This window comes from Microtus oregoni, unplaced genomic scaffold (assembly GCF_018167655.1).
Source record: "Microtus oregoni isolate MIOR12 unplaced genomic scaffold, Mior012 000003F_ref0000135, whole genome shotgun sequence".
Classification (NCBI taxonomy): domain Eukaryota; kingdom Metazoa; phylum Chordata; class Mammalia; order Rodentia; family Cricetidae; genus Microtus; species Microtus oregoni.
In genome coordinates this window covers 61,239,378-61,816,093 of record NW_024543062.1, presented here as the reverse complement: position 1 = coordinate 61,816,093, position 576,716 = coordinate 61,239,378, and the positions used below count along the sequence as shown (strand labels likewise).

Sequence of the window (576,716 nt, the reverse complement as noted above, 5' to 3'; positions counted from 1 at the left end):
ATCTTAACACCACCTTTTAATTTTTTGTCATATCTGCGAAGATCTGAGGGCGATGGCCCCAGTAGACTAGGGTAGGAACGGGTAGGTGTCATGTCTAATTTCCTCTTGCTCATGCAGCCTGCTTCATGCTGCTAGAGACTGAAACATACACTGAAACAAGTTTGCCATATTGAATTTTCCCCCTTTGATTTTAGAATTATATTTGGTAATTTTCTGGGTTGGTTGCACTTGACCATCAAAGATGTGGTCCCTGCTCTGCTCAGTTCTTACGGTCTAGTTTTGAGCATTTTTGGTTCCCTGTTCTTTACTCCTGCCATAGTCCTTTAACCTAGCTTCCAAATGTTATTTGCCCCTTTGTATGTTTAAATTATACTTGGCATTATTTGGATAGAATTTTGGGTTTTGGCTAATAGAATTTTGTCTTCGTTAGGGTTTACTGTTGCTGTGAAGAGACACCATGACCACTGAAACTCTTAAAAGAGAAAATTTGAAAGTGGCTGGCTTACTGTTTCAGAGGTTCAGTCCATTATGATAACAAAGGGGAGCGTGGCAGGGGTGCTGGAGCTGAGAGTGCCACATCTTGCAGGCAACAGGAAGTCAACTGACTCATTGGGTGGTATCCTGAGTATATGAAGCCCGCCCCCACAGTGACACACTTCCTCCAACAAGGCCATACCTATCACTCCAACAAAGCCACATCTTTCAATATTGCCACCACCTGTGAGATTATAGAGTTATGGGGGGGGGGCAATTACATTCAAACTACCACAAGTTTCTTCTTCTTCTTTTTTTTTTATTTCTGTGAGCAATTGCCTGACACAAACGAGTTCGGGGAAGATGGATTTATCTCATCCCATAGTTCCGGAAGTGTCAGTCCATCATGGCAGGATGGGCATGGGGGAGCAGAGTCTCTCTCATCACTGCAGTTAGGAAGCAGAGAGAGAATGTCTGCAGGCCTAGCTTTCCTCCAGGCAGGTTCTCAGCTTACAAGGGGAGGCTCTCCACTCCCACGGGGAGGAATCCCTTCTCACTTAGTCTTCTCTGAAAGTGCTCTCACAGACATACTCTGAGGCACACTTCACCAATCTCATAGGTGCTTCTCAATCTAGTCAAGTTGACAATCAAGATTAATCATTACAGGGATAAAACACTCCTATTGGTGTTCCGGGCACCAGCAGCTAGCCAGGAAGAATTCTGGACCCCGGCCCTCAATCTCAGGTAGTAGTGAACAGCCCAGGCCAGCAAAGGACTTGGGCTTCTTCTCTAGGCTCCTCCCCATCAGGGCCTTATTTTCCCACACGGTACCCCGCCCTTCCTCCCTGTGGCAGACCGTGTCTATGCTGCGGCTACACTGCCAGGCAAGCAGCCCGGATTTCCTCAAATGGCCTCACACTTGGCAAATGTGAAGAAATGCCGTGAATCATTAAGTCAGTGGTTCTCAAGCTCTTTGGTCTCTGGACCCCTGTACACTCTTAAAAATCATTAGGAAACCCAAGAGCTATTGTTTTGCAGGCTATTTCTACTTACATTGAGTGTGTTTAAAATAAAAACAAAAACCTAAGTATTTAGCCTATTTTAAAAATAGCATTAAAACATTACATCTTAATATGTTTTATGAAAAATATTTTTCCAAAAGATAAAATTTTTAGTAAGAAAACTTATATTCTTAGCCGGGTGGTGGTGGCGCACGCCTTTAATTCCAGCACTTGAGAGGCAGAGGCAGGCAGATCTCTGTGAGTTCGAGACCAGCCTGGTCTACAAGAGCTAGTTCCAGGACAGGCTCCAAAACCACAGAGAAACCCTGTCTCGAAAAACAAAAACAAAAACAAAAAAAAAAACCTTATATTCTTATATGCTGTTCTTGAAAATTGTACTATTGATAGAATAATACTAGAATAATCTTAATAGAGTAATATGATTGACAGAAGAGCACTGGGTTCTCAGATCCGCGCCTGCACAGTCTCCTGAGAACTACTCAATGGAACCTTTGAAAACACCACTATGTTGTTGGTGAAAGTGTGAGGTAGGCATCTTGGTACCCAGATGGTAATGCTTTGACTTAGTCCACCCTCTGGAAGAACCCCCCGGCCTCCCAGGGACCAGACACAGCTTGAGAACTTTGAAATCATCTGGCTTTGGAACCCAAAGAAGCTATAGTCTCTGGAATTTGCAGTCACAGACTGGATTTCCTTAGCAATTTGATATTTCCTGCAGTTGTCTTGCCTTCAAGTGTCAGAGTAGCCTTCTCACTGGGGATGTTAGTCCAGTTCTGGTCACTGTGACAGATATCTGAGGAAAACAGTTTGGGGTGCGTGGGTTATTTTGTCAACGGCTGGTTGGTTCCATCACTTTTAGGTCATGACAAGGCAGAAACATCATGGCTGAAGGAAACTGCTAGCCTCATAGTGTTTGGGAAGCAGAGAGAAAGCCAGCACGGGTATCTGGAACAAGGTATGCCCCTCAAAGACACGCGTCCAAGAACTTACTCCCATTAACTAAGCCCCACCTCCTAGCTGTTCATTCAGCTATGAACACTTGGTGGATTAAGCCATTGATAAGGTCTGGGCTGTCATGATCCCGTGATCTTGTAATATTACTACCACATGAGGGCCACCCTTCAAAGTATGAGCCTTGGAGGGTATATGTCACTCTATCCCAGGACAGATGGGTGCTGTCTGCGTGCAGAGTGGGGTCACACAGGAAGGATGGGTGCTGTCTGTGTGCAGAGTGGGGTCACACCTCTATTTTATGGGGAAGAAGCATGAAAGGTTTAAGCACAGGGTAAGCAAGTGTTAGGTTAGAAATTGAAACCACATGGACTCAAATCCTGGCTTGAGAATCTTTATTGGGCCATGCCCACCTCTGAGTTCCCCCTCGGTGCAGACTCAGGTTGTATGATTCCTTCTGAGAACCTAGAGTCAGACAGTGGCTGAAAGGGGATGGTTAGACGCCTTCATCCAGTGAGAAAGAAATCTCTTTCATGGTATGAATGATTTTCTCTTTCTTCTCTTGATGGGCATCCTCACCTGCCACTCATTCCTAGCTGTACCTGAACCTTCAGGGGCCCTGACCTCTGTCAGGCTCCTTGGCAGTACCTCTGAACAACTGTACTGTCATGGTGGTCTTGTTTCTGGATAATCTGTCACGTCTGGCCACCACTGGCAAGGATGGTAGTGCTTTGGAGTGAATGGTCAGAGCATAGCATGGAGTTGGAGAGACACAGACACACTCTATCTATGACAGTGAGTACATTGGATTCCTCAAATCTGACTTATTTACTGTAAGTGGGGTGGGTTCCTTTTTCCTATCTTGCTGAAATAACAAGGGTTGAAGAATACCAGGCTAACTCCAAGATAAGCCAATTATATTTTTCTTTATTATAAGGGGCAAACTCACAAAACAAGAATGAGAAGTCCAAGTTCAGCTGTGTAGCACAGTAACCACACAGAGAGAGAAAACCCTGGGCAGCCTGGCGTTTTTCTCCGGGTACCCAAAAGGTCACACCCTAACCTGGTCCCACCTCTTAAGGATCATTGGCTGACAGAGATTCCCCATTCCTATCTCATGTCTATTTTTGAAGATTAAATGAGGCAATGATTATGTCTGGCATAAATTAATCCTCCAATAAAAAGGGCCCTCTCACTCTTGCTCTCCCGAGGCAAGAGTTGAGGGTGTGCGCATGAAGGTTGGGGGCTTATATGACTCAGAGCCCAACTAATTCATCCTGTCAAGAACTGACAGCACCTGGGAGTTCATTCATGAGCTACCCAGGTCTGTGAATGGCTGACTACCTTGTACATCTGCTCAACAGACTTCCTGGACAAGATGCTGGATGTCTGGAAGTCGGGGGGGGGGGTGCAGGAACAAGGGAACCACCTTTTATTGAGGGACTTGCAGAACCCCTGAGAAAGGAGCAGGAGAAGGCATTCATAGCAAGAGGTGGGCCAATGTCATCAGTCATGACCAGGGTCAGCTCCCATCAGCAGTTGTTTGTTGCCTGGAACCTTGCAATGTGCTCACTTCTGCATTCCTTCATTCAAAACTTGTATTAAGTGTTTTCATTTTCTTGGTTATAGGAGTATAGCAGTGAGCCTGAAAGCCATCCTTGTCATAGAGTTTTTAGAATGAACAAACAAAAGACTACCGTAGACGTCCAATGGGGGCATGCCTCAGACAGAGAAGGCTCAGGGGGAGTGCTTGGGTATTTGGTATCTGGTGGCTATGGAAGACTTCACTGACTCTTGACCCAAAGAGACTGAATGTGGGACCAGAGGATGATGGGGATGTGATTTGGGCAGTAGGAGCTGAAAGTGCAAAGGCTCTGAGATAGAGGTGGACTTGACCTGGTCAAAGAAAAGCAAGGCTGTATAGAGGTTATAGAGCACAGAGCAATCTGTGGAAGGCATCGTGCAAGGGTTTTGACTATTGGAGAGGACTCTGGAGAGTTTAGAGCAGGCCCTGCCTTAAATTTTGAAGTAACTGTTCTGGGTGCTGTGTTGAACATAGATCAGAGGGTTAAGAACAGAGGGAGAACCGTGCTGATGTCCACACGCTGGGATGGACAGAAGTTAAACCCGCAGGAGTAGAAGGGTTTGCGTGTCTCACTTGAGGCAGCTGAGGAGACTGGACAGGAGATGGAGGTGGAGGTGTGTGCTGGAATCAGTCACTGAGCTGCAGGAATCCCTGGAAGGAGAGAGCCTTGCCCGCAACCCTCAGCCCTCAGAACTAAGAAGAGGGATTTGGGGAAGACACTCAAGGGTTTAAAAAGCCAGAGTGGCCTGTGACTTCTCCAAGAGCATCCCTCATTGGAGGGCAAGCTTATGTGCTCCCAAGGACCAACACATAGGAATACTCCTCCCCAGCCCTGTTCTGCCTGGTGCTGGGCACCCACCATGCCAGCTCCCTTGATTTGGCCTGGTCACGGGGCCAGGTAGGGATAATGAGAGGCTACAACAAGGATGTAGAAAGCAGAAACCCAGATGTCAGTGTTAGGACTTCTTGGTGGTCTGTTCGATTTCAGCCAAGGACCCAGCCTCTAGGCCAGGGAAAAGGGGTCACTTAGAATTACATTCCTCTATGCAGGAAGCCAAGAAGATTATCGTCTGGATGTATTCAGCACCATTGGTCCTTCCAGAGATTTCTGAAGATTCTCACTGATTCAGCACCTGAGTCTGTAAGTCAGTAGTCTAAGCAGTGTTTCCCAAAGAACATGTTATAGATATGTATAGGCCATGGATGTCACAGGTCATGGGCAGCATAGGCATCAAACATATGAGTCAGTAGCCTAAGCAGTGTTTCCCAAAGTACAGGCTATGGACAGGTACAGGTCATGGGTGTCACAGGCCATGGGTGTCATAGGCTGTGGGTGGCACAAGCCATGAATGGCACAGGCCATGGGTGGCACAGACCATGGGCAGCACAGGCCAGGGCACAATATCTCAGTTGTATCAATCTACATGCTCCTGTGGCTCTCACCTCTCTGAATAAGACAATCCCCTCATTTGTACGGACTTTCTTTGGCAGTAACCCCTGGTCCCCTCCACCTTGTAGGGATAAGTCCCACCCCTTGGGGGGCGTGTTCGCCTCGGGCTAATGTCTGCCTATAAATTTGGCGAGCTTGCTCCCAGCCATCGCTTCTGCTTCCCTGGTCTCCGCGGAACGGTGGTTCTGTAAGTCTATTTCTACATTAAAGCTATATATATATTATATATTTACAATCTGTCTGCATTCGTTTACGCCGTTACATTTTGGCGTCCAATGTGGGCTATTTCGCCCCCGACTCAAGTGGGTAGCCCACTAGCTAACACAGCACCCTCCAGGGTGCTGTTTTTTAGTTCGTGACTTGGGCCCCAGTGCCGAGTCTGAGACACACTCAGCCACACAGGCCCATTCTGCCCTGCCTGCTCGCCAGAAAAATTAACCCCTCCCTGCCTGCCTTGGCTAAGTTTGGAGCAGAACCCCACTGCCTGAATTAGCAGAAACTCAAGTACCTGCAGTTTTGCAACAAAAGCCGCCACAGTGGCAGATTTGGTCTGATACAAAGTGACATGCCCGGGCAGTAGTGGCGCACACCTTTGATACCAGCACTTGGGAGGCAAAGTCAGGTGGATCTCTGTGAGTTTGAGGCCGGCCAAGTAGTGGTAGTGCACGCCTTTAATCCCAGCGCTTGGGAAGCAGAGGCAGGCGGATCTCTGTGAGTTTGAGGCCTGCCAGGCGGTTGGTAGCACATGCCTTTAATCCCAGCACTTGGGAAGCAGAGGCAGGCGGATCTCAGTGAGTTTGAGGCCAGCCTGGTCTACAGAGCTAGTTCTAGGACAGGCTCCAAAAACACAGAGACCACCACTGGCAGGAACCGATCATTGCAGTTAAAAAAATTTTCTTTTATAAATAAAATGTCTGAACACGTTAGTATTCAAGAATTTAACAGTTTTTTTTAATTGTACCATGTGGGAGATTTTACAAGAGGTGTCTATCACCCCACATCTATGGATCCTTCTGGGATTCGTAGTTTTCATTGGCACTAAATGGTTTGATAATAGAAATATGATAAAGTCTTTACGAGACGAATCCAGGATTCTTAAGGCAGAGATTGAACGCTTAAAAACAATTGAGAATCAGTTTGAAGTTCTCCAGGCTGATGTTAAGGAGAAATTCATTACTATGGAAGAGGGAACAGCTGATCTGGATCGTAAGCTTCAGTCCCTTTCTGTAGGAACTGAAACATTAGTGGCTGATATTAAGGAGAAATTCATTACTATGGAAGAGGGAACAGCTGATTTGAATCATAAGCTTCAGTCCCTTTCTGTAGGAACTGAAACATTAGTGGCTGATATTAAGGAGAAATTCATTACTATGGAAGAGGGAACAGCTGATTTGGACCATAAGATTCAGTCCCTTTCTGTAGGAAATGAAACATTAACTGAGAGAATCAAAACTGCTGAATGTGACAATCGGATTTTGTCTAAAGCTTATGACAAATTGGTGGAAAGATTGTCAATACAAGAAGGCACGGTTTATGCCATAAAAATTATGTCCAAAGATGAGATGTTATCTCTAACGGACAAACTTCATACTTTAGAATCCTCAATGAAGGCTTTGGAACATAATTCTGGACAGGAGATTCAGACATTGCAGAAGGCAATGGTGAATAGAATTTAAAAGATTGAGGAATTTCTAAATTCTGATGAAGAAGAGCAAAGGGTAGAAAGGCAAATTTTAACTACATCTATGGATAAATCTCTCCGGGACAATTTCCACAAAGCTCTACCTACAGCTCTACCTGCCTTTCCAGTAATAATAACAGAGAAGGTGATTGGTTCCAGAAACCCTAGGGTCATCAAGGAGGATACATGGGAGCCTGTCCGTATGAATGATCTCAAGGAAATAAAACAGGCTGTCATGACTTTTGGGATGCAAGCCTCTTTTGTTGAAGAGATGCTAAGATCTTGGGCCACGACAAGCAGAGCAACCCCCTCGGACTGGCTCCAGCTGAGCTCTGCGGTACTTGAGAGTGGACCGCAATTGAAATGGAAATGCTTATTCAGGCAAGAGGCTAGACTCTTAGAACAGCAGGAAAAAGCGAAGGGAATTGACATTTCCCTAGATCAAATTCTAGGTGAAGGGCTCTTTTCTGACCCTCAGGAACAAGCTAATTTGGATGAAAACACACTATCCATGTGTACTACAGCAGCCTTAAGGGCTTGGGACAGGGTACAAGACCCAGGACAGAGAATGGAATCATTTGTCAGAGTTAAACAAGGTCAGAGAGAACCTTTAGTGACTTTTTACAAAGATTAACTAAGGCTGTACAAATAGGGATATCTGACCCAGAAGCAAGACGTATAATGATTGAGTCTTTGGCTTATGAAAATGCAAATGTGGAATGCAAAAGGATTTTGGGCCCTTTAAAGCTCAGATCAGTGCCCTTGGAAGAATGGGTCTTGCATACACTCAATGTTGATACATTTGATTATGGCACTGAAGCATGGGTAGAAGAAGCAATTTCCAATGGTAAAAGGAGACACCAGAATACCAAATGTTTTAATTGTGGCAAAATGGGTCATATGAAAAGGAATTGTAGACAATGGATTTTCAGAAATAATAATAATAATAATAATAATAATAATAATGCATCTTCTAGAAATAACAGGAATAGGAGGACTCAGCCTTCAGGTTTATGTAGAAGATGTGGAAAAGGCAGACATTGGACGAATGAATGCAGGTCTACAAGAGATAGACAAGGCAACCTGATACAGACGGGAAACGTGAGAGGGGGGGCCTCACAGGCCCCCATGGCAAACATGGTTCAGTCATTTCCAGTTTCTGCAGAGAACGTGCCTCATCAGGACAATTAGGGAGCCCCATGCCTACTGTTACAAGCAATAATGATCAGAAGATAAGTTACGTGTGTTTTGGCAAACTTCTATAAATGATCAAAGACCTAAACTGAGAGTGTGTGTAAATGGCATTTTTATTACTGGCCTGCTGGACACAGGTGCTAATGTAAGTATCATTACCCCAGAATCTTGGCATCCGTGTTGGCCTCTTCAGAATGTAAATGTTCAGCTCCTGGGAATTGGAACCCTATCTCGAGTTAGGCAGAGCACGAGATGGGTTGAATGTATAGGGCCAGAGGGACAAATAGGAAAATTAAGGCCATATGTAGCCAATATCGCAATGAATTTATGGGGTTGTGACCTATTACAACAATGGAATACCGAAATTAACATTCCTGCTACTTCTAGAGCCTATATTTCTGAGAATAATATTAAAAGATATTACAAACGGAGAAAACCGGCCATCTGGGCTGTACAAGAACAAGCAATTGATGTCCCTTCAGAGATACCAACAGCCTTGCCTCTAAAATGGTTGACTGAGAAACCAATATGGACAAAGCAATGGCCTTTAGCTGAGGAAAAGTTACAGGCTTTAGAACAGCTGGTACAAGAACAATTAGATGCTGGACATATAGAAGAATCTACCAGCCCTTGGAATTTTCCTGTATTTGTGGTTAAGAAAAAATCAGGTAAATGGAGAATGGTGACAGATCTCAGGGCCATCAACAAGGTTATTCAACCTATGGGCCCTCTGCAATCTGGAATTCCTTTGCCCTCTTTATTATCAAAAGGATGGCCTCTCATAGTTATTGATTTAAAGGATTGTTTTTTCACTATACCTTTGCAAAAAGAAGATAGAGAAAAATTTGCCTTCATAGTGCCTACTTATAACAATTCTCAACCTTCGAGGAGATACCACTGGACCGTCCTCCCCCAGGGTATGTTAAATAGCCCCTCCCTGTGCCAATATTTTGTGAACCAACCATTGCAAATAATACGCAAGAAATTTCCAAATCTATAGTATACCATTACATGGACGACATTTTGTTATCTGATTCAAACATGGATACCTTGAACAGACTGTTTGAAGAAATAAAGATACTTTTACCTATATGGGGATTGCAAATCGCTCCTGAAAAGATTCAGAAGGGAGATTCTGTTAATTACTTAGGTTATAAAATAGGTTTGCAAAAAATTAAGACACAAAAAGGACAAATTAGGAGAGATCGCCTACGGACTCTTAATGACTTTCAAAGACTGTTAGGAGACATTTCCAGTCTACGACCAGCTATTGGAATAACACCTGAACTAATAATTCATTTGAACAAAACCTTGGATGGTGATAAAGATTTAAACAGTCCCAGAGAATTAACAGCTGAAGCAGAAAAGGAACTGACAATGATTGAGGAAAAATTACAACAGGCACATGTGGACAGGGTGAATCCAGTGCTCGATTGTATTCTCGTCATACTACCATCAAAAATTTCTCCTACAGGAATTTTAATGCAGAGAGATGATATTATTTTGGAATGGATCTTTTTACCACATAAACCAAGTAAGAAACTGAAAACTTATGTGGAGAAAGTCTCTGAGTTAATTATAAAAGGCAAGCTGAGACTTCGTCAACTAGCAGGCATAGACCCAGCAGAAATTATAGTGCCTTTCACTGCTGATGAACTAAAGAAATTATGGGAAGATAATGAACCATGGCAAAGAGCTTGTGCTAATTTTTTGGGAGACATTAATAACAACTATCCAAAAAGCAAGAGGCTTAACTTCATAAAGAGAACTTCTTGGATTCTTCCTCGAATCGTCCGTGATGCTCCAATAACTGGAGCCCGTACATTCTATAGTGATGCCAATAAATCAGGGAAGGCAGGTTACAAATCAGAAGACTTGGGTAAGGTGGAACAAAGTTCTTATAATTCTGTCCAGAAGGCAGAATTATATGCCATTCTTATGGTGCTAAGGGATTTTAATGAACCTATTAATATAGTCACTGATTCACAATATGCAGAAAGAGTTATTTTGCATATTGAAACTGCTGAATTTATACCTGATGATACAGAACTAACCTCATTGTTTCTCCAGGTTCAAGATTTGATCAGGAACAGGCTTTGCCCTATGTATATAACACACATCCGATCCCATACGGGTCTGCCAGGTCCTCTAACACAAGGTAATGCAGAAATTGATCAATTATTGATTGACAGTGTGCTACAAGCCTCTGAATTTCATTAAAAAAACATCATGTTAATAGCAAAGGTTTGAAGAAAGAATTTTCAATTACATGGCAACAAGCTAAGGAGATGGTAAAGAAATGCCCTACTTGCTCTTTCTATAACCAAATGCCACTGCCTGCAGGGGCTAATCCAAAGGGCACCCAAAGGAATGAAATCTGGCAGATGGATGTGTTCTACTTTGCAGAATTTGGCAAATTAAAATATGTTCATCACACCATTGACACTTATTCAGGCTTTCAGTGGGCAACTGCTTTAAGTTCAAAAAAAGCTGATTCAGTAATCACTCATTTATTAGAAGTCATGGCTATCATGGGTATACCTACACAAATAAAGATGGATAATGGTCCTGCTTATGTTTCTAGGAAAATGAAACGGTTTTTTGATTATTACAATATCAAGCATGTTACAGGTATACCATACAATCCTACAGGTCAAGCAGTCATAGAAAGATCAAATCGAACTATAAAGGATATGTTGAACAAACAGAAAGGTGTGGAAAACACCCCCAGAAATAGGTTACATAATGCTTTGTTAACCTTGAATTTTCTCAACTCTAATGAGAAGGGAACAACAGCTGCAGAAAGACATTGGATAATGGAAAAGTCTACTGAACTAAATCAACCAGTTTATTTCAAGGATGTGCTGACCTCACAATGGAAGCCAGGAGATGTGCTACGTTGGGGAAGGGGTTTTGCTCTTATCTCCACAGGTGAGGAGAAATTGTGGATACCGTCAAAATTAATAAAGGTTCAGTTTGAAAAAGAGAAGCCACTTGGAAAAGCTAAATAACAATTCTTTCATAAGGATGGCGAGCATACTGATGGTAAGAAATACAGATAGGTTGGAGGCAGGGTTCTTTTCTTATCTCCACAGGAAAATACTCATCTTCAAAGAAATTAAGGGACCCTGAATATTTAATTACTGATGGATGGACACATTTTGTAAGTATTAATTTCTCTCTCTCTCTCTCTATATATATATATGTCTTATTAAACATTTCTTTATAAATATGTAGAGCTGGTTTTGAAGTTGGACTCTGGCTCAGTCCCTCTCCAATTCCAAGCCTGTTAGTAAGAGAAAAACCCAGAGTTTCTGGAGTTTCTGTCTCATGTCAAGAGCCATGATATGGGACAGAAAGAAATATGAGTTTAGAAAACATCTTTGCTTTTCTTCATATCTATCATACTTTTCATTGAATATATCTATCATGCCTTTCATTGAATATATATATGTATGTCTATATATGTCTATATGACTAATGTTTAAGTTTTTCACAATGAACAATGAGTTTTTCCTGAAGTGACATTTGAAGTTTCCAGGAAGAAGATGGGGCCCCACAACAACAACTCTACCTGGTTGATATGACGTCATGATACTAATAGCGCTACTACAAGACCTGTTTTGGATACCAGCTGCACAGGACGATCCCAACTTGGTTAGCTGAAATGGTGCACATCTTGTACAACATTCTGGCCAGACCTCCACAAAATACTCAGAGACTATTTGCAATTTTAAAAGACATTGATCTTGAAATTTAACCATCATTTTACTTTCACAGGATCCCCCAGAAAGAACGACGCCCTTATGACAGCTGGAAGTAATTCTAGAGGACGACGTCCCCTCTCCCAGTAAAGTTTACCCCTGGGTTTAGGGACATCATTTAGGGGTTGGGAGGTTGGGGGAGGAATTTTATAAGCTCAGGGATCATTTTGGAAAAAAAAAGAGGGGATGATGGGATAATAAATTTATAATTGTGAGTTACTGCTTTTAGACAAATATATTGGTATCGATTCTTGTATACTGATACAAAGTTAAATTATATTTACTATTGTATGCATGTATGTTTCTACCTCTGTTTAAAACATTTTTTATGTATTGATTATATTGTATTGATATATATTGTATATATTTACCATATTGCAGTGTACATTTCTACCTCTGATTAAGATACTTATATAATGTTTGTGTATTGATATATATTTACCATATTGCAATATATATTTGTACAGTGTTTATATTTGGAGGTCATTATCCTCATTTGTTACACAGTTGTTTATTGTCTTAGTCTTTAAGTTAGATAGGTATTGAGAATTATATAGATAAATAGTCATCTAAGTTTGTCATTTATAATTAGACTAATCAGGTTCTCTAGATATATAGAGATTATACTCAGTATAGATAGATAATCTTCGACCTCTTCAAAGAGCTGTAGAAAATGGCCTTTAATCTAACTCAGAGTTTCGTGATAGTGAGACACAATTGCTCCTGGCAACACCGCTCTATTCCCGAGAGAATGTTGAGCACCAAAGACACTCCATCTGGAGCCTTTCTATTTGGCAGAACTGGCCTTTGGGCAAAGAAATGCCCATACCTCAGCCACTGACAGAGATACAGAGCGTGCATCAATGGATAAAACAGGACTGTCATATCCTGCCAAGACAGGGTAAGATGGTTTTGAAAAGTTCCTTGCCTTTAATAATGGTATGTCAGTTATGTTAGGCCTTAGCCAAAATTGGTTGGCTCAACATTGCAAACGAGACTTTGGGTGATTGCCCAGGTAGTCAGTTGTCTCTGTCAATTGTTGCACATTTTGGATATATCTCGTTTGTTGAGTAGTGTTTATTCCCTTCTCAGATCTTTGACGGAGTTGAAGATTATATAATTGTAGTTACTCTCTACATTATTTGAACTCCTTGAGATAGAATGTTTAGCAAAAATTTTGTTCTCAATATTGTTTGTTATATTTATTATTTGTTGTTATTGTATATAGTTGTATTTGGTTTGGTTCTGTCTTATTTAGACAAAAAGGGGAGATGTAGGGATAAGTCCCACCCCTTGGGGGGCGTGTTCGCCTCGGGCTAATGTCTGCCTATAAATTTGACGAGCGTGCTCCCAGCCGTTGCTTCTGCTTTCCTGGTCTCCGCAGGAATGGTGGTTCTGTAAGTCTATTTCTACATTAAAGCTATAGATATATATATTTTTACAATCTGTCTGCATTCGTTTAAGCCGTTACACCACCTGACACCATCCCAGCCTGTTGCAGAAGTAAAGCAGCCAGCTTCTCTTCCTATAGAGTTCTCTGCAGCATGTCCTATTCATGAGAGCTCTTAATGGGCAGAGAGAGATTAAATTAGACCTATCACCAAATAATGCTGGGAAGTAACAAATGGAAGAAGAATTGTTGACAGAGGTTTCTGTCCCATCCAGTCCCGCAGCCGTTCTGCCCCAAAGAAACACACAGAGGCTTACATTGATTATAAACTGGTTGGCCTATTAGCTCAGACTTCTTATTAACTAACTTTTACATCTTGCATTAACCCATAATTTTTGTCTGTGTTAGCCACGTGGCTTGGTACCTTTTATCAACGAGGCATTCTCCTCTTACTTCCTCTGCATCTGGGTAACAACTGTACACTGAGCCTTTCCTCTTCCCAGAATTCTCCTGCTCTTGTTGCCCCACCTATACTTCCTGTCTAGCTACTGGCCAATCAGCATTTTATTAAACCAGCACAAGTAACAAATCTTTACAGAGTACAAGACCATTGTCCCACATCAAAGAATAAAGCAGAACAACTTTAATTTAAAACCAATGCCCATGTGGGCATGGTGCTGCAGTTTGTAACCCCTGCACGCCAAGGCTGGACAATCTTGAATTTAACCATTTCAACAACAAAACCAGCGATGAAGGAGACTGCCCTGTCTTCTAAGGAGGGTATCGGGCGCACAGTGCTTACTGATTCTGTTCCACCTACAGATCAGATTACAGAGGGGAGAATGCAGGAAGCAGGGGCATCTAAGCCTCCATGCCCTCCCTGTGTTGAACTGGCAAGCATGGAACAGACGGCTCTAGGCTGCAGCAAGGTGGAAGGCAAGTCATGTGATCTAGCTGCCTTCCCGTCAGCCCTGTGGAGTTATTAGACCACTGCCACTCTTAATGTCTTAGTTTGGATGATCTAGTGTGTGATGGCTTGTTAGCCAGGCTTTGAAAGGTAAAAGTAGGTCTGAGGTCAAGAAAAGAGGGTCATGAAGTGGTTTGGCATAATAAGATCAACGAATTGGGGATGAGGTCAAGGGAGCTGGGGAGAGAGGAGAGTTTTGACAGGAAGCAGAGTTAAACATTTTTCTTTTTTAGACAATGTTTTTTTTTCTTTTGTGTGTGTGTGTGATGTGCGTGAGTGTGGTTGTCTGCATGTGCTCTGAGATTGCTGTTGTGTACCGGGCTAGCTGACCTGAGGTTTCTGAGGATTCTCCTGTCTCTGCTTCCCACCTTCCACGGTGTGTGCTGCGGGCTGACTTTATGAACCCCACCTTCCACGGGAACCCTAGGAGGTCAGGTGTGGGCAGTTCAAACTAGGGCCCTTCATGATTGAATGGCTAGCAGTTGATAACTGAGTCGTCTGCTCAGCCAGGGACAGGGTCTTTCTGCATAGCCCAGATCGACCTTGACCTCACAGCAATCCCTCTTCAGCCTCCTGAGTTCTAAGATGACAGGTGTGTGTCACCACACCTGGCTCAAAACTTTGGAGCTATAGAAGATGTCCCCCACCACAGCCTGCAGGAAAGCCAGCCCACACAAACACCTTGTGGGGTATATGGGAGAAAGGGGACCCGTGTCCATAGCTTGCTCAGCACAGTGCAGAAATGAGTGGGGAGTGGTCAGTGCACCGTGAACAAGGGAGAGATCCAGTGGGTAGCTGAACCCAGAGTCAAAAGTCCCCGTGAGAACATGCCGCCTCTGGGAGTCATCAGAAGTTAAAATCAAAAATCATCATGAGAACACATCACCTCTGGAGTCATCAGAGGTCTGAATCAAAAGTCCCCATGAGAACACACTGCCTCTGGGAGTCACCAGAAGTCCGAGAGTGCACTGGAGCGTCCAAAGAACCTGCACTGTAGAGAATCAAGCCAATTGCTTTCCAATCTTGAGCAGCTTGACCTCAGCAAAAATCTGTGTTATGAAATGAAAACAGGTTTTTCTTATTGCAAGATGCCTCTTTATGCAATGTGCCTTGTTTATACCTGTGTTGTATTCCACAGATTTCTTTGTTTCCCCACCTCATGTCTATGGCATCTCTTAGGGTCAGAAGTGATTTTTGTACCCACAGGTAGAGGTAGGGCTGGGGAGTAACTACTCAGAAGGACTTCAAAGGCCAAGCTAAACCTAAGAAGGGTACAAAGTGACCGTTGGCTTGCCTGTGCCTGAGCAAGGTGGCTGTACCTGATGTAAAGCCAACATGTCTTTTGTTTTTGTTTTGTTTTGTTTGAGACAGGATCTCTCTATGTAGCTCTAGTTGTCCTGGAACTTGGAACTTGCTATGTTGGCCAGGCTACCTCAAATTCCCAGAGATCCATATCTCTCTGCCTCCTGAATGCTGGGATTAAAGCTGTGGGCTACCACACCTGGCTTCCAGATGTCTTTTAACCTGCCTTGATTTGTGTGTTGTAGTCCTAGAGGGCCAGAGACAGTAGACTTCAACCAGGGCTGCTTTCCCACTATCGTCCCTCACCCCAGCTGACACTTGCATTGCCTGGACACTCTTGGCTGTCATACCTGGGCGTGGCCATGCTACTGGCATTGAATGAGTGGTGAGCGGGGTTACTGCAAAACACTGTTTATTAGAGTCAGTGGTGGGGATGATGAAGGGGTATGTCCACAGTCCTGCTGCTGAGACCTGTCACGAGGTCTTCCCAGGCTCTTGGGGAAGCCTTCCTCTGTGTTGGCTCTGTAGACAATTAGAGGTCCTCAAGCCCCAAGCCAGGATTCTAGGTCAGTGGTTCTCAACCTTTCTAATGCTGAGATCCTTTAGTACAGCTCCTCATGCTGTGGGGACCCCCAAACAGAATTATTTCATCGCTGCTGCGTAACTGTAACTTTGCTACTGTTATGAATCATAGTGTAAATATCTGATAGGCAGGTGTCTTATGTGTGACCCAGAGGGGCTCTTGACCTACATGTTGAGATGTTAGGCAATGTTAACAATGGGGGGTATTTGATAATGACTGGGAAGTCTGAGCAACTAGATGGGTGACCAGTTCTCCTGGTGCGCATGGGATTGTCCCAGTTTTCACCCTGAAGTTCCAGGTCTCGGGCAGCATGGAGGCCTGACTTGCTCTTCCATTTGTGGCTGGGGACTCTGCAACACGGAACTAATCTCTATGATTTTAAAACAAGAAACTGCCCTTTTCAGGATGGGAGAAAGCTGGATATTTCTAACTAGAGCCTATAGGACAAGGGTGTGACAATTTTCTCGATATTACAGTAATTTCTGTCAGCTGGTCCCCGGGGTCCACAACCCCCACCTATCAAGGGAGGGATCTGAGTCTCTGGCTCTACCGGCAACAATGACTCACCTCTGAGAGGAGAAATTGAGTACGTTTTGCTGAATGAGCCACTGGGGGCAGTTTTTTGAGAAGATTCTTGGAAAATTCTGTTCAGTTGGCTGAGAGCATGTGGCAGGAGCTGTTTCTCTTGGGAAAGCTTAATTCTGCAAGATTCTGGGATGAATTATTGATGTCATAGCCAGGACAGGGACTTAGAGTGTAAGATGATTTGCAAAATCCTAAGAGAAATCTCTGTGTGTCCAGAAATGAGACCACCTTGTCCTTTTAGAACTTCACGTGTGTGTTCGTGTGTAGGTGCTCAAGTTGTGTTCCCTCTATTGCTCTCCACCTTGGGGAGTCAAGTTCTGCCACTGAGCCCAGAACTTACCAATTGTCTAGACACGGTGGACAATGAATGCCAAGCTTCTGTTTCCTTAGCCTGCTCCCAGGCGACACTGGCATACAGATGCACATGGCCATGTCTGACCTTTATGTGGATTGGGGGTGGAGCTTAGTAGTAGAGTATTGCCTACCATTTCTGAGGGGTGTGTCTGTGTGTCTTTCTCTGTGTGTGTGTGTCTGTGTTTCTCTATGTGTGTTCTATATTAGAGAATAGAAAAAGCCAGCTTTTTGTGTTTACAGGAGAGAAATACTTTATCCGTGATACCATCTATAGTAACATGCTCATGGTGATCAAAAAGAGCAGACTGCTGCTGGCCACAGTCACCTGTGATCCCGGCCATGGGGAGGCTAACCCAAGAGGAGGATCAGTAGTTCAAAGCCAATATGGGCCACACAGAGAGGTCCTGTTTTGGTTCTTTTTTTTTTTTTTTTTTTTTTTTTTTTTTTTTTGCAAAGAGCTACAGAAAGCAAATTGCCTTTATTTGGTTTATTGTTTTTCTCTATGATGAACTCCTTTAATGCTTGGGTGGAAAGTTGGGTCCTTGAGTCCTTGGCTCACCCCAGTCCTTCAGCCATCAGTGTTGGGTTCCCACTTTCTGCACACAATCCTTGACATTCTCTCCTCCGTGAAAGGGCAACGTGAAGTACCCTTTCTATCTGACGGGTAGGTGCCCTCTGATGATGTTATTTGAAAATACTCTGGGAACTGAGAAGCTGTGAAAATGTAAGGATTATGAAAACTGGTTACAGCCAGTTAGGCTACAAGCAGCTACTCCCCATTGGTCGGCTGGTGGGCTAAATGTGGAGGGACTATTTTACCAACAGCAGGTAGAGGAGGCCATTGTTAGTTATACACAGTTTCTGCTTATTAAAAACCATTCAGGAACAACTTAAAAATTTTTAGATTTACTGATTTTATGTGTGTGATTGTTTTCCCTGTGTGTCTGTGTGTGTGTGTGTGTGCGTGCGTGCGTGTGCGCTCACGCGCGCGCACGCGCACCATGTGCCTGCCTGCTGTCCAAAGATGTCCAAAGAGGCCTTGACTCCTCTGAAACTGGAGTTACAGACAGTGGTGAGCCACCACGTGGGTGTTAGGAATTGAACCCGGGTACTCTGCAAGAACAAGTGCTGTTTAACCACAGAGGGGTCTCTAGCCCAACTCCGTGGCTTTGGGCCCACCCACAGGATGGCACGGCAGTTGGTTCTGGAGCACATCCACAAGACTGCGTCTCTGCAGCTACTTTGTATTCCTCACTGTGCTGACTCATGTATTGTGTGGCTCTGGGAACCAGGCCCAGGGCCTGGCACGTGCTGGGTGAGGGGTCTACTACTGAGCTTCATCCCCAGGTGCTCTGGTTTTTAAATGAACCCTATCTTTATCTATTTTATTCATTAACAAATACTTTCCCATGCTTGATCTCATTGTGTGGAGAAAAATCTTTTTTTTTTTTACCACATCTTCCATTTATTAATATCTAAAAACAGTGCAGAGAAATCCCCACCGGGCAGGGAGCAACTTCCAGCTCCATTTTCCTTCAAGAATCCACCTGCATGATTCTGAGTGCCTGTCTGGAGCATCTTCTCTTTTCGCTTTAAATTTCCTTTCAGTTTTTCAAGACAGGGTTTCTCTGTGTAGCCCTAGCTGTCCTAGAACTCACTCTGTGGACCAGGCTGACCTCAAACTCACAGAGATCCACCTGCTCCAGCTCCCAAGTGCTGGGATTAAAGTGTGGGCCACCACTTTATTAAAACTTAAGAATTTTATTCTTTGACAGTACATGTATGTAATGAATTTTACCAATGTCATGTCCCCCATTCCCTGCTCTCATCCTTGTCCCTCTTCCACTGAACCCCTTCTTCCCTAAGCCCCCACCCCACTTTCATGTCTTCTTTTTATGTGTGATCCACTGGGTTTGGTTGCAATCACTTGCACGAGCATGGGTAGTAGATTGTTTGCTGGAGCACGGGCAACGGACTTATCGGTGGCTATACCACTAACAAAATGACACTTCTTCCCCCAGGGATGCTTTATGGCCGGCCAATAGACCCTCAGGGATGAGTGGGACCTCATGGCCCCTCCCCTACCCATGATGGCCCTAATCTTCTATGGGTCTCCTGCAGATAACCACAGTTGTGGGGAGCTCATGAGTGCAAGCAACACATCCAGAGGATATCCTTGTGCTGCTGTGCTGTGCACCCCTCGGCCTTGCACTGTGCACCTCTTGGTCTTGTGCACCCCCACTCCCCATCCTTGCATTGCACATCCCCTCCCCATTCCTTGCGCTGCGCACCCCCTCCCGGCCTTGCGCTGTGCACCTCCCGTTCTCAGGCTTTGAGTTCTTTTCACCTCCTTCTCTCAGATGTCCCTTCAGCCGCTGAGGATGTGGCCTAGAAGCAGAACACCCCATTATCTCTTATTCTTGGTAATTTGGTCAGCTACTGGTTTCTGCATTAGCCTCTTCCTACTTAGAGAAATGTCTCTGATGAAGGTGAAAGTCTAGCACTAACCTCAAATGGCACCAGGAGTTAGGACTGACGCATGTGTGGGCTCCCTGGTAATTTTTGAACTGAAAGTGCCATGATCTGAATTGTGTCATTAAAATGCCCATTTGTTACAATGTAGATGTTTGCTTATTTATTTATTGGAAATGTGAAGTGTAGGCAAGAGCTGGTTATGGACACTAAATAGTGAATGGATTTCCACATTTCAAAAATCCCTTAATTCTATAAAACACACTAATACCCATTTAGGAAAAGGAGGGGAAAATGGACCTCCCTACAGTGAGTGGCTTTGTTATCTACAGATTTTGGGGATGCTGTGCCTGGGGGCCAGAGGCTGAGAAGAGGGGCTGCTGTCTTTTGAACCCAGTAAGGAGATGAGTAGAAGGGGGCCGGAAACTCCTCCATGGGATGTGAACCACCAAAGATCGCTTCCTGTTGGTGTCACGGGACTCAGTTCTTCCTTTACCACCATCTGGTCTCGTTTCTGCCTCCTGGAGCTGGGGCTGAAATCTGTCGGTTTAAAGCACGACTCACACAGGGCTAGATGTGTTTGGGGGGGACGAATGAAGGACCCCAGTGACCCCCCAGGCTGAAGCCGGCAAAGCCCCTTGGAGAACCAACTGGCCTCTCATCTTGAACCTGTGTTTGCACGTAGGTAGGGAGTTGAGAAATGTGTACACATTCTGGGAGTGTGTAAGGAGGCACTTTAAGTGTGCATGTGTATGCGCGCGCGTGTGCATGCGTGCGCGTGAACACACGCAACAATGTACTTGTGGAGGTCAAAGGACAACTTGTAGGATCCATTCTTCTGTTCATCATGTAAGTCCTACGGGCCGAGCTCAGGTCCTCAGTCTTGGCAGATGCTACCTCGCCAACCTGGGTTCCTTGAATTTACTCACTTACTGATCCAGGACACACAGATGTGTTATGAACTTACTGGGCACAGGCTGAACGACAAAGAAGGATGACACCCAGTGCCTCAGTGACTCTTGTTTTGTATAAAATATTGATGGTATAAAATACATCAGGTCAAAATAAATAAACGAAAAAATAAAAACTCTATGTCAGCCTAGAAGTTTCTACGAAATGTAACCCGTGTCTTAGGTCAAAGGTCCAGCTGGGGAGGTGGATTCCAACCTGTGGGATTCAGTCTCCTGATCTCAAAGAAAACAAGCAAAAGCAATGCAAGTAATGAATGGCAAGAATAACTTTTAATCCAAATGATCATTTTGGGCAACTGGAAAACAAACATTTCGACTCCTTTCCAGCCCTGACAGAGTGAGTGTTTCAGGTTACCTAGAAGAACTGGATCAGGGGTGAGAAGCCTGTGACTAAGCAGACTGGTCAAAGGGTGGCCTGTTGATTGTCATCACAGACCTGGCTTTGGAAAGTGGCCTGCAAGAATCCTTACTGCTTCAGGGAACAAACTGGCTCCCACAAGGTGATTGTTCCTCCTGTCTGGGGTGATCTGTCTCCCAGGCTTTGCTTTTTTTCCCCCCGTCCCTGGAATCCAAGGTAATTGCATTTGAGGGATCTAAGGCTGCCAGGCATGAGGTAGCTAGTCACAACCATTTTCTAGACACAGATGTGATTCACAGGCCTAGTGTGTAACAGCACCCGGCCCAAAGGTTTAAACAAAGGGACAGATTCGAAGGAAAGGCAGGAGGTCAGACTTTCTTCAGGGCTTCAGCAAAGAGTCAGCGCTTTTTCAAACATGATGATGGAAATGATGGGATAAAGATTTCTCATCAGGGCTGGGGTATAGCTCAGTGGTAGGGTGCATACTTATGATTGAGCAAACACTTTTATGTGGGCTGGGGGTATAGCATGTGTAAGGCTGAAATTTGATTTCCTGCACCAAACCAAAAGAAAAAAATTCCAGTAATGTTATGTGAAGAAGACATGGTCCAGAAAGCACTCTCCACTCTCCCGTCACTGAGGTTCAAGTCAGGACAGTTTCCTCTAATCTCTGGGGCCCCTGGGCAGATGGTTGTTTACAGCCTCAACACTGAGTAAAAGGGTCCTGGAGGAGTGTCCATCAAATAAAGACGTCACTGTTTCCGGCCTGTAATTATGCCCATCACCTCTAAAATCCCATGCAGAGGACATGGAACAGTCAACACGCAATACTGTGAGTCTGGAGCAGCAGCATGGAAAGTTCCGGTCCAGAGTGGCCATAGAAGCCCAGGGTAGTAGAGTGTTACCCTGTGCAGGGACACAGGGGATGGAGACAGCAAATCAAGAATGGCGGCTTAGGGACTGGAGAGATGGCTCAGAGGTTAAGAGCACTGGATGCTCTTCCAGAGGACCAGTTTTGACTCCTGGCACACACACACGGTGGCTCACAACTCTGTTCCAATTCCAAAGTCCTTTTCTGGCCTCTGCAGCCACCATGCATTCACGCTGGTGCACTGACACACACGCAGGCAAAACACCCGCACACACACAAATTAAAATGAGAAGTAATGATATCTTTAAGAGAAAATGGTGGTTTATTTGCACCAGTTAATAGTAGCTAGAGTGGATTCCTCACAATCCACTTTTTAAAGCTAGGGATTTATTGCTAACTTTTACAAACAAAAACTCAAGATCAGAGAGGGCAAGTAATTGCTCTTAGGTTACCTAGCTGCTAAGTAATATAGTCAGGGTTCAAATTCTGATATATCTGACTCGAAAGCCATTATTCTACCCTGGTCAACTTGTCCTGAGTGAGGAATGAGGTCACAGAGTCCATACTATTTGCTTTTCTGTCTTACAGCTTGGTCATTTCATCTTGCTTTTATCCTTCTTCACTCCCAAGTGTAGACCTCGGGGATTTAGCCCATGGTAAACCTTCCTCCCTCCCTCCCTCCCTCCCTCCCTCCCTCCCTCCCTTCGTTCCTTCCTTCTTTCCTTCCCTCCCTCCCTCCCTCCTTCCTTCCCTGCCATACAAAACTAACAGTCACCATGGGTTAGCCTTATTTGGTCCTTAATGGCCCTTCTTCCTATCCCACACACCCAGCAGAGTCACACAGAAGTCGGAGAAGAGTTACGCGGACAAGGGGGCTTTCCTGGAGGTTGGTGTTTCTCCATTCTAAAGGAAGAAGCAGTCCCTGGAGGAAGTGAGCTGTGGGGTCCTGCTCAGCCAGTGACTGATGGTGTGTCTAGACCGCTGTCCCTCCAGGCCTACGCTACTGCTGTGCCTTGCACTGGGTGGCGAGTTATTGGAGGGCTCTGGAAGCTGCCTCCTCCATGCTACATGGGACCTTTCTTCATGTCTGAGGTCTGCACGGGTGTGTGGGCTTCTGAAAGGACATGAACCTTGGTGATGGCTCCATTTCCATTCTCTGCTGCTGCAGATGAGCCAACAGGAGCAACTTCCTCTAGTTTTCTATACTAGAGGCTTTGTTTATTTTCTTTCTTTTGCCTGCCGTCCTTTCTTTTCTCTCTTTCCCCCAGGGCCGGGGACAGAAGCCAGGCCTTGTGTATTACAGTTAAGTGCTTTCTACAACTGAGTTACACCCTTAGCCTGATCTTCTTGGTTTTTAATCTCAAGGGTTGGAGAGTCAATGTCACTCTCCACAGTGGAAACTGCTGCCACAGGGGGAGATGGCCTCCAGGAACCATTCACCCTCACTTTCACCCCTCACTGCTTCCCCATGGCTTATCTCTGGATTGCTTCCAAAGACAGCAACTTGCTCTGGCTTTCTGACTTACCTTCATCTGGGCCTCAGGGCCTGTGGGAACCGAGGGTGCTGCTCACAGGTTCTGAGAGAGAGAGAGAGAGAGAGAGAGAGAGAGAGAGAGAGAGAGAATAGCAGGGAAGGTCTAACCTTTTTATCTCAGACCTAGAGCTTGCTGGAGCATGACCAGAATCTGACACTGGGTAGCAAACACCTTAGAAACCACTGGTCAAGCCTCCTGACTTACAGAATAGAAAACCAGGATTCAAAAAAAATGTAGCCTACCCAACGCTATTTGATAGCCTTAGCCTGGAACCCGTTTTATAAAAATCAATAAATTCTAACAACAAAAATCCAGGCCTGGTGCACACACCTTTAATCCCAGAGCTCGGGAGGCAGAGGCAGGTAGATCTCTAAGTTTGAGACCAGCCTGGTCTACAGAGCCAGTTCAAGGACAGCCAGGACTACATGGAGAAACCTTGTCTTGAGAACCAAAACCTGTTCAAAGGTTGGCTGACGGAAGGCTTTCTAAAAGAACTGTTTGACAATCTGGGAGCAAGGCAGGCTTACTCAGTGAAATACATCTACTGAGAGAGACACAACACACCCCTGGGGGCCTAAGGGACAAGCAGGTCTCAGCAAAGCACTAAAAATGAGAGGGAAACTAGCTTCTTCCCAACTCCAGGCACCTAGCCAGGATCTCCTCTGGGTCCTGACCTCACTTGGGTTGAATCTGATGTATCTGGGTCCTGACCTCACTTGGGTTGAATCTGATGTATCTATCCATCACCTCTCACCTGCTCGCCCTTAAGCCAAGCCCTTGCTGATAAATAGAATAAAGTTCTTGGCCATTGTCCTCATTGCCTTGACCCTGTTCTCAGGCGTAACTGCCCGCCCCTTTCCACCAGACCTTTAGTGGGCCTCTTGAAGCTCAAATTCCACCGAGTTCTTGCCTAACCGCAAATAGGACAGAAGTCTCCACACATCTCATTGTCTCTTAGGCTGCCAGGGGTGGGAAATATTCACAAGTGGTCTTTCCTGTCACCAGATGACAGGCCTGGATTTTTGTTGTTATTGTTAGAATTTATTGATTTTTATAAACAGAAAATGACCAGTTGAATCCTAGTTGCTACCACCAATATCATAATTGGTTTGTTCAGGGGAAAATTTTACAAAATTTAACTCAATAAAATTTAATATCCATTTCTTTTGTTTTATTTGGACCCATAAAATACAAAATATATTTTTCTTGACTTGAGTAAAAATGGCTTATTTTAGATTGATGGTTATGTAATATTTAACTATAAGGTCCTAGATTTGGTCCCACCCCAGACTGTCCACAGCCAGCTGATTCATTTGTTTTCTACAATGTCTTTGGATCAGCAGTTTTAAACCTGTGGGACTTGACTCCTTTGGTAAACTCTTGTCTACAAAAATATTTACATTATGATTCATAACACTAGCAAAATTATGATTATAAAGTATTAATGAGATAATTTTATGGTTGGGGTTCCCCACAACATGAGGAAGTGTGGTAAAGGGTCACAGCGCTAGGAAGGTTGAGAACCCCTGCCTTAGCGGCTCTGACCAATGCCAGCCATGTCCATTGATGGGGCTAAGGTGAGATATAGTGGAGACCATTGTGGGCAAATAGTGAGACCCTGTCTTATTATCAAAAAATAAAAGCTTAAATAACATACATAAATGCTCTAACCAGTGAAAAGGCCAACAGCCACTAGAATATCTAAGCACTTAGTTTAAAGTTTGCTTAAGTGAGCTGGGGCTATAGCCCAGCAGTCAGGAGCTTATCTAAGTGTGAAGCTCTGAGTTCAATCCTCAAGTCCATTAGAAGAAAAAAATGGAAATTTGGGGCTAGGGAGGTGCCTCAGTTGGTAAGAATATACAAGCAAAAGGACCCTGGGGCTTGCTGGCATCAATCTAGCCAATCAGTGAGCTCCGGTTCATGGAGAAGTCCTATGTCAATAATAATAATAAAAGATGGAAGGGCTAGGGAGATGGCTCAGTTAGTAAAGGGCTTGCCACACGCATACAAGGACCTGAGCTCATACCCAGTGTATGTGGCCTGTAAAAGCTGGCCAGGCAGTGTGTCTGCAGCGCTAGTGGTAGGCGGGACGGAGAGTACAGGCTCACGGACCAACCATCCTAGCCAACTGGGGAACTCCAGGTTCAGTGAGAGACCCTGTCTCCAAAAGTAAGGAGGACAGTGATTGAAAAGGACACCCAACTTCAATCTCGGGCCTCTATATACACAATACATGTTAATGTGTGCCTGCATATGGGTGGACACGTACCACACAAATTCATATAGACATTGGAGAGCAATCAAGAAAAAACACCCAATGTTGCCCTCAAGCCCCCACATGCACGTATGCACACATACGACACACCCACAAACACAGACACACATGAACATGTATCCATGTATATTCACATACAAAAATATTAAAAAATAAAATGGGGCCGGTGAGATGACTCAGCAGGTTAAAGGTGCCGATGATGGATGATACCAATGATAAAATGAAACAAGAATAATAAAGTTGGTATCTCTTCTTTGGTGCATGAGAACCTGTGATAGTCAATGCTACAACCAGAGTAGCTCCTGAGTGATTGATGGATGGCTAACACATGGGATTGGCCGGGGATTTGCTGACAAAGATGATTCATGTCAGAGGCAGGAGGGAGCAGAACAGTACAAGACCACATCACACCGTTGAAAATGGTGAGCAGTTTTAAACGTATGGTTTCTTTCCAGGATATTTTGGTTCAAGTTTTCAGCTCCAGCCTACTGGAGCTGAAACGGAGGGAAGTGAGGTTGTAGATGACAGAGAACGGCCATAGCCCTCAGTCACAGGCTGCTCCACCGCAATCAAGGAGCTTTTGTTAGCAACAGTTCCGTGAACTGAGAAGATTGGCTGCCCACAGCTGCAGCAGTAACCGCCCTTTGAGGAGGGGCGTGTAGTCTCCTACTCAAGGAATATTGCCTCCGGGAACCCTCACGCTGTTCCTCTTGGATCCTCCGTTGGGGGAGACACTGGATAAGAGTTTCCCCAACGTGTGTCGTAATAAGGTGTAGAGACATTGATTTGCTTTCGCAGCCAGTCGATGACTGTGTGGCTACAAGCTGGAAATATGGACCACAACCAAGAGGACCCTGCCTCGTGAATTCTTGCTCTCAAGGAGCAGGCATCCAAATGGATTTCTGGGCTCAGCAAGATCAGAGCTCAGCAGGAAAAAGACACTGCTTTTTCAATTTCTTTTCTTTTTTGTTGCTTTTTTTTTCCTTGTATGTTTTTGGTTTTGTTCTTGTTTTGAGATATCTTACTCCTTCAAACAGTCCTAAGGATGGCTCTGTCAGATGTATCCTCCAGGACCTTAGATAGAAGGAAGTCCAGAGTCTGGTGTCTCAAGAGAACCTGGGCAAATGAGGGGCCAACACTCTCAAAGCTGGCTCTTCCAGCCTGTTCTTGGGGCTCATTGTTGCCTCAGACTGTCCGGACACAGATAGGGTGAGAGGTGTGCGCGTGTGCGCGCGTGTATGCGTGTGTGCGCGTGTGTGTATTCACTGGATCTCAGTAATGTTTGCCTAGAGAAGGGGCTTCAACCTGATTGTTAAGGCAAGGGCGCCCAGTCCATCCCAGGGCCACAGAATCTGCTCCTTCAGCTCCACACTGCTACCTTGTGGTTTTAGACGCAGTTTCCTCTCCACCTCCGCCCCCCACCCCAACTCCCATGCTGCTTGCTCAATAAATCAGGTTTTAGTTTTATCTTGTGAAGTCCATTATTACTATTTAAAAGAATAAACATACACGGGATTTTCCTGGATATTAAAAGGTTGTATTGGTTAATTTCAACCTGGACTTCGGAGTCTGGACCCAGAGGGAACCGCAGCGGCAGCATGGCCACTTTAGACCAAACCTGTTTACATACAAAACACAAGCATAGCCACTTGGGAAATCAGTTGCTGGTACTAAATAACTTAAAAATCCATCCTGAGGAATTCCTACAATTAACTGGTCAGCTTCCTACACACCAGTATCATCTCTGCCCTGCCCTGGTGTCCTGTTCCTACATGGTTGTTTCCGGTTAGGTTGGTTGGTTGGTTGGTTGGTTGGTTGGTTGGTTTTCCAAGACAGGGTTTCTCTGTGTAGCCCTGGCTGTCCTGGAACTCACTCAGTAAACCAGGCTAACCTTGAACTCCTGACTCTACCTCCTGAGTGCTGGGATTGAAAGTGTGTGCCACCACTGCCTGGCTCTGGTTTTGTTTTATAAGACAGGGTCTCACTATGTAGGCCAGACTGGAATGAATTCTCAATCCTGCCTCTGCCTCCTGAGTGCTGGGCTAACAGATGCGTGCCACAATGCCCAGTGCTATGTAAGTTTGGGGTTTTGTTAATTTTGCAGTACTAGGGCCAGAGGGTTAAACCCAGGACCTGTTGCTTGCTAAAGGATTGCTCTGCCACTGAGCTATGCCCCAGCTGTTTTTACTTTGGTTTCAGAATGGGGTCTTGCTAAAACACCCAGCCTGGCCCTGCATTTGCTCTGTAGCCCAGGCAGTTCTTGAATTTACAATCCTCCAGCCTTCTGTAGAGCTGGGGTTACAGCCTGTGGATACAGGCCCAGATTTCCTCTGTAGATTTTAAGGGATTGAAGTTTCAGGATCCACAGTGCACAGGGTGACGTGAACTGTTATCCTCATTCCCAACGTAGAAGCAGTGTTACTCAGTTTATCCCGGTGTTAGGGGTCAGAAGGATTCTGGCTCGCTCCCCGCAGGGTCCACCTGCTTGTGTTCCACCCTAGGCTTTCTCACTGATGCGCAATGTCTATGAGAACTCTCTGCAGGGGCTACACAGGCTGTCACTCATGGGCTTAGGCCAGATTCACCTTCGTTCCAGGAGCATCAAACAGTGGACTCCCAAGGTCCCAGGTCCAGTGTGTGGTCACTTCACATTGGTCTTGTTGTAGAACCTGCTTTCTGGAAAAGATGCAGGCAGTCTTTCATGAGAGAAACTGCTGGGGCCCCCAAAGACACCCACAAGTAAATTTTCCTTGTGCAACTCACAGAGAAAGTACAGGAGTAGGCCATGGGGACTACTGGAGACAAAGAGTAGGTAGAATGGGGTGTTAGCCAACCTGGGTCCTGCATGCTTTTCCTTCTTCCCAAATTATAGACTCTCCAGGCCCAAGGCCTTGGGAGCCACCCTCTAGCTGCAGCCTAAGACAGACTGTCATTTCCCACTGTGACACTAGTAGAGACTTCTTTAAAAATCTCTCCCAACAGAGTGGCATTGTCATTTCTAGTTCATAAATAAAGGCAATACTGTAGGGAGAAGTCGGTGACTTGCTGAGTTCATACAGGGAGAAAGAGAGCAAGACACAAGCCCAGATTTTTGGGATGCACACTGGGGTTCCTTCTGAGTCCCAGTCACACAGCGAAGGAATTCGTTAGTACCTGCTCTGCTATAGGGAGCGGAGCCAGGGACTGCAGTCAGAAGATGGGGTGTTGGGTAGTGAGGTGCAGAAGATTAAATAAGCAGGAAAGGAATGTCTTCAACTGCTCTGACTGGCTGGATGCGGAGTGCGTCCCAAGCCCAGATCTACATGATAGATGGGCAGAGAAGAAGCAGTTAGAAGTCTGGGGCTCCCTCAGGCAACAGAAGCCTCAGGACAGAGAGAGCGTGGGTGACTCCCTGCCTTGCACACCTTTAACACCCCCTTCCCCTTTGTGTATGTTTGCTGCTCTCCAGTGTTCTGTACCAGACGTTTGGATGCTCTGCTCAGTCATAGTGTCCTTAGGAAGCTTCTTAGGGTGGAGTGGCTCTGATACACATCATGACCGAAAGCGACTCAGGGAGGAAAGTGTGTTTATTTCAGCTTACAGCTCCCAGGTCACTGATTCACTAGCGGGAGGTGGGGAGAGTCAGGGCAGGAACTCAAGCAGAGGTCGTGGAGGGGGGCTGCTTACTGGCTTGCTTTCTCTCTTATTTTTAATTTTTAAAGTAATTTCTTTTTTTTAAAGATTATAATATAACCATGTCATTTCCCCCTTCCCTTTCCTCCATCCTAACTCTCCCATATACCCTTCCCTTCTCTCTTTCAATTTCATGTCCTCTTTTTTCATTAATTATTGTTACATACATATATATTCCCTAAATAAATAAATATAAACTGTTCAGTCTGTATGATGTTACTTGTATATATGTCTTCAGCTCAGTCTTCTTTCTTCTACAGCCCATGACCACTTTCCCAAGGGTGGCACCACCCACAATTGAGCTAGGTCCTCCCAGGTCAATCATCAGCCAAGAAAATACCCATAGACCAGGCTGCTGAAGGCAAGTCCTCAGCTGAGGTTCCCTCCTTCAAGATGAGCATAGTTTGTGTCAAATTGACACAGGAGTAGTGTCTTTACAGAGCCACAATCACGCTTCAAAGATTTCCGAGGCATGGGGGAGCGAGCCTGTCCCTTAGAGTTTTCCTCAACAGCGTGTAGATCCGTCGTGATTGCAAACCACATGTATACCCACTTCGTCTGACTCTCCTAGCTGAGCTGGCCAGGCTCAGCATGCTACTGACTACAGTCACAGTCACTGCTAGGCCAGGACCAGGACCCAGGCCTCTGGCCTACTGTGAGCTGATGCTTTTTGTATAATCTTGGCTGACCCTGAGACCCAGAATGAAGGCAGGGAAGTTCCTCTAAGATTTTAGCTCCCCTGGAAATAATCAGGAAAAGTGGGGCAAGGCCCAAGGTTTCACCTTTCTTCACTGTCTCTTCTTCCTATCTCAGGAGGATTCAGCACTGAGGTCAAAGGGACAGGCTCTGGTACTTCGTGATCTACCAGAACTGAAGTAAAGACGAATACGCAATTGTTATGAAAATGGGGCAATGCTAGAGCCTGCTGGCTAGAATGCCCTTTGTGGGTTTGTGCTATTACCCAATTCCATTCTTGCAAAGTCATAGACAACTAGAGCTGAGAAAGACCTTAGAGGCCATCTCACTATAGGTGAGGAAGCTGAGACCTGGAGGTGGAGGTGGCGTCCCAGGGCAGAGCAGAGCCTTAAACCTTGATTCCAACTTCTCCTAGAACCTCGGTGCTCTCTAGAGCCAGGACCATGTCAGCTGTTTCAGAAAGGAAGTCTATCCCACACAGTCTGGAGGAGGAGACGAGGAGGAAGATCCTAGGCCTGTGGCCTCTCAGCCTTATTCCTTCTGATTTCATCGTGACCATTTTTATTCCTCCCTCCCTCTCCTCTTTCTCCCTGTCTCAGCACCAGTGAGCCATATCACTGAGAACTCATGTGTCCCCAGGTGACCCATCTAGTGGCAGGAGAAGAGCTACCATTTACTTCATCCCTGCTTGGTATCAGTTCCAAATCATCACCATCAGGTACGAGGTCCCACGTCACCATCAGACTGCCTCATTTCTGTAGACAGATGGGTATAGATGAAAGTCCCACACACCTGTTCTTCTTTTTATAATCTCTTCTCTCCTCTCCTGGTGGCACTGAGATGTACCAGTCAGGTTAGAATGGGGACAGTTAGCCAAGTCATGAGGCAAGCCTCTGAGCTGATAGCGCCATCTAGAGCTCTATATCCACCAGTCAGGTATGTTTGTGGGTGCCCTTATGAATGTGGAAGAAACAGGGAATTTGACCCGCCTGGTTTCCAGCAATCTAAAACTGAGAGAGAATGGGCAGTGCTCACTAGAGGCTGCCATGACACCTAGGGTAGTGGCAGCCATTCCAGTCTCTTTAGGTTGCTTCAAACTAGGCTCTGCCTGGTACCACCACCAACCCCTTTCTTCCTCATTCCCAACGCCTGAGATGTGCAGAGCCCAGTCCTAGGGAGTCCTCTCTAAAAGATGCTGGTCTCCACGATGGCTTCTCCATCTCTCTGCTCTAAACCCTTCGGTGACTCGGCAGGCCTGGGCTTTGCATGGAGGCTGAGGTTAAGGCTGAGACGGAGGGTGGAGGGACCACCGGAGTGGGTCAATAGTGTCGTGCGGCGGCTAGCAAGGCTGCTGTTGGAGAGTTGCCTGTGCACCCGGGGCTGGGGACCCCTGCAGCAGACACGGTGACTCAGGGAACGTGGCAGCAGGTGGCTGTTGAAGCCCATGTAGATCCAGGGGTTGCAGCAGCTGCTGAGGTTGCCCAGAAGCATGGAGATGGTGAAAGCCACATTGGTGGAATCTGCAGAGAGAGAGAAGCACAAAATGTCTTAGAATGACAGCTCAAGGGTCAGGGGGCACAGGACAGAGGCTGGGTCTCCAGAAGAAGGCATGGAATCCCAGACGGGGTTCTATGACCAGAGAGTGCAGTTCAGGCTTGACCTTTAACTCCCGAGTCCCAGTCTCACTGGCCCAGTTTCGGTTGATTTGTAACCGTAGTGTTAAGGTTTGGTTCAAGTTCAATTTAGAAGAGTAAACACTGCCTGGGTAGGATGGGTCCAAACAGAAGAACAAGGTTTTGCTTTAAAATCTGGACCACGAATCTCTAATTTGAGCCTTCTCTCCTTCCTTTTCTTTTGATCCTGGCTCACTCTGTAGATAGGTTCAGTCTTAACACAGACCTTCTGAAATGTCCTCTGTGGTCCCTTCTCTCCCAAGAAAAATGTATGCTTCCTTGGGTATACAGGTAAACAAAAGGAACATTTACTGATCAAATCACAAAGTCATTGTATTTTTCTCTTTGATATGAAGGATTCCTTCAGCGTCTACTGTAGCCTGGAGGGCATGGGTTCCTTTAGCCTGTTTTCATTGTGGAAAGTTTTCTTTCCGCTTTGAGGATGGTGGACTGAAGGCTGAGATGACCATTGTCTTTCGGAGCTTGAAACCTATTGCCCTAAGCCCTCCCGTTGCTCTGACGGGCTTGTCTTTCTGTGTGACTTGATGTTTTTCTCTTGCTGCTTCCAAGGTACTCTATAATACAATGTGGGGAAGATCTTTTCTGGTCTTACTTGGTGTCTTAAATTCTTCCTTTACCTGGGTGAGCAGCTCCCTCAGATAGGTGAGTTTTGAAGCTTTGGCTTTATTGGAAATGTTTTCTATGCCTTTTAGCATGACTTCTTCTCTCTTCCTTTTATGCCCATGGTTTGTAGATTAGGTCAGGGGATCCCTTAGGTCTCAAATGTTCTGCTCACACTTCCTTACTGATTTACCTTTGCCATTGGTTGTTCCAGCTCCTCCATCTTGTCTCCAAACTCTGATACTTCATTCTTCTCATGATCTGCCCTTCAGCTGAGGCCTTCCACAGACTTTCCTGTTGACTTACTAGTATTTAATTTTTTTTTCAATATTTTGGTCTCTTTCACATCTTGTATTGATTTCCTTCAGCTCTTTGTGTTCTCCCGAAACTTACTTGGGAGTTTGTGCTCTCTAGGATTAAAATTATTCCTTCAAATTCTTTGCATGGGATTGTTGTCTAATTCGGTCTCATTGGAGACATTCTTAGCTTTTCATGTTTCTTATGCATTGGGGTTGGGACTTGCGCATCTGGGGTTAGGTCATTGGTTGGATTTTAAAAACTCACTCTTATTCTTTCAGTAGAAGTATTTACAGTGTTCAGAGAAGATGCTGATAGTGGGGTTGAGGCATCGTTTTCCTCTATTAGACTTCAGGGCACCAGGAGCCATCTCCCCTGAGAGTGGAATGGGAGCTGTAAAAACAATGTTGTCAAGGAATAGGCCCACTATGAAAGTATAGTCGTAGTTAAACAACAATCACTTCCTAGGTACCAATAATTTTAGATAATAAAGAAGAATTGATAGTACTGTAAGCATGAATTTATTAGTGTAGGTATGGGTAGGAAAGAAAAACGGTAAGACGAGTGCTGGGTGGATGAAGAAAGTAGAGGAGGGAAATGTAAATAGGAGGGGGCAGGAGGGACAAAGGTGTGGGGTCAGGGTGGGGTGGGTCGTTTGGGTTAAAGTTGGAACGGGAAGAGAAAGGTAAGGAAATGCAGCTAACCTGGAACCACCCCAGCTCACAGAGGACGGAGACACAGAAGCTCTCCCACCCTGGCCAGCCTGTGTGCTTACAGAAAGAGGAGCGGGTAGGGAGAGAACAAGAGCAGAGAGGGGTGCAGCTGGCCTGGTAAGCTGGTACTGGGTATTAAATACGGGATGTGAAAGGGAGCAAGCTGCGTGGGGGCGCAGAGTATGAATATGGGCTGACCTGTTCGCTCGCTCGCGTTCGTGTCTCAAGCCTCCTGGCAATCCTTCCCAGACTCCCAGAAGCCTGGAACCCCCTTACAAATTGTGTAAGGTCACAGATGCTGGGGGATACTTCAGGGTCGAGCTCTGTGCTGCAGATGCTGTTCTCAGCTTTGGGAGCTCTTCGGATGATCAGGTTACTGACTCTCGTTCAGCCAGTATGTGGCTCTTCACTGGCTGCATCTCAGATGCCGGTCATCCTTGAGGGAGTCGCTTCAGGAGTGCAATTGCCAACACTGGTCCCATACCAAGCTTGAATGGGTCCCATTCCCAATGCTTGAAGCGCTGCTTGGAGGCAAGGTTTATGTCCCCTGCAGACTCTAGCTCTGGCTAGGTTTCCACATCACTGACCGTGAACACCGCGTGCTTTTGATTTAGTTTCTTTCTTATACTCTGGAGGTATTCTGCTGACTGGGTTCAGCATATAAACTCCCGGCCCCTGCTCTGAATTTCCCGAGCATGTAGTTCACAGAGGATCTTAGGCCACCAAGTCACCAAAACAGCAGGAGTCTCTAAAATGTTATCTTATGGCTGCCAAGAAGAGAGGGTCTTCCCAGCATCTCTCCTCTCTGTGTAACTGCTATGGATTTTCTTGGGGGGGGGGGGGGGTCTGGTTTCCCCACATTCTTTGCTCTTCAAAATGTCTGTCACTGAAATTACAGTGCAGATTTTCTGGGCTTCTCTTCCCTAAGCCAGAGCTCCTGCTCTCTGTGGTTCAAGAAATTTATTTTGAACAGTTTTTGCTCTTTATCTATTAAAGACGAAACTGAGTTTTCATGCACGGTGTGCTTCTTAATTTTCATATAAACAGATCTTAGCCAAGTATTTGATATTGAAGAACACAAAGCACTTTCAATGTTTTCCAGAGTTGATTATATTTCAAATTTATAATAGTCAATGCTGAGACTGTCACTTTGTAAGAATATGTGGCATAAAATGACAGAAGAATATATAGGGCAATTCCAGATTTTGCTGGAAATTCTATTCTAATAATCCCAGGTCAAAATTTATTCAACAACATAATTATTTTAATGTATTTTTATGCATGTATGTGTGGTATATATTGTTTGCATATGTGTATACAGGTGTACATGTTTGTATATGCATGTGGGAAAGTCAGAGGTTCATGTGAAGTGTCTGCCTCTATCACTATCTCCCTTACTATTTTTTTATTTTTTTTTTAAGACAAGACATCTGATTGAGTTCAGAGCCCACTTATTGGCTAGACTTGGAAGCAAGACTTCAGGCACTTTCTGTTCCAGCACTGGATCCCACTAGCACACTAGACTTTTTACAAGGATGCTGGAGACTCGAATTCAGCTCCTCAGGTTTGCATGCAAACACTTTACCCACTGAGCCACCTCCCCAACTGATGTGGGATCCCCCTCTGTATGCTGTGAATATGTTTTATTACAATTGGTTAATAAAGAAGCTATTTTGGCCCATGGAAGGGCAGAATAAAGCCAAGAGGGAAATCCAGAGATACACAGAGAGAGGAGGTAGAGTCAAAGAGATGCCATGTAGCTACTGAAGGAGAAAGATGCCAGAATGCCTGAACCTTACCAGTAGACCATGGCCTTGTAGAAATACACAGATTAACAGAAATATGTTAATTTAAGATGGAAGAGTTAGTTAATAAGAAGCCTGAGCTAATAGGCCAAGCAGTGTTGCAATTAATATAGTTTCTGCGTAAGTATTTGGGTCTGGGCTGCCGGGAATGAACAAGCAGTCTCCACCTACACCCAACCCTGATTATTTTCAGTATGAAACTCAAGTCAGTAACTCAAACAAAAATTTTAAAAACCAAACATTCCAATCCAATGAAACCCAAAGATAAACTAATTTGATGCATGCTGAGCAGCGATAGTAGGAAAGTATTAGGTGGCGCACACCTTTGACCCCAAGCACTTGGGAGGCAGGAGCAGGTGGATCTCTGAGTGTGAGGCCAGCCTGGTCTACAGAGTGAGTTCCAGGACCTCCAGGGCTACTACACAAAGAAACCCTGTCTCGAAAAACCAAAACAACAATAACAACAACCAGTTGTTTTGGTCTTTCGATTTCCTAGAGAGCATTCTTGTCATATGCTCTGGTCACCATATTCTCCTTCTCCTCTGGTCCAAAGCAATAGACGAGCAGACCTTGGGATAAAGCTTCTAAAACTTCACTACATGGAGAAGCCAACTGCCATGCTACAAGCAGGCCTGTGGAGAGGCCTTCACGGCAAGGAACCAATGCCATGTGGCCAGCTTATGCACTGAGGCCTGCCAGCCAGCCTACACACCAGCACACTTGAAAGGGGATTTTCTCCTTGGTGAGCCCTCAGATGATGATAGACCTGGCTGACACCATTACTGCTTCCCTGTGAGAAACTCTGAGTCACAGGACCCAACAAAATGTCGTGTAAATTTCTGACCCACAGAAATGATTAAGGTAAGATATATCTTTCCAAAGATAGCTCTCCCCTGGGTAACTTCAGCCATCTTTATCTGCTTGTCAGGCAAACAATCTTCATCTAGTTCATCGGTTCTCAACCTTCCTGGTGCTCCAACCCTTTAATATAGTCCTCATGTCGTGGTGACCCCTGACCATAAACTTACTTTTATTGTTGCTTCATTCCTGTTATGTTGCTATTTGTAATAAAAATACCTGTGTTTTCTGATGGTTTTAGGCGACCACCATCTCCAAGTCCAGCAGGGACAGCTGCTAGGCACAGAGCATCTGCTTGCATCTGGGTCTTATTCTCAGATGGCCTCTCGGATTCTACTCTCTCATGAGGGAAAACGTTTCTTAGTCAGGCAAAATGGATAGGTGAAAAATTCCACTAAGATCCCTTCCACATACAAATGTCTTCCCAGAGATTTAATGAAACACTTCTCACGAGCAGGAATGCAGATCTGAAGGCCCTGGCCTCCTGCCAGACACATCCGTGCAGCGGCACAGCTGGCCCACTATCAGCTTCTTTACAGAGGTTGAGAATCTCTGAAAGCAAGGCCGGGCCTGGGAGGAAGCTCACAAGCAGACTTTCCAGTTCTTCCAGTACAGTCCATCCTTCTCTCTCTAAAGTGGAGATCCCAGACCCCATCAGAGCTTCCACCGCTAACCAACCTCCATGGTCTAGCTCACGTGTTTACCCTGCAGGCTGTAACAAAAGCTTCTGACAATCAGGAATAACCCCGTCAGGTGTGATCAAGGTAGGGCCCCTCTTGGGACAAAAATAGAGAGGGTGTAGGGTGGGAACATTTAATAAAAGACACAAATCCTGGGGACAGAAGCCAAAGCCTTTGGCTTAGGTACACATATTCCACACCTTAGGAAGCAGGTTTTGATCTGGTCCAGCTGAGCTGGGCACAGTGTAGGGGCTGGGAATGCTCCAGGGAGAAGCATCAGACTCCATGGAGGCTCTGCTTCTCAGTCCTTGTGAGAAGATCTCCCACATCCAGTCCAGGCAGAATATAGCCCACAGGGGCAAGAAGACATGGGGGAACATGGGGGAATGGGGTGTACTGAACACATAGCTCTCAGGCAGTGATCAGAGCCCATGGAGCTTCCATGTCTCTGAGAGTGGATTGTAAGACCCTGCTCTCTCCCTGCACTCGGCCATGGCAATCATTCTCTGTGCACACAGTATATTAGGGACAGGCTCACAGTAATGATGGATCCTGCAGGCAAACAGGAAAAAAACACACTACCTAATGGAGAAAACAGAATTCATCCTCCCACACATCCTTCAAACAAGGGCAAATAACTACTCCAGCCTTGTTGTCACTGGCCAGGCTGTAATTGTTGGGAGAAAAGTCCTATAACAGATGAAGCTGGCCCATAAAACCCCTGAATTAAGTCCTGGCTCCATCACTGACTAGCAGTGGCATTTTAGACCAGTATCTTTAAGGCTTCTCTGAGTTCTGGGTTGTTCAGATGTACTGTAAAGAAGCCACTCCAAAACACCACGCAGGTTCACATACTTGGTACCAAGAAGCCCTTTCTACTAGTCTATCCTTGGCTAGAACAGGAGGAGCCTTCATAGTAAGTTGGGTCTAATATGCTCATTGCTTACAGAAAGACTTGCAAACACCTTTGTGTCTAGACTAATGTCCAGGGGACAGTCAAGAAGGGAGACAGAACCCAACCATGGTGTTACAATCTGCAATCCCAACACTCAGGAGATAGGGGCAGAAGGATCAAAAGTTCAACCTGGGTTACACAGTGAGTCCCAAGGTCAGCCTGAGCCACCTGCAGTATTTGAAGCTTGGAAGGTTGCTGTGTGCATCATTCCCTGTCACCATGCAGAGCTGTCTTCTTGGAGAGTCTCATTTTGTTTTTCAGGTAAGAAAAAAACCTCTCTTCTGTTGTAGTAAATAGGAGTGGTGGGGCTGCGTCCCCAACACCCCAGCCGCCTGCTAGCTTATGCCCGAAATAACAACACACAAACTGTATTCATTTAAACACTGCTTGGCCCATTATATCTAGCCTCTTCTCGGCTAACTCTCGCACCTGGACTAGCCCATTTCCAATCATGTGTTGTAGCACCTCAAGGTGCACTTTCCTGGAAGATTCTAGCCTACGTCCATCCTGGGTCAGAGCTGAATAGCGTCTGTCTGCCCAGGAGCCGGGAGCATGGCGTCTCTCTGAGGCGTCTGCTCCCGAGAGGAGAGCTGTCGAGTCTGAGCTCACTTCCTCTTCCTCCCAGCATTCTGTTCTGCTTACTCCACCCACCTATGTTCTAACCTATGAGAGCCAGCCAAGCAGTTTCTTTATTTTTTTAACCAATGACCTTCCTCCATCATTCTGTAGAGAAAGCTACTTCATAACACCAAGCAAGTTCATATGTAGAGCCAAGTGAAGAACCAGGGTTGTAGGCAATCAATGGGTTAAAGGAAAAAGACAAAGAGCTGAGAGGCTGGGCTTCTCCCCTTTACTTTGCCAAGTCACAGACTCTTCCTTTCTGAGCCTCCCTTTCCTTGGTGACATAATGAAGGAATTGAAGTTGAGATCCTCTGGCTGGCATATGCCAGCCTGAACTCTTTGAAAAGGACTACTGAGAAAGGCCACAGGGCTATGTCCAGACACAGAAGGGAAGTGCACTAAGAGAGAAGACAGTCCTGTTCTTTGCCATCCTGGACCAGATTGTTTGAAACTCCCTTTCAGCTCTGGTAAGTCTCTGATACTAAAGGCTGTGTAGCGACCAGAAGTTGGCTGAGCAAATCTACCAAAACATCTCCTCCCCACAAAGGCTTTCCCTAGCATCACATTGTTAAATAAGTAGCCAAAATTTAAAAATCAAGAAATTCCACATAATTGATACCCACTCACACAGCCTTGGTGGGCTGGATGGGACCACATGAGGCAGGACTGGTTTGAAGGTCTGGCCCCCAGAATTCATGTCTTAGAAACAGAGCCCTCAAAATCACATGCCAATACTATTTTGAGGTATGGATTAGACTATAGGGGCTTGCGGATTAATAGACTAGTGGGTTTTCAAGAAAAAAAAATGTTACCATAAGAGTATGTCCATGAGAAAAGCCAGGCTGGTCACTTTCAGGAGGTGCCCTTCCCCTCCCCGGAAATTGTCAGAGTCCCCACTTATAAGAAGAACCCTCCCAATCTTCCCAGCTTCTAGGACAGTGAGAAATAAGCCTCTTTGCTGTAAATGTTAGGTAGGCATTTGTTATAGCTGCAGATCATACTCTAAGATAAACAAGCATCAACTTTCTTAGTTACTCCATTCATTTGTGCCCTGCCTGGCCCCGGGAGGGACTGTGGTCCTTATCCTAACCCCACTGACCTCCCTCACCACCTCACACAAGCCGCATACTTGCCTTCATTAGGGGCATCCTCATCCCACACAGACCACATCTGGACACTGAAGAAGGGTGCCCAGCAAGCGATGTAGGCCAGCACGATGACAAAGGTCATCTTCACAGTTCGGATCTTTGCCCTGGAGATGGTGCTGATGCTGCTGACCCGGGACGGCAGCCTTCTAGTGGCTGCAGCAGGGGAAGAAGATGAGGACTTGTCCCAAGTCCTCCAGCCCTTTCTTTCCTCCCTGCCAGCCTGTGTCTTTACTTTAAGGTTCTTGTAGATCTCACAGCAAATGAGGCTGTAACAGGCTGTGAGCATGGCCACAGGTAGCACAAAGATGGCCAAGGTGGTCCAGGTAATGTAGGCCCGTGGCCCCCAAGAAAAGTAGAAATCTGCCCAGCAGTCCAACACCCCTGAGCCCTGGATCACCTCTCGCAGAGAAAAAATGAAAATTTGAGGGAGGCTGAGGATGGCAGCCAGCAGCCAGGGGGCAGCAATGAGAGGGTAGGTGGAATGGCTGGGTTGCTGGAGGCTGCGAAGGGGGTGACAGACAGCCAGGTACCGATCCAGCGTCATGGCCAGCAGCATGTAAGTGGAAGCAAACATGCTGAGCACCTGCAGATACTTGACGGCCCGGCAGAGGAGGTCAGAGCCCTGGAAGCGGTAGGTGATATCCCAGAGCAACTGAGGCAGTACCTGGAAAAGCGCCACGCCCAGGTCAGTCAGGGCCAAGTGCAGCACAAACAGGTGCATGCGGGAACGCTTGCGGCCCTGGCAGCCCAGCACCAGCAGTACAGCCAGGTTGCCCCCTGTGGCCAGAACCAAGACAGTAGCTAGGATACCAATCTCCACTTTGGCTAGCTCTTCATCCCTGCCCAGCCAGGGTATGGTAGCATTGGGGACAGACAGAGTGCCCCCAGGGGAGGGAGTGGCGGTCCAAGAAGATTCGGAATCCATGGTCAAGATTTGAGGGAGAGAAGATTAGGAAGGTGGAGGGAGGGACCTTGTGGGTGCAGGAGGAAGCTGGATAGATAAAATAGAGGGGGAGAGAAAGCTGTAGAGGTGGAGCGAAAAGGAGAGGAGAATGGCGGGGTGAGGGCTTAGAAATGGGTGAAGTTCCGTAGATAGGAACGGGGAGGAGAATGAAACCAGCAGGGAACAAAACTGACATCCCCAATCCCCACCGAGGTCAGGGAACCACGGAAAGAAAAGGAGGGCCTGGGAGCTGGGTGTCAGTGCGGCAAGGATGGGGGCTTCTGAAAGGTGGCACAGAGGAAGAAAGCAGAGGGCGCCGCTGCCATCTCCCAAACTCAACCCAAATTCACTTTATCCAAACTTTTCTGAAAGTGGAGACAGTGAATGTCCTCGAAGGCGCAGTCCAGGACCATGGGCGTTGCCTGCAGGAACTGGAAACCCCAGGTAAGCCGCGCACAGTCGGTGCTCTGACCCTCACCGGAGGAGCGCAAGCACCAGCCCTGCAGACACGGCAGTCCAGAGCGGTTTTTTATGTGTTTGGATTCCTAGTCCAGAACTGCCGCTTGCCGGTTGGCTCCTGCAGAGGAGGGTGGAGTGAGGCTCAGTGGCACCCTTCAGACTGGGGTATTGAGGGGAGGGGCTGAGGAGCTGGGTGGGATTGGCGGAGGAGGATCAGGGAACAGAGTTTAGAAGGGAGAAGCAAGCTCTCACCTGCTGCTGGGATTTGTTGAGCAGCAAAGAAACCTATCTACCTTGGCATCTTGGCCCCTCGACTCTATCCAGACAGCTGCATGCTCGAGATGGGTGTGTATGCTTGTACATTTGTGTGTGTGTGTGTGTGTGTGTGTGAGAGAGAGAGAGAGAGAGAGAGAGAGAGAGAGAGAGAGAGAGAGGAGAGGAGGAGAGAAACATAGGTGGCCTCTCTTCCCAAACAAATCTTCAGGGATTGCTAAGAAACATGTCCTAAAGAAACTGACGTTGGGGAACCAGATGTGACAGCCATTTGTCTTAGGATGGACACTTGGTGCTTTAAAGAAAAAAAAGTGAAGACATTTGTGATTGAGAAGGGTGTGGGGTGGGGATGGGGGTGGGGATGAGGGTGGGAGTGGGGGAAGGAGCTAGACCTGGGAGCACTGGCGCCATCAGAGCAGATGACAGGAGAAATTTCAAGTAGAGTTTGCATCTCCAGGGTAAGTCTGAACCTGTGGCCTTTCTGGGGATACATTTCACTAGCTAAGCGTGCCGTTAACCACCCTGTGAGGCAGAAGCACAGCAACTTAGAAATTCTGTCACTTACTTAGAAGGTTATAGTCATCAGCAGCGCAGAACCAGAACAGACCAGCGTGCCTACGTTCTGCGCCACAGCAGAAGCGAATACATTATCTTCAACAATACTGATGTGATGTGAGCTGTCTGAGAGGCGGCAACTGATCGCAAACAAACACCATCTGGCCGCGAAAAAGTCTACATACAGCTCGGTGGAGCAGGCACCAAACGGTGTAGGTTGGGAAATTGACTTTATCTTCTGGAGTTTTACACTGTTTGGACTCACTAGGTAGGTTAGAATTCATGAGGAGCTGTGATGTATGATCCAAGCTTCAGGAAGAGCAAGCTCTGTGACTGCAGGTCCGTTTAACTTGCTTTTTAGTCAAAGCTGATTCAAGCCCCTTTGGCTAAACCACCCACCCACACATCCACTTTGTATCTTTCCTAGGTCGTTAAACCTGTACGTCTCACAAATTCTTCATCTTGGGCTTTGCCGCCCAACCTTCCACATTTTCCAGAATTTTGCCCTTTGTGAACCCCTTACTTTCATTCCTACCTCTGTGCAAACCACACTCGAGTATTCTTCATTAAAAAAAAAAATCTAATCCTCTCCAGAGAGTATACCCAGATTTCCAAATGTGTGCTCTTCCTGCACACGGCATTGCTTCTTGCTCCCAAAGATTCACTTTTCTTTTCAAAACAGGACTTCACTGTGTAGAAGAGACTGCCCTGCCGCTCAGAATTGGCCTGCCCCAGCTTCCCAAGGCTGGGACCACAGGCATGAGTCCCACAAAGTGCCTCCAATCATTCATTTCTACGCTGTTTTGAGCAGAGTCTTCCAAATTGATATCTGCCTTTAAAATACAATAAAGACGACAGCAAACCATGTGTACCATCTTTGAACTTGCTTTCTTGGTTTTGTTTCTCTTGGGGGTGGAATATTTTTGCTTTGAGACAAGTTTTTTTAGACTTGAAATTCCCTATATAGTTAAATATAACTTTGAACTGTTTAGGGGTGTGTGTGTGTGTGTGTGTGTGTGTGTGTGTGTGTGTGTGTACATGTGGAATTCAGAGAATAACTTCAGAGAGCCAGTTTTCTTCTTCTACCTTGTGAGCCCCTTAGGTCATCAATCCTGGCAATAGGTTTCTTTGCCCACCAAGCTTTCTCAGGGGCCCCTCCTCAGACTCTTGCTGTTTCTGCCTCCACTGCCCAGGTGCTGGGATTAGAGGTGTGTTCTACCGCCACTGGCTCTGGACCGTCAGTTTTAAATTCTGTTGTTTTTGAGGTTGCTTATGCTGATAGGTGCTATAAATCTAGTTAACCGACTTTACTACATGATATTTAAAATGAAAGCAAACTGATTTTATTTATTTATTTTTTTAGAACTGGGTTTTCATAATTGAAGTCATCCCAAGATTTTTTTCTTATTTGCTGAGTCAGTTCATCAGGGTTTCTCTTAGGTGAATAGCTAGTGGTCATTCAGTGAATGATCTTGTTGTTGTTTCTTCTGCTTTTTTTGAGACAGGGTCTCACTATGGAGCTCTGTCTTTTCTGGAACTCGCTCTGTAGACCAGGCTGGCCTCAAACTCACAGAAATCCTCCTGCCTCTGTCTCCTGAGTGCTGGGACTAAAACCCTGCACCATCACTCCCAGCTACAAATGAATTTTTAAAGAGACAAGCCACACCCTGCACGTTTGTCTCTGAACTAGCTGCTCCACCAATTTAGTTTTCCTGTCTTCTTGTGGGTAGACTTTTCCATTTTTGTCAGCTTGATCTGCATGGCATGGCCCTTCCTTCTGTTTTTGTCGTTCTCTGATTATGATTGGTTTTGAGGCTCTTCCCACACTTCGATTTGTCTTGGTTTCCTCTTTTATTAATTGTTCACACCCTCCATGCCACTTCTGAGGTGATTTGTCACTTTGCAAGTCTTTCTGCATGTTCTGAGATGGGTCTTTTATGCATTATGACATGTTGCAAATATAAATAAGCTAGGTTCTCTGACTCATCTCTTAACCTTAAGTGGGGTCATTTACTACATAGAAACATAATTAGGATTTAGTTGGTGTCTTTTCTTATTTCAACCTTTTGTGTTCTATGGTCTCTCCTTCCTGCGGTGGTCACCCTATTCCCACCCTCTGCCCTAGCATTGTTTCTCACTTTTAGGTTTGAAACTCTATGGAATTTTCCCCCCTGTGTGAAGTAAGTCTCTAGCTTCATTTTCCTCCCAGGGAACATTGATTTCTCCATTTATTGAGCAGTCCATTTTTAGCAATCTATTACCTGAATAATTACCAAATTTTAAAGTTTTTGTTGGGACTATTTCTAGGATTCCTATCTGGTATGGTCCACTATTTTTAAAATCCCTGTTCTAATATTTTACTATTTGAAAATGAACTTCAATGTAATATAAAACAAAAGCAAGACTACCTCCTGTTCCTTTCAAAAGTTTTAAATATGTGTTATTTTTTAATTGTATGTATATGTGTGAGTCTGTTGGGGGATATGCACATGTGAGCACCATGCCCTCCAAGGCCAGAGGCCTTGGATATCCCAAGAATTGGAGTCGCAGGTCGTTGTGGGCCAAGGATTGAGTGATGGGAATCAGACTCAGATCCTCTGCGAGAGCAGCAAATCCTCTTAACCACTGAGCCACCTCTCCGGCCCCTCTCTCTCTTGTTCTTCTCAAGCTGTTTCTCAAAACTTTGAGAACTATAATCTTTGTCAGCCTGTCCAACTCCACAGAAATCTCTGCTGAACTTAGGTCAGAAACATTGGATTTGGGGAAAGAAGTAGCATTATGTATGGTTTTAACTAGGTTTAACATCCTTCAATAATTCAATAATGCTCCATATCTTTCTCCATGAACGTCTTTTTCCATCCTGTGGGATTTGATTCAATCTGCCTTACAGTTTCTGCTGCCACTATGCACATTGCTGTAGTCTACTGCGTCTCCTATTGACTGACTGGCTGGTTGGTGCTGGTAAATGGAAACAGTACTGGGTTTTGTATCACATTCCTATATATAGCAGGTTTTCTTTTATTAACATTTTTTTATTATACAGTGTTCTGCCTGCATATGTGCCTGAACACCAGTAGAGAGCACCATATCTAATTACAGATGGTTGTGAGCCACCATGTGGTTGCTGGGAATTTGGTGTTGGAGAATTGTCTGTATTCTGTCAATCATGTTTTAAATAAATGCTGATTGGCCAGGCAGGAAGTATAGGGGAAAACCAAACAGGAAGTAGAAATGATGCAAGGAGAACATGATAATTCTGGGAAGGAGGAAGCTGATTCCTCCCACTCCTGCCCAGATCACCGAAGCAGCAGGATGTGATCTGCTCCACTGAAAAAGGTACTGAGCCACATGGCTAACATAGATCAGAAAAATGGGTTAATCAAGATGTCAGAGACAGTGAGGGGCTAGAGCTAATGGGCGAATCAGCTTACAATTTATGGAGACCTATGTGTGATTTTCTTTGGGGCTAAACAGTTGTGGGGTACCGGACAGGACAAAAACCCCAACAAGCAGTTCCCCTCCATGTTACAAGAATTGAACTCAGGACCTCTGGAAGAGCAGCCAGTGCTCTTAACCTCTGAGCCATCTCTCCAGCCTCTATAGCAGGTTTTCTATAGTGTGTAAACTGTCTAGGCATGTAATATTGCCTGCAACAACATTTGATGTGGGAGTGTCATATATCAATCTGTTGATTTCATTGGTTAAAAAATAAAGAAACTGCTTGGCTGGCCCTAATAGGTTAAAACATAGGTAGGCAGAGTAAACAGAACAGAATGCTGGGAGAAAGAAGCTGAGTCAGGGAGTCGCCATGATTATTCCACCCCAGGCAGATGCAGGTTAAGATCATTCCTGGTAAGCCAGCTCGTGGGCTACACAGATTATAAGAAATGGGCTAGTCCAGGTGTGAGAGTTAGCCGAGAAAAGGCTAGATATAATGGGCCAAGCAGTGTTTAAATGAATACAGTTTGTGTGTTGTTATTTCAGGCATAAGCTAGCAGGTGGCCAGGGTGACGGGGACGCAGCCCTGCTGCTCTTATTACTATAGATGGCGCCCAACGTAACACAACAGAGTGGTGCCTGACGTGATGGACTAAATCCACTTAAAAACCTGAGAAGGCTTAAAAATAAGGGAGAGAGAGTTTAACACAGATTTTTCTGTTTGTTGGTGGCGTGCTGTATAGAGATTTCCTGATTCAGCAACAGCAGCAGAAAAAAATGCTGTGTCATTTTAAAGCGCGGCTTCCTGGGGCTGTGCTGTCAGCATGAACTCTGGCTTTAAAGCATTTCAATAGATTTTATGGGACTGGATGTTTGTGTTCCCGCTTGGGATAGGAGGAGAGTGCTCTGAGACCATGCCAATGGCTCAGCACTCCCCGCCTGCACCTGGGCAGACTGCAGAATCAGGCTCAGGCAGGCGGCTCTGCATGTCAGATTTGGCTGTAACTTGGATGAAAAGAATTTCTGTGCTGCACGCTCAGTCTCAGAATTAAAGTGCTGAGTGCCACTCCGACCTGGTGGCCCCAGAGCTAGCACAAAATGGTACGTCCTCCATTTTGAAATTTTCCTGACTCAGCAGCAGGAAAAAACTGGCTGCTTTAAAATGCCGGCTTTCTGGGCTATGCCGCCATTGCGATCTCTGTCTGGCTCCTGCGGGAGACAGAGCTTTTGAATGGAGCATTTGGAGTAAAGTGCTACGATTTGTTTGATGGCAACTAGACTGCTGTGTGCCTAAAAGGGGGACATTGCGTGCCACAGCTCAGAGGCACAAGCAGCTCCGCCATGCTAGTGGTGCAATGTGCAAGGATCAGAGGCACGAGTGGCTCCACCATGTTGGACTGGGCGGGGCCAGCAGGCAGTACCTGTTTTTGACCTAGGAATGTCACAGCTTAGATTCTTAAGCGCCTAGTGATTTAAAGGTGCAAATCAAAAGTGCTCCTGGATAGTAAAAAATTGCAGATTTACAATAGGGCAGATTCAGACCACTAAATGAGTCACACTGTTGGATGAATGTACGTAGGCTTGGGAGAGAGAAGAAAAAGAATATAGAGAATAAAGTTAATGGTTTAAAAAAAGGGTAAAGTCTTTAAAGAGACAGAGTACAGATAGTTAAGAGATTAAAAGAAATAAAGAAAAATAAGCCACGTAAAAATGGAAAATTCACAGAGAGTTGGGATTCTTTGTATTATTGTGTTTTCTTTAAAATTTTTGACTGTAAAGGAGCTAAGTACAGAGACATTTCATTATATGGGCTGCCAAGTGGAACCAAAATGGATATCATGAGGGTATGACTACAGAATTTGGGTCTAAGGATATGATGCTTTGGAAAGGGTCTTCTTTTGTTTTCACAGAGGACCAGACCCTGTGGATTTCTTCTATCCCAATTTGGTATGATAGACCATGACCTCCCGAAAAGTTGCTGTGAACATCTTCAGAAAATTGCTTCGCTCAACTGCCAACTGAGATGAAACTAGCACACAGGTTATACCATGAAAGACCTAATTAATGATGCCCCCATTCAGCAGGAAGCAGTTTGGAGAGAAAAAACTGCACCCATGTTCCCAAAATATTGTTTATAAATGTTCTTTTACATTTAAAGGGGGAAATGATATAGGTATGAATAATTTGCATTGGTGTGGATTTTAAGGTCAATTTTGTATATGTATATGTATTTCTGATCTTGAATAAGGTGTTGTGATTGTGTAGTTCATTTTAAAATGTAATGTATAATTAGGAAATATAGGTTGTTGATGGATAATCATAAATAATAGTCAAGTTTGTAGTCATGTTACTTAGATTTTCTAGATATATAGAGATATATTTCAGATAGGCATTCTTCATATCTCTCAAAGGCTATAGAATATGGCATTTAAAATATTTTGATAACTTAGGACTTTTCATGACAATGAGACATGTCTGTTCCTGGCGGCGCCAATCTACTTCAAGAGGAAGATGGGCATCAAAGAGGCTCGTTATGGAGTTTGATAGCCATTTGGGCAAGAAACTGCTCTTGCCTGGACTGATGCATAAACTGGACACAAAAAACCAGCAGAGAGAGGACTGCTGAACTTGCCTAAAGGTGAGACGGTCTTTTGGGGTTCCTGACTCATGAAAGAGTCTGCGAGACATTCTGCAGGACACAGCGGAAAGTGACTGAACTGTCTTTGGAATTTCCTGCTTGATGAAAATGTCTGCTGGATACTATGGGCCTAAAGGCTGAAGATGGATGCCCCAATGGTACAAAAGAACTTTGGGTGACTGTCCAGGCAGCGAGATGTCTCTGTCATTTCTAGAGTTTTCTTATTTCTTGTTTACTTAGGTAGTATTATATCCTTCTGGAGTCTTTGATGGAGTTGAAGAATGAATAGATAGTTATAGTTTTCCTTAGTTATGATAAAAGATAAAATAGATATAAATATTGTAACTGTAATTCTTGCTTGATAACTGTTTTGCTATATGTAATTTTACTATGTTAAAGTTAAAGCCTTCCTTTTTTTTGTTTAAACAGAAAAAGGGGAAGTGATGTGGGAGTGTCATATATCAATCTGTTGATTTCATTGGTTAAAAAATAAAGAAACTGCTTGGCTGGCCCTAATAGGTTAAAACATAGGTAGGCAGAGTAAACAGAACAGAATGCTGGGAGAAAGAAGCTGAGTCAGGGAGTCGCCATGATTCTTCCACTCCAGGCAGACGCAGGTTAAAGATCATTCCTGGTAAGCCAGCTCATGGGCTACACAGATTATAAGAAATGGGCTAGTCCAGGTGCGAGAGTTAGCCGAGAAAAGGCTAGATATAATGGGCCAAGCAGTGTTTAAATGAATACAGTTTGTGTGTTGTTATTTCAGGCATAAGCTAGCAGGCGGCCAGGGTGCCGGGGACGCAGCCCCACAGCTCTTATTACTACAAACATTAATTTGGCTATCTAGTCTCAGTTTAGCTCATGTTTCTTTTTCTTATCTTATTGCTAAAGCTGAGATCCCAGTTCAATGCTGAAGAGCAGAATCACTGATGTTTTGAATGAATCTAAATTCTGTCCTGAAGCATCGGGTTCTGTAGCTTTTCTTCAGTTACAAATTTTAAGATGAATTAATTTTTACCTACATATACTAGTCAAGTTGTTACTAATAAAAGTAGCCTCCTCAATTGCCTCCATTTTATTTAACCACAGGAGGCAATTCTTTCCTTCCACCTTAAATTTTTTATTAAAGAAATGTTGAATCATATTCAGAACTAGAGAGCACAGCATGGAAACCTTGCTTCCATTTCTCAGCTGTTGTAGTAATCAGTAGATAGAGAATTTGCTTTCATCTAAATTTTTGTTTTTGTTTTTTGTTTGTTTGTTTGTTTGTTTTTCAAGACAGGGTTCCTCTGTAGCTTTGAGCCTGTCCTGGAACCAGTTCTTGTAGACCAGGCTGGCCTTGAACCTTGAATTCACAGAGATCTGCTAGCCTCTGCCTCCCAAATGCTGGGATTAAAGGTGTGTGCCACCACTGCCCAGCTGGTTTCATCTGAATCTTTTTCCAGTCTTCACCCCAGTATTATCTTGAAACAAACATCAGGTATCATTTTATTTGTTAATACCTCAAATATATATTGATGACATATTATCATCCATATGTTAGTCAGGGATCTTCAGAGAAACACTAAGAGTGGTATGGGTGTGGTTAGAGAGACAGGAAGGGAAAAGACAGGAGAGGCAGACAAGTGGAAAGGGTACTGGGGGTTTATAAGACTCAGCTGTATGCCTAAGGAGGCCAACAAGTCCCAGGAACTACAGATCTGCAGTTAGTGTGTCTAGGAGTGTGGCTCTATGGGAGAACACTTACTTAACATATATGAGACCTTAGGTCAGATCCCGGAGCTAGAAACAAAAACAAAACACAGCACTGTAAACAAATGCACCCCAATCTGGAGATCCAGAACTGCTGTGTACTTCTAGTCTGGGCCTGAAGGCTGCCCAATACACTCCAGTCTGAAAAGCCCACCAGCCTGAAACACAGAGCTATTTTTCAGTCGGGGTCTAACAGTAGGGAAAGAGGAGGTCCACAATTCAAGCAGTAAGGCCCAACCAGTTCCCTTTTCTTTCAGGAAAGATCATGCCTATGTTCTGCAGGCCTAAGTGTGCCATCCACAGTCAGCAAGGGAAATCTGCGTTATTCAGCCTTCTGTAGACTGTAGCTGTTAATCTCATGCCCAAATACCCTCACAGACAAATTCGGAATGTTGGACACTCGATGTCCATTCTTGTTGATATAAACAATTAATCACCACGGGCTAGTAATTGGTTCAGTTAGTAAAGGTGCTTATCACAGAGACCTGATGACCTGAATTCAGTCCCCAGATGCCACAGTTAAAGGACAGAACCCAATGCTAAGACTTGTCCTCTGACATCTACATGTACACCACAGCATGTGCATGCCTGGAGCCACACATAAGCACATATCATACAATAATATAACAATAATAATAAAGACTAGTTATCCGGGCCTCTGAAACTATTAATAACTCGTTCTCTTATCAAATATCTATCTAGTCAAAATATTCTTTTGTCTTACAATTTCTAACAGTCTCTGTTTGAGTTCAAATTCCAGTAAGCGCAATGCTTGTCTGTTTTTGTGCTCATGCCCATCTTTTTGCGGTTTCTGTGCCCTTCAGTTTTGTTGCTGAAGAAACCACATTGTGTAATGCTGTGGAGATTCCCATCATCTATGTATCACCTTTATTCTTGTCTTCTAAAACTATGTTTAATTTTTTCTTTGAAAGTTTCATATATGTACACAGTCAATTTTAGATTGTTTTCATCCGACCCCCCTCCACCTCTCTCCTTTTCTCCCCTTCCTCACCACTGAAATCCTTTCCCCTTCAACTTTGATCTCTGGGTGTGTTGTTCTCACTGTGTGTGTGTGCCTTCCTCATTGTGAGTATGTGTGTTTGTGTGTGTGTGTATGTGAGGGCCACTGAATTTAATTATTGCTGCTTACATGAGCATGGGAAGGGTCATTTCCTGGAGTATCAACAACTCTCCAGTGGCTACAGCATCGAAGAAAAGGTAACCCCTCCTTCAACATCCATCAAAATCGTCCCTCAAGGGGTGGGGTCTCATGACCCTCTCTCCCACCCATGATGAAATGTTGATTGTTGATGGCCCAGTCTTGTGCAGTGACCACTGCTGTCCTGAGGTCATGAATGTGTCAGGTCATGTGCAGAAGAAATGTTTCACTCACACACTTCTCCATCCTCTGGCTCTTGCATTCTTCCTGCCCCTTCTTCCACAATGCTCCCTGGGCCATCCAGGAGGTGTCACATTTAAAGCCAAGAGCTCCATTGTCACTTATTCTTGGTACTTTGATCAGTTATGAGTCTCTGCATTACCTGCCATCTGCTACAATAAAAATCTTTCCTGATGCCTCTGCCTCCTTCAGCAAATCCTACTGGTGTGTGCCAGAAATAAATAAATAAATACATACATACATACATACATACATACATCTTGAAATGTGTGGGCAAATGGATAGATCTAGAAAACATCATATTGAGTGAGATAACCCAGACCCAGAAAGAAAAATATAATATGTGTTCACTTATAAGTGGCTTTTAGACATAAAGCAAAAAAAAAAAAAAAGCCTACAATTCACAATCCCAGAGAATCTAGACAACAATGGGAACCATAAGAGAGACATACATGGAATTAATCCACATGGAAAGTAGAAAAAGACAAGATCTTCTGAGTAAATTGGGAGTGTGGGGATCGTGAGAGAGGGTAGAAGGGGAGGAGAGAGGAAGAGGGGGAAATGGAGAAAAATATAGCTCAAGAAAAACAATTAAAAATAGATAAACATTTTAATAAAAAACTTTCCTGATGAATACTGAGAGCAGTACTATTCTCAATACATATATACATGCATACTTACATACATACGTGTGTGTATGTGTGTGTGTTGAGAAGGTAATTTGCCAACATGTCTAATTGACAAAACAATAGCAATAAGTTTCCACAGAGCCTATGAGCTCCCTAGTCACAGGCTCTTGACCAGTATTTAGTAACAGGTATGAATCACTTCCTAGGAACCAGGCCTTAAATCCAATCCACTTGATTACCCCGCTAATACTCATGCCACCGTTGCACCAATGATTATATCTTGCCTGGCGGGCCATTATTGTAGCTCACAGGGTTCACAACTGGAAAAACAGTTGTCTCCCTCCCATTTCCATACTCTGCCCCCAAGAGCCTGTATAGCAAAGCTTCCAGCTCTGGCTTGATTGTCAATGGCTGGTGACTAAAGTATGCAAGGTGTTCAGCAATAGAGTCCTGCCATCTAATTCTGGTAGGCAATCAAGACCAATGGCTGTGGCATATTTTGCTCTGGGGTCTCCTGGGACCTCCCTGACCAATGATTAGTAGGGAGGTATCCTACACTTGGCACTGGAATTTTTACTTAATAATCTATGGCTTCTGGGAACATTGTCAATTCAAAACTTAAAAAAATATTTCTAATTAAAAACTTTTAGATATTTATTAGTGTTTAGTACAAAGTCTGGCATCTGGCCACACAGCTCTGAGGTGTGTAGCTGTGAGACATGTAGGTGCAGGAAGCTGGCATCCAACAGCAGGCAGTTAGCAATGTGGTCAGAGATGAACGCCAGTCTTGCTGGGTCCTGCTCTGCCTGGGTCACAGCTCTGAGGAAGGAAGCATGCTGAACAGTTTCCACGGGTGGGGTTAGCCCTGGCTCACACAAACAAACAAGCAAGCAAATGGAGATCTCTAGTAAGTTTCTTTGGTGTTTAGAGAAGTGGGGGTAGGTTAGGGAAAATGGGAGAAATCCAACTGAAGCCTTACTAGGGAAAAAAAAATCAAGAATTCCAGGATAACCGACAACTGCTTCAGCCAGGCGTCCTCCCTTCCCCGCCTTAAAGCTGCAATTTTCTAGGAATCTCATGGGAAATTCCTCGGACAGGGAAAGCATGTTACCTACTAAACTGCTTTCGCAAATTTAGTGACTTCTCTGTTTGCTTTATAAGATTATAGTCCCAGTCAAGGTATCTCTGGCGCTTTAACCTCACTTTTCAAAATAGAGAAAAATGAAGGGTTTCATTGCAACCTTTTTAGATGTAACATGAGAGCCACCAGAGTGGCTTATATGGCTAATGCCAAGGCAGTAATTCATTACAGCTCTCTCTTAAGGAAACCACACCCACATTTGGGTCTGTCTTATTCTTTTGGATTCTCTCTTAGAAAAGCCCACATCCGTGCTCTGAGGCTCTAATTTCTTGTCTCCACTCTCCCACTCCCTTTCCTCCCTCTCTCCTTTCCACTCTCCTTCTCCTCAAGCTTAAGTCTATGTTACATGGCTTCTAATAAAATCCCAAACCTGATCCATCATACCAGCTAGTCCCCAAACTTTTCAGTACTGAAGCCACAAATCCCAGTTTTAAGAGAGTTTCCATCCCGAAAAGACTGGGGGAATTCTTCAGGCTGCGGAGGGTGACAGCCTGGAGCTTTGCCTCTGTCCCCTCACTGCAAAGGGCCATGATTCACAGGGGACAGATACACAGCATAGCTTTCCACTTTACAGAGAATGTGTCTCCTACCTAGCATAGTAGACTTAACTGAGATGCTGTGCCCTGGAGCGAAGCCTCAGGTGGGGAGAGGGCTGGGTGAGATGCAGAACAGCTGAGCCTAGCAGAGGCTGAGGACGAGGGCCCAGGAGGCTGGAGAGGCCTCCACTCTGTATTCCACCTCAGTACTCCCTCCTTCATGCAACATGCACTCTCAAGGTGGCTCAGCAGTTAAGAGCATTGGCTGGTCTTTCGGAGGACCCGGGTTCAATTCCCAGCATCCACATGGCAGCTCATCTGTAATTCCCGTTCCAGAGGATCTGAAGCCCTATTCCTGGCCTTCTCAGGCATGATGCACCGGTATACATACAGGCAAAACAATCACACACACAAACAGTAAAAATAAAATTATAAAAACAAAACAAATGAGAATGTAGTCTCAAAACCCATCCTAAAAAAGTTAGCTTGTTCCCAAGCATGCTTGCTTGGACATGAAGCTATTGTTCTTTCTTCTGCCTGCCTCTCACCCAAGCCATGTTCTCAACACACTCATGCTCGGGCCACATGGCAAGTGTTACGGCCCGTTTGGGAGGGGGGATAGAGGACAGCTCCAGTAGTAACCAACCATTGCACTGATCTCTGCATCAGTGCCTGTCTGTGTTAATAGATTCAGGCAGCTCATTCATGTGTGTGCTGTGTGTGGAACAGCCCAATAGTCTATGTGTCCCTGGCTTATTACAAACTCTGGCTCATAGTGACTCAGCAAGTGTCGGAAGAATGGATGAGGAAAGAGTAAAAAAAAAAAAAATGAAGTCAGGAAACCTGAGTTCTCTTCTTGTACTACTGATGATAACTCTTAGCAAAGTCACCTTGTCACCCTGGCCTTAGTTTCCTCATAGGGAAATGAGGCGGTTGGATGGTTGAGCTCTAAGACCTCTGTAGAATTTCTGTTATGATTCTGTGACGGCACAATCCAAAATATCCTGACCCATGTGAAGATGTTAAGGCTAAATATTATCCCCAGAAGATGACACCTATTTTTAAAACAGCTTTCTTACAAAAAAAGAAAGAAAAAACAAAAATCAATAAAAACAAACAACAACAACAAAAGCCCATAGCCCAAGGAGTGGCTCTAATTCTAGATTCAGCACCTACAGGGGAAGTCATGGAATGGAGTCCAGTCTCCAAGCCAGTCAGCAGCTGGGATTGACGACCATCATGACAGAAAATGTTCAAATGCTAGGAGCCAACCTGTCTCTTTATGTTATGAAAAGTCTTTTTTTTAAATAATTGAATATTTAAATGCCATATTCCCCAGATCTCTGAACAGTTGAGGGCTGTTTATCAGGTATAACTACAGTATAGAATCTGCCTGGAGAGCTGGGTCCGAGCTTGACTGTACTGACTTTCAACTTAACAGGTAAGATTTACACTCATAAAAAGACAGAAAGAAGAAAAACTGCTAGCAATAGAAGGTTAACAGCAGAACTGACAATAGTAGAGAAAAGCTTAATATATTTTAAATCAGGGTTGGATTAAATATATAGTATTTTATGTAAGAGACTTAAAAGTACATACCAATTTAAAACATGAGACTTAAAGCTTTGTAGTCTGGAATGAGACACAATGAACAGACAATTATAACATTTAACAGTAAACATAGGTGTATTTAAGTTACATTAGCACACACACACACATACACACACACACACACACACACACACACACACACACGGTGAACAGGAACTGGGTGAAATGGATGCTCTTGGTGGGCCCTACCAAAGGCATGCCACTGTGCAAAACACACCTGTGACAGAGTCAGCACCAGGGAACCAGGCAGGGAATACCTCAGTAAAGATGGCAGAACTTGATCCCCTGACCTGGCTTTCAGTTAAGATGGTGGTGAAGTCACCTGACCTCATCAGTTAAGATGGTAGTAAGGTCACCTGACCTCAGTCAAAATGGCAGCAGTCACATGTTGTATGGAAAAGCCACGATTTTTGACCCACGGAGTTTTAAACATAATAAAAAGAGAAACTTAGAGGTGTGGTTGCTGCACCACGAGCCTGCCCTTAGCTTGAGTTGTTTCTAACCAGTTTTTCTTACATCATTCTACCTTTTGCCTCTGGCCTTTTTATTTTTTTACTTCTATGAATCTTACTTTCACCCTTACTCCATGGCTGGCCGTGTGGCTGGGTGGCTGACCCCTTCTTTTCTTGCTCCTTCCTCTCTCCTTTCAGACTTTGCCTTCTATTTATTCTTTCAGCCTGCCAGCCCCACATATCCTAGCTCCTGCCTTGCTATTGGCTGTTCAGCGCTTTACTAGACCATCAGGTGTTTTAGACAGGCAAAGTAACACAGCTTCACTGGGTTAAACAAATGCAACAGAAAAGAATGCAACACATTTTCTGTATCATTAAACAAATGTCCCACAGCATAAACAAATGTAATACATCTTAAAATAGTATTCTACAACAGTTGAAGGTGTTTATTCCTATATGGCAAGTCTCCCACAAGCACTTGGGCACAGAAGGATAATTCCTACTTATTTAGGAAGATCCTTCTGTTTAAGCTTCCCCTTATCTCTTAAGTGCATTCTCTTGGAGTTGTCCAGACACAGGTGCCGAGATGTTGGCTTTGGTTATCTTTTCGTTGTTCTACCCTCTTGCTTGAGTCATTGTGAGGTAATGGAAAGCAGGCAGACGGTTTCTTTATCTATAAAATGGGGACATTTAACACCTACTCTCAGGTCACTGAAGAGATTATGTATATTTGGTGCCTAGTGGGACACAGGACGTAGCAAGTGCTCAGTGAGATGCATAACACCACTGCCTCAGCTGATCTCTGCACTGTCTCTGGCTCCTCTTTCTGTTTAAAAAGTGAGTATCACATAGGAAATTAGTACCTAGAACTTTTTCCATTGTTTGTACTATCTTTGGGTATTCTGTACTACTGGATGGTAAGTGAGGCAGAAGTCTAAATATTTTCATTAAATTCCACTGGCTATATAATTCACCGTCAAATTTGCTCCTTGACAATCTCCAGGTGTCCAGTGCTGTCGGTTTAGAAGCACCCTTTTCTTTTCTCTTCTGAATGCTGTGTTGGCTTCACACAAGCTAGAGTCATCTGAGAAGTGTGGCTCTCAATTGAGAAAATGCCCGCACCACACTGGCTTGTAGATAAGCTGGTTTTCTTGATTGATATTTGCCATGGAAGGGCCCAGCTGCCTGCTATAAGAAAGCAAACTGAGCAAGCCATGGGGAGCAAGCCAGAAGCAGCATACCTCTGTGGTCTCTACTCCAGCTCCTGCCTCCAGGTTTCTGCTTTGAGTTCCTCCCCTGCCTTCCCTTCATGGCATAATATGGTCAATTGGGATATGTAAGCCAAATAAACCATACCCCTTGTAAGTTGCTTTCAGTCATGGTCTTTATCATTGCAATAGAAATATAACCAAGACCAATGCATTAACTTCAGAACAAAATTACCTACAAGTTACTTATGAGAAGAAACGGGGAGTAAAATCTCAAAGAAGACAAAATACAGATGAGTTAATGTAAGAACAACTCAACTCTTTCACTTTTTAGGTCCTGACCACATTAAAATATTCTACTTCTGTGCCAAGAATCACACTTGTGATCCTAGCAACTAAGAAATGGAGACAGGAAGATCAGGGGTTCCACATCAGCCTTGTCCGTGCTAGATCCTGTCTCAAAAACAAAACAAAACAACACAACAGCAATGCAAAAACAATAACAGCAAACAAACACATGTGAAAACCAAAAGCATGCTGAAACCAAATCCAGTAGGCAACCTCTTTCAAATGCATTAAAGAATCTCATGATTAAATGTTTTATTGGTTCATTTATTTTTTAAAGAAAAAAAAACCAATGGTTTCAAAACAGCAAGGTAGAGATAAATACTTTCCTGGTATTCAAAAGGCCCTGAGTTTGAACTGGAGAGAGAGAGAGTCACTAGGAGGGTTGTGTGCTTGACTCTCCATCATAGCTCACCTACGTCGTGTACATCAAGTATCTCTTAGGAACGCTATCTGAAGACGCTTGTGCATCTCTGCGTATTTATTTCCTGTTGGCTCTTTTCTTTCTCTTTAGCTCTAGATTTTTCTTCCCTTTCACCCAAATCAAGAAACCTCCTTCTGAAGTCTCAGGTGGAACACTCTGGCAGAGAGAGCCTGTCTTTGCTCTGGAAGAATAGCTGCTTTTCTTGCCCAGGTTGCTTACCTGATTCCAACAGTCTGGACTGAGTTGAGTGGCCCGAAGCTACCTGCCTCTGGCTGCTCTTAGTCTCCCCTGCAGCACCTGCCCTCATGAGTTTTACTTGTGTTCATTGTTGTGTTTGTAATCTGGCTCAAAATTCATCACCCGCAACCCCTCTCACAGCCCCCTGACTTCTACCCTGAGCTCTCCCTCCCTGCCTGGTACAGACTGCCCCATGAGAAAATGACATCCATGTACAGGATTCAGCAAAGCAGAGGAACTAAAGACAAGAGAAAGCAACACCAGCAAAGGTAGTTGCAATTAGAAAATCTAGAAAACCCTTGAAATGTCAGCATTCATTTAGTTCTTAGTATGATCATATTTTGAATTATATTCAGGGAAAACAGACCATCACTTCTCTAGAGCTTGGGGCCTCTGCCAGGATCAGTGAGATAGTTTGTTTGGATTACAGTCTTTTGACTCATATATTACCATTAGGCTACGTCTTGGTTTTAAAAATCTTGACATAAAACAAGTTAGGGGTAAACGATTTATTTCAGCTCACAGTTCCAGGCTGTTGTCCACCACTGCAGGCAAGTCACAGCAGCAGGGGCTGAAGACGCTGGTCACATCACATCGAGAGGAGAGAAAAACAAGTGTATGCATGCTCACTCGCTTGCCTATATGCTCAGCTTGACTTCTCCACTTACAGTCCAGGACCCTCTGTTTAGGGAATGGCACCACCTGCGGTAGGCTGGTCTTCCCACAGCAATTCATTTGATTGACACAATTATCTACAGTCAACCTAATGTGGCATCCCTCACAGAAACTCTTTCCTTGGGCGATTCTAGTTGTGTCAACTTGCCAATTAAAGCTTGCCATCACATAGTCCATGTTCTAGAGATGCTGACTGTCATAAGAACCACGTCTATGATGTGGGTGGACACGTGGCGTTTGCCCTCCTTCTAGTACCTTCAGCCTTTATCTCACTCCAGGCCCACAGCTTGGATAGATCTGCTTCCCACGCCTTTCTCAAGTCTGTCCTCCCGCAATTGCCTCCAGAGTAACTTCTCAGAACCTCACAGCCATCTTGTCAGTTTCCTGTCTTTGAGACAAGGCGTCACTATGTAGACCAGGCTGGCTTTCCTCCTGCCTCTGGATCCTGAGTGCTGGGATTAAAGGTGTCCTCCTCCATGCTCTTAAGTTTCCTGTCTTTTTCTTTTTTTTTAAATTGTCTCTACCTACATTTTAAGCTCTCTAGAGACATGAACTAGATATATTTTTATATTTCCTGGGTCTCAATGATACTCAAACTTTGGGACAAAGATTCAAAATATAATTCCTTGACTTTCACCTCAAAGACACCCTAGAGACATGGGGCAGGGCTGAGGCCCAGGCACCTGCCTTTTGCATCCCCAAAACACAAACCACAGAAAAGGGTGGTGCTATTGGTCTATAGATCACAGATTGAAAAATCTCTCTCTCTCTCTCTCTCTCTCTCTCTCTCTCTCTCTCTCTCACACACACACACACACACACACCTTTTAGTTTATGTGTGCAAGTAAACAGGTTTCAGTCCTGTCTATAACTCACTGTGTAGCCTAGTGTGGTCTCAAACTCCTGCTTCAGCCTCTCAAAAGCTGGGATTACAGTTAAGGCAGGATTTCTGGCTTCCCAAATGTTTGTTTTCGTCTCATTTAGAAGAATGTTTTTAAATTTTTTTGTGTTGGTTACCAACATTCAAATAGCAGGTTATTTAGCTTGGTTACCAACTTTCCCTGAATAACAACAACAGAAACCAGGTCTACTAATTTCAGATTAGTAAATCCCTTTCCCAAGGACACAGTCTGCTGAAGCTGCTCAGTCTTGACTCTGTGAGGGATGTCATCTCCCAAGCCCCAAAGTCCCCAGGACGCATTCTCATCTTCTTGCCCTGCTGAGCAGCCATTGCTGTTTGCCCTCCAGTTGCTATGGAGACGACTCGTTTAGGCATTCTGCTTCACTCATTAGCGCTATGTACACGGGCCCTGAGCTGCACTGGAGTTTGTAAGCCCTGTGACAACACACTTACCACCACACAGAGCCAGGCAAGTAGCTGCCAAACTGTGTTCCCCACTACCACCACCCGTAGCCTTGGCATAGCAATGCCAGAATACCCTGGGGCACCATTAAGTCACCCAGCCTCCCCAAGAATATCGTGGTCGCCTCTGGAAAGTGGAAAGATGACTAACACAAAGAAAATGACATTCTTTTGGAATGATGTTATATGGCTGTCAGAAGGAGGCATGTCAAGAAGAGTTCACTCAGACACCAGGGGACAGTGTTCTGGTGTAAGAGCATCTGAGGGTGGCCTTTCCTCCGCCTGTTCCCCAGCCACCAGTCCCTCCCTTTGGCTGATCACATGCTCACCAAACAACCTCCTGGTTATGCATTCCATTCCAGGAGACGGGTGTTTCGGGAAGCAATGATGATAATTCTGGTCACTGGGCAGCTATGACCACTCATTGCCCACTTGTACAGTGGCTTCTTGGCATGCGTATTTCTTATTCAGTGATGCTAATGCAGGCCCCACGGAGCCTGAACTAATGGTAAAATGGAGCTCCTGACCTTGCAGCATTGAGCAAGACTTGAAGAGTGGCGTTCTCACCAAGAGACAACCAGCCCACAAATCACAATCCCAGAGAACCTAGACAACAATGAGGACCCTAAGAGAGACATACATGGATCTAATCTACATGGGAAGTTAAAAAAAGACAAGATCTCCTGAGTAAATTGGGAGCATGGGGACCTTGGGGGAGGGTTGAAGGGGGGAGCAGAGAGGCAGGGAGGGGAGCAGAGAAAAACATAGAGCTCAATAAATATCAATAAAAAAGAATTAATAAAAAATATAAATAAATAAATAAAATATTTCTTTCGTATTTTCAAAGAGAATATCTGTACATGCCCCTAAGTCCAAGGGATAAACCTGACCTGAGGGAAGTGGTCTTCCAAGACCCTCCTCATTACTGTTTAGCACTGACAAATTAGGTATTAGGCAGGAGCAGCAATCATAGGGCCTATCTGCAACAAAGCAAGGCTTCTATCCCTGGTGTAACATGTCAGCTGTTGACCCAGCAAAAGCTCACAGCAATTGTTATCCAGTCTGAAAAAAAGAAAAGTGTGAATAGAAAGAGATTCTAGGAAATTCCAACCTTGTATGTGTGTTAGGGGAGGGGAACTTATAATCACAACTTTTTTTATTATTTTATTGAGCTATACATTTTTCTCTGCTCCCCTTTCTTCCTCTCCCCTCCCCTTCAACCTTCTCCCATGGTCCCCATGCTCGCAATTTATTCAGGAGATCTTGTCTTTTTCTACTTCCCACGTAGATTAGTTTGTTGTCTAGGTTCTCTGGGATTGTGATTTGTAGGCTGGTTTTCTTTGCTTTATGTTTAAAAGCCACTCATTAGTGAATAGATATGATATATGTCTTTCTGGGTCTGGGTTACTTCACTCAAAATGGTGTTTTCTAGCTCCATCCATTTGCCTGCAAATTTCAAGGTATCATTATTTTTCTCTGCTATGTAGTGTTCCATTGTGTAAATGTACCACATTTTCCTTATCCATTGTTAGGGCCAGGAACATTTAGGTTGTTTCCAGGTTCTGGTTATGACAAACAAAGCTGCTATGAATGTAGTTGAGTACATGTCCTTGTGGTACAATATACCCAAAAGTGGGATTGCTGGATCTTGAGGAAGGTTGTTCCCCAATTTTTTGAGAAATCGCTACACTGATATCCAAAGGGGCTGTACCAGCTTGTACTCCCACCATCAATGGAGGAGTGTTCTCTTTACCCCACAACCTCTCCAGCATAAGCTGTCATCAGTGTTTTTGATCTTGGCCGTTCTTACATGTGTAAGATGGAATCTCAGAGTTGTTTTGATTTGCATTTCTCTAATGGCTAAGGATGTTGAACATTTCCTTAAGTGTCTTTCAGCCATTTTAGATTCCTCTGTTAAGAGTTCTCTGTTTAGGTCTGTACTACATTTTTTATTGGATTATTTGTTCTTTTGATAACCAATCTCTTGAGTTCTTTGTATTTTGGAGATCAGTCCTCTGTCTGATGTGGGTTTGGTGAAGATACTTTCCATTTTGTCTTGTTGACCTTGTCCTTTGCTTTACAAAAGCTTTTCAGTTTCAGGAGGTCCCATTTATTAATTGTTTCTCTCAGTGTCTGTGCTGCTGGGGTTATATTTAGGAAGTGGTCTCCTATGCCGATGCGTTCAAGTATACTTCCCACTCTTTCTTCTATGAGGTTCGGTGTCTCTGGCTTTATTTTCCTTCTTTTTTTTATTTATATTTATTGAGCTCTACATTTTTTCTGCTCCCCTCTCTGCCTCTCCCCTCCCCACTTCAATCGTGTCTGGCTTTATGTTGAGGTCTTTGATCCATTTGGACTTGAGTTTTGTGCATGGTGATAGATATAGATCTATTCTCATTCTTCTACATGTTGATATCCAGTTATGCCAGCACCATTTGTTAAATATACTTTCTTTTTTCCATTTGACATTTTTTGCTTCTTTGTCAAAAATCAGATATTTATTGGTGTGTGGATTAATATCTAGGTCTTTGATTCGGTTCCATTGGTCCTTCTGTCTGTTTTTATGCCAATACCAGGCTGTTATCAGTACTGTCTCTCTGTAGTAGAGTTTGAAGTCAGGGATTGTAATGCCTCCAGAAGCTCCTTTATTGTACAGGATTGTTTTGGCTATCCTGTTTTTTTGTTTTGTTTTGTTTTGCTTTGCTTTTCCATATGAAGTTGAGTACTGTTCTTTCAAGGTCTGTGAAGAATTTTGATGGGATTTTGATGGGCAATGCATTGAATCTGTAGATTGCTTTTGGTAAGACTGCCATTTCTATTATGTTAATTCTACCTACCCAAGAGCATGGGAGATCTTTCCATTTTCTGGTGTCTTCTTCCATTTCTTTCTTCAAAGATTTAAAGTTCTTTTCATACAGGTCTTCCACTTGTTTGGTTGGAATTACTCTGAGATATTTTATGCTATTTGTGGCTATTATGAAGGGTGCTGTTTCTCTGGTTTTTTAAAGCCCATTTATCATCTGTGTAAAAGAGGGATACTGATTTTTTTTTTTTTTTTTTTTTGCTAATCTCGTATCCTGACTGAAGGCATTTATGAGTTGTAGAAGTTCCTTAGTAGAATTTTTGGGGTGGCTTATGTAAACTATCATACCATCAGCAAATACTGATAGTTTGACTTCTTTTACAATTTGTATCACCTTGATCACCTTTTATTGCCTTATTGCTCTAGCTAGGACCTCAAGAACTATATTGAATAGATATGGAGAGAGTAGACAACTTGTCCCTGATTTCAGTGGAATCGCTGTAAGTTTCTCTCCGTTTAGTTTGATGTTGGCGGTTGGCTTGCTGTATGTTGCCTTTATTATGTTTAGATATGTTCCTTGTATCCCCGCTCTCTCCAAGACCTTTATCATGAAGGAATGTTGTATTTTGTCAAAGGCTTTTTCTGCATCTAATGAGATGATCATGTGGTTTTTATTTTTCAGTTTGTTTATATGGTGGATTACATTGACAGATTTTTTGTATGTTGAACCATCCCTGCATCTCTGGGATGAAGCCGACTTGATCGTGGTGGATGATGATTCTGATGTGTTCGTGGATTCAATTTGCCAGTATTTTATTGAGTATTTTTGCATCAATGTTTATGAGTGAGATTGGTCTATAATTCTCCGTCTTAGTAATGTTTTTTTTTGTGGTTTGGGTATCAGGGTAATTGTGGCCTTTAAAAAAGATTTTGGCAATGTTCCTTCCATTTCTATTGTGTGGAACAATTTGAGGAGTATTGGTATTAGTTCTTTGAAAGTCTTGTAGAATTCTGAGCTGAAACCATCTGGTCCTGGGCTTTTCTTGGTTAGGAGACTTTTGATGACTATTTCTATTTCTTCAGCAGTTTTATGTCTATTTGATTTGCTTATCTGGTCTTGATTTAATTTTGGTAAGTGATATTTATCCAGAAGGTTGTCCATTTCCTTTAAGTTTTCCAATTTTGTGGAGTACAGGTTTTCGAAATATGACCTGATGATTCTCTGTATTTCCTCCATGTCTTGTTACGTCCCAATTTTCATTTCTGATATTGTTAATTTGGATATTCTTTCTCTGTCTTTTGGTTAGTTTGGATAAAGGTTTGTCTATTTTGTTGATTTTCTTGAAGAATCAAATCATTGATCCTTTGTATTGTTTTCTTTGTTGATTTCAGCTCTCAATTTGATTATTTAGTGATATCTAGTTCTCCTGAGTAGGTTTGCTTCCTTTTGTTCTAGAGTTTTCAAATGTTCTGTTAATTCACTAGTGTGGGATTTTTCCAGATTCTTTAGTAGGCTTTTAGTGCTATGAACTTTCCTCTTAACACTGCTTTCATTGTGTCCCATAAATTTGGGTATGTTGTGTGGTCATTTACATTGAATTTTAGGAAGTCTTTAATTTCTTCCTTTATTTCTTCCTTGACCCATTGATGCTTCAGGTGAGCATTGTTTAATTTCCATGTGTTTGTGGGCTTTCTGGAGTTAGTTTTGCTGTTGAATTCTAATTTTAAGCCATTGTGATCCGATAAGATACATGGGGTTATTCCATTTTTTTTTTTTGTATCTGTTGAGGTTTGTTTTGTTACCGAGTATGTGGTCAATTTTTGAGAAGGCTCCATGAGGTGCTGAGAAGAAGGTATATTCTTTTATCTTTGTATGGAATCTTCTTTAGATGTCTGTTAACATCTGTTAGTTCTCTTATTTCTCTGTTCGTTTTTTGTTTGACAAACCTGCCCAGTGGAGAGAGTGAAGTATTGAAGTCTCCCACTATTAATGTGTGGGGCTTAATGTGTGATTTAAGCGTTAGAAGTGTTTCCTTTACAAATGAGGGTGCCCTTGTATTTGGAGCATTCATGTTCAGTATTGAGATCTCATCTTGATGGATTATCCTGCAACTAATACGAATGTCCTTCTTTGTCTCTTTTAATTGATTTTAGTTTGAAGTCTATTTTGTTAGGTATTAGTATAACTACAATAGCTTGTTTCTTAGGTCCACTTGATTGGAAATTTTTTTTCCCAACCCTTTACTCTGAGGCGATGTCTGTCTTTGAGGTTGAGCTGTGTTTCTTATATGCAGAAGAAGGATGGATTCTGTTTTCATATCTTATCTGTTAGCCTGTGTCTCTTTATAGGTGAGTTGAGTCCATTTATAATAAGGGATATTAATAACCAGTGATTGCTATCTCCTGTTATTTTAGTTTTTGTTGTTGATGATGTTATTTTGTGTGTTTTTCCCTTCTTTAGGATTTGCTCCTGTGAGATCATCTATTGTCTGTGTCTTTGTGGATGTACCCAATTTCCTTGGGTTGGAGTTTTTCTTCTAGCACCTTGTGTAAGGCTGGGGTTGTGGCTAGGTATTGGTTAAATCTGGTTCTGTCATGGACTATCTTGTTTTGTCCTTCTAGGGTGATTGAAAGTTTTGCTGGGTATAGTAATCTGGGCTGGCATCCGTGGTCTCTTGATATCTGCATAATGCTTGACCAGGACCTTCTGGCTTTCGTTGTTTCCATTGAGAAGCCAGGTACAATTTTGATAGATGTTCCTTTATATCTTACTTGGCCTTTTTCCTTTGCATTTCTTAATATTCTTTCTTTATTCTGTATGTTTAGTGTTTTAGTGTTTTGATTATTATGTGGCGAGGGGATTTTTTTTATCCAGTCTATTTGGTGTTCTGTAAGCTTTTTGTAAATTCATGGACACATCTTTCTTTAGGTTGGGAAGGTTTTCTTCTTCCCAACTTTGTTAAATATGTTTCTCTGATTCTGAGTTGGACTTTTCCTTCTATACCTACTATTCTTAGGTTTGGTCTTTTCATGGTGTCCCATATTTCCTGGATATTTTGTGTTCAGCTTTTGTAAATTTAATATTTTCTATTTCCTCTATTGTATCTTCAGTGCTCTTCTATCTCTTGTATTCTGTTCTTTATGCTTGCATTGTGGTTCCCTATCATTTTCTCATAATTTCTGTTTCTATAATTCCCTCAGCTTATGCTTTCTTTATTGTCTATATTTCAGTTTTCAAGTCTTAAATAGTTTCTTTCATATGTTTCATTGCTTTTTCTTGATTTTCTTTAAGGGATTTGTTGATGTCTTCCAATTTTTGTTTGTGTTTTCCTCCATTTCTTTGAGGGAATTTTTTCATTTCCTATTTAAGGGCCTCAAACATTCTCCTAAAGTTATTTTTTAGGTCATTTTCTTCTGCTTCATCTATATTTGATTGTTCAAGTCTTGCTGTTGTAGGGCCACTGGTTTCTAATAGTGTCATGTTATTCTTCGTGGTTTTGAATGTGTTCTTACCTTGTCTCCCCATATTTTCCTCTGATTGGTGTAGTTGGGGCTGTCTGTGACTCTGGTGATCAGTCTTCCAGGTGCCAATGGATCCAAGGCTTGGATGGTTGTTTCTCATGGTGCAGTCAGGGGCATGGTTCCTGTCACCCTGTTGGTCACCCAGTGTTCCCCCTGGAGGTCTCTCGGCCCTCCCAGGGTTTGCTCTGCAATACCAGGGGTCATTCAGGCTTGCTCTCAAGGAGATTGCTTTTGGGGGGCTCTTTCTGCTGAGGTTGCTGCCTTGGGCCTGCTCTGGCAGAGGTCCTGGCTCAGGCCTACTTCCTCGGAGGTTCCAGATTTGCACCTGGACCTGCAGAGGTCTCTGGTTCCTGCCTACTCCCTCAGCCGTTGCTCCCTTGTCCCTGCTCCTGTGAAGTTCACTGTCTCAGGCCTGCTCTGGCTTAGATCACTGGCTCAGAATTGTTTCCATAGATGTTCCCCACTTGGGCCCTGTCCTGCAAAAGTCTCTGGCTCCAGTCTACTCCCTCAGAGATCCCAGACTCATGCCTGGACCCACAGAGGTCCTGGCTCAGGCCTCTAATCACAACTTTCAATAATAGCTCTGGACCATTCTCTTCCTTCAGGAAACACGCCCGGATTAAACCACCAAAATCCTCACTGAGCTCTTAAGACATTAGAAGTTATTTGCAGCTATCTAGTTTTCTTGTTAAAATGCAGTCTCGAAAGCTCTGTAAAGATGGTGACAGTGACCACTTACACACATACCACATGTGCCTGTAAACCATCAGTTAACACAGTTGTCCACTGACATGCAGTGCCCACAGTGAGCAGTGAAACACTTGGGGGTACTTCAAATGAGAACTCCATCCTTGTCTAACAACCTAGCTAATATGTGTAAGTACGTAGTGGGTACCTGTTCATTTGGGCTATACTCAATGCATAAGATTGGGCCCTTTACCTAGGATGTTTGCAGTACAGTTGGTGACGCCAGTACCCACACAAGAATTTACTATACATGAAAGTATACGCTTTCCTTAGTCTAGCCCAGTCACACATTCCAACACTAAGTATCCATCACGTATCCATTCACATACATAACCAGCCTTTCCAGAGCACAGACTAAATACCCAGCACAATTCTAAAAACCACAGACAGAGTAGGGAGACAGGATGGTTCCTATGCCAGCACTTAACAAGCCAACCGCCTTGAAGAGTTTACTAACATGCCCTCATCACAAAACTGTGAACTCCAGGAGGAGCTCCCAACAATGACCAACTTCTACACTACTGTCACCCTTCACTTGCTGACATTTGACCTCAGAACACAGTGAATGGAACCTGAAGAGCTGGGTTGTATGAAATTTTCAGTGAATGTGAAATGCTATAAATCAATAAAAAATTTTTCAAGGCTGGGTTTCATGTAGCCCAGGCTAGCCTTGGACTTGATCCCACTGTTTCCACCTAACAAACCTGGGGTTGCAGGTGTGTACCCACCATAATCAGTTTTGTGGGGTGCTTGGGATTGAATCTAGAGGCTTCATGCATGCTAGGCAAGCACTCTTCCAACTGAGCTATATCCCTAGGCTCATCATAATGGAAATTAAACACAGAAATCTTAAGACATTAATAACTTTTGCTCACTCTTCAAATTACAGCCCACATGCCATGATGTCTTCATCATTACTCAAATGGGTTTAGTCTCTTTCTTATCTCCAAGTCTATCTACATCACTTGATGAAGACCAGTTGATTAAAAACACAGTTACGTTAATTATTGGTTTTACCTTAGACAACTAGTTGAATGTTTGGGGAAGAGGAGAGAGAGTCTCATGGCCTATCCAGAAAGAGAGTTCCTCTCTTTTTCTTGGATGTAGAGAAGATTGAAACTACATACGTCCAGTAGGATTTCTTCTGATAGAACCACAGATATGCAAGTGGCTGTAGGAGCCAGCCATGATAAGCTAAATATGAACAGACTACCCAAAGGAAGTTCTTTACTTCCAACCATTATTACCTGCCAGAGTAGGACTCAGCCAAGTTTAATGGAGGCCTGAGTCTCAGAGGTTTACCCTGAAGCGATACCTGGTTACAGGAAGTACCATAAACTAAGATTACCTGAGCACCCCCCAAGAGCAGACTATCCAAAAGAAATGCCTAACATTCCAACTGCTGTAGATAGGGTCACCTGCCAGCACACACTCACCAGGGCACCCCTAGACAAATGTCAGCCAATCAAGGGCCCTTAACCACAGAAACCCCTCACCCACACCTACTACTATAAACCCAACTCTCTAACTGAGCTCAGGGCTCTCCGTATATTCCAATACATTGGACATGTGGAGAGACCGAGTTTGCAAACTTGCATAAAATAAAGGCTCTTTGCTTTTACATACAGGACTCAGTCTCCTTGGTGGCTTTTGGGGGACTTCATGGATTTGGGCATAACAGTGACATTTACAAATTATACCTCCATGTAAATCTGTGATTGTCCTCCTACCCTCTTGTTTTGTAGAATGTAAGAATAAAGTGTTCTGGGCCTTTGAGAGAGGGACATGGTCTAACTGAGGACCACTGAAGATTTGAAGGTCAAGGATACCCATCATAGTGAAGTCAGAGGACTTACAGGCTGTCCTCGCTCAGCACTACCCGAGATGAGGGGACTGGCAGTGGTTGACAGGATCAGCTCTCAGGTATCAGGACAGCTACACCTCAAAGGCATCCAGTAGTGGGGTTAGAGGGGTAAAGAACGAGGAGTTAAATATCTGGGAGAAAGGATGATGATGGGGGTGGGTGGGCATTAAGACTGTGAGTTGAGAGTTACAGGTTGTAATCCTCCAAGTCAGGGACAGAACAGTGTTTAGAAGGAGAAACAGCAGGTCCCCACTCTCGGGATTGGCTTTACCAGATAACCCAGGCAGGAATCCAGACTTGAGAGATAAGGAGGAGGCTCAGGCATTGCGATTGCAGAGGAGGACTTGGCATGACAGTGGTTTTAGAGTCTGGACTCCATAGGAAAAGGGAATAAGGTTCAAACCTCAGCCAGACAGGCACACAACCAATCCAAGCCTTACCCACACCCTACAGACGAAGCTGTTGGATGAGGCTGCTTAAAGAAACACATGAGATTATACATGGAAGAGTTTAGGACAGAGCCTGATGCACAGCAGCCTCTGAGATGGTTGTTTCCATAGTGATGGCAACTGTAGGGTGAGCAGAGCCGGGAATGCAAGCGGAAATTGGAAACTGACAATGAGGAAGTATGAAAGGCCTGATATCTGGAATTAAAATATTTGTGAGCTGGCACAAAAATTGATGCCAACTACCTGATCTCAATCCTACTTTTGCTGAATGTTAGGTATGCAGTCTTCTTCAAACCAATCAGATTCTTGCCTCAGTTTCCTCATCTGTCACATGGAGGTGTTCACACTCACTGTGCACTCCTCCCAAAGGGCCTATGATAGTCATCAAACCCAGGGTCTGTCACCATTAACCACATGGGCCTTGTACTAGATGAATGTTGACACTGGCCTGAGCTGAATGGGTCTTTCTCAAATTTCCTGACTTGAAAGAGGGTAAAGTCTAGACTTTGGGCAGGTTGAAGTTGTCAGTGCCATTTAAGTGATCTCACTTAAGTGAGTGACCACTGTTTTGGTCATAAATCCCCTCCAAATGATCTGACTGTGAGCACCAGAAAACTGAAACTTGCTCTTGAAACCAATCTGTAGGTTAGAGGAAGTCAGGGCTCTCTGACTTCATTGGGCATCTAGATTTCAGATCTGTTTGTGAACTGGAGCAGATAATGACAGAGGTTTGGGATTTTAACCTGAGGTCAAATCTCTGGGCCTTCTTCTAGCACCCATATTCAATTAACTGGAAAATTGGAAAGGAAATACATTTTGAAGAGGCAGGTGTGGGGCTCCTGTTGCTCTCTCATGACCGTCTGCTACCAAAGAATGATGTCACCATTTTGTTGCCTTTAGAAGTGAACGGAAAATCTCACCTTCGTTTTCTTCCTAGCTATATGTGTGGCAAGGATGGTGGTAGGGGAAAGCTCCAAAATTACTCGTTTGTTTGTTTGTTTGTTCATTTATTTTTGGTGTTTTGAGACAGGGTCTCACTACATAGCCCTGGCTGTCCTAGAATGCAAGGCCAGCCTGGAACTCACAGAGATCTGTCTGCCTCTATTTCCTGAGTGCTAGGATTAAAAGCATGCAACATCATTCCCGGGATTTAAATTATTTATTTATTTAATTTATGTGTATGGATGTTTTGCCTGCATGTATGCCTGTGTGCACTGCATTTATGCCTGGTGCCTGTAGAGGTTGGGAGAAGAGCATCAGATCCCCTGATTTAAAGTCACAGGATGTGGGGACTGGGATTGAACTGGGGACTTCTAAGAAACTAGAGCTCTTAACTGATGAGCCATCTCTTCAGTCCCATCTAAAATTATTTTTAAACTGCTGAGTTTGAAATGCTCCCTTGAAAAACACATTCTGGCCACCTGCCTACAGCATTAACTGTGGGCCTTAGCAGGGAACCACAGTGTTTGCTTTATGCAGATATCTGAGCCGGGAGCCACGGCAGGTGCATCTACCGGCTGCACATCTGTGCTCCAGGATCTAGGCTAGCCATCACGGAGATACTGAACCAAATTAACATTCTGTAACCCACCAAAGCATATTCCTCACTTTAATTCAACTTTTCTGGTGTAGCTGGTGTTTGAGCTGAAAAGCTTTAAAGAGCGGGCACCAACTGTCCTGGTTGCTGGGGATTTCCAGAGATGTGGGCGTTTCAATTAAAGCAGAACCATCTGCACAAACTGTGACCGTATTCATCCTACCACACAGCATCCTAGTTCCCTATTGTTGGTGTCAGCAAAATGTGACCAAGTGAAGGGACAGGACAGCACACGCCTTCAATCAAACCTCAGTCTGCCCTAGGATCTCTGGAGGGCTTGCTAAAGTGCTTTGGGCCCACCTCAGTCTGCCCTGAGATCTCTGGAGGGCTTGCTAAAGTGCTTTGGGCCCACCTCTAAGCTTATGATTCAGCAATCTTGGGTAGGTGTTGAGATGTAGCACATCCCGACATCAGATGGGGCTGGACCAAAGATTATGTTTAAGAACTATTGCCTTAGATTAGGAGTTCAAAGTAATTCACAAATTTGAGGCCAATCTGGGCTATACAAGGTGTGTATTTTTACCAAGTAAAAGAAAAAAACAAACAAACAAAAACTCTGCTCTCAGTCAACTAAATTGGATTAAAAATACCCAAACATACATATATGTGGGTGTTTAGAGGGGATGAAGCAATCGCTCATTTGTAAAGAGTAGTGGCTGCTCTTCCAGGGGGCCCAGGAACAATTCCAGGCATCCACATGGCAGCTTACTAGGACAGACTGAATGCACAGCTGTGACATGTGTGCTTTCCCGTCTCTGAAAGTAAGGCATACTTCAAAGTTCTGTTTCAATTGCCTGGTGAGCTTTTAAGCCTCCCCAGGTGATTCTAAGGCACAGCAAAATCTGAGACCACTGCTCTGTATTTCTGCTCCCATTGTCTTCGGAAAGTGAGCTGAATTTATTTCTTAGCATTCATCCACTTGGCAGTCAATGTGAGTTTGTTAAATTCCTATATGCCATGCACTATGGCAAAGGCTGTGCTTGCTAAGAGACACATGAAATTAAGAGATCTCTCTCTCACTCCCTCTCTCTTTCTCTCACCCCCTCTCACTCTCCCCTCTCTCTCTTTCTCTCTCTCTCACTCCCTCTCTCTTTTACTCCCTCTCTCTCTCTTACTCCCTTTCTCTCTCTTTCTCTCTCCCTCCCTCTCTCTCTCTCTCCCTCTCTCTCTCTCCCCCCCTTTCTCTTTCTCTTTCTCTTTCTCTCACTCCCTCTTTCTCCCCCCTCTTTCGGAGCTTATTGAGTAAATGAAAACAACATAAATAATAAAAACTAAAGCAGTTAGTTTAAAAATCATTAAAAACTGTTAGTCTTGTGTAGTGGTTTATAGCTATAATCCCAGTACCGAGGAGACAGGGACAGAAGGATTGGCAGTCCAGTCGGAGGGCAGCCTGAGTTCTACAGTGTGCCTGCCTGTGTGTCAAAAGATAAATAAATCACAACAGCGCTGGAGGAAAAGATCAAGCAGCCAGGGATCAAAGAGAACATCTAGCAGGGAAGAGGTGGGGAGGAGAGGGGGTGAAAGGGCTAGGGACTGAGGGGCAGCACTTAGAAAGCTATTTTTGGCAGAGAAGTCACTGAGGGTGTCTTAATAGTGACATTTAATGACATTTGAAAAATTCATTGTCAGCCACAGTGAATGGAGAAAAACACATCGAGGAATAGAGGTTCTAAGAACCATGGACAAAGAGAGAGCAGGTGGCCGGAGGGAGGGTCAGCGGGGGAGGGCTTCCTGGGCCAGGGAATTAGCTGGGGTGTTCGTTGTTTTCTAAAAGCAAAGGAAGCCAGTGGGCCAAGCCCAGCATTTCTGTTTATGTTCCTGTTTCTTTTAAATTGACATTCAAACCTGTGGTTATGGGGTGCAGTGTGATATTCTCATGTATGCAAACACACCATGATCTTCTTAGGACAACAAGAGGTCCCATCATCTCCAACACTTTTCATTTTTTTGTGTTAGGAGCACTCAAAACCGTCTTTTGTAACCACTTTGAAGCATATCGTAACTTGGTTTTTGTTTTGTTTGGTTTGGTTTTGGTTTTGGTTTTGGTTTTTCGAGACAGGGTTTCTCTGTAGCTTTGGAACCTGTCCTGGAACTAGCTCCTGTAGACCAGGCTGGCCTCGAACTCACGCCTTTAATCCCAGCACTCGTGAGGCAGAGGCTGGCGGATCTCTGTGAATTCTAGGCCAGCCTATAGAGCAGGTTCCAGGGCAGACACCTACACAGAGAAACCCTGTCTCAAAAAACAAACAAACAAAAATCTTAGCTTTCTTTTTAAATACTGAAAATAGAAACATTTACCCTGCTGCAAAAGGGAAAGGAGACGGCAAGACGGTTCTCCCAAGACTGCCAGAGTGAGACCATCCTCCCAGTGGGCTTCTGAGAATGGCTGTGTAGGGGGATATTGTGCGCAGCCAGAGCTGTGAGTACCACTCACTGGGGCTGTATGCGGTGGCCAGGGTTGCAACTCTTTGGTGCAAACTCACCAGATATCAGGTTCCATACAAGAGTTTTAGCACCTGCACCTCTTTAGGGAGTGGACATGGGCTGGGGGCTGTTCTGATGAGGAGCAGGCTTTGCAGTTCTCTGCCAGATGAGCTGCAAGTGCCAAGCAGGGAAGTCGGCAGCCAGGCTCTGGGGCCCAGGGACTTGGGAGTCCCAGGTGCACAGCCATCTGCAGTGAATCTATTGCCCAGATGGAGGGTCAGATTAAACGAGTGAGTGACCAGAACTTGAGGTGGGAGGGTGGCGGTGAGGACAATCTGTGGGAAAGCCTGTCCTTAGTAGGCAGGTACGAACTCTGTTAGGGCAGGAGAACTTCTTGTTACTGAAAAACATTGCCAAATACATTTGGACAGAAATTAAACCTCTGTGGAGAGCACAGCCTAGGGTTCTCACCTTGTCCTGAACTACCCTTGGGAGAGGAAGTGTGTGTGGGGGGTGGTCTTTGACACACAGTTTCATAGTAATACAGAAGCCCAGATGAGGGACAGGACTGCCTCCAGTGTAGAATGAAGCTATCCAATCAGAAACCCGGGGCTCCTGTTTACCCAAGACACTGCCCCCTTAAAGACAGCACCCCAAGAAAACTGCTAGGCCAGAGAGAGTATCTCAGAAGACCTTGTCTGGAACCTGAGGGGACAAAATGGAAAAGGAAATGAATGAGGCTAGTGTGGATAAAATGGGTCCCCTAATCATGTTCTCGGTACTAAATGCTTCTTGATTACCACCTCTGTCTGCCAAGTACTCCGATAGGTGTTGAGAACAAAAAGTATCCTAGCCCAGGGAAGAGAAGGGCATTGGATCTCCTGGAATAAGAGTTGCAGGCAGCTGTGGTGTGGGTTGTGGACATAAACTCAGGTCCTCTGGAAGACGGTAATGCATTCTTCCCTGATCCTCCCCAGCCCCAAGAAATGACTTACTTCTTGGATTCACTGAAGGAGGCCTAGCTGTTTACTGCGCGCTCCTTGATCTGTTTCTCCCGAGATGACTGTGAAGCAGAGCCTAGTGAGACGACAGAAGCTGTGGAAGAGGAAGTAAGGTGAGGATCACAGCAAATCATACAAAGAGAGAGAAACAGCCCATTTACACCCCCAGATGCCATAGTTTGTGCCAGCGCAGGCAGGATTTACACTCGGAGAGATAGTTCATGTCTGGAAAGTCAGGATGACGTTCCATGTTCAGAGGACGAAGCTCCAAGCCCAGACGTCTACATGAGGGTACCATGTAGAATACCAGATTATATGTGTAAAGAGTGAAAACAGTACTAAGAAAGTTCAAAGTGAACCCAGGAGTATCAGGTTTCATACTTGGAGACTGAGATTCCTTTCATGGGTTTCCAGCCAGTTTCTAGCCTTGGAGAATAGGTTCTATATCTTGAGTTCTATATAAGATATTTCCAGGTGCTGGAGAGATGGCTCAGTGGCTAGGAACACTTCCTGCTCTCACTGAGGACCCAGGTTTGGTTCCGGGCACTCATATGGCGCTTCCCAATACTCTAATTTCAGTTCTGGGGATCTGGCATCCTCTTCTGTCTCCACGGGCACCAGGCATGCATACGGTGCATATACATTCATGCAGTCAAACATGCATACCCATGGAATAAAATAAATACTTAAAAAGAACCCATTTCTAGTTTCCTAAGCCCCTAAAGCACACCTTCTTAAAAATAAATTTGTCCTATTGCCTGTTTGTCGTCAGGTCCTCCTTCACAACGACAGTCCTCCGTGTCACTAACCACAGTAAACAGATGGACGGGTGACACAGGTGTAGCGTCCTGGGTGGAGGGAATGGTGTGGCATTTCGTTAGAATGTGAGGACCTTCCAAGTAATAACGGACCGTTCAATATGCTGTAGTTACAGAACCTCCCTTATCTAAGAGGCTGAATCCTCACCAGGGCTGACTGCTCTTGTCTGTCTTCTCTATATTCCTTATAAGGCTGACACATAGAAATGACATTGTTCGGGGACGTCCCGAGATCGTCTCTCCTGAAGCGCAAAGTGATAGGTGGGATGCAAGTTTGGCTTAATGAACATCCACTGTCTAACTTTCATCAGAGTGAATGGCGACTCTGGGGGAGGAGGGGTTCTGAGAGAGACGAGGACCAGGGTGAAACAGCGAATTCAGCAGGTAACAAAATGGCCTCTGTCTCTCTCTGCCCTTCCCTTTATCCTTTGTCTTCTTTACCCATCCATATTTCTTAGAATCAAGACATTGACATTCTGTCAATTAAAAGAGAAAATATGTTTTAAACAAAACAAAACAAACAACTGGCTGTATGCCATGAACCTTCGTCTGAGCTTACTCCTGTCCTGGTTGAATATTTCACACTGTCTCAGAAGATGGGAAGTCCATCATTTACCTCCAGTATATCAGCACTATATCTTCATGTTAGGAAAATCTTCTGAAGAGAGATAGCAGTTCCTGATAGCCCCGGAAAGGCTCATTCAGACTCGTAGAAGGAGCATTTTCATTCAATTCAGCCAAAAGGATTTATTTTTATGGTACCTGGGTGGATCCCACGACCTTATTCCTGCTGGAAAAGTGCTCTCCCGTTACACCATCTCCCCATCCTCTTAATCATCACTGAGACTGTAAGATCATTTTGGTGTTTTATGTGGACATACCTTCCTGTTCTTCCTAACAACCTTTTCTCATTCCACGTCCTCTTTAAAGGAGACTAGCCTTATAGAAGCATATGGTGGCTCATCTGCAAATTGAGCGCTTAATAATGACTGTATCTTTTGTGAGCACCACCCTCGCCGCTGGCTCACTACTTCCGTCCTTCACTGTCTCCATAGGTAGATAAATCTCCCTATTAACAGTGGGGTATTTGCTTATGGAGAACAAAGTGTTCCTACATAAAATCTAGCATGCAATGACTTGGACATGTTAGAAAACGAACCTTGTTAATTTTGTTTGGGGAGTGCATATATAAAAATGTAATAGATATGGCAAACTCACACCCATAATGGCAGCACCTAGAAGGCTGCGGGAGGAAGAAGACTGGAGAATAGAGCTCCAGGTCAGCCTGGGCTACACAGTGAGACTCCACTTTTTAAGAAAGAGAAAAACAAATAACCACTGTATAAAAGCATATGAGGTCATTTGAATAATTGCTAAGAGAGAGAACCAGAGCTCCAAGCTTGGAGAGCGCACAGCTCCTCGGCTGGATGCACACACAACGACACCATGTTAAACCCCGTCTCAGGTGTCTCTGGAGGCCAGAGGTCCTCCTTTGTCTCTGCTCTCTCACTTAAACAGGTTCTATCCGGGACTCAGCTTCATGACCATGGCTTCCACACTGACATCAAACCAGAAGCACAGTGTGGAGGAGTCAAGGGCCTCTGGGAGAAACTTGTTTCTCTTTTCAAAAGGAGACTCATTGGATGGGCGAGTCCCAGTTATAGAGAAATATCCAAAGCAGAGAATGAGACACACGGCGCAAAGTACATGAAGCATGGTTTTAAATATGGATTTTTTTAACTCAACACATGATAAAAAATTATACTAAAATGTTAATTTTGCTATGCTTTACTGTAACATTAAATGAGTTTTATGTTTTCTCCATTTAACAAATAATTCATGGTCCTTTATTTTTAACCAGTTGCATAAAAAATGATCAGTTAATAAATAAATAAATCTTAAATAAATGTACTCTATAGTGTTGTGGGTTGGCATATTAATAAGCTTATGGAAATTTATGGTGCAATATGAAAAAAGTATTTTTTTAATTTTTTATTGATTTTTTTTTTATTGAGCTCAACATTTTTCTCTGTTCCCCTCCCTGTCTCTCCCCTCCCCTTCAATCCTCCCCCAAGGTCTCCATGCTCCCAATTTACTTAGGAGATCCTGTCTTTTTCTACTTTCTACTTCCCCTGTAGACCAGATCCATGTAAGTCTCTCTTAGGGTCCTCATTGTTGTCTAAGTTCTCTGGGAATGTGGTTTGTAGGCTGGTTTTCTTTATGTTTAAAAACCACTTATGAGTGAGTACATGTGATAATTGTCTTTCTGGCTCTGGTTTACCTCACTCAAAATTATGTTTTCTAGTTCCATCCATTTTCCTGCAAAATTCAAGCTTTCGTTATTTTTTTCTGCTGCGTAGTACTCCATTGTGCAAATGTACCACATTTTCCTTATCCATTCTTCAGTCAAAAGGCATTTAGGTTGTTTCCAGATTCTGGCTATGACAAACAACACTGCTATGAACATAGTTGAGCACATGTCCTTGTAGCATGATTGAGCATCCTTTGGATATATACCCAAAAGTGGTATTACTGGGTCTTGAGGAAGGTTGTTTTCTAATTTTCTGAGAAATTGCCACACTGACATCCAAAGAGGCTTTACCAGCTTACATTCCCACCAGCAATGCAGAATGAAAAAAGATCTTCACTAACCCCATATCAGACAGAGGTCTGATCTCCAAAATATGCAAAGAACTCAAGAAATTGGTCATCAAAAGAACAAATAATCCTATTTAAAAAATGGAGTACAGACCTAAACAGAGAACTCTCAACAGAGAAATCTAAAATGGCTGAAAGACACTTAAGGAAATGTTCAACATCCTTAGTCATCAGAGAAATGCAAATCAAAACAACTCTGAGATTCCATCTTACACCTGTAAGAATGGCCAAGATCAAAGACACTGATGACAACTTATGCTGGAGAGGTTGTGGGGTAAAGGAAAGAAAGTATTTCTAAGGCTTGGGATTTAATTAGTGCAGTCTCTGGCAGAGATGGTTGGGAAGGCATTTGACCCAGATTCACCCAGGTGCCTGAACTCCTGCTATCTGTCATTCTTCCCTTCATCTTTGCCTGCTCACTGTTGGAATGAAATGAGGACATGGCTGAGGAGAAGGTTTTATTGTCGATATGAGGGAGAATACAGCCAGAGGCATCTGGAGGAGTCCAGAGTAGGGAGAGAAAGTAGTACACTGAACATGGCCAGTAGACTGAACCGGGGCCATGATAGAAAAGAAGGAGAGGGAAAGAGAAAGACAGAGGAAGAAAAGAGAGAGGAGAGAGAGAGAGAGAGAGAGAGAGAGAGAGAAAGAGAGAGAGCAGAGGACCAAGAGAGCACATACTTGGCCGAAATGGCAGGGTTATATAGAAATCAGAAGCTGGGGGAGGGGAAGCCAAGCTCATGGGCTTGAGAGGTTTAGGGTAAGAACTGAGAGGAGTCACAGGTGCTGAGTGAGCCTAGAGGCCAGCATGTACTTTGGTATGCTAATAAGCACCTCAGTTAGACATTGGTACTGAGTTTAAGGACTGACACCGTTGAAATTGTATCACATGCTTGAACTGATCAACGAATGGGTGACCAGAGCCTTATGAGGCGGAATGGGTGATCAGAGCCCTTTGCAGCCTTGCAAGAAAAAAAAAAAAAATCAACCCCAAGCTTAGGGTATAGCCGTGCTTGCTTAGTATGCATGTATAAGAGCCTGAGTTTAAATCTAGGACCACAGGAGGGAAAAAGGATAAAGCTGATCGAGCCAGGCAGTGCTGGCGCATGCCTTTAGTTACAGCACTCAGGTCTTAGTTACAGCACTCACTCAGGAGGCAGAGACAGGTGATCTCTGAGATCTGCCTGGTCTACAGAGGAAGTTCCAGGGCAGCCAGAGCCTCACAAGGAATCCTGCCTTCGAAAACAACAACAAAAACCTCAAAAACCAACCCCCCCCCCAAAAAAAAAAAACAACAAAAACTGATCTAACCTAGGAAACCAGAGGCCTCCTCTGAGCAAGGCACCCCCATTGATTCTAGGGTTCCTGTAAGGCTGAACCTGGAGCCTTGGACCTGGGCTTTCCAAATGCAGGAAGGCTTGAGTGGACCCAATAATATCCTCTCCATAGATGGGCCTCTCATTTACTGGGAGTAACCCTCAAGGTGTTATTTGCCGAAAGGGTCTTATAAATAGCGAGTTGAAACCTTTTATCTTATTTGTTCATTTAGAAATAAAACAGTTGAGGCCTTATCTTAATGCATGTGATTCCGGTTGTAACCAGCAGAGCTTTTAGTTAAAAGAAGTGACAGCAGGCTGGGAGGTTCGCTCTGCTTTCAACCAGCTCATAAAATGGAGATGCGGGACTAGATTAAATACTAAAACCAGGAGCTAATCCCTTAGCAGCCCTGTGCGAATTAGACTGGGAGGCTCCACTATTGAATAAACACCCCTTTGAGGACAAAGGGCCCTGACTTAGCTACTCTTCCACAGAGTCCCTAACTGGGAGCAGCTAGTGCAGCGGTGTTGCAGATGGCGCCTAGAGCGGCTTAGAGGGCTGGAGCCCCAGCATTCTTAAGCTGTGCTCCCAAGTGTTGACCAGGGCTCTATGACACCCTCCTGGCTATCCCAGCCCATGGTATTCTCGCCAGCTCCTTCAGTTCCAGTTCCTACTTCTCAGTTGAACCAATTGTTTTTTTTAATTTTATTTTATTAATTAATATTTTTTTTCATTTATTTTACATGCTGACTACAGTTTCACCTCCTTCCTCCCCCTCCCCGCGCCTCCCCTATCCCACTCTCCCCCATTCCCCACCCACCCCACCCCCACTGCAATTCCCATCTACCCAGCTCCCCCATCCACTCCTCCTCCATCTCTATTCAGAAAGGGGTAGGCCTCCCATGGGCTTGAACAAACCATGGCAGTCAAGTTGACTGAGCTCCTTCAAGGCTGGGTGAGGTAATCCAGCAGGGAGGGGGGGGAGTGAGAGGGGGAACAGCTTAAAAGCTATCTAAGCCCTAGGGACAGGTCCTGATCTCACTGCTAGAAGTCTTACAAACAGACCAAGCTACCCAACTGTCACACACATGCAGAGGGCCTAGGTCGGTTCCTTGCAGACTCCCTGTTTGTCCAGAGTCCATGTGGTCCTACGAGCTCAGGTCAGAGGTCTCTGTGGGTTTCCCATCATGACCTTGACCCCCCCAATTCCTACAATCCCTTCTCCCTTTCTTCAGGAGGACTCCTGGAGATCAGTCCAGGACTTGGCTGTGATCTCTGCATCTGCTTTCACCAGTTACTGGATAAAGGCTCTCTGATGACAATTCGGGTAGTCACCAATCTGATTACAGTAGATGGCCATGAACCCACCATTTTAACGCTTTCTTATATGCTGCCCTGCCCTGTTGATCAGTTCACGTATGTGCGTATGTTGCTTTCCTTTAAGGCAATTAGTATATTGCTGCTGAATCATGCTATGATTGTCTTAAGTTTTGTTATATTCTACAGTGGTAATGGGTAACTATCATTTCCACAGGAATCTCATAGAATATTCCAGAATGGAATAATTAGCATCTCAGACTCATTAGACATGAGTAGCAGGAATCCTGCTTATTGCTTGAGGCAGAGTATAGGGTCTAACCTTAGAAGCTATTGTGATGGAGTGGGAAGGACTTCAAAGAAAAAAGGCCATGTCTTTGTAAATATGAGGTTGGGAGGGGTTCCTTATCCAGGAAAACGACAAGCTAGTGAATGTCAAGAAGGCAAGATGGCAGCTAGCTGTCTTCTGGCTGAGAAACTACTGGGAAATATCCCAACAGTTCCTATGCAGTCAAAGGAATTCTTCAGTGTTACCTTAGGAAGCTTGCTCTTTGGAAACTCGACAGTACTTATAGTTTGCATTTTTCTTTTTGCTCTGTCACTGGAAAATACATGTTATATTAAAAGGACCCAAGGAGAAGTCCCCTACAAACTCGACTTTCCTCTTTCATGGAAGACTAGCATTGACTCATCAGCACTGAAGTCTCTGCCAGCGTGACTTTTCTTTGCCTGGAGGACCTGGATGAGTAATCTTGGACTCCCTTTGGTGAGTATCCTCCTTTGTTATTTCCTCCTTTTCCTTTGTTAGGGGCTGCTGGTCTGATTGGCTCTTGGTCAGAGCTGTATTTGGCCTGATACTCAAGCAGATGTCCCAATAAAAGCCTTGCCTGTATTGACTGGGTCCAGTCTTGTTTCTATTATTTATGAACCCAAGTGTTATGCCCAGATCACGGAGTCCCCCACAAAATCAACTAAGAGACTGAGTCCTGGATGTAAAAGCAAAGAGCCCTTATTCTTACACAAGTTTGCAAACTCGGACTCTCTGTGCGTCCAATGTATCGGTGCAATCTGATAAGCCTGTATAAGCTGGAAGCTTGAGAAATTATCATCCCCTTTGATTAAGTGGCTCATACCAGCTCTCCTTGGAGTCCTTAGAATGCTTGTCCCTCCTTCCTGTTTCACCTTCTCAATTTCTCACCACAGTTCCCTGAATGCCAGACCTTGTCTCAGGTTTTGCACTAGGGGGAGACAAAAGGTTGTTGCATAACTATTTTATCTGATTTGAGACAATCCCAAGAAGGTTCTTAAGACTCAGGGAACAGCCAGATGTGGTGGCACATTGCCTTTAACCCCAACACTCAGAAGACAGAGACAGGCAAACTTCTGTGAGTTCAAGACCAGCCTGGTCTACAAAGTTCTAGGACAGTCAAGGATGCTACACATAGAAACCCTGTCTCCAAAAACCAAAACCAAAAGACAAACAAAAGAAAACAAAAAAGACTGAGGAAGTAAACAAAACTTAGAAAGCTTAAAAAAATAAAAGAGACTTTCAAGGCTTCGGAGACTTGAGAAACAGAAGAGTCACATGACCCCTTCCCACATTATACAGTCAGAATTTCTGAGAAGAGACTCTTCAACCACCTGAGCTGTCTACAAGTTGTGCCGGAAGCTCCAGGGATGCAGCTGCCTTTGAGTTATCCACACCCCTGTAGGCAACTTTTAGCCACACCCTTGTGAGCAAATTCCGTGAACTCACTAATTCACCAAGGTAGATTTGGCTAGGATCTTTTCTTTGGTCTGTTATTGGTGTCCTATCTGGAATAGATAGACTTTTATTCATGTCTCCCCAACAAGTCACAATACAGTTGGTTCCTGAACAGAGACTGACGGAACCGAAGATGAGCTGGGGAGGAGTGTTTGTGTGGCCCCTGGACAGGTCCTGGGATGTATAACTGAGGGTGACTGTGTAAGAGTGGAAACTCTGTGGGAGCAATCTCGATATGGCTGTCTCCGAGTGGTATTGGAAGGTGTATCTCCTGTAGTGGAGGTTGCTTACCTCTCCCTGCCCCTACCCAATGGGCACCAGAACAAGCAACCAAGGCCAAGTCATCTGAAAGGCAGAGGCTACATAACATGAGACAATATTTGAGAAATAAATCCCCATGGACTGGCTCATACGAGCCATTGAAGACACTTGATTATTTTGGGGCTGAGGTTTCTATGCGTGTCAGGGACTGAAACATCGGAGGAAGAACAAGCATTACCGAGACATGCTTGTGAGAGATGATGTGTTTGATGCCCAGTTGACTAGTTTGTACCAGACTATGTCAGCAGTACTGCTGATAGGTTGATGCAGCAGGGACCTCAGGATTGGTATAAAGATTTAATGTCTTTGATGAGACTCCTGGTGGGACATTCTCTTTCCAAGGTAGGAGAAGTTCCAGAAGATCTAAATTATTTAGACCGGTGGAGTATGAAACAGGTTCATGAAGCGTAAAAGCAACCAAGAGCGGATAAGAGAAGGATAAACCAAACAAAGGGGTATCATGTTCATTCAAAGGCAAACATGGCAAGATGTGTTGAGCTGGAGTTCCCAGGGAAAAATTTAAAAAAGCCTGCTTTGGTCAGTGTTCTATTGCTGTGCAGACACACCACAACCAAGGCAACTTTTACAAAGCAAAGCATTTAACTGGGTCTGGCTTACAGTTTCAGAGCTTTAGTCCATTATCATCATGGTAGGAAGCGTGTGCAGGCAAACATGGTGCTGGAAAGAGCTGTGGGTTCTACATCTGGATCCACGGGTAGCAGGAAGGAGAGTGAGGTTTCTTCCCCCAGGTTTTTGCTGGTAAGTCTAACCTACAGCCCGTGGGCTGCATGTATCTCAGGATAGCTATGAGTGTGGCACAACACATTTGTGAACTTAGTGCCATATCACAACGTCAAAAGGTTGGGTATTCCTTGTCACTGCAGAGGCAGAAAGCGGGACCTGAAGACCTGACTGAGACAGCTGTTTTCCTCCTTCCCACCACCCTCACTTTCACCTCCTGTGCATATTCACATTTACACAGTTAGGGCCTAACTGCACCTCTGTAGATTCAGGCACCAGGGCTGGCCTTCAGGGAGCAGAGTCCCTGTGGAGCTCAACAGAGAGGGGAGAGAAAGAAGGCTGCCTTCATGCCTTCATGTGTCACCTGGGGTGGGCTGAGTGACTCCCTGTGCCTGAGGCTTCTCCCTGGGCAGGATGTTCACCTGAGCCAGTCTCCAGCTGAACATCCTGCCCAGAGACTGCAAGTGGGGATACCTACCTGTTCCTTCCTCAGCCTCCAAGACTCCGCATTTCAGGTGCAGTAGGCAGTTTGTCCCTGCAGCTGCTTCCAACCTCCACCACCCACTGCTCCAGAAACCTGTGGCTCCAGGCTTCCATACAGACCCTCCAGCCTCAGAGACTGCAACTCCCGACCTCAGGGCTTGCTACTCCCCAGGGTGACCTGCGGACTTGCACTGCAAGGGATTTCTCTCAGTTGGCAGCCCAGAGCCTACACAGGGCTACGTTACCTGCAGCCTCTTTTTACTGACACCCTACTGAGGATCTCAGAACGGTCATTTTCCCTTTAAATTGTTGCTTCCAAGTGGCAATAAGGTCTTCCTGGTGTTCCCTTAGATGACTGCTCACTGCGTCCTTGGAAGGAGGGCAGGAAGAGCATTAGATTGGAGACAGGAGATGGTTTCTACTGGTTGCTTCACTTTCAGCAGTCAGGTTTGGCTAATGGAAAGGCAAGGCCGGTGGCGCAGGCCTGGAGCCTGTCAGAATCAAGAAGCAAACCCCAGTGAGCTGCGGGCTCAGCAGGAAAGAGTTTGGCTCTGTTACCCTTTGGGTCTGAGCCTAGTCTAGCAGAGCAAGCTGGCCTCACAGAGACTATCGGAGGTGGAAAGAAACACAAGTGATACTATATAGTAGCAGCAACAATTTAGAGTAAGGAAGCAATATGGGTCATTGAAAATGAGTATGGATTCAAGAGGGCTAGAGGGGCCACACTTCCCATCCATGCCAGTGTACCCAGTGCTGCTCTTTGGATGAATGATCTGTACAAATGATGAGAGAGCATTTTATGCTATGTTGGATTTTTTTTTTTTTTTTTTTTTTTTTTTGCAAAATCAATCAGCTCTTGCTGGGATCAGACAGCAGCAGACCTCAGAGATCTGCCAACCCTCTGTCAAAACGTTTCTTTATGTGATGATAATCCCCGATAATAATCCTTGTCTTACAGATTTTAAAAGCATCTGGAAAAGGGTAAAGACAGCAGTTAGAGTTTGAATAAAGGCATTGTGCATGAAGAGAGAGGGCATTGATAAAAGTCACCAGGTCATTGGGTAAAAATCCCAGTATCCGGTGTAGGCTACCTCCCTATGAGTTGTTGGCTAGGAAAGCACCCAAAGCCCCACAAACTCGAAAGACCATTGGCACAGAACTAGATGGGGAGACCTGATCCTTCAGACACTACATGTTTTAGTTGCGCTGCCCGCACTTTAAGAAGAATGCCAAAAAGAATTCCCTTCCCCTGTGTGTGTTACCCAGTCTTCCTTTGAGGGTCCCATAGTCCTTTGCAGCCCTCTTTGTAACAGTTATGCTGTGGTTTTAATATTTCCCACCTATGTAATTTCTGTGCTTGGTGGGAGGAGGCAAGGAGGATCAAGAAGTTGGAGGCAGATGGATGGATAAACAATCCTTGTCTGTATAGTGAGTTTGAAATCAAGCCTGGGCTATATAAGATCCTGTAACAAAAATTTTAAAAAAGAAAGAAAGAAAGAAAGGAAGAAAGAAAGAAAAAGAGGAAACAATCTCAAATTTGTGTTGAAAAAGATTTCAGCGGTAATTAGCATTGGGTAAAGGTGCCCCTCCCCATGGTATCCCCCTTATCCTTAGTTATCCCCCTTCTTTTGAAATTAACCTTTAAAGTTAGTAATGAGTTTCGGTGTGTGCTTTCACAGATGAGACATTCGTTCTACTTTGTTCTCATTTGAACTAGCACACCAGCTGCGTCCCATCATGCGACGCTGTCCACCATGCCCCAAGGCAGCAAGACTGCCCTCCTCAAATGCCAAGCTCTCGGGCATCCCAGCCTTCAGAAAGATCAGCCACATAAACCTCTCTTTTTTATAAATTACCCTTCTCAGGTATTTTGTTATAGCCAGTGGACAAGGATAATAAAGCCTTTATAGTCATCAGAACAAGAAATTATACACAGAGTGCCTATTGTGCAATAAACACAACTCTAACTTGAGATCCATACAGATAAACAGCCTTAGAAGTCCATGGGATGGGGCTGGAGAGATGGCTCAGTGGTTAAGAGCATTGCCTGCTCTTCCAAAGGTCCTGAGTTCAATTCCCAGCAACCACATGGTGGCTCACAACCATCTGTAAAGAGGTCTGGCGCCCTCTTCTGGCCTTCAGGCATACAGACAGAATATTGTATACATAATAAATAATTAAAAAAAAACATTAAAAAAAAAAAAGAAGTCCATGGGATGGTCTGCCATGGATAAACAATTTGGTGGGACTTATAAGATGGCTCAACGATAAAAGTGATTGTTGCCAAAACAGATTTCTTTAATTTGAGCCCCCAAACCCACATGGTGGAGAGAGAACCAACTCCCACAAGTTATCCTCTAACCTCTAAAAGTATGCTGTGGTATACTTATAAACACGCATACACACTCATAAACAAATGTAAAAAATTAACTATAAGTAACCAATAAACATATAAAGTATATTCTTAGCTTAAGCACAGAAACACAAATGAAGGCACAAACGGCAGAGATGGAAACTAGATCCCTGTCTCCCTTATCTTGCATCCTCTACAAAACCAGCTCAAAATGGATCAAAAGCTGCAACATAAAACTTAGACCATTGAAAACACGAGGGGGAAACACATCAAGATGTTGGCACAGGCAACCATTTCCTGAGCAGGATAGGTAGGAGGACTGCAACAATGCAGGGAAAAAGCAGAGAAAAGGTCAGTGGGGTCACATCAAATTTCATAGCATCTGCACCACAGAGGAAACAACAGAGGAGCAGACCTACAGAAGAGGGTGGGGTGGGGGTCTTTACCAGCTGTTCATGCAATGGAGGATCAGTATCCAGTGTACATAAAGAACTCAAAGATATTAACAGCAGCATAACAAGAAACAGGTAAATGATCAAAAAAAAGAAAGAAAACTTCATAAGAAATGCCGCACAAACATATGGAAAAAGCTCCCAATGTGTCTAGCTATGAAATACAAAAATGCAAAACAAAACTTCACAGACATTGCCCCCCCCCCCAACTTAGAACCATTATTATCAAGAAAACCAAAGCCAGCCAGGAATGTGTGGTTGACAGTCAAGTTTTGCTGTGAGTTTGGGGTTAGCTTTGACTGCACAGTGAGATCTTGTCTCAAAAAAATAAAGTAAGTTCTGGAAAGATGGCTCAGAGGCTAAGAGCACTTGATGCTCCTGTGGAGGACCTGAATTTGGTTCCTAGCATCCATGTGGTGGCTCACAACTGCCTGTAACACCAGCCCCAGGTTATCCAATCCAGGTTTCCCTTTCGGGCTTCTAGGGGGACCTGCATGCATGTAGTGCGCCTACATGCACTCAGGCACATATACATACCCATAAAATATATTCTTTAAAAAAGTGAAAATAATGAAACCCACTAATTTGTGTACTGACTTGAAAAATTGATTAAAATAAGCAGAAAAAGGGGAGGAGAAAAGAAAAAATACTGGAAAGGATTAGATTTAAAAAAAACCCTTATATACTGTTAGTGGGAATGAAAATTGTTGAAGTCCCTATGGAAATCAGTATGGAGGTTCTTTGAAAAGCTGTACTGGGCATATACACAACAAAAGTGAAATCAGCATAGGATAGAGATCCTTGAGCACCCGTGTTTACTGCATCAGTATTCACAATAGCTAGATATGGAGTCAGACTATGTGCCTAAGCACAGAGGAATAGATGAATGAACACACACACACACACACACACACACACACACACATGCTCACACTAGTGATGGAAAGTTTTAATTAACCATGATTCATAAGCACAGTGAGATGCTATCCCAAGTAAAGAAATGTGGCATGGAAGGGTCTCCAAGATATATTTTAAGTTGAAAAATAAATAGAACAATATTACAAAACGATACCCAATTTTTCATAGAAAGATATTAATATATTGAAACATTTATATATTGAAAGGTATGGAAACATTTATGATAGCCCTATGATAGCCCATTGGCATACATAATTCTACATGTGGGTAAAAATAAATTTAAATAAATATTGTAAGACGATGCCTAAGAATTTAGTGTTCAAGAGAGCACCTAACTACTTGGGCATTACTGCCTCCACATGCAATTTTTTTCAAAGTCAATGACCTAAGTGTTGGTCCAGACTACAACTCCCAGCCTGCCAAGAGCTGACCCCTCCCACAGGGTATTTAGGCCCCGTCCAGAGTAGGAACATTTGGTTTTGAGTTTGCGTGTGCACTCCCTCTTTCTGCCCCCTGCCGTGCTCCCTGCCACCGTCTGTTAAACTCAGGCATTTAATTTGGCTTAACCTGGTCTGATTGGAATTCTTTGTGCTGGCGGAGAGGCCCTGTTAGAAAATATTCTTAACACTAAGTGTTTTTACATTAAATATCTTCACAGTCCCTCACAAAGTCTAGTATATGGAAATACTAAAATTTAAATTCTCTAGGCTGGATGTAGTGAGGCAAACCTTTAATCCTAGCACTCGAGAGGCAGAGGCTGGTGGATCTTTGTGCAAATTCAAAGCCAGCCTGATCTACATAAAGAGACCCTGTTTCAAAAAGGCCTGTAGAAGGGGAGAGGGAAGAGATGAAGGAAGGGAATCTGTGGGTTCCCTCTCTACCTGGTGTCACATTAAAGCAGAGGAGAGGGGTTGGGGCTGGGGGTCCAAAGTCCGGGAGCCCAACCTTGTTGCATTCTACCCCTGCTAACGCCTTAGTGGGAACACTTAGGCCATAACTTCACGGAATCAGACTTTGGAGGTAGAGAACACTGAAGTGTGGGTATAAAGAGGAGAGCTAACTGAGTTTGAGACAAGCCTTGTTTATAGAGCAAGTTCCAGGACAGCCAGGGCTACACAGAAACTGTTAGGTTGGAAGCCTAGGCCCCAGTCCCTGGCATCTATCTCAGCCCCTAGGCCTGGTCTGGACTTCAAATCCCAGCAGGCCTGGGGGTGGGGTCAGGACCACTCCCCAGGGTACTTAAGTGATCCCCCCCAAAAGAAGAACACGTGGTCCCCCTTTCTTCCTCCCAGGGGTCGCGCGTTCCTGCAGCTTCCGGGTTTCCCCCCTCGGGGCCACCGGAGAGCGCAGATCTTCCATTAAACCTGGATATTTCTTAATTCGGCTTGTTTTGATTTGGTTTGATTGGGAATTTTGCGTCGTCAGAGAGCTTGTTTAGGAAATATTCCTAACAGAAACCACGTCTTGAAAACCAAACCAAAAATCCTAAAAATAAAAGCTACCTGAAGTTAGCATATTATTCAAAAGATTATTTAAAACTCTTTCTCACAACATAGGGTAATAACAAGATAATCAAAACCACTGAGAGAGCCCAGCATCACAGAAACCAGAGGCCTAAAGCCAGACCAATCTCTTTGCAATGAACACTTGCAAGTAAAGATATATGGACAAAGGGGTTTACTGCGTGACTCACTATGTCAAACTACAGCTTCCGTGATGAGATTGATTTTTTCCTTTTTTTTTTTAAGTCTTTTTTTCTTAAATTTTATTTTATTTTGTTTTGTGGGGAGGTTGCAAGGGCAGAGGGCAGATGCAAGGGGACAGAAAAATGAATGGAATCGAGATGTTTGACATGAAAGATGCAAAGAACAAATAAAAAGAAAGTTTCAAAAAAGAAAAGAAAAAACGAAAAGAGTAGAGCTAAGCATGCAGCTGGTATTACCAGGACCAAAATTGTCCTCAACCGGCATAATCCGGCTGAAGAACAGCAGGTGGCAGTATAATCAAGCCTGGGTTTGTAGGCCTGCCGGAGAAGCTGCTTTTGAGTAACGCCTTCCATCTGGGGGAAAAAAATACTTAACACAAGAATAAAAATAGAACAATGAGGAGCTGGTGCCGTGAGCTCCAGCCACCGCAGATCCTGATGTCATTCAGTGTCTGCCGTCTGCAAAGCCTTGTCCGTGAGGAAGAAAGGATGGTCCCAGGCTCTGTGTGTCCCTGTTCTAGCTTTGCTCAAGTCACAGAGGGAAGCGGGTTCACCAGGAAAGAGGCTCCTGGCAAGGTGGGACCCGATTAAGGAGAGGTTTTTAGAAGGCAGTGAAAAGAAAAGAAATACTGATACACAAACCTCAAAATGCCATGCGAGAGTCAGAGAAAGTAGGCACAGGAGACCACAAAATGCATGGCACCATTAAAAGAAACAACAGGCAAAACCAGAGACAGAACGGGATTAGCGGTCGTCTAGGGTGGAGGAGGTGGTGACTGTGCCCGATACTGAAGGAATACAGTTTCTTGAGAGGATGAAAACATCCTAAAATTTTACTATTGGTGATTGTAAAATTCTGTGAATATACTAAAAACCCGTGAGTTTCAATGTGAAACGGGTGCAGTTTATAGTATATAAATTATTATACATTGTATAACGTGTAAATAATGTATTGTTATACAATTTATGGTATGTAAATTATTTAAATGAAGATAGACAGATCACAGACCTGGCTTTAAATCTCACTTCTGCTAATATGGACCCTCAGTTTCCTTTCTGTACCCACATCTCAAAATTAAGTCGGAACGATTTAATAAGGGCTGTGGAAATGCCAGCCTACAGTGAACATGGCATTTGTGTCATTTTGTTTTCCTAGTCTACGTGTCCTTACAAGCAATGTGACATTTTTTATCTTTGAGCCTAGCTGTGTCATGTTTTGCTTTTGGTACAACTGTCATTGTCTCCACTGCTCTCCGTTCCCACCCCGAATCTATTTTCAATCAACAACCTTGCTTCTTACACAGCACTGGGCAGTCCCTAAGGACAGGAAGTTAATAGCAGTGTTGTGTTAGGAAGAATCTGAGTAGGAGGGAATTCCCTCCCTTCGGGTACCAGCACGGGGCAGAGTCACCGACACATGCCTGCAGTCCAAGCATGTACAACCATTGTGCAATGGGAGCACGGGCCCCACCAGAACCAAAGTTCTCATATTGGAGGACTAGGGGTGTGATCATCAAAAACATTCTCAGAAACTGGAATATTAGAAGAAAAAGCCAACACGCACTGTACAACATTGCCTCTTTAAGTTCATGGGAATTTCTGTGCCACACCTGTGACACACTGAAAGACATCGAAGTTGGGCTGGAGGATGGCTCTGCAGTTAAGAGCACCGGCGGCTCATCTAGAGGACCTGGGTGTGACATTCAGCACCCACAGATGGCTCACAACCATCTGTAATTCCAATTCTAGGAATCTTCCTCTGGCTTCAAAGGGTACCAGGCATGCAAGTGGTCTACAGGCATACAGGCAAAATACCATACACATATAATAAAATAAAACATTTTTTAAAGACATTGGTTTTTTTTCAAGGAAAAGAAAAAGATATCCTACTGCCTTAATCCATCATCAGCTGTTTCTCTACTTAGTCTAAATTTCATCTTATTTTTTTAAAATATTTATTTATTATATATACAATATTCTGTCTGTGTATATGATTGCAGGCCAGAAGGGGGCACCAGACCTCATTACAGATGGTTGTGAGCCACCATATGGTTGCTGGGAATTGAACTCAGGACCTTTGGAAGAACAGGCAATGCTCTTAACCTCTGAGCCATCTCTCCAGCCCCCCCCCCCTTCTTTTTAGTCAGTTTAATCATATTACTCAATAACACCAACTCTGAACTGTGTCTCTTCAACCTATCCCATCACTGGGTTCCTTCTTGGGAGTGTTCTGTTGAGCCACATTGGAAGTGTACGGCCATCGATATCATTTGTTTTGACAGCTAGCCTACAAAACTGGATGACCTTGATAGTCTGCCTTTCCCCACAGAGCCCTCCCTCTGGTCTAGTGGTGGGGATAGTAAAGTCAACAACACAGATTCTCTACTCCCATGGCATTTACTAACAAATATATACACATTGTGTGGACTGAGTTTTGATGCCTGTCGTATGTTGGAACTCTAACGGCCAGTGTGATAGTAATTGGAGATGGGACCTTTGGAAGGTAATTAAATTCAGTGACATCAGGATGATGATGTCCTCATGATGAGATGTGCCCTTTTAAGATGGAGAGATGGCTAAAGCTCTATGCACACCACAAAGACAAGCAAGGAAATATCTGTCTGCAAAGTAGCTAGCATCCTCCTGTGACCAAAGATGTCCTCACCTTGTCCTGGGACTTACTGATCTCTGGAACAGTGGGAAGAAGCTGTATCATGTAAGCCATCCAGTCTGTGGGATTTTGTTATAGCAGTCTGAATAGACTGATACCGGTCAGTATGTAAATGTGCATTTAAACAGGGAATCCTCCAAAAGCTACATATGACGGTTTGGGTTTGGAAATGGTTTGTTCTCGCCAAGACTCAAATTAAAACTTGGTGTCCATGTGGGAGGAGGATTCTGTAAAAGATTAATGTGTTCTTGTGAAACTAGATTTGTTCTCAGAAGAGCAGGTGTGGCAACAGCCATTCTCCTCCTCTGCTCTTGCATATATGCCTGTTGGCCATTCCCAGGGGCACTCCTGCTGTGTGATGCCATCTGCCTTACTGTAATGTGACAGCAAGCCCCTCTCAGGTGCGAATGTTGGATCTTGAACCTCTCGGTGCCAGAATAAACCTCCACCTTTTATAAGACTTGGTCTTCGGTATTTTGTGGTAGCCAAGAGTGGACTAAGGGGGCTCGAGATGGCTCAGTGGTTAAAAGCACTGACTGCTTCTTCCAGAGGACCTGGGTTCAATTTCCAGCACCCACATGGCAGCTCACAACTGTCTGTAACTCCAGTTCCAGGGGATCTGACACCTTCATACCAACACGCATAAAATAAAGTTAAATAAATTATTAAAAAAAGAAGAGTGGACTAAGATCTTGCTGATGGAAAGACTCTTGTCCTGCACTGTGGTGAGAAGCCTGCCTTGGGGAAGCCTCAGACTCTCTGCTTAGACTCTGGCATCTGTACGATACTCACCTGGAAAAGGGTCTCTGAAACACTTGGTTCCGCCCATCATATGGTTGGGATAACTATTTGCCAGGAGAATGACACATGTTAAGTGTGCTCGAACTTAAGGTGTTAGGTAGAGCATCCTAAACATCCTGATTTAATTTTTGAATCAAAGAGTACGCCTTAAATCAGGATCTGGCTTCCTAGTTAACAGTGTTTCCTTCCCAGAAAAGAAGCAGTGTGGGCAGACAGAACAACTCCTTCTCATCAGTTCTGCTTCCCTCCTCCTTGGCGTATTGCTGGCCCCCCTGTGCAGGTCTTTGGAGCCATCGCTCTTCCAGGTAGCAGCCTAGAGAATAGAGTCTATGGCTTCCCAAGGGTTCTTTAGATATGGCTGACATCTGACTGATCTATTACGATTTCACTATTCTTTTTTTTTCTCAGAAGAACTGTAGCAAATATCAGAGCACAAAATCAGCATTTAAAAACTATTCAGGGCTGGAGAGATGGCTCATTGGTTAAGATCATTGCCTGCTCTTCCAAAGGTCCTGAGTTCAATTCCCAGCAACCACATGGTGGCTCACAACCATTTGTAATGAGGTCTGGTGCCCTCTTCTGGCCTGCAGGCATACAAGCAAACAGAATAATGTATACCTAATAAATAAATAAATATTAAAAAAAATAAAATAAAAACTATTCAGGCAGTCTGCAAAATTAGATTGCTGCTTCTCTCACCTCTGAAAGCTTTTGCTGAGTGTCTCAGATACAAAAAGGATTATCCAAGCTCTTCTTATCTCGGACTCTCCAAAGCAATGGCAGCATCCAGTGATGTAGTCACAGAAGCATCTTATTTTCAGCCTGTGCTCCCTGGGGACTGTGCTAAAGGAAACAATGCTCTTCTCCCGATGACTTCCTGGTACAGACTTAGGGACAACCTCAAGGAATTCAGAGTACAGCATGCCATGGAGCTGCCAGCAACTTGTGATGGCAGACATTTTTCCTAGTGACGAGACTAAAAGGATCCTTATATAACTGGCAGGTAGATTCCCTTCACTTTGGAGGAGCCTATTTTAAGGAAGACTGTTATCAAAAAGGAAACATAAATGAAATTTTAAAATATAAAATCATGTTCAATTTCATCTTAGGATAAATGCAAATTTAACAAATTATAAGAAGATACTCAGCACACTTGACAATTTTAAAAGTTAGTAACCCCTCTGTTCATATTTTTACATAAAAGTGGTGGGAGTTTACTTTGATGGTAAACCTCCCAGCAACTTGATAATATTTATAGTACAAAAGGTTTTTGAGCTGGGTGGTGGTGGCACACACCTTAAATCCCAGTACTCAGTAGAAAGGATCTGTAGGTGGATCTCTGAGTTCAAGGCCAACCTGGTCTACGTGGTGAGTTCTGGGATACACAGAGAAACCCTGTCTCGACAAACAAAGCAAAAAACAAACAAACAAACAAACAAAACAAGAAAGTTTCAGTAATTCCCCATGTTTAAAGACATACTAGAAAAGTTTCCATTCCTATATTATTTATAAGGGACAAAAGAAAGACACAGAGTGGCCTGCATCTGTGTTTGGGAGATGGAAGCAGAAGCAGGAGGATCAGGTGTTCAAAGGCAGCCTCAGCTACATAGTGAGTTTGAACTTTGGTGTCTGGTCCTAGGGTTTCCACAACACCAAAGCCAAGAAGGGGTCATTATTTCACAGTAGATGAAAAACAGCCTCTTCCTCTTCCTCTTCCTCTTTCTCTTCTTCTTGAGACACAGTCTCACTATGTAGCCCCGACGGACCTAGAACTCATTATGTAGGCCAGGCTGGCCTCAAACTCACAGGGATCTGCTTGCCTCTGAGTGTCGGGATGAAAGATGTGTGCCATCACACTCGGTGATGACAAACTTCTTTATATTCATGGGAAATGTTTCCTTTCTCATCTCTTCTGATTTCAAAGCCATGGATACCATCCCATTCGGTGAGTTCAGATTTTATCTAAAGATGGCATGATCTTCCTGCAAGAAGTACTTTAAAAAGAGAAATTACTACACACTTACCTAATGTGCTTAGATCAAAGAGGATGGGACGAGATGGGATGAAGGCAAAGTAATTAATATTTCAATAAATTTCTCCACTATAGAGATGGAGAGACGAAGATGCGTTATTTCCACAGTAGAGCTCCCCACCCGCTGTCACCAAATTTCTCTCTGTGAGTATTAGGACTTGTGAGCTGTGGAATGTTGGTAGCAGATTTGGACTGAGACAGTTAACATGTGCAATCTGAATGCAGGGGCCAAAAGAGGCCGCTGACGGGGTTAGAGGGGGAGGAGAGGAGGGCACTCTCTGCACAGTAACAGGCTTCACGTAGAATCAGCCAAGTTTCTGGCCCGTTCAGCTAACCAGCCCTCAAGCACAGAAAGGAACGCAAGATTGCAACCAAGGAAGGAAGTGTTCCAAGGGCCTGGAATCAAAGAAAACATATTTAAATGGAAACCAGGTTGCTACCAGCACTCTGGCATGAGTAGAGAAGGCAGAGAACGGATGATGGCTGATCCAAGCATAGGATCTTTTAGCTGTAGGAGCTTGGTAAGAGTTCTGCCCCTAAATTCCATCTGTCACCAATGGAAAACAGAGAGAAAATCTGTAATGGGGGTGTGGGGGGGGGGAGTGCTAGATGGGTGTGCCTCTTGTATACCTGATACTTGTGGCCCGCTCAGCAAATTTGTGTTTCTCTCTTCCTTGAGCTACTATTTATTTTAGCAACTATGAAACATTTGATCTCAACTAGTTCAGAAACTGGGTTTAGAGGCAAGGAATCCCTGCGCTGGGTGGTTTGCTAGTAGATGCTCTTGGTCAGCAATTTCTGGTTCTTTGCTCCACCTAGTGGATTTCCAGGATAGGAGAAGCTCTAAAGAGACCCGTGATGAGAGAAGTGTTTTTTTTGTTGGAAACGCTAGATTCCTGTCAGTTTCTTTATTGGCAACACTCAATTCCATCTCCAGTCTGTTCTAGTTCACATTAATTAAATTTTCACGGAAGCTAAACGTGCACCTGTGAGTCAGCAGAATCTTTTTTTTTTTTTAATTTCAAGACAAGGTTTCTTTGTGTAGACCTGGCTGACCTGGAATTAGCTTTGTAGACCAGGCTGACCTTGAACCCACAGAGAACCACCTGCCTCTGCTTCCTAAGTGCTGGGACCAAAAGTGTGAGCCACCACTACCCAGCTATCAGCAGAATCTAATGTACTCTTTTTTTTCTTAATATAGAAATAGCATCATATAATTAGAAGCCCCATGTTAGCACAAAAAAGCATGTTTGACTCATAATTATATTCTCTGATGGCCAAACCCAATTGAAGTTCCATGGGGTCATTTAATTGAATAATGGCCTTCATAATTAGTACTTCAGTGGCTCCCTTTGAACAAAAATTGGCCAAATAGTCATAGGTCAAGAAGTTTCACACTTGGCTATAAAGACAGATGAAAAAACATAGAGACGTAAGGCAAAGCTAAGAGTTTCAGGTTCAGAAGGATTCTGAACAGCTGACTCACAGACCCAAATATGGAGGTCAAAATTACTATCAGTGTGGGCTTAGGACACTGGTGCCTACACTATAAATCCTGTGGTCTGTACTTAGTCGCTGAACTACCATGCATCTGTCAGCAGCGTCATCATAGCTCTTGAGTCATCATTCTTTAGGTTCTGTTTATATTACATACTTGAATATTATTATGGGTTGAACTTTATTGTTGTTGTTTTGAGACAAGGCCTCATATAGCCCAGGTTGGCCTCATTATGTAGCTAAGGATAACTAAAATCCTAATTCTTTTGCCTTCACCTCTTGAGCACTGAAATTGCAGGTGGGCATCTCCTTGTCTAGCTTCTGGGTTTAATTTTGTCCCCATTTCCATACATACGTTAAAGTCTTAACTCTCAGTGTTTCTGAATGTGGCCTTGTTTGGAGAGCAATGCTAGTGTCCTTATAAAAGAAAGGGGGGGGGGGGGGGGATAGGAGACAGACAGGCACAAAGGAAGAACAGTACGTGAAAATGGCCCTCTACAGGCCAAGGAGAGAAGCCAGGAACAGGCTCCTCCGGCAAGGCTATCAGAAAGCCCCAGCTTGCCAACATCCTGAGCTTGTCCTTGCAGCCCCTAGAACTCTGAGCCCACACATTTCTGCCGTTGAAGTCCCCTGGTTGTACTACATTGTCACAGCAGCCCTTGCCAACGGATCTCATTAACTTCGGCAGATGAATAGGAAGTTCTCTGCAAAACATTAAACGAATCTGTGGAATGCTAGAGCTGGGAAGCATGTCAGAAAACACATTGCTTAAAGCCTTTGATTTGAAATAGTGTCCAAGGCTGCACAGTGATTAGGGCTTAGTCCCCTTTCAGCTCAGCCTTCCGTCTATCAATGTTCCATTACACTTTACCAACCAACTCGAAGAGTGGCAAAAATCTGTCAATAATGGTGATTATATCCGGGTTTTGTTGGCATCTTCTGGGGGGAACAGTATTTGAGTCTTTGACCCTCCTAAATATTTCCAAATAGAAACATCTGCTATGTAGGAGGATTAATTGCTAGCTGGTTGCCAGACAGAAGATTAATGTGCAGGAGAACAGCAAAAACAGGTGACTTTACCTCCGGCTGGGCCCACACCATCATCAGGTGAAGATTTGGCTCTAGCAGGAAGACTGCCCCTCTCCCACTGAGGATGATTCAGCAGAGCAACTTATCACCTAGGAGTCAGAAGCTCAGGTTGAGATGAACAGAATAGGGGCAAAAGGATGCGGAGTCTGAGTAATGTTTTATAATGGGTGTGGACGCTCGTTAGACTAGTAAGCATACTCTTGATTAAGGCACATGACACAAGTAATTGCTAGAGATTCCAAACCAGTTATCATCTGGGATCACAGAGTTTTAATATCAGACAAAGAACCCAGCTTCAGCTCTGTAGCAGAGGCCTTTAAAAAGTCTCAGGGATAATTGGCACTAAGCTGAGGAACTGCCAAGAGGGAAAATGCATTGGTATAGTTCGACCATCAATTACACTTGATTCACAGGCCCAGAATGGGTAGGAATGGAAATATCTACACACATGCTTGAGATAGCTTTTCTGTCACTAAGAATTCAGTTTTGAATGAATGCTGGTATAGGCAGCGATGTTTTTCCCCCCTTTATTGAGGACTAAGCAATACTAATTTGGGCAGAGAAGAAACTCTACAGCAGGTTGTTAAGCAATTGTTTACATTTAACCTTCTAGCCCCTCACTGAAACACTGACTGCTCTCTTTCTGGGATATGGAAGGTGCACCCACAGTTTATAATGAAGACAAAGAAGTGTTGATCATTGTTTTACCTCATAAAGTGTCACCATTGTCATCTCTCTGGGTGTTTAAGAAGAATATACCTGTCTCTGAGAGTCTGAATTGCTTGTAAGTATTTTTTTTTTTTTTTTTTGGTTTTTCGAAACAGGGTTTCTCTGTGGTTTTGGAGCCTGTGCTGGAACTAGCTCTTGTAGACCAGGCTGGTCTCGAACTTACAGAGATCCGCCTGCCTCTGCCTCCCGAGTCCTGGGATTAAAGGCGTGTGCCACCATCGCCCGGCTTGCTTGTGAGTGTTTATGTCCTTGCTTTTCCAGCAGGAAGGGTCTCTTGTTCCATAAGGGCAAAGGACTAAATATAGTTGTGGTAGACAGATGCTGCAATAATCCCTCTAGTACCATGTGACTTTTGGCAATAAGACTTAGCCACAACTCCCATAAAGAGAGGGAGTCTATTTTTTCTTCCCCTTGAATCAAGGCTATCCTTATGATTGACTTCGACCAACAGAATGAGGCAAAAGTGATGCTCTGTGACTTGCAGATGTAGCTCACATTTTTAACCCCTTAGAAGGCAGCCACTGCATAAAAACCAAACCAAACCAAACCCTCAAGTTAGATTACTAAAGTGATGGGAATGTGAACATAGGAGAAAGGTCTCTGCAATTTAGGGCATCTCTTTGTGAATGAAATCGTCTAGGGCCTGCTAGCCCAGCACAACTGAGCGCTGAATACAACCACATCCATGAGGCCAGGCGAGATCAATAGGACTACTCAACTTAATGAAGATACACAGCAATTGATAACAGGAAGATCAGTGCATTTAGGCTTGCAAACTATGAAGGGGCAAGTACTAGGCATGGCCTCTAGAAATAAAAAGCCTTCTACTACTTAAAAAATATTTCTCTATCATTTATTTTATTTATGTGTATTTGCTTACATGAGTTAAGGTGTACCCCATGCAGGAGGGAGCCCTTACAGGCTAGATTCCCTGAAACTAGGGATATGAGCCATTATGAGCCTCTGTGTGACTCAGACTTGGATCCTCTGAAAGAGCAGTAAGTTTCTTTTATTTTTATTACTTTTTATTGTTTTTATTGAACTATTTATTTTTCTCCACTCCCCTCTCTTTCTCTTCCCTCCCCTCCTTTCCTCTCCCCCCTTTCAACCCTCTTCCATAGTCTCCATGCTCCTAATTTACTCAGGAGATCTTGTCTTTTTCTACTTTCCATGTAGATTAGATCCATGTATGTTTATTTTATGGGCCTCATTGTTGTCTTGGTTCTCTGGGATTGTGAATTGTAGGCTGTTTTTTCTTTGCTTTATGTCTAAAAGCCACTTATGAGTGAGTACATATGATATTTGTCTTTCTGGGGCTGGGTTACCTCACTCAATATGATGTTTTCTAGATCCATCCATTTGCCCGCAAATTTCAAGATGTCATTTTTTACCCACTGTGTAGTACTCCATTGTGTAAATCTTCCTTATCCCTTCTTTGGTTGAGGGGCATTTAGGTTGTTTCCAGGTTCTGGCTATGACAGACAATGCGAGCAGTAAGTTCTCTTAACCATTGAACTGCCTCTCCAGCCCCATTACCACCATTACTTTATTATTACTGCTTTCTTTCTTTTTCTTTTCTTTTCTTTTTTTGAGGGTCTCCTATAGCTGAAGATGACCTTGAACTCCTGATCATCCTTCCTCTACCTCCTAGGTTCTGGAAGCACAGATGTGAACCACCATGCATTTTTTTTTTTTAAATTCTAACAGAGTCTTCCGGAGGCCAGACTTCCAACTTTCTATGAATCTGAACCTGTTCTTGAATTCCTCGTTCCATTGTTTCCACCCAAGTGCTGAAACTGTAGGTGTGTACCACCTTGCCTGGCAAATCTACCATATCACCTTAGTCATGATCTGGGAATCTGGAAGGAACTATGTTTCATAGCCATATAATGGAGTCATTTCAGATTAGTAAAATGAGTGATCACTGTAGTCACCATCCTTTCCCCCACTGACGTTGGTTCTGGAATCAAGATTGTACAAATGCATGTGTGCCTATAGTTAGCAAAAAGTAAATTATATCAAACTGCTAGCTGCAAGGGAGTCTAGGAAATAAAATAGCTTTTGTTTTGTTTTTTCAAGACAGAGTTTATTTGTGTAGACCTGGCTATCCTGGAACTAGCTCTGAAGACCAGGCTGTCCTCAAATTCACAGAGATCCACCTTCCTCTGCCTACTTTGCTCTGAGACTTAAGGCACATGCTACCACCATTCAACTGAAAATAGCTTTTTAAATTGTATTACAGAAAGGTACTGAAGGCTTCCCCCCCTTTTATGAGTTTTAAAAAACTGTAATATTAGCCGGGCGGTGGTGGCGCACGCCTTTAATCCCAGCACTCGGGAGGCAGAAGCAGGCAGATCTCTGAGTTCGAGACCAGCCTGGTCTACAAGAGCTAGTTCCAGGACAGGCTCCAAAGCCACAGAGAAACCCTGTCTTGAAAAACCAAAAAAAAAAAAAAAAAAAAAAAAAACCAACAACAACAACAACAAAAAAATCCCTAATATTTAAAAATAATTTTCATATAAAAACAACCTCATTAAATATAGGCTAAATGACTTTACTAATGCTTGATAAATAAGAGTCATAATTTAGAGATTGATGGCCTCATGTTAGACTCTAGTGCGACATTCTGTATGACTGGAATCCTGTGTTTCTGCCCTTCCACTTTGTGAATATACCCTGGAGTGCTCAGAATGCTTTCAGATTCAAGATGATTTCGGCTTAACGGTTTCCACCATTTCTATTACTATAGAATTGTCTCAGAACAAGCATGCTCGATCTGTTTGTTTGCAGTAAATTTTCATTAGAAATGAATTTGGGAGGGTGGGCAGAAGCTCCTAACGGCCAAACGCTTAATCATTCCTGCCTCCTGTGGCTTTTGCTGTCTTCTCTCTTTGCAGGCTCGTTCTTGAGGACACTGACAGCTTGGTTTCTCTGGGTACTGTTGTACAAAGGAAATTAGCTCAGTATGTCTTCTACTGAATTCCATCTGTAGCTCAGCGTTCTAAGGTATTTGTGAATGTGGTTACTGAGCAATTCTGATAAGACAAGGCAATGTTCCAATGTCTGAGAATATTTCTCCTAAAAAATTCTTTTAAAAATGTCACTGAACACTCTGGAAATCCACCCACGCATGAGCAATCTCCTGCAATATTCAGAGTGCTTTTCAGGTGTCACAGACATAATAACAGGTGCTTCCTCTGGGGGAAAAATATGGCAAGGAGGGAGGCAGAAAGCAAACTGTTGGGATATTCTGGGTACAACTTCCCTCAAGTGAATCATTCCCATATGCCTGCTTTTGCTGCAGGCCCCTTGGCAGAGGAAGTGATTTGTGTGAACAGAGGCGGAGAGATGCATTCTGGTGGCAAACTTCAGTGGAGCCCATTCTTGGCAAATCCAAATGATTGTCAGCTATTCGTCAAGTCACTCTGCCATAAATACCAAAATGCAAAATTTGAACATAGATTTTGATACCTGCTTTTGCTCTTCTTATATGTATGATGTTGCATGAAAATCAAGTAATGCTTGTTTAAGGCAAGATATCTTCCGAAACTATGCATAAATACACTTTAAATATAAGCTAAAAGGAAAATGGAGACTAGGAACATTTGCAGAAGGCCGTCATTTGATTCCCTTTTTGAAAAATGCATACAGCTTTAAGCACAGGCATTTACTCTATTGTGAACATTTCTTACTTGGAAGATGAAAGTCTGAACTAGTGAAAATGACTTCATTTACAGATCGATGTACAGCAAAGCTGGGAATTAGGAATTCTTTCCCCCCTATAATGTGTAAGACTAGCTTTCTTATCAGTTGTGGGGAAAACACACTTCTCTTGCTAAAAAGCTAGATACTGTTGTTCTCATCTGTAAGACAGAATCACTGAGGGGTAATAGGAAAACATGTACAGGAAGATTGCTAATGGAAAACTTGACTTATTGGAAGTCAATGACACTGGGGACAGAAGGAAACATAATTGTAAGTTAATTAATTAGGTGTACTCTAAATTGTACAGTGGTGTCATTTACTTAACCTGCCAGCTTAGGAAAGTTTTGTTTTTAATTTTTTTTTTTTTTTGGTTTTTTTCGAGACAGGGTTTCTCTGTGGTTTTGGAGCCTGTCCTGGAACTAGCTCTTGTAGACCAGGCTGGCCTCGAACTCACAGAGATCCGCCTGCCTCTGCCTCCCAAGTGCAGGGATTAAAGGCGTGCGCCACCACCACCCGGCTTGTTTTTAATTTTTAAAAAATTAAAAAAATCTCTGCCTCAATTTGTTTATTTCATATTTTTTTCATGGCAAGGATGATAGAATCTACCTGTTAGGGATGAGCACTTTAAGTGATGGCTGACACACAGTAAACATTCAATAAACTATCTTCTTTCCCCTCAAATAACATGAGGATGGGCTTTATTTACTTATTACTATATTTATAGCATCTTTTTTTGTGTACAAGGAAAGCCATAAATATTTCTTGAATGGATTAATTAAAATAACTGAATTTTGGAAGTCAGAGAAAATTTGTGTTTGGATTGGGGATGTAGCTCAGTGTTGGAGTGCTTGTCACATGTTATTTGAGTGTACATGAGCCCCCAAGAATTTGATTCCCATTGCAGGGGATAGGGAGTGAGAAAAAAAAAAACACTAACCTGGAATATTCCTGCTAGGTTTCATAGCTGGGAGAAAAGCAAACAGATTTAAGCATGGGGTCACTTAGGAAAATGAGAGAGGTCCCTAAACAAAAATGAACACTCAAACTTATTTTAGAGTCTTTTAATTCTTTAAGCTTTTGAACTAAGAATTTCTTTTAGCTGGGCATAGTGGTACACTTTTGTAATCTCAGCATTTGATAAAATGAGGCAGGAGAATTGCTGCAAGTTCAAGGCCAAGCTGCGTTAAATCCTTAGGAGGAAGGGAGGAGATATTGTTAATCTGTAAAATGGAAATGAAATGATGACTCCAAAAAGATTCTGAGAACGAAGGAATATATGACAATTCTCAACAAAATGTAAAAATATGATCCCGTTAACTTTTACATCAGTGAGTTTGTACGTTGAGTAACAATAAAATCATTCTTTAGCGTTGGAAGAAAGAACCTTTAGCTAAAGATTTAAGCACTAAAAATATTCAACCCCAGAGGTACCACAGACATAGACTAATTTTTTCCATCTGTGCAGTTTAGGGTAGATTTGGCATATACTCAATACCAGGGAAGAAAGAAACTATGGTTTAATCTGCTTTTAGAGGAATGAAAGGGGGGCAGGAAAGGAGAATATTTCCTTTTATGAGCACAAACGTTAAAATATACAGCCTTCATCAAATAACTCACTGCTGAAGCAAGAACATGCAATCCATTTCCTCCTAGCCTCTGCAACCTAGAGTTTTCTATACCATGGTTTATATATTATGGTCACTGCTTTCTCATCGAAGGAAAGTAAATATAGATTATTCTTAATCAGTCCCATGTGACTCAGAGGTCAAAGGATCAGTTATTAATAGGTTAATCTCCATAAAGCACTATTATTTAAGGACCTGTTTTTTTTAATTTTTTATTTTTATTTATTTTTTTTAGAGCCTGGGGTTATTTTGAAAACATTACAGCTTTAAGATTGGGTCCCACCCAAGATGCCTCAACAGAGCCTGGGGTTGAGAAACTGGTTTGAGGAAAAGATAAAGTGGCAGAAAAATCCCCAGCAAATGAGCTGATGACTCATTGCTCCTTCCTTGGACTTCAGGAATGGTGAGGTGGGAAGGCAGTGCTCTACAGACCAGGGGCTCTCTGAAGACAATAGATTCAGGGAGCTTCGAGATATATGTAGGTTTAGAAGATAAGTAAATATCACTTTCACAGTCAAGTCCCTCAAGGAAAGAACATTAGAAAACTAAACCTGATAATCTTTAAAGGAACCATCGTCCTGAATCTGGTCATTTTATTCCCTTGTTCAAAAACTTGAATAACTTCATTGCTTCTGGGTGAAGTCTAAACTAGACAATGACTCCGTGCTTTATCTGGAAGTAATCCTTAATACTTCCTTACAAGGTATGGAGACCACTTATAATTTCCCAAGTAAGCAAGATAATTTAATCCCCTCATCCATTTCTTCGCCCTAAACTCTCAGCCCAGCTGGCAAACTCCTGTGCACAAAGCCTGCCTCAAGTATTATTTCTTCTTTGAGAATTTCTCAACTCCCACTCGTCCCTATCACTCGGGATGACGGTGCTTGGTCTCTGGAGCCACAGCCCTTTAAGCATGCCTCTGTTAACTCACTTGCTGCCAGGAATTAGAGCCTCTCTCTCCCCAGTACCTGAGTTCTCCCCAGTCGACTGTGAGCACATTATTGTGTAGTTCTTCCCACACGACAGGAGAATAATACAAATTGTTGAGTAGAATATTAAAAGACAGCAAATACACAGATGATTTGAAACCTATGAAGTATGCCAGGATCAGAAAGCAAATGCTAATTTACACACGTACATGATGCTGCTTTGGTTTTCCCAGACTATGTAATTTGCTTTGATTTTAAAGGTGGTAGTTCTGTGACAGAACCCTTGCCTAGCAAGCCTGAGGTCCCAGGTTCAATCCCCAGTACTGAAGGGGAAAACATTTTAAAAAGAAAGCATTATGATTATATTTCTCAATATAAAAATGTATGAATTCATTTGCTACCTAAAATGGGCTCTCCTAGAAAAGAGTCATTGAAAAGTCGCTGAGTAATGTGAAATGCTATCCAGCTGCAGTGGAATATTTGTGTTCATTTCAGTCAGCATGCCTCTCTCTGGTACTGCCTCTTCATAGAGAACCCAAGTCAAACAGCATGTTAAGACCTTAGCTGCATTAATGGGGACAGATGAATTCTATTGAAGGTTAACCTTGAATTTTTTAACATTCTCAACTCCAGTATTCAACACCTTTTTTCCCCCCGGAGCTGAGGACCAAAAACCCAGGGCTTTGTGCATTCTAGGCAAGCATTCCACCACTGAGCTAAATTCTCAACCCCTAAACTCTTTTTCTTTAACTGAATACGTTAACTGAAGAATATATAATGTGCTATGAACTTTGTTTTATTGTTTTAAAGCCTAGTGAAGTATCTTCTTTTTTCCAGCACAAGATTAAAGAGCATGCCAGACCTGAGTATTGGTCTGTAGTGCTAGCTACTGAGGAGGCCGAGGCAAAGATTATAAATCTGAGGCTTGCCTGGTCTATATAGTGAGTTCCAGGCCAGCCAGAGCCACACAATGAGACCATGTCTCAAAAACAAAAACAATGCAAAAAGAGGGAGAACTCTTATACTGTATGGTGGCTAACTAATCACTGCTTCAGGATTTCCTATCCTAAGTTTTGGACCTAGACTACTCAGCTACAATTTGTTATTCACAGAAAAATCCCTAGAGAATGGATAACTTAAAGATGAAAGTTGATTTTTATCTGGCTTTCATGGCATAATATCTGTAATGGCTTTAGAAGAATGTAAATAATTAACACTGTAAGCAGCATACATTGATAATTTTCTGACAAACTTGTGTGATGGAGGAAGGTCATTGGTTAATTAATAAAGAAACTGCTTGGCCCTGATGGGTTAGAACATAGGTGGGTGGAGTAAACAGAACAGAATGCTGGGAGGAAGAGGAAGTGAGCTCAGATGCCAGGCCGCTCTCTGAGGCAGACGTGAGGAAGCTCCGATGGACGTAGGCTAGAATCTTCCCAGTAAGCGCACCTTGTGGTGCTACACACATTAATAGAAATGCGTAATCAAGATATAAGAATTAGCCAGTAAGAAGCTAGAGCTAATGGGCCAGGTAGAGTTTAAATGAATACAATTTGTGTGTTGTTATTTCGGGGCATAAGCTAGCCAAGCAGTCGGGAGCCGGGCTGTGGAAAGAGGCCCGCAGCTCCTACTATACTTGTGTCTAACACCATTTCACATATTAAAGCAGTCATTACCAATATAGCATATGATAACCAGTACCCATGAAAACCTGACAGCCTGCTTTTTGTTTAAAAAAAATCTTTATTATATTCAGTTGCATATTTTGTGTGGCTGATATAGGAGTGTGTATGAATTCTTATTCAGGAACATAGAATCACATTATCTGGCATCAAATTGTAGAAAACTCTATTTGGAAGGTAGCTGAGTGACTTGTGAAACTTCCTTTTGAAGTCAAGAATATACCAATCCTGGGCAGAGGGGCAGGGGAGAAGCAGCAGCGTTTTTAGAAGAAAAGAACTGGCTTAAAGTTAAATTGAGGTAATTAATTTGAAATCACAAATAAAATAGAAGCTCCATTTTTAAAAAAACATTTGCAAATCTTTATTAGCAATGTTAAAATTGACCAATTAAATATTTTAAATAGAAAAACTATAAAACATTACACATAATCATAATTCATTCATCGGATATACTCTTCTGCTGAAATTTCTAACACATCTTCATCTGTACATTCTTCTGTCTCTGGCAAGTTGCCCCAGAGTAGAAAGTTTACACCTGGAAACAAGAGGCCACAGAGTTAGTTCTTTAGGGCTGACTACTGCAGTTCAGACATGACATATAAAACTTTACATGCCGAGCTTCTTGTATAGAGTATGGTGTCGCTAGTGAAGATAACAGCAGGGAAGGATGTCTTACAAATAAAACCATCTAATATCCATCTATGACATGAACATTCTTTAGACTCTTAAGCAAGACCTTGAATGTTAGACTCTTAGAGCTCAGAAGGAACTCTGGAGTTCCATCTACTCCAATCCTGCCTCCAGCTACACAATGCCATTCATACCCTACATTGATAACTTAAAAAATATATTTTAGCCAGATGGTGGCGGCAAATGCCTTTAATCCCAGCACTCAGGAGACAGAGGCAGGAGACTCTCTGAGCTCGGGGCCAGCCTGGTCTACAGAGTGAGTTCCAGGACAGCCAGGGCTACACAGTGAAAGCTGTCTCAAAAACCAAAAACAAATATATATAAGTCAATGATTTTAAGAATAGAGATTGCATAAGGTTCTTTTAGATCGAGTGCCTCTTTGTGGGGTGTGAGGGGCAAATTTCTCAATCAGTCATTTACCATATGGAACAATTGTTAATGTAATCTTCTAATCAAGACAGGAAGGGCCTGGTGGCACAGGCTATAACCCCAGCTACTGCGGTGACTAAGGCAGAATGACTGCAAGTTCAAGGCCATCTTGGACAACTTACTAAGATACTGTCTTGAAAAGTAAGAGGCTTCAGGGGAGAGCAAGTTGTGGAGTCCTTGCCTAAGAAGTGTGAAACCCTAGGTTCAATCCCCGGTACACTGGGGTTAAAGCAGTCAATTATAAAAGTATGTGGGCTCTAGCATACAAGCCATCAAGGTAGAGTTGTACTTTAGGACTAGGTTACAGAGTCACTGTAACAACCAATAATCTGAAACAGTACTGACAGAGAATAATCAGGTCCCATTTCAAAGACCCAGCACAGGTGCAGAGAACTAGACCAAACACACTGAGGATAATAAGATGACTAAAAATACTAAATTAGGAGAGAATAAAAAACTGTCATGAGACAACCTCAAGCTGCTTAGCTGGTAACATGAGCAAAGGAGGAGCCAGCAGCTCTGGGTATCCACTCCACACTGAGACAGAGGCCATAGTTTCTGCCACTATCGGCATTTTTACTACAAGTGTACAGAATTGTAGACAACAGATATGTGTTATCTAAAATTTTGTTGTTATTGTGTTTTGCTTTTTAAAGATAGCCTCATGTAGCCTAGGCTAGCCTCTAACTAATGTAGCTGAGGATGGCCTTGGACTCTTGATTTTCTACTTCTACCTTCCAAGTGTTGCGATTACAAGCATGTACCCTATATCTGGCTAAATTATTTATAGAATGGCATTATACCAAACATATACTTGGAATTTGTCTCATTCATCTTATTTCTGAGTGGCTAGAATTTTTATGGAATGGTATCAAATTCTATGTATTTTTCTAAGTTATATCATTCACCTTATTTCTGAGTGCTATGGCACACAAGTGGAGCAGAGGATGGAGGACACCAGGTTGAGACAAGGTATTCCATGTTTCTGCACATTGTGCCGTACATTTCAGCCATGTTGGCATGTGAACTCCCAGGCAATTCTCCTGTCTCCATCCCTCACTGGGATTGAACTCAGCTCATCAGACTTTGCAGCAAATGCTTTTACCTGCTGAGCCATCTCTTCTGCCTAAATCTTGTAAAATGTGTTGAAAATACAGCCTTTCATTTACCTCAGCACCAAAGAGACATGAAGATGGTTGAAGCAGTGGGAATAAACAAGTTTATCTTGTTTAAAAGATATACTGCAATCAAATCAGGAAAGAAGTTCTTATCTGAAGTTATAGAATACATAGATATCTACCATGCTCTTCTCCATAATGGTTTCGTGCTTGAATTGCTTAGGAAAAAAATCATTTCCTAATCCCCACCCCAAGAATAAATGGTGATCTGCTTCTGGAAACATGTGCAGAGGAGCTGACCAGGCAGCAAGGAATTGTTAAGACAAAGTCTAAGTGAAAATTAGAGTCCATAAAAGTAAATGGAGAGCTTTGAGATATTCTAGGGAATCTGAGCTGAGATTTCCCAAGTGTATTTGGAAAAGCTCTGAGAAATTAGGTTTTATGTGTAATCTAACACAGACTTTTTAGAGAACTTGCATACAGAACATTCTAGAATGTAGGATTTGTACATCCATTCCTTTGGTGTAACTTATTCAGGAGACTCAAGGACTGTTCCAAAGCCGTTGGAAATCTCCCTTTGACAAGCATCTAGCAAATCTTACTTTAAATCATAGTAATAGAGTTACAAAGGAGAAGTTTGATATATTTGGAGTCTGTACTCAGGAACTCTGAAGCAACTTAGCACAATTGGTTCAAAGGAGAAACAAATAAATGAGGAGATTGGATCTGACAGAAGAGCCACCTTCCTCTCTCTGCCTAGGAGGAAGGAAATCCGGTCTACATCTGTTTCTCATGGATTAGAGTCAGTGCAAATCAAAGAATGCTGGTCTTTTATGTTTGAAAAATTGACCAATATTCTAAAGTAAATCAAAACTGAAAAATCTCCACCCTGTGTTTTGAATCCTATGAAGCAGGAAAAGCAGAATCAAAGCAGAAACTTTCTTTAATGTGTCCCATGGGCGACACAAATATAAAGTGTAAAGCTTAAATTAGGAGCCTATATTTTACTTGGGGAGTTTGAGGAGTCCTTGCTTGAAAATGACCATTTTAACAGGTATAGTTTTAAATTAAAAGGTCGAAGTGATGGACTAAGAGCTACTGTTGAATCCCAGGCCAAAAAACAAAAACAAAAACAAACAAACAAAAAACAGAAAAAACCCACAAGCATAATTGGAAAGTTTAAAACCCTTGACAACCTAGCTTGCAATTCATGATCTCTTGGTCTACCATAGCAAATCTCTCTCTTTCTTTCACACACATACACACCCTACACTGTAAATAAAAAATAAAGATGTTAAAAATCTATAATATACTTTCTTTTTCCTTCTTCCTTCTATATGTGTGTGCACACATGTATGTGTGCAAAGGTCAGAGGAGGGTACTGGTGTTCTGCTGTGTTACTCTCTACTTATACCTTTGAGACAGTCTCTCACTGAACTTGAAGCTTGCTATTTTGGCTAGATTGATTGTCAGGGATATCCTGTTTCTGTCCCCTAGTAAAGGGGGTTATAGGTACAGTCAGTCATGCCTGGCTTTTTCATGGGTACTGGGGGTCCAAACGCAAGCCTTTAGCCGTGTGCAGCTCTTACCCACTAAACTGTCTCTCTAGGCTCCAGTACATTTTCTTTACTAACTTAATTAATGTAACATATTGGTCTTAATATTTTCTTTGACTAGAATTCTACTGTAACTTATTAATATATGTTTATATATAGTTTAAAATTTATTAACTTTTTTATGTGTATGCATGCTTGTCTACTCGTCTGTATGCACACCACAGTATGCAGGAGCCTGTGGACATGAGAAGAGGGCATTAGATTATCTGGAACTGCAATTACAGACTGTTATGAGATGCTAATATGGATGCTGAGAACCAAACCTTGGTCCTCTGCAAGAGCAGCAAGGCTCTCAACCACTGAGCTATCCCTCCAGCCCCTAAAATATATTTATCTTGAAGAACTGTCAAATAGAGGCTACTCAGTTTCCTTCCCATTCATCACTGCTCTGGAGGGCCCCTTCCTCCTTTCTTTACACACATGTGTGCATGTATACACACCTTTCACTATCCATATATTGTCATCAAAAGCTCTCTGTAATCAGGATATGTATTATGGTACTACTTCACAGCAATAAAATGCTAGTTTAAAAAGACCAATATGCCAAGCAAGGTAGGACTACCTATAATCATTTTGGAGGCTAAGGCAGGAGGACTGAGCCAGACTGGGCTACTTGTGACTGTCTCAAAAAGACGACAACAACAAAGCCTAAGCCATCGAGATAAGTCTGAAGCCTTCTCTCAATTCAGCGATCAGTGGTGATGAGTTTTGGCTGATAGTTTCATAACTGAACGTGGGGGGAAAGTGGACCAATGTTTTGCTTTTGATGATCCCAGATTTCACTCTAACTGTGAAGGTTTCAGGGGTTCCCCTCAAGTACTGACAGATATGTTACAAGGAATGTATACATCGATTGTTTCTTACCAGTGGAGTCTAGTCTGTTAACGCCATAAACCGCCTGGCTGTGAAACATCCAGAAGTGTCCATTGTTGCAGGAAAGAAGGCAGGAACTACATGGAACAATCACGTGATAGCCTACAATGTTCCCACTTAAAAAAAAAAAGCAATTGTTAGATAACATCGGTAGCAGGTAAATACCTGGCTCACAGAGGCATCTGTCTGCTAATGTAAACAGTCTATGTAAGGGTCAGTCCTCTCCTCTAAGTGGCCTGTTGCTGGCAATGAGAAGGAAGCTTACTCAGACAGTACTCACAGGCCTACAGTCTGTAAGCGAGACAGTACTTACTCAGACAGTACTCACAGACCTACACAGTCTGTAAGCGAGACAGTACTAATTTATTTGTGCATTTCTTTGCTCAGATTATTTTATTCATACTCTCTTGGGATGTGATTTGTTATGGAAAGTACTAAAGACTGATACAGAGAAAATGTATTAAACTGAAATCTATGGGTGAAGGATTTTGCTAGCTTCAGGACTATAACAAGGTAAGTTTTTATAGGTCCAAGCTCTTAAAATTGTTCAACAAAGCAGGAGGTGGGTGAGGGAGGGGTCCTCTAAACTAAACATAAGACATAAGACGGCAACTCCCATTTTGGAGGAATTCAGAAACGAAACAAATCTCCAGCCCCCAGAGAGTTGAAAATGGTTTGTCTTCAGCAGATCACCAAGTTCTTCATTCTCCCATTTTCTTTCCATGAGTTTCATACTAACTTCAGTGAACAAACAGGGATTGTTTTGTTCCTTCTTCTTCTTCTTCTTCTTCTTCTTCTTCTTCTTCTTTTTTTTTGGTTTTTCGAGACAGGGTTTCTCTGTGTAGCTTTGGCTATCCTGGAACTCGCTCTGTAGACCAGGCTGGCCTTGAACTCACAGAGATCTGACTGCCTCGGCCTCTCAAGTGCTGGAATTAAAGGTGTGTGCCACCAGTGCCTGGCTTTTTGTTTCTTTTTTTAAAAAATGGCACCAAGAGTTGTTTTATACCTTGATGGTGAAATCTCTAATGATAGCTCTGTACACCAAGTACAGAAATCTGAGGCTTGTTAGTTAGAATAGGCTGGCTGGTGAGGGAACTCCACAGATCCTCCTGACTCCAGCTGGGAGCTGCAGTGCATACTACCCGTCCAGAGCTGTTACTGCAAGTGCATGCTTCCCCATCCAGCTCAAGTTCAGAGCCTCCTATGTCTGCTGCAAGTCCTTGACTGGTGGAGCCACCTCCTCTGCTCTCTGATTTTTATGAATGTAAATCCCATTGTTACCTCTTAGATTACACAGGTTTATTGGGAGCAGATATTTGCGAATGCACTTTGAAAAACTACAACTCTTATTTGAAAAGTATCACAAAGATTCTTTTAAAACAATAATTCCGGGACTGGCAAGACGGCTTGGTGGGTAAAAGCACTTGCTTCTAAGCCTCAGATCTTGAGGTCGAGTTCAATCCCTGGGTCTCCAATGGTAGAAGGAGAGAACCAATTCTCACAGATTGTCTTCTGACCTCCACACGTGCCAGGGCACACGTATGCTATACACACATACCCATGCACATAAATAAATAGGAAAATGAATAAATGTAATTAAAAATAGCTCTAAGGAACAAATGTTCTTTCAGTGGCTCACTGTCTGGGTTATATCAATGGTCAGTGTAGCCCACAGAATCTTTCTGTGGGTTTTGGTGTCAGTATCTACCTTCGAAACTCAGACTGTCTACAACAACGCCACAAATTACCATTTTAAACACGCGATGTCCTTCAGTTTGCAGCTGCAGATTCCAGTGAAATAGCATCTTCCAATGAAATCCACGGTGCTGGAGGAGAACAAAGTTTACAGTCAAATATATAGGTTTGAACTCTGTAAAAATATAAAAATTTGCCATACGTTCCCTCTAAACAATTGTGTGTGTGTCACTTGGGATGGAACTCAGGACCTTACAAATGCTAGGCACATTGCCCGACCTTTGAGCTATATTCCCAGGACTCCATCTCACTTTTTAAAATGTACAGTTTAAAACTGAATATGGCCACATTGTCTTGGGACACTTCAGACCATCTTCATTTTGCAAAATGGAAACTATACTTATTATATATCAACTCTCCGTTTCCCCTCCATCCACCCCCAGCTATCAATGTTCTCCTTCAGATATGTCATATAAGCAGTCACAGTGTTTATCGGTTGGTACTGGTGTATTTCACTTAGCATAACGTACTCAAGGCTCATCTCCATTGCGACACGTGACAGGATTTCTTTCCTTTAAGGTGACCTTCTAGGTATCCACTTACGAGATGAGTCAATGGAGATTTAGACTGTGTCTATCTCTTAGCTATCTCATAGTTATCAGTTGTGAATATAAGATGCTGCTCTGAATTCTTTGGATATATACCTATAAGTGTAATTACTATATTATATGGTAATTCTGTGATTCTGTGTTAATAGCTCAAGAACCACCAAATTATTTTTTATAGTGGCTTTATCATTTCACATTCCTGCAGTATGTAAGGGCCCTGATTTCCCACAGCCTCACCACCAAAGGCTCTTTTAATTGTAGTTGTCATAAATTTCATAGATCCAGAGCTGAACTAGCCTCTAAAATATAAGTATAGTACAGTTTTAGAAGTTTGGGTAATATTTGTGCTCACTATAAACAGTTGACAGATTGTTTATTGAAAATCACTCTGCAAGAGCTGGAGAAATGGTTCAGTGTTTAAGAGGATGTACTGCTCCTGCAGAGAACTGGGGTTCAGTTCCCAGGACCCACATCATGCAACTTATAACTGCCCTCTCCAGGGGATCTTACACCTCCAGTCTCCGAGGGCACCTGTGCATGAATCCACCCCTCCTCAAACACACACACTCTTAAGATAATGGAAAAAAAGTAAGATAAATCTTAAAGAACAATGCGTTCACTGATCCACACACATTAGATGAATCCATTATAACTCCAGCTAAGAAAATAGCAATGAAAAAGACCAGAGCTTATGCTAGACCCTAACACGTAACATCTCACCCGAGGTGTCCTTATGACCACAGCTATTATAAAGATGGAAGAATATTTCAAATTTGTGTGTGAGCATATTTAACTAAAACAACACATGGATTATAGAACCTTTGGGACATTAGGTTCCACGATTTTATAATCTAGTGCTTTTTTTTGGCACCACACCAAGTGCACACACACAAACTTAAAATATTATTCCATTTATCTTTGTGATGAATGACTACACATAAGCCAATTCATAAAAGACTTCAAGGGGTGAACAGGCTATATATAACTTTACTTGCCTGTATTTTAAAACGTTCAAATTTACTATCATTATTAATCACGCATCTCACTTTGAATGATTACCCACTTCTTTCCAAATGACTGTAAAAGACTTGCTTCCGTGAGAACGGTGTTTGGATAAGGCACTGAGCCTCAGAGCCATCTTAAGGGATGTACTGTCACGTGACTGTAAGTGCCTGGAAACATGACCTCAGTACTGACCACTGTGGGTAAACCACAGACATCGTCCAGACAGTCTGCCCACTTAGATAAACTCCAAGGGAATCATCACACTGTTGAGTGGCTGGAACACCAAATGATAACCTTGACTCCCAGAGATCCCTGCCATCTACTGCCCAGTTAGCTAAAGGGCTGCCCGCCGGACTTACTCGGTAGGAGGGATGTCTGTAGAGTAAAGGTCTATGTCAGTGTTGGCCAGCAACACAGCCTTCATCCCCCTAGAGCTGAGCACCTGTTTACAGAATTTGCAACACAGGATGGACACGCAACGGTCCTTGAAAGTGCAGCTGTTGGTAGACATAGCGTCCCACGTAGAACGAGGTACAGAAATTTGAAAAAGGGGGAAATCGAACTTTGATTCCCCGAGGCTAACAACCAAGTCGGGGGGCTTTGAGTTCTCTAAAGCTCTAAAATCAGGAAGACAGTTCTGTTTTCCTGATGGAAAAGTAAAATTAGTATTTATTGGGTGGGAAGAGCAAACTTTAGTTCCTTTTGACTTAGCGGGGAGGGAAGAAGGGAATTGAATTGGAGGTGGGGAGAGACAAGTAGGGTGGAAGGGAAACTTTAAACCGGCTTTCACTTTCTGTGGTCTCCAAAGGTCCTCTGCTCTTCGGCTCCAGCCCCCAATCCAGCGATTCCCGGTTCCCGGCCGGCGGGCGCTTCCCTTTAAAGCCTCGCCGCGCGGACCACTCCCAGCGCGAGCCCCGCCCGCAGAGCGCTCCAAGGCCTCCTCGCAGGGTTCCAGGCCCCTCAGCCCTTTCCTTCCACGCCGCTCCGGTCCTGCCACGCGTCCCTTCTCCTGGCTCGGCCGCGGGCCCCCTCCCTTGCTCCCACGGCTCTCGGCGTCCTCGCTCCCTCAGCTCGACCACTTGCCACCCTGAAGGTCTCTCCCACAGCGGCCGCTCCGGAGCGAGCAGGGGTGTCGAATGCGGTTGGGGAGAGGCCGCCGCTGAGGCTCAGTCCGCGCTGGAGTCAGTCACCGAACACGCCGGGCACTGCACTTTCTTCCGCTTTCTCTGCTTTTTCTAACACGCTGTCAGTTTGAATTGCCTGCGCCGAGCACGGATTGGGAGGACTAGACTTCGCCCCAGTCCCACATTGGAAGGCCGGGGGCCTCCTCCTGACGTGAGCGCAGAGGCCTCTCCCCAGTAACGGTGCCGAGGTCAGACCGGCTCTCTGATTGGTCCAGCTTGGCTCGGCCTCTAAGCTCATTGGCCAGCATCTGCTTGGGTTCACCCTCCCACCCCTGCGAACTTGGAAGACACGCCCCGGGATTCTTATTGGTAGATTCTCTACGGTCCTCTACTGTTTATTGGCTAAACGTCCCTCCTCCTTTCCCCGGTCCGATTGGTCTTGTCTTCTCTGGAGAGTTTGTGTTTGGTTGTCGGTTCCATTTAATCCCGCCCATCAGTTCTACTTTAGGGTTCCACAGGCCGGGGAGGAGCTCACTCTGGGACTGCGCCTAGGCAGCTAGTGCTTGCCACGCCTCTAAGTTCCATCAGCCCCGCCCCTACTCCAGGCTCCTAGGGATCCCTTATTCCTATTGGCTAGAGGCCCCATCGGTCGATAGAAAGCGGGTGGTGATTGGCGAGGGGGTGGGCTCTGCTTCCCGGCGGGGTCTTGCGGAGTTGGCGGAGTCTCCTTAGGGAACTAGGGGGCCGAACTGCGTAGAAGAGGGTGGCGGGGAGGAGAGCGCTAAGTGGGAAGCGGAACCCGGGGCCTGTGACCCATCGCGGCAGAGCCAGGTAAAGGCTCCTTCCTCCTTCCCTCTCCGTAGCCTGGCCGCTCGCTGCCCTGACTGAACAAACCCGGACTGGGCGGGTGGACGCGGCGGGGATGCTGCTGCTGCTGCTGCTGCTGCTCTTGCTCTCGGCGCCGCCTTAGCGGTGCCGCCGCCCACGGTCCTCACAGCGCCCTCCTCGGCCCGCGACCCTCCAAATCCCCCAGTACAGTCCATAATACTTCTCGGGACTGCTCTTCTCCCCGCCCATCGCTGCATTTCCGAGGACTGTCCTCACGCGGCGACACCGCCCTCCCGCAGCCCCTTTGCACACGGCTGGCAGGGTCCACCTCGGGGCCTCGCCGTAACGGTCCGCTGGCCTCGTCCCTGCTCTCCCGGCCTTGGCTGGCAGCCCAGGACCCGGAAAGATGGGGGTGTCCCTCACAGCTTGCGGGGCTCTTTCTCGGTCTAGCTCTGCGGTCTGTCTCCCAGGGCTCTCCACCCACTCCGATATCCCAACCTCAAGCGGGTCCCCAAAGTTGCCAACATCCTGTACTTCATGTCGGGGTTTCTCCCACTGCTTTGCCCCCCAAAGCCGTCTTCTCGGCCCCCTCTCTGGTCATCCAAGCTTGGGCCGCTCGGCTGGCCCGGGCTCTCTCCCTCCTCAGGACCCCACCTCACGCCCGCCTCCCGCTTCCTGCCCGCCCGCCCGCCCGCACCGCGCGGCCTCTGCTCGCTCTTCCTGCGCGCGGCCCTTCCTCCAGCTGCCGGGAGTAGGCGACACTGCCTGGAGCCGCCCGTGCGCCCGCGGGGACAGGGCGGCCTAAGGAGGCAGGGGCCCTCCGCAGCACTGGAGCCCTAACCTCAGCCCCGCTGCCGCTTCCTCCCGCGCCTTCTAGAGCGACTCTCACTGATGCCTCCCACCCGACTGGGATTGGGTGCGGTATTTGTGATCCCTGGGCTTGGGGAACAAAAAATATTGGGGATGCCATTTAGAGGCACCCTCGTCCCTGGCTTGAGGGAGGGGACCGCTGCTCTTCGTCTCCCATCCCCGGGGTTTCCCGGTTTAGACCCTCGCCTCTAGCCCGTTTCCTGCTTCTGCAGACCACATTGTTTTCCTGGATGTCCCGTGCGGAGCGGGCCCTTCCTGCAGTCCTTCCCCCGTCGGCCCCCCTCGTCCCGTGTCGTGCCTCTCCCCCCCCCCCCCCCCGCTTTGCTGCCAGGAGAAGCTAGTTACCAAAAACAAAACAACTGGGAGGATGGGCAGGAGGGGAAGAAAAGTTGTGCCCGTCTGGTTTGTCCCCTCAGGTACTGATCCTGTGGACGTCTGGGAGGTGCCCCAGCAGGGGGTCACGGGCCGCGTCGCGGGCTCGGCGGGAGGGCTCCTCTTAGGTTAGCTGGGCTGGGGGGAAGCACCGAGGTGCCGCAGTCCCCACCCGCATCTTTGCTTTCCCGCCGCAGTCCCCGCCCGGAGCACGCGCTGCCTGCCGCTCCCAAAGTGTTCTCTTTCTGCCTTAAAACAATCTGGAGGGAGCTTTTTTTCCCCCTCCCTTCCTTCCTCGCCATGCCAGGTCTTCGGGCCGAGCGGGCGGTGTTCGGCTGGGATGAATGAGCCAAAGCTGGACTCCGAGTGTCATCCCCGACCCCACCCCTGTTGCGATTAGGATCTGCCCTCGGACTGATAGCCCCCTCCCCCCTTTTTTATGCATTTACAGGCTAGTGAACCGGAGCAAACGACTTCCGATCCACTCCGCGCTGCAACGGCACCCTTTTGGGATTTGATTTGCAGCATCTCTGAGCTGGTACCACAAAAAAACCCGCGAAGCACGCCTAGCCCTCCCCTGGCACCCCGAGACAAACCCACTCCCTCCCGGGGACACAGCTGGGCGCGTCCACACCCCCGCATCCCATACACCATGTTGTGCGGAAGGACTTCCACTCCCCGCCTGTGTCGTTGATGTCAGACCCCAGGCCAGCCTCAGGGCGCAGCAGTTCTCCTGGCTGAGGCTGCGGCTGTGGCTAGGGCTTTAGTACACAAGCCAGCCGCCGCCGCCCCCCTCCCCGCCGGCCTCAGCGCCCACAGCCTGCATGTGTGTGCGGTAGCCGGCTGCCCATCCTGCCGCCCGTGTTACCCCGGAGCTCTGGAGACCACCGCGAGGGCTTTCTCTGCCCGTGGGAGAAGTGGCCTTGGAGGAATTGATTTCAGTGGTAGTATTTTTCTCGTGGATCTATCAAGTCACAATTCGAATTTGGAAGAAAGAAGGAAAACATGACGTCTCCAGCCAAATTCAAAAAGGATAAGGAGATCATCGCAGAGTACGATACTCAGGTCAAAGGTAAGGATTTTGAAAATTAGCATAGTGCATATGCTCTGCAGATCGGTGAGGCATGCGTTTCCACCCCAATTTTCAGGGCGTTCGTTTCTTGGGTGGAGCAGGTGGCAAGTTGACCCCCAGAGGTGGTTTCATAGGTGGACCAGAGTCTTGGAATGTTCAACAGTGTCAGGGGCCACAGACACTGGAAATGGGCTTTAGGAGTATCTCTGTGGGGCTGGCCATTATTTTGTCAGTTCTTTCCCAAAGGCTGAGTGGGGGAGGGGCAGGAGAGTCTCCCAGAGAGAAAAAAGCTGCAATTCGCCTTTGGGTGGCTTGAGTCAGGCTTCCTTGAAGGACAGCTGAAATCTGACAGGTGTTTATTTCAAAGGTTGAAGAGAAGTCCAGACAGAAAGGCAACCTTGAGAAGGGTATACCATTTGGAGGAACCTGGGAGAGGCGGGGTTTTCTGGTGTACATGAGGTTTGCCATGACACCGGATTCAGGAAGTCCTTAGCCATATTGGGTGCACCTTGTACTTGTCTGACCCATGGTCACCCTGCATACAATCAAAGATCACAGACTAAAAAGAAGACCATTCCAGCTGGCTTGCATCGGCAGCTAACCCTGAAGGAGTTGGATGGTTAGGGTTTGTCAGAGTAGTGCTGCAACTGTGCTGTCACCCTCTGCTCCATGCTTTTAAAGGACCGGTTCCCTTTCAGCAAAAACGTGAAGGGGTAAGACAGAAGGTAGATCTGGAGAAACCAAGTGTATCTCCCCACCTAGTCCACTGCTTAAATTGGCTTCTCGAATCGGAGCCCATACCCAAATAGCTTTTCCTTAAACAGCGTTCCTCTTAAGAGGTGTCCATGCCTGTGAAGGAGCCCTAGCTTGTGTTTGTGCAAGGCACTACCCCTTCCTGACCCATCACTGCAAAGAGCCATGTGGCTTCAACCCATTGAGACCTTAGCTGGGAAGTAGGGGAGGTGGATGGCCTTGAATGTTCCACCACACGGTTGGAGCTCTGAGTTTTTCCTTTGTTTCAGAGTACAGAGGGAGGGGCCCCTCCTTCTTTCCCTGCACCAATGTTAGAAGACCTTTTCCTATCTTAGAGGACTTGGGAAAGGCCATGACTTCCCTTTAATGCTTGCCTTGGTCGTGGGTTAGAGGTAGAGTGTGAAATGGGTAGTCCTTTTATCTCTTGGAAGGTTGAAAGGTAGTTTGAAATCATCATTGTATCTGCAGGATTTTTTTAAAAATATACATTATCAGTTTGGCCAATGCAGGAGGTGCCCTAAAGAGCCTTCAATCCACTTGACTGTAAATATTGGTCAGTTTTATTACAAGGATGGGGTAGTTGAGTAATGATAGCTCCAGCTGGATTGGAATTGAGAGACATGTGGTTTTGAGTTATAACTGAGGTCTTGGCTACTTGTCACTCACCATTCATAATCTCAGCCTGTTTTTGTAAACAATGCCCACTGGCCTCTATGTCCTGCCCAGATGCACTGTATTCTGCTCTTGCAATGCCCCCCTACAGTTTTAGACAGATATGTCATTGAAAAAAAATGTGTCCTATTCGTAACTCTTGCCATAGGGAGTGTTAATAACTTTGACTTTCCCAGGTGGTTCTACAGAAGCACACAATTTGACTGAGGCACCGTGATTTTTACGTTTTTTTCCCCTTGTTCTTTTTTAAGGTTTAGTGCTGACAGGTATCAGAATTCGCTGTTATTTTCTTAATTGATAACAATTTCTTATGAGTGTCTCAAAATTAAATACTTTGTGCATTTACAGATACTGTTCATTGAGATGATGTAATGCAGTTAGCTATTTGGAGTTTCTGTTCAACCCTGTCGCAGACTAGAGACTGTTTTATTTTGTGTCAATATTTTTCCATTGCCTCTACTCAGCAGTATAGAGCTTGGTAGGTGGTTGACCCTGATTTCTGTCTCAAAGAGGTGCCCCATGAGTGCTTTTGGAACTGATTTGGTTTAGTCCCTCAGTTGCAGCTGAGGAGAATGCAGAGAACTGAGGTTTGTTCAAGGTCACACAGCTAGGTGGTAGCAGATCTGAAGGTAGAAGTAGTTTTCTGACTTCGGTATCTTCATAGTGGAAATAGTATCTGATTGTGATGAAAAAAAATTAGGCAAAATTAGATGACGTATAATAGTAGTGATATGGTAACAGTTTACTTTGGTGTTCATTATGCTCCATCACATCCCAAGGAGTGGTCGGGTGTAATTGTCACATCCCTCCAGGAAGTATTTTTACCATTTGAGAACATGAGGAAACTGAGGTATGAGACGGTAAAAACCCTTCCAAGGTCACACAATCAAAAGCGGCAGCTTTAATTCCTTGTTTATTTGTTAACTGTTTATTGAGTGCTTAGTATGTGTTCTAGGCCTTTATACATGAGTGAAGAAGACAGAATTCTAGACCTTTACAGAGCTTACATTCTAGAACTGTACTTCTGGTGGGAGGCCATAGAATTTGAATTCAAAGAGATGACATTGGGGTTGGTGATGTGGCTTGCTACCCACAGTTCTATCAGAATTAAGAATTTCAGCTTTTTAATAAATTGTATTTTATTTGTTTTGCTTTTTAGAAACAAGATCTCAGTGTGTAGGCCAGGCTAGCCTGGAATTGACTAATAACTCAGGTTGGGCTTGAATTCATGGCAGTCTTCCTTAGGCAGCCTTGTGAGTCTGGGAATACAGGCGTGAGCACGCACACTGCACCAGAGCTTCAGTGTTTGGGCATTCTGTGGAACTCACGGTGATGCCAGATTTACTTCTCTTATAGATGCCAAGATAAAAAATAATGTTATACAGAAATCAGTTTGGTATGGTGGTTAAAAGTGAAGGTATTGGAGGCATAGAATCCAGGTTTCAATCTTTGATCTACTATGATACATGCCTTGTCTGAGTCTCAGTTTCTTAATTGGAAAATTGGCAAAATAATGTGCATTTCCTATTCCTGTGAGAAATAAAGAAGGTAGTCTGTAGATTTCCTGTAGCAAGGGTCTGGCACCTGTACGGACGCAATGTCTGGATAGTGTGCCTTCTTCAGAGAGCCTTCTTGCCAACCCGTCAGGCTGCACTCAGTGTCCACCTTCAAAGCACCAGCTGTTAAATGACAGGAAACCAGAGTAGGACTGAAACAAGTTCCAGTTTAAGTTCCTTGGGGAGTAACAAAATGTGTCATGTGCCTGTCACTGAAATCCTTTGGCTGTGCATGGTGATTCTGCTTGTATTCCTAGCACTTGCGAGACTCAGGCAGGAGGATTGTTGAGAGTTTGAGGCCAGTCTGGAGTAAAGTGAGATCCTGTTTCAGAAACAAAATCAAACCAAACCAACAAAACAAAGCAAAACAGCCCCCCCCCCCCGCCCGCCGCCGCCAACAAACCAAAACAGGCCACCACCAATAAAAAAATCAAACTCCCATACTCTTTGAACATTAATTTCCTTTTATGTATGAGTAGGTAAACTGTCTGAAAATATTGTTGCATGTGTCTCTGATTTTTAGTCAAAATTATTTGAATCAAGTAGATTCTAAATAGACATTGAACTCTGCTATTATTTTTGCCTCCTTGAAAATGCCTGCTTGCATGTGTTCTGGAGAGTTTCTAGGTCTCAGCACCAGCCCTACCCCAGTGTGGAGCAATGGTCCCTTAGTCAGTCTGCTTTGTGGCAGCCTTCTTAAAAACCACCATTGTTTCTGCCTTGTGGGTGTTTAGATTCCTTTGAAAAGTTCATGTGTTTCAGTGTCCAGCTCACAAGCACTAATGTTCTTAGTCTTTTTACATGGCTTTTCTTTCTCTCCAGATTTATAAAGTCCTTTTATATACGTGAATTTCTGGAAATTCTTGACAGCCTTGATGAGATTCATGATTAGAAACTGGTGCCTGTTAGCATCATTGCTGGCACTTGAGCACTGGGTGGTGGTGAAGAATGGTACATAGAATAGAGATGATTGTCTGGGTGAGACTTGGGTGACTTCATATTACTGCCCACAATGCCACTAGGTCTTTTCTTAATTAAGTGTTAAGGGTTCTCTTTCCTCCCTGTTATTTCAACTTTGTTCACCACTGAGCTAATAAGTAAAATAGTAAAATTATCATCATTTTTATGTTTTGAGACAGGGCCAGCTGACCTCTCTGCCTGCCTGCCTTCCTTCCTTCCTTCCTTCCTTCCCTCCCTCTTTCCCTCCTTCCCTTCTCCTCTCCCTCCCTCCCTCCTACACTCACTCCATCCTTTTTCTTCCTTTACTTTTCTTTCTTTCTCCCTTCCTTCCTTCCTTCCTTCCTTCCTTTCTTTCTTTCTTCCTTTCTTTCATTCTGACAGTGTCTCTGTGTAGTCTGGCTGTCCTTGAACTCTCTATATTGACCAGTATGGCCTCAAACTCACAGAGATCCTCCAAGACAGATTCTTACTATATATATGTTGTACTTGAACTCACAGTGATCTTCCTGCCTTAGCCTCCCAAATCGGGGATTACAGCGTACACTACTATGGTCAGAGAGAAACGAAATTTTTATAATTTGCATCTGGAACATTTTGATTGGAAAAGCACAAGCAATTTCCTGGGATAGTTTAACTCTTTTGGTACTCTTTGGTAGCTGGAGATGAAATTTTAACTCTAGACTATTGTGTGTGCACGTGTGCTTGGGAATGTCAATTGGTGGTATTAAACACGCTTGTTCTCAGGAGAGGGCTGAGAAGTTCCTAGCTCATGCCAACAAAGGTCTTTTCCCTGCAGTGTCTTTCCTCCCAGCCTCCACCCCTTACTCCCTAAGGAGACTTTTTAAAATATAATCAGTTTGTGGAAAGCTGCAGTAAAGCAGCTCTTTGGAATCCTCAAGCAGATGCTGTCATCTTTCTGGTAAGTGACTGAGTGCTCTTCTTCCCTCATTTAGGGAACGTGGAGACTCAGCAATAAGGTAGACACCTAGAAGAAAATGAAACTTGGAAAAATGAAGCATGCAGGTTTGCAGGACCCTGAAGGAAGGTGATAATGCTAGGGGTTAGGCCATGCTGTGTGACTGCAAAACACCAGTGGCTGGAAACTGTGTTTATGAATACTCCTTAGCTTTATGTTAGGCATTCTCTAGGAAGAAAAGGGACAGAAATTTCCTTGGGAGAAACCCTTTGGGATCTCATTGATTTTGTACCACTCAGGCTGAAAGCCAAAGATAAGCCCTTGTGAAGTTTATAGAATATGACTTGGCTTGGTATATTTTCAGCGTCAGCTAGCTCTCAGGTACTGATTTTTAAATCCCACTGTCTGCTCCAGAAAACTGAGCTGCCTGGTGTGGTCCCTCCTATAGAGCTCCCCTTCTTCAATAAAGCCTTTCTTTAGGAGAGTCATGTCTACCTCACATCCTAGACATCTGCCGGCTACAGTAGGAAAATACTGAAAGTAAAAACAGTTGATGTATGATTTCTAGTAATAAAATTCAAGAGAACAATTTTATTTATTTGTTTGTTTATTTTTATTGATTGATTTTTCGAGACAGGTTTCTCTGTAGCTTTGGAGCCTATCTTGGAACTAGCTCTTGTAGACCAAGCTAGCTTCAAACTCACAGAGAGATCCGAGTGCTGGGATTAAAGGCATGCGCTACTGCCACCCGGCTAAGAGAACAATTTTAAACAGTGGAGAATCTTGGAAAGCTACTTTGGAAGAAATTTGGTTTGAAAATAAATAATGAGAGTTTTAAAAAATTAAAGAATAATAACTTTCATGACATTGTGTAGCAACTCTCATTCCTTTTTAAACTGATAAAATGCACATAAGATTTGTTATACTAATTCTTAAGTATGGTTAACTATGCATTCTTAAATATACAGTTCAGTGTCATTAACTATACTGACAGTGTTTTACAGCCATTATCAATCATCTATCCATTGAACTATCTTCATTTTGCAGAATAGAAGCTCTGTACCCACCGAACAGTAATCCTTCACTTCTGCACTGGCAGAACCCCCTTACTTTCCTGTCTCCAACTCTAGGCACCTCATTTAGTGGGCTCATTCAGTAGTCACCCATTTGTGACTGACTTATTTTGCTTAATGTATTGTCCTTAAGGTCCATCCATGTTGTCACATTTTTAAGGTAGAATAAATTCCTTTGTGTGACTAAATCTGTCACATTTTGTTTTTACAGTCATTTGTTGATGGATACTTGGTTGCTTCTGCTCTTTACCTGTTGGGATAATGCTACTATCAACATAGGTGGTTTTCTACTTTTTTTTTTAATTTAATATTTTTATTTTTGTGTGTATGGGTATTTTATATGCATGTGTTTCTGTGTACCACATATATGCCTAGTACCTGCAGAGGCAAGAAAGAGGGTGTTAGAACTCCTGGAACTGTAGTTTATAGAAGGTTGTGAGCCATCATGTGGCTATAAAACCTGGGCTCTCTGGAAAAGCAGCTGAGCTATCTCTTTTTTTCTTTTTCTTTCTTTCTCCTTTGTTTTTGTTTTTCCTGAGACAAGGTTTCTTTGTGTAGCCCTGACTGTCCTGGAACTAGCTCTGTACATCATGCTGGCTTTGAACTCACAGAGATCACCTGCCTCTGTGTCCCAAGTGCTGGATTGAAGGCGTGCACCCCCAAGATTTAAAAAATAATAATTATTTATTTATATTTTATATATGTGTGCTATACACAAATAACTGCATGTCTGAAGAGGGCATCATGTCTTCGTATAGATGGTTGTGAACCACCATGTGGGTGCTAGGAATTGAACTTAAGACCTCTGGAAGAGCAGCTAGTGCTCTTAACCGCTAAGCTATCTCCCCAACCCACGATTTCCAGTCTTAAAACATGTTTTATACCAATATTTTATAAACCTACACATCTACAAAATTACTGTCTCAATAACTTTTTAAAGTTTTAAGATGAATACATATTTTTATATTTTGAATATATAAGTATGTTCTTAATATGAGCATTATATGTTATTAATAACATTTTATATTTTTTTAGTAATTATATTAATATTTTTTTCTTTGTTTTAAGCAATTTATTGAATTGTTTTATTTTATTTAGAGACTGGGTCTTTTTAGATAGCCCTAGGTGATCTTGAAATTTCAGTGCAGTTCTGGTTAGGCTTAAACTTACAATGATCTTCTTGCTTCTGTCTCTTGAGTGCTGGAATTATAAGTATATGTCACCATAGCTAGCTTTTGTTTTTAAGTATTAAAAGACATTTAATATGATGTACATATTTAAAGCATAAAATTTGAGCTGTGGATGTAGTTTAGTTACAAAATAGAGAGAATGCTTGTCTTACATGCATAAAGCTGTGGATTTGATCCTCAGTACTCCTGAGTTTGATCCCCAACACTGCATTAAGGTGGTATAGTAGTGTGAAAGTGTGTAATCTTACCACTTTCAGAGGTGGAGGCAGGAGGCTTAGGAGGCTCAAGGTCGTCTTTGGCTGCATAGCCAGTTTGAGATCACCTAGGCTACACGAAACTCTTGTCACTAAAAAATAAAAGTACCCAATTTATATGTCTATGTAACCATCAATGCCAAGATAGTGATTATAACCAAATGTTAGCATAGCATCCACAAATGGTTTTTCATTATAACATAATATAAGAACTGAGAACTATAATAAACATGTATGAGAAAGCATATTAATTTGAAGACAAAAAGGTAAAAGCCAGAAATTACCAAGTTTTAAAAAGTTATAACTAATGCTGCAAGTTACTGAAACTGGTTTCTAGAAAATTGCTTTAACCTTAATAATAAAAGAGCAAAAAGGAAACTCTCTAGGGTATTGGGTTAATAATTTTATCTCAGCCATTATTGTATTTTTAGGAGAATGTGTACAACGGAGAGAGAAGAGAGTCTTGGTCTTGTTAGGAACTGACAAGTGACAATATCTATTTTCCTATAAACCTTGCTAGAACCAATCCCCAGGCATCACAATTTCATAGAAGGCCGTAAGTGAGCCAGATGCCTAGAGGAGGACCTGAGGACTCCCATGGGAGAATCTCTCTGAAGGCTATAGATATGAATCCATTGCCTGCTGACTAGAGACAACTCTCTTAGATAGACCCAAGCTCTGTCCTCCATCTGGTTACAGCGTACTGTTTCAACCATGTTTTTTCATTTTGGTTTTCAGAGAACTGGAGACCTGTCTGGACTGCCGTCATTCTTTACACATTCACTACTAGCTACAATGCCATTTGGGATTATTGTGCACTACACATTATCCCAAATACTTTATATTTCTTAATCCTTAAACAAGGACTGTATTACTGCCATTACATTTAGTTAGTGAAGAAAGTGAGGTGTAGGTCATTTGGTGACTTACTCAGGGTTTGCCCCAGTGAATGTTCTGTCCCCCTGCAAACAGGCATTATAACTTTGATTATTATCAGAGTCTGCATTCTGAATGCTGTCATGGAATGTTCCTCTCTTCCTGCCCTGCCCTACATGCTCATCTGTTGAAATCCCACCCTTCTAGTCAAATCTATTCTGGGATTCCTCCTGTGGTCATTATGACCAGAAATATTCTATTTCACCCACATAGGATTGTTCATTAGCTCCCTAGGGAACTAATCTTGTACTGCCTTATGTTTTGAATATTTGTATTTCAGTCTTCTTCTAGGAGTTAATTTCTCTCTGTTTTTTCTTATTGTGTATGTGGTGAGCTTATATATGTGTTTGTGTGTGCATGGGTACATGCATGTCTGTGTTGGTGTCGGGAATCTTTTTTGATTGCTCTTCTACTTTATTTTCGTTAGGTAGGGTAGGGTCTCTTAAACTTATAGCTTGCTGATATAACTAGTCTCACTAGCCAGCTAGTTCCTGGGATCTCCTGTCTTCCAAAGCTACAATTATGCCCAGCCAGCATTTATGTATGTTCTGAGAATGTGAACTCTGGGTCTTTTGCTTGCAAGACAAGCTGTGACTGCTGAGCCATTTTTGCTTTTTGAGTTAGGGTCTTCAGGTTGTCCTCAAACTTGTGATTCTCTTGCCTTAGCTTCCTTAGTGTGGTCTTTATCGGTGTCCACCACCGTAATGGCTTGTAGGAATGGCTCAGTGTTGTCTTATATAATGCAAAGAATATAGGTGTTGGAACTAGCTTTGAGTTGGAGTTTTATATCGTCTTTTTGGTCAAGTTCTCTTCCAAGCATCTTCATCTGTGATATAAGATAATAAGACTTACTTTCTTGCTATTGCAAGTATATTGAAAATATTTACTCAATGTGTGACAACTATAAATACCTCTTCTTATGAGGTTCTTTCACATAGGAAAGATGTCTGGAATACTATTATAGCCTAAATGATGGATTTTAGTAAATATTTATTGACTATGATAATGAATGAGTAAAAGGATGACCTAGAAATATACTTTGTTTTACAAATATTTTTAAAAATTGACCTTGATAAATAACCAAAGTGCCTAGAAACAAACAAGCACTCATTATTCTGCTTAGGTCGTGGCATACAGGATTGTTTACACTCATTATTTCCCATTTGTTCCGCTCACATTTCATACTGCTGTAGAACTGATCTGTCTCTAGTTTCTGTACTACATCTTGCTATGTCATGCTTTGTGCGTGTTCTGTTCTCTCCTAGAACTGAGTTCTCTTCCTTGGGTCTGGTAAGTTCTTTCATCCTTTAAAGCGCTGCTTACATGTAATCACCTCCGGGAAGCCTTTCCTGCTTCTCTGCATCTCTGCCTGCTTTATTTGCATGTGTTCACCTTCCAGCACATACTAAGCACTTTAAAAATATTCACAAATTAGGGCTGGAGACACGGCTCTGTCATTAAAGGCTAGGCTCACAATAAAAAACACCCAGCAGTTAAACTGCAGTGTTTTGAGTCGAGGTTGGATGTGACGTATTGCCATGCCACCACACTACTGTTTTCCCCTCTGTTGCAGAAAAAGCCCACTCCCTTCCCTAATGTTACTTGAAATTCAAAATAGATTAAACATTATGAATATTATCATTCCATAAGACTAAGTACTGATTATCTAGCATGATGGAGCTCCTCTGCAAATGAGACATGATTCTTATTATTATTATACACCCTTATCCTCTTTTGTGTTTAATGTTCTAGAACTATATTTGAGCTGTTCAGATTTCTTCAGTCACACATCTTTTTTTTTTTTTTTTTTTTTTGGTTTTTCGAGACAGGGTTTCTCTGTGGCTTTGGAGCCTGTCCTGGAACTAGCTCTGTAGACCAGGCTGGTCTCAAACTCACAGAGATCCACCTGCCTCTGCCTCCCTAGTGCTGGGATTAAAGGCGTGCGCCACCATCACCCGGCTTCAGTCACACATCTTAACATTGAGTAAAAAAGAAACAAAAAGGTACACATTATTATTATTGGAAACAACCTTGCTTTGTAGTCCTGGAACACACAGTGTAGCCCAGGCTGGCCTGGAACTTGAAGTAAGCCTTATTCCTCAATCTCCTGAGTGCTAGGATTACAAATGTGAACCACTTTGCATGAAAAATATTTAGTGTGAAATTCTCAGAAGTTTAAAACAAAAGTCAAGCCTTTTTTGTACTTGAAGCAAAATACATTCTATACTCGTCTAGGACTTATTTACCATTTTTAACAGATATTCATAATCCTAATTTGAGAAAAATTTGTTCTGTCTTGACCAGGAATTAAGAGCATTGACTCACACACATAATCGTTAGGATACTGTTTCAAAGCATGGGTTTTGCAAGAGCCACAGCTTGCTAGAAACAGCCGCATGGCCTGCAGCACATGGGGAGGAAAGGTTCAAGGGGACAAACAGGAAAACTCTCTTCCTTGGTTTTTATTTGGTGTTTAGTAGCCTTGGCCTTATATGTACATTGTGAGTGGATTCTTAAAGTTGAAATATATATTCCTGAGGAAGGAAAACAGCTAGGATGTATGCCTTTCCATTCTTTTTTTTTTTAAAGGATACTATCTGTTGGTAGGAGACAGAATCTTTCCCTACCAGTCTGTTTTTGCAGTGCGTTAATCATTAGGTAGGTAACTCAAAAGGCTTTTGTGGAAGTTGACAATATCTGTGCTATTAAGACTAGCTTCTGTAGTTAGAAACATGACATAGAAGGCAGGTCTGAATGCTCTTCCTGGAGAAGACTTCATCAGCCATGGATGGCTGGAATGGCCAGGACTCTACAGGATGACAGAGCACAGACAACAAAAGGGAAGAGGATGAAACTTGTCAAGACATGACCTACCAGGAGTTCTCTCTCTCCTTACCTTCTTTCCTTTCCCTTCTGTGTGTGCGTGTGTGCGTATTGGTACCAGAACTTGTGGATGAGTGAACTGCTCTTTGGGAGGCATCTTGTCTAGAGGTGGGTATTTTGAAGCTGTGTTTCTTATCTGCAAATTGGGGACAACAGTTCCTGGCTTTCACTAGTAGTGGAGCTGGTGGTTAACACTTATTAAGGGCTTTAAAGTTGTAAACTGTGATTTGGAAGCTTTACATATATTAGCCCAAGAATTTCCCAATGACTCTATGAGGTAACTCTTATGATTATCATCCCAGTTTCACAGATGAAGCGAAATGAGGTTAAATGACTTGCTCCAAAGCACACCAGTAAGTAGTGATGAGAACGGCACAAGCACAGGCTGACTTAATAAGTATTGTGAGACTTAAATGGAAGTATTCATTTGGATGCCGGATATGGTGGCAAACACCTTTAATCCTAGCACTTGAGAGGTAGCAGCAGGAGGATTATGAGTTAGACAGCCTTGGTTACTTAGAAAGTTCAAAGCTACTCTGGACTACATGACACCCTGTCTTAAAATTCCATCACTACAACAACAAAAGAATTCACTTGAAAACTCTTTGATAGTCTGAGATATTCTACATGTTTATTTGACTTTTCTCATTTCCCAGTGTCTAAATAAAAAATAAAGAGTTAATACATTGTTCTAAATGCCTTCCTGGTACATATTTCACTTGTCTTGACTATGTCTTGGTTTTCTGATTTGTGACATTAGGAGTTAAATTAGAACATCTCTAATTATTTTTTAAAAAATGGTTTTAGAGTTCATTATTCTTGCTAATTTAAAATATTGAAGATATTGCTTGAAGGGCCCATTTCTCCTTATAGGCACAAAAATACTTTCAGTACAACACTCTCCCTAGCTCCAGTGCTTGTTCCTGGATAGCTTTTGTACACATAGAGATAGACTCCAGCTAGTGGTAGAGTGGCCCTGACCCAGAGAGCACTTGCTGTGCTGTTTTCTTAGGTATTACAGTCTGATCGGAAGATTGCTTCATAGGTGGACAAATTGAAGGAGGAATAGTTGAAATGTTTTTATGGCTATGTTTTCTTTATACCCAATGAATAGGCTAAGCAACAGCCTACTGTTCTAAAATGAGCATTATTAATAATAACTATGGCTCATGTTTTCATAACTGTAGCTTTTGAGGGATATGTTCATGGGAAGAGAGGTTTTAGGGTATTTTAGGATGAGTTACCTCCCGAACAAGCCATTCCACCCTCAGAATCTTCAGTTCTTAAGTAGAGAATGGAAAGATGCAAACATTTCTTCTTTAGGATGTACGATCAGAAGTATGGTTTGCATTGAGTGAGTTGCCACTGAGTCTGGATACTGATTATTATCTCAGGAGAAAGAAAACAGACTGGACATGTCCTGAGTTTTTCTTAGAGCTCTTACTCCTGACTTAAGTTTCATCCTTAAGTGACATAAATAGGCCATATACTTTAGGCATCCTTAGAGTCGGTTGTGCTGTATCTCTTCATCTGTATTTATTCAGTGATTTGTGGTGATGTAAGTTGTCTCAGCCCTTTGCTGTCAGCAGTTTTAAACCAAACATTGTAGCATTTGGGGTAGATGGCATCTGTTACTTGGATTAATGAAATTTTTGGTATGGGTGTGTTAAGGGTAGTAATAACACAATTTTGAAATACCTGCATCTCTCTCAAACTACAGTGGTACTCTGACCACTAAAGGTTGAATCTGGTTTATTGAATTGTGCCGATGTGCCAATTGCTTCTTCTTTCTAAGTGTGTGTATCTGTGTGTCTGTGTCTATGGAGAGATGGAGGGAGGAGAGAGGTGTTTTTTTTTTTTTTTTTCTATTTTGTAGAACTGTCAGTTCAGAAATGCCGGCTTTTCTGGAATCAGCAACAAAAGAGTTAAATCATTTTAATCATTATCCTGGCAGCAATAGAAACTGTCAGGTTTTTTACCTTTGCCCCACATTTCTCTCTTCTTTTGGTCTTATTTTAAAAAGAACATGTATACACATTTAAACACATACACGCACACTTACTCTTTCACACGAGACTTGATGTAAAATGATCTCATGCTTATGAGAGCAGGAATTACTTGGGAGGGATACTTGTGTTCTCTGGGCTTAGTAGGCATGATGTGAAAGCAGGCCTATTTGGCCTGTGAAGAGTGCAGATAAGAGTGATATGTAATTGAGTAAGAATTTGAAAAATTATCCGATAACATTAGGAGCAGAAAAGCAACCGCTTGTGCCTTTTTATGCTCAAACTATTTGGAGTAGGAGTGAGGAGTTCTCATTGTTTTCAGGGCGTGGGAACCCTCTCCCCACTCCACTAGCCGACTATGTTTGCCCAATCACAGAGTGTGAGGTTTCTGAGTGATCTTAGTTTTTAGTGTAGTCTTCTGTCTCTGGACAATTCTTGAGTCTAATCATTTCTGGAAAAAAGCTGTCAGCTAACCTTTAAAATCCTTTCTAGAGGAGCCCAGTCCAGCCCACCTTATTGCGTTCTAGTGACCCAAACTGTAAATGGTTAATTCTGTCATTTGCAGAGCTTGAAATAGGAGGTAAAAAGAGACTCAGCAACTGAACTAGTATTTACACTGCTGCCACCACATGCTCTGTGCAGACTTTTGCTTCATTTGGGTTCTTGGCCCTTGGGAAGGAGGAGGGTATTCATGAGGGGCCCTGTATCTTGGCTGCTGGGGTGTTGTTCTTCTCAGCCCTTTCCCATCCTTCCTCTAGTGTTGCGACACTTTGTATGAACAGGAAGGAAGAACTAACTTCAACTGAACATCCACTTATACAGCACCTACTATATGTTTGTGCTGTTAGGTTGTAGATGTACACATAAAGAAAAATGCGTTTCTGTCTTTAAAGTACTTCAGGCTGTTAGCAGGAATGACAGATAATAAAGACACAGTGGATAGCCCTGTGGATAAGGAGATGGTGAATCATGTTGACAAGGCTTGGTGATAGGGAAGGTGATGATTGCCACCTAAGTGATAGAAACACAGGTGGTATTTACATGGCCTTCTGGTAATTTATCTTGTTTGATGTCAAGTAGTACTACAATAGGACACTCTGGGTTTTGTCTTTTTTGAAATGCTTTATTGTAAGATTAGTATACATTTACTTGTAGTTGTAAGAATATTAGAGATGTACAATCTCTAATATCTTTTTTCAGTAGTTAATACCTTACAAAATGATACAAATACAAAGTAACACAAAATACAGTATCACAACTAGGACCTTGACATTGATCAGGCAGAATACTGAGCAGTTCTGTCAGCACAAAGAACCTTCATGTTGTCCTTATAATCTTGCCCTCCCTTGCTCTCTCATACTATGCCTTCCATGCTCCATCCCTAGTCTTGTAGTTTATTTGCAACACAATGTCTTCTCCACGTGTGTGCATGTGTACATATGCGCGCGCGAGCACACACACACACACACACACACACACACACAAGATAATAACAAAATAGGGCAATGAGATGATTCAGTAGTTAAATTTCAGTTAAAGTTTAATGACAATTTCAATCTCTGGGGCCCACGGATGAAGAACTAATCCCTGGGGGCTGGAGAGATGGCTCAGAGGTTAAGAGCACTTCCAAAGGTCCTGAGTTCAATTCCCAGCATCCACATGGTGGTTTACAACCAACTGTAATGGGGTCTGGTGCCCTTTTCTGGCCTGCAGGCAGACACACAGACAGAATATTGCATAATAAACAAATAAATAAATAAATAAATAAATAAATATTTTTTTTTTTTTAAGAAAGAACTAATCCCTGAAAGTTGTCTTCTGAACTTTACAATTGGGCATTGTGCCTTCCTCTCAAATAAATACATGTAATTTTAAAAGCAGGTCTCTTCTTTTTTTGCTAAATAATTGTCCCATGGTGTGACTGTTTGACTGTTTAACTCATTGAAGGATCCCTGGGTTTCCCATTTTGGGCTGTTAATGAATAAAGCTACTATGTTTATATACTATGAATAAAGAACACTCAGGTACAAATTTTTGTATAGTGAGGTTTTTAGAAAAATATTATTGTGGATTATTAATAGGAAATTTGAAGTTTTTGCTCATCTATGGAAGAGCATAATATAGAATATTTTTATTTCTACATCCCAGAGTTCTATATATAAACTGAGATAATAGGTAATGAAATATTAACATAGAAAAATGGGACAAGATGCTGCTTCACTATGTTCTGTCCTTTATCTTAGCTAGATATCAGAATATTACTTCTAAAATATTACTCACATTTAATTTTTTGTGGTGTGTTTATGTTCATGCAGTTGCTTGCATGTGCACTGACCACGGTGTGCATACGGAAGTCAGAGGACAACTTATGGGAGGTATTTTAAGGTTTTCAATCTGTGGGTCCTATGGATTGAATTGTAGCAGATGCCTGTTCTGGCTCATTCTCTTAAATTATGGTTTAGAGAGCTTTTAGGCTTCTTTTCTTATTACGGATGTGTAAGTAGTCCTTATATATTCTGATTGTTGAAGGCTATTGGCTGAAATACCTTTTTGTTAGAGTTTATTATCTTTTTTTTTTTTTTTTTTTTTTTGGTTTTTCGAGACAGAGTTTCTCTGTAGCTTTGGAGCCTGTCCTGGAACTAGCTCTTGTAGACTAGGCTGGCCTCGAACTCTCAAAGATCCGCCTGCCTCTGCCTCCCGAGTGCTGGGATTAAAGGCATGCGCCACCACCGCCCGGCTGTTTATTATCTTTTTTATTGAATTCCTTGATATCTGAGAGTTTTCAATTTATTTGTGTAGTTAAATAGTCTAACCTCTGTTTATGGCCTTGATTTGTTCAAAACATGTACACATATGCTTTTCCTATCCTGAAATTATTATGTAATTGTATTTTCTTCTAAGAGTTTTAAAGAATATTACTTGTTATATGTTTTTGAATAAATTAGGAATTAATTTTTATAAAGTGCTGTGAACTAGGAAACTAACCTTATATTTAAAATGGATATTTTAATTCTTTCTCTTTATTGACTTTTTTGTTTTTGTTTTTGAGACTGGGTTTCTCTGTAACTTTGGAGCCTGTCCTGGTACTAGCTCTTGTAGACTACCAGGCTGGCCCCAAACTCACAGAGATCCACCTGCCTCTGCCTCCTGAGTGATGGGATTAAAGGCATGCGCCACCACTGCCTAGCCTCCACTGATTTGTAGTAGTTACCTTTTTGCTTACATCAAATTTATACAGATTTATGTGCAAGATCAATTTTCCATTTTGCTGAAGTAGTACTGCCCCTGGATGGATATAAGAGGTCACTATTAAGGGACTTGAATATTTCCTCTCTTACAGTAGACAATATAGGCTGAAACCATTGTCCCAAACAGAATGGCTCTGCAATTATGCTTACTGTATTTGACATCTACTTAATGATTTAAAATTTTTTTTTCTATTTTATATATATGGGTGTTTTGTTTTCATGTATAGCTGTGTCCCGTGTATGTGCCTGGTGCCCATGGATCCCCAGGAGCTGGAGTTGCAGTTGATTGTTTGCTGCCGTGTGGGTGCCACGTGGGTGCTGGGAATTAGATGCAGGTCCTCTGGAACAGCACCCAGTGAGTGCTCTAACCGCTGATTCATCCCTCTAACCCTTATTTAGTTTTTTTTGACATAGAGTCTTCATTATTTAGCCCTTTTTAGCCTGAAACTCATTATGTAGACCAGGCTGCGGTGATTAAAGGCGTGTACCACCACACGTAGCCCATGATATATTTTTGTTTGTTTGAATGTGCATGTGTTTATATTTGTGTGGTTACATGTCTGTGGAGGCCAGAGGTTGATGCTAAATATTTTATTAATCACTCTCCATCTTGCATATTGAGATGGGGACTCTCACTTGAAACCCAGAGCTCACTGACTTCTCTAGCTAATTAGTTTGCTCTGTATGCAGATCCCATCTCTGCCTCTCAAACGCTGGGATTACAGATGGGCCACCAGGCTTGACTGATACTTACCTCCATGCTGGAGATCCGAACTCCAGTTTCCGTGTATGTGTGGCAAGTGCTTTATTTGTTGAGTCTTACCTCTAGTTCACTACTTGAGATTTTCTTTGAAGAATTTATACCATGGCCAGGCAGTGGTGACACATGCCTTTACTTCCAGCACTTGGGAGGCAGAGGCACACAGACCTCAAAGTTCAAGGCCAGCCTGGTCTATAGAGCAAGTACTAGGACAGCCAAGGCTACTCAGAGAAACCCTGTCTCAAAAAAATCAAAGGGGGAGAAAAAAGAACTTACTTTTTAAAATTTGAAAACTGCCATTGTTCATTCATTGTGTGTATTTGTGTATGCACACCATGTGGGTATGCATGTACAGATGTGCATATACATGTGGAGGCCAGAAGTCCTGTCAAGTATTGTTCCAGGGTGCCGTCCACCTTGTCTTTTTGGGATAGGATTCCTCACTATTATGGGGTTTGATGGTTAGGCTAGGTTGTGAATCGAGGTAGACTATGGTCAGTGAACCTCGTATCTACCTGTCTCCCTGTCTTGCTAGTGTAGTGCTGAGATTACACCAGGCTAGTGTAAAAAAGGCTAGGCTCTTTTACATGGTTTTGGGGGTCATGCTTGCATAGTAAGTACTTTATTGACTGAACAATTTCTTAGGCTCTCCCTGCCTGTCTTTTCTTTTTCTTTTCTTTTTTCTTCCCCCTCCCCTCCCCTCCCCTCCCCTCCCCTCCCCTCCCCTCCCCTCCCTTCCCTTCCCTTCCCTAATAAGAGCAAGGTTTCATGTAGTCTAGGCTGACTGAGGCTGACTGATTATCCTGCCCTCAGCTTTTGAGTACTGGGAGTACAGATGTATACCACCACACTTTAAAGTTTTGTTTTGTTTTATTTTTGGGTTGTTTTGAGACAAGTTATCATTAAACAATAACCTAAGTTGGCTTCTAATTCATTGTGTAGCTCAGTTTGACTTCAAACTTGTAATCTTCTTGCATCTGTTGCCTAAGGACTGAAATTACAGGTATGTGCCACCATATCCAGCCAAGACTCTTATTTAAGCAAATTTTATTTTGGAAAAAAAATTATTTTTATTGCCAAGGGTCTTCTTTCTCATTTTGGATTAGATTCAAAGGGTAAGAAGTCAGGACCTAGCAGTGAGGGGCCAGTGTGTGTATATATATATATTTAAGTGAAATAAAAGTACTGTTTTGTTTGTATATATGACTTGGTGACTATCAGTGATTCCAAACATATATCCTATGCCATAAATAATTATATAGTTTCCACAATATTGGGTTGTCTAGAATCTTCTTCTTTTCTTGTTATCATATAAATCAGGGGGAAAAAACAGCTTGCACATAAGAGAAGTAATTTAAAAAATTAATCCACAGAAACACAAGAGATGACATCAGCCTGGGGATGACTAAAATGAGTGATGTTGATAAGCACTTGAGGAATTCTGAGATGGGAGAGGTGTTGGCTAGAGAGAATAAGACCTTGATTTATGGAGTGGGACTTGGTTAGGTTGAGAGTAGGAGGACAGAACAGAGGCCATGTGTCTTCTCTTAGTGCCATTCCCACAGCCCTTTCCGTGCTCACCACTCCTGCCTCACTTCCTACACCCTAATACAATGATGGTTTTATGTACTCACCCCCTCTCATTTCTCTCTCCTAGATGCACATTCTGTATTAGAAAGCTTATGAGTTATTGGATGGTGGGCAGTGGGTGCCTTTCATTTCAGCATTCCCAGCATCCAGCACATGTTTGCATATGATAGGCACCCTGCAAATATGTCTGGCAGGAGTTAACTCATAGAGGAGTAAGATCAGGACTCTGCACTCAGCTGTGGAGAACAATGGAGGCAGTCAGAGATGAGGAGTAGTGTGATGATGATATTGGCGTTTTAGGTCTTCTTGGTTGCCCTGGGCAGCCTGACTGGCCAGAGAGAAGGGAGGGGAAAGCCTGCTCCTGTCCATACAGTGCATACTTGTCTGTGCTGGGTTCTGCCCTTGGTGCTACAAGTTTGTTGCTAGTAATAGAGCCACTGATGAGGATAGTGTCATGCCTGATTGACAGTTGATTGCAGTCGAGTGGGGCTTGCACCTCAGCTCAGCTATGAAACCTTTTGTTGTTTTGTTTGTTTTTTTTTTTTAAACCCTTGGTACTTTGTTTGACTACGCTATGTGGAAAGATGGAAAAGTGAGCTGTGTGGATGGGGTGGGGAGTAAGGGAAAACAGTTAAGAATGCCTAAATGTTTCTAGCTTGAGAGAAGCAGAGACCATGGCAGAAAGAGACAGAGGAAAGTCAGAAGTGATGCTGCGGTTGCTAAGAAAACGAACATTATTTTAGACATCCTGTCTTTGAGGCAACACTGATGGTACCACCCTCAGCCCCTTCATTAAATCTGTCGTTTTCCTTTGTTCTACATTAGGAATGTAGCAGTGAAACCTCAAAAGAGATGACACCTCCTGAATGTGTCAAACACCTGACCTAATTTGCAACTTTTTTACATTTCAGTCTGAGAAATGTGCTCTCTTGAAGGGGGCCTCATGTTGTGTTTGTATTTGGGATTAAGTAGCATTTTCTTTCCCTCTGCTCTGTAGGGGATGAGCACAACTAAACAAGGGAAGGAAAACCGTGTTCTGAGCTGCCATGCCTTGAGAGTTATTTAGAAGCTTCTTCAGCTGGTCAGCTGGGAACTTTGCAGAAGTCAAGTCAAGCCCTGTTACTACCTCAGTGCCTGTGGTCCGACTAAGATCTGGATAAGGAGCAAGTTATTTTAAAAGCGCTCCAGGGAGTGTGGGAGAGGCTGAGTTCAGCAAAACATGTCTGGGTGGTGCCCATCTTGTTTCTGGGTGTGGAGCAGGAGTGGCTAATCACCTTAACTTTAATAAATCTGGAATGCTGAGATGATTCTCTGATAGAGGATTTGATTAGAGATTGTAATGTAGGATATGTTGAAAGGGGATCATGCTACAGATATTAGTAGAAAAATACTTTTCAGGTATTAACAGTTGAACTTAATGTATTCTATCATCATCTCCAAAGCTTTTGAATTCTTAGTGTTATTTTTGTTTTGAGCAATGTGGCTTGTAGTTACTTCTTGTCTAGTTGTCGGATCTCAGGTGACTATAAGGAGTTTATCCCTCTCACTCCCTTTTTTTTTGAGTAGCAAAGCTGGTTGGGTTGGGAATGTCAAACCCAAGTTTGTAAACACAATAAACAAGCAGCTAGCTGTTGAAAGACTTGGTACCAGTGCTAGTGCCATCAGATGCACACCCTGGGTAAGTCCCTAGCATCACCTTGCCTCATCCTTTTCAGCTGTAAGAAGAAACATAGTGTCTACAATTAGGGTTGTGTTGATTCAGTGAGATTGTACTTATATAGGTGTGTAAATTTTATAATTCAGGCTTTGTAAATTACACAGCTCCAACAAACATGAATTAAGATTTTATTTGCTTTTGCAGAATAATGTGGATAGTCTCTAGGTGTTTGTTTTAATGGAACCTGACCTATATAACACTGACTTAAGGATATTTGTTAAAGTGAATCACCTGTTGCTCTCTGGGCCATGCCTGAAATGACATGCTATGTTTTGGTGAACTCCTGTTGCTCTGCCCTAGTTTGAGGTTATGCTCTTCTGTAATTTGGGTGAAATTTCTGAACATACATACTCTTCTCTCTTGGAAACAAAACAGTGATTTGGGCAGGGTAGATATTGGGAATATGACTTAGCCGGTTAAATATGTGACTAATAGTGTGCCTTTGGCTTAAGTGTTGGCTTGGGCCTCAATATATGATGGGCAAATGATAACTAGCCAGTCAACCTAGTTGAGCATGTTGGGAAACCTATGGGGCTCTGTTCATGCCTGAAGCATGACTGTGCTCGTGCTATACTAGTTAATTAACAAAGTGAGCACATACCAGTAACACCATTTGCATTCATTTGATTATACCTTTGTCACGCACTAAGCTGTGAACTCCTAAAGAACAGAGCCCATTCTTGCTTAGCTTTGTTTTTCTAATATTCAGTGCAGCATTTAGTACATAGTATATGCTTACTGGGTGAGTGAATGAAGGGATAAATAAATGAATGAATGAAGCTTGGTATTTATATTCAGTTGGAGGGATTTTTGTGAAAGGCAAAGGTGTGGGATTGTGTGTATGGTCTCCTGGTAATTTCATAGATGCCTCTCAGCTGTGAGGGAGAGACCCGTACTCAGGACTGCTGTCCTGGCCTGATGCCATAATGGTGAACACTGACTCAGCAGCTATCCCTTTGTTAGAATAGTTGACCCCTCTACCTTTCTTCCCTCTTGACTGTCCTTTCAAGACTTGAAATTCACTTAATTTTGACTAAACTCTCCCAATCCCACTTCTTTTGTGTGTGTGCACATGTGTGTGGATACACATGCGTGCTTGTATGTATGCATGTGTAGGCCTAAGGTCAGCCTTGGGTGTTATTCCTCCAGTGCCGTCTACCTTACTTTTTGATACACCTGTCTCTTGCTAGCCTGGGCCTCATGTATTAGGCTAGGCTATCTGGCTAGTAAACTTCTGGGATCAACCTGTGTCTGTCTCCTTAGCAGTGGGATTACAAACCCAGGCCACTATGCCAGACTTTTATTTGGGCTTTGGGGATCAGACTCAGTATCAAGGTTGCCCATTCTCCCACTTCTCTTTTCCTTACCTCAGGGAAATCTTTTCAAACTCTGGTTGATTAAGTACATTCCTGTTGATGAGTTAAAGCCACATCAAATACCTGCCCCAGAGTATCTTTACTGTGGCAGATGAACTTGGAAAGAGGAAATGCCCAGCCATGAATCCTACAATGAAGTGAAACCAAAACACCACAGTGCCGTCAACCTTGAAAACGTCTCAAAGTGCCACTTTTAGTAGTGCAGCCTTTAGAATCATGAAGTCTCAGTTTACTTCCTTCTCAAGTAAAATTTCCTTTCTCAGACTTCAGTCTTAAAAAACAAAGCAGGGGCTGGAGAGATGGTTCATTAGGTAAAACTACTTGCTGCCCTTCCACAGTTCAGTTCAGTTTCTAGCACCCATGTCAGACAGCTCAGAAGATCCAATAGCTCTGTTTCTAACAGCTCCTGTACTAATGTACCCACCCATAGACACATATACACATGATTAAAAATGGAATTACTCTTTAAGAAAAGCAGGTAAAACCCTCTGTACTAGTTTCTTTTCCGGTCTTTAGTAATGCAGAGAGAGTGGGATTTAGAGGTAAGAGGGCCAGTATCGTAGTCCCTGGGCCATGTAGTAGCTTTGCTACTTTGAATCTTTTCCAGGTTTTTTGTGCCTCTGTTCCTTTCTTTGAAAATATGACCATGTGCCGGGCGATGGTGGTTCATGCCTTTAATCCCAGCACTCGGGAGACAGAGGCAGGCAGATCTCTGTGAGTTCGAGACCAGCCTGGTCTACAGAGCTAGTTCCAGGACAGGCTCCAAAGCCACAGAGAAACCCTGTCTCGAAAAAACCAAAAAAAAAAAAAAGAAAAAAAAAGAAAAAAGAAAATATGACCATGTGTGATAAAATAGCCACCTATCCATAGTGTCCTTGTTAAGTTTATATATGAAAACTTTGTAGTTAGCTAAGTACCATATGCATGTCAGATATTTCTCATATTCCATCAGGCTTGTGTTTGATTTGCTACTGATACATTTTAGTTTCGTATGGTCTTAAGAATTATCCATCTTAAGAACTAAAATGATGCACATGCCTTTCATGGTAAAGTGTGTTTGACCTTCATCAAATTTATAAACAATGCTATGTTGTGCAATGTACCCTATTGTGAATTAATTGAGGGTGTTTTCAAATGAAGTGTAGACGGAAGGCTTTATTTCATACATTTGTTCCTTTCGTGATATTCAGCAGCACTGGGCATTTATGGTGTACTGCTGATAGTTTTAAGAATCATCTTAATCATGTAAATCAAAATATTTTGAGAATATTAAACTCATCTATTTTGGAAATGTGAATGTGAACTTGGATGTTTTTCTTAACAGGTTCATCTTGCTGTTGTACTATTCTTTTTTCTCTAGGATAAATTTGGGTTTGAAAAAATCAGATTTGACTGCAAAGTATTATATAAAAGAAAGGCACAAGTCTTCTAGTTGGCTTCCCAGTGGGGTGCATTTTTCAGGAATCTCCTCCCCCCTTTTAAGATGACATATAGTCTCAACTAAGAAAACCATTTTCCAAACTCTTATTTTTTTGAACAATTGAGGGAGATCCAGTAAGCTTTTGAGCTGATCCCAGGCATACCTAGATACTCACTGGATAATTTAGGATCAACGGTGGGCTCCTGTCTGTGCCCCCTACTGTTATGATTCAGATAGGTGATAGTTAATGTTGACTGTTAAACATTTTCTACAGGGAGCATTCACATTCCCAGAGTCAAGTGTTTATACAGCAACAGGAGGCAGTTACAGAGGCAGCTGCCAGATACCCTCCCCACAGAGTTTAAAGAAAAGAGTGAATGAACTAGTTTGTTAGCTGGTGTACAGGTGGACTTGAGTTCTTAAAGATGATAGATTTTCCATCCTTATTCTTCTCTGGGCAACGTCTTTCATTTGTGCAGGGATTATGTAATGTTGTAGTCACCCCATATTGAATGTATTCTTGGCTTGATTTGGTTTCACTGTTCTTAAGTTCCCTTTGTCTTATCTTCTAGGCATGTCACTCTGAATGCTTAAATCATTAACAATTCATTTAAAGTCTTAGCTCTTTTCATTTTCTACCACCCTACAACCTGGGTGTGGTGGGAACCTGTACAGGCCTGCCTGTCTGGGCCACACCTGAGCACCTTAGTATTTTGGTTGTCAGGAGGCTGTGGAATAAGCAGATTGATTGGAGTGGAGTGATTGATTGGAATAAGTTTTGACTGCTCACTGAATGTCCCTGTAGTGAGAAGACTACAGGGCAGAGAGTGATAGCCTAGAGTCAGACTAAAGATTTGACTGTTAACACCTTGACTGTCTTTTTATGCAGCAGCCTTTATTCTCTGTTTTCCAGCAGCTATTTTTGTGCTTGTGTTTTTCTTCTTTCAGAAAATCAAAAGTTCTTTTATTTCTGTCATTTCATTTATTTGTTGTAGAGACAAGAATGTAAGTCCTTTCTTCCCATGGTACTAGGACTGAACCCCAGGGAGGTATATACTAGATAAATATCCACACTGAGTTGCAGACCTGAAAGAAGTCTTGATGGAAGTGACTTGCTGGGCTGTGGAGTCTTGCTCTATGGCAGTTATAGTGGATGTTCCAGTGGGCTCTCTCTGTGAAACAGCAGGCACATGTTATTGAGAAATGTATTCATTAGTTGATTTTGTCATAGTGTGAACATGTTGGAATGTATTTAGACAAACTTAGTTGTAGGTGTAGGTTAATTATTCACCTCTTGATGCAAAATAGGAGATGTGGTAAACACAGATGTATGAGTCTGTTGCCACTAGATACAGCATACTGTTTTATAGGAAGTTTCTTTTTACATAAATAATATAGTCTAACATAAAAAGTATATCTTAGTAAATACATAGACAAGCAACATACTGTTTGTTGTCATTATCAGGTATTATATATGTACATAATTATACGTGCTATAATTATGTATGCTTTTATATGGATATGATTGACGATGTAGTAGGTTTGTTGACACAATATTACTACAAACATGTGAGTAAAGTATTGAGTTATGTGATGTTACAAAGGCTGTGGTATCATTAGGAGGTAAGAATTATTGAGCTCCATCACAATCTAAGGAGGCATATATAGTTCATTGTTGACCAAAATGTGATTTTAAGACATGATTATCAGATGTATGAGTATATACTTCTGTATATTTAATGTATATTTATATGCACACATCCATCTGTCTTCTTTTATTCCAAAGATAGCTTAATCTGCATCTAATCTTCCTCTTCCTCTTTCTGTTCCTCTTCTTCCTCTTCTTCATTCCCCTCCTTCCCCTCCTCCTCCTCCTTCTCCTTCCTCTTCTTCTTTTCCTTTTTTGGTTTTTTGAGACAGGGTTTCTCTATGTAACCCTGGCTATTCTGGTAGACCAGGCAGACCTAAAACTCACAGAGATCCACCTGCCTCTGCTTCCCAAGTATTGGGATCAAAGATGTGTGCCACTCCTGCTCGGCTCCTTTCTCTTCTTTTTTGAGACAAGGTCTTTCTATAGTTCACTTCAAGGAACTGCTTTCTAAGTGCGTGGATTAAAGCATGTGCCATAACATCTTTCAGTATTCTTATATATTTTAAATATCTTATTTTTTATATGTCAAGAGGAAAGTCTGTGCTATCGACTCCTTTGTGAGCTGATCATTTGCACCTTGTATTTAGAGAAGGCAGTTCAATCAATCAAAATGTTTCTGCTGCATAAGCATATTTTATAATGGAAATGAAGGGACAGCTTTTTTGTTAGTTTAAATGGAAACGTTTCCTTTCAATCATTGAAAAAGTCAATATTTAACCTGTAAGTACTGATGATTAATTATGGCAATGCCTGGTAATAATATTTTTAAAGGATTTTATTTATTTTTATTTTATGTACATTGGTGTCTCACCTGCATGTGTGTCTGTGTGAGTGTGTCAGATCCCCTGAAACTGGAGCTACAAACAGTTGTGAACTACCATATGGGTGCTGGGGATTGAACCCAGGTCCTCTGTCTGGAAGAGCAATCAGTGCTCTTAAGTACAGCTCCCTGCGCCCCAACCTGATGATATTTGATCTCACTTCTGCATCGCTTAGAGTTTTTCCCCGTTGAAGCTTGTACCAGAATTGACATTTCTTGACAGTTTTGGTATTTCTGCAAGTGTTGATGTGATCCAAGACATTGTCTCTGTTTATCTACCTGAGGGTCTTGCCCTGTCTTCAAAGATATATTCATTCATTTATTTATTTGCTCATCCATTCACTCATATACTCAACACATAGTTTTGCTTGTTCATTATATATTAGTTAGTATCTTGTTTGGTATGAGAGAGTTATTGATCGTAATAGGCAAATATATGGATAAGTTATTAGGATATTTTAAGTTGGTGTAAAAGTAATTGTGGTTTTTGTATTGTTGAAATTCGAGATCAGAATGTTTTTTAATAAACGTGGATGTGTGTTACTACATATTTTTGCTTTATATATTTCCAAATGACTTATCATTTGCTATTTATTTTATACTGTGGATATTGTTGTCCTCTCTTATTCTATACAATAAAAATTATTTTTTGATTGGATTGTGGCATGCAATGAAAAATAGATTGCATATAACTGGCCATGACCAACTCAGTGGTTGGACTGAAAAGAAGCTTCAAAGCACTTCTCAAAGCCAAACTTTTACCAAAATAGGGGCATCGTCACTGCTGCTTGTCTGATCTACAGCCACTTGAATCCTGGCTAGACACTTACATCTGAGAAGTATGCTCAGCAAACTGATGGCTTGTACTGACAACTGCAATACCCGAAGCTAGCATTGGTCAGTAGAAAGGTCCCAGTTTTCCTACACAATACCTGAACTCACACTGCACAGTCAAGGTTTCAAAAATTGAATGAAATTGTGTGTGGCAATGAATATCTTTAATCCCAGCACTAAGGAGGGAGAGGCAGACAGACCTCTCTGAGTTACAGGCCAGCCAAGGCTACATTACATAGTAAGAGCCTATCTCAAAACAAAAACAAAACAAAACAAAAACTTAAAAAAAAGAATGAACTAGGCTGTAAGTTTTGCCTTGTCTGCCATTATTTACCTTTATCAACTTGACAATTTTTTTTTGAGATGGTATCTCACTATATAGATAGATCAAGCTGGTCTGAAACTCACGGAGATCTACCTCTGTGCATTATCACTTTCAGGCATCTTTTTTTCAGGAAAAATGCTTCCACAACCAGCAAGATGCAGGAAGTGCTTTCCAGGAGTTCATCTAATCCTGAAGCACAGATTTTTACATTGCAGGAATTACACTATTTCTCATTAGCAAAAATGTATTGATTGTAATGGTGTCCATATATATTTGAGTCTAGTGTAATAATTTAAAGTTTTTATGATATGAAAACTTCAGTTTGCTTTTACACCAACTTAATACTCAAATGTTCGGAGGGAAATAGAACAAGAAGTGTGGAGAGTATCAGGAAGGGAAGAGGGAACTTCCTTAATTACTTGTGGGCAGGGAAGGCTGGGTGGAGATGATGCCTGCGCTGACATTGTGATGGAGAAAAGGAGCCATACAAGGGAAGACATGGGGAGCAGGTCCAAGGGATTGAAGTAAATAGACCTTTTTTATATTTGAGGAACAGAGAAAATGTGTCGAGAAAAGAGGGTGGAGAACAAGTAGAAGAGGGATGGATAGATGTGAAGTGCAACAGGCAGGGATAGCCGGACTGTACAAAGACTAGAAAACACCGTAGGGATTCTGTTTGTCTGTGCAGTGGGAAACCCAGGAAGGCAATGAGTAGAGGAGTGACACTCCTTACTGATTTACATGTTTAAGGTCATTCTGCTTGTTGTGTGGAAAGTGGGTGCTAGTGGGTGAACAGGTGGAAGAAAAAGTATCATTTATAAGATTCTTGCAGTAATTGAATGAGAGAAACTAGGTGGACAATGTGTGCCTTGTTTTATCTTTCTGCCAGGTAAAACCAGAATGAGTGGTATTCTCAACATTTGCAAGGAAGAGTGCTAGTGCTGGGGTATATGTGGAACAATTCTGTTTAGACAAGATGTGTAACTTCATTCTCTGGGACAGTATTGGTACTTACAGAACAGGCTCTGTAAGATGACAGACAGGTTTACAGGTAACACCCACAGCTGTGCGGGACCACTTGAAACGTGAAGATGACACCTGAGCAGATACTGTAAGTCTGCTAGAATGTATCTGGAAGAACACTGTTCTTGTTTGCTTTCTGTCGCTGTGATAAACACCATGACCAGCTGGGGGTATGGTGGCACATGTCTTTAATCACAGCATGTGGGAGGCAGATGCATACATGTAGAGCTCTTTGAGTTAGAGGCTGACTGGGTCTACATAGTGAGTTCCAGGCCAGCCAGAGCTACTAATTGAGACTGTATCTCAACAAAAATCAAAAAACATGACAGGACCAGAAGCAACTTAGGGGAGAAAAGGATTTTATATAGCTTTACACTTTCAAGTCACAATCCATCATTGAACTGGCGCAGTGGAACACTGATTACTGGCTCTCCCTGAGAGTTACATTCTTTTGCCTGCCCAAGGAAGGTACCACTCATAGTGAACTGGACCCTCGTACATCAATTAATAATCAGACAGTCCTTCACAGACAGGCCCACAGACCAACTTGATAAAGGAAATTCTTCAGCAGAGGTTTCTCCTCTCATTTAACTCCAGGCTGTGTCAAATTGACAATAAAAATTAACTAGCAGTAGTACTGTTTCCCAAGCCTGTATATAAACTATCTATTGTGCCAGGTTTTATGATTGTTGTCAAGGTTCTGTGTAGGTGGGTGAGCTGCAGAAATGTCTTATTTTGTTAGCATTGTCTTTAAAATGTTCTTTTCCAAGACCTCATTCAAAAGGCTGTTCACTAATTTATATTATTGTGTGAGATTGCATGTGTTTTCTTGCAGTTTTGATGAGTCTCTAACATAGTGACTTTCAACCTTCCTAGTGCTGTGACTGTTTAATACAGTTCCTCATGTTGCGGTGACCCCCAACTATAAAATTATTTTTACTGCTACTTCATAACTTCAATTTTACTATTGAGCAGTGGCTCAGTTCTCGTGACTCACAGGTTGAGAACTGCTGATCTAATACTATTAGATACCACTTTTAGGGGAAAGCAAGCAGATATGTGTGGTTAGAATGAGAAGGTTTGGGCCCTGAATTATATTATAATTATACCTACCTGAATTATTTTATTATTTTAATTTATATGTATGCATGAGAGTATGTGCATGTGAGTGCTGGTGCCCTCAGAGGCCAGAGGTGTCAGATTCCCCTGGAACTGGAGTTATAGGCAGCTGTGAGCCACCTGACATAGGTGCTCAGAATAAAACTCTGGTCTTCTACCAGAGCAGTATTCACTCTTTTAAGTGGAATTTATTTTATTTTGGGCTGGAAAGATGGCTCAGGGGATAAAGCACTTGCTGTACAAATGTGAGGAACCAAATTTAGAGCCATAGAACCCAAGTAAAAGCCAGGCAGGTATGGTGGCCTCTTGTAATTCCAGCACTGAGAGGCAGAGATAGCTGAGACAGGATCTCTGGGGCAAGCTGGTTAGCTAGATTAGCCAGAATATTAGAGCACCAGGTCCAGTGAGAGACCCTGCCTCAGTTAGTAAAATACAGAGCAGTAGAGATAGAAGACAGCAGATGGCAACTTTGGTTCTTTGGACCACACATATGTTAACAGTGCCTACACATATACACCAAAAATATTTTATTTTTGTGTATAGTGTGTTTATATGTATATGTGTAACATTCCTACTCAATTCCCTTGGTAGAGAAGATTCTACACTTTGAGGAATGGCATTGGTCTGGTTTCTACTCTCTGACCTGATGGTAAATCCTCAGTTACTAAACTCCTGTGTTTAAGTGCTTATCTGTTGCAGCCAGAAGGTCTATAAAACTGCAGTTAAATTTTGGTAGTGAAGAGTTGGGTAAGCAAGAAGAGAGAATACTTAGGCCAAAGTCTTCCAGAGGAAATACTTATAAAAACAAACAGAAATTGTGCATTAGTTAAACAGCACAGAATTGTCATTCTTTAAGATCACCAGGAAATACAAAGCAGTCCTTTTGTATATGTGTTGCTTTTATTGGCTAACGGATAAAGCTGTTTGGCCAATGGCTTAGCAGAGTAAAGCCAGGCCAAATCCAGAGATAAAGAGAGTAGGCGGAGTCAGAGATGGATGCCATATAGCTGCTGAAGGGGTAACACGCCACACCAGTAAGCCACAGCTTTGTGGAAATACACAGGTAATAGAAATGGATTAATTTAATAGTTAGAGCCAGCCAATAAGAAGCCTAAGACACTGGCCAAACAATTGTAACTGATAATCAGCCTCAGAGTGGTTATTTCATAAACTGCTTTAGGAACAGGCAGGCAGAAAAAAACTGGTCCAGGGCTACCAGCGGGCATGTACTTCTAGCTACAGTTTAGTTCTATAGTTACCTTTTATTTGCTTAGTATTTGTGCTTTTAAAAATGGGGTCATATGTTCTGTAAGATAGCTCAGTTGGTAAAATATTTTCTGCAAAAGTCTGAGGACCTGAGTTTGACCCCCAGAATGCACATACAAATGCCTTGTGTGGGCAAACAAGAAATGCTGAGAGTGAGCGCCCCCTCAATTGGTTATCCAATCCTGAGTGGTCAGCCCTCAAATCATAAACATATAAGTAACATTATAGGGTCTGAGCAGGTTATATTTACATATTTAGGGATGTGTGCATGTATATTTGTGCATTTTATATATATGTGTAATGACAAAGAAATAGAGGCCATGAATTTGAGAGAGAGCAAGGGGAAGGATATATGGAAAAGATTGGAAAGAGGAAAGGGAAGGGGGAAATTATGTGATTATATTTTAATTTTAAAAAATGCTTGCATTTATAATCTTAGTGCTGGGGAGGCAGAGACAAGAGGATTGCTGAGCTTCATGGCTTCTTCATGATAAGCTCGAGGCTAACGGGAGACTCTGTCTCAAAGAAAGTGGGCAGTATTCCTGAAAATATACTCAAGGTTGTCCTCTGTCCTCTACATGTTCACACACACATAACTTGTGTATACACATGCATATTCACATTCATCCACACACATTTTTATAATAAAAGTGGGAGTAAAAATTGTTTCATTACAGTGATTACTAATCCCATTTTAAAAGATGGGAAAACTGAAACATTAGACAGGCTAAGTGACATGCCTGAGTTACATAGTAAGGGTAGAACCAGAATGTAGAAAACATAGTTCTGTTTAAAAGAATTTAATTGCCTGGGATTGTGGCATATACTTGTAATCCCAGTACTCAGGAAGCTAAAGAGGAAGGATTAGTCAAGGCTAGCCTTGACTGCATAGGAAGCCAAACCAACCAACAAACTTTATTGAAATATATGTCATTTTTATTTATTTGTTTGTCTGTTTGTTTATTTATTTTTGTGTACAGTGTTCTGCGTACATGTATTCCTGCACACCAAAAGAGAGCAGCAGATCTCACCATGTGGTTGCTGGGAATTGAGCCCATGACCTCTGGAAGAGCAGTCAGTATTCTTAACCGCTGAGCCATCTCTCTTGTCCCTTTTTAAAGATTTATTTATTTATTATATATACAGTGTTCTGTCTGCATGTATGTCTTCATGCCAGAAGAGGGCACCAGATGTTACTACAGATGGTTGTGAGCCACTATGTGGTTGCTGGGAATTGAACTCAGGACCTCTAAGAGAGCAGGCAGTGTTTTTAACCACTGGGTCATCTCTCCAGCCCCGAAATGTACGTAATTTACACACAAGAAAATGCAGCCTTTTCAACTAAAAGTTCAACAAGTTTTGACTAATATATACACTAGCTACATATTGAATGATTCTGCTGTACACTCTCACACATCACATGTCCCCTCATGCTCCTTTGCTACTTCCCTGTTATTTTGATGCCCAATCCAATATTCTTTCTCCACATCTGGTATTCTGATTTAACATCTTTTCATCTGTATCCTTTTGGAGTAGTATTGGCTGGCAGTCAGCCAGCTTCCCCATGTTGAGTTATAAGACTGCATAGGAAGCTAGTGGGTTGGTTACTCCATTGTGAGTTCTTTCTTTAATTTTTTTTTTTTTTGGAGCTTCAGGGTATAGAAAGATAATGTGGCTTCTTTCTAGGTGAGCTTGAAAAACTGGACACCCACTCATTGTCTCTACTTGTTTTGCTGTAGCCTGCAGAGAGGCGGAGGAGGGTGGTGGGGTGGTGTAGGAGATGACCTCTAGAGGATGTTCTACTTCTATATGTCTACTCAACCTCTTCCTTGGAAACCTGCCTTCTGCTGCTTAGTTGCCGCTCCCAGGGCCTTAATTAGTCTGAATCCTCTATCAGGTGACTGAGTCCCAAAGGCCTTGAAGATCCCAGCTCTGACAAATGAGCAAACCTTGGATTTCATAGCTATTTAAAGCAGATTATAGAAGAGCCATTTCCTCCATGTTGTAAGTGAAAACAGACCATTTCAGAATGTTTAATGTGCCGTTCTCATATCCTGGATTTTGCTCATAGTATCTTGAACGTTGCAGAGGATCAGAGGTTCTTCCCAGAGTGTTGGCCCTGGACCATAGGTACTCTTAGAGCTGTTATGTAGCAGTACACTGGCTTTGTTCCTAGCAAGGCAAAGATATGCATACTTCAGCTGAAACACTGTGGTGCTCACAGGAAGTAACCCAGAGTACAGTTTTTACTTTTCTACATGAGATTTGCTTCCTTTTAGTCACCTAATTTGGAGTTGGGGATCCCTGTGTTATGATAGTAATCTGTTTTATTTGTTTTTGGGCTGTTTTGAGTTTTCAGAGCCATTTTTTTGGTCATCATATCCTATTTGGTACCTTTTGTTAAGGTGAAAGCCTATCATCTGATTTGGGTGGGATAGCTGTGAGGGCATCATAATATTCAGATTTCTCTTGCACGGACCCAGTCATCTTATCCTTGGTCCCCACAGTATTAATTTTCTCCTAGTTATCTTACAAATTTCTATGGCTTTGGGAAGAGTAAAACAGCAACAGCAATCCAGATTCCATGCTTCAGCTTCAGGGTTCTCTATTACTGGCAACCCCGATCAGAAAAAATATTTTCTAGAGAGTGTAGCCTGAGGCAGTGGTTTTATTGTACTCCCTTGAGTCTGGCTGTCAACAGTTAGTGGTCATTCCTTGCTTTCCTCTTTAGTTTGTTGACTGCATCTGCTTGGTGAATCTCTGGTATTGTCTCTTTGATCTTAATGTCCTCTTTCCCACTGTAAGGACTTTTTGCATTATGGAGATAGGAAAAAGAGTGGACTTCCTGTGTTTTGTCTACAAAAAAGCTTGGTACTACTCAGAAACCCGTGTATCAACTCCTGTGTGCTTCAGGAAGATGTGGTGGCAGGAACAAAGACTTAGTTGAGAGCACCACATGTGTACATTGGGGATGACTGTACAGAGATTTTGTGTGTGTGTGTGTATGTGTGTGTGTGTGTGTGTGTGCGTGCGTGCAAATGATTACTCATTTCTGCAGGCATAAAGGACAATTCTAGTTTTGTAGAGGTAACAGGCTATTGCAATGCTTTCTTTTCCATTGGAATTATGTTTCCAAAGGTCCAGGAACATTATATTCCTTTCCATACTCCAGGTGAGCTTTCCATAACAATGAAAGAAATATTAAAGATGACAGGGAATGCTAGGAGTGCAAATAGCCAAGGCAGGTAGCAGGGAGAAGAGACACTGGATTTCAAAGGGAAACTTTTTGAAGACACTCTGTAGGTGCTGCTGGTCACCCAGGGAGATTGTGGATTTATTTCACAGTTCCTGGTTCTCATCTAGGCTTCATGTGTACACTTCTTAGGGAACTAGGGAAGGCAGTAGTAACCTTGACAAGGAGTGTGGCTGAGCTTCTGGTCCACTGGAGCAAACCGAGTTGCTGTAGGTAGGAGGCAGGTTGGCTCAAACATCCACAAAATGCTCAGAGCTGGTTGGTTATTTCATTTTGTTTTGTTTTGTTGTTTTCTTCCTCCCTCATGCCAGCCTCCTTGCAGTCTATATTTTCTATTTCCACAGGAAGTTTCTTCTGCTTCCCTTTTCTACAGCTGTACCTGGGTCCAGATGGCTTCTGCCCTCTTCTCTTTTACTTTGTAGCCCTGATCACTTCTTCACAGACACCCTGGATGGAAAGAGGGGTTTGTTCTGATGCCCTCTTTTCTGGAACGGCTGCACCCTACCAAGACAGATGGCTGTCTAGACTATTTTTAACTGTCTCTGGGGAAGAAGATTCTACAACCTATTTTGAAATCTGTTCCACTGACTGACAGTTCTCAAGTTAGGATTTCTTGCTGATTCTTTGCTTAAAATTTGACAGGTGTGATTGAAAATCCTTTCATTTCCTTCCTTTACACTCATGTAGTTCGCGGTGGAGAGGGAGTTTAGAAGTCATTTAGGCCCACACCTAATGAAGAAAATGAAACCCACCAATTTCTTAACTCTAAATTGAAATGGAAAATGCCTCTACATCCTCCCATTGAGAATCCCATCTGTTTTGGGATCTGCCTCTAAAAGCACACATTTGGGTGTCATTTTGCGAGAATCAATTTAATTTTCTGGAGAAGAAACAAGTGATTGTGGAGTTGGAAGTGTGGAATGCAAGCATTAATTGACTTACTCTGTTTTGTTTCTAGTGAGAAAGTTAAATGATGCTTGTAGAATTACCTTGCCATAAAGGTAAAAATAAAACCAGTCTTTTAACATATACAGCCTTTTCTACTTTATTTATCCCCATTCTCTCAACCCTTTCTTTAAAGGGGAAGGAGTGTGGTGGTGGTTATTTTTCTCCCTTCTCTCAGTGTCGGCCTCTGTATGATAAATATTTGTTGCAATGATTGTGTTGGGTGGTGAAACTCCTTTGAAGCCCCCTTCACATAGAGGGCTTTCTGCTGTTGCACACTTCCCTTGGTATAAGTCCCTGTCCTGCCTCCCTTGACTGACAGCATCTTGATAGCAGAAAGCTCTGTTGAGAAGTAATGGTGTTACCTCAGTTTCAGTGCAGGATTCTTGTTATATGGTGTGGAAATCCAGAATTCATTGTAAACCAGTAAAACCGTTTAAAACGACACTTTCAGTATTCCGCCTGCACTCTAAGTATTTGAGGTATTTAATAAATCTCAGACCAATTTTCTCTGCTACATGATTAGCTTTGTGTAAGGAACGATAACCTCATTTTGCTATCAACCTAAGAGAAACATGCAGATATACTAAAGTCAACTTACCTGGGACAGTTAGACCAGTAGTGTGTGTCTGTCACTCTGGGTTGAACCTGGATTCTTAATTATGCTGAACAAGTACTACACCACTGAGTAGATCCCTGTCTCACTAAATAACTCCAGAGTGCCCGTGAGCCTGTGATTCTTCTGCTTCAGCCTCCTAAATGTGAGTTGTTGTTTTTAAAGTTCTTGAATATATTTGAACAGTGAAATGCAGAATGCTTCCAGACTTCTAGGCCCCATAGCTATACTCTTTTTATTGCTGTCTTTCTTTACCTAGTGTTTTAAAACAACTTACCTTCATTGAATTCTTCCAAAGCATTCAAGTTTAAAAAAAATGTTTATGGTAAATTTTCTTCATGATTGTCTGTGTCCCTTGTGTGACTGGTACCTGCAGAGGCCAAGAAAGAGGTTGGATTCACTGGAACTGAAGTTATAGACAGATGTGAGCTGCCATCTGGGTGCTAGGAGTTGAACCCAGGTCCTCTGGAATAGCAGCTAGTGCTCTTAACTGCTGCACCGTCTCTCTAGTCCCTCAACTTCTTTTATATATATATATATATATATATTATTTATTATTATATTTTATTAAAGATTTCTGTCTCTTCCCCGCCACCGCCTCCCATTTCCCCCCTCCCCCAATCAAGTCCCCCTGGCAATGGGTTTTTGATCCTACTGCACGTACTGGCTTTGTGGGAGCCTAGGCAGTTTGGATGCTCACCTTACTAGACCTGGATGGAGGTGGGTGGTCCTTGGACCTTCCCACAGGGCAGGGTACCCTGATTGCTCTTTGACCTCAACTTCTTTTTTAAGGAAGCATCTTTTTTTATTCATGGTTAATTGGTTAATTTGAGATAATACATAATTAATGGGTGTACCTGTGAACTACTGGTGGTGACAAAGCATGCAGCCTGGTTGATTAGAATATCTGTGAACACATATACAATAGAGAGGCTTATTAGCAAACAGTTCAGTGTATGTATGTCTGTGTATACACACACATTTGTATATGAATATATCTTAATTATATGTATATGATTGTATGTATGAATTGAATGCACTAACAGTTACAAATATGCACAATTACTAAGTGCATTAGTACACATAGTTGTCGCAGCAACTTTTTACTTTGTATGTAGCACTACTTATAAGATATTGAAAATCCACATGAGAATCTTTAGAGATCAAGATTTTTGTTGTACCAGTTTGTTCTGTTTGTAGGAGAAACTAAGAATTAACTGTAGACCCTTTTTTATATGTGTGTTAGAACCAGACATTTTAGGAAGATCATCTCTTAGTAATAACTTCATTCTTAGAATAAATATAAAAATAATATCAATAGTGACTAAATATTTGTTGGGCAGTTACTATGTGCTAGGCATTGTGCTATGTGATATATTATCTTTGTTAATCTCTGTGACTCTGAAAGAAAATACAGCAAGGCATGTTGTGTTATTCCCATATTTAGATGAGGGATCTTTAGGAGCCAGTGAGGATGTCATAATAGGTTTAAGCCTTGAGCATTTGAATAGTTGGTACTGTTGGTTTTCATAGTGCTTGCTTTTGCTTCATTTTAGGGTATAAGATTCTTTCGGGCATGGTGAAAGGGCCTGTATGTCCTCAGAGACTGCCTACAGGGTGAAACTAGCTCCCACTTTGGGCTTGCTAGGAACCAGGGTAGGTACCCAGTTGATTTCAGAAAACGAAAAGAATTCTTGTGGCCAGGTATTATGTAGAATATTTGAATTCAGCTTCTGGTACATGGAAAGTAAAGTCAAAGAAGCAGTGAAAATAAACTGTTATGGGACATTAGACTTTGTCACTTTCCTTTCATGGTTGTCCCTGTGGGAGGCCCATGTAAAATTCCTGGCAGCCTGAATGTGTGTGATCCAGCTGTTTGGTGGTGCCAAAACAAACATTTGTGTGGGTCTTAGGGCTCTTGTTTAGGAGTTTGGCAGAGGGTGGAAGGGCTGCATTGGGAGCAATGTTGATGGAAATGATTTTCCTAATTGCTGGTATGAGGTTGGTTCAGAGCTGAATTTAAAAGAGTTAAGGTCTTTTGTCTGTCCACATTTTTTGAACCCTTCAGGTAAGGCAAATCCAGGTTTACAAACTCACTCATAGCCTGAAGGCTGGCTGAAAGTGCTAGCCTTCAGGCTTCTTAGGCAGGAAGGTCACTGCAACAATAGCAAAAAACAAAACTAAACTAAAATAAAAAACAAACAAACAAAGCCCGTGTCCCAAACCCAGCTTAATTTCTTTGCAAGGCAATTCTGAATGTCAGACTCTTCCTGTTTTATGTGTTGGAAGAAGACAGCAGTAAGGTAGACATTAGTTGGAGGCCACCTTCTGTAGTCTCCCTTCCTGCAAGAAGAACTTCTTGTGGCTTAAATAGATAGAAATATAGTATGGTACAGAAGTTAAATGAAAGGATTCCTAATGTACATTTCAACCTGAGGGAGTTCATGCAGTTTTTCTACTTATCTACAACAATTTTTGACAGATGTCTTCTGAGTGTAGATTTTAATTGGAGATACAATTATTAGAAAGTTTGCTTTGTCTTAGAATAGATTCTCTGAGTCTTTCTTGGGTTACTTTATATCCTTTGAAGAAAAAGACATTGTCTGTTATGAACAAAGTTTGGGTTTCATCCTAGAGTGGCTATAATTGGCTAACTCAGAATTCTGGAATAGGGAAAGAACTGTGGAGTGGTGTTGAGTAAGCCTATAGAAATGCTTTGTACTCATTGCTTTGGATACCTGCTTCAATTTGACCTTAAACTATGGTGCTAGCTCCTTGAAACACGGCATCACGACTATACAGACTAGCAGAATTGATTGTCATTTGTATCATGCTGGGCACCTCCAGAGGGCTTCTAGATTCTTGTGTCCATTGTGGAGAGTACAAGTGAAATGAGAGAATTCATTAAGACACTTTGAAGGAGGAAAAGAGGTGAGGACAGGAGAAAGTGAAGAAGCTCAGAAGGCAATGGCTACACAAAAAATGGGTGTTCTTATGTCACACCTGGTGGGTGTTCTGGCTCATTGGTGTAGAGCAGGCTTTTTGGATCATCTGTATTGTATGTGTTTTTGTTGCTCAACCTATTACATGTGTACCTCATGCACTGCAAGTCTTATTAGCATCTTAATGGGTCACTAGTCACTTTCAGACACAGTGGAGTGCATCTGTCACTGTATCAGTGGCTCTATTTAGTTCTTGTAGGCCTGACCCTCGGATTTTAAAGCTGTTATTTTTTCCTTCTAAATTTATAGACCTTGTGTAAGACCCTCTGTCTTTGGTCTGTATCCTGTTCTACTACCTCAGAATTTGTTCATGCCTAGACCATATCTGAAAATTCTTCTTCAGTTTCACATTCAGGTTTCTACTTCTCTGTGTTAGAACCAGGTCATGTGGTCCTCCCCACATCTGTGCCTTTAAGGTAATTCACAAAGCTTTGTGAGGTGATTATTTTTATTTACAGTTTGGGTAGGAACACCTGGGAAATGAGATTCCAGGAACTGCTTCTGCAGTCTATGCTTTTCTCATAGGGCTTCTGAATTTGCCCTTGACTTTTGACCATTTATTTCACTCCATGGAATCCTTGGAATTAAATTGACTAAAAAAGGTTTAAGAGAAAGAACAGAGAAACTCTACTATGGGTGTTTACTTGCTATTGGAGGGTCATTGACTACCACGAGAAGTGTGACCAGTTCTGTCTGTTTTCTTTTATGCGCACAGACTTCATTATCAACATCTGCTGACTTCACTGGGTAGAAACAGAGATGCTGTAATAGAGGAGAGGAGGGAGCTGAATGTAGTTTACTGTGATTTACATAATAACATCAGAATCTCCCAAAGGGTCTTTCCTGCCTCCTGATGGCTGTGATGAAGTGGGCTACCCTAGGGACTATTTACTTTAGGGCCTCCCCAGGGTTATTAGGCCCACAATGGGTCTCGGGATCAAATGTGCAGTTAAATTGAGATTCATTAGGATAAAGACTTCCTTTACTTCCAAAGTAGTATGATATTCCATCCCATCTGTCTTTAGAAGTTAACTTGTAACTGGCATATGAATAGTGGCAATTTGAAAATAACTCAAATTTATTTCTCTATAGTTTAGATTAATAAGCATCTATGTTTGATATATGTTTAAATACACACACATATATGGGAGCTTATAAAATGGGTTTTTATAGGACTTCAAATGCATTGGGTTAGTTATCCCTACCTCAATCCCTCCTCTATCTGACCTTCCCTCTTAAACACCCCTTCCATTATTCCCTTTTGCTCCTTCATACCACCTGTATCTCCTTTCCTTTTCTAAGTTAATTAATACGTCTTGAGACAGGATTTCATATAGCCCAGGTTGGTCTTGAATTTGTTTTGTGACTGAGGATGACTTTGGACTTCTGATTGTCTTATCTTTGCCTCCAAATGCTGGGATTACAGACATGTGCTGCAGGATGCCAGGGTTTATACAGTGCTGGCTCTCTAACGTGAGGCTTTGCACATGCTAGGCAAGGCACTTTCAAAACAAACTGCATCTCTAGTCCTCAATTGCTTTTTCTGGTAAATTTCCTAACACTACATAGAAGTACTGGGAGCATGCTCATCTACAAATGACCTTTACCAAAACACAAGGGTAAACTTCACCCAGGCTTTTAAAAATTTATCTGATCGAGTAGGCAAGATGGCCTAGTAGGTAAAGCCTACTAGACCTCACAGGTGTGAGGATGTGAATTTGAACCCTAGAATCACACAATGCCAGATGAGTGGGAAGCAAGATGAGAGGTGGGTATAGAAAAATTTCCTGAATAACCTGTTTTACACAGTAGTGAACAAAAAAGAGACTTTGAAACCCTAGATTGTCCTTTGTCCTCCATATGTGCACTATGGCACCCACGCACCCACACTCTCACATAGACATACACATATCATATGTGCACATAAATAAAGAGAAATACATAAAGATAAGTAATCTGACTATAAGCTGCGATGTTCTTTTGGTGAAAATTTTAGTTAACATTGCATCTTATTGTCAATAAACAGAATGGAATAACAATTTATTCTATGGGTATGAGCACCTAAGTTTATAGTGTACTTGGGAAAATATTCTTCACTATAATAGACAATGTAGCTTGATATCTTGGACCAGGATCCTTTTCTTTAAGACTCATTTTCCCTAATTTCCTTAATAAAGCCTCCCTAATTTCCAGATAAATACTTACAAAGAAGCATTTTGATTAAAGTCAGAATTTACATATTATTCCTTCTGGAATATATGTACTATTTAACGAAAAGAGTTTTTTTATAGATGGAATTACTAATTTTTTTGTGGTGTGTAGTATGTATGTGTTCAAGCAGGTGGTGTGGGGGGTGCTGTTGGTCAGAAGTTGATGCTAATATCTTCCTTAGTTGCTCTCTATTTTATTTATTTGTTTATTTTGATTTTCAAGTGCAGGGATTAAAGACATGCATCACCCCCTGGCTCTACCTTAGTTTTTGAGACAAGATCTCTCACAAACAAACAAAAACACCAATTGTAACAACAAATCTCAATGTGTTTGCAGAATATTTGATCACTAAAGATTAGTAGAAAATTTCTTGGAGTGGAGCCATTTGTGGATTTTGCATTCTTGCTTATCAGTACAAATCTCATTTATTTTTTAAGATTGTTTTGGTTAACATGAGATCAACAATTTGTAGGTGATTTCACATTGCTTGACCTATTAAAAGAGACCAATTTCACAACCTTCTGGTCTTTTTTAGGTATAGACCAGGCACAGAGATGAAGTCCTGGGTAGATGTGAGCATGCTATGAGATGTTTTACTGCCCTGTTGCTGGCTGGATGTTTGGACTTGTAGAGATGTGCTTATATTCCTTCAGTTCCTATGACTCTCAGCTCTGGAGTGGAATTCCCCAGGCAGTGCCTTTTGATAGATTGGGGAGGAAATAAATCTGTTTTTCTGTGCCTATTTAAACAATATTTCCATTTACCTTGGAGAATGTACAAGAACAGGGTTTCACACATATTTAAGAGAAAACTGCAAATAAAAAGGATGTGCACACAGTAGCATGAATGGAGTGCTATTCTTAGTCTGGGCTGTAACCCAGAGGAGAACAGGAAACAAGATGCTTCAGAATGGCAAGAGCCAAGAGTCTTCAACTCATAGGGAAACTCATGACAGCTGGTAGCATCCTCCAGACCTTCCTGTTTGGGTAGAAATTTACCCTCCTGTATTGAGATGGAGGAAGAGATGCTTCTTTTCTAAGAGATCTTGAGAGAAAGAGTAGATCAAGTCTGAAGAAATGGATCTCCCACTTGTTCTCTTTCTTATATAGAAATACTCATGGTAGATACAACTGCCTTTCTCATGTTTGGAAGGTTCAGCTTCTGATGAGAGAGACCAAGTGGGCTAAGCCCTTCAGCAATTTGAATAGTCCCCCCTTTTTTTGTTTAGATTTTGACATTATACTTTAATTCCCTTGGACTTTGAAAGTTTAATGCTGGACTTTAAATACACACAGTGGTGGGCAACTAGAAAGTGACCACTTCTAAATGGTCACTCAATGGCTACTTGAATATATTAGTGTCTGGAAATTGATCATCTGTCCTCTCTGTCTTTGCATGATAGAAAGCGATTTGCCCACGTAGCATCTTCCCACCCCTCATATACCTGTCATCCTTAGATGATCATTGATCTAGATAAAGTAAGGCAAATATGTATCGGCCCCCTCCTCTACTTATTATTTAATATTAGCAGTTAGACTCCAGCAGGATATTAATAAGATGATACATCTTTAATTTGAATCTGATATGAGATATGTTCTTCAGTGGGCCTGCTAAGGCATTTCCTTAAAGCACATTCTTTGAAAAGGATCAAGACTGCATATAAATCATTGTGTTTCCTCATTTATCTACATATAAGAAGATATCTTATTTCCCTTTTTTCTTACTTTAAATACTACATTTATCTAGCTACTCCAAAAGATATCAACAGGATGCCAGTCTTGGGAGAACAGAACATTTATCTTAAGAGTGGTACATAGAAACTTCACTTCTCTTTGGCCATTGATTACAATTTTTGAGAAACAAGTGTAGGGAAAATCCTGCCTATAGACTTGAAAGCCATTTACTTTGTTAATAGAATAGTCTTATTCATGCTAACTATATGCTTTAACTATTGAAGATCTCCATGCTCTTAATATTTTAGACAATGCTCTGTTGATGCTGTGAGTTAGCCAGGAGGTGTCTTCATCAGATAGGGAAGAGAGGAGGGTAAAATGAAGGCAATCAGTTGCCGTCAGCTTCTCCATTGATGACGGTGACTGTGTTAGAACCATACCCTTGAGACTTGGTTTGGAAGGCATGGAGGTACCAGGTAAATTTGATGTCACATACCTGTAATCCCAGTTACTTGGTAGGATAAGGTAGGTCGATCACAAGTTGGAAGTTTACCTGGACAATTAAGTAAGATCTTGTCTCGAATAAAATATAGAAATAATAACATAACAAGTAGATTGTAGAGGTTGCTCAGTGGTAGAGATTTACTTAGCTTATCTAAGACCCTGAGTTAATCACCCATACCACAAAACAACAACAAACTGTAAGCTAGAAATATCCATGAAAGTCACTATGAGTAGCTCCTATAGAGTACCAGAACTGAATTACATGAAGTATATAGCCCGCAGGCAAAATAATTTCCAAGTGGTTATAAGAACATACTTTGGTTTAGAGTTGTTACACTTATGTTTTCTTGTTGTAGGAAGTCGCTTGTTTCTTGCCAGCTGCTCAGCCCCGAAATCATTACACAGAAACCATATTATTTGCAATACTGTTTGGCTAATAGCTTAAGCGTATTTCTGGCTAACTCATATCTTAAATTAACCCATCTCTGTTAATCTGTGTATCACCATGAGGCTGTGGTTTACCAGGTAAAGTTCCGTGTCTATCTCCGGCCAGGATACATGGTTTCATCTAACTCTACCTTCTTTCTCCCAGCATTCAGTTTAGTCCCCCCTTTCCTGCCTAGCTCTGTTCTGCCCTGCTATAGGTTCAAAGCAGTTTCTTTATTCATTAATGAATAAAAGCAACACATAGACAGAAGGACCTCACATATCATATTCTGATTTACTATTGTTACTAAATTTTTCTTGTCCTCCCCCCACCTCCAAACTATTAGTGTTGATTCAAGAGACTGTGAGAATTCCAGGGTAGATAACTTTCTGTAAGAAATTTGGAAGGAAGAAGACTAGAGAATTGATCTTGCCCTTACTTGACAAGTTATGATTAGTTCTAGTGAGTATGGTAAAGCTCAGAAGTATTTTGGGATTGGAATTCAGTGAAAGGTATGCAGCAGAGAATCTGGGAAAAGAGGTATCTTTCCAAAAGAAACCCTTCTTATTCATCTAGTCTTAACAATTTGCCTTTGGGTTAGTGATTGCAAGGTGCTGGGCCAGTCACTGGTGTTGATTCAGAAGGTCTGCTTTTCATAACCTATATGCATAACCCATCAATCACAGATCAAAGATAGGTGAGATAGTCCAGCACTGAGAAGGCTGAGACAGAAGGACCACAAATGGGAAAGCTTAGACTACGTAGCACGACTATCTTTCTCCTACAAAAGGCAAAAATTTCCAGAAAGCTTCAAAGAACAAAACTTTAATTTGTTGTGCACTAGTGTGACTAAAGTTATGTTTCTGTGTATCCTACTCCTGTTATTTCATATAACCTCTATGCAGCATTCATTTTTATCTAAATAGGCTTATGAAAATTGAATCTGTCTTAAATATGTACAAACATTTTTCTTGTCACTATTCCCTAAACAATATAGTGCAACAATGATTTATTTATCACTTATATTGTATTAGGTATTGTAAGTAATTTAGAGATGATTGAAAGTATATGGGAAGACCAGTGAGATGGCTTAGTGGGTAAAGGTGCTTGTCCTGTAAGCCTGACAGCCTGAACTTGCTCCCCAGAACCCATGTAAAGATGGAAGGAGAGAACCAACTCTGCAAAGTTGTCCTATGGCTTCCATATGCGCATTGTGGCACGTGTGATCCCCCCAACAATAGTAATAAATAAGATTTTAGATTTAAGATTTTGTATTTCATAAGTGTTTGGTAGAATATGGCAGATTATGTGTAAATATGCCGTTTATGTGAGGCTTGAATGTTCTTTGATTTTGGGATCCATGTCTGTTCTGGATCAACCCACAACCAATACCAAGGAATGGTTGTATGTGAAACTATGAAGTGTAGGGTTTTAGGACAGGAGAAATGATGAGATAAAGGCAGGTCTTTCATCTCTTCTGGAAAGACTCCTTTGATGTGAAATCTATTTTGTCTAGTTAATTAGAATTATGTCTTGTTTCTGTCCATAAAGACTCTACTGATGATCTTGGACTACTTAATTCTCTTTGCTTGACAGATTGATGACATCATCAGCAATAAGACCATTTCTAATGTATGATTTTTTAAAGATTATTATTACTGTTCCTTGTGTTCTTAGATTAGCAGAAAGAAACCAAGAAAGAAAGCATTATCTCTAACTACAGCCCAACCTCACCTAAACAAGCTCTAGCAGTTGAGATCTAAGTTCACATTTTGGCTATGCCATAGAAATTGTAATGCAAGAGTAAACAGCTTAATCTTCTAGAACCTTCATGTTCTTACTATAAAGTGTGGACCAAATAACTAGAAGGTAAAAAGAGCCTACCACGCAAAAGCTCACAGTGAGTTTTAGCTATTTTTGTTACTAGGTGGAAAATATACAAACACCTTCTGTCCCTCTACACTTTCTACTTTTTCTTTTCTTTTTTTTCTTGTTTTTTTCAAGACAGGGTTTCTCTGTAGCTTTGGAGCCTGTCCTGGGACTATCTCTTGTAGACTATGTTGGCTTTGAATTCACAGAGATGTGCCTGCTTCTGTTTCCCAAATGCTGGGATTAAAGGCATGTATCACCACTGCCCGGCTTCTACTTTCCATTTGTAAAGTGAGTTTGACATTCGTTGTACAATGGCTATTTGTAGGTTTAGTGAGAGATTTTAGCTATGAGGATTGATGTGTATCTCAAGATTTACATTTGGTCTGCATAATTTGTAGTATATTTGTAAATTGTATAAAGAACTATATTTAAAATGTATCCTTACTGTTTCTCCTTATCAGTCCTCTACTTCAGAGGGATGCTTTCTGACCATGTGCTTTAAATAACCTAGGATGGTAATATGGCTAATAGATGAACACAGTCCTTGTGAGTCCATTTGCCCTGTGCTTGGATTTCTATTCTTAGATTACAATGGCCGGAATAGAAAGCCTTTGACCCCACATCCCACTGGAGTCATGTGTGCCTGGCTAATGGAATTCTTTAGCAGCCTAGGACAAAGTCTGCTTCTATCATTGACTAGACTGGCATGTAGTAGACGATTAAAAACTAGTCTCTTAATTGTTTGGAGTTTCTGAGGCTGGCTTACCTGGGACATGCCATGTTACATGTCTATTTACTTTGCTCTAGTCAGGGAGTGGTAAGAGAAATAAAGGATAAATCTTTCCTGCTTTATGTTTCCTTGAATCTGTGATTAAAATATTAATATCATTTACTATTTGTCAAGGAAAGTCCTGCGGAGGTCTCTTTAGCATGTATTTTGCTTCTTTACTGAGCCTGGGGCCAGGCCACCTGTATTTCACATTATCTTGTTTAATCCTTGTGTAATTGTGTTTTGTAAAACCAAAAATAGAGAGATAGAAATTGAGTCATAATTTACCCAGGAGGTCATGATTATGGGTTTTCTACTACTGCACACTGCACATGCCTTGTCTCTTGACAGGTGATGGGATGGTCATTCCAATAAAGGTCATTCCAGTGATTTAACAGTATCACTAAATGTTTATAAAATACCAGAATATAGTTACTCCACTTATACCTAGAGTTCCTGACAGTCTCTAAAGATGTGAGCATATTTGGTTGTCCAATTCTGAAGCCAAATGATTCTAGGGAAAGAGAACCTCCATATCACAGGGAATGGAGTGGGCGTTTTGAGGAGCATCTTGAGTTTTACTTATCCTACTAAACTCCAGATCCTGTTTTTGGAGTGCCTTTCTCCAGGGAACCTTTGAAAGTTTCAGAGACATGATCTCAACTTCATAGCATCCCTGGTAAGATAGGGGAAGGCTGAAATAACTTTGTAGTGAGTGGGAGAGTCAGACACAGATGGGAGACAGAGACACCCAAGTTAGATAATTAGTCCAAGGTCACATTAAATAATTTGCAGCTCAGGTGATGATAAATGTGTCTAGGGCCTTGTCTCCTAGGTGTTTCAGCTTACCTTACAGTATAATTTGTGCTCAGTTACTTATCTGTCATATCTTTCTTCTTCCTTTTTCTATTTTGGTAAGTAAGGTGTTTCCACACTTAATGACTGATTAATCTTGAGCTTTAATTTAGCTCTCAAGATGATTTTATTGGTTGGTTTTGTGTCAACTTGATACAAGCTAGAGTCATCAGAGAGGGAGGAGCCTTAGTTGAGGAAACACCTCCTTAAGATCTAGCTGTAAGGCATTTTCTCAATTAGTGATAAATGGGAGAGGGCCCAGCCCATTGTGGATGGTGCCATTCCTGGGTTTGTCCTGGGTTCTCTAAGAAAGCAGGCTGAGCAAGCCAGGGGAAGCAAGCCAGTAAGTAGCACCTCTCCATGGCCTCTGCATCAGTTCCTGCCTCCAGAATCCTGCCCTGTTTGAGTTTCTGTACTGACTTCCTTCAGTAATGAATAGTAATATGGAAGTGTAAGCCACATAATGTTTCATCACAGCAATAAAAACCCTAAAACAATGATCAATGACCTAGCTGAGAAAACTGCTACCAGAATACAGTTTTTAACATACCTTAGCTGTTATTTGGTATTATGGTAACTTTTCTGATCCTATATTGTATATTATCAGTCTCCATGAGTTGAGAACCTTGGAACTCCAAAGGTTTATCTTGACGGAAGAGCTATTAGAGCTGAGAAGTGTTGCTTCTCTAGGCAGTGCTTTAGGACAAAATTGGTAGAGAGTCCTGCTTTTAACTTAATAGAGAAGCACATTCTAGAATAACCATTGGCCTTCCCTATAGAAATACTATAAATTTGGATTATTAGTTGTTTGTTGTAATAATATTATTAAAAAAAACATATCTTTTTAGTTGCCCTCATGACTCAGTATTTATTGAAACATGACTTTTCTCATGAAATATTTCTTCTTGTGTTTTTGCCAGGAGGTACTGAGACATTGTAAAATTCGGTGACTACCTATGGTCACCGGGAAATAGCTGAGTTCTTTATATTTTCAGCTATATACTATGAAGTTTCCCTTAAGTTTTAGTACTTAATACTATGAAATAAGTCACAGAGGAGAATGTTTTACAAAAGAGATCCATTCCCCTACAGGTGGGGATCGTCAGTTAGTGAAATATGATCTAGTGCTGTATAGTTTTTGGTCTGCTGATGATTGTAGATCTTTTGGATTTATGATATATTCAGTTTCATATTCACTTATTCAACACCGTCTGGATATCTTTCTTTTGTGCCAGCCATCATGTTGGACAGTGGGTGACAGGCAGGAACATTCCCTCTTCCTAGGATCTCATAGCGGATGTTTGAATCTGGTGTCCTGTAGATGCTTTAGATTCTGCAGTGGAGTTTTCTTGGATCCTGTGCACTATCTTGTACTTCAGCAGATAGCCCAGAGTCTGATACACTGCTCCTTACTGCTGTTAAGCAGGGCCCAGAAGTACCACATCACTTCTCCCTAGATTGTCTCAATAGCTTCCCAATTAGTCTTCTCACTTCATTCCTATCCTTTCCATCTACTTTCAATATGACAGCTCAAGAAGTCCTTTAAAAATAGAATTTAGGGACTGCTGGAGAGATGGCTTAGTGGTTAAGAACACTTGAGGTTCTTGTGGAGAACTTGGGTTCACATGGTGGCTCACACCCTCTGTATGTAATTCCTGGTCCAAGGGATTTGACGCCTTCTTCCGATCTGAGGACACCAGGCATACACATGGTGTTCATACATGCATGAAAGCAAGATACTCATATAAATAAAAATAAATATATCTGAAGATGGAATTCAGATCCTCATTTTCTCTTCAAGTCTCCCTGTGGTTTTGTATCACAAGATTCTTCCCTTACTCCCAATGCTGCCTTACTTTTTATTACTCTGCCTTGCACTCCTTTTCATAACATTGGACTCACGTTGTTTTCCTTAACATGCCGAGAATGCTTGGCAGAGTTCTGTCTTAAGGCCCTAATGCTTCTTCATAGTTTACTTTTCTGCTGTCTTGAAAATTACCGTATTAACAGAGCCTTCATGATAGATCTCTAGAAAATGTACCCTGACCTGGTAGTTTCTATTTGATTAATTTCAAATCACTTCCTTTTCACTGTACTCTAATGTCTCTATGGGAAAAGGATTTTTGTCTGCTTTATCCTTAATGCTTACAAAATTCTTCACATTTGTTTGATTGAATAATCAACCTATTACTGATTCTATATCCTTTGTAGAAGGAGTCTCTTGGACCAGTGGTTGCAGCACATGATTTGGAGAGATTGGTCAGAATAGCTCTATTTGTTTAAAATAGGGTTTTTCTTAATGTAAGAGGTGTTTATCAGTTTAAGTCCCCACTTTAGCTTTAATGGTATCACTCATTAATCAAAACCTCAAAGGATGAATTAGAAGGGAATTAGGAGACCATTTTATTTTTTTGTTCTCACTGTATGTAAGAATAATAGAGTTCTGAGAAGATTGGTGAGTTTGGCCAAAGTCATTAAGCTGGCTGAGAGTCAGTCTGAACTTAAGGCTTCTGACATTTGATTCCATAGTCTTTCTTACATGTGTTTCCCTGGTAGAATGAGTCCATGGACTTTGAGACTGGACACTTTTTTCTCTAGACTTTAAATAAGAGTCTTTCTCTGTACATTATAGGTCAGTATATATGGGTGATGACTCAGTAATATGTAGGAAATGCCAAAGACTGACTGGTGAGAACAGGAACTACTCAAGATGTGCCGATGAACACCAAAGCATGCTTCCTCTTTTTATTGGCAGGAGACACATAGGGTATAATGGAAAACAAAATCCCAGAGCCTTTGACACCCCAGTTGTTTTGTTACAGACTACAGTGAATGTGTCTTCCATTTAAATTCAGATTTTTTGGTGAGTGGCCAGAGCAGCTGCAAGCCTAGCCCTTGGGTCTCGAAACCTTGATTTTGCAAACTGTTCATTTTCTTGATAAATTTTATTATTTCAGGCATTTGTGTATACTAGCTTATTGTGGGGTTGTTGGAGAGGTATAGAGCTATCTGTTTGGAATAGTCATTCCTCCCATGTAGAGTGTGTCTTGAAGCTGGCCTGTCTCCATTCTTTTTGTAAGCATATAAGGCTCAAAAAGATGATATGAGCAAGGACTATTTAAAAGGGGAAATGCAGATATTGGCAGGAACATGTTTGTAAATTGACCAAAATGTAATTGGGTTGGCGTTAACAAAAAGACTAGTTTAATTTCTTGCTATCTGGTTTGTGATATACCCTAGTTTGAGTTTAGAAGACAGACACCTTAATCATTCATGAAGGAGATGCCATCTTTAATTCTTCCTATAGCCTCTTATTGCAGTACTAATTGTGCAAAACTCCCATGCTTTTACTATATCAGTTTTATTCAAGCAAAATTCTGAATTCAACTAGTTTATCCAAACACATTTCCAGTTGAGATTTGCAGTGTCTGGGGATGCTGACTTTCAGATAGATAGTTTTGGACTGGAAGTAAAGTTCCAGTGTCCTGAGTCCTATAGCTGTGCCATCTAGAAAGCTTCATTTTGCTTTGGTCATAATTTTAGCTTAGTTTTTGTGTATTAGGTAACCAAAATAAAAAAAAAAACAGGAAGACTTAGAGCTATGTCTTAAGATACCCAGTGAAACAAAACTCATAAAATTAGGAACCAAGAGTTAATTTGTCTGTAGACAATTTTTTGTTTAGGTTGGGCACCAGCTGATTCTCCATTTTATATCTCCTGCCTGTATAAGGTTGCCTTTTGGATGATTTTCACTGATGTGTCTCAGTCACTCATGGAAGTATTTGATAAAGGAAGATCAACCTTGAGTAGCTGAGTTTAAACAACTGGTATTGTGAGAGCCACTCTCCCTTTGGTTTCTATACATTTTCTTATGGAGATGCTAGAGGAGCTATGTCAGGATTAGAAGTCACCCTGATGGTTTTGGTGGTTGGGACTGTGCTAGAGTATGACTTAGATTCTGTTATCCCATGGTAAATTCCCTGATCCTTTAAGACATTATAACAAATAATAAGATGGTTGAATCCTCACCAGTTATTACTTTTCTGTACTAAAAGATCTTTGATTTTAGACTGGGTTCCCTCCCCCCTCTTTTCAGGAGTGTTTTTAATTGGCAATTTCATTTAAACATAAGCTAAAAGATGTCAACCCAGCTTTGGAAATAAAACTAAGCCCAGGTATTACTTCTCTAATTATTCTTCCCGTTCTACTTTCTGCTATTTTGGTAGTAGATTTACTGACTTCTCTCCTCTCCCATCCTCTCCTCCTCCCCTTCTCCTCCTCTCCCTTCCTTCCCCCCTCTCTCCCTCCTCTCTTCCTCTCTTCTCCCCATCTCCCCTTCTCTTCCTGTCTCCCTCCCTCCTTCTCCTTTCTCTCCCCCTTTCCTTCCCTCCCCCTCTGCCTCTCCTCTTCCCCCCCCCCTTTCTCCCTCTCTTCCCCTCTCCTCCAACTCTCCCTTTTCCTGTCCCTCTTTCCCTCTCTCTCTGACTTTTTCTTTGACAGACATTTTTGTTTTGGAAGCACAGGTGACAAGTTCTGTTTAAGACTCTGTGAGAGGGTACAGTATGGGGAGTGACAGTCTATGCTAATGGTGACCTGAATTAGGATGAATTAAATGAACCAAACATTGTTTCCTGGTGATAGGAACACAAGTGTTAAACACATCTGGAAAGAGAGTCTGGCATCATCTCCAGGGCCTGCAGGGAATACACACAGCCTAGAGACAACATTCATCTTTGACCCTATAAAGTTTTTTTTTTTTTTAAAAGAGTAATGTCCTAACTTCTTATAACTGGTTATCTGGCCAGCTTGCCTGCTTATTTCTCTTTGAGAGAATGGGTTGGAGGCAACCTGCTTTTGGAGTCTCACAACCTCCAGAGGTGTGTGGATTCTGCATTTGAAAGTACTAAGCCCTTGGAGAATGCCTCATTGTCCCTATAAAACTTCCTGGTAACCAACCCTTTTCCCTCTTTCAGCAGATTACTCTTTACTTCTGAAGCTGTCTGGCAGTGGTGTGTCAGGATGCAATCTTCCCTAGTGGTGCACATTTTTAATCCCAGCTCTCAGGAGGCAAAGGCGGGTGGATCTGTGTGAGTTCAAGGCCAGCCTGGTCTACTAAGTGAGTTCCAGGACAGCCAGGTCTGTTACACAGAGAAACCCTGTCTTCAAAACCAAAACCAAAACCAAAACCAAACAAATAAACAACGAAGAAGAAGAAGAAGAAGAAGAAGAAGAAGAAGAAGAAGAAGAAGAAGGCGACAGAAGACAATCAAACTACATTACTGTCACATGTATGCAGAGGGGCATAGGTCAGTCCCATGCAGGCTCCCTGGGTGTTGGTTCAGTCTCTTTGAGCCTCATGAGCCCAGGTTAGTTGCTTCTGTGGGTTTTCCTTTGGTCTCACTCACTATTTTATTTTTATGGGTTTGTTTGTTTTTTGCTTGCACATATGTCCAGGTACCTGGTACCCAGGGAAGCTGGAAGAAGGAATTTTATTCCCTGGAGCTAAAGTTACAGTTGGTGTGAACCACCATGTGGGTCCTTTGAAAGAAATCCAGGTCCTCTGGAAGAGCAAGTACTCTTAACTGATGAGCCATCTCTCCAGTCCCATTCATTCTTAACCTGTGCATATTTTTCTGAATTCTTGCAACATTTCTCATGCCTTTGAATTTTCTACTTTCTCTTGATTGAATTTAAGTAATGTCTCTATTTTAAAGAAAGGTTCTTTTGCATTTCTGGAACCAGTTGTTACTGAACGGTAGTCTATAAGCACTCACTAGAGAGCCACCCCACAGAGAGCTAGAATTCCAGATCAAGTGCTAGGCAACCTGATGACTCTGTAATTTGACACCTACTAGTTGACAACCCAAAAGAGTTGAAATTGCCCTTCATACCATAGTCTCTCCTGTTCATAGAAGCCTTACCTAAATCCTAAATCACTTGACTTAGGCTTTGTCTTAGCATTATACTAAGCTTTAATTGTTATCTTGATACAACCTAGAATCACCTGGGAAAACGAGGGATCATCTACATTGGGTTGGACTATGGGCATGTCTATGGGGGATTGTTTTAATTAAGTTAATTGATGTGGGAAGACCCAGCCCATGTGTGTGGCACACACCTGACTTTGTGTCTTAGAGTATATAAGAATGGAGAGGATATGTAGTAGGCACGTGTGTATTCATTTCCCTCTGCTTTTGCCTGTGGATGTGATTGATGTAGATGGGACTTGCCTGCAATGGTGGACTGTAAACTGACGTTGTGAGCTAAATAAATCCCCCTAAGTTGCTTCTTGCCAGGATATTTTATCACAGCAATAGAAATAAATGAAACTAGAACACTTGGGTGTTTTGCCTGAGTCTGAGGGGGGAAAAGCTCAAATACACATACACAAATGAAATATAGTGCTGCTGCTCCACATATCCAATAGTCAGATTAAGCAGTTATTGCTTGGGGGCTTTTCTGGACTTATTCAAATAACAACAACAACAAAGAAAACATAAATTGTAAAGTATCAAGTTTTATTTAAAGAGACTACAGGGCATACTGCAAAGGAGCATGGGGCTACTTCAGCTAGAGTGTTCAAGAGCATCAGTTACTGTTTTTGAGCTTACTTTTATGGGGGTTCACCTGGAGGAATTAGTTGCTAAGAGGGAGAATGTGTTTTGATTGACAGGTTTAGATTATGGATGCCTTTACTGCACATATTTTTCCCTATGATGCCTCAGATTTTAATCATATGTACACTCAATTATGCCTAGGCATAAAATGGTAAGTAGAAGATTTTACTTTAAATTTCTCCCAGAGGACATAGTTTTCTTTACTGTGCACAATCATCCTAACCCGGTTCAGGCTGTATCAGCCTCAGCCTCCTACCTCTGGGACATGCTTCAGGGGAGTTACCAAGGAATGCTTGGGTTAAGAATGACCTATTGCATTGTTTGAAGGAGGGTGCATATGCAGCTAGATGCAGTTTAAGTGCATTCTTAGAAAAGGGATGTGAGAACAGCTCAAGCCAAGTGGAATTTCAGATTACTTAAGCTATCTTTATGCTTACCTGCCTCAATCTACTCCAAACCACTTTCCTCAGCAACTAAATAAATACCTAAATTTCTCCCATCCTGTCCCTTCTTCCTTTTTAAATTAATTTTGGAATAATGAGTTAGTGACCAAGTGATTTCCACTAATACACAGTATGGGTTTTTTTTCCTGAATACAATAAACTTAGACATTTTTTTTTTGTTTCTTGGGGTGCTAGGGGTTAAACCCAGGAACTCATATATTAATTATTTCATGGGCATTAGCCCATTGCAAGCATTACTTGCTAATTGTTTTAGATACTCACACTGCCTGAGATTAGTAGGTATCCTTTCCAGTCGACTCCATATCTTTAAAAATATTTCCTTTCATTTTATCTGCATGCATGTATGTGTACTACATGAACACCTGGTGTCCACGAAGGCCAGAAGAAAGCAAATGCTCTTAACAGCTGAGCTATCTTTCCAGTCCCTGATTCCATATGTTTTGTTTTGGAAACAGAATTGCTGTGTAGTTCTGGCTACCCACAAACTCCTAATTCTTCTACCTCAGTCTCCTGAGTACTAGAATTGTAGCTGTTTGCCAAGACACCTGGCTTTGACTTTATATGTTTTTGACATGGTCCCATTGGACTTTAGTTTCTTTCTCCCTCTTGTTAAGATTCTGTGCTTTAACTCTAGCTGTGGTCTTCTTGATTCTTGTACTTTTGCCATAGTCACGCCACCGTCCCCCCCCCCCCCCCAATTTTTAAAAGTATTTTTTTGTAGCTCAAACTGGACTTGACCTTCCTGTGTAGTTGGAAATGATTCTGAATTCTGATTTTTATGTCTCCATCTGTCAAGTGTGGAGATTACATATGTGTGCTTCCATACCTGGGTCTAATCTCACCAAATTTTGCTAGCCTTATGCATGCTGTGCCCTTAAGGACTGCCAAGTTGTCCTTGCTGTTGCCAGTTTCTCTGACTAGAATAGTTACTCTAGCCCATATGTATCTGATAGATCTAGTAAGCAGTTTTTGCCTTGGCTGAGTTGAGTTCTGCCATTTTAGACTCTGGGTTCTATCAAGGTTCCATTTATATTAATTCTTCCCTCCATTATGAACCTTTCTGGTCAGTAAGGACTTACTGTTGCTTCCTGGGTTCTTAGTTTCTGTGTCAGTTTGAAAACCTTATGTCTGTCTCATCATCTTGGTCTCAGCCCAAGTAGGATTAGGCAGGAGCTGTGGAGGGTTGTAGTGTGCTTTTGATATGACATGTATCTGACTGATAAGTTCTCCATGTTTCTTTTTGCATATATATATATATATATATATATATATATATATATATATATATATCACATGTTTTAGCATCTTCATGATGGCATTTACTAGGCCATTCTGATGATTTTCTGTCAGGGAGTTAAGATGCACTGCCTCTGAACCATTGGCAAAGAAGCATCAGAATGGATAATGGGATGTGATTTTGTTAAATGTTGTATGAGGAGATAGTCTTGTAAAAGACCTGGCAGCAGCCATTTGAATAATTGCTTCTTGGCTCTTGTGTTGATATAGACAAATCCTTGACAAGAATTTTACATGGTCGTAAGTCTGGAAGATACTGGTGCATCAATTAGTTTTCTTGAAGTAGACGTGGGAATGTCTTGAATGCAGATTGTAGTGCTAAGAAGTTTGCAAATGGGGCTAGTTATTTTGTTAATTTAGCCTGTTTAATTACTTTACATGGAGAAACCAAATGTAAAGGAGCCTTGTTTTCTCCTTTCTTATTTTCTGTAACTGGACCATTAGATGAATGGGAAGAAGTACTGCTGGGTGAATAAATCCCAGATGTAGCTTTGGTTTGTGTTCCCTCCAGTCCTTTATTCAAATTTGCAACAGACAGCTCAGAGTAGAATACAGCGTGGTAATTCAGGACCGAGTTACCTTACACTTTATTGTAATGAACAGGAGACACAGTAATTTATAGCCTGTCATTTCTGGAGTCTGGAGATGACTTCGCTTTGGCAAATGCCTTGTTGAAATGTTCTGTGTGGCATTAGGAGAGAACTCAGCTAGCTGCACCCAATCCACAGCTTTAGATGCTATGCAATGAGATCATGTCAAGATGACAGGATGACTCTAGGACTCAATCTTCCACCTGAAAGAGAGAATAATGATTTTCTAAGTTGGCCTTTTTTCATTTCCCTTTGATTTTGAGAAATAAATTCCTTCTTCCCTAACTAGCTGGACAATTTAATAGTCTGTATTCCCAAGAGAGATCATTCTTATAACCATCAGACCCAATTAGGTGAAAATCCCTTGGTTTTACAAAGGGCTAATAGAAATTCTTCTAAAAGCAATAATTTCCACTCTGTTAGTCAGGCAATTCTGAAGAATTTACCTGAATCTCTTGGGTTATTTTAACAACAAAAATCCAAGTTAGGTTTTCTTTGCTCATAGATGACAGGAAGAATATGAACACTTGGCACCTTTGAAAAATCTTTAAATTGCATTTAGGATCAAATGTGAGCTTTCCTTTCTTAGCCCTTTCACCAATGCTGCTTATATGACACAAAATAGATAAACCTGCATTACTTCTTTCCCTGTCTCCTTTCATTAAAAGAAAGTCTTGTGCAAGTCTTACTTCGTTGTTGTAAATTTAGTACTTCTTATTATATCCAAACCTACCATTGTACTGTTAACAAAAATTACAGTTTAGATAGTCATTTATAATAGTCAAACTTATAATCATGTTAGTTATGTTTTCTAGCTATACAGAGATATGTTTTAGTTAGATAGATAATCTTCAACACTTCAAAGACGTACAGAATATGGCATTTAAAGGTTTTAAGAACCTAGACTTTTCTTGACAGTGAGACATGTTTGCTTCTGGCAGCACCAATTACTTCAGAGAGATTGATGGACATTGAAGAAACTCGTTATGGAATTTGCCTTCAATGTGACAAGGCTAGCCATTTGGGCAAGAAATTGCTCTTGCATGGACTGCTTGATCATATACTATGTGAACTGGGCATGCAGGGCCCACAAAAAGTGACTGCTGAACTTTCCAGAAGGTGAGACAGTCCTTCAGGGTTCCTGCTTCATGAAAGAGTCTGCCAAACATTCTGCAGGACGCAGAAGAAAGTGATTGACAAACTGTCAATATAGGCGAAACAATCTTTAAATTTTCCTTCTTTATGGAAAAGTCTGCCAGATACTATGGGTCTGTAGGCTGAATTTGGATGCCCCAATGGTAAAGAACTTTGGGTGACTGTCCAGGCAGTGAGATGTCTCTGTAAATTCTAGAGTTTGGAAGTTGCATACAATGCACATCTTGTTTTTTACTTAGGTAATATTATATCCTTCTGGAGTCTTTGATGGAGTTGAAGACTAGATAGTTATAATTTTCCTTAGTTATGATAAAAGATAAGTTAGATATGAAACTGCAGACTCACAAGATAGGATAGATAATAGAGTATTTCCTTAATTTGCCAAATGTAAGTGGACTAAATATTATAACTATAATTCTCGCTTGATAACTGTTTTGTATATGTAATTTTACTATGTTGAAGTTAAAACCTTCCTTTTTAATTAGATAGAAAGGGGGAAATGGTGTGGGATACCCATCTGTATATGTATTGTTTTTATTGGTTGATGAATAAAGCTGTTTCAGGCCGTGACTTAGCAGAGTAAAGCCAGGCAGGAAATCAGAACAGAGATATATAGGAGAGTAGGCAGAGTCCAGCAGATGCCTGATGAAACAAGACATGTAGAAAATGAGGCAATGCTGTGGCCACGTGGCAATACATAGACTACTAGTAACAGGTTAATTTAAGATGTAAGAACTAGCTAGAAATATTCCTGAACCATCAGCCAAACAGTTATAATTAATATAGTTTCTGTGTGATTATTCGGGAAACAAATGGGTAGTCGGGAACAAAAGTGAAACTCTGTTTAAGAAGTCTCTGTATCCCTGTCAGTGGATTTCATTCTACATTCATGGAGCACGAGCAGTATTCCTAGTACTGTGTTGGGTACTTGAGATAACAAATTAAACAAGCATGTCCTTGCTCAGTCTACTAAGAGAACATCAGAAGATATAATACGAGCAGTAGCAGCTTTGCCACATAATTTATATTTTTGTTCTGGAGCCATTGGGGAGCCTTGAGTATTTTAAGCAGAAGAGTGACATGATCCTTTTGTGGTTTAGAAAGATTACTGGTATAAGAGATGATACCCAGGGGTAGGTGGGTGAGACTGAAAGCAGTGGCAGTTCTGACAACAGACTAATTGAGCTCCTTGCAAGGTGTCAGACAGGGATCTAGATACTGGGAAGTGACTCTGCCCTTGTGAAGGAGTTTGGGTTACTTCCAATGGAACAACAAGCACTGTAGTTAATAAGTTGGGATCAGCAGACTATAGTCCATTTGACTCATCTAGTCTGCTGTCTGCATTTCGGTAAATAAGCTGTATTGGGACAGTCACACTCACTGGCTTATATGTTAAGTGTGTTTAGTTGTACATTACTAGAGCAGAATTGAATGGTTGTGACAGAGAAAGTAGGACCCAGAAGCCTACACTATTTACCATTTGACCTTTGTAGGAAATGTTTGTTCACCCCATACTGTAACAACTTAACTTAAAATTAATCTTTGTTAAAGGATTTACAGCTTGAGGCATCCAAAAGGTAGTTGAGAAATCAGGCCTGGAGTATAGCAGCTTTAGTTCTAGAAGACAGGAATTCCACTCATCAGCTAGTGTGGGTTCTTAAGAAAATGTATGGGACAGAGAAGACAAGAGACAGGTATCAGGCCATCTGTGACTACTGAATATCTTTCTATATGGTGGGCCCCTGGGGTTTGCTTATGCTGACATGTGTGTGTATGCTCTTTCTCTCTCTTTATATTGTGTGTATGTGCGCACACGTGCGTGTGTCCACACACACACGCACGCACGCACGCACGCAACATGAAGTTCAGGAGAGGGCATTAGATTTCCTGGAACTGGAGTTATATCCACTAGACATTGGTGTGGGAACCGAATTAGGGTCTTCTCAAAGCTCTCTTAAGCAGCACGCTTTCTTAACCGCTGAGCCATACTTCAACCTCTGATACTTGTACTTAACCAGCATAGCTAGGCAACTCTTGGATTCTTTCATTTGAACTCCTGCGGACAGTGGAGTATTTGTGACTTATAATTGTGCAGTTGGTTCATATCTACCTTTATGTCTAAGTAGAAGGACTCAGTATCTTTGGCGCTAAAATGAGAATTCTCTGACAGTAGTCTTAGATAATTTTATTCATTTTTATGGCATTTCTTTTAACCTATAAGGCTAGATGTAACTATAAACAACAGCTCTTTTTTTTTCCCCTTTTTTCTTCTGGTCTGAGGAAGAGGAACCATGGAAATGACTCAAAATCATACTTGTATTGAAAGTAGACTTAAGATAGATAATGTCGTAGACTTGAATATAAATCTCTCTTTAAAAGCCCATTATGAAAACCCAAGAATAAAATGAGAACTGCAAAGGGTATAGAGGAGGACCTCTCTGTACCCTGTTCTTCCAGCCCCCTTAATATCCTTTGTACTAAAGATTGAGTATAGGGCTTCATACATGCTAGGAGTGTTTTACTACCAAGCTATACTTGCAGCCCTCCCTCCTCTTCACAAGAGTGGTAGAGAACATATATGTTTTATGGTAAACAATCAAGTCGTAGTCTAGTTATTCCTCTGATTAAAAATTACCCGTGTCCTGGAATTAGTGGCTTCTGACAGGCACAGATGTTCTTCATCATCTGGTCTCAGGGCTGTAGAGACTGTCTTCTCCCTGCTCCATCCCTATCTCCTCAAGTAAATTAAGTAGTAAAGGTAAGATGGCATTTAAAAGGTTTGCACAGTGCTGTATGTGTACCTTTGAATAAATTTATTGCATCTTCAGTCTTAGAGTGCTGGTTGATTTTATTTATTGCTAAATTCCCAATTACTGATACTCACCAGTGAAACATTGAGAATGAGACAAACATTCCTTCAGAACTCAAGAATCATTAGAATGACTATTCCATGGAGGCATACTGGGCTATCTTGGCTTATTTTAATAATAAAACTTTGGAAATTTTAATAATAAAACCTGCTTAAGGCCTTTGCTCAATAAGTCTGAATTGCTGATCACTGTGATTACTGCCATGGCAGCTGGAGAGCAATTTCACAGGGTAATAGTGAATAAGACAAATTACACTTCAGATTCTTAATGGATTGATATGCAGAAGTATGCAAAACAAGATTGGGTTGGGGAAGGAGTGCCCTTGAATTTACTACATAGCTAAAAAATAGGGACTGGGGTCACTATAGCCATTACTACTCAGAATTAGTCATCCTGCACCAAACTTTAGAGCTCTGATGAAGTGGCCTGTTTATTATAGACAACAAGTTGGTCTAATTCTCTCGTGTGCCTCTTAGAGTGGGTGGCAGTGCTAGGTAACTTATTGGTTTTTTTTTTTTTTTTTTTTTTTTTCGTTTTTCGAGACAGGGTTTCTCTGTGGTTTTGGAGCCTGTCCTGGAACCAGCTCTTGTAGACCAGGCTGGTCTCGAACTCACAGAGATCCACCTGCCTCTGCCTCCCCAGTGCTGGGATTAAAGGCGTGCGTCACCACCGCCCGGCTTTTTTTTTTTTTTTTTTTTTTTTTAGAATACATTCCTTTCTCCTCACAATGAGTAAGTTTTTGATGGGAAAAGAGGGAGACTACTAATAGCTCCTGGCCAGGGGAGTATCAGTTTATGCCATGTAAATGATTAAGAAGAACAGACTGGGAAAATAATTGTGGGATGTTGAGTGTTTCACTCTTGTTTCAAAGTAATAATATAAAGTGTTCATGTGTTGGGAGTTGGGGGAGAGGTGGATCAGTGAAGTAACTATGGCACTGCATATCAATCCATTAATTAATTAAACACATTCCAGAAAATATGTTTCTGGATCTGAGTTTAGAGAGAATAGTGAGGATATGGATCGTATGGGGGTTGAGGGCAGGCTTTGAATGGGCCCAAGAAAGATAATCCAGGTCACTTGACTGCAGTTCAACCATTATGGACTTTTCTTAGAACCTGGTCATATTGTGGATGCCTCATCGATCTGTGACACACATTATCTTACTCTTGTTCTCCGTAGAAGCCCTTGGAGGTGAAGAGCAGAAGAATGGTGCTTTTCTTGTTTAGTGTGCAGCCTTCTGTCATTAGCAACATGTCTTAAAATGCCGTTGGATTAAGAGCAGTATGTGCTGAATTAGATGCAAGCTAATGTCTTGAAGTGTCTAACACCTTTTTGGATAAAGAAACCAACACAGTCTAATGAACAAGATCCGTAGCTCACTCCTTATATCTGGGCAAAGTTTTGTGTTGACAGAAGGTGCTTTAGAGACAGTGTGGTCTGAGAATCTTGTGTTCAAATCTATATTTCTAGTTCCTTATCTGGCCTCTAATTTATAGCTATTTTATCTTTAACATAAGGCAAATCACAGATACCAGGCAGTGTTTTTAAATTATTACATGAGATAATGGATACAAAGTTGGGTTTTTGTCGGATAGCTGCTTCGCTTATTAGCGGAGTCTTCTAAAAAGTCTCATTCATAGGTTTGAGGAGCAAGCAGGTGTTAGGAGATTGGTGTTTCTGGCAGTATATCAAGAAGTGTGCCTGTAGGGGAGGGAAACATATTGACAGTATTGAAGGAAGGTGTTAGTTACCATAGCAACTTGGGAATTCATTTGAAGAAATAGTTGTGTGACTGGAGGTTATCTCACTGTAAGAGACTGAATGATGGAGGAGAAAGAAGGATGAAAGAAACAAAGAATCCTTGTTGAACAAGAATTAAATCTCACTTGTTCTGTGTCTGCAGGAAATAGATGTTTTATGGAGAGAGAGCTTCAAGTGTGAGTCATAATGCTGTAGGCCTTCCGTCCTAATAGTGGGTGGTTGTATTGTAGTGGGTAAACATGACACAACCTGTTTACTGTTTTTGTTCATATGTATTACTTAGGTTAAAAAAGTAAATGTACAGTCTTATTTCAGTGAACTGAATTTCTGTGGTTATCTGAAAACCTGGCATCATTCAGTTGTTCTGGGGGAAGCTCTACACTGGCCTCTGGCATCCATATCCCCAGAGTCTGGAATGTTGTGATGGAAGTTCCGCCCTAAGTCCCCTCCTTTATCTCTCTCCAAACCCTGCCACAGTTCAGAAAGCCCTCCAAATGACGACTCCTCCCCCAGAGATGCTCAAGACCACTCCCACAGGGTGTTTAAAATGCCCCCAGAAAACAGACTCAGTCTCTCTTCCCATCTCCTCTCTGGGGAGCTGGAAAATCATCCGGGAGCGTTTTACCCGTTAAACCTGGACTCTTTCTAGTTTGATTTGATTTGGTCTGATTTGATTGCTGTGTCAGTAGAGAGGCTTATAGGGTGCTGCAACTTCTCAGTGGTCATACATTTTCCCTACAGTTGTTTCTTTTCTAGGGTTTTAGTTTCCAGGAGCACTAGTGTGGAGTACGCTTTAATCATTCACTTTGTTCCTAAATTAAGTGGTGTGATGAATACAGATGCCATCTCTTGATTGAACAATTCAGATATATTTTCTTTCTGAAAAAACTCACTCTGTTATTTATTTATTTTGTAATTGCAGCTTCAACTTTGCCTAGATACAGGAATAGACCAAATGAAATATTTTCAACCGCATGGTTCTATTAATATATTCTCTGTTTAAGTTTCCTCAGGCTTCCAGTAGTCACTCGCATCTACTTCTCAATTTTCCTTTGAAGTTAGTAGTGGCAGTGCGGCTTATTCTGAACAGCAAAATGTGGTTAAATGTAACACTGCTAAACAGAAACAATGTCCAGGATGAAACAGTTCAGTGTTTTCTTGCCTTGATATTGTTAATATTTGTGTCCAGATTGAGCCTCTGTTAGTCTGGACTTTTAAACTACAATGATGTACAGTCTGTACTCCTCGTCTTTGTTGGACATAGAAGCATAAGCAAGAAATGAACTTTTGTTTTGTTAAGCCACTGAAATTTAGGGTCTTGTTTGTCCTCGCAGTAGAACCCTACATATCTTATTTTAGCAGACACTTTACATTTACTAAGTTAGTATCTTAATTAGGTTTCTTTGTTGCTGTGATAAATATCAGGGCCAAAGGCAACTTGGGTAAGAAAGGTTTATTTGGTGTATGCATCCAGATCACAGCTGATCACTGCAGGAAGTGTGGGAGAAACTCAAGCAAGAGCAGAGGTGGAACCATAGAGGAATGCTGCTTATTGGCTTACTTCCCATGGCTACCCATCTTCCCAATTACACTGTTAAGATGTCTGCTGTCTTAGCAGAGATGGTCCAGGTTAGTTATAGTAACAAGACTCTTATAGTGGGGATAACTGGAATGGAAATGGTTTACCTGTTTAAGCACATTACATTTCTAGTTGTTGATTAATTGTACATGACTGTGAGAGATATCTTGTTACAAGAGCAGGCAACACCTATTCTGTCTCAATGGGACCAAGTGAGAAAAGTGGTGACTGGGAGTTGTAATGAAGAAGAACTTCAGTGCTACAAGAATGAAACAACTTCTTCACAAACTTCAGGCAATAGGAAAGTATGGACTGCGTGTACCTTTGTTCATGCTCTGAAGATTTTGATCCAGGCAAGTAGGAAAAAAATGTGTAAAAGTAAGAACTCCCCAGAAAATACACACATCTTTGCAAATATATGGGTGTACTGATAAATTACAAATGCCCATTCTAGGACACATGCCACAGTTTAATGATATGATAGCAAGTCCCTTGTTAGATCTATTCAGAAGTACTAAAACAAGTTGTGAGAATGGAAGTTTTGAAGATGCCTGATCATGTTACATAGAAGCTCATGCATAATTTAGCTGAGTTTCATATTTTTTCCACGGTGGAAGTAAAAACTGAACTGTTTGCCATAATTATACCCCCATTTGGGGATGAAGGTTGGTCACGGAGAATATGAGGAAGGGTAGTAAAACAAGACACTTTTTATTTCTTTTAACCAAATGTGTGGAATCCTTCAGTGTTCTTCCTCTACAAAAAGTAAATATGTAAAAGTTCAAACTGGAGTCTTAAAGGTACTTGTTTTGCATACACATTATTAATAGCTTTAGGCTTGAGAAGCACTTAGACAACTGCTCCTATATTCATAGAATACTCAGAGATAATGTTGGACTAAATATATAACCCAGTTGGTTATATATTTGGACTAAATATATAACCCTATTGCCTAGCATGCATAGAGCAATGAGTTCAATATCCTGTACCATATAAGCTGGGCATAGTGGCATGAGCCTATAATCTTAGTACTCAACAGGATATGTAGTAAGTTTGAGGCCAGCATGGTCTTCATGAACCCTGCCTCAAAAAATGTAAATAGGACTGAGGAGATGGTTCAGTGGGAAAAACACTTGTGCAGATGTGAGGATCTGAGGTTTAATCCCTGAATGACACATCATTCTGGGAGCAGTAACATGTGCCTGTGATGCCAGTGTACCTACACAGATAGAAGGTGGGCCCCAGTGTTGTGGGAATTCATTCAGCCAAGAGCCTTCTAGACACCAGCCTCTTAGGGCGTGGTCTGAGGTACTATAAGCACAGACAGGAAGTGTGCTTGGCCCTCTTTTTCCTTTGCTTGGTTGGTGGTGGGAGTTTGGTTCACTACCCCAGTGCCCACAGAGCAGAGGAACGTAGTGACTTTCTATTGTGAGTGATCCCCAATAAATATTTGTTATTCTTTATTACGGGCTCTTGTGGCCCTCCTTTATTACATAACATCCAAGAAATTCCAAAAGCGCGTGAGCCAACCAGGCTAAGAGCCAGGCTGGTGTACAAACCAAAGAAGGAAGCTACAAAAAAGACCCTGTCTCAAGCAAGGTGGATGATAAGGATGATAGCCAGAGTTGTCTTCTGACCTCTACATACCCATCTGCATTCCTATATACCAACACACACGCATACACACATATGTAATGAACATTTTCCCCCCAACATGTGCACATATAAATAAATAAATAGAATTTAAAATATATACACCTGTTTATGGACCCCTTCCAAGACTTTATTCTGTAAATGTACTTACATTTATATTCATCACAGCATTGAGAATGGAGAAGAACTTTTGCAATACCATCAAATGGGAATAGTTGCACATACAGAAGCACAGCCATGTAAATGCTATGCAGCATAGCCAGTAGAAAGAAGAGTCAGATTCATAATGTACAACTTGAAAAACCTCCAAGATACACTGTTCAGTTTTTTAAAAATATAAGGAGTGAATAGATACAGATGTTTATATATTCCTATTCTAGATACATATGATATTTTTTAAAACATATGAAAAATAGTAACAGTCGCCTTCAGGATACAGAACTTGGGGATAGAGTGGGGATAGGAGGGAATATCCCTTTTATTGTATACTACTTTTGCATTATTTTCCAAGTATTTTCCCAGGTGAATGAATGCCGTGCCTATTTAAGAAAATATAAGAAAGAGACAAGAAAAATCTAATCTCTACTACTGCCTATAGTCATTCTTTTGTTTTTGCTGCAGTATTTTTGAGACAGGTTCTCTCTCTTTGCCCAAGAGGACAGGGAACTCAGTGTATAGCTCAGGTTGGCCTTGAACTTGTAACATTCTTCCTGTCTTTACCTACTAAGTGCTAGGATTATAGCCTGGCTTCCATAGTGATTCTTAGTGTAGATGCTGTTCGCATGATGGCAGTGTCAGAGTATCTACATACCTAAGACCTTATACTTCTACCCTTCATACTCAATGCTGGTAGCTCTTTTTCAGTCATTGTGGCAAGCAAATCTACCCTGGTAGTTTTCTAAATGTACTAGGTCTTTAGGCTATGGTGGTACTATTTGAGTTTAAAGTAATCTAACTTCTCTTCGGGGTAACCCTTCTCTTGTCCTACTGGGTTCTTAACATGGGAAGCTGTGGGCTTTTCTTTACATAGGAAAAACAAAAGTCAATGAACTTCTTTCTATACTTAGTTTTCAGTCAGTAATGTAGTACATCCATCTGGACCAGTGACCAACTAAGGATGTGGATTGCATCTTGATGGGGAGAAGTATGGTGCTTGGACCTTGGTAACAGAGAGTAAAAATTTAGGAAGTAGGATTATTCCCCCTTCCTTAAAGGCTTGGAAGATTGATTGGTCAATTTCTCTATGGTGTGTGGGCCCTCCCCCCACAACACACTAACAAAAACCATTCTACCGCATTATTCTTGCCAACAGATTTTTTTCCAAACTGGAAGGAACAGAGGCTTCTGCTAAAAATTGACATCTGTCTCTTGCCTCTCTGTGGTGTAGTTTCCTCTGTGTCCAGGCTGTGTAACACTGAATTCATATTAGAAAACTGTCTCCAGAGACTCACAGAAAGAATCATTAAGACTCTAGTCTTCCAGGAGGCCATAGAGATGAGCCGAGATCTTATGTGAGAGTAAAGTGGTCTGTCCTGCCTGATTGGTGGTGGCCAACAGCCCTTTGTAAAACAGGAGGCCAGCTACTGAAACACAGTAAGCCTTGGACTTCATCATTGACTTCCCAGGCTTTATAGATCTGACACAGCCAAGGATGAAAATTACCCAAGTAAAAATCTTTTTCCTGAGCAGTCATTCAAAATAAGGAATCTTTATCTGGAGTACTTTCTTGTACAGTGGATACACCTAACCACCAGGCCCCTTCTGACATAGAGTAATTTATTTCTCTAACCTAAGTGTACATACTGACACATAGGAAAATGCATCCCTGGACCTAGTCTCCCAAATTTTCTTCACTTTCTCTTTTATTTCCTTTTTGGTTTTTCCTTTTTTTTTTTTAATAGGCCTTTAATCCCAGCCTTTGGGAGGCAGAGGCAGGCAGATCTCTATGAGTTCCAGGCCAGCCTGGTCTACAGACTGAGTTCCAGGACAGACTTCAAAGCTACACAGAGAAACTCTGTTTCACCCTGCCCCCTCCAAAAAAAATTAAGTGTGACTTTTCTTTATTTTCTTTCATCTTCCCATTTCCTTCCTTAAAACATTGCCCGGAAGAATTTTGGGTAGTACTCCTGCTGATCTTATTTTACATTTATTGTGTGTGTGTGCTCATTCCTGCTGGTTTAAACATTAAAACAGTATTTTTATTAACTACTTGAGTTCCATCCAATGTTTTTGGTCATGTTCAATCCCAGTTCCTCCCCTTATCGCCTCCTAAATCCACCTCTACCTCCTTACTGCTCCCAACATTACATCATCCTTTTTAAAAATTAAATTAATCATCTCCAGTTTGTGCTGTCCATATACTTTAGGTTTTGAGGCCGTCCACTGGAGCTTAGTCAACCTTCGAGCCATACCCATAAAGAAAACTGACTCTCCCTCCCCCAAAAGCCAGCAACTGTCCATCCATAGTTCTTCATAGCTCATGAACTCCATCCTACTCCAAGCTTTTAATGTTTACTGACTTGATCTTGTGTGTAGGCAACCACAGCAGCTGTGAGTTCATGTGTTAAAATAACGTTTTATTGCCTTTCTAGTCAGATAAACAGCATGATTGTCGTAGACATTTTGGAAAATACAAAAAAGCAAAATGAAGAAAATATTCATTAAGAAAGACAACACCCCCCTTTTCTTAGCCATTATTTTGTTCTTCGTCTTTGTTCACTTTTCACATCTTGCTGTAGGTCAGGCTTAGCAAATGATAGAGGGCCCTGAGTCTCACCATTCCAAAGACACTGAAATAAAGCAGGATTTCCTTGACTTTGCTCTGAAGCTTTGCAGACGGTCCTGATATCTCTCTGAACTTTGGGAGAGTGAACAGAGGTAAGGGATGTCTACTAGTGAGGTCTGTAGAACTCTTCCTCCTTCTGCCAGGCTTACTGGATATCTGGGCGTTTTAATTTCTACCAGAATTCAGGCTCTATCACCTTGGCTCTCTTATTTGCCCTGGCTTCCTGTCCCCTCCCCTGACCCCACCAAGTAGAACATCTTTGTTGTGAAATGGCCACTGTATTGCTGGTCAAATTAGTGTTGGGATCCAAAGAGAATATTTCTTCTTGAGGGGTTTAGATTTCTGCCTTTGGCCAATTCCTGGCAGATACTGACAGTAGGACAAGTAGCAGAAAGGCTGATGTCACTTCAGTTCCAGACTGTCTCCTTTGCAGGACAGCAAGAAAGGGTAACAAGGCCCAATATTATTATTATTATCATCATTATTAAACCTTTTTAAAATAATAAACATAGTATCTGGGGGAGTGTTTCATTTTTATAAAAACCTTTTTGTCGGTTTCACTACATTGAGAATTGAGAATTTGTGAGCCTTTTGATTGGTATCTTTCTCCCTCCTCTCTTCCTCCCTCTTGACAAGACACTCTGGTCCTCCTTGGCTGAAACTCTCTGCTGTGTGGACCAAGCTGGCTCCAAACTTGTAGCAGTTTTCCCTCTTGAGTACTTTGATTACAGGTGTGTGTCACCTTGCCTAGCCAGAATATCTTTTGTTTTTCTTTTCCTTCTTTCCTTCCATCCTTCCTTCCTTCCTTCCTTCCTTCTTTCCTTCCTTTCTTTCTTTGGTGTCTGAAATGTGTTTCTGTGAAACAGCTGTAATTGTAGCTCTCCTGTGGTCAGAGAATTTCTGAGGATTCATTTTGTCCAAATTCTTTGATTTCTTTTTCCTTCTCTATTCTTTATACAGTTCTGATATCCTACTATCTTTTCCCAGGTCCTAGATCCAAGATCAAGACATACATTTTCCTCCCTCCTCTTCCTCCTTCTCTTTATCTTCCTCTTCCTTTTCCTCTTCTTCCTTTTTTGAGCAGAGTTTTGCTAAGTAGCCATGGCTTGCCCGAAACTCAGAGATCTGCCTGTGCTGTTTCTAGACTGCTAGATTAAAGGCACTCACCAGCACACCCTCTCTAAGAAGTGCTTTTATTCCTAGCTCTTCCCTCACAATGTCTATGCTTTCCACAAGATGATAAGAAATAAATGGAGAAATTTATTATTAACTACAGTGGCTTTTAAAATTTGTAGTGAATAACTTCAATTGTGGACTATAATCTTTCAAAGAATTTGATGTAAGGATTTTTTTTTCACTCTTCCTGCCAGATGTCTCATTAAGAAGCATATATTTCTTAGTTTTGTAGGCACCATCTGGTTTCCCTCTTTGCCTCTGTCTTGGCTTCTAGATCATTTTGTCCATTCTGTGACTGAGGGATGGCAAATGGGCCTGAAAAGTTGTTTGGAGTGACTTTGGGGACAGGTGTAGGTTCCATTGCACCCCTGTAATCTAGAGCCATTACTGGGTTTTCTAAGAAGTCTCTTTTGGGTGCATGAACAGGAGCCCATTGTGATTTTAGACTGGATGGGTTTTTGACCCATTGTGTTTGGCCTTTTCTCATGGGCACAATAGTAAGAACTTAATAAAGATTTGTTGGATTGATGTTACTTGAATAAATGATTTGTATGTAATTTTATATTCATATAAAGTCTGTTCCCATCTCAGTTACTTTTCAAATGATATATATTCTGAAAATTGTTATTTCCTAAATTTTCTTTTTACCCAGTTGCTTCTTTTGTTCCAAATCTAGGCATATTTAAAGCATGATCAGGTGGGTGTAGAAGTAACTGTTGAGTTAAATTGTTCAGTTAGAAGAAGGTGGCAGAAATGGCTAAAACCATCAGATTTTTGTGTGTGTGGTGGTGGTGGGGGTTGGGGCAGAAAAGTGGAAATTTTGGTAATACATCAAATATAAAAGTTGCAGGCTGTCTATTTTTTTCTTTTTTTGGCTGGGGATTAAACCTAGGGTTTCACATACTAAGCAGCACTGTACAGTGATCTCCACCCAACCCCCACCTCTGCATTGGCTTAAATTTCTGTTTGCTTTAAAAAAAAAAAAGAGCCATTTGTAGTAGCATAGTGAGTGCATGCTGCAGTGTCTTCACTCTGCCTTGGGTATGGAGTACTCTGTTCTTTGGGGGTGTCCCAGTGCCCTGTAGGCATATAATCATTTTCCCCTTCCCCCACCATCTGCCCTTCAACACTTGGCACTTGATTTCCCATGTCCATGCCTGACACCCCTGCCCCCATAAAAGTGCAGCAAAAAAGCCATTAGCTCCCTGTCTGCCCTGCTTCTAATCATCTTCCAAGGGCAGCAGCGAGTGCAATACCAGCCCCTTCTATGTGGGTGTCAGACTGAGCATTTAACTTCTCCTTCTTTATGAAAGTGCACATTAGCCATTCAGAGACTTAATCTCCTAATGATTTGTGTATGCTGGTAAAAAGGAAAAGCCATCGTCCCTGACTGGTATACTCAGATGTTCCCTTTGGTACATTGATGTCAAGATTTCAAAAGAGAAGGACCATTTAATTTAATTTTGCAGATGGCAGGAGGTGCTGCAGGAAATCTTGGTCACAATATACCCCCTCCTAGGAGAGTAGCTTCAGGAAATTCAAGTTGCTGGAGGGATTTAGATGTGAGAAATTTAACCCTCTGGCTTCTTCCTACCTTCCTTTCATTATAAAATAAGGTTTGGGATAGGGTACAGCAGGAAGGTGAAGTGAAGAAATTCCTAGATTGAATGACTGGTAGGAGATTGCTATTTGTAATGATGCTGTTTTTGGACATATGGATTAGAACCAGCTACAGATTAACTCATTTCCTCATTAATTATTTTATGGCTTCATCTTTCTTAAATTGCTCCCTAGAGGCCTGAATTTTTTTTCCCCGTAGGCTGGAGACTGCACTTGCTGGTTAAGGGATTAGCCTACCTTTCACCAGGGCACTGGATCCTTTTAGGGACTCTATTTATTTAGGGGGCTGTCTTCCCACAGAGAAGAGAGCTGATGATTCTGATTTAGAGCACAGCACAGCTAGGTTTTTGCTATTCAGTCCTGTGAAAGTTTCTGATTCTTAAATAAATTTCATGTTTTAAATCTAGCCAGAGTGAGGAGAGATTGGTTTTCTTTATGTTTTAGAGTCACGCTGTTCTATAAGGAAGTCTGTTTTAAAAAGAGCATATTTCTTCATAATCTTTCTAGATGGTATTGGGCAAAATACCTTCATAAAATTTGTTTCTCATGGAGAAATCATGCTGGTATTCACTGGGAAACTTAATCTCACTGGCTAGCTTTCATAGTGCTAGAAGATGCAGTATCTGCTACTGGACGAGGAAAGGAATGACCAATCTTACCCAGCTGTGAGCCTGGGAAACTACAACAAAGACTGGCCTGGCAAGACATGCCCACTGGTGCAATAGTGGCATGAATATTGTGCAAGTTCCCCATACCTGATTGAATTTAAGGTTTACCTGCCAATGAAATACATATATGGCACTTTATTGGGGCCATAGGTGGTGGGTGACTTTAGGAAACTGTTTTCTCTAGTGTCTTGATTACTTTGCTTTTCTGGTTTTCAGGTTGAACCCCAATATTTGTCTCTGGGCTTTTATTATTTTTGCACACACAGTTGAGAACACGTATATGACCTGTACAGGCTCAAGCCAGACAAAATTCCAGGTTGGAGAGAAGAAGTGAGCATGAAGTTCCATCCCTAGCTAAGGGGTACTTTGCAATTGATAGCTGCTTGAAGAGGGAGAATCATTTTCTTTAAGGGTGCAGCCCCTAGTGGGTAGACCACCCTCCAAAAAAAAGGCATATTTCTAAGTGTTTGGGCAGAATAAACTGTTTTTGATGAGTTACAAAAACAAACAGGGAGAGACACAAAGTTTAGTGGATGTGGAAGGGGAAATAGGTCTGAGGGGAGGGGGTTGAATATGATCACAATGCACTGAACAAAATTGTCAGCAAACAGGACACGGCAGGTAAATAAATATCCCAGAGATACATTGTGAGCATTTAAATCTTTGGACTCTTGTGCAGATCTCTGTTGTCTTTGCTCTTTGCATCTCCTTTAGGGTGTCTACTGACTTCACCCTGTAACCACTCCGTTTCCCTAGAAGCAGAAGAATCTGATACCATTCATTTATCTAGATAAGACTTTAGTGTGGATGAACATATGCCTCTGTGTTTTGTTTTAGATTTTGTTTTTGGCCATCGCTAAGCAGGAAAAGAGATTTAGTTTCTATACTATGCACTTGTTCATTCATCTGTTAGGTAAACATCATCTATTATGTATCACATACAACTCCAAGTCTTTAGTTTGGTTACTAAAATAAATATTTCTGAGTTAACATTCCAGCAGAGTTTGAGGAAGGAGACAAAGCCTATCTGATTAGTGCACAATTACATAGCATTAAGAAGATACTAAGTATTGTAAGTTGGGTATCAGTGTTGGAGAGTGAAGTCAGATTTTATTTAAATGGAAATGGAGAATATTAGTTAAGTATTGTAGCATAGGTCACATTTGTGCAGACATTTGAAGGAGGTGAGGATTTACACTTATGGGAAGAACATTCCAGGCAGAGGACAAACATCTTCTAGCCAATTCTTAAGGCTCAAGTGTACTTGATATGTTTGAATACTTAACAAGAAGTCAACTACAGCTCAAACAAAGGGATCTAGAGGAGAAGAGGGACAGTACCATAAGTCGATGCCATGAAGGGGTGAGGTGGGGACAGAGGTTTGTAGAGGACAGAAGGAAGTGACTGAACATGTCGTGTGTGTTAGGACAGGCTTTATTTTGTAAGCCCCTCTGGTTTTATCCCTGTGCTACCAGGTTTCACAGCTTTCCATCTCTACCGTCTTGGAAACTCAGTAAGGACTCTCCTAAGAAACTGGATGGGGCAGAGTGGGTGACTGCACGAGAGAATACAGAGAAAAGCAGTCTTCCACCTTCCTCCCTGGCACATACAACAAGAAACTACATAGCTTGCTTTAAACTTAACTTCTCCCTTTGTTCTACTTCAAGGCTCCAAAATATTTATGATTTTGGCATATTTGGCATTACTTTAGTCAATTTCTGAGAGTGTTTACCACAGTTGACCCTCTTATCTCAGAGAACATCCTGAAATGCTTTTCTGTACCACCTGCCTGATACTTCTAATTCTGGAAATGAACTTCCTAGCTGCAGCTCATTAAATCATGGTAGGCGAAAAACATGTAGAAACTCACACACAAGAAGAAATTGACAGGTGTGTCCATCATTTCTTTTATCACCATCACAACTTCAAAAGCATGAAGGGGGATTCATCTCTTGGACAATGTTTGATTTTAAATTGGGAGCAGCAGTTCTTGCAGGCATTTTTGGACATTGTCTATATCTGGTCCAGTTTAATCCTCACCTTCTTACCAAGTCTAGTAGTGTGGTTTTCTGAATGAGATTTAGAATATTTTATTTTTTCCAGGTGGAGATTGGCTTCTGTCAGCTGCATTGGCCTCTGACTGTGTGAACACGTTGAATCCAGACTTAAACTTTAATGCTTTGTATTTGGTTTTAATTTTATTTTGTTCAGTGTTTTTTATTCTTAGCTGACTTGCTCTGAATTATGTTTCTGCCTCAATCATATTGTAAATATGCTCATCTATGGATTTGAACAGGAGGGTGTTCCCTCTCCACCCCTGAGGTGTGAAACAGGCAAAGCATTTTCTTGTCTTTTTCTGATGGCTAAGTTAAAGTCCTTTCCACTTGTGTTGTTGAGGCGTGTGGTTGAGATATAGCCTTTTGTGTAAAGGGGATAGGCAGGGGAGAAATGCCACAGATTCTCTGATGAGGGAAGAAACCTAGGCTTAACTGGCCTGAGTCATGCAGTTTTCTTGCTGCTGCTGTACTCACCTCATGGAACTGATGTGTTTGCAGGATTATAGCATGTGGTCGCTCCTAGCTAACATTTGGTTCACCAGGCTCTTTGTTCTTTGGAGAGATTTTAGTTTATTTGGAAGATGCAGGTTGAAGGAGTCATTAGAAGATTGAAACCTTGATCTCTCCAAAACTAAAATCATGCTTCTCTTGTGTTTGGGCTCTCCAGAGGGAGTATTTACCATCTTTGAAAGCAGTTTGCTTGTATAACTTCTATATCTGATCTATAATGGCTTGCCATTATTCTTAGGAACAATTCTGTGTTCGTTAAGGCTTTGGTATTGTCCAGCACTATGACCCCCCGCCTTTCCTCAGTCTTCCTCTGTTCATCCTCTTACTTAAAGTTCGATATTCCAGATAGTCTGAACTTTTACTTTTTCAGTTCCTTTTATGTATGTTCCTGTCCTCCCGCTCTGGATCATTGAAATACATTCTTCCTTCTAACCTTAGGACCCTTCCCTGTACTCTTTTTCTGGGTAACCCCAATCCTTGATCTGGCTTCTGGAAACCCTTCCTGAGTCTTGGACCAAGTAGGCTTGATAATACAGCAGATCCTTCTTTTCCTGATAATGAGCTATCATGTTGCAGCTCCTTTTTAGAGTCTGTCTCTGTAGAAGACCACATTCCTTTGGACGTCAGGCCCAGGAAGCTGCTTAAAATGAGAAACTTCTACTGTATTGGCACTTCCTGGTGTTTACAAATTTATAGACTCTTCTCAAGACAATATAATCGCATGATGTCTCTCAGGAATTTAAATAAGTGTTTTCACTTCTATAAGCTACAATAAAGATGTGAATTTAGGCCAAAATTCTTTTAACACATTATTAAAATATTATATATTTTCATTATACTTTAAAATTTAATAACTTTTGTTAAACACAAGCTGAATTTTTTTATTTAGCAATGATATACACTATTACTTTAGACATAAAGTGAGAAAAATCTGGACACCTTTAATCCCAGCACTTGGTAGGCAGAGCAGTTAGATCGCTGTTTTTACAGCCTAGTTTTACATAGCAAGTCTCAGGACAGGCTCCAAAGCTACACAGAGAAACCCTGTTTTAAAAAACAAAAACAAATAAACAAAAAATGTTAAAAAGGGGAAGAAAAATATTTAATTTTAATATAAATTTAAAGGAATGTGGAAAGTGAGTTCTGGGACAGTCAAGACTACACAAAGAGACATTCTGTCTTGAGAAACCAAGAAAGAAAACAAATAAAATGAGAAAAAAATGATTTGTAAAAATTAAATATATATATGTGTGTGTGTGTGTGTGTGTGTGTGTGTGTGTGTGTGTGTTTGGTTTGGATCAAATACACATTAATATACTTGGAAATTAAATTATTTGTTCACACGTATAAAAAATTGTGACTGACTTCCTTGCTCGTCTTCTCCCTCCTTCTGTTCCTCATTGGGACTTTGGGAGCTCAGTCCAGTACTCCAGTGTGGGTCTCTGTCTCTATCTCCATCCATCGCCAGATGAAGGTTCTATGGCGATATGCAAAATATTCATCAGTATGGCTATAGGATAGGATCATTTCAGGTTCCCTATCTTCAGCTGCCCCAGGAACTAACTAGGGACCTCGCCTTGGGCACCTGGAAGCCCCTCTAGGTCCAAGTCTCTTCCCAACCCTAAGATGGCTCCCTTAATTAAGATATGTGCTTCCCTGCTCCCCTATCCAACCTTCCTTTATCCCAATCATCCCGTTGCCCCAAGTTCTCCCCATCCTACCCTTCTCACTTTTCTCTCCCCATCTCCCCTTACCCCCCTCACCCCCCACCCTTAAGATCCCGATTTTTGCCTGGCAATCTTGTCTACTTCCCCTACCCAAGAGGATAGCTATATGTTTTTCTTTGGGTTCACCTTCTTATTTAGCTTCTTTAGGATATCCAATTATAGACTCACTGACCTTTATTTAAGTCTAGAAACCAATTATGAGTGAGTACATCCCATGTTCATCTTTTTGGGTCTGGTGTTTTCTATTTCCATCCATTTGCATGCAAAATTTGAGAAGTCATTGTTTTTTACCGCTGAGTAGTACACCCACCCACGGAGACAGTGGGGCTGATCTATTGGGAGCTCACCAAGGCCAGCTGGACTGTGACTGAAAAAGCAGGGGATAAAACCGGACTCTCTGAATATGGCGGACAATGAGGGCTGCTGAGAAGCCAAGGACAATGGCACTGGGTTTTGATCCTACTTCATGTTCTGGCTGTTTGGGAGCCTAGCCAGTTTGGATGTTCACCTTCCTAGACCAGGATGGGGCGGGGGAGGACTTTGGACTTTCCACAGGGCAAGGAACCCTGACTGCTCTTCAGACTTGAGAGGGAGGGGGAGAGGAGTGGGGGGAGAGGTAGAGGAGTGGGGGGAGAGGGAGAGGAGTGTGTGGGGGAGGAGTGGGAGGCTGGGAGGAGGCGGAAATTGTTTTTTTCTCAATAAAACAAAAAGAAAGTTAAAAAAAAAATTGTGACTGACATTATATTGTTGTGGGCTAGTTGAGTCAAGGATAGGATGTTTTCTTGATGGTCCCTGTATGTCTCTGACTGACTAGGGCACTTTTCAGATTCTCATTGGCCTCTGTGGTCCTCTGGTTCTGATGATTATGTGTTTAGAAGATATAAGCATATTGAAAGTGATAATTTTATTTTCTACTTAACAGACCACCACAGACCATCACACTCAGACATTTGCAGGATGGTCACATGCTGGATTCTGGTTACAGCAATGAAAGACATTGTTATAGAGGGCTATGAAATTTAGTAAAAACCTTTGCTATTTACTCTGCCTGGGATTATGATCATGGTGTTTGGCCAGCCCGGGGCAACTGAAACTTCTGTTCTGGTAAAGTTTCCTCCTCAAAAGATTTCATTAATTATGAAAAATGCCCCGTGGACATATATACTGAGTTCTTTTGTATTTGTCATAAATAATGGAGAGGAAACATTTGTCAGAATAGAACAGAGCTGACTAGATAATGCATTACTCCTTTGAATTTTTGTGGAGTTTCTTTTTAAAAATTTTAAAAGATTGATTTTTATTTATGTACGTAAATCTATTTGAGTATATGCTTCATATATGTGTTTTTCTACCAAGGTCAGGAGAGGATGTCAGACCTCCTGAAAATGGAGTTACAGACCACTGTAAGCCACCTACTGTGGTTGCAGGGAACTGAATTCTGTTCCCCTGACCTTCTGGGCCATCTCCCCAGCTCTTCTTTTCTCTTTTTAAAAAGGAATAGCTAACCTTTTGGAGGTTAGGGAACAGTCAAGATAAAATGTCTTTGAGGGGGGCAGCATAAGGTGTCCCAAATCTCATAAAGTCAAAGGAGCTCTTCATTCATTAAATTCAGACTTTTTATATGTTGGTCACTAAGGCATCAAAGGTCAACAGTGAGCAAAGTAAATTCTGTATGTCATCATGGGCCTTGTGTCTAGTGAGAGGAGAAGACAATACCTAGAATTATGGAAGTTACAGTGCAGTAAAGTAAAATGAAGGTAAAGGTTAGTGTTTGGGGTCTTTCAGCTGGAATGGCTGTGAATGCTGCATTGAGGTGACCTCTTAGCAGAGAACTGAGTAAAGTGAAGAGGCTAGCCATGCAAATGTTGGGAAGTGTGCTTCAAGCTAAGGGAAACAAATATAAAGGCTTCCTTTAGCAGAGGTAAAGGTGAGCTTGGCATATCCTGTGACCTCCAGAGGGGCCCATGTGTCTATGGATCTGTGAGGATGAGTTCCAGAGACTGGAACAGCCAAACTATATAAGTATTTAGAAAGCCTTTGCCCTTTTTTTTCAATGAAAAGCCATTGGATGGTGATGAGTACAGCTACCGTATGTAGAGTGGACATCAGAGTAACAAGGGTGGGAATGAGGAACCAGGTAGGAACAGTTATTCAGAACAAAGTGATGTCAAGTTATATTGAACATGTGAGTAGAGAATGGAATGGATGGAGAAACTAAGAAGATGTTAGATTCAGGATGTAATTTGAAGGCGGTTTGAGTTGACAGAATATGAAAGAGAGAAGACTCAGCAGTAACTCTGAAGGTTTTGGTCTGGTGGGAAGAAGAAGTGCCATAGTAAGATAGGAACCAGGAGAGGCAGTGGCCAGGGGCTGTGGATACCTCTTAGAGAACTAAGAAGAGATGGTAAGTTAGTTCTAGGAGGCTGGAGAGGCCTAGAGTATAGATAGAAATGTGGAGGACACAGGGATGAAAACAGTAATTGCAGAAGCAGTTGTTTAGAGTAATTCTTGTCAGTGAAGATTTCTGTGCCTTCTTCCAGAGAGTGAAGTGGTGAGAAAGAGGCTATTAGTCACATTCTTTGAGGGAGAGTACTTGCTGTTTTCTAGGTTCCTGAAAGTAGCTCACTGCTGATTTTTAAAACATCAACCGCTCGTAAATAAGTGCCAGTATTAATCCTTGAAGGATAAGGTATCATGTGTAGACTGGACATAGTACTGTGTCTGTAAGTCCCTCAAGCCAGGCTCCTCCCCTGAGGACCTCCAGCTTCCAGGTTCCACCCACACTGCACTCTAATTGCCCTAACTGCTGGACCCAGTTCCCCACCCTACAGAGTTAAAAGTCCAGTCTCTAGACAAGAAATCCTACCAGTCTTCACTCTGGAAAATTCCACCCTGAAAGGTTTCACCTTTCTTCCAAGTTCTCTGCTGTTTCTCACCCAAGCTGAGGAAGCCACCCTCTTGGTTTTTTCCCTCCCAATAAATCTCTTGTGTGAGGTTTGTTGTGTGGTGTGACTTTGTGGTATCCTTGGCTCCCGACTGCCAGGATACCTTTCCATCCCAGCTGCAATGCTTACAGTATCACCCTTCTCTTTTCCTGTGCACAGTCTCACTTATTTGTATTGTTTCACTTTACTGTAGCTTTTTGTTTGTTCCCATTCCCTGGCTAACTTTTGTCTTTGTAATCTCAGAGTACTGGGAAGGCTCTCAAACAACTGTGTGTGATAACAGTAAAAAAGAGCATTGGCTTCAGAGTTTGGCTTCTAGGGTTCCAGTTCTGAATCTACACCTAGCCAGCTGAGTGACACTCATCAGTCCCTTTACTTCTCTGGGCTTTGGTTTTCACTTCTGTCCAGCTAAGACTTTTAAGAGCCCTGGAATTATGAAATTTGTAGAAAGGCAAATGATCAAGGTAAAGAGCATGACTTTGATGTGGAATTCCCCTCTGTATGCTGTGATTACCATTGGTGAATAAAGAAACTGCCTTGGCCTGTTGATAGGGCAGAACTTAGGTAGGTGGGGAAAACTAAGCTAAATGCTGGGAGGAAGAAGGAGGAAGTCATGTAGCCCCCAGTGGAGACAGAACTTTACCCGGTAAGCCACAGCCACCTGGCGATACACAGATTAATGAGTTAAATTTAGATGTAAGAGTTAGCCAATAAGAAGCTAGAGCTAATGGGCCAATCAGTGATTTAAATAATATAGTTTCTGTGTGGTTATTTTGGGGCTGAGCTGCTGGGCAGCCAGGAAACAAACAAGCAGCCTCATCCAACATGACTTGGCAGAGCATCCAGCTTTGTTTCCTGGGGATCAGTTTAGAGAGGAACTGATTACTGTTGGGATTAGTAAGATATAATGGAGAGGAGAACCTGATGAAAGCCTTGATTGTATTTTTATATAGCACTTTCTGGAAGGTACTATGAATCAGTATTTTTGAGGTGGCTCGGGTGACATCATATGTTTGTGAAAGGACTAAAAGCAGGTGAGGTAGATTTTGTGGAGAAGACTGGCAATCAGGTCAGGTTCCCACTGGGAAACATGGTCTAAATATTACATTTCATGTTGGCAATAGAGCCTGTGGGAGTCACAGCACCTGTCTCCAAGATGCCAGCACACCAAAAAGGGAAGAATATACCTGTATGACTTTCCTAAATGAATGTTTCTCTTTTTTCTAACCTGCCTTCCTACTCCCATTTTCTCGTTAAATATGTGGAATTTATAACTAAATTAGAGAAAGTTCTAGAATGTGGAGATAGATTTTTGGAAGTCAAAAGAAATGAGCTCTTATCCTAGGATTGAAGCAATAGGGAACACAAACCCCATCTGAACTTCCATGAATTTACCAGGTGTTCTGAAGCGAGACAGTTTCCAGAGGGCTGTTTCATCTGCCCTGGAAGGTATTGTCACTTAAAGACTACATGATATCCAGTGTGGCGTGGCCTTGACTAGTTTTGCTAAATGATCAGTATCTTCCAATGATTCCCTATTGAAACCAGTCAGCAGCTTCTTTTTATTTTATTTTATTTGTATTTATTTATTTATTTTGGTTTTTTCGAGACAGGGTTTCTCTGTATCTTTGGTGCCCGTCCTGGAACCAGCTCTTGTAGACCAGGCTGACCTCAAATTCACAGAGATCTGCCTGTCTCTGCCTCCTGAGTGCTGGGATTGAAAGTGTGCGCCACCACCACCCAGCTGAATAAATGTTTTTTTTCTTCCCCGTTTATTTATTAAAGATTTCTGTCTCTTCCCCGCCACCGCCTCCCATCCCCCCCCATCATGTCCCCCTCCCTCTTGGGAAGTACTCTACAACACATGGGCACAGGAGCAGCTTCTTTTCTAAGTAAGATACAAATCTCCTTCTTGGGAGATACACCCAAGCCAGGTGTAGTTAGTAGTGTCTTAGCTGTAACCAAGCATGAACTAGGAGGCAGAACTGCCCAGGGAAAATTCTGTTGGCTATGTCTTCTGACCCTGAGTTTGAACGAGCATTCCTTGCCATGTTTTGATCTGACATCTTCTGAGAAGAGTAGAACAGTGAAGTTTAGTGTCATGGCTAGGTCTGCTGCCCGGACACACTGCTTGCCCAATCTGTTTTAATAGTATTCAGTGCAGAACTGATTTACCCTAAAAGTAGAGAAATAGAAACCAAGAATTTTTTATGGGGTCTGGGGTCATTTCCTTGCCTGTTTTTTTTTTTTTTTTTGGCAGAATCATAATCAGCCTCAACAGAATACATCTGATGGAGTTAAAAATTGTGTGTGTGTGTGAGAGAGAGAGCTCATACTATAAAATTCACATTTTTAAATTTATTCAATGTGTTTTCATATACTAACAAAATTGTACAAAAGCAAAACAGCAAAGTTAAATTTTGACTTGAATCTATGAATGAAATAGCAAAGGTCACTCTTTAGGGTTTTTTTTTTTTCTTTTTTGGTTTCTCTGTGTATCTTTGGCTATCCTTGAACTCACTCTGTAGTCCAGGCTGACCTTGAACTTACAGATCCACTTACATCTGCTTCCCGAGTACTGGAATTAAAAACGTGTACCACTACCACCCAGCTCAAAGGTCACTCTTGAATATCAGGAAACTTGTCTAAAAACTTTGGTCCTTGCCATTTTTTTTTCTTGTATCATTTTAAAATGTGGTTAAAAAAAAAAGAAAGAAAAGAGTCAAAGGACATTGAATTTTTCTTAAGATTTACAGTTAGATTTCTTTCTATTTGTGATTACTTTTAACTCTTTTTTTTTGTTGTTGTTGTTTGTTTGTTTGTTTTTCAAGACTGGGTTTCTCTATAGCTTTGGAGCCTGTCCTGGCACTAGCTCTTGTAGACCAGGCTGACCTCGAACTCACAAAGATCCACCTGCCTCTGCCTCCCGAGTGCTGGGATTAAAGGTGTGCACCACCACTGCCCAGGTGTGATTACTTTTAACTCTTAAGTCTTCACATTGGAATTTACTTCTGTGGGTTTGCTATATAGGAAAGAATATTCAAAGCAAAACCAAACAGACATTAGGTGCCCAGAGGAAATCACTTCTGGCATTCATCCCTTCATAGCTACTCATGGTGACTTTAGTACTTTGGTACTTTATGGATAACCAAGGAAGCATTCATAGCTCAGAGACAACTACTTTTAAAGAAGAGAGCTTGGCTTCTTCCCATAATTGTGCTGAAAGATACTACAAGAGCCCAGGACTATCATCTCCCAGGACTTCTCTGCTAACTGTAAAGGAGACTAGTGAAGTCTTCTTGATTTGGTGTGTTAGAACATGTGAACAGTGTGTCTTTGAGTGTGCTCACAAGTCCACATGCATACTCATTTGAATGTTAAGAAATCCCCTGTGTTTTTATAAATTGCCCCATTTTCTTTATGCCCTTTTGGTCAACCAGAGTATGGCGGGGTCTCCAGCCTGGGCACATGGCCCAAGTGTGCTGACAATCAGTACCCTATTGTTTCTTTCCCCTTATGTACTTGGACAGAGGCTGGCACAGCTGCCGGATTGAGGACCACTGTTGTAACAACAGCCACAGTACATTCTGCTCTCCACAGAGCAGCCATTCTGTCTTGGAGCGGTGGACTAGAGTCTTTCTTACTGCCTTCCCCAATGCTCTGAGAATGATAGTAAGGGAGAGATTTCCTTCTAGGCATGTTTCAGGGCAGGGGTACCTTATCACAGACCAGTGACAGGAGGTGTCTATTAGCATTCTCTTCTGGTTTGGGGTGGGTGTCTCTTTTCCTTCCCTGCCCAATCCTTTATACTTATTGATTAACTCAGGATAGGGCTCACAAGTGAAGGGAAGGACTTCCTTTTGAAGTTTCTATGGAGAACAGATCTAGGATGTATGGAAGGCATCTATTCTGGTTTTGGATTAATCAAAATGTGGGATAACTTGTAAATCAATGGCCTAAACTTGATCCTGGGACCCTGAATCATTCTTCAGCAGGAAGATGAAGTCGAAGTTCCAAAGATTAAAAAACCATGGTAACTGATTTACCCAGAAATGTTGTCTACGGTGTATCTACTTTTGACTTCTCAGATAAATGTTATTAGCTTTAGCCTGTCTCCGTTACCTTTACTGTTGCTGTGATAAAATGTCTGGCAAAAGCGATTTAAAGGAGGAGGGTTTATTCTGGCTCCCAGTTGGAGGAGCAGTCTTTTGTGGAAGGGAAGTTGAGGTAGCAGGAGCTTGAAGGAGCTGTTCACAGTTACATCTGCAGTCACAACGAGAGCAGTGAGTGCTTGGCTTACTTCCTCATTTTATTCAGTTCAAGACCTCAGCTAGTGGAATGGTGGCTCCCTTAGTCAGGGAATCTTCAAACCTAAATTAATCTGATGTAGATTACACTCAGAGACTTGTCTCGTAGGTAATAATAGATAGATTTCCATCAAGTATTAACCACCAGAAGTCCTGTTAGCACTGTTGGTGTGGCCCTTGGCTTAGTACTTAACAAACATCCCATTTTTCTCACCTGAAGTATCTTAGAAGCTAGTAATGGGAATTAAGTGAATTAACGTGTTCAGTAAATACACGCTCTTTCTATAAGGATCCAGAAGAGGGTGCAAGCATGGGACACAGCTCATACTACACTGCTTACTCATTGAGAAGTCAGCGTGGACTCCCATGCTGGTTCAAAGTTCATGGGAACTTCTAAGACACATTACTGTATCCAACAAGTAGCCCCTATCGTGCACTTATTTCATGGATAGAACAGTTTCAGAACAGCCTACTTATTAAATTACGTTAGTATCATGGGGCTTTGTCTATAGTTCCTAGAACAGTCTAGAATTTCTTTCTGCATTCCTGCTAGAAGATTGTTGAGGTGTAGTCTTAAAAGTGAGTTATAGCTGACTCAGAGGGACTTGATAGCCTCAGTGTACCTTTATCTTCCTTTGTACCTTTGTTCCTGATTCGGATGCTGGACAGCCAGTTTACTCTAAGAGATGATTCTTATTTAATGGGTAGGTTTTTAAGTAATATTGATGACCCATGAATGATCTGTACCCACAGTCTTCCTATATACTAGCAGTTATTGCTAGATTTTCATTAATTTGTACAAAGGGGCAGTTGCCTCTAGGAATGATCATAACAACGACTTTTACCCTTAAGAGACCCAGAAATCTTTGACAAGAACCGGATTCCTGGCATAACCTTTGTAAATCTCTTTTACACACACACAGCCCTACACTCCTTGTAATCAGACTCCAGACTGTGCAGAATAAGAGAGCTTTGATGAGTGATGAGGTAGGCAACGGCTTTTCTGTGAAGTATTCTACTTGCTGGAAACAATCCTGCAGTGCTCAGTTTCAGTTCAGGTTGGGTTACTGCAGGACTGAATAGAGATGAGGAAGAAGATTGCTCTTAGAGATTACCTAGGATCACCTGCAAAGGACCAGCTATGTCTGTCATGTACTGATATACCTGCAGAAACAGAAGCAATAAAGATGGACTTCAGGTACTCTAAGGCAAAACCCAGTGCAGCTTTGTCAATCCTCGTTACTTTAAGAAAGGAGTGATTGCAAAGTTTTCAGCATTATGGTCTTTATCCCAAAATTTTGTCTGGAACTCATGTGAAATCATCACTTCTCTCCTTCTCCATCTGCCAGTGCTGTGGGAAATGAATTTGAAGCATGCATCAGGAAAGGCATAGTGTAGTACTTCTTTTCAACCTCAAGTTGGAGTCTTGCTGGAGGTGAGTGTGCTGGTAGAGAAAAGGGATGAGAATGATTGCTCTATTTTCAAGCTAATGGGGAACTGGATGTAAAATAAGCTGGACATGCACTGTAGACCCACTCTGGACAAGAAATCAGCCCAATGTTGGCAGGCTATTTGTTGTGAATGCCAAATCTCTTATCAGTAAAACATGTAGTGTATTCAAGACAGATCCAGTTGCCTCTGAAGCTGCCATTTCTGTGGTTCCACAGTGGTTGTGTTGCTAGTCCTATGCAAGAACTGGGTAAGAAATCTGCCAGGCAGGAGTGTAACTGAACATAGTTCTAGCTGGAACAGAGCAGAGGATCTCAGGCCTCTGTGAGGATGGAACAAGTGGGATCTCAGTAAAAAAAAAAAAAAAAAAAAAAAAAAAAAAAAATCTCGTCCTAAGTCATTTACCACCATTGTTATGCTACTCCTCCTGTTCTAGAGATAGCTTCTTGAATATTTACTTTCTATAATATTTGAAATTATATAACCAATTGACCTGGAACGTGATTTTTTAGAAGTCATAGTACATGTTTGTTCTTGGTTGCTGCCATTTGGATCTAGAAAAGACATCTTTCCACCTCCATGAAAGTTCAATGATTCTTCCTTACCATACTTCAAAAAGATATTGAAAAACGTTTTGAAATGACGAGGAAAAGTGTAAAAAACAGTCATTTGTCTGCCTTTGAATCCCAGCTTACTGTGATTTAATAGTTTGTCTTCTTTAAGACTTAGTACTCAGTCTTTAAAATGGGGGTAACATAATTCATCTGATTATTCATTTGGCCTCCTTGCCAGAAAAGAACCCAAATTCTGGATGATGTTAGAAACAGTTAACTGCTTTATGAATATTTAGCTTTGGGTGTTATTTTGTCTATTATAGAACTTAATCTAACAAATTGAATAGATTCTTGATCACAGATAGTCTTCAGTGGTCCAAAAAGAGTTGGAGGTTTTTGAAGGTACCTCACATTCTATGGTCAGTTTCAATTGTAGGCTATGTTATTAAGGACTTTGATATCCCAGGGTACAGGGAACAGTGAATGAAAGGCAGGGGCATGCGTGCGTGTGTGCGTGTGTGTGTGTGTGTGTGTGTGTGTGTGTGTGTCTGAGTGTCTGTGTGTGTGTGTCTCTGTGTGTGTCTGTGTGTGTGTAGTGTATATTTAGAGCTGTTGGTCTGACCACATTCTTTTGTTGTCTTGCAGAGATCCGGGCTCAGCTCACAGAGCAGATGAAATGCTTAGACCAGCAGTGTGAACTCCGGGTGCAGCTGTTGCAGGACCTGCAAGACTTCTTCCGCAAGAAGGCTGAGATTGAAATGGACTACTCTCGAAACCTGGAGAAGCTAGCCGAGCGCTTTTTAGCCAAGACACGAAGTACCAAGGACCAACAATTTAAGTAGGGACTTCATAGCAATTGCTTTTAGAAACTTTGAGAGTGTGGTCTGAGTTGCAGGGAAGCAAAGGGTACCTCTTAGATCCAGGTTGCTTCTTGATCCTACAAGCTTCAAATTTGTTGAAATCCCTCAAGAACTCTTCCTTTTCCACATCAGTCTTAATGGGCAGTTCTCTATCTAAAAGAGATCAGAATAAATAGCAAGGCAAGCTAATGTATGTCAGCCAGTGGTCTAAAGTGTGTGTGTGTAGCTAGTAATAGGTTTAATTATGACATTTTACACATGTATGCAATGTATTTCAATTATATTTACTTATACTGCCACCATACCACCACACTACCCTCTCCTGCTCCCTTCCATTCCAGCTAATTCCCTTTGTCTTCCTAGATAGCCCCAAAGGAAAGATTGTTGAGCATTCATCCAACTAATATCCACTGCACATCCCTTGAACTCCTTCATAGTGCCTTGAGATATGACAGAGAGCAAGCATGTCCTTTCCACATGGCCTTTTAATTATAATGAGGAGATGGGAAGTAAACAAATTACAGTCAGGTAATTTAAAGTTGAGTGAGTACTATGGAATTATAATTCATGTGGTTCAAGGACCTAGAAAAGGGGGCCATTTCTATTCTCCTTTGAACATTACTTCGTGCTTGATTTATTCCAGCCAATTTCCATATTATCCTAAGTAATAATCCAATTGTTAGCTCCTTTTAAAACCTGCTAGGTATTGTGATTGTGCTCATTCTTATGGTAATAAGATAAGCTCTGGAATTTTTGGTTAACAAGTAAAAGAGCCATGCAAACTATATAGGAAAAGGGACTTTAATAAAGATAGAAGAAAATGAATATTTTCAAAAACAGTGAAAAACAAGGTTAAGTAAGTAGAATGGGTCCCAAAGGATAGATAATGCTTTGATAGCAAGCATAGAAGCTCACATTTGACATGCCCTGTGGTAATGAGCCTTTGAGGATGTTGTATTGAGACAGACCCAAGGAAAAGTATGGGTAAAATTATATAATTTTTTTTTAAATCCAAGAGAAGTATGTTAAGTTTTGAGGGTAGTACATATAGAATTGGATAGTGTCTAGAAAGGAGCAGTAGGGATGTATTTGTGTTAGTCAGCTTTCTGTTATTAAGACCAGATAACTGAGATAAATAAACTGTAAAGAGGAAAAGTATTGTGTTTTGTTTTGCCTCATGGTTCCAGAGATCCTAAGTCCTTAGTTGTTTGATCTACTTTTGGGGAGCCCTGTGGTGGTATGTAGCATGTGGAGGAGAAGGAGACCTCCTTCATGATGGTCAGGAAACAGAGAGAGGATGAGGTTAGGATTCCATCAAAGACAATCCCCAGTGTCCTAGTCTCCTATTAATAAATAGATCCTACCTCCTAAAGGCTCTGCTGTTGTCCAGCAGACAACACAAGCCTTTACCACACAAACCTTTGGTCAGCCTTTCAGCCTTATATGATAGCACTATTCAAGAGGTATTTGAGAAATTAGACAGGATTGGATAACTGATTGGATAAAAATAATCTAAATGGTTAGGTGACCTGGTATCTCTAACCTGGCAATCAGAAGAATTGTGGTGTCCTCTATAACATAAGGGCATGGAGGAATCAGGTGCTTCAAATAGTGACTCTGCTTTGAGTAGTTGAGTTTGAGGCACTGTAAGGATTTCAGGTACCCAAGTTGAGATGTGGTACTACTGAGCTAAATGGTTTTGAGTGGGGATACATATTAAATCTGTAGTGTAAACAATATGTAAATGTAGAAGAGAGAATAAAAACCAAGAGCCAAAAACCTAAGGCTTAAGAGGTCTCCCAGTATTGGCAGGTAGTAAATATTTTTGCTAGGAAGATAGAAAATTCTAAAAAGAACTAAAAGGGAGTCAGTGCCTTCTCCTCGACAGGTCAAAGATGGGAGGGTTTTATATGTCAGGGAACTAGTAGTGTTTCAAGGGGAGCTTGATCTGAGTCAGTTTTAGCAGTTTTTTACTAACAGTTTGGGCTGAAGGCATTCTGAGAGAAAGAAGCAAAGCAGAGCAAGATGAGCTTGAAGGCTAGAGGGACAGCTCAGTGGTTAAGAGTGCTTCCTGCTCTTTAGAGGATCCAGATTGCTTTCCTAGAACCATGTCAGGCAGCTCACACCCATCTGTAGCTCCAGAAGTCTATTGCCCTCTTCTGGCCTCTCTGGGAACGGTATTCATTCACAACACACACACACACACACACACACACACACACACACACAAAAAACAAAAAAAAAAACAAAAAAAACCCCACATACTCTCTCCCTCTCTCTTCTGGCCTCTCTGGGTACTGTATTCATTCACACACACACACACACACGAATTAAATCTTTTTTAAAAAGTCTGAAAACAAAAAGCTTTCTTCTTTTAGAATGGAACATCTGAATTGCTGGTCACATAATAGCAATTTCACATAGTACAGCCTACTACAAGAAGAGATGAGTCATAGGAACAAATGCACATAATAAGGATAAGATGGAGAAAAACTAAACAAGAACTCCAGACAGCATTCTGTATTCAGACTAATTTATTCCTGAAAATATCAACAAAAATCAGATAGTTGAGAGTCTCTCAGTTTTATATGGAATAAATTGGTTTTTCCCTTATAAATGTATATGTGAAATTCTAAATTATATTTCATTTGTTATTTTTAAGCCTTTTGTACCTTTTTCCTCTCATTTTCTTCTTTTTCCCCACAATTAAACCTATGATCTACTTTCTTAAGTCCAGTGATCATCTGAACAGTCCACTTGGCAAAATTCTGCCTTGTCTCTACTTGTTAGCATCACACTGTAATGGAACCTTCATTTTTCCTTTTCCTCCTCATTTCTGTGTAGCAGAAGACAGCCTAGTGCTCAGATGTTTATGTGCTATAAGCAGCTGTGCTCCTGCAACATTTTGTATGTAGCACCAAAATTTTTGTCCTTTTATTCTTTTTGGGGGGTGTATACATAAAGGGCATTTTAGACATGACTAGTTTGGTTAAGAAAGGTGTGGATGCTATAGTAAACCTTAAATAATAATTGCATATAAAAGATAGGTATATATTTTTCTGTAGATAATAGTTTGCTAGCCAGTCAGGACAGTGTCAGGTTCCTTGTCCCACCCCTAAATGTGTCCATTCTACTTTGTATGCCCATATAGCTCATTCTTACCATATCCCATTTCATCAATTCAGAAAAACAGCAGGGCAAGAGGACACTATATCTTTATTCTTTAAAGGTATAGTCTGACAGTGGCACATACATGCCTTTAACTCATATGCAGCTGAACAGAACTTAGTCACATGGTTATGCTGTGCTGTAAGGGAAACTAGAAAATATATTTATTAACTTAGGTGACCTAGAAAGTAGTCTCTATAAAGGTAGAGATGTTGAGGGACAGTGTTTGCAATATTGTCTATGTGTCATGGTATATGGAAGGACGGTATGTGATCATACATAGTGCACATAAGAGAGTGATTTGTTCTGGTTGGAGGTGAAGTTCAGTGGATAGGAATGGGAAAATAAAACTGCCAATGCTCTGTATTATTCCTGAATATTCTATATAATAAGACAGTGAAAGATCTTAGAGAGGAATGAAGAGATGAAGACAGAAACATTTTAGATAGACAGTAGTGTCACCAACAGCCCAGAGGTGAGGAAAACATGGCTGGGGGTAACTTATCTGCTTCTCTGAACAATATGAATTATAACTATAATACTAAATGACCTTGGAAAAGTTGGTAAACCAGAGTTTACAGAGGTTTATGAATATTGGCCAATAGGTTAAGACTTTGTTTATAAGGATAAAGTAGCTACTAACAATTTTTGAGCAAGAAACTGAATTATCTATGCTTTAGAAAGACTAGATGAAAGGGCATTGTAGGGAGGCATGGTCCAGTGGGGAGGGTGATATGAGCCAACATAGAAGTCATGCCCTTGGGAACAGAAAAGATGGAGCAACATGTGAAGACAGGAACCACCTGAGTCAAACAAGCTGGGATAGAGAAAGCACTTTTTGGTCCTCTGAACTTTGGAGTAGGAAGTGTACTGTATCTTCATTGAACCAGCAAACTGTAGCCTCGGTTTTGCTGACTCTGTGACTGGTCCCAGAATAGTTCATTCTCAGCAGGCACTTGTCACTTCCCCCAGAGCTGTAGCAGCTGTTGGCCCAGTAATGCCATGAATTTGTCTGCCTGTGCTGCCAGGAGAACAGCTGCCAGCAGCAGCTCTGGATAGATCCCGCTCTGGGATGTGGAATTTATTCAACTTGGGATGGAGCAGGTTGGCTAGGCTGAAGACAGTGCACATGGATTCATCCCACCCTTTTCCAGGCCTGTCTATTACTCCGGCTCCATTTCAGTCATCCATCCTAGGTTAGGATGGTTGTTTTGTTATAGTTTTAAGTGGCACTTTAGGAACAAATATTGCCTAACTACTTATTTTCATCTTCTCTTGGAAATTTCTTCCCTGGAAGCCATTACCGTGTCACCCTGGTGGCTGTGCTTTCTGTTCTTTGTGCCTATTCACCTTTTGTCCTTCCCCACGTGGCTCAGTACAAATGTGCTCATTAAAGCCTATGTAGCTTGACTCATGCAAAATCTGACTTGATGGTTCCATTCCTCTTCTCCAGACAGTGAGAGATGCTACAGATAACTAGAGAGATTACTCATTCTACCTTTTGCTTTAAGACAGGTGATATGGCCTCCCTGTCCCCTGATTTTGTCAGACTTGTTTGATTAAAAGCAGAGAAAAAATATTATGTGACAGTAGGAAGCCTTCATATGGAAGATATTTCTGCATATTTTTTACTCTTTGAAGAGCATAAATGTATTCCTATTTGTTGTTCAGCCTTTGATTGCCTCTTTAAGTGGATTTTGTGTTAATGTTGCCCCACAGGATTCTGAAGGGTTCTAATTAATAATGTGCTAGCTTTTCTTCTTTTCTTTCACATGGGCTTGCTGTAAATTACTTTTCAGTTCATTTGGTTTTGATCTCCTACTTTTAATAACTAATATCTTTGTTTTATTTTGAGGTAGTTTCTCTCCCCAACTCCCACCCCATGTGGAGTTTTAGAGAAGTAGTATGCTTGGTTATCCTGCTGTGTTCGTTACACAGACCTTATGCTGCTTAATAATCTGTTGTTAACATCTTTTTTCTCCATCTTTTTCTTTTCCTTAATAAATATTTGTTGGACATTTTTAAATTAAATCCCTCTTAGAAGAGGGATCCCAAAGAAATCAAAGAGACCATAACTGAGGCAACCCCGCCCCCCCCAAACCCCAGTATTTTACTTTTGCTAATATTAAATTAGCATTATCTGAAGGTGGACACACAGAAAGTAATTTTACCTATTTGGTCTCTATGAGTTATGTTACTTTTTTTTTAGGAAGGATGCAAGAGAGCCTGGCCTCCGTATCTCATGAATCTGGTAGAGGGCTGGGTGGGGAGTTGGCTCTGCAGTTAAGAGCACTGGTTGTTCTTCTAGAGGACCTGGGTTTAGTTCCTAGCACCTACATGGTCGCTCATAACCTTCTGTAATCCCTATTCCATAGGAACTGATGCCCTATTCTGACCTCTGGGAGTATCAGGCTTCAACATGATATACAGATATACATGCAGACAAAATAGTCAAACACAAAGAAATATAAAATAATAGAATTTGATAGATATTCAACTTTAGCACTCCCTTTAGTGAAAGACTAAGTGCAAATTAATTAAGAAAAATTTTTATAGAGCTCATGTGCTTGGTCTTAGGCCTAGCCTATGTATGTACAAAGGTGCTGTAGGTGGTTTCCTTCTGTTAAATGGAGTCTTTCTTCAAAGTCAAGTTGAAAGTTCTTTACTACTCTCACTAGATGACATTGGTTGAAAAGCAGAATCAACTGGCCATGGAGAATATTATAGCTCTGACTGCAAGTGAGAAAAAAGGTGGAAAATCAGAGAAAACAGAGATTCTCTTTGAGTTTGGGTTGACCTAAGGAGGACAGCAGCAATAGGAAACATAAAGTTGTTGAAAGGAAGAACTCCATGACTTCCTAGGACTAGCACATCCCCCAGGAAAGTTTTGCCCAGATGTAGCAGCATCTGGTGTTAAGCACAAGTTGGCCTCCCTTCCCTGTGGCTCAAGTTACTATTACTGTGACATTACCAAGAAATTCCTTCGTATGTTTTCCACTGGCCCATTCCATATAGAACTTTGGATGATAGCTTGTACTTTTTAAAGGAGTTGTTGGCAGTTGGCAAAAGGAGACTGCAGAGTGCTCAGTCCTAAATGGAACATATCTACTTCCTTCTCTCCTTCCAAGGCTCAGGGATCATTGCAGAAGAGGAGTGGAAAGTGTCAAAGCCAGAGGTAGTGGATGACTGCAAAGAGACAATGTCTTATGGACACAGGACCATTGCACATATGAACTCAAAGCAGTTGTGACAGCATATACAAGACCTGTGCAAGCCTAAGCTTGACCAAGCCCCAATATGGAGATGGGAGTTGGACACAAAATTCCTCCCTTAGCCATGACACTATTGGCAATTGCTGGGAGAGAGAGGGGGGAACAGTTTTCTCTGAAAGTAGCTTCTGTTAAGTCAATCAAACTCTAGTGGAAGACCACACATCCAAGAAAATTTGAACAGCACAGCAGAGATTGGTCTTGTTTTTTTTCTTTTTTCTTTTGAAGGAATCCAAAGTTGGATGTAGAAGGACAAGAATAGAATAGATCTAGGAAGAGTTGGGGGGTGAATAAAGCAATATAAAACTCTGAAAGAACTAATAAAAAAATAAAAGGTGTTGGGAGGATAAAGGTAGATAGAAGTTCATAAGAAGGCAACTTGAGTATCAACAAGGGTGATTGGCCAGTCTTTGGAACTGAAAAATAATTCTCTTGAAAGCTTTTTGCAATGCTTTGCAACGTAGTAGAAAAACAACACTCCTAAGCTTTGAACCAGGTAAACTTAAGTCTAAACCTGATCTCTTCTCCGTATAGCTTGAGCTAGTCATTTAACCCTTTAAGCATCAGTTTCCACATCCATGACGTGTAGAGAGTAATACCTTGAGGAGCTGGTCTCAGGATTAAATATAGTATGTGAAGTACTAAGTTAGCACCTATACTTAGTAGGTACTCAGTAGAAATTAGCTGATAGAATTGCCACCACCACGGGAAGAGTGTAGCAAGAAACTATTGGGGTTTCTGTAAAGAGTAGTGTCACCTGAGTAGGTAGAAAACCAGTTCTGTTTAACGTCCTGAAGTGCTCTCCATGGAGGCCAGCAGGCCAGTGCAGCAACAAATGTGGTTACTGGATTCCTGGTCTCAGGAAGCCAATTAAAAGCTGCCACACTTCTACTTAAATGGGTTTATTTCATTGTTTTGGGATAGAGAATGATAGATGGGTCAACAGCAAAACATGCTTTTATGAGCATCTGGGGGTATGCCGGACTTCCAAGAGCTTCCTATGCTTCCTAGGATCTGACACTATAGGGTAAGCAGGTCACACTTCAAGCTTTTCATTCCACAGTAGGCATGTCCTTTGACATGGGGGATAGGACAGTTATAGTACAGGAATCTCTGCTGTAAGCATAGCAGTAAACCCAGGGAGCAGTGTGTAGCTCCATCTCTGGATCTTTAATTCTTAAGAATTCACAGCCAATTAAATGCATTGTCTTTGACCTAGTTTTCTTTTAAAGACAAAAGCCATGCCTTCTTGTTGGGAACTGTGTTAAGTGGGAGGGTTTCCGAGATAAGAAGAAAAGACAGTTTTTGCTGCACAGTTTTATTTTTTATTGTTGGCTGGGGAAAGTCAGGCAGATTGTAAGAGAATAATAGTGCATATCCACACGGGCACATGAATCTAAAAATAGAATACCATTTAAAGCAGGTACTAGTAGTTCCTGAGAAGAGAGAGATGGCAGAATATTCAGGATGGGACCCATACTTGGTTCAGCCAAAGAAAAGTAAAAGATAGCACAATTATGCTCTCAATTAAATTTGGTCCCATGGTAATTGAAGTAAAGACTTAATATCTTAGTCCTCTGCTGCGCTGAAGTATCACACTGTGAGGAGATGTGGAATCATGTGGGAAGGGCTCAGTGTTAATGAAGGATTTAAGGAGGCTGAGAAAAAGTAGGGTTTGAATTTTTCATTGCAGCAGGATAGCTTTATTCTGCTACCTCCTGTTTCTTCTACTTACAAACTTACTGCTCCTTGTGTTTTACATTCTGAAAGGATCAATGAAATAGGTCTGCCTCTTAACATTTTTGGTGCACAGGATCAGAACAAACCGAACAAATTAGGATTATATTTAGTGGCAAAATACTGAGTTGTTTTAGTCTATTTCTGCTTAAGTGATGGGAACAGGGCATCCTTGCATGAAATTCAGACATCCCTTCCTGGCAACCTCTAGTGTTAAAGTAGAGGCTGTAGAACAAGTCTGGCAGCTCTCAGTCTGAACCTTTGTAAACAACAGATGTTTCTAACTGAGTTCTAGGGGGTGGAGGTTGAGGTTTCTGTTGATGCTTGAAATTCTTTGAATTTATAGGCAGTGTCTTGGGGATTCAGCAAGAGGAGGAAGTTGTAAGGGACTGATTTTGCAATGTTCAGGTGGAAATGCCTCTGACAGATTTCTTTAGAACACAAAGCACTATTGAATGGACTCTGAATAGAGACTGAGAGGTACCCAGGGAGGCAAGCCCAGTAAGAAAAGCTCAGCTTCAATGGTATATTGATTTTCTGCCTTCCTTTCCCTTATACCCCTCATTTGTACACCTCTGACTTTGTTAGCCCCTTCCTTGTGTGCTCTTCCTTGCCACAACATATTCAGACAGCTGCACAGCATAGACTCTCTTCATTAGTACCTTCAAAGTGGTATGGATTCTTACAGTGTACAGATTTCTGTGTAATGCACTTTTCTAGGATATACATATATATATTTGTATTGTAAATATATAAATATAAATATATATATATACATATATTTATTTGTATTTTTAGGTCGGAATCTCACTGTTGAACCCATGATCCACCCTCCTGCTTGAGTGCTAAGATACATGGCCCTTTTCTTAGATTCTAAGCTTATTTTTGTACTTTCTTAGTGCTGATTTTGCAAGATTCCCATTACATCATTAATCACCACCAGTTAGAGATAGATCAAGATGGAATGACTTAAAGCAGTTTCAGTTCTGCCTCTCTCTCTCTCTCTCCTTCTCTTTTTATGGTACCAGAGCTCTAATCCAAGATCCCATATATGCTAAGCAGGTCTTCTGCCTCAGAGCTACATTCCCAACCCTGAGTGCTGCCTTTCCCTTATCCCTGTCACCCAGATTCCAGGTATATGTACTAAGCATGAGTGCCTAGAACCCTTATACTTCACAGCCTAGTTAGAAAATCCAGAATGGAAAAATGCATATGCAGTATATGATACAACAACAAATAAACAAATGTTTGGAAAGCTTCTCACCTTTAATCAAATGAAGAAAGACAATATATCAGATTTGGGCACATTTTTGTGCCACTTTATTTAGATAGAAACAACTGTTTTGAAAATCTTTGATTAAGATCACTTGTTATTTGGGGACTAAGGATGTGTTGTAAGGACGTGTATGATTCTGAAAGCAGGTCACTTCTGGCTGTTCTGTGCAGAAGTTTAGAAAATAGATGAATACCAATTCTAGTAGGCTTGTTCTTTTTTGTTAATTTTTAAATAACTTTTTATTTTATGTGCATTGGTGTCTCACCTGCATGTGTGTCTGTGTGAGGGTGTCAGATCCCCCGGAACTGAGTTACAGATAGTTGTGAACTGCTGTGTGGGTGCTGGGGATCGAACCCAGGTCCTCTAGCAGAGCAGCCAGTGCTCTCAACTGTTGAGCCATTTTTCCAGTTCTTTAGCCAAACATTTCTGAGTGCTCACGTATGCCGGGGCTCTGCCAGAAATGAAATACAGGTAGTAGAATAAGCTGCCATGTCAATAGAGACTGTACTTTTGTTTCCCCGCCACCCAGACCTGAATAATCATACAAAAAAATATCTTAATTACAACACTGTTTGGCTATTGAATGGCTCAGGCATATTCCTAGCTGGCTCTTACATCTTAAATTAACCCATTTCTATTATTTTATATTTTACCACAAGGCTTGTGGTTACCTCACATCTTGCTTTCTTGGGTGGCTACACGGCGTCTGCCTGATTCCACTTTCTTTCTTCCTGTATTCAGTTTAGTTTTCCCGCCAATTATATTCTGCCCTGCAATAGGCCAAAGCAGCTTCTTTATGGTAATAACACATATTCATAGCTATAGAAGGGAATACTATTTTAATTAATGGAGGTTACTGATTAATGTGAAATAGTATAAGTATGTATGTGTATTTTTTGTGTTCCCATAAAGGCGCGGAGCTCAAGCCAAAGAACCAAGATTGTTGAGGAATATTTTTAGACACTCGAATAAACACTTGGCTTCATTTTCATCATCACTTCTGCACAGGTTCTTGAGTCATGTGGAGATCAGTTTATACAAAAAAGCCAGAGTAACATATAATTAATGACAAAGGAGAGAGAGGGAAATGGCTTCACTTTCTTCCAGAGTGGAATCCTTGACAATTTTTAATTTTATATTTAATTATATTTTATAATTATAGAAAAAAATTAAGAATAATACAAAGAGGGGCTGGAGAGATGGCTCAGTGGTAAAGAGCATTGCCTGCTCTTCCAAAGGTCCTGAGTTCAATCCCCAGCAACCACATGGTGGCTCCCAACCATCTGTAATGAGGTCTGGTGCCCTCTTCTGGCCTTCAGGCACACAAACAGAAAGAATATTGTATACATAATAAAAAAAAATTAAAAAAAAAGAATAATACAAAGAGTAGCATATACCATTTTACCTAGATTGAAAGTATGGTTATCATAGCATACACTTACTTCATATATTTCTTTTTCTTTTCATGTGCAATTTACCGTGTTTGTGTTCCTGAAACACTTCAGAATAACTTGTAGACATGGTATTCTTTTATCCCTAAATATTTCAGTGGGTGTCTGCCAAAATTATCCTTGTTTTTTTAATATAGTTGCAGTGTGATTGTCAAAATCAGACCATGATAATACTTAATCCATAGTCATTCAGATTTTACCAGTTGTTTAAAAAGTCCTTTTGAGAAAGGAAAATTCACAATTGTGTAGTTATCTCAAAGTGTCCTTTAATGGAGAATAAATTCTAAGTCTTTGTACTTTATAACATTTTTTTAAAGCATTTGACCCAAAAATTGCTACTGAATTTGCTACTCTAATCTTCTGATAATACTGTCTGTGATTTGATTCGGGTTACAAGCTTTGGTAGAAGTGCTGTCGGGGTTACTGTCATGGTTTGCTCAGTATGCCACTTGTTGGTGATTTGCTCTGTTACTGATAATAATAACTTTGATCAAGTGCTATATAACAGGTTTCTTAATTTTTTATGTAACTCTTAAAGCTATTCTGTCCTGTGCTTTGAAATTAAAGGACATATCATGGAGACATTTTAATTCTGTGTATAATTACCAGTAGTTTTATCATCTATTGATAATTCTTGTTTGAATCATTTTATTAGGAGGAGGAGGATAGTCCCAAAGAGTCATTTTTCTAATTCTCTGAGTCCTTATACATTTTTTTTGCATGGGATTTTGTAGAAGGTTGTTTATATCACTGTGGACTGGATTTTTATTTCCTTCAGTAGTTTACCTTAACATTTTTATTTATCTCTGTGTTCATGGTGTCTTTTATTTGATTATTGACATTATGTCAAACTGGATCCTGTGTCATTATGACATGTTTTATTTTCATTTCTTTATAGTGTAAAATGGTCCAGGCTCAGACTGAGCTTGCCTTGTTTCTGCTCTAGAAAGTCATTTCTTTAGAGAGTCCTGATTGCATTTAGTATGGAATTTGATCTAGAAACAATGGTTGCTTATGCATGCTATTTGTTACTGGAGTTTAACTATTTATCTCTGTCAGCAAAGGTAGTAGACAGAGGTAGGTCTAGGAACCAACACCCATGTACTTATACTTTCTTTCTCCATTTATATTTAGATGCTTCTCTATTTATGATAGGATAACATTCTGATAAATTCATAGTAAGCTGGAAATATCATAAGTTGAAAGTGCATTTAATACACTTAATTTAATAAGCTCCATAACTTAGCAATATAGCACATTTTGGAGTATTAATTATTTATACTTGTGATCACAAGTTGGTGATTGCCCAGAATCACCAGAGTCATACTGCCTGTGGCTATCCAGGAATAAATTAAAACTCAAAATTTAGAATATAGTTTCTGCTGAATGCTTATTGCTTTGACACCATTGTGAAGTAAAAAGGAAAAAAAACGTTTAAATTCAACCATTATTAATCCAGAAACTATCTCTACTTATTTATATTAAAGCCTGTGAGTTCACATTAATCTTCAGTTCTGTTCTGATGTCAAATGTTTTATTTAAATGTTCCCACTTTCCACTTTTGTAATTCTCTTCTCTGAACAGTGAGGAGTCTAGTCCTATTAGCCATAATGTATTTAATTAGTTTTTCTGTCCTAGACTGTAGACAGAATGTAGTTTCATAATTGCTAACTCACACTTTTGACAATACTGACTCAGTTGTTATACTGGCTTAGAGTATTCAAGTTTTTGTTTTCCAGACAAAATTGTGTTCAAAGAGTTGTTCCTTAGTGCTTTCTCCCTCAAACTTTCACTGTAGTCATATTATTTATTGGAAATACAATTCTATTTATATTTAATTTTTCTTCTCCAGGTTGAGAACTTAATTAAAATTCTTGCTTCCAAATCTTTTTCTTGACCAGAGATCAAAAAACCTTAATAAAGTGCCATGTGTGGTGGCGCACACCTTTATCTCAACGCTGAGAGATAGTACTCTGAATCAGAGCTCTGGTTTTGGGGCCAGCCTGGTCTACAGAGTGAGTTCCAGGACAACCAAGGCTACACAGAGAAACTGTCTCAAAAACCGAAAAGAAAAGGGGGGGGGGGGAGAGAAAAAAAGCTTAAGAAAAAACAAGGGACATGTTCATCCATAGGTTATGTCAGGATATTAATGAAAGTCAGCAATGGGGTCACATAAGTCAGATGATGAATGTACTCAAGGGCTGTCTGTGGATTTGTCTCCCTGTTTCTGTTTATTGGATGTGGGCCCCTGCCAGTTTCTCTTCGTATGACTATGCTTACCTTCTCCCTTCCCATCTAGGCAGTCTAACAGTCTTTTACAGTTAGGGGACCAGAACCAGAATCCAGTTTTTATCTCAGGTTTGTGCTGTGATCGTGTAGACCATTTACCCTCAGCTCATGTCACATGGTGTAGGACCTTTTGCAATCTTGATCTGTTCTAGGGCATTCTTCTGTAGATAACTAACCCTGCAGAATTTTAACCCTGGTTGCTAGACTGTCCCTAATTCTCTGTTCTAATGCCCCTTATTTTTCCTTGCTGGCTTTCTTACCCAGACAGACTGGCTTCTCCAACAACTATTACAGTAATTCTGACCTGGTTATTGTCCGTCTCTCTGAAGATGACTTCAGGATTCTCCTTCCAAAGCCTTACCTAACCCTCATCCCTCCACCTCCCACACACTCATTCTATTTCTTTTTCCTCCAGATACCTGTAACCTGGTTAGTGCTGTTGTTTCCAGCTGTTCTGAATCTTCCTGCAGCCTAAATTCAAATGCAGATGGGCTTAAATCTTTGATACTGTACTCATTTCTACAGCCTAAAAACAAATTGCTAAAAAAGGATCAGGGTTTGGTTTTTCTATCTTCTCAGTTCCTTCATTTCCCCTTGCCTCTTCCCTCATAATCCCTCATCACTTTCCCTTTTTCTTTGTATGCCTTCCTTAGAAAAGACTAGTTCCTAAATCTTTTGCTCCATTTTCATTCCCTCCATGTTCATGGGTTTTAGCTATTTATATGGCTCTATTGACAACCAAGCTGGAGATGCTGATGTTTTTCTAATTGCACTGCTTCTGAATCTTTTATTTAGGGCTAAGAGATTTGTGTCCTTTTGATCATGTAAAGGAAATGAGGTTCAACTTCTGTCAGTGGTCAAGAAGTTATCCACTTAAGAATGATGGTGCTCTTCTATTGATTTTATCCATCAGAGTGCAAAAAGGAGCCAGTTCTGCTGCCTGCCTGCCTGCCTTGCCTAGTGTGTGTAGGTACTTCCTGTAGATATCAAGCATGTCACTTAGGAAACAAGTAACATTGTGTCTATATCATCATTTTCAAAATCTTTCTTCTTGGAACTTGCTAATCTCTTTCTTTCCATGTTCCTTAGAAATTTGTTTAGGTCAGCATTTCTAGTCACTGTAAATATGAGAAGAAATCCATATAGTGGGACTATTTATTATTCAGATGCACAACAAAGATAGTGGCTGTCAACTGTAGAGTGTCAGGAAGAAGATAGTGCAAAATGTAGTAATTATGGGATGCCCAGTGTGACCAGAATGCTAAACACTTCTAAGGATTGTCCTGAAAAGAGGTTCTCAGGGAATGGCTTCCAGAAGTTGAGGGAATTCTTTATTTACATGGAAATTAGGAAGTTTGTGTTCAAATACTGTCCTAGCTTTATCTCTCCTTCCAATTCCTGTGTGTGTGTGTGTGTGTGTGTGTGTGTGTGTGTGTGTTTGTGTGTGTGGTGGTGGTGGTGGTGGTGGGAGTGGTGTGCACCTCCATTCATAAGCGTATGAAGGCCAGAGATCATTAGTGTTTTCCTTTATCCCTTGGTACCTATTATTTTGTTTTTTTTTTTTTTTAAAAGATAAGTTTTCTCACCTACAACTTGACCTTTTGGCTAGACTAGCTAGCTAAACAAACTCCCAGAATCCTTCCTCTACCTGTCTTTCCCCCAATATTGGGGTTACAGATGTGCATCACCATCCTCGTGTGCGTGTGCGTGTGTGTGTGCTGGGGTTCTGAACTCAGGACCTTGCACTTGCACATCAAGTGCTTCTTACCCAATTAGTCCTCTTCCCAGCGCCTCTCCCCTCAATTCATTTTCTTTCTTCCTCCTTTCTCCCTCACTTCCGTCTTTGGAAAAAAATACTTTGAAGAGATTTTCAGATTCTTAAAAGGGGCTTGGGTATCTGACCATCTCCTTGAATTTAGGACATTGCCTTAGACTTCTAACCTGTATTATAAGCTCAAACACAGGTGTACTCATACAAATAAACAAATATGCCGGCCATGGTTGTTCACAACTATAATCCACATACTTGAGAAACTGAGGCAGGGGAACATGAATTCTAAACTAGCCTGGGCTACATAGTGGGACCCTGATTAAAGCAAACAGCTAGGAGAACAAAGTAAATCAACAAAAGAGCAGAAAAATACAAGACAATGTGCATTTATATTATTAACCAAGAACATCTCTTTCAAAAATAAATTTTTCTATATATAGTATATACTGATATCTTGTTGTTTGAAAAAAATATTACTGAGTTATATGTCTGTGTGTGGACATTGGATCCCTTGGAGCTGGAGTTACAGGTGGTTGTGAGCTGCCTGGCATGGGTACTGGGATCTAAATGTGGGTCCTTTACAAAGCAATACTCACTCTTAGTCACTGAGCCATCTTGCCAGCCCCAGGATGCTTTCTACTGACCACACTTGTGTGCTATTTTGTTATTCTGCTCTACTGTTTTCTAGGGATTGGGGATTGGGGAGAAGAAAGCTAGTTTTAAGTTAATCATTATTTTAGCTATATTAGACTCCTCTTCCATTGACTGAAAAACATTCCTATAAGAACATTAGTTCTAAAGTGTTTTTTGCAGTGTGCAGAATTACCTGAAATGCTTATTTTAAAAGGAGGGTTCCTGGGCATTACTCCAGCTCACAGATTAAGCAAGCATCCAGGTGATTGATTCTGTTGCAAGGTCACTTAGAGAAACTGCTCTCTTAGGAACTTAGGAGCCTGGCTCTTGAAAGTTTTAGTTTACATGCTTGCTTAGAAATGGTTGATAGAGGCCCGGCGGTGGTGGCGCACGCCTTTAATCCCAGCACTTGGGAGGCAGAGGCAGGCAGATCTCAGTGAGTTCGAGACCAGCCTGGTCTACAGAGCTAGTTCCAGGACAGGCTCCAAAGCCACAGAGAAACCCTGTCTCGAAAAACAAAAAAACAAAAAAAAAAAAAACAAAAAAAAAAGAAAAAGAAAGAAAGAAATGGTCTATAGTAGGATTTAAATCCGGATTGAGAATCTTCCATTTTAGAGTGACCCAAATCATCTATACAGTGACTCCTGGATCTTACTGTGCTGTAACAGTTTTCTTTTTAAAATGTCTGTTATGGTTCTTATACAGCAGAAAACATTTTAACTAAAGCCACAGAATAGAGAATGAAGGAACTGAACTGAAAGATCCTTTTACAGAGTGACTGGGTATGGCACAACCCTCTGGTAGGTGCCTAGAGCCAGTCCCAAATTAGAATGGGTGGGATTCAAAACTGTTTTCTCTTCACTTGCCTTTCATGTATAACCACATGCAGTGTGTCAACATGTTTTCTGGCGCCGCTAGTCACCAGCAGCTTTGCTCCCTCTGGGTTCATGGACCCTTGGTATTCCTGTTATGTGTTGTCTTAGAATAGCTCTGTGCTCTGGGGAGCCAAGCATTGTCCATTAACTCTTTCAGCACTAGTTCTTTATAGACACTAACTCAGGCTTTTTGACTGAAATATAGCCACCACCACAATAAGAAAATGGCTGCCAGTCAAGAGACCTGGGCCCTTGTCTTGTTCCACCGCTATTTGGGTGACCTCAAGATCCCTGAGTATCATTTTTCTCCCATAGAAAATGATAGGTTTGGTTTGGACTCTACACCATCTTGAAAGTCTCTTCTACTCCTGAAATTGCATGATTCTATTTTTTGTACCCTCTGGCTTTTCTCTTTACACTTTAAACTTTTTCCCTTTCAAGTCTGGGCAAGATTGGGTGCAACAGATTTACTGAACTTGGAATCTCCCTAGAACCAGGTGATATGTTAGTAGTAGCTAAACATATTCCTATTTAGTGCACTGACGTAGTCTAAATGTAGCAAACATAATTGATAGTAATATTTAGGAGAAGACCTGAGAAGTTTGAGGTGTGTTTGTCTGTAGGAAAATTACAACTTTATTGGTGCTGTTTTGTGAGTGCAAATTTATTGAGTGGGCTGTCAAGTAGTAATAACAGTTGTTAAAGCAATAAGTGATGGTGATACTGAATCATGGCTGGAGAATACTTCCTGTGAGTAAAGCTTTTACATGAACATCACTTTGATTTAATGTTAACAGGAGCCAGATGATTAGGCATTGGATCTGTTGTTTCCATTTATATTTTTAAACAGGAAAAGAAAATGTCAAGCCTGCAGTACATTTGTTACTTAAGATTACCTGGCTATCAAGTGACAGCTGAATCTGGGTCTTAGGGTGCTTTATACAAAATACTTCCTTGCTGGAATAGAGTCATTATTCATCCAAATTCCATAAGGAACTAAACTCAAAATCTGACCTACTAACCTGGAAACTGACTAGAACATTCTTATACTACCCAGCCCTTTAAAGTTTCACTAATGAAGTATTAACCTGGCTATTAATATGTCTGGGCTTGGAGCACACAAGCCCATGGGGATACATATTCAGTCACTCCGCAGCCACTCAGAGAATAAACATGAGATACAACATATAAGAAGTAGTAAATGGTATATGAAGCTGCTCTGAGGACTGTATGGCTTTGTTCCATTTTTCTTTGGTTTCAAACTATTTTCCTCATTGTTATCATGAGTTGTATAAAGGGACTCTTTCTCCCAAGAACATGTGTTTAGAAAAGGGGGGTACCCTTATGGATGCCCTTTTTTACCAATGGGTTGTTAGTACTTGACATATGTAACTCCTTCTGGCTGGAAATTAGTAACTTACTGGCTATATATCAAATTTCTGTACTTGTGTCTGGTGCCTGGAAGATGTCTGCTCCTAAAGGGAGCGTTTGATGATTTGAAACAGTATGTGAATTTCAGAATGATGCCATTCTATTTTGGTACTTGTAGGTATTTTTTCTGTAGCGTGAATGACCAGAACTGAGCCAGGCAGTGTGTCTCAACCATTTTCCAAGGTTTTATTTATTTTAAAAATCTGCTAACACATCTGTGATTTTCTCTATATAGTTGTCATTACGTACACGGCTTCTGGTGACATCTTAATTAACTAGAGAGGGAAAAACTAAAGATATAATTGTGTAATTGTTCACAGATTTTCCTATATAGAACATGTGGATCCAACTGAAAATTCAATAGCAATGATTATAAATTTTTTCAGTTGAGAAGCCAAATGACTTTGTGTCTTTGGTCATTGTTCATATCTTTACTGTATCTTTTTCTTGCTATATTTTAATTCTGTTGACTATTTATTCTTCAGACCTTTTGATGGGTCACTATATTTTTTGAGTCAGGGTATCATTGTATAGTTCTAGCTAGCCTGGAACTTGGCAGCAATTTTTCCTGCCTCTACCCTCCAAATTCTAGGATTGTAGTAATAAACTATATATAGTATTGATCATTGATTATTATGGTGTGCCTTGAGAGAGGTATGTTTAACGTTCAAATGACAGAAGTTGAGTTCATAGTTTATGTTCACCAGTATTTAGATCATATCTATAGTATACAAGGAGAGTAGGGTAAAGAAGGGAAAGACTCCAGGTCTGCAGAAGTCATAAAGAAGGCTGTCAAAAGACAGACCTTCTAATTTAGTCAAATGAGGGTTTCTCAATGGGCTCTTTTATATATACACAAACAGCAAGATCAATATAAACAAGATGAGGGTTTCACCCACAAGGACAGTTTAGGAGGAAGAAGCCATGTTTTAGTTCTAAGAAGTCCACAAATATGGATTGATATAAGAAACAAGAATGGTGAACCTTTTTTAGCCCTAGTCCACATAACAGGGTTTGGCACATTGTTAACTACTCATTTTTTGTTGAGTGAATGAATGAAATAAAAAGAGATTGGAAACTCAGAAGGAACCAGAAATAAGATGTCAGAAATCTAGGCAAGAGCTTGGGATGGCAGAGATGGGTTTGGAGTAAACCTCCTGTTTGTTCTCAGGGTACCCACTGAACTGTCTTGGATGATGGGAAGAGCCTCCAGCTGTCTCCTCTCCCCTGAGGTCAATGTGCTGTGGAGTGGTTGAAGGGAAGGCAGAGTCTCTGTTGGATCATATTTAGGACCTTGCTTAGTTCTCTGTTTTAACCCAAAAGAACTGTGGTCTCATATGCACTAAGTAAGTGGTTGCTAAACATTTAGCAGGTGTGTAAGACACTATTGGTCCGGTTGTATACTTCAAGGCAGATTCCTAGTTTGGAAGGAGGGAAAGGAAAGCATGCCTCTCTCCCAAGGTTATAGCTAAGCTTCATGGGAGTACTCCAGAGCTACAAGAATCCCATTTGCTCTTGCTCTTTCCCCAAGCCAGATTAGAGGGGGCAGTTAGATTGTTTTAAGACACGTAGACAGCTTATTGAATCCTTTCTAATCATCTGTCTAGGCAAGTATGTGGCTCTAACTTGAAATTTTGAAAGCTTCTTTCTTCACATAGTGTATATTGGTTTTGCTTTTGGTACTTCTCTGTTCCTGTCTCTGAGCTTTCCTACTCTGATCTCATTGTTGGCAGAGCTGAAGCCACAGCTGTGATAAATCCAGAGAAATGTGCCCACCCCCTGTCTGCCCGCTTGTCTTTGAAAGGTACCTTCAGGCTGCCACTGTACTACTGTGACACACAACCAGCAGCTCCCATTATAGTGAGAATCTTTTTAAGTCAGTTTCTGCCTTGGTGATTTGATTTTTAAATTCTCTCCTTTTTTAACACCTTCCCTAGCAAATCCAATCCATCCTCTGGCTTATCTGGGTCAGCAAGGGTCTGATTTTATGCACAGCGCTGTCAGACCACAAATCCGCTGCAGCTTTTCCTCTATCGAGGTTGCCTGTTTCTGTCAGCATCAGCAAAATGCATAATAAAGAAAATAAGCCAGAAAGGCTAATAACACTCATCTGAATAAAATAATCTCTTTGACTGCTTCAGTTCATTTCATTTTAATCAAAGTGCCAGGAGGGAATTTAGGTTTGCATTTTTTTATTTATTTTATTTCTTGCATTCAGCTTCTTTCTTATCACTAGTTTGCTGTCAAACCATCACTAAATGAGTTCTTTTATCATGCATATACCTGTTTTTTTAATCTTTCTCATTGGATACTTAATAACATAAACTGAATGATGAATTTAACTCATTCAGAGTTTAGTCTGTCATTGCAGAACTGTTATCTAAAAGTGAGAAATTATATCCTTAGATGCATTGATAATTGCCAGCTTTTTAGAAATTGGCAGGTCTGAGAGGGATTCTGCTATGGGACTTTGGAAGTTTCTGGTGCTTCTGGGATTCTGGGCTCCCTTTGAATTCTTTGTCAACCTCAGCACCCAGTGCCCACTGAGGAACACAGGACTATTGTTGTACCTTGTCTCTTTGGGAAACTATAGTGGAGTACTGAAGTCTGCTTTCCTTTTGGTATATCTTTCATGTCTTCCCAGACACATACAGCTGCTTGGTTAATTGCCTGTCACTGTCTTATCCCAACTCTGATTTGCAAAGGGTTATGCACTTTTAGCAGGCTGCTTTCTTGGCTGTGGCCCAGTGCCTGTTGAGGAACATGTTGGAAATGGATGAAAGCTAAGTCTTCATTTGTTTGGAAATGAAAATAATAATATTTCTCACATTTGCATAGTATTTTGTGTTGCTAAAGTTCTCTTACATCCGTCATCTCAGCTGATCTACAACAGCCTTGAGAAAGGGCAAATAATAGGTTGTGGACAAGGAGGGAACCTCAGTACAGTCATGCGGAAGCTCAAGCCATCCACTAACACCAAACTACGCTCTGCAGAGCCGCAAATGTAGACGTTGTTAATTAACTGCCATTGCCAACTGGAGGAGCTTCTGGGAACTTAGGCAGTGATCTATTGAAGATCTTTCAGGAGCTCGATGGGGCACTGGCCATTTTGTAGATGAGCTGGTAGAAAATTGATGGGACTTGTGGTGATTTTGTATGTCAGTTTATTGAAACAACCATAGGAAATATGAAAGGTGTGGTAATATATAATGTAGAGATTTTATGATCATGGAGCTGCTTTTTCCTTGGCCATCTTAGAAATCCTTCTAGCCATCTGTTTGTTTTTTTTTTTTTCATCTGTTGTTAAGTATTTGAGCATCCATAGATGTAATCTGTATTGAGGAAGAAAAACTGGGCTTGTGTCTTCAAATTAATGTTCATGATTCAGTTCCATGGGTTTATCTTGTCCAGTATGTTTGTAAGATAATCCCTTCTGTAGGTGCACACGGGCTTATGACTTTCTGGGTTTCCTTTCTTTTGATTAGTCATCTCTTCTGCAACACAATGCAGTATTTTCTTGATCTTCCTGAATTTTTTTAAATAAGAAAAATAACTTTTGGATAGTTTGTCTACCTTTTAGGGATTAATATTAAAGAGGTTCACAGCTGTGTTCAGTACATTCCTAAGGGATGCATACCCCTTTCTTTAGATGTCCTGGCATTATACAGCCTGAGACTGGAGGTGGGGTGGGGGTGAAGAACAGGGAAAGCAGAGACATTGTACTAACAAATGCTAGATGGAAAAGATATAAAGACAAATTTTAATCTCCTAACCAAATGAAGTTCCCTCAGTTTTATCGACTCCAAATCAAAGAAGCCTGCAAAACTACTAGAGCAGGAAGCCATCCAGCAGAGCCTTCCTGTGCTCCCTTCCAGTAGAGCTTCCTGCTCTGTAGGGCCTTGCTATACCACTGTGAAAAAATGCCTCGTTGACTTGCTTATTTTCCAAACTGAAGTGTGTTGCAGCTCACTTTTTGACTAGTTGTAGGATTTAAACAGTAATGTAAAGGACACCGTAAATGAATCCTACTTCTCTTTTCTCTCCTAAAAGAAACCCAACTTCAAGGTGTATAGCTATCTATCTGTTCAGATTAGTAATGCAGACAGAGCAGGTAATTGATATGCTTTGGGAATCACATTTTCATTTGAATAAAGACTTAGAACTTTATGGCTCTACCAAAGCATGAATGTTAGGAATACATATATTCAAATACAGTTTTTTTTCTTAATTATATAGGACTTGAGATAATGGCTTAGTCAGTGCTGTCCAAAACAACCCTCTTTATATGTGTTACATGGAACTAGGGAGTCTTCTGTGAATTTTTTCATGGCAGATATCTTCAACGTTGTTTCTGTGGAATCCTATTGTGGGCAAACTTGTAGAGGTTTTAGTCTGTAGTATTTCATAGATTTTGTCTCTGATAAGATGATTTTTAAAATTACTTTTAATTATGTGTATGTGTACATGTGTGGGTTTATATACATGAGTGCAGGTGCCCATGGATGTGAGAAGAGGGATCCAATCCCCTGGAGTCCAAGCTAGGAGTGCTTGTGAGCTACCTGTTGTGGGCCGTAGGCACTGAACCCAGGTCTTCCACATGAGCAGCCAGTCCCTTAACCACTGAGCCATCCCTCCAGCCCCTCTGATAGATAAACTCTTTAACTTTGATGACCAGATGACCTAACTCTAAGATGTGTACTGTGGAGAGACAGTCTGATGCATTCTAGTCAGACAATACCGAACTGTGGACTCTGACTTCCCCTTGCTCTTTATTGATGTGAGAGAATGACAATTCCTGTGAGCTTCAGTTTTCTAATTATTAAAATGAATTGGCTTATACCCCTTAAGGCTCATTCCTGCAGCTACTCTCTTCCTCCAGCTAAGCTCAACCTCTCCAAATAGTAGCTGGGGTACAGAAAGTACAAAAATATATGTGCCTGGGGCAGGGAGCATTTCCCATTCAAATCATAGCAGTAGGCTTTAGGGAAGATAGCCTTGTTTCTGCTTCTGCTTTGATTACTGTGATTTTTGTGATATGTACTATCATCATAGCTGCTGGCCCTGCCTCCTTACTAACACTTAATTTTTTTTCTTCCATTTCTCTGCAGGAAAGACCAGAATGTCCTCTCTCCAGTAAACTGCTGGAACCTCCTCTTAAACCAGGTGAAGCGGGAGAGCAGGGATCATACCACCCTGAGTGACATCTACTTGAATAATATAATTCCTCGATTTGTTCAAGTCAGCGAAGACTCAGGAAGACTCTTTAAAAAGGTATATGGATATATGTCCCTAGTCACAAAGGTTCTTGGCTGGAGCAGTGGCACAGCTTTGTAAATAAGAGAAAAAATATTTTCTTTCACGTAGCAGGTTTTCCACTGACCATTCTATACCACATAGTCTTAAAGAAAAAGAATATTTGAAGTGGCAAACGTTTTAACCTTCTAGATAATCCTGGGAAGACACAGTCGTGGATCAGCACCATTAGCCATAAGCTTTTTGTACTGATACTGTTCTGGGAGCTTCCTTTGTGCTTTGCGAAACTCTTGGGACCTAGGGATCTTTAGTGTTGTGTCATGTTTTCCTCATCTAGTTCCCTTACCAATTCCTATATGTTTATATTTTGAATTTAGTTTTTCTTTCTAACTTCTGTCTTAGCCAATTGGACTCCAGGATTTGGTTATTCTCAGCATGGACACCTTACTGCTTTCTGAAACTTGATTGTTACTTAATTTATTGCCTATAGATTGAGAAATTTGACCAAAGAAAAGCTGAAAATAATTGTCATAAACTTAAGACCTTTTTATCAAATACCCCTTTTCCTATTAGTACTGGAACTAGCCTCTTGGAACTCAGGAACCCCCCTTTCTTAAGCTCTCAGTGGAGTCATTCTTTCATGAGACTTGGTTATAAATGCTAGCAGAGACTCTGAATACTGTACAAAGTAGTAGTCTTAATCAGTGTTGTATTGCTGTGAAAAGATGCCATGACCAGAGCAGCTTTTATAAAAGAAAATATTTAATTGGAGCTTGCTTACAGTTCCAGAGATTTAGTCCATTTTCATCTGGTAGGGAACATGCTGCCACACAGGCAGACATGGTGCTGGAGAAGTAGCTGAGAGGCCTACATCCAAATCCAGACAGCAAGAAAATAAAGAGTCTAGGACTGACTTGGTCTTTTAAAACCATAAAGCCCACCCCCAGTGACATACTTTCTACAAAAAGGCCAAATCTACTCCAACAATCCGCTCAAGAAGTGCCACTCCCTAATGACTAAGCATGCAAATCTATGAGCTTCTGGGAGCCATTCTTATTCAGTCCTTCACATCTACCATGTCTGACATTCCCCAGAGAATTTCCAGAAAGTGAATGTCACAGGGAGAGATTATATACAGCTATTTATTTGCTGACTTCTAGATGACAACATCCAGTATTAAGATTAGAGGCTAAGTGAGAAAGTAGTTTAATAATCAGAATGGTCATTGATGTGGTTGTAGCTCTTAATCAATTTCCTAGTTTTTAACATTGGACAGTGTTTCAGGTTTGATTAGACTTGGAAGTAGTACCGGATTTCTTCCATTTTTACTGTCCTGAACAAAAGACTGAGTACTATTCTGTATTTAACTGTATCTATGAAGAGGCAGTCTCTGTGTTTAGAGGTGGGGTATTGAGGGTATAACATCTGAAAAAGAGGGAAAGGTAACTCCTGTCAACACTCACTGACAGTCTATTGTGACCCTGCTGTTCGGGGCACTTAGTGCCATCTCTGTGGTTTCCAGCATCTGCTCTGTAACACACAGTAATGTATGTTTCTGTGACTGAAATAACTTTTTTAGATGGACTCTCAGCTGTAATCTCTTTTGCTCTTTGTGACCTTGACACCTGCTTAGATTATCTTTTTTGAGACAGGATTTCTTCTGCGTAATAGTTCTATCTGTCCTGGAACTAGCTCTTGTAGACCAGGCTGGCCTCGAACTCACAGAGATCCACCTGCTTCTGCCTCCTGAGTGCTGGGATTAAAGGTGTGTGCCACCACCACCCCCCCAGCTTGCTTAGACTGTTTTAAACAGCCCTGCAAAACTGGTGGTTTCTGCCTTCATTTTCTCTGTTCATCTGAGAACAGTAATTCCATGAGAGGTGTTTGCCTAACTTAATTTGGGGCAGTCTGTTGGCTTCCTTTTCTTCTAGTCTTGGAGTATATTAGTTCCTTTTCTGTTGTTATGATAAAACAATATGGCGAAAGGCACCTTATAGAAAGAAGGGCTTATTGGACATATGGTTGTAGAGCACTAAAGAGTCCATGATGGTGGAGAAGCATGGCAGTAGACATCAGGCGTGGTGGTAGGAGCAGGGAGCTGAGAACTCACATCTCATGCAAGTGTGAAGCAGAGATTAAATTGAAAGTGGAGTGAGGCTTTGCTCTCAAAGCACACCCCAATGACTAGTTCCTCCAGCAAGACTGCAGCACCTAAACATCCCAAATAGCACCAACAGCTGGGGATCAAGTGCTGAAATGTCCAAGACTATGGGGGACATTCTTCATTACAGAGAGAAATTAGCTGAGAGAGATTTGTAGCCTGTCCACATCTCAGAGAAGTCTGTGGTAGCAATAGCCAGATATCAAAGCTACTAGTATTCCTGGCTCCTCAGGTACCCATCTACATTTCACCAGAGATCTGAGGCATGTTAGCCTCTAGAAAGAAAAATCTTTCCATTAATAACATTACTAACCAGGACCTCAAGGTTGACCTCTGTAAGCTGTGTTCTTACATTGATGATGTAAAGAAAAATTCTCAAGATTGTTTATGATACTTCATAGAACAGTGGTTCTCAACATTCCTAATGTTGCACCCTTTTAATATAGTTCCTCATGTTGTGGTGATCCTAACCATAAAATTATTTTCATTGCTACTCTATAACTGTAATTTTGCTACTGTTAGGAATTGTATTGTAAATATCTATATCTTCTGATGGTCTTAAATGACCCCTGTAAAGGTCATTCAACCCTGGGTTGAGAACCACTGTCATAGAAGAAAAACAAACATATGATAAGTTTGTAGCTTAGTACATTTTCACAAACAGAATACACCTATGCAACCAGCTCCCTGATCAGGAATCAAAACATTTCAGTATTCCAAAAGACTTATCTTCCTTTCCCAATTCCGGATGCCCTAGGAGCAGCCACAGCACTTATTTCTAATAGCAAACTTCGGTTGTGCATAGATTCATATTTTGTATGAATAGAATCATGCAGTATTATAGACTTGGCCTGGTTTCTCTCGTTATTGTCTTTAAGCATATTATAATTATAATTGTATAAATGCAGATCATAAGACTGTTTCTTGGTTTTTGTAACTTGGTTTCAATATATTATTACTAATTAGAGATATAAATAGGATTATGGAATGGCCAGTGTTTATTATTCTAAAATCTCTTTTCTCTTCCCCTTGGGGTCCCAGTGAATGGAAAGAACTCTCCACAAAGTTGTCTAATAGATAAGAAAAGACTCATTCTGTTTGAATTGGGTGAGAGCCTTTCTGCTTTCTAGTTCTAGGCAAAAACACATTCTTCAACCAGCTTTCTGCTATCTTGTGTAGAGTCTATTGCACCTGAAGAATTAGACCTCCAGTGGTAAAGATAGAAATCAGATAAGAGACCATCTTTTCTGTTTTATGATGCTTTGTGCTTCATAAAAGATGAATAAGAGCCGGGCGGTGGTGGCGCACGCCTTTAATCCCAGCACTCGGGAGGCAGAGGCAGGCGGATCTCTGTGAGTTCGAGGCCAGCCTGGTCTACAAGAGCTAGTTCCAGGACAGGAACCAAAAGCTACGGAGAAACCCTGTCTCAAAAAAATCAAAAAAAAAAAAAGATGAATAAGATCAGAGATCTTTTCCAAGGGACCTTTCTCATGCTGGATCTGCTGCTAACTTTGAGAAACTGAATTCAAGACCTGAACTTCATTATATGCTTCAGTTCTCTAAAGATAGAAACAACACCCCCCCCCTCAGAAAAAAACCAATTTGGGTTATAGATCTTCATGGTACCTCCATCCTACACTATAGATTTCTTCTGAAAGGTTGTAGACCCTGAGATAAAGACAAACACAAGTGGAGTGTGAGTATAGAGCGAGCTGACTTATGCAGTAGAAAGGCCACATTTGTTGAGGAAAGACGCATCATTTCAGAGGCTCTTATAGTGACCAGCAACCAAGACAGTGCCACAGTGGAATCGTGGCATAGATAGTGTCTTTTGTTTTACCAGTAAATTTGCATTAGCAAAAAATAAAATCAATTAAATTTGTATCTAGTAGCAAAAATAAAATCAATTTCTTCAAAGACACTGGCTTCAGTAAAGGTACTTTTATTTCTGATTTTACTGAGGATGGCTATGTTTTAATGCTAGTCTATAAAGTGTAGTGATGAAGAAAAAATCATCTATATGTGCCGAGTATTATGCTAAACATTTTCACATATATTATCACCTTTAATACTTACAATGTATTTGTAGTTATTATTATTATCTCTTTATAAAAGAGGAAACTAAGGCTTGAAGATATTAAGCAAAGATGCATTGAGGCTGGTAGTTTATTGGATCTAGAGCTTGTGCTTTCATTGACATGTCCTCTCAGGAAGCTGTAGCGGTGGTGTGCAAGGAAGAGGCCTTTCTCTTTGCCATTGGATCTAGAAAGTAGGACTAACATTTTCTTTTGTACACAAGCCTCCCCAAAACATTAACTCTGTTGTTACTTTTACATGATGTGGGCTAGAAGTTCAGAGTTGTCATGAAATAGGCAGCATGTTTTCTTCCCCATGTATAGATTTGCTAGGAAGAAGGGAAACAAAGGCTCATTAAATTTGAGGTACAGAGAAGAATCAGGCTCATAGCTAATTCAACTGGTTTGGGTTGTCAATTTGGCTACACAATTGGCCCCTCTATGCTGCTGAACCCTCTTAAGGATACTCCCTGCTGACCCTCTGGTTTGTGGTTATACCTACTGGGGCATACTATATATTTTGCATGAAGCTGCGTTGGAGATTTCTTTATGCTAAATATAACATCTGGAAAGTAGCCTTCTGTCCACAGCTAAGAAACAGACCCACTTTATCTAGGATTCTAGGGAAACTTGAATATATTTGGTGCTCCTGACATCTCCTCAATTGAATGAAAGCTAAGTCTGTCTGACTCCTGTTGGAAGCAAAGTTTGAACAAATATTATTACTACCACCTTAGTTTATTTAAAATGGTAGCTTCAAAAATGGTGACTATCACCCCCACATGGAAGAGTAATAATTTTTCCCATTTTTATCAGTATGTAGGTTCGCTGTTTCCCTCAGAGGGAAGGGACAATTTTGTTGGCTTCCTCCTTCCACCTTGTGGGTGACTTGTAAAACACCTCTGGCTCTGCTTTTTTTTCCAGCTCATTTATTCTGGCTCTTGACAGACAATTAAGCTTGGAATCTGGTCACTTCAGAAAGGTGTCCTGTGGATCTTGATTGTACCCTGTTTTTCCAGTTAACTATATTCTTAATTTGCTTTTAGTGCTCTAATTTTCTCTGGCAGAAACTCAGGTTAAATTTAAAAAGCTAGGTCACATTCCCCACAGACTAGTAGTTCTCAACTTTGCCTGTGCATAAAAGCTACTTTGGAAATTTAAGAAAATCTTTGTGACCTTGAATAAAAAATGGTATCTTAGAATATTCAAAAGCATGAGGTGTAAGAGGAAAAAAATGATGTCAGATTTCATCAAGTCCTGAACTTTTTGAAAAGATATTTTAAAGAAAACAAAAAGCCACCAACTTCAAGAAAATGCTGAAACTGAATAATTTATTCAGAATTGAAGTTTATTTTTTGATAGTTATGGAGACAAAATTCACAGGGGATTGCCTCTGGCAAGGGCCTTCTTCTTAGAGTGTCATAGCATGGTGAAAGCATAACACTGATGATGGAGCAGAAAGAGAGGGGTTGGTTATTTTCACCCTTTTATCAGAAACTTAATCCTGAAATAACAAACCCACTCCCATGATAAAAATACTGATCCGTTAATCTAATCACCTCTCACCATTACAACATTGAGGATTAAGCACATTCAAATCATAGCAGCATACATAGGACAAAGGCTTGTATCAGACTGGAGAATAAAAAACTTAAAATTCAGTAATAAAAAGACATACTACCTAAAGTTTTTTAGATAGGCAAAACATCTTAGTAAACAATTTTCTAATAAAGATATATAAATGACCATCAGCATATGAAAAAATGTCGTTCATCATCAGGTGTATACATATTAGAGTATTTAGGACATATGCACATATGCTATCAATTCCCTAAAGTGCTTAAAATGAAAAGTTGACAATATGAAGTATTGTTGAAAATGTCTTGGTTCAGTTTTCAGTTGCTGTGATAAAACACCATGACCAAACATAACTTGGAGGCGTGGGAAGGGAAGTGAGAGCAGGAACTGATGCAGAAACCATGGAGGAATGTTGCTTATTTACCGACTTTTGCTCCTTGTAGCTTGCTCAGACTTCTTTGCTGTACAGTCCAAAGGTGGTACCACCTACAGTGAGCTGGACCATTCCATATTTTAAAAAGTCAGTCATGGTGGTGCATGCTTTTAATCCCAGAACTCAAAAGGCAAAAGCAGGCAGATCTCTGAGTTCCAGGACAGTCATGGCTGTTTCACAGAGAAACCCTGTTGAGGAGTGGGGGTGAGAGGGGAGAGATCAGAGAGAAAAGAGAAGAAAACACCCCTACAGGTTTCTCTACAGGCTAGTCTGGTGAGGGTATTTTCTCTTGAGGTTCCCCCCTCTCAGATGACTCTAGTTTATGTTAAGTTCACATAAAATTAGCTAACACATCAAAGAAATAGGGTTGGTAGTAAAAGAGATTTAAAATTGAAAGCAGTATATGTTGCCCTTTGGATGGGTAATTAATTTTCTATGTATGCTGAGCAAAGATGATTATACTATAAGAAGCGTATTCTATAGTGTTATTATCATAAGTAATAACATGAGAACTGACCCATATTTGTATATGCATTGGTCATTGTCTCTAGCAGGTATAGCTGGCCTTCTGTTTCTACATTTTTAACTGCAGGCTCAAAATATTTGGGAAAAGTGAGCATGTGTATTGTAACATGTGTAAGTTTTTTCTCTTGTCATTATTTTCCTAAATCGTGTAAGTACTTAAATAGCATTTACATTATGTCAAGTTAATGTAAGTTCCCTGGGAATGATTTACAGTATAAAGGAGATATAAATGCAAGTAGATTGTATACAAATACTTTGTTACTGTGTCAGAGACTTGAGCATCATTGGATTTTGTTATCCTCGGGTTCAATAAACCAGTGCCCTGAAGACACTAAGGTATGACTATGCTATTGATTGATTGAATGAATGGGAAAAGAATAGTTTCTAAAGGTTATGGTCCTGTATTCTGCCTCTTTGAGAAAGGGTTTAACTTGGAGATGTCTTTGGAAGAATATATGAGTGATTTAGTCCTCCTGCTGTCCCCCTCCATCACCTGTCACCCACTGAACTCAGTATCTGTTAGTGATGGAATTTCTTCCTCATTACAATATGGTCACTAAGAGCATTTTATGATGCTTTGTAGACAGCTATTCCAGTTATAGTTTATCCTCTTGGTAGCAAACACACACACACACACACACACACACACACACACACCAAGCAAAAAAAAAAAAACAGAGTTTGTTTCGATTACTTGAAACTTTATTCTCTCATTTCTGATGAAGAGATTGTCTTTGGAGAAGCAAATAGAATGTGAAGCTGAATTATTTGAGTAGAATAGGGAGTGGAAGGTTGCTGGGTGCTTCAGAGGTGAGACTGCTGATAAAGGGGTCAGGTTTGCCACCAAAGCCAACTCACAGGAATCCTGAAGCCACAGCTGTTCGTGGCTTTGTTTTCTGTGACACCAAGCAGCAACTGTCTATGTGCTGCCCTAGAGGTATCTCTCTGGGTGTCCAGGATTATTTTTGATTTAGGCAGCTGAAGTTTTTTGCTGAGGTGAGCTTATATGTTTGCCTTTTTGATGTTTTAATTCTTTTGTATCTAGCTGTTCTTTATTAAGGAGCTCACAGTGCTAGATATAAAATTTTCCAAGATATAGTGGTAAATCACTTTTTAGAAACTGAAAGAATAAGAGAATTTGAAGAAGCACAATAAGGAAAGGGGTACAGGGTGTGGATAGTAGAAAACAAGTGTCTAAGTACAGCTTTGTAAGTCGCCCTAAATCAGAAAACCATGCAGTCACTAAATATATCAGTGACTACTGTAAACAGACTACTGGAAACTAGCTTGAACCAGTTCAGTAGGGTGATTTGCCCTGGGGTTGTTAAGGCGTTTCATCTCCCTTAGGACTCCACAAGCTTTACATAAAGTGGTGATGCTCAGTACTGCTAACTCCATTTCATCCAGTGGTGGTATGTTTGCCACTCCGTAGAGTAAATGGATATTTGCTGTAATTCTTTTGTCTTCTCATGGAAGTATTCAATACTCCAAGAATACATATTATAAAGCATATAGCTCAGTAATCCCTGAGATGAACACCCATCCCAGTTTGCTTGGAGCTGAACAGCTTCTGAGACTGGACCTTCTAGGCTTAACTGTTCTTTCTGCTCCTGATGGCATTTGGGTAGGTTTTACTTTAAAACTGGTATTATTAATATTGGTATGAACATTATACTATATTTTTTTCTTCCTCATATATAGCTAAGAAGTTAAAATTCTCATTGTTAAAATACTCTTGTAAGACCAGGATGAAATAACATTGAAATCTGAACTCCTATGCTGTTTCTTCTACAACATAGCGCCACCCTAAGTTTTAGAATATATAGTCAATAACTTTGAAATCAGGTTTTCAGGGATGAATTCACACCAGAGCCTGCTGTTCAGTCTCTCCTCTCATTCCTTTAGTTTCTGTTTTTCTTCCCCTTTTCCTGTTCCTTTTTTTGTATCCTTTTCCCTCTAGTCTTATGAGTAATCTTTAAGTCTTACAGTATATGTACATTCTAGAAATTTAGGGAAATTAGGAAATTAGACCAGCATTAACTTAATGCCAGTCTCTTTCAGTGACATTAATTTGTTGAAGCAGTTATCCTGTAAATTTTACTGTTGCTTGGCTTCTGCCTATGCATTGGAAGTTGGTTCTAAATACCTAAATGAAGTTTTATATTACTATAATAATAATAATAATCATTATAGTGAGAGGGGGCACTGAGAATGAGAGGGAGGGAGGAGGCAGGGAGGTTCAGAATCTGTCAAGCTCACACTGGCCTGGATGATTATCAGTTACTTTGTGTTGAAACACACTAGGAAATGTCTAGCTAATCCCTTGGTTAACTAGACACTCCATAAGCATTCACAATCTAAACCCTCAATTCTGTCCTATAATTTTTTTGCCACATGAAATAAAAATTTAAAAGATGTTATATATGATGCTGTCATAGGGATGTTCAGCCATCTATCAAGTAGTTTAAATATCAGCTGATAATTATTCATGTTGTCAATTACCATCTCTGTGTCTCTTATATTCTGTGAAAAGGAGAGGTTATTAATATAGCTCACCAGGCACCAAGCAAACAGACACTGGTTTGTAACAATGTACTAATAGTATGCAAGCCAACTCGGTACCAATATTTTTTTATTACAAGGTTCACAGAAGTAATAAAAATGATTATTATAACTATAACAAAGTGAGTGCTAGCTACGTCCAGGGACTTTGCTAAGTATTTATGTACAGCTCATTTAATCAACACAACAGGCCTTTGAGGTGAGACTGCTTTTGTCATTTTGTTTATAGATGAGCATAGGCAGAGGGCTTGGGCAATTTCTTCAAGGTTATGCATCTGGCTGACAGAAGAATTGCGGCTCAAGTTTAAGCCGTCAGTATCCTCTGAGTCATTTCTTCACACCATCATGCTCTGCTGCCCGTGTGCATGAAGGAAGTAGTCATGTGGTCAAGCTGTGGAACCAGTTCTTGTGCAAGGACTAATGGCTTATGGATCCCGCAGTCATTCATTTTGATGCTGTTATCAGGCTAGGCTTTCTATTGTGTTACTACTCTTCTTGCTCAGCTTGTCCAGAGAGAAGATACCCTCTTGATTTCAGTTCCTTTCTTGCAGAACTAGCTTCTTTTGGTTCTCTAATTTATCTTTGTCAGGAATAACCCTTTGATTCTACCAGCATGTCTGGACATGATTTTTATTTAAAATGAAAACAGAACTTAAATTTTTTTCTTCTTCTGAAACAGAATCTTCATTTTTTTTCTTTTTTTCTTTTTCTTTCTTTTTTTTTTTTTTGGTTTTCCGAGATAGGGTTTCTTGGTAGCTTTGGAGCCTGCCCTGGAACTAGCTCTTGTAGCCCTGGCTGGCTTTGAACTCACAGAGATCCACCTGCCTTTGTCTCCTGAGTGCTGGGATTAAAGGCTTGCGCCACCACTGCTTAGCCAGTTTCTCATTTTTATATCATCTTTGGTAATGACATCTTTCTGGCCCCTGAGTTTTTCCAGTCAGACCCTTCTTTGATCGCCTCTGTCTCCCTTCTTTCCCAAGACAGGGTCTCAGTGTTCAAGGCCAAGGTAGGCCTCCAACTTGCTGTGCAGTTCAAGCTGACCTCAAGATTCCCGTGCCTTTGCCACCTAGATGCTAGGATTTCAAGTGTGTGCCACTGCTTTATTTTTCTTTCTTTGTTTTCCCTGTGTGCTCTACAAATTATTTGTACAACCAGCTTTCTTCAGTATTTATCCAAAGTTAAAATCCAGACATTGATTAATTTTAATTATCTAAACTGAAATTCTAGCCTTGAAAGATCATACTGTAGGAACCTAAAAGCATTCTTCTTCATGGCTTCTGACCATGAAGTTATCCAAGCAGTTACTCTTAAATCCCAGGAACAAGAATAGTGATATTTTTCTGGTTTTTGTTTTTAATTTCATTTTGAAATAGACAAACCAGTCCTGGAGCTTAGCTGTATTTTGTTTGTCACTTTATTTTCTATTGTATAAGTAGTACGTGTAGCTGGATTCATCTTGTGGGAATTCATTCAGCCAATAGCCTTTTGGATCCTACCCGTTAGTGTGTGGTTTGAGGTACTAAAGCACAGACAGGAAGCTTGCTCGCTCTTTTTTTCCCTTTTGCTTGGTGTGAACCTCCTTAATTACACCTGCAGATTCACACCTGTGATCTCAGTGCTCAGGAGGATGAGTGTAGGAGGGCTGCCATGAGTTCAGGGGTAATGCAGGCTATATGGTGAATTGAAGCCAGGCTGAGCTACTTAATAAGACACTAAGAGAAAACAGCAATAAATAGAAAGTAATAATTATTTGGAATCATTATGAACAATTTGATATTTTTCTTTCAGATTTTTCTATGTATTTTGTGGAAAATGAGGATTATATGATGTCCATTTTGTTGTGCACAAGAAATATATGAGAAAATTTTGCATATTTTCTTATTTAACATCTTTAGTAAACATCTTTTTTCCATATCATTGCAGCTTTTTAAAAACACGAACAAACAAAAAATATCCATCACTTTCTATAACTGTGTAGCATTCTGTTTCCCTTGGTGTCCTCATACATTCTTTTGGTTCTTATATCTCTATTGCCTTGACTCTATTGGACCATGCTCTTATATATGCAGAAGTAATCCCAATTTTATTTGATATCTTCAGGGAGTGACTTGTTTTTAAGGTGATTAAATAGCCTACAGTTTCATTCATTATTACCCTACTTCTATTTATTCTATTTAATGTAAAGCAAAACATAATTTTTCACTTTTTTTCTTTATTTGTTGTTGTCTTTGATCTTAGCTAAGAATGGTCTCAAAGCTTTGCCTAAGACTGGGCCCTGGATTGCTCAGTATAGTTGTTAGTATGCCAAATATTAGTTTCTTGTATTTACAATGAAGAAATCACTCATATCTTTATTTGTTCTTCCTAGAACGTCACAGAAATTAGTAAAAAATTAATTAATTAATTAATTAAATTAAAAAATAAAAACTGGGAGAAAATAGAGCTGTTGTGGCCAAACCGTATCTGGGTGCGTTCCTGGAGACTAATGCACATTGTATACCTTCCCCCAGCTGGAGTGGTCTTTGCATCTCTAAGTTAATCTCTCTTAACAGCATTGTTATCACATATGTTAGAAAGGAAATAAAGTAGACAAACTAAGAAATCTATTATCTAGCTTTAATCATCTCTTCTCAGAAGTCAGAATAAGCCAGTCCTTGCACCCATAGAAATATCCCATCCATTCCTGTCTTGCCTCTTCCCATGACCCTGTTTCCCTTTTGATGTTCATTTTAAGGGTAGAGAGTAGAAGCAGTAGGAGCATTCTCTATTTTGCTACTCTCTGAGTTAGTGGTGTTTGTTCTCTGAGCCTCGGTGTTTGTTCTCAAGGCAAGAAAAATTGCATGGCTTACCTGACCCTTCTTTCATGGACTTTTTAAAATAAAAAGTTTTTTTTTTTTAAAAAAAATGCTGTATTTAAATCTAGAAGCATAATTAATCACTACTAGTTCAATCTGTTCAATTTAGTGGTATTATGTGATTGTCTCCAGTTGCTCAGTGTTTAGATTGACACTATAAAAATGCTGTAGAGGTCAGAGTCTTTACTTCTCAGCCACATAGCTAGGTTGAGCTTCTGATAGTTACTAAAGAAGGCAGTTTCTTGATTGGTAATTTATAATTTCTTGTCTATAGGAACTAGGAAATTGAGCAGATTCATGAAAGTGAGTCAAGTAAGATCCATTAGAGGGAAAAGAATTGAGCTTTTCATTCTTTTAATTATTCACTTCCAGGATTCTCAATTATCAACTTACTTCTTATCTGATGAAAATATCTTTTGAATGTTACCATATTATTTGATTTTTAACTTCCTGTCCTGATTTTTGGGGGGTCTATTTTAGAAACGCCATCAGTGACACTGATCTTATAGCACCAAGGCTGTATTTTGGCAAGCAGTGGGAAAGTATATCGGGATCGTTTGGAGCATGAGTGTCAAGAGCTTTGGGTGGGGTTCAGAGAGTTTGAAGTATATATAGTAAAAAAAAACAAAAAAACAAAAAAACACTGGACATGTTAGGGAGAACAGTGATATCTTGAAGACAATATTTTCTGGTCATATTGGTGGCAATATCTCACTTAGTTTAGAATGGAAGAAACTGCTGGGAATCCTGCTAGTGTAACTCAGGGAGATGATGGAAACTGAAACTATGAGATCTACTAAGAGGCAGAGCAAGATATTGTAGATGTGCTTGAAGGAGCATACAGGAAAGTAGTTAAATTTGACTTTATTTAATAGATACTTGTATCTTCTACGTTCTAGGAACCAGCTGGCACAAGAAAATAACAAAAAAGTGCTTGCCTTCATGGAGCTTGTATTCTAGTAAAAGAAACACCATCAGAAAGTTCCTCCCCCCACCCCATGTGTTGTGTGTGTGTGTGTGTGTGCGTGCGTGCGTGTGTGTGTGTGTGTGTGTGCTGGTGATATGATAAAATGAGGCAGTTATCCCAAAGGTCCCAGGAATATTGCTATTTTATATAGAGTGACCAGGAAAGAGCTCACTGCTAAGGTGGTATTTGAACTGATTCCTGGAGAAAATTATGGATATTGCTGTTAAAATCTTTGAGAAAGCTATTTCTAGTAGATAAAATGGCACATATGAACACTGTGAGTTATGAATGTGTTTATCTGTTAGAGATGCAGTAGGGAGGAGGTGTGCTGAGTATGAGATAGGACCAGAGGCTTGCCTCAGGAAGCTGCTTAAGCCCAGCAGCTTGCTTATGGGTTTAAAGGACAGAAGGAGAAACACACTAGAATCAGGGAGAAAAGATGAGTAAAGGATGCTTCTGCAAATAGTTCAGGTCAGAGAAGATAGATTAAAGCAGAATGGTGACTATGGCAACACTGAGAAGTAGTTAACTTTAAGGATGTATTTTTAAAGATGGAACCAATAGGATTTGCTGCTAAATTGAATGTGGCACAGGAGAAAAACAAGAAGTTAAAGACGGCTCCTAGCAGTTTGGCTTGAGCAGTGGGAAGTTGGACTTCCTATTTGTTCAAAGCCCACATAGGAAAGTATGTGGGACAGCCACTCATTCTAATCCAGCCTTATAATTAGTAAAGACTCTGAGAACCAAGAAGTGACCTGCCTTGAGTTATTCAGGTAGTGGTAAAGATAGAACTTAATCTCCCAGGTCTTCTAAATCTATTTAAAGCTCACTCCAGGACTTATTATCACACTTCCTGAGTTCCATTTCAGATATTGGAAAGGGAAGCATTTGTGAGGGCAAAAGCTGGAAGGAAGACCTGAAAACAAATTATGTAAAATGGACATTGAGACCAGAAAGTAAGTATTCAAATTAAAGGCCATTTGAGAGAAGACTGAGGATTAGAAAAGAAGAGAGAACACATTAAATAGACAAGAGGAACTTCACAACTTACGTAAATGCTTGGTACGTGAAGGAGTCAAGAAGAATGGGACTTGAACAATAACGTTTGACTGAGTTTGAAATCTTCAGGAACTTGTACTTATCACAACCTCCTCTAAAACCTTAAGCACTTTTTTCTCCTTTCCTTTTTTATACAAGAAGGTAAAAAATTATGTAAGCCTGAGGTACTGTTTCTTTTAATCCCTTGGAATTATCATACCTGAATCCAGTGTAACTTAACACTTGTAATGTTATTTTAACATTTTATCTTGAAATAACTTCAGGTATAAATAAATTTGATTTTAAAGAAGGAGAAAAATCCCTGTGTAGCTTTTTCATACAAATCTTCAAGTGCTAAGATCTCATAAAGCGTGCACAATGTTTAAAATCAGTATGTCAACATGATTAATCTGTGGCTCTTATTCAGATGTCACGTGTTATCCCATTGACACCCAATTTCTGGCCTTTGGTCTCATTTGGGTACCATTCAGAATCACAGGTGTGTTGAGGTAAACTGTCTCCTTAGTCTCTGATCTCTTGACAGTCCCTTTGTCTATCTTTATGTTTCATGGTTTTGATATTTTTGAAGAGTGGTTGCCAGTTATTTTATAGGTATCTCTCACTTTTTTTTTCCTATATGATGTTTTTTCATGATTAGATTCAGGATAAACAGTCTGGCATCCCATCATAGATGTGGTACTGCGTTCTTCTCAGTACATTACAGTAGGAGGCATTGCCTAGGTTTGTCCCATCTCTGGTAATAGTAATGTCGATCGCTTATTTAGAGTGGTGACTTTCTTTTGTGCTTTAATAAATGTCTTATGAGGAAATGTGAGAGTATGTAAATATCATCTCTCTTCATCCATTCTTTGAGGCAGGACTTGCTATGTGCCCAAGCTGACCTCTAACTTTAATCCCCCTGCCTTACTCCCTGAGTGCTGGGCTTATACAGGTGTGTACTGTAGCTATAACCTCAAAAGATACTTCTCAGCTGAAATTATTGATTTTTCTGCCACTGTATGGATTCTAGGGTTCCAACAAAGAGAGAGAGAGGAATGAATCAAAGACTTAGTTTTTGCCTTAAGAAGGAACCTGGAAAAGGTGACTGTTTACTTAAGAGAGTAAACTTTTGCAAAATAACTTTGTTAGAGAACTGAAAACAACTTTTTTGGGTTTTCACAATTGGAGTTTGATATGGAAGTACTTGAAATGTTTTGAATTAGTCTGAGCACTTAGGGTTGTTTCTGATTTGAGATCAATAGTGAGTCTGAGCTAGGCAGAAAAGAGAAGGAATTGAGAGATACCTGAGCTTTTACTCTGAAAGTCCTCCTGCATTCTGGAGTCCTGCTGAGTTTCTGAAAATACCTAATGCTCTATCTGAAACAGTAGTCCTTTGGATATATTTCCTCCACTGCTTATTTGAATGTATTAAACCGCTAAATAGATGCTGAAGGCAATGGACTACATGTCCCAGGAGAAAGGAATTTCAGCGCACTTTCAGGTCATCTCTTCACATGGTTTGCGTTCTCCAAGCCTGCCTTCTAACCCATAAGACCTGTGCCTCAGAAGTTTGAATTTGGCATTCACAAGTTAGCTGTGGAAAGTAATAAAGAATGATGAAACATTTTGAAAGATGCTGCAGCATAGAAAAAGAGCATTGGACCAGTAATTAGCCTGAATCATGACTGGGACTCCATATTGTTGCTTTGTTTATCTTCTTAGTGGTTTCATTATTTTCTACCACAGTTTTGACATTGTCTTCTAGATATTACCTGTAGACTAGAGAAATGTTTGAAGAACTGGAATTAAAAGTTGGTTCTTGGGCAAAGCAACTGAAATATTCATTCGTATTTTTACAACATTTAAATGAGTATTTGGGGCCCAAGGTTTAAAAAAAGACCAGTCTTAGTTGTGACAAGCTTGCTTTTTTTCTTTTGATTCTAGAAATATGGGTATGATTTTAAAAAAATGTAAGATTCTATATTTATTCATTTTCTTAACTTTCTTTTAGATTTCTGTATAATAAAATAGTTCTCAACCTCTTTAAAATATTTGGGAATAATTTAAAATTATGATACAACTGCAGGCTTAGTTTACTCCCTTCTCTCTAGGTTTATACAGAAGATTGGTGTGCTCTGGCTTGGAGAGCCTGTCCCTGGCTTTTCAGATTGTTTATTTCAACCCTGCATATTTGACTGTGAAGCCCTTATTCCATAAGGAATATGGAACTGACAATCCTTTCTGCAAAATAAAAGAACATCTTGATTAAATTATGGGGTAGCATTTGAAAAAAAAAGGCACAGAGATACAATGGACATTTTTTTTAACTTCATAGTGCCTATGGAGAATGAATGTTCTTGTTAAATATTACCATGACCTACAGTTCCATACATGCTTGAGGCATAGCTCAAGTATTATCCACAGGAGTTGGTGGATAGAGATGACCAGATGAGAGGCCAGCTGAGGTCATGCTCCTCATTTCCAAATTGAGAAACAATCCTGGCCCATAAAGAAGAAATACAGAAAGGCCTATGGCTGCTTTCTTTCTGCCGCCATCACTATAACTAACATTTGATAACACAAATAATATTCTTTAGTACTATCTTTTTAAATACTGCTTTTTCATTAATTGTTTGAGAATTTCTTACATTGTATTTGGATCATATTCATACTTCCACACACATCCAGTATCTACCCTCTCCTTCCAACTCACCTAACTTTGAGTTTTCTTTTTTTTAATCCTTATTTAGTCCAATTTGTGTTGCCTAACTACTTTTGGGAGTAGGGCATGCTCTGGAGTTGACCTACCAGGGGTCCCATCATTAAGAAAAACTGACTCCCTCTCCTAGCAGCTATTGAATGCCACTAGCTCCTCAGCTAGTGATGGAATTTCATGCCTACCTAACCTTTTACCATACTGGTAAAGCAATTTGTCTTGTTTGATCTTGCAAGGGTCTTGTGCATACTGTCCAAATACTATGAGTTCATATTTGCATCTTCCCTCTTCTGTCTGGAAAACACCATTTCTTTGGTGCTATCTATGAACTTTGGCTCTTACTATTTTTCTATTCCCTCTTCTTCAAAGATCTTTGAGGGGAAAACGTGCTATTCATCTTTTTCTTGCTGTCAGAATTCATGGACATTCTTCCCCTTGTTTTCATCTAGTAAGACTTATTTAAGATATGAATATATAGTATGAGTGGTGTGGAACAGTTTATGAGTTCAAATTCCAATTCTGCCATTTAGTAGCTGTTACCAGGACAAATCACTTGGCCTTTCTAAGATTTAGCATCTTTAAAATGGAGATAGTGATAAAGTTGTTGCAAGAGTTAAATTAAATTATGACATAAATTAGCACATATTAAACACTAAGTAGAAGGTATAATTATTGTTTTAATTACTAATTGCATAATTAAATCCAGATACTTCAGAAACCTATGTTGTTGAAAGGGAGGAAGATGTTTGCATGAATAACTCTTGTCATGGCAATATAGGTATGAAAAGGGCTCTGCAGATGGCATAGGTAATAGTTGCTGAAGAATACAGTTCATCTAATAAGGGAAATTTTCATATATAGCTTGCTTGTTTAATGAAGACAGTGAGCTAATATACACTACCAAACACCCCCAAAACATCATCATTTCTGTAGCCTTCAAAGATACTATTAATCATAGAACTCCTCACCCCTAGTTTTTGAAATTTATGAGATGTAAAGTGTGTTAAGTAGCATATAATGAATGAGCAATTATAAACCATATTCTTAAGTGACTGCTCACACAGGTCAATGCATTGAACTTTTTAGCAGGACTTAAAAGGCTCTGGTGCGCGCTTCTTGAACTACAACCCTTTGTATCACTCCTGCTCTCTTAATTTTGTGATAATTATTTTCTTGTCTTTCTTTACTTATATCCCCTAGTATTGCCTCTAAACAACATAGTGTAAGTTTATTTATTGGGTAGGCAAAATGGTTTTTTCTTCTCAATACTCTATTACTCTAAGTACTTCACTTCATATACCATGTGTGGAGACTTGCTCACACTAAGCAATTCTGTTTCTTTGAAGATGCAACTGGGTACCCTATAATTTACTTCACTTCTAGTATTTTCTGCCTCTAGTTAGCACACATTTTCAGTTCTGTAGACTACCCACCTCCCTTCAAATCCTCATTAAAAATTCAGATTGTCACCTGTGGTTCTAATAATGTATTGTTTATAAAGTAAAATTTCTGTAACACTCCTCTGTATATTTGATCATTTGTTACAGCAACCCACAGAACTCAGGAAAACAGCGTACATATCCCAATTATTTTATTATAAAAGGCTACAATATAGTAAAACGGAGATAAATTTGGAAAAAATTTGGAATTGAGAGCTTTCACGCCCTTGTCAGGCACACTACTGCACCCCCAGATGTTCACCCACCTAGAAGCATCATTATGGAAGTGTAGTTCATTAAATCTCAGTCACCAGTGATCAACCCCAGCCATCAGCCTTCCTTCATCTCACCTTTCTATAGGCTGAGTCTGAGTCTTAACCTTTTCTGTTTGGTGTGGTTTATGAGATTTATTCCTATTTCATAAAGGGCTGCCTGAACTTACTTTTATTACTATTGAGTTCTGTTTATGAATATATTACATTGATTTATCTATTTTATTTTGATGAGCATTTGAGCTGGTTTTCTGGGTTTTTTTCTTTTTGGTCTTTTTTGTTTTTGATGGTGGGGATATTTTTCCACATACAACATGAACATTGTTATCTATATATTGGCACACGTGTGCCCAGTAGCAAGGTGAAATTTGAGCTGGATTTTTAGTGAGTGAAAAGAGATGCTGGAATAGGACGTTACATGTGGAAGGAACAGGCTTCAAGATTTTCAGGCAGGATAATGGTGATAAATAAGATGGTCAGCTAAATCACTGTGTTGATAAGTTGCTTGAAATAATGCCAGAATGACCCCTGGATTCCAGACTAAGGAGCTGGAACTTTATTGTGAGAGTAGGTTTCAGAGACTATGGGACTGTGGTTTACAAATGGGGTAATGAGAGAATGCAATGTGGTAGCAATGACAGTGGGAATGAAAAGACAGTTTGTAGGAGATGGATCTCTGTCTACCATGTGGTTTCTGGTAATAGAACTCAGGTTGGCAGGCTTGGCAGCAGGCGCGTTTGCCACTGAACCATCTTGCCTGCCCCTTGACCTTGTTTTTTTGAAATAGGGTTTCTCGCTTCTGAAGCTTCCCAGTTCAGCAACACTACTGGTCAACAAGCCCCAAGGATCCTGTGTCTTCACTTCCTCAGTGCTAGGATTATAGGTATTTGCCATGCCTGCCCTGTTTAAAGCTTGTTTATATGTTTATTTGCAGAGCTTTGTGTCGAATTTCTCTATCAGGTGGGATTTGAGCCACCAAATGATCCCTAAGTTTTGATTCTCAATCACTTAGCTGATTTCAAAAGATACCCTTTATTTGGGTTAGATTCGACCTCCTCTTTATAGAGTATGCATTTTGAAAAGCCCCTGGGGAAATAAGAGGAACCATATTTAAAACCTGAGGTTTGTTCTCTCTTGTTTTCCCAGAATGTATTGAGAAGGGAACAACTTAAAGGCCTAAGTGTAACAAGCCCTTTATTTTTACCACTAGCCATTCATTCTTCCATGTAAAGCACATAACACAGTGTTTATTGGGAATCTAGAATTGTACCAAACCTGGTGAAGGCTACAAAGTAATCTCTGTGTTCAGTGTTTAAACTTATGGTTCAGTGTTTAAAGATAGGCCATTTTAGGTACTTTGGCCCAACTTTATGCTTCATTGGAGTTATTCTCCCAGAAGAAGCATCTGCCATTCTAGAAGACAACTGAGGAGCAAGAAGCTGAGCAGAGCTTTCAGTAAACTTGAAGGGCTAAACAAACAAAATCTGAAACAGAGACAAAGGAAAAGCCAGGCTTAATGGTGAAGGCCTATAATCTACTCTGGAGGCTAAGGCAGAAGGATTGAGAGTTCTAGGCTTCTTTGTGCTACATAGTGAGTTCAAGGCCAGCCTGGACATCTTCGTGAGAACTTGTTTCAAAATAAATGTTTAAAAGGTCTGGGAGTGTAGCCCAGAGATAGAGTACTTTTGCTAGCATGTATGAGACCCTGGATTCACTTCCTAGTACAAGGTGTAGCTAGGGGTGCAGGGAGACAAAGGATACTGATTATAATTTCACAAAATCTGGAACACCACAGGGATAAACTTAGAAGTTAAAGACAGGGCATAGTGACTTCAGTGATCTCACAGGGACTGAAGTCTAACTTCAAACTGTCTTAATCTCTAACTGAACTAAGGTGATCCAGGATAGGTGGTGGCTAGAATCATATTTGAATCCTCCCTCAAGGAAAATACAAATTTATTTTTCATCATTTTTCATATATACTGTCTCCCAATTATAAATAGGCATATGTAGATATAAGATATCTGTGACCAAAAACTGAGAAGTAATAACCTCTCATAGGAGAACTAAATAATTATGTTATCAAACATACTCTTTAAGCTTTGTTTTGTAGTCTAAGAAATTAAATGATAAGGACAAAATTGTAAATGATAAATTTAAATGAATGAAAGATACCTATGTAAAAGCTAAAGCTATAAAGCCCTTAGAAGAACACATAAAGATAAGTCATCCTGATTTTGGATTAAGCAATAGTTTCCTAGATACCACACCAAGCAACTAAAGAAAAACAAAACACACTGAGCTTTATTATTTCATATCATTATTATTTTCATACTGAAAATATGTTCAAGTCATGTATTTTGTAAAAGGTTTGTATCTGTTATATTTAAAAGAACTTTTATCTCAAAACAAAAGGCAATCCAATTTTAAAATGAACTAAAACTAGAATAAACTTTTCTCCAAAGGATATCAGCAAATGGCCCATAAGAAATGTAAAGATCTCTGCATTGTTAGTTATTAATGAACTTTAGCTCAAAACCACAGTGAAGTAATTTGTCATACCCATAAAGATGGCTATAACTTAAGAAAAAAGAGAAAAAATAAAGTATCAGTGAGAGAAAATAAAATGATAGTGAAGAACTGGACATGATGATACATTTTAATTTAGTGTTTAGAAGATGCCTAGAAAGACCCTGTATTTAAAAAAATTTGGTAATTCTGTGAAAACTGAAACCTAGAATTATCCTACAACTCAGCAGTTTCACTCCTAGATATAAACTGAAGAGAAATGAAAATATGTGCTTCCAGAAAAACTTGTACACAATAGCATTATTTATAATATCAAGAAATGGGAATGACCTTCGTTCATAGAGAAGTTAAGCAATATTAACAAAATTGATTCTTTATTTGTAATATTCAGCCATTGAAAGAAAAGATATGGTGTGGAGCAGGGAAGTATTCGATTACCTGCTCACTAACATGTGCATGGCCCTGGGTTCAGTCCTCTGCCTTTGTCCTGCCCACAAAGAAAGGAAGTACTGATAGGTGCTACAGGATCCGAAAACACTATGTTGAATCAAAGAAGCCAGAAAAAAAAGATCACACGCCATAAGATTTCATTTATAGGAAAAGTTTAGACTATTCTAGTTCATAGAGACAAAGTAGATTAGTGGTTGCTAGGAACTGAGGGGAGGATAGAAAGTGATTACTAACAGTTATGAGGTCTCCTTTAGTGTGATGACAGTATTCTGAAGTTAGTGGTCATGGTTATGAAACCTTTGTGTATTGAATTTTGAATATTTAAACTAGAAGATTGTGTGTTACATGAATTATGTTATCAGTAATAAAAAGAACAAAACAAAATTTTAAGAGGAAAATGCAGCAACTAAAATAAAAACCTAATATATGGATTAAACAAAGCTGAATGAAGAATTATCCTGAAGATGAGTCATAAAACAATATACTAAATAGTGAAGTAATAAAAGGATGGAAAATACAGAAAACAGCTTTGAATTTATGGAGGTGATGAATAGGCATGTGTATGTTTGAAGTTCCAAAAGAAAGCAAAGAGAACGGAGGAAAGCATTATTTGAAGGAAAAGATGGCTATAAATTGCCTCCAACAACCATGTTATTCCAGAGCAAGAAAGCTTTGATGAACTCCAAGTTGTGTGAATACAGAGAAAGTTGCATGTAGGTGAATTATGGTCAAATTGATGAAAGCTGTGACAGAAAAATCTCACAGCAGAGGAAGGGGATTTAGCTGCCCTCAAAGAAGCAAACAGCAAAGTTAACTGCTGAGTTTTCAAAGAGCAATTAAAAAATAGAAGACAATAGAAAGAAGTATCTTTAAGAAATGAAAGTCAACTAAAGATATTTACACATAAGAAAATGCAAAAAAAAAATCACCAGAAGCCCTACAATGAAAGAAATAATCAAAACCTTTTTGAGATGTGCTATGTAGCCCAGGCTAGCTTTGGACTTGAAATCCTCCTGCTATCCAAAAGGATATGGATTTTTCTCTTGCTGTTTTTGTTTTTGGAAACAGTTTCTTCCTTAGAAACTGGCTGCCCTGGAACTTGCTCTGTGGACCAGGCTGGTTTTGAGCTCACAGAGATTACCTGCCTCTGCCTCTCGAGTGCTGGGATTAAAGGTTTGCGCCACTACACCTGGCAAGTATCTCGATTTTTAAAAAGTGTTCATGGGCCATGATGGATGGGAATAGCTGCTCCTGTAATTAATATGCACAGAGAGAAGAGGCTATGAACCACCATTGTAGCTGGGGAGATTTTCTCAATACTCTAAAGTTGGCAGTGTGTTCCTCTTAGATCTAACTCTGGCACCTGAAGTGTCAAGAAAACGTTATATTCATGTTTAAACCCCCTGGAGCTTTTTCCCTTCTCAATACTGGGATTCTAAGGCAGGTCAAGACTTCTAACACTACACTGATTCCTGATGAATTGGCTTTACTGCTAAGTTCCTCTTTCTCATTTAATCAGCAGTTTTCTTGTTTCGGCATTTCCTGTAGGGTGCTGCTGACTGTTTCATTTCCTACTAGGCTGCTTTCCTCTTCTCAGTGTTTGCATGCCAACTTTCAGACGAGCTCTGTTACCTCTCGTCCCAGCCCAGCCATCTGGGAAACACACAGGCATTCTTCCTACTCTCCAACTCCTGGGATTTGCTGTTGTTTAAGGGCATATGCTTGCAAGCACCTTACTATGCTGACTCTTTCTTTCTAAGCCATTGCTTGCTTTTCCTCCTGAGTTCATTTTATGTCTACTGAGTGTCCTTTTTGCCTTTTTGTCTTTTGTTCCTTGTGTGTCCCAGTCAACTTGAAGATGCCCAGATTCACCTAGATACAGTTTCAGTGCCTCAAATGTTCAGCCTTGGAAATGCAGTAGGCATTCACCTTCTGAATAACTTCAGTAAATGTTTTTGAAATGAGACGAGAACCTGAAGACACATTTTCATTCAAGGCATTATCCTGAAGAGTGACAACAGATGGAGATTTGCCAAGACAGCAGTTACGATGATAACTTAAAAGGGAAAACTTAGATGTGATTTTTGTTTCATGGATGTTGTTTTGAGCTTTCTCTCTTAGTGTAAGATGCATCTTTCTAAGATACTGAAACACACATGAAGTTCAGACTAACAGATGGCCTTCAGTGTCTCCCTGCCTCCTCTTACTATTGACCTGTCCCACTCCAATGGGATTCAGTTTTGTCTGGATTATCTGTTTCACTTACAAAATGTAGTAGGTTCTAGGTTTAAGAGGGGGAAAGACTGTTTTTCCCTATGCAGTATAATCTTGCCTGTGAGTTAGTAATGCAGCTTTTTATTATACTGAAGTTTTTTGTTTTGTTTTTCTTGTTTCTTCTGAGCTTTTATCATGAAGGGATGTTGAATTTTGTTAGGGGTATTTGTTTGATGCTCATGTGACTCTGTCCTTAAATCTACTATGTCATAGTTAATGTTTTGAATATGTTGACCTAAACCCCTGAAATAAAAACAAAAGTTAGTCATGTGTATGATCTTAATGCATTTTTAAATTCAGTTTGCAACAATTTTTGTGTCTGTGTTGTGTCTTGCCTGGTTTGGTTATTTAGGTAATGGTAGCTTATAGGAAGTTTAACACAGTGTTCCCTCCCTTCCTGGTAATGGAACAAATTTGAGAGCATTGGTGTTCACTTTTCTTGAAACTCTTCATAAAATTTGGTGACAAATCCTTTTGATCCTGACATTTTCCTTGTTGGGAGAAGTTGTTACTCCAATCTCAGTTACTGTTACAGATCTGTTTGACCTGTTTGTGTCTTCTTTATTTAACATTAGTAGCCCAGGACAGAAATTTGCCCATTTCTTCTAAATTTTCAGGGATATAATTTTTCATACTAAATACTAATGATTCTGTGGATATCGTTGGAATCTATAGTAGCCTCCCTCTTTTCATCTCTTAATTTTATAAATTTGAGTCTTCTGTTTATAAATAGAAGACTAATAGTTTGTCATCAGCTAATACTTTGTCAGTCTTATTTATTTTTACACAAAAAACCCCAACTCTTTGATTCTTTGTATTGCTCTTTTAGTGTCCATTTTATTAACTTCTGCTTTTATTTCCATTGTATCTTATTGTCCACTGCTTTGGGGTTTGGTATGTTCTTGTTTTTTTTTTCTAAGGTCCTAAAGCAATTATTATTAGGTCTGGGTTTTTGTTGTTGTTGTTTTGTACATTTTTTAATGTAAGTACTCATAGCTGTAAATTTTCTTCTTAAAACTACCTAAGCTGTATCCCAGATGTCCTGGTAAGTTTTGATTTTATTTTCATTTGATTCCAAGAATTTTAAAATTTCTAATTTCTCATCTTAGAGTATATTTTTACATATACATATTTTAAAATAATTTCTACGATTCTTGTTACTATTGTTTTCTTGTTTAATTCTACTCTGATAGGATAAGACATTAATTTTAATCCAGTTTTTTTGTATAAGACTTCCTTTGTGGCTAGAATGTGGCATACTTTAGGGGAGGGTACATGAAATGCTGAGGACTTATGTTCTATAATTTTTGGATAGACTATTCTGTATTTATCTGCTAAATCCAGTTGAGCTATTGTGTAGTTTAGTCCCGAGGCTTCTTTGCTGGATTTTGGTATGGATTTTATTTATTTATAAATATATTGATTTATTTTACATCCCGACTACAAATTTCCACTCCCTCCTCGCCTCCCAGTTCTTACTCCCCACCCCTCCCTGTCCCTCATTCCACTCCTCCTCTTCCATTTCTATTCAGAAAAGGGCAGGCCCCTCATGGATATTCATGAAGTATGGTATATTAAGTTGCAGTAAGACTAAGCAGGTTCCCTTCTCCTCCTGTTAAGGCGGGGCAAGACAACCCAGTGTGAGGGTACCAAAAACTGGCAGAAGAGTTAGAGACAGCCCCTGCTCCCACTGTTAGGAGCTGTCACATATATGCAGAAGGACTAGGTCAGTCCCCTGCAGGCTCCCTGGTTGTCAGTTCAGTCTCTGAACCCCTATGAGCCCAGGTTAGTTGATTCTATGGGCTTTCGTATAAATGTCCTTGACCTCTCTGGCTCCTACATGGATGGCCTATTTAAATATGAGAATAGGTTATCAAAATCACTCTATATTATTATTGATTTGGGATCTGTTTTTTTCCATTTAGTTTTTTGGGTTTTGGTTGTTTTGCTGTTTTGAGTTTTTTTTTTAAGAATTTGATGTAGATTTAGGCAAAATTGAGACAGAGAGAGAGAGATGCTTTAGAAAAGGACAGTAATTAGGGTATGGTAGTGTAGGCTTGTAACCCCAGCACATGGGAGGTGAAGACAGGAGGGTTCAAAAGCTTAAAAGATCGTTTTTGGCTACAGAGGACGACTGAGACCAGCCTGAGTCTCAAACAAGCAAATAAATGGATTGGAGTATATAACCAAGATACAGGTATAAACTTCTCAAGAGAAATATATCTGCTCCATTGATTTTCAGTGGTTTTATATTTTAGTGGCTTTGGGTTTTCTAACACTGTGGTTTTTTTAGATAATTGGACAGAATCTGAAACAAGTAATTTCAGATCTATAGTATGTCAGGTTTCTTCTGTAAGACGACTTTTCCCGGGAAAATGCAGCTGTGCCCACTAACTTCTGAGTGAAGTGGCTATTGGTGAAGTTGTTTTATGTGGTGCTTACAAACTCAGCAGATTCCAAACATTATTTTTTAGCCAGTATGGAAGCTTTTGAGATTGACTTATACTGAAGCAGTGCCTTCATAACTGAAACAGCCATTTGTAATTAGAGAGGCAAGTGCAAAGGAGGAGGATTTACTGTATAACAACTGGATTGATTTTTAAGAACTCAGATTTCTGTTTCTGGCAAGCTGGACTGAGATAAGGAAAACAATCCTTAAACTAAGATCATTCCATTTCTGCTAATGCCTTTGAGATGGAAAGAATTGCATTCTGATAGGCTCAGACATCAGGTCAGTGTCTATCTTTCTCAGCAGACTGTGAACTTTTAAACTCTCTGTTTTATATTTAAGCCACAAGTATATGACATAAAATAGATGTTCTATAAATATTTGCTGGGTTTTTTTTTTTACGTTCTCTAAATCCAGCTGTCTTTCCCCTTGTCAGAATCCAGTAATTAAACCTAAACCTACTTTGAACTGTAATCAACTATCTCAAGAGGAGAAGTTATTTAGCTCCTGTCTTGGTTGGTGGGCTCTAATCCTATCACTACTGCTTTAAATTTATGAGTTATGACTAGTATTTAAAAAAATAGAAAAGAATATGAAATGCAGTAAGGCACTATGCACTACATGTAGGTTTTCATTGTAGACATACTGGATTATAATTTCAGAACTGAGTATCCTTGCCTCCTACGCATTTTCAGAATGTCAAAGCACTCCCAGTGTCTCTCACATGGCAACTCCAAGCCAACCTTTCTTTAAAATATTTGTGCTGCAATGTAATTACTATTATTGTTAGCATTTTTCACACTAGAGATTCACCACTGAGGCCTTGAGCTGGTAAGCAAGGCTTCTACCACCAAAACATACCCCTAGCACTGTATTCGTATATTGTATGATCTTGATCTCCCCAGAATATAAGGTCCTGATAGAGCTTGACCTAGAGTTATTGTTGATTCATCAGTGATTGAATGGGGATTAGCAAGACCATTTTAATACACATTTTGAAGGGAAATTCAGAAGTTGTTTCTCAGCTCTGACCTGCTAGGTCACTTCTCTGCGCCCCTGCAGCAATAGCCTCCACTGCACCATGTTTTTGTTGAAAGAACTGGATGGGAGAGGTCAGCCAGGTTCAGATACCACCATCACTAACATTGGTCCTGATATCTAATAGACCACTCCTAACCTTTCAAAGAATTCTGGGCAAAATACTGCCCGCTCAGGAACTCGGCCTCTTTGAAATAGACTGCCTCTGAAACCTCCACCCTGGATTTGGTGGCATGCCTCCTGTTGCAGAGCTTAATAGAACATTATAACCCTTTCCTCTGTGGTCTGGAAATGTCAATTTAGTTTTAAACTAGATTTTTTTTTTTGAACAGTTGGCCTCTGATGTATCTTTGGGGTGAAGAGAGGATGCTAGCACTGATGGAGATTTGTGCACTTGAAAATTGGATTCTTTTTTGGAAAACTGCTGATGCAGTCTCATGTCACCGAATTAAATGACCCTGTTGTTTATACCTGCTGACAGCTTCAGCATTGGGACCAACTGAAATTAGCTCCTACCACATGGCAGAAAAATGTTTTCGTAAATACACACAAATAAGGAGAGATTTTTGTGCCTAGTAAAAGTTTTGTAGTGTAGATAGGCAAATTATGCTACGCTAGTCTGAATAAGTAGAAAATCAAGTAGTGATTCTTCTGGTGATTCTTCTAGACTAGTTTTAGAACCCACTTATAGTTGGTGGGATTTTTGTTTATTTGTTTTTTGTTTTGTTTAAGGTAACAGACAAAACCCATTAACATTCAGAAAACATATTGGCTTAAGAAAGTACAAAGATGCGGGGAAGGATTTACAGAGATGGCTTAATGTTTAAAAGCACTGTTGCTCTTCCAGAGGGCCCAAGTTTAGTTAGGTTCTGAACCCACACCATCTGTCAGCTCATAACTTTCTGTAAGTACAGACCCAGGCGATCTGATGCCTTGGGCCTCAGGAACAAGTGACACTCCTACATTCAGGCAGAGCAGAGCCTATATCTCTGCTGCCTTATTCTTGGGCACAGTGGTGGGGAACTTTGGGACAACGTGGAGATGAGGCTGCTTTTGTAGTAGGCAGAGTGGGGCTTCCAGTCAGGCCAAGAAAGATTATGATAAGTTTCAAAATAAAAGATCCAGATCTGAGCACAGCATCACACTTCCTATTCTATTGTTAATTGTGCCACATTTCTATTCTAAATTTAGCTACCTTTCATGTTTCTTTTTCTTTCTTTCTTTCTTTTTTTGACAAAGATAACTATGCAAACTTTCAAAAGAAAAACTTTACCCAAAATTAACCACCCCAACTTCTGTTTGGTTTCCTGCAATGTTTAGATGACTCATTTTCTTCCAAGAAATTTTAAAGAAAAGAGATCCAGGCCATGTGTTGGTGCACAAAGACTGCACTGTAAATCCCTTTTCTCCACTGCCTAGAAACTCCTTTGCTTCTTTATAGAGAAGGGAAAGCTCTGCAGCCCTCATTGTCTTGTTCTTGGCTGGATCAGCTTTGTTGTTCCTAGGAACAAATGTGCTCCTTGTCTTTGGGTGGGGCTGCATGTTAGCCTCCCAGCTCCTTTAACCCCTCTGAAGAGGTCTGCACGGAAGCACTTCCTGATGCCTTGCTTTTCCTGAAGGCATACCGCTGAGGCTTCTGAGATAGAGAACAGGTGGCCTTTTTTATCATCTGTGAAAGGAGAGACACTGGCCAATTCCTGCCTGTCTTCTGGGTCAGTGTTACTCCTGTTAGGAGCTTTAATTGTATATTTTAACTGAGCTAGCTACCTAACCCAGCCAGAGGAGAGCGGTAAATCTGATTGCTTCAGCAGCTTGTTCAAATAAACAAGGATAATAGTTCATTGGTTCTCCCGACTAATCAGAATACAAAAGGAAACATCTGCCTGTCTTAATTGTTATTTTATTGGTTAGACTTTCCCTCCTCTCCCCCTCCCTTCCTCTTCCACTGCTGGACTCCTACTAGTTTAAGTCACAGCTAAGCAACATAGCATAGGATTCAGGTCCAATCTCATTTAACCTTTGCCATTTAGACAAGGATGGGGTGAGAAAGACTGGAAGGCTCTGGCAAGGGGAGCTGCTGCAGCTGGGAGGGTCGGCAGTTGATAGTGATACTCATGGTCAACTCTGACCTTGACTCTGAGGCAGATGATGAGTCATTTTCTCCTCTCTTCACCTACTTGCTCCTCTATTCCTCACTGTGGAAGGGGCTGCAGGGTGAAGTTGTAGATGAGAGGCATTCTTTCTTGTCCATTCTTTCTTGTGTCTTTTCCCAGCATTTGAAGACTGCTTTCTTTCCCAGGTTACTGAATGAAAGAATGGAAAATCTAAAACAGGCAAGATATCCCTGAAGCTTTCATTTTTGCTAGCATCTGGGGCCTTGCAGAGAACTTGTGCATTGCCTTTTAGTCTGATCTGAAGCCAGCCTGTTTGTCTCTAATATGAACATACTGTTAGAAATACATTCGAGCCCCCAAGAAAGAGACCACCATTCCAAATGAAGTCTCTATAAGGCAGAAATTTAATGTTGATCAAGAGTAAACAATAGAAAGTTTATTTCTGATCAAGCACACAAGGCCAAGAAATATTCTTGATTTTTATTCTAAAGCAAGTGGTGGCTGTCTTTTTCATTGGATAGGGTCCCTCCCACTTCAGTCTTTCACCACTGGCTAGCTTTATAAGAATCAGCACAAAGGAAATAAGAAAGGGGCCTGCCACATAAGATCCAAGAATACAGGGGAGCCTTTGTATGAATCCGTTTTACTAGGTGGGTGATTAAAGCCTTTATATAAAAGTCTTACAAGGTGGAGGAGATTTGAACTCGTTGTTGTAAGCAAAAGTTTTATGTATTTGACAAAAAAAAAGACTAATACTTAATGTTTCTTACAATAAAACATCGTGTAGAACCATAGAATGGTAGAGGTTGGTGTCATAGTAAGCTTCACCTGTCAGTTTGACACAATCCTAGAGTCAGCTGGGAAGAGGAAGCCTCAGATGAAGAATTACCCCTGTCAGATTGTCTTGTGGCATATCTGTGAGACATTTTTAAATTGCTCATTGACGTAGGAGGGCTTAGCTCACTGTGGGCAGTACCATTTCTAGGTAGGTGGGCCTGGAAGCTAACCAGTAAGCAGCTTTCCTCCATGGTCCTCTTCAGTTCCTGCTTTAGCTCCTGCCGTGGCTTCCCTCAATAGTGGACATTGGGCTATAGAAGCCAAATTAACCCTTCCTCCCCCTAAGCTAATTTTGATCAATGTTTTATCATAGAATCAGAGAAACCAAACTAGGACATTTGGTAAAGGTCTTAATTTTTAATTAATATTTTAGGTTAGCATATAAAGCAATGAGTTTCATTCTGCCCCCCCCCTTTGTTTTTTCTGTGTGGCATTGGCTGTCTTAGAACTCACTCTGTAGATCAGACTGGCCTCAAACTCACAGAGAGCCACCTGCCTCTGCCTTCTGAGTGCTGAGATTAAAGGCGTGCACCACCACTGCCTGGCTTTTGCTGGCACCTTAACGCATATATGTCATTATATTTTGCTCTCTCTTGTTTCCCTCCCTCCGAGTTCTTCCTATGTTCCTCTCTCCAGCTGTTTCCCTTTCTTCCTCCAGTTGACACCAACTTCTGCTTTCTTATTACATGTATTCCATTACTCTATTTCCCAGCTCTCTTAAAATCTTTTCCTCCCCTTTCATAATATTCTTTCTAGTAGTTGGCCTGCACAGGCAATTTTAAACCAGGATTCTTTGTGAGAGAACAACTGTGTATTTACTTTTCTGAGTCTGACTTATTTCACTTCATGTAGTTTCCAGTTACATTCATTTTCTTTCAAAAGTCATGACTTCACTTTTCTTTATGACTACATAAATTTTCTTGTGTATATGCATATTTTATTTCCCTATTCATGTGTTGATGGATATCTAGGATAGTTCCATTTTCTGTCTATTATAAATAGTACAACAATAAGCATGTATATACATGTGTCTCTGGTATGTTTACTTATAGTCCTTCAAGTATATTCCCAAGATTGGTATAGCTGGGCCATTGAGCTCTGTTTTAGTTTTTGAGAACCCAGCATTTGCTGTTACTGTTGTCTTATGACACCATTCTTATTGGAGTGTGATGAAATCTAAAAGCAATTTAATTTGCATTTCTCTGATGGCTAAGAATCTTGAATATTTTTTTTAAATACTTACTGGCCACTTGAATTCCTTCCTTTAGGAAATATCTGTTCAGTTCACTAGTCCATTTATTGGTTAGATGATTTGGGCTTTGGGGTATGTTAAATAGGCACCTGAGGCATTTGTCTTGGGTTTGAAATGGAACATCACTTATATGGGTGTTTAATTTTTTAAGGTATTTGTGGATTCTAGATAACCAGATACATACTTGGAAAAGACTTTTCTCCCCTTCTGTAGGCTCTCTTTACTCTGGTGGTTGATTCCTTTGCTATACAAAATGCTTTTTTAATTTGATGTAATCCACTTTCTCAGTTTTTTTTTTTTTTTAAATTTTCGAGACTGGGTTTCTCTGTAGCTTTTGGTTCCTATCCTGGAACTAGCTCTTGTAGACCAGGCTGGCTTTGAACTCACAGAGATCCGCCTGCCTCTGCCTCCGGAGTGCTGGGATTAAAGGCGTGTGCCACCACCGCCTTAAAAACTTTCTCAGTTTTTAAGATTATTTCCTGTACTAGTGGAGTTCTTTTCAGAAAGTCCTTGCAAATGCTATATCTTAAAATATCTTCCCTGTGTTTTTCTCCAGTTGTTTTTAAGTTCCAGATCTTATAGTAAGAAAGACTTTCATTTTACAGAAGAGAAATTAAGCCCGGAGCAGATAAATTATAGCAAGTGCTGTGGTTTGAATATGAAATGTTCTTCATAGGCTCATGAGTTTGTCCCCCAGATGATGGGAAGATTTGGGAAGGTTATGGAGCCTTTAGGAGTTGGAAGCTTCCTGGAAGAAGTGTGTCATGGGTATCAGACCTTGAAGTTTTATAACCCATCTTCACAAACTGATCATTCTCTGCTTCCTGACTTGCCAGCTTCTCCATTCCTGCTACCATGCCTTCCCCACCAAGATGGAATGTATCCTCTTGAACTATATATAAGCCACAATAAATCATGCCTTCCTTAAATTGCTTCTTGAGAGGTATTTTGTCAAAACAGTAATATAACAAATATATCAGATGATAGGAAAGCTAAGACTAGCAGCAACTTTTATATTTGCTAATTTTAGGGTCCTTCCAGCTTGTTTTTAAAATTATCAAGTACAAAACATATAGTTATTCATGATAGAAGTCACACCTGTGTTATATTCCATAATGAATACCCTAATAGGAAAAAGAAGAGCAAAGACTGCCTCAATAGTAAAGTGGTAAAGCTTGGGATGGCAAGATAATTCAGTGGATAAAGACACTTGCTAACAAACCCGGCAACCCATGATGCCCAGAAACTCCATGTTGGAGATAGCTGACTCGTGCAAGACTTCTCTGTCCCCTGTGTGCCCTGCGGTGGGGTGTGGGGACCTGTGTATGCACACAGTACACACACCTTGAAAGAAGCAGTATGAATGAAAGGACTCATCCCCTGCCCAGAAAATGAGCTATGGAGAGTGTCATGTAGGGGTTGGAGATCCAGCCCAGCGGTAGAGTCCTGGCCTGGCATTCATGAGACCGCAGGTTCAATTCTCAGTATGAATAAGTAAAAATTTAGAAGTGTGCTTGAGTGTTGTAGTTATCTGAAGGACAGTACCTTGGCGGTACCAATTGTTTTTATTCTCTGCCTTCTTAGGCTTGACTTCTAACATTCAGAATAGAAGACACATTTCTTTCCTGCTTCCTCATTCTTTTGTTCCTACTATTCTGTGTGGTTAGATGCCATCCTACGGTGGGCAGCAGCAAGTATCAGAGAGCTACTGCTGCTCAGAATTAGCCAGTAAGACACTCCTCAACATATATTATAGAGTCAGGTAGTATTAACTAAATGTTGCAAGAAGTCATTGTTGAAGAACTACTGCCTTGGGAATTTGGGAAAGAAATGAAGCAAGTAAGAATTGGATGACCCTTAACATGTGTGCCAGGAAAAACAAATGCACTCAATTTTAGGTGGTTTTTCCTTCTATGGAGAAGGAATGTGCAAGCCAATCCTGTGGATCCTAGCTTGCTGCGGTTTGTGTGCTGTCAGGTTAGAAGTACAGTATCTTCCTGCTTGGAGTTTTCTATTGACTTTAAGGTCTTTTGGAGTCCCTGAATATTTATATCCTTTTCTTTGTCTCATCATAGTGAACATCTTAATTTCCTTAGTAATCCAATGGAGTGTTTGCCTGCAAATATCTGAGAAAGCATTGTCTACCTAACCACAATTGCTAGGTAGGATGTGGCTCTCAGGCCTCCTTTTGGGACCAATTGAAAAGTCAAAGGCTATAACCCATTTTCCCTCTACATGATTACCTTTACTGGGCTATAGAAAGGGCTCGTTTCATTTCATTAAAACTCTGTGAGTAATCTGACCATAATTGGTTATCTGATTTGCTAGGTTAAATAATGGGCTGTAACTGAGTCTGTGTCATTTGCAGAGGCTGTGCTGCTCTTGCCTTTGCTGCACCTCCCATCTCCTTCTGTTTTTCAATTAACCTTCCTTCCTCTTTTCTTTACAGAGTAAAGAAGTTGGCCAGCAACTCCAAGATGATTTGATGAAGGTCCTGAACGAGCTTTATTCGGTAAATCAGATCGGCCGCATGGCTTTGTGATCATAGAGAGAAGCAACATTTGAGAGTTTGCAGCCATAATCATGTCAACAACAGAACTCAGTTGAGGCTGAGGACAGTGCACATTCCCTATTGGGGGTGACCCCACCCATATATTTTTCCACACTCAATTTTTTTATAAACCAAATGAGCCAAAAATATTTTTTCCAGTTGTGCAATCTTATTGTGACTTCATCTGGGGCACCACTGAAAGAGAGCAGTGAAGGGCTAGGTTACCAGCACAGCTGTCACCATTACCAACAAGCTAGGAACCCCAAACTTCATGGCAAAGAATGTAGCCTACATTGCACTACTTCTTGTTGGAAAACATGTACAGTCTTAAGTTATGCATCAAATCTTATATTCATTGTGGTTTGAGTTAGAGCAGATTCTGTAAAGGGAAGCACAGATTCCTAACGTCTGCAATGTGAAGTACCATTTTAGGCCAAGAGAGTGTTGCAAAAACACAGCAGAGAGGTAAGCTATGAACTTGGAAGAAACAGCGAGTCTACTTCAAACTCTCTCAGACTGCAGTCTCATAGGCAGATATATGCCATGTTCCCCAGAAAGGCTGGTGGTTATTTTGTCTCAGTTATGTTTTATTAGTTATATTGAAAACATGCACCCACCAAGGAAGTTCCTGTTGTCATAGAAGGAATGCTTCAGTTGTACAACTTGAAGCTTTTATAGACCCTTTCCAAAGTTTGATTGTCTCAACATTGCGTCTTAATTTTCCAGAGTTGCCCTACTCTTTTGGAAAGTGAAAATGATTTTCTGTATTTGCTTCTGCCTCACTCCCTCTTACCCCTTCCTTGCTTCACCCCCTTCCTTCACAGGATGGGCAGGCAGTGGTAACGTGCGTCACAAGCATTTGAGATCAGAGAATTCCACATTCTTGTTCCAGAAGCCTAGGTGTGGCCATTATGTCATGGCAACTGTTGGTAAATAGAGCAGAGTGGTCATCTAATTTGCCTCCAGTGATGCTCCAATTGTTTGGAATTTCTGCTCTGTGACTCTTATACTCTGAAGCCAAATAATAGCTGCTACCTTTTGTACCCCAAGTTTTCATTTCTCTCAAATGAAGTTAATACTTTTTAAAAATAGAAGCATGACATTGTAAGCCATTTTCAAACTGAATGAGTTTCCTGAACCTTATCTTTTCATTGCTTTACTTCTCTTTATTTTTAGAGCATCTCAAAGGTACCAAGAAGAGCTGAGACTTGCTTCCCTAAGACAAGTGACACGTTATTATAGGACTCCTTTTCCTTTCCCAATACAAAGCTTCTTGGGCCTTTGCTATTTGCTGCTGTTGCTCAGGAGTCAAGCAGCAAACCTCAGACCAGCTCAGACTCAGCATACTACGTTTGCAGTGAGGCAGCGGAGGAAGAACTAACTTAGTTTACCCGGTGTTGTAGATCACTTCATAAGCTTTGATTTAAAAAGCAAGTCATAGTGTATAAATTGTGCTGGAATGAGGAAGAAAACTGTGGAGTTTGCTGGTTTGTCTGATAAAGGACAAGCTGGGAGATCTTACCCCACTCCCTACTTACTTATTTTTAAAAGATGTTTGTCTGTGCATAAGGGACCATTCTCGGAAGTTGATTCTCTCCTGCCACCTTGTGGGATGTGGGCATCAAACTCAGGTCATTAGGCCTCTACCTAGTCAGTTAAGACTTCTACGATTAGTCTGCAGATCAATATTGGCTAGTTGCTTTTGTGACCACCATGTGCCTTCAGTTAATACAGAGCATAAGGCCTTCTCATTGGCATTCACATGCAGGTTTGGTGAGTGTGCTCGCCCCTGCTTTGCCATGAATTGGTATACTTGTCATTTGTCTAAGTCCCAAATAGGACTTAGATGTTTACCTCTAAATAAAAAGAGAAAAATAGAAGAGGACACCAAGAAGTTCCAGAGAGGGCCAAACAGTCTGGTACAATGAGTCTTAAGCAGAGTGATCGCCTCTCCCCCACCCCCACAAAATGGAATGTGTGGTGATGTCTGCTGATATTTTCAGTTGTCACATCTGAAGGGTTGATAGCCTAGTAACATCTAAAAAGTAGGGGTCAAGTATATTGCTAACATCCTACAATGCACAGAACAGTTTACCACAATAATTATCCAGCTCCAAATGTCAATAGTATCAAGACTGAGAAACCTGGGCGTGCTGGCTATAGACCACTATCTTAGACCCCCAAGGTTCTCTCCTGTCCAGACTATGAGCTGCATACATGTAGAGGGATACCGCCCACTGCAAAAGTCAGCATGATGATGAGAGTTGATGTGAAGTTTGTGGGTTTTCCATCCTACTCTTGCCCAAAAGCAGCAGCAAACACCATATTCTGATACCTGCATGCCATGTGGCTGTCAGTGATCAAGGAATTCATACTTCCAAAATATCAAACTATAGTTAAGAGTCAAGTGAGTTTGAAGATTCTGTACAGGTCACTAGAAAAGTTGCAGGATGGAATTAAGAATTGTTGCTTATCTAGGGTAAGATTAGTTTAGGGCTGATCTGAAAAAAGGCCTGAGATTAGGGTGACTGTCCATCCCTTTTTGCTTGTTTGCCTTTTGCTCATAAGAGAGAGCCAGATGTAGTCAGACAACTATCATTCGGCACTTGAGAAGCAGAGGCAGGTGGATCTGTTGAGTTTGAGGTTAACCTGATCTACACAGTGAGTTCCAGGCCAGCCAGAGCTACACAGTTTCCTGGGACATATTTTTAGTGCTGAATTGGTAGTCTTGAGGAAAGCAGGATGTTAGTCACCCTGCATGAGATAGTGGTTTCCTCAAGTAGGAAGTTGATACTACTGCATGCTGGCTTTGGAAAGCTATTTGCTTTACATAAACTTTTTAGGTGTTAGGAAAAGAACAGGGAGAGTTTCTTCCAAGAGCATTTCCCTTATTTGCTCTATATAAGAAAGCTCTCTGCTTTCACTGATCCTGTCAACAACAGAAATTTATTTGTGACTCATGTGTCACTGGAAAAGAGATCCAGGTATTAAGAAACTCTCTCTTTTTCTCAGTGCTCTTCTTGCAGCTGCCCTAACACCCCTGAATACTCATCTGAGGGGACCAGTTGCTCAAAGGTTGATAATCTAAGTGCTTTCAAACCTTGTTGACCCAAGGGGCAGAGCCCAGGTAGTTCTAAATAAAGATGCCTCTGAACAAGAGATTAAGAACCCCACCAAGTAGCCAGCTGCTTCCCTGCACCTTCCTCTTCTGTTTGAAGGGGCTTTGATTTCCCTGATTTAGCATTTGGTGCCAGGGGGAGTTTTCCCACAGCTGTTCTTCAGAGAGCAGTCCCAGTGATTCTTGTGCATATGTATGCCTGTCCATTATCCTCCTCTCCATCACAATGAGCTGGCTGGCTTGTAAGCCCTGGTAAAATGGTTTTCATTTTCTTTCTGATGTTGTAGGAATGCCTTTGAAGTCAGAGCTCAGTGTTTCCCAAAGAACTCTGGGATTGTCTGCCTCAACTGTACAGAGAGGCTGTGTCTGGAAAATCCCATGAAGGCCCCACAGGAAAGAGTGTATATGGAGGCAGGGAAGCCATATGGATTGGCTATGAAGAGCCAAGGAAATGCTAACGAGGGGAGGGGGAGGAGAAGAGAAGAGATAGCGGGACTGTCTTTACTCCAGAGGTGTTAGGCTTCTGTACTATCCCTGAATCCCTGAGTATGTCTCCTTGACTTGGTGCAGCAGCTGGTTGAAGAGCTGCTTTAAATTGAAAGTCAGCACCTGTTCCCTTGAAACATTGTCAGCTAGTAGTCCCCAGATACTGTTTGTCTGTTTGACCCTATCATTAGGCTCTGGGGACACAAAGACAAGAGAGAGTGCTAAATTCAAGACGTTTCATTTTCATGTTGGGGGAGAGAGGAAGCAGCAAGCAAAATGAGGTAATTCCTTTACATATCTGAAGGGGAGGTCAAGCTCCTTGGAGAAGTACAAGAATTAAATCTTAATTGCCAGTTGCCAAGAACTCTTCAGTTTTTCACCCTATATTCTCCCTAACTCCCTTCACTGACTGAGGACTTAGTTTATGGTGCTGAATCTTTTCCATTCTCATTCATCTCTCTGGGGCTCTTATTGATAAACTTTTCAGCCCTTTTTTTTCTCTCTAATACTGTGTTTCCTGCAAATTGCCTATCTTGATCTTGCTTATCCTAGAAAACATTAGGAACTTGTGTGTGGGGGGGGGGGGGTGGGGGGGTGCTTTAGAGACAGTTTCTCTATGTAGCCCTGGCTGTTCAGGAACTCTCTCTGTAGACCAGGCTTGAGGCCAGGGATCCACTGCCTCTGCCTACCTAATGCTGAGACTAAAGGCATATGCCATCACACTTGGCTGCCTGCTCGTATTTTAAAGTAAGGCATTTTATATGACATTTCCCAACTATGGAAGAGAAAGCAAAGAAAAAAGTCATGCTATCTTTGAGAATTCAGTTTCTTAGCTTGGATAATGTTTTATTTTCTTTCAATGAGAGGTTTCTTTACATTCTTTGAGGGCAAAGAACAATATAAGCTGTTGTTTTATTCATTGTTATCTAGTACGAGAATTCTTTGAGTGTTCTGATCTCTCATGTCCATTTGCCATATTCCTCCTTATCCTGTACTTCATAAAATAAAAATTCACTATTTTAAAATTACTTTTAACACTGGGCATTGGTGGTGCATGCATTTAATCCCGGCACTTGGAAGGCAGAAGAAGGTGGATTTCTGTGAGTTTGAGGCCAGCCTGGTCTGCAAAATGAATTCCAGGACAGCCAGGGCTACACAGAGTTTCTTTCTCAAAACCACCCACCACCAACACACACAAAAACTACTGTTATAATGCTTTACTCTAGTGATTAAATTCCTTAATTACATTCAAGTGAAAAAAGGAAAAAGAGCTCCTCATCTGTCCTTCCTCAGCCAGGAAAGCAGATGCCTTTCTTACCTCCTAACAGGAAAAGTCGTGATCTAGTCAGATCCTTCATAGAAAAGCCTCTTTAATTCCATTGGTTGTTGGTATTCAGAGTATAGGCAGAGTAGAGCTTCCAGGAAATGTCAGTTCGGAGTAAGGTGAATATTTAAATTACTCTGTATCTAAAATGAGACATAATTGAGACTGCATTGCACCTCTTTGTTATTCCTTATTGCATCTCCATGTGATCCTAAGTACGTCCACAAGATCCTATCTTTCCCCAGCCTCAGCACCACTGACATTCTAAAACAGACACTTTATGGACTCTCAATGTATCCTGTCTCTAGCTACTAGCAACCTCTAAGTTTCTAAAGTCAAAAATATTTCCAGACATTGCCAGTTGTTCTCTGGGGTCTATGCAGCCCCTGACTGAGGCACTGCTCTTGGTTGAGCAGTTCTCTCTTTGAAATTTCCTCAGCTGTCCTTTGTCTTGCCTCCCAGCTTCATTTCTATGCAGAAGGCTGTCACTTAGTAGGTAAGGTGTGGACTTTGGAGTTAGACAGACCTAGGTTTGAATTCTGATTCTGCCATTTACTAGTTGTAAGAAGACTTTGGGTGCCGTAGGTAATGTCATTGAGACCTACTTCCTTAATCATTAAAAGTAGAAATACCAACATGTCTTTCATAGCATTATCATGAGGATTAAGTCAAGTGGCACACATAAAACTGCTGGCTTACAGCGTGCACTGAATGCTAGAGATTATTGCAAATATTGAGTAGTGTGTTTCTGTTGTCAGCCACACAAGAGTACACCCTACTCCTAGACTTTCTATTTCTCCTCTTCAAATAAACTTCATGGCATCAAAGTTTCAGCACTCAAGAATTTCCAATTGCTCGATTTGTTATCAAGTGTTTTAATTTGGAAGCTGCCTGTGTGGAAACGGAAATTTCATGCAAAGTAGGGTCAGCCCCTGTGTGACTAGAAGTAATATATTTGGGAGCACTGAAAATTACCTGAGATTCAATCTTCCTGACCTTCTTGCTAAAAAATCATATTTAACTCCTGGACAATAGCTCCTTTGGAAAATTTGAAAATTATATCCTCTTTCACCCCCCATTTTTTAAAGGCAAGGTCTCTATGTATAGTCTTGGCTGTCCTGGAGCTTGCTATGTGGACTAGGCTGGCCTTGAACTGACTGAAATCTTTCTGTACTACTTCTGGAGTGCAGGAATTAAAGAGATGTGCCACCACACCTGGCCCTATGGCCTTCCTTTTATATTACTTTGTGCTTGTGACCAATTCCAGTTACACGTATATGAAATTTCTTCTTTCCTGCCTCTTACCTGAATTGTGCAGTCTACAGCCTTCACTGGACATTGTCTGGGGTGTAGGATTGTTACATGAAGGAAACTAACAGGGTGGGATGTGGGGGGTCACTTGGTACAAAGCCAAAAATATATTAAGTGCTCAGCAAGTAGCAGTTGCTATTGATGTATTTCTGTGAGAGCAAGTGTGTAATGGAGATAAAGCAGACCAGAACTTTTGGAACATTTTCTTCTTCCTTGCTTTATATTTGAAAGTTATAAAAATATAGACTACACCTTTGGTCATGTTGCCTTTTGAGGTGTTCTTATTTTTTGTTTTACTTAGCATTATAAGGTGACTTAGCAATAGAAATTACTGAGCCAATATAAAGGTCATGCTTACAGATAATGATGAATAAAAGTAAAAAATGATAAAATTAATATGAAATCATTGCAATAACATAGTCTATACTTACATGTAGTCCTTAATATACATGTGCTGACCAGACATTTCTGGATTTTCCCCATAGAAGAATGTGAATATTGCTTCATATAGGATAGGTCTGGCTGAGTCTATTAGTCTGTAAAATAGAGTTGACGCCATTGGCTTGACCTCTGGGTGGAAAATGTCTTGCAGGTCATGAAAACATATCACATGTACAATGCCGACAGTATCAGTGCTCAGAGCAAACTAAAGGAAGCAGAGAAACAAGAAGAGAAGCAAATTGGTAAATCAGTGAAGCAAGAGGACCGGCAAACTCCACGCTCCCCTGATTCCACTGCCAATGTCCGCATTGAGGAGAAACATGTCCGAAGGAGCTCGGTGAAGAAGATTGAGAAGATGAAGGAGAAGGTATATGTGCTCTGGCAACTGTAGAGACAGAAAGGGGTGCTCAGAAGGCAAGATTGGTAGTAATTTTCCAGTAGGTATCATGAAGAGCTAAACAAAGTAGCTCTGGGTTCCTTTAGTGCCTACTGACCAGAGTCCTTCTGTGTCTTGCCATGAGTCCTGGCTATTGGAAAAACCTAAGCATATGAACTCACAGACTTTACCTTCAAGTATATTGACAGGAATCAGTAGTCACTTTTCTCAGCTCATTTTCCAAATCAGGTGAAATGTCTTATTGCTTTGAGAAACAGGGGAGACTGTGGTGCTTGTGTTTCAGTTTAGATACCAGTGTTCAGGGGGAGAAGTGGAAGTACCCTCTCCAGGGTGACAGCAAGGATGGAGAATAGTATGTGAAGATAGCCTTAAACCACATTCATCTCATTAGTCAGACTTAGAGTTCAGCTTAAAGCAGATGTACACAGGGAGTAGCAGCAAGTGGAGGCTCTTGATGTGCTGTCCTTCATCTCTCACAGAACGTTTTCAACCTCTTTTAAAAAATGGGTCAGCAAGATGGCTCATCAGGTAACTGCATTTTTCACTAAGCCTGACAACCCAAGTTCAATCCCAGGAACCCACAGGATAGGAAAGAGATGACTCCTACAAGTTGCCCTCCAATTTCCATAAAAACACAAAGGCCTGTATGCATTTAAACACACACACACACACACACACACACACACACACACACACACCACTTCACATGAAATAAGTAAACATTTTTAATTTTTTTAATAAAAAAAAAACTAAAAGTGAACGTATGTTTTCTTTTCAGCGACAAGCCAAGTACACAGAGAATAAGCTGAAGGCCATTAAAGCCCGGAATGAGTACTTACTGGCTTTGGAGGCAACCAATGCTTCTGTCTTCAAGTACTACATCCATGACCTGTCTGATATTATTGATGTAAGTACTAAAGCTGGGGTGGGAGCATCTGGATGTCTGATGTAAGCGCATCACCTTTAAACAGCGGATCATGCCACCATCTTCAAATTTTCTCAAAAAGGCTGAGATGGCTAAACACAGAAAGAGGGAACTAGTGACTGCATTTCTGAAACTAGGCAGGATGCGCTTCACACTGCTGTCTTCATGCCGCACAGCATTCGTGAGAGAAAAGCAACCATCTGTAGCTATTGACTGACACCCAGAGAGTTTAGTGATTTATCCAGAGTTAGTAAAAGGATGGAACAAAATTGACACCAAATTCTGATTCCCAAACCCATGTTCATGACTGCTGTGCTCTTCTGTTTATCAAAAACGAGTCTCTTACATCAGACTGTCAGAAGCTTATGGAAAGCAGCAACAAGAGGAGTTAAAATACCATGCTTATAGTTACATATCCACTCCTGTTTCCTGGTGTTTTCCCATCTCATTGTCACATCACCCTTACTGTCTTAATCTGTCATCCAGAGAGTTAAGAGACATGCTTGCCCAAGGTTATGGGTTTGCGCTGTGCTGCAGATTAGGGTCCTGTCTAGAAGACATCCAGATGCTACTGATACTCTGCCCTGTTCTCTTTTGAGATGTGCCGCAAAAATGAAAGAGAGAGACAAGAGGATTAGTTTGAATGTATGTTTTGTAGGCAACCATTTGTCTTTGACCTCCTGGGTTAGTCTTTGCTTTGGTTTCTTACTGCTTCTGCTCAATCTTTGTGTCCTAAAATGTCTCTCACATGCAGACTGCAGTCTAGCCCAATTCCTGGGCAAGCTTTATATGAAACTATATAAGCATACCCTTTCTCATGTCTCCTTCCAACCACCAAGTGGGTCTAGAGCCAGCTGATTGAGCATCAGCAGTCTAGTCTTAGGACACCAGCAGTATCAGTTCTGAGACCTGCTGTTTGCCTTAGATTCTTGGCAACAGCAGCTGAGCTTGCAAGATTCTGGTCCAAATTGCACATGACCTTGGTTTCTTCACAAGTACACCTGCTGTGCTTTACATCATCTGGGGAATCTGGGCTCAGATTCACTATTGTATAATTAGTTAGCACATCTTAGGCTCACTGCTCAACTATTCTGGAACTCTGCTCTATTTCCTACTCCTCTACCCCTAGTAAAATAAAGACCTGGACAGTTGAAATCTGCCCTATATCAGGGTTGCTGGGAACGTCTCTAAAATACAGCCTGCTTTCCTTTCAGCAGGGAGTTTTGATCAGCAGGTTTTGGCCTCCTAATGCCTTAGATATCATCGTCTCAGCTGGAAAGTGGAGCCTTGGTCTCTGTTCAGGCTCCTTTGTTCTCTCTGCTTGTTGATGCCAATCTGAACACTGTCCTTCAGTGGAGGTCAAAACCCTAAACCAGTCCTTTTATTCTTCTGCTTCACTGTTGGTGGAGACCCATTCTCAGCATGAGGAAGACAGTCACTTTTTATGCTCACTTTCTGCTATTTACCCCACATTTGGTAAAATAAATAAGATTTAAAAATTAGACCAGACAGGGTATTGTACCCCTTTTACTGGGTTGTCCTCTTTCTTTTGTCTCTAGAGGATATGTGTACCAGTTTCAATAAATTGCTTACTTCAGGAGAAAAGAGGCTTTTGCTGTATGAATTACAACCTTTGTAACAAGTAGGCACTTCATCAAGCATGGGCAGATGTCTTAAAAACCATATAAGAAGCAAACTGTTCTGTACTTTTTTCCCTCAAAATAAATAAGTAGCCTGCTGAGAGCCTAACTTTGATAGGTTGTGATTTGAAGAGCATTGGAAAAGAAGACAGCCTTTGTAGTGTTTATTTGACAGGCATGGATGTAGGGGTAGTGAACAAGTCCAGGGTGGCAGCATTCCAGGCCATGAGCAAATTTGTTCTTGTTTGGGTTGTATTTTGACTGTATCTTATTTTATTTTTTGTTTGGTATTTTATTTTTGTAGAACGAAGGTTACTATTTTTGTTCTTTGGGATTTTTTGGTTTTGTTTTGTTTTATAGAGACAGAGTTTCTCTGTGTAGCATTGACTGTCCTGGAACTTGCTTTCTAGACCAGGCTGGCCTTCAACTCACAGAGATCCACCTGCCTCTGCCTCCCAAAAAGCCGATACCACTACTATTCTCCATAATCACTTAGTTCATTTATTGGCAAGGTGTGTTCAGCATCAGCGTTATAAATAGAATGTTTCACCTAAGACATAGTCACACCCTCTAGTTTTCTCAAACCATGATCCTTTAAGGGAGCAATAAAATCATTTTTGTACATTTAACTTATTTTAAATGATTAAACTAGACCAGAGTAGAAAATATCAGATCATATCACAATATTATATATCTTAAGATCTTTTTTTGAAATTTTTATGTTAGATGTGTGTGTGTGTGTGTGTGTGTGTGTATGCTTATGCATGCATGTGTGTATGTGTGTGTGGTGCATTTCTTACTGTGACTGTGAGGTTAAGGTTAAAATGATGGTCATTGTATGTCTCTTTTTAGATAGAAAAGGACAGGAATCAAGACTTACTTTACCTTAAGTAGTAATATGTAGCTTAGCACATAGTTCATTAAAGTGGGAAAAATGGTCTCCTAAGTCAAGATTTGCTTTTTAATTTTATCTTTTTAATGTTCTTTACATGTGTAATTTACATTTAATGATGAACTAAGTTGATTGTTTGGTTTGATTGTTACAGTTTGAAGAGTTTTTGACAAATTTACATATTTTTGTAACCTGTATTTTTTTTTTTTTATCAAGAATAAGTACCATTAGCCACCCATGGCAGTACACACCTGGAATCTCAGCACTTGGGTGGTGGAAGCATTAAGGTCATTAAGGGCAGTCTAGGCTCTGAGACTATTTCACAACAAGGAGACAGACAATATGAAAGATACATTCTCATTACTTCAAAAGTTCTTCTTTCTTAACTTCAAGGCAACCACTATTCTAACTCTTTCATCCCTAAGTTGATGTTAACTGTTGGAGAATGACATAAAGCTAGGATTATACAGAATATAATATATAAAAATATGTTATTTTATTTGCTTATTATTTGAGTGTGAAGATGTACATACCACAGTGTGTGTGTGGAGGCCAAGGAGACAACTTTGTGGATTCATTTTTCTCTTTCCACTTCCACCTTTATGTGGCGTTTTTTATTTCTGTTGCTTTGATAAAATACCTTAAAAAAAGCAACTTCAGGAAGAAAACATTTATTTAGTTACAGTCCCAAGTTATAGTTCATAATTTTTGGGGAAGTCAAGGCAGGGACTCAAATAGCTAGTCATATAACATCCTTAGTCAAGATAATAAATGTTCTTGTCCGCACCTACCTGCCACCTGCCTGCTGTTTGCTTACTTGCTTGCTTCCAGTTAGTTTTCTTCTCTCGTTTACAGTTTGGACCTCTATAGAGGGAATTGGTGCTGCCTGCCATAGTCTGGGTCTTTTTCCATAAGTTAACACTCAAAGCAGCCTTCCACAGACATCTCCGTAGACCAAGTTGATCTGGATAATTTCTTGTTAAGACTCTTCCCAGATGACTTAGGTTACATCAGGTAGACAATTAAAACAAACCAGGACACATGGGCTCTAGGGATTGATCTCAAGTCATCAAGCTTGTATAGCAAGTGTCTCTACCCTCTGAGCCATCTTGCTGGCTCCAGAATGTAGTTTTTTTCACCCAGGATTTTTTTTTTAGCACCATCCACATTGTTTGCATCTATCAATAGTTTCTTTTCTTTTCATGCTGTTCTGTGCAATTAAAAGTGCCCAAACTTTGTAGCAAAGAAACCAAGAGTGAGTAGGGAACCTGGGTGTGTTGGCATCATGATCTCAATGGTATCCAGAAGTTGCTTCAAGACATGGGATTTGTGCCATTCCAGTCCATTGCCGCACATGTCATATGCCACCATTCTACCTTTTTTCTACGAGTTTAACTCAACCTGTACTTAAGGCACTGAGAATAAATAAAAAGTTATTTTTAATTGATGTCACTAAATTGACATAAGGACTAGCCTTCAATTTCTTTGTATAACATAACAAAAGATTTAATGTAAACTCAGACTGTAAGAATTCATATGATACATCATACACATACTAAAAAAAACTTGACTCTAAGCAAAAAACATATTTAATCTCAGTTGGTAATTTCTAAGAACAGCTCCTTGCTGTGTAATATCCCTGCCTATATACCTACCTCTTTGCCTAGTATCAGATAAGTAAATGAAGTACACAGCTTTGTCATCATGGGTAGCTGAATGTTGTGAGGGCCAGGTATCTGGATAGAAAGTCTGTGGTGCCATCCATATACACCCAAATTGGACATGAAAGAACTTGGTTTTCCCACTATGATGTTTTATTGAAGGCGGTTGTTTTTCTCTTCCATATGAACTTGAAGGGGGATATAGAACACTCATTTGTCTTTTCTAGGTCTTCTCTAGATTCTCTGAGGGAGAATAGCAGCTGATGAAGGGATAATGACCTGTGGACTAAAGTTCACAGATTGGGACGGTCTGTTACTCAATTTTATAAAAAAAAATTATTTCTCTTGAGAATTTTTATAGCACTTGTGTAACACAGAAAGGCCAAGGGAACCTAGCATGGCCATGGGACTCATCAAAATCAAAATGGAAAGCATGCTCTGTTTCCAGTATAAACAAAATTGTGTATTCCCTCTACTCATTGGGATTATCCTGGGAAATATTTATATCTCATTTACTCAACCTTGTCAGATACGGCTTCTTTGCTGAGGGCTTAGTTTTACCCCTATAAATATGTAGATGGTCAGCATTCTGTCCACACATCCTAGGCTAACTGAGGGCATGACAGAACGAGAGGGCACATTCTGAGTTTGATCCTAACTAACTGGTACAGAAAAGCAAAAGCTACAGGATTGTCATCCAGAGGCAGAGCCCCAGCATAGGAAAACTCCCTGAAAGTCTTAGATTATAGACAGCAAAACATGTGGGTCAGTACTCAGCCCATCTAGATAATCTCTTGAGAGGCTAGAGTCTTTGCCTGTGCTGTCTGTCAGTCAGCTTTATTGAATGTCTTCTGTGAATAAGACCTTACAGGAAAAATTGTAAATAAAAGAAAGATACTGGAAAAGCCTGCATTCTGATTGGGGTAATATGAAATGACTGGCCTCAGAATGTGTCATATGAGGGTCATATGAGGATGAATGCATTTGGGTGTTAGTGGGACCAGGAAAGCAGGGCTGGCTGGCTGGCTTCCCAGGGGCCAAATTTAATTTGGATCTTAAAGATTGAGTCTATTTCCAGAAGGCGAAAGTAAAGGGTAACGTTTCAGGTAAAGAACTGCTAGGAACTGAAGTCCATAGATGGGGGATGCTGGTGATTGGTGTTAGTTTTGAGTTCACACAGTACCAACATATGTGTGAAATGTATTATCCATTTGCCGCACAACCATCAACAAAGCAGGTATTACCCCCATTTTCGGCCAAGAGGGATAAACTAGCTTTCTAGGCTAGAGGCCTATGTTTTTTAACACTCTGTCCTATGCAGGGAGTTTGTCACTGGAATTTGGCAGAAGAGGCTGAGGTGGGCATAAAGAGAGGTGACATTGAGTAGATAGACTACACACATTGTAGTTTTGTGATGTGGGATTCCCCTCTGTATGCTATGGATATGTTTTATTACCATTGGTTAATAAAGAAGCCGCTTAGTTTTTGTTGCTAATGCTGAGTCAGGAAGCTTGCTCTTAAAGGAACTGTTCCTCTGCTCGCTGCCAGCAAACAGAGCCCATTCGAGAAAATGCTGCTACTAAGAAGCCGGGCTTAAATGTGTTCTTTTGTGTCTAGACTTCCTTCCCAAGTTCTCTCAGTTTTTGTGTGGATGTAGGTGCCCCACGCTGGCACCATTTTGTAAGCGGAGACTATGCTTGCTTTTCCGACTACCCAGACCCAAATAATCACACAAAAACTATATTTATTACAAAACTGTCTGGCCAATTGCTTAGGCGTCTTTCTAGCTAGCTCTTGCATCTTAAATTAACTCATTTCTATTAATCTATGTATTACCACTAGGCTGTGGCTTACCAGTACTGGCATGTTACTCCTTTGGCAGCTACATGGCATCTCCTTGACTCTTTCATCTCTCTGTTCGGATTTCCCACCTGGCTTTATTCTGCCCTGTCATATGCCAGATAGCTTTTTTATTAACCAATGGTAATAAAACATACTCATTACAGAGGGGAATGCCACATCAGTTTTGATTTTTTTTTCCCCATTTTAATTTTGGTCAAGTTATATTGCTTCACTGAGTTTTCATCTTCCCTTGTATGGAAAGCTAAGATAATACAGACTTCAGTGGGAGTAGTTATAAAGATTAAGATGAAGACTGTATAAAACACTTAGTTGACTGTCTGAGACTTGAACATCTTTAGTGGGTAGAAGCATTCTTTACATGTACAAACTGAAGGTGAATTTACCTTAGGCAGGCAAGGATAAGTGTTTGAAGTTCTTCAATGGGGGCATGATAAAGTCACATTTTATGACACTGAGCAAACAATACTGTTGTAAAATAAGGTGTGGATTAGGATACAGATAGTAAAAATGGAGAAAGTGAAGTTTCCAGAAATATCCCTTTCTCCTCCTAATTTTCCCTTAGTCCCCTATCACACACTGTTGGCAGTGTTACACCAGTAAGTATAGAGTTCATCCTAGGGACTACAGAGAGCTAGGCAAGCAGATTTACAGGTTCAAAGGCCTGATTAGTTCAACAGCATCTCCTAGAGGAGGAAGGGACCCTGCACGTGCAGTCTCCCAATCAGCCGCCTTTGTCTAGATTCCTTTTGCTCTTCCTCCAACTGAATTTAATGTTTTCCCATCCTCTGGCTGTAGTTATGCTGTCGCTGCTGTTACTCTGCTAAAGCCAAGCACCTGCCAGAGTCTGTTGGCACTGCACCAGAGCTCAGCTCAATGTGTGTGCTCCATTGCTGATATTCTTGTCAGATGCCTGGAAGGAGGCGGTCTGTCACATGTTTTTTCTTCCCCAATAGTGGCTGTCCCTGCAGTGATCATGATGAGAAGGAAATGCTAGGGAAATTAATTTGATGCTTATTGATGCAGTGAAATTACAATCAAGCAGATGGCCTTACCCTATCCAGTGATTTTTCTCTGACATTTCCTCTCAGGATCTGGACATCAAAGCTGTGTAAATAATAGAGGTGATAATTGATAGCCAAGGAATTTAGATCTCTGGGTCTGAAGGGGTAAGGAATGTTGTCATGTGTTACAGAATGCCATTGAAAAGAGCCTTGATGATTATGTTTAATCCAACATTTTTCAGGTTTTTTTTTCTTAAGAACTTATTCTTCAAACCAGACCACACATAGAATCCTAGTTTATGAAACTGAAATGTGATCAGAGCTGTCTCAGTTGAAATAAAGATAAAAAGGCCTCCGGGCCAACTAAGTAGCCCTCCTCTCCCCTTCTCAAGGGTAACCTGAGTGCTGACCCTGAACTTCAGAGCCGTGATCTATAGCTTGAAAACCACTGACTGTCAAGGAAACAGGTCTAGGGGTAGGAATAGCTTTTCCAAGGTTGTTTGATGCTGCCTCTACTATTTTGGTTTTTTTCTTTGTATGTATGTATGCTAACATATGTAAGGATTCATACACATATGTGAGGGGCCAGAGGATAACATCAAGTATTATTCCTTCTCAACACAGTGTACCATGTTCTGGTTTTGATTTGTTGTTGGTGGTGGTGGTGGTGGTGGTGGTGGTGGTGGTGTGTGTGATGAATATGTGCACATGAGTACAGGTAGCCATGTGAGTCCAAAAGAGGGTGTTAGATCTCCTGAATCTGGAATTACAAGCATTTATGAGCTTTAGACATGAGTACTAGGAGCCAAACTCAGGTCTTTTGTAAGAGAAGTAAGCACTCTTAACTACACAACCATCTCTCAAGCCCTGACCTTGTTTTTTGAGACAGATTCTCAAAGGTTCATCTTAGCCAACTAACCATCAAGCTGCTATCTTCAGCTAGCTTGTCAGTGCTAAGATTACAGATACCTCTCCAGCTCTTTCACGTAGGTTTGTGATCAAACATAAATCCTCTTATTTGTACCACAAGGACTTTGGTAAAATGAGCTATCCCTCTAGCTCTGGTTTTTGTTGTTTGTTTAAAGACAGAAACTAGCTTTGAATTGACTGTGTAACTGAAAATTGAGGATGACCTTGAACTTCTGTTCATCTCTGCCGCTTTCCCCTCCTGAATGTTTGAGGTTACAGGCCTATACTGCCACTCTCAGTTTATGCAGTGCTGGGGATCAAACCTAAGTCTTCATGCATGCTAGACAAAGCATTTTCCAGTTGACTACATTTCCCAACCCCTGCAGTTGCCTCTTTCATAGCATTTTCTTCTTTTCATTTTTGTTGTTGAAAATCAGAAACATCATTAGAATACTTACTTTAGAACTTTTTAGTGTAGCTTTCTTCAGCTCAGTCCTGTCCCAGAGCACTGAAAGTTGATGTCATGACTGCATCAACCTTCCATTCCCTCCTCCCCATGCCTACCTAGAGTTGAGTGTATATGAATTTGCTACTAAGGCAGCACTCTAAACTTTTGACTTCTTAGTGTTGCATTGGCCTGTCAAGCTTGTTGTGTAGTGGCTACTCACCATAACAGCCCTCAAGGAGCCATGACAGGCTGCATTACTATTGTTGAAATTTGTCATCATGACATCCCCAGACAAACCAGAAAATAGAACAGAATTGTTTAACTCTTGGCAATTCTTATGTTTATACAATAGCATTTGTCCTTGGGTTCTTACAGATCTTCTTTCTAACCACCTTAGTGCCCTACATGATATGCCTAACCTCTGACCTAAAAGGCCAAAACTAAGAAATCTTACCCAGGTCTTGGAAGTCATATCAGTTTCCTTCCTCTTACAGCCAGTCAGTCACTTTGATATGGTCAAATCTGCCCCAGAGACTTCTTCCCTTTCTGTCAGGCCTTGGAATAGCTGAGGTATACTTATTTGCCTTCTCCTTCCCACAGCAGTGTTGTGACCTAGGCTACCATGCTAGCCTGAACCGGGCCTTGCGCACTTTCTTGTCTGCTGAATTAAATCTGGAACAATCGAAACATGAGGGTCTGGATGCTATCGAAAATGCAGTAGAAAACTTAGATGCCACCAGTGACAAACAGCGACTCATGGAGATGTACAACAATGTTTTCTGTCCCCCTATGAAATTTGAATTCCAGCCCCACATGGGAGATATGGTAAGACCTTTCCCTGTCCTGCACCTTTCCCCAACGGGACTTGAATGTACTTAGATGTATGTATAGTTTTTATTACATATAGACCACATCCAAAGGAGAGGGGCTTCCTGTCAGGTAAGTTGCACTCTATTCTTTCAGACCCTGCAGTATATCCTTTTGATTTTGACTGATGTGCTTATCCCTGAGCCTAGGCTTATGTTCCATCTAAGTGAACTGGCCGAAACTGTATAGTGGATAGTCTCCCAGAGGGTAGTCCACAGTCCCAAGTAACTGTGTACCAGAAACCTGATGGGGAGTGCCCAGGGAATGAAGAAAAGCACAGATACATGGTCTGAAAAGCAAGAGTCACATAAGTTGTGATAACTCTGATGGAGGATACCAACTATAAAATAAACCAGGACCTCAGCATGTGTATTATATAGAGCACAAGGAGAGGAGTTAGCTGATACTGGTAGGTATCTATAGGCTAACAATCTCAGGCTGTGACCATCCTAGATATGGAAGCTTCAGTTGTTAGCTTTTGCACACATTGATCAGTTGATCATTGATCATAAACACTTTTTCTTGCACACACTGTCAACATTCACACTCAGACCAGAGGAAGGCTTTGCTAGTTCAAAGTCTAACCAGCATGGGGAAGACTTTGCTGTTCCCACAGGTCTGAGGCATTGATCCTTGACATGGCTAAGCCCATGACAACAATACACATTCATTCAGGACTTCATCCACTTTTTACACATTCACTCAAAGCTTCCTCAGTTCCCCACAGTAGTGAGACCTAGAGGACTAGATAAGAAGAGGCCACTCAAATCAGCAGTGTGCTCTTGCCATGCGCAGTGCTTCCCTTGGGATTAGCAGCTAGACTCTTTAGAAAACCCTGCTCTAGCCTGACAGCAATGGTGATATGTATATCACCCCAGACGATTAACTCTCATAGACAAGCCATGATGAAGTGACATCTCTGTCTTAGATATAAAATGTGAGGTAGTTTCTCTCCTTTTCTTCTTGGGGAAAACCAAGCTTCTTACAGTTTGTTTTGCATTGCTGTCATGTCAGCATCTAAACAGATGGGGGAGGTATATTACCAACCTCCAGGAAGTTCTATTTTTCACCTGCCTTGACTTCTGTTCAAATTTGTCTTCTCTAGCTGCCACTGAGATTCCTTCCCAAAATGAGTGGAACCTAGGACTAACTGAATGGACTGGTGTATTTTCTGGTGTTCTCTGAGTTCTTTTCTGAGCCAAACAGCTTGTCTCCATAAAGGGAAATCCAGATGATGGGTACTCAGGCCTCCTCCTTCCCCTGTCAGAACCACATTTCCATACTCTAAAGCACAGCTGGAATGCATTACCTTGCATCCTGGCTGAAGATCACTGGCAAAGCATGCATCAGCAACTTTGCTGCTCTTCAGCAAAACAGGCTTGGAGATTATTTTTTTCTCTTAATTCTCCCATGGTAGGCCTGGGTGACTTTAAAAACTGATAATTAATTCTTTTGCCCTGTATATTGTACAACTGATCAGTGGCTTGACCAGAAAAAGGGCTAAAACTTCCCAAGATTTCACATTTTGGCTTAGAAATGAAAAGTCATCCTTGGGCCCCACTGCCAGTCTTTCTGAATTATTGTGTGTTGTATGAGGCAGAAAGAAGGAGCTGCCTGGAAGTCCTTAAAATAGGGCCAAAGTTCAGGTGGCATTTTAACTGGAAGCTCTGAAATAGGCAATGTCAGTGCTCTTGGGCCATAGCACATGAGCTGATGTCAGCTGCTCTCAGATGCACTAGGAGTTGGTGCACCCAGAGGTCTGAGGGGCACTGGATGCCTGACTGGTGACATCAGACAGTCAGAGACAGAAATTTCATTCTTGGCACTAACCCATCTGGCCACCAAGCTTTTCTCCATTATGTCTACTTATCCAAAGCCGTAGTGAAATCAGCTCTAAATTTTGGGCCAGCCTCTCAGCTGAAGAAGAGGTCAAATCAGTTGGAATCTTAAATACCAGTGAAGAAAAAGGTCTATTTCTGGTCCCCTACACTTGAAGAGAAGTTTTATTTTTTGAGTAAGAGAATGGTTTACAAGTATATGAATATACTCACTCTTTGCTGAGGGTGAAGGAGCCCAATTCTATTCAGATGTTTCTCTTCTGATAAGAGCTAAAGGACACTGCCTCTATATGGCATTGTACCCTCCATCTCCCAGCCTCTCATCACTCATCCAGGGGATTAGATTACACATGCCATAGTCTTACCTTTATCAAGGGTCAACTGTTCCTTCACAGAAGATAAAGTTGGTTGGTAATTCACTGGGGATTGGAGTACAGGGGATCTCATACCTAGTAAGATATAATGATAGCTATTTAGAGGACATTAAGTTCCATCTGATCTCATGCCCTCTGGAACCCTCTAGCATAGCCCATGAACGTGTTCTCATATTCACATGAACTCTTTCCCATTGAGTCAAAGCTCTCGTGCATGGCCCAGATTTATAAACATACTGACTGCCAACAGCAGCAAGTTAACTTCCTGGCCCACTTCTCTCCTGCTTTTTAACTCTAGTGTGTGAAGTGGGAGGAGGGAAGCACCAGAGAGATGACTACTTGGACCTTTGGCCAAGAACTCTTCATTATGCCAAAGCATTGGGTTTCTGGACCAGAGGTTGCCTGCAGCACTCTTTTTCTAGCCGCCTCAGAATTCCATAGAGCTGGAAACCCTGCTAGACTGTAGACCCCTGACAACCACTTGCCTGCCTATCGATTCCAAAGAGAGAAATGGGGTCTTTCCAAACAGATCTCCCTCCCTGTTTCTTTCTGTATTGTTTGCTCTAGAAGTTCAAACACATTGTCTTTAGATTTTGTTTGCATGTAGAAACTGCAAGTTGTCTAGTAGTTGGGATACAAAACAGTGTGAATCTTTTCATGAGCAATAGTGAGAACTCTGGATTCCTCAAAAAAATTGTGTCGTCTTTCTGACCTGTATTGCTTTTTCTGACAGGCCTCTCAGCTCTGTGCCCAGCAGCCTGTCCAGAGTGAGCTGGTGCAGAGATGCCAGCAACTGCAGTCTCGCTTATCCACTTTGAAGATTGAGAACGAAGAGGTGTGTTTCCTTCCTAGCAGCTCAGAGCCACTGTTTGCTTGTTGAACTACTTGTGGCTGTCCATCAGGGGCAGGTGGAGGGAGCATGCAGAGAATGTCCGGGCTATTGCAAAGATTTCCTGGCCACATGGAAGGTTGGGCTTTCCCCGCTGCTGCATCCTGCCCTTGAAATCCAGGAAGTTGTTCGTACATTGCCAAAGGTTGTGCTCTATTTTGAGCTTTTACAAAATGCCCCTCTCCACTACACATTTAATCAAAGTAGCACTTGGCCACTGTACGAACAAAATTAAATTTCTGAAATGACCCCCCTCATGACTGGCTTTCCCCAGCTTTTCAAAAAGAAACCATTGACTTTGACACTTCAGACATCTCTAATATCTTAAAAGAGGGTGACTTTTTTCTTTCTAAATACAGCATATTTTCTTTTAATAAGTAGTTTAAGGCAATTTGATCCGTAATCTAACTTTTTGTTGAGATCAGATGGCTTCTTACCTTGTATCAGTAAGTCTTAATTTTACTAGGAAGGAATAGTTTTAGATCAGTTAGTTTGCCAATAGGAAAACAAATTCATTGATTGGTTGAAGGACTCTAGGAACACTGAAGGACTAGACTTATCGCATATTTTAGCTAGTTCTGGTATGATGGCCATATTGGTTTGTAATTATTTTGGTTTTCTTTTTCTTTGTATCTCTATTATAATAAAATAGTATTAAATCTTAAAAGTGAACTTTGGGGTTGGAGAGATGGTTGAGTGGTTAAAAGCACTGGATGTTTTTGCAGAGGACCCAGGCTTGGCTTCTAGGCACCTGCAAGGTGGGTCATAACCATCCATAACTTCAATTTCTGCAGCTCCAACATCCTCTTCTAGCCTCCACAGGCACCAAGCCGCAAGACATATACACGCATACTGGCAAAACATCCTTACACTTACAATATGTCTTTTTGATAAAAGTAAACATTATATAAAAGAACTGAGTTAGGTACATAGAAAAGGAGTTGGGTGTTCAGGTATTTGCCGGAGAGAGCAGCATGCTGGAGCAGCGTTCCTGTGGTGTTCATCACTCAGCACTGTCAAGTGAGAAGTGGAACTGCCTTTCCCTACCCATCTTGAGAAGCATACTTCCTCTCAAGCATTTCCTAGTTGTTGCATCACCTGCTATTTTATAGGCTGTCTCTCATGATATTTTTGGTGATTATGATTATAGGTGAAAAAAACAATGGAGGCTACCCTGCAGACCATTCAAGACATCGTGACTGTTGAGGATTTTGATGTGTCTGACTGCTTCCAGTACAGCAATTCTATGGAGTCTGTCAAATCAACGGTCTCAGAAACTTTCATGAGCAAGCCTAGCATTGCTAAGAGGAGAGCTAACCAGCAAGAGACGGAGCAGTTTTATTTCACGGTAAGGATACTCATTCACTTTAAAGGGGCGTGAGTAGAGACTGTGACACCTAAGGGAGCTTTGGAAATCAAGAGTTTTTGTCAACTTTCTGAAAAGCAAGCTTTGAATACACCAGATTTAAATCTGGCATACTTGCTCACCATCTCTACACTTAAAGCAAATGCATTTACAAGTTGTATATATCTACCAGGGACCTCAAAGAAAGGGGTGCTCCTAAATTAACTACTAAGAAAAAGAGAGTAAACTTTAACCAGATAGTACACTTTTATTTGAAAGTAGTCCTCGCAGTCACAGAAGAGCATAACAAGGGGCTTAGCTTCTTGGTTTTTGAGAACTATATTTAAATATCTTTGCCAATATGTATCTTAATTTAAAAGTCATATAACTTTCATTATTAGGACTTTTTTTGTAATATTGGCAATTATCAAGAATTCTAAAGCAGTATATTTTACCCATTGTTCTCAAGTCTCCTTTTAGATAGGTGTGTGTGTGTGTGTGTGTGTGTGTGTGTGTTAATAGTTCTTTGAAAGGTTGCTAGCTGGTCTTCTATGCTGCTTCTTAATAATTAAGTTATCTTGAAATTGCCAAGTAGGACCTATTGCTTGCACTAAAATTTATTTCCTTATCTTTTGAAGTCCAAGAAAGGAAAAAATGACTTTACAGTTGTAGATAGCATGGCCATTGAAAATGCAGCCTGGCCAAATGAGAGGGCCTCGCTTGCCTTCCGTCGTGAAGCACACTCGGCATGGAGCAAATTATGTTTTTCTTCCAGCTAGGACAATTTGCTTAATTTTTCTTTGAACATTGTCCTTTTTTCTTTAAGAGCACTAATATGATTGATTGGTGTTTTTGTAAGTCTGATTCAGTTAGTTAAGCAGCAAATCTCTGGTGGTTTTGTTGTTTTAAATCCCAGTGAAGACTTTCGAAAGGGTATTATTCAAGAGTATTGTTCTAAAACAGCTGAATTTTTTTGTTACATAAAAAGCTTAAGTGATTTTATTTTTAAAACTGAAAACATATAACACATTTTACTACAAAAACATTTTAAAACATGGTCATTATATAAAACTTAAATGAAAAGGAAGAAAATAAATACATATGAGCATGTATTTAAAATTATATTTACAAAAGGAGGCACTTTTGTATTTATTGTATTGTAAGTTTAAGTCATTCAGTTATATATTCTAGTTGTTTTGGGGGTTTTGTTTGTTTCTTGGTGGAACTTTCATATCTGCTAGGCAAGAGCTGCACCACTAAGCTCTGTGTCTGACCCATATTATATTTTCTAAGCATATGCAAATCTATACAGAGAGCTAGAATGACGCATTGCCTAGTTCACGGTGCTCAGTAACTGCTATTCATTTTACCATCATCATTATTAATCCATTCATCAATCATTCTTAAATTACTCACTGGTTATTTGCCATGTATTTACTATATCCTAGATTTTATGCTACTAGTTGGAATGTTTAGAGTATAAGAGAAAGAAGATAATGAAGGATTAGGCATATACAGAGAGAACTTTGATTTTGACTTCATATATTTCTAACCAGTTTCTTAAGGCATGAATATGTGTGAGCAGCAACAGAGAATGGTGCTAGGGGAAGCATCACACAAACTGACTTTTGTGCTTGGTTTTTAATATGAGTAGGTCAAACAGGATTGTGAAGGAGACCAGAAATTATTACTAAATTTATTATTAAAAATATTTTCAATTCAGTTTTTATTAATTATTTGGGAATACCATACATGTATTTGCATTTGTATTTCCATACATACAATGTATTTGACCATTTCCCCATTCAACTCCTCCAGTCAAGAAATTTGGAGGATGCCAGTTGGTAGTGGTGCATAGCTTTAATCCCAGCACTCAGGAGGCAGATGCAGGCAGATCTCTGTGAGTTTGAGGCCAGCCTGGTCTGCAGAGCAAGTTCTAGGACAGCCAGGGCTACACAAAGAAACCCTGTCTTGAAAAACTAAAATGGGGGGGGGATTTTAGGAGCTTAGGAGCTAGGGAGACAGCTTAGTCTGTAAAGTGCGTGCCACACAAGCATGAAGACCTAAGTTTGAACTCATGTAAAAGAAACCAGCTAATTTCTTAGCTGGGGAACAGAAACAGGAAGATGGATCCCTGGGTCTTACTAGCCAGTCAGTCTAGTGAATTGTTGAACTCCAGGTTCAGTGAGAGTTCTTGCCTCAAAAAATAAAGTAGAGAGCAATTGAGGAAGATGCTGTGACTAACACTGACCCCTATATGCATGCATACATATACACTCCTAACAAAATAGAAGAAATATTATACATGAAAATCCATACTTAAGACTGTCCTTCAGAATTACTGCTTTGTTTTGTTTTGTTTTTTATTTTTTATTTTTTTGCTTTGTATTATTTTTTGAGACAGGGTTTCTGTGTATAACAGTACTGACTATTCTGGAACTCAATTTGTAGACAGGCTGGCCTTGAACTCACAGAGATCTGCCTGTCTCTGCCTCCCGAGTGCTGGGATTAAAGCTGTGCACCACCACCGCCCAGCCAGAATTACTTTTTGACTTAAATGAATCTGTAATGTATATATTCAGAAGTTGATATCTGCTCCCAAACAAGAAGGCTGATGAGATGCCTCAGCGCTTCTAAGAACTCACTGGTCTTGGAGAAGACCACATCCAGGCGCTCACAACTGCCCATAACTCTAGATCCACCCTGGCCTCTATGGACACCAGCACTCACATGTCCATACAGAGATACATAATTAAAATGAATTTTTTTAAAAAGAAATAACTTTATTCAAACTGATGACCTCTAAAATCCTGCCTAACTATTCCCCTTTTATCTCAATACAGTGGGGTCCTGTAGCCCATTTCCTGATTTTGGTGACCATGGTACTCCTTGTCAAATTATTGTGCACATTGCTTTGACTATTAGAAATTAGTTTTGGTTTATCTAGTAACAAATTTGCATGAATTCATTATTTTCTTGACCAAATCTGAAATATGTCAGGTAATTTATCTTCTGATAGCAGCATTTTTGGTGGTGGTTGTGAAGTAGGTAAACTGAGGGGCTGTCTATGTTTGTCAAGCCATGCAAAAAAATCAGAGCGGCACATTTGGAAGTTCCCTGCTTTTGGAAAGTTGTAAAGAGATCCTTCATTACGGCTTGACTCCTAGGTAGTGTTTTTAGGGACCATGTAGGCTTTTGAGATAGTTTTCTGACTGCTTGTAACTGTCATCAGATTAATTTGCCCATGTGATATCAATTAGAAAATTGAAGTATGCCTTACAAAGGTCAATTGCTAGCAAAGTCTGTGGAAAACTAAAATTTTAAACTTGAAGCAGTTTTTAAATATTATCTAACCCAATCTTTTCATTTGAAAGCTTTGGAAAAAATGGACAAACAAATACAGGGAGATGGGTAGCTTAAACGAGGCCTTCATCAGTGGCTGAACCCAGAACTCAGGTCAGCTGCTTGTCACGGGCTTTCCTTGTGTGCCCTGCCCTTATTATAAGAAGGGAAGTCTTTTCTGACCTCCTGTATTTATGTTTGTCACTCATCTTCTATAGTACATCATCCCTCTGCGTCGTCTTCTTTTTCTTGTTGCATTATAAAAAGACTCAGCTATTTCAAAGGAAACTAGGGAGAAAGTAGAGCCTTACCTTTCCCCAATGCATACTTTTCCTCCTGTCTGCCATGGAGTGAAACTAGATTATTTTGTCCTTTCGGAGATTTTGTGTGCATAGGCAACCGATGATGTATCAGTAAGTGCCCCTTAACACAATAAATGACACTGGAAATTGTAATAAATGGGGACTTAGTAGTTAAGAGTGCCTGCCTAGCATGTATGACACTGAGTTCCATCTTCAGCTCTGCAAGAGAGATGTTATGAAGTAAATGTAACGAACAGAAGTGTACCACTTTCACTGTCTTCCACTTTACTTTGATAACATTTCGAACATTATTCATGTTAGTCTAAAATGATTTGTCCCACATCTCACACAGATCCCTTTCCAATAGCTGTACAAAACTCCATTTTATAGTTACATCATCTTTATTTTACCAGTTCTATGCTGTGAGCAGGAGTCCTCACTGGTTGACCAAGCATCATCAAAGCCTTAGAAAACTAGAGTTTCAGTGCCTCCAAAGGCCAGAGGGCATTGGAACCCTGGAACTGTACATAACTAGTTGTGAGCCACCTTGTAGATGCTAGAAACTGAACCCAGGTCCTCTGTAAGTACAGTAAGTGCTCTTAACTTCACTCTCCATCACCAAGTATGGCATTTTCAAATGAGAGGTGAAATGAAGAAGGATTGAAAACTTGGCTGATAAAATAGCAAAACCAAACTATCTGAACTCTTAGGGGTAGATTTGAGTAGGACAATAGGAGAGAAGGTAGTCCTTTGTCCATTAGGCAAGCCAGTAGACTTAGAGCTGTGATCTGGTATATTATAGAGAGCAAGTGAGTGTGTATGCGTGAGCATGTGCATGTGTGTGTGTGGTCTGATTATTATAATCTTGATTTTCTGCCTAAGTACCAAAAAGCCACTTAGTCCTCCCTTGGCTTTAGCTGCCTCAGCTCTGTTTGTTCAGCAACAACTGAATCCTTCTACCTCACCTCCACTGTTAAAGGCAGGATTATTTATCCCCAGTCCTGATTTCTAGGTGAGATAAGGAAGTGATAGATAGCAGTCTACAGACTCTGGGATTCCTTTCCTTTCCCACCTAGATGCAAAACCCACCTTGTTTTAGGTATGTAGAGTATATCTTGATACAGTTTGATCCTTTAGTATTTAATGAAACTTGAAAAGGTAACATCATACGTCTTTATCAGATTGTTATTTGTTTTAATGGTTCACCAAGTGACAGCTGAAGTTACCTAGTGAGTTGTAAACATGAACTTGGGGTTGGGGAGGGTTGGGAATTGAGAATAGAAACATGAGTAGATAAAGGAATTTTTATTCATTCCCTTTCAGAATGTTGGCTATATTGTGAACATTTTGGTCTTGTGTTGGAGCTTCTTGGATTTTCTTCATTAAGAAACCTTTGAGACTCCTGGGATAACTTTCCAAAGATAGGCCTTTCGGGATTGTACTATTAGCAATGGATATTTCCTAGAGGCTTTTGCACTCTGGGTCCTAAGTATGATTCCAAACCCACAATTAGGCATTGGATGGGGATTAGGATATCATCCGGGGAACACTGACAGTAAGTGAGCTGACAGCTGGAACAGATGGGAAGAGGAGGGTGACAAGAGAGCCTATTTTCATGCAGATGTTCTCATGGAAAGGCATAAAGGATCAGAGAATGGGCCTTCAATAAGACAGCAGAAACGATTTAGCAGAGGATTTGTCTGGTTTGTTTCATTTAGAGTAGGGATACCCTTAGGGACTGGTTTAGTAATTGCAAGGAACAGTTTATTCAGAGGAGAATGAGATTGCTCACTTATTTATTCATTCTTCATATTTATTAAGTTCCTGCTATTTTCTAGGAGTGGCACTAAGCATCATGGATGGTCGGGATAATCAATGACATGGTCTCTGGATAGAAAGACACCAGAGTAAACCTTCTGTGATAGGGCTGTATGAGAATGGTGCCATGGGGATTTACAGGTTATCCATAGGGCCATGTCAGCGAGCACAAGAGGCTCAGGGACCATCTCCCAGAAAAGCAGGTTTTCCTGCTTTTTAAATGGGAATGAGAGGGCAAGCTCTTACTTAAAAGTTCATACTATATAGAAAAATATAAAGTAAGAATATCTCAGAACTTTTCATTTTTCTTTATCATTTATGAACTAGAAATGGTCATAAAAGTCAAAGGCTTGAAATACAATTCTTTTTTAATTAGTGCACAGTAAAAGACAGAACTATTATTATTATTAAAACGTTTCTTCGGTGGCGTAGACCCAAGTCTTTCTAGTAACACGTGGATCATACTCTGGGAGACCATTTGCTTCTGAGTTAAACACCATCATATTAGCCAGTGCAACAGAAATGGCCAAGGCAGACTCAGGGTCTCGAGAATGGTTGTAGAAGAGAGTGGAAAAATGCTCTCACCTAGCATTACCGTTTACTAGCCTGCGGTTATACCCTCCCTCTCCTAGAATTGTCTTCTCATCTCTAATAAAGAACTACTAATATCTTCCTCATATATGTATAGGATTATTGTAAGGGAGAGACAGACTATGTGCTAAAATAGTTAGTCTAATGTCTCCTGGGTTGCTACTAATGTAAAAATAATGACTACTATATAATTTCGTTCTGATTCTCTTTGTCTCTGTAATGTAGTAGGTGTGACATTTTATGATAATGTTTCAGAGCACATACCATTCTGTCAGACTTCGTGTATGGATACTATTGTGTGATTAAAAAAAAAAAAAACTTTCCTAGGAAGACACAACACATACTTCTACTCTCCCCAGATAGAGAGCCCATGACAGACCATAATACAGATACCATCAAAGTCCAGTCAGTTTTATTGAAGTTACCTGTAGGAGTATAGGTGCAGTGTTATTTACAGGAGCAGAAATGACTTAAAGACATCTTCATCACCAAAGCTCTCAAGAGCTAGGCACCTGGGGCACACTACATAGCTTGTATAGGCAGCTCAACAGGTTGAAGAGTGGCCTTTCTAGGTGGCTTAGTCTGAGCCTCCTCCAGGCTGTGTGGCTGCCCTCTGCTTCTTTTCAGGCTGCCCAGCTGTCCTTTTCTTCTTTCAAGCAGCTGAACTTGTTTTGAGAGTTTTCTTTGCCCCTTAGCTTGTCTGATAGTGACTTAGTAGTCTGTATTATTTATACTTGGGAGAGAGGGGCCTAGTAAATCTATTCAGTCTCAGGAACTTCTTGGGACTATTTTGTGTTGTTTGCTTCCTCTCTTAAGGAGCTTCCCTGGGAAGTGGAATGTTTCAGTGGGGATGTGAGGGACTCCATCACTTTTTTGATCCTGAGCAATTTTATTAATCTCTTCAAATCTGCTACCTTCTTCCCATTACTCGAGTAGGAAGAATGATAATAGATTTTGTGAATTATCCAGTCAAGCATCGTCTCTCACAAACCAGACAAGAGCTGATGAGATGTCAAAACTGTAACTGCAACATAGCAATCGTACTTCGCCTACTAGTGCAGGTGTGATGGCACAGCTCATCTTGTGCTTGGAATTTGTATATTTATATAATAGGTGGCAGCCACTCCAGCTGAGCATGCAGAAACTCCCAACTTTCAGTAGATGAGATTTGTTAGGGTCTGACTTAGACAAGGATGTTCTGTGGCTGAGGTTTACCATTGGCACTACTCCTATGGTGATGAAATGTCCCCTGGAGGAGCAGGCTATCAGCCTAAGGGGCAGATAGCAAATGCATGTCTTCACACCAGTGAAGCTGAGGCTCAGGAAGGTTGTCCACTCTCCCTGCCATTCTCTTTCTTTACTGGGACTAAAGGAAACAGGTGAAGGACTTTACTTAGAAAACAGTTTTCTTATACTGGCTAACATGAAATTCATAGGAAAATACTGTGTAGGTTTGGACCCACCATGAAAATCAGCAAAGAGAGAAAGATTTTTTTTAAAAAAGAATTTAAATGGACTTGCTAGAAAGTGAGTCAGAGAGTCAGGAATCAAATGCCTTCTTAAAGGCAAATTGTCCAGTTGACAATTGTGTCTTGTGTTTCTTCAGGAATCTAAGTTCTCTTGTTTCTCTTCCCTTACAGAAAATGAAGGAGTACTTGGAAGGTAGGAACCTGATCACCAAGTTACAAGCCAAGCATGACCTCCTGCAGAAAACCCTAGGAGAAAGTGAGTGTGAGCATGCTCTGCTGAAGCTTGGTAGAGCAGAGAGGCCCAGCAGTACTCTGAATCTGAGCACATGCCTCCATTCCTCAGCCAGCTAGACCCCACTAGCTATATGACTGTGTTTCCTTTCCTAGCCTGTTCTTTGTGAAAGTACTCCTCTAAATGGCTGCTTGAGTGATGGGGAAAGGGCAATGTGTAATGGAATGCTAATATTCATCAGCTGTTTCTTTAGATGGAGTGTGCCTGCTTTCCACTCAAACCCATCCTTCACCTCCCTGCCACACCTGTGGTAAAGGGGCCTCAGGGTTATCTTCTCTCTAGACACTTGTTAGAGCTCCCCAGACCTGGAAAAATAAGGTCCTCAGATGGAGAGAGCAGGGCAGACTTGCTGCTTCTTCAGCTTCCAGGGTGAACATTCATTTCCTTTCACTTAAATAGCAACCATCTCTCTCGTGTGGCTGCATTAAGACCAAAGTGCTGAACGGGCTGTATTTTTCTCTGGCAGTAATCTTAACCAGACACTGGAAAGTATTGAGGCAGAGAACTGGACAGACATTCTGGACTTTCTCTCCCCAGTCAGCCATCAAACAGAAGGCCAAGGTTGAAGAAGAAGCTTTCCCTGAGGTTGTTTGGCACCTTGCCCAGGTCTCCTGCCTAGCTTTCAGCATCGTATGATTAATGGGATTCCCAGGTTGGGGATGCCCTGAATGTTCTGCCCTCCTCCTTACCCCACTAATCTCTTTCTTAAAGATGAGGCCGCAGGGAGCATGTGGTCTCATTGGTGACAGATGTGCCTGCATTCAGACACAAGTCTAACATTTTAAAATAAATTCTTGAGCACTCATCAGACAAACTGTGAAGTATAGCAAATTTTATTAGACTGGCTTTTTAGCTGAGAAATCAGAATCCTACTTTTCAGACCAGACTCATCTACCCACTGTTATTGCCTTGTCCTTGACCTACCCTGGACGATTCCCCCGAATTTTTTTTCTCCAGTACATTTGATCTTGTTTTTTTTGTTTTTACATGTTTGCTTTAATGTGAAAAGAGTCCTTTAGTACCTTCCGATCTTTTCCACCCAAACACTTCAGATCTAGGCATGAGGGCCAAATATGCTTACAGAAAGTCTTTACTTTTGGTTTACCAGATTGCTGTGTGGTGAGTTAAAGGGAATGCAGCCTAAAGAACCATTTGAAGAAATTTATACCTATAATTTCTTTTTCTGAAGACAGTCTCAACATAGCCTGGAAGATAGGGAAAAGGGCTTTGTATGTGTGCGTGTTTATACACATGTATGCATCAAATTATGCTACTCTAGAGGGATGGAGGTTGACCATTGGGGCTGCAAATTACCATAATTTAAAGATGACAAGTTCCAGAGATAGAGAAAAATAATAGCTATAGATCATCCTATGTGCAAATTATCATGTCCCTGCCTTCTGTAAGGGTTTGTCACCATAATATAAGAGCCTCTGATTCTTGCCACAGAGGGATAGTTGATGTGTATGAATATTCTAGGGAGGAATTAGGACAGATGTTGAAAATAATGGCTCAGAATAATACTTTTATGGATGAAAACTGAGCCTTTGGTAACAGGCTGTTGGGGATTGCCAAAGATGAACTGAACTATCTTAACAATTAGCAACAGTTGCCTTTCCTGAAGTCTGAATAAGGAGTATGAGAGTTGATCTCTTCTTTCCTGACTCACTGCCTGCCAGGGTTTCTCACTGATTTATCAAGACTGATCAAGCTTCATTAACTATTGGCCCAAAGAAGGCAACATTTTACATCATGGTTTATGTATGCATATATGGATATTTTTATAAAACACTTTTTTACCAACTTAAAGATTTTCCATTTCATTTTTCAAAGCTAACTATGGCCCATGAAAGTCTTAATCACCTGTCATTAGACTGAAAGCCATCGTTTACTAGCCACATGGCTACTGGATCTTAGCTCTGCCTTACTGTCAGTGCAAGTTAACAGGAGAGTTTAGTATGATTCTAAAACTATAAGCTATGTATCCTCTCCCACCTCCCTTTTCTTCCCAGACTCAACTGTGTACATATGTGGTTTGCTTATATACTGACAAACTTGTTCCATGTCCTGTGTCCCCTAAAGTACCTCTCTCCACCACTACTCACATCCTAGCACATACATGAGAAGCCAGATTTCATGTATGGGGAAGGCTTACAATATTTTTTTTCTCTAAAATATGATTTGACTTGTTCTTCCCGTACATCCATGCCTGTTTTCTCATTTGAAAAGTAGAGTTGACAAGGTTCAAAGATATTGATGACTTTGGCGTGGGAACTGGAGAAGCAAAGTTCCTGCCCAAAATGAAGTTAGGTCAGTCCTTTTCTTTTCTGCTACTGGCTCCCTAGAAAGATATGAAGGGTATGGTAATTCCTAGGGTGTACAACCCAACCCACCCCTTCTGCTGCAACAAATAACATTTCCCCTTCTCTTTCCACAGGTCAGCGGACAGATTGTAGCCTTGCCAGGTAAGTGGCTCTGGGCAGGGATAAGGAAAGGCCCAAGGTGATTGGATGACTTTGCAAAGGAGTAGCCTGAGGCAAGAGTTGCTTCCTTCTCTTTGCCTTACTAACTTTATCTCCTCTTGACTGGCTGTGGAGTTGCTACCATTTAGGGAAGTCTAAGCACCTGATAAAAATCTTCCCAGAAACTCCCAAAACCACTCTATTGCAAGGATAATAAACATCAGACTATAGTGTGTCTTGTTAACCTCTTAGCTGGGAGATTTCAACACGTGATCTTGGGGAAGTCTCCAACACAGAAAGATTAGGTGATAGCATTTGATTTGATTTTTTTTAATACATGGAAAAGATGATAGGCCCTAATTAGTGACTGTTGGTGGATAATGAAATATTATATTGCATTGGCTTGCCAAATAGCACTGGGAGAAATCTTTGCTGATATACAAGTATGCAACCCTCCCAGTCTTTCCCCACCTTCCCTCCCTCTCCACCTCAGCCAAATATTTTCCCTCACAGTCATTGATGCTGCTATGAGCTGGCAGAAAACAAAACATTCATTCAGCCAGCACCCTCAGATGCCTAAAAATGTGCTGATTTAAAGGAGAACACGCTTTAATGAAGCAGATTGCATTGTATCAAACTGACAACTCATACAGTCATGAGGCCATTTACAGTTATAGACTCATTATTTAGTGATAACTCAATTTGATCTTCATCATTCTGTCATAGCGGATTACAGCTCAGGTCCCGTTACTATAGAATTTGTGAGGACTGGAGGGAACTAAGATAAGTGAAAGTCTGTATAATCTGTCTCCTGGTAGTAAGGTCTTAACTTCATCAGAAGTACCGCGTCTCTGGAAAGCCTAGATAGAGCCAAACTGACGTCCTGTGCTGGATTATTTCCCCATTTGTAACCTTGGACTATTTATCTCCCTTCTCAGAATATCATCTCCTCTTGTTAAAGACAAGAGTATTACGTTAGTTTAGAGAAGCACTAGGATTTCAGAAAGGTGCCTTCAGGGCAGGCTGGCAGAGAGTCAGAGCAAGGCCCAGAACCCCTGCCTGGCTCCTACCTTCATAAGACAGGGCAGTGCTGCCCTCTTTGTTTTGAGTAGTATGCTTCTGTATCTGATACACTGTGAGAAAAAGGCCAATACACCTAAACACGGCTTGAGAAGCACTGACAGAGGGTCCCTGGAGTTCATTTCAGTCTGAATGTCCTACCATCTAAATAAAAATAAAATAAAGTAAGCATTCATTTTCTTTTTCCAAAGAGTCTCAAAAGAAAATATATATGCTTTGGTGTTTATTATTGTTTCCTTTCAAACAGAAAGATCTTAAAATTGTCTAACATGAATCTGTTTTACTACAGATTAAACCATTTGCCTCCTGTTTAAGTTTTAAACAGTGGTAGGCATTAAAATCAGGGACCTCTGTGCTTTTATGAAAGAATAAAGTTTATTAGACTTTTGTTGGGAAATAGCTAGCCAAGTCTCTTAGCTGTTTCTGGGAATGAGGGCAATAATGTGGTGTGTTCCATTACCTGTTGTACAGTTGTTTTACATGATTTAAAGTTTTACTCTGAATTTAGGAGTGGTTGTCTCATTCTGTCCCTGTTTTCTTTTTCCTTCCTGTTGCTGGACTGGTCCTTTCTGATTCGGTGGGTCAACCACAGGCGTAGCTCAACCGTGAGGAAACAGGTAAAGAGCCAGCAGAGCCAGATTGTTCAGCCTGGCTCATGAAAACGGAATACCTGCCACAGTCTGACTGAATTCCATGGCGTGCCTCCTCTGATGTTATGCTTGTGCTTGGTTGTGTCTTTACTTACCGTATGGTTGAGATTGTAGCAAATACTCATTTAACTTCCTGGAATTATCATAGGCTCTGTGATTTATTCTTGTTGTTAGTTAGGTTTGGTTTAAACGTGGACAAATTGTTCTATAACTGCCCATGGCGTCCTTCTAGGAGTCCCTACAGAGGCCTTACAATTCCTCACATACACACTGACGTACCAGCACTGAGGTAGCTGATCCTCATTCTAAAAGTCTTGTTTAAGTTTGTAGGCTTTGACTGCTTCTGGTTTATTGTATCTTAGCTGTATTCCTGACACTCTGTCATAAAGTACTGTGAAACAGTTTGGGGTATGTTACAAAGGAAGTGCTCAACTTGATAGGTTTGCATTGTGGCTTTCATCATTGTATTAAAATCTACCACTGAGCAACCAGTTCTCACCTGTGTTAGGAGGACTCTTAGCAGTGGCCTGAGTAATCCACATCAGGAGAAATCTCAATACAACTGTACTTACTTTAAAGTAAAAAGAAAATGAATTGAAGCCTTTTTTTGCAGTAACAATATTCCATTCACTAGTTAGAGCCAGCAGTAAGTTCTGAAGCAACTTCACGTTCCCTAAGCATCTCACACCAGCTTTGCAGGAGGGAAAGTTAGCAAGAACGGGTGGAAGGCAGTGCTCAGAAATATCATTCTGTCTACCCAAAAAAAAGCTGACCCAGGCCTTTGAAAAGTCTTTTGCAGGACTGGAAAGATGTCTCAGCAGTTGAGTACTTGCTGCTCTTCCAAAGGACTTAAGTATATCTGAAGTCAACCATGTCATACCACTTACAGCTGCCTGTAACTCTAGCTTCAGAGGATCCAACATCCTCTTCTGGCCTTTTAGGGTATGAGTGCATATGTGACAAACACACACATATAAATATAAATAAAACTTTTTAAAAAAATGTCAATTGTAGTCACGTAAAGAGGTCCTGGACATAGGGCAGTCATCAGATGCAGAGGGCACAGGGTTTCTACACTGTTTGCAGCCCCAGCACTCAGTTCACGGATCTGACTACTCTGGTTGGTGGGCAGTCCAGCTATAGAAGTCACTTGACACAGGCTTCTTTGTCTCCTCAATACTTTTATTTCATGTGTATGAGTGTTTTGCCTACGTGTATATGTATCATGTGCATGCCTGGTGCCTGCAGGAAAGTCAGAGGAGGATGTTAGATCCCCTGGAACTGGAGTTACAGATGTTCAGAAGCCACTGTGTAGATGCTAGAGCAACAAGTCTTCTTAACTACTCAGCCATGTCCCCTAGCCTTCCTTTTAACTGTGGATATCATTTTAATGAAAAAAAAAATCATTTTTTTTTTGTTGTGTGGTGTTTGGTTTTTTTTGTTTTGTTTTGTTTTTTGTACAGCATCTTACTTACTATACTTCCCAGTCTGGCTTTGAACTTGTATTCCTCCTACCTCTGTCTCACAAATTCTGGGATTACAGGCACTTGCCATCAGGCCTGGATATACTTTTTTAAAATGATAAAAATTTCACTGTAACTTTCTACCATCTTATTCCTATAATTCTTTCTTCTCCTTTATCCCTGGATTTCTGTTAAAACTTGAGAAGAATGGAATGCCTCTCAAAGATAATTTGTTGCATTTTAAATTAATAGGCATAAATTTACAGACTAAGCAACCATTCTTCCTTTATCGCCAAGAATAGTCTTAAACTTGAAGTTTATTTCTTTCCACTTCTGACCTAACCCTAGACCTCTTGCACAGACCTAGAGCATGCATGTGGGAGCTTTGTGTCTTCTGCTGTAGCTGCAGGAGTGCTGGAGTTTGGCACATAGTGTCTGCCCGTGGCTGGGGTCACCATCAGCAGGGAGTGGCACCATCTGGTTTACATTGCATATTGCTGCACTAAAGCAGTTGCAGGCAAGATGTGTTCCCCTGGTACCAGGTTTGCATCAGAGTCCAGGATTTACTGCATGCCCCAGTACAAAAAGGGCCTTGAGTTAGTTGTTCTTCCAGTTTCTCTCTAGCAAGAATTTTTTCTTAGATGGTCAGAACAGTAAAAATCTTCTATAAATAACCAAGAAATCCGTCTTTGTTTCTTGCAAATCAGCTAAATATAAGGAATAATGTGGAAACTTACTTTCCTAAGAGGCTGTGTTCAAAGCAGCTCTAGGCATTTGCTAAAAAGGAGGACCCTGCCCCCGCCCCTGCCATCAGGTGTTACTTTCAGGCATCTTTGTTCCACTCATGCCCTTCATTTTCTCCTACCCATCACCTCTATCACCTCGTTCCGGGCCTTGCTTCCATGTGCTTTCCTTAGGTGTGATCCACTCTGTGCTTGTCTCTTTTCTGAAAGATTGATTTATTTCATTTTGTGTATATGGGTGTTTGGCCTATGTGTATGCCTGTGCATCTTATATGTGCAGTGCCCATGGAGGTCAGAAGAGAGCATCAGATCCTCTGGAACTGGAGTCCACAATGGTTGTTAGTTGCCATGTGGGTACTGAAAACTGAACCTGGGCCCTCAGCAAGAGCAACAAGTGCTCTTAACTACTGAGCCATCTCTCCAGTCCCAGAATTTTAAACTCTTACCGTAAGTAAGTGATAAATGTTGATGGAGATAGATAATTGTTTAACCTGTCTCAAACATCATATAGTTTCTACATGTATCAAAATTCCACATAGTATCCCATTAACAGATTTTATATACCACTTAAAAATAAGTTTTAAGACGAAAAACAAACCTAATTTCACAATAAAAGAAACCATATCAAACTGTGTGGATATTATATAGTTATCATCCTGATAGTTTTCTCCTGTAAATTATTGACTACTGCTCTACTCTTTTTTCTAAATTATGCCAACTGTCAATTCCTTCCAACTGATTGAATGGAAATTTGCCCTGATTGTCCTAAAAACCCTTTCCAACCTAAGGTTATATGATTAAAAAAAAAAAACATTGTGAGCAAAGTAATGAAACTGACATTGATTCATTCTGACATTGAGAAAAGAAGGGAAAGAGGAAAAACAATAAATGGAAAAATACAGAAAGTGCTGGGGAAGCTATATGCAGTTAGTGGTGACATCTAGGTTTTGTGGGTGTCATGGGGACACAGAGCACAACTGAGGAAACGAGTCACTTGTATCTTAGAAACATCACAGGAAGCAGTGAGGACAATTAGAACATCTGAAACTGAAGCCTCTGTGCTGTTGTTCCTTATTAGACTCTGCCTTACACTCCATTTTAGCTTTCTATAGTAGGACAGGCAGGCATCTCTGGCCTACCCTTGTCTGCCACAGATTATCCCTTCAAGTTGTTTCTTCTGGTGGACTATTGGGAGCCTTGAGCATGCAGCTTTGGTGCCTTGTTTCCTGTCATCCTACTGTTGGTAGAACATTTCCTGCACATACAGACAGAACTTTGTATTCATATAGTTTATTAATGCCAGGAACCTGTAAGTATGCCAGTCAGTGTCTTTCTTCTTTAACTTCAGATAAATCTGGGACCAGAAAATTCTGCAAATCCATTTCTGCTACCTTCTTTATCTCTCCTGATACACCATTTCCTATGAATGGAGGCTTTTCCCGTTGCAAATTAGTTGAGCCTAATTTTCATTAGAATACGGAAGAAAGGACCAAGATTCTTCCTCTAAGTTTCTTTGGGCCGACTGGGAGAAGTCCATGATCTTACAAAATGTCAGATCCTGCCGCTGTACCTGAACAGCTAGAGGAAGCAGTCAGGTTTGGGGGGAGGAGTGCCACAAAGATGAGCTTTTGGAGCTAGGTGTGGTGTCACGCTCTGTTGATCCCAGGGAGGCAGAGGCAGGCAGGTTTCTGTGTGAGTTCAAGGCCAGTATCACATACCTACTGAATTCCAGGCCAACCAGGGCTACTTAGTGAGACCCTGTCTCAAAAAAAGAAAAAGTAATAATACTAAAATGAGTTTTTGTGACACTGAGACCTTTCTGGCTCCAGCTCCACTTCAGCAGCATCCTGATCACTGGCAACCTTGGAACCTGCACAGGCCAAGCCATCTCTTCTCTCAGCCTGAGACGCAGCTGCTTCCCTTATAGTAGCCAACCCCATGGCCACAGTTGAAAAGTCCAAAGCCAGATGGGTGCAGCCAACCTGTGAACTGGGCAGAAGATGCAATGGGTTCACCCCACTGTAAAGTTTAGTCTTTCCTGAACATCTGAAACAAGGGTATAGAGCCATACTTACTGTTTTTCTTTCACACAGCTGAATTATTACTCATGTAGCTTCATTATTGATTTTTAGTAATAATTGGTATGCAGTGTTTGCTACTCTTACAGGATACAGTATGTGTGACAGCAGAGTCTTTGGTAACAGAAAATTAAGTCCTGGCTTTTCTATTTACTAGTTATATGATACAAGCAGACATTTAACCTCACCAAGCCTCATTTCAATATTATCAAATGAAAATAAACAACAGTAATAATAATAATACACCATAGAAGCAATCTATCTAAAAGACTATATGTGGCCCAACACCTCTATAAGTGTAGACATTATTGTTCATGTACCTGTGGCTGGAGAGATGGTTCAGTGGTTACGAGCACTGGCTGCTCTTGCAGAAGACCCAGGTTCAATTCCCAGCACCCACATGATGGCTTACAGCCACCTGTAACTCCAGTCCCAGGGGATCCAGTGCATTCTTCTGGCCTCCTTGGCACCAGTTGTACAAGGGGCACACAAATATGCATGCAGGCAAATATATATAGTATAAAATAATATATATATATATATGTTTTAAGCTTTATTTATATATACTATTGGTATATACATGTACCAATAGTATATATAACTAGCCCTTCCACCAGTCCCTTCCTCAGTTTGTAGACAGCAACTTGGAAACCCATATAAATCAATTGGCACAATCAAGATTATATAGCAAAAAGACAAAACAAAAATGGACATCTGGGAAACCTGCTTTACATATTCGCATGTTCTTCTTGCTATTTACAAGACTTGCTTTTTTTTTCTTTCTTACCGTTACTGTGCCAACTTGAACAATCTTTCTTTTAGATTTTTAAGCTTTATTTTTTTTATGTGCATGCATATTTTGCCTGTGTCTGTCTCTTTGTCTTCTGTCTCTCCCTCTCCCGCCCCCCTCCACGGCCACCTCTCTTTTAAAAGCCCCTTGCTGTCTTTTTTAAAACCTTCTGCCACCATTTCCACCACCATAAACATAGCCACTACCATCGCATCAATGCAGTCAGGCTGGGCATGACCAGGTAGCAGTTTTATCTCCATTTTGAGACCAAACTCACTTCTCCTAGCCTTGTTTCTAATGTCCATACTTCCTTTTTGTTTTTCAGGATTCCAGCCAGGCAATTCCTCTGGTGGTAGAAAGCTGCATTCGGTTTATTAGCAGACATGGTAAGCAAGAACACAGCTTTGCTCGTGTTTGTGAGAAAGTCAGAACGTCAAAGAGTTCTTTGTAGAGCAAAAATAGAGGTAGTTGATGGAGAGATGGTCAGTGGTTAGGAGCTCTTGCTGCTCAACCACGAGGGCCTTAGTTTCAATTCCAGAACTTACACAAGGACAGCAGGATTTTTTTGTTTTTTTTTTTTGTTGTTGTTGTTTTTTTGAGACAGGGTTGTTTCTCTGTAGCTTTAGGGCCTGTCCTGGAACTAGCTCTTGTAGACCAGGCTGGTCTCCACCTCACAGAGATCCGCCTGCCTCTGCCTCCTGAGTGCTGGGATTAAAGATGTGCACCACCACCGCCTGGCAAACAGCAGGATCTTAGGCACAACTTTACTCTAGTGCTGTGGAGGGCAAAGACAGGAAGATCTCTGGGGCTTGCTGGCTGCTACCCAACCTAAAAAAATTCTGAAGATTCAGGTTCAGGGGAGAGACACTGCCTCAAAGGACTAAGGCAGAGAGTATTAGAATAGAAAACAGCCAACACAATTCTATGGCCTCTGTTAGCTACACAGAGGCACATGTATACGTATATGTACGTATATACCAGAGAGAGCAATAGAGATTGCCTTCCCATCCTCACATTCTTAGAAAAGGAATAAAATCTTACCTATTCATGTAATATTTTCTCCTTCAGAAAGGCCATATCTACATGTTGAAAATAGAACATATTTGACTACTTACCATGCTCTAGCTCCAGAGTTTTAAAACCAAGCTACTTTGTAAAGAAGTGCAGCTAGGCCCAGTGGTAGTGCTAGTGAAGCCAGTATTATAGCCTGGGTATGTGGGGGTATCTCCTATAGCGTAGCCCAATCATTTTGTCCCATTGGCTGTACCAGAATGGTTTGAAACAATTCCATCCTCTAATGTTGCACTGACTGCATATATTTGGATTTTTGTCTTAATTTGGTCTCAGTGGATACAGTGTCCCCACAAGCTTAGTTGATAAATGTCCTAAAGTTATGTCCATCTTTTGTGTGTCTTCAGGGACTGGCTCCTTCTCACTATCTGTCAAATTGTACTTGCCCTTCTGTTTGGGCAAAGCTAAGAAATTTACTTCTTAGATTTATTTCTGAAACAGTAATTATTTTAGCATTCTTATAGCTTGTCCTGCTTTCCATCAACTATATATTTTTAATGTTATCTTAGTTCACTTGAACTAAGAGCACTGTTCATCATTATTGAACAATCAGCAAATACTTTATAAGCCCCTGACTAATGCTTAGCACCATGTATTGCCAAGAAAAAAAACATAAACAGAAATAATACACTATTCTTGTCTCTAAGTGGTTTTATGATGCATTTGGAGGAAGATAGGCAGATAGTAAGTTAATGAAAAGAAATAAAGTAGTAGTAATTGACAGTAACAGAGTAAGACATTTATAAGATAGCAGTAATTAATACCAAGGAGCTGGCAAAGATGAATCCAAGCTGAGTTCAGTAGAAGAATAATTATTGGTTTTTAAAGAACAATGGGAAGAATTTGTGAATTCATTCATCCAAGCATTCACTTGTTCATTCAATACAAAGTCTATATTGGTTGCTTATTATAGACCAGTAAAAAGGTTCTTCCTGAACCTTTTGTTCCTCTGAAGAACAAACATATGACTTGTCAATACACAAATTGACTTTCAATATTTCTGGTGCTGATGTATGTCATGAAGAAAAGCAAAGCAAGGTACAGGATCGAGAACGGAGAGCAGCACTGTTGTCCCAGATCACAGAAAGCGTCTTCACATTTAAGTAGAGTTGTGAAGAAGAGGGAAAAAGATGTGTCCATCTGAGGAAGAGCATTCTGTAGAGAGAGAACCAAAGTGCAGAAACTATTGACGTATGTAAGGAAAAGCATACAGGCTGAAGCAGGAGTGAAGAGAGGCTGACAGGAGATGAACACACAGGCCAGGTCTCCTATGACTTGATTGGCTACAGTAGGTATTGGATCTTATTCTGAGTGAGAGGGGAAGCTGTTGGAAAACAAGAATCATATATTTGAAGGGTCCCTGGGTGCTGCCTGGAGATTAAAACCAGAAGGAAGGAAGAAGCTTCTACACTAAGGCACAGATGTCTTAATACCCTAGACTAGTAGGGTATTAGCCATGGTTTTAGCTGAGACATGAAGATTTCCATTATTGTGGCTTGAACATACCTATCTCTACACCTGCATAGACACAGTTTATGAAGAGACAAAAATAGAGGCCATCTGTTTGGGGATGAAGACCAGGGCAACTCAACTTGAAAGCAATTTTGGCAATATTTAGTAAAACAGTATATGCACTTATTACTCAATTTGGTAATCTCTCTAGATATTACTGTGAAGGTGGGCCTCAAAAAGTATTTAAAAAAATAAAAGCAAACCTGTGCATAAGACTATTTACTACAGCATTATTTATAATTGCAAATATTAAAATCATCCTGAGTGCCTATATGGAGAAGAGTGATTGAAAAACTTACAGTATGTCTATATAGTGGAGTAGTATATCACTGTGAAGATGGTGAGCAAGGGTTCTAATAGGCTGGTAAAGAGAGATTTCTTGGCTATATTGTTAAGTCAAAAAATACAAAACAGTGTGTACTGTGCTTTCCCATAAGAATGAAGATTTACAAATATATTGACTATATGTGTCTTCTCATTTCTACAGAAAAATACAGGAACAGTGAGTCTAGAAGCTTGTATTTTGCTGGTTGGTTATTATAAGTAGACAGTAGATGCAAAAAGAGCAATGGAAAATAAAGTGAATATATTCTCTTGTGTGGTTTTGACTTTAATGTTAGGGTTCCCAAATATGATAGATAGATAGATAGATAGATAGATAGATAGATAGATAGATAGATAGACAGATAGATGGATGTGAATAAAAGCCCAAATAGAATGTGAAGAATAACAAGTTCACCTAGCTCCATTACAGATGAGGAGAATGAATCGCTAATAAATGACTTTAGAAAACAATATTTTGATTATAAACTTTAAACTTACAGTTTGGTTGGTAAAGTGCCTACTGTGCAAGTTCAGGAACCTGAGTTCAGATCTCCAGAACCCATATAAAAAGTTGGGCGTGGCAGCACATGCCTGTAACCCCAGTGCTAATTGTATATGGGATACAGAGTTGTATGTGGCAGATCACTGAGCCTCATTGCTCTAAAGTAGCAAAGATAGAGAACAATAGAGGAAGAGATCCGATATTGACCTCTGGCCTCCACACACACATGCGCACACAGATGTATACCCCCCACATTAACAAGTACCTGCAAGGCTAGACACACTCAAAGACAGAAGGATATGTGTGTGTATGTATGTATATATGTATATATAAAGAATTAATACTTTTTATCACAGAAGTGTCAGTTAACAGTACATTGTTGACTTGGGATTATTGGGGTTAGATGATATTAAGACATGGTCTCACTGTGTAGCCGTGACTGGAACTTACTAGAAGAACCAGGCTGACAATAAATTTGCAATAATCCTCCAGCCTTAGCCTCCAGAGTGCTAGAATTATAGGTCTGAGCCACCACTTCTGGCCATGGTTAATTTTTTTTTAAATTTTAATTCAGCACAAAATAACTAGTCAAAATATTTGTCTAGCTGAATTGGCAGTTTGCCCAAGGAAAAGATTCAGATTCATGGATTCCTTAAAAGCTATGCTAAAATATTTTGTATATGTACATTTAGTGGATTTATAACCTTTGTTAACCTCGAAAGAGTCTATGGCACACTAAATGCTAGAAATTTTTACACTCTATTATCGTATCTTCTGGAAGATAAATATTATAATAGATCCCATTATGTAAATGAGGAAACTAGCAGTTTTCATAGTGGTGGATCAAGGTGATCCATGAGGATATTCCAGAGGAGAAATGTGAGGAATCTGTAGTGATATTTCATTTGTATTTTAATAAATAAAGCTTGCCTGAGGTTCAGAGAGTAAAACAGCTGCCCTGGTCAGCCTTACAGACCAAGCAGTGGTGACACAAACCTTTAATTCCAGTAGCCACACTAGTTTAGCATAAAAACTGGGTGGTAGTAGTGCATGCCATTAATCCTAGCATTAGAGAGGAATATAAATGGGAGGGGACAGCTCTCAGTCAGTCTCATTCTGAGGTTTCCTGGAGTCAGGATCACCGTTTTGGTAAGAGCCAGTGGCTGACTATTTTGCCTTTCTGACCTTTAGATTGAACCCCAATATCTGTCTCTGGGTTTTTATTAATCGTGCTATGGGAACCACTAAAATTAACCATGAAGGGATTTTTTTTTAATCTACCGTTTTCAGGAAAGGAATGTGAAGTAGTTGTTGCAACAGTCAGTCTAGGAGTTACCTAGGAGAACAACTCTTAGCAAGAGCTAAGTCCAGCAGGCTTTGTGTCAGTTCCAAATAGTTTACCTAAATCCAAGGGATTTTCATGTGTTTATGTTAGTGTGTGCTAAGAAGAAACAAAGAATAAAGATTATGGATATCTTATTTTGGTTATACATTATAGCAAATAAATCAACTGTTTTCTCCTTTCTGAAAAATATATTGCTTCTCCTCTCAGGATTATCACACCAGGTACTCTAAAGATTCCGTCTGGTCAGCCAGTGAGATAGCTCAGTGGATAAAAGTGCTTGCCTTGCAAGCTGGTATGTGAGATAATCCTCAGAACATGGACCTCCACACGTGTACCACGGCACATACACACATGCACACGCAATAATGAGTGGTTATTATCTAGGACATCTATTCTCTAGGAAAACTGTAACCAGTTGTCTGATTTCCAACAAGCTCATCTCTCATTTGTTCTTCCTTGGTCCCACAGGCAAGGCTACATTTCTTAACCATTAAAGCTACCCTCAAGAAGTTGTGTAGTACTTCCGCAGCTAAAACACACCAAGTAGCCTGGTTTGAGATGACATTTCCTTTTACCCTGTGTTTCTGATAAATCCTTGGGTGTGTTTCTGTTTCTGTCAGAGCTTTGCTGTGTATGATACATTCTGTTTTTAAACAGCATTTTCTGACTCTCATGCCCCATTTGGTAACTAACGATACCACCGAACTGGCACTGATGGGATTTTACTGTAGCTTGCCATACTGTGAGGAATATTTTAGGGATTACCTTAGAGGCACAAACAGCTTACATTTTATTACAAGCTGGGGAGTCACATTCCCTTCACTGACTTTCAGTCAGATTTCTACAACTTCAGTCTTGGCCTGTGTGGTTTCAGAAATCTTAACTAATCGAATGTTCTGAAGCATCTAGCAAAATCTAGCATTATTTTGTTTGTGTTTCTAGAATCAGTCTGAGGTTTATATCAAGACATTTGGAGGATCACAGAGAAATGTTGACAAAGGATATCTAGGCTTGGAGAAAGACTGAAAATCCTGATACAGCTAGGGTTATTAGCTGAGCCCCTCGGTGGGCCAGTCCCTGGTGATGTTACAGTTGCTTGTGTGGTGTTCTCTGTTAAGCTGTGTCTAAGTACAAACAGGCCAGGATGGCTCTCTCCCATCCTCTGCACTTGCAGACCAATAGGCCTCTTGTCTGACCCTGAAAACTGAGTCTGATTGCAGCCACAAGACTGCCTTTAAGGGAGATAGCTCAGAGGTTAAGAGCTCTTGCTCATCTTCCAGAGGTCCTGAGTTCAAATCCCAGCAACCACATGGTGGCTTTACAACCATCATATAATGAGATTATGGTGCCCTCTTCTGACAGGCAGGCAGGAAAAAACACTGTATATATAATAAATAAATAAATAAATCTTGACACACACACACACACACACACACAAAACAGCAACAAAAACTGTCTTTTACCTCTGTTCCTGGTTCTTGCTATGTTTTCCCCAGTCCCCTCATCTAAAGATGGGATTACTGCTAACCCTGACCTTGGAAGGTTATGTGAGGATCAAATGCTTTATATGTAATGGCAGTGGCAGTAATTATATAAGGATTATTTTTCATGACTGTCTAATCCAGCAAAACCATGAGAAGAGAGTTTTTTATACACTTTATAATACAGTCTTTACATGTTTTCTTTAGAAAAGGATGGCAAGCAGTCAGGGATCAGTGCCTAGGACAGGGACTGACAATGTTGTCTGTTGATTGTTCATTTTTGTTTTTATATCCTCTGTTTTTCATCAGTTCAGAAAGCATTTTCCCCTAGAATAGTGGGATAGTGTTAAAATGCTAAAGAAAACATAACAGCCTCAGTCTTTCTCTGGTAACCTCTCTAATGGTAACTAATGCCTTACCTGCCAAGACCCACTTCCATTCCTAACCACAAGCAATAAGAAAACACCACCCAGTGACTCCCAGTCTACAGGTAGGAAGAAAAAACAATAACCTGGGAATCTGGCTTGGAATCAGAAGAGGATGTGAACATCTTTTTCCTTAAGTCTTTGGTCAGACGCTTTCCTTATGCTAATGCCTCATAATCTTTCCAGAGACTTTTCCAACATCACTGCCCTGTTTTTCCTCCTTTGTCATAAATCAGAAAAGACAAAATACTTAAATGCGTGGTACCAATGAAGATGGGTATTCTACTAATCTTGGCCTTATGACTATGAACTTGCCTTTTTTTCACTTTGACCACTCTATTTTGTGTGTTTCTAGGCCTACAACATGAGGGAATTTTCCGGGTGTCTGGATCACAAGTGGAAGTGAATGACATCAAAAATGCCTTTGAGAGAGGTGAGGTGGGGATAAAGATCTGTAAGGTAAATGTCTCAGCCCTGGGGAACTGGATCCAGCTTTCCCCTAAGAGATAGCCTGTTTTCTCTGTACTTCAGTAGGTACACAGAGAGATGCTGAGGCATGTCCCAGCTTCCTTCTTTCTTAGCCCCACCCATTCTGCTTCATTCCTGTGATGATCTGCCAAAACCCAAGTAGTTACTGTATATCCAGACAGTTAATAGCCTCTTCCAGAACCCTTGGTGGCAGTTAATATCAAGGCTAATGTGCCTGTTCATTGGATCTCATCTATCATCTTGTGGTCTATTAAGGTAATGGGCAAGCTTTGGCAATTTCTGTCACTGTAATGGATATATATAGTTTCAATTTAAGGTTGGTGTTATCATTAAATTTAATTACATTTGATAGGAAAATTTCCATTGGGATTCTGGGATGACTGTTCTGTCAGTAGGTGTCCTCTGATATGGTAGTCAGAGAAGCTGGCCTTCTGGCCTTGTTTTCCCTCCACTGGAGGCTCAGTCTCCTCCCAGTTTCATGATTCTTATCAGAGAAGTAGCTCTTGGTTTCCACCTCCCAACCCACAGGGAGTGTTGATTAACCTGAACAGTATGCCGCGTCATGGTTGTCATGCAGGGCAGAGAGATAATGAGATGAGAATGCTTTGTCATTTCCTAACTCACTCTTTCCTTCTGGGGTGGGGGTAACCTATCTTCAGGAGAGGACCCTTTGGCTGGGGACCAGAATGACCATGACATGGACTCCATAGCTGGTGTCCTCAAGCTTTACTTCCGGGGGCTGGAACAACCGCTCTTTCCCAAGGACATCTTCCATGACTTGATTGCCTGCGTCAGTAAGTATTACACCCCACGAATGGCAGCAAGATATTTGGAAATTTCCATCAGTTTGCATCCTCATAAGCTATTCAGTAAAGTTTTTCTTTCTTTATTTCTGCCCGAGAGTTTTGTCTCTTTCTCTCTACTGTTTTATCCCTGAAAGGGGGAAAGAAAGGATGATTTAACAGTAATAGTATAGAATCCAAGTCAAGATTCCTAACTTTTTCCTTTCTAATTATTCTCAGACATTAACTCCTTCACATCTCTGGGTTTATTGTTTTTAGTAAAATGTTTTTATATTCCTCCATCTTAAAGCTTATATACAATATCTGTGCTACTAATAGGAGCAGAGAAACATAAACAGTGACCCTGCTCCCTAATTGTTGCTATGTATGTGTCTTGGCTTAACCTGCTACATACATTCACATGTGTCTGAAAACAAAAGCCCCTCTGTGCACTTAAAAGTGCCATTTAATTTTTTTCCCAGAGAAAGATCACTGTATTCTTTAGAGTTCTCTTCTAGGTCTTGAAAAACTATTCCTAGACTTTAGTTTAGTTCATAATACTGAAACATCCTATCAGTTGATTCCATGGAAAGCAATCCATGGAAATTTAAATTAATATCAAGTTATTCAGGAAGTAGATTATTCTGTTTAGGGTTTCTATTGTTGTGATTTAAAAAAATGATCAAAAGCAACTTGAGGAGGAAAGGGTTGATTACATATTAACACTTCTGTCACTAAGGGAAGTCAGGACAGGAACTCAAATGTCAGGAACCTGGAGGCAGGGACTGATGCAGAGGCCATGAAGGAGTGCTACTTACTGGCTTGATCCCCGTGGTTTGCTCAGCTTGCTTTCTTATAGCACCTGAGATCACCAGCACCCACAGTGAACTGGGCAGTCCCACTTTAATCAAGAACACATACCTGAAGCTAATCTGGTAGGGGCATTTTCTTAATTGAGATCCCCTCTTCCCAAATGACCCTAGCTAGTGTCAAGTTGACATAAAGATAGCACTACATTGACCCATCTGAATGATGGCCACAGAAAGTGAAAAGAATAAATTCAGAAGAGGTTTTTTCCAGGTAAACAAGGCCTTCATTCCTCCTGTTTTTTCATTTGGCCCAGTATTTGGTCTGAATACTTACTTGTTCTTCTCTCGGTTATTCTGAGAAAAGCCTGTGTATCTGGGATACTAGTTCTCTTTGTTTGTTGCCCATTTTTTTAGAGTAATGGAAAAGAGTTATGTAGACAGTTACATTCATATATTACTTGGGTCATATACTTATGTCTTTTCCTAGACTGGACTTAAGTGAAATCTTTTACATAGGGCTGGAGTTGCCAAGACACACCAGAATCCTCAGCTGCCCAATTCTTATTATTATTGTTCCTAATCCAGTATTTGCTATTTGCTATTCATAAAAGACAGCCAGATCAAGTCCATTTTGGTACACTGTTGAAGTCAGAGGCTGTTCATGACCAGAGGCCACAGGCAGATAGCCAAATCTGTACTAACCTGACCCATAGCACAAAAGTCAGGAATCTTCTCTAGTCTTCCTCACAGATTTTACTACTTATCCAAGATCCTACTTTCTCCTCTCTCTGGTCAGACTCTGCTCATCTCTACTTTAGATAAGGGAGGTAGAAGCCAGATTTATTCAGAGGAGGAAAAGTTAACTGTGTGTACAGGGGTCAAGGAAGGACTTACACAGCCTCTGTCCCTTCTCATGTGTGGGACCTTTCAGGACTGAGCATTCAGTCGTCATGACAGGATTAAGGTCAACTCTATGTCTATTGCTGTTTCAATTAGAGGAGGAATGTATCAACCTAGTCTGTGCCCGTGGAGCATACACCTTGAGTCCTGTACCAGTCAGGCTGTGGGTCCCAACATATGGTCTCTTGCAGCAACCTCACCCCACAGAGCATCCAAGGTGAAACTCCTGTCACTATACCAGGGCTGTATAGGGCTGGCTCTGCTTGCTCTGTGAGTTACATTCTGGTAGAGAGAAACTTCTGATTGTTCCTCAGGATTGCAGTCATGCTGGAGGTAACACATGCCTTTCTTGTTTCAGCAATGGACAACCTGCAAGAAAGAGCTGTGCATATCCGGAAAGTCCTGGTCCTGCCCAAACCCACTCTGATTATCATGAGATACCTCTTTGCCTTCCTCAATCAGTGAGTAGCCTTCACAGTAAAAAACCTAGCTTTGCTACCCAGGACTTTCATATGGATCTATGTCTTATAACCCACCCTAACAGACACTTAGTGAGTATCTGCCATACACCAACTACAATGCTAGGCTATTAAAAATATGATGTTCAATGGAAAAAGAAAAGCATTTTATCATTAGATCATGGTCTAAGTGATGAAACAGACAATAGTAGACAGATCAGTTAGAATAGGTGCTAAGAATAGTAAAGATGGGGATAGAGTTCAGAGGTTCTAATAGACAAAGGATTAAAGAAGAGCTGGCTTAGAGATGTGTTTGCTACAAAGGCCTTTCTGAGAAGACCAGGTATAAGCAGTAGCCTAGAGGGAGAGAAGAGGGGGGCTATAAGAACACTGAAGACTTGAGAGTCACAGTAATAAATAGTAAGTTTGAATTTAGGAAATGACTTGAAAGTCTTTAAAGAGAAAAGTGGTATGATCTGACATTTAGGAATGAATTTTCAAACCTTCCAGTTACTTTATAGAGAAGTTTTTACTTTAGAAGGTCAGAGAGAAAAGAGACCTACATCAAGGCCATGGCATGGTCTAGCCAAGGTGTTGTTAGACCAGAAGATGACAGAAAGGGTCAGGTGTAGGATATACTTTGAACACTGGGTGGAATAGGCATATCTTACCATGGTCCCCAGCTCTCTCCATGTTGTCACCTATCATCATGCTGGTTTTGAGTTTTCATAGAGCCAAGATATAGTTCTGTGGATTCCTGAATCCATTAAAACAGGGAAACAAAAGATAAACCAAAGGGCCAGAATGTTTTAGTTTTAGCACATACCTTGTGAATATGAAGTCCTCACACATAGTTAATCTTTGTTTAAAATGATGACAACTTTAGAGATCATTTTACAAGTCTATCCTGTTTAGACAGTCATGATGAGCCCGGCATTACAGGTATCTGGGATTACTAGCTCCTGTAATAAGCTCCTCCTTATTGGGAGGCCCACATTATCATCTATCCCAATACACAACTTCAAAGAACCCTGAGTCTGTAGTGTGCATCTTCCTCAAAGTTGAGTCCAACAGAGTCCTAACTCAGCACCTCATCTGTCCTTGAGATGAGCTCCTCATAACTCACCAGTGTGCTCATTCATAGCCTGGAAACACTGCTCACTACTCTAGGGTTAGTCAGTCCCCTCAGTGCCCAGGTCACAGGGAAGACAGATTAACTGTTGTCTCTCCTGGACTTTCAGGAGAGAGAAACAATAGAATAAACTTGATGCAGTAAAAGAAACAGTGGCCATTATTAGGAAAAAAGTATGGAAATGGCATTAATTCCAAGTATTAATTTGTTTGTATATGTATAGTTTTAAAATATTGTTGTATATATAGTTTTTAAAATATACTGGTCAACAAGGTGTTATATGGAAAAGGTGAAGCATTTATAATCACAGTGATTTGGAAAATAGTAGCATGTAGACACAATTTTTAAAGTCTCCATGGGAAGATGACAGCTGATCAGTGTGCAGCTGCCAACATTTACATCAGGAGTTGGCAGGTAGTTCCTCATGGAGACTTTACCTGAACCCACACTTGAATCCTCACTGAAGTTTAATCCTGGACTGTACACATACTGAATCTCAAGGCACCAAGCTAATGATAGCTAATAGGTTGGCACTTAAGATGCAGCTTAGTGGACTCTAGTCCAGAGTCTCACATTGTTGCGAAGACGTTGTGTTAGGGCTATGGATCTCATCTGAATGTGCAGTTTGGGGAAGTTCTGCCTCTAAACTCACAAAATGTGCTTTATTCATACAGTAGAATATTGTTTAGCCAGGAAATGAAGTGTTAGTGAATACCAGGTTTCTTCCAGGGATGGTGAAAATGTTGCACAACTTAGAGGTAATGGTTGGTTACACAACACTGTGAATATGCTCAGTGCCACCAAATTGTATACTTTTATTTATTATTATTTTTATTTAGAGTACAAAGTGATGGGTTTCATTATACTATAAGATTTTGGTGAGTCCAAAGTCTTATATCATTATGCATATATACATTTTACTTTGTTTCTATTTACTCCCCATGCCCCCACCTTTTCTGGCCAGTCCTCTTCCTCTTCCAAAAAGTGCCTAGTTCTGCTTTCATGTTACATATATTTCACTACCCTTCCTTTTTTCCCTTCCTCTCCCTGTAGATTTTCTCTTCTCTCCCAGTCCTTTTCTGTTTTCGCATCACATCACACACACACACAATAATTTTTGGTCCTGTCCATTTTCCTGCCAATGTTATAATTCCATTTTTCTTTATACCTGAATAAAATACAGGTACCACATTTTGTTTATCAATTCATCTGTTGATAGACTTATTGCTAGGCTAGTTTCATACCTTGGCTACTATGAATGGTGCACCAGTAAACATGGGAATGCAACTGTATCTGTAACATGTTGATGTAGAGTCCTTCAGGAATATACTCAGGAGTGTTTAAGCTAAGTCACGTTCTATTTTTAGTACTTGTGGCACCTGCATTCCATAGAGACTGCACCAGTTTACATTTCTACAGTCTTAAGTAAGGGTTCCTCTTTCCCAACATCCTCACCAACATTTATTGTCAGTTATTTTCTTGATGACAGCATTTTTGACAGGTATGCAACAGATTCTGAATTACCTATGTGTGTATGTGTAGGGCAGGACTTTGAAGCAGAAACCACAGAAGAACGGTGGTTACTGACTTACTCCCGTGTATAGCTACATTTTCTTACACAGTCCAGGCTCACCTGCATACAATGGGCTGAGCCCCCTGCATCAATAATAATCAAGAATAATATGTTCACAGGCCAATCTGATGGGAGGAGTTTTTCAGTTGAGGTTTCTTCTTCCTAGGCAAGTCAAGTTGACAACCAAGATAAGCAATCACAAGGTTCTTGGTCCTTTTGGTTTCGCTTTTAATGGAAATCGCAAACTGGACATAGATTCATAAAACTACAGTTCACAAAGATATGTCCTCTTCTGGGTCCTTGTCACTGTAGCCTCCTATGAATAGAACAGTCTTTTGGGGGGTGGGGACAGGGTATTTTACATCCTTCATCTGTTGTAGAACTTTCACCCTGGTATCTTGGGAATAGAGTGCTTCTCTTTGACTATCACACTTCCCAGAAACTCTGGTTTCTTGTTGTTATTAAAACACTATCAGATCAGACTAAAGAAAGAAGGCTTTACTGAGCTTTCTGTCTCCAAGATACCAGGACCTGGATAGCTGCAGTTTTAGCCTGTGGCACCTCATGTGTGGGTCATTTCTGCTGAGGTTATCAAAGTAGTAATCTCTCCTGTTTCTCCCCAGTCTTAATCTGATGATGAAGCAGACTTATATATTTTCCCAATCTTTTCTAAACCTCTATTTTCTTTTAACTCTATGTCCAGAGAAGGATTTTAAAATTAAATCTCTAATAATTCCTATGAGTTGGATGTGATGGATAAAGGCTGTGATACCAGCATTTAGAAAGCTGAGGCAGGAAGGCAAAGAGTTTGAGGCCAGACTGGGGTACATAATGAATCCCTGCCTTAAGCAAAAACAAATCATCTCCTATGAAGCCATCTAGCCACTGAGATGATACCGTTCCCCACTGGTCTCTCCTGCAATTAGTTTTGATACTGTGGGATGGTGCTTCTCCACTGGTGTTTTCCATGGCAGTTGTTCACACCATGCCATGCCATTTCTGATGTCCTACAGTGATTATAGAAGGATCACAAGGTGCGTGTCAGATTCTCCAACAGAGAAGAAATCCATTTGTTAGAGGAAAACCAGCTTTGCAGCACGAGTCTGGATGTGGGGTACACTAGAAATAAACTTCACCCAATCCAGAATGGCAGTGGTATCCAAAGGCTCTAGTTTCTTTTCAGCATCTGTCAGAATTGGACTGAGAGGCTATTGCTGGTGACCATAGGAAGGCCAAGCTCCTCAGCAATGTCTATAGGCCCCTCAAGCTTTATAGAGGATGTACCCAAAGTCAGCCCAGCTTTCTGTGCTAGGACAGGCAGCATCTTGGTCAGTATTTGACCATGGCAACTCTAATAAAGGGAAGCATTTAATTAGGGCTTACAGTTTCAGAGGTTTAGTCTACATTGTCTTCATTGTGGTGGGGAAAGTGGTGGCATATAGCTAGACATAGTAGAAGTAGCTGAGAGGTCTACATCTGGATCCACAGGCAGTAGGAAGAGAGAGACACTGAACCTGACTTGGACTTTTGAAACCTGAAAGCTGGTCCCCAGGGAACATTTCCTCCAACAAGGCCACACCTCCTAATCCCTCTCAAATAGTGTCACTTCCTAATGACTAAACATCTAAATATATGAGCCTTTGGACCATCCTTATTTAGACCACCACAGGCATAGACCCATGGGGACTCAGCAAACATAGTGATGGTTGAGGGCTTGGGTCTATGGCCAAGGTTGGGTTATGACTGGAGCAGCTGCTGGCTGAGAATGGGAAGAATCTCTAAATAAATACACAGTAATGAAATTAGCCTACATCCAAGGGAACCCCAAGCAGAATATAAACAGAATGCATAATTAATTCCTGGGTATAATAATACAAGGGGATATTATAAAAATATTAAACAGTATTACATTAGCTGCTCTAAAAAGAATTCACTGTCTTGGTGGAATAAAAAGTTAATCAGCTGACTACATTTCTGGTTAAGTATAAAATTTGGAATAGAAATGCCGAATAAGTTGATTCTTTTGTATGCATGAAAGCATATAATGTACAGTTCCTGTGTCCTGTGACTGTTTCCCAAAGCAAGCTGAGGTCCCCATCTGCTCGGTAGTTTAGTGAGTAGTCTGTGAGAACCATGTCCAGTTCTGAGGAGTTATATGGTATGTTCTCAATGCAGGGTGACTCTGATGCCTAAAATCAAAGGTAAGGGCAAAAATGAGATTCATATGGATTTGATTGGGGAACTGGAGAAAAGGAGTCAGACTTGCAAGCAAGTTGTACGTCTTTCCTCTCCTGGGCTCCTGAATAGCTGCCAGTAGTCATTCCCTTCTTGTCACCTGACTCTCCAGAAGGTCTCTGATGCCCAGAAAGGCAGGTGGCAGTTTGTGGACTTACGACTTTCCTTCTGGCAATGTCTCTTATGTTTGTGTTTTCTGGGCATTCATGTGAGCTTTCCAATCCCCGCTTCCCCTTTTCCTCCAGCTTATCACAGTTCAGTGACGAGAACATGATGGACCCCTACAACCTTGCCATCTGCTTCGGGCCCTCACTGATGTCAGTGCCAGAGGGCCACGACCAGGTGTCCTGTCAAGCACACGTGAATGAACTGATTAAAACCATCATCATCCAACATGAGAACATCTTCCCAAGTCCCAGGGAGCTGGAGGGCCCCATCTACAGCAGAGGAGGAAGCATGGAGGATTACTGGTAGGGGCCAGGGAGGGGAAAAAGGGAGGGAATGCCTGATAATAACTGGTATAGGGGCCAGATGGTCAAGCAAAACCCAGAAGGAAACATCCAGGTTCTCCCACCTCCACTTACAGGTTCTGCAGGTGGCAGGGTCTGGCCATTTTCCCATCTTGGACACACCTACAAAATGAGTGTCTCTTCACCCACTTTTTATTTATTTATTTTTGAGTGTTGGATAACTAGGGACCATCCTGAAAGTTAATGACAATATCAGGGATTGGAGAGTTTACAAAGTGGTCTTTAGACCTGCTGTTCTTCAAGCCACAGTGCCCAAGCTGTGTGTTGTGATGGAGACAGAGCTGGGCCCCAGGGAATCCTGTTCTTAGGAGGAGGAGTCTGCATGTGAGGCACAGTCTCCTGACTGAGTTTGTAAGATGGCACAACAAAATGCTTTCAGAGAATTGTGATGAGAAAAAGTGTAAATATATTTGGGGTGGTTAGATACAGTTCTACCCCCTAGAAAAGTACAAGATTGAGTAGACAAGGTTTTCCATGACCTAGCCTGAGAACAGAATTCTGAAAATAACCTCTGGGTACATTTGTGTTAGACTACCTCTTTTAGATGAACAAATATTTCCAAAAAGTGGAATAATACTCCCCTTTTCTAGATAAACTCCTTGCAACCCAGAGAGGCCAGTGCAATGTTTCAACACACCCCAGTAATTGGGAAGCCAACCCTGGCCACCTATCTTCTAGGATAAAGCTCCATCCAGCACCCACACAGATACTGTAATACCGCTTTACAGTGCCATTTCAACCAGATACAGAGGCAGTGGCCTTTCTCTTAACCCTGGTTTCCCATACCCCTTCCCTTCTTTCCTAATTGCTTTTTCAATAGAAGTTGAAGACATAAGCCAGCTGAAATCAGATCATCTAAATTTAGCGTCTGAAACCAATCCTTCCAGCCTCATTGCTATCGACCATGGTAGGGAAGGACAAGGCATGTGTTTACTTAATTAGTCACCACTTGGTTCATGGTTCTCCATGACCCCTCAGAACCGTTGCCCAAGGAGTGGAGGCTCTGTGAACTTCCTATGGCAGTGGCATCCATGGATCCACTCTCTCCTCGACTTCTGATCCTAGGTATGCATCTGAGCAGGCACCCCAGGTAGCTGGCTTAGAGGCAAAGCTTTCTGTCACTGGCAGGTGGTCCATGGTGACCAGGGCTGTAGGCCCATCAGGTGAGTTCCTGCACAAGTAGTTAAGAACTGGGAAGTAGTGCCTTCGGTTCTTGCCTTTACCTGTAAAGTTGGCCTTCGCTGCTGCTGCTGCTTCTTCTTCTTTTTTATTTTTTCCTTTCTTTTTTTTGGTTCTTCAAGACAGGGTTTCTCTGTAGCCTTAGAGCCTGTCCTGGCACTCACTCTGTAGACCAGGCTCTCCTTGAACTCACAGAGATCTGCCTGCCTCTGCCTCCGCCTCCCAAGTGCTGAGATTAAAGGCGTGTGTGTGCCATCCGCCTGGCTGGCCTTCACTTCTTAAATGTCAAATCACTGCAGGTTCTGGACCAATGAAGGGGCATAGTACTCCAGCTCCCTGATACCCAGTCCCTATCCAGGGACCAGAGACCAAGCAATGTGCTTTACCAGGATGCACACATGAAAGCTCTTTCTTCTAGATTCCTCCCAGGTGTTTCCTCAGCCCTTACCCCATGTGTTACATATGTGATATTTGTTGGAATATACTGCACAGGTAGTCAGGGAACATTTGTGCCACTATCCCAGGCCTTGGGCCAGAGGCAACAAGGGGCAGTTGTCAGTGACCTTGTTCCTGACCTCTCTTGTTTAGGAAAAAAAAGAGATACTGCCACAGGGAGCTAAGCCAGTGAAAAGATAAGCCCCTAAAATCCAGGAGAGTAGCCAAATGACCAGAACCCTCAGAGAGAAGCGGCACGAGGCAAAGTCCATTTCTGCAGTTAGTCTCCAAACTGGATTCTGGTTGCCTGAGACTGCTGCTGGAACCTTGGACCTTGGGTATTGATAGGGTTGGGCTTGTTGTCAGGGCCAGAGGTGTAGGAGGGGAGAAGCGTGGGATTTTAGGACTACATGGAGCCTCAAAAAGTATCATATCATGGTGCTGATTTCAAAGTGGAAAGCCCAAACCAACAGCACCAGATCCTATGGTATCAAAGTGAAAATCAGATGCTCCAACCCCAGACAGATCTTGTGACTCAGAAAAGCTCAGGTTGGGATAATATATGATTTTTTTTACAAGCCCTCCAGGGCTCCCTGCAGTGTGAGAACTAATGCTCTGGTACCTTAGTGGATGTACAGGAATGAACCTTTGCCCTGGGTACCGCTGATGCATTTCCAGAATGCCATGGGTTTTTAGGCCCAGAAAACAGTGAGGAAATACCCACTTTTTTTAAAAAAAAAAAAAAAACAAAGAAGAATCCCTATTGATGTTCTACCGGAGTATTCTCTGGAGCTTAAGAGCCCTCCTAGGACTGGCTTTACTTGGCTCTAAGGAGCTGCCTAGATAGGGAAAGGCTTGTGTCCTGGGTGGAGAGAAGTTCCATGGCAGGAGGCAGTGGAGTGTGACGTTCATAGACCTGCCCGGAAGGATTTGTTGTTGGCATCTATTGTCAGAGGAGAAAACTTCAGACAGGGTGAGAGGGTTATTCCTGATCTTGAAGAACATCCATCTCCTCCCTGAGGATAAGAGAAGAAATACTTACTTAGTAACTTGTAGCTGTTCTCAACTCTACCTGGGATGATTTAAGAGAAGATAAATTTTTCTTAAGAACTTGGCTGAGCTTTCATCCCCTGGCCTTTAGTAAAATCTAATCTACAACAGATCCTTTTACCTTTGCTCTTGGTTTCCATTCAGCCGCTACTCACTTCCTACCTTCTCATCAGTGCACAGGCTAATAAGTCACGCAGCACCCTAAAAGGAAGCTGAAAGGAGGAACACTTACTAAGCGCCCTCATGCCAAAGTCTTGGCTGCATTACACCAATGACTCCTCACACAACTGTCTATTGCTCTTCAAGCTGATGAGGGAGGGGGACTTGATCGGGGGAAGGGGAGGGAAATGGGAGGCGGGGGCGGGGAGGAGACAGAAATCTTTAATAAATAAATTAATTAATTAAAAAATACACAATAAAAAAAATAAAAAGCAATAAAAACAAAACACAGCTAAACAGCTATCAAACATCAAAGTCAGTTTTCAGGTCCAGTTGTTCCTGATCATAAATACATACATACATACATACCAGGGCTTCTCTTTTGCCATGCTCCCTCCTTAAGAACCAGGAATGGATTCATGAAGAGAATTGACCTGAGTGATTGAGTTGTTCTGTGTGTTCCGAAGAGTTTATTTGTAACTTCAAAGGCCTTCCCTTTCTCTCAAGGCACTTTAAGTCCCGAGCAGTGACAAGTGGTTGAGGAGCAGAACCTCCAGAGATCCTTTATTCTTAGCAGTTGATGGCTGTGGACTTAGAGTATAGCTAACCCACAGCTGTTGTGATGCCTCTCTGTACCAAGGAGGCTGTGCCAAGAGGAAGAAGAAAACTTTAGGAGCAAACACTGATGTCCCAGTTATTCTTCTTTTGCAGTGACAGCACTCATGGAGAGACTACCTCTGCTGAAGACTGCACCCAGGATGTGGCAGCAGAACACCACACGAGTGAGGATGGTATGCTATGGCTCTTAGGAAAGCAGAGATGATTGTGTCTTGTGCAGTCAATGGACTCTGCTGTCCAGGGGACCCTAAGGAGAAGAAAGGAGTTTCTTATCTCTCCTTTCCTTGGAGGGACATTCTCACAGAAGAGATTAAATCAGAGGAGAATAGCTAGACCTTTTGTAGTCCTTCGGCTTCTTTGCTCCTCCTTTTAATTCCCTATCTAGCATGAGTCCAGTAGATAGAAGCCCCTAATGCTGCCAGGTTACTGGAAACCAAAGCAAAGGAAAGCTCATTTAAAAAACATCAAGCCTGGGGAATAGAGATGCTAGGTGCCAAGAATTCAACAAAAGCCAAGTAAGGGGAGTGAGAATGAGGACCCAGAAACCACACACTTGCATGCCTGCCAACTGGAAAAATTGACCACTTCCAAAGTATAGATTTGTGTGTGCTGAACAGCCTGTGAGTATGCATCCAGGGGTGGAATGCTCAGCTGTCATCCTCCAGCCCATGATTTATTAGAGTCTGCCAGCCAGCACATTTTCCCTGCCTCCAGCCGTTCTACACCTCCATTTCTGGATCACTTGGTCTCTGGAAGTCTCAACAGTTGACAAGGGGCCTCAGAATTTTATGGGAAGAAGAATGAAATGGCACGATCTACAGACCCTTGCCTGCCCCCCCCCCCCCGCCTTTAGAAATACTGCAGTATTTGAAGGATTTGAAGCTTTTAAAGGAGAGATAGAACTTCTTGTTTAGATCCTGGTGTTAGAAGGATCAGTATGATCTTTATGAGAGACAAAAGTATTACTAGAGAATTCAGTATTCAGAACTGCCTTGTTCTCATACTATTAGAGGTTTTATCTCTAGGGAGATAAATGGGGCAGCTGAAAGAGTGAGAGTCAAGGGATGTGTCCGGGGCTGTAGAGAACTAGACTGGACTACTAAGACAGGAGTTCTGCAGTGGAATCTTCAGCCAGCCCATTTAGGAGCAAACTTTCCACCCAGAGCTTTGTGGGCATGGGTTTATTTTTAATCAGCCTTCCTCCCTGCAGTGGTATTTATGATATAATGGTCTATATCTTAGAGCGCCTTCTATTTACTATCTAGTCTCTCCTGCAGTTGAAAACAGAGACGTGACGACAGCAGTGCCTAAGTGTGCATGTGTCACAGATTGTAATTGACTCCCCATAACCAACTTCATGAAAAAGAGCACTATTCATGTCATCTCATTTTGTAGATAAGGAAAGAAAGACCCACATGGAAGTAAAAACATATTGAACTTACAAGCCCCCTTTAACTTTTCTAATTGTTTTCATTTGCATTTTCCATAAATGTGTTACAAACCACTTTCCATGTTTTACATTCTACTGGGATGAATGAATAACAAATAAATTACTTAAAATATGGTATGATTCAAGTGTTAGATGGCTGATATATTACTAAATGATCAGAAGAGAAATAATGCTCAAAAATGCAGTGTGATGGGCTTGATATAGAGTTCAGTGGTAAATCACTTTTCTTTGAACACCCACATCTAAAGCCCTGAACTCAATTCACGGCACTGCCTAAAAGAAAGGAAAAATGCAGAATGACAAGTTGGATGATAGATGGAATTGGCAAAGAGGACTGTGAAATCAACAAAGAAGTTATCAGGGAAGCAGTGTCTCCATGTGTTGTTACCCCCGGCAGAAGAGGGGGCTAGACAGGAGAGAATGCCAGGCTGTGAGAGTTATCCTCCCACCACTGTAAGTCCAGCTCATTAGGCTTTTTCATCCAGTTTCCTGCATCTGTAGGTCCCAGAAACACATGTTTCATTCTTTTCTGCCTTTCCCAGAGTGTGAGCCCATTGAGGCCATTGCTAAGTTTGACTACGTAGGCCGGACAGCCCGGGAGCTGTCTTTCAAGAAGGGAGCATCTCTGCTGCTTTACCAGCGAGCTTCTGATGATTGGTGGGAAGGCCGGCACAATGGTATAGACGGACTCATCCCCCATCAGTACATCGTAGTCCAAGACACGTAAGTGGGACCCTGGCCCCTTTGAGGGTGGTCTCTAATGCACTGTGGGAGTGAGACTTCAATTCTGGAACTGTAGGAGCATGAGGGAGACTAATTCCCAAAACGGTTCGCAGGCTTAAAGTTCCATGGAGAACACCCTACCCCGGCAACTCAGTCTCCTCACTTTCTCTCCTCCCTTTAAATTGCCCCTTAATTCATTTGCTTTAGAAATGTGCCCGTCAGTATTTATATTTCTGTCTTATGAGTGATAGTGTGGACTTTTTAATTTGCCTATTTCCTTTCTGGAAAGGTCATGTTTTTTGCTTCTTTGGTTTTTTGGTTTCATGAGACAGGGTTTCTCTGCAGCTTTTGAAGCGATTCCTGGAACTCACTCTGTAGACCAGGCTGGCCTCAAACTCACAGAGATCCACCTGCTTCTGCCTCCTAAGTGCTGGGATTAAGGGCGTGCGCCACCATCGCACTGCCTTCTCTGTCTTCCATGTGTACATTTTTGTTTTTCGAGAGAAGGTCTCTGTCTTAGTTAGGGTTATGATTGCTATGATGAAACACTATGACCAAAGCAACTTGGGGAAAGGGGTGATTATTTGGCTTACACTTCTATCACTAAGGAAGTCAGAATGGGAAACAGGGCTGGAACCTGGAGGTAGGAGCTGATGTAGAGGCCATGAAGGAATGCTGCTTACTGGCTTACTCCTAATGGCTTGCTCAGCCTTTCTTACAGAATTCAAGACCAACATCCCATGGATAGCACCACCCACAGTGAACTGGGCCCTCACCAATCAGTCACTAATTAAGAAAATGCCCTCCAGTAGGATCTTTTTGGCTCAGTTGAGGTTCCTTCCTTCTATCTTGTGTCAAGTTGACTGAAGACCAGCCAATAGTCTCACCTGTAACCTAGGCTGCCTTAAGCTCACTATATATGACTCACAGCAGTCCTACTGCCTTAGCCTCCCCCATGCTAAGCTTACAGGCATGAGCCACCAGACTTGGCTTCTTTTTAAACAACTACCTAAACCCCAACCTACTAAGCCATTGATAGTAATTTCCACCTGCAAATGAAAATTGACAGGTTACTTTTTAGGAGAAATCTGGCTCAAAAACATGGTGAAAAAAGAAAAGTAAGGCAAAGAGGGAAAAGGATGTTGAGGAACCAGGGAAACCAGAGTGGACTCTAGAGATCTTAACAGATAGGCTGTGTTGGTTCCCACTCTTTGAAGCAATGTCTCCTAGGCAGGAAGTAGTAAACCTTGTAGCCTACCCAAACTTGCCTCCTTGTCCCTTTGCCCTAACTCTGCCCTCACACACTTCTTTAGGATACAGCATTCTCACTGTTTTTAGTCCTTCCCTTACTATTATTTTTTTAAAGGTTGATATCCTCAATGAGTCTACACCCTCTCAGCCTCTCCTGGGCTCGTTCTTCGGGGAATTGCTCCCTGTGTTAATAACATCTCAAAGCTGGTGGCAATCTGTGCGTGGACAGAACCCTCCCAAATTTAGCATTATATCTTCACTACGGGATCGAGAGAAGATGAATTGTCAGGGAGAAGGGCCTTTCTTTGTCATCAGTAGCCAAAGGGGCAAGGAGAGCAGTGGAGAAACCTGGGACCATCTTGGATACTCTGAGCGAGGCTAGATGTGCTACAGCAGTGGCCATGTGTCCACACCCTGCCTCAATGCTGGCTCTCCCTCCAGAGCTACTCCAGAGCTTCCTGTCCTTACCAGCAGTGCTCAGGACCACAGATAAACACAGCCTGGACTTCCACCTCCTTCTCCAGGAGGTGGTTCCCTCATGGCCGCCCCATGAGATGCCTTGAATCCAGGTGTCCCTAGCCAAGTTTTCCTGAGGAGCTGAGGATCAAATAGAACTCAGTGGGTTATTTATTTTATTTTGATTTACACAACTCTCCAAAGGCCCTCAGGTTTCCTTGCCCCTGTTCACAAAATTAGCCCCACCAGGGGTTGCTGCTGCCTCCAAGCTGTGTGGGGTTGTCTGTATGTCCCAGGGCGGGGGGGGGGGGGGGAGGGAATCTTGCTGATTTAACACTGCTTTTTTATTGTTTTCCCTTTTCCCTACCTACCTGTCCCTTCTGCCCCAGCGAGGACGGTGTCGTGGAGAGGTCCAGCCCCAAGTCTGAGACTGAGGTCATGTCTGAGCCACCTGAGGAAAAGGTGACAGCCAGAACGGGGGCCAGCTGTCCCAGTGGGGGTCATGTAGCTGATATTTATCTTGCAAACATCAACAAGTAAGCTCTGCTTTTCATTTTCTGCTCCCCTAAATGATTCACTCACTCAGCCTCACCCCTGGCCTAACCCACCCTGCTCCTGTGCTGAATGCAGGGCTCCCAGCTCCCCCAACCTAACAGTCTCCATGTGTTTGCTGCTGCAAGGTGGATGGTGGGGCTAAGGAGGCTCACGTGGGTCTGAGGGCAGGCCCAGCCTCCAGCTGTCTGTTGTCATCCTGTGGTACTCTGTCTGTTCCACAGTGTCTGTCTGCTCAGACTTTCTGGCAGTCTTAGCCAAACCTTCATCAAAGCTTTGACCACCTTATGCAACTTGGTTTTGTGCTATTTCTTATCAGTGCCTTCACTTTTCCAATTCTTATTCAAATGGTATTTGGTATCTTCTTTGACCCTTGTCTGTCTGAAGATTCAGAATTTCATATGTCTTCCACCAGGCTACTGTCCACCAGGTGGGCTTACTTAGATGTCATGTATCTGGTTCTTCCTATCCTACATTCATGGCTATGGAAAAGGGAAGAGCACTGAGCCCAAGGAAAGCTTTGTCCTGAGCTCCTAAACCATCCTGTGACCCTTTGCTCCTTTTCACACTAGCAGAAATCACTTTTCATTTTTTCTTGTTGCTTTAGCACTGTGTATTATCCTTCCCTAGCAGTCCCTCTGCAGATGCCCACTCCTGTCAGCAGGCTTACTCTGACCCCAGCTTTCATTGTGGCCATTAGCAGTATTCTGAGGTTCTAACTTCATCCACACCTGCTGGCTATCTAGAGGGATTCCTCGTTCGCCCGCCCATGAGCTGCTGCCTCCCCAAGAGGCACTCAGGCTATTGGAGAACTAATCTCATCTCAAGGGGCCAGACACCAAGTCCTACAGACCTCTTTCCGCCAGACTCTGAACTGTGGCCCAGTGCCAGGAGGATGACAAGCCCCGAGGCACTCCTGGTGAACATGGATTGGAGATGACGTACAGTTTGTATTCCTTCCGACTTTGGAGGGGTGAAATGATTTGCACTTTGAAACCCTGTTAACCATAGCCTCTGGACACTGAGACTGGAAGGAGAATAAAAGATGCTTATTGTTTTTAAACTCTATGAGGTTGCCAGATCTCTTGGCTTTTTTCCAACCAGACAATAGAGGGGGTTGGGGGACATGGATCTTTCCTATCTCTTTCACACTCAAGTTCATCTGGTTTATTCAGCTTACTTCCTCAGTATAGTCATAATTTAATCCAGACCAGCAGACAAGTTGAGGATTTTATACTTCCCTCCAGTCTGCTAGGAGGGCAGGCTAGTAAAAAGTAGCTGCCGTTGATCACATTTTTTTCATTATATACAAATCTGCGTTAATTACGAGCCTGCAAGCACAAGGCTATGAGCTTATTAAGCCAAAAACCAAGACTGGATAGTGGAGGGGAGGTTAGATATTTATTTAGGCACTTTTATTTTTGTTTTTTATGGTGTTGGAGATAGAACTCAGCAAGCCACATATACAGACAGAGCACTCTACTGCCAAGCTGCAGCTTCATCCCTGGGTATTAAATTTTAAGTCAACATATATTTGATAGCATTTTACAAAGAAATTACAGAGAACAAAAGCTAAAAACATCTGGTAGAAAGTCAAGGTTGTTCCCTTAAACTCCTTGCTTGGTGGTATTAAGATTCTTACGATGAATTTCCTGGGGACAGAGCATAATCAAACCATGTCAACATGATCTGTTCAAGCTTTCCCAGGCACCAGCCAGTCAATGTATGAGTGACAGCCTCAGTATGAGTCTGCCTTTCCACCTCCCAGCTGCCTCCAGAACAGTGCTCCCATGAAACTTGAGTTTCCTGATTGCCTTGGAGAACTCTCTCCTCCTGGGCCCTCTCATCTGATTAACTCCTCCTCAGCCTCCAAGACTCAATCTAAATGTTCCCTATTTGGGTAAGCCTTCCTGACACCCTGAGTTCCTTGAGGTTGAAAATAATACCCTCATTCTGCATTCCAAAATGGCTTGAGTTGTTGGTACTCGGTGCTGTGCCTGGTTCCTCCTCCAGGCTGAGCTCCTTGTTTTGTTTTTTTGGCTGTATTTGCATTTATTGAACATGCCCCCATAAATATAAACAGTCCATTACATCTTTGGAAAGGGAAAAATGATTGCTATGTACATTCCTCACTGAGCTCTTCCAGGCCACTGAGGAGTCACTTCTCAGCATCATTTTCAAAGAACCGTTCTTCAGCTCTTGGACTGTGCTCCAAAGGAAGCTTCCTTGCTTCCTCGCGCTGCCCTTTTAATATTATTCACATCTGAAGTCTACTCCTGCCCTGGGTGAGAACTTTGTTCTAGTCTCAGCTGGCTGAGCTCCTTGTAATCAGCTTCTCTGTCTTCCTTGTCTTTGTGCCCCAGATAGAGCCTGGGATGGCACTACCACAGTCCCCTAAGTCTGCCTTCTCAGCAGTTCTGATCTGTGAGTCAGCCATTCTTAAATGGAAAAAGGAAATCAGCAGAGTTCTTAGGGTGTGACGTTTGAATTTAATCCCACATCCTATATTAACCATCTGCTTTGTGCCAAGCATCAGTACTAGCTGTTGAGAGCTCAGAGTCTGGCAAGGCAAAAGACCATATGGAGGTAACTGAAAAGCTGGCGTATGGAAGCACCGAAGGAAGATGTGAAGGAGGAATCTCTTCTGTCTGTAGTTGAAGGTACTAGTGTCGTGGGAAACTTCACAAAGGACAGCTCATGGCAGCAGGGCCTTCCGAAACTAAAGATCATCCTCTTTCTGGTTGAGAATGGCTGACTCCCACGGCTAGGACCTGCCTAGCAGCCACATTCACAGAGAGGCTGCTGGGCCACACCCTACTGGCCCTAGAAAGATAAAGCAGACCTCAGCTGTAAGCAGCACAAGAACTGACTTAAGACATTAGCTATGCTTCAGAGATGGCCCCCAGTCTGCAGCCCTACCATTACCATGCTGATCCCAACTCAGCCCATCTTCCTCAGTAGATTCAATATCAGAGCTACACAGCTGCTATCTGAACTAGCAGCTTGATGACATCTTAATTGAGGTCCTTTAAAATCTGGCTCAAAAAAATAAAATTATTCAGTAGTAAACAGTACCCGTATAGCTAGGACCCAACTACAATCATCCCATCACAGGGTCATTTCAGAGCCTTTGTGGTATGAAATAAATTGGCCCAGGGCTGGGTGACTTAGGAGTTGTACCCTTTCTACCCTAAGATTAGGCACATGATGAGTCCTCTGTGCCACTGCAGTTTCTTGAAAAATCTCTTCCATGTCTATGAACAAGAAATAGCTTTTTGCCAGAGCTCAGATGTTGACAGGCTTGCTATAATACAGTTGAGCAAACTGAAATTTGGGGAAGTTAACTCCTGTTTCCAGCAGTTCTCTCCTCCTTGGTGACGGTGAAACTTTCTCACCTGGGGCTTGGGTTTCCGTTTAGGCAGGCAATGGAGTGGGTCTTTTCATGAATCTTTATCCCATTAGAAACTTTCTCTTGAACAGGCAATTTTTTTCTGACAGCATCTTATATGTTTAGAACTCAAAGCTCACAACCACCAAGTAAGTATTCATTTCACCTTTGCCCAGGTAGGGGGTTGGAGGGAACAGATCCATAGAGAAAACAAGAGAAAAAAAAACTGAAGAAATAGGGTATTCTGTGTGACTTTCTTTAGATGTCCCAGGTGCCAGCCTCTGCACCTCTGTCACCATCGTAGCTCCCTTGGACCCAGGGCTTCCTGATCAGATGCCATTTCTGTTTGTTGAAGGCAAAGGAAGCGTCCAGAATCTGGGAACATCAGAAAAGCTTTTCGGAGTGACAACCATGGGCTGGGCAGTTCTCTGACTGACTCCTCCTCCCCGGGGGTGGGGGCTAGCTGCCGGCCATCCTCTCAGCCCATCCTGAGCCAGAATCTCCCCAAGGAAGGGCCAGATAAGTGTTCCGTCAGCGGCCATGGGAACCTCAACTCAATCAGTCGCCATTCATCCTTGAAGAACCGGCTGGACAGTCCACAGATCCGGAAGACTGCCACTGCAGGAAGGTCAAAAAGCTTCAATAACCATCGACCCATGGACCCCGAAGTCATTGCACAGGTAACTGAGGGGCCCTGGACAATAAGTAAGAAGTCTGCACTCATCAGTTACACTCAGAGCAGCCCCAGCTAATCAACAGAACTTATAACAGCCCAATCCTCTGTATGTTCTTTAGAGGGTGTAGCAAGTACCATACATGTGAACCTGCCAAGACAGCTTACTGAGCAGTCTGCCTATCCCTGTCTCCCCAACAAAACCTGAAAGGGGAATTAATAGAATCCTATCTTCTTATTCGTATTCTGTTTATCAGCTGTTGACTTTTAAAGACAGCAGTTAAGAATATTTTGATTAAGGTCCATTAGTTCAAGTTTCATGTGTTAAGACACTAAGGTAGGGTCTGGGGAGATGGCCCAGTAGATAAGAACACTTGCCACACAAGCAAGATGAGCTGAATTCAAATCCACAGCACCCACATAAAAGACTAGTTTAACCTTCTATGCCTGTAATCTCAGAGTTGGGGATTAAAGGCAGGCAGATTCCTAGAGCTTGCTGAACAGCCAGCCAGCCTAGCCAAAATAACAAGCTTCAGATTTAGTAATAGTCTCTACAGTAAGGTAGAGAGCACTAGAAGAGGATACCTGACATCTTCCTCTGGCCTCTGCACATAGAACACACACATGAAAAATTAGATGGATAGATAGGTAGATATATGGGTAGGTAGACAGATGGAGACAGACAGATAGATGATAGAAACACAATAGTCAACTTTAGTGAAGCTAAGACTCAAATATAGGCCAGGTCCTATTTCTCTGTCCATCCCTGTCACCCCATTTCATGAAGCTGATCTCTAATACTTGTAGGTAATTAGTCCACCATCTGATTCTATCTTAAAGATCCCAAAGTATTCTTGTTGCTTGAAGCTCAGGTACTAGAAAGCTTCCAGCCCAAAGTTCCAGGTAACAATGCAGATGAGCTCCCAGATTGCAGGACCTTCCTTCTCATCTGCACCACATTGATGGCTCTGTTTTCCATGAAATATTAGAAACCCAACTCGACCTCTAAACATCCAACTACTGGGGCCACTCCAAGCAGTTCTCTCAGACGTCTCTCCCAGCTATATCATTTTCATTAGAACAGGTAGGAACTCAGGGCATGTTTTTGTCCTTTTCCTCGCCTCTTCTTCCGGGGTGATCTGGAAAGGGCAATAGAGGCTCTGTATTGTCTCTGTTGGTTTCGTTGGAGCTCTGCTTATGGAGATAAACCTGTTAGGTCCAGTGGTGAGCCCTGGGCCTGCGTTGTCTTGCTTTGCTCATCTTCTATCCTGTTTAAGTTCCTGACACCATGGGAATCCTCCTTGATCCTCTTTTGGTCAGCCATTATCCAAAGTGTTAACACTGTGAACATACTACCTGCATTACAGGACAGAGCCAGGAAATAGAGTTCTTCCTGAGCATTCTAAAAGATTTGAGAAGCCCACAAGTGTAGCTCCATGATGCAGGCTCAGAATGCTGGCCTAGCATGTATAGACTCCTGAGTTCCATCCCTGGCATTGCAGGAGAGGGGAAGAAAGGCTAATAAATGCCACAGTGATTGATGAAAATGAGTCACTATCATACATAACAAGCCTCAGATAGGAAACCCTGAGTGAGGAGCCTGGGGCTTACTTGAAACTTAGAATCTCTTTAAGTATTCTTGATCCCAAAGAGGAGTCCTGTGGTGGCTGTGGGGCGCAGTATTAAACACAAGTTTTCAAGGAGGGTATGGAAGCTGGGCACTCTAACTGGATGCTTGCCTACAAAGGTGCTTTGGTTCTGTCTTGAGCCTCTGGACTAGGGCTGCCGTTTTTTCCTAAAGTCTTCAGTACCTCCTGGTTTGTAGACGCTAACTTACCTATATGGGCTTTGGCTCCCCCTTTTGGCCACTCTTGGGTTACCTTTCATGGTGCGGGGTAGCAGGAAATGGTTTCTAGTTGCACACTTGGATGTGCTGGAAAATTGAAGCATTGTCCTGATAAATATTCAAGGACTTGCTTGGTTCCTGAACCTTCCTTAGCTCTTGTGAAGGAAGGAATAGTCCCTTTAACCATTGGCCTTGAAATCAAGAAAATAAAGATTATATTTGATCTTTACCACTTTGTAAAATTTGTTCACTGTGTACACTTTCAAACATACACAGAAACACAGAGAATTACATCATCAATTTCTGTGTGTTCATTACCTTTCCCCTCCATTTAATTATATGTCATTTCATCAGAGACATTTCGGCACCTCTCACTAAAACCTAGGACTCAAGTTGAAAATACTCAGCTACTTTTTCTTTTTTAATATTTTTTTTAGTTTTTAAGTTTAATATATTTATGCAATGTATTTTGATCATGTCATCCACTACTACCTCCAACTCCTCCTAATGCCTCCTCCCAACCTCATGTCTTCCTTTTGTTACTATCTTTTTAAATACTTCCCTGAGTTCAATATATATATTTATTTATTTATATATTTTTGGGAAGTATATTTGTTTGTATACTTTCCATATATGCATATGTCTAGGCCACTTACTAGGGCACGGTCAACCTACCAGAAGCCCCATCCCCAAAGTGAGTGACTCTTCCTCAGCAGCCATCAATTGCCAGTAGCTCCTCTGATAGAAGTGTGGCCTCAGGCCCCTCCCCAGTTTCTGCTGGAATTGTGGCTGGTTTGATCTGTGAGGGTAACCACAAATGGTATGAGTTGATGTGTGCAGCAGCCTTGTCATGTCCAGAGTCATCAATTACTCTTTCTAAATTCCTCATGATAAAAGTCTCTCTGTCCCCTTTCTCCACATTCTGCACATTCATATGTTCAAGGACTTTGGCCAAGTAAAATAAGGCATTTTATATTTGGTTTCATGGCTTGGCCTATTTGGTTGAAATAGGATCCTTGGGGACATCTGTCTTGGTTTGACTTACTTCTTCCTTTTTCCTGTTTTGCAGGATATTGAAGCAACAATGAACTCTGCCCTGAATGAGCTTCGAGAGCTAGAGCGGCAGAGCAGTGTTAAGCACACCCCTGATGTGGTCCTGGACACCTTGGAACCCCTCAAGACCTCCCCAGTGGTAGCCCCCACATCTGAGCCCTCCAGCCCCCTGCACACTCAGCTCCTCAAGGACCCTGAGCCTGCCTTCCAGCGCAGCGCCAGTACTGCTGGGGACATTGCCTGCGCCTTCCGGCCTGTTAAGTCTGTCAAGATGGCTGCTCCAGTCAAACCACCAGCAACACGACCCAAGCCATCTGTCTTCCCCAAAACAAATGCCACGAGCCCTGGTGTCAATTCATCAGCTTCCTCACAGTCCACTGACAAGTCTTGTACTGTCTGAGGGTATAACTTAATTGTTCTAGACAAGGAGACTGACTGTTATTAAAATCTTCCTATTTAACTAGCTTGGAGACTTCAGTTGAAAATTAGATTCTAAGTTGTTCTTACAGGAATTAGCCTTCCCATTATCCAATCCTTGAGAATGAAGCCCTTGTTACTTCTTTTCCCTTCCTGGCCCTTCCCTCTGCTCTTTGCTCTCCTCTGTTGTAATCCAGCCAGCTACAGTACATACTGTTCTTAGGTTAGCCAGAAACAAGTTTTCCATGATCAGGTTGCTAGGATATCTGCCAAGGCAAGACATGGGGACATGGGCCTATGTCTCTGCCCCTTCGTACCATAGAGGATATCTTGACCAGATGGTTGGTCGCAGTCACCTAGCTTTCAGTGGCATCTTGTTTTGAGTACTAATTTGAAAAATCATATATAGCCCAGTTTTCATTTTCTATAAATATATATTTGTGCGCATGCACGCTCATGCATACACACAGAGGTTTTTCTGGTCTCTGGTCTTTGTTGTTGTGGCATTTCACAGAGAAGCCACCAGGAGTCTCTGTTGTCCTCATAGAGATTTAGCAGAATGGGTCAGTCCTGTGATCTGATGTGGGGTGGGGATTGTCTTCTTCCTCTTGCTGTGAGCTGATCACTGGTTTTCTCATTTGCTCTGTTCCATTCTGTAGAAGGACAGCCCAGTCTTATTAAGGAGCTTTTAAAGGTTTTTCTGAACATATAGTTTTTCTTCAGTTCTTGTCTTTGTCTTTGACACACCATTTTCCATTTAAGATGTCTTCCAATATAAGACAGTTTTATAGCTAGTTCCTTTTAGAGTAAAAAGTCTTCAAGTTTTATTGTGTTTATGGCAGGTTTGAGAAGGGTAGGAAATGGGTCCTCTTCCTCCCACCTTTTTTGGCATTTAGAACTTTTAAAATTCACTATCCTATTAAAGAAATTTAAGTTGCTCTCTGCTCATCCACAAATTGTTCCCAGATTAAAACTATTACAAGTTTACCTCTTGGCTTAGTTTTTTATAAGGCTGTCTCTAGAGATGGACTGGGGCTTGGAAAACCCTCATTCAATCTAGAGACCCTGGACTTTGAGATTGTTTTTTTGTTTGTTTGCTTACCCAACAAGTAAGGTCAACTAAGGGAACTTTGACCCTCCTACAAAGTCCAAATTATTTTTCCAAAACCAGAATTTTAAAAAAGTAAAGAATTAAATGCTTTCTGTGGGACCTGCCTTTGGCTGCTTCCGATGAGCTACCATGGAATGCTCTAGCCAACTTGCAAGCCTGGGGCTCGAACACCCACTCCTCTCCTCATGTTTCTCCAAGAGCACCAGATCTTGGAAGTCATGGTTCAGGCCCATGTGCTACAACAGCTCCTTGAAGCTCAGGCTCACTCTTCTCTGGTTTCTGGTTTGAAAGCTCTTCTTTTGTTTAACTTGATTGTTTTTCTGTAGTTCAAGAGATGGTGGGTTTCCATTCAGGTTGGAAAATCTGAATGTTCTTAGCTTTGGGCTAGAAGAAATCCTTTTGGACCAATATTTGCAGTTGGTAGTAGGAACTTTAGAAGGCGGTGGATGTTTCTCTCTGTGTGAAGGAAATGGGGAGCCTGAAGGAGTCGCTAATGAGAAGAGTAACTTGCACCACCAGGGAGACTAGAGAGGTGAGTGAGTCAGATTGCAAGGGACACCCCTAGGTCCTTGGCCTGCCTGGTTCTCACTGCTCTTTTTAATGACCTGGGCTTGTACTGCTCCTGAGCCAAGGGGGGCTTTCAGACCCAAGGATCTGTTTCCTTGCTGAAATGATCTCCCGCCCTTACATTCCTCTTGATCTAAGTGATAAGACGCTTCCAGCCTGCCCTGTATCCTCTCTCCAGGACACTACTCTCTAAGAAGGTAAAAGTGGAGCTTCTTAAAGGCCATACTGTGGGTCTGTTCTTTTGTTCTTGCCTTTTCTTTTAGTCCTGTACATTTTTGTGTTTGTCATCCCTTTGGTCAATGTCCATCTGCTGATTTGCATAATGAACTGGACAGTGTACAAGTGGTTCCCTACTGACCCCAACTCTGGGAGCCTCACTGTCTTCCTTATCTCTGGTGCTTTTGACGCCTGTGAGATGGTCCTATTAAAAGGAGTAGGAACCAATAGGAGGAGAGTCCTCCTCAGCAGAGCTCACTTCAACTGGAATTGAGGTTGCACACTGTGATTTTTACACCCAAAAGCCAAAAGGAGCCGGCCACTCAAGGCCTTGGGCAACTAGCCTTCCTCAGATAGGCTTGCCCGAAACCAGCATGATGCTTCCAAGAGCCCTGCTCTGCCCCTCGTGGCATGGATCCTTTCCCTGGTGTGGACTCAATCTTTGGGGAATAAAAGTGGGGTGGGGCTGCCAGCATCCCAGTTTGGAAAGTAGAGGAGTTTGCCACCAGCAGCTTATAAACTGGAAATGCTGGTCTCTGCCAGCCCCTCAGGCCACCCTTGTCTGTCCCCAAGGAGATGAGACATCCTCCAGCACCAGGATGAACAGACCACTGGAAGGGCTGGTGTGCATGGACTTCGGTTCAGAAGAGAACATAGATCTTCCAGGGAGCTGCAATATGGTGGCGTCTGATTTGTATGTCACATTTGTGTAAAATGGTCTGTTCTTTAAAATGGTGTTGATAACTGGAATATTGTATCTATGCTTGAAGATGCTTTGTGTGAACCTAAGACTCACTCAGCCTATGTTGGATTGGGGAAAAATCCAAAGCACAACTTCAGAATAAAATACGTTTTTAGGTTCCGCTGCTGCAGGTCATCTCCCTTTCCCCACTCCCTGAAAGAACTGAGTCAAAACTGCGCTTACAGAGCCCACACCTGGCCACAGGAGGAACAAGGTGACCTTGGCTTCTCTTGGCTACTCTTGCCCTCTGTGCCATTGGCTCCTCTTGGCCCTGTGTGGTACCTCAGAGGTTTTGTAGGAAGTCTTCTAGCATACTGTTGACAGTCTGCAGCCATAAGAACTTCCTTAACAGAACCTGCCTTTTGTTTTTAATAAGGACTGTTCATTTCTGTCTTTATGATCAGATTTCCCACTTAAAAGACTGAAACCTATAAAGCTGGTTGGAAACTTTGCCAGCTACGACTAAGGGTGGCCAGGTGGTTCTGTATTTGAAGATTTGTGCTTAGTGTGCATGGCTGTTTTGCCTTCAAGTTTGTCTGTGCAGTACATGCGTGCAGTACCACAGAGGTCAGAAGAGGGCATAAGATCCCCTGGAACTGAAGACAGTTGTGAGCCACTGTGTGGCTGCTGAGACCTGAACCCCGGTCCTGTGCAGGAACAGCCAGTACTTTTAACTGCTGAGCCATCTCTCCAGCCCCTGCCAATGGTTCTTTGTCTTTCACAGCTACACCTCTGAGTCAGTCTGCCTTTGGCCATCCCCTGTATCTGGAAGAAGTTCTGACCAACATGCTTTGCTGCTGATGGGGTGGAAGATACAGGAATGCATCCTCTCCCTTAGAGATGCTTTGTGCTTTGGTAGAAAGTGAGCTTGAGGGTAGAGTTCATACAATATTGCTGATTGCCCTACCACGTGTGCCTGCCATGATATGTTACCTGAAGCCCAAAGCAATGAGGTCAGCCAGTCATGTACTGAAACACAAAACTTGTCTCTTGGAAGCTTCACTTCTGAGTGAGAAAGCTGAGTCTGCAGAGTGCATGTGTCTGTGGTGTACATCTACATACACTTACACATACACATAGTTTGCTTGTTTGAGACTGGGTCTCCCCTTCTAGCCCTGGCTATCTCAAAACTCACTGTAGACCAGGGCTGGTCTCAAATTCTCAGAGATCTACCTGCCTCCACATCTGGAGTGCTGGGATTAAAAGTGTGTCCCACTATGCCCTTGAAAAACTTTTTTTTTTTTTTTTGCTGAGACAGCATTTCTCTATGTAGCCCTAGTTGTCCTGGAACTTGCTTTGTAGACCAGGCTGGTCTCAAACTCACGTAGATCCACCTACCTCTGCCTCCCAGATGCTAGGACAAAAGATGTGCACCATCACAGCCAGCATCAGAATTATTTTTTAAGATGTTGCGTAATTTTTTAAATAGCACAGTTGTCCTTATCTTCCCTTTTTGATGGTATATGAGCAACAGCTTAGTACTTGGTCCCATTATGCACACAGCTCATGTTTTGTGTGGGGCTATTTAACCTCTCACACTGTAAGCTGCCTTCCTACCCCAAGTAAGGACAAGTGTGTATGCATACATAGGTACATACATATTTAATTTTTTGAGAATTTCATAAAACATGTTTTGATCTTATTTATCCTCCTCTAGTTCTTCCCAGACTCACCACCCCTTCCGTACCCACCCAGCTTTGCTCCCTCCTTCAAGGCTGATTTGTGCTGCCCAAATAGTCTTAGATATGTGACCTTCTACTGGAGCATAATCTTCTTATCAGGGGACACACTCTTAGAGAGCATTGACCCTCCCTTTCCAGCTGCTCACAAGTGCTAATAACTCCTCTGCTAGGAGTGAGACTTCATGCCCACTCCCCTCTCTGTGCTGGGATTTGGTCTGGCTTACATTTGCACAAGTCTTGTGCAATGTGGACATTTGTAATGAATAAATACCTAGTTATCAAAAGCAACAAAATACCAAGGGAGGTAACAAATTAGAATAAATTCTTCAAAGCCTGGGGCCAACATTTGTTTTTAGGGAGCTTAATATAATACCAGATATCTCTGAGGATAAGTCAAGCCTTTTATTGGCATTGCCTGTGTTCAGTGGTAACACAGGGGTTCCTCCCCCAGCCCTAGCACGGACACCTTCCTGTTTGTCTGCTATGTCCCTGGTATTCAGCGTCTTCTTGGTCTACCAGCTTGTCTTCTCTCTCTGTTAACGATGCTCATGCAGCACTGTTACCTGAGGCAAGTCAGAATTGAAACTATTCTGCCACCCTGTGGTCTAGGGTCTCACCCTGGCAGCAGTGTGAAGAGATCCCTGGAACCACAGAGTTGCTCAGATGGAGCCAGCTCTTAGGCTGTGAGCAAAGCACCAAAGATGCTTTTAGAGAATCCTACAGCCAAGGTCATGCCTTTGGGGTCCTCTTCCATATATATTCTGATGGGACGTTGATGGAAGCAGTGAACAGCCAATACATAAATGCATTTCAACCGAATGGGAACCAAAACAAGACCGGGTGAGTATGGATTTAGGATTATCCATTTATAGATCCCATTTTTCTAGGAAGGGAGGTGAGAAAGGATTTCATGGCGTATTCACATCCTCATGCTTTAGCCTCTTGAGTGTTGGGGTTTCCAAGCATGAGCTGCCACAGTGACAGGAAGTTTCCTTTGACTCAGAAGCTAACCCTATATTACATGTGGCAAAGAATCAATTAGTTAATAACTGACTTTGTCTATTCAAGCGCTGAGCTGAGCAGGAAAAACAGGCAGTAGAGCTTGTTTCCTACCCAACATAAGAAAAGCAAAATAAGTAAATGTGAAATGATGCTGGGTTGGACAAGAAAGGCCATTTTGGAGCTGTGTGACATGTGGAGTAGTTCCAGATACACATTAGCTGAGGCAAGAAGATCACAGCTTAAAGCCAACTTTGGCAATATAAGACTCCATTTTTAAAGGGGGAAGGCCATTGTGGTCTGAAATCAAACATGGAAAATGAAGATTTCTGCTTAAGCAGGCCATGCTGAGACGACCAAAAGATACACAAGTAGGAAGATGTAAGAGTTGAATTCAAACTGAGATTTCTGATGTGAAGTGTAGATGGAAAGGGGAAATCTGGTAAAGAAGGATCCAAAAAAAAAAAAAAAGATGGAGTTAGCCCAGCACCTAGGTGGCAAAAGGGAATACACCACAGCAACCAGGAAAAGGAAGCACTTGACAAAGGGAGGGACCAACTGCTAAATGGCCAGTGACATGGGGATGAGGTAAGGCTGGTGTGAAAGGAAGCATTTTTGTTGGGCATGGTGGAGCACACCTTTAATCCAAGCACTTGGGAGGCAAAGACAGGAAGATCCTGTGAGTTTGTGGTCATCCTGGTGTACCTATCAAGTTCCAGGGCAGCCAGGACTATTTAGAGGTACCCTGTCTCAAAAGAAAAAAGGGGGTGAGGGGCTGGGGATGAGACTTCTTGGTACATAGAGAGATCCTGCCTCAAAAAAGTAAACAAAAGGAAAAGATTTTTCTGCAGATGGGAAATAAAATCTTACTAGAGTGGACTAGACAGCAGAGAAGGAAGACCCAGCAGCTCCGAGAGTTGGGAGCATCCAGAGGAGTCAAGGACCAGGGTTTGTTCTACAGACAGACTGAAGACACATTTGCTCGCTCTGCGGGCATACCCAGGAGAGACAGTCTGGAGGGACAGCTGAGTTGCATAGCCCGAGGAGAGATGGCAGTGCCAGCAGAAGGGACACATGATCCTGTCTCAGGAGGAACAGCAGATACCAGGGTAGGCATAGACAGGCAGTGGCTGTTGAGGCATGAACTCACTTTCAATTGTTTTTTTCAGTTCGGCTAAATTGAAGGTGGGGTCTTAAGGAAACATACTTCCAGATTAGACTGTGACAGATAATTGCACAAGGACCAGGTCCCTTGGGGGCCTGGATAGTGCACCCACAGCCCCTTTCCCATTGCTTGGGAAGAGAAAGAGTACTAGTTCTGGCTGTAGTGTTTGAACCCCCTGCACCAAAACTCCTGGTCAGGGTTGACTTACGAAGGTGTCAATTAGCTGTAGGCTCCGAGGTTTTGTCATTTAGCCTCTGTGACTAAGTACAGCCAGTACCCAGCCCTATAAACAAGCCTACACACAAATACCTCCCTGCCCCGATTCTTTCCTACTTTTAAGGTACTGGAAAGCAATGTGTGTGCAGGAGGTTGCAGCAGCTACTAATGGGTATGGAATCTCAGCCTCATGCATGCTGAATTGTACTACTACTTAGCTACACTCCCAGCTCTAGCTTGGTTGCCCTATTTGGGCTGACTCTGAATTACTAGGCTCAAATGAACCGCCTGCTTCAGCCTTGCTGGAAGCTGGAACCACAGATGTGCCACTCTGCCCAAAATAATACCTGTTCCAAACCCACTGGGAACCAAGTATGTCATCTCTTTGTTTTATACCAATCCTATGAGAAAGGTTAAATGAGAAGTCCTTTTTAGGAGGTGGCTTTGATGATGATGTAGCGGCCTTTTCTACCACACCAGCCTCCATCAGTAGCAGACATGAGGGTTTTTTTTCCCAGAGTTGCCACACACATACACACACACACACACACACACACACACACACCCCTCTGGTCCCTATGCTGCCTTTGGATTGCCACTACTTCTATGATTCCTTGGGCCTGGGAAGATGTAGCAAGGCTCCATATGGACGTCCTCTTCTCTCCAGGCTCCTGAACTTTCCATACAGTGGGCAGGACAGTCCTCTATTTTGTCCACACCAAGGAAGTTTCCTCCCAGAATCTGTTGGTAAAGTACCATGTTAGCAGCGCAGTTTTGCCTTGCTGGTTCTCCCTAGCATCCCAAGTACAAGGCCCTGAACTATCCATGCTCTTGTCATGCTTCAGCACCTCTGTCCCTGCTTCCTATGCTTGAACTAGTTCCCCTTTTCTGCCTAACTCTGAGCACCCAGCAAGCCTGACAGCCCTTCCTGCTGCCCCGTCGAGGTCCACAAAGCCACTGTTTCCTTAGTATGTATCTCCTTGTATTCACCACCTTGTCCAGCACCCCACATCTCTGGGATAAGATGCCTAGGCCTCGCCTTTTCTGCCCTGAGCACACCGGGCCTGTTTCATGGGAGATGCTAGGCTTGATTCTTGTGTTAGAAGATGTGAAAGTCCCTGAGGAAAAGAGATTAATTAGGCTAGTCAGGGAAAGTGAGCAGCCTTCAGGATAGGCAAGGTGATTCTGTAAACCTCAATGGCCAAAACAGTATCCCTGGGGGGCCAGAGGGGTACTCCGATCATGAAAGTCATTCAGATGACTTTCTAGACCAGTGGTCCTCAATGTGTGGGTTGTGACCCCTTTGGGGGTTCACATATCAGATGTCCTGTATGTCAGGTGATTTATATTATAATTCATAACAGTAACAAAATTACAGTTATGAAGTAACAACAAAATGCTACGGTTGGAGTCAACATGAGGAACTGTATTAAAGGGTGGCAACCTTAGGACAGTGGAGAAAGCACTGCTCTAGACTGATGGAGCCGCCACATTGAAAGGAGTCACCTTGCTAGAGGGTAGGAGACTCCTGCAGCAGCAGCTAAGTGATTTGCTAAAGAAAGCAAGTGCTTTTGTCCTCTCCAAGCCCTGGGTGATCAGCAAGTACAGGTCCCCTGTGCTCTTGCCAGGTGGAGACCTGTGACACGCAAGCCGGAGAGGGGAGCCCTCAGGGATGCCCCTCCTGACCCTGCTGTGAGAAGCCACTTCAGGGCCTCTAGCTGTCAAGCTACTATCAGGTGAATCTATCAGCCAAGGCAACAAGCTTGGGGCCTATTCTTGCCTCTCCTCCCTCTGATGGGGTGGGGCTGGCAGGAAATCACCAGGTGTGGCCAGGGGAAAGTCCCACCAACATTCTAGAGAAACATGGAATTTCCTGGTTTTAACCACTCACCCAACTGCCCACTCAGAGCTGACCAGAGCAGCACAGACCCCTTCCAGCTTCCCAGGATATATAGGGCATGGGGTTATGGCCGAGAAGGTGGCAAATCACAGGCAAATTACTAAAGGTATGTAAGACTTGATTCTATCCAACGTGGTCTGAAAATCACTTCCCATTCTTCCAGAGTTTACCAGATACTACATCCTCTGCCATCCACACATCCTAAAGCCAACCTTCTGGCTGTGGTCAGAAAGCTCCCCTGCAACGGGGGTGGGGGTGGGGTTGGCTGTGTGGCTGTGTGTGAGGTCAGTTGAAGCAGAGGCTATGACCTGGGTGTGTGCTTGTTCTTGTAGGCTGTAAGGAAGACAAACCCTGTCCAGCTTCTGGGAGAGGCCAAGCACAGATCTTGGGCCTTTCTAGGCAATTTTCAACTTGGTTAACTTATTTCACCTCTTTAGTTGATTTTAAGCAGAGCCCTGAATTCCCCTGCCAAAGATACCAGCACAGCACTCAGTGGCCTGTCACAGAAGCCCCAGCCTCAGTTGCTGACGTTTTTGTGGCTCAGACAAGGGTCCTATGGCTTCCACTTGACAACTTACAGCATCCTCTTTCCCTTTCCTGCTGTGGGGTGGAGGTGTGTGTGGCAGCAGCTGAGCTGCCTGTCTCTTTAAGAGAGAGAGAGGAAGGGAGGGAAAGAGGTGGGGAGAGAGAGAGAAGTGAATCAGGAAGTAGGATAGAACTTAGAGCCTGGACTCTGCTCTTCTGGGTACCCACTGCTGTCAGAGAGGCAGGAAAGAACCTAAGGTCCAGGGCCATCACCACTAGCTTTGCCTGTGTGTGGATCTTGGGGGCTCATGGCTACCAGGATTGACTTCAAGGCCTGAAATCCCTGGGGATGCCACCCAGTCCCACAAGTCTACATTCCCCTGCAGCTGAGCTGGGAGATGGGGTGAGTGTGTAGGGGTTGTGGAGGAGGGTGGTCTGGGGGAGGCAGGTGGGGCAGCCTCAAGGAAACACTCAACTGAATGCCCCCCTCCCGTCTTTCTCGAGGCTGCTGGGAACCTGGTGGTGTACTGTACTCCTTCTGTTGAAAAAGATAACGATTCTCAGAAAGGATTGTTTGGAGGCCTGGCAGGGGCAGGGAGGAGTATGGCCCTGAGGAGACTGGTCAAGAAGTTTCCAATCTTGGCCTCTGCTTCCCAACATGCTGATGCAAAGCTGGGGTTCAGCTCTGGGTACCCCTACTGACCTCTGCTTGGGATCTTTTCCCTGAGGCCCAGAATAGCTAGGAGAGGTTCCCAGAGCATGTGGAAAGAGGCTGCAAAACCCCCAGTCTTGTAGGGAAGGTGACAACGGGAAAGGGTTAAAAAGCTGAGACCGGTGGCCTTTGATGGGGCTGAGAATCAAACAGCACCGAGGGGGCCTCTCATCCACCCACCCTTCTCTTTCCGGTGTAGCTCAGCTCCTGAACTTGCCCCAGACAGAAAGCATAATACACACTTGCCAGGGAGAGCCTGCCTGATTCTGGGCTACTCGGAGTGCAGGTAAGTACAGCTGCCACAGAAGAACCCCCAAGGAGGATGGGGGTCCATGAGACGGCTGGTGTTGGTTCACCGGAGGCTGCTACACATTCCATGTGGAGAAGGGGTTGGTGGGAGATGAAAGTGCACGGTGATCCAGATGTGCCCTAGTCAGAGCTTCCAGGCACAGAACCCAGGACCGTGCAGCCCTGGGGGATTCTGTTTTGTGCATCTCACTGCCCGTCTCCCTGACCTCAGTTGTGCTTTGCCCTAACGCCAGAGCTTGGCTGAGGACCAAGGTAGAGTTATGAAAGCGATACAATCTGGTGCCCCTACTTCCCAAGCCTAGGACCTTGACCTCCATTCCCGTATACCTCGTCTGAGCTTCACATTGGTCTGACTCTTCAGCCATGTGGAGAACCATGGCTACTCCTTCACGTTGCCTTGGAAGGGCTCACCAGCAGCCTTACTTTTGCATAATGCAAATGTGAGTGTGCTGCCTGAAACTAGGGCATGACTATTGCTCTCTTCAAGTGGCTTCTGGCTCAAAAGTTGACATTCTCCAGGTTTAGCATCTTTAAATGAGAGGACCAGCGGGGACCTAGCTCGCTCAGTCTGTAGAATGCTTGCCTAGCACGCAAAGCCGTGGGTTTGATCCCCAGCACCTACTTAACAGGGAATGGTGGTGCACAACTAGAATCCGAGCATTTGGGAGGGAGATGCAGAAGTTCAAGACCATCCTCAATACCACCGAAGGTACTGGGCTGGCTACTCTGTCTTTAAAAAAAAAAAAAAAAGAATAGGCTCAAAATCGAACCATCTTTGGTTTGAGACTCAGTGAGCTGCTGGAGCAGGAAGAGGCCCTGCCTAAAGCAACTTTATTTCAAAACATTGAAGGGGTGGTGGCTCCTCCTGCCCCCAGGCATCCCCAAAGGCTGACTCTGACCCTGTCTTGCAGATAGGCCGTGAGTGCGACTTCTGAGGCTACACCTTCTAGAACTGGTTGCTTTAGAGGAACCAGCTTTGAGGAGAACAGGATGAGAGCAAAGATGGGGAGCAGAGTGTGGACAGTCTCAGATCTTCCCCAGAGCTCTTTGCCCTTGTGTGTGATGGTCTTAGATCCTCCCCACTCTCCTCCGTCACCTACCCCTCCCTTTTGTTCCTCCCATCCTTTCTCCCTAGCTGTCTTCCCTGCAGCTCTGTCCCTTCTGGAAAAGCACTGGGCCAGCCCTGACTGCCTGGTGAGCAGCTGTTAGCTCCCAACAGTAGGAAGTTTGGGGCCAGGCAAGCAGAGAAGGGAGGGTGAAGGGGGGTGCTCCAGACTCATGTTGCAATCCTGGAGATTTGTGACTGACTCTGCCTGACCCTGGCTGACCCAGGGCCCTTCTTCCCGCACTGTGTCTGCTTCCTGGGACAGTCCCAGGCCTGGATGCCGAAACTCTGAGTTCCCAGTGCCCGAAAGAGGTGATAGAGAAAGTTCCCCTAGATTGGCCTACCTCTGAAAGGTATTGGAAGGGACCTGGGGCACAGGACAGAGAGAAGTGCCCATGGAGAAAACAGATGCAAGCTTGAGGCCCTCCTGCTGCTGTTTGTTTCTTTGGGGGGAAGTTACTTAATCTTCCTGTACCACCATTTCCCCCGGCTCCCTTGCCTGTGCCATGGCCACATAGAGCCCTTTGTGGGATGATCTTGGGAGCTGATGGCTGGCTGCCAGTATCTATTTCAGGTCAGACTGGGACCTTGGGACCCCCAGTGGTTGTTTGTTTTGTTTTCCCAGGTGGAAGGTAGCCAAACCTGGGAGATGCAGAGTACAGCTAATTACCTATGGCACACGGATGACCTGCTAGGGCAGGGGGCCACTGCCAGTGTGTACAAGGCCCGAAACAAGGTAATAGCAACTCTAGCCCCAGACCCTTACTTGCCCTAAAACTAGCCCTCTATTGGGCATTCGGATTCTGTGTAGCTGGGAAACAGTCCCATGCCTCTGTTCTGTCTACCCTGATGAGAAAGGACTCATAGGTTTGAGCTGAGGTGTGAGATGCTGGAAGAATCCCTCGGAATGCTGCCTCTGTCAGAGACATGTTGGGACTAGAGGGCAAGGCAAAAGAGGAGGTGACAGCAAGTGGGATCTAGGAATGGCAGGACTTGGAGGTTGGGCCTGTCTGGGTTTGTCCTACAGTGGCTGCGGAGCTGTGTCAGAATACACCCCGTGTTCAGGAGCTGCAGGCCGGGTAGACTGCCCAGGCAGTTCTTATCTATGGCAAAATGAGCAATAGCACAAGTCATCCCTTGTGGGGTACCAGGTGTGTCACCTACAAGTGCCACTCCAGCCCCCTGAGTAGGGGAAGGGGCTGCGATGTAAGCCCATCCAGCCCCCCCAAAGAGAGGGAAAGGAGGCAGCTCCCTGATGGGTAGGACCAGTATGGTCCCCTTGTTGATTCCCAACCCTATGCCCACATGCCAGAAATCTGGGGAGGTGGTTGCTGTAAAGGTCTTCAACTCAGCCAGCTACCGGCGGCCCCCCGAGGTGCAAGTGAGGGAGTTTGAGGTGCTGCGGAAGCTCGACCACCAGAATGTTGTCAAGCTCTTCGCTGTGGAGGAAACGGTGGGTCCTCTGCTTGGTTAGAGAAGGATGCACTTGATCGTGGCTTTTGCAGGCCAGGGATAGGCAAGTCAAGGCTCAGCAGCAGTCCAGAGCCCCAGTGGGGGCGGGCGGGGGGATGGGCGGGGTAAGGAACCCGTGGTGTGGGGCCACATAGGGAAATCATTAGGAAAGGAAAGGGGGACTCAGTGCCCGATTACAGAAGGTTTCTTGGGTTCCTGTGTCTGGGATGGAAGGCCAGGCAAGAGGCTGCGCCAGGGAATGAGTGCTGTGGGCTCTAGGTAAGGAACCTCCTGACAGGCAGAAGTCAGAAGTACCCCCCTCTTCAAGCCTCCTTCTGCCCTATGCCCAGGGAGGCAGCCAGCAGAAGGTGATCGTGATGGAGTACTGCCCCAGCGGGAGCCTACTGAGTGTCCTGGAAGACCCTGAGAACACATTTGGGCTTCCCGAGGAGGAGTTCCTGGTGGTCCTGCGCTGTGTGGGTGAGCCCTGCCCCATCCCCAGGTCCTCTGCACCGGCAAGGTCCAGGATGAGTGTGCTCTTCTGAAACAGGTGTCCCAGGGGGCCTGAGGCAGAGGGGTGGGCCACGAGGACCCACATGATTGATTCAGCTCAAAGCCGTAGAAAGAACGTTCTAAAACGATTGTTTTCTGGTGTTGAAGGTAGCATCATTTACAGCAGGCAGCAGGTAAGACAGCCAAAAAGGATTGGGTGCCTGCAGGCAGTGGGGTAGCCGTACAGCGGAGGGACTTCTCACACACAGGCAATGTGGAGGAAACTGTGCTGAGGGATCTAGCCATAGATGCAAAAACCACACTTCAACTAGGGTGCAGCTCCTGGGGGAGTAGGGTTGCTGGAGGCAGAGGCAGAATGCTGTGCGGGGCTGGGAGTGTGGAGTAGGGAGTGCTGTTTGATGGGGTGGAGGAGGAAAAGGTTAATGTGCTTAAAGCCATGTGCTTAAAACTGGTTAAATTGAAGGGCCACCCTGGGGAGGCTGAGGCAGGCTGATGAGGAATTCCAGGGCAGCCTGGGCTACATAGTGAAACATATCCAAAACCAAAATTTTAAATGATAACTGTTGTTAGTTTTATTTTACCACAAGTCAATAATAAGATGGAGACGATGTACCCCGCCCCCCCCCAAAATCTAAATAAGTCAATATTATGATGCCCTTGGGATCCCTTCCTTTTATTTATTAGAAAATAGATGACAATGTGTGTGAGTGTTTTGCCTACACGAATGCATGCGCACTGTGTGTGACCTGGTACCCTCAGCAGTCAGAAGAGGGTGTCAGACACCCTGGACCTGAAGTTACAGATGGTTGTGAACCACCATGTGGGTGCTGGGAACTGAACTTGGGTCCTCACAAAGAGTGGCAAGTGCTCTTAACTGAACCTTCTCTCCACCCCCCCCCTTAAAATTTATTATATTATTTTTACTTTATGTGTGTGGGTGTTGTGCCTGTACATGTCTGTGTACCGCATGCATGACTGGTGCCTGCAGAGGCCAGAAGAAGGCACTGGATCTCCTGGAACTGGAGTTCTAGTTGTGAGCTGACCTGTGGGTGCTGGGAATTGAACCAGGGTTATCTGAAAGAACAGCCCGTGCTCTTAACCAGTGGTCCCTCTCCCCAGCTTGGAAAGCCCCTTCTTAGCCCTCTGGGCTTCTCTGTTCTCCAGTTTTCCCTGTACTGAGTCCCCTGTGCAGCCTACTGTTTATTTGTCCAAGGACAGACTCTTCCTCAGGACAAACCTCAGACATTAGACCGACTGGTCCCTAGCTGAGCCAAGCTAGGAACCGTGCTCTTTCTGTCCCCAGTGGCTGGCATGAACCACTTGCGGGAGAATGGCATCGTCCACCGTGACATCAAACCTGGGAACATCATGCGCCTGGTGGGGGAGGAGGGGCAGAGCATCTACAAGCTGTCCGACTTCGGGGCTGCTCGGAAGCTGGACGATGAGGAGAGCTTTGTTTCTGTCTACGGTACGGAGGAATACCTGGTAAGTGACATGTTGGAGACCCTCTGCCCCAGCTGACAGCCCCTTTCTTTGTGCCTTCCTAAGCGTCCCCTAGGACCCACACACTGCCCCTCCATGGCTACCGTCTACCTTTCTCCCATAGCACCCTGACATGTATGAGCGGGCCGTGCTTCGTAAACCCCAGCAAAAGGCGTTCGGGGTGACTGTGGATCTCTGGAGTATTGGGGTGACCCTGTACCATGCAGCCACCGGTAGTCTGCCCTTCCTCCCCTTTGGTGGGCCCCGGCGCAACAAGGAGATCATGTACGGTGGGCAATGGGGCAGGGAATGAAGGGGACAGCCCCACCCCGGGACTTCTTTCTGGCAGACACCTGGCCCTTCCCCTACTGGGTCCTGCTGTGTCTCCTACCCAGGTCCCTACCTGGGGTCTTTCAGAGCCACTGCTGGTCAAACCAGAGGCACAGTCTTACACCCCTGGCTTGGTAGAGAGCACTCATACCCCTTTGTGGTAGTTCAGTGTTCCCTCTAGCCCTGCCTCCCCGTTCCTATCCCACCACGTCTCCACTAAGGCTCAAGGAGGCTTACAAGGTTGCCTTGGCTGTAGGGGTGAAGATGGAGCTGGTACCCAGGCACAAGGTCTTCCTAATGTCTCTCACTGACTGATAAGAGGAGTTAACAGGGGTTGCCAGGACGTACTGCCCAGAACCAAAGAGCAAAGCACAGAAATGAGAGCCCTGCAATACGAGGATCTGCTGAGCTGTTACTGATGCTGTATAGGAGAAAAGGACCAAGTCTTGGGACAAGTTCCCAAGGTTCTAGCTGGAGGGCAGGTGGGAAAACACCTGCTGGACCTAGTGCCAAGAACTCATTATAAATAAATATTGGGGAAGAAAAACCTAAATCTACATTAGCGGTAGGTAGTGGGCAGTTGAGAAGAGAGGGCTTTGGGGTTGCAGGGTGGTCCAGAAGGAGTGCTTGTGACAGCGCTGGTGGCAGTTAGTGGCCTGCCGAGGTACAGAGAGGCAGAGCACGGTGGCTTTGGAAGTCAGAAGTGCAGTGGTCTGAGTTCAGGGATGTGAAATTGTTCTGATGGTTCCCTCAGAACTGACCAATTGTTAGCGTCTCTTCCCTCCTCCATCCTGTAATAAACGGAAGTCATCTCAGAGTGTTTCTCTTAGCAGGGTGTCATCAGGAAGGTTGGTGCGTGCACCCTTGGTCCTGGGGCAAGCTGCGTGGAACTCATATTAGGTTTGGGGACCAGGGGGAATGTTGGAATGGAGTGGGCTATCAGGGAAAACTAGATTGGGGGAGCAGTTAGAAAAGTGAGGCGAGAATGTTTGGCACGGAACTCAGCACGGCACAGATGTGGAGGTGGCTGGACTTGGAACAGCCATAGTGACAGAGAGAAGGGCTCTGCCTAAAGCCAGGAGCTTGGCTGGGCAGAGGTGATCTCACAGTTAGACCCAGGGCACCCCAGTGTCATTTTCCAGCTACCTCACAGTGGCTGGGTGACATGGACCGCTCTCTGGTTGGAGTTTATTGTTTCTTAAATTTGCGGGTAAGAGAGAAAGTAGGATGAATGGGAGGTGGAGGAGGGGGGTCTAGTGGCCTCATTCTGTCCCACTATAGGTACAGAATCACAACAGAGAAGCCAGTCGGGGCCATTTCAGGGACTCAGAGGCAAGAGAATGGGCCCCTAGAGTGGAGCTATAGCCTTCCCATCACCTGCAGACTGTCCATGTAAGTGAGAGGGGCGGGCTCTCTAAGAGAGGGATCACCTCTTTCTGCTGAGTCAGGTCTTCTGGGATGTGTCAGCAGAGCCCTGGGCTCTCAACTTCTTTTCTATAGCCTAGGAAGTTCCATTTGGATGCTCGTGCCCCAGCCCTGGCAATCTTCATGTCTTGTGTGTGTGTAGGGGGCTGCAGAGTCAGCTGGTGCCTATCCTGGCCAACATCCTGGAGGCAGAGCAGGCCAAATGCTGGGGCTTTGACCAGTTCTTTGCGGAGACCAGTGACATCCTGCAGCGAATCATCATCCACGTCTTCTCCCTGCCCCAGGCGGTCTTGCATCATGTTTACATTCATGCCCACAACACGTGAGTGGGAACAGCAGAAACCCCCCCACCCTGCATCTAAGCTGTGGTGTAGGTGAAAGGGTACGTCCCTCAAAACACATTTGGAAAAAGTACTATTTCCACCAAGTTCAAGTCTAGTGACTTCTTGGTTTGTGTTTCAGATTCCACAGTCTTGATGGTGCTAGCCTAGGCTATGAGTCTCGGAGGCAGGGCGCTCTGTTTATTTCTCATAGAACCGCCACACTCACTAAGTTCCTGGTCTTTATGGTGCTAGCCTGGGCTATGAGTCTCGGAGGTGGGGTGCGCTGTTTCCCATAGAACTGCTGCACTCACTAAGTTCTTGGTCTTAGCTGTTGGGGATAGTATCTTGATGTGTAGCCCAGCTGACCTCAAACTCCATCCTCCTGCCTCAGCCTTCCAATAACTAGGATTGTAGGCATGGTCCCCAACACACAGATCACTGGATGGGATCAGGACAATTTTAATGAGGGTACAGATGGATTGAACACAAAGAGGCTAGGCGTTGGAACTCTTGGGTCTTCTCATTTTGCATGAACTCTGTCCTTTGCTGCTCCATCTTTGATGAAAAACTACCCCCCTCTGGCCCCTGACCCCAAAAAGCTGAGTCCTCCCTGGTACCGACAGCTCCCTCCCCCCAAAAGCTGAGCCCTCCCCCTGGTGCCCACACCTCCCTTCCCCCCAAATCCTGAGCCCTCCCCTGGTGCCCACACCTCCCTCCCCCCCAAAAGCTGAGCCCTCCCCCTGGTGCCCACACCTCCCTTCCCCCCAAATGCTGAGCCCTCCCCCTGGTGCCCACACCTCCCTTCCCCCCAAATCCTGAGCCCTCCCCTGGTGCCCACACCTCCCTCCCCCCCAAATGCTGAGCCCTCCCCCTGGTGCCCACACCTCCCTTCCCCCCAAATGCTGAGCCCTCCCCCTGGTGCCCACACCTCCCTTCCCCCCAAATGCTGAGCCCTCCCCTGGTGCCCACACCTCCCTCCCCCCAAAAGCTGAGCCCTCCCCCTGGTGCCCACACCTCCCTTCCCCTCAAATGCTGAGCCCTCCCCCTGGTGCCCACACTTCCCTCCCCCCCAAATGCTGAGCCCTCCCCCTGGTGCCCACACCTCCCTCCTCTCATGTGTCTAGGATTGCCATCTTTTTGGAGGCTGTTTATGAGCAGACCAACGTGCCTCCCAAACACCAGGAGTACCTCTTTGAGGGTCACCCTTGTGTCCTTGATCCAAGCATCTCAGCCCAGCACATCGCCCCCACAGCTGCCAGCAGCCCCCTGATTCTCTTCAGCTTGGCCAACGATGAACCCAAGGGGCTGGCCTTCAGGGACCGTGAGTAGGGCCATTCGGGCTGAATCTTTTATGCTTGAGACACTCTCTTGCAGAACATTTGGGTTTACAGCCCAGGGCATGACTTGTTTTCCTTGTAAATGTTTCTCTGTCCGACACAGTAGAAGCCAATTTGGGGTTTAATTCTATGCTCACCTCTGAGTTGCCGTGTGACTTGAGCTGGTGACTAGACTTTCCTGGCTTCTCCAGATCCTCCGACAGAGATGGGGTATTTGAAACCCTTATGCCCTCCAGTCTCTATGAATGGTGGGGATGCTTTGGGTAGCTTTAGCTGTTGGAAAGAAAGACAGGTGGGCCAAGGCCCGGAGCTTTATTCTTTTCTTAATTTCTAGAAACATTGTTTCTCATTTGGATTTGAGTGAGGAGGCTTTAACCTTGCAAGAGACTAGGGTCTATTGGCAGGAGAGGCAGGGATTGAAGCTTTAGGGTGTAGTTCCCAAATATAACCACAAGGTGGCGATAAAGAACCGAGTCTGCGAAGATCCGCAGGGTTGAAGTTTGCCAGAGGAAAGCCTCCGGAAGAGTTGGGAAGGTTTAGGCGGGAGATCAGCAGTGAGGGGTGACTGTGAGCTGGGAACAAGGAAAGATGGCCTCAGAGTTGACCCAGTTCGTAAAAAAAAGCCTCTCAGACAGGATTTTTGTCTGCAGCTGCTCTGGACATCCCAAAGTTCGTCCCCAAGGTCGACCTACAGGCAGATTACAACACAGCGAAGGTGAGGGGCGGCCCCCAGGAGACAGAAGGGGGTCTGGCACAGGGGAAGGCCTGCCCTGCCCATCTGTATGTTTCAGGGGGTGCTGGGTGCTGGTTACCAGGCCCTGTGGCTGGCGCGGGTCCTGCTGGATGGACAGGCGTGGATGCTTCGAGGGTCCCACTGGGTCCTGTGAGTACTTTGGTAGACCCATCCAGACCTCTTCTGTCCCTCCCTAAGGCCATGCCTACATGCACAGTGCCCTAGTCAAGGTGACTCTGACTAGGGCTGCCCTCACACAGGGAGGTGCTTCAGAACACGTGCCGGCAGACACTGGAGGTCACACGAACAGCCCTTCTCTTCCTCAGCAGCAGCCTGGGCATTGAAAGGTGGGTGTTCTGCCGCGGCCAGCTGGGGCCCTCAGGTCTCCTTCCGGCTCCTCTCTCCTGCAATGTATCGCCTTGAGTTCCCACCCCCTGCAACATTAGCACCCTCATTCCATCCTCATGCCCTATCTTCCCAAATGGTACCCATCTCCAGCTTAGTCCTGCCTCCTGCAGGGAGAAATTCATGTGGGCACTGCCTCTCTGGGCAGTCCCTTACCTCGGAAAGAGCAGCTTCCAACCCCCAAAAGGCTCGTACCCTCTTAAGCCCCAGGAAAAGCAGCTCCCTACACCAGGTAGTGCCTTAATCCCTCAGGACTTGGAACGATTTGGCACACTCATTCTGCACCGAGCCCCAGAGAGAATCCAGAGGAAGGGCGGTTTCCAGGTACTGTCCCTGCACACGACCAGGGTTGGGAATCCAGACTCTCAGCCTTTGCTCCTATGTCCTCTGGGTCTTCCACTCGCCCTTGCCCTCCGAGGTGCAAAGAAAGAGCCTGGGGAGGGGGAAGCTAAACTGGTAAAGGGTGGGGAGGAAGAGCGAGGGAAGGTGGGCTGGCCAGAGTACTGCTGTGAAGGGAACACAGCCTGAATCCTGAAAGGCAGAGGACGGAGGTGCTGAGAGATGGAAGTCCTACCGCCAGGGGAAGCTTTCCCGCCAAGGCAGGACAACATTCCTGAAGCACGCTCACGTGCGCGCGCGCGCGCACACACACACACACACACACACACACACACACACACACACACGCCCCCATGCCCCAATTGCCCCATAACCGGAGCTTTTCCCTCGGAAGTGCAGGGAGTTTCCCAGGGTGGGCTGGATCTCGGTTTGAGCCCAGGCCTGGCAGAGTCTGCCTATGAGGTGATGGGGAGGAGGATAAAGGGAAGAAGGGTGTTTCCAGATGACAGGACCGGAGTCCGTTGTGGCTGAGTCCCTTTGGATGGTGACAGAGGGTGGGAGCCACCAGGAACATTCCTGATGGACGTCTGGCTAGTCCTCTGCGGGCACAGAGATGGGACTTAGGGGTAGGATGTGGCATCTGCCCCACAGAGGGGCCTCTGTGGCCCTGGTGCACTCAGTTCTTCCTTGGCACATGAGCCTGGGGAAGGGCCCTCTGGGGATAGGGAGCCAGGGTGCCAAGGTTTGGAGCCCACAAAGTCCAAGTTGGTGGGGGATAGAAAGGATGCCGTGAGGCAGATATCCTGGAGAGAAGTCAGGGAGAGAGGTGGGTGGGGAAGGCTTGGAATCCTGGAGGGTCCATTTAGTACCAAAAACAAAACAAAACAAACAAACAAAAAACTCGACCACGGTGATCGTTTGTGGGTTCTCAGTCTGGAGGGAGAAGTGTGGAGGAAGGTATGGGGTGTCTGTCTGCCCCTTACCTGGCACTGACAGGTTGTAGGAGGCCAGTGTTGACTAGCTGGGTTTTCCACTCTGGCTCCAAGGCTCTGAGGTCAGGAGCATCAGGTGTTTGGGGGGGGATGGGGAGCAGGGGGGCCCACATAGAGCTAGGGTCCAGATGGGATCTCTTTCCTGGCTTGCAGGGGTCTCAGGTCATCAGTGCCTTTCCCTTCCTGGGCCTCTGCCAATATGTAAAGCCTCCCAGTACAGGGACACCCTCAGACCCGCAGATTCCTCTAAGGGCTGGTAGCAGCCTCCACCCCAGCTGTGCTTCCTTGGCAAGACAGCCTTCCTGTCCTTTGTCCTGAAGGTCTCTGGCTGGAGGGATATCTGGATATCAGGACATCAGCAATCCTGAGGTTGTTGTTTGACGGTGGACGATGACTTATGTTTCACTCTGTTCTAATATTTGTCTTATTGGTTCTTTGTTTTTGATTTTTGTTTCTGTTTTCTTTTAAGTGAGAGAAAGAATATAAAGTTGAATGGGTAGGGATATAAGAGGTGGAGGGGGGAAAATATGATCAGAATATATTGTCTGGAAAAAAATTAAAATAGAAAAGAGAAAAATATTTTTAAAAAAGAATATATACAGGTAGGAGAAAGCCAGGAAGTGCAGAAGCCCCTCCCCGACCCAGACCTCTCACCAGCCTGCATCCATCCCTGGGAGTATGTGGGTCACCAGCCTGCATCTGTCTGGGGGAGAATGCGCGATCCATCCGCTGGAGGCCCCCTTCATCAGTGCATTCCCATCTGCTGGTACCCATCATGGCTGGGACTTTTCTGTCATCATTGTCCTACAGTTTCCTTTTACAGCTTGTTCTGTCCAGACTGGACACCAGTCCAGAACCACACTTTGTGTCTGGTAGTTTTGATCCTTGACGTTATTAAGTTCTTTCCCTCTGGCTCCCCAACCCTCAGACTCCCAGAACACTCTCTTGTTGCCCTTTGGCTTCTCTTCCACCCAGCACCTTTGGTAAGTTAGGGGTTCCATGGACAGTTGGAGTCAGGTTAAACATCTTGTGTTAGAACACCATAGACCATGTGGGGTACTAACTGTGGGTGCACCGTGTGTGCCAGGTGATCCCTTACTGTGTAGTGTACTGACCCTTACTGTGTAGTGTACTGACCCTTACTGTGTAGTGTACTGACCCTTACTGTGTAGTGTACTGACCCTTACTGTGTAGTGTACTGACCCTTACTGTGGAGTGTACTGACCCTTACTGTGGAGTGTACTCATCCCTTACTGTGTAGTGTACTGACCCTTACTGTGGAGTGTACTGACCCTTACTGTGTAGTGTACTGACCCTTACTGTGGAGTGTACTGACCCTTACTGTGGAGTGTACTGACCCTTACTGTGGAGTGTACTGACCCTTACTGTGTAGTGTACTGACCCTTACTGTGTAGTGTACTCATCCCTTACTGTGTAGTGTACTGACCCTTACTGTGGAGTGTACTGACCCTTACTGTGGAGTGTACTGACCCTTACTGTGTAGTGTACTCATCCCTTACTGTGTAGTGTACTGACCCTTACTGTGTAGTGTACTTTTCCTGAAAGAGAGCCAAGGCAGTGTTACTGTGTCATCTTGCAAATACTGTGTCCACCTTTTATTTTAATCATTCTTGGTCGAATTCAGTGTCAATCATCTCACTGGGGTGATGGGAGGTTCATGGTCCAAGTCCTGGACTACTATGAGCCTGTACCCTCCCAATGATGTGCTTTTGGTTGTCAAGAACTACTGTTTCTACTGGAAAGAACTTTATTCAATTATAGAACTTTCTAATAAGGAGTTTTACTAATAGTTATCTTGCATTGTAGGCTTGTGTGTTTTCATGAATTCAGGTATTTCAGTCTACTTCAACTTTTATTCTTTGCTCAATAATATTACAACCTCTGTGTGAAGGGCCCATGTCATGTTGGTTCTTCTGTCTCAAACTCCCGCCAAAAGCCAACAATACTGTCACAAAGAAACCATGCCAGTGTATGGGTTCAGAGCTCTCTGCCTCTTCATCTGCCTCCTGAGCTCCTCATAGCCTTCTCCTTCCTCCCCATCATAGCCTTCTCCTTCCTCCCCATCATAGCCTCTCCTTCCTCCCCATCATAGCCTCTCCTTCTCCCCACCATAGCCTTCTCCTTCCTCCCCACCATAGCCTTCTCCTTCCCTTCCAGGCTCAGCAGGGGAGTTGGGATGTCAGAGTTCCAGGAACTAAAGGAGGCCACAGAGCTGTGGTCCAGGCTGCAGACTGTGAGTGAGCCCCAGGGGCAGAGCTTTATAGGCATAAGGGGTGGACAGGGGGACCCCTGCAGATGGACCAGCATAGTCCTGAGTTCAGGACCCCATAGAAGTCTCTCTTTTGGCCCCACAGTTCTCAGAGGTCCTCTCGAGATGTTCCCACAACGTCACAGAAACCCAAGTGAGCCTGAGCAGCCTGGGAAAAGAGATTTTGAAGAACCGGAATCAGATCCACGATGACAGCAGGAGGTCTGTGGGGCTTCCTTCATCTGTGTGAGGGGCTGGGGCTGCACGTGGACCTAAAGGCTCGGGAGCTTTCTTGGAGTCAGCCTGATTGCTCTCTTCTTGGGCGAGGTACTGAGATGTAGGAGGGGAGTCCAAAGAAGAGCCAGGCCCTCTGGGAGAGTAGCCTCAGGAGTGAGAACCTGGGTTCTGCCCTGACGGGGGGGGGGGGGGGAGACCTTGGATAACAAGAAGGGGGTCACAGCAGGTACAGGAGCTCCCAGCTCCCTCTCCTCTCCAGTGCATTCACTCTCACTTAGAGCATGTCCAAGCTCACCAAACACCAGTGCTGCAGATGCCTGTCACAGATGGGAGGCTCACTCTGTGAGGTTTCTTTCCTAAGTCACCATCAGTAAATGGGTAGGATCCACCCACCCCCAACGCTTACGGCAGACAGAGTCTACAGCATTGCTTAAAATCTTATTTTATTTTGCCTGGGCTGTAGCATAGTGGTAGAGTACTTGACTAGCATGTGCTAGGCTCCAGGTTCAACTCCCAGTACCACATAGTAAATAGATAAAAGATAGATAGATAGATAGATAGATAGATAGATAGATAGATAGATAGATGATAGATAGATGATATATAGATAGATAGATAGATATAAGATGATAGATAGATGATAGGTAGATAGATGATAGGTAGATAGATAGATGACAAATAGAGATGGATGAATGAACAAACAAACAAACAAATAAATAAATAAATAAATGTTACAGGTTTAACAACGGGGAGGGGAAAACCAGGCAGTGCCTTTAATCCCAGCACTTGGGAGGCAAAGACAGGCAGATCTCTGTGAGTTGGAGGCCAGCCTGATCTACAGAGTGAATCCCAGGACAGCCAGGACTACAGAGAAACCCTTTCTCAACAAACAGACAAATTTATTTTATTTTATTATTTTGTGTGTATGGGTATTTTGCATGCATTTTTTTTCCTGAGCATCACATACATGCAGTGCCACTCGAGGCCAGAAGAGGGCATCAGATCACCAGAATTGGAGCTATAGATGGTTTGAACCGCTGTTTGGGTGCTGGGAGTTGAACACAGGTCCTCTGCAAGAGTCACAAGTGCTCTAAACCACGGGTCTATCTCTCCTGCTCCTGATTTACAGCATTTAAAGAATCCTATTACTGTTTTCCACAAACCTAAAAATGTGTGCCCGCATCTGCTGAGTGCAGAGCCATAGCCCCCTTGCTCCACTGTGACCACGGCAGCTGAGATCTCCACAGACCTAGTGTTCCATGTCCTCAGTTCTGAATACAAACAGCTTTGACAATGGCAGGGGTTTCTTAGCCGTCCCCTCACGGAACCTAGGGTAAAATGAATAAAGCCTGTGGACTCTGTATCATCTATGGTGAATTTTTATTTTTATTTATTTATTATTTTCTGAGACAAGATCTCACTGTGTAACTGTGGCCTGGAACTCACGATGGAGCCTCACAGAGATCCACCTGCCTCTGCTTCATGAGTACTTGAGATTAACGCTGCAGGCCGCCGTGCCCAGCTCTCACGGTAGATGTTATGAGCTCATTGGATTAGGTGCCCAGCCCACATGCTGCTAGTGTGTTCCACAAACCCTCCGTGTGCACTGAGGTGCCTTTCTAGGACCACAAGGCAGTTCTGAGTTCACAAATGAGAAACCATGGCTCTAGACACATCCCAGCCAATCTCATCCCTCAGGCTGCCTGAGCCCTGGCAATGAGCTCACCTGAGGTGGTGGTCACCTAGGAACCTCTGGAAGGAAGTAGCACCAATTAGGGCTGAGGGTGAGGAAGGACACCCCAGTCCCTAAAGGAAACGGTTATATCCAGTGTGAAAAGCAAGGGGAAGAATCAAACCCCAGACTGACAAAGTCCTTGAGAGGCCTCCTCCTACCCCATCTCCCTCCCTCCAGCGGAACCGTGGGTTCATTACTGTTTTAGGGAGAATTGTTGACCCATTAAGTTCCTTCTATGGACCAGGTATTTAAGAATATAGACCCTTGTACCCAGTCCAGACTCTGTTTCACCTGCTTGAGGGGAGGGAGGGAGGGAGGAAGGGAGGGAGAGAGAGAGGGAGAGAGGGAGGGAGGGAGGGAAAGAGGTCTAGAATAGAGAAGGAGGTCTAGAATGGAGAAGGAGGGCTTGATCTAAATTATCTAAATAAGCTTAGAGACAGGCCTGGTTTCTCCACTCCCAGATCACACGCCACCCTGCTCTGTGGCAGAGAGACAGCTCCCTCCTGTTCCTACCCCTATGATATTCGAGTCTTCCTGCTTTCTGCCCACAGCATCCAGAAGATTCAGTGTTGTTTGGACAAGATGCGCTTTATCTACAAACAGTTCAAGAAATCTAGGATGAGGCCAGGTGAGCTTTGGGGAGAGCCAACTACCAGGAGCCCTCCCTCCTTTCTCCCTCCCACCCACCCAGCACGGTTGGAGGCTCGCTGAGTGTGTCACACTGCGGGGAGCCAGGGGATAGCTGTCTCAGGCAGGAGACATTATATCCCCATCATGAGAGGGGCTTTGGTATCGTGCATGCAGGGTACAGTGAGCAGGAGCTTGGGTAATGTGGAAGGGGGCCTGGAAAGAAACACCTTACCTTGGCGGGGCACTTTAAGAAGTGTTTTCCTATCTACTGTGTCTTTCGCTTGATTTAGTTTTGGGGTGTGTGTGTGTGTGTGTGTGTGTGTGTGTGTGTGTTCATCTTAAGCACGCATGTGTCTTGTGTGTGCAGGAATATATGTGTGCTTACCTACCGTGGAGGCCAGAGATTGATGCTAGGCTTCTTCAATTGCTCTACACCTTATTTTTGAGGCAGAGTCTCGTACTTGAAGCCAGAGCTCACCAGTTTGACTAACTAGCTTGCTCTGGGGGTCGCCTGTTTCTCCCTGATTAGCACTGCAGTCACAGGTGGCCACCACACCTGCCCAGCACTTCCGTGGGTGCTGAGAACTTGAACTCCTGTTTCCACACTGTGAGGTAGCACTTTGCTCACTGAACCATCTCCTAGCCCCGCCCCTGTGTCCTTGGACCAAAAGATCAGCTTGTCTGAGAATGGGGCATCTGAAAAATTTGCATTAGAGGTCCTGAACGGGAGATTTCTTTACACTAGCTTTATAAATGCCCACAGAGACCTTCTGGGCAGGGGCAACGCTTCACATGCGTAGGAATGGAAACCTGCTTGTCTAAGTTGGGTGAGGGTGGAGTGGACAGGGTGAGGCTTGAACCTGGGGAGGGATGGAGATGGAGTTGGGGAGGCTGGGAATAAAATGCCCCAGTTAGCTAGAGAGCTAAGATGCCAGAACTCACTCTCTGTCCCCACCCCATGCTCTAAACATTTCCGTGTCTACCTCGTTGCCTGATGCTTTTGGAGCCCCTGGGTAATTCATAAATCACTGTTAGGGAAACATACCGTCTAGCCATATGTGCCAATAAAGTTTTCTCACAAGCAAATTAAAAAGAAGAAAACAGGTAAAGTTAATTTAATATATTTTATTCAATTCAATACATCCTAGTCATTTGAGCATACACTCAGTATGAAACAAAGCACTAGAGAGATGTTCTGTTCTCCTTTCCCTGCCACGTCTTCAAAACCCTGTGTGCACTTTCTGTTTTCTATCTCTGTCTAGAAGATAAGGGGTCAGTAAACCTGATGAGTCTTAACAAAATTATAAAGCCATATTTAGCAGGGAAAAAAAGCATTTCATCCTGCTTCAGTTTTAAATCTTACATTAATTGAGCGCATTCAATTAAAAATCCAGAGCCAGGAGGTGTTGGTGCTCGCCTTTAAGCCCAGCATTCGGGAGGCAGAGAGGAGTGGATCTCTGTGAGTTCAAGGCCAGCCTGGTTTACAAAGTGAGTTCCAGAACTGGTTCCAAAGCTACAGAGAAACCCTGTCTCGAAAAACAAAAACAAAAACAAAAAAATCCAGGTCTTCAGTCACCATGGCCACATGTCAGGTCCTCCGTAGCCACCTGTGTCCAATGGTCACCAGTGAGGACTTGGGGATCTATGGAACATGGCCTTTCTCCTTTGGGGCCTTCACCTTCCTTTGGAGTCTTGCCTCAGAGGGGGTGGGGAGGGCAAGCCTGCCTATCCCTGCGGGCTCAGTCAAGGTCTTGTGCCCAGCTGGCCACTGCTGTGGTTTCAGGAGAGCCAAGAAGGTTGGTCTGTCTCCATGTCTGGAACTCCATCACCCTGCCACCAAAGCTTTAAAGCGCTGCCTTGATGCTAGGCACCAGCTTAAGGGCTCCATCCGTATCTGAGTTATTTGGTGTTCATGAAAACACTACGCATTGCTTAGTGTGGTGGTGCATACCTTTGACCTCAGCACTCGGAAGGATGAGTAGATCTCTGTGAGTTCCAGACCAGCCTGGTGTACATCGTGAGTTCGGGGCCAGCCAGGGGTGTGTAGAGAGACCCTGTCTCAAAAACAAGCAAACAAACAAGCAACAATCCTCTGTGCATCTCAGCTTTCCTTGTTTTATAGTTTGGGAAACTGAGGCACAGAAGGCTAACTGGCTGGATTGTTCTAGGTCCAGCTTCCTTTAACACCCCACTGTAGAGCCTCGGGAGTTTCCATGCCCATTGCTCTTCCAGAGTACTTTATTAAGACCAGGAACAGCTGCCGGCACCTGGAGTGCTGCATGCTGCCGTTCTGGACTCTTCAGGGCACTCCCCTGTGATCTGCACACAGTGGACACACAACTAGCCTCCAAAGCCAAGACCACTGTACAAGGCTGCCCGCAAGAAGGAGGAAAGGCTGGGATGCGCTCAAGTCTCCTGGCCTTTGGGTGTGCAGACCCAGGAAGGAGATCCCCCTACTGGGGTGATGGGATGGGAACATAGAAGGGCAAACGAGCATCTTGGGGTTACCACTGCCCACCCCATCAAAGCCCAGCAGGGGGCAGTCTTGCCTCAATGCATGAGTTTTCCTGTCTTTGGGTGGTAGCCTGGGTCTAGGCAAGGACGCTTCTACCCAAAGTCGTTCCTTCTGAAAAGAGTTGCTGGGCAGAACCAGAGAATTAGAAGGTGGTGGCCCACCTGTGAGTAACTCCAGGGACGGAGTCCAGCCGGAGAGGGTAATGGCTGCAGGGCCATGGCTGCATCCCGTGAGGACCGTTTTACCCAGCATCCACCTGCAGCATTTCCCAACTCCCCGTGTGCATACACACACACCAAGCATTTTTCCTCAGCTCCTTTGTCCCTAAATCATAGACATTTGGTCACCATAATAGTGTTGTCATAGTTACTTGATGTTCCGTTTCCTCATCCCCTCCTGGCTCCTCTAGGCCTGAGATCCCATAAAATAGCCCCCACCCTAGGCTGTCCTCATCTTTTTAACTTGCTTTGCTGACGAGCTGAGTGGTGACATCATCCTTGTTTGTTTCCTTCAGGACTCGGCTACAACGAGGAGCAGATCCACAAGCTGGATAAGTGAGTGGCCTGCTCCCTGGCAGGCCGGTGGGCAGGAGGGCGGAGGTCATGGGGTAGGGTGAGTCTTCTTCCCAGGTGGGTTATACTGAAGCGCTTTGACCCTTGGCCATGGTGGGGCAAAGGGGATAACGATCCAAGTCAGGTTATATGGGGTCAGGGGTGGGACACTGAGCAGCTGAGCCAGGGGCTTCTCACAGTCAGACTTGATGTAAGGGCTTTCTTCCCGTCATGAACAAGTTTGTGGGATTTTCTCTGGAACTATTCTCACTGGCTGACCTCTTCCCCCTCCCTGCTCTTGACCTTGGCCTGGGCCTGCCTGGCTTCTCATCAGTACCGTTTCCTGGACACCCACACCGTCCACCAGGCCTCCCTGCTCTGAGGACTGTTTGGGAAATTTCCCCGCAGAGTTACACCGCCTCTAACTCCTATGCACATTGCACACATACATATGCTAGCATGTGCGCGTGCACACACACACACTCACGCATGCACACACACATACACACACACATGCACACTCAGTCATAAGCTTTCTATGGCTGGACATCTTTCCTTCTCCCAGGAATCAAGTTGAGAGTGTATGCATTCATTCGCCATCATATCAGCCTCCCTTGCCTCCTTATTGGAGCATGTAGCTTTACTGGCCTCTGGGCTTTACAGTCTGAGTGTATTGCTATCCTTTCTTCCCGAGAGGTGCCCCTGCTGTGGGCTGAGGGGCTGGCATTTGGGATGGGCAGTGGTGGAAAGGCTACCTCTGAGTGTAGGTGGCTCCAGCTGCCCACTTTAGCTCATGGGGTCTCTGTCCTTCCAGGGTGAATTTTAGCCACTTAGCCAAGAGGCTGCTGCAGGTGTTCCAGGAGGAATGTGTACAGAAGTATCAGATGTCGCTGGTCACACACGCCAAGCGGATAAGGTAAACAACCCGGCCTTTCCTCTGAGCTCATGGAGTGTGGGTTGGCCCTTCTGGACTTGAGAGGACCCTGGGCTCTGCGGGACCTGAGTAAGAACAAAGTTGGTGGGTGTTGAAGGAGCCCGCTTGTTGGTTCCTGGGGCTGCTTAGCAGCTCAGCCCAGAAATAATCACTCAGAAACTATATTAATTAAATCACTGCTTGACCCATTAGCTCTAGCTTCTTATTGGCTAACTCTTACATCTTAATTTAACCCATCTCCATTAATCTGTGTATCACCACGTGGCAGTGACTTACCAACAAAGTTCCGGCATCTGTCTCTGGCGGGTATACATGGCTTCTCTCTGACTCTGCCTCCGTTCTCCCAGCATTCAGTTTAGTTTTCCCTGCCTACCTATCAACAGGCCAAGGCAGTTTCTTTATCCACCAATGGTATTTGCAGCACACAGAGGGGAATCCCACATCAGGTGAGAAGCGAAAAGAGGAGTGGGCCAGGCAGTCTTCTGGGTGATTTCTACAAATGTGTCTATGGCTCTACAGTGTTTACACAGCAAATGTTACCATGTCCTTCCAGATGAGGGGACCGAGGATCCAAGAACCGGTATCTTCCTAATATCACACAGCACAGACTGGGGACTAGAACGTGGGAAAGATACCCCTAAAATCTGGGTTTTACTTGTCGTCCTCTCTAGGGAGGAGGAGAAACAGGTAGACTTCAAACGGTCAAGGAAGTGAGGTCAGGCTTCACCCACTAACATACCCTCCCTCACACTATTCTGTAGCTGGAACCCCTTTCTCAAGCCCCCATGGTCCCCTGCTGCACTTTCCTGGGGCCCCTGAGAAGACAGGACAGTTTTCTGTGTGCTGTGTGGCTAGTGGCCTTGTCATGGGGCCGAGTTCCTCCTACCCTCACATTAGAATACAACGCCTGGCAGCCCCCTCCACACTGATGTGATGGGCCCAGGCGGGCCTTAGATATTAGTTTAAAGTCTATTCCTGATGATCCTGATGTGTATTCAGAACTGAGAGCCAACTTTTGATTTAATGGACTTGGGACTTGGTTTCCTCTGTGCCGTGGAGAAATGTCCCTCCATGCCCTCTGACTAGAGACCAGGAGTCCCAAGTTTTGGCCCTTCCTTTGTTATGGAAATGGAGCATGACCATTCCTCATGTAAGCCTGCTAGCCTGTGTCTCATTCTTACCTGGCTCTCTGCTTGCCAAACCCACTTGAGAGAACCAGCTTCATCAACACACTACATGGGTGTTGTTACTGATCTCTGCCCCTACTCTCCTGGGATTCTCTCAGTTCCCAAGAGCAACTGTGTGCAGCATGGCGGGTGAGAGATGAGTGACATTCCCATAGAGGGAGCACGAGGCTTAGGACCCCCTGCTGAGCTGACACCAGCCCGGAGAGTCCCAGCAGTGGAGAGCTGGCTCTTGCTCTAACCCCCTCTACTTCTCTTAAGGCAGGTGCAGAAGACCCAGAACCACCTTCACCTCCTTGGCCGCTCTGTGGCTGCCTGTAACACAGAAGCCCGGGAAGCCCAAGAGAACCTGAGCAAGGTGTGTGTGCTTTGGGAGTACTAGGGGCTGCTGAGGGGAGGGACATTTGCATCACTTCCTGCCAGGGGACAGAGCAGCCTTGACCAACTCAGGGATGCCCATGAGGGTTGGGGGTCTCTGACCTCAATGCGCCCTGAGATGGGAACATTCCTAGTGATTTCAGACTGACCATCACTGCGAGCAAGGGCTCTGGCTGCTAAGACGGCTTCTGGAGGTCCTGAGGGGTTGTGCAAGTTCTCCTTGGTGAGTCACTTTCTGCCAAGGCAGCTGGCTGGCTGGCCACAGAGAATACAGAACAGGCCCTTCTAGGAGACAGTCACACGTGGCTCCCAGCATGTGATGTGGGCAACCTCAGAGATCGGCCAGGATTGGCCTCTATCCCAAACCGTGGCTCAGATTGTGTCCTGAGGTTAGAGCCAAAGGGGAACTTGGCAGACTGAATCATTCGGTCCAGTACAGATGAGGGAAAGCAGTTCCACCAGTGGGAACACTCCCAGGATGGGAAGGAGCGACATGTTGAAAAGACTGGAGAATTCCAAGGGCTCTCGGGAGACCGTGTGGGGGCAGATGTGTTACCCTTCCCCGACACATCCCTGCCCAGTCATACGTGGGCTGACAGGACCTCCCTGACGAATGCATGGCTTCCCTTCAGATCTTTGATCGGCTCCTTCTGGACAGAGCATCAGGAGCTGAGATCTCACCACACCCCACGGCTCCTCATCCCAGCCCTGATCCAAAGGACCTGGTCTTCCAGTAAGTGCTGGGGAGCTGGGAGAAAGAGGTGCTGAGATTAACACCACGCTGCTTCATCTCATGCCCCAGACCAGACCAAGAGGCTGCTTCATGGCCTCTGCGAGCGGGCTCTGGCCCCAAGTGACCAAGCCTCAGCCACCCCTTTCTTCTTCCTTGGATAGCATGCAGGAGCTTTGTAATGATATGAAGCTGTTGGCCTTTGATCTCCAGGACAACAACCGTCTCATTGAACGGTGAGCATCTCCCACTTCTGGGGAAGGCTGTATCTTCCCTGCTGCCAGGGCACTGGGGGGAAGAGCCCCTGTGTACCCCATGCAGGATCCAAGGCACTTGCTAATTCTCTGAACAACCACATGAGTGTAAGGCCTCATTTGCAAGTGGAGTGCCATCTTGAGGAGGTATAGGCTTTGAAGTACGTCAGTACATCAGAGTGAGGCTTGGAGCCAAGTGGATTTGTATCTGGGGCAAGTTCTACACTGAATGTGGGCAATATTTACATGGTCTTCTTTACATGCCTAAGGAGCCTTCCAAGGGCCCTGGAGTGGATGCTGCCATGTATCTCACGCTGAAACCACAGCACAGACAGACTGGCATTTTTGCCCAAAGTCTATGTCTCCTGCCCGATGAGCTCCATCTTTCCCACCTGCTCTCACGGTGCCCAGGCTGCCTGGAGACACTGGCACATCTCTAGAGAGCGCCCCCTCCTGGATGGGTGGTGACCAGCAGCAATGCTCAGACTTTGGGAGTCCATACACCAGTAAAAGTCACAAAAGCAAATGTGGGTGTGGACATACAGGGCAGGATTGCCAACTGCTCGAATAACTCAGGAGCACATTTACTGAGCAGAAGGTCTGCTCTGGAGCAGTCCCATTTTAGAAAGCATCGTGTTTGTTTTTGTTTGAGACAGGGCCTCTCTATGTAGTCCTCACTGTCCCGGAACTTGCTTGCCATGTAGGCCCAGCTGGCCTCAAACTCACAGAGATCTACCTGCCTCTGCCGTCCGAGTGCTACACCCGGCTTGTCATGGGCTTTTGAAACCTGAAAGCCCACCCCCAGTGACACACCTCCTCCAACAAAGCCATACTTCCTAATCCTCAAATAGTTCTACCCACTGGGGACCAAGCATTCAAACCTATGAGTCTCGAGGGGCCATTCTCATTCAGACCACTACATTGCGCTACTAGAACGGGGGTCAGGAGGTAGGGCAACTGGGAGCAGAGCCTGTGGCTAGTCCTCAGAGGTTTGGAGGGTTCCTGGGTGGGGGAGGCATCCGCTCACAGTTCTGTTCCAGCTGGAGGAAATTCCGTTCCCCCCACAATTTCCATCCTCTTGAGCAGGAAGTTCTAATCTTTAGTGCCGGCATAAATCTTTCTTGGGGTGATTTATTGTCTATTTACAGATATCTCCGAACTGTGTTTTGGTGACTTTGCACTTCCTCATTTAGACCTGCAGCCAAAGAGCCCAGTGAGCAAATCTGAACCCCTTGCTGGCCTCTGTGTCTTCCCATTGGAGCAAGGGTGCTTCTAATAGTGCAGGGACCTGGGGATTGCCCACAAGACCCTGAGCAAGGCCTGGACTAGCGGCCTTTTAAGCTTTTTCCAGGTGATTCTAACATGCACAGATAAAAACCAGAAGGCAGTATCTGGGGACAAGGACACTGCCGGGGAAGAACTGAGGCTAAGTGCTCCTGATCATTGATGGCCCTGCGCTATCATCCACCTGCGCGCTTCTTCAGCAGGTGGGCCAAGCTTACCTGTGCCTTTTCTTACAGGTTACATAGAGTTCCATCCGCACCCGATGTCTGAGCTTTCTGGGGTGCACAAGACACTTGGAAGCATTAGCGTCATTCATACATTTTGGTCTCACCTCACCAGCCTACCTCCCTCTTGGCCACTGGCCAACAAACTAGCATTACTTTGACAGCCTGTCCTCGCGGACAGCTGGGACAGGGTCTCCTAGCTATCCTGGACAGTACCCATCAGAGAGCATGCAGCCACTGTTGATTCATCCTGGCACCAAGACTCTTCCTCCTCACCGGGACCTGGAGGGCTGAACTTAGGAGGGCCTTGGGAAGAGAAGGCTGAATGACCCCACCACTTTGCACTTCCCAGGGACCAGCGGGCTCTCGGGGCTTCTCCAGGGTGCTGGAGCAGAGGACTTCGCCTTGCACACAGCCTGCCATTTCCTGAGTGCCCCCATCCCTGGCCACAGGCAACTCACAAACTGCCCCTTTGTGCTTTGTCTGGATGAACCTGCATTTCAGAAGGGGGGTTGTTGAAGCCAACTGCTGGTACTTTGAGGAGCTTCCTTTTGCCTTCCCTCCCTGAGGCACCCTGTGGTTCTGAGAAACAGCTGGTCGGTATCAACAGGTAGCCACGCCATCTGGACAGATGTGGGAACCCAGAGTCCCAAGGAGACAGCAGGCCTACACCTTTGGAAACGGAATAAATGCGCCACCTTCTCTGTTTCCCCTGCAGCTATCATACCCGTCCCAGAAGGGGTGGGAAACCCTGAGGTCTGGGTGGGAACCTCTCCAGAGGATCATTGGGAAATGGAACAGAGAGCTCATTTCCCGGTCCTGCCTTTCCTTCGGTGGGTTCTGGCTTAAGGGACAAACTCAGGAAAGATGGCCTCTCCCTAAGAGATCTCTGTTTCCTGCCCTGTCATTTAGGGGAAAGTCTGGCTTTCCTTCTACTCCCATCTAAGGTGCTTACCATCTAAACACCTGCTGTTTCCCCCAGTCCTCATCACTGTTCACAATCCACGCCGTGTCTAAAATGTTTGAGGGCCACTGTAGGGCTTTCCTTTATTTAGCCTAGAAGCTAGAGACGCCCGGGTAAAACACTTCAGTTTGTGCAAACGTAGGCTTTCCTGTTCAGCTTCCCTTTAGCCAGTAGGGCAAGGAGAGGCAGGTGCACAGTAAGCCCCACTGTGTGCTCCGAAGCATGAAGCCAGCTCAGTGATTGGCCCCAGATGATCCTGTTTCCATGAGCATCTCCCCGTCCGTGGAGGGTCTTCCCCTAAAGTCCCAGCAGGGCCAGAAGCGGGGGAGATCAAGTCCTAGATGTGATGTCTATAGGAAGAGCCACCCAGGGAGAGAAGCCGGAGCCTAACTGCTTAGATCACATTTGCTCTTCATGTATGTCCTCTGAGCCTTAAGCCTGTGGACTCAAGTTCTATGGCCTCGAGGGTAGATGCTGCCCTGACGGCCCCAGCACCAAGCCACTTCTAGCATGCTCTCTGGGGTGAATTCGGGCCAGCTTCTGCTCCCCAGTGCCCCAACAGGGAAGTCCCACAAGGGGTTTTCCCCGGCAGCTCAGACCCCACGTGTTTGGTGGAGTTGCAGCAAGAGAGCCAGGGGATCCCTCAGGGCCAAATGCACATGTCTGGGAGGTACCAACCTAGAGTCTGATCTGCGCATGCCCACAAGCTGGGGAACATCCTCACAGGCTTCGGTTGGCAATGATGGCCAGGATGCTGATGTGATTTCTAGGTCCATTTCGGAAGAGTGTAAGCGGTTACAACCCATGATCAGAGGCATCTGTAAGACCCTCAGATGTCTGAAGACCCCAACTTCTCCCTCTGTTCCCCACATCACTTCCTTAGTATGGAAAGAATCCATTCAGTCCATCAGGTGGGGAGCAGGAATGCCAAGTTCTTGCTGGGTACTGGAGCCACCAGAGTGACAAGAGCACTGTTGCTGGCACTGAGGAGCTAGGTTCTGAGGGACAACAGGCTATGACGGAATCTCATTGTCCCTCAGTAGGTGTTGTGATTGGAATGCACAGCTCAGGTGTAGCAGGAGTTACCCTCCTTGCAGGCTGGGGGTGTGTCACTTGGGAGCAGGTGACCCAAAGTGGAATCTTAGTGAGCAAGTGAGAGACTTGGAATGTGCCATGCAAAAGCACAGGTACGTGTTGCTGCGTTCCTAAGGCTGAAGTAGGAAGTTTGGAAAGGGAGGAGCCAGCCCCAAAGGTCAGGCCTGGGACATGGGCTTTGTTCTAAGGAACCAGACAGGTTTTAAGTCAAGTCCAACTGGTATTAAAAGATAGCATTCTTCAGTGCCAGTGTGGAGGGTGAAAAGCCATGGCAGAAACAGCCATGGTAGAGACTTCCGTGAAGTGCTGTGTTGTCTGGACTCCCTCCTCAGGTCCTACCTCACTGCCTCTGAGGTCCCAGTGACAGGAAGCAGAGGTGCAGTGGCCACAGGGCTAAGGTTGAGTGAGGGGCTCAGATCTTTGCAGACATCTGGAAAGAGACCCTATTCCATTTGGATGTATCTGCCATCCTCTGAGAATGGACTTGCCCAAGTTACGGTACTAACTGGGAGAGTGCAGGGCAGTCTTGGTTCCTCAGGCCAGCGTACAGGCAGCTCTGGGCAGGGGGAGGAACTGGAGCTTCCTTCCATGCCTTGGTGCTGTAGGGCTGGGTCGCAGGCCTTTAGACTCCACGTTTTGCTCTTGGAGCCTGGTTTCTGGGCCCCGCCCAGCGTCTGGATCTAAGTGGTGGTGGGGGAGGGTGTGACCCAGGAATCTGCATTGCTGGTGTGCTTCCTTGGTGAGGCAGGGTTTATGATGACCTGGGGATGGCCCCTGGACTGGACACCTCGCCCTGCTTCTCCAGGACAAATGGATCTAGGAGAGTCAGTCTAAGGCAGGAGGGACCTCCTCGATGGCCTGGCCTCCCTCCCTCAGCATCTGCCTTTTGCTTTCCCACGGCGGCTCCTCTCGTCAGCACAGGTGCGCTAATGGAGGCTGCGCCGAGTGGCTTGGAAAGATACTTCAGCAGTTTCCTTCCTGTTTCAAAATTCAGCCTTTTGTTGTTTGTTTGAGATGGAGTCTGGACAGCCTAGAAGAGACTGAAGCTATGCCACCAGGCTGTGATGAGACACCATGACCACAGCAATTCTTAAAGGAAAGCTTTTAATTCGAGAGCTCACTTACAGTTTCAGGGCGTTAGTCCATGCTCATCTTGGCCGGGAGCATGGTGGCAAGCATAGCGCTGAGCAGTCATGAGAACTTTGCATCCTGATCCCCAGGTGGGGTGCGGGATGGGGCTGTAGTGGGCTTTTGAGATCTCCAAGCCAACCCCCATGACACTCTTCCTCTAACAAGGTCATGCCCACTCTAACATGGCCACACCTCCTCTAACTAGGCCACACCCCCTAATCACTCACAGTTAACCTATGAGTCTGGAGGCTATTCTCACTCAAACCACCATGGTGAGCAGCCCTAGTGGGAGAGGTTATGGTCTGGGCTAGGATGATCCAAAGGTACTTTATGTTCCTAGGCTGACCACTCAAAACAGCTGCCGTTTAAAGCCTTCGTTTAACATACTTCCTTCACCAGAGAGAGGGAGGGAGGAAGCAGGAGAGATGGGAGGGAAGGAAGGAAAGAGAAAGAAGGGAGAAAAGGAGGGGGGAGATGAAGAGGAATGTGGGAGTGGCAGAGAAAGGGGGACACACAGAGGGGAGCAGGAACAGAGGAAGGAGCCGATAGTGGGTAGAGGGGGCTGAGGCGGGGTGGGGACAGCCCATGATGTCACCCAAGTCACTGTGCCTGTTAATCTGTCCTAACCCCAGGCTGAGGCTCGCAGCCACCATGGCAAGCCCGCGAGCTGGCCTAGCCCTGGAATATAAGTGCTTGTGGCTGACAGCCTCCCCTTTGGTTGAGGGATAAAGGCTGCTGACAAGTCTGGAATATCTGAGTTTTTCCAGGGCAGGGGAAAAAAGCATGTGTGTGCACACAAGCCAACTTTATCGCAAGCTTGGCAGTGGCGTGGGGTGGAAAAACTGCATGTTTGCCGTGCAGATGGAGGGGCCATGGAACTGGTTCCCAGACTAATGACACATTTTTCAGGAGTACCCCTATACACACCCTTTTGTCCCTAAGTACTGTCCAGGACAGAGAAAATTCCCTTGCGAGCACAGGCATTTGGTGTCATGCTTGGTGGAAGAACAGAGCCCACTAGCTAGCTCTCCTCTGAGCTCTGCTCACGCACAAAATAAGCAAATAATTTTAAAGCCATGCCTGAGAATGGACATAGTGCTTGTCCAGGCCCCAGTTGGCCCCAGCCCTGGCCAGTCAGCAGCGTCTGAACACAGCAAATTCACTACAGTGCCCAGCCCCTTGGAGGATGTACACAAGCTGTGGAGTCCCCTCCTGTTTCTCCCTAGCTCCGAAGGTGTTGGGGTGCCTTCCATTCTCCCTAGAGCATCAGTTCCTGCTCTCTCTGGGCACAGGGTCCATGGCTTTAAAAACAAACAAACAAACAAACAAACAAAAGAAAAGAAAACAAAAACCATGTCTTACCAGACATTGGTTGTGAGCCTAGAACTGAGCTCTCTGCATGGGACACCAGCACCTCCCTGCTTAGTGAAGGGGGTCAGAAAGATCAACAAGACCCAAGGGAGGAAGGCAAATCCCAAAGGTCACCTGGACCTCCCATTAGGATGAGGTGACAGTGGAGGTACAGATGGAGTGATGGTTGGATGACCCTGGGATGCAGGACCTGACAGTAGGACCTGACCAAGGGAGTCACAAGGGAGAGAAACCTAGATCAGGGTTCTGACTAATCCTACTGTGCCTGTGGTCAGATCAGAGCTGCAGTCACTGCCCCTCCCACCCCAGAAGGAAGTGCAGAGGCCAATATGTAGATTAGAGTGGCCTGGAATCCAGATTGGGACCTCTGTCGGTAGTCACGGTAGTCACGTGATCCTGCACCTCAAGTTTCTAATCTGAAAATTTGGAACACTGGTCATTTCACATCCTACAAGTGGCTGCCACAGATCCGTTACTCTCTTGCAGCGTGCGGGGTCACCCACTCCCACTGAAAATGGCAAGCAACACCCTCTTTCTCATGGAGCCTGCACCTCCTGTGCAGTGTGTAGCCCAAGAAGGCAGGAAGAAGGAGGCCAAGGGCATTTCCTTCAAATGTTGTAGGGTGCACACAGTTTTACCTGCCACTGCTTTGAACCCATTTTCTGTGGTCCATGGGTATATTAATCAAAATCTCATAAAATATAGACCAATGGCCAGGCAGTGGTGACGCATGCCTTTAATACTAGCACTTGGAAAGTAAAGTCAGGTAGATCTGTGTGTGTGTGTGTGTGTGTGTGTGTGTGTGTGTGTGTGTATGTATGTGTGTATGTGTGTATATATGTGTGTGTATGTATATGTGTATATATATATATGTATACACACACACACACACACACACACACACCAATAGTCAGGCATTTTGCTGGTAGAGCCTGGGAATGTTTGATTAAATTTGTGTTCACAGAGTTTGGGATGAATGTTTGGGGGCCATTGTGTCTGCTGTCCCCTTAGCCTGGAACATTGTTGCTCATGGACACAGGTTTTTCTCTAGTTAGATTTAAGTGAATCTAGGGAAGGTCTTTTCTGTCTGACCCAGTGGTTCTCAACCTGTGGGTATCAACCCCCAAAGACTATTGGAAAACACAAATGTTTACATTATAATTCATAACAGTGGCAAAATAACAGCTATGAAACAAAAATAATTTTTTTTTGTTTTTTGTTTGTTAAGACAGGGTTTCTCTATGTAGCCCTAGCTGTCCTGGAACTTGCTCTGTAGACCAGGCTGGCCTCGAGTTCAGAATTCAGAGATCCACCTGCCTCTGACTCCCTAGTGCTGGGATTAAAAATGTCTGTTGCCACCACCAGACACAATGAAAATAATTTTATGGTTGGGCAAATCTCACCATCTGTCTCCTAAAAATGCTGTGTTTATTTTCAAAGCACTAAAGACCTGACGCACATATTACACCTATGTGGGTTTACTGTGGGCCTCTTCCACTAAAGGCAAGCTTGATGAATATGTGTCTCTCACTGTCAGACTGTGGGTGCCTGGACAAGCACAGTGGTGCTTAGAGGAATATGTGGTTGAAGAAACTCCTGGAGGACTGTTGTGGTTATCAGTGACAACTGCCAGCTGCCCCAGCTCCTCTCCAACTCTGAGCCCCATAGTGAGCTTGCACTACTGGTTCTCCTAGTATAGGGTGGTCCGTGACTTGTGAATGGAAGTGACCAGGACTTTAAAATGTCAGTGAAGATCATCAAGGCTTTCTTCATTTCCTTCTGGCACAGTGACTGGCCATATCAGATATGGTTTCTGGAATCTGCATTGTGTCCCTGACATCCCGCACAGGACATGCAGTATGAGTGAGAAAGGAGTCTCTATGGTTTGAATGTGGCAAAATATGGGGCTTATTTGTTACTGCAACATAATTTAACTTGTCCTGACTGACAGCAATCCTATGTACAACTGTCAAGGCCAGATAAAGCCAGTGTCCCCTTCAGAAACCAGGCCATGCCTGCCCTTCCCCCTTTCTTTCCTGCTGGGGATGGGGGGGCGGTTGAGAGATCTTCTTGAAATAACTCACATAATAGGGGAAACAGCATGTTTTGGGACCACCTCCAAAGTGGCCCCACACACTGACCACACTCAAATTTGCCACAATCCTCCCCCTTGGTCAAAAATGAAAAGCTGCATGTTCTCTCTGTTGGAATGAGTCACAGCTGGGGAAAGTGACCAACTCCGAGCCAAGACAATCTGCTAAGGAGAAAAACTTCCCACTAGATACTTCAGTAGATGTAGTGAAACCTTGCAGCATGGTGGCCAAGGGCAACATAAAAAATGCTGCTGCCCAGGCACCCAACACCCCAGGTGATGTCCCTCCACTGGGACTAGAGGGTGTTTTGTCTTCACTTCTTCCCTAGAGGAGCAGGGGAGAAGACGGGAGGAAGAGGCAGAGGAAGAGAGAGAAGAAGAAGAATAGGGAGAGGGAGAGGGGAGAGAGAGTTGTGTAAGGAGAGGTTCTTTTAGGGCAGGAGGGGACTGGTTGGGAAAGGCTGAGGAGGTGACTCCCACACCTACTGGGGTTGGGGGACAGCCACCACCCTACCTTGACCTCAATGTTTTCTCCCAGAGAGATGAATTGTAAGATAAACTTGATAAAGTTTTGGGTGGGTCACATGAAGTTACACTATCTCCACTTCATTTGGCTCCATACCATTTTCCCATCAGCTCTGAAAGCAGCCATCACTACTCCACCAAATCAGAGCCACAGGAAAACAAAACCAGAGTACTTTCTGTGTAGCCCAACAGCTGGAAGGCTGCACACCTGACTGCCCCAGCTGGAAGACTACACACCTCACTGTCTGCCCCAGCTGGAAGGCTACACACCTGACTGTCCCAGCTGGAAGGCTGCACACCTGACTGTCCCAGCTGGAAGGCTAACACCTTACTGCTCTAGCTGAGAAGGCTGCACACCTGACTGTCCCAGCTGAGAAGGCTGCACACCTGACTGCCCCAGCTGAGAAGGCTGCACACCTGACTGTCCCAGCTGAGAAGGCTGCACACCTGACTGCCCCAGCTGAGAAGGCTGCACACCTGACTGTCCCAGCTGAGAAGGCTGTATACCTGACTGTCCCAGCCAGAAGGCTGCACACCTGACTGTTCCAGCTGAGAAGGCTGCACACCTGACTGTCCCAGCCGGAAGGCTAACACCTTACTGCTCCAGCTGAGAAGGCTGCACACCTGACTGTCCCAGCTGAGAAGGCTGCATACCTGACTGTCCCAGCTGGAAGGCTGCACACCTGACTGTCCCAGCTGAGAAGGCTGCATACCTGACTGTCCCAGCTGGAAGGCTGCACACCTGACTGTCCCAGTTGGAAGGCTGCACACCTGACTGACTGTCCCATCTGAGAGGGCTGCACACCTGACTGTCCCAACTGGAAGGCTGCACACCTGACTGCCCCAGCTGGAAGGCTGCACAATTGACTGACTGTCCCATCTGAGAGGGCTGCACACCTGACTGTCCCAACTGGAAGGCTGCACACCTGACTGTCCCAGCTGAGAAGGCTGCACACCTGACTGCCCCAGCCAGCCTCAGTCATTCACAGGCAACCCTGATGCCCACCCCCAGGAGCTTTCCCAGCCAGGGAATCAAGGTCAACCCTAAAGGACACTTGGAGGGCCTGGGAATGGGGAGGACAGAGATGATGATCACTTGCAATTATTCATAAAGTATTTCTTTTTCTTTTTTTTTTTGTTTTTTTGTTTTTTTGTTTTCGAGACAGGGTTTCTCTGTGGCTTTGGAGCCTGTCCTGGAACTAGCTCTGTAGAACAGGCTGGTCCCGAACTCACAGAGATCCGCCTGCCTCTGCCTCCCAAGTGCTGGGATTAAAGGCGTGCGCCACCATCGCCCGGCTCATAAAGTATTTCAAATGGCCTTCTAATGCTGCATTTGTTACCAGAGTCCTGTTACTTACACACCAAACTGTCACCCCGAACTCAGGATGGGCCTCTGTCCCGGATCTCACCCAGGACATGGCACCCCTGAAAGGGACAAGCTTCAAACCTTGTGGAGAAGGATGGATGACACGGAGTGGGAACAAGCCAATATTCACATGCAGTGCGGGTCCTCCAAGAACCCTGAGAGGTGCTTGCAGAAGCGCTGGAGGGGAGGAATACCATAAAGGCAGGGTGGACTACCCTTGCACATGTGCAGAGAACATGTCAAGGAATACCCCTGCTGGGTTCTCTCAGTCACAACCAACCATCCTGATCCTGGGGTATGGGACAGAGGAATTTCCTCTGGCCGCTGCCGAGGCCCTGGAGCAGCAGTTCTGAGTGGACCATCAGGACAAGCACTATGCTGGAAGTTGCTAGAAACAAAGGCCTTCTAGCCCACTCTCAACACAGGAACTCGGGTGCAGCCATCAAACTGACTTAACGCGCCCTCTGGGGTTGGCTGGCCTCCAAAGTTTGAAGCACCGATGTAGAGAGCAAGAGGAAGAAGGGTGGAGGAGTGGAGTAGGGGCTACTGTGTCCCACTTTCCCATCATCGCTCTCCCCACTTTGTAGCCCTCCAATCATCCTTTCCACTACCCAGGAACCAGTGCCCTCCGCTACCAACTCAGAAAGGGAGAGGACTCTGATTACTACCCGGGAGTCGGGGGTGGGGGCGGGGGCGTGTGGAGCAAGGAAGGCTGGGAATTCCCTGGCCACCGGACTTTTAGGAATTGCCTGAAAATTATTTTCAAGGGGGAAAGCGAAAGTGAGGATTCCCCAACCAGACACTAGGGGGAGACCCATCTCTGGCCTGGAAAGAACCCTGAGGATTAAGGTGTAGAAGAATTTAGAGACAATTCCAGGTCTGGTTTCAGAATCCCCACCCACTCCATACACACACCGTTGCCTCCATTCTCCAACCTGAGGATGCTCGTCTCTTACAAAGTAGCTTAATGTGCACGAGAATCTATGCATTTTCAGCCTTGCCTGTATTTCTATGACACCCGGTACCAACCAAGTGTATGCGAATCATTGCTATTCAATATTGTCTAATGAATAAAAAGAAAAGCGTGTACGTGTTCGGTAAGACACTTTTTTCCCCCGAATATTTCTTTCTATCAGTGGTTTGTCGAAACAAAAAAAAATGTAGATTTTTGGGGGGATATGGTGTGTTGACTCTGTTTCCAAAGTTTTGTTTTTTTTGTTTTTTTTTTTTTTTTTGTTTGTGATTAATCAGATCAAACCTGATTTAAGGGGGAAAGTGTGAGCCTTAAGTCAGAACCATCCGCCTGGAAAAATCAATGGCTCCTGCAGCTACAAAAACAGACCGCAGAGGGCCCAGGCCCACTGCTAGCCTATGGCAGGACACAGATTCAAAAACCCAAGAGGCCTACAGCCCGCTTGTTCTCTCTCCATTGAGATGGGACTGCGGACAGACCTGTTAGTCATTACCACTACCTAATTTTCAAGACCCAATACGCTTGGTCGTTTGTTCAAGAATTAGGACTTTCAAGATGGTGTCGGCAGAATCTTAAACCAGACAGGAGCTTATGGCGCAGTCCTTGGTGCTGGTGGGAAGCGGACCTCTCCACCTCACTCCCCAACCCCCACTCAGGTGAGCGGTCCACACCAGGACTAAAGCAGATGTTTAGGGGATTGGCGAGACCGCAGCGATTACACCAGCAGCCAAGGAGAAATTTAATTCGGGAGGAAAGCTCCTGCCCTCCCATGGGGCAGAGAGAGTTCTCACGATCACTCAGCACCAAGGATCATCCAGGATCACCAATTACCATAACACCAGTCTTCCAGGAGGATGGCAGCCTATGTCGCAGGGGTAGGAAGGGAGAGCCAATCTTCCCACCGCCAGCTCAGAGCGTCCGCGGTGCGTCTTACTGACCCACTGCCGGGCTCCGGGGGCGGCTGACAGCCGCGGACCAGCTCCCGCCCCAGGCTCTACCAAACCCTCCCCTCCCACCTGCTCCCGACCCTGCCAGGGTTTGGGCGTGGAAGACGCCAGGAGGGGACCAGGCAGGGCTAGAGGCGGGGACCCAGAAACAGGCGACCCCCCCCCCCCCCCCGGCCCGCCCCGCGCGCCTCGCAAAGCTTCTCGGATGCTCCGATCTTCACTGCCCAGGTCGCGGAATCGCCCCTAAATCCAAGCGGCTCGGGCCCGCAGTCACGCGTGTTGCCCTTCCGGCCTCTCCGAGGGCCCCGCCCCGCCCCGCCCGCGGGTTGCGGGCCCTTTAAAGGCGCGCGCGGCCGGAGCCGCCCCTTCTGTCGGCCAAGCTCCGGAGCGGCGGCCGCCGGCGGGCCTTGACCATGGCGTCCCCTGCCATCGGACAGCGTCCCTACCCGCTTCTCCTAGACCCCGAGCCGCCGCGGTATCTGCAGAGGCTGGGTGGCACCGAGTCGCCGCCGCCCGCCCGGCCGCGCCGCTGCATCCCCGCGACCCTAGTCCCCGCGTCCGGGGCGTCAGAGGGGCGCAGCGGCCGGAGGGCTGCCCGGGGGGACCCCGAGCCCACGCCCCGGGACTGCCGACCCGCTCGCCCTGTCCGGCCCGGTCTGCAGCAGAGACTGCGGCGGCGGCCTGGCTCGCATCGACCCCGCGACGTGCGGAGCATCTTCGAGCAGCCACAGGATCCTCGCGTCCTGACCGAGAGAGGCGAGGGGCACCGTTTCGCCGAACTGGCACTGCGGGGCGGCCCGGGCTGGTGTGACCTGTGCGGACGAGAGGTGCTGCGGCAGGCGCTGCGCTGCGCTAGTGAGTGAGGGCAGGGCAGGGGAGGTGCGCGGGGTGAAGGGCTGTGAGCCTGGGAGAGGAGGCCATTGCCTTTTCTGACCAACCCGAAGTTTAGGCAGGTAACCTTTGGAGACAGCTGCTCTCCGCTGCCTCGTATCCTTTAGTGGCTGCCCACTAACCATATGTGGTTATGCTGTATGGATGCGCACCTTCAGACGGGTTCCAGCCTTCTCCCCGACGCCTCCAGGCAAGCTTGTTTGCAGGTTGGGATTGGTGGCTCGCCACAAGGTCATTCAGTTGTCTTCCACACACCCTTCTCTTTCTTTAGTTGTAATTTTTTTTAATTGGGTAGTGATATTGATGGCGATCTGAGTATTTGACACTTACTTATTAGAGTTACGGGGAAATGGCTTGTTAGTCACCTCTGGCAAAAAGCTCTGGTTCTTCCTCCTGGTTGGCACAGGAAGCCTGGTTAGGCTTTGAATGGAAACAGGCTGTGAGGTTGGAAGATGCCAAGGTCACCTGCACCTGAGGCCCCTTCTACCTTCCACACCTAGCTCCTTCGCCCCTTAGACTGAGTCCTGCCGCCTCTTCCTTCTCCTGGGCCCCTGCACCGATCTTCCAGTCTAAAGTGACTCAGCTCCCTGCTTAGGCATCCCCGGGCCTTTCTCAATCCTGGCTGAAACACTGGGCACCAGTGTAAAGAGTTTCTGAGCCAAGCTGCACTCACTCTTTTAGGGCTTATTCATGACTCTCCCTGATAGTGAGAATGGTGTATTCCTTAACTATTCCTTTAGTTCCTCCCAACCCATGTGTCTGCTGTTGCCGAGGATGCTCGTAGCCATGCGTTTATGTAGCTAATTTAAATATGCGAAGCACACAGCACAATGGCAGTCTCCAGCAATCATCTGTGGACACGGATTATGGTTGTTATCACATGTGCTGGTAACGGCTCTTCTCCTACCATAGCAGCCTGTGCCTCCCTCAGTCTGTATCTCTGGACAGCAGCACTAGCCCAAGCACAGTCCACAGCAGCTCCCTCTCAGCCGCTGCCAGAAGTGAGGGAAAGGGGACCGTGGATGCTGCTCTTGCCAGCATGAGCATGCCCGTTGAGATGTCTGTTCAGGAGATAGCCGGGTGTGTAGAGTCCTGTGCCTGTGCCATGTGCGGACTGGCTGCTCTCCCTCGTCAATGCTTCTGAATTCAGTGCATTACCTTCAGACTTGCTTCCAGTGTTTTCTGCCTCCATTCCTTGGTGCCGCGCAGATCCTGCTAACACTGTACACAGGGAAAGAGGCAGCCCCTTCACTCACCTATGCTCAGATTCCAGAAGCTGCATTGTCTGTGGCGAATGCGCTTGTAATTCTTGCTCATGTTTAGACCTTGAGGGACCGTCCATTCTACACCGACTTTGTGGTATTCCTCTGGCTGGCAATAATGATGTGCTGGCGGGTTTCTGTGTGGGGCTCTATCTGCGAAGTATTCCATGACTAAATGAGCATCCTGTACCACATTAGAACTGTTTATTTCCCTTGCTCAGTCCCTAAATCGATCCCACCAGTTGGAAAATGGGGACCACAGACAAGGCCTCTGACCTGCAAACTGTGGAGGTCCTTTTTCTTTCTTGGGCTCCTGTGGCCCCTGCCTGGTTGGTTTTGTACCAGCCATAGATGTCTGACCACCACAGGGGCAGCAGAACCAGAGTCAAGAAGCCACAGAAAGGATCCTCTGTTTGTTGTTTTTAATATTTAACTAACCGTGAGTGTTCGGCTGGCCAGAAGCAAGTTGAGAAATTTTTGGTGTGCAGGGCAGACTCTCTAGGCATCTGGTGTCCAGCTGATAGTCTGGTTCTCTGAGAGGGTTGGTTTTGCTTGGTTTTCATTTTGAAAAGCTCAGGTCAGAAAAGGAACTTCTAGAAGGTAATCCTGGAGCAGGGGAACTGGCAGATCAAGCATGAGGACCTGAACTTGATCCCTGGGACCCACGTGAGAAAATAAAGGCAGGCTTGGTGGCACATGCTTGTAATCTCAGTGCTGGGCAGGGAGTGGAGACAGGCAGATTTCTGGGCCGCGCTGGCCAACCAGTCTTGCCTGTGTGCGTACGTACACACACACACACACACACACACACACACATACACACACACCTAAAATTGGAACCAAAGTCCTGGCTTTGAATCCAAACTGCCACATAGTCTCTATATGACCCCATGAATCTGTGTGCTGCCCTCGTTTTTCTTTAAAAAGTGGGGGTTATGATCTTATCTACCGCACCATGTTAATGTGAGAATTCCGTGTATTAATCAGATACATGTACGTTGATTATAAAAGTGGTTGGCAGGATGCACAATGGACATCTAATTAGATATAAATGTTACTATTATCTCCTCCCATTTTAAGAGCTTTAATGGCTAGCTGGGGCTCACTGTACCTCATAAGCCTTGAGTTCAATTTTCAAGCTTTGCTTGGTTGTTGAGTTGAAAGGGCGGGGTGGATAGTATATCTTGGAAATTCTGGCATGAAGCGTCCTCTAGAAATGACATCCCTGACAAGCGTTTCAGGTGGGAGTCAGCTGTGATTAACCCCACAATCCCGTGGCTGACGCTCTCGTGTGCCTGCATTAGAGGTCTCTTTCTGAGCAGCACTTGCAATCAGCAGGGCGCCATGCCTGGTTTCCTTAAGTGGTGGTCAGAAAGGGATGCTTATCCTCACTGTTAAGATTCAAAGGGCAGCGGGGCCCTGACTGATACCTGTCTGTTCTGGGGGCTCATGCTGGCTGGAAACCTGGTTGGCAAATGGGCTTTCAATAAGAGAACTTATAGAGAACTGCCTTGCCTTGCTTAAGCTTAGCCCCACTTCAAAGTCTGTAGTAGTGCTGGTTAACGCTGGATTAGCCAACAGGAGAGTTCAGAGCTAATGCTAGCTCTTAGGATAAGTCTGAGAACTGGGGGTCAGGAGGTGGTGGCGCAGGCCTTTAATCCCAGCACTCAGGAAACAGAGGCAGGTGGATCTCTGAGTTCAAGGCCAGCCTGGTCTACAAGAGCTAGTTCCAGGACAGGTACCAAAGCTACAGAGAAACCCTGTCTCAAAAAACAAACAAACAAACAAACAAACAAAAAGTCTGAGGCCTGGAAAGACTGCTCGGTTATAAAGGCCTTGCCAAGCAAGCGTAAAAATATGAGTTCAGATCCCCAGCCCTTATGTAAAAAGCTGCCCCCATAGTGTTTTCCTGCACGCCAGTTCTGAGGAGGCAGCTTGCTGGCTAGCCAGTTTATAGCTGTATGGATAAACTCTAGGGTCAATAAGAGACCCTGCCTTAAAAATAAAATGGTGAAAACGGGGAAGAGTCTCTGTGTTGACCTTTGGCTTCCAAACACACCCACAACAAATGTGTAACACAAACACACGCAAAATCAATTTCTTAGCTAGAGAAGGAAATCCAGTGGGCTTGGTAAAATACGCACAGAGGACAACGGCGGAGGCGAGAGGTCGCCAAACCCCAATGCTTTGTTTTTGGGTGGGGCGGTGATGTTTAGACGCTAACTAACTCCAGCATTCCCAGAGAACAGTCAGCAGCAGATAACCTGGGAATTTCTCCAGCTGCTTCTTGCCCTTTCTTGTGTAGAAGGCACGTAAAGATGGCCTCCTGCCATTTGTCTTGCTTGAGTGGGTGTGTGAACCATCCTGGGCCAGGGAATGGGCTAGCGTTTGGAGAAACTAAGTCTGATGCTCAGCCAGGGAGGAGAGACTTCAGATGCAAGCTGTTGATGCATGGGTACCCCAGATTGGCTCCAGGAAAGAATCCCTCTGAAGGGGCAGTTATTCAGAGCCAGGAGTACAAAATGATTGGAATGATGGGGGTCTCCCCGGAGCTCAGGTCCCTAATGCCCCCTGTGATAGACTTTTATTACAGTGTGAGAATCTCGCACTTGCTGCCAGATTCCTAGGGAGGAGCTCCGTGACTTTATTCTTGAGAGCTGTCTCGAGGGTGCTTATTCCTCTCATTCCTCTTGCTGTGTTAATGGCTGGGCTTAACTAGATCCTCTATGGGATTGGAGCTGCCCAGGTGGCAGCTCATGGATTCCTTTAGGAGTTCTTTGCAAGAAGATTGCCAGGACCCTGGCCTTTGCCACTTCCACCCCATCTCCACCCTGCTGTGACAGACAAAGGTCTTCATAGAGAGCATCTTGGCCAGTGCCCTTTGTTGTGCTGGTGGTCCCTGTGTTTACTCTGGGCACTTGGGGGATGTTTGCCCAGGGCACTGGGCAGTGCTGGAGTACGTAGCTTGTGTTTTCCTTAGCTTAGACCCATATTTTGTTTGGGAAGCTGAGAAAATTAGGCACTAAAATTGATGTTTTGTTGTCAAAGATGACAAGGAAACACCCAGTTTTCTCTCCTGGTTCTGATTAAAGTCTTCTTAGGGAAGGCCTTTTTGGAGTGTATGTTAAAAGACAGGGAAAGGGCAAGGATAGTACTCTGCACCCTCCAGTCCTGCATCCCTAGTTTTCCTTTCTTCCCTTCCCATTTTCTCAAAAGCTGAAAGTGAAGGGATTAAATGTGGGCCGGTTCCAACCAACCCCCATTCATCAAAGCATGAAATTTTACGATTATGGAGTATGGGGGCTTGAATTCCAGGTATAGTCAAAAATGATTAATGCCACTTGTCTACGGCCTAATTAGACTTGGTAATGAGTGTGTGCATTCGTCTGCCGAAGCTGGGAGTTATTAGATGGCAGGGAATTGATGAGGTCTGAGGCTGGGATCCTTCCCTTTCTCCGAGCTCACTCTTGAATCAGCCAGTGCCAAGCTTGGCAGGTTAGCCCTGAGTGACAGGGAAAACAGCCTCAGCCAGCCCGAAGGCTTGTGCCCGGCTGGCAGAGTGAATCCTATTCCTGGGAGTCTGGTCAGGCTCGGGCTGGGCCAGCCGAGGTCTGGGCATACACACAGGACAGACAGTTCACCGTGTCAGCAGAGCCTCTGCTCTGAAGAGCCTCATTTCCATGCTTGCTGCCATATTCATCCTCAAAATAACCTCATGAGGCTGGAATGTGGGATGCCTCTGCCAAGCACTCACCTGCCTGGGGCTTTCTTGGCCAGCCTGCTAGCTGGGACCTCTCAGGTAGAGCTACTTGTGACAGCCCTGCAAGGCTTTGAGGCCATCTTAGGCCCTCAACACGTTTCCTCACTTTGGACCCAGAGCCTAGCATCTCTACCATAGGCAGCCACCAGGCATGGCTAGGTGGCATGTGTGTCCTGCCCTCTCCCAGGGATCTCTCTGGCTCGCCATACTCACCCCTCGGTTTCCCGTAGAGGGTGGCTGCTTGCCTCTCTTGCCCTGCCTGGGGTATTATTAAGGCTAGTCATGGACCTATAAACATCTCAAGCCCTTCCTGTCCGCATTCCAGGGATGGCAGGGCGAGGGTTCTTTAGAGGGCGAGTAGTTGTGGATGCGCGAGGCATGTAAACACCCTGGTCTTCCTGTTCCTGTTCCTGGCTTTAGTCAGTGCCAGGCGCCTCTTCCCAGCTGACAGATCCTGGTCTGCGAGGCTGCAGGCAACCTCTGCCCTCCCAGATGCATGGTCTTGCTGGGGCCTCTGCTGTCTGGAGCCACCCACCCCTTCCGCAGGGTTCTGTTCCAGTTCTCCCATAGTGGGTCAGGAAGTGTTGGCAGCAGCTGACTCTGCAGAGGCTAGCCCTGACTGCAGAGATGGTTTTATATTTAGTCATATTCGGGTTTTTTCCAGGCGTGCTGGCAAGCTTCTCTCCCCATGTTCTCAGTAGGAGCACGGTTTGAGAGGGGTGTGCAGAGCCAGACTTGAGACTTTGGGGAGAGGAGGAGGAGGCAAGGCTATGACGTCAGGCTCGGCACAGGCAGCTTTCCCCGGGGACACTGGTTTGGTGAAAGAAATTCTGTGCTGGGAATAGTCCTGTGTGCTTTGCCCCAAGGTCAAGGGTATCTTATCTCAGACCTGTGCCAGCGATAGGTGGGTCTTCTCTGAACACACAGTATGCTGAGGGGACATGGGCAGGGCCTGCTGGACTTCACGACCTGATCGTGGTGTGTTCATTGGCAGAAGTGGCCAACATGCCTGTGCTGGGCCTGTTCTAGCCTGCTCGCAGTTCCTGGGGTAAAATAAGTCCATGAGATACATACACTGGGAAATCTGAAGTTGTATCTTTTTGCACTTTAGTGGGGAAAGAAGAAAGTGCATTGAGGTGCCTCTCGGGTCCACGGCACGTACTCAACGTGGACTGATGGGTCCTGGCTGAGGGGCCTGGGTGACCGCTGGAGGTTGAAGAGTCACGTGTTGTCTTCAGGATACTCCCACTATGCCCACTGCCTGACTACAGTCGAGGACATGAGGTGGCCCAGGGGGCATTGCACAGAGGGCTTGTCAGAGGGTGACGGTCGACGTTTAGACTGCTCATTCCCGTGTGACACAGGACACGTAGGTGGTGGCTAAGCATGACACTCACCTGTGAACACAAAAGACTAGGCCGTATTTGCTCTCTGGTAGAAGACCTCTCTACCACCTCTGCCCCCTGCAACTCTCTGTTTGCTGAATGGACACATCTCCAGGTCTCCAGTGGCTATTGCTAGGGGAAATTGAAAGCTTGGAGCTGGAGAGACGGCGCCACATGTAAAGGGTTTGCCCTGCAAGCATGGCGATCAGAGTTGATTCCTAGAACCCACATAAAAAGTCGGGCATGGGAGCACACATTTGTGGGGTTTTCCCAAGATTTATTTATTTATGTATTTGATGTACACCAATGCTCTGTCTTCATACACACCAGAAGAGAGCATCAGATCCCATTACAGTTGGTTGTGAGCCACCAAGTGTTTGCTGGGAATTAAACTCAGGACCTCTGGAAGAGGGGCTCATGGTCTTAACTGCTAAGCCATCTCCCTGGCCCCCAGGTGACACACATTTGTAATCCCAGCACTGTGGGGGACAGAGAAAGGCAGACTCCTGGAGATGGCTGGCCAGCTAGCCAAGCCTGATTAGTGAACCCCAGGACCTGGTGTGAGACCCTGCCTCAAAAAACAAGTCGATGACTCCTAGGAATGATGCCCAAAGTTGTTCTTTGGCTTCTCCGTGCCCCTGTGTACACAGAAACATGGACACGCATCTCTATGTACACACACAAACACACACGTGAAGAAAACTGATCTTACATGGACCTTGATGACACAGGTTCATAAAAGGCAGGTCTAAGAGCAGAGCAGTGTTATTTGTGGTTTTTAAAACATTCTTGGGAAGGGTTGGGGAGACCGCTTGCTGATCATGTGCAGTTAGATGGATTCTCATCACTGCGATGGCGACACCGCAGTGCATACCTAGACACCAAGAGCCCCGCGAAAGAAGGACTGCTTAGCTCCGTGCAGGATTGTCTGATGCTTGCCTGCCCGGGGACAATGTCGTCACTGAGTTTGCTGAGCCGTGTTGTGATTCATTCTGTGACCCTATGAAAATGGAAGCCCTCCCCTGTCATAGAGAGAATGGCCGAGACGTCCAGATCGAAGAAGACTTGAACCGCATCTGGCTGTGTCTGAAGCATTTTCATGTTCATCCTATGTTGGGGCCTGCACTCTGCTGTGAGGTGAGCAGGACTGACTTAATCGTGGCTGTCACAGATGTATGTACAGACATCCCAGTCTAGAAAGTCGAGCAGCTTCTATGGGGTGATCCAGAACCTAACACAGCATTCTGCCTTCTGAATTAGCATCAGTGGGCACTAAAGATTCTTAAGTCTGTGTCAATGAGTTTTGAAATGTACAAAACACTATTGCTAGTAATAGCTAAGGGGTTAAGAAATAACGAGGGTGAACCATGTGCAAGCTGCAATTTCCATCAGCGCCAGGGTAGTTGAGAATTGTACACAGTCTGTCTTCCTGTTCAGTTCTTAAGATGGTCGTTATCATGTGCAAATCACAAGATTGTTAAATACCAGAGTAGAAGAAACGAGTACCTTCCACTCTTAGCACACCTGTGGCGATAGGTGTGCATGTGGGTGAGTATGGACACACATAGGCATGTACATGGGTGGGTATGGACACACATAGGCATGTACATGGGTGGGTATGGACACACATAGGCGTGTGCATGGGTGGGTATGGACACACATAGGCATGTGCACGGGTGGGTATGGACACACATAGGCATGTGCACGGGTGGGTATGGACACACATAGGCGTGTGCACGGGCGGGTATGGACACATATAGGCATGTGAACGGGTGAGTATGGACACACATAGGCATGTACATGGGTGGGTATGGACACACATAGGCGTGTGCATGGGGTTGGTGTGGACACACATAGGTGTGTGCATGGGGTAGGTGGGTGTGGACACACATAGGCGTGGGCATGGGGTGGGTATGGACACACATAGGCGTGTGCATGGGGTGGGTGGGTGGGTGTGGACACACATAGGCGTGTGCATGGGGTTGGTATGGACACACATAGGCGTGTGCATGGGGTTGGTGTAGACACACATAGACGTGTGCATGGGGTGGGTATGGACACACATAGGTGTGTGTATGGGGTGGGTGGGTGGGTGTGGACACACATAGGCGTGTGCATGGGGTGGGTATGGACACACATAGGCGTGTGTATAGGGTGGGTGGGTGGGTGTGGACACACATAGGCGTGTGCATGGGGTTGGTGTGGACACACATTGGCGTGTGCATGGGGTGGGTATGGACACACATAGGTGTGTGCATGGGGTTGGTGTGGATACACATAGGCGTGTGCATGGGGTGGGTATGGACACACATAGGCGTGTGCATGGGGTTGGTGTGGACACACATTGGCGTGTGCATGGGGTGGGTATGGACACACATAGGTGTGTGCATGAGGTGGGTGGGTGTGGACACACACAGGCGTGTGCATGGGGAGGTGTGGACACACATAGGCGTGTGCATGGGGTGGGTATGGACACACATGGGCGTGTGCATGGGGTGGGTATGGACACAAATAGGTGTGTGTATGGGGTGGGTGGGTGTGGACACACACAGGCGTGTGCATGGGGTTGGTGTGGACACACATAGGCGTGTGCATGGGGTGCGTATGGACACACATGGGCGTGTGCATGGGGTGGGTATGGACACAAATAGGTGTGTGTATGGGGTGGGTGGGTGTGGACACACATAGATATGTGCATGGGGAGGTGTGGATACACATAGGCGTGTGCATGGGGTGGGTGTGGACACACATAGGCGTGTGCATGGGGTTGGTGTGGACACACATTGGCGTGTGCATGGGGTGGGTATGGACACACATAGGTGTGTGCATGAGGTGGGTGGGTGTGGACACACACAGGCGTGTGCATGGAGAGGTGTGGACACACATAGGCGTGTGCATGGGGTGGGTATGGACACACATAGGCGTGTGCACGGGTGGGTGTGGACACACATAGGCGTGTGCATGGGGTGGGTGTGGACACACATAGGCGTGTGCATGGGGTGGGTATGGACACACATAGGCGTGTGCATGGGTGGGTATGGACACACATAGGCGTGTGCACGGGTGGGTGTGGACACACATAGGCGTGTGCATGGGGTGGGTGTGGACACACATAGGCGTGTGCACGGGGAGGTGTGGACACACATAGGCATGTGCATGGGGTGGGTATGAACACACATAGGCGTGTGCATGGGGTGGGTATGGACACACATAGGCGTGTGCACGGGTGGGTGTGGACACACATAGGCGTGTGCATGGGGTGGGTGTGGACACACATAGGCGTGTGCATGGGGTGGGTATGGACACACATAGGCGTGTGCATGGGTGGGTATGGACACACATAGGCGTGTGCACGGGTGGGTGTGGACACACATAGGCGTGTGCATGGGGTGGGTGTGGACACACATAGGCGTGTGCACGGGGAGGTGTGGACACACATAGGCATGTGCATGGGGTGGGTATGAACACACATAGGCGTGTGCATGGGGTGGGTATGGACACACATAGGCGTGTGCATGGGGTAGGTGTGGACACACATAGGCTTGTGCATGGGGTGGGTATGGACACACATAGACGTGTGCATGGGGTTGGTGTGGACACACATAGACGTGTGCATGGGGTGGGTGGGTGTGGACACACATAGGCGTGTGCATGGGGTGGGTATGGACACACATAGGCGTGTGCATGGGGTGGGTATGGACACACATAGGCGTGTGCATGGGGTGGGTATGGACACACATAGGCGTGTGCATGGGGTTGGTGTGGACACATATAGGTGTGTGCATGGGGTGGGTGGGTGGGTGTGGACACACATAGGCGTGTGCATGGGGTGGGTATGGACACACATAGGCGTGTGTATGGGGTGGGTGGGTGGGTGTGGACACACATAGATATGTGCATGGGGTTGGTATGGACACACATAGGCATGTGCATGGGGTGGGTGGGTGGGTGTGGATACACATAGGCGTGTGCATGGGGTGGGTATGGACACACATAGGTGTGTGTATGGGGTGGGTGGGTGTGGACACACATAGGCGTGTGCATGGGGAGGTGTGGACACACATAGACGTGTGCATGGGGTGGGTATGGACACACATAGGCGTGTGCATGGGGTGGATATGGACACACATAGGTGTGTGCATGAGGTGGGTGGGTGTGGACACACATAGGCGTGTGCATGGGGAGGTGTGGACACACATAGGCGTGTGCATGGGGTGGGTATGGACACACATAGGCGTGTGCATGGGGTTGGTGTGGACACACATAGGCGTGTGCATGGGGTTGGTGTGGACACACATAGACGTGTGCATGGGGTGGGTATGGACACACATAGACGTGTGCATGGGGTGGTTGGGTATGGACACACATAGGCGTGTGCACGGGGAGGTGTGGACACACATAGGCGTGTGCATGGGGTGGGTATGGACATACATAGGTGTGTGCATGGGGTGGGTGGGTGTGGACACACATAGGCGTGTGCATGGGGTGGGTGGGTGTGGACACACATAGGGCGTGTGCATGGGGTGGGTATGGACACACATAGGTGTGTGCATAGGGTGGGTGGGTGTGGACACACATAGGCGTGTGCATGGGGTGGGTATGGACCCACAGGCACCTTTTTTGTGTGTTGTGGCTGTCACAGTTTATGCACAGACCAGCCAGTAACCAAAGTGACATTAAGCAAACAGAATCTTAGGAGAGCCAGCCAAGGGAGAGAAGGGCTGGATAAGGACCAGAAAGTAACCAGGTTTGCTATGCAGACCTCTGGCTTGAACCCTCAGTAGCGGGGCTAACACCTACTTTCTCCATTCACTTGGATGTATTTTCCATCCAAGGCCAGAAGAGGCTGGCGGTTTGGCGCTTTCTGTTGTAGTAATTATGTCCTTTCTGCGACAGTGGAAAGTATTAAAAACACGGAAAGCTTTTGTACAGCCTCACTAAAGCCACAGATCCTGCTGTAACTTGAGCGCAGAGTGCTCTCACGGAATGTCTGCTCTAGTGATGAGTGTCCGGAAAGCAGTCTGTTGTTATATCAGTAGGCGTCTGAGGGCCGGCTCTCTCCTACCCCAGACCTGTAAGATGGTGAAGGCTGTCGTTTCAGCTCTGTTCACCCTTGCTGGATGTCTTTTCAGAATGGAGAGAGATCCTCAGCCTAAGCTCGGACATTAGGACCAGCAGGAGGTCATCACAGATCTAGAGGGTGACTCTGTGTGAGCCCTAGATTTCATCCCGAACTCCGAAAAACAACAAAACAAGACAACACGCAGTGCTGAGAAGAGGGAAGTAAAGGGCCCATCCTAGAGTGAGTGGGAGGGACGCCCCCTTTTATGCAGCCTCAGGTGTCCTCCTTTCCTAGGGCAGCGGTGGGAACATTGCTTTTGCCTGGGCCAGGCTGCATCGGTTCCTAGGGGCTCTGGGCAGAGTCTCAGAGGGCCAGAAGCCTCGGCACCACCTCTTGGCTGATGGTTCCAAGTGTCATCTCGGGACCTGAACTCACTGCCCTTTTCTGCTACAGAGACTGCTTGACCAGCTAACAGGCCACCAAAACAGATTAGAGACACCCCGGTTTTCCTGAGGAAGTGTAGGAGAGAAAGGATCTGTGTCCAGGCCTGAGGAAGGATGGCCCTGCAAAGGGGAAGTGCCAATTAAAGTAAGTCTTAGTACACACCATCCAAATACTGGCTAACCCCTCTGATGCTTTCTGAGAAAGTTCTTAAAACCCAGTCTCCCAAATATCACGGAAGGGCCACCTCTCTTTGCGGCTGCATAGAATGATTTATCCCCGACATGTAACAGACATATTTAGCCCCTTCCACATATCAATGTACAGCAGGACTTGATGCTATCTCAGGACAGCAGAAGAAGGGCAACCCTTCCCCACATGTTGTCGTGCGGATATGTGCTGGACGTAAGGAGACTTGACTCAAGGAATGCTTATTCCTTGCTGGTCTTCCCTTTAAGAAGGGAGAAAGATAAATTGTCCTCAAAATATATAAAATTGTTGAATTTTACGTATTATTCCTCAAGCCATACAAAAACGACAAAAGAACAGAATGAGGCCCACTTCAGAAGGGGAGCATAGACTCTTAGAGCACAGCAGACCAAAACAAAATGAGCGTACAGCCACGAGGAGACAGAAAACAAATTTGTTTGTTTTAACCAACAAACTCAAAATCTGTGAAACAAAAATTCTCGAAGTCAATAAAGACTGATTTCAGAGCCCATGAATGTTAGTCAAATATTCTACCACTCGGCCACACTTGTGGCCCCAGTAAGACAGGGTCTTGCATAATTGCCTAGAGTGGACTTGAACTTGGGTCCTCCTGCCCCTGCCTCCAGAGTAGCTGGGATTACAGGCATAAGGCATGGTGTTTCTAGAGTAAATGAGGATTTGCAGCCACACGCTACCGTTGCTTCTGTGCTGAGTATGGAGACTCTCTAGGACACGTGGGTGGGACAGAGCCTCCTAGCTGGACTTCTGTGGAGGGTAGGAGATGGGCAGCCTCTTTAAGGTTCAGAGTTGACATATTCTTCTTTGCATGGTCAGAGAATATGACCTTGGCCTGTGCCATGCTATTTGACAAAGAGGTTGAGCCAGGGCTTGATAGTTGCATGGGACTCTGGGACTCTCGTAGGGGGCATCTGAAGTCCAGTGCCTGCCATCTGGCCTAGCACAAGGTGACCGTGGTGATTCCACCAGTGCTCGGTCTTCTGGGATTCATGTTCTCTGACTAAAGGGCAAGTCCTCTTTCCCTGGCTCTGACTGGGGAGGCTGGGTCTCTGGGCAACCTGAGGGTGCATCCAGTGGCCTTCCCAGAAGGTACCAGCTCTCTGACTTGGCCTGGACAGAAGGCTCTTCAGACACTCTCCCATGAGGCTTGCTACTTTTGGATCAGAGTCGGAGATATCCTGGGAGCCCCATTTTTAGGCCTAGGAGACATTTCTGTCCTTAAGTGGGAGACGCTTATTTTCTCCTTTGCTTTCCCCACCCTCTCTATCCCACAGGATCATGTCCTTCCGTCTGTCTCTCTCCTCTTCCCAGGTATCTGGTCTAAGATAAATGCTCTGACCTCCTCAGAGCCACACAGCTCTCTCACTGCCCCTCCCCCCACTCTGCTGCGCGATATGAATTCAGCAATATGAATTAGCTTTGGGTTGTCCCTCGGGACCCCGATATTCAGCTAGTAAAGCATTATCAACCCACCACCCCCAAAGCAATCCGCTAATGAGCTCCTAGGCTGTGCACGTGGTATGAGGTAACGGATGACTTTGGTCGTCGGCTGGAACTTTGAAGACATTGATTTTTCAGACGCGCAGGCCTGAGTGAGGAGTGAGGCTGGGACAGGCTCTCCTCCCGCCTGTTTGGTGGGGGCACTTTTATCTTATCTAGCTAAAAGCCCAGGAATAGAAAGTTTTCCATTGGAGGAGGTGGCGGGGACAGGATCTAGCTGAGGAGGAGGAGACATCCATGAGGTCTCAGGTGCCTATTCTGGTCACAGGAAGCCTAAAGTTCTCCGAAGGGCCGGTGACTCCCTGTCTTGGCACCCTCCCTTGATCGCAGGCCCAGAGAAGAGCTATCGAGAGAGCTATCGATCAATCGGCAGACATCTTAGGATGAGGGAGGGCCCAGATGAGGAGGTGGTGGCCGTCTGCTTCAGCACGGTCGCTGTGTGTCTCCAGCGGCTCTTCCAAAGGCTCCCGAGGAGCCGGGAGCTGTCAGAAAAGCTCCAGACCCCACGGAGGCTCTGCAGCAAAACCCTGGCTCATGGTAGGTCCCTGCTCCTCTGTCTGGAGACACTCCAGACCAGAGGGGAATGGGTAGTCAGGCTCCCAGGTGTCTGCTTTTCTCACGGAAAAGGAATGTGGGATCCTTGGGGCAGCCAGGCCCTTAGAACTGAGCTCAGCAGCGTTTCTTGGTCCCCCAGACTCCGCAGAGAACAAGATTTGGGTGCCATCACCTTGCCTGACTGAAGAGCAGCTGTACCAGATGGGCACAGTCATCCTGGGTCAGAGGACCTGTTTGAGGACTATGAATTAGGACTGAGTAGTCATTGCAATCTGGCGTCCTGATCCAGTAGAGCCCAGTGCCTAAGAGGGCTGCCGGCTTCCATTCTGCCTTCTTGTAGCTTGTTGGGCACCAGACTTTGTGAAGCTGACTGAAGAGCTTGGGGTAGCAAAGGCTCCTAGGCAGAGCTTCCCACTAGCGTGATTAGGGAAAGTGTGAGTGGTGTGCAGGGCTGGGAGCTACTGGTGGAACCTTCCGAAGAAGCCTACCCTCAGGCAGTGCCTGGCCGCTTTCCTTCCTGAGCATGAATTAAGATGAGAATAGTCCTTAGCTGGGAGGAACAGAGAGGCAGAGGAGTGGATGAAAGAAGAGCGGGAGAGACAGTAACAATGACCTACATCACTGCTTTTTTGTTCATCCTCAGGGCTCTGTTAGTGGCAGCATGGGGATGGGGAATGGAGCTGTGGCATTGCTTTCTAGCCAGGCCTTTTTCTGCCGGGTTGTGTTTTCTCCAGCATCTTTCATTTGCTCCAGACCCTCGTGTAGAGGGGATGCAGAGGAATCTGTCTTTTGCAGTGAGGCAGTACAGAGAAGTAAGGCCCTTGCCAAAGGTCATTGCCTCGTAGCCAGGCCTGGTGCCCTCTGCCACTGGATTCTGCTCATGGCCGTGACTTGTAACTGTTTCCTTCCAATGTGTGGAAGCTTTTGGAGTCCTGCCTTTCCTCAGGGCAGCCCGCCCCGGGTCTCTGTATTTCCCAATACATTCAGAAATAGACTCCAGGGAGTCCCAGGTCATCTGAGAGACGGGACTAAAATGCCGCATCTGAGCCAAAATTTTGGAATCAAAATTTTTAAATGATCTTGACCATGACAGATAACTTTTCTGGTTAAGGCTTTACCCTTTGAGTAATGGGAGATTTATCCTTATTAACAGCCAAACACATACTCTGTGCTAAGAGGAATATGGCTACTGGGTTTCTTGATTCCAACGAGTACTCTCTTTCTCTTACACACACACACACACACACACACACACACACACACACACACACACACTTCCTCGTTCCTTTGATGTTCAGTCCAGTGAATTACTGACTGATTAAAAATTATGTAGCTTGATTTTTATTAAATATTTTAAAATAAAAAGTCATGGTAGCATGAAGTTCAGTGTCAGTTAGTTCAGGGTCATCCACAGCCCACTGGCGTCATTTAGTCGGGATTTTGACTTGACTGTTAAAAGAAGAGGGGAGAAGGAAGGGTGCCTGGGGATATGGAAGCCGTGGACTGCTGGAATATCTTTTCCTTTCTTTTAAGACTTCACGCGCAGCTGGGCTGTGGCATTGAAGAAGACAGATAAGGACTCATGTAACTTGCACTTCCCAGCTGTCCGGCCTTTTTAGTAGCAAGTGACTTACCTGGACTTCAGTTTTCCCGAGTGAGGCCTCTCTTTTGGCACTTCTGTCACTACTGTTCTCAGACAGGCACTCTGGGTAGACTGCCAGCATGGCTGTCTGCTCTTCCTTTGCACACAGAGCAGAGGGGACGTCTGTGCGGGAAGGCATGGCATTTGAAGGCTTCCCGGGCAGAGGAAAGACTCAAAACTCTTCAAACAGCTTTAGAAAAATCCCTGTGCGTGGGTTAATCACACCAGAGAATCAACAGGCAGAGCTGGACAGGCTCATTCTGCAGCCTCAGGAGCTGAACAAGCATGTCGCCATACAACACATTTGTCGTTTGAACCGACTCCTGGGTGGGTGGGATGAGAGAGGAGCAGGCCCGGTCTCTCCAGAAGCTGTTGTATCACTTCTGGCTACAGCGATGTGGCTGCAGGGAGCTTTTGTCAGCAGAGAGGCTGGCCACAGATGTCATTTATTTACTTTCCTTTCCCTGCAGAAGTCGGCCTCACCCTCTGGCAATCTGCACTTTGAGTGACTGTAAGGGACATAAAAGCAGGCATGGAAAAACCAGCTGGATATAGTAGCTTGGTTGTCTCATAAGGGACTGACCCTGTTGGCTCCTGGCCACGAGTAACCCTCGGGCTCTCGGGCCAGGTATACAAGTGCACATATGTCTCTATGTACCGTTCCCACCTGAACGTTTGTACCTGTTTCCTTTGGCATCCTGCAGTTTTTGTGGACCACACAAGATTCCTTTCGAATCGAGCCTGCTTGGCTGAGGTCAGTGGGTCACTACCAGAAATGTGCTCCAGGTTACCAGGAGGCTGGGCTGGGCTTCATTCCCTCTCAGAAACAGTGTCTGCTTTAGATAAAAAGACAAAGTAGAACAAACGACTCTTTCCCTCTTTCTAGCCGTACCCCTCACTTCTGAGCCCACGTGTTTCTCCATCAGTTCCCCAGGCAACCGCTCTGTCTTCTTGGGGGGCCCAGGGATGGTGGCAAGGATTCAGAGCTAGGATGGGACCTCTGCTGTTTTATCTCACTTACACCTGGAGTGGAGTGACACACAGTGGAAAAGAGGAGGCCCTGGGAAGGCTCAGGGCTGAGAGAGCATCTAGGGCGGTGGTTCTCCGTCTTCCTAATGCTGCGTCTCTTTAATACAGTTCCTCATGCTGTGGTGACCCCCAACCATAAAATTATTTTCGTTGCTACCTCATAACTGTAATTTTACTACTGTGTGAATCTTAATGTACTTATTTTCTGGTGGACTTAGGAGGCCCCTGTGGAAGGGTCATTCGACCCCCAGGTTAAGAACCAGGTTTGCTCTCCACAGGTTGAGAACCAATGATGTGACTCCACGCTGGCTTTGGAGGCCATGCACCGGTCTCTTTTTGCTCCGTTCTTTAAAGTTGTCTATTGTAGTTCAAAATATTTTCTTTTCAAAGTGCTCTGGTAACTGGATCTCCCCTCCTTGTGTGACAGCCGGAGCAGGATGTGTCTGTATTGAATTCTTTCTTTTGTTCTCTCTCTCTGAAACCTTTTCATATACTTCTTCCTGTTACACAGAATCTTTGGATGTCCCTGGGTGCCTTCTGCACCAGTCTTGTCTGTGATAGGCTGTTGGTAAATGCATGCATACACAGAGGAAAGCAGGTTAGGAACTAGGCAGATTGGAAGCGCAGGGGACAGAACTGCATACAAAGATTTGCTGTTCTTTCTAAGTACTCGTGTCCTTACACCGAAACTGCCTTGTTCAACAGTTGTTCTGTGTCTTTGCACTTTTCTGTGCGTGACCACACTATCAACACAACTTGGACATTCAGGTGTGGTGTCCTGACGACTAGTCTCCACCTTAATCAGCGTGTGGTAAGTAAGTCCCTCCCCGTCCATGGACATGGTCTCTTTCCTCCCAGAACCCATTGCTTCTTACCATCCACCAGGGCCTGCAAACTCCCTTAACCTGTCTACACTCCATCACCACATCTAATCCCCTCTGTCAGCTACAGTGTACTTCATGAGGCCCTGGTGCCCCAACATAAAGAGGCCAGTGAATAGGGGCATGTCTCTTTAAGGTACATGCTGTACCATTAGGAAATATTGCATGCGAAAATATTAATGCACTCTCCACGTATAGTCAATTAAGAGATTAAGGGAAGTTGAAAATAGTTTAGCAACTGTGAGTGGACTGACTCCATTATGAATTGATTTACCTGCTCTGCTTCAGTCTGTGAACTGAGCCCAGGCATGCTACCGCTGAGCTAAAGCTGGATCTAATTTTAGACAACTCGTGAGCTTCGTAGTTGAATCTGTGTAAATGTTATGAATGTTGGGAGTGTCCAAAAAATACAGAAAACTATCAGGTGATGGGAAAGAGAGTGCCGGCTTTCTCCTAGCAGTTAACGCTGTCTGCAGTAGAGACCGAGTCGTGGAGAACCATTCTGTTCTCCTCAATCTGTTTATAATTGTACACACACTTAGACACACACAAGACGGGGCATGCTTCAGGGTAAAACACTCCCAAACAGCAATGGAGCACAGAATTGGAATGTGGACAAGGTGGCCTGCTGTCCCTCTGTCCCCGTGTTGCTGACACATGCTGGACACCCCTAAGTCCCTTCTGCTTCCTGCATTCTCCGTCTGAACTTGTGGACTGAGAGCTCTCCCCCGCCCCTCTTTTTAGCCCATCCCAACCACTCCCATCTCCAGCCTGCCTGATGCCATGCCTGCCCTCTGTTGGTGCTGTCAGTCTGGGAACGTGTAGTTGAGTTGGTGATAGCTGATGACTGTGCGAGCTGAGAGACACACCCACCCACACCCATTCACCCACAAGCACTCACACCCACCCACATGGGGCAAGACAGTGCCTCTGCATGCCTGCCCGGGAAGCCAGCTTCTGCCAGGTCAACTGTGTGTATCTGGGACAAAGGTACAGGAGCCCCATCCTGCATGCCTGGGATTGTGACAAGAGACTCACCATGGTGATTAGTAGCTGAGATGTCAGATGTAGAGGCCGGTGTCACAGGGAATATTGATATCTGTTTTTTTCAAGACAGGGTCTTACTCTATAGCCAAGGCTGTCTGGGTTTACTATGTAGCCCCGGGCTGGCCTCCACTCATTACCCTCCCGCCAAGTGTTGGATTATAGGCTTACACCACAGCCGGCCCAGATACCTGTCTTAGTATCTGCTGAGCAACAACCCAGAGATCTTTCACCTTTGTTTTCCCCATGCAGAAAGCTTCCTTAAGAGTATACATGTCTACCTCACCCCACCCTAGCAAAATGGGGTCATTGGCAGATAGTGGTGACCATAGTCTTGGAAAAGGCCTCCGATCACTTCCCTGTGTCTTAGTCCTCACAGGCTCCCCAACACCTCCCCATGTCCCCAGCACTTTCTCTCCTGAAGCCTGGCCTACAAGACCTGCTTCCACAAAGTCCCCCATGTCTCTGTTTATATAGTGACTGGGCAGCGGAGTCAGACTTGGGCATGTTCAGGTGCAGCATCTCTCAGAGACAGCACTGCTCTCTCCGGCCGGCTACCACCTTGTCTGTCTGTCTGTGAGAGGACCAGCACTGAGGAAGCTGAAGCAGGAGGATTATGCATGTGAGTTCATGGCCAGCATGAACTATGTACTGAGATATGTAAAGCTCTTGGCTAGTGTTAATTGCATGGTGAATGAACAAAATCTGGGTATACAGCCTCCCACAGAGCTGAACGCGTCTGCTCCTGTTGGTTGAGCACCTAGTGAGTACCAGGGGCCATTGAATGCTTATCTAAACATTTCCTAATTTCTCAGAAAATTTTCCAACAAGAAAATTATTATTCCAACTTTTCAGACAAAGAAATCAAGACTACATGAGTTCTAAGTTTAACTAAGAGGAACTATTTGGACATCTCCCATCCAGGTAGGCTTCAAGTTTAGACTTCAAACCAAGCACAACCCCAGTTCTATCCACTTCCGAGTACCAGGCTAAGTGTTCCAAGGGCCTCCAGCTGACCCACAGCTGATGAGTGGATGCACTGGTGCCAAACTACAGGTGCTGAGAGTCCCCGTCCATCCTGTGCTACCAGGAGCAGGGTGCAGAGAGCTACTTCCTGCTAGAACAGAGAAAAACACTCCTGACCTCCCACCCTTTAGCCCAGGCCTGCCAAGCCCCATTCAGGAGGTATCCTACCTTGATAGGATTTAGGATGAGTTGGACATACTTCCCTGTGGAGTAGGTTACTGTATGACCAATCAGGACCGCTGGAAAGCAGCCATGCATGGTGGCCCCAGCTGTTGCCTGCTGGCAGTGAGGCTGCTGGCTAGGAACCTTGCCTCTTCAATTCACAGTTGCCTTACCTATAAAGTAGAGGTTGACCAAAGGAGCTGAAAACCATGCCTGCATAAAAAATCTGTGCGTGGATGCTTCTAGCAGCTGTGCTTAGAATTTTGAAAACTTGGAAGGAGCCAAGGCGTTCTCCAGCAGGTGAAACATGAGCATGATGCATCCAGATAATGGCGTACTATTAGACAATTAAAAGATGGAGCGGTCAAGCCATGAAAACAGGATATGCATTCTCACCCGGTGAAAAAGCCAGTCTGATAGGGTTACATATTATATGATGCCAAATTTTATGATATTCTGGCAATGGCATGACTCTTAAAAGTTAGGGGATGGGTAAATAGTCAGAGCACAGATTCTTAGGACAGGGAAAGTGTTTTGCCATAACCGTGAGCCCAAGTCCAGATCCACAGAATTAACGGCACTGAGTGTAAACTGTGGCCTCTGGGTAAGGAGAAGTTTGAGTGTAGGTTTGTCGGCTGTAACAAACACACCCTGTGGTGGGGTGTTCATAACAGGGGGGACATCCCTATGCAGGGGAGGGTCATAAAAAAGCCAGACTTTCTATTTAATTTTACCACAAACCTACAAGTTTAGAAATACAAATCGAAAGCTGTATTGTGCAGGCACAGTATGAACTGTGTAAGATTGGAACTACTGTATAGTAGCAAATAGTGGTACCAACCATTATCACAATGTGGGCACTTGACTTTTCCTTTCTCACAGCATCCCAGTTAGGGTTGCTTTTTGTGGGGGTTTCTGGCCGGCAGAGTAACAATCCACATGAGGCAAGAGGGAAATCCAGTTTACCATGACTCAGTCGCTGGTGCTGGTTCAAACTTCTAGAGTCTGATCCTGGATAGTTAAGTGCAGTGCAACTTGGAAAAAAAGTTACCTGGTGTAACACAATCCCATATGCACTAGGAGGCATACTTACATTGAACCACTTCTCAAAGTACACGCCACCTCTTCCATGAAGATGGGTTCTAGAGATAGGTTACCTGTGTTACTAAGGGCCTGGAGGGAGGATCTGATATGTTCATACAGATAGCATAGAGGTTATTTGGGTTATTATCCATCTTCAGTCCTGGTTGGGGGAGCTTGAGGAGCCCCTGGCTATACAGGACCTAGACTATTAGGTTTCTCTGGTCCTGGTCATGGGAGCTTGGTATGGCCTGGTCCTACAGACAGCACAAATCACCAGGTTATTCATCATCTCCATTCCCAGTCTTCTGGGAGGAAATCAATGGATACATCTTTTCCCTTGAAAAGACAACCCTGTGCATTTAACATTCCTGGTTTCCCTAGTGTTTTCTGTGCATGCAAGGACCTCTATGGTCCCAACAACTATTGCTATGATAAAACACCATGACCAAAAGCAAGCAGGGGAGGAAAGGGTTTATTGGGCTTACACTTCTATATCATAGTTCAGCCCTGAAGGAAGTCAGGGTAGGAACCCCAAAACAGGGCAGGAACCTGGAGGCAGGAACTGATGCAGAGGGCATGGAGGATTGCTGCTTACTGGCTTGTTCATCATGACCTACCTGCTCAGCCTGCTTTCTTATAGAACCCAGGACCACCTGCCCAGGGCACCATCCACATTGGACTGGGTCCTCCCCATCAATCAGTAAATATGAAAATGCCCTTCAGTCTTGCCTACAGATGGATCCCTTAGGCCTTCTTTGCAGATACACCTCTGCAATACAGAAGTATGCATGTGTTTTATATAATTAGGGGTCATGAAACACAACCCTGTCGTCTTTCGTGTTGACCAGTGTTGAGCTGCAACATAAATGATAGCCACATTGCTGTCCATGTAGAACTAGGTCGTGGCCATAGTGAGTCAGTAGCAGATGGATGTCTCTGGCATTTTGTGGTGATAGAGAGAGCCATGTGATGAACATCTTAGATCTATTTAGGTAGCAGACCCACCCTTAGGAGGAATCCCTGCAGGGACCTGGTATCTCACACACCAACAGGATGCTTCCTCCCTTTTCCACGCCTGTTTTGTGACATACATTTCCAGGGATTTACAACATAGTCTACTGGGAACCCACGAGAGGCCAAAGACGACGGCACCAAAGTCTCGGTTGGTGACCACTGAGTTTTTATTGGGGTCACTAGTGAGAATATGGGTGAGGGGTCACTTTAACAGGAGCAGGGATGACTCAAAGACAGCTGCTTCCCTGAAAAACCTACCCAACACAGGTGACAACTTACGAGAGCTGTGTCCTTAGGCTCAGTGCTCAGCTTGCAGGCAGCTGGACAGGTCGGGGACTCTCCTCTCTGTCACAGAGGGTGATGTCTCCTGTGCTGGCAGTTATCAGCACAGAACCCTGGGGAGGGAGTCCTGCTAAGTCTTGCAGGTTTTGGCTTTCCTGGAGGGGATGTTCCAGTTCAGAGGAAGCTGCCACACAACAGCACCACCCCTGCCATCGGGGATATGATCAACTTTCTTTTCCAGAGCTAGAGCAGAATTTTAGAAAATCAGATGTTGGGGGCGGGGGTGAGAAATTAAAAAAGAAGGGAAGTCCCAGGGCAGCAGAGGGACCTGTTCAGGAAGACCACCTCATCTCTTGTCTCCCCTCTGAGTAGCTGAGGCCTGGGCATCTTGCCTAGACTGGGGTGGGAGGGGGGACAGCAGGGGCTCTGAGGAGGCGTCAGGGCCTGTTGCTTCAGGCCTCAGTAGAGGTCTGGAGGTTGGCAACACCAATAGGATGTGTACAGACAGGCTTTGGGGTGCTTGATGCCATGACCACTGGTCAGACTGGACTTGAGTTTTAACCTGCTAATAAGAAGAACTAGCCTAGCATCTATGGAGCCTCAGTGTGTATCAGTGGTGCGCTAGACATATACGGTCTCACTGAATTCAGCCACACTGTGAGGCAGGAGCTACCACCACCTCCATCTAACAGTTGAGGAAACTGAGGCATGAAGGGGTTAGCATGCTAAGCCTAGGTAGGGTCTTAGCATAACACTCTGGGCTTCCCACTTCAGCTAAAAGCCAGGCACCAATCCTTCCTCCACTGGTACAACCAATTATGTAAGACTCTTTTGAAGTGTCCCCAGATAGAAGATGTAGAAGTGCAGCCCTGGATATTACAAGGGAGACTGCCATAGCCACAGAGAGATCATTCCTGCCTGTGACAGGGCTGAAGGAGAGCAAGGTGGAGTCTGCTGGTGAGGTCAGGGGCTGGGTGCTGTGATGGCAAGGGCCTGGGCCAGCCTGAGCTAGATGGGGTATAGAGTGTTACAGGGTCTCCCTGGTCTGAGAACTGTCAGCCGGTTCAGCCTAGAGGTGCCAACACAAGGAAACCAAGTATAAGAATGGAAAATGTCTCGTCTGCCAGGCCTGGACAACCACCCTAACCTGTTCTGAGACCTGGGGCAACCCTCGCTCCACCTGAGATCTTCAGTAAGTTGGAATTCCCGGTGCCCTTTATCTCTTCAGATTTCCTTGCCGTGCCTGATGCAGCCTTTTAAAGCTCCTGCTATCTGTCTTGAAAGTAGTTGGAGGAATGTTGGTAAGGCTGCCTTGCCCACACACAGCTTGGCAGAGTGAAAAGGATGTCCACAGAGCAGAGGAGAGAGGAGACGTGGAGGGGATATTAGCTTGGGGCTTGCAGCTTCTGGGCCAGTTCTAGACTTTAGAACTCCATTTGGTCCTCAGGATGGCTCCGTGAGCGGCCTATTGTGATTCCCATTCTATAGTTGAGATTGATGCGCAGATGCATTCAGCAGCTAGCAAGCACCGCCACAGAGCCAGTCCAGGAGAGACCAGAGACTAGGCCGTCCACAGAGTCTCTTCTGCCCTCGTTATTATGCTGCAGTGTAAGCCAGGTAGGGCTGGTACTGAAGAAGTCTAGAGAAGGAAGTAGGGGCAGTGTGGCCCAGGGTCCCTGAATGTTGGCAGCGGCTCATCACTGACTGGAGTGATTACAGGAGCCGGTGGGTGTTGTGTAACTAGGTCCTGTGGCCGTGATGACCTGCCTGTCCCTACTCCACCTGGGCAGGAGGAGCTGAGGATTCGAGAGGGAATGCTGTATTGCCTTGGTTTCTTGTATACAGCACCTTTGTGAAAAGAATTCTTCTCAACGCAACACGTCTAATTCAGAAAAACGAGCCACGGGGGTTTCGCCATTACATGGCAGCATGCGTGTGAGGCTTGTGTGTGTGAACACTTTGCATATTGTGTCTTCGAGGACTGGGGTGGGGCACAAACTAACTCTGGCAGCTGTGGGGATTAAGAGGACATTTGGCAGCGTCTGCCTCTTGGGAAAATTGTCTCCTACCGTACAGTTCCCACTGCTGGTTCTCTCTCCTTTAGGTTCAGTTAGTAGATGGAATGCTATGGCTACTCACAGGTTGTCATGGCATCTGAGCCTGACTATTGTTTGAGATGGTAACCCATGGGTCAAAGCCAAGCACGGGGTAGGTAGGTGGCCCCAGCCTCAGACCAACCCTTGATGGCCCCTGGACTTCCAATCCGCTGCTGATCGCTGGAGCTGGTGTCCATGGGAACCTCCATCTGTTTGGGCTTAAGTGCTGTGTTTTCCCAGTCTGTATCAGGGTTGATTTGTACTTTCTGCCAAAAGGCCCAACTCCCAGGACCTAGGAACAGGGCCCTTTGTGGAAACAGGGCTATTGTAGATATAGTTGGTCAAGATGATGTCTCCCTGGAGTAGGGCAGGCCCCTGATTCTGTCTGACCAGGGTTCTTTTAAAGAAGACAGAAACACAAGGCAGTCCTGGGACAATGCGGAGTTTGGAGGTGGACAACTGAGGGCCACCAAACATGCAATTGTCTCTGAAACCTCAGAAGCTCAGAAAAGGCAAGAAAAAATCCCATTCAGACTTGTAGAGGGAGCAAGACCCTGCGAACTACTTGAGGAGGCAGCGGTGAGCACGTAGAGATAGGAGAAAACCTGAGAGGTGGGCTCTTCCTTCAGCTCCTCTTGTAGGCAGTGGTGAGCACGTGGAGATGATAGGAGAAAACCTGAGAGGCGGGCTCTTCCTTCAGCTCCTGTTGTAGGCAGTGGTGAGCACGTGGAGATGATAGGAGAAAACCTGAGAGGCGGGCTCTTCCTTCAGCTCCTGTTGTAGGCAGTGGTGAGCACGTGGAGATGATAGGAGAAAACCTGAGAGGTGGGCTCTTCCTTCAGCTCCTGTTGTAGGCAGCGGTGAGCATGTGGAGATAGATAGGAGAAAACCTGAGAGGTGGGCTCTTCCTTCCACTGTGTGGGTTCTGGGAATGGCACTCAGGTTGCCAAGCAAGTGCCTTCTCCCACTGAGGCAAGTGATGGCAATACTGATGTTAAGAAATGTCGGAAATGCCAGCCTCACCCCTGCTTGTTGCTGTTCTGTTCACAGTAGCTGGGTACTGGGATCAGCCCAGATGCTCATCAGCGGGGGGGGGGGGGGGGAGTATCTGCGCACAAAGGGGTTTCTTCAGCTTTAAGGAAGAACAAAAAACGATGCCATTTATAAGAAACTGAATGGAAGCTGGGCAGTGGCAGCACATGCCTTTTATCCCAGCACTTGGGAGGCAGAGGCAGGTGGATCTCTGAGCTCTGAAATTGAGGCTAGCCTGATCTACAGAATGAGTTCCAGGACCACCAGGGCTACACAGAGAAACCCTGTCTGGAAAACAAACAAACAAATAAGAAGATGGATCTCAAAATCACGATGAGAAAAGAAAGCCAGACTTAAACAAATATTGTGTTTTCTCTCATGGGTGGAATCTAGGTCACATAGAGAAGGATGGGGAGGAAAGAAGTGAGATTCTCTAGAGGGTGCAAGAAGACAGAACATGATGTGTGTGTAAAAATGCCACAATAAAATAATCAGTATATACTAATTAAAATGCTAAGAAACTGGCTAGAGCTTGGGGATGTTGCTCTCTAGTCTTTGTTGCCTCTTGGTGGTGTGATCTTTGTCCTAGCTACCCAATGATGGCTCTGTTCCCTGTGACAAGGGCCCCTGAGCAGGCTGTCACTTCCTTTCTTTCCATGCCATGTAGGCTCCTTCATGCCAAGCCCTCCTTGGCTTCCCTAGTTCACACGTCTGAACCAGCTTCCTAGATCTGACCAGAGGGGGGCATGGCTTTCAGGTATCTTGCGAATTGTTTCCTGTGCGTGCCCTCACTGCTCCCTGGTTCCTGAGAGTCATATCTTTTTGTTTGTTTCGAGACAGGTTTTCCCTGCGTAGCCTTGGCTGTCATAGAACTCACTCTGTTGCCCAGGCTGGCCTCAGACTCACAGAGATCTGCCTGCCTTTGCCTCCCGAGTGCTGGGATTGAAGGTGTGCGCTACCACATCTGGCTGAGAGTCATAACTGTCTTACTTATACTTCCCTTTGGGCTAGCACAGAGTGTGTGGCAGTCCAGGCCGAGCACATGAGTGCTTCGGCGGAGATGGTGGCATCTATATGGCCTAGTTCCACCCAGAATCTGTCTTTCTGTGTCCAAACTAAGCACCAGATAAAGGTTGTAGAACACAGTAGGACAGCAGGACTGGGTAATGGTGATGAGCTGCCTTGAGAGAAGTTAGCCCCCAGCCTCTCCTGGGACGTGACCCCAGCTTTGGGATGCGTAGCATCGCCCCACTCAGGGCCAACCCCAGCCCTGCAGGACACTGCTTTTGTGTGTGCAGGGGCTCAAATGTCATCAATGCTGAACTGGAAGCCCTGGGCTTGGCATCACAGGGACTGGAAAGTATGAGGATGCAGTCCAGGAACTTGGCTGCAGCCAGGACGACATGGTCTTGTTGGAGAAGGTGGTTAGTGCGCTTGTGCATTTCCTGTTTCTCTTTTGTTGTTATTCTGCTCTGTTAAGACAGGGGCTTTCATATGACTCCGGTTGGTCTGGAACTGCTATACAGACCAGGCTGGCCTTGAACTCTGCTCTCTGGGATTAAAGGTGTGAGCCACCACACAGTTCTGAAATTCCAAACCTGCTCTTGGAGTCTTCCATTCCTATCTTGTCCAGTTCAGTGTCAGGATTATGAAAAGGCCTTTTTGAGGTGTGTGTGCGCGCGCGTGCATGCGTGTGTGCATGTGTATGTGTGTGTGTGTCAAAGAGAGGCAGTAAGAGAAAGCAGTGGAAGTCAAGAGACCAAGACAGGCGCGCAGATGGGCAGAACATGCCAACTATGCAGGGCACTGCAAGGGGAAGAGGAGAAATCTTGAGCTGTCTGGAGGCCTTTCCCCCATGGAGGTGGTGGCTCTCACCTGCCTTGGAGCTGGCAGGGCTTCTAGTCCACTTTCCTCTTCATGTTCTTGGTTCTAGAGCATTCTCCACTACTGGGGAATGACCAGGAGCCAGCCAGGTGTGTTCTAGAGCTGTGCCCTAGACAGCCCTGCCCTTTCTGGGCTCTGCCCTCAGTGTTACATTATCAGAAAGTCCTGGAGTTTCTGGATGCTATGGTCCATGTGGCCCTCTGTGCCCTTTACCCACTGAAGGTGAGCTATCTCCAATGAGCTGTGTGCCAGCCACGGGAGCCCCACGACACCTGTGGGACCCTGAAGGTGTTTGGTGTTGCCTTAGAGGACTGACCTTACCTATTACAACTTCTGTTGGGTTTGTTTTGCTTCCCCCAACCCCCAACTTGACAAAACCCAGGGTCATTTGGGAAGAGGGAACCTCGGTTGAGGAAATTGCCTCCATCAGATTGGCCTGTGGACTAATCTGTGGGGGTATTTTCTTGATTGATAATTGATGTGGGCGATCACAGCTCACAGTGGGTGGTGCCACCTCAGGGCAGTGGTCCTGGTTATATAAGAGAGCAAGCTGAGTAAGCCATGGAGGCTGTCTCAGTTAGTGCTCTATTGCTGGGAAGAGACGCCATGACCAGGACTACTCTTGGAAAGGAAAGCATTTAATTGGGGGTTTGTTTGCAGTCTCAAAGGGTTGGTCCATCGTCATCCTGGCAGGAAGTATGGCAGCAGGCAGGCAGGCATGATGCTGAGAGGTAGCTGAGAGCTTTACATCCTGACCCACGAGCAGCAGGCAGAGAGAGGGACACTGGGCCAAGGATGCACTTTGAAATCAGACACCACTCCCAGTGACACGCCTCCTCCAACAAGGCCACACCCCTAATCCTTCCAAACAGTTCACCAGGCATGCCAATATGTGAATCTGTGGGGCCATTCTCCTTCATGCTCACAGGTAGCAAGTCAGCAAGCCGTGATCCTCCACAGCTTCTGCTTCAGTTCCTGCCTCCGGCTTCCTGCTCTGACTTTAAACTGTAAACGAAAATAACTCTTTCCTCCCCAAGTTGCTTTTAGTGTTGCCGTTTAATCACATCAGTAGAAAGCCAACAAGGATGACCCTAGGCCAGGCAGAGCTCAGGGCTAAAGAAGGGGTTGCTCGGGGCTTTACCTCGGGGCCTGAGGGATATGAACACTAAAGCCTCTCACTGCCACCCCAGAAAGGTGGATGGGAAGTTAGACCATGGCAGAAGAAGGATAGAAAGTTCTGGAATCTCTGTGTCTCTGTATTTGTCAGGGTCCCTGAACAAGGTCCTGTGCCTGGAAAGCTAAAGAGGCAGCTGGGAATGACCTTCCGGAACTCCTCAGCTGAGTGGGAAGAAACCAGCTGCCAGCTGCCACAGATCCCAAGCTCGGGTCTGCTGCTTAGCAGCATGGAGAAAAAGAGACAAAATACAACACATTTTCAACTCTGGAAGGGATTTTCAGGTTGCCTGAGCCATTGTCAACCAAAAGTGTTCTAACATCCAGAATATTCATGCAAACCCAGGCTCTGAGGTCCCTGCACAAAGCCCAGCTACTCTGGCTCACCTTAGGCACCCGACTTCAGTCAGGGAAGCCAGGACCTGTGCTCTGCCTGAGCTGTGGCCTCCAGGACAAGGGGCCACTCTGACCCAGCAGCCGTCTGTGGAACAGTGCTGCCTGCTGTCACTGGCATTTGTTTCTTTCCTTCTGCCTTTTCTTCCCCCAGCCCCTCCCCTCCTATCCTCTTCCTATCCCCGAGCTGAGTCTTTCTGCCTCCTGGGCCCCTTTAACGTCCCTTGCCTTTTACCAAGGAGGCTCCAGACGAAGGCCCGGAGAAACATCAGAAACGGCAGCCTTTGCTCTGCCTCTCACGGTCTGTGTTGTTGGGTGCCTCAACTTGAAGTCTCTGGGAGTCCCCTGGCTTCCCTGGTTTAAGGAAGTCCTCAGATGGAAGTCTAAAGGTTCTTTTTCCTTCTGGCTACTAAGTCTCCACTTCCATGGAAGGGAACCACCTCTGGAATGTGCTTTCCTCCTGGTTTGGTGTAGCCAGTAGACTATTCTAATGGGCTTAGGGGAACCACCCGACATTGCTGGTCTAGACTGGGCTAGAGACAGAATCTTACAGTGATGAGTCTGCCTTTGGGGCACTTTTGATTCTTCCCAACTTACCTTCTTATGCCTGTGTAACCATCCTTATATCACAGGCTGGGTGACAAACCTGTTTTATAGATGGACATAACAAGACCCTCCCCAGGATGTGTGGCCTCTGGTTATCAATATGAATTAGTAGAATAGGCCCCACTGTAGAACCAGATGGTCTGACCTAAGAAATCGCTGAAGGCTAGGTTACACCAGATGACGCAGGTGGGCGCAGTTTGCAGCGCTGTGAAGGACTTACTGCCGCTCTTCTCTGTGGCACAGAGGTCAGGCATCGCTCTCACACAGCCTCCCCACCCCCACCTCTCTGTTCTGCTGCTCTGCCCACTGAATGCAGTCTCTAATTCCTCTGGGTGGAGGGAGTAGGTGTCTACCTGACCCCATCCCTTTGATTCTCTTCCTCTAGACTGTAAATTCACCTGCCACCCGGAGTGTCGCAGCCTGATCCAGCTGGACTGCAGACAGAAGGAGGGCCCTGCCCTGGATCGACGCTCTCCAGAAAGCACCCTCACCCCTCCCTTCAGCCAGGTAAGCAGAGGAGCCCACAGGCCAGGCTGGAGAGCAGCCCCCGAGGGTGGCAGGATTCCACACAGATGGGCTGTTCTCTGGTCAGAAGGAGCCTCAGACACCCCCTTCCCCAGGAGCCTAGGGACCAGGAGTGGGTCTGCTCTGCAGCTTCCTCCCTGCAGTCTGTTTGGTCCAGGACTCTGGTCCAGGTATGGATACGGGTGGAAGCAGGATGAATTGTAGAGAGGTTTCTAGAAGGCCTGAATGGCCTGAAGTTCTCCACATCATCCTGCCTTTAGAAAACAGATCCTTCCAGACTTCTCAGACCAGCCTTTGGAGGGTCTAGGCAAGTGTTCTTTCTCTGCTGCCTGCAGCGCCGGGAGCACGGTGGCCTCAGTGGCTCAAGATTCTGAGTTGGCAAAGCACATGCGTGGCAGTGCATCTGAACTGTAATGTTTGGGCTTCGGCATGCAGACAGAGGGCAGTGGGTATTGATTATTGTGTTAAACATTTATCAGTTATCTACTGTGTACCAAGTGCTGTTGAAGGTAGGCATAATAAATGATAACGTTCAATGCTTCACAGAGAGCTTGCATTCCGGCGGGGGATTGTAACACAACTGACCGACACATGCTGGGACGTGTGTGCGGTATCAACCCGGTGTTTTGGGTACACAGTGTATTTATTTCTGCTAAGAGAAAAAAATCAAGGAAGGCTTCCCCAAAGAGGTGACATTTGACATGGGCTTTTTTTTCTGCAGGTTGAGGGAAGCAAAGCGTGTCCTAGGATATTACCCATTTATTAATTTAGCAAGGTTTTAGGTGCCCAGTATATCCCTGGCCCAGGAACACGGGGGACTTAGTGATACAGTTAAGAAAAATGGCTCTTTCCTGTCCTGTGCTGACAGCAAGGCAAGAAAGGAATAAACTCCGACCCTAAAGAAGAAAAAACACCCAGGCATCGTGGAGGAGTCATGAGCAGCCTCAAGTCCCCAAAGCCTACGTGCATGTGTTCCGTGGTGTGTAGATGCCTGGCACACCTGTGGGCGACTCAGTTCCTCTGCTGTCTCCATGTCTTCTCCCATGAGAAAGCACTATTAGGAAACAAGTACTTCTGATATGTACTCTTACAAGGATAACGTCAAACTGGCCCTAAGCTGCGCATTGAAAATTTTGCTCTCTCCTCTTCAGTGTGGAATTGTGGCTGCTCTGGAATAGCCTGCAGCCAGGCCCCTGGGTACCCCTGGTCCACACATGACTCGGGAAGCACTGATGAGCCATGTTTCTGTCTTGTGTTGTTCTGGTGCTGCTGGTGGTGGAACCTAAAGCCTGCTAGGCCAATGCTTTGGCTGAGCCCCACCCCTAGGCAGCCAATTTACCAGTATGCTCTTAAACAATGGGGGGGGGGGGCAGATAGCACACATTCCTAAAAACATATTTGAACATCTGTCTTGTCCAGTTTCCCTTTTTCTTTGGGAACTGCCTGGGCTCTTCTTTTTGCTCCCAGTGTGGTTGCTTCCCCACTCCTGAATCTGCTTCTTGGGATTTCTCCATGCCTCCTTCCAGAACGGCAGGCTGCAGAAGGAAGTGATTTCTTCCTCCCCAGAGACATCTCGCCATATCTGGAGTTGGCGGGGTGGGTGCTCCTGGGACCCAGTGCACAGAGGCCAGGGGTTCCACTAAGTGTTCTGCATGTTGCAGGATGACCCACAGCTGGCCTCAAATGTCAGCAGTGCTGAGGGGGTAAGGCCTCTAGGCTGTGGGCCAACTCCTGGGGCTGTGGACGGAGGCTGGGAAGGGCATGGGTTTCTCGCACAGTCTCTTTCTTAGAGTGGTGGCCAGGAGGGCTGCTTTCCTGTAGCACATCAGACAACAGAGCTCTGTCCTCATTGCCTCCTTGGAAGAAGAGCCACCCTAGCCCTCTGGCTAATTGAGGCACAGCTGTTGGTGGCCCCGAGCAACCAACGGCTTGTGTGGGTCCGGGTTGCTGGGGTGCTGTGGCATGTGCCTTGGACAGGCTTGGCCCTGTCCTTTAGTAGAGTGCTCTACCAGCTGTGAGGAAAGCCAGGCCCTGATCTGTTTGTTTGTTTGTTTGTCTGTTTTTATTTATTTATTTGTCAGCCTCCCCTTCCCCCCCCCAAACCTGTTCATGCTGATTTCTGCCTTGGCTAACGTAACAGAACCCACGGTTCTGTTGCATATGTCAATGGTGTGCTGCTTTCCTTCACACGGCCGTTGCTGCCTGGCTGTACTCTTGCCGTCTTCCTGGAATTTACGGAGGCAGAGGCCTGGGCCTGAGCTCCACTAGGTGAGGGCCCATGTCTATCATGAGGTCGCATCCTTTCTGCTATGTAAGGGAAAGAAGAGCATGGCTTTTTCAACAGCCGGGAGGAGCAGTCTTGCATGAGCTTTCATGCATCCCCGCTGTACGACATTTATACCTGTGTGTGTGGTCCTGGGGCTCGAACTTGCAGCCTTGTGCGCTCACTCGAGGTATTCACCATCCACCACTGAGCTGCAGCTCCCAGCCCTTCAAACACTTTTCAAAATATGACTGAGATCATCCTAAAGATAGGATTTGGCCTTCACCTTTTGAAAGCTGTAATGGCTGATTTCTGGCTGTCTCAGCAGAGGAAGGGAGAAAATAAGGCAGATGTGGGAGGGGCAGGGTGGCTCAGTGCCTCGGCTGCAAACTCCTGAGGCTGCACAGTCCCCGTCCCTCCTGAGGAAGGCAGTGATAGTTGCCTGCTTTTGCCAGCCAAAAGATCAGTTGTTCCAAGTCTTTCCTCAGCAATCCTGAAGCCTGATGCCTTCCCCTTGGGTGCCCTTCGTGTGATCAGGCATGCCTCCTGCCGACCTACCCAGGTCCTGGCTTCAGCTTCTGCCTGTTTGCCGGAGAATGTCATGGCTGTTAGGTGAGGGGCAGGACAGATTGCTGGAACAGCTGTGGTTCTTTCATTTGGGGGGCATCCTGAAGTGGGTTTTTTTGGTGGCTTTACATCACTATGTAACTCCAGTGATGACAGCCCTCAGTGGCTCCCCAGTATGCTCACAGTGAAGCAGCCCAGCCCCTGCTCAAGAGAAGGTGTTGCGCTTTGTTTCCCGCCCTTCCGTGTTTCCCGTCCTTCTGTGTTTCCCATCCTTCCGTGTTTCCCGTCCTTCCGTGGTCTCTAGAACCAGACAGCTCTGACCCTCTGGCTGTTGACACACTTTTCTTGACCGTGGAATATGCAGATTATAAGAGAGGAAATTAAGCCGTCCCCATCACTCACTGAAATCCCATTCCCCAGTGCCCGCATTTTCTTCTACCCAGTACACTCTGCCGAGGAGGCCAGCCCCTCCCGTGCAGCTCCCTGCTCTCCTGGCCTGATCATACTTGGGAGCGTATTCCACGTGACTGTTATTTCAGTTCTCTGTGCATACAAGCATTTTTAAGATTTATCTCTTATTTATTTGTGTGTGGGGGCACATGCACATCATAGGTACCTATGTGCACACGTGGAGGCCAGAGATCAACTCATCCATCTGACAACTAAAACTATGTTCCTATACAGCCAGATGTCCTAAGAGAGGACAGTGTAGAAAGACCCCAAGTACTAGATCAAGACCAAAACCGCATCTCAAGTCCCAATGTTTGTGCTGGGTACGTGCATAACAACTGCACCATCTCCCCACAAGGGCAGACATTCATCTTATCACCCCTGAAGCCTAAGCCATTGTGCCACTGCCTAGGTGATGCTGTCCCCATTCACCCAGCAGACAAAAGTCTTTCATAGCTCTAGAGTGGACCCACCTAGCCTTTCAAGCCAGGTCTTTTTCCTTTCTGCCTGCATTCCCTTCCCGAACACTGACAGACACCCCCGGCCCCATTGTCATTCCTTAGCTGAGCCCTGCAGCCCTGAGAATTGACTTAGTTGGTGGGAGTTCTGAGTCCCCTTGAACTACCTCCCCCAGCACAGGCCTTGCCTTCCCAGGAAGTGACACTATCAGTGTCGAACCCAGGATTAACACACGGGGGAGCCAGAGAGGTGAAGAAAAGAGTCTAATAGGAAAAGGGTTTTTTTGTTTTGGTTTGGTTTTGCTTTATTTATTTATTTATTTGCATTATTTTATTTTTTTAGGCTTTTCATATAAGATATTTTGATTCTATTCTTTGCCCTCCTCCAAGCTTTATAAGAGCATGTCCCTGTTACACAGATTCTTAGTGGATTTGTTCATTTCAGCTGATATATATATATATATATATATATATATATATATATATTATATATATATAATATATATATATATTCCCAGTGTTTGACACAGTGTTGGTGATGAGCCTAGGGCCTTCAGCGTGCCGGGCATGGGCTCGATCACCGAGCTCTATGCCCAGCCCTCGATTCGTTTGTTTATGAGAAGGGTCTCTATATGGAGTACCATTGACCTGGAACTCATAAGCCTCCTGCCTCAGCCTCCCGAGTCCTGAATTACCAGCTGCAGTACCTTACCCAGCTATACTCCCCTCATTTGAAGCTCCACAGTTAGGATTATTATGCCCTTATAATTGGCTCTTTTATCACCGTGAAGTAGCTGTCATTATCCCTGGTAAAGTCTATGAACTGATAATTAGCATAGTTACTGAAACTTTTTTTTTGAGGTGCTGGGAACTAAACTTAGGGCCTCACACATAGCTGGGTAAAGTGCTTTACCACTGAACTTTGTATTTCTCTGAATAACTATAACATTACTGTGTCTTTTTCCTTTATTTTTAGCTATTTACCTTTTGTGCATGTGTGCATGCCTGCATGTGTCTGTGAGGTCTGTGTGTGGTACATGAACTTGAGTGTCTGGGTCATACTTGTACATACATATGGAGGCCAGAACAGGGCACTGGTCAGCTTCCTTGGTCACTCTCTACCCATTTGGTGAGAGTCAAGGTCTCCCGCAGAACCTGGAGCTAGCCATGCATGCTGGGGTGGCTGGCGGGAGTTCTCCAGACCTGCCTGGTCTCCACCCTTTAATGCTGGCTTTCAGGCATGCCCAGTCATGCTGGCTTTTTTGTGTTCTTGCTGGGGATTCAGACTTCCTTCCCACACTTGCGGTGTTCTCTCCCACTAAGCCCTCTGCCCAACACTGTGTCTTCTTTCTTCACTCATGTATCGGTTAGCGATAGGGATGTGTTCTGAGAAAAGGGATTGTAAACTCACAGCTGTGCTGACACCAACTTTGGTGGGGTAGTTTCTCACATCCCTGGCTTGTATGGCGTGTGCACAGACACATTCCTTCAGCTTCCCAGGGCTGAAAAAAGTCCCATTTCATCTTTGTTTTTGAGCTCATCGCTGAGTTGGAAATTCTAAACTGAAAGGCATTTCCTTTTGTTACTTTAGCGACCCCACACCACTATTTTCTCCTGTATGGTTCCCAATTGTAAATCTCCCGTTCTCTGTGTCCAGGGCCGTCTGAATACGATGCGTGTTCTCCGTGTCTGGGTCACCTATGTTTGACACAGTCTCCTTCTCCTTCCCATGCTGTGTGTGTGGGTCTCTTCTCATAACTGTAGATAATTTGAGTATGATGTGCCCTTCGTTCTGCTTCACTTTGCTTGAGGTTGCTACTGCCATGTCCTCCAGTTCCCCAATCTTTTCTTTAACCGTGTCTAACTTCTGTTAGCTCCATTCAGCATCTTTCTCATCCAAATCATTGTAAATTTTATTGCTAGAAGTAAGATTTGCTATTTTTAGATAAATTTGATTTCTCTACTTAACTTTATGAATGAAAAGAAAAACTTCTTAATGGTTATTAGTGTTTTGACTAATTCTAGCATCTAAGTCATAGATTTGTTTCAACTGATTGCATTTTCTGCTTATTAAGGATAATGCTCCCTGTTTATTTGTATTTCTAGTAATTTTTGTTGTTATTTTCTCTTGGTTTTATGAGACAGGGTTTTTCTGGTAACCACCCTGGCTGTCCTGGAACTCACTTTGTAGACCAGGCTGGCCTCAAACTCACAGAGATCTGCCTGCCTCTGCCTTCCGAGTGCTGGGATTAAAGATGTGTGCCACCATGCACAAACACTTCTAGTAATTTTTAATTGAATGTGAGACATTTCCAATTTTGCTTTGTTGGGTGCTGATGTTTTCATAGTCCTACACTTGACCTTAGCTAAATATGATATTTTTATATTCTCATAAACATTCTTGAACTTTGCCCTGGCACTCTTGGTACTTTTGAGCATTGCTTTAAAACCCAGTCCACCATCCTGGGGAGCGAACCTCGGGGGTGCAGTGTTTGTTGCAAATCATGAGAATCTGAGTTTAAATTCTTTTTTTTAATTAATTTATTTTTTAATAAACAATCTTTTCTCATTTTACATACCAATCCCAGTTCCCACTCCCTCCCCTCCTCTCACTCCCTCCAACTTCCTCCCACCCTACCCCCATCCACTCCTCAGAGAGTGTAAGGCTTCCCATGGGAAGTCAACAAAGTCTAGCACATTGCTTTGAGGCAGGACCAAGGCCCTCCCTACTATATCTAGGCTGAGCAGGGTATTCCTCCAAAGAGAATGCATTCCAAAAAGCCAGTACAAGCTGTAGGGATAAATACTGGTCTCACTGTCAGTAGCCCCACAGTCTAACCCAGCCATGCAACTGTAACCCATGATCAGAAGGCCTAGTTTGGTCCTATGCTGGTTCCCCTGCTGTCAGAGTCAGGTCAGAGTTGGTGGGCTCCCATTAGCTCAGGTCAGCTGTTTCTGTGGGTGTCTCCATCATGGTCTTGACCCCTTTGTTCATATTATCACTCCTCCCTCTCTTCGACTGGACTTTGGGAGTTCAACCCAGTGCTTAGGTGTGGATCTCTGCATCTGCTTCCATCAGTTCCTGGACGAAGTTTCTAGGATGACGATTAAGGTAGTCATCACTCTGATTACAGGGGAAGGCCAGTGCAGGCACCCTCTCCACTGCTTAGGGTCTTCTGAGTTTAGATTCTTAGAGGCTGCAGAAAGGTGGGTGTGGTAGTGTAATCCTGGCGCTCCCATGGTAAGGTGGAGAATCTGCAGGAGTTGGCGGACTAGCAGCACATGCAGCCGCGGACATCAGAGAGACCCTGTCTCAGCAAGACTGGGAGGTGAGGATCAACACCTGAGGTTGACATGCGCGGTGGCATGCACATACACACACGCATACATTATCATACACACATGAACATATGGGGGGGATGGGTGTGGGATCCAGTACCTCCTCCTGATGCCCAATCCCTAGTGCTGCTGTCAAGTGCGTTCTGAGAGTTAGAGTCCATAGTCCTATAACCTGGCTAAAGTAGCTTAATAAATCAGTGTCCTGGCAACCAGTTGATACAGATGGCATCTTCCGCCATCCTCTGTCCACCATAAAATGGAGGAGACTCACCATCTCTAGTTTGTGAGCATTAGTCTGAAAGTTGGAAAAGGCAGACCCAGAAAACGAGGAGCAGTGTACATCAGAGCCCACCCGCCATCTTGGCAATTGTTCCCTTGGTTTCCAGGTGCATAATTTAGCCTCAGTTTCTGCCCTGACTCCTTTCCTAGATAAGGAACTGATTGTCTCTCCTGGGGAATTCCAGAAGTAACCAGATGAGTGCCAGCCTACCTATGTGTGTGAAGGGCCCACTCTGTCTGCATTTGGCATACCCTGTGCCGTGGCTTCTTTCTTGATTCCCTACTACTTCCAAAACCAAGAAGTGCTGCTTAATCTGTCAACAATTCACCTACCCCGGAGAACCTTCCTGCCTGGGAGCTTCCCGAGGCTGATCTGCCAGGCACGGGGTGAACTCATTTCTCCTGTAGCATAGCCAGATACCTCCGAAATAGGGAAGTGCCCAAGAGCCTGTCTCTAAAGGAGGACAGGACTTCAACTCCAGTTCTGTTTCCCTAAAAGCCTAGGAGCCCTGGAGCAATGGGCTTCTGAGTAGGCACGCCATTCCCAAAGCTCCCAGGCTCGTGGCAGCAGGACCTTCTTTTCTAATGAAGGTTGTCGGCCATCTCACCGCAGAGGCTAGAAGATTACCCCGCACCTGAGGGGCACCTGAGGGAAAAGGTGACTGAATAGAAGCACCTGTATCTCTAGCCTTCCAACAGGACAACAAAAGGCACAGGCCCTAGACCTGACCCCAACCTCATCATGAGTTTTTTTCAGGGTATCTGCTTCTTGACATGGGCAACAGAGTTAATTCAACACTCAGTGTTTATAGGCATCCAGACTCTGTCAGAACTGTTACCCGGAAGCCAAGGAGGAGAAGTGAGGTGTGGGCTGATGTCTCTGAGAAAGTGAATCTCTTGTGAGCCTGACCTAGATGGTATGCAGATGCTTATCTTGTAAGACAGGAAGTCATCTGTGGAAACTTTGAGCTCTCTGTTGTACACAGCCCTGCCGTGCTCAGAAACGCCACTCCAGGCATGCTAGATGGTGGTCTTAAGATTCAACCTCAATAAGACATCCGACAGAGGATGCCACTGAGGACGGTGTGGGAGGTGTGATCATCACTGGGGAACGGGAAGCAGAGGACAGAGGGTGTGTGTGCATGTGTATATGTGCACTCGTGTGTGTGTGTGCACGTATGTGTGCATGCTTGTGTGTGTGTGTTACATAGGTGTATGTATGCATGTGGTGGTCAGAGGACAACCTCAAGGGGCATTCCTCAAGAATGCTATCTACCTTCTTTCTGTGCATTGGGGATAGCATGTGTAGGAGTGTCTGTGGGGAGCACTCGTGCACGTGTGTGCCTGTGGGGCCCGTGGGTGAACATCAGATCGCTTCCTTGGCCATTTGCTACCTTAGTTTTTAGACAGGGACTCTCACTAAATCTGGAGCTCACTGATCAGCTGGACTGGCTGGCCATCAAGCCCCAGGGACCTTCCTGTGTCTGTCTCCCCAGTTCAGGGATCATAGGTGCATGGTGTCACACTGACTTTTCATATGGGTGTTAAAGATTGAATGTAGGTCCTCCTGCTTGTGTGATGAGCCCTCTATTCACTGAGCCATCTTCCACCCCCAGACGAAGAGTAACAGAGAAAATAACAAAAGTGAAACCATGAGAGGGAAGCAATGGTTTTGAGGACGCAAGTCAAGTTTTGCACAGCTGTAATGAGAGTACTTGGTTGTGTCGACAAACAGCTTGCTGGCCGGGTGTGCTACCGAAGGGCCTTGAAGGACCCCAGTCTAGAGCTTTGAATACTGTGTCATCAGTGGAGGGAAGAAAGCAGTGGGAACAGGGAGCGACTGGGTTTGAAATCTGAGCCTTAATTTATAGATCTTTAAAATGTTTTCTTGCAGGGCACAAAGGGTTAAGTTAGACCACAAGATGTGTAAGAGCTAGGAACTCTGAGGACATAAAGGTGTGTAAGAGCTAGGAACTCTGATGACACAAAGGTGTGTAAGAGCTCAGGGACTCTGAGGACATAAAGGTGTGTAAGAGCTAGGAACTCTGAGGTCACAAAGGTGTGTAAGAGCTCAGGAACTCTGAGGACACAAAGGTGTATAAGAACTAGGAACTCTGGGGCTGGAGGCTGGAGAGATGGCTCAGTGGTTAAGAGCATTGCCTGTTCTTCCAAAGGTCCTGAGTTCAATTCCCAGCAACCACATGGTGGCTCACAACCATCTGTAAAGAGGTGTGGCGCCCTCTTCTGGCCTTCAGGCATACACACAGACAGAATATTGTATACATAATAAATAAATAAATATTTAAAAGAATTAGGAACTCTGAGGACCCAAAAGGTGTGTAAGAGCTCAGGAACTCTGAGGACACAAAGGTGTGTAAGAGCTCAGGAACTCTGAGGACACAAAGGTGTGTAAGAGATCAGTAACTTTGACGACACAACGCTCCTGTGGCTCTCCCTAGATTCCACCACAAGAACCGGTACTTATCATTTGTGTCTGTCATTTATGTCCAAACTCAAACACCTAGTTATGTGGAAATAGTTGTTACATGAAATGAAAACACCAGCAATTGATGTCTGCATGGAAGGGTTTCTGTTTGTTTGTTTGCTTTGTTTTGTTTGCTTTTTTGAGACAGGGTTTCTTTGTGTTGTTACCCTGGCTATCCTGGAACTAGCTCTGTAGACCAGGCTGGCCTCAAACCCGCAGAGATCCACTTGCCTCTGCCTCCAAGTGCTGGGGTTAAAGGCGTGCGCCACCACCTCCCAGCTTGTATGGAAGGTTTTGTGATGGAGGACTTACCGTGAGTAGAGCTGGGGAGGGTAACTTTGACAATAGGAGGTAAAGTGTGGCGGAGAAGGGACAGTAACAAAGGAAGTTCGTAGAAGGCTGTGCAGTGATTTAGGGTGGAAGGGATGAGCAGGTGGAGGGGCAAGCAAGAAATACTGAGACTGATTTCAGGTTTGTTAAGAATGGGGCCACAACGGTGTGCTGATTGGTTCTCTGTCAACTTTGACACAAATTAGAGTCTCCTGAGAAGAGGAAGCCTCAACTGAGACAATGTCTCCATCAAACTGGCCTATAGGTTAAGTCTGTGGGTCATGATTGATAGGGGAGAGCCCAGCCCACTGTGGATGGTGCCACTCCAGGGCAGGTTATCCTGGGTTTTCTAAGATAAAAGGCTGAGTAAGGTGTTGAGGGCAAGCCAGTAAGTAGTGTTCCTCTGTGATCTACGCTCCAGTTCCTGCCTCCAGATTCTGTCCCAATTTCCATCAGCGATGGACTATAAGCTGTAAGACAAAACAAACCCTTTCCTCCCAAAGTTGCTCAGGGGTAGAAAGCCAGCTAAGATAAGTGGGCCGGGTGGTGTTTGCAGAAGGCTGCTGCTTGGGAGCGAGAACTACAATGTGTCTGTCAAAGGGGACGGAAACCATTGGCGTAGATTAGACACACACTGGGAGAGAAGGAAGGACAGGAGTCCAGGCTTGGGGAGAGTGGTTCTGCCTTGTCTGTGAGCGAGTACAGTTTCGGGCAGTGCTGTCATTATGGTGGTAATCATGGGCCTAGAAGGGAGTCTGGAATCAAACCCCACAGCGTTGATTCATCTCCACCGTTAACTGGCACGCATGACTAAGCAGTAAGTTATTAAACTGCCTGACTCTCCTCCTCTTTGTAAGACAGAGAGTAACAGTCTCCTCGCGAGCTTGTTGGAGGGGTCAGAGGAGATGGTGCACATGGAGTTGGTGCAACATTAGCAAATGTTCACTTCTCAGTGTGTATTCGGGGTGGGAGGTACATCATGCCAGTTTTCAGCTTCTGTTCATGGTTCTTACAAGGATCTTCATCCCTGATGCTCAACTGTGCAGAAATCTGAGGTCCACAGTTGTTCAAGATGCTTAATCAAGTCGAGTTGGGGTAGGGGCTGGAGAGATGGCTCAGAGGTTAAGAATATTGATGCTCTTCCGGAAGAACTGGGTTAGAGTCCCAGTACCCAAATGGCAGCTCACAACCATCTGTAACTCCAGTTCCAAAAGATCTGACACCCTCGTCTGGTCTCTGAGGGCACCAGGCATGCTGGTGGTGCACAGATACGTGCTGGCAAAGACACCAATCCCTGCCTCACATATCCTGGCTTTTCCTGACCAAGCCGCACCCCAGGCTGAACCTGACAAGGGCTCCGGCCTCCTGCTAGGATTCCATGTGAGAAAGGAGTAAAGGTTAAAAGCACATCTTTCGTCATCTGATGTTGAGTCAGGGAAGTGGGCCGTTCAGTACTCCGCCAAGGCTTTCACAACCTGCACGGCGCAACTAGGGACCTACACAGCACACTTTGGGCCCAGGCCCTGTTCCTGGCCCCATGGGCAAGACCAGGCAGTTCCCATGCTTTATGGCTTACCCTTTAGAAGTTGAAAACCTGCCACCCAAGCTCCTCCACGCCCCCTCCCTTCCCAGGACCAATTGATGTCACTATTGTTAATTATTCAATGTCAAGGTTCCAGCTAGATGCTCAGGGCAACCGGGCTCCCTCCCTTTGAGACTCTAGGCGCCCATCAGCTTTGGCTGCAGAGGCTGCTCATCGCTCTGTTGGGTATATGATCTTTGCAGATTTCTCTGCTTTGCTGATCCTTCCTCCTGGCTTCCTTACAAGCTTAGATCCACTGGCAGGTGGGGGTGGATGCGAAAGATACAGTGTGACCAGGAGTCAGGAGTCGGGAGGCTTTGGAAGTAATGAACTGGGACGGAACAAGTTACTTCCATCATTTTTTTCCACCTGTAAAATGGGCACAATACTCGCTCTTAAGATCATAGAGCGGCCTAAGAGAAGTACGGGTATCGAAGGCACTCTGAAAAGCCCCATTTGGCGTCAGCTTTCACAGTGTTTGGGATAGCATGGAGCAATACTCCAAGCACGCAGCGTCCCTGAGAGAGCTTTCTTCCTCACCTCTGGCATCCCACGCGCTGTGCACAAGAAGGGACTTGTGCCGCTTTCTGGGAGGCTTGAGCCTGGTGTTGGAAAGGTTGTTATTAGTTATGCTTGAGATAGCACATTTTAAACACCGTACCACCACGGTGGCACTGCAGAGCTCCGTGGGTGACCCCAAGGACACAGTGTGGTCACAGAGGTATTTCTGGGTGGTAGACAGCTCCCTTGTACCTGGGTTTTCTAGCTGGACAAAGGTAGGATGGTCTGGATGGCCTGTGGGGTACCAGGAGGCCCCTGACTATTTGTCTCACCAACATCAGATGTGGAAGCTGATACTAGCTGTCCCTGGGGGAAAGCCTCATGTCCTCAGGAAGATCGCTGTGGGCAGAGGCAAGCCTACCTTCAGTCCCCACCCAGGGAGGTCTCCCCCAACTCCTAGCAAATTCTCCTTAGTCCCCTACCCCGCCCTAATCTCCAGCCTGCTTACCATCCTTCTAGGAAGGGGGGAGCTGGTAGTATTGAAGGTTCTGGGTTGAGGGCACCAGCCCAGGGGTGCTTCTGTCTACTGGCTTCTTCTTGGGAGGATGGAACCCAACTAGGCTGCAGCTTTAAAGTCCCTAGGCACCTGCAGATTTGGCTAAGGAGGGAAGAAGATTCCTCATGAAGTAACCGCTGCTTAAACTTGATGTCTGAGGTGGGGAGTCTAACCCAGCACTCGACTATGGCAAACTGTGAGAACAGCCTCAGAGACCTGGGTCCTGATAGCCTCCTCCACCCCTCTCCATCTCTGGGGTCCGCAGGTCATCAGAGTCTGTAAACATGGTTGCCGCTGTTCAAGGTGTCAGCCTCTGAGGACTATGCATTCATTCCTGGGGCTCCAGCTCACTGTGCGCTTAAAGATGGCAGAATGCCCACCAAACAGCCTCATCCTAGCTGAAGGATGGTCCGTCACAGTGACTCGGAGCACATAGACCCTAGGGTCCCGAATCTGCTCTGACTCGGCTATACATGGCCTGTTTGCATGACCCTAAGCTTTGGCTTCCTCACCCATGAGACGGAATTCATGGTCTCTGTTTGGTGTTTAAAATTAATGGCTGACTGCATGCCATCACACAGCACTCATAGGTGTTGCTCAAACAATGGTAGCCCGAACTGCTGTGGGGCCAACGAGATCCGGAAGTTGCAGAGGTGTTCGTTCTCTGACGGCCTGCAAGGATCCAGGCCCAAAGAAGAATAGTGTTTCTTCTGGCCCGCCTAGTCACTGGAGAATTAAGTATAGGAATGACTCCATCTGGCTAAGAGCCTCCCTCGCCAGACTGTCAGGGAGATGGGCAAATAACCCGGTGCTGTCTGCAGGCTCTTTGAAGGTGAAGTTCTACAGCTGGAAGGGTGGGTCCGCTCCACCCTGCATCACTTCGCCTGAGCCTTGCAAGTACTTATTAGACCCCGCGGTTTCCTCTGGCCTTTTCAAGTTAAAACGTTGCTTCTCCTCCGGGCTGGCCGGATAATGATTTCCACCTCCAGCTACTTCTCTAACCACTGACTGACCTAGTTCCCGGGAGCGGGGAAGGATTGTGGGGTGGGATGATGGAGAGGATGGGGAAAAGAAATCGTGAAGGGAGATGTACCTTTGCTTCAAAGCTGCCACCATAGCAAGTGAGAAAGGCTGCTTCCAGAAGGAGGTGGAGAGGGCGGAGCGAACTGTCCCCGTCAGGTGCATCCTGGCTGGTCCCTATCTCTGGCATCCCCACCAGGGGTCCTTGGTGCTCAGCTGGTGGGGTGGGGCGAATGACAACCAGCAGGGTTTGGGGGAACCTTGCAAGAGGAAGTGGCTTTAGAGCTGCACAGAGCAGTACAGGAAAGGCGCTGGGAGAGGGAGGTGTAGGGGTGGCTCGTCAGCACGCTGGGCGGGGAGCCAGCGGGCGAGCGCAGCGCTCAGGACCTCAGATGCGGCTGCAGAGAGAGTCCCAGGCTGCTGTGGAGCCTGGAGCCCCAGCGAAGGAAGCGCAGGCTGCCCAGCAGGTCCCTCGAGATCGCTGTCGCCCACTAGCACCCGTACCTGATCAGACACAGAATCCGAAGGGCCCCTTCCACAGCCCTAGCCCCGCAGTCCGATGAGCTCTCAGACAGGGGTGCGACCCAATGACCGTGGACAGCAGCATGAGCAGTGGGTACTGCAGCCTGGACGAGGAACTGGAAGACTGCTTCTTTACTGCTAAGACCACCTTTTTCAGGAATGTGCAGAGCAAGCAGCCTTCAAAGGTAAACATGATGATTACAAGCACCTTCAAGGGAGGAAATAAGCTCGGTGGCCTAGGCGGGAAACTGGCGTCCTCTCTCCCCCAGCAAGAGCCATGTGTTGGTAGAGCCGCTTCAGGCACTATTCTGGTCAGCCCCGCTCTCACTAACTCCCACCCTTAGACCTTTCAGAATGGCTCTCTAGGATTTGGGGACCTCGCTGGTTCATGGATGGCTGCATGCTCACCTACCTGTTCCTGAACGGGTAACTGGGCACCTTCTCTGTGTCCTTCCCCTCCTAATTTGAGTTTACAGATTGTGGATGGAAAAGAGAGGGAGCCCAGGCCCTCCGCAGATAAATACAAGTTGAGACTTCCGTGTTGCGTGTGACTAGAAACCATTTTAAAACCTAGCCTAGCGACTTTGCAGAAGTCCAGAATGCTTTTAGAAACAGACTTCTTGCCTAGGCTGTCGTCATTGTACCGTTTTAGCTCCTGAGTAGGCTTGGGTCATCTAAAGGGGCCATGTGTTTCTTAAACATGCTGGCCTTTGGCTACCCATGCTGGTCCTCTGGCTGTACTCTCCTGGGTGCCACGCATGTGTTGGCAGGGGTAAAGGTGTGAAGCTGCCGGTTTGGAGACAGATGTAAGTGGTTCCGTTTCCAGGTGTATGGCGAGTTCATCCTTAATCCAGTGGCCCTTCACCAATTAGAATTACCCCAAAACTTCACCAAGCCTTTCTCACTGCCTCATTTGTGAGTAGGTTATTCTGCCCGCAGGCCCTGCCTTGGCTGAGTTCTTACTTTAGGCAAATGCTTTGAGCCTTTCCTTGATGAGATAACACAGAACCCAAAGGTGGCTTGTGTGTGTTTATGCTGAAGGAGGCAACTTAAACAGATCCATGGGGTCATGTACTTGATTTTGGGGGTGGGGGACAGGGAGGCGATAGTTCCTTCTGTGGCTAGGTAGGCCTCAGGCAGAAAAACATCATTGCAGAGGGGAAGTGTCCCACCCTCTCTTGGGGTTCTTGCTTCATTGTGATCCCCTCCCCCAGTCTGGAGCAGTGGCTCACCATCGTAACTACAAGCAGAATTGTGAGATGCAGAAAATCCTGACAGGGCTTAGGAAATGTGGAAGGCTTTCTAGGTCATTCTGATAGGCAACTGATGTTTTATTGCTTTAGCAAGTTTTGTTGCTGTCCGGGAAGGAAACGGTTCCTGTTTTTAAACCAAAGTTGAGCTTCTGCCTTGCTTCTCACTACCAGCCTAGTCCCAGAGGGTGAAAGTTTTGCATAAGTGGGCACGGAAGGGCACTGCAAGAGCGCCTCTTACTTGGCCATTGACAGAGGCGATTGTTTCTGGTATTCCTGGGGAGAAACAGAGATATCCTTACAAAAAAATGGCTGGGAGGAGACGAGGAAGGGGCAATGGCTTTCCCTCTCCATCTCCCATCTCCCCCTGTGGAGAAGGCTTCCTCCAAGCTCAGACATCTCCTCTCTCCATCCCTTACCCCCTCCCCAGCATTGCCCCAGAGGAGGCTGTCCTTTACTTTGTATCTGGAATCCACTACTTCTTGGGTCCTTTGTGTGTTTCTTTACCGTTTTGCCAGTGTCTGTACTCTCAGTAAGGACAGGCATCCCCTCCAAGGAACTCATTCTCTGAAAACAAGATGCCAAACAGGACAATAAGGGTTAACTACTTCAGAGAAGGAAGGGGAGGTGGCATGCCCCGACTTAGACTTGAACATTCAGGACTGTGGTCAGGGGCAGAGAGGTTTTCTTGGCTGTAGTCTAGCCTTTGGCACCTCGTTCACCCAGGGGTGGGGTGGAACTGGATGGCCTGGCTCTAATGTGATTCCCTGCTGCTGAGGTGTGTGGAACCAGCTTGCAGCTGAGGGTGCGACCTCCAAACACTTAGGATGTTTCTTCTCATCGGTAGTATTTTATTCTGCTCTGTTTTTTTTTCCTTTAGTAAATTTCCCGGCCTCTACCTTCTCTCTTGGAGTAACTCTAGAAAGAATTTCAGGGTGAATTGCCTTATCTTGACCCCACTGTGACCCCCTAAGCAAATCTTTCTCTCCTGCTCAAAGAGAAATTACATTTGAGCTCCTAAGAGATTTTTTTCCCCTTGTCTCAAAGGGAAGAAGTGTGTGTGTGTGTGTGTTTTTCCTTGTCACTCAGAGACTTAGGTCCCCTCGGGAAAGGCCAAGATTCTTCTATAAATAGACTTGTCAGAACAACCTGTGTCAGCTGCTCAGTGTGCCTGGTGGAACCCAACAGCAAGAAAGTCCCTCTGCGCTTTGGTGCCATCCCCTGGGAACTGTCGCTGGCTCATCTCAAGGCAGTCCCACAGCCTTTCTCCAGCCCCCTTTGGTGGGAGTGGGAGACATAAGGGTTCTTCCCCTGTTTATACAGATGAGGCCTGGAGGCGGCGAGTAGGAATGGGGCCAACTCTGGGCCCACCTGCTCTTTCCTCTGCACAGACAGCAGCTTCCTGGGGCAAGGTGTTATATTTGAATCAGGCCTGGGGCCTTTTGAGTCACGGTGTCAGTTTCAGGACGCAGAGCTGGTACTCTCTTGGACTGAGCACAGTCTGTGTTTTCTGGGTCACATGTATCAAAATGGTTTGAAGGGAAACCAACGCGAGGGCTCAGGCAGGCTGTGGTGTTTGTACACAGTTACCCCCAGCTAAGATGGAGGAGTGCCTACATGTTCTAGGGCTTCAGGGACTCTGGGACCCTGGCAGGTCGTCGTGGTGGGGGTTCTGAGGAGACACAAGGCAGAGTGCCCCCCTTGGCAGATGGAGAGAACGGTGTGAGAAAGGGGAGGGTTTCACCAGGCTGTACAACTGTGTCTGGCGAGCTGGAACTTGGACTAATGACCTCAGCCTCCCTTTCAAGTCCTCTTCCTGCTTGGTGAGTGACCAGGACAGAACCAGGCTTGCCTTCTCTGAAAAGACCTAAACAGCCATCCATCCCTCAAAGGCACCTAGCCCAGGGGACATTAACTCTATGGATAGTAGCAGGAGGTCATTGTAATCGATTGATTAACACTTACTTGTGGTGTTTATCCAAAAATGGAAAGACTTCGCTGGCTGAAAACCTGTCCTGGTGTGTGTTCTCTGTGGGTGTGGAGAGCAAAGGCGGACTCCATGGCTAGGATTGTGTTTGAGCACATTCTGCTCCCCAGCACCACCAACACTGGCCTTTCTTCAGACTGCCTTGAGATCCTTGGATTCTTTTCAATTAAGGGAAACACCAGAAGTAAGCAGGCTACAGGGCACTGTGCAACTCCTGATTCCATCCCTTGTTTCTCCCATTGCCCCTTGCCTGCAGCAGGGCCTGAGATGTCCCGGACACAGCTGGCAACCCTGAGACCAGTCAGGACAATGAGCATCTCCCTGCCAGCAGCAGCAGCACACCCAGGCCTCAGGCACAGTTTCTGCCCCTGACCACCTCAGCATTCGAGAAAACACTAAAAATACCATAGTTCCAAACTTGGAGCAATAAAAACAAGACTGGGCTCTCAGATGGACCGTTAGGTCGCTCCTGTGCCCTCCCCCAGAGCTCACACTGCCCAGGACTAACCACAAGGGATTCTTGGTCCAGTAGTTAGGAATGTGGTCTCTGCTCCATCCCTTCAATTTGTTGCCTCCTCCAGCTGTGCCAGCTGTGCTTTTCCCTGAGAAAATGCCAGTCCTGTGAGACCAGGAATTGTGCCCTTCGGGTCAGAGTGGCAGCATGGACTTGGTTACAAAGGCAGATGGACCTGTCATCTGTTCCCGTTAGCTGCTGTGTCTTCCTTGTACAACCAGGATGGATTAGCTCCTGGGACAAACTCTCAGTAGTTTTTAGTCACTGGGTATAAATAAGTTTATTTCCCTTTGCAGAGAATTAAACTGGTAGCAGTCAGGGGACTGGGAACTTCAGGATAACACAAGGGAGGCTTTTGTGAGCCAGGGCCGATAATAGTGTTTTATTTTTTTAAAAAAAATAATTTCATAGATGAGTGCTGTGTTTATATGATTCCATTCCTCCCTGCTCCCCACTCCAGTTCCTCCTGTGATCCCCATTCCCTCTCAGATTTATGAGATCTTCTTTATTGCTACATGCATACATACATACACATGTACGTACATATAAATGTAGCCTGCTAGCCGGGCGGTGGTGGCGCATGCCTTTAATCCCAGCACTCGGGAGGCAGAGGCAGGCGGATCTCTGTGAGTTCGAGACCAGCCTGGTCTACAGAGCTAGTTCCAGGACAGGCTCCAAAGCCACAGAGAAACCCTGTCTCGAAAAACCAAAAAAAAAAAAATAAAAAAAAAAATAAATGTAGCCTGCTGAGTCCATTTCATGTTCATATGTGTATTTGTTTAGGATTGACCACCTGGGCATGGATACCCTATGGGGCACTTGTCCCTGGAGAAGACAGTTTCTTTCCTCAACAGCCATTAGTTGCCATCATGTAGGAGTGAGGCCTTGTAAGGTGTCCCTCATCCACTTTGGCATGTTGGCATTATAATTACACAGGTCTTGTTTAGGCAAACCATATTTTGAGATTTCATTACTGCAACTTCCCTGTCATACATACAAGACAATGTCACAGCAGACGCCCTGGACTTCTGGTCCTTAAGGTCTTTCCAGCCGTTCCTCCCTGATGTTCCATCCTGGACTTCTGGTTCTTCCGGTCTTTCCAGCCGTTCCTCCCTGATGTTCCATCCTGGACTTCTGGTTCTTACGGTCTTTCCAGCCGTTCCTCCCTGATGTTCCGTCCTGGACTTCTGGTTCTTACGGTCTTTCCACGGTTCCTCCCCGATGCTCCTGGATTCTTAGGTGCAGCAGCTGTGCTGCAGATGTGTCCGTTGTGATTGGGCCCCCGCAGTCCATGGTTCCTGCATTTTGACTGCTTGTGATTTCTATAATGCTCTCCATCTGCCACAAAAAGGGTCATCATTAGTGAGAGGCGGAAGCTACCCTTATCTGTGGGCACAAGGATAAAGAGAATGCAGTTAGGAATGATACTGACTCAGCAATAGGGTCTTTCCTTCAGGTTCTGGAGGTAACCAAGGCAACAGCAATACCTTATATTATTTTTGGAGTCTCTTCAACTTCCTTGACTAACAACTCAAAAGGAGCTGTCCCATGCCTGGCAGTGGGGTTTTGGTAGATAGACTATGACCTTTGCAGGGAGTATTATCACCCCAAGAGACACAACTTCCCTGTATATGCATGTGTATACACATATACTTACATATATTGTATATATATGTGTGTATGTATATATATATATATATATATATATTTAAAAATATTTTTCTTTCCTTTTTGGTTTTTTGATAGGGTTTCCCTTTGTAGGTGTCCTGGCACTTGCTCTGTAGACCAGGTTGGCCTCGAACTCACAGAGATCCACCTGCCTCTGCCTCCTAAGTACTAGGATTAAAGGTGTGCACCACCACCGCATAGTCCAAATAATTTGGTTCTTTTACCCATTTGACATTAAGTGGAACTGTCATAAGACCACACCTAGCCACCAGGGAAACTGGGACACGGATTGTGTGGGAAAGCCTTAGTTGTTTCTGCCATGCTTGTGCCTCCCTCTCTGAACCTTGCGAGCTCTGTCCACTTTCTCAGTAAAGAGTGTGACCTCTGACCCCTGCCTCTCTGGCTTTGTGCCTCTGACCCCAGCTGCTTGGGAGCCCTGGTAAGGACAGATGATCTGCTCTCCATATTCCACACTTCTCTGGGCCGCTGACGTGGTTCAAAGGGGACCTTGCCACCCGTATAGGGATTACTCTTCGAGCCGCTTTCGGGAAGTAGAGACTTGACGTCTGAATCTTTGCAGGCAGGGCCCTAGAACTGCATTAGTATTCCCTTTGAGGACTTTTAGATACTCTGAAGCCCAGGAGTCACCTGTTCAGGAAGTGCATGCTAGTTCAGGGATTTCTCCAGTAGCAATGCGATTTGAGTACTGATGGCAGATTCCCTGGAAGTTCCTGGGCTGAAAACAGACTGTAGGTAAGTCACTTACCTTACTGGTAAAATGCTTTATGCCCAGCAGACCCGCTCAGCAGATAGGACAGCAGGCTCAGACACCCCAGGCCTGCCCATAGGCTCCCTTTGCTCTCCTCATGGTGTGCTTATTTCAAGGTTAGGGGGATAAGGCTTGTGACAGCCCTTTGGGAGCTTTCCTAGCACCTGGGGTGACAGGGTGGTGGACAGAACAGTCAGCAGAGGGCTGCTTCTCATGCCAGCCCTGGCCGCTGATGGAGGCTGCAACCCAGTCGCACCACCCCTTAGGCACAGGCCCTTCATCCAGTCCTTCCCGGCAATCACACCTGCGAGGTGTGCCAGCCTTTGTTGTCGCTTCTGGGAAAGACTCACCTCTATTTGTATGGGAATAGACCCTTCGTACCTCCTGAGCCCGAGGGGGAACCTAGATAGTGAGACCCTAATTGTTTACGTTGTAAAGATTTCCACTAAGGTGAAATTAGAAAAATGACCTAAATGCTGGCGTGGGTCCCTTCTTCCAGGACCACCTGGCCTTAGCCATCCTGTTCACGCTCAGAACTTGGGCCAGGCCACCCCTTGTCCTGTGCGCCAGTGCCCTCCTCCTGTCCCTCTCTGTCTTTGTGAGTGTAGACTGTTTGTGTTGAGTGAGCTGGGTTTTACCAGTTTCCGTTTGTGGAACATACAGCATCTCCCTCCCCACACAGCTTAGGAAGATTCTGAGGCCTTGTTTCTTCCTGTCAGGCTGTGCTCTGGGTTGAGCTCTCCAGAACACAAGCTTAAAGGGGAGACACTTAACAGGCCCAGCCTGGAGGGTTGCATCCTCCTCTCTCCTCTCAACTTGTCACGTACCCTGGTCTGTATATGATGTGGTGCTGCGGGCTTCTTGTGTGGAAAACCCAGACCTGCCTTTATCTGGGGTCTCTTCTTCATGGCTGGGGATACCCTCGTGAGAGCCTGGGGACCTAGCCTGGCCGCCCATGGCCCACATGCTGAAGGGAGAAGCGGGCTTCCAGGTAACAGTCAGGGAGGGCTGCTCGCCCACCAGCAGGCAACGAAGTGTCGGTGTGTCCTGGCAGCTGGACAAGGCCAGGCTGCCCCTCTCCTAGCAAGTGTCCATGTGCTGGGTGGGAACTGACGTCCACTGAAGTCCCTTTGCCTCTGCCCTGTGCTGTTTTACCACTTTGGGATATCTGACCTATGTCCTTTTGGCAGCCACAACCCGACCAGGAGCTGGCCACAGGAAAGGAGGCTGAATTGGAGGGCTCAGGATGGGGCTCAGCTTGCTTAGGAGTTAGACTGACCCCTAATGTGTCTGAAGTGTAGACTCACAACTTTGTGTGAACAAGGTAGACCCAGATGGCGGCCTCCCGATTTCTATGCTCTTGGAATGGTCTTGTGCTCCACCAGGAAGTGACGCCTGTTGTTCCATAGTCAAATACACAGACCATTTACCATCTCCACTATCGCTAATGTACACCCAGTTCTGGGACACGACATGCATGCGTCACAGTGTCAACTGCCACCACATCCAGTTTCTACAACTTTAGGGGGCAGAGCCTTGAGCCTGATAAGCAGGTGCCCTACTGCTGGGTCCCTCACCCCAATCTCCAGAGCTTTTTCATTTTCCCAAACTGAACCCCCTTACCTGTTTAATTTCTCTAGGAACTGAGCATGAGGGCACTCCACTCTCAATTGTCTCCCTTTTTAAGGCTACCAGGTATTGCTCTGATATGTATGGGCCACATGCTACCCATCCACTCTCCCACCAGTGGCCCCTGAGGTTGCTTCTTCTGGTGTTGTATAGCCCTGCTTTCATTTGCTAAATCTTAGGGAATTCTAGGTCAATCTTTTGACGAATCACCACACCGTCTCCACAGTTCTTTCACTGATTTACATTAGCCGGTGAGGAGGCTGCTGATCTTGCTCGTTAACCTGGTACACCTGGGAAGAGGGACCCTCAGCTGAGGATTTGCCTCCATCAGACTGGCCTGTAGACACGGCTGTGGGGCATTTTCTTGATTGCTAGTTGATGTTGTCCACAGTGGGCGGTGCCATCTCTAGGCAGGTGAGGCTGGGCTGTATAAGGAAGGCGGCCGAACACTAGCCTAGAAACAAGTCAGTGAGCGGCGGTCCTCCATGATTTCTGCTTCAGCTCCTGCCTCGGGTACCTGCCTTGGTTTCCCCCATGATGGACTGTTACCTGTAAGCCAAAATAAGCTCTGTCCTCCCCAGATTGGCTTGGCCGGTGTTTTATCACAGCAACAGAATTAAAAGGCCAGCCATTTAATACCGGAAGTGTTCCGCATCCCACAGTGTACATCAGAAACAGTCAATGGGAATAAAATGGAGTTTTGTTGTGATTTTGATGTCGTCCCCCAACACTCAGTGATCCTAGGCATATTTCACGTGCTTGTTGAACATTTATATTTCCTTGAAGAAATGCCTGTTCAAGCCCTTGCCATTTTTGATCAGATTGTTCACGTTTCAGTTGAATTGCTGGAGTTCTTTACATATGTATATTCCGACCCTTTATTAGTAATTTGCAGAGGATTCTTATTATCTAGTTTGCAATGGGCTCTTGCCATGTTACCCAGGCAGCAGCATGAATTAATGGATTTATGTGGTTGTGTGTGTGCATATATGTAAGTACACATGCACGTGTGTGCATATATGTGTAAGTACACATGCACGTGTGTGCATATATGTGTAAGTGCACATGCAAGTGTGTGCATATATGTGTAAGTACACATGCACGTGTGTGCATATATGTGTAAGTGCACATGCAAGTGTGTGCATATGGAAATCAGGTCGATGGCAGGTGTCTTCTTGGTTTCTGGTTGGCTAGTGAGAGCTCCAAGGATCACCTGTTCCTGAAAGTGCCACTGGGCCTGGCCTTCACATGGGTCCTGGGCATCTGAACTCAGGTCCTTATGCTCGGACAGCAGGCACTTTGCTGATCAAGGCATCTCCCAACCCAGGCTGCCTGAACATGGATATTAGCATGGTTATGATGCCAATAAGACCATAAACTATAGCTTTCGGCAGATGTTTATAGATGGTAAGACCTATGGCAAATCGTGCTTAGGGCTTTTGAAAATCATAATATAGCCTGTTAGGGGTCCAGGTTAAATGGGAGAGAGCACTCATACTGGGTCAGCCCCCACTGGCCCAGCTTTCTTTTGCCTTGCCAGACAAAAACCACTGCCACAGGTAGCTAGTTCTGTGGTCACAGACGAGCTGAGGTCTGTCGATTTTCACCATACTTACGAGCAAGACACTTCGAGGCATGCCTACCCGATTACTCGACACAACAAACTGTGTGTCCAAACTACATGTTGTAAGCCTCCGTGAAACCGACTTTCTGATAGTTGCAGAGCTGAAAGCGAAGGCCAATCCATGGCATCGGGTGGCCAGTGTGATCCAGTGGCAAGTGCAGGTGCTCTGGGTATGGCACTGTGTCCTGACTCAAGTTATTCTGGGGGGTCAGTAATGCCATGAAGTCTCCAGCACAGCGCCTGGAGCTAGGGCTCCCCAGGCCTTCTGTTTAGTGCTACTGTCCTCTGGTCCTGAGCAAGTCAGGTGAGTTGCTCCTGCAGACAGAAGGAAGGAAGGAAGGGAGGGAGGGAGAGAGGGAGGGAGGGAAGGAGGAAGGAGAGGACACTGCTCTGGGACATGATAATGATTGGGGCTGCCTGAATGCCAGTCACTGATGACCAATCCTTCTGAGCCTGTTTGTACCACAGTGCATGCATTTCTGCCTTCCTTCCTCAGGTGACTTGTGGGCTCCCAGGGATGGAGCCGCACCTGTCTGTTTCATCTCCCATGGTACCTTTCACAGTCTTCAGCCCAGAGGCATCTCAGTCAGTTCCCGCTGCTGACTTAACTATCAGCTCTGCATTTCTGTCTCGGGGGACTTCGTTCTCTTTCCAGTTTCTTGCCCACTTCCTTTATCCTGTGTCTCCACCACCCACTCCAGAGTCACTTGGGTCCTGCACGTCTCTGTGATGGTGTCCCTTCCCACTCTGCTGCAGGTGACCTATTGGAGAACACAATCTAGAAATTTCTAGTTCTCTTATTTTGGGAACCATAGACAGGTAACAAATGGACAGGATGAATCCTCTTACTGGCATGGTAGGACAGAGGAAGCATTCCAGAATGTGGGCACGTTGGGACTAGGAAGGGACCCTCCAGTGCATCTCACTGGAGAATCCTCTTTGTATCTGGTTGAGGCTGTCACAAAGGGACTTGTGACCTTTACTGGCCTTGTATATTGGTCAGGGCATTTTAAACCGAGCCTAGACAGATGGGTGTCTGCCCTTCCCCAGCCCCAGGTTCCCATTTGGGGCAAGCACAACAGAAAGCCCAGGGGTTGGGCCTGGAGGGCCTCTGCATGACCCTTTGTTCAGTACATGCCTGCAGCTCTCTCCCTGGCCTGGGCTTAGAGGTTTCCACTCAGGGGCCTGACAGTTGCTTCTGACAGACGGATGTGTTAAGAGTCAGAGGAAATGAAGACCTGTTGGAGCTTGGCTGAGGTGAGGTCTGGCTGACACAAACAGAAAGCGAGCGTCGAGAACAGCCGAGCAGCAGAGGGCAGGGGAGCTCTTGTCCCTTTGGGCCGTGGCTACTGACGCAATTCAGATGGACCCAGCTGTCCTCCAGGTCTTCTGCCCCACGCCCAGTTCTCTGAAAGAGAGGAGGAAGTGGTGGTGGTGAAAACCCTCCCTATCTTGTGTCCCTGTGGTGGGCCTCGGAGCGTCTTCGGTGTCACTTCACGATTTGGCAGATGAGGAAACCGGCTCCCTGAGAGGGGAAGTGGCTTGTCATAGGTCACAGGTCATTTGATGGCATTGTGTTCATTCTTATCAGCCAGCTACCAAGAAGTAGGTCAGCCCACGTCTGAAGCCCCGTGCATCCCACATGCTCTCGGCAGTGAGCCCTCAGGGTGCAGGGCCGAGTGAGGTGCTCTTGGGCCTAGCTGTGTGGGACCCATGGACAGTGGGCTCCGTGCTGGGACTCTTCTCCTGCTGCTTTCCCCTGTCTCACACCTAATCATCTGTTATTTCTATGACACCTCCTTGGAGATCAACTACATGTTAGCTGAGCCCCGCGGGTACCACATCCAACATAAAGGCTGTTCCACCCAAGGAATACTGGGTTAATGGGTATGAGGTATTCTCTGAACCCTGCCTCCTGTCAGGAGGGGAGGAGAGAGTAACTCCAGGGAAATGACCAAGCCTTAGCCTATAGGGGTCCCATGAAGTGAGAGTGGAGCTCAACAGCCCGTAGCTGTGACGTGAGGAAACACAGGGAACAGTGCAGAGTTAACCTGTTGAAAGGTAGACTCTCCTGGGAGATGACTTTCGGGCATGCCTGGGGGTCTTGGTTACCTTAACTGCGATGGGAAGACCCATCACTGGGTGACACCGTTCCCTAATTAAAGGATTCTGGTCTCTCCAGAGGGGTACACCTTGAATCCTAGACTCGGGAGGCAAAGCAGGTGGATTTCTGTGATTGAAGTCAATCTGGTCTCATAGTGAGTTCCAGGCCAGTCAGGGCTACCCTGTCTCAATGGTGATGATGGTGGTGGTGGTGATGATGATGATGGTGATGGTGATGATGATGATGATGATGATGGTGATGATGATGGTGATGGTGATGATGATGATGATGATATGAGATGATAATAATGGTGATGATGATGATGATGTGATGATGATAGTGGTGGTGGTGATGATGATGGTGATGATGATGATGATGGTGATGATGATGATGATGATGATGATGGTGACAACGATGATGATGATGATGATGATGATGATGATGACGACAATAGAGAAAGCAAGCTGAGCACTGGTACGTGAGTGTGCATTTGCTGCTCTGTCCTGATTACAGATGCAGTACATTCACCATCCCTCAAGCCCCTGCCACCGTGACTCCCCACTGTGATGAACTGTGGCCTGGAACGGCAAGTCAGAACAAACCTTTTCTTCCTGAAGTTGCCTTCATCAGGCTGTGTTATTACAGCAGCCAGAAGAAAACACTAAAATACACCGGAAGTGCAGCTTAGGAGAGAAAGACTGGATAGAAGTGCAGATGCTTTCCTTCATTTGAGAGTTAAAATGTCACGCATCTGATGGCCCAGAGGATGGGAGACTACCGTGGACTGGAATTTTACCAGGCAGCAGGTGGAGGAGAATGATTCTAGGGAGGGAAATTGCACAAGCACCACGGTGGAGCAAACTGCTACCCATGGGCACATTGCACAAAGCAAGCTTCCCTGCTCATAGGTTCATTGCACAAAGCAAGTTTTAATGGGCCACAGCCGCCCTCATTCCATGGCTGCCTCTGTATGACAGGGTGACAGGGAGTAGATGCAATGGACCTGGACCTTCACAGAAAGCATGCCCGCAGCCTGTGCTGAGAAAGGAATGAATGGACTCTAGGAATGTATGGCTAATCTGGAATACATGAGCAGGGGCAGCGAGAAAGGAGCTTAGTGGGTTTAGAGGGAAGGGCTTGGCTTTTCTGTAGGGAAAATGACAATACAGCCCCTGGCTGGGTCTGGTGAATCCATTGTCTGACTTAATTTGACTGTTACATCAATCCTGAGTGATAAAGGATTTTGATCCCAAATTTAGAGAAGAAACCAAGATTTGGAGGTTCTCTGATTCTCTCAAGATCACAAAGTTGGGAGTGGGAGTTAATTGGGAGTGGGAGTTAAAAGCCAAATACACGTCCATCCCCCAGATGTTTACTGAGCCCCACCATGCGCTGAGCAGGAACAGGGCTCTGGGACACCATAAGGGACAAGACAGGCAAGATCACTTCAATCACAGAACACAGAGGCCCACTCCAGCTCCTTAGAGAAGCAGAGACCCCTGGCCCCTGCAGTCAGGGAGGGACCGCGAAGGTTCATTATCATCTTCATGCCCAGATGATGGGCACAGAAGAAATGAAGTCATATGGCCCTGGATATGAAGGAGCTTCCATCCAGGGGAGGGGGAGCCAGCCCCGCTAGCTTCCTGGAGGTGGGTGGAAGTGGGACCATGGATAAACCCCAGAAGGCATGGCTTTCCATAAGCTTAGCTGTAGCCTGGCTCTGGTTCACTTTCTTCAGCTGGAGGTGGGTGCCGTGATGGTAACATTCTTCACAGGCTTGCTGTGGAGGCCAGTGAGCACGTACATGCTGAGAACAGTACATGGCGGTGCTGAGGAGGCGGTGGCGGTGGTTAGGGAAGCCTGGCCAGGCCAAGAGACTGCCGGTGAGAAGCTGGGCGTGAGATGACGAAAGTCACGGGCGAGGGGAACGCGCTGGCGTGTTCTAAAAGAGGGGGAGTAAAGTTCTGTTTTGTTTTGAAGCAAACCTGTGGTCTGGATGGTTTAAGTCAAGACAAAGCAAACACTGGGAGTGGACACACTCTTCTCTGCCCACCTGTCACTCTGGGAACTTCGCTGGCCATTTCTTGGTCTGTCCAGGGCCTACTCCCAACTGTCCTCCTTAGAGTGGAATGACAAACTGAGGACTTCCCGTTGGCCCCTGAGTACAATGCAGAACTGGCCAGTGTGGTGGTGCTACCTGGAAGATAAAATACAGTCAAATCTGACTTAGGATAAATCGGCTCTGTGCTGGGCTTGCTGAAGGTATTTTACTTTATTTGGTTTTGAGATACAGTCTTGGTAGCTCACCACACAGACCAGGCTGTGATCCTCCTGCTTCTGCCTCCAAGTGCTGGGACTGCAGGTGCAGGCTACCTACCACTCTCAGCCCATTAAGAGCGTTTCAATAGAGATGTTGGAGAATCATCTGGGAGGGGCATCTGTGCTCACAGTGCTAGCATACAGCCTCTTCACTGGGACCCCCACCCTGCCATAACTTCAAGGGTTTACAGTGGTTACAGCCTTTTGAATGGCCTAGGTCAGGAGATAAACCAGCTTTTCAGCAGTAGCCGGGACAGGCTAGGCATACTAGAACAGCTCAGCCAACACCAGCGTTTAGTCGTCAGAGTGAATTGATTCCATGAGATAGGCACACTCTGAGAGACACCTGATGGGCTGATACCTAGATTCAATAATACATAAAAGCTCTCCATTTTGTGTGGATGATGGGGCACCCCAATCTTCCTTCTAACTTTGAGTCCATCACCAGAGAGATGATTCTTTCACTAAGAGGGCTTGAGAATCTGTAAGGTGAACAGAGATCAGGTTCTACCTCATGCTTGGAAAAATTCCTGGGTTGTTGACACAGTGGATACTGCTTTTTAGGAAAAGCGTGGGGGCAGCAGTTATCTTTTGGGCCCAAAATATCAGTGCTGTAGTGGGATGGAATTGTCGGAGGGTCTCAGTTTCTAAACCCTGAAACATGTTGAAATCACCAGAGTGATCTCTAAAATCCTTGTACCTGAGCTGCACCCTGGACCAATGAAATCAGCACTCTCTGGGGAGAAGGTTCAGGAAGCCATATTTCTAGAAAATCCCCCAGACGACTCCAAAGCGTCCGGAAGGTTAGGAGCCCTTAGTCTAGAATCTATGGTGCTTCCCAGGCTGCTGGTGGATTCTGAGCTCTTGGACAGGGCCCACTGGTTTGCCTACTTTGTTAAGTGATTCACTGCATCTGTAGGTTAGATCTTGCCTGGCAGGTTCCGTGTGGGCAGCAGCCAGCCTGAACTGGGTGCTGACATTTGACGCTGGCATTCTATGGGAGCAAGGTTCACAGTATTGGCCACACACGCGCAGGCTGTTGACACTCCCAGGTAGATGGGGCTCCCCTGCACACCTGGAAGGCCAGACCTTCCGATGCTGAGGTCAGGATGCTGCCTTCTGCCTGTCTGGAAAGGACCCGTGGTATGTACTTGTATCATTTCCCAGGCTTTTGGAAAGGGAAGAGAACAGAGGGGTTGATGTAATGAATAAAAGGAGAACAGGAAGAAGAAACCTAAGACCAAGGCAGCTGTGACTCACTGTGGTCCAAAGTAGGCGTGGAAACAGGCCTTCTGCAGCCACAACATCGCGGCCTTTTCAACAAGGAAATGGCTCGAGGCTGACTGAAACCTTCCAAGGAGCTTCAGGAGTTTTCTGTCACTTAACTCTTCTTTTGTAGATGAATGTGAGAATGGGCTGGGAGTGACAGCCTGCCTGCCTTAGAGATGGGCAGAATAAAGTATAAAACAGCAGCCATACAGCTGCCTATTCTCACTGGAAATGGTCAGAAGGCGAGGCAGGGCCAGCCACAGCCAGGTCCGTCTGGTCTGTAGGTATGTCCCCAGCTTATAGAGTCTGGGGATGGAGAGTCCCACAAGTAAAGACGCTCCAGTCTGAAAGCCCCCAGATGAATGAGCGAATAGTAGATGAAGACAGCCCGTGAGCTCCCGTGGCTTACACGTCAAGCAAACGAGAGATGTCCCAGCAACTGTTTTTCCTTGGGCATTCGTCAAGGTCCAATTCAGAGATCTAAGAGGGCATCTTAATGTGTCCCTACATCCTGCCAGCTGCCTCCCACTCCAGATGTTAGAAGTCCCTCCTTGCCAGCTTCACAGACCATGCAAGACCCACTCGGATCCCTAGAGCTGGACACATTGATCAGCCCAGCTTGGGTGAATGTTCCACAGGCTGGGTCTTAACTTAGCAGCTGTGCTTCCCAGGCCTGCAGTGTTAAAATTCAGTGACTGTCACTGGTGTGGTGGGTGCTGATCTCTGTAGCAGAAAGGAGGCTCTAGGGTGACCACATGGTCAGTTGAGGACTCCAGGCTTAGATGGACTTCATTCTCATTCGTATTTGGTCACTCGTTAGCAGTGGGACACAGGCACGTGGGGCAGGGGAGAATCTTACAACAGAAATAAAACAGGTAGTTTGTGAGAGAAGGCATTTGAAACACCCAACACAGCAATGTTGCCATCAGGGCTACGGGCGAAAGGCGCACAGGAGCAGACTATGGAAAGAGCCTGTAATGAAAGAGGGTGTTGCCTGGCCTCTGGAGAGAGCTGGGAGGGTGGAGCCACACAGACCCAGCAGTGCCCACTCCTCTTGGCAATCATGGAGCCTGCAGTTTCCTGCGCTCTGTGGGACTGGAGAGTGGGAGGATGCATTGGCACGCTGTCCGCATGATGAAACCCCAGAAATGGGTGGCTGACGGGGAAGGTCAGGGGCCAGCTCTGTTGGTGGCGGTGGTGGTGTGATGTGGGACTTGTAAAATTCCCCAAACCAAACCCAGGAGCAGGTGTCAGATGATGTCAAAGCCATCTCTCTCTGGGTACCAGAGGTGACCACACTGGCCTGAAGTCTGATGAGTTTCTAAGATCAGGATAATTCTGGGGGAATTTTCACTGACCAGCTTCTATAATCCAGGCCACTCAAGGCAGCATGAAGACAAAACTGGGACGTGAACATGAGAGAGAAATCCAGGAAACTGACTGAAAAAGAATGGTGTAGCCCTCAGGATCCACCATGTATCGTACTGCAAGGGATATGGGCTTCCACTCTAACTTCATCCTTCCATCTGCCTAGAGTTGGGAAGGGGAAGGAATGAAGGAACACAGTGATACAGGGGAACATGGCAGGACAGGTGTGGGATTTCTGGTGGGTCCTGCGCACCTGTGGATGAGGGTTTCAGGCAAGCTGGTAAATGCCTGAGCTTTGATGTTCTCACCTGGAAACTGGGGGTCATGGGTCATCATGTAGTCTGGGTCTGTGAGATGCAAGATGGCTGAGTACTCAGTGTACAAAGATGCTCAGTAAACGCTGACTGTCCCTAGGAGAGGGGACCACAGCCCTGTGCCTACGGTTCATCCATTCGACAAGCATATCGTCACCTGTCACGGCAAAACTTACTGGCCCCTGACATGAGCTCTGCACTGCAGGGCAGGTGCCCTCGCTTCCTGGCTCTGGGGCTATCAGCTGCCACTAGCAGGCATCCCCTCTTCTCTGCAGCTTTGCCATCATTGCAGACAGACAGACAGACAGACCATGAGCACATATTCCATAGCAAATCATGACCACTCGACGTTCTACCCACTTACCTAGTTCACAGCCAGTGCTCGAGTGTGGGGCACTGACTCTGGTGTCCCAGCCCGTCTGGGGTAGGTATGAAGCTGAGATGCCAGTGGCTGGCCTCTCACCGCTTACCCTGGCACTTGTTTCTTAGCCAGAGAGGCATTTGCGGGGGGTGGAGGGGGTATGCCTACTGCTCTTCACATCCTGAGAGCCGCTGTACCTACTCCATTCCTCTTTCTGTCCAGAATGTCTGTAAGGCAGTGGAGGAGACACAGCACCCGCCCACGCTCCAGGAGATCAAGCAGAAGATTGACAGCTATAACAGCCGGGAGAAGCACTGCCTGGGCATGAAGCTGGTAAGCAGGGCCCTGACCACCCCTACCCGGCATCCCTCTTGCCCCACCCCCACCTCTCTGTCTGGCTGTCGGTGTACTGGTCTGTGCATGAAGGTGGTAGGCAAGGCTGTCGTCCCCCCTTCCCGTCCAGCATCCTGTGCCCCTCCCCACAGAAGCAATGATTCCCTTGCGGCTCACTCTTCTTTGTCCAGACCCAGCTTTCTGTGCCCTCAGGGACCCAGAGAAACAGGCTTTAGAACAGACTCCAGAGTCCATCCTCTGTCAGATCTGGGAAAGTTTACGCTCTCCTAACTTCAGGGTGAGAGCACTTAGGGGATTAAATGACAGCAACGAAGGGTTTGGGGGCTTGGTCCCCAGGAAGCTCTAGGCCAGGGGAATTTTGCAAGAGAAGTGGAGTGTGTATTGGTGAACACCCCGACCCTGCACAGGGTCAGAGAGGCTGACTTTAAGGGATGATGCTAGAGGAACCCTGCCCTCTGCTGGAGACGGGTAGCAACTGACTCTTTGGGGCGTCCAGACACACAGGTGCCTCAGAAAACCCAGATTTTAGCCAGAGGCTGGAGTTTGTTGGGCTGGACCTCTGAGGCAGAGAGGTGTCTGCAGACTCTGCCTTTAGGTGGGGACTCAACAAAGGCAGCTGGCACCTGTCTGGTGGAGATTTGAGGCAGCCAGCCTAGACTTCCTGTGGAGGAAGCCACAGCGGCCCCACTAATCCTCTCTGATAACTGGGCTCCAGACCTTCTGGCCCTTTGGGACCATCAGCACCTCCAGATAGCAGACTCAGGAAGGAACTCAGACAGGCTGGCTGGAATGGCCCCTATCAGGGCCTCTGTGTCACAACCTCGAGCGGCAGTCAGATCATGGAGGATATACTTCCCACTTGCAGAGTGAAGACGGCACCTACACGGGCTTCATCAAAGTGCATTTGAAACTCCGACGCCCCGTGACGGTACCTGCTGGGATCCGACCCCAGTCTATCTACGACGCCATTAAGGAAGTGAACCCTGCAGCCACCACAGACAAGCGGACGTCCTTCTACCTGCCACTCGATGCCATCAAGCAGCTACACATCAGCAGCACCACCACCGTCAGTGAGGTCATCCAGGGGCTGCTCAAGAAATTCATGGTTGTGGACAACCCACAGAAGTTTGCGCTTTTTAAGCGGATACACAAAGACGGACAAGGTACGAGCAGTCCCAACCTCCCCCAGTCTGCCAGTGCCCACACACTGGCGTAAACCCACCGCGAGCCCTGGATGGGGTGTGGGCTTCCATGCAGCGGGGCTACAGCTGTCTACATGCTGCTAGGCTTCGTGGATGAGCAAAGCATGGAATCTGGGCAGGAAAACGAGCAGAGAGCCTGGTCAGGCAGCTCCTGCCTAGCACTGTCCAGCTCCACGCATGCACCTGGAAGACACGCTTTGGGCTCCCAATCTTTATAACGAGGGGTCCACTTTGGAAGGTGATGTAAGTGAAGGCAGGGCCTTGGGAATGCCAGGCAGGAACTGAAGGCTCTGCCTCTGAGCTACCACGGTCTTGTCAGGTTCATGCCCACTAGACGAGCCATGCCTGTTTCTGTTCGCAGTGCTCTTCCAGAAACTCTCCATTGCTGACTGCCCTCTCCACCTGCGTCTGCTCGCTGGGCCTGACACTGATGTCCTCAGCTTTGTGCTAAAGGAGAACGAAACTGGAGAGGTAGAGGTATGTCTGGACCCTCTGCAAAAGCCAGCCCTGGGTGGGGAAAGATGGGTGCTGCTGTCCCGGGTGCAGTGAGGAGAGGGCAGGACTACGAGAGCTGCGGTGTGCTGAGCCACAGGCTGGGTTTGACCCAGGATGCTCAGTGGGCACATCACAACGAAGCAAGTTAGAACCTGCATATGGCAAAACCTGTGGCAAGGATTCTACTTGCCTTGTGAAGACGGGGCTGGAGGTGTACGGTGGGAGGATGGGGGTGGGGGAAGGATTATCACACACTGAGAAACTATTTGGGCCCAGACTGGTTTTGCCCCAGGCTGGCCTAAGGCCCAGCAATTTCCATCTGGGTTCTGCTGTACACAGACAGTTTTGAACTACTTTTTTTCAACTAAAATGATGACTTCCTCTCTCTAAGAGAGACTAACCAGTGTCAGCCTCCTGGCAAAAATGGGGTAACATCAGGCAGTAATCCTCAAGTCTTCACGAAGTGACAGAAAGAGGAGGATCTAAGTGTTTATCACACTGTTCTGTGGAGGTTGAGCGTGGGGTCAGTGGAGGATCTGGGCAGAACAGACAGGGCTCTGCCCTCATTTCAACCAGGATGACAGTGTGGTCTTGAGTCTGTTAGGAAGAGAGAGCCACTGGAAGCCTGAGCGCTCTGCTGCCTAGGGCCTGGGGTTGGGAGTGGAAATCCAGCTCTAGTCCACACTGCGGCTGCGGCTCCATGGCTGTGGCTTTCTTCCCTTCTTTCTGTGGGGTGTGGGGATTAAGGCAGACACCATAAATGCTCCCCTGTGCTCCAGGAGCTTGTAGTCTCCTCCCTTTCTCCCGAGGGGAGGTAGCTTGGCCAGCTAGGGCCCACTGAGAGGTGCACTGACTCACGAGGAGGTGGGCAACAGGGTGGAGTTTGGTGTATGACAACCATAGCTAGAGAGAGGTATCCTCCTGCCTCTGGAGAGCACAGCCAGCACCCAAGTGAAGATCTCAGCCGCTGTTGACTCTTCCCGTAAGAACGGGGCATAAGGCTGGGAACTCCATGAATGTCAGGATTTGACCGTCTGTGACCGATGTTACCGTCCGTGTATAGCACAGATGCCATTCATGGTACCTGCGTGTTCAGTGTGAGAGGGGCGCTCGGGTCATGTCAACATCTAACCATTTCCCCGTTTTCTCCTCCCTGCCCCACAGTGGGATGCCTTTTCCATTCCTGAGCTCCAGAACTTCTTAACTATCCTGGAAAAAGAGGAGCAGGACAAAATCCAGCAAGTGCAGAAGAAGTACAACAAGTTCCGACAGAAACTGGAGGAGGCGCTACGGGAGTCGCAGGGGAAGCCTGGGTAGCCGCCTCCTCCTGTCCTCAGTGCCCTCTCATTTATTTTATTATTTTGCAACAGACATTTATTCTGCAGACACCTCTGGGTCCACCTGTGCCTGCCCAGCGGTTGACAGATGCGGCACAAAGTCTCTTCCACAAAGTGTCTGTGCAGGGTTTGATTCCTGCCAACCCACCGCGCCATGACTCTGCAGACTCCACCTGGATCAGAAGGAACAATGTTTACCCCGCCCAACCTGCCGGCCTTTCACAAACCAAATCGTTGCCTCTTTGGCCAAACTCCAATCAATCACAGCAGCCGGCAAAAGGGAAGAAAGGTTTTAGAGTGCTGTGCTCTTTCTCTGGATTCAATCCTTCAGTTCCTCTTCTTTGCCACCTACAGCATCTTTATTTATGGGTCAAATGTGGTGTCTTTGTTTAGCTAAGTCCTTGAAAGCAGGGAAATGCTCGTGAAAGGACTGTCCTCCTCGCCCCCAGGTGCCTCCCCTTCACTAGGACTACATTTCCAGATGCTACAGCCTGACCAGGCCTGTCTCTGTCACCCCCAGGCTGTGCACACGCAAACCCAAAGGCATATACGTACATCTGTGTGGTATTTGAGCATGTCTCTGTCCGATGTTTGTTAAGTCCTGAATTTAATGTTGTTCATCCTCATGGATGTCTACCAAAGGGAAACCAGCCACTTCACACTTTTAGTTTTCTGCTGAGTCGCCAGAAAGTACCGCAGAGAAGCTCACCCAAGCTGTCTACAGCCCGCCTACAGCTAGGACCTCTTGTCTACTCCTCAGCCTCCTGCTCTGCCTCCGTCCTCTTCAGCTGCTGCCCGAGGAGTAGCCTCGATTACTTATAGTGGCCGGGTCCTTTCTGTTGCAAGGCGTGGTCTGCTTGCAGCACAGCGTCCAGCCAGCCTGTGGGTCCGACTTCCCTGGTGACTTCAGTGCCTTTTTGTTTTCAGAGAGAAGAGCAGGGCATGTTTGCTGCAAGCTCTGCTGCTGGCCTGCCCAGGGCAGGAAGTGGACCATGGTGGTGTAGAAATGAGGGCAGGGCAGTCCTCGATGCACAGGTGATGACCACACACCTCTGCCATCAAGCTTCCTGATCAGGCTCTGACTCCGAAGATGTGATCTTGTTAAACCACACTGGCAGCATCAGATTCTGACTCCAGCTCGCTGACGAGTTCAAACTGAAAACAGCAGCCAGAACCACAAAGACCCTCGCTCAAGACAGAGGGAGGAAAAACTTGTCCCTTTCAAAGAAGGCCGGGGTTCCAATCCGGCCTCTGGAGACCGCTTTCTTGTTGCCCTTGCCTTTCCACACCCCTTGGGTTGTTTAAGCCAGAGCTTCTCCGTGGAGCCGCAAAGTCCCCTCCCTAGCTCAGGCTAGTCCCTATCACTCCTGTCCCAGAGGCATGCTGGGTCCCTGTCATTCAGTCTTCAGAGCTGACAAAGCACCGCGAGCTAGCAACTCTGTGAGGCTGTGCATGCCATCAACCCTGGCCGTCTGCCATCTCGTGTGCAGCCTTATTGCTTCCCTCCCCACTGTGTATTACAGGGACAGACAAAAAGTCATTCCCTTCATCCTGCATGTCTGTAGCACAGGAGAAGGCATGGCTCCTGCTGCAAACACTGTGAATGCTGCTGAGACCCTCCCCCATGGATGCTATTTTATTTTTGAGAAGAAAAAAGGTCATGTGTGTATATATATATACACACAAATATATGTGTGTATATACACATAGAGGCATAGAGCTATATATAAAGGTGTTTATTCAGAAAATTATAGTAAAATTGAGATTTTAAGCACAGTTGGACTCAGGACCTCTTCTGAGGTTGAGCCCCTGGAAAGGGTCAGGTCCCTTCAGCCCCAGAGCTGGGTGTAACTGCTGGTAGTGCCTTCTATGGTTGTATTGCTCCGTGGGTGTTTGTTTTGAGAACATTTTCCTTCCAAATGTTTTTTCTTATATGTTTTTTAATGAGTAATAAAGGCTTACTGCAAAAACAGATCACAATGAAAGCATCCTCATTGAACTTCCTCTCATGGGAACCGAGCTGGAGCGAGGGGCCTGCTGCAGCAGGAGGTGCATTTCTTGGCAGAGCCAAGCTTTCTTCTGTAGTAAGCTTGAGATTAAAGGCTGCCACCCAAATGCTTCTGAGGACACTGTCCACACATAGAGGGTACTGCCTGTTCTCCATCTCCTATCTCCCTAGCTGGGGACGAGAGAGGACTTAGAGCCAAGCACTTGCTGAGTTAGAAAAGAGCGGGGCTTTCTGGCTACAAAGGTAACCAGCAGCTCTGTCCTGGAATTATTGAAATCTAAGACGTTAAAGTGTCATGGACAATTTCAGCCACGAGAGGGGCCGAGCTGGCACCAAGCAGCCCTCATTTTGGCACCCTCTGATTTCCAGCAAAGAAGCATCTTTGAGTTAATAGAAAAAGTCACATAAGTTAACTAGAGAAATCATTGCCTACCTTCTGGGGTTGTTGCAAGTTTTCTTCTGACCTCTACATGTGTGCTGTGGCATGTGCATCCACACACGTACACATACATTTTTGTGCGTGAGCCTCTGGCTATCCTGGAACTTACTATGTAGACAGGCTGCCTTCAAACTCAGATTCACCTGCCTCTGTCTCCTGAGAGCTGGAATTAAAGGTGTGCACCACTACATATGCTTACAGTCAAAAAAAAAACAATTTTTTTTTTTTGGTTTTTTGAGACATACAGTCAAAATTTTTAAAGAATTAGCTGACATCTAACTTCTCTGCCCAGCCTGGTCCTCCACATCTTACACCAGGGTCCGGCCAGGTGGGTCTGTCCAGTCCCCATAGCCAGCAGAGTCCCACATTCGGTGCTCCAGCCTAGCCTGGTCATCCCTGCCACAGACTCCAGCCTCTAGGCTTTGGCCAGGACAGACGTGGCCCACCCACCTAACTCCATCCACTCTCTTCCACAAAAACTAGCTCCAAATGAATCAAAGGCCTTAGTGTGAGACCTGGAACTCTGGAACTGCTAGGAGTATAGGCGGTGTCTACAAAATACGGGCTCCATCTGCCCAGAAACTAAAGCCAACAGTTCAGGAAACCAATAAAGGGAAGAGGAAGCCCACAAAATGGGAAAGAATCTTTCCCAGCTATATACCTGACAGAGGATTAAAATCCAGACTACATAAAGAATTCAAAAGGTCAAAACACCCATTCAAAAACTGGACTAGGAACTAAATAGATTTCTCAAAAAAAAAAAGTCTAAGAAATATTTCAATATTTGTTCATTATCCCTAGCAATTAGGAAAATACAAATCAGCATTTGTATTTTTTGCCAGTCAAACTGATAACAAATACTGGATAGAAGGTGGGAAAAGGGGAATCTTAATTCACTGCTGATGGGACTGCAAACTGGTATAGCCACTCTGGAATTCCAGTCAGCGTGGAGAACCTTAAAAGAAAAAAAAAAAATACCACATAGTCCCGCTATACCACTCCTTGGCATACGCCCAAAAGACTTGACCTCCTGCTCCACAGATACCTGCTCAGTCATGTTTATTGCTGCTCTGCTCACAATAGTTAGGAAATGTAAACAACCTAAATGCCCTTCAGCTGATGGATGGATGGGAAAATGAGGTACAAATACTCTAATACAAATACTCAAATACAGTTATAACTATGGAATTAGCTGTAAAGAAAAGGAAATCATGAAATTTGCAGATAAATGGATGGAACTACAAAAGACTATAATAAATAGTAACCCACATCCAGAAAGACAGACATTACATGTTCTCTCTCACCTGTGTTCCTAGCTCCAAACCTTCAGAAGGGAATACATAACATGGAATAACTGTAGAAACAAAAACCATGAGAGTAAAGAGGACAGGTGTTTCGAAGGGAGGGGGGCAACCGACAGTCCTACCCAGGGTGACACCCGTGAACCACCACAACCAGCACAGCAAACTTCCCTAAGGTACAACAGTGGCACTTTGTCTTGGTGGTGACTGACTATTTATTCTGACCTTACGCCCAATCAACAAGAGGAAAATCATGTCTGGTGCTGAAAAATCTGGCCAACTCCCCCAGGCTAGTGAGGTCAGGGATCTTAAAGGAGAACCTCCTATTACTACTTTACTAAACCAACAGAATTCCCAACAGCATCTTAAATACTTATCCTTATACCCACAGGTAAGTGTGGTTCTCACACATCCTCAAAGAGATACCTCTTTGTAACAGAGACCTCTACAGATCAAAATGCAGAGAACAGCTGATCATGGGACACGCATCACCAATTGCTAAGCCTACAAAACTCTTGCACCTAGCCCAGCGTGGTGGCACATCCCTTTAATGCCAGCACTCAGGAGGCAGAGCAGGTGGATCTCTGTGAGTTCAAAGCCACCCTGGTCTACAAAGCAAGTTCCAGGCCAACAAGGGCTACATAGTGAGACCTTGTCTCAAAAAACAAAAATCAAGAAACAAAAAAGCCCAGGAAATGTTATAAAGAGGGGTAGACTATTGTAAGAGCCAGAGGACGAGGAAATCTGCTGTGAGGTTGTGTCTCCCAGAAGTGACAGAGGCTCTGGTCACGGTACCTCGACAGCGCAGCCTAAACAAGGCCTGAACCAGGACAACACCAGTCACCACGCTAACAGGAAAGGGGGGGGTCTCGTGGGGCCCTGCTGCTAGACAAAGAACTGCATCAACTAAGGAATGCTCAGAGTGGGAGAAAGAGGCTTCCCCAGAGCTGAGCCCCGTAATTGACTATGCAATACCTGGGGGGCGGGGGAGGTGTCAACTCTAAAATCATACATTCAAGTAACACTAAACAAGTGGAAAAGGTTGAGTTTCTATATTTGTTATGTTATAATATTTATATTATGTGCGCACACACACACACACATAGACACAGGACACACACGAAGAAAAAGAGGCCATGCATTCGAGGGAGGGAGGGGAGATATGAGGGGTGAGAGGAAGGAAAGGATGGGACATTAAGTGTACCCCCACAGAAAACTCAGCCAGTCGCGAGTAAACCTGTACCGTCTGTCCACTCACCACAAGGGGCATGGGAATGGAGTGGTTTCTGCTTCTCACTGGACCCATTTCACTGTAGTTTGGCATTCATAAGTTCAAAACTCTAAGTCTGACCTTGATATACATTATTTGGCTTAGCACACAGAGAGAATCCATTCCATGGTCTGACTGCTCCACCCTGTCCCACATCTCCATGACAACCACAGGAGAGGAAGATGATTCAGTGCAAATGTGTCACTACTCCTGGAGAAAACAGCCCAGCACAGGCCCAGACAACACACCGCCATAGCAGAGTGCTGCTGAACCCCAGCGAAGTGCCGGTCCCCTTACAGGCTTTGTGCCTTCAGCAGGGAGGTCGTCAGTTTCTACAGCACTACCTTCCAGGAGCCTGCAAAGGAGACCAGGCCCTTGAGAATGCAGCACAGTGCTGCATGCCATCCGTGTGCACGCAAGGGGAGCCACTCCTCAGGAGCTGACACCCTGTTGTAATAGGATCCTGCTAGAGCTGGCTTCTAGAAGGCACTTCCAGGTTCCCTATGGGGATGCTGGTAGAGAGAGGATTAGTGTCTCACAGCAAGAGGTGGGAGCTGTCACACACAGTTTTACACCCATCCCTTTCTTTCCGGGTCTAAAATGGGTGATTTGGTGAACAGTAGGTGAACAAGCCTCTTTTATCTCAGTTTTTAAAAGGATGAGAAAGAAAAAAAATAATAATTCTTTCTTAACGGTACAATCCAAGAAGTCTTAAGGAGTTTACAAGTGCACAGCTCGTACCCTTATTTACATGGAGAGCCCTAGATACAGAAATAACATGCGCAAACCAAGGTGAACAAGAGTGATGGATGGTGTAACCATTCCTGGCACCCAGTGGCTCCTCTTTCTGAGTCCTCTGAAGACCGACTGAAGAGCCCTTCCGTGAAGCCAAGCTTCAGAAGACATCACTACAACAAAGCACCATCCTGGAGTTACATCACAAACTTCGCCATTAGTGGGAGCAGCTGTATCCAGCTGGAGAAGAGTATGGTCTCATAGAAACCTGTGTTCTGTGTTCACTGTTCTTCCTGTTCACCTCAATGCTGCTGCTGCTGCGAGTTACTTCTTTTTGTTGCTCTGACTGAGGGCAGAGAAGAGCCAGACTGTTCTCTAGGGACAAACCCTACAGAGACATGAAGGGACTAGCAGGCCTAGGAGGTTAACTAGGTCCCAGAGGCACTAATAGGAAGCTGGGGTCTATCTGGTAGAGGGGCTCTGCCTGTTGCCCTTCGACAGGCTGCCCTGCCTCTTACACAGGCATGAGCTAAATCACAGAAACCACATGGACATTTTCACTAAGTGAAGGAAGGATAGGGCATTCAGATTTAGATTAGAATAAAAGCTCTCAGTAAAGAATTACAGTTTTTATTTGCAAAAGTTAAAAATGCTCATATCAATTACCAGCTCAGAACCTGGGTTCCCATGGGATCCACTGCATAAAATGATTCTGTCACTTCTTGCCAGGTTTGGGGGCCTTTTCTAGGCCTTGGATGTATTTTCCAGGGAGCCGATACTCTTCTACAATCCAAAAAGAAAATCTTCAGCCAAGCCTGGTCCCAAGTCCCTACTGCCCCTCCCTGTTTTCCACATCCCTTGGGCCCTGTAACCTCCTGCCCCTCCCTGTCCACTAAATCCCAGTGTGCTCATCCCTGCTGTCAAGGATCTGTTACAATAATTTCCAGCATATGACCTGCCTCTACACCCTAATCAAGTTCACCAGTGTCTGGTAGCACCTGGGATGGGCCGTTCACTGCACACAGTAGTTGGAGGGTGTATTTTGGTCATTTACACACTGCTAGTTACCATCTAGACCAGTGGTTCTCAAACTTCCTAATGCCAGGTGGTGGTAATGTACACCTTTATCCCACACATGAGGAGGCAGAGGCAAGCAGATCTCTTGAGTTCGAGGCCAGCCTGGTCTACAGAGCAAATTCCAGGACAGCCAGGGCTACACAGAGAAACCTTGTCTTGAAAAACCAAAATAAAACAAAAGAATACAGTTTTTCATGTTGTGGTGACCTCCAACCATAAAATTATTTTCATTGCTACTTCATAACTAACTTTGCTGCTGTTATAAATCGCAATGTAAATCTGTGCTTTCCCATGGTCCTGGTGACCCTGTGAAAGGGCTGTGTTCCTCCAAGTGGCCACCACCCACAGTGAGAGCCGCTGATCTTGGTACTCTAAGAGAGAAGGTGTGTGTTCCCTTAGCCTCTCAGCATAAGGAGCTCAATTGTGGAAGGTAATTGCTGTGGACTGTCACAGGCCATGTCATAACTATACTTACTGAGCATGTGCTATGTGTCAGTCTCTTGAGTGTGAGACAGGCATAGGAAAGGCAAGGTCTGTCTCAAGTTCTATTTTGCAAAGGGTTCAGACATTACAAAAAAAGAAAAATTAGCCAAGCTCCAGACACTAACCAGAAACATCAACACAGTTGAGAAACGCTAATGCTAATAATTTTTACCATGTTCACAGGGAAATGGGTATTACCCCTGAGCTGTGCCAGTGGACCTGTGAGGACAGACAGACCAGGGGTATGCGAGGTCACACAAGACAAGGAGACAGCCAGGCACAAGCAGGTAGATGTGGGACCGGCAGGAAACTATCTGGGAAGGAGGCTGCAGGAAAAACAGGGCAGGCTGGGAAGGGCTTATTTCTCAAACTCAGTAGCTTATTCCTGAAGGCATGGATAAGACAAAAGGCCTTCTATGGGGGAGTAATGGGCTTGTATTTAGTTTAGAAAGGTCAGCCTGGCAGAATGTGAGGAGGGCTTAAATGAAGGACAAAGCAGAGGTTAGAGAACCAAAGAAAATCAAAAGTATTCTCTCTGGCTCTAAACATAACAAGCTTCAGGGCCCAGCTACAGCACTCTGAGTCAGGTACTGAGTCTCTCTGGACCTCGGTTTCCTCGTCTGCAACCAGGCACCAGTCCTGCAGCAGTTATAACCAAGGAGGGCCTGACAGCCCGGCTGAGCGCCAGCACAGCTTGGGCAGCTGCCTCGTGATTTCTAGAAAGGGAAGTCAGGAGGAAAGCTAAGCATGTGTCCCCTGCGGAGAGCGGTGATTCTAAGGACAAATGTCTGGTTCAAACTCTGGCTGCTTCGCCTGCTTGCTGCTATATCCTGAAGTGTGTGCATACATGGGAATACACACTGTTGCTCCTCCATGGGTTTGTGGGTTTGTGTCCCCTTATACACCCACTGTGAGCTGAAAATGTGGTAAATCAAGGGGCTGGAGAAATGGCTTGGCAGTTAGAGCATTTGCTGCTCTTCCAGGAGCTGGTTTTCAGTTCCCTGAATCCACACGGCCGCTCACAACTGCAGTTCTCACCTACAGCTCCAGTTTCAGAGGAGCTGATGCCCTCTTCTGAGGGCACAGGCACACACACTGTGTAGTGCCCATACATGCAGGCAAAACACCCGTACACATACAATTCTTTTAATCATTAAAACAAGAGAGAAAATAAAGTCAGTTGAAGAGGCACATAATCCAGCTAAAGAGGAGAACACCTTAGCAATGACTCAGCAGAGTATGGCTGGCATTCTGGTTGTTCCCTGTCTTGGTCACATGACCGACAGGGGCGGGGCTCTGGCTATACTACCTAACATCTCAACAGACTGTCTAGCCAATGCTAGCTCTGGAAGAGTTCACACTTCACTGAAGTACAGTTTCTCTGGAATGTCTTGCTCTGCACCACGGAGAACACCGTAGACACAGGTAGGATGACTAGACTCAAGCAGTCAGCGGCAAAGTGTCTTCTCAGAAGGGATACTCACCAAGCAATAGCTGGCCAAGGTGGTGGATCTGGTTTCCCTGAATCTGCACCTGTAGACTGTCTTTGGCCCCAGGGGCAGGAGAGACGATGGTGCTGGCCTGGCATCGCTGCTGGAGAATGGCAGCCACTGAGCATGGATCGAGGCCGTAGGTCTCCAAGTTCCGGACCACAGTCACCTGGGGACAGAAAGCTGATGGTGGGTGTTCTCAGTATGCTCTCTCCTCTAAAGGGCCTTTCCGCACGCAACCTTGTTATGTGATGGATCTCTAGCCCTGTAACCCTGGTACCTTTCTGTCCATCCCATCCAATATATGTGTTAACAGATACTCTGTTCTACCTATAACATACAATTTAAGGGTTCTTTAACTATGGAGAATTTAAACCATAAATGAAAGTACAATAGTATGGTGCTAAGCATGGTGATACACACCTTTAATCCCAGCACTCAGGAGGCAGAAGCAGATGAATCTCTGAGAGTTAAGAGTTTGAGGCCAGCCTAGTCTACATCCAGCAAATTCTAGGTCAGCTAAGGCTACACAATGAGGCCCAGGCTCAAAACAAAATACCAAAAAGCACAAGAGTGTGATGGAATCCTACATTTCCTTTACCAGTTTCAACAGCTGTCAACTCACAGGCTGTCTGGGTTTATGGCTCCTAAGACCACTCTAGAGCAAATCCTCCTACTCTTCAGATCATTTCACATATAAATATAGCAGTATGAATCTCCAAAGGTTAGGGACTATGTTTTCTTTTTCTTTTTTTAAGACAGGGTCTCAACTGTGTCTCTCATTGACACAGAGATCCACCTGCCTCTGTTTCCTGAATGCTGGGATTAGAGGCGTACAAAGTAAGGACTGCTCCAAATATAAGAGCAGAAGCAGCTGGTGAGATGGTCCAGGGGGTAAAGGTGCTTGCTGCACAGGCCTGACAGCCTCAGTTCAGTGCCTGGGGCCCACAAAACGTAGGAGAGAGCCAATGCCACAAAGTTGACCTCCGGCCTCCATGCATGCGCTGCAGCATGCATGCTCCCCTCCCTTCCCCGAATGATGATGATGTTGTTGATAATAAAGTATTTTGTACCTGACAGCAGTTTCTTAAAACCACACAGCCAGTCAAACACATGGCGCTTTTCCATGAGAGCAACACATGGGAAGAATGTAACTTCAGGACAAAAAGTAAAGTAATTTTTTTTTAAATCACTTTCAGGGCTAGAGAGATGGCTCAGTGATTAACAGCACTTGTTGCTCTTCAAGTTCAATCCCTATACCCACAGGGCAGCTCATAACCCTCTAACTCCAATTCCCTAGGGAATCTAAAGGCCTCTTCTGGCTTCTATGAGAACTGCATACAAGTGGTATTCAGACATACAAGCAGATGGAAAACCCACACACACAAAATAGAAATAAATCCTTTTTAAAAATTATAAATACTACAATCCAGGGCTCGAGAGATAGCTCAGGGTTAAGAACATTGACTGTTCTTCCAGAGGACTCAGGTTCAGTTCCCAGCACCTACATGGCAGCTCCCAAGTGTCTGTAACCGGGGGTCTTAGGGGATCTGGCGCCCTCTTCTGGCCTCCACAGGCACCAGGCCACCAGTGGTACAGACATGCATGCAGCAAACACAACACACAAAATAAACATGTGAAATTAAAGTCCTCCTGTGGCTCTCCAACAGCTTCTCCAGTTCACGACTAGAGATGACAAAGGATAACCGTCACGTGGCCGGCGGGGCTGCTCTCCATAACGTCTTTAAAACCGCCTTGTCCTTGCAAGACTGCAGACACAGGCTTAGACTCAGCGAGGCTTTAGAGGTCGCATTAGAAAGCCAGCTTCCTCCCTGAGACTCTGGCTCTATCTCCCCACAGGTGATCACAAAAATTTCTGCTTGCAGACTTCCAGAAAAAAAAAACCTCATCAATTCATGTAACACTAGCTTCATCTCTGGACAGTCGATTATTAATAAAAGATTCATGCTTCATATACACAAAGTGTTTGGTATACTGCCAGGCATGTAATCGCTGCTAATTCAAGTTACCATGACTGGTTTTCACTTAGGGATTGCTTCCTGCTAAGTGCTTAGCCTATGCACAGCCCCAATTTGGTCACTGAAGTACAGGGCAGGTACTACCTCCATTCTTCACAGAAGGAAACTGAGGCAGCAGGTGCTCAAGGTCAAGAGAAGAGAAACGGTCATATTGGAATTCCAAAGCCTGGGTCCTGAACCAAAACCACATACTCTGATAGTTCTCTCTGTTGAGCCCAAGCCTGTGTTCTCAGGGTTTCTAACTGGAACAAGGACACTCCTTTTGCAGAGGACAGCATTCTACACATTTTGAAAGCAGTTATAATTTGTTCCCTACAACTTCACCAAGCTAAACAGTTTCTTCAGCAAATTTTTACAAGTTATTTTAATTGAGCAAGGTCCAAGAGGTAGACTGTGTAAGAGACAAAGGCCTATAAAGTAGTGCCAAGGAAAAACTCAAACTAAAATATTGTTCACTTTTGAAACAGGTTCTAGCAAGTTTCTTAGTACAAAATCCCAGAGGGCAGAGGGTAGTGTTTAATGATACCCCTCACCCAGGGCCAGCCCTGGCACACAGCATGGGCCATCCAATCCAAAAGCCTCCAATCGTATCAGGAAACTAGAACTTAGCAGGGAAACTAAGCCACCACTCTCAAACACTGGGTCTCCTTTGGGTGGTGGTGGGGAGGGAACCCAGGGCCTTAGCATAGGTGAAGCAAATGCTCTGCCACTGGGTCACAGCCACCGCTCCAGTAATTTTTAAATTACCTTTTTATTATAAGACTTTAGTGCAAGGGTGATGTCAATCGGACAGAGTTTCCCTTTCTTCAGAATGGGTTCCTGTCCAGGAAACGTCACTTGGTAGGCAGGCTGCATAGTTTGCAAACACCTAAAATGACAGTTCCAGTTATAAACAGATCAAGGCAGCAGCCGGCATCTCTGCTACCAGAAGCACTGAGTGCAAGTTTTCAGGCACACTTATCTGCAGTCTAGCTGCAGGTTAGAAGCATTGAAGTCACATGGGGGGGCGGAACCACAGACCAATGAACTCAGTGTCTCAAAGCTCCCCAAAGCATAGCCAAGGTTGACATCCTCTGATTCAGGGAAGCGGACAACGGTGGCCTAAGTGCCTGGAAATTCTCCACTTGCTTGGCCTCCTGGGAATTTGCTGTCTGCTTTGTGAATGTTACTACCTGTCTCAAAACACACCTTTCCAGCTTCCTGCCTCCAAGTGTTCACATTTCTCTCGTGTTCCAGCAATGCACTGACTTGGTCTTTTGTGTGTAGGAAGTGACTACATGTATATGTTTATGTGTGCTCGTGTGAAGAGATGGGTGCAGGCACCCGGATGGCATGGTGATTGTGTGGAGGTCAAAGAACAATCTCACAAGGCAGTCCTCAACTTCTGCCCTCTTTGGAACACGGTCCCTTTTTTTCCCTCACAGTTGCATACATGAGGTTATCTGACCCACGAGCTTCCAGGGATTCTTGTGTCTGTTTCCATCTCATCATAGGAGGACCACAGAGGTGAGGCCGTCCCACCGGTCCCTGACACCTGGTCAGGAGACCGTCCCACCGGTCCCTGACACCTGGTCAGGAGACAGTCCCACCAGTGGGTCCCTGACACCTGGTCAGGAGGTCATCCCACCGGTCCCTGACACCTGGTCAGGAGGCCGTCCCACCGGTCCCTGACACCTGGTCAGGAGACCGTCCCACCGGTCCCTGACACCTGGTCAGGAGATTGTCCCACCAGTGGGTCCCTGACATCTGGTCAGGAGGCCGTCCCACCGGTCCCTGACACCTGGTCAGGAGGCCGTCCCACCGGTCCCTGACACCTGGTCAGGAGACAGTCCCACCGGTCCCTGACACCTGGTCAGGAGATTGTCCCACCAGTGGGTCCCTGACACCTGGTCAGGAGGCCATCCCACCGGTCCCTGACACCTGGTCAGGAGGCCGTCCCACCGGTCCCTGACACCTGGTCAGGAGACAGTCCCACCGGTCCCTGACACCTGGTCAGGAGATTGTCCCACCAGTGGGTCCCTGACACCTGGTCAGGAGGCCATCCCACCGGTCCCTGACACCTGGTCAGGAGGCCGTCCCACCGGTCCCTGACACCTGGTCAGGAGACAGTCCCACCAATCCCTGATACCTGGTCAGGAGACAGTCCCACGGAAGCTTCATGACCACATGCTGTTCATTCTTTTCTAAGAGGCAGTCACAGAGGATAGGATCCAATTTCACCAGACTACGGGGATAAAGATGAATTAAGGCAATGCAAGACTTAACCATTCCAAAGTGACAGCACCGATCACCTGCGCACTCTATGTCACCCAGGATCACTCAGCTGCAGGACCAGAGGTCACTGGGAGACCAAAGAGGAGAAGCAAATGGGGGAAGAAATGTGCATAGGAGCAACCAGGATTCTAGGCTCAGTTCTGCTCTGTGACTATATCTTTCAAGGCTTAAATTCTGTCAGCACATTAGCAAGGAAGGAAGGATGTAAATGCTAAACACTACCGTCACAGTGTATACACGGACTAGGCTGTTATATAACACCCCAGAGACCCACACAGTTAAGCGGTAACTTAGGGCTGCAGTGTGTTGGTAGATCGCATAGCTAGCTTTCCACAAGTCCTGTTGGGTTCTGTTCCCAACACCACAGTTAGTAATTTAAAATAAATAACAAAACCTGTTTAAATAATTTTTTTTTATGTTTTTTTTTATTTATTATGTGTATAGTGTTCTGCCTGCATGTACACCTGCAGGCCAGAAGAGGGCACCAGATCTCATTACAGGTGGTTGTGAGCCACCATGTGGTTGCTGGGAATTGAACTCAAGACCTTTGGAAGAGCAGTCAGTGATCTTAACCTCCGAGCCATCTCTCCAGCCCAACAAAACCTGTTTAAAAGTGGGTACTAGACAGTGTGTGGGTCTCTCTCTCTAATCCTGAGGATGTCTGGAAAGGATGACATTAGGGCAACTCTTCTGTTAGCATGCCAAAGATCACACCAAAGGGTACAATGACTGTGATTAAATATTGTTTCAAGGTTCCATTTTTCTTGACATCAGTGCGCACATGTGTGGGATGCGTGTACTCAGCTAGTGGTCCATGCGGAGAGCATGTATTGACCCGAGCCCCTAGGCGACAGCCTGTCCACAGCCCATGTTCTGCAAACACTGCTGTGATTGTCTATTCTCCATTCCAGAATCCTTCCCGTCCTTTGCTTTTAAAGTTACTACATTCATTTATCTGTGTGTCTGCAAGTGCACAGTGCTAAGCATGCATTTGAAACAGTTTGCAGGAGTTGGTTCTCAACCATGTGGGTCCTGAGGGTGGAGCTCAGGCAGCCAGGCTTGGCAGTATGTGGTCCTTCACTCACTGAACCATCCTGCCAGTCCGTTTCCTGTCTGTCTGCTGGAAGGAAGATCTGACAAGACAGACTCCATTCTTGGTGCCCACTTACTTTTTGTTGTCTGCATCCACCAGGTTGTTCCTCTTGGCATAGTCAACGATGATCCTTCGGACCTCACTGCCCTCAAGGGTGCTCCCCTTCCTAGGAGAAGAGAAGCAACCAGAGTTCAGTCCACACTGTATCTGGGGTCCACCTGCAAACATTCAAACAAGGCTCTTTCCTCGGCTCTTGCCTTTCTCCTCTTTTCCTGAGGGAGCAAGCAGGGCTGCGTGATGTGCAACTGCAGATAAAGAGGCTACTCTCTCACTTTCCTAACCCAAAGGTGTGACACTGCGTTAGAAAAAGGAAGACAGGCGGCGTAGGTTTGCCAGTCACAGGAAAACACTGCTCAGGATGAGGGAAAGTGCAGGCAGACACCATGTAGGCAGAAAAGGGCTGCTCTCCAAAACTCACTTGTGGCCAGACTCCTGGAAGAGCTGGGTCATGCTGGCTGGGACACAGTAGAGGGATTTTATATCTGGAGGGTGATAGGGCTGTTCCCTGCTACCCTCCTGGACAGTCTGGGAAGTCAGGGAAGGCTCGGGGATGACAAAAGATGTGATCCTAAAACCCAGCAGAAGAAAAGAAAAAGCCATGTTATACCAGTGCTTTGGCAGCCCCCAATCTGTGGTCCAGTGTCCCCAGACCAACTGAGCTGCACACAGTGACAGGCCCCGCACCTACCTCGGGTGCCTCCAGTCCACAGTCACAATGCTCTCCACCCCTTTGCTCAGCTCCTTGACCTGGACAATCTGCTCCTGCTGCATGTGCTGCAGGAACTTAGAGAGCTGGGGAGGGAAGTACAGGGACTTCACTGACTCCACATATGGAACACCCGGGCCTGGTGCGAGGGAGGGCCTGGGACACTGGGCCCAGTTTTTGCTGCCATTAGACTAAGAACCAAAAGACCACACACACTCCTACAAGTTGGGGAGCAAGAAGCTACTACAGGGCTAGAGAGATGACTCAGCAGTCAAGAGCTCACACTAGGGTCTGGAGAGACAGCTCAGTGGTTAAGAACTCATACTGCTCTTGCGTAGGGCCCAAGTATGATTCCCAGTACCCACGTTCAATGGTTCACAACTGCATGTAACTCCAGCCCCAGAGGCATCTGGCCTCCTCTGGCACCAGCGCGCGCGCACACACACACACACACACACACACACACATAATTAAAAATAAAATTTGAAAAAAGAATCTGCTAAACAAACTGGTGAAGTCTGTTAGACTCTAATCAGATAGAAAAGGCCAAAGGGGAGAGAGGAGCTGGTGCCTTGGCCCAAGGACAGGCTCATTACTCCCTCTGAGTTCTAGACTGAGCACTGTCTACAGGGCTTCCCATCTCCATCTTCTCTCACATGTATTCCTGCATGACTGTACAGACATGCTCTTACCTTTTTATAGCTTGACTTCTTTATATCCAATTGCTGTCCTTCAGGGCTAGGACAGAAAAAAAGGCAAGTTAAACCAAACAGTAAACTTTGGTACCTGCCTGACACAAGTGACCTTTTCCTCAGCTGTTGAAGAGCGGCTACCATTCTGGAGTTCTCTGCCCAGTTGTGGTATCAGAGACAGACATGGAGTATAGCCTACTCCAAGTCAGGACTATCCAATAGTACTTTGTGGCGATGGGATGTCTGTCTGTGGAGTCTAACACGGCAACCACTAGTCATCCAGAGACTGGGAGATCAGGGACCTGAATTTGAAACTTCAAGTTAAACTTAATGGGCCACGTGTGATTAGTGACTATTGTAATCAGAAACAGCTTTAGAGTTCTCTCAAACCAGAGAGTCTCCTATGGCCTCAGCAGCAAGCTCACACCAAGGAAGCCAGGTCCATAGCGGAGCTCAGCAAACTGCACTCTGGAGCCTAAGCCAGCCACACCCAGCACTATCTGTTGTCTTTGGTCACATTAGCACACAATGGCCGTGGACCTGAAACAGAGACCACATGACCCGGAAAACCTAAATGACTTACTATCCGGCTCTTTACAGTCTGATGATGCCTGTGCAGCTTCAGGGTAGGGGGGAATAGAGGTTCCTAATGGAAACCGTGACTCCTCCCTCTCCTCAGGAACTTACATCCTCTCTTGAAACCAGATGTTCAATAGCAGGGTGACTCTCAAGGGTACTGTCCTAGAGCCCACTCCAATCTAATGCCTGCCCAAGAAAAAATCCTGGGACAGTTTCCCAGTCACCTGCAACTCAGCATGGGCAAGACAAATTACCAAGGATCCCACTGCCACAGCTGCCCTGGTGCCTTAAGGCCATGTGTAGACAGAAGAGATTGGATTAATTACTACTTTCAAAACAGTGCAAGAGTCTCAGGAACAACACACCACCCACTGAGAGAGAGAGCAGGCTGTGTGTGTGCATATGTGTATAGGGATGGGTTTGTTCTTTTCTGCCCCCCCACCCCCACCCCAGCCCCGCAGAGTCTCACTGTAACACAGGCTGGTCTGGAACTCACTCCACAGCCTATGCTAGCCTTGGATTCACGGCTATCCTCTTACCTCAGCCTCTTAAGGGCTGGAATTACAGGTGTGAGGCATAGTACCAGGTTATGGGGGCTGCAGAAAAGACCCTGCTCTCACAGTATTAACAGGTGTCTGCTATATGCCAGGCTGCGCACCTCTACAGTAATCCTAGAAGTCTCAGAAATTTGGGCTAAGAAAAACCCTGTGACTGCCTGCAATTTGCTTTGGTTAAATATGCTAAGGAGGTGGCAGCTGAACCTTGAGGGCTCGGGCTTCAAAGTCAATACTCCCTTTCCCAGTGGCTACATTCTCAAAGGGGCTTCATCCCTATTCTCTTCCAGGCACAACTTTTCCTAAGCGGGAAGGGTGGAACAGTACAGAAAACTTCTTGACAAAGGCTGTTCAGGGACCTTTGCTGTGTATGCCACGGTACCTGACTTATGAGAGACGGCCCAGAAACACCTTGGCAGAAATAGCAGTCAAAGAATGCTGGGACTTTTAACTTTAACCTTACTATTCTTTCCCTGGATAAAACTGAAGGTTTTGAAGCCAAGAACCTAATTTACCTTCCAGACAACTTTCTGCTCGGCCCTTCGCACAGCATGTCACTCAAGCAGCCCCACCCCTGTGTGGCTTTACCGACAAGAACAGTGAGGCCTTGTCTGCAGCCCCCACCCATAGCAGCGCCTTCTGTACCAGCAGGAGAACATGTGACTGCCCAGGAGCGTGCTGGTGAGCAAAGGGAGGTCGGCTTTTTTGACTCGACTCTTCAAGGCATGCAGGAAGCACTGCTGTAACAGCTCATCCATTTGCTCTGCAAGGAAAAGAAAACCATACCCTCCCTGAGGCGAGCACCTTGCCTGGGCGCTGCAAGCCCTCCATCCCACCCTCATCACCTGGCTCAGGTGGAGTCCATTCCTAGGCACCAACGCTTCGGGGCTGCAGACTTTTTAAAAAGTGGATGTGTGTGTGCACATGTGTACGTGTGTGTGTGCGCGCACGCGTACTCACATACTACAGCAAGTGTGGAATCTGAGGATAGGTTTCACGAGTCAATTCTTTGACCATGGGTTGTTCCAGGGATTGAACTCAGGTGACCAGGTTTGTACAGTAAGTGCTTGGTCTCCTGCAGAGCCAGCTCACTGGCCCCCTGTTGCCTGTTGAGCCACCTCACTGGCTCCTTACAAACTCTTGAGCACTGATACTGTAAGGGTTAGCCCCAAAGGAAGGACCAAACCCACAGAGCCACCAAGTCAAGAACCAGAGAAGTCAGAACCAGAAGCCCTAGGAGTTCATAGCTGGAAACTATGTGACAGACAGATAGGCACCCAGGGGCATGGTTTATGGAAGAAGGAATACAGAACTATTACACGACCCCAAGTAAGGGTTCTGTGCTCCTCTCCAGAGCACCAGTGCACTCTAATCTGAAGGACAGGTATGGGCTTTCACACCTTGAAGGGGCTTGCCATCCGAGGAATCCTGGCTCAGGGCCCCAGAGCTGTTGTCTTCAGAGGCTTCTGAGTGATGAAGTTTCCTGGTCTCCTCCTCTCCCTCCAGGGTCAGGCTGCTCAGGTTTCCTTGCAGACCAAGGTCCACTTTCTCTTCACTGCTATCTGTGGGATTCACTGCCAATGGGGCAATGGCAGGTGGAGTGGACTTGTCTCCAGATTTCCTGGAAAAATCTGATGTCAGAAACACCAAGCAGTCGCCACGATACTCACCCTGGTCAGGGGAGAGTCAGTCAGGCGTTCAAAGCCAGTAGAGCCCGTAGGCAGTGGTAGCCGGGACATCTTAGTGATGCACACTCATCTCTAAGTCAATTATTCTGGGCCCAGAAAAGTCCAGTGCCTCAGCTTTGTCATCTGTAAAATGGAGACTGATACTCATTCCCTACTTATCTCAAGAAAATGACTGCTTATATTATTAACAGACAGCCCGAGACAGAGACCAAAGGAAAAGCACAAAAGATAAAAGAAAATCCAAAGAATGAGTCTGAGTCTACACCAATAGGTCATGACATTTGGCTACAGAACCAGCCTTAGCGGCATATGCCTACAATCCTAGCACTCAGAAGCTCAGACCAGGGCATCCCAAGTTCTAGGTCAGCCTGAACTACGCAGTGAGACCCCATCTCAAGCTTCCCTACCCCTAGCACATTCCCCATAGAAAACCTAGTTATGTGGCTTTTGAGAAAAGCACGGTTTCCTGCTTGGGGAAAGTGACATTAACCAGACCAGGCGCAGGCAGGGGGGTCTAGGATGGGTGTTCCAGCTAGAGAGTGTGTCCATGGTGAGGGAGCTGAAACGGGATACTCGAGTGGCATAAAGTTAGTTATCACCCGCTGTCAGACAGCTGATCTGGAATCAGAAGCACTGTCTCAGGACCAGCTGGTGTCTAAAATGCACATGATGGACAAAGTCAGACTAACCAGTACTATATGTACATCACCACAATAAAGGGCGGGCAAACAATTCCCAAGTCTAGGGCAACTGTCTGGGACGATTCCTGGCCTAGAAAATAACCAAAGCTGCCCCTAATTTCTTGTCTGGAGAAGAAAATGTATTTCCCCACGTTTGGCCAGTGGGTGGAAGTCTGGGGTCCACAGGCTGCACGAGGATGTGCATACACCAATACTTGCACTTCTGAATCTCAGGCTCATCGTGTTCTCCCCAGCCACGCACCCCCATTCCCCATAACAGAAGAAACAATGCACCCACCACAAGTGGTCCTGATAAGTGTGGAGCACAGAGAAGCCCTTCCCCTTCAGGCCTGACGCCAGCATCTGAGCTGTGGACATGGCAGCCACTCCGATTGCTACGGGAGCTCTAGAAGGAATCCAGAGACGAGGGTTAGGCAGAGTCTCCTCACCGATCTGTTCATACACTGACTCCTGGTTCCTTTGTAAAAGAAGCAGTAGGAGCTGGAGAAACAGAAAAGTTCTTGCCTGGCAGGCATGAGGCCCTGGAATCAAACACAGCAACACGATAATGGCTCAATGGCTCTGCAAACATACTAAAAGCCATCTGACTGTGGACTGAAGATAGGCAGACCCTTGTGTAAACTATGCTTCCATCAAGTTATTAAAGATATAGATAACTACGCAGTTGATGGGAATGTAGAGATGATGAAAGACAAAAGGCAAGAGAATGCCACATGCAGGAGAGAACGCCACATGCAGGAGAGAACGCCACATGCAGGAGAGAACACCACATGCAGGAGAGAACACCACATGCAGGAGAGAACACCACATGCAGGAGAGAACACCACATGCAGGAGAGAACGCTGCATGCAGAAGAGGCTGGAAGAAGGGACAGCTAAGTGTAGTGGGATAGTCTAGCCTGGATCCTTGAAGGAAAAAGGTAGACACACACACACACACACAATCTGCAGGGATACAGATAAAGAAAAGCTCGAGTGTGTTCACAGCACTGTCCCAACAGTGTGGGACAACACTCCTTAGCTGTGGTAACTACAATGTTACATGAGATGTGGCCGTTGACAATGTTGGGAATCATGGTGTGTATCAATCAGAAGTCTATATCATCGCTTACATTCTTCTATAATTCTAAAGTTATGAATAACTTTTTTTTTTTTTTTTTTTTTTTAGTTTTTTGAGACAGGGTTTCTCTGTAGCTTTGGAGCCTGTCCTGGCACTAACTCTTGTAGACCAGGCTGGCTTCGAATTCACAGAGATCCGCCTGCCTCTGCCTCCCGAGTGCTGGGATTAAAGGCGTGCACCACCACCGTCCGGCATGAATAACTTTTAAACGTTCAGCACAGCAAATGTCTTATGCCCAGATTCACACTCTCCACAGGCTCACTGACATCTAACAAAGGGCCCACTATCTACTTCTTCCGGAAGGACCTATTTTTTCTTTCAGACCTCGGTCCATGTGTTTTGGAAGCTGTCATCTTCCTCCACCTCCCTCGTACCTCTGTTCCTCTGCACCACATGCCCCCCACACATACAAAAGGCACAACCGTCTGACGTAGTACCTGTTCCCCACCAAGGCAATGGCACAGAGGTCACCTTGCTGTACGGGAGGCAGACCAGTAGGGGGCACCACTACTCCTGGCAGCATCAAATCTGTAGCAAATAAAAACATAACAGCTTACAAGTCCAACTTTTTCGTGCTTTACTTTATCACACACCCGACCACTTGACAAAGGACTCGCAGCAGAAGCACCAGAGCTTATCTGCTAAAGCTCCCTACTGATTTAAAGTTCAGCGTGCAGCAGCTCACAAACTGCTTTCATTTTACTTCTAAAAGGCTTAAAACAGAACCAGAGCTGCCCAGAGAACTCATGGAATCAGTTAAGTGGAAGGAATAACACACACACAAACACAGACACACACAGAGGAAGAGAGAAAGGGAGAATAGAAATAGAGAGATAGAGATGGAGATAGGTATATACAGAAAGAGAGAGAGAGAAAGAGAATAGAGAGGGAGGAAGGATAGATAGAGACAGACAGACATACACATACACACACACAAAGGGGGTGGGAAAGTTTTCAACATATGAACACAAGAAATGAGTAGCCTTATCAAAGTGGCTGATAGTTACTGCAGAGATTTCAAGCAATTGCTGGAACATAGAAAAATTCTCTTACCTGCTCCCCCGGCCAGTTTTTCGAGTACCAGAGGCCATGTTGTAAACGTTGGTAGGAGATCAGGATAGGACCACAGTGTGTACACTGTACCAAAAGAGACCCAGGAAACACTTAAACACTGCCCACTGCAGATCCAGACACACCCAGCACCACACGCACAGATCCAGACACATCTAATACCATGCTCCCTTTAATCAGAATTCAGAAAGAGAAACAAAAACACCCCAGGTCAAGGTGATAGAGGTTAAAGGGGTTTGCCAGGGAGACTGCCCTCAGGATGAAAGTAGAGACCCACTGACACCTGGAAACTAGTTACCACTGAGACATGGAGGCACCTGTTGCTGCTTAGGGACTGCCAGCAGAAAATGGCCATAGGGAACTAAAACTCGGGGCAGAAACCAAAGAGACTTCCCACGCATGACTTCAGAAGCAACTGACCCCAAAGTCATTCTGTAAAAAAATTTTGAAACTTTCTCATGATTATATTTTGAGTTCCTTTTTCACAGTGATTAGCATAAAACTCCTGGAGGGGGAAAAAAAGTATTTGTCTTCAGGTACAGCAGCAAACTGGAAGGAGAGCTAGGAGCGGCCTAAGGAGAATGCCTTGTTCTGCTGCAGCCAGACAACCTTGGAGGAAAAGCCCCGAGTGACCAGTGTCAGCCGCCAAGGAATAGAGGAGATCTATGAAAAAGACTATTAAAAAAACAGAGACTCTTAGACTACCACACAGAGCCTAGGAAACCACTGTGGAGCAGCCCACGTGAAGTAACTAACGTAGCTGGGTAGCTTCATTAACCCAGCTTATTTATTCCCCAGTATAGGTTTTCTCAAAGCCTTTGCCCAGCAGCTTACAGGCCCTGAGCTTCCATCTTTAGCATCACCTCAGCTCTCTCCCAACACTCCACACTCATCTGCCACAGATCTTTACGATTGTCTTTCTTTCTAAAGTTTTATTTATTTATTTTTTTAATCTCAATTTTATTATGTCAACTTCTGGTCTTGAAAAGCTCAGTCCTAGGAACACTAGATCTGAAAAGATCTTTAGGAGAAATTCTGTGTTGACTTTATCTGAAAAGGCAGGGTAATGTGGAAAACAAAATAATACATATATCAAATCAAATCAACAGAGAGTAGCAAACGTTACCCAGGACTGTAGTCTGGGCGTTTCCATCTTGTTGCCATACCTGTTGGATACAAATTTTTCTCCAGTTCAAACAGGATGGGGTTAGCACCACTCGTGTACACAGTCACTGTATCTCCCTTGTGGGCATACAACTTCACCACATTTAGCTCTTCCTTCCCAGGAATCAACTCAGAGGCCCGATCTGTTCCGAGGGTGGGGAAAGCAGCTGTCACATCGGCCCGAAGTTTTCTCCTGCAGAAAGCACACCGGCACCATTAATACCATCTTCCTGACGGGCATTAATAAATCCTGAAATCCAGAATGACTATAAAAATCGTCTATAAAGAAGGCTGATGACCGCCTCGCTTAAGGATCCCTATTCTCTTTCCTATTCATCATCTTGTCTATTTCCACAACTTTCTAGGCTTCTCATTCCACACTGGTGCTCATCAAAATGAGTCTCACCCAGAAACCCAGCCATTCTAACCTCATATGCCTTCCCCACTCCATTCTCAGACTAGTTGACATGTCTGTCGACTTAGAATTAAAAGGCCACTAGGGCACCAAGAAGGACACCGAAAGAAAGCTGCTTCCAAAATTCCTGAGGAGGAATCTCTTACCACGGCTTACATATGCTCTGCCCCCTCACTCCAGCTCTCTCTGGCCAGGAGTAATCGTTGAAGCACCCCCCCCCCCCCCGCCGCAATACTTTTAGTTATCGATACCCCATCGGGGTTTCCCCATAGGCAGGCTCTAAACTCCCTGGAGGACAGGGCGCCTATATTTCCCTCATTTTACATCTTCTACAAAACCTAGTCTGAGCCCAGTGCACACCGACTAAACTTTATTTCTTGTCCAAAAGACCATCTGGGAGAGAAAAGATACCCACACCTCATCCCTCAAAACGTTTCTGACGTCCCTGCTTGGCTCCCTGGGGTCTCCTCTCCATGGGCACCCCTAGATGTGTAGGAGCCTCTTTAGGTGAAGCAAAAGTATTTTCTCCCTCACCTGTCCGACCCCTTGATGGCCGTGTTGGACTTGACCCGAAAGGCCTTAGCGAACATGTCTGCTAGTGTGGCCCAGGAAAGACAAGAAGATCACAGACTCCAGGGACGGTCAGCAAAACGAGGGTGTGGCAGCTCCCCAGCCCTCGACCCTGGAGGCAGCCATGCTGAGGGCCCGGCGCCAAAATGCAGCCGGCTAGGAACGTGGTCGCATACTTTGTAGCCCTAGCTGCGACACTGACTGGCCTGGACCAATCCCGGAACTGACGCACGCTGGGTGGGGCGGGGCGGACTCCTAAACTTCCGCCTCCGGGCTGAGTGCCTGCTGGGCTGTTGCAGGGACCCTCAGCAGAGCTAAACTCGCCCTGATTCTAGCCTTCTGCCCAATTCTCTTTAGGTTCGGCGCTGAGAAGAAACTCCAGCTTGCAATCTGTTCCACATGCCTAAAGTCCGCCAAGTTAATTAAATTCGTGTTTTATTAAACGTGCACGTTTTATTGAATGCTTTTAAAAAATGCTTAAAAGCGTTTATTTATCCATATCACTACATAGTATTGTAAAGGCTTCAGCTAGGATTTTTCTCCTTCTTGATGTTTAATTTACACGTGTTGATAAATGCAGCGACAAGAAATACACACCCCACTCAGGATCTAGGTTTGCCTAGACGACTAGTCACACAGACAGCGAAAGATGGGGCTTCCCTGAGAAACTGTGTACTCTGAGGGCAAGGATTTAAACACCTGAGGGTGCTTAGTGTTAGGTTTCAAACCTTGGACAAAAGGCTGAGGTGCCAACTTAACATGTCAAAGCAGACACTGCTTTGTCTCTGCCTCCCTTAACCCCTACCTGTGACAGGGTCCTCCTGTGTTTGCATACCCTGCCCCCTACCCTAAACGCCAGCCCTGGGGCTGGGCTGCCATTCCCTAAGTAATCAACCATTTTGCACCCCCTCAGTCTCCAACCCCCCCCACCCCCCCCACCCCCGTTTATCCGTTTACTCTTTTTTGGGCGCCGGCTACTGCAGTTGGTTCCTCTCTTCCCCCATCCTCCTCCCCTCCTCCTCTTCCCGCATGGCCCAGCTCAGTCTGGTCAGGACCTCACTGGGCTCTCACAGGTGTCCGTGCCTCTGGCTATGCTCTCCCACGTATCTATAATAAAATTTCTATAATAAAATTTCTATGATAAAATTTATAATAAATTTTCTCCCCATCATACCTAGGAGCATCATGTTTCTTTCCTTTTTATTCCTTTTTAAATTTTATTTTATTGATATTTATTGAGCTCTACATTTTTCTCTGCTCCCCTCCCTGCATCTCCTCTCCCCCTTTTGTATTTCTTTTTTTCATTCACTTAATGTCTATTAAACTGAGTTTTACCGATATGATTCAGAGCAGAGCATCGTTTCAGTGACCACCAACCACTACCACCACCACCATCATCACCGTGATTCCATTTGCCTATTTGGCATAGTTGTGCAAAGAATTTCACATTGACTGTCCAGTGACGAGCCTGGTGATCTCCACCTGCCATCTACGGAGTCTAGTTGCTAACCCCAGTTTCTATACCTCTGACCCTCCAGGCTTTATTGGAAGCACCCTACCCCAAACCAAATGCAGAAGAGTCTAGAGGAGGGCGTTCCCCACAGACTCCTGTTCTGAGAACTGCTACATATCCACACTTAAGATCTAACACTAAGTGCTTGTGGTTCGGAGAACTGTGGAAAGTTTAAGAGGAACACTAGAAATTCAAGCTGGGGAAGCTATTGTGCAGTTGATTCAAAGATGTCAATTATCATCCTAATTCATGGTGAGTAAGTAGGAGGCCACGACTCAGGGGCCCTGGCACCTCCCTATCCAACATTTCTTTTAGGAGCACAAATCCACACGTGCTGGCTAACTCTTTTGTCCACTCTACACAAGCTGGAGGCTCTGGGGAACAGGAACCTCCTGAGAAAAATGCCTCCATCAGATTGGTCTGTGGGCCAGTCGGTAGGACACTGTCGTGGTTAATGGTTGGTGTGGAAAAGCCCAGCCCATTGTGAGTGGTGCCACCCCTGGGCAGGTGGTCCTAGTTTTTTAGGTTGCCTTAGAGTGAGCAAGTCTGGGCGCAGCGGTTCCCTCATGGTCTCTGCTTCAGCTCCTACCCTAACTTCCCTCAGAGTGGGACTGTGAACTGGAGGATGTAAGCCCAATAAACCTTCTCCTCCCAAAAGCTGCTTTTGGGCAGTGTTTTAACCAATTCATCCTGGGTGGGTACCGTCCCACGTTCTCTGCCGGCATTAGGACCTGCCTTCCGCCTGTGATAACTCTAAAGCTGGGCAGCAGCCTGCATCCCTTAGCCACCCTGTGTGCCCCAAAGGTTTCCAGACTATTGTTTACTTTGGGCCAAAGTTGCAGAATTGCAGCATGGTGAAGAAAGTTGCTGCATGCATGTGCATGTGTGCATGCCTCTTTGTGTGTTTTACTGCATGTGTGTGTGAGCCTCTGTATGCGTTTTACTGGGTCTAAATTTAGAGCCCTTCTCATGCTGTACCACTGATCTACCTCAGCTATTGTATGTATGTATGTATGTATGTATGTATATGTATGTATGTATGTGTATGTATGTATGTATGTTTGTATGTGTGTATGTATGTTTATTTGTATGTATGTATGTATGTATGTATGTTTGTATGTATTTTCAGACAAGTCTTACTAAGTTGTCTGGATAGACCTTGGACCATTCTGTGGCCCCGACATACCTTGAGCTTGTGATCCTCCTGCCTCAGCCACCCACATAGCTAGGATTACAGCTCTCAACTACTAAGACTGAAACTTGCTGGGCTGGGGGTAATTTTCACAAATTATACTTGGATAGATAACATAGATTCCTTATAAAAATACGAGATATTTTGAAGCAAGCATAGACCAGAAGAGAGAATTCCTTTTTCTTTTAGCCTCCCGCTTGTCCCCCTTCCCAATGAATCCCAATGAGGAGAGTGCAATTGGTTTAATTAAATGAAACTTAATGGCTTGCGCTCTGTGCTTAATAAGGTAAGGGCCGGGTTTACCAAGAAAGCCTAGAAACCTGAGCTTGATCCCTGAACTCAATACAAAGGTGGAAGGAGACAACCCACATTAGAAAGTTGTCCTTCGACCTCCACGCATGCACCACGGCACCATGTATGTGCCACCCGTGTATCATACACACCCACATAATAATAAACATAAATGCAAAAATGGATTGAGCACAGTCTCTCCTCTCAAGGAGCTCACCCTCCGTTGAGTGGCTTGATTGTCCTTTTGTGTTCCCAAACTGTTTAGTCCTTCACTAGCCTTCTTATTGCTTCCGCTGAAACCCAAATCCTCTGGACATATAGATCATTGTGATTTACATCTCATGTGGGATCTATGACTTGAAAGTTTTTGATAGATCCTGATGGCTTTTTGTGACACGAATTCTAATTGTTCTTAATAATAAAAACCTGTAGTCAGTTATTAGGGGGTGAAAGCGGAAGGATCAGAGAAGCGGAGCAGCCACTAGAGTTCTCACCTCCACCAATGCTCAGTCCCTGCGAATCCTCAGACGAATCCAAGCCCCTGTCTCCTCCTGCTTTATATTCCTCTCTCTGCCCACTCCTATCTCCACCTCCCTAGTGCTGGGATTAAAGGCATGTGATCCCAAGTGCTGGGATCAGCTTTGTGTGAGCTCTGTTTCTCTTTAGACAGAGTCAACCTCGTGTAGCCCAGGGTGGCCTTGAACGCACAGAGATTCAGCTGACTCTGCCCCCCCCCCCCCCAGTGCTAGGATTAAAGCTGTGTGCCACCACTACCTGGCCTGTATGGCTAACTAGTGGCTTAGCTCTGCACACTGATCTTCTGGCAAGCTTTATTTGTTAGAATACAAACAAAATATCACTGCAATTTTTAGTATGAAAAGATGTTGTCGGGGTTGGAGAGATGACTCAGTGGTTAAGAGTACTGGCTGCTCTTCCAGAGGACCCGGGTTCAAGTCCCAGTACACACATGGCCGCTCACAACTGTCTGTAGCTCCAGTTCCAGGGGATTGAACCCCCTTACACAGACATATACATGCAGACAAAATACTAACGTACATAAAATAAAAATAAATAAATTATTTAAAAACTTTTTTTTAAAGAAAAGATGTTGTCATGGCTTCAGAAAGAGTATTCATGAGGCTGGAGGCATAGCTCCGTGGTAGAACACTTACCTAGTATGGGGACATGACAGCCAGCCCTGATGACACTGTGTTTTCTGCCTGCCCAGGAGTGAACTGCTCTGTCCCAGTCATTAGAGCACAGACCTGAGTGACAGTTTGCCCAGGTCCCCTGTGCTGAATATGGAGCCCAGGGTCCCTTCAGGGCCATTGCCCTTTGGCTCTGGAATGCCTGGGAGCTCCTCAGGGCCTGCAGGTGAGGTAGGGATAGGACAATGGGCTGCAAGGCATTGACAGCTGCTTTGCTCCTGCAAAACCTGCTGTTGCTATGGGAAGGGGTGAAACAGTCCTTTCATTACTATATAGCGGGAAAGTGAGGAGCAACTGAGGGAAGGGAAACTACGTTCCTGCCTGGCTGTGGATTCCCCGGGCAGTGGGAACACGCACCTTTCTGTGTCCACCTCAAAACCTCTCACTGTCACCCTGCCACGCTGTGTAGGCTCTAAGGCTGCCGCCCTTCTGCCAGCAGTAAGAATACACTCGTTTCATCTAAATCTGAATTGGGTCTAAGTCTCCGGTTTCTCCCAGGACATTCAAATGCCACAACACTAGCACACAGAGAGCCTGTGTTCAACTAAAAACAAAAACTCCAAAAGAATTATCATGTTTTCACTGAATAGGGAGGGCCACAGACTGTCTTGTTTTACTTTTCTCAACAGTTCTCTCTCTCTCTCTCTCTCTCTCTCTCTCTCTCTCTCTCTCTCTCACGCACACACACACACCTTCTATGCTGGGTAGTTTTAACTGTCAACTGTACACAACCTAGAATTGCCAAGGAATCTCAATGTGGGACTGGCCACATTGTAACCTCGGGCCACGTCTGCAGGGAGTCCTCATAATTTAGTCCATTGGTGTGGTAAGAAGGCGCTGTAGGCAGGAAGTCCTGAACCGATGAGGGGGGAGAAGTCGAGCTGAGGACAAGCTAGCAGCAGGAATGCACTCATTTCTCACTGTTCCTCCCTGTGGATGTGACACCAGCCTTGTGGATGTGACCTCCCCGAATGTCACCTGGAACTGTGAGCTAAACAAACCCTCTCTTCCCAAGTCTCTCTTGTTAGAGAGTTTTACCACACTAACAGAAGTCAAGCTAGAACACCTTCGCAGCAGTGCTATGGCCTTTTGCTGTCCGTCCCTGCTTCGTTAAGTCTGATGTTTGGAACACGGTGAGGGTTATTCACTTGTCCGGGCTCGCACACTTACCTTCTGTTTGGTCTATGGATGATGCTTTCTAAGCACTAGAAAAAGACAGACGTGATTTATGGTGGTGTCACCATAAATACCTATCCACAGGGGTGGGGTGCATTTAATTACCCCATATATTTTATAAAAAGCTATCCCAGATAAATAAAATTTCTAAATATAAAAACTACATGCCATAGAACTAAATATGTTCTTATGACCCAGTGTTGGGGGCTGCAGACCCCAGGTCCCTTGACTTTCTTTGCCTGCCTCAGACCCTTTGCCTGCTGGAGTGAACAGAGAAAAACAACTTGTTTTCCAGTGCCGGCAGCTGCTCTGAGCATGAGACCTTCATGAGTTCCTGATGGCAGGGGAGTGAATTCTGGTGGGTTTTACAGCTGAAAATCCCAAGAACTGGGGCATGGCTATCAGGTAAGGATCCCTATCTAAACTTCCCCGGAGCACAATAAAGTTGGCATTCTTGTTTCAAGGATGACCCATGTCCCCATGTCTCTATCTCTGTGTGTGTCTGGGTGTGTGTGCTTTTAAATCTCCAGTCTAGTTCCCAGCTCACATACCGTACTGTAGTGTGTAGAGCAATGAACAGGCATTGCACTTTACAACCCAGTACTCACACTTCTTGGTATTGACCCAAATGACTTTAAACTTGCATCTCTACAAGAAACTGTTCACTGCTGTTTATAGCAACTTCACAGAGAGTTAACAGAACTTGAACTTGACCTTCACCCATCAATCAATCATCATCCCCACCAACATCATCATTCCAATTACTTGACTAATTGAGCCGATTACATGAAGGAGGATTCCACAATGACGATGATGCCCCTTGGTAGGTGAAGGACTGTGTCAGTCAGCCTGGCGCTGCTGTGTCAAAATGTGTGACAGCTTACAAGAGGAAGAAAAAAATGTTTGGCTCACAGTTTCGGAGATTTCAGTCTATGAACACTTGCTTTGAGACCGATGACAAACAGGGCATAACTATAGAAACTGATATTAGAGCAAAACTGCTCAAGTCCTAACTCTACTCAAATAAAACAGACATTAGGCCTAAATAGCAGTATAAACCATAAAGCTAATTTTTCTTTTTCTTTTATATGTATAAGTGTTTTGCCTACATGTGTGCATGTGCACCACATGCATGCCTGGTGCCTGCGGAGGACAGAAGAGGGCACCACGTTCCCTAGAACTGGAGTTACCGTGGGACCCAGGCCAGCCTGGCCACACATAATGGGGCCCAGGCCACACAGCTACCATAGCAGGCAGCACCTGGTTCCAGGAAGAGCTTTAGGCTGGCACCACCCAGGAGCAGATCATTCAAAGGAAATTCCTAACGTCCCAACTATTGTAGATAGATCAGCTGCCAACACACACCCATTCCTTTACACCAAGACACCCCTAGACAAATGTCAGCCAATCATGGGTCCTGAACCTTAGAAATCCCTACCTTTGCTACTATAAAAACCCAGCCCCAAGTGAGCTTGGGGGCTTGCTGATCAGTCCAGTATGTTGGACACACAGAGAGTCTGAGTTTGCAAACTTGTGTAAGAATAAAGGCTCTTTGCTTTTACATACAGGACTCGGTCTCCTAGTTGATTTTAAGGGGACTCCATGATCTGGGCATAACATTTGGGGGCTCTCCGGGATCCCTCAGGCCCACCAGGATCTCCGCCCTTCAGCCCGTGGTATGTTTTCTGTGTCTAAGTTTTGTTTCGTGTCTCTCTGTTGGGATATCCTTCTGTAAATGGGCCCAGAATCTGTGAGAGAAACTGTCTACAGGCAGTCTATGCGGTGCTCATGTGTGGAAAGATCACAGGTGGGGTACCTGGGCTGATGTCCCCAGGGCCCTTCTGTATTTAGATCCCAGGACCCTTCTCATACAGAAGGTATGAGATCTCTCTGGTTTCTGCAGAGAGAAGCATGGGATATTTCTGGCATTGGTTTCATTTCTGCCTCTGGGTGCCAGGAGGACTCTGTATTGTTCTGCGTGCCATTTTGTTTTTGTCTTTTGAACATCCTCCGTCTGGCTTATGAGACTGATGTGATGGGACAGAGTCAAAGCATGACTTCTTTGATTTTGGTATTGGATCCCTTACAGGACTTTAGAGATAGGGCTGTAAGCATAGGGGTGTATTTTCCTAAAAGGGACGAGACAAACAACCTCTACCTGCCTTAAACATTTCATTGAAAGGAGTCAGCCTTGGCCTACAGTGGGGGCGGGGCAAGAGTGGCAAATGCGGGCAGGTTTGCCATACAAGCATGAGGCTACGGGGCAGCAAGCTTGTATGGGTGGGTAGCTGGGTTATACAGTCTCGTGACAATGTAGCAAGGCTGCCAATCACAGTTGTAGGGGCAGCTATGCCCCAATAGGACTTCAAACACTGAACAGAGAATCTGTTAATTGCTACTAACAATCATATCCCCCCCACACTGCTTGCCACCCTGCTCCCTCCCATGCTGGGGGCTGCGGGGCCTCGACTTCTGCCGGAGGACAAGTCACAGTCACCATCTATAGATGTGACACTCTGCCAGGCTTACCTCCACCAGAGCTGCTTTAGTCATAAAGATAAATATCTGTCATCATTTAGAGGGGTTGATTACAAAATATTATTGGTTAGGATATGGGAAAAAAAAACTACTGTTGGTCTCAGATGTTTCATGCTGGTAGAGGATTTTATGTGATGTAAATTCAAAATAACAATAAAAAAATTAAAAATTTAACCATTTTAGGTTAAAAGTTTTGTCTTGTTAAGGAGTTTTGTCTGTTTCTCAAGAAAATTGTGTATGCTTGTTTTGTTGACAAGTTTGTCTGTGTAAGTTCTGTTGCAGCATGGAGCTGAGACAGAAACGGTTTGGATGTTTTTTCTGTCTCTGCCACCCATCACCACTGTGGTCACATTTATCTTTGAGCTCTGGTCACTGGATTCGAGTCAGCAGAATTCAGATGACTTTTTGATGCAGATAATGTTAAAACGGTTTTATGCTGTTCTTTATTAAAAATCTGGCTCTAGAGTGGATTATGGCTCTTTCTTTGCTAGACCCGTGCTTATTTAAACGTTTCCTCTGTCACTCTGTCAGTCTGAGGCCCTGACACAATGACAAAGAGAAGAAAAAAAAGCAGAACAGCCAAAAAAAATTGGACTTGGGTTATATGGACATCTTCAGATTTATATTCAGATTTATAAATTTATTTTGTTGGATATAGTTAAAAAATCTGTTAAATCTATGCTTGGGTAATTTTAAAGAGAACCATGAGGCATGATTTCATTTCGGATTTTAGATTGCCATTTTGCTAGAGTTAAAAACAAATAGATGTCTCATGATTTCACCACCATCTTGATTAAAGGTGACCACATGGAGTGGGTCTAACTAGGAGCAACAACTGATCTCCAAGATAGTTTGGATTGGGATAAAATTTTGTATGATGATTCATGTCTTGTTCTAAAAACAAGGTATATATATATATATATATATATACACACACACACATATATATGATTTAAGCTATAGCTCAATGTTTTTATATTAAAAAATGTACCTGTCTTTGTCAGCTAAACTTTGTTAATTTAAGAGTCATCCAGGTGATAATGGTTATAAAGACAAAAGGGATCATAGGAAACAGCTGAGGTTTACAAATGAATGTTAGGACTAGAGTCCCAAAAAAATGTGCAGTTGCAAGGATGGACCTTAACAGTTTTAGAAATACCAGTACCAGGTGATAGTCACCAGAAGTACCAGCTACGGTGAAATGGAAAAGGCCGAGATCTAAAAGACAGGCTATGTATATGTCGTCAAAGGTGGGCCAAAGAGGTACTTTATTTTTTATATTACAGGAAGACATTTAAAAGATTTTAATTTTTTAAGAACAGTTTTTAAAATATTTAAATTTATAAGACTATGGTACATTTATGTTTGCAAAATGTTTTATATTGTTAATATTGGGACTTAAAATAAAAACTAAAACTGCAAACCAAACACTAGGGTCACAGACATAATCACCAAAAGCTAACCAGAAACTGGGATGTTCATTTCTCGTGATGCAGCAAGGCAAGGACCTAAGCAGTTTGACAGAGAGCTTGGAAGAGAGTCCAAGCCTATGGGTCTCAGCCCTTTGGAAGATGTACAGGGTCACCTAGGACCACCTGCATGTCAGATGTCTGGACTGAGATTCATAACATTAACAAAACTGCAGTTGTAAAATAATAATGGGAAAAGTTTTGTAATGGGGGAACCAACACAACAGGGAAAACTATATTAAAAGATTAAAACATTATCCAGATAAAGCTCCCATTTCCTCAGGGGTCTTGGAGAAAATTCTTATTCTGTAAAAAGGGTTAATCTCCACTAACATTGGGCGGTTGTGCCTTAGAACTTGACAAGGGCAAAGCTAGCCCCTAGGCTCCCTCCTGCCCCCCCTGAGGGGGGTGCTTTTCCTTGTCACCTTTCCTTGCCTTCCCAAACTGGTTCTGTTTTACCCTCGGAATGACTAATTCAGTTTCTTTATTAGCTTTAATTCAAAATCATTACAGAGTGTGGAGTTCTAGTCTGTGAAAGCTGTGAACTTATTATAGACTGTTAGGAGATACAAGTTGGTTAATCATCCTTAATCTAGTACTGATATAATTCATTACAGGGATATGTTTTACTTGGTCCCCTGTATATGTTTTCAAAGTAACTTGAAACAAGTAACAAGAAACAAAGTTTGTCTAATCAGACATACCTAGGAAGCTCTCAAATACTTCAGAGATCTGCAGAATATGGCATTTAAAATAGTGATTAACAAGTTTATTGTATTAGACAGAGACTCCAAAATAGTGGCAGTGATCCAAGGTCTCCAAAGAAGATTATGAGACACCACGGTGTCTCCACCTGGATTATGATGATGCTCACCACTGGGCAAGATGCCCCAATGCAACACCTGCTGCCAGGACCTGCCCAGACTGTGGACAAACAGCAGGACATTGGAGAATTGATTGCACCACTTTTGCCTAGGCAAAATAAGGTCGGTTTTTTCTATGTCCCTCTTCCACAGGGAAAAAAAAACAATTCACCTTATGGGCCTGGCTTAGACTGCTGTTCTGATATTTCTGCCTCCAATTCTGTGGAGGCCTGGATATGGATAACTATATATGGACTCTGGTCCCTGTCATTTTTAATAGATTTGGAAGCTGCTTGTTCTGTACTCAGGTATAAATTATTTCTCCTTCTGGGATCTCTGATAGTATTGATAGTATAGACCAGCTATAACTTTGTCAGCCTATCAGCAGCAGGGATCCAGACCCTTCCACAAAGCCACAGACATTTTGTTAGCTCATTTTATATATACAGAAATCAAGCCTTGCTTTTTCTAAAGGTACTAAGTCTCTTAATAAAAAAAAAATGTTTTAAGATACATAAAGGTCTGAGAATATAAAAGCTTATAAGCTTTGAGGGTCTAAAAATTATTTAAGATGTAAATACAGGTTACAATGGTATAAATAGATAATTAAAATATTAAAAATATTTCTGATTTCTTTCCCTTTTATGGCATAGTTCTGGTAAGATGATAGAGCAATGACTACTTACTGTTTGGATCATTTATTTTGGTTGTCATCTAGTTATAGACTTTAAGGTGTTTCTCATCAAGCTGAAGACTTCTTTGTCTAATCCATACCTGGCTCTCTGAACAGTAGAAAAGTATACATGCTTGTAACCCAAATCTGTAATTTTAGCAAGTACTCAAAGGTATGTGTACTCAAAGGTATTCCTGCTGTTTTACAGATACTTGTTATCTGCTTTCAGATATGGATTTCAATATGGGCCTGAAAGTTTCAAATGTATTATTTTCCTATAAGAACATAAATTTTAACTTCTGTTCCTAGTTTAAATTTGTCTCAATATGTTTCCACTTGCCTGGCAGACACATCTAAACATCAGTTGATGACTACAACCTGCTCAGAATGACTGTGAGCCCTGGACTTGCTGAAAACTGATGTGTATCAGTCCAGCTGATATGAATGCTCCCTGTCTCTTCAACAGAGTTGTGAACCAGATACTTCTGGTGAGTGCCCCATTGCCTGACTTCCCTCCTTACCTTTGGCTAGCTTTTCAGCCTTCTTGGGCTCTGATAACAACACCCCAATGTCAGTTCAAAGTAGTTATAGAAAAGAACACGTCGTCATATGCTCACTGTATACTTATTCAGCCACAGATAAGGCTGCACTTCTGGGTTCTAAAGGCGGGCACGTGTGGTCAGGCCCCCGGGCACAAAAGGCCCCACATGACCCACGTTGGGCACACATGCATGGTTACTGAAAGACCCTACAGACCCCCCCCCCTCAGAACCTGCAGCTAGCATGCTCCCGTGAGAACGTCCTGTTTGTTTGAAAGATTTTCAGGACCTGCAGCTAGCCGGCTCTCATGAGAACATCCCGTTTGCTTAGGAAAATAGGACACCTGTAGTCAGTACATGTGCCAAACTTAGAATATTAGCAGTTTACAAAAGGAACAGTCACCCCTATGAAAGGTCCCAGCTTAGCTGCTGTAACGTCATTTCGCAAGGCTTTGACAAACAAATGTAAGTACAGAGTAAGGTCAGGGCCCCTGGCTGCAAAGCAGGATATCTGTAAAATAGGATATTTGAGAAGCAGGATATCTGTAAAATAGGACATCTATACAACGGGATATCTGTAAAAAGAAATAGGATATCTGTTGCCATACATCTGTGCTGGGAAGGGAAAAAACCACTTATGCCCCTTACCAATAACCATGCATCTGCTTCTGTAATTTGCTTTTGCCTATAAAAAGACCCTCTCCCAGTCTGCAGGCGCACAAGTCCTCCGAAGAGACTTCCTCCCACAGGTACCTGTGTATAACCAATAAACCTCATGCTGATTGCAGCCTGTGGTCTCGGAGTGTTTCTGGGATTAAGGGGGTCTCCTCCTGAGGGAAGGTCCTCTTCGAGGGTCTTTCAGTTACATCCACGTATGACTCAGCTAAACCCTTGCACGCATGCGTGAGTCACCCGTCATCTACGTCATCAGTGTGACATAGTCACACCAACCCCCTGTGCACACGTGTGGAGAAGCCTTGAAAAGCTGGACGTGCCACGTGCCATCTTTTGCTCGCTCTCTCTCTCTGCACCTTGATCTCCAGGCCTGTGCACACTCCCCTCTAATAAACTCCTAAGCAGGTTTGTTGGCGTTCTGTGTCTCTTTCTCACTTGCACCAGGTAATTTCACCCTGCCCAAAGACAAGGGGGAACTCCCTGGAATGGGGGATAAAGTGGCTACCTATAGTGCCCATTGACGTAACAGACAAATAGGCCCCAAATTGTCAATTGATAGATTTATTAACTAAAATTTCTTTGCAGTAAAATAAGATACTTGACCTTCTTTATGTGTAACCAAAGAGGTATTATATGGCCTTTAAAAACTGTTATTTCTATATAAATCATTCAGGATTATAATCTGGCTGTACTCAAAGATCAAAGATACAGGACTTTAAAAGTGGAATAAATGCAAATGTCATTGCCCTAAAAATCTGTAAGCTAATGATACTGAGGTCCCAATACCACTCCCTTAAGCCCCCTGGCAAGCAGGACCCATGATTGGGTCCTGTCATCAGTACTTGTGAAAAGGGGGAATGCAGGACCCAGGGCAGCCTGGCCACATATAATGGGGCCCAGGCCACACAGCTGCCATAGCAGGCAGCACCTGGTTCCAGGAAGAGCCTTAGGCTGGCATCACCCAGGAGCAGATCATCCAAAGGAAATTCCCAATGTCTCAACCGTTGCAGATAGGATCACCTGCCAGCACACACCCATTGCTTTTCACTATTCACAAATGCCAGCCAATCAGGGTCCTGAACCTTAGAAATCCCTCACCCCTACATTTACTACTCTAAAAACCCAGCCCCAACTGAGCTTGGAACTCTCTGATCAGTCCAATATGTTAGACACACAGAGAGTCTGAGTTTGCAAACTTGTGGAAGAATGAAAGTTCTTTGCTTTTGCATACAGGACTAGTCTCGTAGTTGGTGTTAGATGGATTCCATGATCTGGACATAACATTACCAGTGGTGTAAGGGAGAGGTAAGAGCCAGTGGATGGCTGTTTTGCTTTTCTGACCTTCAGGTTGAACCCCAACATCTGCCTCTGGGTTTTTATTAATAGTGCTACACAATCTCACCTGGTTTATTTGTCTGTGCTTAAAAGGAAGCATGAGGATTAAGAAATAGCAGGTAAAAAAAATCAGAAGTACAAAAGAAAGGATAGCATCTGGAGGGAAATTCAGTGAATACTGAAATTGCCCACGTTTATTTTCCGTATGCTTATATACCCCAATCCAAAAGAGGGGAACAAGGCAAAGGGCTGCTTTAACATGATACGAACAGATCTGTTACCTGTTTCAAAGCTTAAAGCATCAAACAGTTATATCCTCAGTTAAGTACTCTGTTGTTGAGACAGGACACATAATGACCACACCTTAGACCAAGCATCCTGTCCACAGTCATTCCCTGGGTCAAACCTCCCATGATTTTTTTTTGAAGGAACAGGAATAGGCTTGAATTCTCAGATCTTTGGTCAAGGTGAAACGGATCTATCTCTAAGGGCCATCTTAATACTCAAAACACCATGTAACCACACCCAAGGTCAGGATATCTTGTTTGTAGCCATACCTTAAGTCAGACCTTTTGCCAATAACTTAGAAAGAGTAAGCTCAAACTCTGACCTTTAGTCAAGGTGGAGTAGACCCACATTTGTGCCCCCACAACAAATTAAATTAATATTTAAATAACAACACTACTTTATATTTATTACAACAGTTAAAACAAAAAGCCAAAGATGAAAAGCAACTGAAAATTGTAGTAAGAAGGCCGCCAGTTTGTTCCTGGATGCTTAGGCCCAAAATAATCACACAGCAACTATATTTTTAAAATCACTGCTTGGCCCATTAGCTCTAGCTTCTTATTGGCTAACTCTTACATATTTATTTAACCCATTTATTTATTTTTTAAAGATTTTATTTATTATGTATACAGTGTTCTGCCTGTATGTACACCTGCAGGCCAGAAGAGGAAACCATATCTCATCATGTGGTTGCAGGGACCTGAACTCAGGACCTCTGGAAGAGCAGACAGTGCTCGTAACCTCTGAGCCATCTCTCCAGCCCTATTTAACCCATTTAGAAATTAATTAATCTGTGTATTGCCACATGGCTGTGGCTTACCATGTAAAGTTTTGACATCTGTCTTCAGTGGGGCTACATGGCTTCTCTCTGACTCCGCCCTCCTTTCTCCCAGCATTCACTTTAGTTTTCCACACCTAGCTCTGTTCCCCTATAGCTCTGCTATAGGCCCAAAGCAGTTCCTTTATTAACCAATGATATTCACAGCATACAGAGGGGAATCCCACATCAGAAAATCTTGCTAATGAGCATATAAGACATTATATATACTCTTCAAACAGTGCGATCGCTTGTGTGATGTCAACATATGTTTACCTTATTATCCAGTACTGCCAGATTTAAGAACTTACTCAGTGAGCTGGGTTTGGTGGCACTTGACTTTAATTCCAGCACTTGGGAGGCAGAGGGAGGTAGATCTCTAAGTTCGAGACCAGCCTGATCTACAGAGTGAGTTCCAGGACAGTCAGGGCTAGATGAAGAGACCCTGTTCTGGAAAAAAGAAAAAAAAAGAATTTACCCTCATCTCTAATATGGATGATTTTTAAATTTGTGATGCTCAGTGAGAGAAGCCATTCTCAAGGCTGCTGTACATTTGCATAACGTATGTGAGCAACACTGTGGGAGCAGAAAGCATCAGTGGTTGCCAGTGGTGTGTATAGGTTTAATGATTGCTACAGAGGGGCACAGGAGATGTTTGAGGATGGCAGGACTTTCTGACCTGTAATGGCTGTTCTTTGTTGTCAACTTCCATATGTATCTACATCTGGAACTAAAACCTAAAAATGGAGGGCCACACCAGTGAGGGATGCTTTGCTTAAATTAAAGTGGGAAGATACACTTTGAATCTAGATCATTGAGAAGGGAAGACACAATTTTAATCCACATCTTTTGAACTGGGAAAATTCACCCCTATTCTAGGCCATACCTTCTGCTGGAAACCTATATAAAGATGTGGAAGAAGGAAGCTCTTCCTCTTTGCCTGCTTGCCCTCACTCTTACTGGCAAGTCTAGTTCTTCACTGGCATTAAAGCCTACTTCTTCAGGATCCCAGCATATTCTGAAGACCAGCTCAGAATCCAGTCTCATGGACTGAACTACTACTGGATTCTTGGACCTTCTGTTTATAGGCAGCTGTTGTTGAATTAGCCTGTAAGTCATTCTAATAAATCCCCTTTAATATATACATATGTATTTATGTATATCTGTATTATAGATATTGATAGATAGGTAGATAGATTCATTTATAAGTTCTATTACTCTAGAAAACCCAATACACCATCCATGATAGCATTGGTAGTTAGACAACTCTATACAGAACTGTAAACTGTAGTGAATTTAGGGGCTGGGGATATACCTCTGTGGTAATGAGCCTGCCCAGAATTTCTGAAGCTCTGGATTGAATCCCCAAAATTACAAAAAGAAGAAAAAGGATAGTAGATTTTACTGTATATAAATCAAATCTTTAAAAGAGAAAAAAAAATTACAGGGCACAGTGTCCCATTTCTGTAACCCCCACTGAAGGATTGTGTGGTGGTTTGAAAGAAAATAACCCCCAAAGCGAATGGCACTATTAGGAGGTGAGGCCTTGTCTTGTTGGAGGAAGTGTGTCTCTGTGGAGACAGGATTTGAGGTCTCATATATGCTCAAGCCATGCCCAGTGTCTCAGACCACTTCCTGTTGTTTACAAATCAAGATGTAGAACACTTGACTGCTTCTCCAGCACGCCACCATGCTGCCCCATGATGATTGTTATTCTTTTGGTCTCTGGTCCCTTTAAGGGACAAGCCACGCCCACTCCCCCACGACCTTTGACCTCTGGTCACCATCTTGGATTTCTCTCTCACTGTCTCTCTCTGTCTCTCTCTACTTTCTCTTCTCCTTCTCTCTCTCTCTCTCTCTCTCTCTCTCTCTCTCCTTTAGGTAATAAATGTTCAGCTTTATGCCTATTTACTGTGTCTGTAAGCCTTTTACCTGCCTCCTGCTCACCCAGCTGCATGGTGGGACCAGCCTGCCTGGGATGGGCCACCGCTCATAAACCGCCCGGGGATCTTGCAGGGACCCACAACTGTCTCTGCTGGGCTAGGGGCTGCTCTGTGAGCCCGCTGGGGACTCGCCAGCATTTCCCACCACTAGCTGCTCAGGAAACCACCCTGGGATTTTGAAACATAAAAATGATAATGGGCTAAACTTCTGAGAATGTTAGCCACCACAATTTAATGTTTTTCTGAGTTTCTGTGGTCAAGGTACCTTTTCGCAGCAACAGAAACCCTAACTAAGACAGACTTCTGTAAATTAGGTCAGCCTAGACTACATATAGAGTATTAGACCAGTTTTATGTACAAAGAGAGACCCTGTCTTAATAAATATTGAATTAAAAATGAATGGTGGTGTAGAAAGGAGCTGTGGGCCGCTTTCCGCCACCCGGCTCCTACACGGCTAGCTTTACGCAAAATAATTACATGGAAACTGTATTCTTTTAAACCCTGCTTGGCCCATTAGTTCTAGCCTCTTACTCATAATTAACCCATATCTAATAATCTGTGTAGCACCACGAGGTGTAGCTTACCAGGAAAGATCTTAACCTGCATCCATCTTGGAGAGGAGAGCTATGGCTACTGCCTGGAGAGGAGAGGCATGGCATCTGCTCACTGCCTTCTTCCTCCAGCATTCTGTTCTGTCTACTCCACCTACCTAATTTTCTGTCCTATCAGGGCCAAGGCAGTTTTCTTTATTGATTAACCAATGAAACAACAGATTGACAAATGACCTTCCCACATCATGATGGTAGGGTAGAGAGATGACAAAGTTGTTAAGAGCATTGGCTGTTCTTGGAGAGAATCCAGGTTCTACTCACCAGCCATCTGTAACTCCGGTTTTAGGGTCTCCAAGGCCTTCTGGCTTCTGTGGGCACCAGACACACATGTAGTGCAGATACATACATATAGCCAAAACACTCATATGCATAAAATAAAAGACTGAACTTTTTTTTCTAAAATAAAAAATGGATCCATTCATTGGGGGCTGGAGAGATGGCTCAGTGGTTAAGAGCATTGCCTGCTCTTCCAAAGGTTCTGAGTTCAATTCCCAGCAACCACATGGTGGCTCACAACCATTTGTAACGAGGTCTGGTGCCCTCTTCTGGCCTGCAGGCATACACACAGACAGAATATTGTATACATAATAAACAATTTTTTTTAAAAAGCCATTCATTCACCTGCTAACAAAAGCTATCTTTCATTTAAAAAGGAAGTGTGATTCAGAGAACAGAAGCCACAAGAACCCAAAGAACTGAGCCAAAAATAATCATTCTCAGCCGTTAGCTATAATCACAGAGGTGGCCCTGCCGGGGTTCATACAAACTATGATTAGTGATACTGTGCGCATCCATTTCCTGCTACTCTGAGAGCATCTATAGGAGTTATGCTATGGCTGCTCTCGTAATATGTTGGGCTTCTCAAGTCAAAAACTGTACTCAAGTATCAAAGTTTATTGGGGTGCCCACTCCCTAAACTTCTCAGAATCCAGGAGGAATGCTACAGCAAGCAAAAGCCAGCTAAAAGGGGTCTGAGGTTGAAAGGAATAAATTGGCCCATGAAAGACCCTACAGACCCCCTCCTCAAAACCCGCAGCTAGCATGCTCCCAGGGAAACGTCCTGTTTGCTTTAAAAAAAAAAAATTCTCCAGATCAGCAGCCAGCCTGCTCTCGTAAGAACATCCCAAGTGCTTGAGAGAGCAGGATGTCTATGAGATAGGAAGACTGCAGGGCAGTATGTCAATAAGAGAGGACATCAACAAAGCAGGTTGACTGCAAAACAGGATATCTATGAGATAGGAACAGTCATGCCCCCCGCCTCATTCCGATAACCACGCTTTTGCTTCTGTAAACTTGCTTTTTGCTCTTCCCTATAAAAAGCCCACTCTCCAGTTGGCAGGTGCGCAAGTCCTCCGAAAGACTTTGCTGCCCGCAGGTACCTGTGTTTACTCAATAAACCTCTTGCTAATTGCATCCTGTGGTCTGGACTCGGAGTGTCCTGGTTCTGGGGACTTCATTGGAGGAAAAGGTCCTCTCTGAGGGTCTTTCAGCCCACACACGTCTTTTCATGTCTCTTTATCCTTCCAGTGTTCTCCCCAGTGCTCTCGCTCAGTGTTCTCTCGATGGATCCCACAAGGTTTCCAGTTTATAGACCCACACAGACACTAGTAACAATTCTTTAGCAATAGCAAGGATACCAGGTATGCATTTTTTAGGGTCAACAAGGTAGATAACACTGATAAAGCAGGTGTCAGTTAGCTTACTTATGTCTCAGAGGGGGCGTGGCTGTGAAGCGCCCAGGCATATCCAAAGAGGGTAAATAGAGGAAGGGGCTGTGATTTCTGAGAGAGGGAGAGGGAGTTTGTGTGTTAATCACATTTGTGTGGTTAGTTAAGCTAGAAGTTTGTAACTGATAAAGGTAGAAAAAGGGGGCAGAAAAATGCTGCATTGCTGTGCCCTAAGTGCTTCTGTTCCCACAGCCACTGGGAACACTTGCGTCTGTGGTGGCCATGGCAACCAGAGTAAGCCCTGGAAAGAAACTGGAAGGCACTTGATCTGCATTTCCGCATTGGTGTTTTCATCAACTGCTAGCTGATTAAAGGGAATGGAATCTTTTAGAGATAACACCTAAGGTGGCTAAATCAAAGGGGAAACTATGTATGTACATAGTTTCCAGCATCCAGGCCAAGTGGCAGCTCCCCCACCCCTACCCCCGTGCCCAAGTGAGGAATATTTCCTTTCTCTAGGCTCTTCTCCAGAATTCAAGGCACTCGGCCTATATTCTACACATCAAGGTTATACAGCCAAATGAAAAGTCATCCAGTGGAGCAATCCACGAGGGCGCTATGCCCAATAATGGGCTAATACACTGCTGAGGTCTTTTAGGGAGGAGTCCCACCATGGAAAGGGGAGCACCATGGTTTCAGAAGGGTTTTACAGAAATGACAGTGACTAGCCCAAAGACAAATATTCCCAAAGCTTCGCAAATTGGGTTTCCTCACTGGAATACTTCCGTGAGTTAGTCAGAGATCGGCCAGCTATACTTCTCACTGTTGGGTGCTTGTGGGCTACAGCACTCAAGAGATGGCAAGATGGCACAGAGGCTGAAAGAACTTTCCATGCAAACCTTACAACCTGAGTTCAAACCACAGAACCCATGGTGGAAAGAAAGAACTGACTTCCAGAAGTTGTTCCCTAGTCTCCACACTGATGCCTGGATATACCTAAATTCACCCCCCCCTTCATGCACACAGGTATACATACACACACAGACACACACATTTCAGGCCCTTTTGGGCTGTAGATAGCACTGGTTATTGTCAAGAGGCCATGGAAGTCACCACAGGTGTCAAACCACCAGAGGGATGATTCTCTGATGGAGGAGAATCCCATCTGGGAAAGGCCCGTGGGACCACTGACTCTGAAAAACTGCTGCTCCCGTCTGCAATTTCACATGTGCAAAAGCAGCTTCGGTGTCTCCCCAATGCCTGCACTGTAGCATGTAATCGCATGTGATGTGTACATGTAATCTCATGATTGTATCTCAGTCTATGGGCACATATATTTGTGGATGGTCAGGAAGATGACTATCTGTATAATTTTGATATAAGAGAATAAACTAGGATATGCTTTATAACTAGATCTATTGTCCCACAAGGACTGTAAGACACTTAAAAGTCTGCTTTTTTTTTGTAGTTTTTACTCAAACTGCACACAGTTAGCTCATTTTCACCTCAGAGCAAGTGCCAACTAGACTGAATGTTTCTATAAATGGATCATAAGTTAAAACTTTACAGATATGCACAAGGTCAGCGTTGCACCTGTCTAACCAAGTTTACTAACGCAAAGTCACCTAAAAAATCAGGCCAATTCTTCACCTGCCAAGTCTGGCTGATAAGACCTGACCCTCTGTGCAGATCTCTCTGCAGCTTGTCTCATCAGGCACCGTGCCCCTGGCCTCTGATCACAGTCTTACACCTGGAACCTTGAAACCTTGCACTGCCGTGGTAAATGCTCAGTTCCTTATCATTTACCTAGGAATGCGCTATGACCAATGAGGTATAACTCTTATAACTCTTTTCCTTATTGCTTCAAGGTCTTGTAAAAAAAATGTATTTAAGCTAAGTGAATGACGAAACAAGAGAGAATTGAAAAAGAGAATTAAAGCAGAATTGAAACTAGAATGAATTGGAACCAATGATTTAGGACACAGAATGGAACTAAAGAGAACCAGAGATAATTAGAGCAAGGGAACTACAGCTGCAGAATAATAAAGAGAATGACTCTCAGCTCATGTGAAAATTTTCAGTCCTTGCTCCTGAGAAGTCTTCTCTGAGTTACCCTGGGTAGTGAATTGGGAGCTGGACATCCAAGTTACAAGGGGAAAAAATGTAAAAAGAAGCAGCGCAAAATAATTCTGAGGAAAGGGTTTGGGACTAATAAGGACAACCTTAAGGGCTTAGGAGACACAAGACCAAGTTCTGAAAGAGTGAGGCTCACAGGTTTTTAATGAATGGTTTATTTTATACAGGCATTCCATTTTGTGGCACATGTAACGTCATACACAGCACGACACATTTTGCTACGGAGGAATTCATAGCAGCGAAATGATTTCAAACTGAACTTGAGCCCCCATCAACTTCTTTGTCACAAGTTACACCTGAGTGGTCACAAGGGCGTTTTCTCCACCCCCCTCTAAAAGTGCTGAGGTCGCATACCGAATGGCCACTTGTCAGCTGTTTTTGTGGTACTGGAAGTGAAAACCAGGGCCTCTAGCACACTATGCAGAAATTGTATTATTGAGCAACACTTCTAAATTCCTTTATTTTTTCCCCTAAAATTCTGGGATAGTTGCATTTAAAACACTTTTTACAGGTTCTTTAGTTTTCCTGTATACTAGAACTGACTTCAAAAGACGGACAAACGTCTCAGATGGCTTGGCTAGCCTGTGGTAGGTAATTCTTGTTTTAGCTTTTTGGAGAGAGATAATGGTGATTTTGAACCACTCTTCATTTATTTAAAAATATTTTAATTTGTTATTCAATAACTTCATATATGTATCCAATATGTCTTTGGAAAAACATTTTAGATTTATATTTGTATGTGAGTGTATTGAGCACATGTATGACAGTGCACCACATGTGTGCCTGATACTCTCAGATGTCAGAAGAGGGCATTGGACCCCCTGGAATTGGAGCTATGGATGGTTGTGAACTGCCATGAGGAGGCTGGGCATCAAAGCCGGTCCTCTGCAAGAGCATCCAGGGCTCTTAACCACTGAGTCATCTCTCTAGCCCTTATCCAACGTATCTGAACATATCAAATCAAAATCCCTCCTCCCACTTCTCAATCCCTCAAAGCTTTGTCCTCGCACCTTCATGTACTTATTTATTTACTTTAACATTTATCAAGCATATATTTTACATATGAGAAATATATAAAAGTATGGAACACTTTATCCTTGCGCAGTGGCCCTATTTTCTTTGTATTGTTTTAGTTTCCGTACGCAGGCTGCCATAGTGAGTGTAATGAATTACACTTAAGAGAGGCTTCTCAATAGCGAGAGGTCACAGGGTAGTTCTTTAGAGAGGGTGTGGTTGTTGTTATAAAACAGGGGTCCTTCAAAGAAATACTGAAAAGTACTTAGGTCACTAAGGTCAGAAACTCATGAAGTCCAGCACCCTCAAGGAGTTCTCCCTCCCTTGACCATGGAAACATCGAGCTAAACAAAGGGGTCCTCTGTATCCGCTCCCCAACCGACTGAGGGGTGAGCAGAGCAGGAACGAGCAGGAACGCATCAGCTTGGCTCAGGAGACGAGTCTTAAAGGCAGAAGGGGAGATACAGTGAATCACAACGAGGCAATTAAACACGTGCAGGCAAGTTCCATTCAACTCTTTGCCGCCGTAAAGCAGTCTGAGGTGTTCACCAGGAGCAGGATCCTTTAGTAGAATTTTGTAATCTGGTAGCTGAGAGGAGTCTCTTGTTGCCATGGAACTCCGTCTTCAAACAAAAGACTCAAAGAGCCCAAATAAAAACCCCTACGAACGCAAGCATGCACTACTGGTTGTGTGGGTGAAGGAGAGGCAGAAAGAAAAGGCTATTTAAAAACTTTGAAAGGTCATCGTCAAAGAAAACATTTTTATTTATAACACAGAGAGGCTAAAACAACACTGGTCATAAGAAAGTAAAGTATCCAAAATGGACGGATTCCTAACTGTAAAGAGATCGTGGATCTTCAGAGACGAGAACAGGGACTGTGACTTTTAGGACCGCAGAAAGGAGTTTTGGGTGGAAATTTGAAGATTTATGGAATTAAGCTCTTTGAAATAACGCCCAGTGTACACCAGGTGGCGTGCGCGTCCGACTTGTGGTTTTTCTGGTGGATTCAGTAGGCTCACTGTTGAAGCGGTAGGAAATCTGATGGGTACCTTGCTCTACACAGCCACCTCTTGTGTGACTTAACCACCTTCCTTTTCACTTCCATTCCAACTGTTGAAGTCAGCTTAACATCCTGAACTTTTCAGAAAGAATGTGCACATTAAAGACGTGCAGTTTTCCAAAGGGTCTGCAGAGCAGGAAGGCTGCGCTGCAGATACTTCCAGGCTTGGTTTCGCCTCTGCCTCCCAAGTGCTGGGATTAAAGGCGTGCGCCACCACCGCCCGGCTTCACTGCTAAATGAGTACGAAGAAGCACAGCTTCTCGGGCCTCAGTTTCCTCTTCTGTAAGAAAGAAAGAAAGAAAGGAAGGAAGGAAGGAAGGAAGGAAGGAAGGAAGAAAGAAAGAAAGAAAGAAAGAAAGAAAGAAAGAAAGAAAGAAAGAAAGAAAGAAAGAAAGAAAAACAAAACCAAAAATGATATAAGTGCACTTCGGTGAGCAGCAAGCCCCTTGCTCCGCCCCCTCCGCGGCGGAGTTGCGCAGGCGCGGCGCAGCGTGCGCGGTTGCTAGGCGACGCGACCGCTCCCGTGCGGTCTCCCTACCCGGCAGCGCGAGCCGAGAGCCGAGCTGCCGCTCGTAGCGAGGCCAGGAGGTGCGGTGCTGGTGGCGACCGTGCCGGCCAACCGCCGCCGCTGTGGCCACGGGACGAGCTCGCAATGGGAGGCGCAGCCCGCGGGCGCGAGAGGAAGGACGGAGCGCTGCCTGGGACCGGGCTCCAGCCGCAGCAGCGGAGGTAACGGCGCCCTGGGGGGAGCGGGAGGACTCCTTGCGGGTCCGGGCTGCCTGTCCATCAGCGTCGTGAGCGGGAAGGGCGGGAGCGGGCGAGCGGCGCGGCCTCCGGAGAGCCGGGGCTGGAAGCACGCCGGGGACCTGTGCACAGGACCTGTGAACCGCGCCCTGTTGCTCGAGAAGCCAACAGAGCCCGGGGAGCTTGCTCCCCACACGTCGCCTGGTTTTGTGGGGGCCCCTCTTTTCGCACCGAGCCCTGGGTGAGGGAATCCTCTCGGGTTGTTTGCATCTGGCTGCTGCTCTGCAGATGCGGTGCGGGTTCCTGTGTGTTTCATCTTGCTGTGGCAGAGGCCGGTCCCATCCAGAAAAAAATTGGCTTCTGTCATCGAGACTTTGAACGTGAACACGGTCTTCTTAAGAAGATACTTCAATTTTTTTTAGTGTGTGTGTGTGTGTGTGTGTGTGTGTGTGTGTATTTTTAAGCCCTCTTTTTATTCCTTTAACACTTCAGTTAAACTCCAGAACTAATTTTATAAGACAAATTTTAAAGGTGAAATATAAAAATGGTATTTTTTTAAGACAATGAAAAAATGTTACCTAGTCACGATTGTGTTTGTAGTATATCATCTGAGATGACAGCGTGAAACATTGCCATATGTGACCGGGAAATCCGTAGACTCGGTAGCAGATGAAGTGTATTATTCAAGGCCATCTTGTGGATCCTGCCCATTGTTTGTGTGACTTCACAGTGGCAGATCCACAGTTGTAAGAACAGACTCGATCAGTGTGCTCCCTTTAGCATTTTAAACATCCCCATCGTCCAGGAAACACAGTGGGATCAGAAGAGAGATTCAGTACGTTTTGTAACTTAAAGCATCCGGTTCGTGTTGGCTGCCTTTTTCTCAAGTTAGGTTGGCTGTATGTAAGTAGGTGTGTAGGTAAATAGAAGAAGACAGCCCTGAAGGGTTTCTTGCTTGTCAGAGAGTGTTTACTTGATCTTTTCGTCCTGGTAACCTGTGAGTTTATTTTTATCTTATTTATTTATTTATTTTGGGTTTTCGAGACAGGGTTTCTCTGTGGCTTTGGAGCCTGTCCTGGAACTAGCTCTGTAGGCCAGGCTGGTCTCGAACTCACAGAGATCCGCCTGTCTCTGCCTCCCGAGTGCTGGGATTAAAGGCTTGCGCCACCATCGCCCGAGGGGAAGGCAGCACCTGCAGTTAAGAATCCAAGTCCTGAGACAACAAACACCTCTGTCCTGTTTATTTTTCTAATTTTAGGTTTCCTATTCAAATTGGTCTTCATTTTCAAGTAGTATGTTAATTGATGGCCCCTCGTTTGTTTGTTTGTTTTTTTTGAACATTCAGAAAAGTAAGATTTGTTGTAACCATTTTGTTTATTTATTGTTTTGTTAGAGACGGAATCTCTATTACGCAGCTGTGGCTGTCCGAGAACTCACTCAGTAGACCAGGCTGGCCTTGAACTCACAGGAATCCACCCGTCCCTGTCTCCAGAGTGCTGGGATTAAAGGCATACACCATCACATCTGGCCTGTAACTATTTTAAAATTTGAGTCTAGAAATAGTTTTCTTTCTTTAAAAAGAAAAAAGAGTGGTGGTGCAGAGATGTAGACTGGCGGATCAAGGCCTGTGAATTCAAGGCCAGCTCGGTCTACATAGTGAGTTCCAGGACAACCAGCGCTTTGTAATTAATTTTTAAAAATAAAAAAGAGGGCTGGAGAGATGGCTCAGGCATTAAAGGCTAGGCTCACACCAAAAATATAAAAATGGAAGAGAAAGATTGAGATCCTTCTCATCTACTGCCCAGCGCCCCACTTGTTTATGTGCAGTGGCAGAAGGGGTGAGAAACAGTTCAGGCCTGGGGTGTTTTGAAACTGCAAGCTCCTTTTGTTTGTTTACTGACCAGTTTTCTCTGGAACCCTTCTAACTAGGCTGGGGGATGGTGTCTACGATACCTTCATGATGATAGATGAAACCAGATGCCCCCCCTGTTTAAACACACCCTGCAATCCTGCTGAAGCACCTCTCTCCAGAAGACTAAATGTAAGTAAAGGAAGGGACTCCTTCTTAAGATCGTCTAGAGGACGAGGAAGGGCTACGTCATGCTGCTCAGGACAGACTTCTCTCTGTCTTGGTGGTTTGTTTCTTTTGTTTTGAGGTTTTTTTTTTTCTGTTTTGGGGGGTTTCTTTCAGTTTTTAAAACAATTTAAAAATTTTTGCGGGACACAGAGTCTCGGTATGTAGTTGTGCCTGGCCTGAAACTCTCACGTAGACCAGGCTGGATTCAAACAGAGATGCGTCTGCTTCTGTCTCCAGAGTGCTGGTATTAAATGGGTATGCCACCATGTTTGGTTTGCTTTTGATCCTGACTCAGGGAAAACTGTCATGTGGTTTGAGTTCAGCCTTTGGAACAGTTTTGAAGTCCTTGCCTACCTTGTACTTTCTCTTAGGGTAAATATGGCAGGTGGTGGAGCAGGGGGATCCTCTTGTGTAGGTGATATTTCTTCTTATAGCAGATGACATAATGTAGGGTATTACAAATGCTTCTTTTAACAGAAACAACAGGGGAAAAAATGTCAGAATTCATAATCAGCTCATCTTTCCTTTTCGGTCCTGGCTGATCAGTATGTGAACGACAGCTGGTTTTGTTTTAACTCACAGATTAAGCCGAAACAATACAGGTTGGGTTTTGATGCATTCAAATCCTTTTAGGAACTGCAGACCTTTAGCTCCCGACACTGGCTTCAGGTCATAAAGAAATAACAGTACAGTCTGTCTGTCCGCATAAGTAGAGGAGTAGAACAGAGCCTGGATCAGTTCCAAGGCGAGGCGCCTGTCTGTGACCTGAAAGTGTGCTACAATGTGTTAGGTCACGGAGCTTCTGAGGCGCAGGGCTGACTGCTTGGTAATCTTCCCTTCTGTGTTTCTACTTACCACGTGGCAATTGTCCCTTTCTTACTTTATTCTGTCATTTGACTTTTTTGCATTCATCTATTTGTTCATGTTTTGTGTGCCCTCACGCGCAGGTGTCAGACTTGGTGGCAAGCTTCCTGGTAAGCACAGCCACCTTGTTAGTCTTGTAATTGCTCCTACTTTTTCTCTAGTTTTTACCACTTTCAAGACTAATGATATTACTTAGCGTGGTCTCAAAATATTTGGAAGTCTGGTCATACTATCTTTAAATCTCTTCTGGAGTGTGGTGGAGGTTTTTCCCATCCCTGTGAGTTTATTTCTGTGGTATCCGGAAACCTCAGAGAAGTCCAGAACCATCTCTGGTGCCCAACATATCTTCCAGTCTGGTCAGCCCAGCGCTGCGCTGAAAACTCCTGCAGAAGATCTTGCATCTTGACATCTGACGCCACCCTCGTTTAACTTAGTTCAGAGTTGATCCACGCCGCTCTCTGTCCAGTAGGTCACTTAGATTGTATTTTGGCATCAAGTTAATTTCTTACATCATGGTGTTCAGAGTGACACTCATGGGAAAACCCTAAGATTTTAAATTCTAATCCAACATGTCACTGTAAGTTTTTTTTTTAATTCCCCCCCATCCACTTTTCTTGTGTGTGTGATGTGCATGTATTCTCTTCTATCTTATTCATTGGGGATGATGGAAGAATCAGAGGGGGCCAGGAAAGGACAGCCCTGTTTCCATTTCTGGGGGGTGTGGGGGGATGGGCGTGGCCTGGGAAATTCCTGCCTGTGAGCACTTGATTCTCAAAGAGTGCAGATAAGGCTCAACATACGGGAGAAATGGGAGTCAGGAGATCCCAGTGGCATTCTTAGTTTTGTTAAAATAATTCTATGACAAAGTCACCCTGTCTTGAACACAGCTGGCCACATGTAGGATCTAGGGTCTGGGGTGAGTGTGTTCAGGGAATCCAAGAATCGATGAAATGCATGTCCAGAGACTGGTGCTTTCTTATTTAGGGCTTTGTCCCCCTGCACCTGTGTGTGTGTCACCTATCCTGCTCTAACTTTCTCCACCACAGTCTTTCACTGAACCTGCAACTGGTCTGGGTGTCTGTCTCTGTCCCCCTCAACACTGGGTCACAGGCCCAAGGGCAACTTTTTACAGAAGCCTCTGAACTCAGGTCCCCACTCTTGCGTAGCAGTTGCTTTTACCGCTGAGCCATCTCTTCAGTCCCGTTTGGGTCTTTTAACTTTAGAATAAAAGTGACTGACATGTTTTGATATTGATTAGTTAGAAGGCCCTTTTGTAACTGGGCAGTGGTGGCGCACATCTTTGATCCCAGCACTCGGGAGGCAGAGGCAGGTGGATCTCTATGAGTTCAAGGCTAGCCTGGTCTACAGAGCGAGTTCGAGGACGGCCAGGACTGTTTGACAGAGAAACCTGTCTCAAAAAAACAAAAAAGAAGGCCCTTTTGCCTTTCTAATGTTCTAGTGCCATTAACAGTACACGTGTTTCTCTTTTGTAGAGTACCACTGAGCCATTGACGAGAAATCACACTCATCACTTCTTGAATGGAAGTGAGATGAAGGTAGAACAGCTGTTTCAAGAATTTGGCAACAGGAGATCCAATACTCTTCAGTCGGATGGCGGCAGCAACTGTGAAAAGTCCTCTCCTGTTTCTCAGGGGAAGAGCTCCGAAAGCCTGAACACTGTGAAATCCAGCAGTTCATCCAAACCATCGAAAGTGCTGCCACTGACTCCCGAGCAAGCCCTGAAGCAGTATAAACACCACCTCACTGCCTATGAGAAGCTGGAGATCATCAGCTACCCAGAAATCTACTTCGTGGGTCCAAATGCCAAAAAGCGACAGGGAGTTATTGGTGGCCCCAATAACGGGGGATATGATGACGCAGACGGGGCCTATATTCATGTGCCTCGGGACCATCTCGCTTACCGCTATGAAGTGTTGAAAATTATCGGCAAGGGGAGTTTTGGACAGGTAGCCCGTGTCTATGATCACAAACTGCGACAGTACGTGGCCCTAAAAATGGTGCGTAACGAGAAGCGTTTTCATCGCCAGGCAGCTGAGGAGATCCGGATTTTGGAGCATCTGAAGAAACAGGATAAAACTGGTAGCATGAATGTTATCCACATGCTCGAAAGTTTCACCTTCCGGAACCATGTGTGCATGGCCTTTGAGCTGCTGAGCATAGACCTGTATGAGCTCATTAAGAAAAACAAGTTTCAGGGTTTCAGCGTCCAGTTGGTTCGCAAGTTTGCCCAGTCCATCTTGCAGTCCTTGGACGCTCTTCACAAAAATAAGATCATTCACTGTGACCTGAAGCCAGAGAACATTCTCCTGAAACATCACGGGCGCAGTGCAACCAAGGTCATCGACTTTGGGTCCAGCTGCTTCGAGTACCAGAAGCTTTACACCTACATCCAGTCTCGTTTCTACAGGGCCCCAGAAATCATCCTAGGCTGCCGCTACAGCACGCCCATTGACATCTGGAGTTTTGGTTGCATCCTTGCAGAACTCTTGACAGGACAGCCTCTGTTCCCTGGCGAGGACGAAGGAGACCAGTTGGCCTGTATGATGGAGTTGCTAGGGATGCCCCCACCGAAACTCCTGGAGCAGTCCAAACGTGCCAAGTACTTTATTAACTCGAAGGGCTTGCCTCGCTATTGCTCTGTGACTACTCAGGCAGACGGGCGGGTTGTACTTCTGGGGGGTCGCTCACGCAGGGGTAAGAAGCGAGGCCCCCCGGGCAGCAAAGACTGGGCCACAACACTGAAAGGGTGTGAAGATTACTTGTTCATAGAGTTTCTGAAAAGATGTCTTCAGTGGGACCCCTCTGCCCGCCTCACCCCAGCTCAAGCATTAAGGCACCCTTGGATTAGCAAGTCTGCACCCAGATCTCTCACCATGGACAAGGTGTCGGGGAAACGGGTCGTTAATCCTACAACTGCTTTCCAGGGACTGGGCTCCAAGCTGCCTCCAGTCGTTGGAATAGCCAGTAAGCTTAAAGCTAACCTAATGTCCGAAACCAGTGGTAGTATACCCCTGTGCAGTGTATTGCCAAAGCTGATTAGCTAATGGACCGCTTGGAGATGAATATGTATGTATTTTTAGCTAACCTTGCAAACATGCAAATGGAAAAAAATGGAAGCCCATTCACTGATGGATATGTTTTTGTTGACTAAACTTTTTTAACAAGGCAGAACATTTTTATATGACTGTAAACGAACTCTTCAAGGGCTAATTGTCTAACCAGCTTGTATTGGCCATCTGGAGTATACATTAAATGACTTTTTATAGGTCAATACATCTTTGTCTATCTCGTCAGAGGCACCTCAACCCGTGTGTTATGCTCTCGGTTTAAATCTCTTTAAGATCAAAGATATTCTAAAAATATGTGCCGTTTCTCTCCTCTTCTGTCCCTCAGCATCTATCTGGGAGGGTAGTTTGGAGTTGTGGAAGGCATGCACGTAGAGCAAAGCTAGAATTCTGACCCCAGCAGGCAATCCTATGGGCTCATTCTGGGTGGAAAGACTCGCACAGGAATCCGGGTGGCTGTTTGTCACCTGGGCAGTTATCACTGCATAGTGTTCAGGGGTTTTGTCTTTGTTATTTTCCCTCTGAGTTATATCCTGGTTACTCAGTGGTTTACAGACCCTACCTTTACCGAAGAATCCTGTAGGTACTGCTCTGCTCTGCCAATTTCCCCCAAAGGCCAGTGAGTTAAAGGCCTGCTCTCCAGCACTGCAGGGGAAGGGGTGGGCCTCAGTGTTAGGTATTGGGTCATTGTGAACATGCTCTGGAAGGGGATTGTGGGGCCCTGGTCTCACCCTCTTCCTCTTTTAACTCCTGGCTGTTAAGTGAAGGCTTTGCTCTGCCACACACTCCATTGTGATTTGATATCCCAGGCTTAGGACCACATGGCTGGTCAGTCAAGAGACTGAGACCTCTGAACCGCATGCCACAGTAAAGTTCATCATCTTAGCTGTTGGTTACAGTAGCCAACCCACACTGATCTCAAAGCCAGCTCGTGTGTCCTTCCTCTGCCATCTCAAGCGAAGCTAACTGGATGTCACTAATGACCCAGAGTGCCCAAGGTAGATTCTGCATGAAAACTGCAGTCCCTTCCTTGGTCGTCAGTGGCTGGGCTACTTGCTGCATTGTCATGGGCTCTGGGTTTTATGAAGGTGGTTGTGGTCAGGTAAGCTCACAGCATATTAAATGCCACTTGCTCCTTAGTGATCCACACTTTGACTCTGAGCTTCCCACACGTCCCTGGATGCTCAGAAGAAAGCTGAAAGCACAGAAACGTGTTTTCCCTTGTCTTCTCTTCAGCGACCTCCCTTTGTCTCTGAGATTTAAAGTTACATGGCAGAAGCCGGTGGTGCCTGTGACTGCTAGCCACATGTCTCACTGGAAGGGTATACAGGGGATAGGAGCTAAGGGACTCAGCTTAGCAGTATCCCTTAGTAACCTGTGGGTCATGACCCCTTTGTATGTATGTGTGGGGGTCATCTAAGAACATTAGAAAACACATTTACATCACAACGCATAACAGTAACAAATTACAGTTATGAAGTGACACCAAAGTAGTTTTGCGGCTGGAGACAGGTCGCCACAAGATGGAGAGCTATATTAAAGGGTCCCAGCATTAGGAGCGCGAGAGAACCTCTGCCCCAGAGCATATATTGCTTTCTGCTGGGTCCTGCGGTGACCCAGTTCAATTTCTCCCTTTCCCAGCGCCAAGGCCAGAGGCAGGTTGCTCAGACAAGCCACAGACAGCCCCTTTAAAAGAAGGACTTTAAAGGCACTGTGGGCACTGGATGGTTCTCACTTTATCTGCTTTCCTCCTGGCTTGCAGAAAGCAGTCCACGCCTTGTCTCTCCAGCCGAACCCTCTGGCTACTAGAGAACCTCACTCTCCCGCGTTATCTCCACTGAGCATGTGTTGAGGAGTTTTGCCTGTTTTCAGCAGAAGACCTGCTCTCCCGAGCAGACAGCTGCAAGGGTCGCTACCCTAAGAGTCACATTGGGTTTGCTGCTTGTTTGCATGGGCAGTCTTTGTCAGCCAGCACAGACAGGGTCTGGAGTTTAGAAAGGAAGCTATGGCTGAGGCTGCCGTGTGTCCTTCCTGTGTGAGGAGTGGACTGTGGGGTTGCTGAAATCGGGCTGAGTGAAGGTTACCGAGGGCCCATGCATTACAAAAAGTGCAGAAATCTCTGAGAAGGTGAACGGATACGTTTCTGTCTAAACTTGGCAACCATGAGCATGACATACAGCAGAGTCATTGGCATTGGCCAGCCTGCCTCCCGCAGTGACTCAGGTCTGGGGAAAGTAGGCTGTTTTTTAAACACAGAACTGGCTGTGCTGATGAATTGGAGGAGGTTTGCAGGTGTTTTTGGAGGCTGCTACTCTGCCCCCAGTCCAGCTACAGCAGTGAAGGACCGGGTCTTACATCGCCAGACAATTTCCGTCGCAGCCATTCAGTTAAACTGACCAAGTTGGTTGCCTTGCTGATTTCTAAATCGACAGAAATCAATTCAGTCTCCACGTTGCTATCAACATAGTAAAAGAGTTCAGTCGGAATTTTTGTTGTTATTTTTGAAATACTTTTTTTTTTTCTTTTCACGTGGGGAGTTAGCTAATTCACCAGTTGGTGATCTGAATAGATGGCTCCCTCGTTCTCTTCTGTGCTGTTGGGATTTCTCTGCCACACACGTGTGAGCTTCGGATGACACGAGTGCCTTGAACGTGCAAACCATACACACTCACCTTCCTCCATGACTGGGCTCACATACATGTTCATCTTCCTCCATGACTGAGGTGACATACCTGTTCATCTTCCTCTGTGACTGGGATTACATACATGTTCATCTTCCTCCATGATGGGGCTCACATACATGTTCATCTTCCTCCATGACTGGGCCCGCATACACATTCATCTTCCTCTGTGACGGGGCTCGTAAGTTCACCCACACACCCTGATGTCTGCCTTGGAAGATAGGTTAAACAGATAAGAGTTACATGAGGATACTCTATTCTAGCAGGCACACCTAGCTTGGTAATAATAAAAAGAAAAATACAAAGCTGGGCAGTGGTGGCGCACGCCTTTAATCCCAGCACCCGGAAGGCAAAGCCAGCACATTTCTGTGAGTTCAAGGCCAGCCTGGTCTACAAAGCAAGTTCCAGGACAGCCAGGGCTACATAGAGAACTCTGTCTCAGAAAAACAAACAAAAAGCTTTGTTTTTAATGATGCTTCTGTTGGTGTGTGCTCGTGAGTGCAGGTGCCTATGGAGACCAGAGTTTTCATATCCCCTCCAGCGGGAGTTAGCGGTAGTTGTGAGCCACTGGTCATGAGTGCTGGCAACTGAACTCAGGTCTCCTTGACAGCCCTTAATGCCCACACTCAGGAGGCAGAGGCAGACGCATCTCTGAGTTTGAACTTAACCAGTGTGTCATCCGCCCCTCAATTCCTTGTCCTGTGTCTGTTATCTGTGCCATTAACACAAATGGCGGAAGGGTGGCGATCATTCTACAAGGCCTACACACATCTCATGTCCTCTGGGAATTAGAAATAAGTGCACGTCCTTTCGGGTCTTCCTCATCCTCAGCCTCCCCAGGGAAGAGGCATCTGTGGATGCTGAACCGCACTGCACACAGAGCAAGTGTAGACAGACAAGGCAGAGAAGCCTGCCTGGGCCTGTCCCAGTCCAGAGGCAGAGAGAGTTGTCCCTTAGCAGGGACATGCTTTGTACTCTTCAAAAATGCTTCCCATATTCATCCTCGTTTCAACCCATCCCTCTTGAGGTTTGTACACTTCCTGGAGCCCAGGGATTTTAAAGCGTTTTTCTTTCCTGACCTGATTAGAGGCAACCCTTTCTGGTGTCTATTGAATTGCACCTACTGATTGCAGTGAGGAAAATTTCAGGTCATGGTCAACTTATCTATGCAAGGCTTAAGAGCTCTGTGGTCTCTGGCGTCCTCACCCCTGAGAGTGTCTAGGGCAGTGACTCTCAGCCTGTGAGTCCAGACCCCTCCAGGGGTCAAAAGGCCCTTTCACAGGGCGCATCTATGACTATCCGTGTCAGTTACACTTCTGTGAGTCTCAACCGTCCTGATGTTGCATCCTCTCAATACAGTTCCTCAGAGTGTGGTGACTGCCAACCATAAAATAATTTTTTTGCCTCTTCATAGCTGTCATTTTGCTACCGAGATGAATCATAAATATCTGTTATGTGAGATATCTGATATTCAACCGCCCCCCCCCCCCGCCAGTAGTCATGACCCCCGGTTTGAGAACCACTGGTCTAGATGGAGACAAGCCAATATGTTTCTTACGGCTCACTCACTGCTAAGCCTGTCTGAGTGGAGGAGACTTAGAAACGTGTTCATTCCCTTTGCCCCCACACAGAACGCAGAGAATGCAGGACAGGGAATGAGGCCAAGTGGGGGTCTGTGGCTACTTCACCTCTGAACTCAGCCTTAGCGGTGTTCAATTGGGATCACTTTGCTGCCAGAGTGTTCTTCCATTGTTCATGTGACCCTGCTGACCTGTTCCGGAAAGTGCAGCTTGGAGTAAATGACTCATCACTGCCTCTATCCAGGTGTCCTTTTGTTTTTTATTTGGGGTAGTGGCAGTGGTTGTTTTATATAAAAATGAATTGTTTTGAGAATGTTCTAGTACCTCATGGTTCTTTCAAAGTCAGTTCAACATAGATACTCAACTCTCGAGTGTCTTATGGGCCTGGGGAGGGATGTGGAGAGCCAGCCACACTGGATGACTGGGGCTGTGTCAGGTATAGTCTCTGGGAAAATGCAGTGGTAAAGTGATGGCCAAAGGGAAGCAGGGAATTAAAATGGAGGAAACGAAGCCTTGAAGAGAATCGACCACATTCCTGTTAGAGCCCAGAGCTACCGAGGAATCACAGGTACAGTGTTTGTGGATGACCAGCTCCTGGGAACCCCTGTCTTTCAGTTCCCGGGAGCCACCACACAAGCCAAGCTGGGTGTGCAGATGAGGCCTGACAGACAGCTTCAGGGAAGCAGTTTGTCTGAGGCCCTGGCACAATTTTTAAAGCCTGGGAATTGAACAAACTGCAGGAGAGGGGAATCCGCACTTGGGGTCTGCAGGCAGCTCTGCTTCAGCCTGCTTCTCTGCTCTGATCCCCAGTCACACGCTTGTCCTGGCAACATGAACTGCTGGGGGAATGAACTGGAAGACTGCCTTCTGCTGCCATTGATTTGTCCCTCAGCTTTCCTCCTGTTAGACCTGGCCTCGCTGGCTGTGGGCCTGTGTGGGAGAGAAGCTAAATGCTGCCAGGGCAGGCGAGTTTAAAGGAATGTTCATCCTTCAGTACAATCGTTAAAAGTTACCAAACCTGCGAGCTCCCGTGGCTTCTTTTTAAAAGTGTGTGTGTGTGTGTGTGTGTGTGTGTGTGTGTGTGTGCGTGCACGCACACACGTGCTTAACTGCTTGCTCCATGTGGTCATGTGGCACACTGCGCATGTGGAGTTTAGTCTCACCTTTCCCATCTGCAGTGTCCATCTTTTTATGTGGACTCAAGGGATCAAACGCAGGTTGCCAGGGTAGCATAGCAAATACTTCTATCTGCTCAGCCATCACCCTGACCCTCCCTCAGTAACTTATGCCACCAAAAGCCTACGAGGCTAGAAAGGACAATGAAAATGGTGATGAGTGCCGGGCAGTGGTGGCACACGCCTTTAATCCCAGCACTCGGGAGGCAGAGGCAGGCAGATCTCTGTGAGTTCGAGACCAGCCTGGTCTACAGAGCTAGTTCCAGGACAGGCTCCAAAACCACAGAGAAACTCTGTCTTGAAAAACCAAAAAAAAAAAAAAAAAAAAAAAGAAAATGGTGACGAGTGTTGCATGAGTTCTAATTGGTCTTAATAATAAAAACTCAGAGCCAGATATTGGGGCAAATGCTTGAAAGATCAGAGAGAAAAAGGAACAAGCCACAGCCAACTCTTACCTTGATAACTCCTCAGCCAGGGCTGAGAAAAAGGGCTGAACCCTGCCTCCTCCCGCCGTATATTCTCTCTACCCAGCCATATCACTTCCTGTCTGTCTGTACAAACCTTCAGAACTCTATGGTTAACCAGTGGCTAGGTCAACCCTCTGATCTTCAGGCAAGCTTTAATTTGTTATAGTACAAACAAGATATCACCTTAGATGAGGACCACAGGGATAGACAGACTTCTCTTGGGGCCGCCAACTCACAAAAAATGACCCAGAGACTTTAATTATGAAAGCTTGACCTTAGCTAAGGCTTCTTTCTCACTAGCTCTAACTTAAATTAACCTATTTTGTTTTTATAAATCTCTGTTCTTCCACGCACGCATTATCTCATCTCCTTTATTCCCATCCTGGTTATTCTGAGTCTGGCTGGCGACTCTGCCTTTCTTCTCCCCAGAGCTCTCGGCCCAGAAGTCCCGCTTATACCCCGTGCCTAGCGACTGACCGTTTAGCTTTTTATGAAAGCAATCACAGTGACACATCTTCACCCGGTGTAAAGGAATAGTCCACAACACAGGGACATTTTTACTGTATTTTACTATCTAGGAAGGACTGTGTTAACTCAGAGATGAAACCTGACAGGATCGCAGTGAAACCAAGCTGATGTTGAGGATTGTCCTTGCTGGTCCTGCAGCAAGAGCCAATGTGTAACCTGCCCTTAGAAAACAGGTGCCACCCAGCTCTGCTTGGCTGTTGAGGAGCTGAGGAGGAGCAGCTAGCTATGGGACACCCCGTCTGAACACCATGGAGAATTCTCGCCAGAACCCTGGCCCACAGTAAAATCCCATCTCTTCCCCCTTAAGCAGGTCCATTTAGATCTCTGCGGATAGACAGTGACTTGGGAAGCTGCATGTATGCTCAAGGGACAAAGTTTACTTCTGCCCCACTGTGTCAGACGAGACAGGTGACTAGATGGGGCTGGTTTAGAAACCTCAACCCTGAGATCTCTCCCGGTAGGTTTGAGCAGGTGTCATTCACGGGCCTGACTCTAGTCCCTTTTCATTGAACTCTCCTCATTTAAGAGCCCATTTCTTCTCTTTGGAAGCCCAAAGACACCATCTGCTGTCAACACCAGAGAGACACCTAGGCAGTTCCTCTGGAGGAGGAAAGAGGCATCAGTGTTGTGTGGGGACCAAAAGGAGAACACTGATCACAGTACCTCCTTTCTAGCCCGCTAAAAGGCGAGGGCCAGGTGCTTCCCATCAGGCCTTCCTCCTGCTGGGGTAGCTGTTGGCCAACCCTTGTGTCCCTCACAGCCCCCTGTAGCAGCCCCTTTCAAGCCTAGCCTGGTCCAAGGCAGCTGTATTTCAAAGATGGCAATTCCTCCTTTCTTTCTTTATTCCTGTCCTTAAACTGCACCCTGAAGTGGAAGGAAGGAGGTGCACAGCTTTAGCCAGCAAAGGCTGGGGACACAAGAGATTCCTCAGTCCAAAGTCAGAAATTCCAGGAGGACTTGGACTCTGGGAGGGTCCTCCCACCCCAACCTCTCTTTCTGTACTTGTTCAGGATTCCCTAGGGGATGCTAAGCCTTCCTTTTCTTTTCCTTTTTCTTCTACCTCCTTTATTCTTCATAAAATGTCTACAGTTTTTGGTGTGCTGGATACAGTGCTGGATTTATTCAGACATGACGTAACTCAGTCAAACAGGTAAATAAATGAAATTAAGGTCAAGGGGATTGGGAAATGGAAATTGTGGTAACTGCACTATGACCATTTATTTTATAATTTGTTCCCCTATTCCCATACTGTTTGATCCCCAAATCCTACCAGTTGCCTACCATCTACAATGCTTTATGCTCTGGAGAAAATGAACGACATCAGGCCAGTGAGATGACCCCTTTAAAGGCCCCTGCTTGTGAGAGAATTGTCTGTAATCTGTCAATCATGTTTTAAATAAACGCTGATTGGCCAGGCAGAAAGTATAGGCGGGAAAACCAGACAGGAAGTAGAAATGATGTAATGAGAACAGGAGAATTCTTGGAAGGAGGAAGTTGATTCCTCCCACTCCTGCCTAGACCACCAAAGCAGAAGCAGCAGGATGTGATCGGGCCCCACTGAAAAAGGTACTGAGCCACAGATCAGAAAAATGGGTTAATCAAGATGTGAGGTTTAGTCAGTGAGAGGCTAGAGCTAATGGGCCAATCAGCTGATAATTTACAGAGATCTTTGTGTGATTTTTTTCTCTGGGACTAAACAGCTGGGGGTACCTGGTACCGGGTGGGATAAAAACCGCAGCAACAAGCCAGACCCGTTCATGTTACACCAGCTGCCAAGTCTGGTGACCTGAATTAGATCACTGGACCCCATACAGTTAAAGGGGAACCTGAGTCAAGGCCTCTCACCTCCATGTGAGTGCAGTAGGAGGTGCACCTGGCACGCGTACACCTACACACACGCACCATAGCAGTGCACCCCTACACACGCGCACTGTGGCATGTGCACCCCTACATACATGCGCTGTGGCAGTGCACCCCTACACACGTGCACCATAGCAGTGCACCCCTACACACGCGCACCATAGCAGTGCACCCCTACACACATGCGCTGTGGCAGTGCACCCCTACACACGTGCCCTGTGGCACAGGCACACACAACACATTTTAATAATATATAATAAATAGAACGAGTCTGGCTGGGTGTTGTAGCACATGCCTGTAGCCCCAGAGGCAGGCAGATCTCTGTGAGTTCAAGGCCAGCCTGGTTTACATATCAAGTTCCAGAACAGCCAGAATTACAAAGAGAAACCTTGTCTAAAAAACAAAAATCAAACAAACAGAAACAAAGAACGATGCTTTTCCCCACTAAAAAAGGTAGAGAGTCAGACTCCCTGAGACTTGCTCCCCACTCCCTAAGAGTTTTGCACCCCACTCTTAGCAGCTCCTCCTTCCATACTCAGCTGCCAGAATAGCTTTATTTTTACACACTGGGCCGGGAAAGGGGCAAAGGCTGAGCCTAGGAAGTTGGGTAGTGCCAGGCAGGGTTTAAATAAAGAGAGAAGGCCCCACCCTGCTAGCCTGGTCTGAGGAGAAGTCACCGGATATAGGACATAATGGTACTGTGTGCCCTGAATGGATATCAGTCACATGGGGTGAGGCGGGTTAAAGAAAGCTCTGGGAAACTCCCAACTCTGAGAAGTCTCCTAAGTGAGAGTGCCAGTCCTTCTTTATGGGGTTGAGGGGGCAAGAAGTATCCAGGGAGGGAGTTGGCCAGTGGGACTTTGCCCCAGGCAGAGTTATCCCCAAGCTGGCACTGAGAGAGGGCGAGGTGGACCAAGTATGGCAACTTAACAATTCCCTGACCAAATCTTAATTTGGCCAAGGCTGTTGTTTCTGTAATACCAATACACACACACACACACACACACACACACACACACAATTCTTTAATATCAACACACACACACCCCTTTAATACTAACACACACATACAATTCTTTTTTTTTTTTTTTTTTTTTTTTTTTTTTTTTTTTTTGGTTTTTCGAGACAGGGTTTCTCTGTAGCTTTGGAGCCTGTCCTGGAACTAACTCTTGTAGACCAGGCTGGCCTTGAACTCAAAGAGATCTTCCTGCCTCTGTCTCCCGAGTGCTGGGATTAAAGGCGTGCGCCACCACCGCCTGGCACATACAATTCTTTAATACCAACACACACACATACAATTTTTTAATACCAACACACACATACCTTTAATACTAACACACACACATACATACACACACATACAATTTTTTATTTTTTTTTAAATTTTTTAATACCAACACACACATACCTTTTATACTAACACACACACATACATACACACACATACAATTTTTTAATACCAACACACACACATACCTTTAATACTAACACACACACATACATGCACACACATACAATTCTTTAATACCAACACACACGATTCTTTCCCAGACTTGCCCTGCTCCAATCATTCCTGCCTGCCCTCCCCACACCCAGCTCAGAACGTCAGAACCTATCTTTAACAACACGGACACTCCCTATTCCCTTGGCCTCTCGTGGGACTCAGGCTGGTGCACACTTTTTCTTTCTGGGCCTCAGTTTCCAATCTACCTCTTTAGGCAATCTAGGACAGCACACAGGGAGAGGCTCCTGGGAGGTGTTAACTTGGGAGCCAGTTTTTGTACTGAAATCTCAGAATTAGGTTAAATCATTTCAAAAGCTGAAGCCCTTGAGCAGACCTGAGTTCACTGAGCTGTTGGGGAAGAAGCCCTGGGAACAGAGGTCCACACTGGAATCCTCCTGGCAAGAGCATGGAACTTCAGGAATACCAATGTGTGGTGTGGTGGGTTGGTGGGACAGGGGCTGGAGGTCTTGATGGGACCAAGAGTGGCTCTCTACAGAATGGCAGGTCTTGTGGAGTGGGGGGCACAGGGAATAGGAGCCACTGCTGCAGTAGGTTCACGGAACCTGGGCTAGCGCAGAGGCCAGGCATGGAAAGGCAGGGCCCCACTAGAAGGTTGAGTTTTCAAGATAGAGTGGACCTTCCCACCATGTTCCCACCAAAAATCCAAACAAAACAAATGTAACAGGCAGACCCTTGAAGTTTGCACCGGTAACTGGTAAGAAAAGTATTGGTGGAGAGGAAAAAGAATAATTTGAGATTTTAAGAACTGCTCTAACACTCCATGGAGATTATTTATAAGGACAAATGCCCATTTTCTTAGGTTAGAGATTTGAGAAGTAAGTGGAGTTTGGGACATAGGTGGATGTATACACGGTACTGGAATATAATTAATAAGCTTGGTTGAGGCAAGTGAAGTCCATGGCCAATATGGAAGGGGTTATCTGGAGAGCCTGTGGGACGGAGCTGGAGGGGTGGGTGGGAAACATCCTGCAGACGTCGAGTCTGCTCTCCTAAGGTGGAGCAATTCAGTGCCTTGACCAAATGTGAACTGGGGCTCAGGAATCTGCAGAGATAGTGGAGGGGCTGGAGAGAGGACAGCTCTCAGAGCACTGGCTGCTCTCAGAGGACGAATTCACAGCCCGGCACCCGCTCCCATATCCACAATTGGGCAGCTCCCAGTGACTTCCAACTTAGGGCTTCTGACTCCCTCTTCTGGCCTCTGCTGGCACTGACACACAAATGTGTGTGCGTGTGGTGCAAACACAACACACACATACACGGACATGCACACACGGATACACACGGATACATAGAAATAAACCTTCAAAAAATTAGGAACACGTGCATACGAGGGCCAAGCATGTAGCGCACCATGCCTGTCTGTGCTCTATGCGCTACCATACAGTTCGTGAGCTGGGCAAGGTGCTGGAGATTTAAACACACAAAGTCACACAGACAGAGACACAGGTCATCCTTGATGCCAGAATGCCCCCTTTATTGTGTCCAGGGGCAGCTTATATAGGGATCCTTAACAGATAGCCACGCCCCAGCCAAACCCACCAGAAACCACTCCCCTGCCATCAGGAACTCCTGAGGGTCTCCTGCTCAGAGCAGCTGCAAGCATTTCAAGTTGTTTACCAGAAATTCAGGATCTGGAGGGTTCACAGCTCCCAACACAAGCATATCCAGAGAGAGAGAGAGAGAGTGTGTGTGTTCCATTGGAACCTCCAGCTCACTCCTGCATGTCCAGGAACGTCCCATTTCTGTCTCTCTCTCCAAACCCCACCCACTCAGAGAGTCTCTGAACAAAGGAAAGATGCCCAAAGGAATCCTTGGTGACTCTTTCAGTTTCCTGCCCTGAAGTTACCAAAAGTCCCCGGTTAAAATGCTCAGCTTTTGATCATCCTTGGGCACAAACCCATCCTGTGGTGGACACATCATCCTCCCTTGCCTACAACCTATAAAGTCTCCCTGCTTTGTTTCTGGGTGTGGCTTCTCCAATCTCGACCTCTGGGGCTAGAGAACACACTGGAAGTTGCTTTGTTCATAAAACCCTGTTCTTATACTTTTTCATTTCGGCTTGATCTGGCTTACTGTGTCAGCAGAGAAGCCTATTACGGGGGAAGGAGCAGGAACCCTATTAGTGTGTTGGGATTCTGAAGAGCCCTGACTGTGGGTGAGGATAGAAGAGATGGCTGCCCACCTGCCAATGCTTTGGTCTCTGGTTGAGGAAGCAGGCCCTGCAGTCTCTGCCTGGTGTGAGTAACCAGGAGAATAAAGAGTTTGATGTCACCCTTGAACAATTCATTTTATTCTTACTTCTTCCATTGGCCAAACATAACTGGGAACCAGAGGTCAAGGAAATGAGAGAGGAGCAATCTCAACTGTGGAGCACAGTGAGGATGGGTGCCCATGGTCACGGCTGCTCTTTGGTGGGATGGAAAAGACTGAAGCTTGACATTGGAGCCAATTCTAAAAGGGTAGTGGGTAGATCCAGAAAGGCCAGCAACAGTCTCTATGACCTTCAGGGGACAGTTCCGTCAGAATCAATAAATATCTTTTAAAAAAAAAATTGTGTATCTGAGAGTTTTGTCTGAATGTGTGTATGTGCACTGTGTGCATACCTGGTACCCACCAGTGCCAGGACTGGGCACCAGATCACCTTGACTGGGACAGTTGTAAGTACTGGGAACCCAACCTAGGTCCTGTGCAAGAGCATCAAATGTTCTTAACTGCTGAGCCATCTCTCCAGTGCAGTGCTCTCCCCTGAGAATGAAATGTGGGGCTGGAGCTTCGAGAACCTGCCTGGGGTGCTGCTGAGATGGCAGGATAGCTCAGTGGATAAAGGCACAAAGGGATGACCTGAGTTCTCTCCCTGGGCCCCATATGGTAGAACCAGAGACTCTCTGACCTCCACGGGTGTGCTAGGGCACAAGTGTGCCCCACCGATACATAAGCCAACAAACAAGCCAATAAATAAATAAGCAAATAAATAACTTGGTGGCCCGGATGTGAGCCACAGCAGGAGTGTTGAAGACAGCCTTCTTGGAGGGCGTGGCTGTGAGATGCCTTGGTGGGTCGGTGTGGGGGAGTGCTTCCCTTGAGCACAGGAGTATAACAGATCAGCCACAGACACCCATTAGACTCTAGCCATCTGAATCCACAGCTGGGGCTTGACAGGCAAACAGAACACATTTTCTCCTCTCAATCAGCTCATATTCCACATAGGCAGAGAAGTCCAGTGTGTTTGGAAAGCTCTAATGGCAACCCTGACAAACTTCTGGAAAAGCACGGTAGACAGGGTGACTGGCTTCAGGCGACTACAGCGTAAACCTGTTACTGGGTAGGATTTGTCATGCAAGGAAGGGAATTCCTGGCACAGAGTTTGAAATGTGTGGGAACAGCAAAATGTGAAATACGTGGGAGCTGGGGAGATGGCTCAGGCGCCGAGAGGATGTTCCTGTTGTTAACTTCCTTGTGTCAGACAGCCCACAGCTACCTGTAATTCCAGATCCAGTGCCTCTGGCCTTCAGGGGTGCCAGCAGTCACATGACCATACCCCCTCCAAAGATCCCACTCATATATGCCATGAAAACAAATAATAAATCTTTTTAAAATGTGACAAACACAGGGTGGGTGGCCAGAGTATGGGAAGGCAGGACCTGAAGGAGGAGACAGGGTTTGTTTGTATCAAATGACATAACCCCAAGGAAGGAGTCTGTCAGTTTGGTAGACAAGGAACCAGAGGGAGTTCTAATGCCGCGGGAGACTGTTGAGTTTTCCTTTCGGAAGGCTAAATTGCTAGCAGGAAACAACATTTGCTCAAGAACAACCAGAGGACCTGAGATGGGATTGGTGCCTCTGCTCTAACCTGGCCTTTACCCTGCCCCTCACTCCCTCAACTGCCTGTCCTTACCATTTCTCTCCCTCCGCAAACAACAACAACAGCAACCAGTTGTTGTGTGAAGTTCATCAGAGCTCTGGCTTTGCATCAAGACAACATGGCTGAGCTGTACTTGTCTCTTGTCCCAGGACAGTGTGGGTTAAGAACACCCAGGAAGCTGGAGAGATCCCTCAGTGGTTAACAGCACTGCCTGATCTTCCAAAGGTCCTGAGTTGAATTCCCTGCAACCACGCGGTGGCTCCCAACCGTCAGTAATGAGATTTGGTGCCTTCTGAGGAAGAGACCTGGTCAGTCGTCCTCAGCAACTTAGACCCTGAAATCCAGCATGGACAAGTTCAACAGAACCTCCATCGATGGGTTGTCCATGCATTCTTCAGCATTGCCAGGACATAACTTTCAGTTTTTCATCTTTTTTCAGGTACTATAAGCAAATGGGTGAGACTTGGAACTTTCTAAAGAAATGATGTTTGTTAACTCACCGTGACTTCAGAGTTCTAAGTCAGAGTTCAGGCAGCGTTGTATGTGTAGCCTCTGGCAAGGACTCCCAGGTGTTCACAGGTGAATTGTGTCAGCACTGTGCGTGTGGGACAGTGAGATTTACTGATAAGATAGCAGCTAGGGGTGGAGGCAAGCCTTGCTGTTCACAACAACCTTTTGTAAGAACCAATTGGGGGTCTTGTGAAAACAACTTAAAGGGCTCTCTGAAGACACACCTTTGGTGACCCAGTACCCTTTCTGAAGGTCTCAACACCCCTTACCATCACTACACTCCCAACATATGAGCTTCTAGGGGTCACCCCTCAGCCATACCCAAATCATATAGTCCTTTCTCCAACTTTTGCCCCATCCTCAAGGGACAAAAGAAGGATGGAACCTTAAGTAACAGGTAAGACTTGGGACCTGCGAATAATCATCCAGTTCTAGAGATTTGCAGTCTTCCTGGTGTTTTTTCCAAACTTTGTGGCGATTCCCCCCCAGGCCTTATAGTTGAAGAACTCTAAAAATAGGCCAGCTCATTTCAATTTAATTAGCCATTCCTCTGAGAACACCAGATGGAACGAAGCAAAGACAGATGCGCTGGGGGCAACGGGAGTGGGAGTCGGTTCTAAATGTGGTTGGTTCTATGAGCCCAGACAAAGGCACGCAGCAGACTTGTAGACCCCAGGCTGGCTGTCGCTCTTCGGAGCTGGGCACAGGGAAGAGCGGGTGCGTGAGGAGGTGAAGGGGTGGGAGAGGTACTGCGGTTGGAGCGGGATGTGTCTTCTTCTTCCTTAGGGACGAGTGTGTGGTCCCTGCGGGGGCACCTGCTAGTCTGCCTCCTGTCTTAGGGTCTGTGGACAGGCAGCAGCTCATACAAAGAAAGCATCCCGACTGCAGCCAAGTGACGTGAGGAATCTATTTTTGGAGCCCTTTAAGAGTGGGAGGAACTCTCAGTTCCCCGGGGCCAGATATCTTCCTTATCTGAAAACAGGGTGAGGTGTACAGAGTCAATTCAGGCAGCTCACGGACAAATGAGCTGGTTAAGAGGGTCTATCCTCTTAACCAGCGTTTTCGCAGCGCAAGGAAAGACCAGCGGTGTGGAATAACTGCCCCCCCTGGTGGTGCATACAGGGATAAAATTACCGCGCGCGGTTCATTAGTTCAATTCAACCATTCTCTACCTGGTTCAGTTTCTCTCTCAAAATTCCAGACAAAGGAGCTTGAACGTGAAGTTGACTTGAGTGGCCCCAGGGAGAAGACTGTGTACGTCACCTTTCCTTTTGTTGCCATGAAGGAGAAGAAATGGCCCTTCGACCTTAGCGAGTCCCTCCTGTGACCTAAGAATTGCTCAGGGAGGCCGGGAGGAAGACTATGAACCATTCACAGTGAGAAACTCCTTCCCGTCCTCATTCTGACCTGATCGTGACGTGACTTTTCCAGGCTGTCCACAGTTGGCTGTCTGGAAAGGCTGAGCAACCTGGCGATTGCGGCAAGCAGGCTGCGAAGACACCCTGGGGAGTCTGCTCCCTTTTGTTATTGTTCCTACCATCCAAACCGTCTTTATCCTAGAGGGTTATCCTCAGACTTCTCACTAGACATGATTCTCTATCTACCAGATGCTGGGTGCTGTGGATGAGAAACATTCCTGAAGAACAAAAATTCCTGTGTTCTCTTAGAGAACAAATTTCTGTACAGTGTGTTGACAAAAGCCGTAAAGCACTGATCTGGGGTTGTTGAGCCTGCTTGAGGGGAAGGCACTTGCTCCAAGCCTGACAGTCTGAGTGTGACCGCAGCATCCACACGATGAAGGAAGAGACTATATATATATATATATATATATATATATATATATATGTATATGTATATGTATGTATATATACGTATATATATATGCTGAGCTTCTGTATGTGCACACAAAATAGATAGAAACATAATTTTAAAAAAAATCAAAGTTAGTTTTAAGATTGCCTCCAACACTTTTTTTGCTGTGGTAAAATATACATAACAGGCTGGGCATCAGTAGCACACACCTTTAATCCCAGCAGAGGCAGGCGAATCTCTGTGAGTTCGAGGCCAGCCTGGTCTACAGAGTAAGTTCCAGTACTGACTCCATAGCTGCTGGGAAACTCTGCCTTGAACACACACACACACACACACACACACACACACACACACCATAAACTATCATTTTACTATGTTACAGGGACTAGTTCTGTGCCTCTAAGAATATTTACAGAGTTGTGCAACTACCAACATACATTGTTCCCGGAACTTTCAATTATCCCCTCCAGAAACTGTACAAGACCTATCTTCAGCCCAAGATTATTTGAGAAATTGGTGGAGCCATACTGTGTTTTCTTGGTGGCTTGGGCAAACAAGTGGTGGCCACCACACTCTAGGCTTCTCCAGAAACTAACAACAGATGAGTCTGTGGCCACTTCATTCTCCTACAGTCATAGAGCCTTTGGGGGTCCATAGCACCCCTTCCCAAAACAGAACCACAGTGACCATGTGTGCTCCAGCTCCATGCTTCTACCTGTACAGGGAAAAACTGTCCCCCGAGAAAGAAACTCAATGGCTGTCCTTGGTCATAACAAGATGACGATAGCATGTACTTTGGGGTCAGAAAGATTTGGGTTCGAATGCCGGTGTTGGCTCTTGATAATCACTTGGCTTGTTTTGTTGTTTTGGTTAAGTCACAGTTGGAGACACCTATGGCACAGAGATCATTACCTTAGGGAGACTCTGTAGCACTCATCATCCCTCCCATCCCCCCATCACCCCCTTCCACTTCCTTTGAATATCAGAAAGAACTCTGCTCCACTTCCTATTGGCTCCTTTTCTGGGGCATCAGTTCTTAAGAAGGAGAACACACCACGTTTTCTGAGCCCTGACCTAGTTCTATATTGGTCAAATACAGAAAGGAATTGTTTATCTTCTGTTGGATGGAGGAGATGTGGCTGTTCATTGGTATTCTCTAATTCCCTGCCTCATACGCAGACACCGGCATAGCTACTCCTCTATCCCTCTCAACTAAAACTATCACATCTAACTCTCTCCACATAAAGCCAAGAGAGGGACAGAGGCCATGGTACATATCATGGGAACATAACTTTTTATTTTAAAAATGTGGTACACATTACATATATTTGTTTTGCTGAGCAGGGAGAAGAGCTGTACCCTGCCCGTGGAAGTGAGATGACAACTCCTGGGAGTCAGCTCTCTCCTTCCACCACGTGGATCTCAGGGATGGAACTTAGGGAGTCGGGTAGTTCCTTTACCTGCTGAGCCAGCTCCCCGACCCAGCCACCCAGGTTTTAAAGTAGTCAGGACCCATCCATCATTCCCCTGCAGTGGCCTCTTTCACTCACCCTTTCATTCCGGTTACTGGCACATTTATTCTCACCTCCAAATCTTCAGATAAGGTGTGCCCTGTGGATGTATAACTCGAACATTTAAGGTCCTAGGATGAGACAAAAGCCCAATGGAAGGGTTACATTTGCATTTTAAATCATTAGATCACTATGAGTACTGTGTCTATTCAAGGAGGCCTGGGGCATGGGGTTTGGGAATATGGGCTTATTATCCAATATGACGATTAAGGTTTTTTTTTTTTAAGTGTTTTAAAAGGTCCTGGCTAACTTCCTGTCACAATTCGTCCCTTCAGTGATCTCTCCTACACAAGCCTTACAGATTCAGGTTTTAAAATTAGTGCTGGGGGGCTGGAGAGATGGCTCAGAGGTTAAGAGCATTGACTGCTCTTCCAAAGGTCCTGAGTTCAATTCCCAGCAACCACATGGTGGCTAACAACCATCTATAATGAGATCTGGTGCCCTCTTCTGGTATGCAGGCAGGCATGGAAGGAATGTTGTATACATAATAAATAAATAAATATTTTAAAAAAAAAAAATAAAAAATAAAAAATAAAAAAAATAAAAAAATTAGTGCTGCTGGCTTAGGAGCCAAGACTTTAGATCCCAGTAGATATGAGACACTGGGGACCTTGGCCCATTTCTCTTTTTAAACCTGAGAATCATGTGATCAGATTACCAATCAAATTATTGTGGGAATGGATTGGAAAACGGAAAGAGAGAAGCATATGAGGAGGGCCAGGAACTCACATAGAGGCTGGTGGGTGTTCGAAGCAGAGCCTGCGACGGAAGCAATAGAAGGCAGGATTAGTTGCAGTTGGCAGCTGACTGACTAGTAAGAAAGGGTTATAGCAATCAGATGGAGAGCCATGCCTTCTTCCAGCAGCAGAATGAAGAGAGAGAGAGAGAAAGAGAGAGTGTGTGTGTATGTGCGTGTGTGTGTGAGAGAGAGAGAGAGGGAGAGAGAGAGAGAGAGAGAGAGAGAGAGAGAGATTTGGGTGTTTAGGTAATAAAATCAGTTTTGCTGAGATCCACTGCAAAGTGTCTGAGCATAACTGTGAGCCCAAGTCAGCTGCATGGGCAAGAGAATCATTTGAATTGTGTCTATAAATTTGGGGATGGTGGGTTAGCAGGAGTAGGAACTTTGGAATTAGTACAGCCAGTCAAGAGAGGGGCCTAAAGGGCATGGTAGAGGTCAGCACGTGGAGAAGGAAGCTGTCCACTGCGAATTTTAAGCCCTAGATTCCAGGTGGTTCTTGATGGCTTGGTTGAATTTCTGCCCATCCGAGATCACCTTCCTTCAGTCTTTCTTTCACTTCATACTCAGGCCCCAAAGTTACCCAGGTTACTCTCCACTCCCAGACAGGGTTCTCTGTGTAGCCCTGGCTGTCCTGGAATTCACTCTGTTGTACAGACTGGCCTGGAACTCAGAGATCTGCCTGCATCTGTCTCCGGCTTGCTAGGATTAAAAGCATGTGTCACCATGGCTAGGCATTCAGGTGACTTTTAAAACAAAATCAGGGTACCCATAACCCTTTCAGGATGCTGACACAAGCCACCCTTCCAGTGCTGTACTGGGAAAGTTGTGTCTTCTTACATCAGTGTCTAACCAGTTTGCAGTTCCTGCTGTCTCTGTCTCAGCAGGGCTCTGCTATTCCGCCCTCCTTTCTACCTGCTTGCCAGTGCCTTCTGTTGTCAAAGGTTTCTGTCCCACCCAGTCCTGTAGTTGTTCAGTCCCAAAGAAACACACAGAGGTCTACATTAATTTTAAACTGGTTGACCTATTATCTCAGGCTTCTTATTAACCCTTACATTAACCCATAATTCTTGTCTGTGTTAGCCACATGACTTGGTACCTTTTACCAGTGAGGCATTTTCATCTTGCTTCCTTTGTGTCTGGGTGACGACTGCAGACTGAGCCGTTTCTCTTCCTAGAATTTTCCTATTCTGGTCATTCTGCCTATACTTCTGCCCAATCAGGGTTTTACTAAACCGATACCAGTGATAGATCTTTACAGGGCACAACACCATTGTCCCACAGCAGCCTTCCTTTCCCCTCCTCTAGAATATTCCTTTAACTTGACGATTAGGTTTCTTGCTTCTACTCCTCAGTCCCGCCCCCATTTTTCCCTCTGTTCATGATACTCATCTATTTGGACTTTTCTCGACTACTCTCTAGGACCCTTCCGTCCTTGGATGTCACTTGCACAGGTCAGGTACTTCATTCACAGTCACCTTTGGCTGCCCCAGTTTGTGCCTGCTGGGTCCTTAGGCAATAACTCCATTGCAAATCTCTCTCTTTTCCATTAGTACTTCCAGACTACAGCTTGCCAAATTCCAGAGGAAAGTATGTGTAAATTCTAGAGGAAGGAATGCCATCTGGAGTCTTGTTTCATATTAATATCAAAATGGGCAAACTGGAAATACTAGGGAGACTTGTTTCCTAGTAGATCAGTAGCGGGGGTAACGTTGGTGAAAAGTTTTCACGGGAGCTGATAGCTGTTTCTCGCTTGGGAGGTTTTTTTGACTGGACTTCACCCAGAGAGGCGGAGGCAAGACTTCCCCAGTCTTTGCTACCATGGAAAGTGGCTAGCTTGTTTAAACAGCCCAGATTAGTTTTTTGTTTGCTTTTGCAATATTGGAGATTGAACCTAGAGTCCCGCACGTGCTAGGCAGGTCTCGTGTTGCTGAGATACACCCTGGGAGCCCCTTTGACTTTTTAGTTTAGGAAAGAATCTAACTAAGTTGCCCAGGATGGCCTTGAACTCTCTCTTTAGCCCTGGCAAGCCTTAAACTTCTAATCCCCTCATTTTAGCCTTCAGGGTATCTGTGATTAAAGACCCGCACAACCAGGGCCGGCTTTAAGATTCTTTGAAAGAGTGCTGTCCGTAGAGTTCAAGGCTAGCCTGGGAACCTGGGCTACAGAACAAGACACACACATACACATGTACGCACACACGCACATATGCACACATGCACGTATGTACACATGCACACACACACGTGCGTATAGACAGACATACACACATATACACACGTACACACATGCACACATGCACACATGCACTATGTACACATGCACACACACACACACAGTGGCCAGGAGTACTTCTTCAGGTAGCAGCCACAATCAAGGGTGCATTTTTATAGGTAACTGCTCCAAAGCAAAAGGGAGGGCATAAGAACCAAAATCTTTGTATAGATGTAGAAACATGGACAAGGCCATGAATGAAAGAGAGTGAAATAGGAATGGGTAGGAACAACACCATCACTTTGATAGCAGGGCTGTTTCAGAGTTGCTCAGTGACTTGATGCCTAGAAAGTACTTAGGAATGTGTTTGGCGTATAGTGAATGCAACGGAAGAATTCGATATCACAGTGACTCCCTCCTGCACTGGTCAAACTTTGACAACATGAGGTTAATTATTTATGGAGTTATAGCAAGTTTTTTACTGTCAGATTTTAAAGCTGCCACCCACCAGCCAGCCCCAGGCTTCTGACTACCTTTTGAAGAAAACAAAATCCAACAATAATAATCGCACAATAAGTAAATGTGTAATTATCACATCCTCCCTGTTCCCTTTGTGCAACTGGAGAATACTTCAAAGTATCCGTGTGGTTGTGTCTTTACGTGTGAGGAGTGTTTGTTTTTGGTCTCCGAACTCAATTAGAACCTCTTTCTGTTGTTTCTACTTTTTTTTTTTTTCAAATCTTAACATGCTTATTTTATTCGTTTTAAAAAGACCCCTAAGACACTTCCTTCTTCCCTTCCTCCCCATCTCCTCTCCTCAAATCCCTCAGAGGTGGGCAGGCTCTAAGGACCATGCCACCATGGCTGCCAAGATGGTCAAGACAACAGCTTCCTTCCGGCTTTCCACTGCTCTCTTCCCCAGCCCAGGAAACTCTCAACCTTTGACCTTAACCTTTACACCTTGGCTAACCTGTTACCTTGGCCAGAATGTGACAGCAGCTTTGTAACCTTAGTTCCTACTGAGAGGTAAACCATCCTTCCGAGAATGGCTCATTGCTAGCAATCACATTTTTTTCTTCTTGATAGAAATAGCTGTGGTTTCCCCCTTACAACCTTGTGAGGTTCCCCCCTCCACCCCCCGGAGCTGGAAACTCCCTTCTTGGTTGTAGCTCTTCCTTCTGACCCAATACTCAACTTTGGGAAGTTAACTTGAACTTCTGCACCTCCTGCCCGCCCCCCCCAAAAAAAAGACCCAAACCAAAACAAAAGAAAAAAAGCAAACAAACTAAACAACAACAACAACAACAAAAAAAAAAAAACAAAAAACCCCAAAACCTTGGCAAGAGGCCAACTGGAGGATGTGAAGTTTGGGGAAGAATTTCTTTCTGGAGGTGCTTAGAAGACGGAAGGGACTTACAAATGCCTCTGGTAAGAAGAGTCATTTAGGGAACTGCCAACTCATTTAGACGGTCGCTTTTGAAGAAGTGAGTTTAATCCTTTCCATTGCCTTCAGCTTGAATGGACAAGGTAGCTCTGCGGTGTCCCGTGTCCCCTCCCTTCTTGCACGCTGTATACTTTGGAGAGGCCGCAGGTAAACAAGGCAGAGGTGAGCTGTGGTGCTCTCATCAGTATGATAACTGTGCTCTCAGTCTGAGGAAACAGGAAGTGAAACTGCCCACTGTTGAGTGTGGGATCCTATCTCCTCGATCCGACCTAAAGGCAAAGAAGCCAGCCAAAGAAAATGCGGCCCAACCACAGGCTGTAGCAACTTCCAGTGATGGGGCGTGGAGATGTGGGCGTCACGGGATTGTCTTTAAATATATAGTTTTCAGAACCGTTTGTGATCTTCCGGCATTATTGTTAACACCCTTCCTTCCTCCTTCAGGGAAGTCTTCGGGCCCTTCTCTACTATTCCTGCACTATCTCCTAGAGAGTTTCTTGTGGCTCTCCAGAAGTCCGTGATTCATTTTCAGGATTGAATGGTTCTCGGGCACATACCTTACCTATCCAGGTCAGGATTGAACCACCTGCAGTCTGTGCATTCCCACAGACCTGAGTCTTTCTTCCCTCTCCCTTCAGGACACTATGCTTTCTTCTGACCTGGCCGCCTGACATGCCATCTGCTTGGATGAGCTCTCATCTCCCTTACCTTTGTCAGGAATAGAATGTGGCTAATAGTAGTCAGAAAATAGAGCATCTGAGCCAGGTAATCCCCAACACACACAGTTCATCATCCCATTCTTATGTTTATTGAGGCAATATTCATAGTAGCCAAGATGTAGCAACAACCAAAATATATATGATCTAATAAACAAATTTAAAGACAGTGTTATATACATAAACTGTTGTCTTAGTTAGAATTTATATTTCTGTGATAAAAGACCATGACCAAAAGCAACTGGAGGAAAACATTTGCTTGGTTAGACTTTCATATCCCAGAAGGAAGTCAGGGGAAGCACTTAAGGCAGGAAACTGGAGGCAGGAACTGAAGCAGATGCTATGGAGGAACGCAGCTTACTGGCTTGGTCCCTATGACTTGTTCAGTCTGCTTTCTTATAGCATCCAGGACCAAAAATCCAGGAATGGTACCACCCTCACTGGGTTAGGCCCTCCCATGTCAATCATCATTAATCAAGAAAATACTTGACAACCTTGCCTCGGGCTGATCTCATGGAGGCATTTTCTCAATGAAGTTCCTTCTTCTCAGAATACCTAGCTGTGTCAAGTTGACAGAAAAAAACAAAACAAAACAAAAACAACCCCCGCCCCAGACTAAATCTCTAAGCAGTTCTGCTATGGACCACAATTCAGCCTTTTTCTTAGAAGGGGAATTTGTACATACAGCATGGGTGAAACTTGAGGGCTTCACACAGAGGGGAACAAAAAAGGGATATAAAGTCTACGGATTTCACTTATATGAGGTAGCTGAGAACGTCAAATTCCTAAGATCAAAAAATTTGGGGGGGCTGGAGAGATGGCTCAGTGGTTAAGAGCATTGCCTGCTCTTCCAAAGGTCCTGAGTTCAATTCCCAGCAACCACATGGTGGCTCACAACCATCTGCAATGAGATCTGGTGCCCTCTTCTGGCCTGCAGGCATACACACAGACAGAATATTGTATACATAATAAATAAATAAATATTTAAAAAAAAATTGATGGTGGTCGGGTGGTGGTGGTGCACGCCTTTAATCCCAGCACTCGGGAGGCAGAGGCAGAGGCAGGTGGATCTCTGTGAGCTCGAGGCCAGCCTGGTCTACAAGAGCAAGTTCCAGGACAGGAACCAAAAGCTACGGAGAAACCCTGTCTCAAAAATCTCCCCCCCACAAAAATTTTTTTTTTGATGGTGATTTGCAGGGGCTGGCAGTGGAAAGAGAAATAAGAAGCAAGGGTGGGTCTAGATTCAGGCAAATGGTAGGCCTCCTCATCACATGGAATGGCAGACCATGGTACGGCATGGTACATCAGAAGCACAGTGAAGCCATCCTAGAACAGAACCGGACACAGCACATGCGGAACATATGACACATAGGATACCCCTGAGGAAAGATGACAGTCTTGTTCTTCCTACTATTTCTCTGAGCATAGACTAGGAGTCCAGAGAAGCACCCTCGGGAGTTAAGGCAGGGCCAAGGCTCATGGAGGGGAGCTGGTTGAGAAAGAAAAGCCCTACTAGGATGTTTTTTTACCACTGGCTCTGGTGGCTGAATGGCACGCCCCTGGTGTTGGAGAACATGCTAGCTAAGATGACAGGAGATCGGAATTAGCACCTGCAGAGACTCACTGGGCCCGAGTTTCTTCACCTGGGCCCCTGGAAAGCTATTGGTGACAGTCACTTTATGACGTTTTCTGGGGCACTGACTGAGTCAGCATGTAGACCTGCGGTCATGCCAGATCACAGTAATGACTCACTAAGTGGGATCTATTATCATGACTTTTTAATTTTGTTTTTCTGTCTGCCATCAATCATCCTCCAAACTATTCATCCAGTAAAAATACAAGTGGCCTATTTTGTGACAGGCGTTTTGCGAGTCACCAGGATGATACAATAGCATAACTCTCCGGACGATCTACGTCCCCAGCTTCTATTATCCTTTGTCCCGCTGGTGTTGGGGATGGCATCTAGGGCCTTGTTCTTCCCAGGTGAGTGCTCCGCCACTGGCCTGTGTTCTGTTATACCCAGTCATTTCTTGACAGAAAACAGAGCACACAGTAGCTGCCATTCCATCCAACTCTCTCCCCACCTCCGATTCTGTGAGGAGCTGGGCTCTAGGTGTCTCCATCAAGGAAGGACAGGGGAAGCCAAAATCTCTCCCAACTCTCTCTGCGTCTTGGCGAGGGAGGCCTTGACTGCCAGGGTGCTCACTTGAGTGCCAAGGAGCTCACTGGTCCCCCTATTTAGCAATTCTGTGTGGGTTCCTCTTCCCAGGCCCCAGGCTCCTCCACATGCTCTCTGGGAAGCTAGAAGAAGGCTGCTGTGTTAGGTAAACAAGAACTGGATTCCTGAGCAGTGATGTGGGGTAGGCACACTGGTCCAGGCAGCTGTGATCACATGGAGAGTTGAAGAAATACCTCTGCAGCCCTGACCTACCTGGGGAGGACCAGAGGGAGAGGCTACCCATAGACCTGTTTTACTCCCATCCAGTTTTCTTGGCCTGAATTAGAGGGCCTTTCCACCAATAGGATCTTCAGATGCTCATGAACAGTCAGCTTGACAGCCTCTGTACTTCTCCTCTTTAGGAGTCTGCCTTCTCACCTCTCTGCCCAATCACATGTTCACCTCCCACCCTTGGTTGCTGCTCTCCAGTCTGAAGAACTTCCTGAAGGGAGAATTCTGAGGAACACTTTTGTCCTTGGGGGACAACCTGCTCCCTAGGCTCCAGGCTGAAGCGATGCTGGAGTTGGTACCTCTTCATAGGTGGCCAAAGTTGGCTGAGTCAGGAGGCTGGGTTTTCTTCTGAAATAGGTGACTTACGGGATAGTTTCAGCTTCCCTGAGAGATTAAGGTAGAACCTTTTGTGCTTTTGAACTATAAGAATGTATCAAAGAGTGAGAGAGAAAGAGGGAGGGAGGAAGAAGAAGATAAGAAGGTGGTTTCCTATACTCTCAGTGTGACAATCTAGAGAGCACAATTTCCTGGTGTGGAGTCTCATAGCTTTCTGTCAAGAAGATGGCTGGTCTTCTGCCTTAGTTAGGACTGCTGAAGCCTGGCTTGGTTTGAGAGTTTCCAGGTGTCTTACTCAGTACTGAAAGGCCAGGGAGGATGAGTCCATGGTCTTTGAAGGCCATGACTCTGCCAAGGGATGGCTAGGAGGTCCTCTGAAGACCCGAGAGGTTAGAGGAGCAGCCCTCTGTTGGTTGCCTTTGTACTTGGAGGGGGCAGGTCAGTGTCAGGACCCCAGAGACTCCGTGTCCTCCTGGATGCCAGACGGTGCCTCTCTTTTCCATGCATGTGGAGGAGTGAGAGGGAGCTACTGTTCAACAGGTGTAGGATTTTGATTTGGAAACAAGCGTGTCCTGCAGGGGGACAGCGATGGCAGATGCACAGCAGCGTGATGTACTCAACACCGCTGAGCTGTGCGCTGTGGAGCAGCTGAAACGGTGAATTTTAGAGGCTTGGTAGAGCGATTGCCACAAAAGCATGGGGCCCTGAGTTCAGATCCCAACATCTACACATGAAAAAGATAGGCAGAGTGGTATGTTTTGTTTGTACTCCCTGGAGCTCACTGGCCAAGCGGCCTAGGCAAATCGGTGAGCTCCTGGTTCACTGAGAGGCCTGTATCCTGGCTGTATTTTGTTGTTAACTTGAACAACCAACAGTTGTCTGGGAAGAAGGAATCTCAACAGACAGATTGCCTATATCAGATTGGCTTGTGAGCTGTGTTTTGGGGGAATGTCTTGATTATTGAGGTGGAGGGTGCAGTGCACTGTGAGCGGGTAGTCCTGGGTCATGTGGGAAAGAGGCTGAGCATAGCCAGAGACAGCCAGCCAATCAGCAGCCTTCTTCCATGATTCCTGCCTCCAGTTTCCTGCCTTGAGTTCCTGCGCTGACTTCCCTTGATGATGGACTGAAACCTTCGACATGAAATAAACCCTTTTCTCCTCAAGTTGCTTTTGGTCATGGTTGTTATCAAGGCAAGAGAAACCTAACTAGAGTACCTTGTCTCTAAAAGGATGGTGGAAAACAACCGAAGAAGACATTTGATGACCTCTGACCTCCACACACGCACACATGTGCATGCACACCTATACACACATGCACACCTACTTACATACATACTACACACATGTTAGATTTTATATTACATCTTATTCTCTCTCGTGTGTGTGTGTGTGTATCATCTGGCTCCTCTATTTGTTGACAAGCGCATCACAGGTCTCAGGGATTCTGGTGATCAGCACAACGCTTGGTACTAACTGGTGCTCAGTCACCATTGGTTGCTTTGGAAATGGGTCATGGCGTCAATAGGGGACAAAGATATAAGAATCAGGGTAAAACCGTGTGCTCTGTCAGGACTTCAGCTGTCACATGCATCTGTGACTGTCCTATAGGAAGAGGCCACCAGAGTCATTGGATGCCTTTCTAGGATGAGGGACTTGTTTGCAGCAAGAACTTCTACAGGAAGACAAGACTGCCTTTGCCGGGTGGTGGTGGCGCACACCTTTAATCCCAACAATTGGGAGGCAGAGGCAGGTGGATCACCGTGAGTTCGAGGCCAACCTAGTCTAGAGAGTGAGTTCCAGAACAGTTACACAAAGAATCCTGTCTTGAAAAAACAAACAAGCAAGCAAACAAAGGACTCCCTTTATGATGTTATAAGGCATCAGGAGTTTTGAGAACCTGGCTTGTCGGGTCATTCACCTGTGTGTATGGTGGTGTAGATGTGGTCTTAGGACAAAAGGATGGATCAGGCCCTCAGATGTCCTGTCATTGGGAAATATGGGGGAAGGGAAACCTCACTTCTATCTCTGTCTGTCATCGGATACCAAATATAAAATAACGCATAGTTCAGGTCCAGTAGCCCTAATCTGGAAACCCAAGTTTTTGAGCAATGACAGGATGTTTTAAAGTGTTAGAGTTTGGTACATTTGGGATCCTTGGATTAGGCATGCTCAACCAGTGAGTCTCAAGTATTTTGGATAAGGCTATGCAATCCGTTTATTTGTCGGCCTGTCTCGTATTAGGTCCTTCCTCACAAGCTTACAAATGCCCGATGTTCACATTCATTATTGTGTCCCGACCTTCTTCTTTGCCTTCAACTCCTCTGGGAATGGAGTGCTTCCCAGCTTCAGTCTGTGTCTCCTTCCCTCGAGTCACCCAAGAGGCCAGCAGGTGTAAGGGGGCTGAACCACTTCCATGAACACTTAGGACCGTGGGCTCTGACACACACAGAAACAACGAGGGCTGGAGTTCTGGTCCTTCTCCCTCTGCTTAGCTGATGATGCTAACTAACTGGGGTATTAGTTTCCACCCCCGTTAGTGTTATAAAACGCCTCAGACGAAGGTGCCTGAACTGGCCTTGTCCCATAGTCACACTGATGAATATCTCGAATATCACCATAGAACCTTTGTTCGGCGATGAATGGAGATAGAGACAGGAGGAGGGTGGGTGGGGGAGCGGGAGGGGAATGGGAAGAGAGGAGGAAGTGGAAATTTTTGAGTGGAAAAATAAACAAATAAAAATATATAAAGAATACCAATGTAGAGCACTGGACTGAGCTCCCAAGGTCCAGTTGAAGAGCAGAAGGAGGGAGAACATGAGTAAGGAAGTCAGGACCATGAGGGGTGCGTCCACCCACTGAGACAGTGTGACTGATCTAATGGGAGCTCACCAAATCCAGCTGGACTTGGACTGAATGAGCACGCGATCAAACTGGACTCTCTGAATGTGGCTGACAATGGGGGCTGACTGAGAAGCCAATGATAAAGGCACTGGGATTTGTTTCTACTGCATGTACTGGCTTTTTGGGACCCTAGTCTATTTGGATGCCAACCTTCCTAGGTCTGGATAGAGGGGGGAGGGCTTTGGACTTCCCACAGGGCAGGGTATCCTGCCATCTCTTAAGACTGGAAGGGGAGGGAGGAGGGTGGGTGGGGAAGCAGGAAGGGAATGGGGGGAGGAGGGGAGGAAGTGGAAATTTTTGAATGGAATATATATTATTATATTTATATATTTATATGTATAAAACCAATGTAGAAAACAAACCCCAAAATAAAGGATCCACTTAAAAAAATTAAATAACTAAATAAATAAAATGCCTCAGACAATGGAAAACGTGTAATACTTATTTTGGTTCATGGTTTTGGGGTTTTGAGTCTACTGTAGTTGAGCCTGTTGCTTTGGGGGTCTCTGTTAGTACCTCATGTCAGGAGGACATACAGAGTGGAAACCCATTCACTCTATGTCCAGAAGGAAAGAGGAAGAAGAGACCAGCACCTCCCAATCCCCTCTAAAAGCACACCCCCAGCGGCCTAACTCCTCCCATTAGTTTCCACCTTGTGAAGGCCCAAAGCCTCCCACACTCCCACAATCTGAACATACTGGGTTGTGGTTGGGACAGGGGATGGGGAGGGGGAAATGACATCCCAACTGGTTATCAGCTTTTTGAGTGACGGCGTTTTCAGTGGTGAGAGCAGCAGAAATAGTTATTGTTTTAGAGGGTAGCTGAGAAAATAGAATGAGATGATTCCTTTTGTTGTTACTGTTGAGACCTGTACCCTGTAGCCCATGCTGTCCTGAAACTCACTATGTAGCCCAAGATAGCCTCAAATTTGTAGTAATTCTACTGCCTTGCCTCCTGAGTGCTGAAATCACAGATGTGAATCACAATTTCTAAGGATGTGTTTGTGTGTGTGTGTGTGTGTGTGTGTGTGTTCACCTGTTTGTGCATGCATGTGTGTGCTTTTGTGTGTACATGCATGTCTGTGCGTGCACGCATGCTCTGCCACTAAACTACATATCTAGCAGAATGAGATGATTCTTATGAAAGTATCTGTCATATAACAACAGTTCACATTGATAGAAGTCAATTTTTATGTGTCAAGTACAGCTCAAACTATCATTCTTTAACTGAATCAAGGGAATAACATCTCTTCATTGTACAAGGCAACGCTGAGGTGTGATTGGGATTTGAACCCCTGGATTTGATTCCATCATATCTGGCTACCTCACAACTATGTTTGTGGTGGAGCTGTTCATCATCATATCCTTAGGAAACCTCCACTTGACACTCACACAAGTCCTCACTAACCTTTCTGCCCTCCTTCCTCCTTCTGTTTACAAATGGCAAAATACCAGGCATCACTTGGTCACCAGCAGAGACCTGTGTATCCTTTTCATTGACCCACCCTATTTGTATTCCTGGATGGTGAGTTCCTTTTTCTTTGATTTCTTCCCCAACACATTATCCAGACAATATATTCACCTATATATAGCAAGTGGTATGCAAGATACACAATAAATAAAGGAAAGAATCCTTGAGACAGGAACCTGGGCTGGGTCTGCTGCAATGCAGGTAGATATTTCCCTCTCTCCCAGACACTTGCCAGCTCAAGTGGTGAGATTTAGGGTTTAGTGCCATCAGGCTGGGCCTTGCTGTTGACTTGCTGAGGTGAAGTTTCTATTCCTCTTCAGGTTCTTCCTCTTTCTCTTTCCATTCCCATTCTTTGCAGATGTTCCAGTGGCTCCTCGTTGTGGCTTCAACTGTCAAAGACTGGGGTGTAGATACGGGTAGTGCCCGTGGGGGAGCATACACTTCCTCCCTTAAGAGGTTCTCAGGGAAGGCACTGCCAACAGCACTTGTTCCCAGGAGAACTTCTTTTTGAGAGATGGAAAGGGAAGATGGGAACCACTGAAGACTACTATTTTGAAGTCACTTTCTGGATCAGAAATTTCTGTTACTAACGATGCTTACACATTTGTTGTTGCTTTGCTTTGGTAATTTTTCATTTTATCTATGAAATTTAGTCCTATGGCTTGAAGGTGGCTTGGGTCCTTTTGTCTCCAAGTCATGATTAGGGTGAGTCTACTAAGGTTCTGTCGTACTAGCCACAGACACAAAGCCACTTCTGCATGCACCTGCATTTCAGTCTGACTGTGGCTGGCTCCCTCTCATCTGGAGATGCTCTTCGAACATTATAAAGAAAAAGATCTTTGTAGATCTCCATTCTGCATCCTCCACTCTTCATACCACGTCAGAATAAAATGGAAACTTTGACTCCTTGGTGGTTTAAATTAGGGGTTAGGGAAGTCTGTTGGAAAGATAGTGCCATTTGCTCCTGTATGATTCCTGCCATGCATATTTATAGGGACTTATGGTATAAAAATAGAATAGGCCAAGATGAAGTCTGTGAGATTTAAAGTTGATCCAAAAGTGAGGTTACAGCCAATGCTTCTTTAGGATTTTCTTGCTTAAGCATGGGAGAACCGTGTAGACATTAAGGTATATGGATGGATGTGAGGGCAATTTGGCTGTAACATCTTGATATTCATCACCAGAACTGATTCTGTTCATCTTGATGGCTAAAAGGGTGCCCCTTCCTCCCTTTCCACTCCATGCATAGCTCTCTAGGGCTGTATGCCCCATCAAAAAGGACAGCGTCCTCTATAGGGGAGGGCCATGCTTTGGTTGGTGATACCCAAGTAGCCGTGCTTTCCTGTTGGAAGCTCCAAATGGCTCTCAAGAAGGATATGTGAGACTATGTCTCCTCAGGATTTATGTAGGAGCTGTAAGCATGAACGGTGGGTCAGAAAGACTTAGTTCTGACCTTTGCTGGAAGAACAACCCCAATGAAGTTATTTCTCTAGAGCTCAACGTTCTCATTTATATAATAGATACTTATCAATAACAGCATATATCACACAGGGCTGGGTATTAGGGCAGATCTGGCTGTAACTGAAAGACCTAGAACACCAGGCTCTTCATCAAGAAGGACACTCTTTGTCTTCTACATAACGGTGTCTGTAAGTTTAAGACTGAAATGGTTGTCTGGGTTCACTAGGACCCAGGTTCTTTGTACTTTTTATCTGTCACCCTCAAATGGCAGCCTTCATTTCCATGACCCAAGAGGGCTTCCCAGCCTCTGGAGGTTTTCATTCTAGGTATCAGGAAATAGAAAAGAGGAGGGAATATTTTGTGACACTATTCTAGGACATAACAAACCTCCACTCACACCAAACAGGGAACCAATGGCAGACCAAAGTAAGGATACCGACTAAGTTCGACTTGGTGAATCAATGAGTTTTATTGGTGTTACATACAGAAATATGGGCAAGGAGTTACTACAGGAGCAGAAATGGCTCAGAGACAGCTGTGCCACCAGAGCCCACCCCAGTATGGATAGCAGCTCATGAAAGCTGGTAACGAAGAGTTCATTAACAATCTGCAGGTAGCTCAACAGGCTGGAAAACATCCTTTTCAGGTAGTTCATGAACACCCCCCAAAAATTACGTTGCCAAACTTCTGACTGAGATGAGCCTAGCACACAAGATACACCATGAAAGACCTGATTAACAGCATCTTCAATCAGCAGGAAGCAGTCTATAGAACTATGCCCATATTCCCAAATATTGTTTATAAATGTTTGTTTACATTGAAAGGGGGATATACTATAGAGATGGATACTTTGCATTGGTATAGAACTTGGTTTATTGATATAAATTTAAGATCAACTTTGTTATATGTATATTTCTGCTCTTGATTAAGGTATTGTGTTTGTGCAGCTCATTTATCATCTATAATAGTCAAGCTTGTAGTCATGTTAGTTAGGTTTTCTATTTCAGTTAGATAGGTATTTTTCAACTCTTTCAAAGACTACAGAATATGACATTTAAAATGTTTAAGAACTTAGGACAGTGAGACACATCTGCTCCTAGGAGCACCAATTACTTCAAGAAAAAGATGGGCATCAAAGAGCCTCCTTATGGAGTTGGTTAGCCATTTGGGCAAGAAACTGCTCTTGTCTGGACTTCTTGATGAACTGGACATGCAGGACCCACAGATAAATGATTGCTGAACTTGCCTAAAGGTGAGATGATCCTTTGGGGTTCCTGCTTCATGAAAGAATATGGAGTCTGCCAGACATTCTGTAGTACACAGAAAAAACTGTGACTGACAAACTGCTAATATAGACAGAACTGTTTTTGAAATTTCCTGCTTCATGGAAAAGTCTGCTGGACACTGTGGGCCTGTAGGCTAAAGATGGATGCCCCAACAGTACAGAAGAACTTTGGGTGACTGTCTAGGCAGCGAGATGTCTCTGTCAATTCTAGAGTTTTAGAAGTTGCTTGCAATGCACTTGCTGTTTACTTAGGTAATATTACATCCTCTAGAGTCTTTGATGGAGTTAAAAAATAGTTATAATTATAGTTTTCCTTAGTTATGATAAAAGATAAAGTAGATATAAATATTATAACTGTAATTCTTACTTGATACCTGTTTTGTTATATGTAATTTTACTATGTTAAAATTAAAGCCTTCCTTTTTATTTAAACAGGAAAGGGGAAGTGATGTGGGATTTCCCCTCTGTATGCCGTGAATATCATTGGTGAATAAAGAAACTGTCTTGGCCTGTTGATAGGGCAGGACTTAGGTAGGCGGGGAAAACTAAACTGAATTCTGGGAGAAAAAAGGGCAGAGAAAAAGAGAGGCCATGTAGCCCCGCTGGAGACAGACGCTGGAACTTTAGCTGGCAGGCCACAGCCACGTGGTGATACACAGATTGATAGAGATGGATTAAATTAAGATGTGGAGTTAGCCAGTGGGAGGCTAGAGCTAATGGCCCAAGCAGTGATTTAATTAATACAGTTTCTGTGTGATTATTTTGGGGCTGGGTGGCTGGGAGTCAACAGGCATCTTCCTTCAATAATGTAGCCTAGCGAGTTGCTGAGGAATTCCATCTGGACGGAACCTTCATCTGGCGATGGATGGAGATAGAGACAGAGACCCACACTGGAGTACTGGACTGAGCTCCCAAAGTCCCAATAAGGAACAGAAGGAGGGAGAAAACAAGCAAGGAAGTCAGGACCAAGAGGGGTGCACCCACCCACGGAGACAGTGGGGCTGATCTATTGGGAGCTCACCAAGGCCAGCTGGACTGTGACTGAAAAAGCAGGGGATAAAACCGGACTCTCTGAATATGGCGGACAATGAGGGCTGCTGAGAAGCCAAGGACAATGGCACTGGGTTTTGATCCTACTTCATGTTCTGGCTTTGTGGGAGCCTAGCCAGTTTGGATATTCACCTTCCTAGACCAGGATGGGGGTGGGGAGGACTTTGGACTTTCCACAGGGCAAGGAACCCTGACTGCTCTTCAGACTTGAGAGGGAGGGGGAGAGGAGTGGGGGGAGAGGGAGAGGAGTTGGGGGGGGGAGTGGGAGGCTGGGAGGAGGCGGAAATTGTTTTTTTCTCAATAAAACAAAAAGAAAGTTAAAAAAAATAAAAAATAAATAAAAAAATAATGTAGCCTAGCATGGCCTCAAACTTGCATCAATCCTCCTGCATCATCCTCTAAAGTGCTGTGTTTACAGATTTAAACCATCCCATCCATCTTTTAATGATATCTTTAAATGCGTCTTCTTAAACTAGAATTGTATAAAAAGGAAAGTAAGGGAAGGGTGGATAGAACATGCAGGTGACTGTTGTCTTGGGTAACGCACACTGGGGATGGGCTGGAGGGTACCTAGGAATCATCTCTTTAAACGCATGCTATTGTTCAAGTCCTAGTTTGTGTTTTGGGTAGTGGGTCCATAGGTGCCTTTGGTATTATAACTATAATCAAATAAAACCAGAAACACACAGACCAACATGTGTCATGGATCTGGGACTAGAACTGATGCAATTCTATATACGTTTGGTCATTACATTACCTTCATGTATACTATATTACATGATGTATGCATTTGCATGTCAGTACGGATCATATCTTCTTGTAAATAGATTCCCAACATACTTTTAGTTAATGCTTTGCTGGGGCTCATAGCCAGGGCTTTGCACATAGTAAGCATATACTCTATCACTGAGCTATAGCCCCAGCCTGACTTCCAACTTTTGAATTGTTTTTACACAGGCTTAACAATGCTTGCTGTAGTAGCTCACTACAGATGGCTGAGAGGCGTGGTCATTGATAAGCAGGACTTTGGGTTTTATTTTTTTCCTTATAATATCTCTACAATGTGGATAAAGCAGATGCTATTTCTACTATTTTTTTAGACAGGAAAGAAGGAACTGGGTGGTCAGGGACTTTTGTGAGGTCACATGACTAGCTGGTGTTAGGATAGAAGGCTCTGGGTCTCTTGTAGAAATCCTTTTCGTGTGGCTCTTCCTACTATCTGGCTACTCACTGGTTACTCATTTATACTGCTCCATGCCCAGATGTCTTGTCCTTTTGAGCTGTGTTCACATGAGTGTACTTTTGGGGTGTGCATGTGGACTATGTGTCTTGGTTGTCCTGTGTGCTCCCTAAGTCCATCTGGCCTTTGTAACTCCAGAAGAAACGCCCCACTGGGTTTCTGTGATCCATTATTCCCAGAACCTCAGGTTTAGGCATCTCTCCAGAATTGCCCTTACATGGAAAGGCAGCTCAGTGTCAGGAGCAGGTCTCCAGGCAATGGGAACAGAGCGAGAAGCAAGGAAACAATGCTTGAGGAACGGTGGTGTTTAATATCTCATGAGAACAGATGCTGTGTGCCTTATGAAGAGTTATCATAGACGCCATCTAATTTAATTGTTACTCAGTTATGAATGAAAATGTTAGGATTTTTCTCATTTTTCAAGACAGAGGTGCTTAAGGTACCTTACTAGGCCAATTGGGTCCTGCTCATTTCTGTCTCGTTGTTTCCCACTGTGCCTTGCTGCCTCTGAACAGCTCACTCTTGTTTCAGCCTTCTAAAAAGAATCAGGTGACGGCTGAATTCCAACAAGAAGTCCTGGAGACCCCACCCTGCTCTGTGGGGGTTCAGGGCAACACAGAGGTAGTAAGGATGGGAGCCCCTTCCACTTGAGCCACTTAGGACTTCCTCCTCCTCATCCCCGAGTTCCTTTCTCTGTTCTTGCATCTCTGAGCAGTGCCTTTTAAACATCAGGGAAACCCAGAATTGTTCAGCTCCAATCGTCTAGCTTCTAAGGGCAGAAGGAAGCCAGCCAGCTGCAGACTGGTGAGTGAATCTGCCTTCTAACCCCAGGTCCACCTCTGCCACACTGCTGTCCCAACTACCGTGTCTTCCCCACTGGGCTAGGATTATCACCATCTGTCACCACAGGGCTGAGTTCAGAGTATCACTGAAGAAAGGGCTACCTGAAAGGGGACCAGACGTCTCCTTGGTCCATAGTGAGTTTTGCTGGATCCTGAGAAGGTGACTACAGTCCTTCACCTTTTCATTTCTGCTTTCCCTGGGACAAGCATCTTCTGAAACTCTGAACAGTGAGTAGACACTAGCAAAAGAGCCTTACCCTCTAGGTTATGTCTCCAAGGCCCTTGTCTCAGGACACTGCCTCATCTCCAGAGTGTTCTTGGGACATATTAGCGACTGTGTGTGGCCGTGGGTCAGACCTCATCTCTAGGCTGTCTGTATCTGTCAGTAACTTGCGGCTGTGTATCGACTTTGTTCTTTGGTCTCATTTCTCAAGCGCTCTGACAGTCAGAGTCTTGTGGGTCTCAGCCATGCTATTGGCCAATTAGCCCCTTTCCTCAGAGACTGGTACTTGAACAAGGTTGCTTCAGAAACACTTCTTTCTGGTTGTAGCCTCAGGGATGAATCCCCCCATCCTAGTTCCCCTTGCTGCATTAGCCCCAAGAATTCAAAACACAAGGGGAAGGTATATGTAGGAGAGTTCCGAGGTTTGTGGGTGTTTGAGATAAAGCCTGCCTTTGTTGCTCAGGCTAACCCTCTGACTGTTCATCCTCCTGCCTCAGCCTCCCGCACATAACTGGGATTACAGGGCACTACAGTGCCCATCCCTGTTCCATATTGGGTCATTTCGGATTTACATTAAAAAATACGTTCAAAGTACAATAACCAAATTGTTCATGACTACACAGCAATACATTTTCATGAGAAAAAAAATGTGAAACTCACAAAAATGTTAAGAAAATCGTGACTATTGCCTGACACCTGATCCTAGGATGAATAGCCTTGTAACCCCATTAGTGCCCCAGTACCCTCCACACCCCAGGGTCCATGTAGGCAGGCAGATCTTTATCAATCATTCGTTTCTTTCAAAATACACCCTCTCCAAATTCTCTGATGACCTATCTTCTAGAACCCAGCAGCTGGAGAATTATGGATTTTGTTTGAATTATCCAACCGCTTTTCTTTTGCCCTCCCGCTTCCTTTCGCCTGGCCCTGGTTAAGAACTAGGATTTCTCTTTACTCTCTCCCTGACGGCCACCTCGCAACCCCAGCCAACCATGTCCCTTTGCTCTCCCGCCGCTGGACAGCCTCCCCTTTAAGGTCCACCCCTCCCCCATACCCACGCCTCCTCTAAGCCCCACCCTCGGTCCTCCCCTTTAAGGACTAGCCGAGGACGCAGAGCAGCCTGTGACGCGGCCGCCGCCCCCGGGCTGCTACTTCTCGGCGCGGCCATTCCCCCCCCTCCCCCGGCCGGGCCCCGCCGTCCCGCGTTCCCCGGAGCGCACGTCTCCGGGGGGAGGGAGCAGGGCTGGTGGGCGCCCGCGGCGCACAGCGGGACCCACGGGGCCCCGCGACCCGCCGAGCCTGGAGCCGGGCCGGGGCGGGGCAGCCGGCTCCAGCCCGGAGCAAACTTCGCCGCCGGGCGGGGCGTGGCGGGGACCCGGGCCCGAGCCGGAGGAGGGGGCGGCCGCGGCCCCCGCCTCTGCGCGCGAGTCGCCGGGCACCATGCTGTCGGGCTCTCCCGGCCAGACCCCGCCGGCGCCGTTCCCCAGCCCGCCGCCGCCCGCCCCGGCCCAGCCGCCGCCGCCGTTCCCCCAGTTCCACGTCAAGTCGGGCCTGCAGATCCGAAAGAACGCCATCACCGATGACTACAAGGTCACCAGCCAGGTGCTGGGCCTGGGCATCAATGGGAAGGTGTTGCGGATCTTCGACAAGAGAACCCAGCAGAAATTCGCCCTGAAGGTAAGTCTGGGCCGCCTTGGAACACGCTGGGATAGGTGCAGCTTCCGGTCACTCCGCGAGTGATCGGGACCCGAGAGGACTTTCGGGGACTGCCATGTTGGGGTGCGAGTGGGATCCAGCCGGTAGCCACGCTTGGGTCCGAGCCTCTGCTCGCTTCACCCGGCGCCGAGGCCACGGTGGCCCCATCCTCCTCCCTCCCTCCTTTCTGCGGGCACAAAAGGCCCTTTACTCATTGAGCTGGTTGGTCGGTCGGTTTGGAGAAGTTCGCTCTCTGAGGTTTACTTAACCCTGCTCCTTATTTGGGAGCCGGAAAGTGACTTAGCTGTCCGCGGCCTCGCGAGGTCGGCGCTCAGTGGTGGGGCGCGTCGGCGCGGTGTTGGAGACAGGGGACCCCGCCTCCGTGCCCCGCGATTGTCTGGAACCGCCAGAGCCTGGCCTGCTCTGCCCCGCAGGCTGTGCCGCGCTGTTTCCATTGCTCCACGCACCGTAGGAAACCTTTTCTGTAAGGCAGGCAGGCTGGGCCCAGTGCTGTTTCTGCAAGCCCAGCTTGGTCCTGGTAGCTCGCGACTCAAGGCTGGAAAACCTATTCTTGCGTTTCGGAAACGCACTCTTTTTTTTTTTTTAATCTCTCCAGGTCCATCTGTCTCTTTCTGTGTCTCGGTGTCTCTGTTTCTTTGGTAGTGGAGAATGGGGATTTCAAAAGGTCCCAGTGAAGGGTGAGTCTGTCATTCAGGGTCCCTACAAAGTTTTCTTCCTCCAAGGGTTTCAAGTTACACCATGTCTCTAAAGGTCACTATCAAGTTTCTTTCCCCTGGGGTGTCTCAATGATTGGAGGAGCGAACTGCTTCCTGTGTTATATTTTTCTCTTCCCCTTCAGCCCACACAGCTTGCTTTGTTTCAGCTATTATATACTACCCATGAGTTATGGGTGAGACTGTTGGCATATACCTTCAGTTGGACTAAAACCCTTTGGTACTTTGTAGGGGGCGAGTAAGTCTAGTTTCTATTCCAGGATATTGTTTTTGCTGTCTTCATCCTCAACATCAGATTTTTTTTTTTAAACTGTAAACTCTTTCTGCAGGATCTCGGTTGTTGCTTGGTGTTGAATGTCAGGGCGGGACTCTTATCCCTGCCGTGAATATTGCAGTTTTTGTACTTTTCCCTCCCCTTTCGACCCGCATGGTTGGATTGATGCGGCTCTGACCTTGGGGACTGGAGATGTGCGAACAGTTTGACCACAGTTAACTGTATGGCTGAGGAAGTGACAGATGTTCTTTCCCGGAAAGATTTCCCCCTCCTCTGAGATGCCATCTGCCTTTACCGATCAGCAGGCTGAGGGGACACTGGCTGTTGATTCTCTTGGATAGTTGGAACACAATATAAAGACTTCACAACAAAACCCCTTCCCCCTTCCTGTTCTGCTGCACACACCATCCTAGCCTGTCAATTCAGACCCTGTTGTAATTAACAGAAGAGAAGTTCGTGTATTTTTTTTCTCTCTCCTTTGAATAGGTTTGAAAGGGAAAACCCTAGCAGCACATTAAACAAATCCTCGTGCTTCTCCTTCTCTAGTCAGAGTGGGTGAAGATTGAAGCCGGAGTCTGTTTTGACAAGCAGCCTGCTCCTGGATCTTAGGAGCTGACTCAACTGTTAAATTGCAGATTTCTCATACGTCCATGAGTTAAGATTTAATAATAGAGGAAGGAAGGAGAGCCAAGATGCTTGGAGAATGGCAGCAGAGCAGGCAGCAGCACTTTCCTACCCAAATATTGGCTAAGACATAATCACAGCTGTGGGGGAGCTTGTTAAAGGAAATCCCGGCTCAGTGACACACACCACAGAGATTTCTGCGTGTGACACTTCAAAACTTCAGGTGTTGAGTCGTGAAACGATTTCAGAACAAGGAGCCTTTTAAACGCAGCATCAAGGGAAGAGGATATAGTGAACGGGCTGCGTAGATGACCCTTTGGAGGCTAAGAAAAGACGAGACCTGTGCTCTGTAGAGTACCCTGAACCCATGCGGAAGGACCCAGGGCGTAGTGTGGCCCAGCAGCCTGGCTCTTAGGGGATTTTGGGAGTCTGCCGTCTTGTAGCCCGGAGATAGGATAGGGAGTGAAGGCTGCTCACAGGTTCTGCTCTTTGTCCTGTTAAGCAAAACCAGAGCTTTAAAAATGATCCAGAGATGGCTTTGCAGTTAGGAGCATTTACTGCTCTTACAGAGAACTGTAACTCGAGTTCCAGGGGTTCGGACAGCCTCTTCTGTTTCCTGTGCTCACACTTAGACAATCGCTGCACGCACATACATGCCGACAAAACACCCATACACATAAAGTAAAAATAAATAAAGGAGCCAACTGGCCCTGCTGCTTTCCCATTGTCCTCGTTGGGAAGCTGGTGTTTAGATGCTTTTGATGGGTGCTGTCACCTTGCTTCATCACCCTCCTCACCAGCCTCTGAGTCACACGTACTCTTCCAGTCAGGTAGAAGCCAGCTGACCAGACACATTCATTCTGCAGATGAGAAAACGAAGGCCCAGAATGAGGGCATGACCTGCCCAAGGCGAGTGGAGACTCCTGCCGTTCACTTGTTGGAGGCAGGAGCTGAACCCGGTTCTTGTTTGCAGTCTCAGGCCCCTCCCTGCTTGTGGCTGTAGTGGTCTGGACAGGCATGCAGCTGGTTACTGTTTCACAGTACCTTGAGCCTGAAGAGCTGCTTGACCCTATTGGCCCATTCGTTGGACGGACGACACTGGTGGGTATGTGTCACCTCTCAGTTGTAGTTACTAAAGTTGGAGAGGCAGCTTCTAAACCATCCCGGCAGCTCCATGAGTTTTGGATCTGTAACAAGTCCCCCCCCCCCTCCCCAATTAGGGACTTTGTGATAGAAATACTATTTATTATTCTTTGGAGATTCTGTTATTTCTTTGGTAGGGACACCTAGCCTCAATCCATTTGTGTATGAGTTGGCTATATTCCCTGCGGGTCACTTGGCTGCATTCGACTTCACTGTATCGTGGTGACGCTTAGGCATTAGCTGAACAAATTTAATTAAAGCCCGTACTATTGTCCCACTCTTCTGTTCAGTGCTGATTAGGTGAAGCATGTTATTGCTTTACAAAATAGGGAATGTTGTCGTAACTTATCTCTTGTTTGTCTTTCCATTGCGTAGATTAGAGGAAGCCAGGTCCTGCAGTTTCTTCTCTTTCTCCAGTGTGTCTCCCTCACTAGGTCATTTAAGTGCCATAGTGACGTAGCTGCTTTTGGTATCAGAATGAGATTAGAGCCTCCCACCGTTGGCCAGGACATGGTTGAAGGGCAACACCAGCACCCTCACCCGCCCTGCCCCCCTGCACAGGCAATGTCCTCCTTCTGTGTCCTCACTGGAGAGATGACTGATAGCGTGGCTGGCAGGGGCAGTATCGCAGTTTGACGTGTGCTGGATGGAAACATGAGGTGAGGAAAGTCTCGTGATCATGCCGCGCAGTTTGGTTCCAGGTAGTTGACAGTTTGCGGAGCGTTTCCCATGTGTTTATTCAGATAGTGCCCTGTAAAATGTGGGGGTCAAGAAACCTATTTGGAGAAGGCAAGATTGACAGATATAGGCAGCATTGTCAAATATGGTAGTCACTGTTTGTATATGGCTGTTAACATTAAACGTAGCCCACATGAAGGCATCAAACCAAATAAACAATGCAGCTGGCAGGCACAGTTTGAATGTCAAGAAGACCCATCTTGGCCATCCTTGCAGAGACGTCTACTGGACTTTTCTGGCCTGGGGGCTAAATTGTGTGACCAGGAATAGAGGATTCTGAAAGAGGGACGTCTGTGAGGATCGATGACGCTGAGGGACGCTCTGGCTGTGGCAGTGGGAACTTGCTGGGCCTCTGAGGAATGAGTGGGTCTGCCAGAAGTTGTGAAACTGGCTGCAGCTAGAGCTGAGGGGACGAGCAGGAGACCAAGTAGGTCAGGAGCAGTGGGGCCAGATCAGAACTGCATTTACCTGTCTTTGGGTCAAATCAACCTTAAAGGTTTTTTTTTTTTTTTTTTTTTTTTTTTTTTTTTTTGTGGCAGGGTGGGTATGAGCGAGGGCTTGTGGATGTCATAAAGAAAGGGTCGGCATCATTGAAGTTGGAGTTTGTGGACTTTTCAATGGACGGATCAAATTTCTGCCTTCAGAGGACATTTCCCACTTTTGGAAGATTTCAGGCATACTGTCCTGGTCGTGACCTCTCTCTCTCTCCTGAAACAGGACTCTGGGCTTCTCTGATGCAGGATTAGAAGTGGGTTAGTTCATGGCCCTTTTTCATTTGTGAATTCTGGGCTTTCACAGAATTTGAAAACTCTCTAGTTAAACTAGTTAAACTAGTTGACTGTTGACTGAAGGGAGAAGCAAACCGCTGTGCGGCCTCAGGGCTGCTGATTGGTGGGGTCTGGGAGGCGGAGTGCTTTCTTTGGAGGAGGGGAAGGCATGGGTAGCTCTGCTTGGAAAGACAGGGAGTTGGGATGTTATCCGTGGAGCAGGTGCAAGAATGGATGCAGGAGCCAAATCCCCGGTCTGGAGGCAGAGTCAGGCTCCTGCTCCAGGAATCAAGGCGTGAGGGGTCTGTGTCAGAGGCATGACAGCTAAGGTGGGCAGTGTCAGCTCCTAGGGCCCAATAGGCTCTCCCGGGTTGCTTTTGGCATCACAGCCCACACTGGCCTGCCTCCTTTGTGCTTCTTGCCCTCTGAAGGGTCATGTTGAGGTGTCCCCCCCCCCCCATCCCTTCTGTGTGGTTCTGTGCCTTGGATGGAGGTGAGTAGTCAGGGCAGAGTTATTTGTGTTTGTGGGGACTGGCAACTCCTCTTGATAGTTGAGTAATAATGGGTACTCCTTGGTCATCTTTGTCACCTCTTCCGTCCGCCTGAGGAAGAGACTGGGCGGCTGAGGAAAGCACAGTGCTGTGTCCCAACATCTGGTTTGCTTGTGGGCAGCAGAGCCATGTGCTGTGAAACCTGCTCTTGGTGTGGGCTTCTTAGACTGTTTGGTTTCCAGCAGGGAGTGGTGCTGGTACCGAAGACATCATCAAACTCAGGTCCTTGGTCTCCTCACACGTAGCTTTTCACATAGCCCTCCTTGTAAATGGGGGCGTGGGTGAGGAGAAAGGGCCCTTCCAGAGGAGCTAGACACTATGTGTACTAGTAAGACTGAAGTGTTTTCTCTAATCATCAGGACTGATGCCCCTTGGGATCTTTAAGACTGACAGTATATATTTTGAAGTATATAAGTTCATATGTAAGTTCAAATATAAATACACAGAAATATAAATGGAAAATATTTCTTATTCATTTTCAAGGGTTATATTCTAGATAAAAATGTAAAAAAAGTATCAAAACCAAATAGTAGCAGCAACAAGAAAAAAGAACCCTAAACTCTCAAATGGTCTAGGTTTTATGCCTTGTTAGTTAATTGTGTGACTGTGAGCAGGTTGTTCACTTTCTGGTGTCCAGCTGCCTCCATCGAGAGCTGGCGTCTAGCTGTCACCAGGCAAACACTGGTAGTGTGGGGTGGTACAAGAGGCCATGCTGGAGGCCAGAGGCCCATGGCAAGAGAGATGCTTGCTGACTAGCTCTGTGTTGAGTGGTCAGCAGTACCTGGGCCAGTGTGGATGCCCATTCCATGGGTGTAATGTGTCTTTACTGAGCAGCTGCTCTCTCCCATATGAAAGCTTAGAAAGTATTTCAGCCCACTGCTCAGCAGAGAGGATGGCTACATCTGCTCTTGCCTTGAAACTAGAAGAATCTTAGTGGAGTGTCAGTACAAGGTGGAGATGGGGGCTCTTCTGTTTTACTTTCCCCAAGTTCTTTGCCATTTGAAGTCAGGGGCATTTGGAGGCCACTGTGATTGGCTGTGAAGGAAGGCTGTGTTTACATTGGGGCATCTGACTTGGTAAGTATGGCTGAATTGTAGCCACACTATTGCTGCTAGCTGGTCTTTCTCTTGGCATGAATAAGACTTCATTCACTTGAAGGAGTGCCTTTTAATCCTTCCAGGCTCAGTTATGGGCAAGGGACTGTTCTGAGCCTGTTGATGGGAACTGGTTCCCAGAGCAGATGAGGATATTGGGGTTTCTGGGTGGGACCACTGACCCTCAGAGAGGGCTGGGGTTTAAGGAAGCCAGTGTCGGGGCACATCTCGAAGAGCTTACCTTTCCAACCCCTCCTGTCTGTGCCAGGCTAGAGCAGTGCATGGTGAGATCTTGTGTGCTAGGCTGGCCTGCTTTTCTTTGGAGGAGGAGTGATCATGAGGTTGGGCTTGGTCTCTGGCTTTGTCTTGTTCGTGGAGACTTTATTCTGTGGTCCAGTAAACATCTCCACGTGCCAGCTGGGAGGTGGTGGAGCCTGGGACATGTAGCCTCAAGGTCAACCTCTGTTTGTATGGGATGTTCTTCAAGATGAGAAAAGTTACATGTTTATCCCGCTGGGAACTTGAGCTCTGCAGGGGGGTCATACGAAAGGGCATCTCATCCTTGAGGAATGTTTTCAGGCTTCCTGATGAGGACCAGTTGGACTCATCAGGAAGGAAGAGTGGCGACTGCAGGTGTCAGCTCTGTGTAAGGTGATTCTGCCTGAGCAGACGGGAGGGAGCTGTGCCATTGATGCCTTCCTTCTTGTTTATCTTCATGCTGAGTCTTCCCTGACTCTGAAACAAAGGCGACAGACTTATCTTTTGTCCCTGGGAAGAGAGGGAACCCGGGGGTTCTGGCTTCTGCTCACACTGATTCCTGGTCCTTCCCTTGGTGCTCCTTCCCCTCCCTGTTCTTTGTGGCAGGTGATTGAGTTGGTCCCCTCACTGGCATTGTGATTATCCACGTTATTGGGAACCTCCCAGACCCTCCTGGCCATTTACAGCCTGGCCTCCTGCCTTGGACCCAGGACTCATTTCTAGTGTCTAAAATAAGCTCACCACCGCAGCACTTTTTATAGCCAGGCCCGGTTTCTGTCCCAGGTCTTCTTGCCACACACTGAAATGTTTATCTCATTTTTCACCTGTGCCCTCCTTCTGCGCTCTTTTCCCTTCCAGCCTGATCTTGGTGGGTAGTTCAGACCCTGGCTGTGGCTTCTCCTGGAGCCTTGATTCAGTTGGACAAAGCTGTAAGGGGAGAGGACCTGACAGAGGAAGATGAGCAAGGTTTTAGACAGTTAGGCCTTCTGCTATGTTTGCTTCTGGCTCTGCTGCTTCTTAGCTCTTGCCAGTGGGTATGAATCTGCCCCCAGTACCTACCCTGGCCTGGGACTCAGTGTGCTGCCTCTCTGTCCTCTTGTCCTGTTTCTAAGTTACACTCTCCACCCCACGGTGTGGGCTTCATGTTACCACATCCTGAAGTATGACCTCATTCTGTTGACTTCCAGGAGTAACCAGGCCCTCCCTGGTTTTCTGAGTATCTCCTTGATGAGTTGGGCCAAGGTACTTCAGTGCCTCAGCCTCCTAGGAAGGGTACAGAGAACAGAAGGCCTTTTACCTGCTCACTGCAATGGCAGAGGCATCGATTGTGTCCTTCGAGGTGAATCCTCTCTTTGTAGCTGCTGGGGTTCAGTGGAGCAAGTGAGGAAGCTGTGCGGGTAGAGCGTCTTAGCTGGAGACACCGTGCAGGGTATCTCCTTCACGTCTGTCTGAGCGTTCCAGTCCCTCGACAGGTGCTGATACAAGTCATGGCTCAGGTCCATGTTCTGTGTCTGTTTCCTAGAATCAAGGTGTATTGCGGGGTAGGGTATGTGGGACTAGTGATAGGAGCCAAGAGGTGGGACTTGAGGAGTCCTCTGCCTCCGTGGAGCTAACTACCTGGACCGTGTTTCACCGACTGTCCTCTGTGTTCTCTTGTCCCCAGGGCCTCATTTCTTCTACAGGGAACACTTTATCGACCATGACCCACTGGCCTCTAGATGGGGGAGGAGCTGGGTGTAGTTGCTAAGAGTTTATTTTTAACTGTGACAGAAGGGGCCCCTGTCCTCAGAATAGCATGCATTCTCTCTCTCCCATCGAAGCCTTCCTCTTTGGCCTCTGATTCTTAGGAGAAAGCTTGTAGACTTCTAAGGAGCTTGTAGACTTCTAAGGAGCAGGCTCTGCAGGAGCTGGGGAGGAAGACACTGTGAAGGAGGAGCCTGCCCATTGCTTGCCCTGCCTGGCTTCTGTAGAGCTCAGAGGGTGTTGTGGGGGAGTGGAGGGTGGCCAGGGCCATGAGTGGAAGGAACTCAGAGCATCCTAGGAATGCAGGCAGACAGGCGGAGACCACTCATGCCCTGGTGTTGGAGAGGCTAGGCTAGCCAGGGGGTATCTCATGCCTTTTCCCTCCTCATTACTTGCATCTAGGCCCCTGGCAAGTCAAAGGCCCCAGTAGAGAGCACACTGTATCAGAACCTTTTTGTTAGTGTTCCTTCCTATGGAAAACTTGGGCCGGGCGGTGGCGCACGCCTTTAATCCCAGCACTCGGGAGGCAGAGGCAGGTGGAGCCTGGTCTACAGAGCTCCAGGACAGGCTCCAAAGCCACAGAGAAACTCTGTCTCAAAAAAGAAAAAAAAAAAAAAAAAAAAAGAAACTTGGTGGCGTCCTCCTCTCAGACCACCAGGCTCACAAGCATCCATGCTGTCTCCAGAGCTGGGTGGGGATGTTTAGCAGCTTCATGCCCTTCCCTTCCCCTGCACTGTAGAGGAGTGGGCCTTCTCCTGGATCTCACGCCTGCTGTGGCTCAGATTCTTTGAAAGGAAACAAGATGGAGTTGAGGCATAGTTAGAAAAGGAAGCAATGGAGAGATGACAGGCGGATGGGGGCAATGACTCAGTCGGCAGTGGAATGGAGGTCTTTCCCTTGAGCTCCTTGGTGTGCTCTGGGGATCAGTTTGCCTAAAGCCCAGCTCTGATCCTGTAGCTTCCCCATCGGGTCTCTTCTGCCTGTTAACTATAGTGATGTAGCCAGATGCCTCCCAGGTCTGGTTGTGACCACTCCTCCCCCATGCTGGAGAGTTTACTTGTTTACAGTTTACTGAGTTTGCGCAGTCTCTCTGTTCTTCTTTGCTCCCTCTCCTTTTGCCACTTTAGCCACCTCAGCCTTTTCTGTCCCCACGAAGGCTGCTCTATCCTGAAGTCTTTCAGGCTCAAGCGAGTCCTGAAGCTCACCCAGCTCAGTAGCGTGGCATGTGCTTACCATGTGTGTGAAAGGCCCTGTTCCATCCCTAGAATTCTTTCTTGCCCCTTCTTCTTCCAAAAAGGAAGTAGAAAAAAAATGGAATCTGTCAAACCCAAGAGACCCTTCCCTTCCCTAGCACGTCACATTGTGAGTTTCTCCATGAGCAAGATATTTGCTCAATATTAGACCGATGGTTAATTCCTTGGAAACTTACGTCTTTGTTTTTTTTCTTTCTTTTCTTTTCTTTCTTTCTTTTTTTTTTTTGTTTTTTTGAGATAGGGTTTCTCTGTGGCTTTGGAGCTTGTCCTGGAACTAGCTCTTGTAGACCAGGCTGGCCTCAAACTCCCAGAGATCCTCTGCCTCTGCCTTCCGATTGCTGGGATTAAAGGTGTGCACCACCACTGCCTGGCTGGTTTTTTTGTTGTATTATCTTTTTCCTTTTTAAAAAGTTTATAAAATACACTATTTATTATATATTTTGCGTACATTCATGCATGTGTATGTGGGTGGGTCTCTCCTTTTTCCTTATGGGTTCCTTGGGTTGAACTCAAATCGTCAGGTTTGTCAACAAAGACCTTTATCCATGGGCCCCTCTCATCAACCATAAAAGCAAAATTCAGGATTAGATGCGTGGTAGCACTCAGAGCGGGACAATGCTGGCTGGGCTCTGTGGGGTTTAGCTAGGGGTATATTAAGACCCTCCCCTGTCAGTGTTTGTCCCTGCCCTGTCTCCTGGCAGCTGCTCCAGAGGGATCTTCTGGGTCTGACTCAAGGAGGTACTGTGCGTTTCTGTTAATGGAATTCTCATTCTTAATGTGAAAATTACAAGAATTAATGTTTCTCCCTCTTTCCTTCCCTGCTCTAGGGCCCCACGTTCCTTTCTCCCTCTCCCCTTCCCTGCTCTAGGCCCCTCATTTTCTCTCCCCTTCCCTGCTCTAGGCCCCCACTTTACCCTTCCCTGCTCTAGGCCCCCCACTCTGCTCTCTGCGGAGACCCCCTTCTTGCGTGTGAAGTATGCCAACTCCCCTCCAGTCCTGACTAGCTCCAGACCCACAGCGGACATAGAAGCAGGCTGTTTCTGTCTGCTGGCCTTGGGCCTGTGTGTCGCAAGACAGACCAGTGTTGAGCGTCAGATTGCCTGGTCTGAGGTCAGAGCTCTCAGTCTCATGGGGCCACTTATCTCCCATGTCCTGCAACTTGCATAGGAAAGAGAACCTGAGCAACCTGGTTTCCAGCCCTACCACTGTGGCCCTGAGCAAACCCTACGCCATGTTTGGATTTCCCTTAGTTTTTCTGTTTGTAAATCAGAAGGCTCAGACTTGGTTGGCAAGGCTGTGCACTGAATGCCTTTCCTTCAGTTTTCCATTGCCAGGAAAATGCCTTGATGCTGGGGAAGAAGTGGTAGCTGGGTCGGAGGGGGCGAGGTAGCTATACAGGAGCCCTCCCCTACCAGTTGTTTTTGTAGGCCAGTGTTATTTTTATCCTCCTTTTGGCTGCAGTATTTTTATTCACCCACCCAGTGTTTGTGGATGTTTGTTTTCCCCCATGATGCCTCCTGTCTTCCCTGCTGACTGGCCATCAGGGCGCCCAGATGGCTGGATTAGCCTGGAATGGGAAAGTAGTGGTTGTCATCCCCTGGGGTTTACACCCCCTCCGTGTCTCTGCTGTGTGAGATGAGAGGAAGTTGGAGGCTTGAAGTGTTCATTTATTCTTGTAGACCCCGTATTCTAAGCAAGATTTGCCTTAGGCTATCTTCCGTCCCCCTGCTACCACATCCAGAATGATTTGCTACTTAAAGAAATTAATTAGGTTTGGTAAGATTGCTCACTGGGTACCCTGCTGCCATGCCTGATCTGAGTTCGATCTTTAGAGCCCACATGTATGTTGTGGCATGTGTGTGTCTTACCCCCCCATTGAAAATAAGTAATAAGAAAATTAGTAGTGCCGAGAATGACCTTTGTAGAGCCACATGCTGACTTTGATCCATACATCACCTTCTGTCATTCAGAGCTCTGTGGGTGCTCAGCTGCTCTCAGGCTTCTTGGATTAATCACAATTCTTCTAGAACAGGTGTGGTAGAGGGCAGTGCAGCTGATGCTGTGTGCACCCCTGTGAGTCCTTGCTTGCAGTGGTGCTGCAAGGTAGGAGTCTGTTTTCTACAGAGATGGAAACATGTTCAGAATAATTAATTCATTAGCAGTTACTGCACACCAAGTGTGAAGCATTATTTTAGGTTCTGGGGACATATTAACTTATAAAACAGAGAAAACCCAATCTCATCTGCAGAGGGCTTGTGTTCTGTAGGGGAAGACAGAACACAGTAATTGAATGATACAGCTTGTCAGATAGTAACAGGTACAAAGGAGAGAATAAAAAGGAAGAGGCTCTGAAATGCCAGGAACATTTGTCTCTTGTTTCCCCCTGGCTGGGGTGTGTGTGTGTGTGTTGTTTTAGTTTTTCTTGGCAGGTAAGGAAAGGTGACTGACTTGTGGGTGAACCTCAGACGTGCTTGGTAGAAGAGGCATGTCAAGCAGAAGGAAAAGCCAAGGCCAGAAGCTGTAGATATGAGAATGCCTGACTCCAAGCTTTTTTCCTTTTTTGAGACAGGTTTCATGATATAGCTCGAACTGACCTTTCATCATTTATAGATTGTGGCCTCGTCTGTTCCTTCTGCCTGTGTCACCCTCTTCTACCTTGCTTGGCTCTGAGAATGCCTAACTCTAAAACCTCTTCTTTTGTAGTTCACAATACTGTCTCCAAGTAGTTCTTCCATGGTCCCATTATTTTAGAACATAGGTGACCTAGCAACTAAGGCTTTATTTTTAATATTTATGAAATGCTTTTCGTACAAATTGATTCAATGGTAAGAATAGTTAGTAGACCTTGTCTATAGGAACTTAACAAGTTTGGGTGTTTTTGTTTTTTGTTTTTTGAGACAGTGTTTCTCTGTGTAGTCCTGGCTGTCCTGGACCAGACTGGCCTCGAACTCAGAGATTCACCGTACTCTGCCTCCCGAGTGCTGGGAGAACCATCACTGCTCGGCTGGAAGCTGACCATTTTATACAAAGTGTATAAAATGAATGAAAACAGCCATGGCTACTCCAGTCTGCACTCTACTCTTGAGTCTCCTCTGCTCTGCCACTCAGCTTTATTAATAGATCAGTGAAAGGCGCAGGGAGCGGGTTCTGTGTAAGTAGAAGAGAAAAGGCCACAGCTGGCCACAGCTGGCCAGTAATAGAGCATACAGAGACACATGGGTGGGTCCCTCAGACAGGGCAGTTAGAGGTGGGATCGCCGCCTGGTGCAGCCCAGGACACCACGTGGACACACCTGAGACAATCTGTGGAGGGTACAGGCAAAACTATAGCCAACAGCTGGGCTGTAGCAAGTGGGCGGGGCTGCAGGCTGCTCCCTTTGTTTGACCAAGGGGAGAATGTTTCTGTTAATTGACTATCCTAAGAGCTGACAGGATAGAAACCGGTAAAGAGTGTGGGAATGAAATTGCAGCAGTGTTTTTTTGTTTTTTCTCCTCCCTGGGCCTAGGAGTACTTTACATCGTTAATTGTATTTAGGCACTAAGTGGAGGCAGACAGCAGTGCCCAGCCCCCGGTCACCTCAGCTTCTGGCTTCCTGTCGAGGGCAGGGCTGGGAAAGGAAGGTCTGGCCGGTAATGCAGTTGAGAAGTGAAGCAATGGGTTAGCCTCCTTTTTTTTTTTTTCCCTAAGCATGTGCTGTGACAAAGGAAGTTGCAACATTTTTTTTTTTCTTTTTATAGAGTAAGAAAGAGGGAAAAAACCCATCTTCCAGTAAACTTCAAAAAAAAAAAAAGTGTGTAGTCTTGGATGGTCTGTTGTTCACCCACCCCCACCTCCCTGTCCCTTCCTTGTGTAGTCATTTTAGGACTTTATTTCCCATCTGCACTTTCTGTCCTTCTCTAAGAGGCTGTCCGCGGAGCAGACTAGCTGTGTCTAGATCTAAAGTGGGAAGTGGCCATGCCTTGGACCGAGGATCTTGAGAAGGTCCCTGTCTCCAGCTCTCCACCGACACGCACTTGGAGGGTTGCTGGCACTCCTTGGATGTTGAGGGCTGTTTGAAAAGATGGCCCTGATGCCCATCTAGTGCTCTTCCTGCCACCTGCGTCTGTGTTCTTGCGGTATTGCATAAGGTTGGCACAGCTTTTGTTTCTCAACTCAGATAACCACCTTCTTGGTAGATTTGAACTGTGTATTTAGGCAGAAGCAATGGGTGAGAGGCAGAGATCAAAAGTTGGACAACTCATGTTAATGTGTAATTTTGGTCATGTTTGATTTTGGCCTCTGGGCTGGAGCTGGGCAGAAATCCAGCTGTATTTGGAAAGGAAGAGATAGATTTTCATAATGAAAACTGAGGTTTGGAAAGTCGTGGACTTAACTGACTTCCTGTATTTCTTTACTCAGATGCATTTTCTTTGTCTCAGCTTTCTGTATGTCAACATAGCCCCCAAATTCCAGTACAATCCAGCCTTGATATTCCAGCTGTAGTCCTCTAAGGATGCTCTGGAATCCTTGGGAATGAGTTCTTCTCACAGGTAGGGTGCTGGGTTGCCCAGGGCAGGCATAAGCCGCCTGTGTTGTTGTCCCAGGAAGAAGGAGGTGAAGTTCTCTGGGGTGAGGGTCTTTGTTCCCTGGGAGTGCTCAGGTACTGGAGACACAGGCTGCTCCTGTCCTGCTGCTCCCTTTGGAGTTAATCAGTCCTGTCTTCCGGCTGGGGAGTAGAAGGAACGGGTCAGAAGTTTCACCTCTGTGACTCCATAGTTGAGTACATAAGCCCTTTTCTGAAGAAACCTCTCTGGCCAATATGAGACCACCTCTCATGTTCTCATATGTAGTTGTTTAATTGAAATCAAGTAAGCCCTACCTCCATCTCCAGTGCCTAGTAGTCAGCTGGTGGCCACAGTATGATAAAGCACAGGTGGAGGACATCCGTCATCACAGAACACTTTCTAAATAGAGATGATTGCTCTGGTCCAGACTTAACTAAACTTGGAGGGGACTCATGGAAGGGCACCTAGAAGTCAATCATTTAGAAAAAGATCTTTTCAAAGCATTTAGTCTGTCTGTTTCAGGCAACATCCCATCATAGAGATGTTCATGTAGCCCTGTGGCCCCAACAGACTGTCCATCAGATTCACGTGTGGATAGCATGTGAATGTGTGGCTTTCTGGCCATTGTCCTGTGTTTTATGGGGTCCTAGACTTTGCGGAGAAGTATCCAGAGTGTGTATCTTAAAAATATTAAAAATCTGAAATTAGCATGCAGAGATGAATTTCATTCTGGCATTTCTTTAAAAATATCTAATTCATTTTTATTTTCTATATGTATGTCTTGGTGCACATTTTCTATGGTGCCCACTTCAGAGTTCAGAGAATATCCTTGTGGAACTGGTTCTCTTCTTCTGTCTTGGTGTGGATTCCTGGGACTGAACTCTGGTCTCCAGGCTTGTACGGCAAGTGCCTTTACGTGCTGAGCCTTTAGTACAGCATTTTCGTAAGACAAAGTAATTATGTATTGTTCTATATCATCACCCTCCCCGACTACTAATGTGTATTTTTAGTATATTCCCAAGTCAGAATTGCCAGAGTCTGTCTAGCCTATTTTTAAATTCTTTAGTGACAGGAGCTTTATTCTTTCTCAGGGAAGCCTCACATATTAAAAATATTGTTAGAACTTTTGTTTACTGAGTAAAAATCTTTTCAGGAGCCTTATCTTCTTCAGACCCATGACAAAATTCATCACTTCATGCCTTGTGTTTAGTCTCAGCAGATAGTCAAGTGTGCTATAGTGTGGACCTTGTCAGGCATGTTTTCAGGGAGCCTCAGTAGCCAGGAGATGCAGAGAAGTAGCACCATTCCCAGGATCCTTTGGCTGTTAGGCCTGTTTCAGAGGCTGAGAAGGATCCAGCTGGAATGGCTGCAGGTACCTTTTGCCTCGGTGCGTCCTTCCCTGCTGCCTCTGCTCTGCATGGTTTGCACAGGCCCTCAAGGACGCCTATCTGCTTCTTTTGGAGACCTTGAGGAGCTCAACTGTCCGTATGACTTCTGTTTAGAGACCTTCAGTAGCCCTCCCCTCCACTTCCTAAGCATACACCCCTAAATCTGGTGTGCAAGCAAGTCGGGTTTGATCTCTTTACCCTCCTTTTCCCAGGCATTTACTCCCTGCTCTGCGGCACGTGGAGCTACCCCTTTATTTTCTGTTGACACCAACCATGTGCTCATCCTTCTGCATCCTTTTTTCTGAGGTTTCTTTCATCCTCTGAGACTCATAAGATCTTACCTGCCCCCATTCTACCATTCCAGGCAAAACCAGCTCCAGATGGATCAGTGGCAACTGATCCTGCATGCATGGTTGCACAAACCCTAATTACTCTTACCTCCACATCTTCTCAGCTAGCTCAGCTTCGAGAGCACAAGTCGTGTGGTCATTGTTTGGTATTCCCACATGCAGGCCCAGTGCCCAGAAGTCTTCAAGGTGCAGTGGTACGGCAGGAGTGGAGCAGTATTTTTGCCTCTTTGTTCCTCCTCATAAGGATTTTGAGGAGGCTCTCAGGAGAGCCGGACCCCATTGCCCCGCGCCAGCGTCCTCACCCTCGGCATCAGCTCCAGTGAGAAAAGCGCTGTTTAGCGGCTGATAATTAGCAAGCAGCACTCGGGCTTGTCTGGCTCAGAGGCAAAACTGGTATTTAAACAATAAAGTGTTTTACATCAAGTATTTAAGTACCAGCTTCAGCAGCAACTGCTATAACGTAGCCCTACCCAGCTACGGTGACAATAGGGGTGAGTAGAGCTGAAGAATTTCCCATAGAATAGAGGGGAAGGGGTCTGGATGGGTGCTAGAAGGAGCTGACCAGGGACTTTGATTTTGCTGTCTGGGCTGGGGCTGCTTGGGGAGTCGGGAAGTTAGAGAAGGGCTACCAGCGGTCACTGAGTCCAGTGTCTCCCAGGCTATACTAATGTTGCTGAGTGTGCAGGAAGAGGATTTGGAGAGAGAGGATAGGAATGAACTCAGACATCTATTCTAAGGTAGAAAGCACATGAAAGGATTTTTATTTTAAAATTTTTATTTGTTTATTATTATTATAATATATTGTTGTTATTATTATTATTATTATTTCATGTGCTTGCATGTATGCTGGTGCAGACATGGTGCCTGCGGGTGTTGGGTTCCCTGGAATTGGGGTTACAGTTGGTTCTGAGCTACCATGTGGTTGCTGGGAATTAAACCTAGGCCCTCTGGAAGAGCAGCCAGTGCTCTTAGCTGCTGAACCGTCTCTCTGCCCTGTGTTTATTTTTTAAATAGCGTTTCTTCAGTACTGGAGATAGTTCATGATTTTTTTTTTTTCTGCTGCAGCTGAGATGGTGGGAGGAAGGACTGGTGTGGGCTTCCTCCCTTCCAGGACACACAGAGCTGGAGGAATTCCCCGGCCTCTTGATGGTGCTCAGACACTAACCACAAACAGCAACTGTCAAAGGTGTTCTGAGAAACACATGTGCCAGGAATACTCTTTCAGAGAAGAGCAGCTAGCTCGCAAGAGGCTTCCTGTGTGTTGGGTAGTGTTTGAGAATGCTTTGCTCCCGGTGTGTGTGTTTGTGTGCCTGCACACGCGCACGCATGCTCATGCATGCACCTACTTGTGCTCAGCCACACAGATAAGTGGTGATACCTTTCAGGGTCAGCTTCATTGAGAACAAAGGAGAAAGTCCACACCCCAGGAAGGCACAGAGGCGGCCAGAGGCTTATTTTTTTGTAAGTTCATCCCAAGGTACAGGTCCTGTGTTTTTCCACCAAAAGCTGGGATCTATTTAACAAATAGTTTGCCTTGGGGAGTAAGTAAAGAAAATCTCAGATGTGTAGTTTGAACTAGCGATGGTGAGGATCTGTGTGAGGTCAGGATGTGTGTCCCTGTCTGTGTGCCATCATTTATCTGATTTATCTGGCTCTTGATAGCCATCCCTTGCTGTCACACACAGTCTGTGGGTCTTCCTCCTGTTCCAATCAGGTTTTTCTGCCGGAGTTAGGGGTGCTGGTGGCTGAGCTCACTTAAATCGTGTGTCATGGTTACTGTGGCTGTGATGGCTTACCAACATAGGTGTGTACCTTGAGAGCGGCCACCCAGGTACTCGACGGATGATGTAAGATAGTTGATGAGGGTAGGGGCAGGGAAGACTTCTTACGGGAATAAAACCAGTTGGCTCAGGGCTGCAGTGCTGTTGCTCAGTGCAGAGGTCACTTGTTGCTCTTGCGGAAGACCTGTGTTTTTTTCCCAGTGGATCACAGCTGTCTGAGACTCCAGTTCTAGGGGATCCAGCACACTCATACAGATACAACACGAAGAAAAGCACCAATGTAAATGTAATAAAGATAAATAAATATTTAATAAACACAAAAATCTAGCTGTCTTATAGGGGACATGCCCTTATTTTCTGTGACATGTGCACAGATATGATTTGTAGCCAGAGTTGAGTTGAGTGATGTGTATGTTGTGTCCCTATTACTAGTTTCTAATGGTCCCTGTAGAAGCTCCATCGTCGCTGGACTCAAATAGCAGTGTGTGTGTGTGCACGTGTGTACGCATGTGCATTCACCCACCTGTTCTTTCTTCTTGCTGAAGCTCATAGAAGAAACTTTCAAGCAGGGTGATTCTTCTCCATGCCAGGTGATGGACAAGCTAATGCAGGGTGACCAGGAAGGAAGGGGCTGCTCATTTCTCCAAGCTCTGAAGCCAGTCCTGAAGTGTTCTATGACATCACGTAGGTAGGGGACATTCTGCAAATGTGTGTTGCCACATGAAAGGACCTTCTTGTGGGGTCTGTCTCCTCTCTAATGTCTGATTAGTGATCAGCATCCTATGGCATACTATCTGAGGAGCAGCAATAAAATACTCCTTTTTCTGAGAGAACTGCCCAGTGATTCAGAGAAAGTCACCTGTTCTGAGCCAACACCTGTTGGAGTGGTTTGAAAAAGCTGTGTATTTGTGTGTGCATGCGTGTCTGTATGTGTGCATGTGTGCTCTGGGGGCATGGTGGAAGAGGGAGCCGGCAGGTGGCTTCTGTTAGAGGTGGCCCTGCCTGAAGCCCTTTTGCTTTGTGTTTCTGGGAATGCTTTGTACTGCCTTGGAAGCAATGAATAGCAGCTACATCTGTCAAGCCTGGGAAGTGCAGTTTGCTGTGTGGGGGTGAGCAGTTGGCAGACACTCCTGCTGGAGGCTCAGGCTGCCCAGAGCTTCTTGGTTTTAGGGAAAGGCGGGGCTGGGGATCCTTAGGCAGCTGCTTGCTAATCCAGGCAATGGGAGGAGTAAGGTTTAGCTGCTTTTATCTCCCTGCATTCTTTTCTGACTACAATGCCAGGCCGCTATGCTGACCCTTGAAGAAACAGCTAGGAAGAAGCAGGTGATTTGAAAGTTTTCTCCCCTCCTCACGGGCCCAAGGGCTTTGCACAACAGACCAGAAGATAAAGGCACTCGCTGAACTCTCCATTATTCAGAGTGAAATTCAGAATTTTGAAATTAATTGAGATAGATTGAGATAGATTGACTAAGGCTTGTGGAGGTTTAAAAATACTTTTTTTCATTTTTTAAAATTTTATGTATATTCTGTTTTGCCCATGCGTATGTATGAGCACCACGTGCATACCTGCTGCTCTGGAGGCCAGAAGAAAGTGTCAGACCTCCTGGGACTGGAATTATAGACTGTTGCGAGCCACCAATGTGTGTGCTGGGACTTGAACCCAGATCCCCCGGAAGAATAGCCGGTGCTCTTAACCACTGAGCCATCTCTCCAGTCCTTTCTTGTATTTTTCAGAGATTTGCTTAGAATCGTTTTTAGAATATTGGTGGTACTGATTGAAAGTGAATGAATGGTCCCTAGATGTCAGGCTCCCTGAGAAATTTCTGGAAGGCCTCACTGGGTTCTTTGCCTCTAGCAAACCTTGGTCACGGAGGTTTCCAGACCCAGTTGATGGCATCAGTGCTCTTCTGGGGCAGCTTGCAGGGAGTCTGGCTATTTCTAAGAAAATCTGTACCTGAGACAAATAGGAATTGGTCCCTTCCTGTGGAGAGCGTTCTTTCTGGCACTGCTGGGACGCCTCAGCATGATTCAGGCTTAACCAGGTTCCCTATATGCTTTACTGATTTTATTGGTTTTAGTCCACTTTCTCCCTTTTGAGCTTTACAGAGGAATTTGTCCTCAGCAAGAACTAGGTGGGGTGTCTTCATTTTTCAGCTCTTTGGCATGTTCTCTGGTCTCATACATAACTAGAACCCCAGTTACTGAAATGGGGGAGGGGCAAACCCAGTGGAGAAAGAGCTCCTGCTGGTCCTGACACTAGGAGGGCCAGCTTTGGTGTGGGAGGCAGCAGCATTAGCCCCTGCAGCCAACTGGGTTGGGCTTGCATACTCCTAACCCCCAGGGCAGATGCAGGGACCAGCAACTGTGGCTCTCCAAGACTGGCATAGTTCTCTGGTGGGGAAGGAACCTCTGCTCACTGAAGTAGGGTGGAGAGGATGTGGGATGACTCCCCCATCAGCTGGGCATGCATCACTACGGATGGGAAGGCCTCCAGACAAACTGGTCATGATGGAAACTTATCCCCCGGTGGAGCTTTATTTATTCAGAAATCCTAACTTTTTCCAGATTCTGGTAATGCCACTGTTTCTGAAGGCTTGGAAGCAGGTGATGGCAGAGCCTAATGCTGTAGTGACTGCCTGTCCATCATCTTCTGGTCAATACCTCTTACTGACACAGGGTTCTAGCCAGAACTCAGTGTGTTTGTAGTTGGGGAAGAGTTCACATTGCGCCATCGTTGCCTCTTTAGACCTAGCCTTATTCAGTGCCCTAGTCTGGCCATGGCCCTGCCTGTAGCTGTGGTCCATCTGGAGCTAGATGCTGTCAGGCTGTTTTGTGTGATGAGGATCTCAGGTTTCTCCTTGGTGACTGGCACAGTGATTCCTGGGTAGGAGCAGGACTTCCCTCCCCAGCACTGCCCAGATTTTCTCCGAGTTCTTCAGGCCTCTTTTTGGGTCTGACCTGTGATGAAGTCCTGTGACCAAACAGAGGCAATTTAAGGAAGACAGTTGATTTTGGCTTATAGTTTCAGAGGGATGGGAGTCCATCATGGCGAGCCCGAGACATGGCAGTCAGCAGCAGGAGCAGAAACTAAAAGTGGGCATCTTAAAATGCAGAGGGGACTCCAGTGGGCTGTTAACTCACAAAGATCCTAGTGATTGTTTCTACTCCAGCTAGGCCTCATCACCCCGTGGCCTCTCTGAAACAGTGCCACCATCTGGGGACCAAGCGTTGAAACACCTGAGCCTATAGGGGCATTTCTTGTTTAAACCACTACAGCCTCTAGGCTACCACTCACCTTGATCCCTCATTTTCATCCACCCAACCTCATCCTCTAGCCTGAAGTTGTTTTGGTTTGTGAGATGGTTTTATTTGAGATGTATATATATTCTCTCCTTTAAGATATTGACTCCAGAAGCTCCAGATTGTTCAGGTTCCTTGGAAATCAGAAGGGTGAAATTGAGAAAGAGCAGGCCAGTAGTAGGCACTGATAGCCAGGAGAGGTTCTCTGGTGTCCTGTTCTTTTCTGGGGAGACACAAGGGGTCCGCTCATGCCATGCATGTCTTAGCTTGTATAGGAAAGGAAAGAGTCAGAGGGACTTACCTGTCATTTCTCAGTAAGCTGATTGTAGTGCGTAAGTTAGAACCTACTTGCTCTGCTTTCCCGCATAGTCTTTGATCACATGACAAAGTCTATCACATGTTGTCTTATGCAGCTAGAGTTAGATAATCTGTGTCATTGGAGTAGGGGGTGGGGACAGAGATAGTAATCTTAAAATTATTGAAACTAGGCTTTAGAAAATATGAATGAATTTATTTTTCATCCAGAAAAATGTATTTCTTTAATTCTCTTTGGCTTCCATAATGTTATTTGTTCTAAAAACACCCACACAACACACACACACACAGACACACACACATACAGACAGACTGGGGCTATGGGATAGATCTTCTGCTTATTGATTCAGATTTTTGCTGTGGCTCATCTTCAAAGTGGAGCACCCATGTGCTTGGAGCATCCATGTGCAGATGGTCGAGGGCTGCTTGTACCTTAGGCCGTTTCTTTGGGGAGCAGTTGGTGAAACAGCAGGCTCCCTGCTTTTGGCCTGCGTGGAACTGCTGGAGATATGTGGGACTCAGGTTGGCATCTGTGTATTCGGTTTCTGTCTAGAAAAGTGGCTTCTAGAGATGATATAAGTAGCTGGTTGTCAACACAGGACAGTTCACGTGCCCTTATCCCTTCACAGGGTGGTGGAGCCCTTCAGCCAAGGCTAGAGTGGGCGGGGCTTGTTTCTGACCACAGTCACATAGTGCATCTGGTCCCATAGGAGCAGGAGTTGATGACGTCCAAAGTCTAAGCACCACCTTTACACTCACTCTGCTGGCCAGTGTTGCCTGTCACCAGGTCAGCCTGACCTTTCACAGGCTTTGCCTTGAGGCCCTTCTGTGGGCCCAAACTAGCACTGCCTTACACTTTGCTCCCATGACCTCCCAGCCACCTCTGGTCCCTGTGGTGCTGGGGACTGGCTGTTCTTTCTCCTCTCCATAGCTTCCTACTGTAGCCATTTCAGACGTGCAGTTAGCACCCATCTCCCAGCCACCTAGGTTCTGCCAGTGGCCGTCTATGATTTTGTTTACCTTACCTCTTTTTCAGTCTTCCAGATCACCGTCCATTTATAGCTCATTGTATTTGGAGGCTACCTTTCATAGCTGGCTTAGACATCAATGCATTTCACCCCATACTTTCAGCATATGTCAGCATGCATCTGAGTCCAGTCTTTCTAATGTGTGTGCGTTGTAAAATTCATATAGCGAATATATACACAAAAATCTTAATTTGACGAAGCTTGACAGAAGTTTCATATACAACCCAAATCTATATAATAAAAAGGTTATTACTCTAGTAAATTCCTCCATTCCTCTCCCAACCATACCAATACCTACCCCTTTACAAGATGGACACACATACACACACACCCTTCCCCTCGTGTGTGCGTGTGTGTGTGTGCCCGTGTGGACATGTGCATGAACTGTTGTGTGAGGTTCATCCACATGGTTGCATGTATTGCCAGTCTGTTACTTCTTGTGCCAAGTCCTGTTCCATTGTGTGGGTGTGATAATTTGCTTATCTGCTCTCCTGTGGATGGCGTTTGGGCTGTTTCCATTTTGTGAACTGATGAATCAACTCCAAGTGCCTTCTTGTGCAGGTCTTTTTCTTGTGAACCTAATATTTGTATTTCTCCTGGGTGAGTAGCTGGCATGTGATGGCTTGGGGCCTGGAGGCTGTTGTGTCTTGTTTCTGGCCAACTGCTCTGTCTTCCCACTGTCCGAGATTAGGGAGAGCTTGTTCCTCAGCTGAGTTACTCTCACAGAGACAGTGGGTTCTCCCTGGAGCCCACCTTTTTCAGGGAGAGGAAAGTGACTGTCTTACAAGACTTTACCATTGTTGACTTGCTTGCTGCCACTAAAGAAAGCAGACTTGAGTTCCTTTTTGGTGGTACCCCCATGGACTTTTAGGACTGTTACTGCTTTTACCCTTTGACTGCCTCTGAGGGTTCTTTTCAGGCCTGTTGCTCTGGTGGTTCTCAGCTCCGCTATACCTCGTCTTCTGAGAAGGAGCACTGTTTTCACCGTGGCCGAGAACTGAGCAGTAGGAGTCAGGACGTGAGTGTGTGCAGTGCAGGAAGTGAGCTGTGGCATCAGATGAGTTAGTGCTCGTGAGGATGCTGCGGATCCACAGCATGACGTCATGTGGAACCTTTGATACATTAACACGAGCTGCCCGCGTTCTGCTTGCCATTGTGTCATTTAACCCTTGCTTCCATCTGATGTTAACATTAGCTTAATCAGGACTCCTGGGTTAAAGCAGCCTTTAGTGGCCTTTCTTGATATGACTGACTAGATGCATCTTTGTGGTGGGGTCTGGGGGGGTTGGGGTGAGGGAAGGGTGATGTTGACCTGGTATGTAGGGATTAGCAGCATTATGTCCTCTCCTCAATAGCTGCAGTTACAGTGCATCCCCAAAGCAACAATGATCAAAATTTTGCCAGATAATGCCAAGTGTACTTTGGGGGCAAACGCCAGACTAGTTTGGTGGCAGCACATTCACTAAAATTGGAATTCTACTGAGAAGTCTAGCGTGGCACCTCACATGATTCATGAAGCATCTGTAGCTTTCAGTTTTGTTCCTCCTCCACTCTCTAAAGGATGGGTCTGTGTGAGGAATGTGGGACAATATTCCTCTTGGAGATCATTGTGTAGAGACAGCCAGAATTGGAATTATTTGTTCCTGCCTATCAGGATGTAGAATAAAGTGATCTTGATCGGTATGTGGGTGGGGGAGGTGGGTAGGTGTTGGCGGGGGCTGTTTGTTCATTCCCAGTGGCTCAGACCTGAAATAATCACACAGAAACTGTATATATTATTTGCAATGCTGTTTGACCAATAGTTTAAGTGTATTTCTGGCTAACTCTTGTATCTTAAATTAACCCATATTTACTAATCTGTGTATCGCCACGTGGTTGTGGCTTACCAGCAAGGTTCCAGTGTGTCTGTCTCCCTGGGCAGCTACATGGCTTCTCTCTGACTCTGCCTACTCTTTCTCTATATCTCTTTCAGCCTGGCTTTACTCTGTTAAGCCATTGGCTGAAAGCAGCTTCTTTTTTAACCAATGGCAATGACACATATTTTATTATTCACCTCCCCTTTTTTGTCTAAATAAAAAGGAAAGTTTTAACTTCAACAAAGCAAGATTATAAATAACAAAACAGGTATCAGCAAGAATTACAGTTACAATATTTATATCTACTTTATCTTTTATAATAACTAAGGAAAACTATAACTATCTATTCTTTAACTCCATCAAAGACTCCAGAAGGACATGATGTTACCTAAGTTAACAGGAAGTGCATTGTAAGCAACTTCCAAAACTCTAGAATTGACAGAGGCATCACACTACCTGGACAGTCACCCAAAGTTCTTCTGTAACGTTGCAGGCACCCATCTTTAGCTCATAGTATCCAGCAGACTTTTCCATGAAGCAGGAAATTTCAAGTACTGTTCCACTACAGTTTGTCAGTCACTTTCTTCTGTGTCCTGCAAAATGTCTGGAAGACTCTTTCATGAAGTAGGAACCCTGAAGGACTGTCTCACCTTCTTTAGGCAGCTTCAGCAGTCATTTTTCTGTGGGTCCTGCAAGCCCAGTCAAACAGTTCAAGCAAGAGCAGTTTCTTGCCCAGATGGCTAACAAACTCTATAAGGAGCCTCTTCAATGCCCATCCTTCTCTTGAAGTAGATTGGTGCTGCCAGGAGCAGATATGTCTCATTGTCATGAAAAGTCCTAAGTTCTTAAACATTTTATATGCCATATTCTGGTAGTCTTTAAAAGATTTGAAGAATTTAACTATCCATCTGAAATATATTTCTGTACATTTAGAAAATCTAACTAACATGACTAGAAGCTTGACTATTATAGATGACTATTAACCTGTATTTTTAAGTTATACATTACATTTTTAAATGAGCTGCACAAACACAATGCCTTAATCAAGAGGAGAAATACACATATAACAAAATTGACCTTAAATTTGTATCAATAAATGAAGATCCATACCAATGCAAATCTCCCTTTAAATGTGAACAAATATTTATAAACAATATTTGGGAATTTGGAAGAATCTCTAAACTTCTTCCTGCTTTTTGTTGGGTGAAATATTTTCTTTTGGGGGAGTTCATGATGACCTTTCGGGGGGGGCATCTTGGTCCATCAAACCACATTAGTCTGGAAGGAATCCACAGGTTTTCATCTTCTGTGGAAACAAAAGAAGAATCTCTTTTCCAAAGTAGCATATCCTTAGAACCATATTTTGAAGTCAAGATACCTTTAAAATATATATGTTGGTTTAGCCTAGCAGCCCATACAATGAAATATCTCTCTGTACTTAGCTCATTCACAATCAAAAAATTAAAAGAAAACATAATAATAAACATAATCCAGACTCTCTTGATGGAGGAAGGTCATTGGCTAATAAAGGCACTGCCCTGGCCCATTTTATTGGTTAGGACATAGGTAGGTGGAGTAAACAGATCAAAATGCTGGGAGGAAGAGGAAGTGAGGTCAGAGACTCCACAGCTCTGCTCTCCAGAGCAGACGCCTCAGCAGAGACGCCGTGCTCCTGGCTCCTGGGCAGACGCACGCTATGAAGCTCCGACCCAGGATGGACATAGGCTAGAATCTCCCCGGTAAGCGCACCTTGGGGTGCTACACACAGATGATTAGAAATGGGCTAAATTAATATGTGAGAATTAGCCTAGAAGAGAATGGGCCAAGCAGTGATTAAAAGAATACAGTTTGTGTGTTGTTATTTCGGGGCATAAGCTAGCCGAGCAGGCGGCCGGGGTGCTGGGAACGCAGCCCCGCCACTCTTATACTTCACTCTCTGTGTATATTTTATCTTTACGTGGCTTATTTTTCTTACTCTTTTACTTTTTCTACAAGTTTACGCTGTCTCTTTAAAGACTTTTTTTATTTTTTAAAAAACCATTTACTTCTTTTTATAGCTTTCTATATTCTTTTTCTTCTGTCTCCCAAGCCTATGTACATTTTTAAAAACACACTGTGACCTATTTAGAGGTCTTTTTCATCTGAATTTGTCTTTATTGTGTATCTGTAATCTTAAAATTACTGATTCTTAAAATGCTAAGCGGTGTGACTCGGACTAAGGCTGCTTTGCCTTTTGGCTCTGCCCAGTCCAACATGGCAGAGGCATGTTCACTGCCTCTGCAAGCCATGCACACCACCCCAGTTCCAGGTATACAGTGGGTCTATGTTGTACCATTAAGCAGTTTGTAACATGCTGCTCACAAACCCCATTTAAATGCTCCGTAGCTGGACCTCCTGAAAGAGTCAGAGCCTCTCGTGTTGGTGAACCAGGAAGCCACTGTTTTTAAAGAAGCTACAGTTTTTACTGTTAAAGCTGAATCAGGAAACCTCTTAAAGGAGCCGTGTCTCTGCTTTCCACCAGCAAACAGAACCAGAAGCTGTGTTAAACATTTTGCAGGACACAGAAGAAAGCAACTGATGAACTTTGCCAGTACACGGCATAAGAGATCTTCAAATTTCTTCCTTCATGGAAAAGTCTGCCAGATACTCTGGGCCTGTAGGCTGAAGATGGATCCCAGTGTTATAGAAGAACTTTGGGTGACTGTCCAGGCAGCAAGATGTCTTCGTCAATTCTAGAGTTTTGGAAGTTGCTTACAGTGCACTTCCTGTTAACTTGGATAATATTATATCCTTTTGTAGTCATTGATGGAGTTGAAGAATAGATAGTTATAGTTTTCCTTAGTTATTATAAAAGATAAAGTAGATATAAATATTGTAACTGTAATTCTTGCTTGATACCTGTTTTGTTATATGTAATTTTACTATGTTAAAGTTAAAAACTTACTTTTTATTAAGACAGAAAAGGGGAGGTGATGTGGGATTCCCTTCTGTATACCATTGGTTAATAAAGAAGCTGCTTTCAGCCAATGACTTAACAGAATATAACCAGGCTGGAAAAGATATATATAGAGTAGGTGGAGTCAGTGAGAAGCCATGGAGCCCCCAGAGGAGAAAGACAGAAGCCACCAGCTGGAACCTTGCTGGTAGGCAATGAACCTGTGGTAGACTATAAATTAATAGAAATGGCTTAGTTTCAGATATAAGAGCTAGCTAGCAATATGCTTAAGTGATTGGCCAAGCAATGATTTAAATAATATAGTTTCTGTGTGATTATTTTGAGTCAGGGAAGTTGGGAGATGAACTAGCAGAGTTTGCCAACAAATGGCGCCAATGTGGACAACTACATCCACATAAAACTCGAGAGAGCTTGGGAAGGAATTCTAGACACAAGAGAACAGAGTTAAACATGGCTTCTTGGTGGCAGCATTTTCTCAGGTGAACTCTGTTTGCTAGAGGCAAGTGTGTCTCATTTAAGAGAGGTTTCCTGACTGAGCTTTAGCTGTAAAAACCTTGCAGCTCTTTTAAGAGGCCCCACCACCAAACACTTAAATGGTGTTTATGAATAGCTGACAGCCTGCTTCTTGGTGGTAGCAGGGGCCTTGAAACTCCATAGGGTTCTGGCAATAAACATGGCTCCCACCAGTACCTCTGCCATGAAGCTAGACTCTCAGAAAGCTAAGGAATGGGTGGATCTTATTGTGGGCAGTGACAAATCAACTTTCTTTTTAAAGAGTCATTTTGTTATTGGTCATCTGGTCATCTGGGACGTTTGCAATCGTGTTTCTTCATTGTATTCTAGTGAGAAACTCATAGCCTGTGTTGTGAAAACACAGTTGATGGACAGTAGCAAAGGTGGAGTTTCTGCCAGGAGATGAGAAGGGGCAGTTCTGGATTATGGAGTCCTTCTGTGTTTAGAGTGCTGGCTACAAGTTGTCATGGATAATGGTTGGGAAGAAAGCTAAGCAAAAGGAGATTAGATTCAGAGTTTTTGTTTTGAAAAAAAAAAAACGAGGGGGAGTACTGTGGGACAGTGAAATGAAGTTTGAGCCAAATATAAGTAGAATTATAGGACTAATACCTAAAAGTGAAAGTACGGACATTGCCGCTGTCCAGGACTCTGCGTGTGCAGACAGACTGACAAGGTGGCCTCTGGACATTGCTGTGGGAAAGAGTTTTGTTGCAAGAGATAAGATCTCTGCCCTGGGAAACCTTCACTCTTGGATGCTTCACGGAGCTGCGCTGCAGATGGTGGAATAGAAACTAGTCCCAACCGGGAAAGGAAGAGGCAGTTTCTGGAGCTAGAAAAATGTGTTCACTCCATGGCGTATACACACAGTACGGAGTCCAGCATGGTTTTGGTTGCAAGAATGTGGAGCACTCATTCTCAATGTCTCTAATGTTTTAAATGAAGAAATACAAGTTTTGTTTTCAAATTTCCGTATTTATTAATATCTTGAAGGAAATCTTAATGTCTTGAAAGTTTTAGAAGGTCATGGAACAGTTGTCTCTTTCCAGCCCCTGCCTCTTTTCAAGTGTGTAGGTGAACATACATGCATGTATAAATGTGTTTTTTGTTTCCCACGTGCTTCTATGCGCTTGGGAGAGTGTGGCAGATGAGAGCTGCGCACCTGTGGCAGACAGGAGGAGCTGGTGACAGAATACATCTAAGGACTACCTCTGGTCTGCTTTCTCCAGCCAGGTTCCAACCTCTTGAACTATCCAGAACCTCCCAAAACAGTGCTACTCACAGGGTCATAGGCTTTAATACGTGAACCCAGGGGACATCTTAGCTCAGATCATAACAGCTGTTAAGTTTATGGGAATGAGGAAGATAGAGGGGCTGATTCTGCCTCCAAGTGGCCAGAGAAGTTTCACAGGAATGGAGGACACTGGAATGATTTTTGAAGGTACAGAAAGGCCTGGAGTCACCACATGTAATGTCGCTGAAATATTGGGAATGTTGGGTCGTGAGCGCAGATATGAATGACCACATTTCAAATTTGGATTTTGTTTTGTTATCCAGTGGAGGGATTTGCAGAAAAGAAGGTTCTGCTCAGATCAGCATTTCAGAAGGTTTCCTAGTTCACATCATTGTCAGCTTGACACAGCCTGGAGTCAATTGAGGGAAAGCCTCCATCAATGAGTTGCCTAGATCAGATTGGCGTGTGGGCATGTCTGTGGGAGACTGTCTTGATTATTAATTAATGCAGGAGGGCCAGCCCACTGTGAGGTATCACCATCTCTATGCAGGTGGTCCTGGCCTGAATAAGAAAGCGAGCTAACTGGGTGGTGGTGTTGCCTTTAATCCCAGCACTCCAAAAGGCAGAGGCAGGTGCATCTCTGAGTTCAAGGCCAGCCTGGTGTGCGAAGTGAGTTCCAGAATATCCAGGACTGTTACATAGAGAAACCCTGTTTTGAAAAACAAACAAACAAAAAAAAAAAAAGAAAGAAAGAAAAAGAAAGCCAGCCAAACGTGAGTCTGTAAGTGAGCCAGCAAGCAGCATTTCTCCATGATCTCTGCTTCTAGCTCCTGCCCTGCTCTCCCTCAATGACTATGTGACCTGGAGTTATAAGGAAGGGCAAACCCTTTTGTTTTCTTCCACTGCCTCCTCTGAGTTGCTTTTGGTGAATCACAGGAGCTGGAATAGAAGGCAGTCCAGGCTTATTAGAGCAGAGTGTGGCTACCATCTAGAAAGTGGTTATAATGTGCCTAGTGGATGTAGCTTGCAATGTAGCAAAGAGCAGAAAGGCTGGGCAGGGAAGATGGATTTTGGAGATCTCCTTCAGATCTGTTAGTGTTATTGAATTGCTTCCGTCAGGGAGCATGGGAGGCTAAGGTTGAGGACCACACAATTTAGATCTGCACTAGACGGTGGCGTCAGGACCATTTACTAAGGGTTCAGTGTAAATCAGAGGGGGCAGTGACTTTGGTATTTAGCAGCCTGTCCTGGATCCATTAGACAGCATCCCAGTGGTCTGTCTGGAGACGTTGCCTGTATCCCTCATGTTCAAGATCCCTCGTGTCTGGCATTCCTTTGGTGCTCCTTAGAATCACTGGCTGTCGTTTGCTTTGTCAGGCGCCTGTGGGCGGTGAAGGTCTGTTGATGATCTGCCCCAGAGCTTTGCCAGCAGTGGTGCGTGCCAAACAGTCAGATGGTCCGTCCCTTTCCTTTAGACAAGCAGTGAACTCCACACCTCTCAATTGTGGCACTGTATGAGCTCCTTTGTTTACATCTCGTTTCTTTCCCTTCAGCTGTGGGTGCCTGGAGTTCAGTCTGGTGTCAGAAGGACAGTGGGCACCGAAGAGGGGCGTGTGTGACGAGCTGTCCTAGCCCTGTGGTGCCCACTCTCACTGCATCCCAGGCTGCGATTCTTCTGAGGCTGGGGGTGTAAACTGCTTCTTAGTCTTAGATCCCCTGTGTCCTTAGGAGCCAACATGAATGTGTGATTTTAGATATTTAGCTTCTAGTCTGAAGAACAGCCTTCTTACTAGAAAAGATGGGCATGGTAAAGATGGACGTTCCCCCAATGCTGCCTCTGTTGCCAACGGGGTCGCTTCCTCCCAGATCCTTTTTTTTTCTTTAAACTTTGATTGCAGTCAGTAGTTCAGTAGTTCATGTATTTCCAGGTTCTCTGCTCTCGTTTTGTGAGCCTGCATGCCCTGCTAGCAGTTTTGTGCCTTGGGACACTTTGCTTAGTACCTTACTTTCCCAGTGTTGTGGTCCTGACCTCCTCTGTGGCAGGTCTTCCGCCTCCTCCTTCCTGGGTTATTGTGTTAGAATTCACTTGCAGGAGACCTGCCGAACCTTTTCAGGCAGATCCCCTTGAGGTCATCCTATTGCTGTTTTCTCTCAAGATCCACATGTTGGTCTATCTAAACTGCAGGTCTCCTTACCCCCTTCTCCCCTCTTTTCTCTCAGTGTGGTGGTCTTATTCTGGCTTTTGCTAAGGAATATCTGTATAAGCATCATGTCCTCTCTGGTCAGTCAGTTCAGAGCAACAGTGCCTTTGTTTGTGTTTTCAGCTGGGTGAGGGATGGTGTCTCCAGTACGATGAGACATGACCAAGTGCCTTCTTCCTATCAGAACAGATGCTGACTTCTCTGTCACGTGTGTTCTGTTAGGGTACTGGAGCACTGTCCCATTTCTGGGCCATTTTAATGATGTGGGAAAGAGTGGCTCATGTCTCATTTTTCTCAACTCTTCTCCCATATGTTATGCAGATGGCTTCTGCCTTCGTTTTTCTTGACCCAGTCATATATTGGTGTTAGAGGTGTGTGTTTTTATGCTCACATATCCCTGAATGTTGGCTCTCAATTTATAGGAGCTACCCCTCCCTGATCCTTCCCATCCGACCTGCTTAGGGTTGAGCCTCATTCAGCTAATGTGGAGTCCAGAAGATGACATAGCATTTTACCATTTCAATTAAAACTTGGCACTTGCAGTGGTAGGGCAAACTGAGCTCGTGACCTCCTTTCTGCTGAAAAAGATCTCTGTGGAGTCTTACAAGTCTCACTTACTAAATACTACAAAGAATATGTCATTTTTCTTCCTGTCACTTGAACTCTAGCCTAAGACCAGCTTAAAGAGTTTGGTGTGTCTCCTTCTCACCTGGTTTTATCTTGATTTCTGGGAAAGATACCTCGTGATTTGTTGGAAGCCATGCCCTGTGGCTGATACAATCTGTCCCTTTAATTAGTTAGTGCTTACTGAGATTCCTGTGTCAGGCTTTGCACTGGGCCTCAGGAGTGGAATAGCTGTGTGTGTGTGTGTGTGTGTGTGTGTGTGAAAGAGAGAGAGAGAGAGAGAGAGATAAGGAACTGCGAAGGCCTGGGAACACAGCAAGGGTGGGTGTTTTAGGGTTTTTTTTTTTTTTTTTAAATCTCTGTAACAGAACACCACAACCCAAAGCAAGTTGAGGAAAGGGTTTGTCTTATGCGTCCACACCACTTCATCGCTGAAGGGAGTCAGACAGGAACTCAAACAGGACAGGAACCTGGAGGTAGGAGCTGATATGGAGACCATGAAGGGGTGCTGCTTACTGGCTTGCTCTCCATTGCCTGCTCAGCCTTTCTTATAGAACCCAGTACCACCAGCCCAGGGATCGTCCCACCCACAGTGAGCTCTTCCTACCAATCACGAATTAAGAAAACCCTTCTGGCTTGCCTGCAGCCCAGTCTTATGGAGGCATTTTCTCAATTTTGGTTCCCTCCTCTCGGATAACTCTAGCCCGTGTCATCTTGACATAAAATACCAGCACAATGGGAGACATCTGAGATGGGTGAGCTAGTTTAACAGCATGTATTTGCTGCTCAAACTCCTTAAAAACTCATTTATGAAAAAACCAAACCATTAACCATGTACCAAACAAACCAAAGCACACAGCTTGGAGGTTGAAGTGTGAATCTTAGACTTAGCATTTACTGACCATTTACTAACCATTTACTAACGGAAGCTGCTTCAGTTGCTGTCCTTGTACAGGGCGGTCAGCAATAAGCTGTGTCCTGTAGGGCTCTTAGGTTTAATGTAGCAATATTGTCTTGTATGAAGTATAATTGGCACAAGATAGTTTCAGTATAAATGAAAATTCCTCTTCTTGTTTCTTAAATCATAGTTCTATCCACTGGAACTGAAAGAAACATCCATGTCCACTAACGTTGAATTCCCTTATGTCCGTGTCCCCTAACATCTGTGTCCCCTTACGTCCATGTCCCCTACATCTGTGTCCCCTTACGTCCATGTCCCCTAACATCTGTGTCCCCATACGCCCATGTCCCCTAACATCTGTGTCCCCTTACGTCCATGTCCCCTAACATCTGTGTCCCCTTAACGTCCGTGTCCCCTAACATCTGTGTCCCCTTACGTCCGTGTCCCCTAACATCTGTGTCCCCTTACGTCCGTGTCCCCTAACATCTGTGTCCCCTTACGTCCATGTCCCCTAACGTCTGTGTCCTCTAATGTCTGTGTCCCCTAGTCTTTCGCCCTCTTACATATGTCAGTCACTTTTCTCTTGCTGTGATAAAACACCAGGATCAAAAGCATTTGTTCAAAAGCAACTTAAGAGTTAATTTTGGGGCTGGCGAGATAACTCAGAGGTTAAGAGCTCTGGCTGCTCTTCCAGAGGTCCTGAGTTCAATTCCTACCAACCACATGGTGACTCACAACCATCTGTAATGAGATCTGGTGCCCTCTCCTGGCCTGCAGGCATACATGCAGGTAGAACTCCATGTACATAATACATAAATAATTTTTTAGATGCATTTATTATGTATACAGTGTTCTGTCTGTCTGTTTGCTTGCTGGCCAGAAGAGGGCACCAGATCTCATTACATATGGCTGTGAGCTACCTTGTGGTTGCTGGGAATTGAACTCAGGACCTCCTGAAGAGGAGTCAGTGCTCTTAACCTCTGAGCCATCTCTCCAGCCCCATAAATAATTTTTTAAAGTTAATTTTGGCATATGATTCCAGAGGGCTAGAGTCCATAGTGGTGGGGAAGGCATGAGATGCTTTCAGGAGTAGGAACCTGGCTGTGGCACACAGGAAGCAGAGAGAAGGAAGTAGGGAATGCCCACCTCCAGTGATGTACCTCCTTCAGCAAGGCTGAATATCCCAAAGGTTCCAAACTCTCCAAGTTCATTTTATGAAAGCGCCACCACCTGGGGACCAAGTGTTCAAATATTCCGAGTCCTCTGAGCGCCATTTCTCATCCAAACCACCGTACTCCTGGAGACTCCTGAGAAGTGCTGCCCCGCTCCGCACAAGGCCTTTCCACACAGGTCAGGGGCTGTGAGCAGCAGTGTGGTTTGGACCTACTTTGCCTTCTGTCGTGTTTTGGCTCCATTCTTGAGGAGGCTGGCCTTGCCTTCTTCCTCTGCTTTGTGCCTCCTCCTGTGTCACTGTGCTGTCCCTCAGCGCTACTCCTTTCCCTCTTGAAGGATGCTGGCCTGTGGAATGCACATAGCTCCGTCCTAGTTCAAATGCAAGATCTAAGGCACATTGCGCCTCTGAACCATTTTTCAGAAGAGGTTGATGTGCACATTAAAGAACCAGACAAGCATGGAAAGTAGAAGAGGGTGCATGTATAGCATGTGTGCTTCTCTATAGGATCTACTTACTGGTCATCAGCACTGCTAACTCTTTTTGTTGAGATTTTGTTTTTATTTTATATGAAGGAGTGTTTTGTCCCAATGTATGTTTGTTCGCCATGTATGTGCAGTGCCTGTAGAGGCCAGAGGTGTTGAGTCCCCATGACTGGACTTACAAATGGCTATGAGTGCCATGTGGGTGCTAGGAACTGAATCTACATCCCTAAGGCCAATTGGTACTCTTAACCACTGCATCACCTCTCCAGACCAGTGCCATTAACACACACACACACACACACACACACACACACACACACACACACACGTCTCCTTCCACCATGTGGGTCCTGGGGACTGACCTCAGGTCACCAGGCTTGTCGGCATTTGCCTTTACCCACTGAGCAGAATCACCAGCCTCTCTTTCCTCTGTCCTAAGAAACAAAATAACAAAAACACATGTTCTGTTTAGTATCCTTTCTTTTTTCCTTTTTAAAAAGTAGTTCTTAAATTTAAAGAAAAATGTTGCCCTAATTCACCTAAATTAATCTGTTGGTGTGTTTGCATCTTGTCTTGAAGACTGTGCTTTGAGAGTTACTTAAAAATGTGAATGCAGTTCCACTTAAAAGTTAGGATATTCCGAGCAGTGGTGGCGCACACCTTTAATCCCAGTACTTGGGAGGCAGAGGCAGCCAATCTCTATGAGTTCAAGGCCAGCCTGGGCTACAAAGTGAGTTCCAGGACACGCTTCAAAGCTACACAGAGAAAACCCTGTCTTCAAAAACCAAAAGAAGTTAGGACATTAAACACAGCTGGCTCGTCACCTGGCTCCTGTGTGCTTCCCAGTTGTAACGCCCCATCCTCCCCATAGGGACAGTTGAGAAGCTGCTTCCTTCTCTCGCCGAGGGCACCGTGTTCTGCGGTCTGCATCTGTGTTTACACATCTTGATCAGCTCCTTATTTGTAGACATTTGGGTGCTTAGTAGGCTTCCTGCCATTTAGAGCTGCAAGGAAAGGATTTGTATTGGATCTAAGACTTAAGCACAATCTGGTCATACGTATGACGAGATTTCTCCAAAATTAGGATTTTTTTTGATCCTGAGTGAGACTCTCTTCCCTGAATCTTTGCCAGTCCAGGAGTTTGTTCAAATGTTAAAGTTTTGCCAGCCTGGTGCAGTTTTTGGCCCTTTAATAAGTATTCCTCTTTATGAGTGGCTACAGGCATTTTCACTTGGCTGTCACGGTTCTTTTTCTTTGAACTGCCTTTCTTATCCTTCAGCCATTTTTAGGTGGGGTTGGTGGTCTTTACTAGAGTTGAGTTAGTGTTTACCCATCATGCATTGCAACTGTTTGGAAGATTTGTCATCTGCAGTGTGACCTTTTGTTGAGCCTCAGTCCTCTGTAGCTGCATCGCTGGTATTCTGGGGCACAAGGAGCACAGCAGGGAGTCACCTCAGTAGAGATCCCTTTCGCAGCACCACAAGGATGTTTATGGCTTTGGGTACCAGGATTCATGTCAGTTTAGCTGTGGGTAGGGACTTTCCCTCATAGGAGTTATAAAATTCACTAACAAATAGAGAGTTGTTTTTTATGTCCTGACCAAAGGTATGGAAATAGACACCTGCACAGGGGCCAGGTGCAGTACGTCCATGTACCTTGTTTGTCTACTTTCTGAGAATTTGGGGATCTGTTGTTCATTTATGTTTAGATCAGCTTCTGGGAAGGCTGACTGCCATCCTCGTTGAACTTGCAGAGGCTCTAGCAGTGGACCTCCTCCTTTATCTCTGTATCAGTAGTTAGATGGACATGTATGCACTGTCCCCTCTGTGCTTTGGAGCAGGGAGAGATGAGCACAGAGAGAAGTGTGGGATGTCTTTCAGGCTTGTTGGCAGCTGTCAGCGGGTTTGGGAGTTGAGACTCTTCTCTACCACTGTGGCTGCTCCTGTGCTCCTGTGACAGCATCTTAGCTATTTCATCTGCAGAACAAGTTACAGTGTATAATTAGTGGGGGCTATGTGTGTGTGTGCGTGCGTGCGCTGTATCCTCATCCCCTGACCCCGTGTGGGCACACGCTGGACGCTCTAGGTTCTGCAGAGTGAGGTCATTCTGTGTGTATCCCTCATTGGCCTCCAATCTAGGGATGTGGACGATTGAAGGATTGGCTGAGATAGCAGATGACGTAAGGACAGTGTTTTCTGGTTGCAAAGCTCCTTGACTTCTTCGTGCCTTCCTTTTACAGTTGTCTAACTAGAGCCAAGTTAGCTTCTCGCGTTGTGTGTGGAGGCTCCACTCCACAGGCTTCGTGGTGGAAGGAGAGGCGTAGACAGTGCTGAGGAGAGATGACAGTCACTTCTGGGAAGAGCGACATGAGGTGCTGGGATAGAATGTGCTAAGCTGGAGTGGGCCAGAGAATGCTGAGCAGGCTCAGACTCCTGCTCCTTCCTTGAGGTGGCATGGGGGCAACTGAGGGACACTTGAGCCGGCATCCCTGGGCATGAGCTGCTTTTTCCTGATGGGCACTGAGAGCTTAGGAGGTAACCTAGCTTGCAGAAGTGGATGTCTGGTTGCCTGGGTGAAGGTCTACTACAGGGCCTTCACAATTCCAGTCCTGCCTCAGCTGCATGAAAGGTCCTGTGGAGGAATTTCTCCGTAGTGGATAAATACATCCTGTTTGTAAAATAGGAGGCCCCCTCCCAGAGTGGGCCTGAGATAGGAGTAATGACGTGTTGGACGTATGTAGCCATTTTACTTGGAGGACCCCCCCCCCCCTCAGCTCTGCCTGCTACCCCTTCAGTGTTCACTCAGGAGGTTGCTGAGACTCGCCTACAGTGGCGCCTTCCCAGGTGCTTTTTCCCCTTTTATGCTGCAAAGCACCCAGGGCAGCCAGGTGTCAGAAAAGCAGCTTCTGTGGTCCAGAGTGAAGAGTCGATGGCCCTGGCCTCAGGAGTGGCGAGGTGTTGCCTGACACAGGGCTTTCCTCTGACCAGGTGCCTCCTGGGAATGCAGAGGTCTTTGGCAACACACTACACTACACCTGGGCCTGAAATGGACTTTGGCATCAGTCTTGGCATCAGATCAGAATCAGCACGTCCCTGCTCCAGCTGTCCCTGTGAGTGCTATGTGGAGGGAAGACCCAAGGCTGCCCTGTGTCCGGGTCCCTGCTGCCTAGAGCTATGCATAGAATAACCCCCAAGTGAAGTGGGTGTGATCGGGATCCAGCTGCCCCCCTAGGGGACCATTATCCTAATATATAGGGGCAGAGTAATGGCAGAACTCTGGTGTAGCACTCACTGTTAGCGCTCACTGTGCGCCAAGAACTGTGCTGGTCACATGATAGACTTGTTTACTACAGCGACCCCGTAGGCCCATCATTGGATGTCCAGGAGATGAGAAAATGGGGGCACACAGGTTAAGAGCCCCTGTTCCTGGGGTTCCCAGTGAGGTCTTCTGAGGTGTAGAGTTTATGTGGGCAGCTTGTTTGTCGCTACCGTGTCGTTGTCTGCTGTTGGCTAGGAGAGCCACGTGCCCAGACTCTGCTGTTTCTTTCCCATTTGGTGTTTGGTTTGGTTTAGAATCTTTTCAGGAGATCCCATGATGGAAGATGAGGGAGTCAGAGGTGTACAGCCAGAGTCAAGGGCCCATTTTCAACACCCTGGGCAGTTCCTACACCTCCCTCACTGCGGCTGTCTTAGAACTTCCTTCCTAGGTTGTGGACTCCCTGACCTTATTCTGACCCCCCACACTTGGCAGGCAGCCTTGGCGGTTGCACCTTAGTTTAGAACATGCATCTTTTGACCTTTTTTGCAGGAGGATTTCAGACACACCATGTAGGGCTGAGTCTTAGCGTGGGTATCATGGATTTCAGAGTTCCTCCCTGGCTCGCCCTCTCCCAGGGCCCGTGTATTGTTAGTTGAAAAGTCCCCTCACTCCCTGGCCTGCTCAGTGCTCAGGGCTCCAAGCCGAGTGTCCAGTCTGAGGATGGATTTCCTCAGCACATCTCCTGCACTCTTCGTCGTCTTCACCATCTTGTCTACTTTAGCCTTGTGGCCTGCACAGGGGGCTGACACAGATGGACCCAGTGGGTCATCCAGCTCTGGAAAAACACAGGAGCGTGGCCAGGAGCCTGCTCTGACACCTTGGTTACCTGTTTGTCTCTGATGTCTCGTGCCCCCAGATGTGGAGACCGAGCGTGAGTGTGAGTTCCCCCACGGGATTCTTTTTACTCTCATCCACTGCAATGCAGAATGGACGAGAGAATTGAATGCAGGTATTTCCAGTGCCCGCCTCTTGTACCGCTCCTCCCTTTTCCACTGCCCTGAGCACTCAGATTGTGCATAGTCTGTTTGGTTTTGATATTCAGTACCCAGTGCAGCCAATAGTAATTCAGTCAGTACTTGTTGAGTTGAATTACATGCACATGGGATTGGCCAGTGTCTCTTTCTGTTCCTCCTACAGCATGGAAAAGTAAATACTTACCCCGACAACACACCCCATACAGAGCTTCGCCATGCCCCTATTTGGCCACAAGGTGGCAGTGTGACACAATGGGCAGTTTGCCTCCAGCACACGGGAGATAGCAGTCTGGTTGGTTCTTTGTGGGCCTCTGCTTGGGAAGTTGCATCTTTGAAACCACTCTGAGAAATTTTAGCCTCTAGCTTTCTCCTAGACTCTGGACGATAGGGCGGAAAGACTTGGAATTTGGAGTCAGACTGTCGCTGTCTTCCTGGAAGTTTCTCCTTGGGCAGGCTATTTCTCTATCCTGTCAGTGAGACACAGTTCAGCACCGTGTGGACCACAGCATAAAGGCACGCTAGTTTTCTTGTTGGAGATTCCTGTGCTTGCCTTTGGCAGCACCCCGCATGTCTGATACTACTCACCAGGCTCTAGCTCATGGAGTCCGGCTCTCCTCAGCTCTCCTGCTTACCTCAGCCCTTTCCTGTCACATAAGTGGATGCTCCAGTGCCTGCTTGGCCTGCGCAGTGTGGAGCTGTGGTGTTGGTAAATCCATGTGCTCTGTGTCTCAGGATGGTAGCATCTGTGCCCTGTACCTCGCTAGCACTTTAGCAGCAGCGGTGGTTACTGCTGCCGAGCACGAGTCGACCGTCACTCCATTTTACGGAGCAGAGGCGTGTGTGGATGCCTTTGCCTCCAGACAGTAGGGTTCTACTAGAAGAGTTTAATCAAGCAGTCAGGAAATTATTCTTGGTTTTGTTTGTTTTGTTTTAAAGATGGGGCCCCACATAGCCCAGATTCGCCTTGGATATGAGTCAAGACCAGCCTTGAAGCTCTGCTCTCTCGTCTAGTCTCCCTGCTGGCATGGCAGGTGTGTCTGGCAGGATAGGATGCTTGGTGATGTCACGGGGATTCAGGAAGCTGCCATGTTTCACTGGTTTCCCTCGGCACACAACTCTGTGGTCTTAGGCCAGTCTTCTTATTACCGTGATAACTGTGTGCTCCTAGCCAGCAGGTGCAGGAGAGACAATCTAGACCTTGTGCTGTTTTCTACCTTCAGAGTTCTGGGCCATTCGGATCTTCGGCCTGTTCCTAAGCTAGTCAGTAGCAAAAGAAATGACACCAGTGAGCTGGTTTTTGACCAGAATCCAGCCTTTAAGGCTGGTGAGGGTCCGGCTTCACCTAATGCCCCTGGACACCTGGTCCAGTGAAGAAGAAGGGGTATGAAGGAGCTTGCTGAGCCGCACCGCTTGCTCAAGACTGCAGATGTAGTAAACACCAAGGTTCCGACAGCACCTGGCTGACTTCAGAGGCCTTCTGCATGGGTCTGCTGCACTTCTGAGTGATCTTGGTTTCTGTTCCTGCTGATTCTGAAATCGCTCCCTTTTTTTGTCCACTTTCCTTGTGGTTCTTTTCAGTCTGTCTCCATGGGTCGCTGGCCTCCAGGACTTGATTGCTTCCTGCCTTAGGCTTCACCCTCTTAGCTGGTGGAGAGGGCCTTGATGGCAACTGGGAGTGAGGGTAGTTTCAGCCTTGCTGTTGTTCAAGCTCTGGAGGGGTCAAGTTGAAGTTTTGTGTAGAGTGATTAAAGTTACTGCAGAGCGATCTCAGGGTCCCAGAGGGAGAGAGACTGGGGAAGATGCCATGGAAGTGGCCTTAGCCTTGAGAGAGAGCATTTATAGTGTTGGTGGGAAAGCTGGCACAGGGGCATAGCTTCCAACAAGCCTGGGCACGGGGCGTGAGCTCTCCCCGGAGACTGTGTCACTCAGGAGGTGCTGGCCTTGCAGATGCTCCAGGACTGCCCGAAGGCCCGCAGAGAGGTGGAGCTGCACTGGAGGGCCTCCCAGTGCCCCCATATTGTGCACATCGTGGATGTCTATGAGAACCTGTATGCCGGCAGGAAGTGCCTGCTGATCGTCATGGAGTGGTGAGCCCTGCTGCATTCTTATCCCCGAGTTACCCTGGGGTGCCTCTGCCCCTGGGGACAGCCCACTTGGGGCCGTGGAGTGTGGTAGGGGTGGGGTGATTGGCTGGTTTCCAGATCTTTCACTGTGTGTTTTTTTTCAGTCTCGATGGTGGAGAGCTCTTTAGTCGAATCCAGGACCGAGGAGACCAGGCATTCACAGAAAGAGGTAGAGAGGGTTTGCTGTGGGGTAGCTGTGGGTGGACAGGGCAGTAGGCAACTCTAGGGCCTTTGCAGACCCTGCTCCCAGAAGAGGCTGCGGGTACTGCTGTCTCAGGCCCACTGCTGGGAGCACCTCTCTCCCTCAGCTGTGGGCCAGTTCAGAGCTTCTCAGTGTGGCTGATGAGTAGGAGGGTGTGGAGGCTGAAGCTGCGCTGGCGGGCTGGTGCGTAGAGCTTCCGGACCTCTACCTGTGTCTCTCTGTCCTGCAGAAGCATCAGAGATCATGAAGAGCATCGGCGAGGCCATCCAGTATCTGCACTCGATCAACATTGCTCATCGGGATGTTAAGGTACTGCCTGCTTATGCCCCATGAGCTGTGAGAATGGCACAGCAGAGTCGCCGTGCACCCTGGTTGTCTGCTTCCTTAGGGTAGGATGGGTCTGCAGGCCCGTCTGTGGCCTGTGGAGTTCGGTGCAGGGGGCGACAAACTTAGTACTGAAACCCTCTGTGGCTGCACTCAGTCCTGCGGGTCTTCTCACCAGCACCTCACTGTCCCGCACCCAGCGCTCTGACACAGCAGTGTTCCCCACAGTTCCATGCGCTTGCTACTCTTTGATTTCCAGGCCCTCTGTAGCAGGGAGCTGATGTCCCCAAGGTGTGCAGAGCAGAGGGACTGGGTGGATGCGTGGTTGGTTGAGCAGATGAAGGGAAGGCACAGTCCTTCCTTTTGGGTTTCTCATAATATTTCCACAGGGTTGTTACTTACTCATCTCTCTTTCGACAGCCCGAGAACCTCTTATATACTTCCAAAAGGCCCAATGCCATTCTGAAACTCACTGATTTTGGCTTTGCCAAGGAAACCACCAGTCACAACTCTCTGACCACTCCGTGTTACACACCATACTATGTAGGTGAGTTCAGGGGAGGCCCAAGGACAGAATCCTGACCAGGCTGTGTCTGAGCCCCTTGTTTTCCTGGTCTCCAGAAGACCATAGTTCTAGGAGTGTTGGGTTGGGTCTTATGTCCTTATCTGGCACTTGCCTTGAAAGGACTCTGTCATGAAATGACTGTCAGAGTTAAGCTGTGACTAAGTGTTATGAAAATAGTCTGCAGGGTGAGAGCAGAATTTGGTGCCTGTGTCCTCTTCCTAAGAAGAGCCTTAGTTTCTGTCACGTTCTCTGTGGAGTTAAAGTCCCAGCTGACTCATTGAATAAGCCCACAACGTGTGTGGTTAGTTGCACGTGTTTGCAAAGCTTCAGCAGTTTGGGTGTGTCCTCACCCTAAGATTCTAGATGTAGAGCTCCTTCTGGGGAAGGGCCTCCATTCACCTCTCCCGCTCCAGCTGCTCTTCCAAACAGGGAGGTCTCAGTGTTGAAAGAGCCCAGACAACCCATAGTGATCTTTGCTTTACAGCTCCAGAAGTTCTGGGCCCAGAGAAGTATGACAAGTCCTGTGACATGTGGTCCTTGGGTGTCATCATGTATATTCTGTGAGTGGCCGGGGTGTGGCTGGGTGCTAGGCTGGGGTGTGGCTGGGTCCTAGGCTGCAGTGCATTAGGGAGCTGGGGAAGCTTGTACCTCTGCAGGACAAGAGGAAGAGGCAGACATTAGCATTTCCTTTTGGATGGGGGATTCCCTGCGAATCCCCTGTATTCCTGCCTCACTTGGTGCTTTGTCGGGGTTCTGGCTGCTAAGTGGTGGTAGAAACTAGCTAACTGGCTAGACTGTTTAGTTGACATCCTTGGCACATTTGGTTTCTGGGTCCTGCTGTGTCTGTATCGACAGTCTCCTAGTTCTCTGTGGTTATTTCAAGAAGAGACTGTTGGTCACCCTATTCTTGGTTCGGGATTCCTAAATAACACCCACTCTGCTGTTCTCTTCTTAGGCTGTGTGGGTATCCTCCCTTCTATTCCAATCATGGCCTTGCCATCTCTCCGGGTATGAAGACTCGTATCCGAATGGGCCAGTATGAATTTCCTAACCCCGAATGGTCAGAAGTGTCAGAAGAAGGTAGGAACCAGCCTTTTGGATCAAGGGAAAGAGTGTGTGTATGAGCATATGCACACATAAGTATAGGTGTTTATCTCACGTGCTGCTAGAATGGGGGCTTGCACCTGTTCCTATGCCTTCTACGTGTATCTTTCCTGTGGGAAGTGCCTGAGTGGGGCCAGAGCCATAGGACTGTGTAGGGCCTGTCCAGTGGTTTAGCATGATGGTCCTTGGAGCCACTGGTACTTGGGTAGCAGCCTCCGTACAGTCTCCTTCTCTGCCTGATTAATGCAGGAAAGTGCAGGGCAGAGTATAGCTCTGAGCCGTCCCATCCCCAGCGCTGTCTCTGTCCCTTGAATTCTCCCATATCCTGAGCTGCCTCACCCCTGAGCTGTCTGTCTCTGTCCTCTGAGCTGTCCAGTCCCCTAAATTGTCCATCTATGTCTCGTGAGCGGTCTCATCCCTGAGCTGTCCATCCCCCGAGCTGTCCATCCCCCGAGCTGTCCATCCCCTGAGCTGCCTATCCCCTGAGCTGTCCATCCCTTGAGCTGTCCATCCCCTGAGCTGTCCTATCCCCTGAGCTGTCCTGTCCCCTGAGCTGTCCATCCCCTGAGCTGTCCATCCCCTGAGCTGTCCATCCCCTGAGCTGTCCTGTCCCCCGAGCTGCCCGTTTATCTCCCCTGAGCTGTTGTGTACTCTGCCTTGCCCCCATAGTGAAGATGCTTATCCGGAATCTGCTGAAAACAGAGCCCACCCAGAGAATGACCATCACAGAATTCATGAACCACCCCTGGATCATGGTAAGCTTTATGGCCTGGGGAGACCTGTGTGCCAGGGACGCTGTTGCCCAGTTGGCGCCTTACTCAGGATTTTACTTCTCTAGTTGTCACTTGATCCCATTTCTCTTTCCTCAGCAATCTACGAAGGTCCCTCAGACTCCACTGCACACCAGCCGTGTCCTAAAGGAGGACAAGGAACGGTGGGAGGACGTCAAGGTGAGGGGTACTGCTGGATAAGAGCACGTTTAGAGGAAGCCCCAGCATGAGTTTTGGCCCTGGCCAAGGACAGTTTGGGTCTGTGTTCTTCATCCCAGTGTAACATCAATGGCAACAGAAAGGTGACGGGGAGCCATTGCCTTCCCTGGCTTGTGGCAGGGGTTCTGTGCTCCTGCCCAGACTCTGCCATCTGCTTCTCTTGAGCCCTCCTCTCCCTGGGGCTCTAATGGGACCTGAAGAGGCACTGGGTACCATCTCCTCAGTTTTCAGATGAAGGCGCAAAAGCCCCAGACAGGGAGTGGCCTGTTACAGGTCCTACAGGATCAGTCCCAGACCTCCTGATGGCTGGCCCAGGGCTTTTTCCCCTTCTAGGGCTTGTCAGAGGGTTCCTGGGAGAATAGCTCCATGGTGGCCAGTTCGTGCTGTCTCAGTGCTGGCGGACACTTCTGTCAGCGGTGGGGTGGTCCACAGCCGACCATTTCTGCCTGTGCGTCTCTCACTGCTTGTGTCTCTGTCCCCTTTCCCTGCGTCCAGGAGGAGATGACCAGTGCCTTGGCCACGATGCGTGTTGACTATGAGCAGATCAAGATAAAGAAGATAGAGGACGCTTCCAACCCTCTGCTTCTGAAGAGGCGGAAGAAAGCTCGCGCTGTGGAGGCTGCGGCCCTTGCCCACTGAGCCGCTACGTTTCCCACCCCACTGGAGGACAAGCAATAACTCTATATGAATATATTTTTTAAACAAAGAGACACAAGTTGCCCACTGCTGCCTCCTGTCCTCCTGAGCTACGTGGAGCCCAGATATGCCTCCGCCTGAGTTCTGCCCTTGGCTCTGGCCTTCATGGAGGGGGGCTGGAGGATGTGTGAGGAGGGGTGAGGTGCTCTTGAGCCCGTGCTCCTTTTGCATTTTATCTGTAATTTGACGTAGAATTTTTATGGAACCTCATTTATTGCCCTTTCCCCACCCCCCGTCCTTTTCCCAAGTCCATTCCCATCTGCAAAGGCTAGGGTTTACCCAAGGGTTCTGGAAGTTGTTACAGGGAATGTTCCTGCGTTGTCCCATCTGTCCTCCCAGACCTCCTACTGGAACCTGGGGTCCTGCTCCAGGAAGAGGGAGGAGTGGCGGTAGGGTGTCACTCGCCTCCTGCTGAAGCCCTCAGACATCACCAGTGTGCACAAGAGGAGCACACGTGTGTATGTGTGTATGCCCTGGTCCGTGACAGTGACTGGGCATTGGAGGGCCAGGGAAGACAGGGCTGCGGGGCTCCTGCTTGAGCTGAGCCTGCCTAAATGCCTAGGTAGCTTGTCTAGATCCAGAGCCAGGTAGTCATGGCCTCTGTATTAGCTGAGTAGGGGCAGTGGTGAGTGGGCACTGGCAGCCATCAGGAAGACTGGGCCCTTTCTGGGGGCCTTGTCCAAAAGTTAGAGCTGGTTCTAGGTCCCCGAGGCACTGGCCACTGAGCAGCCTCTGCTTGCCCTTCTTGCCATTATTAACCCACTCTTGTTGAGTTCTGAAATTTTTAGCCATTTCTCAATGGGCTGTCTCTCCGCTCTCATGGGTGAGCCTGGGAATGTTATTCTGCAAGGCGTTTGTGTTTCATGCATCTCCCCCCAGCTCTGGGGTACCTGCCAACCTCCCTTCTTTGGCAAGGGCAGGACCACGTGTGGTCTTCCTGGAATTTCCACCATATGGCCTGGTGGGCGGGGCAGTCTTCGCACCAAAGATGTCTTGACTCTGTCCCTGCCCGCTAGCCACCTTACCCTCTAACAACTCAGCCTGGGTGGGGGTCCCCAGGATTGAGGAGGAGCAGGTGGGGAAGAGTCTTCGTGCCATTGTCCCCCATGCCCCTCTCGCTGGAGGAGGGGTGACTCCCTCAGGGGTTGGTGGAGGAGGGGCTCCTGGGCATCTCTGGGCCTGGGGGCAGGGCCCAGATGTCTGCAGCTCCTGCCTCGTCTTTGATGGTGTGTTCAGCACTCAGACTGTTGTAAACTGTTGTTTTGTATGAGCAAAATTGTCTTTACTAAACAAATTTAATAGTTGAAAGTTTTCATTCTCTTCCTTTCTGGGTCTCAGGCCCTGGACTGCTTCCCTCTCGAATTCCAGCCTGTTGGAGAGGGCCTTTTGTGGTACGTGGCAGAGCTCTGGAGGAGAGAAGTGGGCCTCCTGGATGGATCAGCATGAGAATAGCCCCTCTTAATTGAGGGCCTACGACAATAAGAGCTGATCTCTTTTGGAGCCAGGGCAGGTGGGTGGGGGGAGTCACTGAAGTGGGTCCCAATGATGAAGGTTCTACACTTAAAACCGGGGAGGCAAGGTGGTTGTAATACCTTAAAATTCCAGGAGGGAGCAGTACAGGCCAGGCAGAAACAAAGTGCCCTGCGTTGTACTCAGCCTCCTTAGAGCCCCAGTGATGAACTGTGTCCTTGGCAGAGCCTAGAGTAGAAGCCGATCTGCTGACTTTAGGGCTTCTGTGCCCAGTCAGGGGAGAAAGGCAGGGGCAGCGTGGTTACTTGGTTCTGCTCTGTGAGTTTACCAACCCAAAGGGGAAATACGGTGCCTCCAGTCACACAACTGTTGGCTGGGCTAGAACTCAGGCCTCAGGATCTCAGGGCCTGGAGTATT

The 576,716-nt window shown here is 44.6% G+C and overlaps 8 protein-coding genes across 19 annotated transcripts; 5 read left to right on the top strand and 3 right to left on the bottom strand.

Annotated features, from left to right (window-relative positions):
• Positions 1-31,337: 31,337 nt before the first annotated feature.
• Positions 31,338-40,448, bottom strand: Avpr1b (arginine vasopressin receptor 1B). Its single transcript, XM_041649322.1, has 2 exons — positions 39,509-40,448; positions 31,338-31,672 (listed from the first exon to the last, which is right to left on the bottom strand). The coding sequence occupies exons 1-2, from the start codon at positions 40,446-40,448 to the stop codon at positions 31,338-31,340; spliced, it is 1,275 nt and encodes a 424-aa protein (XP_041505256.1).
• Positions 40,449-106,011: 65,563 nt separating this feature from the next.
• Positions 106,012-114,698, bottom strand: Fam72a (family with sequence similarity 72 member A). 2 transcript variants are annotated; one of them, XM_041648914.1, is made up of 4 exons: positions 114,010-114,698; positions 112,091-112,168; positions 110,334-110,458; positions 106,012-106,151 (listed from the first exon to the last, which is right to left on the bottom strand). In XM_041648914.1, the coding sequence occupies exons 1-4, from the start codon at positions 114,159-114,161 to the stop codon at positions 106,057-106,059; spliced, it is 450 nt and encodes a 149-aa protein (XP_041504848.1). In that variant the 5' UTR covers positions 114,162-114,698; the 3' UTR covers positions 106,012-106,056. The 2 variants fall into 2 exon arrangements, with proteins under 2 accessions (XP_041504848.1, XP_041504849.1); XM_041648915.1 differs by lacking the exon at positions 110,334-110,458 and having other exon boundaries at positions 106,097-106,151; positions 114,010-114,286.
• A 772-nt stretch (positions 114,699-115,470) lies between these two features.
• Srgap2 (SLIT-ROBO Rho GTPase activating protein 2) lies at positions 115,471-332,688 on the top strand. Of its 6 annotated transcripts, XM_041648003.1 has the most exons (24): positions 115,471-115,605; positions 117,296-117,916; positions 202,823-203,015; positions 226,046-226,208; positions 260,204-260,266; positions 267,137-267,352; positions 268,161-268,289; positions 277,322-277,546; positions 280,534-280,635; positions 281,840-282,037; positions 289,728-289,812; positions 292,286-292,313; positions 293,983-294,007; positions 299,440-299,500; positions 306,130-306,207; positions 306,923-307,057; positions 309,113-309,215; positions 314,398-314,622; positions 318,217-318,296; positions 320,116-320,296; positions 322,393-322,539; positions 326,299-326,623; positions 327,606-327,700; positions 329,532-329,638. In XM_041648003.1, the coding sequence occupies exons 2-23, from the start codon at positions 117,850-117,852 to the stop codon at positions 327,693-327,695; spliced, it is 2,919 nt and encodes a 972-aa protein (XP_041503937.1). In that variant the 5' UTR covers positions 115,471-115,605; positions 117,296-117,849; the 3' UTR covers positions 327,696-327,700; positions 329,532-329,638. The 6 variants fall into 6 exon arrangements, with proteins under 6 accessions (XP_041503937.1, XP_041503936.1, XP_041503934.1 ...); XM_041648002.1 differs by lacking the exon at positions 327,606-327,700 and having other exon boundaries at positions 277,325-277,546; positions 329,532-332,688; XM_041648000.1 differs by lacking the exon at positions 327,606-327,700 and having other exon boundaries at positions 329,532-332,688.
• A 6,563-nt stretch (positions 332,689-339,251) lies between these two features.
• Ikbke (inhibitor of nuclear factor kappa B kinase subunit epsilon) lies at positions 339,252-364,145 on the top strand. Of its 3 annotated transcripts, XM_041649212.1 has the most exons (23): positions 339,252-339,458; positions 339,967-340,053; positions 341,807-341,917; positions 342,494-342,634; positions 342,984-343,113; positions 344,450-344,631; positions 344,753-344,913; positions 346,240-346,350; positions 346,526-346,705; positions 347,831-348,027; positions 348,694-348,758; positions 348,835-348,926; positions 349,037-349,123; positions 349,434-349,505; positions 352,691-352,766; positions 352,888-353,003; positions 355,305-355,381; positions 358,413-358,452; positions 359,264-359,365; positions 360,829-360,925; positions 361,578-361,678; positions 361,840-361,911; positions 363,450-364,145. In XM_041649212.1, the coding sequence occupies exons 3-23, from the start codon at positions 341,831-341,833 to the stop codon at positions 363,481-363,483; spliced, it is 2,220 nt and encodes a 739-aa protein (XP_041505146.1). In that variant the 5' UTR covers positions 339,252-339,458; positions 339,967-340,053; positions 341,807-341,830; the 3' UTR covers positions 363,484-364,145. The 3 variants fall into 3 exon arrangements, with proteins under 3 accessions (XP_041505146.1, XP_041505149.1, XP_041505147.1); XM_041649215.1 differs by lacking the exon at positions 342,494-342,634; XM_041649213.1 differs by lacking the exon at positions 349,434-349,505.
• Positions 364,146-373,814: 9,669 nt separating this feature from the next.
• Rassf5 (Ras association domain family member 5) lies at positions 373,815-441,892 on the top strand. Of its 3 annotated transcripts, XM_041648955.1 has the most exons (6): positions 373,821-374,756; positions 404,718-404,839; positions 436,608-436,718; positions 437,605-437,902; positions 438,303-438,418; positions 439,601-441,892. In XM_041648955.1, exons 1-6 carry the CDS (start codon positions 374,315-374,317, stop codon positions 439,751-439,753), a joined length of 1,242 nt encoding a protein of 413 aa, XP_041504889.1. In that variant the 5' UTR covers positions 373,821-374,314; the 3' UTR covers positions 439,754-441,892. The 3 variants fall into 3 exon arrangements, with proteins under 3 accessions (XP_041504891.1, XP_041504889.1, XP_041504890.1); XM_041648957.1 differs by lacking the exon at positions 439,601-441,892 and having other exon boundaries at positions 373,815-374,756; positions 437,605-437,805; positions 438,303-438,392; XM_041648956.1 differs by lacking the exons at positions 373,821-374,756; positions 404,718-404,839 and adding an exon at positions 418,862-419,394.
• A 4,242-nt stretch (positions 441,893-446,134) lies between these two features.
• Eif2d (eukaryotic translation initiation factor 2D) lies at positions 446,135-463,516 on the bottom strand. The gene is made up of 15 exons (XM_041648424.1): positions 463,266-463,516; positions 462,319-462,509; positions 461,135-461,218; positions 460,519-460,609; positions 459,240-459,347; positions 457,974-458,194; positions 457,219-457,336; positions 455,441-455,486; positions 454,731-454,834; positions 454,461-454,610; positions 454,059-454,148; positions 452,744-452,839; positions 451,363-451,483; positions 448,571-448,745; positions 446,135-446,309 (listed from the first exon to the last, which is right to left on the bottom strand). The coding sequence occupies exons 1-15, from the start codon at positions 463,319-463,321 to the stop codon at positions 446,242-446,244; spliced, it is 1,719 nt and encodes a 572-aa protein (XP_041504358.1). The 5' UTR covers positions 463,322-463,516; the 3' UTR covers positions 446,135-446,241.
• A 23,254-nt stretch (positions 463,517-486,770) lies between these two features.
• On the top strand, positions 486,771-493,330 carry Dyrk3 (dual specificity tyrosine phosphorylation regulated kinase 3). Its single transcript, XM_041648687.1, has 3 exons — positions 486,771-487,040; positions 488,985-489,096; positions 491,490-493,330. Exons 1-3 carry the CDS (start codon positions 486,964-486,966, stop codon positions 493,059-493,061), a joined length of 1,761 nt encoding a protein of 586 aa, XP_041504621.1. The 5' UTR covers positions 486,771-486,963; the 3' UTR covers positions 493,062-493,330.
• Positions 493,331-530,135: 36,805 nt separating this feature from the next.
• On the top strand, positions 530,136-574,843 carry Mapkapk2 (MAPK activated protein kinase 2). 2 transcript variants are annotated; one of them, XM_041648691.1, is made up of 10 exons: positions 530,136-530,693; positions 570,774-570,913; positions 571,054-571,118; positions 571,381-571,460; positions 571,896-572,022; positions 572,525-572,600; positions 572,996-573,120; positions 573,814-573,899; positions 574,014-574,094; positions 574,629-574,843. In XM_041648691.1, the coding sequence occupies exons 1-10, from the start codon at positions 530,457-530,459 to the stop codon at positions 574,770-574,772; spliced, it is 1,161 nt and encodes a 386-aa protein (XP_041504625.1). In that variant the 5' UTR covers positions 530,136-530,456; the 3' UTR covers positions 574,773-574,843. The 2 variants fall into 2 exon arrangements, with proteins under 2 accessions (XP_041504625.1, XP_041504626.1); XM_041648692.1 differs by lacking the exon at positions 530,136-530,693 and adding an exon at positions 535,223-535,320.
• Positions 574,844-576,716: the final 1,873 nt, after the last annotated feature.

Excerpts from the sequence above, each read along its gene's own strand:
- Srgap2 (XM_041648000.1), top strand. The coding sequence starts at position 117,850 with ATGACGTCTCCAGCCAAATTCAAAAAGGATAAGGAGATCATCGCAGAG. Across the intron at positions 226,209-260,203 it reads CAGGAAGACTCTTTAAAAAG|AGTAAAGAAGTTGGCCAGCA; the intron begins GTATATGGATAT and ends TTTTCTTTACAG. Across the intron at positions 260,267-267,136 it reads TCCTGAACGAGCTTTATTCG|GTCATGAAAACATATCACAT; the intron begins GTAAATCAGATC and ends AATGTCTTGCAG.
- Mapkapk2 (XM_041648691.1), top strand. The coding sequence starts at position 530,457 with ATGCTGTCGGGCTCTCCCGGCCAGACCCCGCCGGCGCCGTTCCCCAGC. Across the intron at positions 572,023-572,524 it reads TTACACACCATACTATGTAG|CTCCAGAAGTTCTGGGCCCA; the intron begins GTGAGTTCAGGG and ends TTTGCTTTACAG. Across the intron at positions 573,900-574,013 it reads TGAACCACCCCTGGATCATG|CAATCTACGAAGGTCCCTCA; the intron begins GTAAGCTTTATG and ends CTCTTTCCTCAG.
- Dyrk3 (XM_041648687.1), top strand. The coding sequence starts at position 486,964 with ATGGGAGGCGCAGCCCGCGGGCGCGAGAGGAAGGACGGAGCGCTGCCT. Across the intron at positions 487,041-488,984 it reads CTCCAGCCGCAGCAGCGGAG|GCTGGGGGATGGTGTCTACG; the intron begins GTAACGGCGCCC and ends CCTTCTAACTAG. Across the intron at positions 489,097-491,489 it reads CTCTCTCCAGAAGACTAAAT|AGTACCACTGAGCCATTGAC; the intron begins GTAAGTAAAGGA and ends TCTCTTTTGTAG.
- Avpr1b (XM_041649322.1), bottom strand. The coding sequence starts at position 40,448 with ATGGATTCCGAATCTTCTTGGACCGCCACTCCCTCCCCTGGGGGCACT. Across the intron at positions 31,673-39,508 it reads TGAGGATGCCCCTAATGAAG|ATTCCACCAATGTGGCTTTC; the intron begins GCAAGTATGCGG and ends CTCTCTCTGCAG.
- Rassf5 (XM_041648955.1), top strand. The coding sequence starts at position 374,315 with ATGGCGTCCCCTGCCATCGGACAGCGTCCCTACCCGCTTCTCCTAGAC. Across the intron at positions 374,757-404,717 it reads GCAGGCGCTGCGCTGCGCTA|ACTGTAAATTCACCTGCCAC; the intron begins GTGAGTGAGGGC and ends CTCTTCCTCTAG. Across the intron at positions 436,719-437,604 it reads ACTGCCTGGGCATGAAGCTG|AGTGAAGACGGCACCTACAC; the intron begins GTAAGCAGGGCC and ends TCCCACTTGCAG.
- Ikbke (XM_041649212.1), top strand. The coding sequence starts at position 341,831 with ATGCAGAGTACAGCTAATTACCTATGGCACACGGATGACCTGCTAGGG. Across the intron at positions 342,635-342,983 it reads TCTTCGCTGTGGAGGAAACG|GGAGGCAGCCAGCAGAAGGT; the intron begins GTGGGTCCTCTG and ends CCCTATGCCCAG. Across the intron at positions 343,114-344,449 it reads GGTGGTCCTGCGCTGTGTGG|TGGCTGGCATGAACCACTTG; the intron begins GTGAGCCCTGCC and ends TTCTGTCCCCAG.
- Fam72a (XM_041648914.1), bottom strand. The coding sequence starts at position 114,161 with ATGTCTACCAACAGCTGCACTTTCAAGGACCGTTGCGTGTCCATCCTG. Across the intron at positions 112,169-114,009 it reads ACAGACATCCCTCCTACCGA|CACCGTGGATTTCATTGGAA; the intron begins GTAAGTCCGGCG and ends GTTCTCCTCCAG. Across the intron at positions 106,152-110,333 it reads TAACAGACTAGACTCCACTG|GTGTAAACTTTCTACTCTGG; the intron begins GTAAGAAACAAT and ends TCTTGTTTCCAG.
- Eif2d (XM_041648424.1), bottom strand. The coding sequence starts at position 463,321 with ATGTTCGCTAAGGCCTTTCGGGTCAAGTCCAACACGGCCATCAAGGGG. Across the intron at positions 461,219-462,318 it reads GAAAAATTTGTATCCAACAG|TGTACACACTGTGGTCCTAT; the intron begins GTATGGCAACAA and ends CTTTTGGTACAG. Across the intron at positions 454,611-454,730 it reads GTGGACTGGAGGCACCCGAG|GATCACATCTTTTGTCATCC; the intron begins GTAGGTGCGGGG and ends GCTGGGTTTTAG.